The sequence below is a fragment of the Plecotus auritus genome (assembly GCF_963455305.1).
Source record: "Plecotus auritus genome assembly, chromosome: 2".
In the NCBI taxonomy this organism is placed as follows: domain Eukaryota; kingdom Metazoa; phylum Chordata; class Mammalia; order Chiroptera; family Vespertilionidae; genus Plecotus; species Plecotus auritus.
This window is the reverse complement of record NC_137771.1, coordinates 107,017,758-107,452,182: the sequence shown is the minus strand read 5'-3', so window position 1 is coordinate 107,452,182 and position 434,425 is coordinate 107,017,758. Positions and strand designations below refer to the sequence as shown.

At 40.2% G+C, this 434,425-nt stretch overlaps 2 protein-coding genes and 2 pseudogenes across 16 annotated transcripts; 3 read left to right on the top strand and 1 right to left on the bottom strand.

Annotated features, from left to right (window-relative positions):
* Positions 1-9,815: 9,815 nt before the first annotated feature.
* ATR (ATR checkpoint kinase) lies at positions 9,816-178,553 on the top strand. Of its 8 annotated transcripts, XM_080657177.1 has the most exons (47): positions 9,820-10,040; positions 43,277-43,368; positions 44,620-44,769; positions 48,074-48,951; positions 50,946-51,118; positions 51,889-52,080; positions 53,760-53,950; positions 54,675-54,827; positions 55,434-55,626; positions 55,858-56,117; positions 57,159-57,337; positions 57,426-57,526; positions 57,718-57,889; positions 58,523-58,693; positions 60,743-60,937; positions 67,804-67,989; positions 70,533-70,625; positions 82,877-83,007; positions 84,841-84,984; positions 89,265-89,358; positions 90,541-90,666; positions 106,162-106,368; positions 107,454-107,567; positions 110,191-110,306; positions 118,338-118,458; positions 119,985-120,122; positions 123,468-123,678; positions 126,946-127,124; positions 130,300-130,464; positions 131,482-131,573; positions 136,241-136,332; positions 136,559-136,736; positions 138,986-139,165; positions 139,598-139,757; positions 141,604-141,783; positions 149,766-149,908; positions 152,664-152,761; positions 155,397-155,629; positions 157,046-157,180; positions 158,906-159,106; positions 160,146-160,289; positions 165,727-165,877; positions 168,630-168,786; positions 169,349-169,502; positions 170,938-171,089; positions 176,293-176,398; positions 177,420-178,553. In XM_080657177.1, exons 1-47 carry the CDS (start codon positions 9,982-9,984, stop codon positions 177,591-177,593), a joined length of 7,914 nt encoding a protein of 2,637 aa, XP_080513303.1. In that variant the 5' UTR covers positions 9,820-9,981; the 3' UTR covers positions 177,594-178,553. The 8 variants fall into 8 exon arrangements, 5 of the variants coding, with proteins under 5 accessions (XP_080513306.1, XP_080513303.1, XP_080513304.1 ...); XM_080657180.1 differs by lacking the exon at positions 43,277-43,368 and having other exon boundaries at positions 9,816-10,040; XR_013959983.1 differs by lacking the exon at positions 165,727-165,877 and having other exon boundaries at positions 177,420-178,549.
* Positions 112,806-113,670, bottom strand: LOC308242603 (serum response factor-binding protein 1-like; annotated as a pseudogene). Its single transcript has one exon. The product of its transcript is annotated as a serum response factor-binding protein 1-like (transcript).
* XRN1 (5'-3' exoribonuclease 1) lies at positions 178,479-397,438 on the top strand. 6 transcript variants are annotated; one of them, XM_080657183.1, is made up of 42 exons: positions 178,479-179,508; positions 212,002-212,234; positions 219,847-219,944; positions 221,097-221,206; positions 221,298-221,408; positions 222,614-222,696; positions 225,377-225,464; positions 225,548-225,716; positions 226,442-226,509; positions 226,826-226,963; positions 229,338-229,404; positions 230,224-230,329; positions 238,987-239,076; positions 241,263-241,419; positions 242,567-242,686; positions 270,238-270,407; positions 272,247-272,367; positions 272,467-272,565; positions 275,852-275,955; positions 283,819-283,950; positions 312,130-312,292; positions 314,299-314,412; positions 316,135-316,233; positions 321,490-321,605; positions 322,104-322,250; positions 335,170-335,259; positions 335,645-335,780; positions 341,046-341,102; positions 341,237-341,369; positions 343,837-343,906; positions 350,290-350,497; positions 351,725-351,820; positions 361,930-362,038; positions 371,429-371,490; positions 373,756-373,833; positions 374,016-374,138; positions 376,782-376,941; positions 378,635-378,816; positions 388,744-388,857; positions 388,951-389,053; positions 392,140-392,300; positions 393,434-397,438. In XM_080657183.1, exons 1-42 carry the CDS (start codon positions 179,434-179,436, stop codon positions 393,734-393,736), a joined length of 5,163 nt encoding a protein of 1,720 aa, XP_080513309.1. In that variant the 5' UTR covers positions 178,479-179,433; the 3' UTR covers positions 393,737-397,438. The 6 variants fall into 6 exon arrangements, 5 of the variants coding, with proteins under 5 accessions (XP_080513309.1, XP_080513308.1, XP_080513310.1 ...); XM_080657182.1 differs by having other exon boundaries at positions 373,756-373,866; XM_080657184.1 differs by lacking the exon at positions 238,987-239,076 and having other exon boundaries at positions 373,756-373,866.
* LOC308242602 (ras-related protein Rab-32-like) lies at positions 308,680-309,469 on the top strand (annotated as a pseudogene). The gene is made up of 2 exons: positions 308,680-308,751; positions 308,854-309,469. The product of its transcript is annotated as a ras-related protein Rab-32-like (transcript).
* Positions 397,439-434,425: the final 36,987 nt, after the last annotated feature.

Sequence of the window (434,425 nt, the reverse complement as noted above, 5' to 3'; positions counted from 1 at the left end):
CTTTAAGAGTAAATGAGGTCACTTAGGAATAAAAAAAAAGAAAGGAAGTTAAATTAGAATTATGCAGGCCAAAGGAAGAATAAAGTGTTCCAAGAAGGAGATATTAGTCTATGTTGTCAAATGCTGCTGAGAGGTCAAGAAAGGAAGGGCTGATCAACGTCTTTTGGGATTTAGTCACATGAAAATCATTGGTGACTTTGGTGAGAGGTGTTTAAGAGGGTCCGGCAAGACAAAGAGTATAGTGCAGGGGTGGGCAAACTTTTTGACCTAAGGCCCACAATGGGTTCTTAAATTGGACCGGAGGGCCGGAACAAAAGCATGGATGGATAGTGTATGTAGGTTTTGGACTGAGTGGGAGATAAGTAAATAGACTCTGCTGTATGAAAAACTTCAAAAGTTTAGTGGAGAGAAATATGTGGGTACCTGGAGGAAAGATTCTTGCTTAGAATAACATCAACTGCTTAGTATATTTATTGATCAACATCAACTGCTTAGTATATTTATTGATATACTGCGAAAGAAGTTTGATATCTTTAAATGATTTACTACCCTCCGTTTATTCTGTCCTGCACACTCCTGCCAGATTTGAGTGTAGCTTTGACTGTGTTACTCTTCATATAAAATCTTGCAGTGCCTCTCTGTTGTTTACTAAGGTCTGTAGAAGCATCCCAGACTACTTTAAATGTTCCTTAACACCAGCCAAAGTGAATCACTCATCTCTCCTTCAGTATGCTTTTTGTTCATACTATTGTTTCAAGTTAGAATATATCCTTCTTCTCTAATCTTCATCTCTTCAAATCTTGCTCATCTTTCACACACTGTCTCAGATGTGGTGTACATTCTCCGTGAGTCCCTTCCTGATCTAACTTCTCTCCACTGAAGTAGATATGATCTCTCCCTTCTCTATATTTTTTTCCAGTGCACACTATTTACATATTTCATCTGGCACTCGTAGGATTTTGCTTTGCTTGTAATTTTCTGGGTTATTATATTTTTTCTACATCCACAGATTGTACATACTTGAAACTGACTTTGTCTCCTCATCTTGGTGTCACATAAATAAATAACACAGTATCTTACACAAAAATACCTTTTTGAATTAAATTGGATTCCCAATTTATTTTCTCTAATGTTTGTTCTAATTCTGCCTTTTAGAATTAGAATGCTGTTCAGGTATTGCCTTCCATATAATAATTGTAATTTTTATAATCTTTCTTCATATGATCCAAAAATAGTACCAAACATTTGTTACTTTTGATCATTTTTCATCTTAAGCTTTAAAAGTATATTTTCATACATTTTGGGATATCTTAATCATATAGATACAAATCCTATCTAATAAAAGAGTAATATGCAAATTGACCATCACTCCAACACACAAGATGGCCGCCCCCATGTGGTCAAAGATGGCTGCCCCCATGTGGACATAAGATGGCCACCACAAGATGGCCAGCAGGGGAGGGCAGTTAGAGGTGAGTGGGCCGGCAGGGGAGGGCAGTTGGGGGAGACCAGGCCTTCAGGGGAGGGAAGTTATGGGTGACCGGGCCAGCAGAGTAGGGCAGTTGGGGGAGACTAGGCCAGCAGGGGAGGGCAGTTAGAGGTGACTGGGCTGGCAGGGGAGGACAGTTAGGGGCAATCGGGCTGGCAGGGGAGCAGTTAGGAGTCGATCAGGCTGACAGGGGAGTGGTTAGGGGGCAGAAGCAGTTAGGGGCAATCGGGGTGGCAGGGGAGCAGTTAGGTGTCGATCAGGCTGGCAGGGGAGTGGTTAGGGGGCAGAAGCAGTTAGGGGCAATCTGGCTGGCAGGGGAGCAGTTAGGTGTTGATCAGGCTGGCAGGGGAGTGGTTAGGGGGCAGAAGCAGTTAGGGGCAATCAGGCAGGCAGGCAGGTGAGCGGTTAGGAGTCAGCAGTCCTGGGTTGTGAGAGGAATGTCCGACTGCCCGTTTAGGCCCACTGGGATCGGGCCTAAATGGGCAGTCGGACATCCCTCGAGGGGTCCCAGATTGGAGTGGGTGCAGGCTGGGCTGAGGGATACACCCCCACCCCCGTGCACGAATTTCGTGCACCGGGCCTCTAGCAGTAATATAACATCCATCCAAATATAACCAATGTTAAATATGTCATGATTAATTCAGGTCCTATTAAAAGAAAACCCTCACAGATATTCTGAAGCCTCCTAATTTCATTTCCTGTTCTCTTCTTCAATGGTACAGCAGTTCTGGAGTTGATGCATATCCTCCCCAGCCATGTTTTTATACTTTTAGCATATATATATATATATGTACATAACTCACACAAAGTCTTTTTTTGTGGTTTTATAATGGAATGTAAGTGATATACTATTATGCATTCCTTTGCAATTTGCTTTTTTTCCCTCAACACCATTTTCAGGATTTATCTTGATTGGCATGTGATGCATACTTCATTCACTTTAAGAAATTATATTCTGGTTTATGACTCAACCACCTCTTATTTAATCTTTAATCTTGTGAGGTAGATACTATTAAATTCCATTTTATAGATGAAAAACTGAAGTATGGAGAGGTTAAGTAACTTTACTTAGATAATACGGTTTCTAAAAGATCAAATGAGAGCCCTAGCCAGCTTGGCTCAGTGGATAGAGTGTTGGTCTGAGGACTGAAGGGTCTAGGGTTTGATTCCAGTCAAGGGCACATGGGCTTGATCCCCAGTAGGGGGCCTACAGAAGGCAGCTAATCAATGATTCCCTCTCATCATTGATGTTTCTATCTCTCTCTCCTTCTCCCTTCCTCTCTGAAATCAATAAAAATGGATTATCCTACTACTAGTGACCCGGTGCATAAAATTCATGCACATTAAAAGGGAATTAATTAGAGGAAATATTTTAATATTGCTATTTGCCCTTTCTCTATAATAGAAGTGTCCGGCTGGCCCTACCCCCATTGGGTGACACCAAGACTTGGCGGACCCCACCCCTGTCAAGCTCCATCAGGTGGGGGATGCAGCCTCACGTCCCAGCACTGGGGAGGGGAGGGGGGCGTGGCCTCAGGTCCCCTGGCCCTGGCCCGCACCACGCAGCCTTACCAGACCTGCTGTGCTGCGGAACCCATCAATGCACCTTCTGGTGAACGGTCATTTGGTCATCACGGATGAAAATAAAGTTATGCACTTAAGCATGCACATTCATTTTCAATGCCTGATTTGTCTATGTTCTCTAAATTGCAAAATAAATAAGATCTTCAGCCAGATAGCATCATAATGCCAATTTCTTTATATGACACATACCATTCTCTCCACTCAGTATGCTCCATTTGAATGGATTAAATGTATGTGACTCATATGAAAGGCACTGCTGCTTGCTCTTAATAAAGGAAGCATTAGCTAATTACCTAACACCACAAAGTGGTTTAAATGTCATATACTGACTTGAAGAACAGAAGGAAAAATAACAAAAAAAACAACAACAACAATGTTCAGTGCTGTGGATGGCAGAATCCTCTCCCTTTCCCTTTGTTTTTTTCCTGCTTTTCCCATGAACCTATTTGTGCTCTGCCTCAAAATCAACACAGAAGACAAAATCTGCATTTCATAGTGCCATTTGAGTACAAAGAGGTGTTTTTCAATCTTTACCTTTTTTTTTTTTTTTTTTAATCAATGCAACTCAAACTTGCTCCCAATGTTCCAGGAGCCAGGCCAACATGGCTGTGTGGACACACCTTTGCTAGGTGCTGTCAGGCTTCAGGGCTGGGGCAGGGAACATACCAGGTGTTGCTGGAAACAAATCAGCTCTCCTCTCTACATAGGAGGAGTCTTTTCATTATAAAATGCAAAGCAGCAGCCCTTTTCCATTACCCCCATCCCCAGCCCTCCTCGCCAGGGGGCATAGGAAGGGGCTGGGAGGATATTTACTCTGGGCTCTTTGATTTCTCTTATTTAACTGAGCTGTTTCTCTGAGTGAAATGCCAGCCGGCTCAGGGCTAGCTGCACCTGGAAGGCAAGCAGCAGAGCTGACCAGGGGCTTTGACCAAGCCCGAGTGTGCAGGTCACAGCAACCTCGGCAGGCGGGCTGCCCCCGAAGACTCCAGGCCCCTACCAGCTCTGCACCCCAGCTCCCTGCTCTCTCCCTTTCACCCACAGGCACCACCAGCATGGTGTGCCCCAAGGCTTGGTGTGCAGATGCCAGGGTTGCAGGTTCAAGATGCTCCACCTCCTCCTGGCACTTTGAGCCATAAGCGCCAGCAGGGACCTTTCCACTCCGTCTTGATCTTTGGTCACTGCTGAGGTTTTCTGGACTCTCTAGGCCAGGGACAGCCAGGAACTTTGCCTCTGACCAATGCCATACCTGCAGCCTGCCTGGGGTACCCCCAGCTCCGGGAAAGTGTGGGGGCATGGCTGGCCTGGCTGAGGGACCATTGGGGGGTGGGGAGGTTGGCTAGCCACCCCACCCTCAATTGGGGTGGGAGAGGCTGATCAGGGGTGGGACAGGGAAAGGGGCTGGGCAGGGCAGCCATCTTGTGACAGCATTATGGCTTGAGGGTCAATTTGCATATTACCTCTTTATTATATAGGATAATAAAAGCCCAGCAACCATTATGGTGTAATGACCAGAACAACCAGAACGACCGTGGCCCCTGCCCCTGCCAGCCCTACTCCCCCAATGGGCCCCCCCACCCCGATCAGGGGCAGGGCTAGCTGGCAAACTGCCTGAGGCCCCTGGCCCCGGCTGGCATGCCCCCCAGCAGGGACCCTCACCCTGATTGGGACCCCCATCTGGGCAGGCCAGCAGGACCCCAACCGAGCACCGGGCCTCTAGTAGAAATACAAAACCCTACCCCGCCACTATTCCAAGCCAACACGCCAAAGGCTCCTGAAACTACAAAATTAGATCCCTGATTCAGGCTAGCAGTTCAAAGTGTAAAGCCTCATTCACACGTGAGGAATTCACACCTTTTTCCTTCTCCTTGGACTCTGTGTCTCAGAGGAGGCATGCACGGTATGGATGCGCAAATGAAAGCTCAGGAAAGTCACTCTTTTGGGCAAACTGATCACCAAAAGCCAAGCACTAGACTTTGTCCCTTTCTCATCCTGCAGCCTCAGCTCCAGACAGGCACTCCCCCTGGCAGGAGACAAGGAGAGCCGCCTCAGATCTTCACAAAGACAGGAATGCTCAGGAGGACAAGATAATAGAAACCTAAGGACCCAAATGCTGGGGCCCATGCCATCAGGGCCCGCTCAGCACAAGGCCAAGGGGAGCTCGCACCAAGTTCTGGTACAATTCCTAACTGGTCATGACCTGCCATCCCAGGGCATCCAGGGCTGCAGCACATGCTGGAGTGTGTAATTGCGGGGGGTTCTCTGGAGGTGGAGGGCTCACCCCAACCCCTGGGCCCTGGGGACTCTCTGCCTGCACGCCCTTCTCTGAGGCGCTCAGCCCCAGTTGTGCCAGCAAAGCCTCTTTGCTGGGGCGGGATCTCAGGGGGAAGGCCGGGAGAGGGGTGGCCCGCCCAAGCCTCCGCTGTGGCTGTTTGCACACATGTAATTAGCTCTAATTATCCTGGGCTTTCAGTTCGCCAACTTTGGGCCTGGGAGCTGCTCCCAGGGTGAACGCACCCAAGGAGCCACTGGTCCTCCGAATGAGCCCTCTCACCAGCTGGGAAGCTCTATCCTCATCCACAGCACCCTGTGTCCTGTGTCTGTGTTTGCCCAAATGTCTACACTGCCACCACGTGCTGGCTTGGGGATATCTTTCTGTGTCCTCAGTTGTGTGTCTACACTGGCCTCTGGGAAGGTTTGCGAGTACCAGGCACCAATGAGGAGAGGAGAGGTGGCAGGGCGGGGGGAGGGGGAGGATGAACTGGTTCTCAGCTGCGAAAGAAAGAAGAGCTAGCGCCCGGCTCTCCAGTCTGCACAAGTCCTACATAAACGTGAGCCAGGAGCAGGGGCCAAGGCCAAAAATCCCTGGGATTTCGGATGTAACCGCCAAACCGAGGTGTCCTAGACCATGCTCTGTCTCCTCGGCCCCCTGAGCCATTTCGAACCTCAGCCACCAGCACTCCTCTCCTGCAGGGCTCAGAAAGGTTAGGGAACTCACCCTAGGCCGCTCTCCAGAGCCACAGCACGGGATTCGGGCTTCAGGCTTCCCTCAAAAACAGAAGGTGTGCCGGGGCCTGAGAGGGAACCCTTCCAGGTCCTCCTCTCTCTATCTGGTCTCGGATCCTTAGCCCTAGGCGCCCCTGGTCCTGCATACTCAGTCTATTGCCTGCCACATCCTTCCAGCCCTTTCCCTGAGGCCAGTTCAGTCATATCTATGCTGAACAGAGCAAAGAGGAGAGCAAGCTCAGCCCCAAGGGCCTTAGTTGGAGGTGGAGGGATCAGCCTTCCCCAAGCAGGATTTCTCAGCACACTCGCTCTCCCCTTAGGGCTGAGTCCCTCCCTTAGCCTTCCGGGGTTCTCTGTGTCTGTCGTCTCTCCCTGTGCATCTCTCTCCCTGTTCCTTGCTCTTTGATCCTGTTTACTAATTCCCCATGTCTCGTTCGCTGGGCCTTTTGTCTCTGCCCCTCATTGGATCTCTGCCCGTGGAGAACACCCCTGCCGCCCCCACAAAGAAACACACACCAGCAGAATCCGCCTTTTCAATAAAAAATTACAAGTGGGAAACAGAGTAAATTAAAAAGCATTAACTTAAAAACAATCCGTTTGTCTGCAAATGCATTCCAAATGGCAGCACTTCGGCGGGGGGTGGGGGGGGTGGTGGTGGCAGAGGTGGGGCATGCTGGCCACATGTTCTGGAGCCTCAGACACAAAGTGTAGGGGTCTCAGCGCCTCGCTATGGACCCCTCCCACTAGCCACCTGAGATGGCAGGGTCTGGGGAAGGGACTTAGTCTATACTCTCCCTCACAGACCCCCACCTGATTCCGTAGACCCTTTCCCCTGTTCTGGCATCTTCTGGAGGTCCCTCTTACTTCCCCAGTACCTCCAAACCCTTCTATGCTGACCCCAACTCTCCTTCTGCATCAGCCCTCTCCCCCCCCACACACACAGATTTCATCCTCTCCCTCCCCACCCCCCAGTCTTCTATTCCATACTTGTTCCTGCCCTGCCCTGCCCTGCCCCACCTCCATTCTGCCCTCCTGCCCCAGACCACCTAGCCACCCTGGCTCCAGGAGAAATGGTTAGAACAAAGCTTTCCTTGGCCAGAAGAGACTCTCCAGGGAGCTGCATGCAGAAAGGCACTCCCAGTCCTGTACCTGCAACTGTTCTGTCCTGCCAAATGCCAACCAGAAATTGTCTCTGGAGACAGAGGGTAGCAGAAGTAGGCTGCTGTCATTTGAAGCCCCTCATCAGGAGGAAACTCTTCCTCCCCCGCCAAAAAAAGTTCACCCTGTTGCCTCCCTTGTCACTTTCAGCAACCTTCCTTTGCCCCTTTCCCTGGAAGTGGACAGATTGGAGCACATCTATTTATAATAATAAAAGGGTAATATGCTAGTTAGAATGGACATTTTCCAGACATCCTTCCTGATGAAGCCAGGGCTGGAGGGAAGCCAGCCCGGGTCCTGGGTGCCTGCGGGCAGCCCAAGGGAAGCCAGCCTGGGTCCTGGGTGCCTGCGGGCAGCCCAAGGGAAGCCAGCTTGGGTCCCAAGTGTCTGCGGGCAGTCGGAAGGAAGCAGCCTGGGTCCTGGATGCCTGTGGGTGGCTAGAGGAGGGAAGCAGCCTGGGTCCTGGATGCTGGAGGAAGCCGGTGCTGGCAGCCAGGGGAAAGAAGGCCTACTCTTGCATGAATTTTCGTGCATCTGTCCACTAGTCTACACTAATAAAAGAGAAACATGCTAATTGACCGTACCTTTGCCACACCCACCAGCCAATCAGGAGTGGGTATGCAAATTAACCTAACAAAGATGGCGGGTTAATTTGCATACACAGGTGCTGAGCGGCCAGGGGCGGGGCGGGATGCTTGCGTCGTCGCCATGGCGATGATGCAGGCATTCCGCACCACCCCAGCCATTCCGGGCCTCTGAGCAGCATGGGAAGGTGGAAAGGCAGCTCCGGGCCTGAGCAGAAAGGTGGCTCCAGCCAGAGAGAAGGTGGAAGGAAGGCCCATTCTTGCATGAATCTTTGTACATCAGGCCTCTAGTATATATATATATATAGAGAGAGAGAGAGAGAGTAATATGCAAATCGATGGAATGGTGGAACAACCAGAAAGACCACTTGACCAGTTGCTATGAGGTGCACTGACCACCTCTCAGTCCCTCCCCCCAGCTGGCAGGCTCCAATCACCTGATGGCAAACAAGGAACCGGGGGTGGATGGTGGCGGGGCCAGCTACTAGCAGCTGGGGAAGATGGCCCTGATCACAGGCCAGGCCTAGGGACCATACCCACGCACGAATTTTGTGCGTTGGGCCTCTAGTCTGTATATATGAAAGCCTAAGCGACTGTTCGACCATTAGCTAGGACATGCACTGACCACCAGAGGGTAGACACTCAATGCACAGGCATGAAAACATGGAACAAACTGAGGAATCTCAGAGGGAGCAGGGAGGGGGCAAGAAGAGATTAACCAAAGATCTTATATACATACAAGAGGCCTGGTGCATGGATTTCTGCACCGGTGGGGTCCCTCAGCCTGGCCTGCATGGACCGGGCTGAAACTGGCAGTCCAACATCTCCCAGGGTGGGCGGGTCCTGGATTGTGAGAGTGCACAGGCCAGGTCAAGGGACCCCACCAGTGCACAAATCTGTGCACCAGGCCTCTAGTTTTTATATAAAATAAAAACATATATAAAATAAAAAATATATATACAATCAAAATAAAAGATGGAATGAGAACTTATGCAGAGCTTCTAATTTCAAATCCCATGTTTTTTCCACTATATAATTCACCTATTTAACAAATATCTACTGAACACCAACTATATGCCAGGCAATGTTTTATGTCAATAAAACAGACAAGATCCTGCTCTCAAGGAACCTGTATTTTAATTGGAGGAGACAGTAAATGAAATAGTATATAATATACATTTGTTTCTCAGTTTTATGAAGAAAAATAAAGCAAGTGTAAGGGGGAAAAGTGTGAGTGTACGTTTGCTAGTCTACATGGAGCAATGAGTGGGGTGTACAAGTAAAGGCAAAGGGTACAGCAAATGCAAAGTCCCCAAGGCAGGAGGATATGTGGCTGTCATTCCGTAACTTTGATTTTTTTTTAGATACTGTATCAAAGAACAAATGTAAGTATACTACATGGCTTTGCCTGATTAAATGCATACTTTTGACATGTTGACAGTCTCTTACAATGACTATCTTTCAAATATAAACAAATTGGGTTGAACCAGAAAATGTCTACAGCCAGAATCCATTGATTTACTTTAGACTCCTGTTAAGGGGTCAACACAATACTGCTGCTGATCTGATGAGATATCTATAAATACAGTTAAACCACTTTTTAAATATTAAGAGTTAGAGAATCAAGGAAACCTGAGTGACTTCAGGTTGAAAAAGACGGCTGAAACAGAAAGGACAGGAGAACCCCCTTTTCCAGAAAGGCTGCCAAAAAGTGGGAGGAACACGAGGAACCTAACACCTGGGGGCTAGTCTAGGCCTTGATCCGCTGAACTATCTCAGTTTTCACCAGTGAAGCGAAGAGTCCGGCCCGGAGCCCCGCCCCCGGGGCCCCTTTCCTCCTTACTAAGATCTGGGATTCTGCTTTGTGAACCCTCCAGGTGGGAGTCACTGAGCAGAGCTCTCCGCCCCACCCACACCACGCCGCCAGTCGGCGCGCGCCGCCCATCCGCCGGAAGTCGCCGGGAAAAGGGCGGGGCGCGTGAACGCTGGTCCCGCCCACTTAGCCGCAGTGGAGACCAGAGGGCCTGTGCGCGGGACCCACTGCGGCTTCCGGGAGGAGTTTTGGGCTCCGCGACGCCCCTTCCAGCGCCGAGCCCCACGGCAGAGGCCGTGGAGACGCCGAGGGCCGTCTCCGCGTCGTGGACGAACGCCGCGCTTCTCACCATGGGCGAGCCCGGTTTGGAGCTGGCGTCCATGATCCCCGCCCTGCGGGAGCTGGGCAGGTAGGTGCCCCCGGTCGCGGCCCCCCTGTAGCGTGTCTGTGCTCCAGGGCCGAGAGCAGCGCCTCCCTCGGACAGAGGTGGGGAACGCCCGAGGAGAGGGAGGCGGGCCGGGGCCGGGGCCGGGGCCGGGGCCGAGGCCAGGGCCGGGGCGCGCTCGCCGCGGTTCTTCACTTCCCGTGCCTTACATGTGGGACTTGCCCCAGTCTCTAGAATTTATGATTGCTCGGTTTTTAGCTCCACATTTTGACCCAGAACTATGCATGGAAGAAAAATCATTAGTTCTGATTCTGTGCAAGGAAGGCCAATTGCTAGGAAAGGCAGTTCGATTTCTTCTTCGAAGCGAAACCGTAGGCCATTCTGAAGATGGGATCCCTTTTGCTTTGACCACTGGCCCCAATCCGTTATTTCAGTCAGAGAGCCCGGGGTCTGGCATGGCGTTCACGAAGTGCACAGGATGTTGCCGGAAGTTGAAGATAATTTAATACAGTTTCAGTTGCCAAAACTTGTTTTCTGAAAACCCAAGAGTAAAATATAAACCAGTCCCGTAAGATGGGAAGATTTTTGTCCATCTTTCCCACAGCACTAGGAGGCAGGGCTTCCCTCTCCCTCCTTCTCCCCCTCCCTCTTCCTCTTTCTTCCCCTTTGTAAATTGAACAAGAGATAAGTGAGCTTGTACCAGTCCTGCTTATATTGTTTGGAAACTTAGCACATAAAGTCAAAATTGACTTTAAGCCAATGGAATATTTAAATCCTTTTCATTTTTCAGTGCAGTTTTTTTTCATCCCCATTGGTTGGCCATACAAGGACATTTAGTCTTCCTCAATTATATAAATACATGAGGCCCTATGCACGAGATTCGTGCAAGGGGCTCAGCCCTCAGCTTCGTCCAGAACGTTGTTCAGACAGTTGTTCTGCTGTTTGGTCAAATTAGCATATTATCTCTTTATTATATAGGATTAGAGGCCCGCTGCACGAAATGTGTGCACTGGTAGGGTCCCTAGGCCTGGCCTGCGATCAGGGCCCATCAGGGTCTTCTGGCTGCCTGCTGGGGCCTTCCTTCGTTCTGTGCCGCCCCCTGGTGGTCAGCACATGTCATAGCGAGTGATCAAACTCCTGGTCTCTGGGTCAAACTCTGGAGGGGACACTTTGCATATTAGCCTTTTATATATATATAGAAGAGGATAAATAAAGGGGCTTTACTTGTCTTAACTGAATCATCCTATTTTTGTGCGTGTAAATTTTTTCACTTTGCATGAGTACTGAAGGCATACTTGGTATTAATTTGTAAACTAACATCTGCCTTTCTAAAAGAAGATGAATACAAGTGCTCATTTTGGGAAGGTGATGTATAGATTCATTTTTCAGGCTCAATGCGAAGCTTAGTATGTTTTTCCTCAATATGTTTTGCTTTAATATAGAAATAGCTTATTAATACTTATCTTTCCTCTTCTCTCTACCTCTATGAGATGTGTTAATAAAAATAATAGCTTAGATTTATTTATAGTCTCTTTCATCAACAGTTACCTTTCATTTCATTAACTTGTAGCCATTCTAAAGAATGAATAGAAAAACAGACCCACAGAGAATTGTCTAATAGTAGTTTGTAATTGTCATAACTTTTTCATTGCAACTGCTTCATTCAAGCTTATTCAATCTCACAGTATCTTCATAATATAGAATATGGCAAATATTATCACTATTAAGAAATGGAGTGACAGAAGTTAAAGAACCAAAGGCAAAGAGATAGCAGTTATCAGAGCGCTTTCGAATTCAAGTCTTCAAGGCCTTTTCTCCCATGTTTGTTTTTCTTTAATTGACTGGCAATTTGATTTCTGAAAAAAATGAGATGTCACAGTTCTAATGTGTAGGCTCATCTTCCTGTATCTCTCAGGGATAAATTTTGTTCCACTGTTTTTTGCTGTTAGCACTCTTTCTCTGCATGGTCTTTCTGGGTTATCTCATTTGTTCTCCAGCCAAACCATATCGAACTACAACAGAACTACATGTACAACTGTATACTGCCAGTTTTACCTGGATGTCCTGTATACAGTTAAGACTTAACATATTCAATACAAACTAGAGGCCCGGTGCACGAAATTCGTGCACGCGGGTGTGTGTCCCTCAGGCCAGCCTGCAACCTCTCCAATCTGGGACCCTTCGAGGGATGTCCGACTGCCCAGTGGGATCGGGCCTAAACGGGCAGTCGGACATCCCTCTCACAATCCAGGACTGCTGGCTCCCAACTGCTCTCCCCTGCTGGCCATCTTGTGGCGGCTATCTTATGTCTACATGGGGGCTGCTATCTTTGCCCACATGGGGGCGGCCATCTTGTGTTTTAGAGTGATGGTCAGTTTGCATATTACTCTTTTATTAGATAGGATTCTCCTCATATCCCAACCTCCTTAAGCCTTTTTAAAAAAAATTCCTATATTCATTGAGGTAGGAATATTTCAGTAAGTGATATCATACACTCATTTTTCCAAACCAGAAATCTAGGAATCATTCTTCATTCCCTATGTGCTTTTGGGCTACATCCTTGGTTCTCTTCTCTCTTCATGAGTAACTCTTATCTAGTCCCATGGCTTTATATGTCATCTATCCTAATATATAAAAACCCTGGGTCATAACAACCAGTAACGACTGGAGGCCGATCAGTTGGAAGTCAGTGCTGGCCCCACCCCCAAGCAAGTGGTTAGGGGTGATCAGGTAGGCAGACGGCCCCTCGCCGGGCTGGCCCTATCCCAAGCAAGTGATTAGGGGCAATCAGGCAGGCAAGCAGAGTGGTTAGGGGTGATCAGATAGGCAGACCAGTGGTTAGGGGTGATCAGGTAGGTAGGCAAGCGGTTAGGGGCGATCAGGTAGGTAGATGGCCCCTCGCAGGGCTGGCCCCGCCCCCCAGCAAAGAAAGAGGGAGGCCCAGGCCAGCCAAGCCATTGCACTCCAGCCTGTCGCCTGCAGAGGGAGGCCACTGGTAGCGGGGGGGGGGGCAGCGCTGCACAGATGGCAAGCAGTGGCAGTAGCGGGGGTGGGGCCAACTGCCTGCAGCCTGGGGAAGGAAAGCCCCGATAGGCCCTAATCTCAGGCCAGGCCTAGGGACCCTACCCGAGGGGTCCCAGATTGTGAGAGGGTGCAGACCGGGCTGAGGGATCCCCCTGAGTGCACGAATTTTCGTGCACCGGGCCTCTAGTATGCTGATAACTCCCAAATTTATATCTGTAGCCCAGAGATATAAATTAGGTTGCTTACTCAACATCTACACCCAGAAGTGAAAATTAATATATCTAAAGCATATCTGATTTGCTGTTCCCTGCCCCAGGTCATTGTAAATGTAACAGCCACTGAAGCCTAAGAGTTATCCTTGATTTTTATCCCTTATCCCTAATAATCCATCAGCAACCCTTGTCAACACTACCTTTAAAATATACTTCTCATCTCCACTCCTACCACCGTAATTTCTTATTTGGACTATTACAATAACCTCTCAGTTTATCTCTCTGTTTTCATTTTTACCCATTTACAATGGATTTCCCACTCAGCAATCAAAGTGATTTTTATAATTAAGTTGTATTGTCTATATAAAACCCTAATATGCAAATTGACCGACCAGCGGAACGACCTGTCATTATGACGCGCACTGACCACCAGGGGGCAGATGCTCAACTCAGGAGCTGCCCCCAGCCTATAGGCCCCAATTGGCGGCAGGGGGTGGGGCTCGTGAGCAGGCAGCGCCAGGCCAGCCAAGGCAGGTGCAAGCAGGGGCCCTGATCACCCCTGATCACCCTGATCACAGATCGGCCCTGATTGCCGACCCTAGGGACCCTACCCGTGTATGAATTTTGTGCACTGGGCTTCTAGTAGATTATATAACACTATAGGCCCGGTGCATGGATTTGTGCACCAGTGGGGTCTCTGGGCCTGGCCTACAGGAATCGGGCCAAAACTGGCTCTCCAACATCCCCCAAGGGGTCCTGGATTGCGAGAGGGCACAGGCCAGGCCGAGGGACCCCGCCGGTGCACAATCGGGGCCAGGGAGGGATCACAGGAGGGCCCTAGGGCATGTCCGGCCTGTCTCTCCCAGTCCGAATTGGGCCGATCGGGGCTGGCTGGCCGGGGAGGAACCGCAGGAGGTTGGCTGGCCAGGGATAGACTGCGGGAGGGCTCTAGGATGTGTCTGGCCCGTCTCGCCCAGTCCTGATGGGCCAGACCCCAGCAGCAAGCTACCCTACCGGTTGGAGCGTCTGCCCCCTGGTGGTCAATGCATGTCATAGCAACTGGTTAATGGCCTAACTGTTGGACACTTAGCATATTAGACTTTTATTATATAAGATTACTCCCCTGCTCAAAATCTTCCTTTGGCTTTCCAGCACACTTAGAATAAAATCCTAACTTTTTACCAAGGCCTCTATATTGTTTTTGTTTGTTTGTTTGTTTGTTTTTTATTAATCCTCATCCAAGGATATTTCCCCATTGATTTTTAGAGGGAGTGGGAAGGAGGGCAAGAGAAACTTCAATGTGAGAGAGACACATCAATTGTTTGCCTCCTGCTCGTGCCCTGACCAGGGCTAGGGATGGAGCCTGCAACCCAGGTACATGTCCTTGATTGGATTGAACCTACGACCCTTCAGTTCGAGGATTGAGCCAAACCAGCTAGGGCTCTATATTCTTGTATCATATGGCATCTGTCTGCCTCTGACCTCATGGCTTTGTATTCCTCTCTTGCTCACTCTACTCCAATTATATTGGCCTTATTTTTTGTATACACCAAGGTCATGCTTTGCACTTGCTGTTTCTTCTATCAGACACTGGCTGGTTCCATTCAGATGTCAATTTGAGGGGCCTTCGTATTTTCAGATATTGATAGTTGCTGTTAAAATATTAAATGATATGGTGGGAGGGAGATAAGGGTCTGGGGAGCAACAGTATTAGCCACTAGAGGAGATCTGGATGGTAAGAAGCCAGTCATTTGAAACTGGTAGAACTGTCTGAGATGGAATAGGAAGTACAAACGCTTCTACATGGGAGTGAGCCTACTTTTAAGGAATAGGAAAAAGAATGGAACATAGAGAGCAAAGAGGGGATGGTATTAGTTAAGGATTTAGGGAGATGTAGGCAGAGGGTTCTATTTTAAGTGAAATGAGAAACCATTGGAATGTTTTAAACAGGGAAAAACACAATTGAATTAATGTTTAAAAAGCATGTTTAACTTTCCTCTACTTAAAACCCTTCATTCTCTCATTGCCTTCAGTATAAAATTTAAACTCCTTAGTTTCTTTGACTTTATCTTCCCTCTTCAGCTTCACCTCCAATTACTGCCCCCCTCTTCTTTAGCTATGTAGAGCCTGTTAGACATTCTATAGCAGCCTATGTTCTTATTACTGAGCCTTTTCCACCCGTCTACTGGAATACCCTAATTTATTTTACCTGCTTAGCCCCTTAGGGACTCAGTTTTTCATATCACCTCCTCCAGGAAGCCTTGACTGATAGGCCCTTCTTAGGACTGAGTGCCCCTCTTGTGTTCCATCTTGGCTGTATTCTTTTGGCACCTCCATGATGCAAATGTTGGAACATTGAAGTTGTCCAGGATGTAGAACTCAAAACCAAAATGGGAGTTCCATTTTTAGTTTTCTGAGGAAACTCCATACTGTTTTCCACAGTGGCTGCACCAGTCTGCATTCCCACCAGCAGTTCACGAGGGTTCCTTTTTCTCCACATCCTCGCCAGCACTTGTCATTTGTTGAGTTGTTGATAATAGCCATTCTGACAGGTGTGAGATGGTACCGCATTGTCGTTTTGATTTGCATCTCTCGGATAATTAGTAACTTTGAGCAGGTTTTCATATGTCTCTTGGTCTTCTGTCTTCTTTCGAAAAGTGTCTATTTAGATCAGTTGCCCATTTTTTTGATTGGGTTGTTTATCTTCTTTTTGTTAAGCTGCATGAGTTCCCTGTAAATGTTGGAGATTAAACCCTTATCGTTGATATCATTGGCAACTACGTTCTCCCATGCAGTGGGCTTTCTTGTTGTTTTATTGATGGTCTCCTTTGCTATGCAAAAGCTTTTTATTTTGATGTAGTCCCATTTGTTTATTTTCTCTTTAGTTTCCATTGCCCTAGGAGCAGTATCAGTGAAGTAATTGCTTTGGCATCTGTCAGAGATTTTTCTGCCTATGGATTCCTCTAGTATTTTTATGGTTTCCCATTGTATGTTTAAGTCCTTGATCCATTTTGAGTTTATTTTTGTGTATGGTGTAAGTTGGTCTAGTTTCATTTTTTTTGCATGTGTCTGTCCAATTTTCCCAACACCATTTATTGAAGAGACTGTCTTGACTCCATTGTACATGCCTCCTTTGTCATATATTAATTGAGCATAGTAATTTGGGTCGATTTCTGGGTTCTCTATTCTCTTCCATTGATCTATATGTCTGTTCTTGTGCCAATACCAGGCAGTTTTGAGAACAGTGGCTTTGTAATACAGCTTGATATCTGGTATTGAGATCCCACCTACTTTGTTCTTCTTTCTCAGGATTGCTGTAGCTATTCAGAGTCTTTTTTTATTCCAGATGAATTTTTGGAAAGTTCATTCTAGGTCTGTGAAATATGCCATTGGTATTTTAATGGGAAGTGCATTGAATTTATAGATTGCTTTGGGTAGTATGCACATTTTGATGATGTTGATTCTACCAATCCATGAACACGGTACGTTCTTCCATCTGTTTATGTCTTCCTCTATCACTTTTTTCATTGTCCTGTAGTTTTCTGCGTATAGGTCTTTTACCTCCTTAGTTAAGTTTATTCTTAGGTATCTTAATTTTTTTGGTGCCATGGTAAATGGGATTGCTTTTTAAATCTCTCTTTCTGTAAGTTCATTATTGGTGTATAGAAATGCCATAGATTTCTTGGCATTAATTTTGTATCCTGCTACGTTGCCAAATTCATTTACTAAGTCTAATAATTTTTTGATGGAGTCTTTAGAGTTTTCTATGTATAGTATCATGTCATCTGCAAATAAGGACAGTTTTACTTTTTCTTTTCCAATTTGGATGCCTTTTATTTCTTCTTCTTGTCTGATTGCAATGGGTAGTTCTTACAGCACTTTGTTGAACAGGAGTGGTGAGAGTGGGCATCCCTGTCTTGTTCCTGTTCTTAGGGGAAATGGTTTTAGTTTTAGCCCATTGAGTATGATGTTGGCTGTGGGTTTGTCATGTATGGCTTTTATTATGTTTATTATGCTTCTATTCCCACCTTTTTGAGAGTTTTTATCAAGAAATGGTGTTGGATTTTATCAAATGCTTTTTCTGCATCAGTTGATACGACTATGTGATTTTTATCTCTCAGTTTGTTTATGTGATGTATCACGTTTATTGATTTGCGAATATTGTACCATCCTTGCATCCCCAGGATAAATCCTGCTTGGTCATGGTATATGATCTTTCTGATGTACAGCTGGATCCGATTTGCTAGAATTTTGTTGAGGATTTTAGCATCTATGTTCATGAGGGATATTCATCTGTAATTCTCTTTCCTTGTGTTATCTTTATCTGGTTTTGGTATTAGGGTGATGCTGGCTTCATAGAAGGAGCTTGGAAGTGTCCCTCTTGAATTTTCTAGAATAGTCTGAGGAGGATAGGTTTTATTTTATTTTAATTTAATAAATCTTTATTGTTCAGATTATCACAATTATTATCCTTTTACCCCCATAGATCCCCTCCACCCGGTTCCCACCCCACCCTCTGCCCTTACCTCCCCCAACCGTCCTCATCCATAGGTGTACGATTTTTGTCCAGTCTCTTCCTGCAACCCCCATATCGTTTCCCCCTGAGAATTATCAGTCCACTCCCTTTCTATACCCCTGCTTCTATTATATTCACCAGTTTATTCTGATCCTCAGATCTTTAATTCACTTGATTTTTAGGTTCACTTCTTGATAGATATGTATTTGTTGTTCATAATTTTTATACTTACTTTTTTCTTCTTCCTCTTCTTTAAGAATATCTTTCAGCATTTCATATAATACTGGTTTGGTGGTGATGAACTCCTTTAGTTTTTTCTTATCTGTGAAGCTCTTTATCTGCCCTTCAATTCTGAATGATAACTTTGCTGGGTAGAGTAATCTTGGTTGTAGGTTTTTGCTTTTCATCACTTTGAATATTTCTTGCCACTCCCATCTGGCCTGCATAGTTTCTGTTGAGAAATCAGCTGACAATCGTATGGGTGCTCCCTTGTAGGTAACTGTTTTTCTCTTGCTGCTTTTAATATTCTCTCTTTGTCTTTTGCCCTTGGCATTTTAATTATGATGTGTCTTGGTGTGGTCCTCTTTGGATTCCTCTTGTTTGGGGTTCTGTGCGCTTCCTGGACTTGTAAGTCTATTTCTTTCACCAGGTGGGGGAAGTTTTCTGTCATTATTTCTTCCAATAGGTTTTCAGTATCTTGCTCTCTCTCTTCTTCTGGCACCCCCATAATTCTGATGTTGGTACACTTGAAGTTGTCCCAGAGGCTTCTTACACTATCTTGAACTTTTTGGATTCTTTTTTCTTTTTGCTTTTCCGGTTGAGTGTTTTTTGCTTCTTTGTTTTTCAAATCTTTGACTTGATTCTTGTGTTCCTCTAGTCTGCTGTTGGGTCTCTGTATAATATTTTTTATTTCAGTCAGTGTATGTTTAATTTCTAGTTGGTCCTTTTTCATATCCTCAAGGGTCTCCTAAATTTATCGGCCTTTTCTAGGATATTCTTGAAAAGCCTTATAACCGTGGTTTTGAGTTCTATATCCAGTCTTTTGTTTTCCTCCATTTCTTTCGTTTGTGATCTGTTTCTTTGTCTCCGCATTTTCGTTGCTTCCCTGAGTTGGTAGGGTAGATTTGTGTGCTAGGTTTCCTATATGGCCCAGTGGGTCGGCCTCCCCAGTTAACCTGAGGTGGACACTCTTGGCGCACCCCTTTGTGGACTGTGTGTACAGCCTTGTTGTAGTTAAGTCTTGATTGTTATTGGTATCACTGGGAGGAATTGATCTCCAGGCCAGTTGGCCGTGAGGATCAGCTGTGTCTACGCTGGGAGAAGTTGGTTGCTGGAGACAGCCTTATAAGATTAGACTTGCCAAATTGAAAAAGCCTCTGTGCTCAGCTTGGATGGGGCAGAGTCTCAGGGTGGAGCAGACAGTCTTGACTTCCCATCAGCCCTGCCCTTGCGTGCGCGCCTTCTGACCTCTGCCTTCTGCGGCTTCCCTGAGTTTCCACCTGACAGTCCAGATTCCCCCTGTAAGAGCGTGGGTCCCCAGGGGCTCACCCGGAACTAGGGTTCAGTGCAGTTGGAACTAGGGTTCACTGCATTCAGGAGCTTCCGACTCCCTTCTGCTAGGGAATGCCTGCGGCAACTTCTGCATTCAATCTTCTCTGCGAGCACTCGCACGCGCACGCCTCCAGATCCCTGCCCGCCGCAGCTTCCCCGGGTCTCTGAGTCTCCTTGTGCCTTTCTCTCTACCTGACAGTCCAGACTCCCCCTGTATGAGCCTGGGTCCACGGGGTTTCGCCCGGAACTGGGGTTCAGTGCAGTCGGAACTGGGGTTCAGTGCAGTCAGGGGCTTCCTTTCCTCTCCCACCAGAGAAAATCAGCCAGGCACTCAGCCGCCTTTCCTCTCTGTGCACGGACGTGTCTCCGAACGTCAGCCCTTTGCCGCTACTCTGATTCTCCGTGAGCTTTTCTCTTTCCTTCTAGTTGTAGAATTTCCACTCAGCCAGCCTTCCTGTGGTTCTGGTTCTCTGGATGATGTCTGTTCTGTCTTTTAGTTGTAGTTTTGAAATTGTTGTGCGAGGCAGCAGTTTAGGTGGTTACCTATGCCGCCATCTTGGTTTCTCAGGAGGATAGGTTTTAGTTCTTCCTTGAATGTTTGGTAAAAATCTCCCGTGAAGCCATCTGGCCCCGGGCTTTTGTTTGCTGGAAGCTTTTTGATGACTGCTTCAATTTCTTCCATAGTTATCAGCCTATTGAGATTTTTAGTATCTTCCTGAGTAAGTTTTTGAAGGTTGTATTTTTCTAGGAGTGTGTCCATTTCCTCCAGGTTGTCTAGTTTGTTAGAATAGAGTTGTTTATAGTATTTTTTGAAATAATCCTTTTTATTTCTGTGGGGTCTCTTGTTATTTCTCCTCTTTCATTTCTGATTTTGTTTATTTTGGGTCCTCTCTCTTTGCTTCTTGGTGAGCCTGGCTAGAGTTTCATCAATCTTGTTTATCCTTTCAAAGAATGAGCTCTTGGTTTCATTGATCTTTTGTATTGTTTTTTTGGTCTCTATGTCATTCATTTCTTCTCTGATCTTTAATATTTCCTTTTGCTCACTGTGGGCTTTTCTTGTTGCTCTCTTTCTAATTCTTTGAGTTGTGAGTTAGATGACTTATTACCATTTTTTCTTGTTTTTTTGAGGTAGGCCTGTAGAGCTATAAACTTCCCTCTCAGCACTGCTTTCATTGTGTCCCATAGTATTTGCATTCTTGTCTTTTTATTGTCATTAGTCTCCAGGATGTTTTTAATTTCTTCTTTGATCTCATTGATAACCCAATCCTTGTTTAATAGCATGTTATTCAGCTTCCAAGTGTGAATTTTTTGAAATGTTTTTATTGTAGTTTATTTCTAATATTATGCCATTGTAGTCTGAGAAAATGCTTGATATAATTTCAGTCTTTTTGAATTTGGGGAGACTTTGTTTGTTACCCAATTTGTGGTCTATTTTTGAAAATGTCCCATATGCACTTGAGAAGAATTTATATTCCGTGGATTTGGGGTGAAATGCTCTGAAGATGTCAATTAGGTCCATCTGATCTAGTGAGTCTTCTAGAATTTCTGTTTCTTTGCTGATTTTTTGTCTAGAGGATTTATCCAGTGATGTCAGTGGTGTATTAAAGACCCCTACTATGATTGTATTGTTGTCCATCTCCCCTTGATATCTTCCTGGAGTTTTCTTATGTATTTGGGTGCTCCTGCATTGGATACATATATGTTTATCTGGGTTATATCCTCTTGTATCGATCCCTTTATTATTATGAAGTTGCCTTCCCTATCTCTTGTTATGGCCTTTACTTTGAGGTCTATTTTGTCAGAAATAAGTACTGCTACCCCAGCTTTTTTTTCATTTCCATTTGCCTGAAAGATTTTTTTCCATCCCTTCACTTTCAGTCCGTATGAGTCCCTTTTTCTGAGGTGGGTCTCTTGTAGACAGCATATATATGGGTCGTGTTTTTTAATCCATTCAGCCACTTGATTTATTTTGATTGGAGCATTTAGTCCATTTACGTTTAAAGTTATTATTGAAAGAACTTATTTGTAGCCATTTTTATTTTTTGTGTCTGTGTTCCTTCTTACTTTTTTATTTCTTCTTTTTACACCAGTCACTTTAGCATTTCTTGCATTGCTGGCTTGGTAGTGATAAACTCCCTTAGCATTTTTTTGTCTGTGAAGCTCTTTATTTCCCCTTCAATTTTGAATGATAACCTTGCTGGATAGAATATTCTTGGATTCAGTCCCTTGGTTTGCATCACTTTGTAAATTTCCTTCCATTCTTTTCTGGCCTGATGTGTTTCTCTTGAGAAATCATTTGATAATCTAATGGGAGCTCTCTTGTATGTAACTTTCTGTCTCTCTCCTGCAGCCTTTAAGATTCTCTCTTTGCCCTGAATATTTGCCATCGTAATTATGATGTGTCTTTTTGTGGGTCTTTTTGAGTTCATCCTGTTTGGGACTTGCTGTGCTTGTGTGACTTTTTTCTTTGCCACATCTGGGCAGTTTTCTGACATTATTTCTTCAAATAGTTCTTCTAACCCTTGTTCCTCTTCCTGTTGTTCTGGCTTCCCTATTATTCGTATGTTGCTTCGTTTCATGTTGTCCCATAGCTCTCTTAAGCTCTCCTTCTGTCTTTTAATTTTTTTCTCCAGTTGCAATTCAGTTCGGCTGTGTTTTGCTTCCCTGTCTTCTAGTTAACTAATTCTGTCCTCTGCTTCTCCTACTCTACTGTTGAAACTTTCCGTGGTGTTTTTTGTTGCAGCTGTATCACTTCATTTCTTCTTGATTCTTACATAAGTTGTTAATTTTTTTCATCCATTTCTTCTTGATTCTTACATAAGGTGTTGATTTTTTATTCCATTCGGTTTATGAACTCTATGATCCTTATTCTGAATTCGTTTTCTGACATATTGCATGCCTCCGTTTCACTTAGCTTCTTCTCTGGCAATTCCTCCTTTTCTTTCCTTTGGGGGTATCTTTGTCTACCCATTTTTGGTTTCACCGACTGATCTAGATGTCGAGCTGTGCAGGGCTGCTCCTTGGGTGGCAGTGGCTTCTCTGGCTGCAGTTACTCCTCGGGTGGTTATGGTAGCAGCTGCTTCTCAGCTTGCAGCGGCTCCTCTGGTGGGTGCTGTTCACAGCAGTGGTGCCTCCTCTGGGTGGTGGTGGAGGCTGTTCATATAGCTGCTGTTCCTTGAATGGGGTTGGGCTGCTTAGGAGGTTGCTGCTCCTCAGATGGGGACGGGTTGCTCATGTCCGCTGCTCCTTGGACGGGGGCCAGCTACTCCCGTGGCTCTTGCTCCTCAGATAGGGGCGGACTGCTCGCGTTGCTGCTGTTATTTAGATGGGGGCTGGCTGTGTGCTGCTGCTGTTCCTCAGATGGGACGGGCTACTCGTGATGCCGCTGCTCCTTGGACAGGGGCAGGTTGCTTGCAGGGCTGCTGTTCCTTGTATGGGTGCGGGTTACTCGTGCAGCTGCTTCTCCTCCGATGGGGGGGTGGTCTGCTCATGCGGTTGCTGCTCCTCGCGTGGGAGTGAGCTGCTCTTGCTGTTGATGTTCCTCGGACAAGGACGGGCAACTCACCCAGCTCCTTCTCGTCGGACAGGTGCAGGCTGTGTGTGGGTGCTGCTCCTTGGACCAGTGCGGACTGCACAGGGCTGCTGCTCCTTGGACGTGGGCGGTCTGCTTATGTGGCTGCTGCTCCTCAGATGGGGGTAGGGTGCTCGTGTGGCTGCTGCTCCTCAGAAGGGGGTGGGCTGCTCACACAGATGCTGCTCCTCAGATGTGGGCAGGCTGCTCACACAGCTGCTGCTCCTCGGATGTGGGCCGGCGGCTCGTGTGTCTGTTGCTCCTCAGAAGTGGGCTGCTCACACAGTTGCTGCTCCTCGGATGGGGGCAGGCGGCTCACACAACTGATGCTCCTCGGATGGGGGCAGGCTGTTCGTGCAGCTGCTGCTCCTTGGAAAGGGACTGTCTACTTACACAGCTGCTGCTCCTCGGAAGGGGGCGGGCTGCTTGCACAGCTGCTGCTCCTTGGAAGGCGGCTGGCTGCTCATGCGGTACAGCTGCTGCTCTTCCGATAAGTGCAGTGTGTTGGCTGCGTGCAGCTGCTGCTCCTCAGAGGGTGGCCAGCTGCATGGGGCTGCCACTCCTCAGGAGTGGGTGGGCTGCTCAAGTGGCTGCTGCTCCTCGGATGGGGCGAGCTGCTTGCATGGTTGCTGTTCCTCAGATGGGGGAATTGGCTGCTCACACAGCTGCTGCTCCTTGGACAGGGGCAGGCCACGTGAAGCTGCTGCTCTTAGGCCTGTGGCGGGTTGCTTGCGGGGCTGCTGCTCCTTGGACAGGAGCGGGCTGCTCACGTGTCTGCTGTTCATGTGGTTGCAGTGTCCTGGACTAAAGCGTTGGGCCAGTCAGAGGGGAGCCTGCTTCTGAACTCACAGGAGCCTGTGCCCAGGGTGGCTGGAGCCTCGTTGACCGTGGGATCACAGCCTAGGTAGCATGTCCCTGGCAGGGGTGGCTGTAGAGTCCCAGGTGTTATCTGAGGGCACTCTGGGTGGAGTTGAGGCTGGGAACCCAGTTACAGCAGCTCTCCCCTTCAAAAAGGCTAGGTCTCTAAGGACAAGCTGGCTTCCCGGTACTGTTTGCAATGGTAGCAGAAGCTGCCTAGTTAGGCGAGCCTGATTAGCCTGCCCCTGAAGGTCCTGTGGGATCTAACTGTGCCTCACTGTCTCTCTCTCTCTCTCTCTCTCTCTCTCTCTCTCTCTCACACCCACACACACACACACACCCCCACACCCCACCTGACCATACGCTCCTTTTACTCCCTCACTCATTCATGCTCTTTCCCTCACTGCCACATTCTTCCTGCTTTTATAGTTGGGTCTGGTGTGTTATTGACTCATTCGTGGATGGTGTTTCCTCTCTAGGTGTCTGGTAATGTGGCTTGCTCTCAAGCCCCTTGACCAGACAGGATAAGATTCACCTCAATAAGACACAACACAGAGGGAACTCAGCACAAATGTACACACGACACCAATAACCCCAATATAAGTGACCACCTGAGCAAAGGGAATTAGGGCAGAGAAGAGAAAGCACAAATGCTATCAAAGAGAGAGAAAAAAATAAGTGATAAAAGACAAAGGAATAAAAAGGAGAATATATATATGTATGTGGGGGTAAGACACAACAGAACCAATAGATAAACCCCCCCCCCAAAAAAAAAAAAAACAACAAAAAAAGCACCACACACCCAGCAAAGAGGATTGGGGCAGAATCTGTAGAGGCTGAGCTTATATAGTGAAAATAAGATTAAGAATTGGATGAATATGGGGAGGACCTCAATTTAGTATTGAGGAAGTAGAAAGGGAATAAGTGGATGAGAAGAAAGAGAATGAGAAGAAAAAATAATAAATTTACAAAAAATTGATTTAAAAAATTATATAAAAAATTAAAAATAGCAAATAAAAAATAGTGATGGGAAAATAATGTGAAAAGAAATAGAAAAAAAGGAAGAAACAAAAACAGGAAAACGAAGAAGAAAAAAAAAGAAAAAAGGGATAATAAAAAAAAAGAAAAGTGAAAAAAGTGGAGTGTCATTCCTTTGGCTGGCTTATGATTCCAGTCGTCTGTAGTGTACTGTTTCTCAGTTTCTGGTTGCTGGGGCTAAAGATTTCTCTTTAGGCCAATTCCTATCGGTGTATGATCTTTTTAATATATTGCTGGATCTGATTTGCTAATAATTTTTTCAGAATTTTAGCATCTATGTTCATCAGGGATGTTAGCCTGTAATTCTCTTTATAGTGCCTTTATCAGGTTTTGGAATTAGGATAAATGTTGGCCTCATAAAAAATGCTCAGAAGTATTCCTTCCTCTGGGATTTTTTTGGAATAGTTTGAGGAGTTATAGGTGTTAGTTCTCCTTTGCATGTTTGATAATACTCCCCTGTGAAGCCCTCCAGACCAGGGCTTTTGTTTGCTGGGAGCTTTTTTTAAAAAATAGATTTTTATTGATTTCTGACACGAAGGGAGATGGAGAGATAGAAACATCAAAGATTAGAGAGAATTATTGATTGGCTGCCTCCTTCATTCCCCAACTGGGGATTGAGCCTGCAACCTGGGCATGTGCCCTGACCAGGAATCAAACTGTGACCTTCTGGTTCATAGATTGACGCTTAACCATTGAGCCATGCCAGTTGGCCTGCTGGGAATTTTTTGATTACTGCTTCTATTTCATCAGTTGTTATTGGCCTTTTCAGATGCTCTGATTCTTCCTGATTCAGTTTTGCTAGGTTGTATTTTCTTTTTAGGAGTTTGTCCATTTCATCCACATTTTCTAGCTTGTTGGCATATAGTTGTTCATAGTATTTTCTTATAATCCTTTGTATTTCTGTGGTGTCAGTTGTTATTTTTTTGCTTTTGTTTCTGATTTTATTTATTTGGGTCCACCCTCTTTGTTTCTTAATGAGTCTGGCAAAGGGTTCATCAGACTTGTTTATCTTTTCAAAGAACCATCTCTTGGCTTCATTAATCTTTCTTACTGTTTTCTTAATCTCTATGTCATTTATTTCTGCTCCAATTTTTTTTTTCTTCTTTCTACTTTGGGCTTTTTTTGTTGTTCTTTTTCTAATTCTTTAAGTTGTAGGGTTAGTTTATTATTTTCCTTTCTTTGCTTTTTTCTTTTTCTTTTTTTGAGGTAGGCTTGTAGTGCTATGATCTTCCCTGTTTTTGCTGTGTCCCAGAGATTTGGGGTTGTTGTGTGTTCATTTTTGTTTGATTCCAGGAAGTTTTTGGTTTCTTTCTTGATCTCATTGGTAGCCCTTTCATTGTTTAATAACATTTAGCCTCCACAGTTGAATGTTTTTGGGTGTTTTTTATTGTCATTTCATTCCATTGTGATTTGAGAAGATGCTTGATATGATTTCAGTCTTCTTGAACTTTTAGAGACTTGTTTTGTGTTCTAACATGTGGTCTATCTTTGAGAATAATCCATGTGCACTTGAGAAGAATGTATATTCTGCAGCTTTGGGTGAAATGTTATATAAATGTCAATTAAGTCCATCTGATCTAGTGTGTGCTATAGAGTCACTGTTCCCTTGTTAATTTTTTGTCTGCAAGATTTATCCAATGAAGTCAGTAGGGTGTTTAAGTCCCCTACTATGACTGTATTGTTTTCAGTCTCTCCCTTACAGTCCTCTAGAAGTTAGTTGGGTTTTTTTCAGTATATTTAGCTGCTCCTATATTGGGTGCATATATGTTTACCAGGGTTATATTCTCTTGTTGGATCGATCTCTTTAGTATTATGTAGTGACCTTTGTGGTTTTGTGTGATGGCCTTCATTTTGAAGTCTATTTTGTTAGGTATGTATGAGTATTGCTACTCCAGATTTTTTTTTTTCTTTTCCGTTTGTATGGAAAATATTTTTCCATCCCTTCACTCTCATGCTGTGTGAGTCTTGTTCTGAGATGGGTCTCTTGTAGACATCATGTAATTGGGTCATGCTTTTGTATCCGTTCAGGTATCCTATGTCTTTTGATTGGAGCATTTAATCTATTTACATTTAAGGTTATTAAAAATAGGTACTTATTGCCATTTTAATTCTGTATGCCCAGGTTTCTCTATTTCTTCTTTTCATTATAGCAGTCCCTTTAGCATTTCTTGCAGTGCTAGTTTGGTGGGGATAAACTTCTTTAGCCTTTGTTTGTCTCAGAAGCTTGATATTTAACCATCTATTTTGAATGATGGCCTTGCTGGATATTGTTATCTTGGTTTCAGATCCTTGATTTTCATTACCTTGAGGACTTCATGCCATTCCCTTCATGCCAGCCTGTAGAGTTTCTGATGAGAAATTAGCTGACAGCCTTATGGGAGCTTCTTTGTAGGTAACAGTTTGCTTTTTTCTTGCTGCCTTTAAGATTCTCTCTTTGTCTTTACTTTTTGGAATTTTAATTATGCTGCGTCTAGATTTGGGCCAGTTTGGGTTCTTGCTTGGGACTCTCTGTGACTCCTGAACGTGTGTGGCTTTTTCCTTCACCAGGTTAGGTAAGTTTTCTGCCATTATTTCTTCAAACATATTCTTTATCTCTTGCTCTCTTTCTTTCCCTTCTGGCACTCCTATTATGTGAATATTGTTACATTTCACATTGTCCCACAGCTCCCTTAAGCTGTTCTCCTGTTTTGTAATTGTTTTTTCTTTTTGGTTCTCTGTGTCATATTTTTCTACCCAATCGTCTGATTCCTTGATCTGATTCTCAGCTTCCCCTAATCCGCTGTGTATTTCTTCCAGTCTGTTCTTTATTAGTGCTATGTCATTCTTCACAGTTACTATATCTTTTCTCATGCTATTGAGCATCTTTGCCATCACTATTCTGACCTCTGTGTGTGGTTAATTTCTTTTGTTGTTGTTGTTGTTGTTGTTAATCCTTTCCCGAGGATATTTTTCTATTGATTTTTAGGTAGAGTAGAAGAGAGTGGGAAAGACAGAAACATTGATGTGAGAGAAACACATCGATTGGTTGCCTGCTGCATGAGCCCTGACCAGGGCCTGGGCTGGGGGGCGGGAACCTGCAACCAAGGTACGTGCCCTTGATCAGAATCGAATCCGGGACCCTTTGGTCTGCAGGCTGACACTCTATCCACTGAGCCAAACCAGCTAGGGCTTATCTCTATTTCATATAGCTCTTCTTCTGGAGAATTCTCCTGTTCTTTCATTTGGGGGTTGCTTTTTTTTGTTGCCTGTTTGGGTTTGTGACTAAGTATTAGGTAGATCTGCTATGCCTCCCAATCTCTAGTGTAGGTCAGTGTGTAATGCGGTTTCTGACTAATTAGATCAGGCAAAGACTCACAGCCTCCAGAGACCTACATCTGCTTGTAGACTGATTGGATTCAATCTTTAGTAGCCTAATGCAATCATCCACAGGTGGGGCAAGAACTTTTCCAATAGGGTCGAGCAGCTGCTTCTGCCTGGAAGCTAATTTTTATTCTCAGTCTATTTTTTTTTGAATAATATATACATATATACATATACATATACATATACATATACATATACATATACATATATATATATATATATATATATATATATATATATATATATATATATATATTTCAGAGAGGAATAGAAACATTAGTGATGAGAAAGAATGATTGATTAGCTGCCTCCTGCATGCCCCCTACTGGGATCGAGCCCACAACCTGGGCATGTGCCCTGACCAGGAATCAAACCGCGACCTCCTGCTTCATAGGTTGATACTCAACCACTGAGCCAAAATTGCTGGACTGGGTCTGTGGGGGCTTGCCCAGGGGGGAATGACTTGGTGGGGGGGGGTTCAATTGGGGAAAAAAGAGACATATGTAAAACTTTAGACAACAGCAACAAAAAAAACTATTCTCAGTCTCTTAATGAGCCTCACAAACTCTATAGGGAGGGGCAAGGGATTTTCCAATAGTGTGTGGCAACTCTTCTCCCCTGGGAAAAACAGCCTGGATAGCACCAGTCGGCCTGTGAAAGATACCCTCTGCAGCATGAGACAATGACTTAGAACAGGAAAGTATGGTGTCTACCCTCCAAGCTCGAACCCCAGAGCCCCCAACACTGGCTTCTGCTTACACAATTCCAGTGCACTCTGCCCTCCCTCTTTTGGAGCTCAAGGTGAGTGGCTTCATGTGAGATTTTGTGCATTGGCCCTTTAGGAGGATGCCTTTGATACCCGGAAAGGTGAGCTGAAGTTCTTTCTGGTAGTGTGTCTCACACAATTGAAGGATAAAATCGCAGACCAGAAGCTTTTAAGCAAAGTGTGAAAATTTATTGCAAGCAGATTCAGACTCCTCGAATGGGGAGGGGACCCTATAATGGGTTACCACTGAAGCCTTTTAGTCTAGGGATTTATATGTCTACTAGAGGCCCAGTGCACAAATTCGTGCACACGTGGAGTCCCTCGGCCTGGCGGATGATCGGGGCCGATAGGGGCCCTCTCGCCTAGTCCCGATGAGAGGACTGGGTCAGGGGGAGGGACCGAGGGAGGTTGGCTTTGGGAATGCACTAATCACCAGGGGGAAGCTCCTGCATTGAGCCTCTGCCCCCTGGTGCTCAGTGCGTGTCATAGCAACTGGTTGACTGGTTGTAATGTTTGCTTAGGCTTTTATATATATAGATGGGCAGCTACTTCCTTGTCCTTTGTTTCCCCCAAGTCACTCTTGCCAAGCAAGACTTTCTCTGTTTCTACACAGTCAGTTCACCTTTAGGGCAGCCCCTCCCTGGATTCACATACCTCCTACTCTGAGTCTAAAAACACCCTGTTATTTCTGCATGGTTGGTTTCTGTGGTTAGGTTTGCTCAAAGTGCCGTTTGTGCCCCTGCCTACTTTCCACCTGCCTTTGTTTTCCACTGGACCCCTCCCCTGTATGCTTGTGTGTCAATCTAACTCCTCTCACCTGCATTTCCATCTGTCTCTGGTTGTCAGACAGCAACCCTGCTGCTTTTCACAGCCAGGTGTTATGTGGCCACCTTTTTCAATTCTGGTGCTCTCTGCTGTGGGGTTCAGCTTGGGGTTTAGATCTCAGAGTTCTCAGTGGGAACACCTCACAGCTGAGATACCTCTCCAGAACTTCAGTTGTTGTCTGTGGGAACCCTGCCAGCTCTTTTGTGCCTCTATCCGTCTCCACTTTCCGTTCTTGGTTATCAGGGTTCTCTCCAGCTAGTCTTCAGTTAATTTTTCAGGGTGTTTTTTCTGTATTTTAGTTGTATTTCCAGTTTGGCCTCAGGAGAGTGTCAGTGTAGCTTCCACTTACTCTGCCACCATTTTTTATCTCTGATTTGTTTTCTGCCTGCATTCAATTGCCTGTCTGTATTTTCTCACATCTCATTGAGTATTTTCAGAATTGCAATCTTGACATCTCTGTCATTTATATGACATATTTCCATGTGTACCAGTTTAATTTCTGGAGATTTTTCATTTTCTTTTGAGCTTCCTCATTATCGTTGGTTATTCATGGTATTTGCAGGTCTTCTCTGTCTAGACATCTATGTATCATTGGCCCTTCTCTAGCTGCTTTTTCTGAGAAGGTCTTTCTAGTATTTTCCAGCAGGTGATGCTGCATCACAAGATTTTTACCTCTGTGACGGCCCAGAGTTGACCTCCACGGCTTCCATTAGTATAGCTGTGCTGCTTGGGGTTGAAATTTGTTTTTCCCTCCTTATAATAGCCACCCCAAACCTCTGCAGAGTCCCCTGCCCCATAACTAGATATCAATTACAGAAAGAGAAAGTGTTTGTGCTGCAGTAGCTCTTGGTTTACAGATAATGTGCTCCTCAATCTGATACCAAGGGCAATGAAGGCAAGTTTTGGAGTCCTAGCGGCAGCAGGGCTCTGTGGCTCCATTTTTTTGTCTGAAACCACCACCCAAGATAGCAGACAGCCGTGCTGCAGAACCCTTGTGCTCTGGCCTTATCTAGTTGTCTCAGCTGGCTTAGCTGCAGTTTGCACCACTCACCTGCTGAAGTGCCCACCAATACCCTCTGTTCCTCCCAGCTGAAGGAAGTGCCACTGGCTTCCTCCCCTCTCGAGACTGAGCCATGGGCTCCTGGCTGCAGGGCTTCATCCATTATCTGAGCTTTCCTCCCTTCTCGCCTCCCGATTTATTCCTGTTTCCCACATTTAGATGCTTCAGTGCATGAGTTTCTCAATGTGCCTCTATATTGAGCAGGAAAGTGTTTGTTGGGTTATAGTTTATTAAGTTGTTAAAGTTTCATTGTGGGAGGCCAAAATAAGAAGGGGATCTCTCATGCCACCAATCCTTTGACATCACTCTGTAGTTGAGCCTTGATTGCTGTTGCCACATCAATGGGAGGGATTTACTCCCAGACCAATTAGCTGCAAGGATTGGCTGTAACCACTGACTCTGACCACCCTGTCCAATCAACTGTACAGATGTCTCCTCCACAGAGCAGGATGTACTTCCACAGAGCTCTGGTGCCCACTGAGTCCACTCCTTGAGTGTGTTACATGTGCAGGTGGCTGAGTGGCGGCGCTACAAAGTGGTCTGAAGCTGTCCATTGGGTGTGCTGGTTCTAGGGCTTCCCAGGAGGTTCAGGGGCTTCCCAGGAGGTTCAGGGTAAGGTTAGTTGCCACCTGTGTTCTGTCCAGGGCCACCCAACATGAGCTACAAATCAATTTTTCAGATGGCTGCTACTTGTGCTGGGCTTGGAAGTGCTCCTTGAGGCCAAGGTGTAAACCAAAGGCAGCTACTGCTTGTGCTGGGCCTGGGCCACTTAGTGAGAGGTAAGGGGCCAGATGCTCTTTGTTTGAGAGATTTTAGGAAAATCTGAAGCATGAGCCAAGACAGGTCATTTATATGGAAAAGCCACTGGAAACAGCTTCGATGGGCCTGAAAGTTGAGTGGGGCTGGGCTTATGGGAATCACCAGAATGGAATGAACAGTGTAGGCCAAGTTGATGGATTCTCAGATATGGCGCCCACCTGCTGATTCTGTGGGGGTAGGGTTCATCAAAGGAACAATAACCTCTGCCAGTACTTCTGTCTGGGAGAAAGCTGCTGTCCCCCTGCCCCCCAGCTCTCATCCCGATGCCAGACAATTCAGTTTCTCACCTTATGTCCCTGATGCCGTTTAAGCTGCTGCCCCCATGTTGGAGCTCAGAGGAAGTGAGTCCAAGTAAGTCCATTAATGGGCACTTTAAGAGGAATTGCCTGGGACTCCAGCAGCCTTTGTGTCACTCAGCCTCAATCCCCTCTGGTTTTTATAGCCAAAAGTTATGGGGACCTTTCTTCCCAGCACTGGAACCTTTTGGGCTGGGGAGAACTCTGTAGCCAAGATACCCCTCCCAATATTTATCCACCACACATGGGTGTAGGACCAACCTATTCTACTTCTCTGTTCCTTCTATCGGTTTCCATGTGGTAGTTGTAGGACTTCCACTCAGCCAGATTTCAGGCGGCAGAATGATAGTTCTGTAGTTTAGTTGTAATTTTGATGTGGTTGTTGAGCATCCCATTTACCTACACTGCCATCTTGCTTGGAAATCTGTTACAGTATATTTGTGAAATAGTAACTCTTTTAGCTCACTTTCATGGTAGAGGTTGCAAAATAAGAAATGGTTAGTCTCCCATGAGGTTTCTTTATTTTGATAGTACACCTAATGAATTATAATTAACCATTTTTAAAGATAACACATGAATGCATTATCTTTATACACAATTAAGCTTTAGAGGAAACTGACCACCAACCATAGTACTAGTTCCTCTCCCCGTATGCCTTCTCATTCTGTTTTTTCAATGACACTTACCAAATTACACTTAGTCAATGACAAAATCTTTTGACATTGTCTAAAACAGTTAATGTTATCTTGTAATTTTAGACATATATTTTGTTGTTATATTTAAATCTGAAATATCCTATAATATGGTAGCTGCTAGCCAAATTGTGGCATTAATTTTGAATATATTGCTACCATTAAAATTGCCTGTTTCTTTTACATTCTTAATGTGGCTACTAGAAAATTTAAGGTTTAACACATGTGGCTTACATTATATATATCTACTAGAGGCCTAATGTATGAAATTTATGCAAGGGACTTGGCCCTCGCAGCCCCGGCTTCATCCAGAAGGTAGTCCAGAAGGATGTCCGGAAGGTCATTCAGCTATCTGGTCTAATTAGCATATTGTGCTTTTATTATAGACTAGAGGCCCGGTGCACGAAATTCAAGCACGGGGCGGGGGGTGTCCCTCAACCTGGCCTGCACCCTCTCCAATCTGGGACCCCTTGGGGGATGTCTGACTGCCCGTGTGGGATTGGGCCTAAACCGACAGTCAGGCAACCCTCTCATAATCCAGGACTGCTGGCTCCTAACTGCTTGCCTGCCTGCCTGCATGATTGCCCCTAACTGCTTCTGCCTACCAGCCTGATCTCCCACTAACTACTCCCCTGCTGGCCTGATTGATGCCTAACTGCTCCTCTGCCGGCCTGATCACCCCCAACTGCCCTCACCTGCCAGCCTGAAGGTCTCCAACTGTCCTCCCCTGCTGGCCTGATGGCCCCCAATTGCCCTCCCCTGCCAGCCTGATCACCCCCAATTGCCCTCCCCTGCCAGCCTGATCGCCCCCAATTGCCCTCCCCTGCCAGCCTGATCGCCCCCAACTGCCCTCCCCTGCCGGCCTGATGGCCCCCAACTGCCCTCCCCTGCCGCGACCTGCCTCCTCTGCCGGCACCCACGTCCTTCACGCTGTGCAGAGCTGCGGGACCCCCAGGCCTCACTGTGTGGAGCAGCCGCCGGGCCCCGCCTCTGCTGTGCATGAGGCCATCTTGTGACAGCTATCTTGTGACGACCTGAGGGCATCACTACCACCTAGGCTATTATTAGTATAGATTGGCCAGTGCTGGCTTAAATAATAAGATATATAGCACCAACTTTTTTTGCTTTCGTGTACAACTATAACTACTTGTTCATTGATTCTATATACTCGGGGTTTATACTATTTTATATAATAAAAGCCTAATATACTAAATTTCCAACCGATCAACCATTTGAGCACTCACTATGATGTGCACTGACCACCAGGGGGCAAACGCTCTGACCAGTAGGTTAGCTTGCTGCTAGGGTCCAGCCAATCGGGACTGGGCAAGACGGGCCAGACATGCCCTGGAGCCCTCCTGTGTTCCCTCCTTGGCCCCGATCGTGCACCAGTGGGGTCCCTTGGCCTGGCCTGCACCCTCTTACAATCTGGGACTCCTTGGGGGATGTCGGAGAGCTGGTTTTGACCCGATCCCTGCAGGCCGGGCCAAGGAACCCCACGTCCTGGGTCTCTAGTTTGTAAACATTGGTTAAATTCAGCAACTTAGTAGTTTGTTCGTGTTAAGCAAGACACAGTTCTAGATGCTGCAGGGGATACATGCAGAAATAAAACAGTCTCCCATGGTCTAGTGCAGGGGTCTTCAAACTTTTAAAACAGGGGGCCAGTTCACTGTCCCTCAGACCGTTGGAGGGCCAGACTATAGTTTAAAAAAAAAACTATGAACAAATTCCTATGCGCACTGCGGGCCCGGGACGAGTCGGCTGCTAAGCAGGACAGGCAGCGGCACCCGGCGGGCCAGATAAATGTCCTCAGTGGGCCGCATGTGGCCTGCGGGCCGTAATTTGAGGACGCCTGGTCTAGTGGCAGGGAATAACCCCAAACTCCATAGGTCCCAGAAGGTTATATATTAACTAGTGGCCCAGTGCACGAATTTTGTGCACATTAAAAGGGAATTAATTAGAAGGAATATTTTAATGTTGCTATTTGCCCTCTCTCTATAATAGAAGTCTCAGAGATGAAAGGAAATTAGTAAAATGTATATAAAATCTCCCTCCTGTCAGAGTCTGGGGCACGCCGTGGGGTTTAGAGTCAAGTCCCCGCCCACCACCCGCACACACTTCGAAAACGCAGGAGACCAGACCTGGCCGGCCCCACCCCCATTGGATGAGACCCAGACCCAGCCGGCACCACCCCTGTCAAGCCCCTCCAGGCGGGGGGCGCAGCCTCAGGTCCCCCGGCCCAGTGCCGGGTGGGGGTGCGCAGTCTCAGGTCCCCCGTCAAGCCCTGCTGGGCAGGGGGCACAGCCTCAGGTCCCCCAGCCTGGCGCCAGGGCAAGGGGCACAGCCTGAGGTCCCCCATCAAGCCCAGCCTCACACCCCTCAACCCCCACAGCGTCATGTCAGCGCTGAATGGGGACGCATGCAGGCAGTGTCACGTCCCTACCTGGGGATGCAGCCAGGCAGCTTCACCTCAGCGCTGGGTGGGAACGCATGCAGGCAGCGTGACATTAGCGCTGGGGGTGGAAGTCCCCGTCCCTGTCCCTGCCCTGAGACTGGTTGTGACTGGGACACCATAAGGGACAAATTAGCATATTACCTCTTTATATGTATAGAAGATTAAGGAATCACACAATCCAAGAAGATTCTTGTGAATCATTCATTCATTCAACAAATGTCTTCACTATGTACCAGGACCAGTTATTTAATAGCACTTAATCACTAAACACCATACATCCTGTATTCAATCAGTTAGAACTGGACGTTGTGGTTAAATAATCAAGAAAACAATCTTATTTTCTCTTTTAGCATTATTTGAGATAATAATGGGGAAAATATATGTGCATTTTACAGTGATATAGAAGTTATAAATTGCTACTTATATGAAATCTACACTAATAAAAGAGAAATAGGCAAATTGACCGTGACCCTTCACGACGCCCACCAGCCAATCAGGAGTGAGTATGCAAATGAACCCAACAAAGATGGCGGGTTAGTTTGCATATGCAGGCGCCGAGTGGCCAGGGGCAGGATGCGTTCTGCACCACCCCAGCCGTTCAGGGCCTCTGGGCAGCATTGGAAGGCAGAAAGGCGGCTGGCTCTGGGCCAGAGCGAAGGCAGAATGGAGCGAAGGCGGAAAGGCGGCTCCGGCCAGAGCGAAGCCGGTGCCAGCAGCCAGGGGAAGTAAGGCCTATTCTTGCACGAATCCTCAACTGTTGCCTTCCTCTAGGCAGTTAATTATTTCCTACTTTGGTTGTATATGACACTTGGTTACAATTATTTCTGTGTGCATTCCTTTCCTCTCCCCAGCAACTAATCTGAGTTCCTTGAAGCAGTAGATCTTATTTTATTTGCCTTTTGAATTTATTAACTTAATAGCATCTGTACTCATCCTTTCCTCCTATATTAATGCATGAAGTACCCTTTCTGTACAAGGATTATCTCTTGATTTATACAGGGTCACTAAAGCAAAAGCTAAGTCTCAAGTATCAGTTCCTCAAGTCTTTCCATCTAAGGGAAAAAAACCACAACCCTTTTGACTCCATATATTCTTTTAGTTACCACTTATCTCAATTCTCCATTTCATGGTGAAGCTTTAGAAAGAGCATGTTATTCACATTTTGTTTGCTTTTCAACCCATTGCAATCTGGCTTCTGCCTTCACCTCTACACTAAAACTTTAAAATCCAAAGGACATAAAAAATATCAACTTACAAGGAATCAAGGATCTAAATGTAAAATCTAATACTAAAAATGAGACTCTTAGTAGAAAACATAGGGGAAAGCTTCAAGATATTGGACTTGGCAATGATTTCTTGGGTTTGACACCAAAAGCACAACAACAAAAGAAAAAATAGACTTCATCAAAATTAAAAACTTCTGTGTTTCAAAGGACAGGCTCAAGAGAGTGAAAAGACATGTAGTGAGAGAAAATGTTTGCAAATATCTGATAAAGATACATCAGGTATCCAGACTATATTAAGAACTACAACTCAACAACAAAAAAAACCCCAAAACCTGATTTAAAAATGGGGAAAGGACTTGAATAGACATTTCTACAAAGAAGTACAAATGGCCACAAAGCCCATGAAAAGATGTTCAGTACCACTAATAATTAGGGCAATGCAAATCAAACCCACTATGAGATACCACTTCTTACTTATGAAGATGGCTAATATTAAAAAAGCAGAAAATAACAAGTGTTAGTGAAGATCGGAGAAATTGGAACCCATGTGCATTGCTGGATGTGAAATGGTGCAGTCGCATAGAAAATGGAATGGGAGCTTCTCAAAAAATTAAACAGAATTATCAAATAATCCAGCAATTCTATTTCAAGGTATACACCCAAAAGAATCGAAAGGCACTCAAGCAGATATCTATACATCCATGTCATAGGAGTATTATTCACAGTAGTAGAAAGATAGAAGCAACCTCAAGTGTCTGTGGAGAGATGAATGTACAAAATAAGGTATCTACACTAATAAGAGAGAAATATGTAAATTGACTGTCACTTCACAACACCCACCAGCCAGTCATTGAGTATGCAAATTAGTGGGACAAAGATGGCAGTGACCACAGAGCCAGCCAGAGCGAGCGGGAGGCTTGGGTTGCCACTGGCAATGGAGGAAGCCAAGCTTCCTGCCCGCTCGGGCCGGCTGCCGAAGGAGGGGCCTGTGGGCAGCAGACATGGAGCCGGCCTGGGCAGGTGCCAAAGGAGGAGCCTGTGAGTGGAGAACACGGAGCAGGCCCTGGTGGGCGCTGAAGGAGGGGCCTGTGAGCAGAGGACATGCAGCCGTCCTGGGCGCGCGGGAGGTTTGAGTCGCCATTGCCCGGGCCAGCTGCAAACGGCCCTCAGCCCCTTACCTAGGCTGGCCACGCCCCCATGGGGTGAGGGTCCCCGCTGGGGGGTGTGGCCAGCCTACAAACAGCCATCGGCCCCTCTCTCAGGCTGGCCACACACCCCCAGCGGGGACCCTCACCCCATGGGGGCGTGGCTGGCCTGCAAACTGCCCCAGCCCCTCGCCCAGGCCGCCCCGCTCCCCAAGGGAACCTCCACCCTGATCCGGGACATCCTTCAGGGCAAACCAGCCGGCCCCCACCCGTGCACCAGGTCTCTATCTATACTAATAAAATGGTAATATGCTAATTAGACGGGGAGACCTTCCAGGAGACCTTCTAGACCAGCCTTGGGCAAACTACGGCCCGCGGGCTGGATCTGGCTGTTCTATCCGGTTCTCTTGCTCTCCCCTCCGCTCCTTTACTTTGAATTTATATTAGTTCACACAAACACTCCATCCATGCTTTTGTTCCGGCACTCCGGTCCAGTTTAAGAACCCATTGTGGCCCTCGAGTCAAAAAGTTTGCCCACCCCTGTTTTAGACGTTCTTCTGGACAAAGCCATGGTGGCGGAGCTGAGGTAGAGGCAGTTAGGGGCCAAGAGGGGAGGGCAGTTGTGGGTTATCAGGCCAGGATGGGACGGCAGTTGTGGGTGATCAGGTCGGCGGGGGGGGGGGGGCAGTTGGGGGTGAGCAGGCCAGCAGGGGGGGGGCAGTTGGCTTGACGGGACCTCAGGCCGTGTCCCCCACCTGGCAGGGCTTGAGCAGGCCGTGGGGGTCATTTGGGGGCGATCAGGTCAGTGGGGGGGGGCAGTTGGGGGTGAGCAGGCTGGTGGGGGGGCAGTTGGGGGCAAGCAGACTGGCATGCAGAGTGGTTAGGGGCAGTCAGGCAGGCAGGTGAGTGGTTAGGAGCCAGCAGTCCCGGATTGTGAGAGGGATGTCCGACTGCGACAGTTGGACATCCCTTGAGGGGTTACAGATTGGAGAGGGTGCAGGCCGGGCTGAGGGACACCCGCCCTCCCCCCCCCCCCCCCCGCCGTGCACAAATTTCGTGCACTGAGCCACTAGTATAAATATAATGGAATATTCATCCTTAAATAGGAAGGAAATTCTGACACATGTTACAGCATGGACAAACTGAAGACATTATGCTAAGTGAAATAAGTCAGTCACAGAAAGACAAATATATGATTCAACTTATATGACACTAGAGGCCCAGTGCACGAAATTTGTGCATGGGTAGGGTCCGTAGGCCTGGCCGGTGATCAGGGCCTATCTATGGGGCAACCAGTGTGGCGATTGGGGGGCCCCCACTGGCACCCGCCTTGGCTGGCCTGGTGCCACCCACTTGCCAGGCCTGCCCCCGCTGCCACCGCTCATTGCCTTCCTCTGCGGGAGGCAATGCCTCCCTCTGCGGGAGGTGACCGGCGGGACAATCGGGGTTGGGGTGGCACTGGCCTGCTTGCTGCCCTGCCCCGACCCCTGCTGCCGCTGGTCGCTTCCCTCTGCAGGGCGACTGCCAGGGCAATCGTGGAGCCACTGCTGCCACCTGCCTTGGCTGGCCTGGGGCCTGCGGGCTGGGGGCAGCTCCTGCATTGAGCATCTGCCCCCTTGTGGTCAATGCACGTCATTGCAACCAGTTGTTCCACCGGTCGTTCCGCCGTTCAGTCGATTTGCATATTAGGCTTTTATTATATAGGATAAGTAGTCAAATTTATAGAGACAAAAAGTAGAATGGTGGTTGCCAAGGCTTGTGGAGTTAAGGCAGAAATGGGGAGTTATCCTATCTAATAAAGAGGGAGTATGCTAATTGACCATCACTCTGTCACAAAGATGGATGCACCCACAGCTTAGCCAAGTTCCCATAAGGAGCCTTAACGAGCAATCAGCAGGGACCTGAGGCTATGCCCTCCCCCGCCCCCCTTGGGGCTTGACAGGGGACATCAGGCCATGTCCCCCACCTGGCGGGGCTTGACAGCGGACCTCAAGGTGCGCTTCCCATCCTGGTGCTGGGCTAGGGGACCTCAGCCTGCTCCCCCCGCCCCAGCGCCAGGCCGGGGAACCTCAGGCTGCGCCCCACACCAGGTGGGACTTGACAGGGGACTTCAGGTCACACCACCCCACCTGGCAGGGCTTGATGGGGGACCTCAGGCTGTGCCCCCCCCACCCAACAGGGCTTGACAGAGGACTTTAGGCTGTGCCCCACCCGGCAGCGCTTGACAGGGGGCCTCAAGGTGCGCTTCCTGTCCTGGTGCTGGGCTAGGGGACCTCAGGCTGCTTCCCCCAGCCAGTGCCAGGCCGGGGAACCTCAGGCCACATCTCCCACCTTGTGGGGCTTGACAGGGGACCTCAGCCGTGCCCCCCACCCAGCAGGGCTTGACAGGGGACCTTAAGGTGCACCCCCAGTGTTGGGTCGGGGGAACTCAGGCCGTGCCCCCACCCAGCAGGGCTTGACGGGAGACCTCAGGCCATGCCCCCCGCCCAGCGGGGCTTGACAGGTGATCTCAGGCCGTGTCCCCCACCTGGCGGGGCTTGATGGAGGACCTCAAGGCACGCCCCCGCCCCGGTCTGGGCTGGGGGACCTCAGGCCATGCCCCCCGTCCTGGCGCCAGGCCAGGGGACCTGAGGCTATGCCCGCTGCCTGGCAGGGCTTGACAAGGGTGGGACTGGCCGGGTCTGGATCTAGCCCAATTGAAGGGGGGGGGGGGGTCAGACCAGGTCTGGGTCTCACGCGATTTTGAGGTGCATGTGGGTGGGCTGCGACTTGACTCTGGGTCCTGTGGTGTGCCCCAGACTCTGATAGGAGGAAGGTTTTCATATACATTTTACTAATTTTCTTTCATCTCTGACACTTATATTATAGAGAAAGGGCAAATAGCAATATTAAATTATTTTCTCTAATTAATCCCCTTTTAGTGTGCACAAATTTCGTGCACTGGGTCACTAGTTGTTTAATGAATATAGTTTCAGTTAGGGAAGATGAAAAGTTCTGGAGAGGGATGGTGGTGATAGTTGAACAATGCTAATGTGCTTAATACCACAGAAGAGTACACTGAAAAATGGTTAAAATTGTAAATATTATGTTAAACCTATTTCACCATAATAAAAAATTCAAAGGACATTTTTGTTGTTGTTAATCCTCATCCAAGGATATTTTTTCCTTTCTTAGAGTGAAAGGGAGGGAAGGAGGGAAGAAGGGAGAAAAAGATAGAAACATTTATGTGAGAGAGACACATTGGTTGCCTCCCACATGTGCCCTTGACCAGGAATTGAACCTGGGACACTTTGGTGTGCGGGCCATTGGTCTAACCAATGTGACATACTAGGCAGGGCTCAAAGGACATTTTAACAAACTAACTTTATTTGCTTCAATTGATATCTCCCTCCTTGAAATTTTAGCCTAAATTGCTAAAACATTCTCATGGTTTTTCTTTCTGTTTCTCAGTACCCTTTCCCTTCTCTTTCACGGCTTCTCTAATCTTAACTTAGGAATGTCTCTTTGGCTTATTATAATTTGCATTCATATCCAGTCTTCCACTATTGCTAGCTCTAGCTCTAGTGGTAGATTATACAGTATAGTTTCTATGAATGTCAATCTTCTCATATACAATGATATCCTAGAACAGTGGTCGGCAAACTGCGGCTCGCGAGCCACATGCGGTTCTTTGGGCCCTTTGAGTTTTTAGCAAAGGCCAGCTTAGGAGTACCCTAATTAAGTTAATAACAATGTACCTACCTATATAGTTTAAGTTTAAAACATTTGGCTCTCAAAAGAAATTTCAATTGTTGTACTGTTGATATTTGGCTCTGTTGACTAATGAGTTTGCCGACCACTGTCCTAGAATCTTGAATTAATTTAAATTAAACTCCATGATTTGGTGTAAACCACCACAGAACACAATATAAGAGTATAGTAGGAAATCTGTGTTCCCACCACATAGGATGAGTCACTCATGCAATCAACAGTCATTCATATAATCAGCAAACATTTATTGAGCACCTATTATGATATTAAGGTTTAATATCCCTATCTTATTGCTTGTCAAAAATGAAATAATACAAAGGATATTTAGCTTGTTTGGTAGGTATTATATAATGATAATCTATATCTCTAGACTAGATATTTTTTGAGGTCTAGAAGTGTAATTCTGACAGTCTTTTGGACATCCCACTTAGTTGTTCCGTTGAGACCTTAAACTCAGTATTTCTAAAAATGGTTTTGGCCCTGGCCTGTGTGCCTCAGCTGGTAGGAGCATCATCCCATATGTTTCGGTTGCCTAAGTTTTGGGTTCTTTTCCAGGCCCCAGTTGTGGTGTGTGTGGGGAGTCAGCTGATCATTGATGTTTTCTCTCTCAAAATCAAAGAAAATGTCCTTGGATGAGGATTAAAATCAAATGAGTAAATAAAAATACAACTGGTTTTGTTTCTGTCCCCAGACCTGTACCTCCTCCTGTGTTAAGTCTTTTGGTGAATGATCTTACAGTCCATCCTGGTTAGAGGGCTAGGTTGACTTATCACTCTTCCCCACTAATCTGTATCTTTCAACTTCCCAACAGAAACTTCTGATGTTTTGCCTGGTTCATAATAGGTGCTCAAAATAAGTGTTTGTTGATTATATGAATGACTGTTGATTGCATGAGTGACTCATAGTATGTGGTGGAACCGAGACTTCCTACTATACTCTTATATTGTGTTCTGTGGTGGTTTACATCAAATCATGGAGTTTAAGTTAAATTAATTCAAAATTCTAGGATATCGTCAAAACCGGTTTGGCTCAGTGGATAGAGCGTCAGCCTGCGGACTGAAGGGTCCCGGGTTCGATTCCGGTCAAGGGCATGTACCTTGGTTGCGGGCACATCCCCAGTGGGAGGTGTGCAGGAGGCAGCTGATCGATGTTTCTCTCTCATCGATGTTTCTGGCTCTCTATCCCTCTCCCTTCCTCTCTATAAAATATCAATAAAATATATTAAAAAAAAAATTCTAGGATATCATTTTTCTTAATTATTATATTATCTCTTTATTATTTTTTCTTGATTGGTCCTAAGATGCAATATATATATATTTTTTTCTTAACCCTTTATTAAATTTTTGTGATAATTTCATACATACAAAAAAAGAAAAAATGGTATATTGATTTCCCATGTACTCATCACCCAATAATTATCAATTCATGGCCCTCTTCCTCTAACTCAGATTTCTTTGAAGCAAATTCCAGATATCATTTTATCAATAAATAACAGTCTTTATCTCCAAAACGAGGGTGGGGAACCTTTTTTCTGCCAAGAGCCATTTGGATATTTATAACATCATTTGCAGAACATACAAAATTATCAACTTAAAAATTAGCCTGCTATATTGGTCAAACACATGTAATTTTAAATGTTCTAGTTGCCACATTATAAAAAGTAAGGAAGTAGGTGAAATTATTTAACTAAGTAATATATCCAGATAACATTCCATAATTAACATAAAATTATCAATGAGATGTTATACTAATTTTTGTACCATAGATTCAAAATCCAATGTGTATTTTATATTTATAGTGCATCTCAATTAGGACTAACCACATTTCAAGTGCTCAGTTCCTACTACATGTGACTACTGGCTACTATATTGGGCAGGGAAATTTAGGTTTTGCAAATTAGATGCCTGTGGTGTCATTTAGCATGTTCTTTTTTTCCTTGTTAACTTAGATTTTCCTTTCATTTTTAAACAGAAGAATATTGTGAATGTCAACATTAAAATGAAACAAATTTGATAAGTTCAACTTTAGAGAATTTTTTATAAGTGAAATTGTGACTCCATTTAAGGGTTAAAAACTTTTTATTTGTATTTTAGTGCCAGTACAGAGGAATATAATACGGTTGTGCAGAAGCCAAGACAAATTCTATGTCAGTTTATTGACCGAATACTCACAGATGTAAATGTTGGTAAGAAATAACTATTTCTTACATAAACTTTATAAATTCTTTTCTTTTCCATATATACAACATTTTGCAAGCATTTTTCTCCATGTAGTTTTATGGAATTAGTATTTATGATAGTTACTGTTTTCAAGCAAGTTATTTACAGTATTTGTTATATAATGTCAATTAGGCTCTTAAAAGAAGTCTGTTTTCCTATTTGTTATCTACATTTTCTGCTGCTTACTATGAGTTCTTTGATAAAAGATATTATTATAGATAAAAAAATATTTGATTCCGATGATGTGGACTTATTTTAGCTAGGTCTTGTGCCAGTGGTTGAAAATAGCAAATGCCGTTAAAAACTGGTAACTTTGTATGTTGTTGAATCAACTCCTGTTTGTGTTTTCTATCTGGGGCAATCTAAAAGACAAATTACAGCCCAGCCAGTGTGGCTCAGCGGTTTAGCGTCAACCTAAGAAATAAGAGTCACTGGTTCCATTCCTGGTCACAACTTATGCATGGATTTTGGGTTCCATTCCCAGTAGGGGCATGCAGGAGGCAGTTTCTTTCTCATTGATGTTTCTATTTCTCTATTTTCCTTTTCTCTCTCTCTAAAAATCAATAAAAACATTAAAAAAAGACAAATTAGAAACTTCGCAAGAATTGTGTCACATCTGTTATATCTATTAAAATTACATTGAAAGGGTAATATAGAGTGCCATTTGGCTCATGGTTTATAAATTTAATTCCAAATTTGGCACACATTTTACCATTTGTGATAGTTATTTACCCTTTTTTCAATCAGTAAAATTATTTGCTGGAAAATAACAAAACTACTGAATATTTGCAAGATATGTTTAAACCACTAGCCCACCCCCCTTTTGCTTTACTAATTCTTCACCATCCAGGAATCAAAATGCCTTCACAACATCTTCCCACGCACTTGTTTTCTTTATGCTGCATTACTGCAATTAACTTATTATATTATAATTATTAATTTATTTGTCTGCAATCACCTGAATATGATTTTTTTTAATCTTCAGATTTTAGCATAGTGCCAGCAATATTATGGGCCTGTTGTACATATTTGATGAATGGATGTATAATAGATGAATGAGCATGGTTATTAAACATTCAAAATTAGGTAGGATTGTAGTGGTAAGCCCCATCAATTTAGCATGAGCACTATAATTATGGTCACCAAAGTCTAAATTTTTAACAAAATACTGTTGTTTAATTTGTCACAACTCTTTAAAATGAATCTTGTATTTTTAGTTGCTCTAGAGCTTGTAAAGAAAACTGACTCTCAGCCAACCTCTGTGATGTTGCTTGATTTCATCCAGCATATCATGAAGTCTTCCCCTCTTATGTTTGTAAATGTGAATGGAAGCCATGGGCAAAATGAGGCCAAAGGCTGTTGTATTGGTAAGTCCTGCTATTTGTACATTCATTTGCAATTGGTATTTTTGAAATCTACCTTCTTCTCTCTGAAATATAATATATATATTAATAAACATATTTTAGTCAAATTTGTTACAGTGAGGAAGCAGATGGTAATGGTTAATTTTATTTCCTGCATTCTTATTATTTTAATTTGTTAAGAACTAGATACCCACAATAGAACAGAAGTAATTAAATTTGTTTATTTGCTATTGAATATTTTAGCTGTTTTCTTTATTCTGGTTTTGGTAATCTCTTTTTTTCTAGATTAAGAAGATTAGGTTGCCTGTTTGTATAAACAATAAACACTATTTATTGTAACATAGCCATGCTCATTCATTTACTTACTAGAGGCCTGGTGCACAAAATTAGTGCACTGCGGGGGGGGGTGGTCCCTCAGCCCAGCCTGCATCCTCTCCAATCTGGGACCCCTCAGAATGTCCAACTACCGGTTTAGGCCCAATCTCACAGGGATTGGGCCTAAACTGGCAGTCGGACATCCCTCTCACAATCTGGGACTGCTGGCTCCAACCGCTCGCCTGCCTGCCAGCCTGATCAACCCCTAACCACTCCCCTGCCAGCCTGATCGATGCCTAATTGCTCCCCTGCCAGCCTGATTGCCCCCAACTGCCCTCCCCTGCTGGCCCGATCGCCCCCAACTGCCCTCCCTGCCAGCCTGGAAACCCTCAACTGCCCTCCCCTGCAGGCCTGGTCTCCCCTAACTGCCCTCCCCTGCTGGCCTGGTCACCCCTAACTGCCCTCCCCTGTCGGCCTGGTTGCCCCCAACTGCCCTCCCCTGCTGGCCCGGTCGCCCCCAACTGCCCTCCCCTGTCGGCCTGGTCGCCCCTAACTGCCCTCCCCTGCTGGCCTGGTCACCCCTAACTGCCCTCCCCTGTCGGCCTGGTTGCCCCTAACTGCCCTCCCCTGCAGGCCTGGTCGCCCCCAACTGCCCTCCCCTGCTGGCCTGGTCGCCCCTAACTGCCCTCCCCTGCTGGCCTGGTCACCCCTAACTGCCCTCCCCTGTCAGCCTGGTCGCCCCTAACTGCCCTCCCCTGCAGGCCTGGTTGCCCCCAACTTCCTCCTCTGCTGGCCTGATTGCCCACAACTGCCCTCCCCTGCCGGCCATCTTGTGGTGGCCATCTTTGACCACATGGGGGAGGCCATCTTGTGCGATGTCATGAGGGTCAATTTGCATATTACCTCTTTATTATATAGGATTGTTTGTAACTACTGAAAAGACAACATTGAGAACAACCCTGAGCAGTTCACTTGGAGACCACATGGCCCTTAAACCTATCTGTCTCTTTAAGAATGAGTTTGCACCCTGACCAGGTGGCTCAGTTGGTTAGAGCTTCGTCCTGTATACCAAGTTTGTGGGTTCGATTTCCTGGTCAGCGTACACACTTAGGTTGGGGTTTCAATCCCCAGTTAGGGTACATATAGTGGTCAGGTGGGGTGGGGTGGGGCAGCTGATCAGCGTTTCTCACATTGATGATTCTCTTTCTTCCTTCCTCTCTCTCTATCTAAAATCAATAAAAACATTTCCTAGGGTGAGGATTAAAAAAAAAATACTCAAAAGAATAAGCTTGCTGAGTTTTTGTTTTTCTCAATCCCTTCACCTTTTTCACTCAGCCCTGAAACCACAAAAAACAAAAAAACAAAAAACCCCTCATAGACAGACAACAGTATGGTGATTATCAGAGGGAAAGGGAGGTGATGTGCATTAGAAGTGGATATAGGGGGTATAAATGGTGATGGAAGGAGACTTGATTTTGGGTGGTGAACTAATAATACAATGATGTATTATAGAATTGTACACCTGAAATTGATATACTTTTATTAACCAATATCATTCCAATCCTATATAATAAAAGGGTAATATGCAAATTGACCCTAACGGCGGAACGACCAGAACGACTGCCTGACCAGTCACTATGAGGCGCACTGACCACCTCTCGGTCCCTTTCCTCGGCTGGCAGGCTCCAATCGCCCGATGGCAAACAGGCAACTAGGAATGGGTGGTGGGGAATGCGGGTGGCACCAGGCCAAGGCCCCCACCCCACCAGTCGCCCCACACACAGAGGGCAACCCGTGGCAGGGGCAGGGCCACCAAGTGGGCGGAAACGGCCGACCTCTCGGTTCCTCCCCCCGGCTGGCAGGCTCCAGTCACCTGATGGGGAACAGGGAACAGGAACTGGAGGTGGGTGGCGGTGGGAGGGCGGGGCCGGCTGCGGGCGGGCAGCCAGGGAAGATGGGACCTTGGGACCATGCCTGTGCACAAATTTTGTGCACCAGGCCTCTAGTAAATTCCATAAAAAAAGAATTTGCTTACACCTGTTTAGATCTTGACATTTTTTCTAGACTTTATCCTTATTTTTCCCACTACTTGTCCTTTTATTGGCTTGCTACTAAAGGGATGTAAAGCAAACATGTTTTATTTTTATGTACTATGCACAGATTATTTTAAATTCTTTTGCTTGAGTCTCAAGACTCAACTTTGTAGCATGTTCTCCAAAAAGCCTTTTGACCACTATTCCTGATTGCCTGGCTTAGGAATGTTTTAGTTGCTCCTTCTTAATGATCTCTTAATACAGAGTGTTTTGCATTTCTTCTATCGTAGTGGTTTTTAAATTATATTATAAATACCTGTATTTCTGTATTCTTTGCCACACTGGGTTATGAAGATGAAATATAATAGACTAGAATCATAATACACTGCATATAATAAGAATAAATACTGTTTCATGAAACTTGTGTTTCATACATTTAAATATGCCTTTGTGTACTGGGTCATAATATAAAGTGTATCTCTTAGCTTTAGTCAAAAAGTTTCAGAAACTATATTATAGGATTTATGAGGACAGGACTAGGACTGATTTGTTCTTGTGCACTTGGGACAAAGTTGCCACTCAATAAATACTTGTTGAAGAGGTATTAATAACTTTAACTACTATTTATTGAGCGTTTATTTAACTTCAGGCACAATGCTGAGAATATCACATGCATTATCTTACTTGGTCCTCACAGTAACACATAAAGTAGATGTCATTATTCCCTTTTCATAGATGAAGTTAGAGATTCAGATAAATGAAAAGTTCACACAGCTAGTAAGTGGAAAGCTAGGACCTTGTCTGTTTGACATCAAAATTGATATTCTAAATTATTATATTTCCATTGTATAGAGAATGTTTTAGACTATTTTGTTAGTGAAGTTTGTACTTTAAAAATAAACTACTAGGTATTTAGCAATTTAATTAGTAAATATCTTTTTTGTTTCTTTATTTCAAAGACTTCAGTAATTGGATCATAAGAAGACTTCTGCGGATTGCAGCAACTCCATCCTGTCATATGTTACACAAGAAAATCTGTGAAGTCATCTGCTCATTATTGTTTCTTTTTAAAACCAAGAGTCCTGCTATTTTTGGAGTACTGACAAAGGAATTATTACATCTTTTTGAAGACTTGATTTACCTCCACAGAAGAAATGCAATGGGACACTTTGTGGAATGGCCAGTGGTAGTTAGCCGATTTTTAAGTCAATTAGATGAACATGTGGGATATTTACAACCAGCTCCTTTGAAGTTCATGAACATGCAAAATTTAGAATTTATTGAAGTCACTTTATTAACAGTTCTTACTCGTATTATTGCAATTGTGTTTTTTAGAAGACAAGAACTCTTACTTTGGCGGATAGGTTGTGTTCTGCTAGAGTATGGTAGTCCAAAAATTAAATCCTTATCAATTAGCCTTTTAACTGAACTCTTTGAGCTTGGAGGACTTCCAGCACAACTGGCTAGCCCTTTTTTCAGTTCATTTTTGGAATTATTAAAACACCTTATAGAAATGGATGCTGACCAGTTAAAACTCTATGAAGAGCCATTATCAAAGCTGATAAAGACACTGTTCCCCTTTGAAGCAGAATCTTATAGAAATATTGAACCTGTCTATTTAAATATGCTACTGGAAAAACTCTGTGTCATGTTTGAAAATGGTGTTCTTATGTGGCTTAAGTCTGATTTGCTAAAAGGAGCTTTTTGCCATTTACTGCAATATTTCCTTAAATATGTGCCTGCTGGGTATGAATCTGCTTTACAGGTTAGGAAGGTTTATGTGAAAAATAGTTGCAGAGCTCTTGTAGATGTGCTTGGAATTCAGTTAGATGCAGAGGTAAGTCATTTTAAAGGTTACTTGTTAAGTATTTTTTCATAATTTGTATATGCATATATGCAAGATATAATAATGAGTAAATACAAAATTTTTTTTCTTTTGTTAATCTTCATCTGAGGATATTTTTTCCCCATTGATTTTTAGAGAGTGGAAGGGAGGGGAGAGATAGAAACATCGATGTGAGAGAGAGACATTGATTGGTTGCTTCCCACCTGAGCCCTGAGCAGGCCTGGGGATTGAGCCTACAACTGAGGTACAAGGTATGTGCCCTTTAGTCTGAGGGCCTACGCTTTATCCACCAAGCCAAACAGGTTAGGGCAAAAATATAAAATTTTAATAATAATGTACATTTAGAACTAAATGATTTTCATAATCTACTTTGGCTTCCTATAATGGATTTTTACTTTGATTTTAGAAGAATTTGTTCATACTTGGTAATGAACCTCCAAAGTCAAATGGTTTTTAAAAAATATGTTTTTACTGATTTCAGAAAGAGGAAGGGAGAGGGAAAGATAGAAACATCAATGATGAGAGAGAATCATTGATCAGCTGCCTCCTGCATGCCTCCTATTGGGGATTGATTCCTGAAAGCTGGAATTAAACTGTGACCTCCTGGTTCATGGGTGTATGCTCAACCACTGTGCCACTGGCTGGGCCAAATTCAACTGTTTTAAAGTAGAATTTGTGAAGTGTATGCATGTTTGTTGCATTATTAATTAAAAGGGGGCTAGTGAACAACTTATTACATAAACTTTGAGCAGTAACATAGATTTTATCTTTGACAGATTGTAATCAGTAACTTTTAGAAAACTTATGAGTGCATAATACTAGTCATGCTAAGTTATCCCTCTTTTTCTATTTGGACTGTGGGAGATAGGCAGTGTAATGAAATAGATATGCAGTAACTTGATTAAATATTTCCATTTATTTTATCTACTAGAGGCCCGGTGCACGAAATTCGTGCACAGAGGGGGTCGGGCGTGGTTCCTCAGCCCAGCCTGCACCCTCTCCAGTTTGGGACCCCTTGGGGGATGTCCGACTGCCAATTTGAATGTCTAAACCGGCAGTCGGGCATCTCTCTTGCAATCCAGGACCACTGGCTCCTAACCGCTCGCCTGCCTGCCTGCCTGATTGCCCCTAACCCCTCTGCCTACCTGCCTAATTGCCCCTAACCCCTCTGCCTGCCGACCTGATTGCCCCTACCTTGCCCCCCTGCTGGCCTGATCGCCCCTACCTTGCCCCCTTGCTGGCCTGATCATCCCTACCTTGCCCCCCTGCTGGCCTGATTGCCCGTAACTGCTTCTGCCTCGGTCCCCAGTTTGGCCTCCCTCTGTGGGAGGCAACCTGGCAGATCAGGGGAAGGCACCCGCCCCCATTACCCCACTGCTGCTGCCACTGTGGACTTGAGCCTCCGCCCTTAGCAGCTGCCCACAGCTGCCTGAGCCTCAGCCCTCACAGCTGCTGCGGCTTTGTCTGGAAGGATGTCTGGAAGATGTCCACTCTAATTAGCATATTACCCTTTTATTAGTGTAGATAAGACTTTCTGGATTTGTAGTATGAAAGAAGTTAGTAGTTCCCATATAGAATTTTTTTGTGGCATTTTGATAGAGGGATAAAAAAGGTATAGGAAGATTTGTTCTGCCTTTTAAGAGTATAGGACCAGTGCTCGCTTTGGCAGCACATATACTAAAATTGGAACGATACAGAGAAGATTAGTATGGCCCCTGCGCAAGGATGACAGAAAAATTCGTGAAGCGTTCCATAATAAAAAAAAAGAAAGACTAGAACCATAGTTATAGATATAGAACTATATATATAGACTGTGAAATAATAGATTTACTTAGGTATTTGTTTTGCCTGATGAAACTCCAGAAATAATTTACCTTATTAGAAAACTTACGCATTTTTGCTGTCTATGAATGCATTTTTGCTGTCTATGAATAATGTAAACATTTTCTATGAGATAATTTTTGAAGTTCTTTTTGCTTCTTCAGTATTTGTTGGGCCCACTTTATGCAGCCTTAAAAATGGAAAGTATGGAAATTATTGAGGAAGTTCAAATTCAACAGGAAAATCTCAGCAGTAAAAGTGATGGGATATCATCCAAAAGGCGTCGACTCAGCTCATCTCTAAACTCTTCTAAAAGAGCAACAAAACAGACTGAGGAGTATGACCTTCATTCATTTTTTATTTAGTCATTTAGTAAAACTTTATTTACTCTTAAAAATTACCTTTAGTTAGTGCTTCAACTTAAATACACAAAGAACATTTTTTCTTTTTAAAGGTGGTCAAAGGAATGCTTAAAATATTTTAGTAGTGCTTGTATGAAAAATTTCATGGCTGAATATGGTTATTTAAAATATTTTTAAGTCTTACCTGCCTGTCTAGTTTAACTTTTTAATATATGAAAAATATCTGAGACTATACATCTAATAGCAATTTAAAAAAATGTGAATAAACAGTTCTTTTTGTCATGTGGCAAAGAATTCCTATATTTCAAACAGCCCTGAAAATTGTTCTGAACCTTTTATTTATTTTTTAAATTTATCTTTATTGTATTACAGATGTCCTTTTTTTTTACCCCCATTAACTCCCCTCCTCCTCACTTCCATTCCCTTCCCAGGCCTTTACCCTACTATTGTCTGTGTCCATGAGTTATGCATATATGCATGTAAGTTCTTTGGTTGATTTCTTCCCCTGCCCCCACCCTCCCCCTGCTTCCCTCTGAGAATCCTCAGTCTGTTCCATGCTTCCATGTCTCTGGATCTATGTTTGTCAGTTTATTTTGTTCATTAGCTTCCACATATAAGTGAGTGTATTAAATTTTAGGATATATTTCAGTAGTTGGCATTACATGTTATCTTTTGTTTTATGTATTTTTCACATTTGAACCAAATTTACATTAAATATGAATATATACTGTGGTTATAATTACAGAATTAATCATGTGGATATGAGCAAAAAGAGCATATTATGGAGTGCACTGAAACAGAAGGCTGAATCCCTTCAGACCCTCCTTGACTGCAGTAGTCTAAAGAATCCTGTTACTGAGACGTTAGAAGGAATTGCTATTGTCCTACAACTGACTGCTCTGTGTACTGTTTATTGTTCTCCTCAAAACATGGACTGGTAAAGCAAGTTGTATTTTCTGGGTGGGTTTCCTGTAATAAGTTTGAATTTATTAGGAGACCTCATTCAATTGATTAGTGTGACCTGAGAACACAGCTTTCCAGTGAAATAGAAATTTGTTTTTTATTGAGCACTTGCTAAATGCTTAGTACTGTGATAAGTACTATTTATAATTTACTTAATTTTTATAACAATTCTGTGAGGTAAATGCTATTATTGAAGCTTGGTGAAATTGAGGCTCTTTTTTGTTTGAAGTCTAAACTAACTTTCCTGGGCATACTAGTACATGTTTAGAAAGTAGCAGGAGCATTTTTATGCAACTCAAAAGCCACTGTTCTTTTAGTCAAACATTAAGTTAAAAGAACATTTGCCTTTGATAATAAGAGTAGGAATTTAGAACTCTTCAAAGGTATATTTTCAGTTCAGTATTTTTAATATAGGTTAATTATCTTACCAGAAGTAATAATAGGCTAGCTGTCTCTCTGAAGATTTAGTCTTTTTTTCAGTTGCACATTATAGACCAATACTCCTTGTTAATTTTTTACATTATCATTTATTATGTATATCCTGATTCAATTTTTTTTCAATTACATCTTATATTCAATATTATTCTGGATAAGTTTCAAATGGCAGCATAGTAGTTAGAAAATCATGTACTTTATAGAATGGGTCCCTCTGATAACATAGTTATTATGATATTATTGATTATATTCCCTATGCAGTAATCTACATCTCTGTGACTCTTCAGGTCTGATTTACTCTTTTAACTAGCTAATACAAAGTTATGGAAGAGATTTTATTTTTTTTATTATTTTTTTATTTTTTTAAATATATTTTTATTGGTTTCAGAGAGTGAGAGAGAGATAGAAACATCAATGATGTGAGGAGTGAATCATTGATTGGCTGCCTCCTGCATGCCCCACACTGGGGATCAAGCCCACACCCGGGCATGTGCCCTGACTGGGAATCAAACTGTGACCTCTTGCCCTGACTGGTTTGGCTCAGTGGATGGAGCGTTGGCCTGCGGACTGAAGGGTCCCGGGTTCGATTCCGGTCAAGGGCATGTACCTTGGTTGTGGGCACATCCCCAGTGGGAGATGTGCAGGAGGCAGCTGATCGATGTTTCTCTCTCATCGATGTTTCTAACTCTCCATCCCTCTCCCTTCCTCTCTGTAAAAACTCAATAAAATATATTTAAAAAAAAAAACACAAAACAAAAAAACTGTGACCTCTTGGTTCATAGGTTGATGCTCAACCACTGAGCCATGCCACCCAGGCTGGAAGAAATTTTAGAGAAACTATATTGATTAATGTTACCTTTAATTTAGAATTTGGGATAACTTGGAGGAATAACTAATTAGGCCAAAGTCTCCCCTTGTTCTATTATTAAGAAAAGATTTAATTAATAATTATGTAGGTATATCTTTGGTCAATTTTAAGCCTGGTGATGCCAGATTAAAATATCCTAGATTAATTTTCATTACCAAATCCTTAGAGTGCTTAGAAAGACATAGATTAAAATTAAAATAATGACATATTAATTGATTTACTTATTTACTTTGAATTGGTTTAAAATTATATGTTAGTTTTATACTCACAATTTCTTTTGGATTACTACATTATTAGTTTTGACTAACAATTTATTTTAATCCATGTCTTAAAAAATGTATTAACTGCAGCCATAATTTCAAAGACTGTCAACAGAAGTGTAAGAAGAAAACTTCAGTAGTAATTACTTGGATGTCTTTGGATTTTTACACAAAAGTGCTTAAGAGCTGTAGGAGTTTGTTGGAATCTGTTCAGAAACCTGACCTGGAAGCAGTTATTGATAAAGTGATGAAAATATATGATGTTTTGATTTATATTCAAGGTGAGTACAAGTAAGTAGTAATTCAAAATAAGCTTCCGAGATAGTCAGTATAGAAATCTCTTTTGCCTAAGATGTAAATGAACAAGTGTTTGGAATAACCAAAAGTTTTCTTGATTTCAGTTTTGTTAAGCTTGTCAGTAATTTCCAATTGGGAAATTTATGTGTGTAATTTATTGATTTATTATACGTTTTCAGTCAATAGAAATTATTTATAACTTTAAAATTATTTTTTTATTTGAAAATCTGAAGAATGCTATGGTCTTTAAAATACATAGATGTGTATTTTTATGAAGTCACATTTAATTTTTGGGGGGTTCACAGGCCTTAGAGCATTATCTCTGTTAAGAACCACTGTTAACTGAATATTTGTTCTAATTCCACTTGATGTTTAGAATGTCTGGCTTTGTGTGTGCATGTTTGGATTTTTTAAGTTGATTTTTAGAGAGGGAGGGGGAGAGAAAGAGAGAAAGAAACAAGCATCAATGTGAGAGGAAAAGACATCGATCGGTTGTCTCCTATACGTGCCCCAACCTGGGACTAAACGCACAGCCCAAGTATGGTCCTGACTGGGAATCAAACCCACAGCCTTTTGGTATATGGGATGAGGCTTCAACCAACTGAGCCACCTGGCCAGGGCTAGAACATCTGTTTTTAATTGATAAAAAGACACAGATGAATACAATTAAGGAAAAGATAATTAATCACCTGGTATGTGTTTCTGTAGTAAAAACTTCATTTGAAGATCATATTCTGGAAGATTTATGTGGAATGCTCTCACTTCCATGGATTTATTCCCATTCTGATGATGGCTTTTTAAAATTGACCACATTTGCCACTAATCTTCTAACATTAAGCCAGAGGATTTCAGATAGCTTCTGTAAGTGGTCACAAAATTCTATGTGTGTGATTTGTTTTGGTTTAACTCATTTCTATATGGAACTATTAACACTTATTTCTATTTTTTCAGTAATTAAAAGAGGAGGTACATTTTTAATGATTCAAAATGAATTAGACATGTAAAGAATTAAAATGTGTAGGATTTGCACATCCTCAAATCTATATTGCCACATTGTTGTCCAAACATGTCCTTCTAATTTACAGTCCTGTTAGCAAAATTATGGGAGTTCCCATCCTGATTTAAAAATTTTTGCTATCTAAAAAAAAAAAAAAAAAAAAGTCCATGTCAAAGAGGTAACTATCTAAAAACAAACTTTTGTTATCTGATGGGTATGTTTTTCTATTTGCATTTCTCTTTTATGTAGTAATATTATTGTACATAGACTTTTTTCTATGAACATGTTTTAATTTTGGAAAATGAGCTTTTAATTAGATATATGTATTTTAGATGTTATTTTACTTTTTAACAAAGAATGAATATGTGTGTATACATATATATGTATATATATATATGTGTGTGTGTGTGTGTGTGTGTGTGTATAAAATTGACACTTAGAAATCTTATATAATAGACTTAATTTTTCAGCACCACAGGCTCAGTCACGATGTGTGTTTCTTCTAACTCTGTTTCCAAGAAGAATATTCCTTGAATGGAGAACAGCAGTTTACAGCTGGGCCCTGCAGAGCTCCCATGAAGTAATCAGGACTAGTTGTGTTAATGGATTTTTTATCTTATTTCAGAAGCAGAATTCTTATAACACAGTTCCCAAGATTCTTATGTATGTATTTCTATTTTAATTTGAATATATAACTTGTTTGGAAAGATCACATTTGTAAATGTATGTTTATTGCTGATATTAATAGAGCAAATGTTGCTTTTAGTTATAGAGTTTAAATGTTTTTTTCTTCGAGGCTTTGTCTTACTAGTACTTTTGCCCCAAATTAAGCATGACTGTTTAGACTACACAATTAAGCAAGAAAGTTTAGTGCCTTTTCTTTTTTTCCCCCAGAGATAAAGTTAAAGATGATTCTGATATTGTCAAGAAAGAATTTGCCTCTATACTTGGTCAGCTTGTCTGTACACTTCATGGCATGTTTTATTTGACAAGTTCTTCAATAGAACCTTTTTCTGAACATGGACATATTGACTTCTGTAAGAGCTTAAAAGTCACTTCTCAACACGAATGTTTATCTTCTCGACTAAGAGCTTCTGTTTTCAAGCCAGTCCTTTTCCTACTGAAAGAAAAAGTACCTAGTCTAGTGAAACTTGGTGAGTGATTTGTTATTTAATATTTTAAAACATATTTAACCTCTTTTTAAAATCAGTGATAAAATTAGCCTGAAGCCTTAAAAAATTAGACTTGCTTGATAGGTTCAGACTTGCTCATGTACTGATTATTTATAAGTGGGATGACTGTATCATAGAACTAACAAGGGAAGTAATATTTGTATTTTAAAATGCTCTTGCGATATGACAGCATAATGAGGCATACCTGATGTTTTGGTTCCATGTAGTGAGTTTCTTTGGAGATACCAGGGACCTTAATGTGCTCCATGCCACTACCTTGCCCCTTCAGAACTTCAAATAGTTAGAAATGCCCAATTGAGGACTATAGATTATATCTTCTTGACCACTTTCCAATGGTAATGGTGTATGAGTTTGTTGGGAGTATAAGAAGACCCATTGGTTTGGATTCTAATTTGTAACTTGTCAGGTTTTCAAAACAGTATGTGATAGGTAGTTTCTCTGACTTCCTAAATATATATATTTTAAATTTTATTTATTGTTTAAAGTATTACAAATAGTAGTACATATGTCTCTTTTTTTTCCCCATTGACCTTCCCCCAGCCCCCCGCACATGCCCTCACACCCATCCCCCAGTGTCTTGCGTCCATTGGTTATGCTTCTATGCATGCATACAAGTCCTTCAGTTGATCTCTTATCTAATTATTTTAATGTAAGATTAGCTCTAAGGCTAAGATTGCCCTGAGTTCACAGTTCTTCATATTAGTGAAATGTACTTTTATGTCTATCTTGGTAACATATAAAATTTTAAGTGACTAGCAGTTTTACAACTTAAAAATTTCTAGAGTTTATTTTAGATTTCAATTATTGATAACTTTTATTTAAAATAAGTTCATTTTAATCCTCCACAATTTCATGTGCTCTACAAATTCAAATACTAAATATCAACAGGATAAGGCAACTTAGAATTCTATGAAGCATATTATTTATTGACCATATTTTTTACAATAAAACTCTTGATATTTAATGTATTAAGTTAGGGATTAATATGCTCTTGCTCTTTAGCTTTCATAGATAATTTATATCATCTTTGTAAGCATCTTGATTTTAGAGAAGATGAAACAGTTCTTGGAACTTTATTAAATTTAATGGAAGATCCAGACAAGGATGTTAGAGTGGCTTTCAGTGGAAATATCAAGCATATATTGGAATCCTTGGACTCTGAAGATGGATTTATAAAAGAGGTTGATAATTTTTATTTTTAAACATTTGTGTTTTCAAAAACCTGGCCTTAAAAACCTGGCCTTTAACTAATTAATTTTATTATTCTAGCTTTTTGTCTTAAGAATGAAGGAAGCATATACACATGCTCAAATCTCAAGAAATAATGAGCTGAAGGATACCTTGATTCTTACAACAGGGGATATTGGAAGGTATATTTGGCAGCATTTTTATTCTTCCTTATTTATTTTGGCCATTCTCCATTTTTATTTGCCTAGTGTTTGAAATGGTGATATGAGAGATGTGGTATTAAAGAAAGAAATATGACATCAGCATGCATTTTTTGTGGATTTCCATTTATTTTTGAGACATTGATGATAACTTTTTTAATTTTTAATTTTAGGGCAGCAAAAGGAGATTTGGTACCTTTTGCACTCTTGCACTTACTGCATTGTTTACTATCCAAATCAGCATCTGTCTCTGGAGCAGCATACACAGAAATTAGAGCCCTGGTTGCAGCTAAAAGTGTTAAACTGCAAAACTTCTTCAGCCAGTATAAGAAACCCATCTGTCAGGTGAGAGTCGGCATTGGTCTTGACTATAGGAAATAGCAGTGCTTTGCAAGTGTTAAAAAGAATATATATATGTTTTATTTTTCTTACCTTAAAATATAGTGTTTTTAAAATGATATATTCAGTTTATTTAAGAGTATCTAAATCTTCCCAGTTTCATATTTTATCATCTTGGACTAAAGATGTAGATTATAAATGGGAGAGGGGAAAATAATTTTATAATAGTATATTGGATTATCATACTCTATTATTAACCTATTAAGAGGTGCCTTTTTTAGCCTTTCTTTTAGTGATACTAAACTTTTTTTTATGCTTTGATATTATGGAAAACGTACTTTGTAAAAAGGTTGATTTATTTCATAGCTGAAAAGTTAAGGTATGTTAAAATATTGGCTTTGCCCTCTATTGGTGTAATCTTAAGTAAGATATTCAAGTTTCTTAAGTAAGCCTGGTTACTTACCTGTAAAAGGGAGATTACACATAATCTGTTCCATTAAGGTTGTTATAACAATTAAATGAATATTAATTCAGGTAGTATGTTTAGAACATTGTCTGATACTGTCTGTTATGTTACCTTGAAAAGTATTAGTTAAATTTTTTTCCTTGTGTGAAAACTAACAAATCATTTTGTTCTAGTTTTTGGTGGAATCCCTCCACTCCAGTCAGATTGCAGTACTTCCTAGTACTCCATGCCAGAATGCTGAGATGCGCAAACAAGATATGGCTCACCAGAGAGAAATGGCTTTAAATACCTTGTCTGAAATTGCCAATGTTTTTGACTTTCCTGATCTTAATCGTTTCCTTACCGTAAGTCGCATAGTATAGTTGACTTAATTGACGCTTTTAATTCAATATTTTGTATTTATTCTAGATGTTTAAAATTTTTTTATTTTTAAAATTTTTTTGTTAATCCTCACCCAAGGATTTTTTCCCCATTGACTTTTAGAGAGAGTGGGATGAAGGGAAGGAGGAAGAGAGAGAAACTTTGATGTGGAGAGAGACATCGATTGGTTTCTTCTTGCACTTGGCCCCAAACAGAGCTTGGGGATTGAATCTGCAACCCTTCAGTGCATGGGTCAACATTCTAACCTCTGAGCAGTATCGGCCAGGGCAAGATTTTTTTTAAATTGAATTTATTGGGATACAGGTTTCGGGTGTGCAACTCAATAAGACATCATCTGCACACAGCATTGTGCACCTATAAAGCCCTGAGAGGAATCTAAATGTCTAATATTTGTCATAGAATATTATAAATGCTTTGTAGAAACTACCTTATAATGTTTAACAGTCTTATAGGATTAATATTAAGTTGAAAGACATAATACAAGTGGGATGTAAGCATCTCTGAGGGCAGGGCCTAAGTCTTGGTCATTGTCACATCTTCAGTGACTGGCATGGAGTAGGGTATTCATAGGTTACATGTTGAATGAATAAATCAGAAGTCAACCATTTTATGTTTAGAATTTTGAGTATATTTTATGAGCAAGATCTTAAGGGAAATAGACCAAAATCAAAATAGATTTATTGCTGTGTTGGGACAGTGGGTGTTGTTAAAAAAGTTTTCTTCAGTACTTGTAGCATCAACTTTCTAACTTAAACAACTTAAAATATTGCCCTGGTCAGATGGCTCAGTTGGTTAGAGTGTTGTCCCATATACTGAAAGGTTGCGGGTTCCATTCCCAGTTAGGGCTCATACCTAGTGTGTGGGTTCTATCCTTGGTAGGGTGCATATGAGAGGCAGTGAATTGATGTTTCTCTTCCACACCAATGTCTCTCTCTCTCTCTTTCTCCCTTCCTCTCTAAAAGCAATAAAAATGCTCTAGCCAGTTTGGCTCAGTGGATAGAGCATTGGCCTGTGGATTGAAGGGTCCCAAGTTTGATTCTGGTCAAGGGCAAGTACCTTGAATGCAGGCTCCCTGGCCTGGGCCCTGGTCAGGGCGCATGCAGGAGGCAACCAATTGATGTGTTTCTCTCACATCCATATTTCTCTGTCTTTCCCTCTCTCTTCCACTCTCTCTAAAATCAATGGAAAAATATCCTCTGGTGAGAATTTTAAAAAAAGTCAATAAAAACAAGTTAGCTCAAATAATAAATCAGGCCTGGAACTTACCCTTAGATCATAAGTATATTTTAACACATACTCATGAAAAAGTATCTTCTTTACCTATACATTAGCTTACTTATTGTCTGTCTCTTCCACTCTACATTTTAAACTCTCTCATCAGGAACCTTGCCTGTTTTTCACTACTTTATCTGTAATGCCTGAATTGTAGTATATGCTTGGTATATACACTGAGTGGCCAAATTATTATGATCTCTGAACACATAATAATTTGGCCACTCAGTGTATATCCTATATAATAAAAGGCTAATATGCAAATTGTCCCCTCGACCAGGAGTTCGACCAGCAGGCAGGCCGGCCAACCGCCCATATCCCCTGACCCTGACCGGGCTGGCCGGACCCCACCCATGCAAAATTCATGCACCAGGCCTCTAATATACATATACATATACATATACATATACATATACATATACATATACATATACATATATATATATTAATTCAGAGGGCCTCTAATATATATATATATATATATATATATATATATATATACACACACACACACACACACACACACACACACACACACACACACACATTCAGAGATCATAATAATCTGGCCACTCAGTGTATATGTTGAATGAATAAATGGTAAATAGGAATTCAGATATGTCATATGTAGACTTACAATTTGTGTGGCATTTTAAAATATTTTTGCACATAGCTTATGTGAATATTTTATTGCCTCGATAAATGTACTTTTTGGTAATTGTAGTGTGTTATTTTTTCAGAGGACATTACAACTTCTGCTTCCTGACCTTGCTGCCAAAGCAAGCCCTGCAGCGTCTGCTCTCATTCGAACTTTAGGAAAACAATTAAATGTCAATCGTAGAGAGATTTTAATAAATAACTTCAAATATATTTTTTCTCACTTGGTTTGTTCCTGTTCCAAGGATGAATTAGAACGTGCCCTTCATTACCTAAAGGTAATTGAATATTTATATATATTTTACTCTTATTTAAATTAACATTAAAGGACACTCCAATATGGTGGCCAGCAAGACCTGAATGAGGTTGAGAGTGTGAGTGAGGGAGTAAGATGGCGAGTGCCCAGGTGGTCGTGGGTGTGGGTGAGGGTCAGTCAGATCACGTGCGGGAGTCTTAGGGGCAGGTGGTTTGGGCTCTTTAGGCCTGGGAGCTGCTGAAACTCCCATAGCCACTCCCTGGGCACGGCTCTGATTTGGAGACTGCTCCATCTTGCAAGTTTTATAAGGTCCTCCCAGGAGGAAGCTGCAGGGAGCAGCAGCCTAGCCTCACCACTACCTGTACTCGCCGGAGCCAGGCCTGAACCTATGTTCACCCCGCTCCAAGCCCTACATGGTGACTGAGGACACTGCCTGGACCTGTGTGACTGACACTGACCTAATGGGACTCTCACCCCTGCTGTACTGCTGCTACAGCACGAGGCTTAGGGGCAGGAACTGCGCTGAAGGCCATGGAAGTGGATGTAGTCTCCCCTGACCTGGACCTACTAGAACTGAGTACCTGAAGAGGCTGCAGATTTGAAGGATCTCATTCTGTTGAGCAGAAATGGTATTGGACAGTAGGACTGGGAAGGAGGATCAGCCCTGCCAACTTGAACACAGAGGAGATGCCCTCTTTCCCACTGGCAAAAGAGCTGCTTCTGACCCAACCTTCAGTAACCTGAGGTAATGAGGAACAGCCCAGGGCTGGGAATCTGTGCCCCTGCAGGCGGCCGTGAGGAGGAACCAGCAAGCCAAGCAAGGTTGAGGCATTGGAAGGGGAGGAAGTGCATGGTCCTCCCTCCTACATGCTACTGGCATCACTCCCAACACTAGTCTGATCAAACCATGCTGGCCAAGACCAGGATACCCCTACAGAGCCTAGCTCTGTGGAGGAAGGGAGAACAGCTGAGAACAGGGACACTTGAGGCATGAGACTCGAGGCAGACTCAGCCTCTGGGCTAAGGAGCCCGTGCCTGTTGGATGGCTATGGGCTTCAATGTATCAGTCCTCAGGTTGCCCAGGGCCAGAAAGGGATAGTGACTCACATTGGCCTGCCGCCAAGGAAGCTCCCCAGAGGCCCAGGTTAGACACACCAAGGGACCAAATTCAACATCATCAGAGCAAAATTTAGTAAGCGCCTCAAATAGTGGACCAAAAGTTTTGGAGTGTGTGAGTGTGGTATGGGTTTTTGTTGGTGGGGGGTGTGGGGTGGCTTTTGTTTCTTCTTGTCTGTTTGTTTCCTCCCTTTTTTCTTCTCCATTTTCTTGTATATTTCTAATTTCTCTCTTTCCTTTGTTTTCTCATTTTGTCCTTTTTATTGTTATTATTTTTTCTCTATTTTATTATTCTTTTTTCATTTTTTGCCTCTTTTCCTATCTATATCTTAATATGTCCATTGTTACTGTATGTTAAATTCACTATTATTATTTAAGTTTTCTGTTTCCTTTTCTTTTTCAATCTTTTAGCTTCCTTTATGCTCCTGTAATGCAATGTTTCTTCCTCTTTCTCTCTTTGTCTTTATATCCCCTCTGAAGTCTTTAGTCTCGTGTCTTTTAATATTCTTTTTATTTATTTCTTTTTGCTTTGCTTTTTCTTCTTTTTCCTTCTTAGACCTTCTGTTGTTGCTTTGGGTAGTTTGAATTTCAAGGTGTTTTTGCTCCATCCTATTGTGTCTTCTGTTCTGTCAGCATCTGTATAACAGCTGGCACAGCAAGGTTGGTGTTGAGCCTCACTGTCAGCAAGTCAGAGGGGAGATTCCTCCCATAAAGGGGAAATAAATAATTAAGTCCCAATTACAGCAGGAGAGCACAAATAATGCACAGAAGGGGCAGTCATAGGGCATCCAACTCAGGAGATCAAAGAGACTGCACCACTGGACTCCTCGAGACACTTTCTATATAAGGCCATCCCACAAAGACAGGGAGACATAACAGTTCTATCTAATACATAGAAACAAATATAAAGAGACAGCTAAAATGGAGAGACAAATTAACAACCTCCAAATGAAAGACAAGGAGGAGTCTCCAGAAGAAAAATTAAATGGAGGCAAGCAACCTTTCAGACATAGAGTTCAAAGCAATTGTTATAAAGATGCTTAAGGAACTTAATGCAAATTACCACAGCATGGAAAAGTACTAGAAACCATGAACAAGAACCAGACAGAAAAGAAGAAGAATATATCTGACATGAACACACTGGAAGAAATTATAAGTTGATTGGATGAAGTAGAGGATTAAATAAATGATTTGGAGGACGAGATAGAAATAAATACCCAATTAGAGCCGCAAATAGAAAAAGGAATTAAAAGGCAGGATTATAGCTTAAGGAAGCTCTGGGAAAAATTATGAAACATAACAACATCCATATCATAGGAATACCAGAAGGGGATGAATCTGAGCAAGAAACAGAGAAATTGAAGAGATAATGATAGAAAACTAACCCAACTTGGTGAAGGGAAATATCACACAAGTTCAGGAGGCACAAAAAGTCCAAGTCAAAACCCAAGGAGACCCACATCTTGGACACATAATTAAAATGGCAAGTGTTAAAGACAAAGGTATAATCCTAAAGGCATCAAGAGATGGACAGAAAATTACCTACAAAGGAGTTTTCATTAGAATGTTACCTGACTTCTCAGTAGAAACACTTCAGGCCACAAGGGAATGGCATGCAGTATTCAAAGTAATGATAAGCAAAGGCTTAAATCCAAGACTATAATATCCAACAAGGCTTTCAAATAAAATTGGAGGTGAAATAAAAAGCTTTCCAGACAGAAAAATAAAGATTGAAGGATACATTACCACTAAACCAGCAATGCAAGAAATGTGAAAGGGACTCTTAAAAAAAAGAAAAGGAGAGAGAGAGGATCAGAGAAATAAAGAAAATAAAAATGACAATAAATAAACATCCTATATAATAAAAGCGTAATATGCAAATTGTCCCCTTGATTGGGAGTTCAGCTGCTTGTTATGACGTGCTGACCACCAGGGGGTGGCACGGAACATGGCGGGCATTTGCAACGCTGCCAGCCCCAGTGGGCCCTGCCGAGAGGAGGACCGAAGCGGGATGGTGGAGCAGGTGAGTGGGTGGTGCCAGGCCAAGGTAGGTGTGAGCGGGGTCGCAATCACCCCGCAGACAGTGACCAGAGTCAGGGTCAGTGCCACTGCCCAGCTCCCAGGTGCTGAGGGAGCCGGGCAGGGGGCCCGGCCCTGACCGATGGCCCCGCAGATGGTGATCAGTAGCTGGCAGGCCCTGATTGCGTGATCGGGGCCGGGCCCTGGGCTGGGATGGGGAACAGGGGTAGGTGGTGGCCAACCTCCTGTGGTGCCAAGCAGGGGAATGCGACCTCTCGCCGGCTACCTGGGGGCGGGAGTGACGGGGACGGAAATGCAGTGAGAATGCAGGGTTTCCGCCTAGCTCGCTCTCACTCCCCCTGCTACCCTCCTCAGGACGCCAGGGCTCGTGCAATAGGGAAGCCCCCATGCTCAGGTGCCAGGCGCCTGCAAGGAGGCCTCCCCGCACCTGTGCGGCCTCTTCCAGGTGAGCCGGGCCACAGCTGCTGGGACCACAGGGGCCAATTGGGCCCCCTGTCAGTTCGTGCAGGAGTTGGTCTGCGAGGCCAGCTGGGAGAGAGTACGCTGCCCACCCGGCTTCCATGCAGCACCTCTGGGCAGCCCAGAGGCCCATGCTGCGCCCTGGCCCGTGGTGTCTGGCTGTGCTCACTGCATCTTTGCATGCACTGTGACAGGCGGAGGGGGGTGCGCCGGGGCCCGGGGGCCCAGGTGCTGCCCAGGGCCCAGAGGTCAGCTGGGACCTTCCCTTACACGCCAGACGCTCAACGCTTCAATTGCCGGCCAGGCCAAGGGACCGCACCCATACATGAATTTCATGCACTGGGCCTCTAGTCAATAATAACCTTAAATGTAAATGGATTAAATGCTCCAATCAAAAGACATAGGGTGACTCAATGGATAAGAAAACATGATCCATATATATAAGTCTACAAGAGACCCACCTCAGAAAAAAAGATACCTATAGATTAAAAGTGAAAGGATGGAAAAGAATATTCCATGCAAATGGAAAGGAAAAAATGCTGGGGAAGGTATACTCATATCTTACAAAATAGACTTCAAAACAAAGGCTATAATAAGATACAAAGAAGGCTAAATAATACTAAAGGGAATGATTCAACAAGAAAATATAACCTATGTAAACACACGTGCATCCAAACAGGAGCACCCAAATATCTTTAAAAAAGAACTTTTTGATGGACTTTAAAGAAGAGATAGACAGCAATACAGTCATAGTAGGGTACTTTAACACCCCACTGACATCACTGGATAGATCTTCCAGACAAAAAATCCACAAGGAAACAGATGACTTGAATGATAACACTAGATCAGATGGATCTAACTGATATTTACAGAACATTTTACCCCAAAGCAAGAAAATATACAATATTCTCAAGCACACATGAAACATTCTCAATGCTAGAACACATATTAGAGCACAAAATAAATCTATACGAATTCAAGAAGATTCAGATCATACCAAATATCTCAGATCACAATGGCATGAAGTTTGAAATCAATTACAATAGCAAAAAAACTCAAAACACCCAAATACATGGAAGCTAAATTGCAAGTTATTAAACAATATGTGTATTATCAATGCAATCAAGAAAGATATTAAAAATTTCCTGGAAACAAATGAAAATGAACACACAATCACCCAAAACCTATGGGACAGAGGAAAGCAGTCCTCAGAGGGAAGTTCATAGCATTACAGGCCTACCTCAATAAACAAGAAAAAGCACTAATAAACTAACCCTACAACTAAACGAATTGGAAAGAGAACAGGAAGAAAAGCCCAGAGGAAGTATGAGGAAGGAAATAAAGATTGGACTAGAAGTAAAAGACATAGAGATGAAAAATCAGTACAAAACATCAATGAATCCAAGAGCTGATTCTTTGAAAAGATGAATGATTGAGGAACCCTTAGCCAAACTTACCAAGAAACAGAGAGGGCCTATATAAATAAAATCAGAAAGGAAAGAGATGATATAACAGTGGGCACCACAGAAATTCAAAAAGGATTGTAAGGAAATATGTGAACAACTGTAGGCCAACAAATTAGACAACCTGTGCAAAATGGACAAATTCCTAGTCATACAAATTTACAAAAACTCAATCAGGAAGAATCAGAAAACCTGAATAGGCCAATGACAACTAATGAAATTGGAGCAGTAATTTAAAAACTCCCAGCAAACGAAAGTCCTGGACCAGATGACTTCATAGGCGAGTTCTACCAAACATTCAGAGAACTAACACCTATCCTACTCAAACTATTCCAGAAAATTTAAGAGGAAGGAACACTTTCAAAGTTCTTTTTACAAAGCCACCATTATCCTAATTCCAAAACCAGATAAAGGCACTACAAAGAAAGAAAATTATAGGCTAATATCCTTGATGAACACAGATGCTAAAATCCACAGCAAAATATTAGCACAACGAATCCAGCAATATATTAAAAACACACCATGATCAAGTGGGTTTTATTCTGGGGATGCAAGACTGGTACAATTTTGGCAAATCAATCAATGTGATACATCACATAAACATGATGAAAGATAAAATCCACATGATCATATCAATAAATACAGAAAAAGCATTTGACAAAATCCAGCACCCCTTTTTTACAAAAACTCACCAAAGTGGGAATAGAGGGATCATACCTCAACATAATAAAGGCAATATATGACAAACCTATAGGTACATCATACTCAATGGACAAAAACTAAAAGCATTTCCCTTAAGAACAGGAACAAGGCAAAAATGTCCACTTTCAACGCTCTTAGCATAGAACTGAAAGTCCTAGGCATGGTGATCAGACAAGAAGAAGAGATATAAGGCATCCAAGTTGGAGAGGAGGAAGTGAAAATGTAATTATTCACAGATGTCATGACTATGAGACTACATGGGAACAGGAGAACCTGTGCAATATGCATATGTGACTTTAGTATTTCCTCTGATGTTAATTTATTTCATGTGTTTAATGATATGCCAGCAGTTGATCTCTTTCCACATGAGAGTTATTGAATATTGGGTATATTTATTAATTTTGAGAAAGAAATCTGTATCATAGAGGTGAAATGATAATGAAATATTTATAGAGTGCTTACTACATGTCAGAAACTTTGATAAACAACTTATGTATCATTTCATTCACTGTTACCTAATGAGATAAAGATACTAATGTTTTTCCATTTTATTGATAAGAAAATTAAGGCAGAGAGAGGTCAGATGAGGTAACTTGTTCCAGTCACAGCACAACTAATAAGTGACAAACTTGGAATTTAAATCCCAGCAGTCTGACTAGAAAGGCTGTGCTCTTAGCCACTGTACTATATATCTTCTCAGGGATTATGTGCATATGAATAATGAGTTAATGGAATTTAAAGCCTTATAGAAAACTAGGATTTCGTTTTTAAATTTTATTTCCAAATAAAATCTGATCCTTTCTCTTCATTACCTATAGCTCATGGGAGACCACCATGATAGAACAAGATTAGAATAATTTCCCATGGCCTTTATCTTTAAAATGTCACAAATAAGTCTGAGGAATCATTCAGCATCTTGTTGTTTCTATAGCTGGACAACTCAGATCTTTATCCATTGCCTTTAAAAAATATAATCAGTAAATCTTACCACCTGATCTAGAGTTCTTGATTTACTAATAGTATATTAAAAAATCAATATACTCATTTTCAGGATATTAGTATGGAGAAAAGTTCTTAAATTTTTTTAAAAACTGTATCTTTGGATTAGAATGAAACAGAAATTGAACTGGGGAGCCTGTTGAGACAAGATTTCCAAGGACTGCATAATGAATTATTGCTACGGATTGGAGAAAACTATCAAAAGGTTTTCAATGGTTTGTCAATCCTTGCCTCGTTTGCATCTAGTGATGATCCATATCAGGGCCCAAGAGATATCATATCACCTGAACTAATGGTAAGAAATATGTTACGTGTTTTTTTTTCCTTTTTGTAGCTTAATTATGATACTGGAAAAATAATTGTTTTGTGCATTTTTCAAATGCCAGATGTGAGTTTAAAAATTAAATTGGGTGTTTTATTTTTGAAAAGATTGATATTTAAATTGTATGATCACAGCAAGGCATTAACAACATATATTAGCATTGAAAAATTGACATTTTCAAATGATTTTTAGATTTTATTTTTTTCACTGGGTAAAATGTTTATTTGTCTTCACTACTTATGAACTGTAGGTTGGAATACATTTGTATTCTCCCCAACTACCCCTTTCTTGGAACAATATATTAAAACTTTATCTAACTATATTTAAATCCACTGTTGGATTTAAGGGGAATTACAGGATATGTTAACCTTTTTATATTTTCCTATCTTAAATTTGTATCTGAAGTCACTTTACTATTTTATGTTTTCATCTGAAAACATGTAAATCCTTAGGCTTACTATGTTTTTCCTTTTGATTGCCCTCCTTCCTTCAAGATACTCTCAGGATAATCAGCAATATATCTTGAGAGGTTTCTATCTCCGCTTTCTCCTTTTCCATTCATTCTTTAGCCCATTCTAGTTCAACTCTGTTCTCATTATTCTCCTGAAATTCTTCTTGTCAAGGTCAAAAACAGTCTTTCTACTATCAAGTCCAGTAGTTACTTTTTCTTTCCTATTTCAGTCAATTTTTCAGTAGCATTCAATGCAACTGACCATCCTTTCCTATGTGGCATCTATGATATTGCATTTTCATTTTTACTTTATTTTTATTGTTGTCACTATTACAGATGTCCCCATTCCCATCCCCCCTTTGCCCACCTGCCCTTTCCCTCTGGCCATCACCACACTGTTGTCTGTGTCTATGAGTTATGCATATACTAGAGGCCCGATGCACGAAATTCATTTAACAAATCAACAAATGACAAATGCTGGAGAGGATGTGGAGAAAAAGGAACCCTCGTGCACTGTGCACTGCTGGTGGGAATGCAGACTGGTGCAGCCACTGTGGAAAACAGTATGGCGTTTCCTCAAAAATTTAAAAATGGAACTGCCATTTGACCCAGTAATGCCACTTCTAGGAATATATCCCAAGAAAACAGAAACACCAATCAGAAAGGATATATGCACCCCTATGTTCATAGCAGCACAATTTACAATAGCTAAGATTTGGAAACAGCCTAAATGCCCATCAGCAGATGAGTGGATTAGAAAACTGTGGTACATCTACACAATGGAATACTATGCTGCTATATTAAAAAAAAGGAATTCTTACCATTTGCAGCAGCATGGATGGAACTGGAGAGCATTATACTAAGTGAAATAAGCCAGTCAGTGAAAGAAAAATACCACATGATCTCACTCATTTATGGATAATGAACATTATAACCTGATTAACAAAAAGATAGATACAGAAGTAGAGGAGCATCAAACAGACTGTCAAATTACAGCAGGAAGGCTGGGGGTTGGGGGAGGTAAGAGATCAACCAAAGGACTTGTATGCATGCATATAAGCATAACCATTGGATGCAAGACACTGGGGGTGGAGGTGGGGGTGGGGGTGGGGTGAGGACATGTGCTGGGGGGTAGGGGAGGCTAGGGGAAGGTCAGTGGGAGAAAAAAGAGACATGTGTACTACTATTTGTAATACTTTAAATAATAAAAAAACAAGAAGAGAATGCTCTGCGTTTGGTGGGATCAGGAAGGTGTGGTGTATTTTGAGCTTCTAAAATCAGGTGAAACCGTTAATACTGATCGCTACTGACAACAAATAATCAATTTGAACCACGCTTTGATCATGAAACAACCAGAATGGACCAGAAGACACAGCAAAGTAATTTTGCTTCATGATGACACACCATCACACACTCCAAAACCAGTTAAAGACACGTTAAAAGATCTTACCTGGGAAGTATTAACCCACCCGCCGTATTCACCGTACCTTGCTCTTTCAGATTAACACTTGTTCCGATCGATAGCACACGCACTTTCTGAGCAGCACTTCAAAACATACGAAGAAGTGGAATTAGTGAATTATTCCTTTACCACTATTACCTCAGGGGATATTGACCCCTATGTCAGACCATGGTTCTGGCAGTTTACCTTTTTTTGTTTTTTTCCCCAAGCTTAGCTCTAAATGCTCTAGATCCTAGAATGACAGTCAGTTGTCTTTCCTAGTTTTCTCCTTAAGATAAATGTCCTCTCCACTCTGGATCCTGATGTGAATCAGATCCTGAGGATCCCACCCCAGCTCAGGCCAGATTTCAAAAGCTTATTTTCTTGTACAGTACTATTTAATCATGTTTTATAATGGTGATTATAAATCAGTTTCATGAATTTAAAAAATACTAGTGTGAAAATAATATGCATTTGGAGAAACTTAATTCACCAAGTATTTATTTCTGTTACTCTAATAGGCAAAACTGAAATGATGTTAGTTAAATAATTAAGTTATTGGTTTTATAAAATTTGATCTGTATAAACTTTACATAATTACCTGTTTGTTTGTTTTTCCCTTAGGCTGATTATTTGCAACCCAAGTTGTTGGGCATTTTGGCTTTCTTTAATATGCAGTTACTGAGCTCCAGTGTTGGCATTGAAGATAAGAAAATGGTAGGTAGTGATAGTTGAGTTGCAATGTGCTGGAATAGAACTCACGTAGGATATGCAGGAGACATGATTTTTGCTACTACCTACAAACATTGAAAGATAAGAAATAATGAAATGTGATATTCTGTATTACTGAACAACTTGTGTAAGCTTTTGGGTAGTCTAAAAAGAGGAATTATATTATTTGCAGTTCTTTTTTAAATAAGGGACAGAAAACCCAAATCAAATTGGCTTACTGAAATTTGTTGGCTCTGTAACTAAAAGTAGAGGGATAATATAGCTTCAGGTATTGGTTGACTTTGGACACAGTGTTCTACAATCAGTTTCTTTCTTTTTATTCTATTTAAAAATTTTTTTTAATGTTGACATTATTACAGGTGTCCTCCCCTTTAACATCCTCCATCTCCCTTCTCCCCCTCCCTTGGCCTTCACCAAATTATTGTCTGTGTTAGAGTATAAATATATATGTTGTTCAGTTAATCTCTTCACCTTCTTTATTTAATCACTCCACCCTCCTCCCCTTTGGTACCGCCCAGTCTGTTTCATAGTGTTCATGTTTCCAGTTGCATTTTGTTCATCAGATTATTTTATTCATTAAATTCCACACTTAAGAGAGATCATAATGGTATTTGTCTTTCTCTGACTGGCTTATGTCGCTTAGCATAATATTCTCCAGGCTCATCCATGCTGTCACAAAAGGTAAGAGTTCCTTCTTTTTTACAGCTTTAGCTCAAATATCCCTGGATTGGTTCTATGCTTAAGTGCCAGGGGTTCGTGCCAACAGTTTCAGGCTCACCTAATCACAGCATTTAGCTCAGTGGGAAAAAAGAGACCACAATCACTGATAGCTCAAAGAAAGGTTGCATAGTTGAATTTATTGGTCCACTTTGGTCTGATGTGGCTCATGGTCCATGCTGTTTTTGAATACCAAAAATGCTGGGTTATCTACAGTTAGTAAAGTAGTGTTAGTTACTTGTCAGTTTATGTTTAAATGTATTTGGCACAATATAGTTTATTATGATTGCTGACCACTGGAAATTTTTGTCCATAGATTAGGATAGAAGTTAAATAATGATTTGTTTTCTATCTCTGAAGTCAATAAAATTATAGTAAAAACTTATGAATAGAATTTTATTTCCATCTGTATTGCCCTTAATAACCTTAAGGAGCCAAGAAAAACATGATAAAATATTAAACTCTATGAACTTAAGCAACTAGTTAACTCATTCTTTGGTGTTAACTGATAATTTTAATCCCCCAAACAACTTCTAGTTCATCTGTATGGAATCTTTCTTATGATTATCCCAAGTGAGAGAATCTCAAATCTAAGAAAACTAGAGTGTTTTTTTTTTATTAAACCACAAAGAGCTTGCATGTTTTGGCATATAGTTAAGGTCATCTAGGGAGTTCCTTTACCCCTTCATTAGAATCTGGAGTTGTTGATACAAGTCTGATTATGTGTTTCACACACAGTGAAATGTGGTATATTATTTTCTGGGCATGTTACCAGTACTTCTTTGTTTTACTAAATTCAGAGAATCTTGAACTTAGTACCATTATGACAAAAATGCATGTACTATATAGCAGTTTGGGATGGATTTGTAGAAAATTATATAGACATACTAGAGGCCCGGTGCACGAAATTTGTGCACGGAGTGGGGGGTGGTCCCTCAGCCCAACCTGCACCCTCATCAATCTCGGACATCCCTCTCACAATCCAGGACTGCTGGCTCCCAACTTTTCGCCTGCCTGCCTGCCTGATTGCCCCTAACCGCTTCTGCCTGCCAGCCTGTTCACCCCATAACCACTCCCCGGCCAGCCTGATTGCCTCCTAAATGCCCTCCCGTGCAGGCCTGGTCCCCCCCCCCCCAACCTAACTGCCCTCCCCTGCAAACATTGAAAGATAAGAAATAATGAAATGCTGGCCTGGTTCCCCCAACTGTCCTCCCCTTCAGGCCTGATTCCCCCCAACTGCCCTCCCGTGCAGGCATGGTCACCCCCAACTGCCCTCCATTGCAGGCCTTGTTCCCCCCAGTTGTCCTTCCCTGCAGGCCTTGTCCCCACCAACTCCCCTCCTTGCAGGCCTCGTCGCCCCCAATTGCCCTCCCCTGCAGGCCTGATCACCCCCAACTGCCCTCCCTTTCAGGCCTTGTCCCTCCCAAATGCCCTCTCCTGCTGGCCATCTTGTGGCGGCCATCTTTTGTCCCCATGGGGGTGGAGATTTTTGACCACATGGGGGCGGCCATCTTGTGTGTGGGAGTGACAGTCAATTTGCATGCTACTCTCTTATTAGATGGGATACTGTATATTTCAATCCTCAGGTGAGGATATTTTTTTAATTTTTATTTTCTAAAGAGAGAGAGAGAAATGGAGGAGAGAGAAATGAAGGGGGGGGGAGAGAGAGAAACATAGATCAGTTGCCTACCATATGTATCCTGACTGGGGATGGAACCCACAACCTTTTTTGGTGTAACAAATGATGTTCCAACTAACTGAGACACCGGGCCAGGACAGATACTATATTCTTTTTTTTTTTTAATTTTTTAATTAAGGTATTATATGTGTACATATCTTACCATTGCCCCACCACCCCACTCCCATACATGCCCTCACCCCCCCCCAATGTTTTGCATCCGTTGGTTACTCTTATATGCATGCATGTAAGTCCTTCAGTTGATCTCTTATTTCCCCCACCTCTCCCTAACCTTCCCACTGTAATTTCACAGTCTGTTTGATGCTTTACTGCCTCTGTATCTATCTTTTTGTTCATCAGTTTATACTGTTTTTCATTATCCCCAAATGAGTGAGATCATGCGGTATTTTTCTTTCTTTAACTGGCTTATTTCACTTAGCATAATGTTCTCCAATTCTATCCAGGTGCCTACAAATGGTAATAATTCCTTCTTTTTTATGGCAGCATAGTATTCCATTGTATAGATGTACCATAGTTTTCTGATCCAGTCATCTGCTGACGGGCACCTAGGCTGTTTCCAAATCTTAGCTATTGCAAATTGTGTTGCTATGAACATAGGGGTGCATATATCCTTGGTGTTTCTGGTTTCTTAGGATATATTCCTAGGAGTGTGATTACTGGGTCAAATGCGAGTTCCATTTTCAGGTTTTTGAGGAAACTCCATAATGTTCTCCACAGTGGCTGCACCAGTCTGCATTCCCACCAGCAGTGCACGAGGGTTCCTTTTTCTCCCCATCCTCGCCAACACTTGTCTTTTGTTGATTTGTTGATGATAGCCATTCTGACAGGTGTGAGATGGTATCGCATTGTTGTTTTGATTTGCATCTCTTGGATAATTAGTGACTTTGAGCATGTTTTCATGTGTCTCTTGGCCTTCCTTCTGTCTTCTTTCGAAAAGATTCTATTTAGGTCCGTTGCCCATTTTTTTATTGGATCATTTATCTTCCTTTTATTAAGTTGTATAAGCTGCCTGTAGATGTTGGAGATTAAAACTTTATCAGCGATAACATTTGCAAATATGTTCTCCCATACAGTGGGGTTTCTTGTTTTGTTGATGGTTTCTTTTGCTGTGAAAAAGCTTTTTATTTTGATGTAGTCCCATTTGTTTATTTTCTCTTTGGCTTCCATTGCCCTAGGGGCAGTATCAGTGAAGAAGTTCTTTCGGCATATGTCTCAGATTTTGCTGCCTGTGGATTCCGCTAGTACAGGGGTGGGCAAACTTTTTGACTCGAGGGCCACAATGGGTTCTTAAACTGTACCGGAGGGCCGGAACAAAAGCATGGATGCAGTGTTTGTGTGAACTAATATAAATTCAAAGTAAAGGAACGGAGGGGAGAGCAAGAGAACACTCCGCTCTTTCGGCTCCGCGGGCCAGATAGAACAGCCGAACGGGCTGGATCCGGCCCGCGGGCCGTAGTTTGCCCACGGCTGCTCTAGTATTTTTATGGTTTCCCGTCTTATATTTAAGTCCTGTATCCATTTTGAGTTTATTTTTGTGTATGGTATAAGTTGGTGATCTAGTTTCATTTTTTTGCATGTATCTGTCCAATTTTCCCAACACCATTTATTGAAGAGACTGTCTTGACTCCATTGTATGTTCATGCCTCCTTTGTCAAATATTAATTGCACATAGTGGTTTCGATTGATATCTGGATTCTCTGTTCTATTCCATTGATCTATATGTCTGTTCTTGTGCCAGTACCAGGCTGTTTTGAGGACAGTGGCTTTGTAATACAGCTTGAAATCTGGTATTGGGATCCCTCCTACTTTATTCTTCTTTCTCAGGACTGCTGTGGCTATTCGGGGCCTTTTTTTATTCCAGATGAATTTTTGGAGAGTTCTTTCTAGGTCTGTGAAATATGCTGTTGGTATTTTAATGGGGAGTGCATTGAATCTATAGATTGCTTTGGGTAGTATGGACATTTTAATGATGTTGATTCTACCAATCCATGAACATGGTATGTTCTTCCATCTGTTTACCTCTTCCTCTATCTCTTTTTTCAGTGTCCTGTAGTTTTCCACGTATAGGTCTTTTACCTCCTTGGTTAGGTTTATTCCTAGGTATCTTAATTTTTTTGGTGCGATGGTAAATGGGATTGCTTTTTTAGTCTCTCTTTCTGTAAGTTCACTATTGGTGTATAGAAATGCCATAGATTTCTTGGCGTTAATTTTGTATCCTGCTACATTGCCGAATTCATTTATTAAGTCTGTTAGTTTTTTGATGAAATCTTTTGGGTTTTTTATGTACAATATCATGTCATCTGCAAATAAGGACAGCTTTACTTCTTCTTTTCCAATTTGGATGCCTTTTATTTCTTCTTGTCTAATTGCAATGGCTAATACTTCCAGTACTATGTCGAACAGGAGTGGTGAGAGTTGGCATCCCTGTCTTGTTCCTGTTCTTAGGGGAAATGGTTTTAGTTTTTGCCCATTGAGTATGGTGTTAGCTGTGGGTTTTTCATATATAGCTTTTATTATGTTGATGTATGATCCTTCTATTAACACCTTGTTGAGAGTTTTTATCAAGAAAGGGTGTTGGATTTTGTCAAATGCTTTTTCAGCATCAATTGATATGACTATGTGATTTTTATCTCTCAATTTGTTTATGTGATGTATCACATTTATTGATTTGCGGATATTGTACCATCCTTGCATTCCTGGGATAAACCCTACTTGGTCATGGTGTATGATCTTTCTGATGTACTGCTGGATCCGATTTGCTAGAATTTTATTGAGGATTTTGGCATCTACATTCATGAGGGATATTTGCCTGTAATTCTCCTTCATTGTGTTGTCTTTATCTGGTTTTGGTATTAGGGTGATGCTGGCTTCATAGAAGGAGCTTGGAAGTGTTCCTTCCTCTTGAATTTTTTGAAATAGTCTGAGGAGGATAGGTTTTAGTTCTTCCTTGAATGTTTGGTAAAACTCTCCTGTGAAACCGTCTGGCCCCGGGCTTTTGTTTGCCGGAAACTCCTTGATGACTGCTTCAATTTCTTCCATAGTTACTGGCATATTGAGCTGTTTAGATTCTTCCTGATTGAGTTTTGGAAGGTTATATTTTTCTAGGAATATGTCCATTTCCTCCAGGTTGTTCAGTTTGTTGGAATAGAGTTGTTCGTAGTATTTTTTAACAATCCTTTGTATTTCGGCGGGATCTGTTGTTATTTCACCTCTTTCATTTCTGATTTGTTTATTTGGGTCCTCTCTCTTTGCTTCTTGGTGAGCCTGGCTAGAGGTTCATCAATCTTGTTTATCCTTTCAAAGAACCAGCTCTTGGTTTTATTGATCTTTTGTATTGTTTCTTTGGTCCCTATGTCGTTTATCTCCGCTCTGATCTTTATTATTTCCTTCCTTCTGCCTACACTGGGCTTTTCTTGTTGCTCTTTTTCTAACTCTTTGAGTTGTAGGGTTAGGTAATTTATTACCATTGTTTCTTGTTTTTTGCAGTAGGCTTGTAGAGCTATGAACTTCCCTCTCAAGACTGCTTTCGCTGTGTCCCATAGATTTTGGATTGTTGTGTTTTCATTGTCATTTGTTGCCATGATGTTTTTTATTTCTTCCTTGATCTCTCTGGTAACCCAGTCATTGTTTAATAGCATGCTGTTTAGTCTCCATGTGTTTGATTTCTTTGGGTTGTTTTTATTGTAGTTGATTTCCAGTTTTATGCCACTGTGGTCTGAGAAGATGCTTGATATGATTTCTATCTTCTTGAAATTGAAGAGACTTTGCCTATGTCCCAACATATGGTCTATCTTTGAAAAAGACCCATGTGCACTTGAGAAGAATGTATATTCTGTGGCTTTGGGGTGAAATGTTCTGAAGATGTCAATTAATTCCATCTGGTCTAGTGAGTCATTTAGGATTGATGTTTCTTTGCTGATTTTTTGTTTAGAGGATTTGTCCAATGGTGATAATGGGGTATTAAAGTCTCCTACTATGATTGTATTGCTGTCAATCTCTCCCTTAATATCCTCCAGGAGTTTTTTTTATGTATTTGGGTGCTCCTGTATTGGGTGCATATATGTTTCCCAGAGGTATTTCTTCTTGTTGGACTGCTCCCTTTAGTATTATGAAGTGGCCTTCCTTATCTCTTGTTATGTCCTTCACTTTGAGATCTAATTTGTCAGATATAAGTATTGCTACCCCAGCTTTTTTTCTGTTCCATTTGCCTGGAAAACCGTTTTCCATTTCTTCACCCTCAGTCTGTGTGTGTCTTTTTTTTTTGAGGTGGGTTTCTTCTACAGCAGATATATGGGTCTTGTTTTCTTATCCAGTCCCTTACCCTATGTCTTTTGATTGGGGCATTTAATCCATTTACATTTAAAGTTATTATTGATAGGTACTTATTTGTCACCAGTTTTATTCTTTACCCCTGTGTTCCTTCTTCGCTCCCTATTTCTTTTTTTTTTTACAGGAGACCCTTTAACATTTCTTGCATTGCTGGTTTGGTGGTAATAAATTCCCTTAGTCCTTTTTGTCTGTGAAGCTCCTGATTTCACCTTCAATTTTGATTGATAACCTTGCTGGGTACAGTATTCTTGGATTCAGGCCCTTCCTTTGCATGACTTTGTATATTTCATTCCATTCCCTTCTGGCCTGATGAGTTTCTGTTGAGAAATCAGTTGCTAGTCTGATGGGGGTTCCTTTGTATGTAACTTTCTGTCTATCTGTTGCCGCTTTTAAGATTCTTACTTTGTCGTTGGTGTTTGCCAATTTAATTATAATGTGCCTTGGCATTGGTCTTTTGGGTTCATTTTGTTTGGGACTCTGTGAGCTTCTTGGATTTGTGTGGGTTTTTTCTTGCCTATATCAGGGAAATTTTTTGTCATTATTTCTTCAAACAGGTTTTCTACTCCTTGCTCAGCTTCCTTTCCTTCTGGAACCCCTATTATGCGGATGTTGTTTTGTTTTGTGTTTTCCCAAAGTTCCCTTAGGCTCTCCTCCTGCCTTCTATTTTTTTTTTCTAGAAGCTGCTCTACTTGGGTATTTTTCCCCATCTTGTCTTCTAGCTCACTGATGCGGTCCTCTACTTCTTCTAATATTCTCTTGATGCTTTCTATTGAGTTCTTTATAGCAGCGATATCATTTTTTATTTCTTCTTGGTTCTTCTTCATTTCCTCTTGGTTCTTGCTCATATTGTCAAATTTGTCTTCCATTCTTTTCAGCCACCTTATGACCATTTCTCTGAATTCTTTTTCAGGAAGGTTGCTTGCCTCCATTTCGTTTACTTTCTTTTCTGGTGATGCCTGCTTTTCTTTCATATGCGGGCTGTTTCTTTGTCTCCCCATGGTCTCTCTTCTCTGGATGTCTGGTTATGTAGTTCTCTCTCTCCTGCGTTGATTTAAAGGCACAAAATACAGCACCACCAGGTACAACACACAAGGCACTGAACAGAAATGTATTCATGATATTAATAACCTTCCATAAAGGTGACCACCAGATAAAGGAAAATTAGGGGATAGGAGAGAAAGAAGAAGAGGAAATAGAAAGAAAGCGAAAAAAAGAATGTCATAATGAAATTGGGAAAAGGAAAAAAAAAAGTAAGAGAGACAAGAAAGAGACTAAGAGAGAAAGGGGAACAAACTATATATATATATGGGGATAAAACTCAAATAGAACAATCACTAATCCCAGCAAATGCCACCAACAAGTACCTGGGGATTAATACAAACTACAACACCAACTAATATTGAGTGAGGCATGGGAAAACAGAAGCACAAAACAAACAAAAAAATAAACAAACAAAAGAAGAATAAGGAAAACAATCTCACAAAAAGCATAAAAATTCGATATAATCAACATTCAAGCAAAGAACAACAAAAGGACAGAGAGAAAAACAATTTTTTGGGTAGTTAAGACAGCAAAGAGAGAGGTGTGTAAGGACTTGGTGCAGGGGATTGGATATTAGATATGTAAGCAGGGTGAAATTTTAACGGGGTAAACAAAAAGAATAGGGAAAATCTAAAACAGGAAAGGGGTAAGATAAACAGGACACCGAAAAGGGGAAGGTTAGGAAGAGTGTGATGGCATAAAGGTAGAGTTGAGATAAAGTAAAACAATGCTAAAGGAAAGATGAAAATAGAATGTAGAACACTAATCCCAAAGTAAAATGAAGAGAAAATAAAATGACACTTAAAAAAAAAAAAGATAAAATAGCTGTAGTAATAATCCGGATTGAAAATAAAAATGTGTTAATTAAAAAAGTAAAATCAAGTGAGGAAAAAAAATTAGTTTCTTGAGTAAAAGATGCAAAAAATGAAAATAAAAAAATAAAAAATTAAAATAAAATGTGGAGTAGTGAAGGTCATTCACTTTCTCTGTTGTTCTGTATGGCACGCCTGTTTCTCAGTCCGGACAGTATTGCAGTTTCCTGCGTTCCACTACTCTTCAGTGTTGTAATCCAGTCCTGATTTTAAGCAGGCGGTGTGTCTTACTTTCTCATATTCCTTTATTTTTGATTCCACAAGAGTCAATTTGTGATTCAGTCCCTGGGTGGCAGTGTTTCTGGATTGACTTCCGGGTCTATATGGCCTCTCAAGGCAGTGTTAGAGCCTTCTTTCCCTGTGGCACTCACTACCGGTTTGTGGGAGTGGGCTGCCTCAGGGCTGGCTCTCCGATGGTCACTCTCCGCTCCGATCCCCAGGTTCTAGAAAAACAACTTGCCCCTGCAGTCTCCCAGGGTGTCCCCAACTGGGTGATCCTATGTATTGGGCTTAGTAATCAGAAGCAAGAATTTCAAGAGGAAAAAGCCCAAGTTTGCGTAAAATGGGTCTGCGCGCAAGTCTAAGCAGCTGGCACACCTTTGAAATTCTTAGGCTGTCCCTGCACGTCAGATCAAAAAGGGGTGCTTTTTAGAGATCCCTTCTGTTAGCAGCTCTGAGGACCCCCTTCCACATTCACGGATCACGCCAGCCCCAACAGCCACGGATTTTTCTAGGCTCAGACTTCCCTGGTCCTCCAGCTCCTGCAAAACGCGCATTTCTCTCTCCCGCCGGGACCAGAGACCTCACCTTATCCCAGGCGAAATCTGACCTTTCCATGGTGGAGTGTAGAGCTCCTCTGAATCCGTGTGTTTGCGCCAACTGGGGACTGGTGTTCTCGATACTATATATATTTATTTTAAATAAATCTTTATTCAGATTATTACAATTATTTCTCTTTTTTTTCCCCATAGCTCCCCTCCACCCATTTCCCACCCCACCTTCTGCCCTTACCTCCCCCCCACTGTCCTCATCCATGGGTGTACGATTTTTGTCCAGTCTCTTCATGAACCCCCCATACCCCTTTCCCCCTGAGAATTATCAGTCCACTCCCTTTCTATGCCCCTGATTCTATTATATTCACCAGATTATTCTGTCCCTCAGGTTTTTAATTCACTTGATTTTTAGGTTCACTTGTTGATAGATATGTATTTGTTGTTCATAATTTTTATCTTTACTTTTTTCTTCTTCCTCTTCTTTAAGAATACCTTTCAGCATTTCATATATTACTGGTTTGGTGGTGATGAACTCCTTTAGCTTTTTCTTGTCTGTGAAACTCTTTATCTGCCCTTCAATTCTGAATGATAGCTTTGCTGGGTAGAGTAATCTTGGTTGTAGGTTCTTGCTATTCATCACATTGAAAATTTCTTGCCACTCCCGTCTGGCCTGCATAGTTTCTGTAGAAAAGTCAGCTGACAATTCTATGGGTGCTCCCTTGTAGGTAACTTAACTTTTTCTCTTGCTGCTTTTAATATTCTCTCTTTGTCTTTTGCTCTTGGCATTTTAATTATGATGTGTCTTGGTGTGGTCCTCTTTGAATTCCTTTTATTTGGGGTTCTGTGGGCTTCCTGGACTTGTAAGTCTATTTTTTTCACCAGGTGGGGGAAGTTTTCGGTCATTATTTCTTCAAATAGGTTTTCAGTATCTTGCTCTCTCTCTTCTTCTGGCTCCCCCATAATTCTGATGTTGGTATGCTTGAAGTTGTCCCAGAGTCTTCTTACATTATCTTCAACTTTTTGGATTTTTTTTTTTTTTTTTTTTTTTGCTTTTTGCTTTTCGGTTGAGTGTTTTTTGCTTCTTTGTAATTCAATTCTTTGACTTGATTTTTGTGTTCCTCTTGTCTGTTTTTGGGTCTCTGTATAATATTTTTTATTTCAGTCAGTGTATGTTTAATTTCTAGTTGGTCCTTTTTCATATCTTCAAGGGTTTCGTTATATTTATCGGCCTTTTCTAGGATATTCTTAAAAAGCCTTATAACCGTGGTTTTGAATTCTATATCCAGTCGTTTGTTTTCCTCCATTTCTTTCGTTTGTGATCTGATTTTTGAGGCCGCATTTTCACTGCTTCCCTTAGTTGGTAAGGTAGATTTGTGTGCTAGGTTTCCAATACGGCCCAGTGGGTCTGCCTCCCCAGTTAACCTGAGGTGGACACTCTTGGTGCACCCCTTTGTGGACTGTGTGCTCAGTCTTGTTGTAGTTAAGTCTTGATTGTTGTTGGTATCACTGGGAAGAATTGACCTCTAGGCCAGTTGGCTGTAAGGATCAGCTGTGTCTATGCTGGGAGAAGTTCGGTGCTGGAGACAGCCTTATAGGATTAGACTTGCCAAATTGCAATAGCCTCTGTGCTCAGCTTGGATGGGGTGAAGTCTCAGTCTTGGCTTCCCATCAGCCTTGCCCTTGCGCACACGTGCGTGCCTTCAGACCTCTGCCTTCCTGGCTCCCGAGTCTCCGCCCGAGAGTCCAGACTCCCCCCACAAGAGCGTGGGTCCCCAGGGGCTCGCCTGGAGCTGAGGTTCACTGCAGTCAGAACTGGGGCTCAGTGCATTCAGGAGCCTCTGACTCCCTTCCACTAGGGAAAGCCTGTGGCAACCTCCGCAGCCTTTGTGCGCACTGGCGTGCACGCACTTTCAGTCCTCCGCCTTCCCAGGCTCCCGAGTCTCCGCCCGAGAGTCCAGACTCCCCCCACAAGAGCGTGGGTCCCCAGGGGCTCGCCTGGAACTGGGGTTCACTGCAGTCAGAACTGGGGCTCAGTGCATTCAGGAGCCTCTGACTCCCTTCCACTAGGGAAAGCCTGTGGCAACCTCCGCAGCCTTTGTGCTCACTCTCGCGCGCGCGCTTTCAGTCCTCCGCCTTCCCTGGCTCCCGAGTCTCCGCCCAAGAGTCCAGACTCCCCTTGTAAGAGCGTGGGTCCCCAGGGGCTCGCCCAGAACTGGGGTTCAGTGTAGTCAGAACTGGGGTTCAGTGCGGTCGGGGGCTTCCTTCCCCCTTCCGCCAGAGAAAGTCAGCCAGGCTCTCAGCCGCCCTTCCTCTCTGCGCGCACAAAGACCCTTTGCCATACCTCCAATTCTCTGTGAGCTTTTCTCTTTCCTTCTAGTTGTAGAATTTTCACTCAACCAGCTTTCCTGTGGTTCTGGATGGTGTCCGTTCTGTCTTTTAGTTGTAATTTTGAAATTGTTGTGCGAGGCAGCAGTTTAGGTGTTTACCTATGCCACCATCTTGGTTTCTCTCGATACTATATTCTTAATAAATTTGAAAATCACTGGCTAGAGGAGACCAGCAGGCCTAAAATAACAAATCACCTTCAAGGGAAAGAACATATAAAACAGAACTAATATTTTTCATACTCTTAATTCCTACATAAGATGTTGGACAAAATGAACTGGATAACATTTATTAGACCTTGTGTTTCCAGAGAAGAAATAACTACTCCAAGATTAGAGTGGGATATAGTTGTCTTTACTGCTCATCTCCTCCTGTCATCTTGGTTATAGGCTTTATGTTAAAGCCCTACTTACTTTTTAGGCCTTGAACAGTTTGATGTCCTTGATGAAATTGATGGGACCCAAACATGTCAGTTCTGTGCGGGTGAAGATGATGACTACACTGAGAACTGGTCTTCGATTCAAGGATGATTTCCCCGAATTGTGTTGCAGGTAAGTAACTGCCTTAATTTATTAGATTTTGTTTTGCATTTCATAGGAATACTAACTTGAATCCTTATCTCCTTGAGGGAAATTGGGTTCAAACCATAAATAATTAAGATAGATAGCCAATTTGTATTGAAAAGGAAATGTTTACTTTTTTAAAAACATTTTACTGTGAAATGTTGTAAATACTGAAACAGAATAATATAGTGAATCTCTCTATATACCTGTTTCTCAACCTCAGCAGTTGTCAACATTCCTTATCTATAATAATAAAAGTGTAATATGCTAATTATACTGGATGTCCTTCCAGATGAAGCCAGGGATGCAAGGGAAGCCTGTGTCCCAGGTGCCTGCCAGTGTCTGGAGGGAAGCCTGGGTCCTTGGTGCCAGAGGGAAGCTGGTGCCGGCAGCCAGGGGAAGGAAGGCCTACTCTTGCGCAAATTTCATGTATCAGTCCTCTAGTCTATAAGGATAAAAGTGTAATATGCAAATTGACCGAACAGTGGAACGACTGTCTGGACCACCTTCCGGATGAAGCTAGGTCTGCGAGGGCAGGCGGAGGCAGCTGGCTGCGAGGCAGCAGCCGAAGCAGCCTGGGCTGCAACGGCCTACCCTTGCACGAATTTCATGCATCGGGTCTCTCGTCTGTTATAATCTTCCACCTTCGCTATTTTTTATTGTTAGTTGCAATGTTTTAAAGAAAACTGCAGTATCACATAATTGTACTTGTAAATACCTCAAATACATCATGAATTATTATACTAAGTAGTAGGAATTCCTTAATATCATCTGAACTCAGTCTATATTTAGATTTCCTCTATTGTCTCAAAGAGGTTTTTCCCCAAAATGTTGGTTTGTTTGAATCAGAATCCATATAAGGTACACATGTCAAACATTTAGTTGTTTAGTTTAGCCCCTTAAGTATTTCTTATAAGCCGATTTACCCATTAAGTCCCCTCCCCACACTACTTTTTGGCCATTGAGATTTGTAGGGTTTGGTTGATTGCAAATCTAATTTAAATAACTACTGCTGCAGTTAGACTACTGAGTGCAATTTAAGCTTCTTGGAGGTTCTATATGTACTTAGACTATAACTTACTGAGATGTACAGTCATAATAATATGTTTTGAAATCATGTGAAGTAACTCTTTTCTGAATGCAGGTACCATTAATGATTTGTTAGGTTAATTTATTTCAGTTTGCTTAAAATTTTTAGAGATTGCTTTTACTCTTTATTTAATTTCAGTGTCATATAACACATTTACACTGTCCCAAATTCAAATTTGTTGTAAGTTACACTCAGAGAATCTAGCTTCCATTCCTGAAGCCTGCAGGTATCTATTTTTATTAACTTTTGTTAATTTTAGAAAGGGGGTGGGGGTTATACAAAAGTTATCCTTATAGACTAGAGGACTGATACATGAAATTTGCGCAAGAGTAGGCCTTCCTTCCCCTGGCTGCCGGCACCAGCTTCCCTCTGGCACCAAGGACCCAGGCTTCCCTCCAGACACTGGCAGGCACCTGGGACACAGGCTTCCCTTGCATCCCTGGCTTCATACATTTTTTATATTAATTCTTCACACATACATTTTTTATATTAATTCTTCATCAAAAGATAGCATATTATAAGTACTGTTTTTTACCTTGCTTCTTTTACTTCACATATTATTTGAGTATACACTACTGAATTTTACTCCATTTTTACAGCTACCTTTATTGCTTGTATGTACTATTGTTTGTTTAGCTAATAAGTCATTGATGGAGCTTTATAAATAATAAAAATACTGTAATGTGACCTTTACCTTTTATTTTTTGTTGTTTGTTGTTGTTTTTCCATAGAGCTTGGGACTGCTTTGTTCGTTACCTGGATCATGCTTATCTAGGCTCCCTTCTCAGTCATGTGATAGTAGCTTTGTTGCCTCTCATACACATCCAGCCTAAGGAAACTGCAGCTATATTTCACTACCTTATCATTGAAAACAGGTATTGTAACTGAAATTGATAACAAATGTAGCAACTTTTTATTACTGTATCTTTATGTCTCAAGGTATTAGGATTATTGATAATGTAGAACTGTTCATATTCTGTTTAGAGTTCATCAGTAACAAGTATATTGATATATTTTAAGACAATAAATATTGAACTGATGGCTATTTCAGTTGTGACATGGTTTCCATTATAAGTATATTTTAATTTTATTAATTAGTAGGTCAGCAACTGAATTATTTTTCATCAATTTTGAAAAAGGTGAGGCTAAATTTACCTTTCTTCTCACAGTTAAAAGGCATATAATTGAGTAGCATGAGAAAGTTAAGAGGGATATTTATTACTTTCTATAACTTACCTCAGTTGAAACTCTTACTGTTTCATTAGATTAAATTTCAAACCAGTCTCCCTTCATTTAAGCTTTTATTCCATTTCTTTATATTGGTCATTTTTTTTAATTTAATAAATCTTTATTGTGCAGATTATTACAATTGTTCCTCTTTTTTCCCCCCATAGCTCCCCTCCACCCGGTTCTCAGCCCCCTCTGCCCTTACCTCCCCTCCACTGTCCTCATCCATAGGTGTACGATGTTTGTCCAGTCTTGTCCCGCACCCCCGACACTCCTTTCCCCCTGAGAATTGTCAGTCCACTCCCTTTCTATGGCCCTGATTCTATTATATTCACCAGTTTATTCTGTTCATCAGATTTTTTTATTCACTTGATTTTTAGATTCACTTGTTGATAGACATGTATTTGTTGTTCATAATTTTTATCTTTACCTTTTTCTTCTTTTCTTCTTCTTAAAGAATACCTTTCAGCATTTCATATAATACTGGTTTGGTGGTGATGAACTCCTTTAGCTTTTTCTTATCTGTGAAGCTCTTTATCTGCCCTTCAATTCTGAATGATAGCTTTGCTGGGTAGAGTAATCTTGGTTGTAGGTTCTTGCTATTCATCACTTTGAATATTTCTTGCCACTCCCACCTGGCCTTCATAGTTTCTGTTGAGAAATCAGCTGACGATCATATGGGTGCTCCCTTGTCGGTAATTAACTGTTTTTCTCTTGCTGCTTTTAATATTCTCTCTTTGTCTTTTGCTCTTGCCATTTTAATTATGATGTGTCTTGGTGTGGTCCTCTTTGGATTCCTTTTGTTTGGGGTTCTGTGCGCCTCCTGGACTTGTAAGTCTATTTTTTTCACTAGGTGGGGGAAGTTTTCGGTCATTATTTCTTCAAATAGGTTTTCATTATCTTGCTCTCTCTCTTCTTCTGGCACCCCCATAATTCGGATGTTGGTACACTTGAGATTGTCCCAGAGGCTCCTTACACTATCTTCAAATTTTTGGATTCCTTTTTCTTTTTGCTTTTCCAGTTGAGTGTTTTTTGCTTCTTTGTATTTCAAATCTTTGACTTGATTCTTGCAGTCCTCTAGTCTGCTGTTAGGTCTCTGTTTAATATTTTTTATTTTAGACAGTGTATGTTTAATTTCTAGTTGGTCCTTTTTCATATCCTCAAGGTTCTCGCTAAATTTATTGGCCTTTTCTAGGAAATTCTTGAAAAACCTTATAACCGTGGTTTTGAGTTCTATATCCAGTCGTTTGCTTTCCTCCATTTCTTTCGTTTGTGATCTGTTTCTTTGTCTCTGCATTTTTGCTGCTTCCCTGAGTTGGTAGAGTAGCTTTGTGTGGTAGGTGTCCTCTAGTGCCCAGTGGCTCAGCCTCCCTAGTTACCTGAGGTGGACACTCTTGGTGCACCCCTTTGTGGAATGTGTGCCCAGCCTTGTTGTAGTTAAGTCTTGATTGTTGTTGGTATCACTCGGAGGAATTGACCTCCAGGCCAGTTGGCTGTGAGGATCAGCTGTGTCTACACTAGGAGAACTTCTGTGCTGGAGACACTCTTATGAGACAAGTCTTGCAAAATTGCAAAAGCCTCTGTGCTCAGCTTGGATGGGGTGGAGTTTCAGGGCAGAGCAGACAGCCTTGGCTTCCCGTGAGCCCTGCCCTATGAGGCCCCTGGGTCTCAGTGTCCCTCGGTAATTGCTGCAAGCACCTCTGAGAGAAAGCTGCCCTCAAGTTTCACCCGCTGCCACACCAGTTTCTCCCCGAATGAGTCTGGGTTCCCAGAAACTCGCCTGGAACTGGAGTTCAGCGCAGTCAGGAGCTTCCGTCTCCCTCCCGCTTTAGAGAGCCAGCCGGCACTCAGTTGCTCGTGCACTCAGCAGTCAGTCTTCTCTGCGTGCGCACGCCCCCAGACCTCTGCCTTGCACAGCTCCCATAGGTCTCAGTGTGCTTTTTATTTTCCTGACAGTCCAGATTCCCCTCGAATGAGTCTGGTTTCCCAGAGTCTCACCCGGGTCTGGAGTTCAGCGCAGTCAGGAGCTTCCGTCTCCCTCCCGCTTTAGAAAGCCAGCCGCGCACTCAGCTGCCCATCCTCTCGGCGCGCGCATCTCCATACCTCAGCCTTTTGCAGCTCCTCTGAGTCTCAGTGTGCTTCCTCTTTCCTTCTAGTTGTAGAATTTCCACTCAGCCAGTTTTCCCATGGTTCTGGATGGTGTCCGTTTTGTCTTTTAGTTGTAGTTTTGATATTGTTGTGCGAGGCAGCAGTTTAGGTGTTTGCCTATGTCGCCATCTTGGTTTCTACCTATATTGGTCATATTTAAAAGCATTTCTTTATCTAGAACTTTATAACATGCAGAGACATTTTGTGGTTCTTCATTTCCTAATCCACAGATTCCAAATTCCTTATTTTGACATTCAAGGCTTTCCAAAATCTGGCAGTATCATATTTCTTAAAATAATTTCTCAAGATTTTCCAAAACAGGCTGTAACCATTCCAGATTGTTTATTTTTAATTTTTGTTTCAATTGTCATTGCAAGAAAACACATTATTCCTTTCCATTTTTATTCCTCAGTAAGGCTGCCTTTTAGCCCAGAATTTTGTCCCATACATTTCAATTTTTTTTCATTTTTCCACTTACTGGTGTGTTCATTTGCTTTTGAAAAGTTAGGATTTAAGTATTACTTATTTACCTACTTACTCATGTAATTGATATTCCCATTATTTCTAGTAACTGTCCAATGTTACTGTAAATAATTAATGAAATTTTCTGAAAATACAGAAGAAACGGCTAATGTAGTTTTTTTAAGTTAAAAGCTTTTATTTTTTATATTTTGTACATTATAGAACTGCATAATCACTGATCCAGACCACTTTTTAAATACTTTTTGTATTATCATGCAAATAGTATATCTTTATCATAGAGGAATCATTTTTCTATCATTAAAAAATTCTCTTTTACTCAGTGCTAGATAGAAGATCTTAAGCTCCTTGAGTGAGGAAATTATTTCAGCTTTCTTTATTGTTACAAACTCAGTGTCTAGCGTATAGTAGCACATAGAAGTTACTTAATTGAATGCATATTTGTTGCATGAGTTAATGAAGATGAGAAATTATTATTTATTTATTTTTCTTTACTTGAATTTATTGAGTTATGTGAGACCAGAATTTAGAAACACTTTATTTGGACCTAGAAAGATTAGAGTATTTATTTGAAGCAAATTAAAAATTATTTGTGTCAATACGAATTATTTGAAATATTCTCTAAAATTCTTAATGAGAGTTTGGCTATCAGTTGCTGCATTACAAAACACTCCAAAACATAGCTTCCTAAAACAATGAGCATTTTTATTTATTCAAAATTTTGCAGTCTGGGCTGGGTTCAGCTGGTTGATTCTTTGGCTGGTCTTGTGAATAGTCATTGGTATGACTGCAGTCAGTCTTCTGCTAGACTTGGCCGGCCCTCTCCCTTTTTCCATGTAACCTCAGAATGTTTTGTCCATGTAGCCTGTCCTTGTTGGTGGCTAGACCTCTTCTGTGGTGACTCGGGATTCTTTTGAGCACAAACCCAGACAGAAGCTGTAAGACTTTTTTAACACTTAGGCCTCAAACTGGCACAGAATCTCTTTTGCTATATTTTGTTTGTTAAAGCAGGTCACACACCAAGCACAAATTGAAGAGGAAGTTACTATACATGGGTGTGTATACCAAAAATATAGTTTATTCACAGACTGCCACAGAGTTTTTTTCTTAGGTTTGATGATTTGCCACTCTTAATTAGCTGAGCATCCCTACACACGGTTAGGAAGAATACTCTGAATGTCAGTAATTAACTAGTACTTTTAAATGTGCGTTAAGTTGGCCTTAATTTCAGCCTCTTTTTATATATTCTTAGTGTGCATTCACTTTGCAAATAATTCTTTTTCTTCCAACTGACAATTAGGGATGCTGTACAAGATTTTCTTCATGAAATATATTTTTTACCTGACCATCTAGAATTAAAAAAGATAAAAGCAGTTCTACAGGAATACAGAAAGGTAATTAATTTTTTTTATGATTTCTATCAGTGATACAAAATCATTCCCAAATTCCAGTACATTGGCTAATTCCTGGTGACTAGATAATTCTGTCATAAATCCATGACACAATTCCTGGTGACTAGATAATTCTGTCATAAATCCATGATTTTTAGAAGTAAGTTTTAGCATTTAGATAAAAGATGTAATAGCATTAGATAGAACAGAGAGCCTTTACTACCTAAGCCAATATGTCCTACATATAACCCCCAAAAGAAGCTACCATGGGTGCATGCCCTGGGTAAAGAAAGAAAAGCTGTGGAATTCTAATTATGTTGTGCTATAAAGTATAGTATGGAAATTCAGGTCTGACTGATTTCTGAGCTTTAGAAGGGGAATAATCTATAATTCCATCATCTTAAACTCCAGTGAATTTGGATTTGTAAAATTATTAGTGGTAATTCCATAGAATTTTAGGGCAAAAAGTGGAATACCTGACCTTGGGTCAGAGTGGCAGAGGTATTTACTACAGACCCCATGATAGGTTCTGTAGACTTTATTTCTCTTTTAAAAGGTAATTCATGATAGTTATAAGAAAATTAGTAGTTAGAGTAAGGAAGGGGTGAATTATTTGCATAATCTATAGACTTGGCTCAAAGCTATTCCAGGGGTCCTCAAACTACGGCCCGCGGGCCACATGCGGCCCGCCAAGGACATTTATCCGGCCCGCCAGGTGCCGCTGCCTGTCCTGCTTAGCAGCCGACTCGTCCCGGGCCCGCAGTGCGCATAGGAATTTGATCATAGTTTTTTTTAAAACTATAGTCTGGCTCTCCAACGGTCTGAGGGACAGTGAACTGGCCCTCTGTTTAAAAAGTTTGAGGACCCCTGATTGTAGCCCTTTGTAAGTTAGGGAAACTTGTATTTCTTACCAAGAAGAGGATTTATTTTAGATAAGTAAATTCCTATGTAATTGGAAAAATGTATTTCTCCAACTTTAAAGATGATAGAATGAAATCCCTTTCCCTGAGAATTGCTTAAAATGACATGCTATCCAAGGGAAGAAATTGAAATTATATTTTAAAACTGCTTTTTAATTGGGGTGTAACTTAACTACTTTAGTGATAACTCTAGGGACATAAGGCCTTCCACTGGTTCCTAAAGTGGTTAATGGATTAGATGTACCTCTCTGTGCTCTTTATGTAGGAAACCTCTGAGAGTACTGATCTTCAGACAACTCTGCAGCTATCAATGAAAGCAATCCAACATGAAAATGTAGATGTTCGTATTCATGCACTTACAAGCTTGAAGGAAACCTTGTATAAAAATCAGGTATCCTAAGATACAATTAAAAGGCTATAAAAAAGAAAGTTTGGAAGTTTAAAGACAAGATGACAGATTGGCGTAATTGCTTGCAGTTCAGTAGGTTCATTAAAAAAAGTGATTTTAATTTTATCTAGATTATAATATAGGCAGTCCTCAGATTACGTATGTCGTTTCATGGTTACGTTGCCATCTCTTACTTATTTATATAAAAAAAAGTTTGGTCATTTCTACGTATGTACATATGTGCTTTATGTTTTTTATTATTTATTTACCACAAGTAAAGGTCAGGAATTGTTATCTTTCTTTTAAATTTTTTTACTGTTTCACTTCATTACTGCGGTGTGTGTGCTCCATCTGAGTGAAGTAGGTGCTTATGTAGGTGGGTTCCAACTTACGGCGAAAATCGAAAATTGCAGTATGTCGCGCCATAGGAACGGATCTCTGACATAACCCGAGGACCTACTGTATCTAATTTAGAATCGGCAATCCATGTGATGTCCTTTGAGACTGAATATCAGTGCTTTGCAAAGGTTTTTTTGTTTGAAAGGCTATGATTTATAGTTATATGGTAGGTCCTACATCTTTCTGAGTAAGGATGCGTGTGTTTTAAAAGTAGCAGCTTATGTGAGACTTCTCATATAATTTCCTATAGATATCTGTCATATGCTAGTAAAATTTTAGTGATTTTGCCATTTTACATGTTGACTGAATTAATTAGTTTTGATAAAGCTAAATTTTTAAATTTACTTTTTCCTCGGGCTGGTGAACTTTATTTTTCCTTTTCCTTGTCAATATAATGTAGATTATCCCTAATCTTGATGATAGTGAGAACTGAATTTAAAATGCCAGATCACTATAAATATAAAATGGAAAAATTTAACTGAGGTACTTAATTTTGCATATTAATTAATCCATATGAAATGAGAGTCTTAAGACCCTCATGAGTTAGTGTTATGTTTGTTTTCATGATGGAAGCATTTATTTAGGAAAAAGATATACATGATGGTAACGAGTACATGCTTCTGGGTCAGTGAACTTATATAACCAATGTGGGGAGCAGCCAATGTGGAGATGAGCCAATGTGGAGATGGTCCTACCATATGTGAAGAGCTTTGAATCTACTTGAGTGTGTGATTTATGTCATATTAACTGTGGTTCTATATTATCAGTGTTAGCCCTGGTCTGTGTTTCTCAGTGGTTAGAGTGTCAGCCCCAGCATCATAGGGTCTTGGGTTCAATTCCCAGTCAAGGGCATGTACCTGGGTTGCAGGTTCATTCCCTCATGTGGGAGGCAACCAATCGATGTGTGTCTCTCTCTCACATTGATGTTTCTCTTTCTCCCTCCCCTCCCCCCCCCTCCTTTCCCCTCCCTTTCTCCCTTTCACTATCTAAAACAGTGGGGCCCTGACCGGTTTGGCTCAGTGGATAGAGTGTCGGCCTGTGGACTGAATGGTCCGAGGTTCGATTCCAGTCAAGGGCATGTACCTGGGTTGCAGGCACATCCCCAGTGGGGGGTGTGCAGGAGGCAGCTGATCGATGTTTTTCTCTCATCGATGTTTCTAACTTTCTATCCCTCTCCCTTTCTCTCTAAAAAATCAATAAAATATATTTAAAAAAAAAAAAAGCAGTGGGAAAATATCCTTGGGTGAGGATTAACAACCCCCCCCCCCCCACAAATATATCTATATCTATAGCTATCTACATCTATATCTACGCTGAGTGGCCAGATTATTATGATCTCTGAACACATAATAATGTGGCCACTCAGTGTATATCCTATATAATAAAAGGCTAATATGCAAATTGTTCCCTTGACCAGGAATTTGACCAGCAGGCAGGCCGGCCAACTACCCAAGTCCCTTCCCCCTGGCCAGGCTGGCCGGACCCCACCCATGCACGAATTCATGCACCGGGCCTCTAATCTCTAACACACACACACACACACACACACACACACACACACACACACACAGAGTGGCCAGATTATTATGCATTCAGAGATCATAATAATCTGGCCACTCTGTGTATATTGTCAATGTTATAGCCTCATTCTTTGCCCTATACCAGTGGTCGGCAAACTGCGGCTCGCAAGCCACATGCGGCTCTTTGGCCCCTTGAGTTTTTAGCAAAGGCAAGCTTAGGAGTACCCTCATTAAGTTAATAACAATGTACCTACCTATATAGTTTAAGTTTAAAAAATTTGGCTCTCAAAAGAAATTTCAATCGTTGTACTGTTGATACTTGGCTCTGTTGACTAATGAGTTTGCCAACCACTGCCCCTATACTATATTAAAACTACTCTGCTTGCCCTTGCCCCAAACTTCGACCTGGATTCCATACTTAAAGATCCTCTAGTTTCTTTTTTTGAAAGAAGCAGCATGATTTTATTGAAATGTTTTAGTACAGTGTTGGAAGATCTTAAAATTCTCAGTTCTAAACCCAATCACTGCAAACGATGTATTCTTGAATCTAGTTGACATCCTATTTAACAAAGGACAATTATAATATGAATTTTTGTAAGTTGATTAATATAAGTTAAGTTGGAGACTGAGCTACTTTGGTATATTTACATATCTCGGGCTCCTCATTTCAGCTAGATTTATTCTGCGTCTGCCTCCATTCAGCAGAGCTGGACAGGACCAATATATTTATTGGTTTCACTTAATATGTTTCCACACCAGCAGCAAGGGAAGTGTGGGTTATGGGATGAAGCTGCTCAGAGGCTTGGTTCCTCATTTTTGTTGAACTAAAATCATCAAATAGCTCAGGTCTACACTGCCACTTTGTATGGCTAAGTCTAACTTAGTTAATAAATGTATTGGGAGTACTTTAAAACACAAATGTGGTCTAAATAATGATAGGAAAAATCAGATGTTTTTAAATATTTTTTTTTTATTGATTTCAGAGAGGAAAGGAGTGGGAGGGAGGGAGAGGAGGGGAGAGAGACAGAGAGAGAGAGAGAGAGACATCAGTGATGAGAATCATTGATCAATCCCCTATTGGGGATCGAGCCTGCAACATGCGCATGTGCCCTTGACTGGAATTGAACCGGGGACCCTTCAGTCCACAGGCCAACGCTCTATCCACGGAGCCAAACTGGCAAGGGCTTGGTTGATTAATTTGAGAGAGAGAGAGAGAGGAATGGGGGTGGGATGGAGAAAGAAAGAGGCATGGATCTGTTGTTCCAGTTGATTCATGCATTCATTGGTTGATTCTTATGTGTGACCTGACCGGGAATCGAACCCACAACCTTGGTGTATTGGGATGACACTGTAACCACCTGAGCTACCTAGCCAGAGTGAACCAATCAGTTTTTAATTCATAGAATGACTATATATATTTTTCTATCTTTTTTTTATTTTTTTATTTTATTGATATTTCACAGAGAGGAAGGGAGAGGGATAGAGAGCTAGAAACACCGATGAGAGAGAAACATCGATCAGCTGCCTCCTGCACACCTCCCACTGGGGATGTGCCTGCAACCAAGGTACATGCCCTTGACCGGAATCGAACCCAGGACCTTTCAGTCCGCAGGCCGACGCTCTATCCACTGAGCCAAACCGGTTTCGGCTCTATCTTTTTTAAATCTCTAAATCATTATTTTAAAACTTCTACTTAATTCTACATGTTAGATTAAATGATGACCTTTAAGTCCGTTGGTTTTAGTTATGTCAACATATCTACACATGTATGTCAAGCTGCCTACCTATGTGTGTTTAAAACTACATTTTCACCATTCTTTGCACACAAATTCCAAGAAATACAGATGTCACTTATTCATCAAAAATTAAGATTACATGGCATCTAAAAATAGGCTCTTTACATATCTCAAGTCAATTCTCTCTAGATATAATCAGTCTGTATTACATAACTGGCTTTACCATGCTATAATTTTTTTTCTCAAAAGCCATTTTAGGGTGCAACAAAATGCTCATTTCTGCAATGACTAAAATGACACTTTTTAACTTTGTTACAACCTCTGCTGTAGTGAAGTTTGAAACATTAAAGATATCTCTATTTTACTTTTCCACCTGCAGAATTTAGATTAAAGAAGTTACTGTCTTCAAGTTTTAAGACTTAGTAGAAGAGAGAGATCATTTTTTATTATTCTGTGTAGGCTAATTTTCCTTCTTTTGGGGATGAAGAACTCAGTTGGTTACCCACCAATGTGCATATAATAAAATTCACAAAGAGGCAAGGCTTGACTTCTACCACAGAGTCAGGTAGACCTCATGTAGGAGCATGGTATCAAGGGCCATCTTATGGAGAAAGCAGTCTTCCCCTCCACAATCACTCTTGGGCTCTTACTTGAATATTACCTTAATGGAGGAACTAATGTTTATTTGTACTTATTGGTAGGCTTTTCGTACCCACATTTTTCTTATAACAGCTTTAGTTGAAATAATTGCCTAGAAAACTTGCTACTTCTGATTACAAAAAGCAAAAGAACATTAAATCAAAACAAATGAAATGATGTTTAAATATGCATTTGGTGTCACTCACAAAAATTCATCTTTTTATTTATGTTAAAAGCAAAATTATGATCAGATTAATAAATTTGAGGGGACTTAGAGGACTTTTGTTTTGGTAGAAATCCGCAGTGTTGGAAAAAAGGCAACACAAAAGCTATAGCTAAAAATGTGACCTAAAAGAACGGGATGACAGGATAAGAGGTGTCCAAAGAACTGTCCACCTGGAATGGACAGAGACAAGCATATATGTGATAGTGAGTAGAGATTCCATCTAAAACGGTTTCTAACTCAGATCTATTGCTGAACATAATTTTGGAATTTTAGAACATGACATTTCAGGTAGGTGATAGTTATAACATGTTTTTCAGACGTGGTAATAAAAATTACTGAATTGCATGACCTCATGTGTCAATGGACCTCAAGCTTTTAAATTTAATATAGGGATGTATGATTAGCAAAGGATCTCTCCTCTTGCCAGCTTAGATTATTTCAAAGCATTTGACATGGTCATGGTGTAAATGAAAATTCATATTGATCATCACCTCTTAGATACAAATGGCTAAAGCTGAGAATTCAAGGAGATTTCTTATACTCTTGGGGAAAAGCCACAACTGCCACACTTTTTCTACAAACGTTCCTTTAATGTAAAACTCCAATGCTAAGAGATTAACTAGGCAGTGTAAGAAAGTAAGTGCACTTGCAGGAGTCTTAAAAGTCTGATTGAGTAGTCTGAATAAGATACAATGGCCACAGATTGTTAAAGGATATTTTTAAAAAGTGAGGTTAATTTAGTTTAGAATCAATATGTACCTGGATACATTTATTTTAAGTTGGTAAGAAGAAAACTAAAAAATGTTCTGTAATTAAATAGAAGTAATGGTTGCACTTGTAAATATTTTACACCTTGTGAATATATAAAAGACCGCCGATTTTTATACTTTAAAGGAGTGAATTTATGGTATGTGAATTATATTTTAATAAAGCTGTTTAATTTAGAAAAGATAGCACAAGAAGAGAGTAATCTATATTAATAAAAGCGTAATATGCTAATTAGACAATGCCATTCTGGACATCATTCCGGATGTCCTTACAGATAAAGCCGTGCTGGCGGAGGCTGAGGGAGAGGTGGTTAGGGACGATCAGGCAGGCAGTAGAACAGTTAGGAGCGATCAGACAGGCAGGCAGTAGGGTTAGGGGTGATCAAGCAGGTAGGCAGAGGTGGTTAGGGGTGATCAGGCAGGCAGAGGGGAAGGGGCAATCAGGTAGGCAGGCAGAGTGGTTATGGGTGATCAGGCAGGTGAGCAGTTAGGAGCCATTGATCCTGGCTTGCGAGAGGGTGCAGGCCGGGCTGAGGGGACCCCCGCCCCATGCACGAATTTTGTGCACTGGGCCTCTAGTAAAAAATAAAAGCAAAAAGTAATCATGTAGCAAAGCAAAAAATGGAACAATTCTGGTTCTTTGGAGAAAACTAGCTTAATAGATACATATCTAATCTAAAGAAGAACAAAAAGCAGAATGCACAAATGTGCAAAGAGGAACTGATCAGACAGAAATAACGGTTGAAACTAAGAAAATATTTTTTAAAAATCACAGAAACTGCACACCCCACACTGGGAACCAATCCTGTAACCTGGTCATGCACCTGACCTGGAATCTAACTGTAACCTCCTGGTTCATAGGTTGAGGCTCAACGACTGAGCCATGCCGGTCAGGCCAAAAGCATATACTTTTTTTAAGGAGCAATGTATAAAAATGTTCACTAAACTTCATAAAGATAGCATAAAATAAATAATATTGAAGATCATTATTACAGATATCAAAACAAAATGTAAATGAAATATCAAACAGAATTCAGTTTCACATTAAGAAAATGCTCAGAAACAATTGTAAATTATTCCAGGATTACAAGAATGGTACATATTTCAGCACACGGGAGCCTGTTTCTCACGGCGCAAGAGTGGGCCTCCCGCTGACACAAGGCGGCTGTGCTACCTGGCCCCCCAAGCAGACTGGGGACCCTAATTCTTTGCATGAGAGGCAGCACTGAGCACCAGTGACTTGACTCTCGGTGCACAAATGGGGACTCTGTTTCTCATAGTGCCCGCATGGGATTCCTGATTCTCAGTGCATGAAGACTGAGCGCCTGTGATTCCAGTTCTTGGCATGCGCACACACAGGGACTCTGATTCATGGCACAAGGCCACACCAAGCTACAGAGACTCTGATACTCGATGCTCGGCACATGCACACCGGGTTTCTGACTCGTGGTGTGCACTAGGGAACTCTGATTTTTGGCGTACACATGCAGGGCCTTTTTTTCAGTGTGGCACAGGCGGAGTTTTTGATTCTAGGTCAGGGGTGGGCAAACTTTGTGACTCGAGGGCCACAATTGGTTCTTAAACTGGACCGGAGGGCCGGAACAAAAGCATGGATGGAGTGTTTGTGTGAACTAATATAAATTCAAAGTAAAGGAGCGGAGGGGAGAGCAAGGGAACTGGATAGAACAGCCGGATCCAGCCCGCGGGCCGTAGTTTGCCCACGGCTGTTCTAGGTGCACGCATGAGGCCACACAGAGAGCTGATGACTCTGATTCTTGGTGTGCATGGCTCCCACCAACCCATGGCAGCCACACGTCTTGGTGTCAGAGCTCTTCAGTGATGCTCAGGTGGCGCGATGCTCCCACTGCACATGGCTCAAGCCCCTGCAACTCGATGTTTGGACCATCTGATGATAGTTAGAATGGGGAGACAACAAAACAATCCCTAGAGGAAAGCAAAAGAGGAATTGCTGAGTAAAGAAATAAGTGAAATTGAGGAATGCAATATGACAGAAAATAATTCAGTGTAATGGTCATACAGTTCATAAACCGAAAATTAACAACCTATGCAAAAATCAAGAAGAAATCAAAAGTGATATAGCTACAATCAAAAACGCTATGGAAGGTTTCAACAGTAGAGTAGAAGAAGCGGAGGACCGACTTAGTGAGTTAAAAGATAAGGTAGAGAAACAAGCCCAGTCTGAACACCAACTGGAGAAAAAATTTAAAAAGCAGGAGGAGAGCCTAAGGGAACTTTGGGACAACACAAAATGAAGTAACATATGTATAATAGGGGTGCTAGAAGGACAAGAAGAGCAAAAAGGATTAGAGAATCTATTTGAAGAAATGACAGAAAATTTTCATGTAATGAGGAACAAAAAAGTCACACAAGTACAGAGTCCCAAGCAAGGTGAATCCCAAAAGACCCACACCAAGACATTTCATAATTACAATGGCAAGTGTTAACAACAAAGAGAGAATCTTAAAGGCTGCAAGAGAGAGACAGAGAGTTACCTAATTTTTTTAAATTATTTATTGATTAAGGTATTGCATATGTGTCAAGGTGTTAATTTTCATGTACGACATATGGACCATAAATTTTGTCTCTTAAATCTGAATTCTATTAAATCGAGGGCCACAAAATTGAGGCTTTACTGTATTAGAAATGTATGCATTACACGTATATGTGTGAATATGTATACATACACACATACACATACTTATTGAGGAAATAGATGCATTCTCAGTAAAAGTAAGATTGCTTATTAACTCTACTAATATTTAACATTTATATTGACAAATGGATTTAGAGAAGAGAAAAGCAATCAGAAGCACATAAATTGGAAAAGACGTAAAACTCTTTGCAGATGATATACTAATATACTTTTAAAACTGTAGATGATTCATATTAAAACTCTTTCAGACAACAAACTAATTCAGTAACATAGGAGGATATAAAAATCATCATAACAAGCAATAACTGGGTAGAAGAGTCATTGGAAAACCCAATTTATAGTAGTAACTGAGAAAGATAATATACTTAAAAATAAGTGTCACAATAAATGTATGAACCAATAAGAGGAAAACTTTAAAACATCCCTGAAAGACACAAAAGTGTAAGAGATTTATTTATTTTTATTTTTTGGTTAATCCTCACTTGAGGATATTTTTCCCATTGGTTTTTAGGGAGGTTGGAAGGAAGGGAGTGGGGAGAGCGAGACAAAGAGAAAGGGAGAGAGAGAGTGAAGGTGAACGAGAGAAAAAGAAACATTGATGTGAGAGAGACAAATTGATTGCCTCCCGCATATGCTCCAACTGGAGTCAGGGATTGAATGTACATCCCAAGAATATGCCTTTGACTGGAATTGAACCTGCTACCCTTCAGTCCGTGCTCTGATGCTCTAAACACTTAGCAACACCAGTCAGGACAGTTATGCTCAATATTTTTTTAAAATATATTTTATTGATTTTTTTTTACACAGAGGAAGGGAGAGGGATAGAGAGTTAGAAACATCGATGAGAGAGAAACATCGATCAGCTGCCTCCTGCACACCTCCTAATGGGGATGTGCCGGCAACCAAGATACATGCCCTTGACCGGAATTGAACCTGGGACCTTTCAGTCCGAAGGCCGATGCTCTATCCACTGAGCCAAACCGGTTAGGGCTATGCTCAATATTATAAAGGTTTTAATACTTCCTATTGAATGCCATCCCAAAGAAATGCCAAGTTGTTTGTTTTTTCAACTAAAAAAGTTTATACTAATGTGCATATGGAAAAACAAACATGTAACTATAGCTAGGAAAACTCTGGGGGAAAAAAGAGCAGCTTTGAGAGTTCTGTAGCCTGCCAGACATTAATATACTCTGTAGCCTCCATAAACTCTATATATAAAAGCCTAGGCGACCAAACGACCAGTCATGTTGACATGCACTGACCACCAGGGGCCAGACTCTCAATGCAGGAGCTGCCCCCTGGTGGTCAGTGTGCTCCCACAGTGGGTGCACCGCTCAGCTGACTGATCCATTCTGGTGGCCCACCAGCCGGGTGGCAGCTACTCCTTCCCTCAGTAGTCCTGCAGGTACAATCTCTGGAGAACGGGCACTGAGGGACCAGTGCCGTCAGTATGATCCCGACAGCTCCGCCGGTCTCCTGGAAGTTGGCCTCAGGCACTGTGGCGCATCGCATCCCTCCCTGCCTCCCCCGGACGGGTGCCAAACACAGGGTTCATGGCTGGCTTGCGCTGCTGCAGCAGCGTGAGACTCTCCCAATCGACTGACTCAGCACGAGCCTGCGGCAGGTGCAGCAGGGCCGGGATGAGTGGGAGCGGCAGGCAAGAGCAGCAGGTAGTATTGGACTGCAGGTTTCAGCCCGGTCCCCGAGGGACCCCACCTGTGCACGAATTCGTGTACCAGTCCTCTAGTCCTATCTAATAAAACAGTAATGTGCAAATTGACCATCACTCCAACACAAGATGGCCGCCCCCATGTGGACACAAGATGGCTGCCACAAGATGGCTGGGAGGGGAGGCAGTTGTGGGCAATCAGGCCAGCCGTGGAGGGCAGTTGGGAGGGACCAGGCCTGTAAGGGAGGGCAATTGGGGGCGACCAGGCCTGCAGGGGAGGGCAGTTGGGGGTGACCAGGCCTGCAAGGGAGGGCAGTTAGGGGCAACCAGGCCTGCAGGGGAGGGCAGTTGGGGTGACCAGACCTGCAGGGGAGGGCAGTTGGGGGTGACCAGGCCTTCAGGGAGGGCAGTTGGGAGCAACCAGACCTGCAGGGGAGGGCAGATATGGGCAATCAGGCCAGCAGGGGAGGGCAGTTTGGGGTGACCAGGCTGGCATGGGAGGGCAGTTAGGGGTGACTGGGCCAACGGGAGGGCAGTTAGGGGCAATTGGGTGGCAGGGGAATAGTTAGGTGTCGATCAGGCTGGCTGCGGAGTGGTTAGGGGGTGATCAGGCTGGTAGGCAGAAGCAGTTAGGGCAGTCAGGTAGGCAGGCAGACGAGCTGTTGGGAGCCAGCAGTCCTGGATTGTGAGGGATGTCCGACTGCCCATTTAGTCCTGACCCAGTGGGATCAGGCCTAAATGGGCAGTCGGACATCCCTTGAGAGGTCCCAGATTGGAGAGAGTGCAGGCTGGGCTGAGGGACACTCACCCCCCGCACGAATTTCGTGCACCGGGCCTCTAGCAGTAATATAACAGGCTTTTTAACTAGAGGCTCGGTACACGAATTTATATGTGGGTGGGGTCCAGGCGGTCCACCCTGATGGGAGCCATTAGGGGCGGGCTAGCTGGGGCAGGGCATGGGGTCAACCAGGGCAAGGGCCCATGGGCTGTTTGCTGGCAGGCCTGCCCCCAATCAGGGTCAGGGTTTCCGCTGGGGGTGGGGCCGGCTGGGGCGAGGGGCCATGGACAGTTTGCTAGCCTGCCCCGCGCCTGATCGAGGTGGGGTTCCATTGGGGGGCAGGGCCGGTCGAGGCGAGGGGCCATAGGCATTCCAGTCATTCCAGTGTTCGGTTTATTTGCATATTACCCTTTTATTATACTAGTGACCCATTGCACGTAATTTGTGCATGGGGGTGTTCCCTCAGCTCAGCCTGCACCCTCTTCAATTGGGGACCCCTTGGGGGATGTCCAACCATTGGACATCCCTCTCACAATCTGGGACCATTGACTCCTAACCGCTCACCTGCCTGCCTGCCTGATCGCCTCTAACTGCCTCTGCCTTCCTGCCTGATTGCCCCTAACACCTCTGCCTGCCTGCCTGATCTCCCCTAAATCCCCTTTCCTGCTGGCCTGATCTCACCCCAACTGCCTCTGCCTGCCTGATCATCCCTAACTGCCCTCCCTTGCCAGCCTGATCTTGCCCCCAGCTACCCTCCCCTGCTGGCCTGGTTGTCCCCAACTGCCCTCCCCTGCTGTCCTGATCTCACCCCCAACTGCCCTTCCCTGCCAGCCTTATTGCCCCTAATGGCCTCTGCCTCGGCCCCCACCACCATGGCTTTGTCCGGAAGGAAGTCGGATGTCTGGAAGATGGCTGGTCGACCCGGTCTAATTAGCATATTATACTTTTAGTAGTATAGATAGATTATATAGGATAGGATTCCTTAAATGGTGGCGGGGGAGAAGCCTTTTTCATCAGGAGGAGATGCTCTTGGCAGACAAAAATACATAATCCCTAAATCTGGACTTAATAGCCAGCCATACTCACTATACTGCCAAACTGGTCATTAAAAAATTGAACCGCATTCTTACACCTTACACCAAACAGCTGTTGCCCTTAAAACCCCTCTTCAGCCCCCACCTTAGGTTCTGCCTTCGCAGTTCACCCAGATTAGGTTCTGATTGGTCGGTTTCAATGCCAATCAGCGTCAAAAGCTCCGCCTCCTAGGCAGCCATTGGCTCTTGGCACTTCACCCAGATTTGGTTCTGATTGGTTGGTTTCTATGCCAATCAGTATCAAAAGCACCGCCTCCTAGGCAGCCATTGGCTCCTCACAGTTCACCCAGATTTGCTTCTGATTGGTCGGTTTCTATGCCAGTAAGCGTCTCCAGGCCTATCAATGGGCCTGATCAGTGAGGCGGGCTTATGAGCAGTCCCAGCGGAGACCAGAGAGAAAGAGAGGCGCGGCTGCTGGCCAGGCCTGGAGCGAAAGAGATAGGCAAGTGCCGATCAATAGCTGCCATGGAGGCTATGGATCAGACCTTACTTCTCTCTCCCCAGGCATCTCTCTGGGCCTGATCTGCAGCCCTCGGCAGTCAGTGCTGAGTCCGGGCTCTCGCAGCTGAGGCAGTCAGTGCTGGGTTGCCATGGGAACCCAGCACTGACTTCAGGTTGGTCGAGCCTCCGGTCATTGTGGATGTTATGGACCTTGGGCTTTTATATATTAGGATAGGATGATACTGGTACATGAATAAACAGAGCAGTAGGAAAGAATAGAAAGTCCTGAAATACAACCAAGTGTATATGGACTTTTAGGATATGATAAAAATGACATTTCAAGTAATTGGAGTATACATGGATTTGTTTTGACAACTTGTAAAACATTTGGAAAATGATACAATTGCATCTATTTGTTAAAAAGCCTGTCTGAATAGATGCATTGCACATATACTCATTTTAAAAATTCTTTTGGAATTCATTTATTGCAGAAAAATAAAACCCATTTTTTCTAATCTAGTATGAAATAGGGTGAAAACATTTTTAAGGACTTAGGAGATATATATTTATATACCTACTAGAGGCCTGGTGCATGAAATTCATGCACGGTGGGGGGGTGTCCATCCGCCCAGCCTGCACCCTCTCCAATCTGGGACCCCTCGTAGGATGTCCGACTGCCCGTTTAGGCCCGATCTCAGGCCTAAACGGGCAGTCTGACATACCTCTCACAATCTAGGATTGCTGGCTCCCAACCGCTTGCCTGCCTGCCTGCCTGATTGCCCCTAACTGCTTCTGCCTGCCAGCCTGATCACCCCTAACCACTCCCCTGCCTGCCTGATCAACTCCTAACTGCTCCCCGGCTGGCCTGCCGATTGCCCCTAACTGCCCTCCCCTGCCGGCCTGGTCACCCCTAACTGCCTTCCCCGGCCAGTCTGGTCACCCCTAACTGTCCTCCCCTGCAGGCTTGGTCACCCCCAACTGCCCTCCCCTGCAGGCCTAGTCCACTCCAATGACCCTCCCCTGCAGGCCTGGTCCCCCGCAACTGCTTCTCCTCTAGGCTTGGGTCCCTCACCAGCTGTCCTCTTCTGCAGGCCTGGTCCCCCCAATTGACCTCCCCTGCAGGCCTGGGTCCTCCCCAACTGCCCTCCCTTCCTGGCCTGGTGTCCCCCAACTGCCCTCCTCTGCTGGCATGGTCACCCCAACTGCCATCCCTTGTAGGCCTGCCCCCCCCCAACTGCCCTCCCCTGCAGGCTTGGGTCCCCCCCCCAACTGCCCTCTACTGCAGGCCTGGTTCCCCCCCCAACTACCTTCCCCTGCAGGCCTGGTCCCCCCCCCAACTGCTCTCCCCTGCAGACATGCCCCCCCCAACTACCGTTCTCTGCAGTACTAATATCCCCCAACTGCCCTCTTCTGCTGACCTGATCCCCCCAACTGCCCTCCCCTGCAGGCCTGGGTCCCCCCCGAATTGCCCTCCTCTGCAGGCCTGGGTCCCTCCAATTGCCCTCCACTGCTGACCTGGTCCCCCCCAACTGCCCTCCCCTGCAGGCCTGGGTCCCCCACCAACTGCCCTCCCTTCCTGGCCTAGTCTCCCCAACTGCTCTCCTCTGCAATACTGGTGTCCCCCAACTGCCCTCCCCTGCAGGCCTGGGTCCCCCACCAACTGCCCTCCCTTCCTGGCCTAGTCTCCCCAACTGCTCTCCTCTGCAATACTGGTGTCCCCCAACTGCCCTCCCCTGCTGACCTGGTCCCACCCAACTGCCCTCCACTGCAGGCCTGGTCCCCCCCCAACTACCCTCCCCTGCAGGCCTGGTCCCCCCCCAACTGCCCTCTCCTGCAGGCCTGGGTCCCCCCCAACTGCCCTCCACTGCTGACCTGGTCCCCCCCAACTGCCCTCCCATGCAGGCCTGGGTCCCCCACCAACTGCCCTCCCTTCCAGGCCTAGTATCCCCCAACTGCCTTCCTCTGCTGGCCTGGTCACCCCTAACTGCCCACAACTGCCCTCCCCTGCAGGCCATCTTGTGGCAGCAATCTTGTGTCCACATGGGGGCAACCATCTTTGACCACATGGGGGCGGCCATCTTGTGTCTTGGAGTGACGGTCAATTAGCATATTACTCTTATTAGGATATATAATTTTTATTAAATTTATTGGATTGACAATGGTTACTCAAGTTATTCGATTTCAAGTGTACAATTCTATAATACATTGTATATTGCATTGTGTTTATCACTCAAAGTTAAATCTCCTTCAGTCACCATATATTTGACCCCCATTTTCCCCTTACTCATCCCCACTCCCCTTCCCTTTGGTAACCACTATATTGTTGTCTGAGTCTGAGTTTGTTTGTCTTATTTGTTCATCTGTTATTTTCAGTTTTATATCCCACATATGCGTGAAATTATACGGTTCTTGACTTTCTATCTCACTTATTTTGCTTAGCATGATATTCTCAGGATCCATCCATGTTGTCACAAATGGCAGTACTTCCTTCATCTTTTCTTATGGTTGAGTAGTATTTCATTATATATCATTTAAATCATCTTTTATTTAGTGTTTTATAATTTATTTTGAGTATGAACTGCATTTATCTTTGTCAACTAAAGTTATTTTTCTGTTTTCTAATTTTAGTAAGTGAATAAATTACTAATTATTATATTATCTTATTTATTGATTATTGGTTCCTCTTTTTATGTATTTATTTCTGAATTAACTTGTGATGTTGTTTAAGTGATTGCATATTGAAGATTCCAGATGAGATAAAATGTCTTTTTTCTTTTGAAATATAATACTGTAATTTGAATCACAGTTTTAACATAGAATTTGAGATGTTCATATATGCTTGACTTTCGTTAGAAAGAAAATTATATAAATGAAGTATCCAAAGTGGTCACACAAGTACAATATCTATCCTTTAACTGGTTTTAGAATAATTTCTTCTTAACAGCATCCTACAGAGATAGATGAAAAAGGATTATTTGAACCAACATATTTTTAATCTTTCTTCCTACCTCTTTTTAAAATATCATTTTCACATAACCCTTTCCCCTATCTTTTTTCCTTCTCGAATAGTTTTTTATATACTTTTCAGACTTCTCATTTTAACTAATAGCTTTTCCTCTTAATTTATTTGCTGAAATATCTGTTGTCTATCCTGAGTTCTTTTTCATCTTCTTCACCTTGTAAATATATTTATTATTGTACAGATCATATGATACTTTAATTATTTGTTTACATGTCTATTTCCCATTAGGTTGTGAACTCAGGATAAGAACTGTCTTAGTTATTTTTTTATGCTGATATTATAAAACTCAGTTATGCTGATGTAATAATAGTAGCTGTTTAATGGGTTAATGATTAAAAATTTCAAACATTTAATGATTCTAATATGGAACATATTGTAAACTATATTATGTGAACTCATCAAAAACTAGCTAAAAAGACTACAGATATGAGAATTTAATTTTATAATATTTATGTCAGATATTCCTTAATCTTTTAAAGTTTTCTAGTTAAGAAAATATACTCGTTTGTATAAACTTTCTCTTTTTATTTTAGGAAAAACTAATAAAATATGCAACAGATAGTGAGACAGTGGAACCTGTTATCTCACAGCTGGTGACAGTGCTTTTGAAAGGTTGCCAAGATGCAAACTCTCAAGCTCGGTTGCTCTGTGGGGAATGTTTAGGGGAGTTGGGGGCAATAGATCCAGGTCGACTAGATTTTTCAACAACGGAAACCCAAGGAAAAGATTTTACGTTTGTGGTAAGTAATGGTAATTTGGAATGATAAGAAGAGTTCTCTGCCCTATTGGGGTTTCTATGTTCCACTTACAAAGAACTATTCAGTTTACTCTTAGCGAACTTGATCTAGACTAGGCAATTTAGGTAACTTCTGACTTTGTTCCTTGATACTATTGTAAAGATCTTTAGCCAAAAAAATAAAGTTTGCGCCCCGTTTAGTGTGCTGTGTTCTTTTAAATAAGCTTCCTAATTTATTTTGGACTAATACTTAACACCTTGCTGACTAGTCATGAGATAATTTGTGTCTGCACTTACATTAATGTAAGTAATTTTAAAACTGTACATTGCTTTCAGACCTTAAAATTTCTTAAATTAATCTAAGTACAGACACAAGTTATATTGTGACTAGTCATCAAGGTGTTAATTACCTAAATATTACTCTTTATACACTATTGCTGAGTGTTTCCATGGAAAACTAATTTTATCAGTGTTCTAAGAATGTGTGTATAAAAAGGTTTCTGTGGTCAAATGACTGCGAAATCCTATAAAAAGAAATTAAACTGAACTTTTAACATATTGGTATACATTATTTTTTGGAGCTTCTCCAGGAAACGACATATTTACAACTTTCTAAGGGTTAAAAAGACAAAACCCACAAATTGTTGGAGTTATATAAAAGTTGAATGCTTCTAATCCTATATAATAAAGAGTCCTATGTAATAAAGAGGTAATATACAAATGGTTGTTATGCCGTGACGCGTAACGACCGATCACCAAGAGGGCAGGACAGCGAGCTACAAGCCACTGAGAGCTACAGGAGGGCGGGACAGTGAGCTATGAGCCGCAGAGAGCTACAGTGGCGGTGGGCAGGGCGGACAGCTGAGGCAAGGGGCAGCGAGCTACTTGCGCACACGCAGAGCCACTAGTATATCATATAAATAGCCTTAAAAGCCTTAGATTTAACTTCACTACAGATTATATTTTAGCCTTATTACCAAACTTGGTTTAACCTTACTATTCTTTACTTTTCTAAGATAAATTCACCATGGAAGATATAATACAGTTTAGAAAAAAACTATCCTTAATTTTTTTCTTGTTTTTATTGAGACTGGAGTAGAAGATTCGAGTTTTGCCTATGGATTATTGATGGAACTGACAAGAGCTTACCTTGCATATGCAGATAATAGTCGAGCTCAAGATTCTGCTGCGTATGCCATTCAAGTAAGAGTGCATATAGTCATTACTGACTTTATGATACTGGCTTTTAGTAAGAAATTTTTAATTCTGTACTTTGAAAACTCTTATTTTTTAACTATTATTTTTGTTATTAAAATAATACAAGTTCATAATAAAAAGTTCAGAGTACAGAAGTATACACACTCAACAGATTATTATAAGTATTTTGAAAAATTATCTCTATATATAAATAAGAATATTTTCTCCACCAAAGAAGAAGATCATATTACTTATTATATTCTGTAACTTTATTTTACTTGTGTTTAACAGTCTGTCTTGGATAATTTCCATGTCAGTACAATTCATTTTTTTTCAGTGACTTAGTATTCATTATGAATATACGTTTATTTAAGAAATTTATTTAACACATTTAGATTACGTTTAATGTTTTGCTTTTACAAAAAATGATTGAGAGAACATACTTATATTTTTGAGCACTTTGAGTAAATATGTTAATAATATAAATATCCAGAAATTAAAATGTCTCAGAGCAAGTACAGAGCTTTATTAATAAAGTTTTACCGGTTTCTAGTCCCTTGACAAATGTTTTTTATCAAAATTAAAAATTTTTACCAGTGTGACAGTTGAAAAATGGTTCCGTTTTATTTTAATTTGCATCTGATTAGGAGAGAGGTATAACATCCTTTATATATTTATTGCTTTTTTAATGAATTTCCTCTATCTCTTCCCATTTTTCTCTTGGTAATTGGTCTATTTTTTATTGATATGTAAGACCTATTTGGATATAATGTGAATTAACCCTTTGTCTACCATACATGTAATAAATACTTGATGTGGCTTTCTTTTTTCATGTTATATATATTTTTTCAATTAGAAGGTTTTTTGTTTTGTTAGATATGCAGGTCTAGCATTCATGGTGAGAGGTCTCTGTTACAGATAAGTATTTGGAGCTTTATTATTATAGAGATGGTACTTAAAACTATGATTCTGGATGAGATGATCAAGAGAAGGAATATAGATAGACAGGTTCTAGTAATTGAGATCTGGAGAATGAGAGGTCAGTGGGAAGAGGAGGGAACAATTAAAACTGAGAAGGAATTGCCAATAAAGTAGAATAATATAGTACTTTGGAAGACAAGGAAGTGTTTCAAGAAGTATGGAGTGATTCACTGTATTAAATGCTGATTACAGGATTGACAATTGACTTGGCTATTGCAACATAAAGGTCATTGATGACCTTGATTAGAGCAGTTTCAGTGGAGTATAGATAGCCTTGTTAGAGTATTTTTAAGAACATATGGGAAGAGGGGAATTATAGAAATTACAGAAACTTTTGAGTGTAGAAGAATGAGAATGGCTGGAGAGGAAATATGAGTAAAGGTAGGGGAAATAACTATGTTTATTTTTTGCTTGGGAACAGTTTAGCAGAGGCGAGTAAAGTGATGTAGGAGATAATGTAATGCTATTTTAAGTAGGTAAAGAGATGTGGAATGTAGTATAGAAGTGAAAGGGATAAGTAACCTTAATTAACAACAAAAACAATCCACCTGTAGTAACAAGAGAAAAAGAGCATGTGGGCACTGATACTGATATTGCCAAGTTGGGTAGATATGAAGATAGAAGTTGTAGAGGTCTCTGCTGATTGCTTCTGTTTTCTCAATGAAATATGAGGCAAGGTCTGCAATTGTAAGTATACTAGCATTTTTTCAGTGTAAATGGTCCTGAAACCAGAAAGTCAGGGAATTAGTAAGTCTGTCAACTTTGCCAAACATAAGAGAAAGCTGGCTTCAAATAAAATTTTTATAACACTTTAAAGTTAAATGAAAGTGAGTTTTGGATATGTCTGTATTTGGACTTTTCACATATTTCCTTTAATTTAAAAATACTAAATATAATTATTAAGTACGTTTTGCTATATAATGCTTATATTTTTAAGTATTAGGAAAAAGCTATGCATATGGTCATTTTTAATGGAGTTGGAAAGAAAGAGTAATACATGATGGAAGATACAAAACACTAACATATTTGTCTTGTTTTGAAGATTGATATTGGAGACAGATTTTTTCTTCATGTATAAAATCCCAATGATTTTATTTTCAGGAAGGTAGAATATAATCATTTAATTCCTGGGCTTGAATAGTAAATTGGTCTTTAACATTTGCATCTTATTTTTCAAATTTTAAGCTCAATATTTTATATCTAGAATTTGAGATATCTTGAATTTTTGAATTATTGTGGATTATTAGTTGCTTTCATTAGAATTCAAAAATGGTGATAGAATTAAAAATAAATAAATATATAACAAGCAAAATTTTTAAAAATGGTTAAATTCTAAGAATTATACTTTTGCAAATATAGGAAATTTCAATTTTTTCTTCCAAATACCTCTCAATCTTATATTTTAATACATATTATATATAAAACACAAACTGCGTGTTCAAGTATTATCACAGCTTTGTGACCTTGAGTAAGTCACCTAAATGGTTCTAAGCATTGAAATAAATGTCCTAAACAGGTTCATAACCCCATTTTATAATCCTGTGTATCTTTCTGTGTATATTTATAACTATCGTATGTGGAATGTTGATGAATGTAAAGGTTTACCTGCTTTACTGGGGTTTTAAAAATGTAAAATATGCATTTGTAGGAGTTACTTTCGATTTATGACTGTAGAGAGATGCCGACCGACAGCCCAGGTCACCAATTGTGGAGGAAATTTCCCGAGCATGTTCGGGAAATATTGGAACCTCATCTAAATACTCGGTTTGTGGACTCATTAAAACTATTTTCATAACATTGTTTTTAACTGCATAAAGTTAATTTTATTTTTGATATATTATTTTAGCATTCAAAGTTTTTTTTAGTATGTTTTAATATGTGTTTTCCACTGTGATTTATGTTTACTTATAATTTTGTTAAAATGAAAGTACAGTTTGCCCATTAGTTAAATTCTGTAACTTTAAATATTTAGGCATATTTATTGAAGTTAAAAGGATTGACTTTTTAAAAATTCAGCTAACATAGTACTTTGGAAGAATCTACTTTAAATTGAATATGAGTTGAAGCTTTTGCAAGGTGTAATTAATACAGAAATTTAAGAGTTTAAAGGTAATCTCAATTAGAAATAACATATTTTCAACCCTAGCCAGTTTCTCCTCATGAAGACATTTTCTACCTCTACTTTTTTTAAAGCTATAATAAAAATTATACTTATTTGTATAATTTATTATATGTATACCCATAATAAGCATTACTATCTTAATCTTAGTTTTGCTAACAAGAATAACTTTTAGCAGAGGTGATCTATTTTAAATAGCTAATATTTCCTTATATTTTTCTATTATTATTTGAAATGTACCTCAACATTTATTTTCAAAGCAAAGAAACACAGACCTATTTAGTTAGATACATTTCATGATAAGCACAAATGAGGAAATCTGAGAGTTATAATCTTAAAATTTTCTTATAAAGGGAACAGTCTGGCTCTAGCCAGTTTGGCTCAGTGGATAGAGCACCGGCCTGCAGACTGAAGGGTCCCGGGTTCGATTCCAGTCAAGGGCACATACTTCAGTTGCAGGCTTGATCCTGGTTGGGTTGCATGCAGGAGGCAATCAGTTGATGTGTTTCTCTCACATCGATGTTTCTCTCTCTCTCCCCCTCTACCTTCCACTCTCTAAAAATTCAATGGACAGACTGTTGAACCTCAGAGGGAAGACAGGGGAGGGTGGGTGGGAAGTGATCAACCAATGAACTTGTATGTATATATGCATAAACCGTGACACAGACTATGGGGTGGTCAGGGCCTGGGGGTGGGGACAGGAGCTGGGAGAGGTTAATGGGGGAAAAAGGCGGACCTATGTAATACTTTTAAAAAAAAGATTAAATAAATAAAATAATTAAAAAAATCAATGGAAAAATATCCTTGGGTGGGGAATAACAAATAAACAAAAAGGAACAGTCTGAGCATATTTTTTTAAAACCAATTATGAGCCTGGTCAGCATGGCTCAGTGGCTGTGTTGACCTATGAAACAGGAGGTCAAAGTTCCGATTCCCAGTCAGGGCACATGCCCAGATTGAGTGCTCAATCCCCTGTGTGGGGTGTGCTGGAGGCAGCTGATCAATGATTTCTCATCATGGATGTTTCTATTTCTCTCCCCCTCTCTCTCTCTTCCTCTGAAATAAAAACCAATGTATGCAGTTGATTAGTGGAAGGTTTGTATAAACATAACATGAACACACTTAAAAAAGAGAAATAAAGACAACAACAAACTTATTTCTAGGCCCCTCCAAAGAGACTTCTTCAAATATGAGTTTAAACAATGGGCTGGTAAAAATCAAAAAGAAGAAAAAGAATTTTTAGATCGAAAAGTTCAGGAAAAAAGGTACTAATCAATAATCAGATGTAATTTTTCCCCCTTGAAACACAGCAATTTTTTTATTGTTGTTTTTTCGTCTCCTCCTTGCTTCCCATTATGATGCTGAAGCAGCTATGTCTGTTTTGTATTTTCAGGTCCTCTTTGTGCACTCTTAAAACTGATCCTTGAGCTGACAATCATTTTGCTTTTCTCTAAGTCTGTTCTCTGTAATTTCTTTTTAAGTCTTAGAGCCTTGGAAAAGCTGTGATTCAAACTTCCTTGCTTGTGTACTTGGTTCGTTTTTGTCATTTTTATACCCTGATGGGTTTCAAGTATATCTTCTTCAGGGAATACTTGGTGGGGATTTTGTTTCAAAGCTGAAGCATAACAACTGCTTTCTTTGTTTTATGTCTGTCTGACTTTTTCAATGAAGAAATAAATCATCACCATTATCACTGTCCTCAGACATGGAAGATTCTGGGGTTCTTGTTCTGGCATTAAGAAGGATTCAGCAATCTGGAGAAAGGCTGTGTGTAACTTGAGTAAGAGTCCAGAGATGAAAGATAATTTTGAAAGGCATTGGGGGTCAGAGGAACCTAGCTAAAGAAACTAAGTCCTTCTTGTCTCAGGATCCCTTCCTTTTTATTAACACAAATTGTCCTAAGGCAAGGTGGAGATATACACTTCAAAGGGTAGGGTTTCCATACAGAAGCATTGTCAGATTGGGGAATAGCTTACGGCTGTTCAGGTGTTTGGCCGGTAGGAGGCAATAACATGTAGATTAAGATGCCCTGAGCTGTCTGGCAGCAAACAATCATCCTTTTCAGGTTTGGGGAAATGCCTTTCAGCCATTCCCAACAGGTAATAACATATGTGACTCAGCCCTTGTTGAGTCCCCAAGTTCCATCAACCTTTTGATGAAACTCTTGTAATTATGACATGCTGCTGGAACTGGCTTCCAACAGGAAGACTGTAAAGCCTTTCTTCTATGCTGTCATCAGAATACTCCTTCTCTTCTTCATGTAATTCATCATCACTGTTACCACCCAGTGAGCTATCGGACTTTTTTTGTGTGGTTTGATAAAACATTTTCATTTTGGGGTCAGCAGGTGTGGTGTCTTCTGGGATTCAGAGGGAACTACAGAATTCTTTAGTGAAGAATTTGAAATGTCCATTGTTTTGGGTCCATGTTCCATCATGGCTGTTTTTCCTTTTGAACTATTTATTGGTTTCATTGCCATTATTTTAGCTTCTTTGTCGTTTTGCTCACTGATAATAGTTCTTTCATGCTGTAACTTAATGGCATCATCATTTGAATATAAAGTGTCCTTGGAATGTTGTCTGAAGCATTTTTTGATGACTTCACTTTAGTATCATTTTGTCTTGGATCTTTAAAGGCTTTGACACAAGCTTTTAGCACATCTATTTTTTCCTTCAGAAGAGGGTACATTGATAGTCTGGCAATTGCTCTTTCAGTCACATTAGAATCAGGCTTTTGCAATTTTTTTCAAAATTGCTATCATCACCAAGAGCAGATTTAGTTACTATACTGTAACTAAATTTAGTTTCTATTCCTTCATGGCATGAATTTCTTCAAGCAATTGTTGATCTTATCTTTGGTTTTTTTAAAAGTGCATCTTTAGCACTCTTCCTTGACTTCAGTCTGCCAACACGCCTGACAAGTTTTGGGGGTAGCCAAAACTCAGATTCTCTTCCCTTTTCTCATCTTCACAACCTCATTATTGAGGTTCAGATTCCCCAGTTGAGACATGGTAGATCTAAGAAGAGGATCCGCTGCTGGTGGCATATGAATGCCTCTCCCTCTATTTTTACAAAAAGTATTTTCAATTTTAGTAACTTTGTTAGGACTGATTGAAATAGATAAATTATTAATTATTTAAAAATTGTAATTTTAGGTAGTCTAGGCCACATGCTAGTTGGATATGTGACCTTGGATAAATTATTTTACTACTTTGAGGCTTAAAACCATGCCTTGTAGTAAAATTCTATCTAATAAAAGAGTAATGTGCAAATTGACCATGGCTCCAACACACAAGATTGCTGCCCCCATGTGGTCAAAGATGGCTGCCCCCATGTGAACACACATGGCTGGCAGGGGAGGGCAATTGGGGACAACCAGGCTGGCAGGGGAGGGCAGTTGGGGGTGACCAGGACTTCAGGGGAGGTCAGGGGCAACAAGGCTGGCAGGGGAGGGCAGTTAGGGGCAGTCGGGCCGGCAGGGGAGGGCAGTTAGGGGCAATTGGGCCGGCAGCGGAGCAGTTAGGTGTCGATCAGGCTGGCAGGGGAGTTGTTAGGGGGTGATCAGGCTGGCAGGCAGAAGCGGTTAGGGGCTAATCAGGCAGGCAGGCAAGCGAGCAGTTGGGAGCCAGCAGTTCTGGATTGTGAGAGGGATGTCCAACTGCCCATTTAGGCCCCATCCCCTGCCATGTGAGATGGGGCCTAAACGGGCAGTCAGACATCCCTCAAGGGGTCCCAGATTGGAGAGGGTGCAGGCTGGGCTGAGGGACACCCTCCCCCCCAGTGCACAAATTTCGTGCACCAGGCCTCTAGTCTATAATGATAAAAGGGTAATATGCTAATTAGACCAGATGTCCTTCTGTACAAAGCTGCAGCGGGTGGGGGCCAAGGTAGTGGCAGTAAGGGCCCCTGGACATGGTGACAGTGGGCAGGGGCCGTGGCAGAGGCTGCAGAGGCCCCTGGCCATGGCTGGTGGGGCCAGGGCCAAGGCCCTTGCATGAATTTCATGCATCGGGCCTCTAGTCCTATATAATAAAAGGCTAATATGCAAATCGACCAAATGGCAGAACGACTAGTTGCTATGACGTGCACTGACCACCAGGGGGCAGATTCTCAACGCACGAGCTGCCCCCTGGTGTTCATTGCACTCCCACAGGGGGAGCGCTGCTCAGCCAGAAGCCTGGCTCACAGCTGGCGAGCACAGCGGTCGTGTCAGGAGCCTCTCCTGCCTCGGTGGCAGCACTAAGGATGTCCGACTCCCGGCTTAGGCCCGCTCCAGGCCTAAGCGGGGAGTCGGACATCCCCAGAGGGCTCCTGGACTGCAAGAGGGTGCAGGCCAGGTCGAGGGACCCCACTAGTGAACGAATCCGTGCACTGGGCCTCTAGCTCTTTCATAAGAAGCAGCATTTCAGTGGTCGTTTATAAGAGTGATCTTAGCAAAGCAATGAGAATTCTTACGATCCTTCTACTTTTATATCTGAGACCTTGAAGGAACCTCTAAGAGGTCTCTCAGTGGTGGAAAGTTAGGAGATATATCCGGCTGGGATCTGCTCATTGAAATTGTACTCATAAAAAAAGGTCATTAGAGGGGCAGTTTTAATGGAAATTTGTTTGAAAGCTTTTGTATAAAACACCAAGATGCCTGGCTGGTGTAGCTCAGTTTGTTGAGCATTGTCCCATGCACTAGGAGGTCACAGGTTCCATTCCCTGTCAGGGCACATGCCCTGGTGCTGGCTTGATCCCCAGTAGGGGGCATGCAGGAGGCAACTGATCAATGTTTCTATCTCTCCCTCTGAAATTAATAAAAACATATTTAAAAACAAAATAAAACATCAAGATGCCAGATTAAGCAATAGGTCACTTTTATAGCTTAGACTTCTTGATATTTGCTTCATAGGGCCCGGGAATAATAAAGAATTTCCTAAAACCATATTTTTGTTTTTTGTGCCCTAAATTTCTATATTCTCCTTTAATATTTTTTTCAGTTGGGGTATTAATATGCAATCACTAAAATTGGGTTAAATTATGGCTGTCTTTGGGAGATTTTATTTTTAGAACTTAGATCAACTACAGTTTAAAGTTGCCATCAAAATAATTTTCAGAAAAATATTTGGCTGTGGCTAAGTAGAATCTGGCTTGAATACTAATATTAGTAGTTTTCTTGCTAAGTTCATTATAAAGCTTGGTAAAATCATCTAGAGAATTATATTTAAGATTATTCAAAATAGTGATGGTTAATTGAGAGATTATTGGATCTTCTGGTTTTTTTAGATACTTAAAATATGGTGAAATACATAATGTTTGCTGGGGATCTTGAGTATAGGGCATTTATTATATTTCTCATTTCCTAACCTTAATTGGAGATTGACAAGCAACCCTCTCCCCTCAAAAGCTACACATAATGTAGTAAGGTAAGAGCTATTTGAACATGTTTAAATGTTAATGCTGAGGAGCAAATAGGATCATATTGAAGTTAGGGAGGAGAATTGATCATTGATATAGCCTGAGGATGATAGCCATATTCCTAATGGGTGATTAGACCTAGAGGAAGTAAAATATTTTCCTTTGTAATAGGGGAAGATTAAATGATGGATATAACTCTGCTAAGTTTACAGATGTGATTATGGGAAGCAATGGTTTATTTTCTCCTTGAAATATGAGGTATAGAAAATGACACTGTTGGTGCAAGAGGCCATGGAGCTGGTATAGATATAACTGGGAAAGAGGATTTGACATAGCCACTGGGGAAAACAAGAGAGAGCTAATATGCAAAGCTCAGAAGGATTTCTGGGCTGCAGAAAGGTGCACCGATGTTGAAAATTAAGAATATACAGTAGTACTGACCTCATAAGCAATTGAGTGTTTTTGTGCTATCAATACAATGGCCTGGATATCATTACAGTGAAGGTAAACATTTAGATTGACTCAAGGTTTGGAGGTTGGCAAATGAGTACAGCTGGTAGAGACAGTGTGGCAGTGGAATGGTAGAGGATGTTATCAAGGGAGTGCTTGAAGTAAAGGACCATGAAAACCAAGCTGGTTGGGGAAAGAAGTAATGAAAGGAAGGTATCCTATCTAATAAAAGGGTAATATGCAAATTGACCATCACTCCAATACACAAGATGGCTGCCCCCATGTGGACACAAGATGGCCGCCACAGACGGCCAGCAGGGGAGGGCATTTGGGAGGGACCAGGCCTGCAAGGGCAGGCAGTTGTGGGCGATCAGGCCAGCAGGGCAGGGCATTTGGGAGGGACCAGGCCTGCAAGGGAGGGCAGTTGGGGGCGATCAAGCCTGCAGGGGAGGGCAGTTAGGGGTTACCAGGCTGGCAGAGGAGAGGGAAGTTGGGGGCAACCAGGCCTGCAGGGAAGGGCAGTTGGGGGGGACCCAGGCCTGCAGGGGAGAGCAGTTAGGGAGACCAGGCCTGCAGGGGAGGGCAGTTAGGGGTGACCAGGCCTGTAGAGGAGGGCAGTTAGGGGAAAACAGGCCTGCAGGGGAGGACAGTTAGGGGAAAACAGGCTGGCAGGGGAGTGGTTAGGGGGTGATCAGGCTGGCAGGCAGAAGCGGTTAGGGGCAATCAGGAAGACAGGCAGGCAGGCAAGCAGTTGGGAGCCAGCAGTCCTGGATTGTGAGAGGGATGTCCGACTGCCCGTTTGGGCCCAATCCTACTGGGATCGGGCCTAAACGGGCAGTCGGGCATCCCTCGAGGGGTCCCAGATTGGAGAGGGTGCAGGCTGGGCTGAGGGACACCCCCCCTCCCCCCGTGCACTAATTTTGTGCACCGGGCCTCTAGTTACAGACAAGGAGAGTTTAGTTGGGTCAAGGGATAAAAGATCTCAGTGTGAGAGGAAATCTGTATTAGAGTAACTGGGTGAAAGAACTGGAAATTTGGGAAACTGTAGCCATAGAGTGAAGTGTTTAAGTACTTCATTTTGGTAGTGATGAAGTTTCTTTGTATTGGCCAGGGTGTCCTGATAAAGTAGAGGAGAAAGTCATTGAGAAGTTTCAAGTTTGATTAGATGTCCATCCAGACATTAAAGTTACTCAGGATGATAAGACTTGGGGAAGAAAGAAAACACTGACCATTGTACTAAAGTTATTAATGAGCTTGATAATCAATGAATTTGGTAAATGCCCTTAATGAGGAATAGAGAAGAAAATAGTATTCCTGAGTGACTTGAAGCTCAGAGGAAAAGATCTTTCTTACAGAAGATAAGAAGGGCATTCAAAGGATCTGAAAGGAGTACTGAGGAAGAGGAGGCCGACTGGAATCCTTTGAAGTATTTGACATGTATTAAGAATGACCTCCCACCCCACCATTAAAAAGAATGTAGAAAAGCCCTGGCCAGGTAGCTCAGTTGGTTAAAGCCCATGTTGCAGGTTCGATTCTGGTCAGGGCACCTACAAGAATCAACCAATGAATGCATAAATAAGTGGAACAACAAATCAGTGTTTCTCTTTCCCTCTCCCTGTCTCTCTTCCTTTCTCAAAATCAATAAATAAATTTAAAAAGAAAGATATAGGAAAAGTAGTATCTTTAATTAGATTTCAGTAAAGGCAAAGCACTAGTGGGATAGTCAGTGGAAGAGTTGATAGTTTCTTCAACATTTTTTATTAAAGATCTTAACAGATGATTATATAATTATATTTTTTTTCAATACACAAATTTTCATAATTACAGATACAAGAGTTCTCAGAAGTCAACAGATTGGTCTGGAGTAAAGAAGCCAATTTACTTAAGTAAATTAGGTAATAACTTTGCAGAATGGTCAGCATCTTGGGCAGGTTATCTTATAACAAAGGTAAGATAATTCTGTTAAGAATTTGTTCCCTGAACAGAAATTCTAAAGGAAATGAGAACATCTATCTGAATACATAGCACACAGGAGGCATTGAAATATTTGTATTGACAATGATAGAAACTTTTGTAGAAAATATTTACTAATAAAGAGTAATAATTTCTCTATTGCTACCAGTTTCTGAGTAAGGAGATCATTGTTTAATCAAATTACTATGGTCTTAATGTGTTTGTAAATATTATTACCTTATGTTTGTTCATTTTAAGTTGTAAAATAGTATTTAAAAGGAAGTTAATGCTTTATCAGAGTTCATTACATAATAAAAAGATTCTTTATGTAATAAAAGATATGTTTCCCTTTATTTGTTATTTTTAAAAGAAGATACACAATCTGAACTTGCCCCAAAATAAAAGTAAAGAGTTTAAAAAGTTGAAATTTCATGGAAAAATAGAGGTATAGTTCTGATACGAAATTTTTACATGCCCACAGACAAAAAGGTATTCTGTGTTCCAAGAAAATATTTAAGGCATATTTAAAAGCCACAACTTTTAAAAAAAATCGTATTTCTCTTAGTGTTTAAATATTATTATAATAATTTATATTGGTAATTTAAAGAAAATTTCTGTCATTTTTTATAAACATACTGAAAATATATGTGAAATGTAGAACGTAATTACTTCTAGCAATGCAATTTTTTAGATTTTTTTTAAGTGAAGCATTTATATTTGAAGAAGAAAAGCTATAAAATTTTATAAGAGAATAGTACTATAGGTAAATCAAAGGTTAGGTCATATTAATAAAATTTGACTCTAACCCCAAGTAATTTAATTTTCTATTAAAATTTTTTTCTCCGCCAAAACCGGTTTGACTCAGTGGAAGAGCGTCAGCCTGCGGACTGAAAGGTCCCAGGTTCGATTCCGGTCAAGGGCATGTACCTTGGTTGCGGGCACATCCCCAGTAGGAGGTGTGCAAGATGCAGCTGATCGATGTTTCTCTCTCATCGATGTTTCTGACTATCTATCACTCTTCCTTCCTCTCTGTAAAAAATCAATAAAATATATTTAAAAAAAATTTTTTTTCTCCTATACTTAATCACTGTTTATTACTTATTAAAATGTTAACCATATGTTTAATGTGCTGGCCCAGAGCATTCTTTTTGGTTATTTTACTCATCTATGTGCTCAGGGAATTAATGCTCTAAACTTAATGTTAGCTAAGTAAAATATACTGTAATCAAGGAAGTTAATCTGTAGCAAAACATGGTACATTATGAACTATAAGGGGTGAGGACCATTTATACTGAGGTAGTTGGCAGCCCAGGTATCTGTATTTCCTAAGGAGATCTCAGTAGTTCAGGCACTTGGGGGTGTTTAGACTAAAAAGAGAGGCAGGGATCTGAAAGCTGCCTTGGTTGAGTGCATATTCCTCTCTTTCTATAAGAGAGTACCTACTCTGCAATAATAAATAATCTCAAATGTTTTTCTTTGACATTAAAGTTACTCACTTTCCCTCAACCATTGAGTTTACAGGTTCGGCATGATCTTGCCAGTAAAATTTTTACCTGCTGTAGCATTATGATGAAGCATGATTTCAAGGTGACCATCTATCTTCTTCCACATATTTTAGTGTATGTGTTGTTGGGTTGTAATCAAGAAGATCAGCAGGAGGTGAGAGAGATTATTTTACTTGGGTTCTCTTTGTCCAAACATTTGTCCAATATATTAGAAAGGATACTTATTAGTAGGAAATGTAAATCAATACTATGAATGTACATGTCTAAAGGCATACAGTATCCTCTTTAACCTTTTATTTATAAAAAAATTATATAATGCTTAGTGCAGAAAATTAGAAAGTATATAAAATATATACCCAAATATTCACAGAACTTTTGAGAAGGATACATAAGAAACTATTAATAGTGGTTTTTCTGGGGAAATGGTACTGTGAATTAGGGTAGGGGAAGGAGGATATTTTATTATTGATTTTTATAATATTTTACAAATTCAATTTTTTGTAAATTCAAATGTTTGTGTGTGTGTATGTGTATATGTACATACATATAGCACTTTAAAATGTTTCTTTTTAATAGCAGAAGTAGCATATTACTATGTTCTTAATGTAAAAATTAAAATTATACAAATAAATCAAAGTGTACTCTTTGATTACTATCCTAATCCTAAATCCTCAGAGGTCATTACTGCTAATTAATTTGATGTATATTTTTTCAGGCTTTTTTTTTTTTTTAAATGCAATTGATTCTGTTTTGTTTTTTTATGGTAGTATCATATTTTAGGTATTGTTCTGCAACTTGCTTTCTTTAATTAATTAATTAAGAGAGACAGTGTGCTACCTTTTATTAGTGCTGCATAGTATATTTCCATTTTATAGTTGTACCATGATTTATTTAAATATTGCCATCTCCCTAATAAAAGAGTAACATGCTAATCGACCGTACCTTCGTGACACCCACCAGCCAATTAGGAGTGAGTATGCATAATTAACCCAACAAAGATGGTGGGTTAATTTGCATACATAGGCCTGGGGGCAGGGTGGGATGCTTGTGTTGTTGCCATGGCGATGACACAGGCGTTCCGCACCACCCCAGCCACTCTGGGCCTCTGGGCTGCATGGGAAGGCGGAAAGGCGGCTCCAGGCTGGAGCAGAAAGGTGGCTCTGGGCCAGACCGGAAAGGCAGCTCCAGCCAGAGTGAAGGCGCTGCCGGCAGCCAGGGGAAGGAAGGCCCATTCTTGCACGAATCTTTGTGTATTGGGCATCTAGTAATAATAATGATTATTTCCAGTGTTTTGCTTTTACAAACAATGCTATGGTGAGCATCATGGCAATTCTTACTTGTGGAAATGTTTGTGTATGTGTGTTTAGGGTGGATTCCAAAAAGTAGGACTCTTGTATTATGTAGTATGTACATTTAATATTTTATTAGAGACTGCAAATGTTCATACAGATTTATAAACTTACCAGCACTTCACAAGTCTATCCATTTCCCATACACTTGCCAGTATTTGATATTTTCAAACATTTAAATTTTAGGTCACATGATGGGTAAAAAAAAGGACATTTTATTGTTTTAATTTGTGTTTTTATTATTCCCAGTAGTTATGTTTGTTGGCCATTTGCATTACTTTGCTATAAATTATTTAGTCATATCCCATTACTTATTTGGGATATGTGGGTGTCCTTTATAATTAATTGGTAGGAGTTCTGTATATATTCTGGGTACCAATTTGTGCCAGTTCATATCTTTCAAAAATCTTACCCAGTTAGTGGTTTTCTTTTTAACCTTTGTTTATACCTTTTACATGGAAAGATTTAAAATATAATGCCAAATTCATCAATCTCATAACTTTTTAATTTTAAGCCTTTTATATGATGACTTCTCTTAACTAAATGTCATAAACATATTTCCTACATTTTAAAAAATCCTTTTAATTTTTCATTTAGCCCTTTAATTACTCTGAAATTGATTTTGTGGATAGTGTGAGATATTGTTTTAAGTTTTTTGCTACTAATTAGTAAATAGTTTCATTATAATTTATTGTATAATCTAGAACAGTGACTTTCAACCTTTTTTTTCTCATGGCATACATAAACTAATTACTCAAATTCTGTGGCACACCAAAAAATATATATTGTGCCAATCTGACAAAGAAAATAGGTAGATTTTGATTCATTCACACCAGATGGATATTGTGTTGGCTGTTGTAATTTTTTTTTGTTTGACAATCTAAGGGAAAAGAGTTCAGTGCCCCTGACTGAATAGTGAGGTATTCCGTTTTTTAAAAATTCTTAGCGGTACATCAGTGTGCCATGGCACACTGGTTAAAAACCACTGATCTAAAAGAATTTTAAAATATTTTTATGTTTACATTTACTACTCTTTTACAGTAGGTTTTCTTTTTATTGGCTTTAACTATAAATGAGAAAACTAATTTATTATTAATCTATGGTGGGGTTTTTTTTAGTTGTTGCCTTAGAATGCTTAGTCTTACATATTAAACTAGAAGCCCAGTGCATGAAATTCATGCAGTGGGGGAGGGGTCCCCCTCAGCCCAGTCTGCACCCTTCAATCTGGGATCCCTTGGGAGATGTCTGACTGTCAGTTTAGGCCCTATCCTTGGGATCGGGCCTAAACCGGCAGTTGGACATCCCTCTCACAATCCTGGACCGCTGGCTCCTAATTACTCACCTGCCTGCCTGCCTGGTCGCCCCTAACTGCCCCCCCTTGCTGACCTGATCACCCCTCACTGCCTCTGCATGCTGGCCTGATCACCCCTAACTGCCCCCCCCCCTGCCATCCTGGTCGCCCCTAACTGCCCCCCTCTGCCAGCCAGGTTGCCTCCAGCTGCCCCTCCCTGCCGGCCTGGTTGCTTCTAACTGCCCCCTCCCCCGCTGGCCTGGTCACCCTTTACTGCCCCCCTCTGCCTGCTTGGTCACCCCAACTGCCTCCCCCTGCTGGTCTGGTTGCCCCCAACTGCCCCTCCCACTGGCCAAGTTGCCCCTCACTGTCCCCCATTCCAGCCTAACTGCCCCCAACTGCCCCCCCTGCCAGCCTGGTCGCCCCCAACTGCAACCCCCCCGCCAGCCTGGTTGCCTCCAACTGTCCCCCTCTGCTGGCCTGGTTGCCCCTAACTGTCCCCCCTGCTGGCCTGGTTGCCCCTCATGGCCCCCCCACCGGCCTTGTCGCCCCATGCAGCTTGCTGTTCAGTCGTTTGGTCATCCCTCACTAACCCCCCTGCTGGCCTGGTTGCCCACGCAGCCTGCTTATTCAGTCATTTGGTCGTCCCTTACTAATCCCCCTGCCGGCCTAGTCGCCCCATGCAGCCTGCTTGTTCAGTCGTTTGGTTGTCCTTCACTATTCCCCTTGCCAGCCTGGTGGTAGGCAGCCATCCTGTGAGGGCATGAGTGTTAATTTGCATATTACCTCTTTATTATATAGGATACTAGTAAAATGACTATTATGTAGACATATTAATTATAAAATGATTTCTTCTCAGGTTTATGCAGAAATTATGGCAGTTCTAAAGCATGATGATCAACATACTATAAATACCCAATACAGTGCATCTGACCTGTGTCAACTTAGTACACAGACTGTATTCTCCATGATTGACCATCTCACACAATGGTCAAGGCACAAATTTCAGGCACTGAATGCTGAGAAATTTCCACCAAGCAAATCAAACAGAGATAAGGTAGACTCAATGGGTGAGTCATAACTTCTGTTTATTTTTTAATCTTAATTATTAACAAATTAGTTCCTTTCTGTATCAGTTCTATAATTTAAGCATTAGCTTTTAAAAGACCTATATATTTTTGCCTACGTTTTTTTTCTTGGCCTTTTCACTGAGAAAATGTAGTGAATTTATAATTAGAAACCTCTCTCTAAGTTCTCATTCTCATTTCATTGGGCAAGACACATACCTAATTTTTCTTTTTATAAAATGGTATTACTATTATCTCTCTTAGTAGATTGAGGAGTAAATAAGATGATGAATATATAAATTGTAAAGTGTGAAATGAATGCCTAGTTAATATTGTTACTAAGCCACTCCTCACTGTTAACTCATATACGGCATGCCACCTCCGTGTATTTGCATGTGTATACATATATATCTGCATATACATATATATACATATATATGTAGTGAAGTGTTCTTTGTCCTTTTACACTTGTGAAATACAGTAAATCCTTGAGTCTGTGCATGTCAATTTTAGTATATGTACTGCCGAAGAGAGTGCTGTGGACCTCAATTAATGGGCAGAATTTCCAGTCTATATGTCATAAGTGAAAATTAACACCCTATTAATTTTTAAATGCTTTTAACCAAGATTTGCTTATAATTAAATTAACAGGTTATTTTTTTTTGTTATTAATTCACTGTCATTTTTAACAAATTAACAAATAGGCCATATGTTGGAAAAAACACTGAGTAATTTAGCTGACATAAATAAATATTACATACCTACAACTGTAGTCTACATATTTAAATCCAAGAGTCACCCCTGTAAATGTTTGGAGAATGATCAGCACATGATCACACTGCATTGCATGCAGTAATTGGTTCTGTTGTCACCAGGCCTGACTTTTCTGCTGCAGTTTTAACTCCTGCAGGCTGATGTTCCCAGTGCACTAAGGCACACACCAGCCGTATGCATTTGTTTATTCAAGGCGACTGGTAAATGTGCACGTCTGTTAGAACTATTCAGTATAAATTTAAAATTACAGTAATACATGTAGAAAACTTTTTGTGAAATTAAACTTTTTATACATACTTAATTTTAATTACACAAACATGTCTACATAAGTAAAAACAGGTAAACTAATTTGTCAATTTTTTAGCATATACATTCGGAAAACCTATATTATTATATAATGGACTTTCAGCTTTAACGGACACACTTTCTCGCCCAAATTAGTCCTTTACATCAAGGTTTTACTATACTCCTTGCAATCTTTTTCACAATTAAATTTTGAATTTCAAAGGAGATTTTAATGTCATGGACTTTTTCTTCCGTTCATTCATTTTATCCTTTTTGTTTTCCTGTCTCTGGCACTGTTTGGTATCCAGCAATTCTCCAGATGTGCTTAATACGTGTTACTACACTATACCCTGCTGTACTTACTACTGCTCTAGTTTTTTCCTGTGATATTACAATTCCCACTAAGGTGACTAAAAGGAGAATCTTACTAGAGCTAGAAATGACACCTGCCTCTCTGATATGAGCAGTTGGTGAGAAGAATTATGTTATTAAGACAGTAATGGATACTCTTAATGTAATGGATACTCTTAATGTCTTGAACTTTTTTTTCATTCTTATTGCAAGTAGATGAAGTATGTAATCTGCCTGCTTCTGTATATCTCAGCCATTTTAATGGATAGTATATGTTTTCTCCCCAGGCTTTGAGGCTAATTGAAAAAACAGCAACTGACTAACAACTCTTAAAGAGGTCTTTACTTACACAGTTCTCAGTTTCTGAGCGTTTCTTTCTTGTTCCTATACCTATGGAAGCACATACATTCCTGTTAAGCACAATAGTTTATTTTTGAAAATTTTTTGAACTGGCAATAATTATCTGTTTGGGAGAATATTTTTTCCTCTGGAATATGGCTAATATATTTTACATTAGTTTAATGCTTAAATGTTTGTTCCTGTTTCTACATGTGAAAATGGGGCTATTAAACCAAGTATGAACTCTGTTATCACCATTTCTACTAACATTGGAATGAAAATTATAGATTTTAATGACAGTATTTGTAATACTTCTAAAATATAATATCTTTAGCATTTCTTATAATTTGAAATGATATACAAATATTGATAGAAGTAAGGGACTTATTTTAAATATAATTTCTCCTAAATTTACTATCTTGATTTTTTAAATTTTGGAAGAATGCATTTCTGTTTCCTGTTTTCTACATACTATTATGATTCATTATTAAAAATAATATGTTCTAGCTGGTTTGGCTCAGTGGATAGTGCGTCAGCCTGTGGACTGAAGGGTCCCAGTTTCCATTCCAGTCAAGGGCACATGCCTGAGTTGTGGGCTCAATCCCCAGTAGGGGGCATGCAGGAGGCAGCCAATCAATGATTCTCTCATCATTGATGTTTCTATCTCTCTCTCTTCCTCTCCCTTCCTTTCTGAAATAAAAATATTTTAAAAATAAATAAATAATATGTTATAAATAAGAATTCATAAAATAGGGGGGCAGGCAGAGGTGGTCAATGGGGGAAAAAGGTGACATATACTTTCAACAATAAAGAATTATTTTAAAAAATAAAAATAAATAAAAGATTTTAAAGAAGAATTCACAAAATGGACTGCCCTCATTTAGAAGCTTCCAATTTATGTCTTTTCTTAGACTGCTGAAAAAAAGTACCTTTTTAAAATATCTGGTTTTACTTCAAAGGCACTTGTACTTTCAGTTTCCATTGTAATAGTTGATAATGTATATGTGGCAGGCAACACAAAAAAAACACACCAGATTGTTAATAAAGAAATCTGAACTTTAAAATTAAAAAGGTTACTTTAGTATTTCTGCTTTTTTTCTACCAATAGCTATACTCTATCAGTGTTTTTAGAGGTATCAATAATAAATAACTCATCTTTATATCTTTTGTATCTATTTATATCTTTTCTACATTTAATATAGTTTTATAATTAACCCTCACCACAGCACAGTAAGGAAGGCAGGATAGATAATAATACTTCCCTTTTATTTATGAGGAAATGAAAGCTCAAATAAGTTAAATGACTATCCAAGGTAAAGTAAATAATAATGGTGAAGTTGAAGCAAGAATTCTCTGAACAATCATCTTGTTGATAGTTGCTTTCTAAATATGACACTCTAATACATTTTGATAATTTTGTTAGTGAAATATATTGAATTTAAAATAAGAAAATTAAAATTAACACTTTTAAAATTTTATTTTCTAAGTCTTTAATTATTTAATTATCTTTTTATAATCTAGTATCTACTGTGGATCATGAAGACTATCAGAGTGTAACTCGTTTTCTTGACCTTATACCTCAGGATACTCTGGCAGTAGCTTCTTTTCGCTCTAAAGCATACACAAGAGCTGTAATGCACTTTGAATCATTTATTACAGAAAAGAAGCAAGATATTCAAGAGCATCTTGGATTTTTACAGGTTTGAAATTCATATAGTGAGTTTAATAATGTTTATTGGTAGTCTTTTTTATGAGGAAACGAAATATTGTTCATTTTATGGAGTGTTTTAGATGCTGTGCTAGGAACTAGATATTTGTAAGTACTTTAGAAACTTACAGATTAGTGGAGAGAGATAAACACCAACTTGGTAATATCTTAAGTATGGTGACATAGATATGCCCCGAGGAAAGACATTTAACTCATCTTCTTTGTAGGGTGTGGTGAAAGATGGGAGGGGCTGAGAAAGGGGTCAGTAAGGCCTTCTTGAAGATGATATCTAAGGGGTCTTAAAGAATGAATGAATGATAGGTAAAAGGAGGAGGCAAGACATTCCAGGCAGTGGCATCCCTATGGATTTGAGAAAGAGTGCCTATATGGAATGGCAGAGGAAAGATAAATCACAGAGGACTTCTAAGTTGCCCAAGATTCTTAGAGGATTTGAACCAGGGAAGTGCTTTAGTCAGAATGGCATTTTAGCTAAATGCCTATGACAGTCATGGAGGAAGGACTTAAAAGGGCTATAATTTAAGGCAAGCAGGCCATTATTATTGTGAGAAACATGGGCTTGAATTTGAGGGTGGGTGGGTAGGGGGATATACTGGTTGTAACAGGCATCAGCCATGGCAATGCTGGTGAAAACTGGTTTAGGTGATAATGTTATGACTATTTGGGGAAGAAAAGAAACTAAGGGCAGGTGGGGCTAATGCAATGGGACTTAATAAGAGGTCAAAATTGGTGGGCTTTTTGCAGGAGAAAAACAAAGTGTGGTGCGAGAACTGGAAAATTAGTAGTAGCTTGTAGTCTGGATAAATATTAGCCCTCTCCTGTCATTGTTTTCTTCCTTATCTAGTTTGAATCTTTTGTTCATTGTTAAAATCATTCCCTTTACACAAGGACATTTAACTCCCTTGTCTTTCTCCCTTCCTTCTATATTGTACTCACTTTGTAAAACTTCAACCCTGAATAAATTCACCCAATCTGCCTTCCCAGTATCTGCATGTAAGCAGCTGAACATTGCTGGAGAAAAATATCACAATCACAGAATTGGTTTTTAACTGCTTTTAAGTTTATAATAAGCTTGACTCTTTAATACTGCCTTCAATTCTTCTAAATGTTTCTCTAGTAAACCCACTTTCTCCCTTTTCAAGATAACCTCCTCTTCATTTCTTCCATCTCATTTACTCTCAGCTGATGTACCTGCTTCATTGTTCATTAGGAAAATAGAAACCAAATGTCTGTCAAATCTGAAAGCACACTGGCTGTTGCACCATATTCTTTTCCTTCTCTTTTGTTGTTCCTAAGGAAGGATTCCCTGTCAAAATTTAATCCTCTTACTTACAGTTTCAATTTTTAAGGATTTCACTCCTTCAACTATTTCTGCTTTCTCTAGTATTAATTTATTTTTCAGCCAGAGTAGGTAAGTATATAGACATGCACTGGTATCTCCTCTTTAAATTTGTTATAATTCCCTTGATTTTAGCTACTCCTTCAGATGCTATTTTCCTTCACAGTCAGTTTTTAAAAGAATCATCTATCTTCCCTGTATTCACTTCTTACTTCTCATTCAGTCTTTACCCAGTCCAACAAGTCTTCTTTCTCCATTCTACTGACACTATTCTTACTAAAAAATTCAGTGAGCTTATGTTACCAAATCCAATCAGTGTTTTCAAATCCTCATTTGCTTAACCTCACAACATTATTTGACCACTCCTTTCTTAAATAAGACATTTGCTTTTATCCCACAACTCCTGGGATACCACATTCTCTAGGTTTCTTCAAGTTAACTTTGGTTTCTGTTCTCAGTTTCATTTGCTAGTTCTTCCTTATTTATAAACTAGAGGCCCGGTGCATGAAATTCTTGCACTGGGGGGGAGGGGGAGTCCCTCAGCCTTGCCTGCGCCCTCTTGCAGTCCAGGACCCCTCGCTCCTTACTGTCTGCCTGCTCGTTGCTCCTTACCACTTGGCTCGCTGCTCCTTAGCGCTGCCGTGGAGGCAGGAGAGGCTTCTGCCACCGCCGTTGCGCTCTCCACCCATGAGCCCAGCTTCTGGCTGAGCGGCACTCTCCTTGGTGTTCAGTGCGTATCATAGTGACTGGTCATTCTTGTCATTCCACAGTAAGTGTTGCTTAAGCTTTTATTTTATAGACTAGAAGCCTGGTGCACAAAACATGTGCATGGGGGAGGGGTGTCCCTCAGCCCGGCCTGCACCCTCTCTAATCTGAGACCCCTGCAGGATCGGGCCTAAACCAGCAGTTGGACATCCCTGTCACAACCTGGGACTGCTGGCTCCTAACCGCTTGCCTGCCTGCCTGTGTGATTGCCCCTAACTGCTTCTGCCTGCCAGCCTGATCACCCCTAATCGCCTCTGCCTGCCAGCCTGATCACCCCTAATCGCCTCTGCCTGCCAGCCTGATCACCCCTAATCGCCTCTGCCTGCCAGCCTGATCGCTCATAACTGCCCCCCCTGCCGGCCTGGTTGCCCCTCACTGCCCCCCCTGCCGGCCTAGTCGCCCCATGCAGCCTGCTGTTCAGTCATTTGGTTGCCCCTCACTGCCACCCCTGCCGGCGTGGTCGTCCCATGCAGCCTGCTGTTCGGTTGTTGCGTGAGGGCATCCTGACCAATTTGCATATTACCCTTTTATTAGTATAGATAATACTCTTCTTTCCTTCCCCTCTTTTCTTCACTCTCTCTATTCATTTCTTAAATCATGCCATTCTTTCCCCTGCCATCTTTGTGCTAATTGCTCCTAGATTTTTATCTTTAACCTGAATACCCCTTCAAACTCAGATTTGATGTCTTGGGTTTCTTGAAGGCATCTAAATACCAACATTTTAAAGTACTTGTTTAATTTTTTTTGTTTTCAAATGCAATAAAAGACATAAATTATACTCAACCGAATTTATTTGAAATTGGTTTAAAGAGAGTTCAGAACCTTGAGGTTCTTTACAGCTCTTGTTATCAATAACAGTTACTAATGTTGGTGTGTATTTAAGTGGAATGGAATGAGTGTTGTGGTAATAGAAAGGCTGGGGAATAAAATTGTAATATTGCTGCTTTGAGAAAAAAATTCTGTTATGTCCTTTTCATGTAAACTGGTGGTTTGATAGTTTTATTTTCAGTTGTGTTTTTCCTCTCATTTGATTGGTTGAACAAAGAAATTATATGCTGCTATGCATGAACCAGATGGAGTAGCTGGAGTCAGTGCAATCCGAAAGGCAGAACCATCTCTAAAAGAACAGATCCTTGAACATGAGAGCATCGGCTTACTGAGGGATGCCACTGCTTGTTATGACAGGGCCATTCAGCTAGAACCAGACCAGGTAAGATGATGCATGAAAGGCAACACAATGAAAATAACCCTATACAAGGAACTCTGGAAAACTTAGTTCACTACTGTCTCTACCAGTGTCCCAGTGTGTTTGGAAACTATTTCATCATCTCTGAGCTTTTGAGTTTTCTGATTGATAAAAGTAGAGACTTGCATTAGATCTCAAAGATCCCTTCCAATGCCAAATTTCTATGACCTTATATATCCCCCAAATAAATGAGATTATTGCAAAGTATATTTATATTAAACTGTGTATTAAATTACTCTAAAATTTATATAATTTTAGTTTGCTATTAAAAGTATAAGACATGCACCAATTTTTAATAATAATAGTGATTCTCTAGTCTAAGGAACTTCTTCAGATTTCACATGTTCCCTGGCAACATCTGAAACTCTGAAGTGGTCCCTTAGAAGCAATGAGCTGCAATTACACATGGGGATATGGGGAGAGGGGTTGAGACTTGTTGATTTATAATTTTGGCTTAAATTCTTTCTAATCTTAGAGTATTGCTTTTTGTCATATTTGACACGTTCACTTTCTCAGAAGCTCAATGTACAGGTTTTATTTTTCACAATCCATTGTTTTCAGCTTTAAAGAATATTACATAATCCTATTTAACTTTTTTGTTACTAAAGCCCAAAATCTACATTAATAATATTGTGACCTTGAATTTTCATTTTCTGTGACAATATGACAAATAATCTTTAAATAAAATAGTAAAGAGTACTTGTTACTTTTATATTTGATCTGAACCAAAAATTAGACCAAATCTGAAAAAAAAATAAGAAATTTAATTTGAGATTTTAAGGTTGTCTGCATTTAAAAAAAAATTCAGATGTTATATGACATTGATAGGAGGCTCTGCTATATACCAAGCAAGTTGACTGCTAAAGATACATAAGCTCAATGAGGTAAATAGTATTTTTTAAAATAAATATTAAACTGTTTTTTGTTCCCAAGATATATCTGAAGTCACAATTGTTATTTTAAATATTTTTAAATTTTTAGATCATTCATTATCATGGTGTAGTGAAGTCCATGTTAGGTCTTGGTCAGCTATCTACTGTAATCACTCAGGTGAATGGAGTGCATGCTAACAGGTAATATATTTTTTAAAATTATTTTCTTTTGTTGTAGCTTAATGGGGAGTTTTTAAATTAATGAATTGGGTTGACATAATAATTACTAAAGTAATAAAATGTTTTTGTTTTCATGCATTGGAGATAAGCACCAAATAATACTTTTTTCCCTACTTTCTTATAAATTGATCTAGCACTTAACATTTTATCTTCTGTCTAAAGAGTCGTCCTTGAATTAGATCTGCGTTAAAACAGAAACCTTTCAGAATTCACTTACTCCTGGTGAGGCTCATATAGGCACTTCCAAAGGGTGTTTGAGCTCTCCTGCATTATCAGCATTCGTTATTGTCTGTGCTGGGGGGCCTTTGTGACTGAGATGCATGTGAAACACCACTCTACACTGTGTGGGTTGACTTCCCCAAAGGATTGATGAAAAGGAAAGCAGCAACCTTCCTTTCCTAAAAAAAACAAATAATACCAAACAGAAAATAACACTTATGTGTGGCAAAGTGAAGGTCACACGGTTCTAGTTTGGAGTTTCTAGCTCTTAAAGCTGCTATGCTCTGAGACCTGAAAGCCTTGTTCTTTAAATTGTTTACCAAGCCCCAACTGACTTTTCTGGGCAGTGAGATCTGGCCAAAAGGAATAGGATATTAGTTAACCAAAAAGCACACAGGCCACTGTTTTTACTAAGTACAGTTTCTATACATTTCAAACTGTGATTTATAAAGACCACTATTCTGAAGTATCTAAGATCAGAGAAGCTTACTGTTGGCCACATGGATTCCAGCAGTAGAATTTATGAAATGATGATGGAAACTTTGCAGAAGTAGGAAAAGAATAGTTATAAGTTTTAGATGTGTTTCTCTAGATTAGTTGAGAGACCTTATGAATAAAGGGGTTGCAGAAATTTATAAGTTTATCATGGTTCAAGCCACGGTATCAAGTTTCCTTTTGATGAACACTGGACAGTTAGATTCCTTGTCTTTTCTTGGGATCTGATCTGTGAAATGGCACCTCTCAATATTCAGTGAATGATGCTGTATCACATTGAAGCAAATGGTCATTGAGGATATGTGTTTTCAGGGGGTGGGGATACTTGCAATTTAAACAAATATGCTTGACTTACACAATTATTCTTTTAAATGTACTCATTTACCAGGATAAGTTCTCACAGCCTGATCCTCATTATAATTTGGTACATTTTTGGTATAATGCTTGGTACACACACTCTCCAGATAGTAAATCATACTAATTCTCCTCAGATTTTTATTCTAACATTTTGTTTGTCTGGCATCTAGTGATAAACTTGTAAAGTTATTAAAAATTATAGTTTTGAAAATTACATTTTTATTATATTTCTTTTGGCCTCCTTGTTTTTGATTGTTTATGGTGGTACTCATATTTAGAAATTAGAGAATATTCAATATTTATGCTGTTATTTTCTACTAGAGACCTGGTGCATGAAATTTGTGCATGGGGGGGTCCCCTCAGCCCAGCCTGCGCCCTCGGGGGATGTCTGATTGCCATTAGGCCTGCGGGGATTGGACCTAAACCAGCAGTCAGACATCCCTCTTGCAATCCAGGAGGCTGCATGCACCAGTGACCATACTTTTCATACACGTGAAAGGCATTTTGCTATTGTATGGGCAGCTACATTTTTTTGCCCTGATTATAAAAAGTAGTACATAACATGATCCTGCTGAGGCAGTAGTACCATTTTCCCCATCTTATGGGTGGAAAAACTGAAGCAGAGAGAAGTTAAGTAATTGGCTTTGTCACACAGTTATAAGTGTCAGAATCAGGGCTGACCACAAAATGTGCAAGCCAGAGTCCATGCTTGTCATCGCTGCATCATCTGTTTTTTCAGTGTTAGAGTAGCCTTGCCAGGTTTTAATTTTTAAATCTAAGAGACTATTCCCAATATATAGGGCTGGGTCCCTAGGCCTGGCTGGCGATCAGGGCTGATCTGTGGGGTGATCAGGGGGCCCCCGCTGGCACTCGCCTTGGCTGGTGGCCTGGCGCTGCCCGCTGGCTGGCCCCGCCCCCTGATCGCCACTGCCAGTCGCCTCCCTCTTGGGATGCAGATGCTCAATGCAGGAGCTGCCCCATGGTGGTCAGTGTGTGTCATAGTGACTGGTCATTCTGCCATTCAGTCAATTTGCATATTAGGGTTTTATTATATAGGATTTTTAAAAAATGAAATAAAATGAATTTTTTAAATTTCTTTATTGATTAAGGTATTACATATGTGTCCTGATCCCCCTATTCCCCCCCCCACACACACACACTTATGCCCTCACCCCTCTGTTGTCTTTGTCCATTGGTTAGGCTTATATGCATGCATACAAGTCCTTTGGTTGATCTCTCCCCCTTACCCTCACCCTCCCCTACCTTCCCTCTGAGGTTTGATGGTCTGATCGATGTTTCTCTGTCTCTGGGTAATTTATTTGTTACATTTTCTTCATGTGTTTTTCCTACAGAAAGAACAAGGAGGACTTTTTAAAAAATATATTTTTATTGATTTCAAAGAGGAAGGGAGAGAGAGGTAGAAACATCAATGATGTTTATCATCGATTGGCTGCCTCTTGCATACCCCCTACTGGGGATTGAGCCCAAAACCTGGACATGTGCCCTGACTTAGAAATGAACCTCCTAGTTTATACGTCAAAGCTCAACCACTGAGCTACACAGGTCGGGAGGGAGGAGAAGGGAGAGGGCGTAGGGAGAGAGACATTGATCGGCTGCCTCCCACCTGCACCCCAACTGGGAATCAAACCCTCCACCTTTTGGTGCAGGAGACAACACTCCAACCGAGTTACACCAACCAGGGACCAGGGCACCTTTTTTATAATATGGGGATATGTGTACCTTTCATTGTTATTAGTTAATTAAATGGAAAAATGTGCCTAGCCCAGGATCTAGCATATAGCAGATATTCAAATGGTATGATTAATAAAGAAAAAATATGGCAAAAGTCTAGCTTCTTTTATATAGTCATGATCTAAAACAGTGGTTCTCAACCTTTTTTATGCCGCGACCCTTTAATACAGTTTCGCATGTTGTGGTGACCCCCAACCATAAAATTATTTTCGTTGTTACTTCATAACTGTAATTTTCTACTGTTATGAATCGTAATGTAAATATCTGTATTTTCCGATGGTCTTAGGCTTTACATCAGCGGTTCTCAACCTGTGGGTTGAGAACCGCTAGCAGGGTCACCTAAGACCATCGGAAAACACAGATATTTACATTACGATTCATAACAGTAGAAAATTACAGTTATGAAGTAACAACGAAAATAATTTTATGGTTGGGGGTCACCACAACATGCGAAACTGTATTAAAGGGTCGCGGCATAAAAAAGGTTGAGAACCACTGATCTAAAATATCACTAGTTATCTTAGTGTCACTTAAGTAGAATACTTATAAAAAATAAGTACCTATATTATACTGGTTTTACAAACTCACATTAAGTTACTGAAATAGTTTAAGAATAGGTATAGCCGAAACCGGTTTGGCTCAGTGGATAGAGCGTCGGCCTGCGGACTGAAGGGTCCCGGGTTCGATTCCGGTCAAGGGCATGTACCTTGGTTGCGGGCACATCCCCAGTGGGAGGTGTGCAGGAGGCAGCTGATCGATGTTTCTCTCTCATCAATGTTTCTAGCTCTCTATCACTCTCCCTTCCTCTCTGTAAAATATCAATAAAATATATTTTAAAAAAAATAGTTATAGCCCGGCTGGGTGGTTCAGTGGTTGAGCATTGACCTATGAACCAGGAGGTTACTGTTTGATTCCTCAGGGCACATGCCTGGGTTGCAGGCTTGATCCCCAGTAGGGGGCATGCAGGAGGCAGCCAATCAATGATTCTCTCTTATCACTGTTGTTTATACTTCGCTCTCCCTCTCCCTTTCTCTCTGAAATCAATAAAAACACATTAAAAAAATAGGTATATATTTTAGTTAGCTGATTTTATATCCTTTGTTATGCCTTTGACACATCATTTGTCACTTTCTTATGCCCTACTACAGTGTTCTATGTACTCCCCACTTGCTCCTGACCCATTGCATCATCTCCTATAATTTTATCTTAAATTTAACTCATAATCCAAGTTATTGGAATTGATTACCTCTGAATGCATGTATGTTCATTTGGCTTTTATTACTCCTTTACCTTTGTTCAAGTGAAGCACAGAGATAATCTTACAAATACATTTTGTAATTATCCAGGTACTAATTCTGCTCTATTATATGGCTTGACTCAATTCATCACAAAATGGCATTTTTAAAAATAAGTCTTTATAATTTGAGAGAGAGAGAAACAATGATTGGTTGCCTCCTATATGCACCCCAACAGGGGACTGAACCCACAACCTGGGCATGTGCCTTGACCGGTAATCGAACCAGCAATCATTCAGTGCATGGGACTATACTTAGCCAGCTGAGCCACATAGGCTAGGCAAAGAATGGCATTTTTAAATGGCTCTATCACAAGTAATTATTGAAGAAATGTTTTTAGAAAATGGGAAGATTAAAATTTGGGAGATACAAAATACAATATAGTGCAAATACAATAAATAGAACAATAAATAAATTCAGTATATAGAGTATCTAAACTAATGAAAATAATCTTTAAATACCACTTTAAATTGAAATAAATTAAAGGTTAATATGGGTTTCTTTTAATAGGTCTGAATGGACAGACGAATTAAACACATACAGAGTGGAAGCAGCTTGGAAGTTATCACAGTGGGATTTGGTGGAAAACTATTTGGCAGCAGGTAAAATTACTTCTTAAAATGTAAGTTGTTTTAAGATGCCATAAATAGATGTAAGTGTCTAAGCAATCGTCATAATTAATCTCTCAGCTTGTCTTAATAGCTTTGTTTAGTTGTTACAGTAGAATGAAACCATCTGGTCAGTATTTCTTCTGACCATTTTACCAAGTGAAATAAAACTTGTTCATAGACCCAGTTCTCATTCCTTGACTCTTTATTTGTTTTTCAGATGGGAAATCTACCACATGGAGTGTCAGACTGGGGCAGCTATTATTATCAGTCAAAAAAAGAGATACCTCAGCTTTTTATGATACCTTGAAACTAGTGAGAGCCGAACAAATTGTACCTCTTTCAGCTGCAAGCTTTGAAAGAGGCTCTTACCAACGAGGATATGAGTATATTGTCAGGTATTTCAAAGTTTCCATATTTTTTATTCCTGGTCTATAAGTATCATCTGATAGGCTTAGAATGTTTTGATTAGTAAATAACTGATATTATGTTTGTTATCATGCATAGCTAAACAAAATAGCTTTTTCATTCTTTAACTCACAATCACTCTATAGTTTTCCCTTTTTATTTATTTACTAGAGGCCCAGTACACGAAATTCGTGCAGGGGGGGGAGGTCCTCTCAGCCCAGCCTGCACCCTCTCACAATCCTGGACCGCTGGCTCCTAACCGCTTGCCTGCCTGCCTGGTCGCCCCTAACTGCCCCCTCCTCGCCAGCCTGATCGCCCCTCACTGCCTTTGCATGCCGGCCTGATTCCCCCTCACTGCCCCAATCCCGCCCCCCGCCGGCCTGGTCGCCCCTCACTGCCCCCCCCACTGCCAGCCTAATTGCCCCCACCTGCCGCCCTTGCTGGCCTAGTCGATCCCAACTGCACCTCCCTCCCCTCCCCCACCAGCCTGGTTGCCCCTCACGGCTTCCCCGTTGGCCTGGTCACCCCACGCAGCCTGCTGTTCAGTCGTTTAGTCATCCCTCACTAATCCCCCTGCTGGCCTGGTCATAGGCAGCCATCTTGTGAGGGTGTGAGGGTTAATTTGCATATTACCTCTTTATTATGTAGGATTATCATTTTTATTTTTCTAATCCTCACCCAAAGGCATGGTCATTCACTTTTTTGGAGAGGGAGAGGGAGGGAGGGACGGAAGCATGGAGGGAGAGAGAGAGAGAAAAACATCAATCAGTTGCTTCCCACACTTGCCCTACCGGGGGATTGAACCCAAAACCTAGGCATGTGTCCTGGCCAGGAATCAAACCTCCAACCTTTTGGTTTATGGGATGATGCTCCAGCCAACTGAGCAAAACTGGCCAAGGCCATCTTGTAGTTTAAAAAAAATGTTTTAACGTATATTCTATTAATTGGGAAGGCAATTATGAGACTTCTAAAAAAATAACTAGAAAAATCTTACATTTGTCCTGATGTAATTCATAGTTTATTTTTTATACAACTAACTTAAGTAATCTAGACATCTGTGCTTGACACATTGGTCTTCACTATTTATTGATCCCCCTCCCTTCTTCTCATTTAGAAAGACATTTGACATTTCTCCCCCCCAAAATGTAGGCATTACATTACTAGAAAGGAATATTAACTTACAGAGATAAGAAAGAACATGATGGAGAACATTTTAAGTCTGTTAATTCATCTGAAGGAAATAATTAAACATGTTTTAATTGAACTATAATAAATTAAAACAATAAGTAAGCAATTTTTTTTTTAGTTTGAAGAATTTTACTATATTTTTTGTAAGCCCCTTTGGAAACATCTTAATGAAACCAGAGATTAGACCACCAAAATTATTTCTGTTCTGTAGTTGTATTCTTGAATACTGACTGAATCATAGGCTAGTGTGAAAGTATGAGTGATTCCATTACTCTTAGGAAAAAATCAGTTGTATCATTTCTCATTTTTTACTGACATTTACTATGCCAAGTCTTCTTATGGGCAAATATTTATGTTGAGATATAATGGATTCATATTTTCTTTTATCTTCATAGAGGTGATAAAATTTTATTTTCATACATTTGAATTTAGTTTTATATATCATTCTCTAATTTAATTAATAGGAATTTGGGGATCATAGTAAGCACTACATTTTTTTAAGTATTTTTAAAAAATATATCTTTATTGCCCTAACCAGGTTGGCTCAGTGGATAGAGCATCGGCCTGCAGACTGAAGCGTCCCAGGTTCGATTCTGATCAAGGGTATATACCTTGGTTGGGCGCTCAATTCCCAATAGGGGGCATGCAGGAGACAGCTGATTGATGTTTCTCTCACTTTCTTTCCCTCTCTCTTCTCTGTAAACTTCAATAAAATATGTAAAAATAAAATAGATCTTTATTGATTTCAGAGAGGAAGGGAGAGGAAGAGAGAGATAGAAATACCAATGATGAGAGAGAATCATTGATTGGCTGGCCCATGAATGCCCCACATTGGGGATCGAGCTGGGCTAAATATTTAAATCAACATATTATACCCAATATGAAAGGATGTTACTGTGGATATTTACTGAGAATATGTATTGGTTAAAGTTTTTCCAAAGAAAACTGCACATTTTAGATTCTCATGGCTAATTTAATATACATGCATTATATATGAGATTAATAAGCATGAAGATTATATTATTTTAACATTGGCTCTATTTGTCTCTAGATTACACATGTTGTGTGAGTTGGAGCATAGCATCAAACCACTTTTCCATGAGTCTCTTGGTGATAATTCTCAAGAAGATTCTCTAAACTGGGTAGCTCGACTAGAAATGACCCAGGATTCCTATAGAGCCAAGGAACCCATTCTGGCTCTCCGGAGAGCTTTATTAAGCCTCAACAAAAGGTTTTTCCACACTTTGTTTTAAAATGTCAATTATTGTGAATTTAGTATTGTATTTGTATATTACTTGGGGTATTTAGCTTTTCTAATTTTCTCTCTGAATCTCTATTTTTCTGTTTTTAATGGTCAGGGCTACTCTATATAGTTGAAATGAACCTAGAACTTAAGAATTACATGTCCATGCATTATATCTTTTTTTTTAATGTTAAAAAAAACTTACCTGGGGAGGTATAGATATGAGTCATTAATAGGTCTTCATAGACTCATCGGTAAAAATGGAGCACTTCAAGAAAATTAAAAGTATTTTTTTTAGCAAGTCTTTGATTCCTTTGAAATGGTGTATTAAGAATGTTCCATGTTAGAAAGAGGTATTTTAATTGGCATTGAATACACTTAAAAATGCTCTTTCCCTCCTGTTCTGTCACATTTCTTTAGACAAGATTACAATGAAATGGTTGGAGAATGCTGGCTACAGAGTGCCAGAGTAGCTAGAAAGGCTGGTCACCACCAGACAGCCTACAATGCTCTGCTCAATGCTGGAGAATCACGACTTGCTGAGCTGTATGTGGAGAGGGCAAAGTGGCTGTGGTCCAAGGTAATGCCAAGGGAATATCATCATATATATGTATTTTGCAGATTATGTACTTTTTCTAAAAGCCTGAGTGACAGACAGGCTTCACTCTCAATTGAGAACCTTCTTTTTCTTTCACCTTTTTTCATCATTTACATACTATAATTGGGAAGGAACTATTCTTTTTATCCTGAAGTCCCCAAATAGTTTTTCATTTCAAGACTGAAAGTGTAGTTCTTTCAATTTTCACATGTTTTTCATTGTTTTCTTGAGGGAAGTGACCAATTTTACTTTGTTTTAACCTCCTATACGTATAAAGATTATATGTAGTAAGATATCAAAAAATATTTGTTAAATGAACACAACATTGTCCTTATTCACATCTTTGGCAGATAATTAGTTTTTTGTGAACTTGTCAGTACTTACTGTCAAGATTCACTTCCAATTAATCTAGCTTGTTAGGAAGGGCTTAGCTTCAGAACAAAAGTCTCTAATCGTCAGATTAAAGCTACAGTAATGAGAAAAGGGTTTTTTAAATATCTTAACTTGGAAAGCTTATGTCTAAGAGTTAAAAGTTGTTATTTATATATCATCCTCATGTTTGCCACCAGTTTAGTATTAGCAGTAGGTATAGCATGTTCTGAAGTTGACATTTACCAATTATAGTTGGTGCCACCTGTGCCTGCACCAACTTCATGGTGGCTGAGAAAGGACAGGAGGGGAAATGTTTCCCAGACAGGAAGTGAAAGTAATAATTCAGGCTGCACTGGTCAGTGCCTTATCATTTTCTGAGCTAGTGTAATTCTATACGTTGTAATACCTTAAACACAATATGTTAAAAATGCAGTTCATCATCTAATAATTCAGTGCCATTACTCCTCCCATTTTCCCTATTTTTCTAAGTAGAACTCTTACATTCTCTCATCCAAGATATCAGGGCATCATCTTGAACTTCCTACTCTCCCTCACTTTTCACATTCAGTTGGAGACTAAATCTACCGTAGAACAGTCTTTTAAATCATCTCCCTCTTATTTGTCTCTGCTGCTTTTATTCATTCCATTTGTAACCTATAACAATGTTAAATAGCCTTTTGGCAGTCTTACCATTTCTCTGTATACATTACTGCAGTCTGATGTTTCTAAAATTCATGTTGATTAAAATCCTCCCTTGATTAAAATCCTTCAAAGTATTCTGTATGCCTTCAGCATTAAGTCTGAATTCTACAAAGTACAAAAGGCCCTTTGTGATTGAGTTCCAGTCTACTTCTTCAGTTTCAGTAACAAACCCTTTAGGCTTCAGCTAAAACCAGACTACTCGCTTTTCTCCCAATTAAAATTATTTTTCCTTCTACCAAGAACGTTTTTTACTGAATTCTCTGCAGGGAAAATTTATACTCATTATTTAAGACCTAATTCAGATCTTCCTTATTTGGTAACCTTTCCAGACTGATGCTCTTCTCCATTTTCCTATATTTTCAGGTATATTTTGGGGACTCCCTTTACTTTCCCCCATTATGTCTACATATATTCCTCTGTTAATAGCACTTAGCACATTGTGCTGTTATTTTACATAGTCTATTTCTTCACTTGACTGAACTTTTTTAAGCCAGAGATTTGGATTTATTCATTGTTTATCCCCAGTCATATAGATTTATTTTCAGTTCCCAGCACTTTGGTCAACTATAAAATGAATGAGTATATGAATATGAATTCTACACGAAATGAAGGAAATAAGAGCTGAACATTAAATTTAAATGGGTCTACACATAAAATATCTAATGAACTTTAAATCCTAACAATTTTATTTGTTTTTCAAAAGATGGAAATATGTTCTTAAATGTTGTTGCCTTTTTTTTCTTTTTTCTTTTAGGGTGATGTTCACCAGGCACTAATTGTTCTTCAAAAGGGTGTTGAATTATGTTTCCCTGAAAATAAAACTCCAACTGAGAGTAAAGACATGTTAATCCATGGTCGAGCTATGCTGCTAGTAGGCCGATTTATGGAAGAAACAGCTAACTTTGAAAGCAATGCAGTTATGAAAAAATATAAGGCAGGTATATTTATAATACAATTTCAATGAGAAACTCTTTTGTTTTGTTTTTGAAAATGGATAAAATTATTTTAAAGTCCAGATGGAAGAATACACGTATAAAAATAGCCAAGAGCCCTGGACAGTGTGGCTCAGTTGGGTTATCGTCGTCGCATGAAACAAAAGGTCACTAGTTCTATTATAGGTAAGGGCACATGCCAGAGTTGCTAGCTAGATCCCCAGTAGGAGGTGTGCAGAAGGCATCCAATCAGTGTTTCTCCCATTGATTTTTTTTTTCTCTCTTTCTTTCTCTCCCTGTCCCTTCCTCTTTCTCTAAAGCCAATAAAAAAATAATTTTTAAAAATAGCCAAGAAACTTGTTTGACTTTTAGTGTAACTTATATAGCATAAGTATATAGCTGGAGGCACTATTACACTAAGGTAAATACATTCATGAAACCATCACCCAGATTAAGAAGTAGAATATTATTAGCAATTTACAACCCACTCTTTCACCCTCCTTCCCCAAAGTTAGCTACCCTAGCCTAAAAATTTTTGAACAAACACAATAAATACCTTCCTTACTACTAGTTATTAAGATTTACATAGATGGTGTTATGACAGATACTTCTCAGTAATCCATAGGTCAAAGAACAAATTGCATTGAGAATTGAAAAATACTTCGAACTGAATGATAATAAAAATATGACGTGTGATGCTACTAAAGCTATTCTTTTTATTAAAATAAATTTTTTAAAATATATTTCTTTATTGATTTCAGAGAGGAAGGGAGAAGGAGAGAGAGAGATAAACATCAATGATGAGAGAGAATCATTGATTAGCTGCCTCTGCACGCCCCCTACTGGGGATCGAGCCCGCAACCCAGGCATGTGCCCTTGGCCGGAATCGAACCTGGGACCCTTCAGTCCGCAGGCTGATGCTCTATCCACTGAGCCAAGCCGGCTAAGGCTAAAATATATTTTTATTGATTTCAGAGAGGAAGGGAGATGAGGGAGAGAGAGATAGAAACATGGTTGTTGAGAGAGAATCATTGATCGGCTGCCTCCTGCATGCCCCCTAATGGGGATTGAGTGCCCAACTCCAGGCATGTGCCCTGACCAAGAATCGAATTGTGACCTCCTGGTTCATGGGTCAATCCTCAACCATTAAGCAACACTGGCCAGGCAGCTAAAACCATTCTTCAAGGGAATTTAAAATGTTATATGCATGTATTAAAAGAAAATAAAGATTCAAAATTAATGAGCCTTAAGTATTGACCTCAAAGAGTTAGAAAAGGGAATGAAAATTAAAAAAAAAAAAAGAATGTAGAAGTTAGGAAATAATAAAGTAAGAGGCAGTGGCTATAATTTGTGAGGCAGATTACCTGAGAAAGAGAAGTTAAACAGACAAAAAGTTATAGATCTGTATAGGTAGCCCCCGGAATCTTTGATTAAGGGCCATGGTGTACATACATAACTCAAAACCCTTATGAGGCCCAGCTGGAAGCAGCTGCTGAGGAAAGAACAATTATGGGGGAACTATAAAAACAATATTTGGAGGGCAAATAGACCCTTTGATGTAAATTATCAGTGTCAATATTTTGGGACACAGGATCGAAAAAGGTAAAGTGTGACAAGTATATCTGGAGGGCAAACTTAGAAAAATTAGTGTATGTGTTAAAACTTATTAAAAGTCCTAGAGCTACGGTGCACAAAAATCCGTGCAAGGGCACATGCCAGAGTTGCCAGCTAGATCCCCAGTAGGAGGTGTGCAGAAGACATCCAATCAGTGTTTCTCACATTGATTTTTTTGGGTGGGGGTGTCCCTCAACCCGGCCTGTGCTCTCACACAGTCCGGGACCCCTCGCTCCTTACCACCTGCCTGCTTGCTGCTCCTTACTGCTTGGCTCACAGCTCCTTAGTGCTGCCATGGAGGCAGAAGAGGCTTGCCCCACTACTGTTGTGCTGGCCGCTGGCCAGGCATGAGCCCAGCTTCTGACTGAGCTGTGCTCCCCGTGTGGGAGCGCACTGACCACCGGGGGAAGCTTCTGCATTGAGCACCTGCCCCCTGATGGTCAGTGCACGTCATGGCGACTGGTCATTCTGGTCGTTGCACCGTAATGGTCGCTTAGGCTTTTATTATATAGACTAGAGGCCTGGTGCACGAAATTCGTGCACTGGGGGGGGGGGTGTGTGTCCCTCAGCCCAGCCTTAACCCTCTCCAATCTGAGATCCCTCTCACAATCCAGGACTGCTGGCTCCCAACTGCTCGCCTGCCTGCTTTCCTTATTGCCCCTAACCGCTTTTCCCTGCCAGCCTGATCACCCCCTAACCACTCCTCTGCCAGCCTGATTGATGCCTAACTGCTCCCCTGCCAGCCTGTTTTCCCCTAACTGCCCTCCCCTGAAGGCCTGGTCACCCCCAACTGCTCTCCCCTGAAGGCCTGTGTCCCCCCCAACTGCCCTTCCCTGCAGGCCCAGTCGCCCCCAACTTCCCTCCTCTGCTGGCCTGGTCACCCCTAACTGCCCTCCCCTGCAGGTTTGATCGCCCCCAACTGCCCAGCCTTATAGGTCTGGTCCCTCCCAACTGCCCTCTGCTGCTGTCCTGATTGCTCACAACTGCCCTCCGTTTGCAGGCCTGGTCCCTCCCAACTGCCCACCCCTGCTGGCCATCTTTTGGCGCCCATCTTGTGTCCACGTGGGGGCAGCCATCTTGTGTGTTGGAGTGACGGTCAATTTGCATATCACTCTTTTATTAGATAGGAATAGAGGCCTGGTGCACGGGTGAGGGCCGGCTGGTTTTCCCTAAAGGGTGTCCCAGATCAGTGTGGGGGTTCCCTTGGGGCATGGGGCAGCCTGGGCGAGGGGCCTGTGGTGGTTTGTAGGCTGGCCACTCCCCCCAGCGACCCAAGCGGAGGCCCTGGTATCTGGGATTTATTTATCTTCTATAATTGAAACTTTGTAGCCTTGAGCGGAGGCCAGGGAGGGCGGGAAACTTGGCTTCCTCCATCGCTGGGGGTGACCCAAGCCTCCTGCTTGCTCCAGCTCTGTGGCTGCTTCCATATTTGTTGGGTTAATTTGCATACTTGCTCCTGATTGGCTGGTGGGTGTGGCTGGTGGGCGTCGCTGAGGTATGGTCAATTTGCATGTTTCTCTTTTATTAGATAGGATAGTAATTAAGGTCTTTCTCCAAGCTATGGTCTGTGTCCTTGGGCTATGCGTATATGCATATAAGTTCTTAAATTTATACTAAATAGGTCCAGTAAATGTGCATTCATCAGTCGCTGTGAGTAAGCCAATGCACACATCTAGGGTGTGGCTTAGCATACATACGTCGGAAGATTGGTGGGCAAGCCATAAAAGTGCTGCAGACAGAGAGAACCAAGATGGAGGCATAGGTAAACGCTTGTACTTGCTGCCTCCCACAACCACATCAAAATTACAACTAAAATACAGAACAGCTATCATCCAGAACTGTGGCAAAGCTGGATGAGTGGAAGTACTACAGCTAGAGGGGTAAAGAAGAAAGCACACTGAGACTGGTAGGAGGTGCGGAGGCGAGGAACAGGCTAAGTCCGGCACCTGGGTGTGTCACTTTTTTAATCAGGAGGGAGATTGCCACTGCGGAGGCCACCTGGAGGAGTGAGGGGTCCCAGCCCCACACCAGGATCCCAGAGCTAGGAAAAGAAGTCCCTACGGGCCATAAGAACTATGGACTGTGAAAACCAGTGCAGATTGGAGATTCAGCTGTTCCTCCTAAAAGGCTGGCTCCACAAACTGAATTTACAAGCTCCCACTTCCTCTGATTCCCAGTGCTGGGCAAGGCTCTGGGGAACCCAGACACATATGGGGAGAAACTGGACTCTCGGGCATTGGGGCAGGAACTCAGGGGCGGCTTTCTTGCAGAAGGAGGTGCTCCCAGCAGTTATTGTTCCCGTGCTGGTACCTCCCTGCTGCTGGGCTGACTGGCAGCCATTTCTGTTTGCTCCACCCTGGTGATTCCCTGAGACCCCGCCCCACCCAATTTACAACCCCACCCAAGCTGTGTGCAGCAGCTTTTGCATATGAATGGCCTGTCCTGTCTCAGGCTAAAACTCTGTCAAACAAGCTGTAGCTGGGTCAGGGAGCCCCAAACCTATCAATAAATGGCCCAGAAACCAGCACCAGCACCAGCCTGTTTGCTTCACAGCTGGGCCTCACCTGAGCACTTCCAAACCCCAAACAAAGAGGAGGAATCTGCAGATCTCTCTGTAGCTCCTGCTGGATGGCCCCAGGCAGTGGCTGACTTTGCACCTCCTTGGAAACCCAAGAGCCAGTGTACCCAGTGGTCATGTGAGACCCTACCAGATTACAACTCTTCACATCTATAAGCTGGATGGTTTCCTTTTCTGTGTAAAATATTTTTAGTTTAATATTGTCCCATTTGTTAATTTTTCTTTTGTTCCTCTTGCCCAAGGAGATATAGCAGAAAAAATATTGCTCAGAGAAATGTACTAGATTTTACTGCCTACGTTTTCTTCTAGGATTTTTATGGCTTCCGGTCTAATATTTAAGTCTTTACCCCATTTTGTGTTTATTCTTGTGAGCAGTGTAAGAAGGTAGTCTAGTTTAATTTTTTTGCACATATCTGTCCAATTTTCCAAACAGCATTTATTGAATAGACTATCTTTAGCCCATTGTATGCTTGTGCCTCCTTTGTCAAATATTAATTAACTATAAAGATGCGGATTTATTTCTGGGCTCTCTACCCGATTTCATTGACCTATATTTCTGTTTTTTATGCCAGTACCATGCTGTTTTGATTACTATGATCTTTTAATATAGTTTTATATCAGATAGTATGATTCCTCCAACTTTGTTCTTCTTTCTCAAGATTGCTGTTGCTATTTGGGGTGTTTTGAAGTTCCATATACATTTTTGGAATATTTGGTCTAGTTCTGTGACATACACCATTGGTATCTTTTTTTTAAAAATATATTTTTATTTATTTCAGAGAAAAGGAGAGAGAGAGATAGAAACATCCCGATGACAGAGAATCATTGATCGGCTGCCTCCTGCATACTGCCTACTGGGAATCGAGCCCGCAACCCGGGTATGTGCCCTTGACAGGAATCGAACCTGGGACCTTCAGTCCACAGGCCAATGCTCTATCCACTGAGCCAAACCAGCTAGGGCCACCATTGGTATCTTGATAGGCATTGTGTTGAATCTGTAGATTGGGTTGGGTAGTGTGGCCATTGTAAATGATATTAATTTTTTCTATCCATGAACATGTTATATGATTCCACGTGTTTGTATCTTCTTCATTTTCTTTCTTCATTGTCTTATAATTTTCTGAGTACAAGTCTTTTATATCCTTGGTTAAATATATTCCTAGGTATTTCTTTCTTTTTATAGCACTTGTGAATGGGATCATTTTATTTTATTTTATTTTATTTTATTTATTTTATTTATTTTATTTTATTTTATTTATTTTATTTTATTTTATTTTATTTATTTTATTTTATTTATTTTATTTTATTTTATTTATTTTATTTTATTTATTTTATTTTATTTATTTATTTTATTTTATTTTATTTTATTTATTTTATTTTATTTATTTTATTTTATTTTATTTTATTATTTTATTTTATTTTATTTTATTTTATTTTTTTATTTTATTTTATTTTATTTTATTTTATTTAGTTTCCTTGTCTGAGAGTTCATTATTGGTGTATAAAAATGCTACTGGCCTGGCTGGCATGGCTCAGCAGTTGAGCATCGACCCAGGAACCAAGAGATCATCATTTCCATTCCTAGTCTAATTTTAGTGGAAAATTAGATTATTTATTTGAGAGTTTTCTTGTTTCTTGAGGTAGGCCCAGGTTGCAGGCTTGATCCCCAGTGTAGGGCATGCAGGAGGCAGCCAATTGATGATGTTCCTGTCTCATCAAAGTTTCTATCTCTCTTCCTCTCTAAAAATCAATTAAAATAACTTTTTAAAAAATGCTTCTGACTTCTGGATGTTTATTTTGTATCCTGCTACTTTACTGAATTCAGTGATCAGTTCAAGTAGTTTTTTTTGGTGGAATCTTTAGGATTCTCTATATTCAGTATCATGTCACCTGCAAATGACAGTTTTACTTCTTCCTTTACAATGTGAAGCCTTTTATTTCTTCTTCTTGTCTGATTGCAGTGGCTAGACTTCCAGTACTACATTGAATAATAGTAATGAAAGTGGACATCCCTGTCTTCCCAGTCTTAATGGGAACACTTATATTGTTTGCCCATTGAGTATGATATAGGCTCTGGGTTTGTCATATATAGCCTTTATTATGTTGAGGTATGTTCCCTCTATTCCCACTTTGCTGACAGTTTTTATCGTAAATGGGAGCTGAATTTTATCAAATGCTTTTTTCTGCATGTATTGATATGGTCACATGCTTTTTCTTCATTTTGTTTATGTGGTGTACCACATTTATTGATTTGTGGATATTATACCAACCTTACATCTTTGGAATAAATCCCACTTGATCATGGTATATGATCTTTTTTAATGTATCTCTGAATTCGGTTTGCTAATATTTTGTTGAGAATTTTAGCATCCATATTCATCAGGGGTATTAGCCTATAATTTTCTTTCTTTGTCATATCTTTATCTGGTTTTGAAATTAGGGTAATTTTGGCCTTGTAAAATGAGCTTGGGAGTCTTCCATCCTTTTTAATTTTTGAAATAGTTTGAGAAAGATAGGTGTTAGTTTTTTGAATGTTTGGTAAAATTCATCTGTAAAGCCATTATGGCAGCGCTACTATTTGTTGGGACTTTAAAAAATACTGCTTCTATTTCACTAGTTTTAATCTGTTTATTCAGATTCTCTGATACGTCCTGATTTAGTTTTGGAAGATTATATGTTTTTAGGAATGTACCCATTTTGTCCACATTATCCAATTTGTTGGCATATAGTTGTTGGTAATAATTTTTTTACAATATTTTATATTTCTTTGGTATCAGTTGATACTTTTTCTCTTGCACTTCTTGTTTTATTTGTTTGGATCTGCTCTCTTTGTTTCTTGATGAATCTTGTGACTGGTTAAAGGTTTGTTAATCTTCTGTATCTTTTCAAAGAATCAGCTCTTGGTATTATTTATATTTGTATGGTTTTTTTTAGACTCTATTTCATTTATTTCTGCTCTGATCTTTATTATTTCCTTGTACTCACTTTGGGCTTTGTTGTTCTTTTTCAAGTCCCTAAATTTTAGTGGAAAATTAGATTATTTATTTGAGAGTTTTCTTGTTTCTTGAAGTAGGCCTGTAATGTTATGAATTTCCCTCTTAGGGCTACATTCCCTGTGTGCCACCCAGATTTTGGGTTTTTGTGTTCTCATTTTCAGTTGTTTCAAGGTATCCTTTGACTTATTTCTTGATTTCACTGTTAAGCCATTCATTGTTTAGCCACATGTTATTTAGCATCCATGTCTTTGTTTTTCATTTTTCTTCTTGTGATTGATTTTAAGTTTCATAGAATTATGGTCACAGAAGATGTGTGATATGATTTCAATCATCTTAAATTTATATAGACTTGTTTTGTGTCCTAATATGTGGTCTATCCTCGAAAATGTTTCATGGGCACTTTAAAAGAATGTATATTCTGCTGCTTTCGGGTGAAATGCTCTGAGAATATCAATTAAACCAATTTGATCTAGTGTGTCATTTTAAGGCCACAGTTTCCTTGTTGATTTTCTGTCTGGAAGATCTATTCATTGATGTCACTGGGGTGTTAAGATCCTCTACTGTAATTGTATTACTGTCAGCCTCTCCCTTTATGTCCATCAAGGTTTTCTTTACATATTTAGGGCTCCTATGTTGGGTGCATAAATGTTTGCAAGGGTTATATCCTCTTGTTGGGTTGCTTCCTTTATCATTATGTAGTGTCCTTCTTTACCTCCAATTACCTATTCATATTTTACTTTACTTTCTATATAGTGCAGGGTTTTCTGAGGAGTGTATCATGTGTTCTCTTTTCCAGGATGTGACCTTGTTCCTGCCAGAGTGGGAGGATGGGCATTTCTACCTTGCCAAGTACTATGACAAATTGATGCCCATGGTCACAGACAACAAAATGGAAAAGCAGGGTGATCTCATTCGGTATATCGTCCTTCATTTCGGAAGGTAAGTGTGAGAACTGCAAGTTTTCTGATTATATATGTCTAGGTGACTATTGACATTGAATTGTTATCACAGATCTTGGCATATTCAGGATGTTTTTTGCTTTACCACTGATTCAGCCTATCACATTAGATGAGATGTTAATTTTTTTTCTCTCCTTAAACAAAAACTATTTTAGCCCTAGCCAGTTTGGTTCAGTGGTTAAGAGCGTTGGCCCATACACTGGAGGGTTGTGGGTTTGAGTCTGGTTAAGGGCACATACCTTAGTTGTAGGCTCGATCCCTGGCCCCGGTCGAGGAGCAGCATGTGGGCAGCAACCTGTCGATGGGTCTCTCTCACATGGATGTTTCTCTCCCGTTCCCTTCCATTCTCTCTAAAAATCAATGGGGAAAAAAAATCCTCAGGAGAGGATTAACAAAAAACAAAACACCCACAAAAATCTATTTTAATGGGATAAGGCGTGTATATTTAAAAAACATTTTATAGTACCAGGTATATACAATGAAAATTACATGTCCTTCCCATTTCAGACCCTCATTCCCTGAGTCCCCCTCCCTAGAATGCCAGAAGACCCTAAATCTGACATACTTAATGGTTGTATTTAATTTCCAATAGAATCTTCTAGCCAATTTAACTAAGAAGTAATATCTATACAAAAATGGTTTTGACATCAGACTTGTAGAAAGAACTTATCTCTTAAACTAGATACCAGGTGAAATATAACTTAATTTCATCTATTAGCAAATTATAGCCAAATAGTGTATTATCTCATGACTACTGTTTATATTGTCACAAATTAATAATTCCTAAGAAGTAATAATGATATTCTACTCATTCTTTTTATCTTGCTCATTAGTATTGTTTTACATTGAAAGGTAATTTATTTCAGAGCAATAAATATTTAAAGTTGCCTATTACTGTGTATTTTGACTTCTCAGTTCAATATTTTCAGGAATCAAAGCAGTATTTGTTTATAAGTGAAAGGATTGTAATATTATCCAAGCTTTCTTCCCAAAATGGAATTCAAGTTTTATAAAATCCAAACTTAATTTTATTTAATAACTAGAGGCCTGGTGCACAAAATTTGTGCACTCGGGGGGTTCCCTCAGCCTGGTCTGCACCCTCTCACAGTCTGGGAGCCCTTGGGGGATGTCCAATTGATGGCTTAAGCCCGCTCCCCTTAGCCGTCAGTCGGACATCCTTAGCGCTGCTGTGGAGGCGGGAGAGGCTCCTGCCACCGCTGTTGCACTTGTCAGCCGTGAGCCCAGCTTCTGGCTGAGCAGCACTCCCCCTGTGGGTGCACACTGACCACCAGGGTGCAGCTCCTGTGTTGTGCGTCTGCCCCCTGGGGGTCAGTGCGTGTCACAGTGACTGTCCATTCTGCTGTTTGGTCGATTTGCATATTAGCCTTTTATTATATATGATAATTATTAATTGCTTGTTATTGAGGCAGAATTTCTGGCATATTGGCATTTTAAAATTGAAGCATAAGCAGAGGATATTTTTCTTTTCTAAAGTATGTAATAGCATTCATTTGCTCTTTAGTATTAGTATATGTATTGGTATATAACATTTACCTAATACATTTCCTCTAAAATGGAGTTATTTAGAGTCCTTGATATGCATAACACTGTTAGGTATAGTGTGAGATATCTATAAATATAGTTTAAGAAAATAAGGCAATTTTATAACATTTTATTCATAGTAGTTACACTAAAACATTTGGATACTTAAAGGAGTACACTCAGCTATGGAGATTTATATCCTTTGAATGATTGAATTACTGTGTTATTACTAATTAAGCATCAGTATTTGCCCTCAAGGAACGCCAATCTAATTAGGTAGAGAAACTTTAAGCACGTAAAACATTTAAATATTGATGTATAATAGAATGGTATCAAAATAAATAGTATAAATATCTTTTTTATATTATCAAGATACCAAAAATGAACCAAATGAGTCCAGAATTTGGGCAAATCTGAAGTCAAAACTCAAGCCCTTGGCTTTGTGATTTGAAAAGTATACCTATTTGTACTGCATTGCTACAGAAACCTGGTAGGCCTCATGAAGAAGGTAGGATTTGAAAGATAATTACATTTAAGAAGGAGAGGACATTACTGACTTTTTACAGATTGGCAGAAAAACAGGGTTTGAATGGTTTATTCAGAGGATTGTAAGGAAATTGGAGTTGATGGAAGATGTATGCTGGTGAGTAGTAAGAGACTAAGATTGGAAAGTTATGAAGAAACAAGATTGTGAATATTTGAATCCTAGGCAGAGTTGTTCATGTGGTCTTAATATATAGGTAGTTGATTATTGCGTCTGAACATGGGGAGAGCATGGTAAAACTAGAATTTAAAGAATGTTAGTCTAGAATTTATTGAAGGGAAGAAATGTAGAATTAGGGAGACTTAAGTTATTATAATTTCCCAGAAATTGAGTGATTGGGCATGACCTGGGCCATGGAATGCAATTGAAGGCACAGATCCTAAGGACAATTTGAAAGAAGTATTGACAGGATTTTGACTAGGTCATAACTTATATTAATTTTGTTACAGGCAGTATCGAGCTTAGTAGGAAAAAAAGAGAGAGAGGAAGTCAAAAGATAATCTCTACTAGAAAGAAAGAATGATACAATGATTTTTGTCAGAAGGCTATATATTACTCAAGTAATAGTTTAAATCTAAAATTTTTAATTTATAATATAAATTTAATTTATAATATTAATGTTAATAATATCTTCTCTGTATGATTGCAGATCTCTACAATATGGAAATCAATTCATATATCAGTCAATGCCAAGGATGTTATCACTATGGCTTGATTTTGGTGCTAAGGCATATGAATGGGAAAAAGGTATAATTTTGTATGTAAAATTTTCAGGAACCAAGAAGAATTATAATTTTTGTATGAAGTCAGATTTGGCTTCACAGTTTAACTTATTAAAAGCTAGGAATGAATTTGATAATTAAAATTTTATAAATTAAAAATGTTAGCTATAATTGAAAAATAAATTTTAAAACGATTTTATACTAGAGGCCCGATGCACAGGATTCATGAACTGGTGCGGTGGGGGTGTGTGGCCTGCGCGGACTGGCCTGCTGTGGGAGCATTGCTCAACCTGGTCAGCCAAGCAGCTATGGACTCGCCTCTCCAGAGGACCCGGTCGGGGCTGGGCTCAGGGACTGAGAAGCGACAGAGTAGGCCTCAGTCCCGCGGCGGCCTCGAATCTGCCTCCCAGCCTCCAGGGTCAGCTCTGCGAGCTCTGTGGCGGTGCTGTGTGGCCTGCGGGCATACGGAGGACGCTGCAGGAAGCGAGGAGGTGGAGGAGGAGGAGGAGGAGCCTGGGGCGAGGACGCAATGATCACAGCCCAGGTTCCTGCCCGTCACTCATCCCGGTCAGTCAAGTGACGCTCCCACTGTGGTAGAGCACTGACCACCAGGGGGCAGCTCCTGCATTGAGCCTCTGCCCTCTGGTGGTCAGTGCATGTCATAGCGACTGGTCGACAGGTCATTCTGGTCCTTCCGCCATTTGGTCTCTGGGCTTTTATTATATAGGATAAGTGTGAACAAGAAACTAAATGTTAAAAAGGGGAGAGACTGTCCTGGCCTGTGTGGCCCAGTTGGTTGGGCGTCATCCCATGCATGTGCACCAAGGGGTTGCTAATTTGATTCCAGGTCGGGCACATGCACGGGTTGCATGCTCTATCCCTGGTGGGGGGGCGTGCAGGAGGTGGCCAATAGATGTTTCACTCTCACATTGATGTTTCTCTTTCTGTCTCCTTTCTCTCTCAAAATCAATTTTAAAAAATTTTAAAGTGGGGGGGAACTAAACATAGACTTTTTAAGTTAAAATAGGGTAAACTTTCAATATTCTATTAGTTTCATTTGTACAACATAGTTATTCAACATTTAAATAACTAACAAAGCGATCACCGTGATTAGTCTGGTACCCATTTGTCACTGTACAAAATTAGTATAATATTATTGAATATATTCCCTATGCTGTACATTACATCCCCTAGACTTACTTTATAAATGTGTACCTCATTCCCCTTCACCTTTTTCACCCTTCCCCCCTCTCTCATCCCCACTGACAACCATCAGTTGTTGTCTATATCTATGAATCTGTTTCTGTTTTGTTTGTTGGTTTGTTTTGTTTTTTAAATACCTAAACATAGACGTTTTAAGTAGTTGCAGTTCAGGACCTGCAATTGAAAATTTGCTCACTCTTTGATGAAGCTAACAGATATCGAAAAATATTAGTTTAAGCCAAATAATTTACCATAAAAATTATAATGGATTGTGGCTTGTTTTGTTTCTTTCTACTAAAAATTAATGGCCCTTAAATTTTTCAATGGCCCTGAATATTTTTTCCTACGTGGACAGAGAAAACTATATTTTCACAAATTGGCACATGACCTGGTTTTGTACATGAGAATAGCACACAGTACTCACTCTTTTTCCATGGGGGAAACATTCTAAGACTTCACTGGATGCCTGAAACCATTGGTAGTACTAAACCCTAATCAACTTCTTCAACTCTGTTAGAAATGTAGCAGCAGCTTCTTCATTGGCAAATGCAGCCTCTGCCGTAATTTTTATATTTTTCAGTCTAAATCTATTCCTGAATCTTTGTAACCAATCCATTATTTGCAGTAAGTGGCTTGGTGTCACTTATTTCAGGGGTTCCCTTGCTGAAATCTTAGTATGGGCTCATTACTTGCTGGTGCAACACGTTACTCTCAGTCGGAATAGGTTTTCTGTGCATGTCTTCTATCCACAAATTTAATACCTTTTCTATCTTAACTAAGCACTTCTCACATATTGTGCCTGAAACTTTTGCAGCTTGAGGTGCAATAGCAAAACTAACACAACTTTCTTTTTCCTTCTTCAAAACTTCATGGATAGAGGAGACTTCTTACTATAGATGTTAGCAACCCCAGCATATGATTTTTTTTTTCTTTCCAGATTGTTGAGAACTTTTACCTTTTGACTTAAATGAAGCATGTTAGGGCTTCTCTTTGGCATATATGAATTGCCAGGGTCACTACTCCTGTGTTTGGGGCCATTATTAAAGTAAAATGAGGGTTATTGGAATATAAGCACTGTAATACGTTAGTAGTCGATCTAATATGTGAGAGACCTAAGTGACTAGCATGTATAGCATGAAGACACTGGACAAAGGGATGAATCATGTCCTAAGGAGGACAGAGTGGGGATGGAATGAGATTTCATCATGTTACTCAAAATGTTGTGTAACTTAAAACTTATGAATTGTTTATTTCTGGAGTTTTCCATTTAATATTTTCAGATAGCGGTTGACTGCCGGTAATTGAAAATATGGAAAGCAAAACAGTGGATAGAGGAGATTACTTTATGTCTTAAAGCTGTTTTTAAAACAAAATTTTTCTTCTGTGAAATGAACTGATAATATTGTTTTATTCTTTCTAACTTCTATTTTTTTTTTTTACTTTGATTTTTCTTCCAGCTGGCCGGTCTGATCGTGTCCAAATGAGAAATGATTTAGCTAAAATAAATAAAGTTATCACAGAACACACAAGTCAGTTAGCTCCATATCAGTTTTTAACTGCTTTTTCACAGTTGATCTCTCGAATTTGTCATTCTCATGATGAAGTTTTTGTTGTCTTGATGGAAATTATAGCCAAAGTGTTTCTGGCCTATCCTCAGCAAGCAATGTGGATGATGACAGCTGTCTCAAAGGTAATATATTTATCACAACAGTGGGTTTTTTCCCCTTCTTATATGGCATTAATTACTTAATGCTAATATGTAGGTGTGAGTTCCAGGGTTTCTCTCTTATACTAGATTTGTAGTAAACATAAATATTTAAAAATCAAATTGTAGCATAATGTTTCATTTTAAAATTTGGAAATATCTACCATACCAAATGAATTGAGTAATAGGTTTAAGATCAAAGAATTCAGCATGCTTTTTCTATATAAGGTATATAAATTGTTAGTGCTTGGTATAAAATAGCAACGTGCCCTGGGTGGGTAGCTTAATCAGTTGGAGCGTTATCTGTACACCAAAAGGTTGCAGGTTCAATTTCTGGTCAGGGCACATACCTAAGTTGCAGATTCTATCCCTGGTCAGGCACGTATGTGGGGCAATCATTCGATGCTTCTCTCTCACATCAATGTTTCTCTCTCTCTCTCTCTCTAAAATCAATCAAAAGCATATCCTCGGGTGAAGGTTAAAAAAAACACACATAAAACAAAAACAGCACCCTAGCCAGTTTGCTCAGTGGATAGAGCATCAGCCTGCAGACTAAAGGGTCCCAGGTTCGGTTCCCATCAAGGGCACATGCTCGAGTTGTAGGCTTGATCCCTGGAGCATTGCAGGAAGCAGCCAATGATTCTCTCTCATCATTGATGTTTCAATCTCTCTCTCCCTCTCCTTTCCTCTCTGAAATAAATAAAAATATATTAAAAGACAAAACAAAAACAACCACCTATTTTTTTCCCAAGTGTTTTAATCCAAAGTACCAGAAGTATTAATACTAGATAGAAAAATGTTTTTGCATTATTAATGGAACTTTACAACTTGGTAAATATGTTTGTTTAATAAATGTTTTAGAGAATTTCAAAAATATACAGAGATAAAAAGGAAAAAATTTATACCTTTAATATTTTGATGTATTTTATAAATTTTCTGTGCATATTTTAGCTCTAATTTTTATTACATAGATACATAATTTCATATTTTCACTTAAGATTGTTACCATGAGTCTGTTTTCATGTTACTAAATATTCTTCAAAGACATAATTTTAATAATTATATAAAATTCTGTAGTAGTTAGCCATATATATTTTAACTGTTGAGCATTAAGGTTGTTTCCACTTTTTTTGCTATTGTATTACATCTAGACACATCTACATTTATTCTCATTTTTATTTTCTTCTTCGGGGTAGATCCTAAGAAGTGAATTCATCAGGTTATAGGATAGCAGCATTTTTATGACTATTGATAATATTGCCAAATTGATTTCCGAAAAATTTGAATCAGTATACTAGTAACTGCATCATGAGTACTTTTAAAGTTGATTTTTGTTAAAAGTTTGGTTGTTAATCTTTTTTAAATCTTGTATAAAATTGCATTTGACTTTTTTTTTTACAGTCTTCTTATCCCATGCGTGTGAACAGATGCAAGGAAATCCTAAATAAAGCTATTCATATGAAAAAATCTTTAGAAAAGTTTGTTGGAGATGCAACTCGTCTGACAGATAAGCTTCTAGAATTGTGCAATAAACCGGTATTGTCATAAATCTTACTACCAATGTTGGATATTTTTATACAAAACTTCTGGATGATTTTAGCTAGTTTTCTTTCATTTGATTAAGTTAAAATTATAACATATATTGGTATACACAGATAGCAGAAGTCATCAAATTGTATGCTTTAAATCTGTGCAGTTTACCCTAATAAAGCTGTTTTTAAAATTACTAACATGTCCCTCTCTTCAAATATCCTCCAAATTTCTAAAAGTTCTTAATGTAAATTCTTCTGAGAGTAAATTATCCATGTTTATGAAAAATAATTTAAGTAGAAAATATGAGATAAGCCATGTAAAATATGCAGTGAATTCAAATTGTCTCTGTGGTTGTTTTCTGTCATATCTTTAAACTTTCAGACTTTATTACATTAACCTACATGAAAGGAAAGCAGATTGGAGTTTTTGATTTGGCTTTTATTCTTTTAGTACACATTTTATTACCTACCTGGAGACAAACATTATGTTGGGGGAAACAAAGGAGCATAAGACATGTTCTTCTGCCCTAGCCGGTTTGGCTCAGTGGATAGAGCGTCGGCCTGTGGACTGAGGGTCCCAGGTTTGATTCCGGCCAAGGGCATATGCCCGAGTTGTGGGCTCCATCCCCAGTAAGGGGTGTGCAGGAGGCAGACGATCGATGATTCTCTCTCGTCATTGATGTTTCTATCTCTCTATCCCTCTCCCTTCCTCTCTGAAATCAATAAAGAAATATTAAAAAAAAAAAAAAAGACATGTTCTTCTGTTTGGAAGTGCTCATGGTCTCATAGGAAACTAAGTAGATGGTTATTATTTAGTGTAATAATTCCCTTTTTTTAAAGTAAATTTGTGAGTAGAATATGGACATGCTTATAGGAGTGACCCATTCTTGTACCTAAGGAATTGGAGGGAAAAAACTTTAAAGAATGTGTAGGAAAGGCAAAGGTGGGTGTATGGCTAGTTACCAGAAGAGAGACTCCTTATATAGTTAATAACTATATTTCTCTTTACAAATATTTACCCTCAACTATTTATAGGTGAGAAAATATAAGGTTATCTTATCTCTCACCTTCCCTTCAACAATAAACATCTTGAAAAAATAATCTGTTTTCCTATCTGCATTAATTATATTTGATTTCTGATGCACTTGACATGGTCAAAAACAGTGTGATGATAATGGCCAATGTTTATTAAACACTGACACGTTTACAAGTTTCTAATTCTTTATCTGAAACCTTTGTGGCCAGCTACATTTAGGAATTCAGAATTTTTCAAATTTTTAAAGGAAATACAGTGCATTACTTTATATTGAGTATCATAATCAGATATATAATTATTTTTGTAGTGGAACATATTAATTTTTGTACTAAGTGCAAAATTTTGGTATTATTTTGCTGCCAAAGGAGATGTAATAAAAATAAAAGTTTTATTTACAGAGCTGTTTGAATTTTGTAAGGTCTGATAATGGATTATAGGCCTCTATTATCTCCTTTAGTCATTTAACAATTCTATTGTTGATTAAGTAAAAGAATACAGAGTGGTTAAGATAAGATGATGTATTAAAAATACTTAAAAATAAAGATAAGAAAAAATACTTAGAAAACTACAGACTGTGGAGCGATTGTAATTAAGATACTGTAGAAGTGAAATTTTATTTTGGGTGAAACTAGAGATTCTATAATTCAAGGTAAACAGAGAAATTAAAATGTACTATTTCCCCCCCCCCCCCAGGTGGACGGAAATAGTTCCACATTAAGCATGAGTACTCATTTTAAAATGCTTAAAAAGCTGGTAGAAGAAGCAACATTTAGTGAAATCCTCATTCCTTTACAATCAGTCATGATACCTACTCTTCCATCAATTCTGGGCACCCATGCTAACCATGACCCATTTCCTGGTCATTGGGCTTATATTGCAAGTTTTGATGATACGGTAAACTTCAGTTTTATATACCTATAACTATGTTTCTTAAATTTAATTAAGTTAAAATTTTCAAATTAATTTTAAAAGTGTCTTTTCTCAGAGACTAAGTGAATTTTATTGGCAAAGAAAATGTGATTGGAAATACAGAAAAGTAACACTCTTGTATTGATGAAATAAAATTAAGTGATAAAAATCCCATCTTCAGCCTAGTATTTTGATTTTTCACATTCTCACATTTGTTTTTAGTATGAGTATGATCTTTATTTTTTTCACAATTTGATTTTTCCATACTCTTCCTTAGTCTTAAATATAGAGAACAGGAAAAATAAATACAATCTTTTGTTTCTATTTTATAAGAAAGTGAAATTCAGCTAGGAAGAGCCTGATTCTTTTTTTGAAGTCTGATGTGTGGCTGTTTGAAAGAAATGGTAATAGAGTATTTCTAAGTAAATACTTTTGAAAAAAATTTATTACAATGCTTCTGTTTTAAAACATTTGTTTAACTGCTTTAGAGCCAGTTATTAAATCACATAATGCAAGCATTCTTATTGCTTATAGTCATGGTTTGTTTTAACTCAATATTATTAGGTAGACATAGTAAGTAGATTTGAATTTGGAGGAGTTTCTTTTTAAAATAGTCAAGTTACTTTCAATTGATAAACATTTGTTATGATTAAAGATATTTAATAACAGTGTCTTAGCCTTTGAAGAAAGGTCCTAAAAAATATTTTAAAAATTTTTTTAACTTTGTGACTACTTTAAAGGCTGCCTAAATTTGGATGTGTATGTACTTACATTGCTGATAAAATAATCCTTTAATTTCATAGTCATTAATAATTGCAGAAAATGTGTCTCTACATATGGGCAACCATTCTCTTCATATATCATAGATAATTAAGATGAAAGAAATTGTTGAAAGAATAAATTTACCACATAATATAGATTTTTCTCCTTTTTATTATGTTAGGTAACACAATATTTATAATATATATAGAAACTTACACAAAGAATTTTGGCCTTAATTTATATATAACTTATCATCTTTTAGGTGGAAATTCTTGCTTCTCTTCAGAAACCAAAGAAGATATCTTTAAAAGGATCAGATGGAAAGTTCTACATCATGATGTGTAAGCCAAAAGATGACCTGAGAAAGGATTGTAGACTAATGGAATTCAATTCCTTGATTAATAAGGTTTGGAAATAGTTTGCTTTTATTTTAGAATTACCATAATTACTGTCAATTTGATACAGGCTTTTCAGTATGCAGATAGGTCAGTCTTAAAAACAGGAATAAAATATACTGCTTTTCATTTTAAATTAATTTTTAAATTGGGATAAAATATACATAAAATTTACCATCTTAACCATTTTTCCCCCCATTGATTTTTAGAGAGACTGAAAGGGAGGGAGGGAGGTTGAGAGATAAAGAGAAACATGTGGGGGATCAAACCTGCAACCCAGGTACATGCCCTTGAACAGGAATTGAACCCATGACCCTTCGTTGCGCGTGCTGGCGCTCTAACCACTGAGTACACCGGCCAGTGCTCACTTAATTTTTTTAAAATAAGATGCTTTCATTATACTGAGAAAAATGAATGTTATATTAATGAGGGAAAATATTTTCTATTTAATATTTAAATGATCTATAATATACTTTTATATCAGATTTAGTTACATTTTATGTTTCATTGCTAGAAAGAAAATGTTAGGTTGTATTTTATCAATACACTCTTTAAAGGTGTATCATTGGCATTTTTTGTTTGTTTATCTTATTGGTAAATACTTGATTTCTATTTCAGAAATGGTATGAGAAATTTCATTAAAGGGTCATTAAAAATATATGGTCTTGCCCTGACGAATTTGGCTCAGTGGATAGAGCGTCGGCCTGCGGACTCAAGGGTCCAAGGTTCGATTCTGGTTAAGGGCATGTACCTTGGTTGCGGGCACATCCCCAGTGGGGGGTGTGCAGGAGGCAGCTGATTGATGTTTCTCTCTCATTGATGTTTCTAGCTCTCTATCCCTCTTCCTTCCTCTCTGTAAAAAATCAATAAAATATATTTTAAAAAAATATATGGTCTTAGTTATTCTGAATTATTCTGTATCCAGATATTATAAATGCACAGAATCTGATTTTCTATTGTAAAAACAAACCATACTGTAGAAGGATGAAACCTATTCTTTTTTATAAGCTTTTTTCCCTATTGTCCACCCCGCTTCCCACATTTCACTAGTACCACTTTTATTAGCAGAAAAAGTTATGGAACTTTAACATAGAAAAGATATAGCAGCAGATGAGTTCATTAAAAACAAAAACAATTATGGTTTGTCCTTAGTTTAATCAAAAGTAAGTTAAATATTAATGCCATATTAAAAATTCATTTCAAAGGCAATATGAAGGGAAGAAATATTTTTATTTTAAATGTTGTTTGGTAAATTGATAACTTAATTTACTAATTATTAAACTATTCATCCTGAAGCTCCCTGAGTATTTTTCTGGTTGAGATTATTAAGTGGCCTTGTTTTACTTTATATATTTGTCTCTTTTTTTCCCATTTATTTATTTATTTTTATTTTTTTAATAAACCTTTATTGTTCAGATTATTACAATTGTTCCTCTTTTTTCCCCCCATAGCTCCCCTCCACCCAGTTCCCACCCCACCCTCTGTCCTTACTGCGCCCTCCCACTGTCCTCATCCATAGGTGTACAATTTTTGTCCAATCTCTTCCCGCACCCCCATTCCCCTTTCCCCCCGAGAATTGTGAGTCCACTCCCTTTCTATGCCCCTGATTCTAATATATTCACCAGATTATTCTGTTCATCAGATTTTTTATTCACTTGATTTTTAGATTCACTTGTTGATAGATATGTATTTGTTGTTCATAATGTTTATCTTTACCTTTTTATTCTTCTTCCTCTTCTTAAAGAATACCCTTCAGCATTTCATATAATACTGGTTTGGCGGTGATGAACTCCTTTAGCTTTTTCTTATCTGTGAAGCTCTTTATCTGACCTTCCATTCTGAATGATAGCTTTGCTGGGTAGAGTAATCTTGGTTGTAGGTTCTTGCTCTTCATCACTTTGAATATTTCTTGCCACTCCCTTCTGGCCTGCATAGTTTCTGTTGAGAAATCAGCTGACAATTCTATGGGTGCTCCCTTGTAGGTAACTAACTGTTTTTCTCTTGCTGCTTTTAATATTCTCTCTTTGTCTTTTGCTCTTGGCATTTTAATTTTGATGTGTCTTGGTGTGGTCCTCTTTGGATTCCTTTTGTTTGGGGTTCTGTGCACTTCCTGGACTTGTAAGTCTATTTCTTTCACCAGGTGGGGGAAGTTTTCGGTCATTATTTCTTCAAAAAGGTTTTCAGTATCTTGCTCTCTCTCTTCTTCTGGCTCCCCCATAATTCTGATGTTGGTACGCTTGAAGTTGTCCCAGAGGCTCCTTACACTATCTTCATATTTTTGGATTCTTTTTTCTTTTTGCTTTTCTGGTTGGGTGTTTTTTGCTTCTTTGTATTTCAAATCTTTGACTTGATTCTTGGGATCCTCTAGTATGCTGTTGGATCTCTGTATATTATTTTTTATTTCAGTCAGTGTATGCTTAATTTCTAGTTGGTCCTTTTTCATATCCTCAAGGGTCTCGCTAAATTTATTGGCCTTTTCTAGGAAATTCTTGAAAAACCTTATAACCGTGGTTTTGAACTCTATATCCAGTCGTTTGCTTTCCTCCATTTCTTTCGTTTGTGATCTGTTTCTTTGTCTCTGCATTTTGGCTGCTTCCCTGTGTTGATAGAGTGGCTTTGTGTGCTAGGTGTTCTATAGGGCCCAGTGGCTCAGCCTCCCCAGTTACCTGAGGTGGACACCCTTGGTGCACTCCTTTGTGGGCTGTGTGCACAGTCTTGTTGTAGTTAAGCCTTGATTGTTATTGGTATCACTGGGAGGAATTGACCTCCAGGCCAATTGGCTGTGAGGATCAGCTGTGTCTACGCTGGGAGAACTTCTGTGCTGGAGACACCCTTATGAGACAAGACTTGCAAAAGCCTCTGTGCTCAGCTTGGATAGGGCGGCATCTCGGGGCAGAGCAGAAAGCCTTGTTTTCATGTCAGCCTGCCCTAAGAGGCCCCCTAGGTCTCAGTGTCCCGTGGTAATCACTGCAAGCACCTCAGAGAAAGCCGCCCTCTAGTTTCACCCGCTGCCAGACAGTCCAGTTTCTCCTGGGATGAGACTGGATCCCCAGAGTCTCATCCAGAACTGGAGTTCAGAGCAGTAGAGAGCTTTTGTCTCCCTCCAGGTTGAGAAAGCCAGCCGCGTACTCATTTGCCAGCCCGCTCCGCGCGCGTGCCTCTGTACCGCTGCCTTCCGCAGTTCCTCTGAGTTTCAGTGTGCTTTTCTCTTTCCTGACAGTCCAGTTTTTCCCCGAATGAGTCTGGGTCCCTAGAGTCTCACCCGGAACTGGAGTTCAGAGCAGTCGGGAGCTTTTGTCTCCCTCCTGTTTGAGAAAGCCAGCTGTGTACTCAGTTGCCAGCCCTCTCTGTGCGCGTGCCTCCGTGCCTCTGCCTTCTGCAACTCCTCTGAGTCTCAGTGTGCTTTTCTCTTTCCTTCTAGTTGTAGAATTTCCACTCAGCCAGCCTTCCTGTGGTTCTGGATGATATTGTTTTGTCTTTTAGTTGTAGTTTTGAAAATGTTGTGCGAGGCAGCAGTTCAGGTGTTTACCTATGCCGCCATCTTGGTTTCTCCTCCTATATATTTGTCTTTTTAAAAAATTATTGATTTGAGAGAGAGAGACGCATTGGTTTGTTGTTCTACTTATTCATGCATTCATTGGTTGCTTCTGTGTGCCCAGAATGGGGATTGAGCTTGCAACCTTGGTGTATCTGGATGACACTCTAATCCACTGATCTACCTAGCCAGGGCTCTATATTTATCTTGATAGGCTTTGTCACTGATTATTTTATTTTATTACTGTCCTCCTACATTAACATGGTCAGAAAAGTAGCCTGATTGTGAAAAACTAGAGTTTGACTTGTTATTCAAGAAGGCCATGTACTGATCTTTACGTGTGATTCTAATATTATACTTTTTTGTTGACATTTATGTAGACTACTTATTCCTAAAGTTTAAAATGTGATTTTGGTCAGTGATGTGGTTTTGAATTGGACAGGTTACAATTATAGTTATGTATAGTTTATTTCATACAGCTCCAGAATTAAACAAAATACGCTTTATCCTTACCTAATATATTTCAGGATTAATCAGATGAGATGTGAAAAGCTTTCTTATGCAAGAAGAGAATTTTTCAAATGAAGCTGTAATATTAAATTGCAACAGTAAACTGGGGATATCATAAAACTCATACTCTTGTTTATGCATTTTTGAGATAATTAAAATTAAACAGCAGTCTCTGTGCCTAAGTACTTAATACTTAATAATATTTTTGGAAGCAAAAAAAATAAAAGAATATTTTGTCATTGTCAAATATACAACTATAATATTTTTAACACAATATTAATATTGTTGTCACATTGGTTAATAATTTTATAAAAGGACTTACCCAAGTCATTTTTAATGATTTAGAAAGATTAGGGATACTGTCTAATCCAGGGGTGGGCAAACTTTTTGACTCTAGGGCCACAATGGGTTCTTAAACTGGACCGGAGGGCTGGAACAAAAGCATGGATGGAGTGTTTGTGTGAACTAATATAAATTCAAAGTAAACATCATTACATAAAAGGGTACGGTCTTTTTTTTTTTTTTTTTTAATTTCAATAGTTTTATTCATTTCAAACCTTTTAATAAGAAGAATGTAAACACTAATTATTATAATTTGAAACTTCAAAAAATGGAGGAATCATAGCACAATAACATACCTTATATTGAAGATGGCAAAGGCAAAATAAAATTGCCTAACAAAGGAAAGGTACAAAAGCCTTTCAAATTAAACTTAAATATAATAAAATAATTTAAAACTAAAACAAATAGAAAAGAACAAAATGTGTAAACAGTAAATTAAACATTTTCTTTAGTACAACTTCCAAATTATGCCCGGGACGTAGATGTAGATGGCAATGTAGACTGGGTTGAAAGGTTTTTGGTCTTTAAAACATCAACTTTAGTGGGAACAGTGTTGTTGGTCTCCTTTTTAGCTAATGCTCTGATACTGTGCTCTCCAGGGGCATGTCTCCCTACATCACCACAATAACGTGTCTACGCATTCCCAGGGTGATGTCGCGGGCATTACAAGGAGCCTCTGGAAGATTGAGAGGTTGTTCCTTCTACTGAATGGGCGGATGTAAATCCGCCCACTCAGAAGAAGGAGCTGCAGCCGTGTTTCCCGACGTTGCCATGTTAACACTGCTGCTGGTGAAGGAGCGGAGGGGAGAGCAAGAGAACCCTCTGCTCTTTCAGCTCCGCTGGCCGGATAGAACAGCCAAACGGGCCGGATCCGGCCCGCGGGCCGTAGTTTGCCCACGGCTGGTCTAACCAGTTTCTTTGCCTGTCCTGAAAAATTATTCATCTACACTACATGGTAAGCTTATATTGACCTTCTTTTGCTATGAAATGAACAATCTTTAGATATATTTGATATAACATTTAGAGAATTTTAATTTTTAAGTTTGTGTTTTTTTTTATAGTGCTTAAGAAAAGATGCAGAATCTCGTAGAAGAGAGCTTCATATTCGAACATATGCAGTTATTCCATTGAATGATGAGTGTGGGATCATTGAATGGGTTAACAACACAGCTGGCTTGAGACCTATTCTCACAAAACTATATAAAGAAAAGGGTACTAAGATTAATTTTTACAATATAAGTATATAATATGCATATAATAGCTGCTAACATGTATAATATGGGTATAATTGTTATTAACATATATCATAGTATATTTTTTTGGTATAAGCCATGATGAAATTTCCATTCAAATGAGATCCTATATACAGAAGTACTTAAGTGTTTTTCTTTCTTTCTTCCTTGTGTTTTAATTCCTTCTTTATTTTCATACTAGAAGGATTGTGGTAGCTTAAAAAAACTGTATAGAAAATTTGTTTTTCACAGAGTTTTTGGTTAGCAATTCTGGAATGGTTATGTGTATACTAGATTTTAGCAAATAAGTAAATATATTGTGGCTAATGGGAGCTAGTTTTTCACTGTCAGAGAAAGAAAAGGGAAGGGAAGGCTGGAATGAAACCGAAATTATTAGAATTGAAGTGGAGCCTCCTACTGGCCAAACCTGGCATAAATGAGCACCAAAATAGATAATGATAGTATTAAATTATAACACATGGAATAAATAAGTAGAAAAATCCACACCAATGTAAACAAATACTTGAATAAATAAGGAAGTACAAACAGTTCTTCTTTACATTAGAATTGCAGTGAATAAATGTAGAATAAATGATGGAAATAGAAAATCACCAATTAGCAAACACCATAATAATAATTGTTGCAGGCAGTGAATCTCAATTGATGCTGAGATAGGGAAAATATGACAGGACACAGATTATTTACAGAGTCTCAAAGTATATCCCCCAAAGATAGCTTATTAATTACAAAAGGGAAAAGTAATTACTTTGTAGTGGAAAAAGAAAAATATAATTGCTCAGAACACTTTTAAAAATCCTATATAATAAAGAGCTAATATACTAATTAGATCAAACAGCAGAACGACTGTCTGGACGACCTTCCGGACGAAGCCAGGGCTGTGAGGCCCGAGGCAGCCGGGGCTGTGAGGGCTGAGCCCCTTGCACGAATTTCATGCATCAGGCCTCTAGTGTCAATATAATGAAAGATAAAGACAGAAATTTCCCATATCTGACAACATTATGGAAGCATGACAACTGAATGCAATATGGAATCCTGGATTGGATCCTGACCCAGAAAAAGGGTGATAGTAGGACAGTTGGTGAAATTTGGATAAGGTCTGAAGATTAATCAATAATAGTATAACAATATTAATTTTCTGGTTTATATAATTATATTACTGTAATGAAAAATAAGAAAATTTAGGGGATGAATATATGGGAACTCGGTGTCATGAAATTTTTGTAAGTCTAAAATTCTACTTTTTAAAATGCATGTGATGCAAATACATAATAAATAAATATGTCAGAATGAAGTATAAGTGTTAGTTTTCTAGGGCTGCTGTAACAAGGTACTACAAACAGGTTATAACAGTGGAAACTTATTCTCTCACAGTTCTGGAGGCTAGGAGTCCAAAATCAGGTGTGAGTAGGCGATGATATTGCTGAAGGCCCTAGGGGAGAACCTGCTCCAAACCTTTTTCTTTGGTTTCACCATCAACCTTCTATGTTTCTTATTGATGCTTATAGGTGCATCAGCCCATTCTCTGCCTCAGACGTCATAGCATTTTCTTTAAGTCTATGTCTGTTTTCTCTTCTTGTAAGGATACCAGTCATATTATATTAAGGGCCCACCCTGATGACTTCTTAATCTGATTACATGGGCAAAAACCCTAATTTCAAATCACATGCATAGGTACCAGGGGTTAGGACTTCAACACATTTTTTGCAGAATAAAATTCAACCCAGAACATTAAATAATATTGATGAGTTATATATTGTTCTAAGTATGTTATATACATTATTTTATTTATTATTGTTAACAAGCCTAATTATTCCTTCTTTATAAACAGTGCCAGAGAGGTTAACTAATTTATCCAAGTTCACATAGCTAGTGTGTTGCAGAATTGTAGTTCAAACATATTTGAATCTGATTTCTGGAACTTGCTGTTGACTATTTTATTTAGAAGAAGGATGAAATAATGTAGAAATATATATATGTGTGTGTGTGTGTGTATATATATATATTTTTTTTCCACGTTATTATGAACGCACAATTGTACTCTGCAACATTCAACTCCCAAGAACCTCAAATCGCAAATTTGTCCATCAAACTTAGCTGTGCCTTGTTTTATGAAGATTAACTGTTACTAATTAATTTTAAAAAGCACCAAACCAAGGTGGGCCTAAAAGACATTTGATAGAGTAGAGTCATACCAGTCATCCAACATGGCTCACAAATATATCAGAAGGAGAAGTTCTGCTTCCCCAGATGATTTGCATTTTGCAAGATTAGTTTAAGAACCAGGTATACTGTGAATCGTATAGGCTAGCCTTCACACAGAGTAAATTATTCCAGAACACCATAGTAGGTTTCTTAGTAATGATTCAGTGTGGATCTACCTATACTACATACTGATTAATAGGGGGATCACTATAATTTTAGTGAGGGCTGCAGCAATTTTACAATTTTTACAAGGGGCACTATTCACATTGGATTTATTCTGAGTACTATCTTCTGGTATTATTTGATTCCATAACATTGGTTTTAGTTGACATTAATTATAATCAACAAGAAGATACATTTATCTATGCATAATTGAAAGTTTTCCATTCTGTTCTTGAATAACAATTTGAATAAAAGTAGAGGTTCCCTGTCCTATTTTAACAACAACAAGAAATTCCCTTTTTCTCATTTGGCTTGTGAAGATTCATGGAAATCACTCTGCCTTGCAGGAGTTTATATGACAGGGAAGGAACTTCGCCAGTGTATGCTACCAAAGGCAGCAGCTTTGTCTGAAAAACTCAAAGTATTCCAAGAATTTCTCCTGCCCAGACATCCTCCTGTTTTTCATGAGTGGTTTCTGAGAACATTCCCTGATCCGACATCATGGTAAGTTACCAAGATTATAATATACTAGAGGCCCGGTGCATGAAAATTCATACACTGGAGTGGGGTGGTCCCTCAGCCCGGCCTGCCCCCTCTCACAGTCTGGGAGCCCTCAGGGGCGGGAGGCGACCCGGTGATCAGGGGAAGGTGACGCCCCATCACACCTCTGCTGCTGCCACTGCTGGCAGCGCAAGCCTCGGCTGGCCCTGGTTACCTGAGCCTCGGGTGGCCCTGAGCAGCTGGGCAGCCGCCATCCGAGGCTTGCCTGTGCCTTGGGCTGGCCCTGGGTGGCTAAGGGGATGAAGGGACTGGGTGCTGCTATCTTTGAGGGTGGGGCAGTCAATTAGCATATTCCCTCCTTATTGGCTGTGGGCGCCACCATTTTTGAGGGCAGGGCAGTCATTTAGCATATTCGCTGCCGCCATCTTTGTGACAGCGTGAGGGTCAGTTAGCATATTCCCTCTTTATTAGATAGGATTATTATGGTTGGATATACTAGTAAAAAAGTATTTTAAGTTTACGTTACCTGATATGCGTGAGGATATTTGATAGGCATTTTCTTTAGGTACAGTAGCAGATCAGCATACTGCCGTTCCACCGCAGTTATGTCAATGGTTGGTTATATCCTGGGCCTGGGAGACCGGCATGGTGAAAACATTCTCTTTGATTCTTTGACTGGTGAATGTGTACATGTGGATTTCAACTGTCTCTTCAATAAGGTATATGATGTGACTTTTACTCTAGGTAATTGTATGTTTTCTACTAATTTTCTTTCTTCAACAATTGTTCTTCCTAGACATACCCATTGGTAGCAGTTATAGTCACAGTTGTGTCATATACCCCATAACCCTCAGTAAAGCAACTTAGGATGGTGAAAACTCAGAAGCATAATATAGTAAAACTAGCACTGACATTAAGTCTAAAAACATAGGTTCAAGTTCTAATTCAATTAGTTCTTAGTTATATGAACATGGACAGAGCATTTCATTTTACTGAGACTCACTTTTAGAGAAACAGTAGTTTAATATGATGGTTTCCAAACATGTCAGCATATCACAATAATCTAAGAGGTGTTTTTTTGTTTGTTTGTTTTAAATACGTTTTTTCATTGATTTTTTTAGAGAGAGAGGAAGGGAGAGAGAAATAGAAACATCAATGAGAGAGAAACATCGATCAGCTGTCTCCTGCAAGCTTCCTACTGGGGATTAAGCCCACAATCTGGGCATGTGTCCTGATCAAACTAGTGATCTCTTGGTGCATGGGCCTACACTCAACCATTGAGCCACACCACCCGGGATAAGAGGGGTTTTTTTTTTTTGTTGTTTTTTTAATGCAGATACCTAGGAAACATCCCAGGAGATTCAGATTCTGTTGGTCTAGAGTAGGGCCTGGAAATAAAGTAATTGGACTCTCCCTAAGGCCTCCTCCAATTTTCCAATTTTAGGATTTTGTAAAGCAGACTAGTAGGTAGACCACTTTTTTCTTCATCCTCATTCTCTATTGGTTGCCTTCTGCTGTCCCAGGAATACAAAAAAGGTCACAGGCCAAATTGAGAACAAATCAGAGATAAGCCACTGGTATATGTTAAATCATACAAGAGAGGAATTTAGGGAAACTGGAGGGATGAAAAAGTCCTAGGGAAGGCTGGTTAAAGAATGGCAAAAAATAAATGAACTGGACTACATTACATTCCATGTTACATTTCCTGTCTGAGGGATGTGAGCATCTAATGCTTGACTATATCTTTTCCCCTATTCTTTTAAAATAAAAGTTTTAAAGAAAAGAAGAAATATATGACAATACATGTAAGTACTTTATATTATTCAAGAAGGACATTAAGGGAGTTAATATAACATAAAATATTGAATGCATAAAAAATTCTCTTTAATGCTGTTTACCATAGTAATTCAGTAAAAGGTGAGTCCATTCATCCTCTAGATCTTACCCAAGGGGTTGCATTTAAATTCCCCAAAAAGCAAAGGTAGAGTCATAGTCATATAAATTGTGATATAAGCTCTAACATAGTTACAAATATAAATATTTTGACGGTATGTTTGCTTTTTGCTACATGAGTCTAGACTTGAAGTTCTAAATTTTTTGCATAAAGATTTTAAAATTCTAACGTTGCTTTTTAATAAAATGTATTGTTTTAAGGGAGAAACCTTTGAAGTTCCAGAAATTGTTCCATTTCGCCTCACTCATAATATGGTTAATGGAATGGGTCCTATGGGAACAGAAGGTCTTTTTCGAAGAGCTTGTGAAGTTACAATGAGGCTGATGCGAGATCAGAGAGAGCCTTTAATGAGGTAATCATTTATATTTTGTAAACAATTTACAGTAAGTTTGAATGTAATTATTGGTTCCTAAGTATGTTTTCTTTATATAGAAGCCACTTTGCATTGGTTGAAGTAGAATTTTTAAAATAAAGCTTTATGTAATTTACATACCATAAAATTTACATTTCATAAAATTCACTCTTTTAAAGTATATTCTACAGTGGTTTTTAGTATATTCACAAAATTGTGCAACCATCACTGCTTAATATAAAACAACCATCACTGCTATCTAGTTATAAAACATTTTCATTACCCCCAAAAGAAATAGTAGCAATCATTCCCCATCTCTACTCTCTCACCATCCCTTGGCAACCACTAATCTACTTTCTGTCTCTATGGATTTGCCTATTCTGGATACTTCATATATAAATGGGATCATACAACATGTAGCCTTTTGTGTCTGTTTTCTTTCACTTAGCATAATGTTTTTAAGGTTTATCCATGCTGTAGCATGTATCAATACTTCATTTTTTTGTATTGCCAAATAATATTACATTGTATGGATACATTTTGTTTATCCATTCATGAGTTAATGGACATTTGGATTGTCTCCACTTTTTGGCTATTGTGAATGGTGTGGCTATGAACTTTTGGGTATAAGTTTTATGTAGATATATATTTAATACTTTTGGATATACCTTGAAGTAGAATTGCTGGGTCATTTGTTAACTCTAAGCTTAACGTTTTGAGGAACTTTCAACCTTTTTCAAAGCAGCTGTAATACTTGACAATCCCACTAGCAATGTCTAAGACCTCTAATTTCTCCACACCCTTACCAACACCTGTGATTATATGTATTTTTAATTTTACCTGTCCTAGTGGGTGTGAAGTGGTATCTCATTGTGGATTTTTTTTAAATTAACTAGACATTTAATAATTAAATTATTGACTTTTTCTAGGTGTGAACAGTTTTGTGATTATGTTTTAAAGGGCCCTTATCTTGGACAGATGCATTCTTAAATATTTATAGAAGAAATAACCAGATGCTCGAGGTTTGCTTGGAAAAGAAAAACACATACGGGAGTGGGTAGGACAGTTGTGGGTAATTGGTGGTCAGATATGGATGGGTACACAGAGTTCACTGTACTATTCTGAGGACTGTTGCCATTTGTTTTAAATTCTTCCTAATTCAAGAGTGTAAAAGACCTGTCAGGAGTCTGACTTCCCACTCCCCCTTCTGGTCCAACCCCACAGTTGGAGGAGCACTCATGTCTGAGTTGTCTAACCTCCCCACAAAAACAGCGGCAAGATAGGTAAATGCTTTAATGGGGGTTGGGGGGAGGATAGTGTCCCATCTGCAGTGTCATGCTCAATGGCTCAGCTTGTGGCCCTTGAATCTTTAGTGAAGGATGATCTGGGCATAGATCAACGTGCTCAAGTACATGATTCAGCCATGTTTGTGCTTGCATTTGATGTTGCTCAGCTGGTACTTGTTCCTGCATGCTTTACTTGGCTTGGCTGTGTGATGGGGAGTCCCTAGATTTTGGGGAGCCCCAACCAGGCCTTGGGGCTAGAGCCACCTGACACCAAGTATTGTTACCAGCCTACTGACAGCCTGCAAAAGGCAACAACTTGGGGATTTGCCCAAGAGAGCCATGTCTAGCTGCTGGTCACGCAGCCCCCCACATCTCATTGTGAGTTTAATTTACATTTCCCTAGTGACCAGTGATGAATATCTTTTCATCTGTGTTTGTTTGTTTGTTTTTTGGTCGGTTATATATCTTTGGACAAATGTCTATTCAAATCCTATTTTAAATGAGATTATTTATATTTTTATTGTTGAGTTATAAGATTTCTTTTACATAAATAGATACTAGCTCCTTGTGAGATATGATTTGCAAATATTTTCTCTGATATATGGGTTGTCTTTTTCCTTTCTTGATGATGCCCTTTGAAGTGTAAAAGTTTTTGATAAATTCCAATTTGTCTCTTATTGTTATTTGTGCTTTCAATGTCATATCTAAGAACCTATTGCATAATCACAGGTTATGAAGAGTTATACCTATGTTTTCTTCTGTTTTATAATTTTAGCTCTCATATTTAGATCCTTGATCATTTTCAGTTATTTTTTTCTATCTAGTATCAGGAAGGGGTCCATATTTATTCTTTTGAATATGCATATCCATTTGTCCCAGCACCATTTTTTAAAAGGATTATTTTTTCTCCATTTAATTTTCTTGGCAATTTTGTTGAAAATCAGTTGCCCATATATAGAAGAGTTTATTTCTGGATTCTCAGTTTTATTCCATTTGTCTTTATTTCTAACCTATGCTAACACACACTGTCTTCATCACTGTAGCTTTGTAGTAAGTTTTGAAATCAGGAAGTGTGATTAGTCCAGCTGTTATTTATTTTTCAAGATTGTTTGGCTCTTCGGCCTACATAGCTCTGTGGTTGAGCATCATCGACCTATAAATCTGGAATTCAATTCCTGGTCAGGACACATGCCCAGGTTGTGGGCTTGAACCCAGTGGGGGCATGCAGGAGGCAGCTGGTCAGTGATTCTCATCATTGGTGTTTCTAGCTCTCTCTTCCTCCCCTTTCCTCTCTGAAATCAATAATACACACACACACACACACACACACTTTTTTTTTTTTTTTTAAGATTTTTTGGCTATTGTGGGTCCCTTGCATTTCCATATGAATTTTGTCAATTTTTGCAAGAAAACAGCCTGGATTTTATAGGAATGGCATTGAATCTATAAATCAATTTGGGGATTATTGCCATCTTAACAATATTAAGTCTCCTGACCCATGAATGTGGAATTTTCCCCCCATTTATTTATCTTTAATTTCTTCAATGTTTTGTAGTTTTTAGTTTGCAAGTTATTTAACTTTTGAAAAAATGTGTTTCTAAATCCCTTATTCCTTTTAATGCTATTCCAAAAGGAATTTTCTTATTTTATTTTTGATTGCTAGTGTATATAACTGATAATTGTATATTGATCTTATATCCTACAACCTTGCTGAACTTGTTTATTACTTTTAAGTTATTTTTGTAGATACCTTAAAATTTTCTCTCTACAACAACATGTCATCTGAAAATAGTTTTACTTCTTCCTTTACAACCTTAATGCCTTTTCTTTTCCTTGCCTAATTGCCCTAGCTAGATCAATGTTGAATAGACATGAAAAGAAGTCTGCATTCTTGTATTGTTCCTGATGTTAGGGCTAAAGAAGTCCATCTTTCACCATTAGATATTATGTTAGCTGTAGGAAATACAGTTAACCCTTGAACAACATGGCAGTTAGGGGCACCAATACCCTTGCACAGTGGAAATTCCGCATATAACTTTTGACTCCCCCAAAACTTAACTACTAATAGCCTATTGTTGACTGGAAGCCTTACTGGATGACATAAATAGTCAGTTAACATATTTTGTATGTTATATGTACTAAGAAAATCATAAGGAAGAGAAAATTTATAGTAGTGTACATAATTATTGTAAAAAGTCCTCATATAAGCAGACCTGTATAGTTCAAACCCATATTTTTCAAGGGTCAACTAGTTTGTAAAAAGGATTTATAAAGTTCATTTATTCACCTTTTTATATAAAAGCTGTCTATCAGACATTCTGGTAGAATACATGGGTTAGTTAGACAAAGGCAAAAGCAAATTCTCTGAAATAGGAAGTATAACATCCTGTGAAACACTCAACTAGGAGCTCCTATACTAGTCTGAAATAAGTCAGGAAATAACTTCTAGAGGAAGTAGTTAAGACCTTAAAGATAAATAGAATTGGCCACGCAAAAAGTGTGTGTAAATAGAATTGGCCACGGAAAAGTGTGTTCTGAGTGAAAAGAAATATCTGTGCCATGCCAGCATGGCCAAGGGTGAACCTGTGGAGGGGAAGTAAAGGATTAAAGAAGACAAGAGAATACAGCTGGGGCTAGGCGGATCTCCCGTGCCTGGATGAGGACACAGAAAAGACCCAGCCTGCAAGCCGAGGCTTTATTTTATAGAGTCAGAACACACAAAGCAAAACATGGGAAATGGTCAACATGTTTACAATATTCTTGTGCGTTTCACCTTGTTTTGGCAGCACTTGTTGCACCTCCCATAGCCCATTAGCTACCTAGGAAGGAACTAGGGAGGGCTATAATGTTAACCTTAATTATGCTAAGAGGGCTCTGCCCTCCAAGCTGAGACTTGTTTGTGGCCCTGCACAGGTCAATCCAAGGCTTAACCCTATGGCTGCTCCCTACAAATATCAATGGTATTGAAGGCATGGCTTGCCTGAGAAATACAATACTGTATTCTAGAAGGTAGACTTTAAGTACTTTATTCCTAGGAGGTGGTGTGAGCAGAACTAGATTATGAAAGGTCCACATGAGGTCAGTTTACACATTTAAACTTTGCCCTGAAAACAATCAGAAGTCAATGGAGGGTTTTAAGAAGAAAGTAAAAGAAGAAAAAATGAGATAATCAGATTTGCATTGTAGAAAAATTACAGTTCCAGTTTGGGCTAGAGGTTAGAAAACTAGTTAAAGGACTGTTGCAGTACCCCAGGCAAATACTGGCTGAAGTAGTGACAGTCAAGATAGGAATTAAGTCAAGAGATTCTAGAGAGATTCACAAAGTAGGATTAGGTGTTTAGAGGAAGAGGAGGGAAGGGACAGTGGATGAATGGTGTTGCTCTTTACTGATTTGAGGAATACAGGAGAAATAGTTTGGGGAAGAATCATGAGTTTTGTTTTGAAAATATTGAATTTGAGATGCCTACAAGATATCTAAGTGGGTTTTTCCCATAGGTAATTGGACATCTAGTGCACAATAGAAAAATCTGGGCTGGGTCTGTTTATATGGTAGCTATAGATACTTTCTGGTCATTGTGGAGACATGACAGAGGATAAAATTCACTCATTCAATAAATATTCATTAAACAGTTTACAGTATGCATTTAGAGATGGCACACAGACCATTTTACTGTACTCCAAGAACACCTCTGACCCTACTCTGTTGTTCTTCCCTCCCTCCACTTTCCTTTCCCTCTCATCCCAAAACAGTAATTTCACATATTTTACTGAAATAGGAATAATGTGTATTGTAATAAGAGTATACCATTAGTTTCTCATCCTTCACTTACTTTTCACCTAAGTGTTTTCTTTATTAAGATTTCTTTTTACAAAGATAATATTGTATTACTACTTACAATGTTTTCTTTCCATTTTAGTGTCTTAAAGACTTTTCTACATGATCCTCTTGTGGAATGGAGTAAACCAGTGAAAGGGCATTCCAAAGCACTACTGAATGAAACTGGGGAAGTGGTTAATGAAAAGGTTAGTAGAAGGTATACCTTGATGTAAGCTGATATTGTATATCTCTACAAGTGAGAACTAGTTCTAAATACTATCAGTGACTGATCATTGAATACTCTGAAATCTAGTTCTCTAGTATGCCAATGCCCTAAGTTTTCTTTATTACCTTTACTAATATTAACATTATTATCATTTGTATAATACAAGCAGAGTTGAGGACACACTTGTTTAAACCATAGACAATTTATAATTATGAGATAGAGTGGGAAAAACTTGAACACAAATTGTGTGGACTTATAGAGCAGCAGGTCTCAGCTTTAATGTTTTAATTCTAATTTTACATTAATCATAGTAAGTACATAAGTACTTAATATATAAACTCAGTTGACACTCTACTATAAGTAGAAGTAAATTGCCAATAGCTGGTTAATTATATCACTGCATTTTTATTGCAAAATACTACTTATTTAAGCACTTAAAAATGGGAAGTGTACGAAGATTAAGACATGGTAAATTGACTAACCATACTGTTGACATGTAACAGTACTGTTATAATACAACAGTTAAATTTATGAGTCTACAACAGATGTAGTTAGTAGTTGTTAGTTTAACAAGAAACAAAGTTGAAAAGACCATGTTAAAACAAATTTACTTGCACTAATAAGTCGGGATTATAATAGCAACAAACGTATTCACTCAGCTCCTGAGTATGTCAAGTTTTACAGTACACATTGAAAATTATTTCTTCTATCAACACTAAAAAATTTTTTCTCTCTCCCTACTAATATTCTCTGGTATTTCAAATAGTCCAGAAACATGTCTAAATAGTTGATATTGGATCAACTTGCAAGACTTCAAATCAATATCTTGTTATTATACTGGTTTCATTTCTTTTCTCATATTTGCTCTGACAAAAGGGGTAATGATCAATAAAATGGCACTAACATTTGTTAAATAACAAAAAAGGTAGTAATTCCAAATTATCAACATGCTCATGTCATTAAGTCCTTAACGCTTATGATTTTCAACTTCGTCCTTTTAGGCCAAGACCCATGTTCTTGACATCGAGCAGCGACTGCAAGGTGTAATCAAGACCCGAAACAGAGTGACAGGGCTGCCCTTATCTATTGAAGGACATGTACATTACCTTATACAAGAAGCTACTGATGAAAACTTACTATGCCAAATGTACCTTGGTTGGACCCCATATATGTGAAATTAAATTACTTCAAAGAATATGTTAATAATCGAAAATTAAAATATTTGGTATTGCTCTGTTTTTACCTATTGAATTACAAAGTACAATATAAGTTGCATTATGTTCTCAAAGCAACTGGTATTATTTCTCCCTTTATGTTAACAATATTTAAAATAATATATGTTTTTATTAAGAAATAAACTGCTTTATTACTATCTACTATAACCAGAAATAGAACATCAAATATATTCATACTCTAAAAGTATTTATTTGCAAGAAGCAAGCCAGCCTTATTTCCTTTTACACCTTTTATTTTTAAGTACTTGCTAGCATAAGGATTCATTTGGACAACAATAAAAACTGAATAAATTATGTGGACAGAACACTACTAGATTTGTACACAGAACTTATGTCCCCTGCCCTCTAGGAACTGACAACCTAGTAAAATAGCATAACAAAAATAGCACATTATTATGTTCACTTAAAACTTTTCTTTTTACATATATATTTTTTTTATTGATTTTAGAGAGTAAGCGAGAGGGAGAGAGAGATAGAAACATCAATGATGAGAGAGCATCATTGATTGTCTGCTTCCTGCACGCCCCATACTGGGGACTGAGCCAGCACCCAGGGGGTGCGCCCTTGATCCGATTGGAACCGGGACTCTTCACTCCACAGACCAGTATCCACTGAGGCAAACAGGCTAGAGCTAAACTCTTTTTGTGTCGTTAAAAGTGTGATATGGAAGAAACATAAGACAAACAAGCATGAATATGAAAATGATATAAATATTGTGTAATTGTAAAGATGTTGCCATACTGAATGCAGTGGTCTTGGAAGACAGCAATACTTGAAATTTCAAGAGATTTTAAATGTATTTAAAATTTGTTTTTTCTTGCAGAGGATTTAAAATAGTTTATAGAATTATGAAGCAATGAGGTTATTACATTCAAATAAATGGAAAACTTTTTTATAATAGATGATTGCACTTAAATTCACTTGAGAGAATGCTGCTTTTTTGCAGAGTTGAGTTTGGGGAAAACAGGATAAGCCCAAAGGTATGAAGGTGAAAAGTAAACATAATTTCCAATTGAAGGCCTTATATTAAGAGTTAAGGAGGAAACTGGATGGGGGGTGGAGGGAGTTAGGATTTTTTTTTCAACAACTTGTTAACATTTTTAAAAGAAACTGGTGTGTGTGTGTGTGTGTGTGTGTGTGTGTGTGTGTGTGTGTATCCCTCAAAGAAAAGAACTCATTGAACCAAACAAATCACGTGATCTTTCCAAATCTGTGTTGAAAAATACTGAGATGAGCCCTGGCTGGTGTTCTCAGTGGTTAGAGCATGGGCCCTTGCACCAAAGGGTCCCGGGTTCCATTACTGGTTAAGGGCACGTACCTGGGTTGCAGATTTGAAGGTTTGAATCACCCCCTTGCCCAGTGGACAGAGTACAATCTCTCTCTCTCTCTCTCTCTCTCTCTCTCTCTCTCTCTCTCTCTCTTTCTCCCCTCCCTCCCCCTCCCTTCCACTCTAAGGGGGAAAAAAGGAAATCCTCGGATGAAGATTACAGCAAAAAATTGGAAATACTGGTATGGTATCCCAGGAGACTGAAGCCTCTGGACTCCAGATGCATTTTCAGGACTAAGCGCCCACGCACCGCTAGAAACCTAGCACTAGCGGGCGCCACACCGGCCCCCCCGCTCCGCCCGGAGGACTCGGGGGCGGCCGCTCTACCTGACGGCGGCCACTCTATGGTCGGGCGGTCGGTGTGTTGTCATCAGCAGAGCGACTGCTGCTGCGGCGGCCCCAGCGGGCGTTCGGTTTCGGTTTGGCCCTCAGTGGGATTGCGTTGAAGTGGAGATGGGAGTCCCCAAGTTTTACCGGTGGATCTCGGAGCGGTACCCCTGCCTCAGCGAAGTGGTGAAAGAGCATCAGGTGGGTGAGCGGGCCGCGGCTTTCTCTGCCGCCCGCTCGCTGTCGGCCGGCTAGGGGTCCGGGAAGGAGGGCACCGGAGGTGTGGGGACCCCATGGCTGAGGGGGCGAGCCAGGGGCTCTCGGGGCGGTCGTGACGGCGAGGGGACCTGCGCGCTGGCCACTCAGTCCCGGGCTGGCTCTGGGGGCGTCCTACTGCCGCATTGGCGGGAGCTCCCCCGGGCGGGAGCCCCAGAACGAGCCCCTGGGCCCTCCCGAGCCCGGAAAACACCCCGCGACGCGGGCGCCGCCCCACCGGAACCCTGCTCGCCCCGGGAGAGCCTCCACCCTCCCTGCCCCTTGCCCCCCCGCCCCCCGCGCGCCTGAATCTAGCACTGCCGAACCAGCGTCCCATTCCAAGAGAACAAAAGTACACTTGGAAGGGCAAGGGTTGTTTGGAGGCGCGCGCGCGCGCGCGTGCGTGCGTGTGTGTGTGTGTGAGTGTGTGTGTGTTTTAGATGTGTGTATATGTGTTAGGTGTGTGTCTGTGTTAGATGTGTGTGTTAGCACACCAATGTATTGGAACTGTGGAAAGGGACTAGAAAGCAGTCAGACTACTAGGCTTTGAGTGATAGGTTAGTGTTTGTCACATGTAATGCTTTTAATAGATCTCTTGTCCATTTTGTATTTTGCAGAAAATAGTTTTGAAGAAATGTGTATCACTAATTGAGTTAGTTGTGGGCTGCATTGTATTTGTGGTGGGGCATATTAATCCAGGGAACACCATCGTGCTCTCTGTGGAGTTATAGTTTAATTTTTTTTAAAAAGTACCATAGCATGAAGGTAGGGTTAAACTTCCAGAAAGAATTCTTTTTTTTATATATATATTTTATTGATATTTTACAGAGAGGAAGGGAGAGGGATAGAGAGCTAGAAACATCGATGAGAGAGAAACATGGATCAGCTGCCTCCTGCACACCCCCTACTGGGGATGTGCCCGCAACCAAGGTACATGCCCTTGACCGGAATCGAACCCGGGACCCTTCAGTCCGCAGGCCGATGCTCTATCCACTGAGCCAAACCGGTTTCGGCCAGAAAGAATTCTTTGTTGTTACAGTCAAATTTGGTATATGAGGAAAATTTACAAAAAATTCCAAAATGGTAGTTTATCTTTAATTTATTTGAAATATGGGTTGAGTTAGAATTAGGGAGACACTTCTTTCCAGAGAAGAGGATAGAAGAGGTTACTAGTACATTGCAGAAAGGGACACAGCTAACTTTGGCTTTTCTTGGTCCTTCATTCAGAAAACATTATCTGCCATGCATCATTCACTTTCTCAAGTGAAAAAAGACTTATTCAGACTCATTTGATAATACATAATTTGTTCAGTAATATTTTTACTTGGTACTCTTTGACATGGAATTTGGTTTGGTGAAAGTATGTGATTCTCTCCTTACTGAGGATTTTGTTACTGAAGAACAAAAATAATCTCTTTAAGGCAGTTTTATGATATGAACAATAAGGATAGTTTTTAATTGGTTCATCAAAGTGATGTCTTTCAAAAATGTTTGATTCTGGTAGTTAACAACAAAAAGGGTTACCTTGCAGTGCTTGCAAGATGAGCGAGTGCCTAAATGAGTCACAATAGTTGAAAAGCTATCTTGGGGGAAGAGGCTGGAAAAAGGTTTGGTGGAGGGGTAGATTCTGGAAAGTTGGTGGTGATGGTGGTAGTAGCATAGTTTTTGGTCTCTGAATCCTTACATAAAGATAGAAAGAGTAATTAGCAAAATTTTAAGTGGCTCGAACAATTACAATAAAATCATGTAATAAGAGTATCTCTATAAACCCCCAAATACAAGGAGATGGGAACAAACTACCAAGAACCTTTCTTTAGACCCAATCAGTATTTTCAACTCTGCAAGCGGAAGAAGGAAGCAATGGGGCAACATCAGATATACCTAAAACAGGAGAATTCCAGAATAGTTACTAAAAGACTATGAGAGTTGGTTAGACAGTAGTAGCTATAACTGAGGAGCTTTAAAGGCAGGAGCAGTCTACCTCCTATCAACTCTCAAGACTGACTTGCCAAGGCACCATTCTAAGGCAGAGCTCACCCTAAAGAGAAACCGCAGTGAGTGAAATATCTATTATAATAATCTATTATAATATCTATTATAATAAAAACATAATATGCTAATTAGACTGGATGACCTTCTGGATGAAGCCAGGGCTGCAAGAGAAGCCCGCATCCTGGGTGCCAGAGGGAAGCCGGTGTCGGCAGCCGGGGTAAGGAAGGCCTACTCTTGCATGAATTTCGTGCATTGGGCCTCTAGTAAGTTTATAAGAAAAGGTACAATAGAGATAAAAGAAGAAGAAAGTCCAAATAAAAGTGAGAGGGTTACAGAGTCAAGAAATCTTAGAGCCCTGGCCTCTGTGGCTAAGTTGGAGTATTGTCCTGTACACCAAAAGGTTGCATGTTCAATTCCAAGTCAGGGCACATTCCTAGGTTTTGGGTTTGATCCCAGGTTGAGGCTACTGGTCAGTGTTTCTCTCTGACATCAATATTTTTCTCTCTCCCTAAAATCAATAAATATATCCTCAGGTGAGCATTTAAAAAAAAAAAATCTTATAAACAAACCACCAACCAAACCCCAAACTGGAGAAGAGGGAGCTTTGTGAAGTTAAAGCTTTCCAGAATCCCCTCATTCTAAAAGTTCGAGAAAATTAAATTTACATAAAAATGAACAACTGAAATGTATCAAGGTCAAATAGCACGCAAAATTATTATAGGGGAAAAGAACTAAATTCCCTACAGACAATAAATGCTTATAATAGAACAAGCACACAAAACAGACCAAAACAATAACCTACAATTTCAGAATGAACTAAAAGGCACAAAGAAAATTATATAAGCCATGAAAGAACAACATAAATCAATTATGAAAATTCTGGAATAAGGTGACAGAACCTAGGTAAAAACAGACATAAATGAAAAAATTATTTCAGAAATGAAGCCTCAAATAAGAAGGCAAGAGCAAATGATGCCATAAGGAAAACAAAAGGTGAAAAGAAGAAAATTTAAAAGATAAAATAAGTTTCAAGAGAAAGTAATAAGAAAGACAAATAATAGGGGTTTCTGAAAAAGGAAATGAAGACAACATAACAATAAATACTAAACTATAGTTAAAGATGCCTTTTTTTTAATTAAAATATATATATTTGAAACTGCATGTTGAAAGAATATACCAGGTGCCTAAGACTATTGATTCAGATGACCAACACCAAGACCTATTCTAGTAAAGTTACTTGACTTTATTTATTTTATTTATTTTATTTTTATTTTTTATTTTATTTTTTTAGTTTTTTTTATTAAGGTATTATATGTGTACATATCTTACCATTGCCCCCCCCCCCCCACCCCACTCCCATACATGCCCTCACCCGTTACTTGACTTTAAAAGGAAAAAATAAACTTTGGGTATTTAGAAGAAAAGAACACATGACTTAAAAGGAAAAGAAAATTAGATTTTCATCACAGTTTTTATGCTAGAAGAAATGAGTTACATGATATTCAACTGACTTTTGCACAGAGAGAATCCTCCTATATAATAAAGGGGTAATATGCAAATTGACCGCCACACCCTCACAAGATGGCTGCCTACAACCAGGTCGGCAGGGGGGTTAGTGAGGGACGACCAAACAACTGAACAAGCAGTCTGCGTGGGGCAACCAGGCTGGTGGTGAGGCCGTGGGGGGTGACCAGGCCTGCAGGGGGTGCAGTTGGGGGCAACCAGGTTGGCAGGGGGGGGCAGTTAGGGGCGACCAGGCTGGCAGAGGGGGACAGTTGGGGGCGACCAGGCTGGCAGGGGGGGCAGTAAGAGGCAACCAGGCCGGTGGGGGTCAGTTAGGGGCGACCAGACTGGTGGGGGGTGCAGTTGGTGACCAGGCCGGCAGGGGGGGCAGTTGGGGGCGATTAGGCTGGCAGGAGGGCAGTGAGGGCCGACTGTGCCGGCGGGGGGGGGCAGTTGGGGGCAACCAGGTCGGTGGGGGGGGGCAGTTAGGGGCAACCAGGCCGGCAGAGGGGGGCAGTTGGAGGCGACCAGGCTGGCCGGGAGGGCAATAAGGGGTGACCACGCCAGCGGAGAGAGCAGTTAGGAGTGACAAGGCCAGCAGGGAGGGGGCAGTTGGCGATCTGGCTGGCAGGGGGTGCAGTGAGGGGCTGGGGGAGCAGTTAGGGGCGACCAGGCAGGCAGGCAGGTGAGCAATTAGGAGCCAACAGTCCAGAATCGGGTTTAAGCCCAATCCCTGGCAGTTGGACATCCCCCAAGGGTCCTGGATTTCCAAGGGTCAGGGTGAATTTCATGCACCAGGCCTCTAATTACCTAATAAACTGCTATCAGTGTACAGTGGTTCAGGGAATATTGTTCCTTTAGGTACTTCCTCGAGGAATCTAGAGAATGAGCTTCAGACAAAATGACCAGGGAGACATCAATGGAAGGACCAGTGGTGAACATTAAATATGGTTACCTGTAGAAAGAAAATAAAACAAGAGTTGACAGAGAAAGTTTAGTATATACAGTAAAACCTCAATATAATGATCCTATTCAGGCACGAGGGTGTCCATTAAAGGCTTGAGTCCATTATATAATGTAGGGTTTCCGTAGCATATGTTAAAAAATTGACAAATTAATAAATCTATTTTTATTTATATTGACACATTTGTGTAATTAACATTAAATATGTATGAAAAGTTTAATTTCATAGAAAATTTTTCTATGTCTACTACTGTAATTTTAAATTTATACTTAATAGGTCTAGTACAGTGGTCGGCAAACTCATTAGTCAACAGAGCCAAATATCCAGTACAACAATTGAAATTTCTTTTGAGAGACAAATTTTTTAAACTTAAACTTCTTCTAACGCCACTTCTTCAAAATAGACTCGCCCAGGCCGTGGTATTTTGTGGAAGAGCCACACTCAAGGGGCCAAAGAGCCGCATGTGGCTCGCGAGCCGCAGTTTGCCGACCACTGGTCTAGTAGATGCGTGTATTCACCAGTCCCCTTGACTAAACAAATGCACACGGCTGGGGCATGGCTTAGTGTACTGGGAGCATCAACTGGAAAGAGTTAAAACTGCTGCAGAAAGTAAGGCCAGGTGACAGCAGAACCAATTACCGCATGCAATTCAGGTGATCATGTGCTGATCATTCCCCGAACATTTACAGGAGTGACTCTTGGATTTAAATATGTAGACTATAGTTGTAGATATGTAATATTTACTTATATTACAGAAATTAGTGTTTTTTCCAACATATGGCCTATTCGCCAAAATTAGTTAAAAGTAAGAGTGATTAATTACCAAAAAAGCCTATAATTTAATTATAAACAAATCTTGATTAAAAGCATTTTAAAATTAACACAGTGTTAATTTTCACATATGACATATGGACCTGAAATTTTGTCCATTAAATCTGAAGTCCATTAAATTGAAGTCCACAAAAAACGAGGGTTTACTGTATAGCTATATGCTCTGACAGTATATAGATAGCACAACTACAAAATAAACGGGTATAGGGAGAATGGGGAAAACTTATGCAAAAAAAATTTACATTAACAACAGTCAATAGTGGTGGTGATATTAATGTTGTTTTTTGAAATCCATTTGGGTGATATGGTAAATGCCTAATATAGGTTATTTTAATTCTATCATCTCTTGATTCATTGAGAGCCAATATTATTGGTATTGTAACTCCTTGTAAAAAAGGAGTTACAGATGTAATAGAGAAAATGTTAAGTAAAAACTCTGTAGTCTTGAATTTGAATTTAGAAGTACCAACATGAATTTACGAGACACACACATGCATGTGTAAATTTCCTAGCTCTTTCCAAGGAACAGGCCTAAAAACAATGATCAATCCAGTGGTAATATACACTGAGTGGCCAGATTATTATGATCTCTGAACGCATAATAATCTGGCTACTCAGTGTATATCCTATATAATAAAAGGCTAATATGCAAATTGTCCCCTCGACCAGGAGTTTGACCAGCAGGCAGGCCGGCCAACCACCCATGACCCCTCCCCCTGGCCAGGCTGGCCGGACCCTCCCATGCACAGATTCATTCACCGGGAGTTCAGAGATCATAATCTGGCCACTCAGTGTATAGAAATCAGGATTTGTTGGAGAAATGACAGATTCTAGGTCAGTCAGGAAGTATTCTAGTGGGCCTGGAAATTTGTCATACCATATAGCAAAGATGCTAATAAAGACTACTGGGGGCATGCAAAAATTTTGAAGAGACAACTGGAAGAGGCTTACAGTGTCCCCAAGTGGGACAATTTTGAGTCTCAACAATAATAATCCAGTATATTAAAATCCATCAAATATGCTTAAATTCTTTCTTAGTTCATAATGGTACTCAAAAAAAGGGGTTCTCTTCCAAAGATTATAGGAACTGTTTCTAATCTTGAAAACTGATAAAGGGAAAAAATTAAGCATTTGTTCTACCTTTCTTGTACCATTGGGTAACCAAATGGTAAAATGATCTCTTTATAAAACTATTCCAAATGATAAAAAAGAAATGATAGAATATCACCATTTTGTAACCTCAAGTGAATTAATAGAAATAGGCATTAAGCATCAATGGCTGCTAATACTAGAAAAAAGAAAGAAGGTGAGGTAACCAAACTATAGAACTTACTTAACTCTTCCTATTTCAGAGAACAGAGTCTTACCCTCTTTGTTTTTTAAAACTGTTTATTGATTTTTTTATTGTCTTAAGTTTTACATATGTCTCCTTTTTCCCCAATTCACAACCCCTCCCCAACCCGTTCCTAACCAGGGCAAGCCCCCACCACCCACCGCCCCAGTGTCTGTGTCCATTGGTTATGCTAATATGCATGCATACAAGTCGTTTGGTTGCTCTCTAAACCCCCCCAACCCTGCCATTTGTCTCTAGATCTATTTTTGTTCATCGAATTATGTTGATCATTATATCCCACATATGAGTGAGATCATGTGATATTTATCTTTCTCGGACTGGCTTATTTTGCTTAGCATAATGCTCTCCAGTTCCATCCATGCTGTTGCAAATGGTAAAAGTTCTTTCTTTTTTATAGCGGCATAGTATTCCATTGTGTAGATATGCCATACATTTTAATCCATTCATCTGCTGATGGGCACTTAGGTGGTTTCCAAATCTTAGCTATTGTAAATTGTGCTGCTATGAACATAGGGGTGCATATATCCTTTCTGATTGGTATTTCTGGTTTTTTGGGATATAGTCCTAGAAGTGGGATTACTGGGTCAAATGAGAGTTCCATTTTTAACTTTTTGAGGAAAGTGCATACCGTCTTCCACAGTGGCTGCCCCACTGGCAGTGCACGAGGGTTCCTTTTTCTCCGCATCCTTACCAGCACTTGTCCCGTTTGTTGATGATAGCCATTCTGGCAGGTGTGAGATGATACCTCATTGTTGCTTTGATTTGCATCTCTTGGAGGATTAGTGACTTTGAGCATGTTTTCATATGTCTCTCAGCCTTCTGTATGTCCTCTTTCGAAAAGTGTCTATTTAGGTTCATTGCCCATGTTTTTATTGGGTTGTTTATCTTCTTTTTGTTAAGTTGTATGAGTTCCCTGTAAATGTTGAAGATTAAACCCTTATCGGTGATAACATTGGCAAATATGTTCTCCCATGCAGTGGGCTTTCTTGTTGTTTTGTTGATGGTTTCTTTTGCTGTGCAGAAGCTTTTTATTTTGATGTAGTTCCATTTGTTTATTTTCTCTTTAGTTTCCATTGCCATAGGAGCTGTGTCAGTAAAGATATTGCTATGACATATGTCTGCTATTTTGCTGCCTATGGAGTCTTGTAGGATTTTTATGGTTTCCCATCTTACATTTAAGTCCTTTAGCCATTTTGAGTTTGTTTTTATGTATGGTGTAAGTTGGTGATCTAGTTTCATTTTTTTGCATGTATCTGACCAAATTTTCCAGCACCATTTATTGAAGAAACTATCTTGACTCCATTGTGTGCTCTTGCCTCCTTTGTCAAATATGAATTGAACATAATGGCTTGGGTCGATTTCTGGTTTCTCGTCACCTGCCCTTTTCCCACATATCCCTATGCTATGGTTCTCCTAACTCCATGGCAGCAAACTGCAGCTCTCGAGCCACATGCGGCTCTTTGGCCCCTTGAGTGTGGCTCTTCCACAAAATACCACGGCCTGGGTGAGTCTATTTTGAAGAAGTGGCCTTAGAAGACGTTTAAGTTAAAAAAATTTGGCTCTCAAAAGAAATTTCAGTCGTTGTACTGTTGATATTTGGCTCTGTTGACTAATGAGTTTGACGACCACTGACCTAACTAATTCATTTCCCAAATAAATGTATTGCATGCCTCTGTGCCTTTATTCCTGCAGTTTCTCCTGGAAAGACCTTTTCTTCTCCATGTTATTTACCTCCTCCTTTCCAGTCTCCTCCTCTAGGAAGCGCTTAACTCCTTCATACTTTACCAGTCTTTGCTTTATGCAGAAAGGTGCACAGTATTGTTGCTTTCGATTTTACTGGCTGTCTTCCTTCACTTTATTGTACCTGAGAGCATGAACTGTCTTATGTGGCTCATCTCTTTCATAGTGTCTGGCAGATAGCAGTTGTTCAGTTAATGTTTGCTGATTTAATGAAGGAGTAATATAGATAAAATAAAAACTAGAGATTAAGTTCTTATGAGGGACATAGATAGTTGATGAAAACTTAATCCTTACAAAACATATAATTACAATTATAAACTCTTAGGGCATAATCTTTGTGATTATGATCCAGTTCAGTGCTGTTATAATAGCTAATATTGGTTAAGCACTTGCCATGTGCTGAACACTGTTTTACGTGTTTTATATGCATTCACTTATTTAATCATAGCAATGTTAGAATTATCTCCCTTTTGTAGCTTAGAAAACTAATTCACAAAAGGATTGAGTTACTTACCCAAAGTACTTTGCACCATAGCTAGTAAAGTAAGTGTTGGAGCTGAATTTGATACTAAGCAGAATTGCTGCAGAGTAGTGTTTCTTTTTTTAAAAATCCTCACCCAGGATATGTTTTTATTGATTTTTTTTTTTAGACAGAGAGGAAGAAGGGGAGAGAGAGAGAGAAAGAAAAAAAAAAAAGAAACATCCATCAGTTGCCTCCCTTACTCGCCTGACCTGGGATGGAACCAGCCACCTAGGTATGTGTGCTGACCAGGAATCAAACCTTTCTGGTGTAGGGACAATGTTCCAACCTACTGTGTCACATGGCCAGGGCCAGAGTAGTGCTTATTAACCTTTCTTTTATCATTGCCTCTCCTCCATGTGGCTCTTTAGACTTGCTTTTTTTTTTCTTACCTCCTCCCTGCCCCCTGCGATGAAAATTTAATACCACACCTATACCATCTATCTGTTAGTGTACTGTGGCACTTCATTATGTACCCTGCTCCCCCCCACCCCCGCAACAATTTTGGCACCTTTAGGAGCCATATAGTTTTCTCTTGATAATGTTTACTCTAGAAACTGTACTTTTAAAAATTGTAGTAAAATACACATAACATTTGCCACATTAACCATTTTTTAAAATATATATTTTTTTATTGATTTCAGAGAGGAAGGGAGAGGGAGAAAAAGATTAAAACATAAATGATGAGAGAGTCATCGATCGGCTGCCTTCTGCATGCCTCCCACTGGGAACTTAGCCTGCAACCTGGGCATGTGCCCCTACCCAGTAATCGAACCGACCAGGAATCGAACCATGACCTCCTGGTTCATAGGTTGATGCTCAACCACTGAACCACACTGGCAGGGCAACTTTACACATTTTTAAGTGTACAGTTCAGCAGTGTTAATTAAGTGCATTTGCACTGTTGTGCTAGAGCCTGTACTTTTAAAACCTGTCTTCTATACATTTTGCTAAAAATGGCTTCTTGGCTGTGAAAACCTAAATTTTCAAATTACAGGGAATGTAAGCCGGCATTTCTATTTTAAAGTATTGCTCTTGTATAGGGAGCTTATCTGTCTTATCCTTTGCTCTATTTGCTATACTACTATATGTGAAGCCCCGGCCTGTGTGGCCTGGGTTCAAAGGCCTGGAGAAAGGGCTGACGTGCAAATTAACACACAAGACAAGAAATAAAAATTTGGAAGTTATGGGGGAAGCCAGATGTAAACTTAGTTCAAGTGACTAAGCTCCACTGAATCTCTGCACCCATCTTCTTTTTCTTTACTAGAATACACAGTTGCCTTTTAGGAATGCAAATGGGCATATCAAAGGTAATGTTTAGTAAACAGTAAAAGGATTATCAGGTTGTGGGGTTGCCTTCGGCCAGTCAACAACAGGTAATAACATGCAGATATTCAGCCTTCTGAATAACAAAGCCCTATTCAGCCTTCTGACTGGACATCTCACATTTGTATTAATTACTGTTGATCTTTGCTTCCAGCAATTCCCCCTTCTATGATTTCTTAAAAGATGTTGAAAGGAGTATATGCCACTTGCAGATCTCAGGTCCTTTTAAAACTTTTATTCCACATCTGCAGACTAAAATTAAACATATAAGAACAAGAATGAGACAGGCAACAGTGGTTATGCTAAGAGGCAAATGTAAGGAGATCCAGTGAAAAGGATTAAATTATTTCATGACCTTTTTTAAATTGCTGCCAGGCATCTAAGGAATTAGTTTGTAAGTTTGCCTGGGATAATTATACAATATGCTGCTGTAATTTTAAAATATTAAGGGTGGTGTTATCTTTACCCCAAGCACCAAGAAGGTTATTTTTTATTGACACAAGCGGTGGTAAATACTGTCTTGTTGGGATTTCCCTATAAGGTACGAATGGAATTATTTAAGCTATCGTTTAAACTATATCATTTTATTGGTGCAAGTGCAGCAGCTAATTTCTCAACAAATCCTCCTCCATACCATGAGATGGAGTGAGTAGCTTTAACATATAGATAGGATGCAGTCCCCTTCCATTTCAGGGTGCGATTATTACTATACACAGACATGTAGGGGCTCCAATCCACAAAGGAAAAACTGTTATTTTTTTTAAAATATATTTTATTGATTTTTTACAGAGAGGAAGGGAGAGGGACAGAGAGTCAGAAACATCAATGAGAGAGAAACATCGATCAGCTGCCTCCTGCACACTCCCTACTGGGGATGTGCCCACAACCAAGGTACATGCCCTTGACCGGAATCGAACCTGGGACCCTTCAGTCCGCAGGCTGACGCTCTATCCACTGAGCCAAACCGGTTTCGGTGGAAAAACTGTTATTAAGTTTGCGGCTGGTGGGTGCCATTCATAAGACTTTATACATAATGGCTTAGTGAGGGGATGTCTTAGTAATGTTAAATTTTCTTTGCCTCTCCCAGGAGCAAGTAGTGATAGTAAATGTATTTGGGCTTTTTCTTCCCCATCCTTTGGTGTCCATGCTAGCCAGAAACCTCTCTTTAAATCTACACACAAAGGAGCAGTAGTTTGATTCTGTGTCATACAAAAAGGGAAGCTAGGTGGGGACACACGTATAATTATACTTTGCCCGTGTACTTCCTTGTCCCACCTGTGGTCCTGCTGGATGACCAAGGTGCTTGGTATTATTGGCGACTATACTAGGTGGGGGGTCAGCCCACGTAAGGGATCTTACCCAGGGAGGACTTTCCCATTTGCCCCTGGTGGTAATACTGCACAGCTGGTGACTGCTAGCATAGCAAGAAAGATGTTCTCAGGCGTTCTTGGGGTTCTGGTTTCCTCACAAATTCGCTCAGCTTTCTGGACCATCTTCTTTATCATTCCGCGTCATCTCTGGGCTGTTTATGGTCAGCCTTGTTTTTCTCCCACTTCTTATCTTCAGTGTGTTGCCTGGAGCTGCTGCTGTCTGTGGCTGGGGTAGCCAGTTGTCTGCATTGCAAAGTGCGGCTCCGGGCACCAGGTCCTCATTAATCTGGCCAGTTCCTCTCTCAGATTCATGTTGCAGTTTAATATTTCTTGCGGGAGTCCACACGGGCTTGGAGAAATTTTCTGGAAATACACAAACATTTCCTCGGCCACATGTTAGCAAGGGGTTGGGGCCCTTCCATAAACCAGACTCGGGATCTTTTCATTTAACTAGACCATTTTCCTTTGTCTTATTCTGACACCAGTGTAACTCCATGGGTGTCTTGCCATCAGCATTACAAGTGAGAAAATTTAAAGTAATTAAGGCTTGGTGTAGCCTACTTACAGGTGATTTCTCCATAATAATCCCCCCATTTTGTTTCTCAAATTGGGATTTTAGCCGCTGATGTTGGCATTCAATAATGGCCTGTCCTTGGGAATTATATGGTATTCCTGTAATGTGCTGAATTTTCCACTTTTCACAAAATTGCTGGAAATGACAGCTTGTGTAAGCAGCCCATTATCAGTTTTAGTAATTTTTGGAATTCCCATGACACAAAAGCAGCTAGGCAATAATTAATAACCTGTTTTGCCATTTCCCCTGTAGATGCAGTAGCCCATAGGACTTTTGAAAGGTGTCTACAGAGACGTGCAATGCCCCAAGGTGTCCAAAAGGAGTAAAATGTGTTACATCCATTTGCCAGATATGGTCCCTTATAAGTCCTCGAGGGTTAATTCCTGTATTAGGCCCTTGAGGCAGATGTAACATGCAAGTGGGACATTCCTTGATAATCTGTTTTGCCTGATGTCCAGTGACTGAGAATTGTCTAGACAACATTTTTTCAGGCTGATGTAAAAGCTGATGAGATTCTGAGACCTGTTTTAATAAAGCAACCAATTGATCAGCATGTGCATTTCTTTTTGTTGACGGGCCAGGTAATATATTGTGAGCCCTGATGTGAGTAATATAAAAGGGATATTGTCTTTGTTGCACAATCTTCTGAACTTGTTTAAATAGTAAAAATAAACTTTGGTCACTGAGCCATTTCAATCGAGCAGTTTCAATTCTATTTACGAGACCCGCAGCATAAGAAAAGTCATAGATAATATTAAGAGGCTCTTGGAAATCTTGCAATGCAGCCTTAATATCTTCTAATTCAATTCTTTGTACCGAAGTATGACTGGTTTGGATGACTTGGTCTAAATTCATTGTATGATAAGTGTAACGGAGCGCGTCCCCCGGAGATAGACCACCGAGACCAATTGGATCAAACAGGGAAAAGTTTATTGCAGATTCGAATCTGGGCCCCGCCGTAGCTGACGCAGCAGCAGGCAAGTGCCGTGGCGAGAGCGCTGTTGAAAGGGGCAGTCCCTTCCTTTATACCCCTTCCCTCTATAACTGTTGGCCTGGCATTCCCTGATTGGCCCCTTTGAATGACCCGCGAATGTTGGACCCCTTTGTCCTGGACTTTTCCTAATATGGTTCGCTCGCGCAGTGAGGAAGTTCTACACCGGACCTTTCCCTGTATGGGTTGTTAGTTACAGAGACAGCTCTGTAATGCCTCTGGCAGGTAGGGGAGTGGTGGTCAGGCAGAAACTATTTCTTTTATTTATGGAACGGGGAGTTCTATAGTGTCTGTGGGGGGTGACCTTTCCAAGTGGTTGTTTTAAATTTTTCTACTCTGACTCTAGACCCCGAGGTCTAGTCCCTTCCTGCCCTCCACAATAAGCAGCTTTACCATTAGATGGTCCATCAGTAAAAACAGTTAATGCTCCAGGGATAGGTTCCTGCCTAGTATTTTTTAGTATGTTAATAGGGGTATAATATAGAAATTGTAATAATTTGTATTTTTGGAGGTGACAACTAAGTTCCCCTGAATATCCACTCATCCAATTTGCCAATTTACATCAGTCTGAAATAACATTTCTAATTGCTTCCCAGTGAGGGGAAGGTAAATGCATTGGGGTTCTTCTCCTCTAAGCTGCCTGCAGTGTTTTCTGAGTTGAGATATCAACTGAGCCATAAGTTCTATATATGTAACCGCAGTTTTAGAGGATTGATGCCCTAGGTGGACCCATTCTATAATAGCAGTAGAGTTTTTATTTTGGAAGATGACTCCAGTGGGCCTATTTGCAGTAGGATTAATTTGTCCCAGTAAAGGCAATTCAGGCAGTACCCATGCTACTTGGGCTAAGGAGATTGCCTGCTCAATTCTTTGTAACTCCTTTCTAGCTTCATCTCAATACTCGGGGTGAGGAAAGATTAGAGTCACCCCTAAGTATATTAAATAAATTTGTCACTTCTCCTGTAGAGGTTTTTAGATAAGGTCTTAACCAATTAGTGTCCCCTAATAATTTTTAAAAGTCATTTAAGGTTTTAAGGCAATCTTTTCATATTTCCACCTTTTGAGGCCTAATACATTGGTTTTCAATTATGGTTCTGAGATATTTGAAAGGCATTTCTTTCTGTACCTTTTCTGGAGGAATTTTTAAGCCCCATTTAGGAAGTCCCTTTTCTAATTGGGGAAACATTGCTAAAGTCTGTTCTTCCCTTGGACTCGCTAGGAGCAAGTCATCCATGTAATGGACAATATAACACTGGGAATATTTGTCCCTTAAAGGCTGAATAGCTTGAGCTACATATTTTTTACATAAGGTAGGGCTATTGGCCATTCCTTGAGGCAAAACCTTCCATTGATATCTTTTCATAGGCTCTATATTATTAATAGATGGCACTGAAAAGACAAATCTTTGTTTATCTTGAAGTGCCAACGGAATGGTGAAGAAATAATCCTTGCGATCTACTACTATAAGAGACCAATCTAGAGGGATTTGTGAAGGCGCTGGGAGTCCAGGCTGTAAAGCTCCCATGGTATGCATAGTAGCGTTAACCACTCTAAGATCATGTAACAATTGTCACTTTCCTGTCGCCTTCTTAGGTATTGTAAATATAGGAGTCTTCCAAGGACTATTGGAAGGCTCTATATGGCCAGCCTCTACTTGTTCCTGTATTAATTCATGAATATGACAATTTCTCCTTGGTTAATGGCCACTGATCCACCCATATAGGTCTATCATCTTTCCATTAAATAGGATCAGCATGGGGGCGAGAAGACTGAGCAGTGACCATTCCTAAAAAGGCTGATATCCTAATCCTTGTCTTCTTGTGTTTCCTTTGGCTTGAATGGGTTCTTTAATCCCCTGATTATCTTTTTCTAAACCTTGACCGGCTTGATATCCCATCTGAGTTATTAACTGTTGTCCCTTGCCAGTAATAATACAAGCTTGTAAACCTTCCAAAACATCCCAGCCCCATAAGTTGACTGCAATTCCAGAGACTACATAGGGCTGAAACCATCCTGTTTGTCCTTCCTCATTTTGCCACTTTAACACTGCAGCACTGCGTTGTGTATTATCAGGAATTCCAACTCCCGTAATAGAACCCATAGCTTCTACCATGGACCAACTTGGAGGCCAGAACTCTTGACTGATAACACTAATATCTTCTCCAGTGTCTACTAACCCTTTAAACAGTTTTCCATCTATTCTTAGATTGTTCATAGGACAGGTTTTGCTAATTTCCTGTACCAAATATATATCTGAGCTTCCAAATCCTTGTGTTCCTCTTTTCCTATTTATAACTTCACCCTGCTGAATATAAGGTAAAAGCAGGAGCTGAGCAATTCTTTGTCCTGGAGTAATTTGCATAATATATCTGCATTCTAATATTACCTTGATTTCTCCCTCATACTCTGAATCTATGACTCCAGGAAAAACAGTTAGTCCTTTCAGAGTATTTCCATTCCTTCCTAAGACTAAACCTGACATTCCTGGTGGCACAGTTCCCCAAATTCCTGTAGGAACAACTTGTCTAGCCATATCAGGGATCAGGGTGATTGCTGTTGTACTATTGAGATCTAGGCCTGCGCTCCCTGGAGTGGCTTGGATGAGGGAATCCACTGTGGGCTTTACAGGGTGTAAATTCCTCTTTTTTAACGGGTCTGGGAAGCCCCTCTGGCCGTTTCCCTGTGGCTGGCCATTCCCTATGTCTTGATTTAATGGCTGCCCATTTCTATGAAATTTAGATCTACATTGGCCAGCCCAATGAGTTCCTTTCTGATACCTGGGACAAAAATCTGCATTATCTGAATTGGGAGGCGGAATGCTCACACCTTTTCCTTCAGCACCACCCTGTGTCCTTTTTGGTTGCCTACATTCTTTTTTGAAATGTCCTTCCTGCCCGCAATTGAAGCATTTTTTATTTTCTGAGGTTACAGCAGCAGCTAGTAAGCTTGCTTGAAAAATGCCTGACCCCACATCCTGACATGCTCAAATCATTTCTGTAATGGTACTATTTTTTATTAGAGGTGTTAGACATTTCTTACAATCAGCATTGGCATTTTTATAAGCTAATTGCTGAGTCAAAATGTCTCCTGCTGTCTCATGTTGCGTCTGCTGTCTCACTGCTCGAGTGAGGTGAGCTACAAAATAAGAAAATGACTCAGTGGGCCCTTGCATGCACTTACTAAAGGCTCCCTTAGGATCCCCTTTTGCTGGTAAAGTCCACCAGGCTTTTCTTCCACAAAGTGTAATTTGTTCGTAAGCTTGCTGTATGTACAGGAGTTGATTATGCACATCACTAAATTGCCCCTGTCCTGCAAACATCTCAAAAGTTATTTGAACATTCTGTCTGAGATTTGAATAAGCTTGTTCTTGACATTTCTCTAAAAATTCTCCTTTTCATAGCAAATAATCTCCTCCATTCAGGGCTGCACAGGCCAGAAAATACCAATCATAAGTAGCTAGGAATGCTTCAGAAATGTTAGTCTTAATTTCTCCAGCAGAGCCATTTTGCGTTACGCTGTCACGCAAGGCCTTTATCATTTTAAAATCAAATCTTTCATGCTGTCTTATTATTTGATTTGGGAATTGTGGGTTAGCTAACCGTATAATAGGAAAAGCAAGGCTCTCCTCCACCGTCATGTCCTTTAATCCTTCTTGGATAACTCTTTGCATAGGTGATTCTATTAGTGGCAACTTAAATGTTTCAGGATCAGGACATTCAGGCCACTTCAATTTATCTTTCTGCTCCTCTTTAGGAGTAGAGGGTGCAAAGGGAGGAGGTTTTTCTTCTCTAAAAGGCTCTAGCAAATGCAATACCGTTTTCCACAAGGAGAAACAATTTGGAGGCAAGCTTTTGCTCTGCTGCCGAGCTTCTTCCAAGTTCTGACGTATTCTTTCCCAACATTCAACATCTAATGTACCCTTGTCAGGAAACCAAGGTTTATATTCTATAATAATCTGCAGAAACTGTAAAAGAAGATCTTCTGACATCTCAATTCCCTTATCCTTGAACATGCAGGCCAAAAGTCTACTGGAAAGTTTCTCCCCTTTTGATGAATTCTGCCCCATTATGGTCTGGCTGAAACAAAAAGCATGTACTTGAGCACTTTCAGATCTGCAGGCTTCCGAAGCTGACACGAGCTTTGCATGCAGTTAATCTCCCACTGTTCCATTGATTCACCTCTTTGGGTGATTGTTTTTTCGCTCTGGCGAATTCTTTTTCTCCCGGTCCCTCTTAAAGGCGCCAGATGTGAGGCCAGGGCCTGCATGGCCTGGGTTCAAAGGCCTGGAGAAAGGGCTGATGCGCAAATTAATACACAAGACAAGAAATGTAAATTTGGAAGTTACGGGGGAAGCCATATGTAAACTTAGTTCAAGTGACAAAGCTCCGCTGAATCTCGGCACCCATCTTCTTTTTATTTACTAGAATACACTATTGCCTTTTAGGAATGTAAACAGGCATATCAAAGGTAATGTTTAGTAAACAGTAAAAGGATTATCAGTTTAGGGGGGTTGCCTTCGGCCAGTCAGCAGCAGGTAAAAACATGCAAATATTCAGCTTTCTGAATATCAAAGCCCTATTCAGCCTTCTGACTGGATTTCTCGTATTTGTATTAATTACTGTTGATCTTTGCTTCCAGCAACTATATTTATTGTATTTCCTAGACCCAAGCATAATATGGCACATAATAGGTCTTCAGTAAATATTTATTGAGTGAATGAATATTTTAAGTACAGTTTATTACATAATCTGTAAAAAATATAAAATATTGTGTACTGAAAGTTTATTAAAATATGTATGGTGTTTTAGTATGTCTTAAAACATAGAATATTAAAAATTAATTGAAACAACAAAACTTTGGGATTAAGTTAAATGGTATTAAAGAGCTTGAGAAAAATAAAAGTTAACAGCTCTTTTAATTAAATGGGTATTGTCTTTATGTAAAAGGCATTTTGCAAGGACACAAAGTAGGATACAAAGTTATACTAAAAAAAGAAACTAGTGTTTTGAGAAAATTAGATGCCAAGATTTTAATTCAATACATACCTACAATTGAAAGCAGTATGAATGTGTATTCTAAGTGAATGGTTAAGGCTACATGTACTATCATATTCAGTAAAGGGAAGCTTTATTTGTTTATTAATTTACTAGAGGCCCGATGTATGAAATTTGTGCACTTGGTCGGGGGGTCTCTCAGCCCGTCCTGCGCCCTCTCGCAGTCTGGGAGCCCTCAGGGAGCAGGCCTAAGCCGGCAGTCGGACTTCTTAGTGCTGCTGCAGAGGCAGGAAAGGCTCCTGCCTCCGCTGCTGTGCTTGCCAGCCACTTGGCTTCTGGCTGAGCAACGCTCCCCCTGTGGGAGTGCACTGACCATCTGGAGGCAGCTCTTGTGTTGAGTGTCTGCCCCCTGGTGGTCAGTGTATGTCATAGTGACTGGTTGACTGGTCAACTGTCTGTCCCCTGTTGGTTAGTGTACATCATAACGAACGGTTGAGCAGCCTTAGCTTATCATTAGCATATTATGGTTTGATTGGTTGAACAGACGACTGGGCGACTGGACACTTAGCATATTAGGCTTTTATTATATAGGATTTTTTATTAAATATTTTTTTATTTCCTGCTTTGTATCAGGCAGTGTGCCAAGAGTTCTAAACGTGACCAAATCAAAGACCTTGCTTTGAGGAATTTTACACTTCAGCAGCAAAGGACAGACATTCAATGAAAATGGGTAGAGCACCTAATATGTGCCTGGCATTCTTGTATTTATTGGGAACACAAAAACAAGTAAGATACAACATAAAGAAAGATACAAGTAAGATACAACATTTGGGTGAGGAAGGGAAAGCTTCCAGACAAAGATACCTGAGCTGGATCTTGAAAGCTGATTCAAGGTCAGGGAAGGGAGGAGCAAGTAGGAAAGAAAAGAATTTCTGGTAGTAGGAACATCTATAAAGTCACAGAGGTTTGAAACAGCCTAGCACCGGCTTTCTACTGCAGTTAGTTTGTAGGATATATGTGGAAATAGGAAAGTATATGGTATTGGTTGGAAAGATAGCACCCAAATCATACAGGACCTTTCATGGTATTAAGGGTTTGTAGTATCATGTGGATTTAAGTAAGAAAGCAACATGATCCGATTATGTTTTAGGAAAAAGGCTGAACTGGTGAGAGAGAAAACTGGAAGAAAGCAGTCCAGTTGGAAAACTGAGGTCCTTAAACTGAGATGGGAAGCAGGATGGAGAAAAAGATGAGATTGCCTGAAACAATGTGAATGGATAGGAGGGTAAGATTGTAGAAACATTTGGAATGTTAAATTTAAAAAAACACAGAAACTAATTAGATACGAGGTTGAGGAAGAGGGCAGACTATAAAATAACCTAGAAATTTCTATTATTTTTATTACAATTTCTAGTTATACTCCTGCATGTTCTCATCTTCTTTACTGCATTGCTGATGATTAGTTAATCATTCTGTATCTTTCTTACTAATCCTAAATTTAAGAGAATTTAAAATTTTTTTCTAAAAAGAGTATTATAGTGTTTTTTTCCAGGTTATAAAGGTAATGTGTGCTCATTATGCAAAAATTTATATTAATACAGAAAGGTGTAAAAACTATTGCATAGTCTAGAGCAGTGGTCGGCAAACTACGGCTCGCGAGCCACATACGGCTCGCAAGCCGGGGTTTGCCGCTCTGTTGACTAATGAGTTTGCCAACCACTGGCATAGGGGCTTAATCACTAGGAACAACAACAGCCTGTAATTATTAGAATCGAGAGTCTAGGTCAGGGGTGGGCAAACTTTTAGACTCGAGGGCCACAATGGGTTATTAAACTGGACTGGAGGGCCAGAACAAAAGCATGGATGGAGTGTTTGTGTGAACTAATATAAATTCAAAGTAAACATCATTACATAAAAGGGTAGGGTCTTTTTTTTTTCTTATTTCAATAGTTTTATTCATTTCAAACATTTTAACAATAAGAATGTAAACACTAATTATTATAATTTGAAACTTCAAAAAATGGAGGAATCATAGCACAATAACATACCTTATACTGAAGATGGCAAAGGCAAAATAAAATTGCTTAACAAAGGAAAGGTATAAAAGCCTTTCAAATTAAACTTAAATATAATAAAATAATTTAAAACTAAAACAAATAGAAAAGAACAAAATGTGTAAACAGTAAATGAAACATTTTCTTTAGTGCAACTTCCAAATTATGCCCGGGATGTAGATGTAGATGGCAATGTAGACTGGGTTGAAAGGTTTTTGGTCTTTAAAACATCAACTTCAGTGGGAACAGTGTCGTTGGTCTCCTTTTTAGCTAATGCTCTGATACTGTGCTCTCCAGGGGCATGTCTCCCTACATCACCACAATAACGTGTCTACGCATTCCCAGGGTGATGTCGGGGGACGCGTCCGCGGGCGTTACAAGGAGCCTCTGGAAGATTGAGAGGTTGTTGCTTCTACTGAATGGGTGGATATAAATCCGCCCACTCAGAAGAAGGAGCTGCAGCCGTGTTTCCCAAAGTTGCCATGTTAACACTGCTGCTGGTGAAGGAGCAGAGGGGAGAGCAAGAGAACCCTCTGCTCTTTCGGCTCCGCGGGCCAGTTAGAACAGCCGAACTGGCCGGATCCGGCCCGCGGGCCGTAGTTTGCCCACGGCTGGTCTAGGTCAATGGTTGGCAAACTCAATAGTCAACAGAGCAGCAAACCACGGCTCGCAAGCCCAGCCGCAGTTTGCCAACCACTGGTCTAGAGGAAAGTAAAAAGCAACTGAAATTCTATCATCTTGTTTCTGTATACTTCTTTCTTTTCTATGCAAAATTCATATGTAGATATGAATGGGATAATAATATACCTGCTATTTTATGACCTACTTTTGTTGTCACTTGACCATCTGTATTATAATTTGTAACTAGAAGCCTGGTGCACAAATTCGTGCACCAGTGGGGTCCCTTGGCCTGGCCCATGGGATCAGGCTGAAACTGGCTCTCCGACATCCCCCAAGGGGTCCCAGATTGCGAGAGGGCGCAGGGCAGGCCGAGGGACCCCACTGGTGCACGATTGGGCCCGGGGAGGGAAGCAAGAGGTTGGCCAACCAGGGAGGAACTGCGGGAGGGCTCCAGGGCATGTCCAGCCCATCTCACTTAGTCCCAATTGGCCGGACCCTAGCACCAAGCTAACCTACCGATCAGAGCGCCTACCCCTGGTGGTCAGTGCACATCATAGTGAGCGGTTGAGCGGCCTTAGCGTATTATTAGCATACTAGAGCCCTGGTGCACGAAACTCAGCACAGCGGTGGGGGAGGTGCCTCAGCCCGGCCTGCACCCTCTCCATTCCGGGACCCCTTGAGGGATGTCCAATTGCCGGTTTGAACCAGCAGTAGGACATCCCTCTCGCAATCTGGGACCGCTGGCTCCTAACCACTCACCTACCTGTCTGCCTGATGGCCCCTAACCACTCTGCATGCCTGCCTGGTCACCCCTAACTGCCCTCTGCTGCCAACCTGGTTGCCCCTAACTGCTCTCCCCTGCCGGCCTGGTAGCCCCTAACCGCCTCTGTCTCGGCCCCCGCCACCATGGCTTTGTCCGAAAGGATGTCCAATCTAATTAGCATATTACCCTTTTATTACTATAGATTACGCTTTGAGTGGTTGAATGGATGACCGGACACTTAGCATATTAGGCTTTTATTATATAGGATTGTGGAGTATTACATTGAATGGATGTACCATCATCAATTTTCTTTTTTTTTTAATTTAATTTATCAGGGTGACATTGGTTAATAAAATTATATGGGTTTCAGGCTTACAATTCTACAATACATCATCTGTATATTGCAGTGTGTTTACCATCCCATGTCAAGTCTCCTTCCATCACCATTTATTCCCCCTTTACCCTCTCCTAACTCTCACATCCTCCCTTCCCTCTGGCAGTCACCATACTGTTGTCTGTGTCCATGTCATCATCACTTTTCTATGAGGCCTTTCAATGGTTTTTAGCTTTTATCTTTTCTGAACAATACTGACATGAATATTCTTGTAGTTATATCTTTATGCAAATTTATGATTGTGTCCCAGGATAAATTTTCAATAGTAGAAATCCTGGGTCAAAGATAATGCATACTTCGAGTCATATGGGTGCTCCCTTGTAGGTAATTAACTACTTTTCTCTTGCTGCTTTTAAGAGACTCTCTTTGTCTTTAACCCTTGACATTTTATTTATGATGTGTCTTGATGTGGGCCTCTTTTGGGTTCCTCTTATTTGGGAGTCTCTGTGCTTCTTGGTATTATAATACTATTTCTTTCACAAGGTAGGGAAAGTTTTCTATCATTATTTCTTCAAATAGGTTTTCAATATCTTGCTTTCTCTCTTCTCTTCTGGCACTCCATAACATATGAACTATGCATTTCCCCAAACCTATACCAATAATGAGTAACTATCTTTCTGATCTTTCCTAACGTGATAGGAAAAATGATGTGTCAGTTTAATTTGAAATTTGGGGATGTTGAACATCTTTTCATATGTTTATTAGCAATTTGAGTTCCTTTTTGCATTGCTTTGTATGTTCCATGCTTACTTTTAAACTTTGCTCTTTTTCTTATTTATATTTGACGATTTTTGTGTGTCAGGAATATTGACTTTGTTTTAACTTGCAAGCATTTCTTGCATTTTGTCATATTCAGTTAAACTTTTTTATGGCTTTATTTTTAACCCTATAGAATTAAAAATATATTTTTACTAGAGGCCCAGTGCACGAAATTTGTGCACGGAGGGGTGTCCCTCAGCCTGACCTGTACCCTCTCCAGTCCGGGAGCCCTCGGGATATATCCTACTGACGGCTTAGGCCTGCTCCCCGTGGTTCTCTGTTCTCTGCAGGGCCTGCCTGCTCCACACCGTGGCGACGGCCAAGCAGGCCATGCTGAGTGCTGCCTGCGGATTGCACTTCACGGCTCCCGAGTCGCTGAGGCCGTGCTGGGTACTGCCTGCGGCCATGCTTCCCTGCCCCTGGGTCGCCGCAGCTAAGGCCAAGCAGGCCGTGCTGGGAGCTGCCTGCGGGCCGCACTTCCCTGCCCCTGGGTCACCACGGCGAAGGCCCAGTAGACCATGCTGGGAGCTGCCTCCTCTCTGCTGTTAGTCTCCACGGATGTGATAAGGTTAATTTACATACTCATGTTTGGCTGGTGGGCGTCGTGAAGTGATGGTCAATTTGCATATTTCTTTTTTATTAGTGTAGATAGAGCCAACTCCACCATCTGTTTGGTATTTTATTTCTGGATTTCCCCACCCTAACATTTCCAAAATACTTGTATATAATTTTTTCCTTATATTTATCAAATTAAAATGTCTAATCCTTGTGGAATTTATTTCATTATACAGACTTGAAATATCTCTTATGTATGAAATTTCTGTGTACACTTAGACTACTTCTAAACTACATGGTTCAATCAGATGATCTTATAATTTTTAATAAAGAGAATGGATTTTTCTTTTTCTTCTTTCTTTTATATATATTTTATTAAGGTATTATATGTGTACATATCTTACCATTGCCCCCCCACCCCACTCCCATACATGCCCTCACCCCCCAATGTTTTGCATCCGTTGGTTACTCTTCTATGCATGCATATAAGTCCTTCGGTTGATCTCTTATTTCCCCCACCTCTCTCTAACCTTCCCGGTGTAATTTGACAGTCTGTTTGATGCTTTACTGCCTCTGTGTCTATCTTTTTGTTCATCAGTTTATAATATTTTTTTTATTTTTTTTTTAATATTTTATTGATTTTTTACAGAGAGGAAGGGAGAGGGATAGAGAGTTAGAAACATCGATGAGAGAGAAACATCGATCAGCTGCCTCTTGCACACCCCCTACTGGGGATGTGCCCACAACCAAGGTACATGCCCTTGACCGGAATCGAACCCGGGACCCGTGAGTCCGCAGGCCAACGCTTTATCCACTGAGCCAAACCGGTTTTGGCTATAATATTTTTTATTATCAAGAAATGAGTGAGATCATGTGGTATTTTTCTTTCATTGACTAGCTTATTTCACTTAGCATAATGTTCTCTAATTCCATCCAGGTGCCTACAAATGGTAATAATTCCTTCTTTAATATGGCAGCATAGTATTCCATTGTGTGGATGTACCATAGTTTTCTGATCAGTCATCTGCTGACGGGCACCTAGGCTGTTTCCAAATCTTAGCTATTGTAAATTGTGCTGCTATGAACATAGGGGTGCATATATCCTTTCTGATTGGTGTTTCTAGTTTCTTAGGATATATTCCTAGAAGTGGGATAACTGGGTCAAATGGGAGTTCCATTTTCAGTTTTTTGAGGAAACTCCATACTGTTCCCACAGTGGCTGCACCAGTCTGCATTCCCACCAGCAGTGCACGAGGGTTTTTTTTCCTCCGCATCCTCGCCAACACTTGTCGTTTGTTGATGATAGCCATTCTGACAGGAGTGAGATGGTATCACATTGTCGTTTTGATTTGCATCTCTCGGATAGTGACTTTGAGCATGTTTTTATGTGTCTCTTGGCCTTCCTTCTGTCTTCTTTGGAAAAGATTCTATTTAGGTCTGTTGCCCATTTTTTTATTAGATCATTTATCTTCCTTTTATTAAGTTGTATAAGCTGCCTGTAGATGTTGGAGATTAAACCTTTATCAGTGATAACATTTGCAAATATGTTCTCCCATACAGTGGGGTTTCTTATTGTTTTGTTGATAGTTTCTTTTGCTGTGAAAAAGCTTTTTATTTTAATGTAGTCCCATTTGTTTATTTTCTCTTTGGCTTCCATTGCCCTAGGGGCAGTATCAGTGAAGAAGTTCCTTCGGCATATGTCTGAGATTTTGCTGCCTGTGGATTCCTCTAGTATTTTTATGGTTTCCCGTCTTATATTTAAGTCCTGTGTCCACTTTGAGTTTATTTTTGTGTATGGTGTAAGCTGGTGATCTAGTTTCAGTTTTTTGCATGTATCTGTCCAATTTTTCCAACACCATTTATTGAAGAGACTGTCTTGACTCCATTGTATGCTCATGCCTCCTTTGTCAAATATTAATTGCGTATAGTGGTTTGGGTCAGTATCTGGATTCTCTATTCTATTCCATTAGTCTATATGTCTGTTCTTGTGCCAGTACCAGGCTGTTTTGAGAACAGTGGCTTTGTAATACAGCTTGAAATCTGGTATTGAGATCCCACCTACTTTGTTCTTCTTTCTCAGGAGTGCTGCAGCTATTCGGGGTCTTTTTTTATTCCAGATGAATTTTTGGAGAGTTCTTTCTAGGTCTGTGAAATATGCTGTTGGTATTTTAATGGGGAGTGCATTGAATCTATAGATTGCTTTGGGTAGTATGGACATTTTAATGTTAATTCTACCAATCCATGAACATGGTATGTTCTTCCATCTGTGAACGTCTTCCTCTATCTCTTTTTTCAGTGTCCTGTAGTTTTCCGCGTATAGGTCTTTTACCTCCTTGGTTAAGTTTATTCCTAGGTATCTTAATTTTTTAGGTGCGATGGTAAATGAGATTGCTTTTTTAGTCTCTCTTTCTGTAAGTTCACTATTGGTGTATAGAAATGCCATAGATTTCTTGGCGTTAATTTTGTATCCTGCTACATTGCTGAATTCATTTATTAAGTCTGTTAGTTTTTTAATGGAGTCTTTCGGGTTTTTTATGTACAATATCATGTTATCTGTAAATAAGGACAGCTTTACTTCTTCTTTTCCAATTTGGATGCCTTTTATTTCTTCTTGTCTAATTGCAATGGCTAATACTTCCAGTACTATGTCGAACAGGAGTGGTGAGAGTTGGCATCCCTGTCTTGTTCCTGTTCTTAGGGGAAATGGTTTTAGTTTTTGCCCATTAAGTATGATGTTAGCTGTGGTTTTATCATATATAGCTTTTATTATGTTGAGGTATGATCCTTCTATTCCCACCTTGCTGAGAGTTTTTATCAAGAAAGGGTGTTGGATTTTGTCAAATGCTTTTTCTGCATCAATTGATATGACTATGTGATTTTTATCTCTCAATTTGTTTATGTGATGTATCATGTTTTTTGATTTGCGGATATTGTACCATCCTTGCATTCCAAGGATAAATCCTACTTGGTCATGGTGTATGATCTTTCTGATGTACTACTGGATCCGATTTGCTAAAATTTTGTTGAGGATTTTGGCATCTACGTTCATGAGGGTAATTCTCTTTCATTGGGTTGTATTTATCTGGTTTTGGTATTAGGGTGATGCTGGCTTCATAGGAGGACCTTGGAAGTGTTCCTTCTTCTTGAATTTTCTGGAATAGTCTGAGGAGGATAGGTTTTAGTTCTTCCTTGAATGTTTGGTAAAACTCTCCTGTGAAGCCGTCTGGCCCCGTGCTTTTGTTTGCCAGAAGCTTTTTGATGACTGCTTCAGTTTCTTCCATAGTTACTGGCATATTGAGCTGTTTAGATTCTTCCTGATTGAGTTTTGGAAGGTTATATTTTTCTAGGAATATGTCCATTTCCTACAGGTTGTCCAGTTTGTTGGAATAGAGTTGTTCGTAGTATTTTTTAACAATCCTTTGTATTTCAGCGGGATCTGTTGTTATTTCACCTCTTTCATTTCTGATTTTGTTTATTTGGGTCCTCTCTCTTTGCTTCTTGGGGAGCCTGGCTAGAGGTTCATCAATCTTGTTTATCCTTTCAAAGAACCAGCTCTTGGTTTTGTTGATCTTTTGTATTGTTTATTTGGTCCCTATGTCATTTATCTCCGCCCTGATCTTTATTATTTCCTTCCTTCTGCTTACACTGGGCTTTTCTTGTTGCTCTCTTTATATCTCTTCAAGTTGTAGGGTTAGGTAATTTATTACCATTGTTTCTTGTTTTTTGCAGTAGGCTTGTAGAGCTATGAACTTCCCTCTCAAGACTGCTTTCGCTGTGTCCCATAGATTTTGGATTGTAGTGTTTTCATTGTCATTTGTTGCCATGATGTTTTTTATTTCTTCCTTGATCTCTCTGATAACCCAGTCATTGTTTAATAGCATGCTGTTTAGTCTCCAGGTGTTTGATTTTTTTGGATTGTTTTTATTGTAGTTGATTTCCAGTTTTATGCCACTGTGGTTTGAGAAGATGCTTGATATGATTTCTACTTGAATTTGAAGAGACTTTGCCTATGTACCAACATATGGTCTATCTTTGAAAAAGACCCATGTGCACTTGAGAAGAATGTATATTCTGTGGCTTTGGGGTGAAATGTTCTGAAGATGTCAATTAATTCCATCTGGTCTAGTGAGTCATTTAGGATTGATGTTTCTTTGCTGATTTTTTGTTTAGAGGATTTGTCCAGTGGTGATAGTGGGGTATTAAAGTCTCCTACTATGATTGTATTGCTGTCAATCTCTCCCTTAATATCCTCCAGGAGATTTTTTATGTATTTGGGTGCTCCTGTATTGGGTGCATATATGTTTACCAGAGTTATTTCTTCTTGTTGGATTGCTCTCTTTAGTATTATGAAGTGGACTTCCTTATCTCTTGTTATGTCCTTCATTTTGAGATCTAATTTGTCAGATACAAGTATTACTACCCCAGCTTTTTTTTTCTTTTCCATTCGCCTGGAAGTTCTTTAACCATCCCTTCACCCTCAGTCTGTGTGCATCTTTTTTTCTGAGGTGGGTTTCTTGTAGACAGCAGATATATGTGTCTTGTTTCTTTTCCAGTCCCTTACCCTATGTCTTTTGATTGGGGCATTTAATCTGTTTACGTTTAAAGTTATTATTGATATGTACTTACTTGTCACCATTTTTATTCTTTACCCCTGTGTTCCTTCTTCGCTTCCTATTTCTTTTTTTTTACAGCAAACCCTTTAGCATTTCTTGCATTGCTGGTTTGGTGATAATAAATTCCCTTAATCCTTTTTTGTCTGTGAAGCTCCTGATTTCACCTTCAGTTTTGATTGATAGCCTGGCTGGGTACAGTATTCTTGGATTCAGACCCTTCCTTTGCATGACTTTGTATATTTCATTCCATTCCCTTCTGGCCTGATGAGTTTCTGTTGAGAAATCAGTTGCTAGTCTGATGGGGGTTCCTTTGTATGTAACTTTCTGTCTCTCTCTTGCCGCTTTTAAGATTCTTATTTTGTCATTAGTGTTTGCCAATTTAATTATAATGTGCCTTGGCGTTGGTCTTTTGGGGTTTATTTTGCTTGGGACTCTGTGAGCTTCTTGGATTTGTGTGGGTTTTTTCTTCCCTATATCAGGGAAGTTTTCTGTCATGATTTCTTCAAACAGGTTTTCTATTCCTTGCTTAGTTTCCTCTCCTTCTGGAACCCTTATTATGCGGATGTTGTTTTGTTTCATGTTGTCTCAACTTTCCCTTAGGTTCTCCTCCTGCTTCTTAATTTTTTTTCAAGAAGCTGCTCTACTTGGGTATTTTTTCCCATCTTGTTTTCTAGCTCACTGATTCTGTCCTCTGCTTCTTCTAGTCTACTCTTGATGCTTTCTATTAAGTTCTTTACAGCAGCGATGTCATTTTTCATTTCTTCTTGGTTCTTCTTCATTTCCTCTTGATTCTTACTCATATTGTCGAATTTGTCTTCCATTCTTTTCAGCCACCTTATGACCATTTCTCTGAATTCTTTCCCTGGAAGGTTGCTTGCCTCCATTTCGTTTACTTCCTTTTCTGGTGATGCCTGCTTTTCTTTCATATGTGGACTGTGTCTTTGTCTCCCCATAGTCTCTCTTCTCCAGATGTCTGGTTATGTAGTTCTCTTTCTCCTGCGTTGATTTAAAGGCACAAAATACAACACAACCAGGTACAACACACAAGGCACTGAACAGAAATGTATTCACGATATTAATAATCTCCAATAAAGATGACCACCAGAGAAAGGCAAATTACGGGATAGGAGAGAAAGAAGAAGAGGAAAAAGAAAGAAAGAAAAAGGAGTGTCAAAATGAAATTGGGAAAAGGAAAAAAAAAAAGGAAGACAGACAAGAAAGAGACTAAGAGAGAAAGGGGAACAAACTATATATATGGGGAGAAAACTTCAATAGAACAACCACTAATCCCAGCAAATGCCAGCAACAAGTACCTGGGTTTTATACAAACTACAACACCAACTAATATCAAGCGAGGCAAGGGAAAACAGAAACAAAAAACAAAAACAAAGCATACAAAAAAACAAACAAAAAATAGAATAAGCAAAACAATCTCACAAAAAAGCATAAAAATTCTATATAATCAACATTGAAGTAAACGACAACAAAAGGACAGAGAGAAAGACAATATTTGGATAGTTAAGACAATGAAGAGAGATGTGTGTATGGACTTGGAGCAGGGGATTGTAGATTCGATATATAGGTAGGGTGAAATTTTATCAGGGGGTAAACACAAAGAATAGGGAAAATCTATAGCAGGGAAGGGGTGAGATAAACAGGACACCAAAAGGGGAAATGTTAGGAAGAGAGTGATGGCATAAAGGTAGAGTTGAGATAGAGTAAAACAATGCTAAAGGAAAGATGAAATTAGAATGTAGTACACTAATCCCAAAGTAAAATAAAGAGAAAATAAAATGATACTTTAAAAAAAAAGGTAAAATAGTAGTAGTAATGATACTGATTGAAAATAAAAATGTAATAATTAAAGGGTAAAATCAAGTGAGGAAAAAAAATTAGTTTCTTGAGTAAAAGATGCAAAAAATGAAAATAAAATAATAAAAATAAAAAAAATAAAATAAAATGTGTAGTAGGAAAGGTCATTCACTTCCTCTGTTGTTCTGTTTGGCATGCCTGTTTCTCAGTCTGGACAGTATTGCAGTTCCCTGCGTTCCACTGCTCCTCAGTGTTGTAATAAATTAAGAATAATTTATTCTTAATTTTTTTGAGAATAATTTCTCGTATTCCTTTATTTTTGATTACACAAGAGTCAATTGGTGATTCAGCCCCTGGGTGGCAGTGTTTCTGGATTGACTTCCGGATCTCTTTGGCCTCTCTAGCCCGTATTTACATCTTCTTTCCCTGTGGCACTCAATACCTGTTTGTGGAAGTGGGCTCAGGGCTGGCTCTCTGATGGTCACTCCCTGCTCTGATCCCCAGGTTCCAGAAAAACACTTTCCCCTGCAGTCTCCCAGGGTGTCCCCAACTGGGTGATCCTATGTATCGGGCCTAGTAATCAGAAGCAAGGATTTGAAGAGGAAAAAGCCCAAGTGTGCGAACAATGGGTCTGCGCGCAAGTCTAAGCAGCTGGCACACCTTTGAAATTCTTAGGCTGTCCCTGAACGTCAGATCAAAATGGGTTGCTTTTTAGAGATCTTTTCTGTTAGCAGCTCTGAGGACCCCCTTCCACATCCATGGATCTCGCCAGCCCCAACAGCCACAGATTTTTCTAGGCTCAGACTTCCCTGATCCTCCAGCTCCCGCAAAACGTGCGTTCCTCTCTCCCGCGGGGACCAGAGACCTCACCTTATCCCAGGCGAAATCTGACCTTTCCGTGGTGGAGTGTAGAGCTCCTCTGAATCCGCGTGTTTGCGCCAACTGGGGACCGGTGTTCTGGGGCTCACAGCTATTCCGTGGGTGCTGCAATTGTGGATTTTCAGCCTTCCGATAAGCTCCACTTTCCCTTTCAAGATGGCGCAGACTCCGCGTGGGAGCCCGCAGCTCCAGGAGGGGACCCAGCCGCAGTGGGGGCTGCCCAGTCAGTCCCCCACCTTCTCCTGGAGTTTAGCTGTCCCTTAACTTGCCAACAAACACTCCTCGTGCGACCCTCAACTGTTCTTTCTTTCTGCTCCGGGACAAGGCTCGGAACACGTCTGTCTATTCTGCTGCCAATTTTTTCCCCCGGATTTTTTTTTATTACTCTTCTTTTTAATATTGTTTGTATGTTTGTCTTCCTAGGGAAACTTTGTAATCATTTTATAAATTACTCCCACCCCCTTAAAAATAGATCACATTTATATTTTGATTGAGGGTTTTCAGATTTCTTGAAACAGTAAATCTTTGATGTACTTTTAAAATCTCATGTTTAAAATAGTCATTTCAGTTGAGTCTGTTATTCCGTAAGGGCATTTAAATTTTTTATGTGGTATTTAGCACAAGTGGGTTTTTACTGAAATATTTTATAGTTTTATTGATTCAGAGAATAAAACTTTTCACAACATCCCCTCCCCCCAAAAAACAAAACAACTCAAAGGTATGTCATTTTCTCAATAATAGGAAAATGTATTGTTACCTGTGCATATGGTAAAACTTGAATAACTGTTTCAAGAGTTGGTTGTCATTAAGTTTACACAGGAAAGTCTATTAAGCTTGAAAATTCAAAATACTTTTCTTTAGTATGTAATACAGACTACTCTAAAAATTATTTAGTTACACTAGATATTGCAGCTATTAAGTTATGTCCATTTTAGTTCCTGGTTAATATATATTTGTTTCAGTAGTGTTTCCTTGTTCCAGACATTTAAACAGGAAAAGTAAATTTATGTAACCAAAAATAAATTTAATAAAATTAATATTACCAAATTAGTGACTCTATTTTAGTGAAACCAAATATACAGTAAAGCTTTAAATCATTTGTAAAACCTTTTCATAATCACATACACACAGCTTTTTTATATAAATGGGCACTACAGTATTTATCCATTCATAGAGAAAATTGAGGTTTTGAGAGTTAATGTCCAATAGTAGGAAGAAAAGAAACTAATATTTTGCATATGAAATGAACCAAGCACTTTTTATGGTGTTTTCCCAGGTTATATTATTTTAAATAGATGATTTTCTGACAGTGATTTTGACCAAGCTATTGCTACATTATGAACGTAACCATATAATATGTCTCCATCTTACCAGTTTTTCTGTGTGTTTTTTCCTTTATTTTCTTTATTCAAATGTGGTTGTTCACTGTTTTTATATAATAACTAGAGGCCTGGTGCACGAAATCGTGCATGGATGGGTCCCTCGGCCTGGCCAGTGATCAAGCTAGTTGGGGCCATTTGGCCCAGTCCTCATCAGGGCGATTGGGACTGGCCAGCTTGGGGGAGGCACCGCAGGAGGTTGGCCATCCACAGGAGGTTGGCTGTGGGAGTGCACTGACCACCAGGGGGCAGATCCTGCATTAAGCGTCTGCCACCTTGTGGTCAGTGGGCATCAAAGCTACCATCTGGTTGTCCGGTCATAACCATTGCTTAGGCTTTTATATATATAGATAATGCCCAATATCCTGCTTTTTATTGGCTGCTTTGCCCAGTCTCTTAAATATTCTTGGTTGATTATAATAATGATCTTCATCTTTTTTTTTTTTTTTAGATACCTGAATTTGACAACTTGTACCTGGATATGAATGGAATTATACATCAGTGTTCCCATCCTAATGATGATGATGTTCACTTCAGAATTTCAGATGATAAAATCTTTACTGATATTTTTCACTACTTGGAAGTGTTGTTTCGCATTATTAAACCTAGGAAAGTGTTTTTTATGGCTGTTGATGGTGTGGCTCCTCGAGCAAAAATGAACCAGCAGCGTGGAAGGCGTTTTAGGTAAAACATTCATGTTTTATTTTAGGATACTATTTAGATTAATAAAATATGTTATTTTAATGATAACTGACTTAACACAATGCATCTTCTGTTCATGTTTTTTTTCTGCTTAAATTTCTTCAGAAATGAAACTATACTTACAGTGTACATATTATCAATTAAGTAAACAAATTAGTAATTCAAGTGAGGTGTCATTTTTCAAAGCCTGTTGAAAGGTTAAAGTCGGTGGTGTGCAGGCAGGCTAAATAGCTATTTCAGGTGGTGAATAAAGAAAAATTGAATTTATTTAAGGAAAAGGGGTTGGGGAATGGGGATATCCAAAGGAAAGGGCGACACAGCACTGAGCCAAAGGGTATTGGGTCCATGATGGCAGCAAAAATGTACTTAGGACAGTGAAACAAAGAAGGGCATAGAAGAAGCAATAGGAAAACTTAGCCTGGGCTGCTTTGGCTCACTGAGAAGTCAGAGAAAAGGGGGCTTTGGAGACAGGTTCAGGGGGTTAGCCTGGGACGAGCTACTGCTGCCCATTGCTCCCCTGGTTGCAGGTCTCATGGGATCCCTTTAGGGTTGGGGGTACGTGCCTGTGGGCAAATGGGCAAGGTTGTGCTCCTTGGAGGAAGAGTGTGCACCTGGGTTCTTTGTCCTGAGCATATTTATCTTTCTTGCAGGTGGCAACCTTATGGGAAGGTCTTAATAGAGTATTCATTAGCTTTCCAGGTGTGTTTTTTCAGGGTTGTGGTCTCCACTGATTGGTTGGTGCCAGGGCAAAGGGTCCTGAGGCAACCAAGGCATCACTTGTCTGGTTTTGCTGCTTTTCTGGGCCTGGAGCTGAGATATAACTGAGATCTAGATGTTATCTTTAGGGAGAAAAAGGTCTAAACTGCCTGACCAGTGATATGCTAGGCAAGGTTCTTGTTTTCCCAGTTTTGCCCCTTGCTAGGCAACCGGGGCTTTCTGCCCTGGTGAGTTTCTGTACCTGATCATCCTTGCTCTGCTCATGTCTCACACCTGTGTTGGGCTCTATAAAGTTATTCTGTTGTTCCCTCACAAATTTTTCAAACATCTTATTGATAATTTGCAAATGGTAGTAGCCAAGAAAGCTTCTATAGTAGTATGTCTTGAGCTAGGAAACTGCAGAATGATCTGAGAGATTGTCCTAATCAGAATATCATTGCTATTTTAATTTAATTCAACGAACATTTGTTGAATGCCCAGATTCTGGGCTAGCTGCTGACTCTGAGCATGAGTCCAGCACAAGTGAGTCTAGAACAGCCTTGGGCAAACCACGGCCCGCGGGCTGGATCCGGCTGTTCTATCCGGTTCTCTTGCTCTCCCCTCTGCTCCTTTACTTTGAATTTATATTAGTTCACACAAACACTCCATCCATGCTTTTGTTCCGGCCCTCCGGTCCAGTTTAAGAACCCATTGTGGCCCTCGAGTCAAAAAGTTTGCCCACCCCTGGTCTAGAAGGTGACTGATGGAGTCTGGGAAGAGAGCTGAGTTAGGACATTTGATGTACAGGGTGGGGCAAAAGTAGGTTTACAGTTGTTTCTATGGAAAATAATACATTATTAAATAATACAACAATAAACTGTGTTTTGCATTGTTTCTATGGAAAATAATACATTAATAATAATAAAACAATCTATAATGATAAAAGCATAATATGCTAATTAGACCAGACAGCTGAATGATCTTCCGGACGAAGCCGGGGCTGCGAGGGCAGAGCCGCCCCTTACACGAATTTCGTGCATCAGGCCTCTAGTAAACTATGTTTCACATACTCACAACTGTAAACCTACTTTTGCCCCACCCTGTATTATCAGCCCTGTGAGTTGGATTGTAGAAAAGGATGAAAAGAGGTTGTACACACATAGAGGGTTTAAAAGTCAAAATCCTGGACCTGTGAAATATTTCTGAATAACAATGAGAGCACGCTGTGTCCTTGTTTGTGAGTAGCAAAAGTAAAGTTAAGAGGGTTATTGGAATTGAAGGAAAGAAACCCTGAGTTTTTAATAGATCATTAGCATAATGAATCCTTTTACCACTGTGGCAAGTAAAGTAGTCCAAAGGGCACCTGTAGAATCAAATGTGGAAATCCTCAAGGAACTTGAGAGTATGTTGGAAGCTACCAGTGAGAATGGGAGGAGGATGGTCAAAAGTACTGATTTAAATACCAAAAGAGAAAAAATACTGAAGAGAATGGAACCTCTGAAATCTTTGAACACAAGGACCATCTCTTACTAAAATGTAGATTCTCAGATACTATCCAAGACTTTTTTAACCTGAATCTCTTAACAGTTGGGCCCTGGAAACCATTTTTACCAGACTCCTTGGTACATGTTAAACTAGTTTTGGGGAGCTACTGGGCTGGAAAATGTAGTGTTGAGAAAGAGTTATATAAGCCCACTGTATCAGTCAGTATTCAGTTGAAGGTAATAGAATTCTAGCTATTTTAAGCAGAAAGGTCTATAATAGAGAGAATTAGGTGCCTATAAAAATTGTTCTAAGAGCCAAAAGGGTGAGAATATAGGTGAACATTCAAGAATGACTTCCAGAACACACCATACAATTGATCCACCAGTAGGTGGCATTGCTGCTACCACTGAGGAAGGTGAGTTCCGAGACCCCACCAGAAAAGGTGGTTCCAGGAACTTACTTACACCTTTATTGTGTTTCAGAGATAAACAAACTACCACCTGAGCTGTTGGCTCCAAGAATACATTGCTTTAGTTAAAATTCAGTAATCAAGACGCTAACACTGAATCTGTTAACTCTAGAGCCCCAATGCACCTGCTCCATCTGTAGCAAAAAGCAGATGCCCTGCACCTTGCTTTTCAGCACCTACTAAGCTGCTGAATATTGAGATCTCTTCTGATGAAACACACACATACACACAACTCCAGTATCTCAATTGGCATGCAGACTGCCACACTTCTACCTTCTAAACCGTTTTGGAGGCATCTGACTGATAAAATTAAGTAATGTCCAGAAACCTCACTTCAGGAAAGCACAGGAGTTTAATTTTTTTAGCTTTCCAACCTCTCCAGTATGAGAAGACCAAGTAGGAATGGAATAGATGCAAGGGCCAATTCACCATCACCACCAAACACATTTACTAAATGCTGTGCTGGCCTCGAGTGCTCCAAGTGCTCCAAATCCCCCACTTAGCAGTTTCTCATTCTCCACAGCGACTACTTTCTCCATTCATAATCTTTAATCATAATCTTTCCACATCTCTTACTCACTTTAAAATCTGCTGTCTCTGGCTTTCATCCCCACCATTCCACTGAAACTAACAAGATTACTAATAGAATCCTTACAGGAAAATCTAAAGAATAATTCTGTACATTACTTCATTTTTCTACAGTATTTTAACAGAGTTGACTTTTCTTTTTTGAACTTCCTTTCTGTCATGTAACCACACACTGACTGCACATTCTTAGTCTCCTTGTTATCCTCTCTTCCTCTGCTTGTTCTTAAATATTGATGTTTCTTAAGGTTCTATCCTGAGTGATCTTATCCAATGACTTTAATTACTGTGTCTGTACTGAGGACTCCCAAATGTATCTTTCTGGTAGATATCTCTCCAGAGCTCTCTATATATTCATATTCCTGCTAAATGTTTCCTTTTGGATACCACAGGTACATTTCAGGTTTAACATGTTCAGAACTGAACGAACTCCTCTTTCCTTAAAACTGCCTTCATTCTATCTTGCCTATTTCTTTTTTTAAAAGTTTTTATTGATTTCAGAGAGAAATAGAAATATCAATGATGAAAGAGAATCATCTCATCAGTCTGTTGCCTCCTGCACACCCCCTAATGGGGACCAAGCCCACAACCCTGGCATGTGGCCTGACCAGGAATTGGACTGTGACCTGCTGGTTCATAGGTCAATGCTCAACCACTGGGCAACACAGGCTTGCTCTCTTGCCTATTTCAGTGAATGACAACACCATTCAAATAGCTGCTCAACCCAAAAGTCCAAGAGCAATTTGGAATTCTTCCTGTTCTTCATTTCTCTTTATCTGATCTCTTAATTCTTCATATCCATTTATTTATTTTCAACTTAGTGCTACTATCTGAGCTTAGGCCACCATAATCTATGACCTAGATTACTTTAATAGTCTTACCTTGTGCCTTGCCCAACATTCTATTGTAACCACATTAAACATTATGGCTGTTTAATTTTTTATTTCCCTACTAGAGTTTCTCTTTTATTATATGCCAAGAATTTCGCACATAGTAACAAAATAACCATTTGTTCAACCTAAGAGTGAAGGGAAGAAAAAAGGACAGAATGGCTTTCATTGGAGAGATTACAAATGAGTTGATATCTTAAGAGCTTTTGTTATATAGAAGGGGTTGGTAAGAGAGAGAGGTTAAATATGAAGAAAAGTTTGTTTATCACAGAAATAGAATTCCACAGGGCACAGTAACAAGGCTATAGAAAATGTACATAAAGCAGAGTTTCCTAACTTACATGCCATGTAGCATACTGATGTGCCTCAAATGGGTTACAGGAGAAACTGGATGGTAGATGGGATGCTTCTGTTCAAACCTAGGTTCCTTTGACTCTAAAACTCATGTTCTTCCTAGGAAATCTGATTGCCCTAAATGTGAGATGACTTTGACAACTGTTGCCATTAATTTTATTAAGATTTTATTTTAAACTAGAGTCCTGATGCACAAAATTTATGCATGGGGGGGAAGGGTCCCCTCAGCCCAGTCTGCACCCTGTCCAATCAAGAACCCTCGAGGGATGTCCGACTGCCGGTTTAGGCCCGATCCTGGGCCCAAACCAGCAGTCAGACATCCCCCTCACAATGCTGGACTGCTGGCTCCTAACCACTCACCTGCCTGCCTGCCTGATCACCCCTAACTGCCCCCCCACCAGCCTGATCACTCCTAACAGCTTTTGCCAGCTGGCCTGATCGCCCCTAACTGCCCCCCCCACCAGCCTGGTCACCCCAACTGCCCCCCTTGCCAGCCTGATTACCCCTAACTGCCTCTGCCTGCTGGCCTGATCAACCCTCACTGCCCACCCTGCCTGCCTGATCGTCCTTAACTGCCCCCCTGCCGGCCTGGTTACCCCATGCAGCCTGCTGTTCAGTCGTTTGGTCATCCCTCACTAACCCCCCTACTGGTCTGGTTGCCCCACTCAGCCTGCTGTTCAGTCATTTGGTCATCCCTCACTAACCCCCCCCCCCCCCCCCCCCCCCGCTGGCTTGGTCGCCCCACGCAACCGGTCGTCCTTGCGGTTATTTCGGTCATGATGGCCCCTGGCTTTTTATATATATAGATGATTTTATGAGGAAACCTAAAGATATACATTACAATTTTATAATTATTTTTATATAATATTCTTAGAGATCATGTTAATGTGCTTCTTGTTTGATATTATTAAATGTATATACAAGGTGAGGGAAAAGTAGGTTGACAGCTGTTCATATGGAAAATAATACAATAATTAATAAGTAATAATACAATAATAAACTTTTTTACATACAACTATAAACCTACTTTTGCCTAAGCCTATAATGAAAGTTCAATGCTGAACTTTTGAGCTTGTTCTCAGGATGAATTTTCTGTTTAATAGTGATAAGAAAAGAATTACTTGCCCTGGCTGGTATGTCTCAGTGGATTGGGTGTCCTCCTGGGTACCGAATGATTGCTGGTTCGATTCCCGGTCAGGACACATGCCCGGGTTGTGGACTTGATCCCTTGTAGAGGGTGTGCAGGAGACAGCCAATCCATGTTACCCTCTCACATTTATGTTTTTCTCTTCTCCCTTCCTCTCTCTCTCTCTAAAAATTAATAAACTATCCTTTAAAAAAAAGAAAGGGATTACTTTATAATAGGTATTTGTAATCTTCTGTCAGTTTTATACTATTACAATGTTGTTGTAAGAAACATTGAAACCTGTGAAGAATTTTTGTGAGTTTATTTTTTTTATCTCTGTTGTTGAAAGGATTACAAATGGCCTCCTTTTTTTCCCCATTGACTCATTCTAGCCCACCCCTGCCCCTTGCCCCAGGCCTTCACCACACTATTGTCCATGTCCATGGGTTTTGTATATATACATATAAGTTCTTTGGTTAATCTCTTCCCCTCCACCTTCACCTTCCCTCTGAGATTCATCAGTCTGTTCCATGCTTCTATGTCTCTGGATCTATTTTGTTCATCAGTTTGTTTTGTTCATTAAATTCCACTTATGAGTGAGATCATTTGATACATGTCTTTCTCTGGCTGGCTTATTTTGCTTAGCATAATACTTTCCAGGTCCCTCCATGCTGTCTCAAAGGGTAAGAGATCCTTCCTTTTTACTGCTTCATAGTATTCCATGTTATAAATGTACCACAGCTTTTTTATCATTTTCATCTATTGATAGTCATTTGAGCTGTTTCCACATCTTAGCTGTTGTAAATTGTGCTGCTATGAACAAAGAAGTGCATATATTCTTTCTGATTAGTGTTTTGGGTTTCATAGGATATATTCCTAGAAGGGGATCACTGGGTCAAATGGCAGTTCCATATTTAATTTTTTGAGGAAATGCCATATTGTATTCCATAATGGCTGCACCAGTCTGCATTCCCACCAGCAGTGTACTAGGGTTCCCTTTTCTCCACATTCTGGCCAGCACTTGTCATTTGTTGATTTGTTGATGATAGCCATTCTGACAGGTGTGAGGTGATAATACCTCATTGTTGTTTTAATTTGCATCTCTCTGATGATTAGTGACTTGTAAGATTGAGATAATGATCTGATTGAGATAGTGCTCAGGATAATGGCAGTTTTGCACCTTATTTAAATTCTGTGTATGTAGATGAAAAGGGGCTACATGCTAGGTAACTTGACAAGCTCAGAGAAGGCCTGCATGGTGGCCTTGCAAAGTTGGAGACCTAAAGTAACCACAAAGGATGGTCTGAAATTAAAACTTTTTAACTAAAAGCAGTTTATGGTAAGTAGTCATGTCCCAGGCTGGAATCTTCTTTGACAGAGGTCAGTCTTTACCCTGAGCCTGTCTGTTGTCTTTTTGCATATATGATAACATATCATTGGAATGTCAAAGTAATTTTCCTTTTTCTGGACCCCTCAACGCACAAGCACAGCTATCCTGTACCCATCAACATAAAAGAAGTATGTGTCTATCATTTTGCTTTTTATCCAATCCCAGAGGTTTCCCTGCTTTGCATTCTCCCACCTCCCTAATCTATCACAGTGGATTTCATGTAACCCACATATGTCTTCTCTTTTTATTGTAATGTATAAAATAAGGTGCAAAACTGCCATTCGCTGGAACATTATTTCAATCTGTTGAGATTTTGTTCCTGGTAATAGTCGACAGTTTGGTTCAAATAAACTCATAAAAATTCTTCACAGGTTTGAATGTTTCTTACATTGACAGTGTTCTACTTCTATAGTCCTTATCCAAAAAAAAAAAATTCTTTAAAAACAAACAGTCCTGAGACTAAGACTTGTATTGTTTTGAACCTTAAAATTGATGAATTAGTATTTTAGTTATAAAAGCATCTCATAACAGTTTACTTTATAAAAATATCTTTGCTTTTTCTCAGAAAGTTTAAGATATTTTTCCCCTTTTCATTTAAGGTCAGCAAAGGAGGCAGAAGACAAAATAAAAAAGGCAATAGAAAAAGGAGAGACTCTTCCTACAGAGGCCAGGTTTGACTCCAACTGTATTACACCAGGTAATTCCCTAAGAGATTGAAAGTGTAAATTTTAATTTTTGAAATGTAATTTTTTTCTAGCCTTTATGTATTTTGTCTTTAGGATTCCATTTGCTTTATTTTTTTAATTGTGTCTCCTCATGAGATGGTTTGGTCACGTTGGTCATAGTGCTCTTGTGAAAACCCACTGTAGGGATTAGTAGATGTTGATAAGAGCAAGTGTAGACTGGACTCTTCCAGATGCACAGAATTTCAGATCTAAAAGGAACTTATAAGATTCATCTTACTGCTGCTATTTATTTGTATGAAAAAGTGAGGTGTGGCTCATCAGGTTTATGTAGCTACCTTGTTGTGTTCCAAATAAAAAACCTATTCTTCTAGTTCAGAGTGCTTACTACTTTACATCTGATAGGCGTTTAAGACTTCTATGACTTTAGGATAAATGAATTTACCAGTATTACAAGTATAATTTTATATTCAGCAACATACTCTGTACTTCCTAGAGCTTTGTCTGACAGTATAATCCTTTGCTTTGAAAAAAAAAATCTTAAAATTTTACTTTCTCATGAATTATTTACTAACTCTGATAATTTTCTTTTTTATTAAGTGCCCTAATCACACATTGCTTGATTTCATAACCAGTTTTATCCTGATTGTGGTTTAAGACTGTATTGCTTTGGCTATTACCATCTGGACTTTTCATAAAACATAATCATGTAGACTTAGTTTCCAGATTAACAATAATTTTGCATGTTAACAGTGGCAATAATAATAGTTGCCTTTGTTGTTACTATTAGCAATCTAACTGAAGTTGCATTACTTATGACAAAAACTTCAGAATCCAGTGAGGAACTAGAATATTGAGGTTTGTTAGACAGTTGAAACTGCCTTTGTGTGAAAGTATTTGCAGCAGAATCCTGAGGCAAGTGGTGACATTCCTTGACTTTCCCTGTGGGACATTAACTTCATTTAAGGATAACCAGTGAAATTAGAAACAGTGGTGATATTTGTTAGGGAAAGGTATGGCATTACTTGCTTTACTAAATAAGAAAGAAGCTTTTGTCTGGAGATCTTAGCTATTCTCTGGATATCAAGATGCATTTTCATGTCACTGGGAATGCACTGTTTTTATGTCTTTCTTAGATTAAACTTTTTAAAACTTTTTATTTATAGGGACTGAATTCATGGCCAGGTTACATGAACACCTGAAGTATTTTGTAAATATGAAAATTTCTACAGACAAGTCATGGCAAGGAGTTACCATCTATTTCTCAGGCCATGAGGTTATTATCTTTTTTATTTATTTAAAGAGTTTTAAAATTTTAATTTCTAATGCATATCATCTTACCCAAATTTTGAAAACATTATATTTAGACTCCTGGAGAAGGAGAACATAAAATCATGGAATTTATCAGATCCGAGAAAGCAAAGCCAGATCATGATCCAAACACCAGACACTGTCTTTATGGTTTAGATGCTGACTTGGTAAGTATAATTGTTGTTATAACCTTATGCCATTGTAGTTAAATATCTGAGATATTTAGTCTTTATGTAAGAAGCTTTTCTGGCTGTGGAAACAAATATTGGAGTCAAAATAATGATTGCTACTTCTTCCATTAATAAAAACAATTGAAAAATGAGTTCTTTTGCCATATATGATCAGCAGGTCTCTTTGTAGTTAGTGTTCACACCTGACTAACCCTAAATGCTAAGAATGACCTGCTGAGGTCAGGGTAGGAGGCCCTTTTTACCCACATGCTTAATACATAACTTTTAATACCACGCGATTTGATAACTCCATGACCCAACTAACTTGACTAGACCTCCTTTAAGTTTTTATTGTGGAAATTTTCAAACAAAAACAAAAATAGAGAAAATAGTATAGTGATCCTGCTCGTGTCCTTTATTTAAATAATTTCCAACTCCTCTCCCTACCCATCTGTCTCCTTTTTCCTTCTCTGGATTCTTGAAGCATATCCCAGACCTGTGTCATCTAATTTATAACTATTTCTCTAAAGTGGTTTATTTAAAAAAGTAATGCCATAATTTCACATAAAACAAAAATTAACAATCACTGTTTAATATGTAAATAACCATTTAGTATTCTCATTTCCCTGATTGCTGCATAAATGTTTTATTTTGGTTTTTTTGAGTCAGTACTGAAAGAAAACAATATACATTGCAGTTGGTTGATATATCTCACTAGACTATTTAATGTGCTTTGGGGATTAGAATACTAAGTAATAAAATTAAATGAAAATGCCCTTTTCCAGTCTTTTCTGAGTTTTTACATACTAGAGTATCCTGGCCTCCAGAACAGTCCTGTTTTCTGCTATTGGAAAAGCTTCTGACTTTAATTTCTTACCCATTCTCTCCTGATAATGGAAATGTGTGAAAACCAAGAGAAGGTTTTTGGGATTTTTTTTGATGGGGGTGGGCAGAGTGAGTGTCTAAGGTCATGTGAGTATAAACATTTTTTTCTTAGAATAGTGCATTCACTTTAACCCCATTCATAACCTATAAATGGATCAGATTTTGATATTTCTATATTTAATGTGCTAACAAATAGTTTTATTTTCCTTAAATAATCATGTTCTCTATATAGAAATATTTTTTATTTAATTGCTTTTGTGAAACTGATACTATAAAAAGTGAGAGAATAAAAACATTTCTTTATCATTTTTCAACAGATTATGCTTGGATTAACAACCCATGAGGCACATTTTTCTCTTTTAAGGGAAGAGGTTCGGTTTGGTGGTAAAAAGACACAAAGGTAAATCACACTGCATATATGTTGGAAGAAAAGACAGAAATTAAATTAAGAATAGTAGCCCTACACAGATATCTGATCTGTAAATATTTTTTTAAATATATTTTATTGATTTTTTTTTACAGAGGAAGGGAGAGGGATAGAGAGTCAGAAATATCGATGAGAGAGAAACATCAATCAGCTGCCTCCTGCACACCCCCCAGTGGGGATGTGCCTGCAACCAAGGTATATGCCCTTGACCGGAATCGAACCTGGGACCCCCCAGTCCGCAGGCCGACGCTTTATCCACTGAGCCAAACCGGCCAGGGCTGATCTGTAAATATTTTTTCCCATTCTGTTGATAGTCATTTGCATCACAAAATTTTTAATTGTGATGAAGTCCAACCTATATTTTTTGTTTTCTGTACTTTTAATGTAATGTCCATGAAATCATTGACAAATCCAATGTCCTAAAGCTTTTTTCCATTTTATTCTAAGAGTTTTATAGCTTTAGCTCTTACATTTAGGTCTTTGATCCATGTTGAATTAACTTTTATATATAGTATAAGGTAAGGGTCCAACTTCATTCTTTTGCATGTGGATATCCAGTTTTCCCACCACCACTTGTTGAAAGATTGTCTTTTCCCCATTGAATGGTCTTGGCACTCTGGTTGAAAATCACTTGACCATATATATGCAAGGGTTTATTTCTCGGCTCTGCAATCTATTCCATTGGTCTGTATGTCTGTCTTTATGCCAGTACCCTACAGTATTTTGATCACTGTAGCTTAAAAGTAAACAAGTTTTGAAATCAGGAAGGGTGTGAGACCTCCAACTTTGTTCTTCTTTTTCAGGCTTATTTTTTTTTGGGGGGGTGGTCTCCTGAGATACAGTTTTTTAGGACGGATTTTTTTATTTTTGTTAAAAAATCCTTGAAATTTTATTAGCGACAGCATTGAATCTGTTGATCCTTTTGGGTAGTATTTACATCTTGATATTAAGTCTTCCAATGCATTAACATGTGGTGTCTAATTTCTTTCATCTGCTTTTCGTAGTTTTAGTGTACAACTCTTTTGCCTCCTTTTTTTTCTTCTTATATTTATTTATTTATATATTTTTTTATATTTTATTGATTTTTTACAGAGAGGAAGGAAGAGGGATAGATAGTCAGAAACATCGATGAGAGAGAAACATCGATCAGCTGCCTCTTGCACACCTCCTACTGGGGATGTGCCCGCAACCAAGTTACATGCCCTTGACCGGAATCGAACCTGGGACCTTTCAGTCCGCAGGCTGACGCTCTATCCACTGAGCCAAACCGGTTTTGGCCTCTTCTTATATTTAAAAAAGCAAACACAAAATATAACCACCATGCTGTACATTTCATCCCCAGGACTTACTTAACCTATAACTGGAATTAGTATCTTTTGACCACCTGCACTCATTTTCCCCTCCTCACCCCCTGAGTACCATAAGTCTGTTCTCTGTGTCTCTGAATTTGTTTTATGCCTCTGTTTTTTCCTTTTGCCTCCTTGGTCAAGTTTATTACTAAGGGTTTTTTTATTTTTGGGGGGTGTAATTACTTCTTAATTTCCTTTTTAGTTTCTTTGTTGCTGGTGTGTAAAAGCACAACTTACTTTTGTATATTGATCTGCAGCTGTGCTGAATTTTTGTGTTTTTTGCACTAATAGCTTTTTCTGTGGATTCTTTGGGAATTTTTTTATATATAGAATTATGCCATCTGTAAATAGAGATATGTTTTATTTCTTTTTTTCTAATTCGGATGCCTTTTATTTGTTTTCTCGCCTAAGTGCTCTGGCTAGGACTCACAGAATAATGTTGTAGGACTACCAGAATAATGAATAACTATAGTGAAAATGAGCATCTTGTCTTGTTCATGATCTTAGAAAGAAAGCTTTCAGACCATTAAGTGTGATGTTAGCTATGGGTTTTTTATAAATTCCATTTATGATTTGAGGAGGTTTCCTTTTATTCCGACTTTGCTAACGATTTTTATCATGAAAGAGTGTTGAATTTTGACAGATTTATTTCTGCTAAATGATTGTTTGGTGTTTTTTTCTTTATTACTGTAGTGTGTTACATAAACGTTTTTCTTATATTGAACCATCTTTGCATTCCTGTGATAGACCCCTTGCTGTTGGTGTATAATCTTTTTAATATGCTGTTGTTAACTTGTATTCTTACTTGTAGTTAAACTTAGAGTGTAGGCTAACACCAGTAATATAGACCTCTATACCAAGCCAGGGAAAGATAAGAAAAAGTGATGCTGCCTCAGCATTGAAGCCTTGGACTGTACTGTAGTAGATATAAAAGTATATATTCACTTATCTGTCTGCTGTCTGCTGGTGGACAGCCTTAAATGGGACAGATGCCATGGTTTCTTATATCTATTATGTATTATTTAGGCTTTCTTAATTCTGAGTCCTTCCATAGAAAACATAATGTAAACCAATTATTTTGAACTTTATGCTATATGTGTTATAATTGCAATTATATATTTATCTTTACCCTGCAGCTTTCATATAAGTTACATGCCCTGAGTATAAGAATTAATTATCTTCTCATAAGTTTTATTTTAAGTCTTGCTACATTTTTAAACTTGAACCTTAAAAATATAATTAACTCTAAGCATATATATATATACACACACACATAAATAACTCTGTTTATCATCTAATTACAGAGTATGCGCACCAGAAGAAACCACATTTCACCTCCTACACTTGTCTTTGATGAGAGAGTATATTGATTATGAATTTTCAATGTTAAAAGTAAGTATTAATATAACTGTGGACCAAAGATGTATATGTAGAAATTTTCATAGGACTTGACTTTTTTCTCCATTTTACTATAGGATAAGATCCCATTTAAATATGATATTGAAAAGATAATAGATGATTGGATTTTGATGGGATTTCTTGTTGGCAATGATTTTATCCCCCATCTACCTCATTTACATATTAATCATGATGCACTTCCTCTTCTTTATGGAACATATATTACCATCCTACCAGAACTTGGGGGTAAGCAGAATTTAATATTCATTTTCGGCTACTTTAACTTAGCACTCCACTAATTCTAAAAATGTGACTCAGTTTATTAGATTATAGCATGCATAACTAAAGTAGGAAAAAAGGGACTTCTTTTGATCTAAGGCTCCAAGCTTTGAGGTTTTAGTTTTCAATAGTTCATAAACAAAGAAAATGACCAGAATTATGCAGCCTCATTTATTGATAACTAATCTCTGCCTTTAAATTGTTTAAGAAACTCAGTAGAAGTTGTTGGTTTCACTTAGTTTCTTTAACATTTAAACATAGGAATTCAGTTTTTCTAAATGGGTAAGGCATCAGAGTAATATCAGGGAAGGATTTTTCAATTAAAATAGGAAATTCACAAACAGTGGTGATACTGAATAAAGCAACAGAGTAACGGGAAATCAGTCCTTTTCTTCTCAAGGTAACATCAAATGAACAATGTAGATATATTATAGAACATACTTTCTAGTAATTTAATTAACTGTTACCATGTATTGGACATGTGGGAGGATTATTATGAACCTGGAATTTTTATATTTTTCTTCAGTTGTTACTTATTGTATATTATAGTAACAGCAAGTTATAGAATCAAACATTGAGTGTTTTTCTTTGATTAGAATATCAACTTTCAACATTTTATAAAAAGAATTTTGTAGAATTGTTTAGAAAAAAATGTCAGCTTTTAGTGCTAATTTAGATTTTGTTCCTTTTAGGTTATATTAATGAATGTGGGTATCTCAACTTACCTCGATTTGAGAAATATCTTGTGAAATTATCAGATGTAAGTAACCTGAACTTTTTGTTTTCTTGTCCCAAGTTAGCTATAAATGGTCAGTAAGCAATTACATAATACCAGAAGAAAATTTTTTTGTAATTATAATTCTTTTGGTCATTCTGTATAAATATTTTATCTAAATTATTTTTATTTGCTTATTTATTTTTCATTTTCAGATAGTAGATGAGATCCCCCTGTGCATAAAAAAGTAACATTCTCAGGATTTCTATTTCCCAGAAGTAGTCCATGTTAAAAGTTTGGTTTGTATTCTTACAGAAAATACTTAAATGATTTTTAAATTAATTTAAATATTCCTATACAGTTTGATCGGGAGCACTTCAGTGAAGTTTTTGTGGACCTAAAGTGGTTTGAAAGCAAAGTTGGTAACAAGTACCTCAATGAAGCCGCAGGTGTTGCAGCAGAAGAAGCCAGGAACTACAAGGAAAAGAAAAAATCAAAGGTGTTCATTTTTTTAAGGTGTCCTTTAATTTTTTTAGCTGTAAAGGTAAAACTGATATTCCTTGTTTCTCTTCTTCTTTCCTGTGGTTTTGGGGTTGCTTCATTTCATTTTCATTTCTTCTCTATGGACATTTAAAAAATGGTTTTGGTTTCTCTTTCTCTATTAGATCCTATCATTTAAATCTTATCTTTAAAAATCAATTTCTTATTTTTACTCTTGAAGAAGAACATTGTGTTTCCTTTGCTCTTCTATTCTTTTAAAAGTGTAGAAAAATTAGAACCAAGAAAATTAGTTATCTTTTTAAAGGAGAATATTTATAGCATCTAATGTTATGAGGCATTAACTAGATCAGTGATTTATCTGTAGAAATAATTTGTGTATAAAATTATATATATATATATTGATTAATAGCACAATATCTCCTAAATATTAGGTGCTCAGTAATTGAATAATATAAGTAGTTAGTGTATGCTAGTACCCTGTAAAACATCCTAAATAATAACACCCTAATATGTAAATCAACTGAATGGCAGAACGACTGGCAGAACGACCCATCACTTTGATGCGCACTGACCACCAGGGGGCAGATGCTCAATGCAGGAGTTGCACCCTGGTCATCAGTGTGCTCCCAAAGCGGGAGCACCGCTCAGCCAGAAGCCAGGCTCACGGCTGGCGAGTGCAGTGGTGATGGTGGGAGCCTCTCCCACCTCCACAGCAGCAGTAAGGAGCAGCGAGCAGGCAGGTGGTGAGGAGCAAGGGGTCCCGGACTGTGAGAGGGCGCAGACCGGGCTGAGGGCCCCGCCCCTGACCCCCCAGTGCATGAATTTCGTGCACCGGGCCTCTAGTATTTGTTGTAATTAATGAACTAATATTGTTACATTATTCTTTTGATGTTGTTAATCTTCCCTGGAGGATATTTTTACCATTTATTTTTAGAGAGAGAAGAAGGGAGGAAGGGGGAGAGAGAGAGAGAGAGAGAGAAACATCGATGTGAGAAGAGACACATGGATTGGTTTCCTCCCTCATGTACCCTGATCAGGGCCAAAAAAAACCTGCAACTGAGGTACATGCCCTTGACTGGCGGTCAAACCACTTTGGTGCACAGGCCTAAGCCAGCAGGCAGACATCCCTCAAGGGGTCCTGGAGTGTGAGAGGGCGTAGGCCCCCCAGTGCAAGAATTTCGTGCACCGGCCTTCTAGTCTCTAATAAGGTCTAAAAAATGTCTTATATGTGTTAACTTGGAAAATAAACCTCTTTTGAAATTTTCCTCAGCTTCTCTATAATTATTGGGTTCTTGTGAAATTTATGAGCTTCCCGTACTCTCTGCTGTACTGGTTCTAATTAGGAATCTTGCTCCAGGAAGGGCAACTATCTTGATTTTTCTCTAGTAAAGTTCTTTTAGTTGCTTAGGTTTTTCTTAGTGTAACTTAGTAGCATCAGGCTGCATTCTGCTTTGTTTTTTCTCTTAAGAAAACAGCCTCTGCAACTTCTTGGGAAACTGGACTCACAAAACTTACATATCAATCAGTAATCCCAGGCTCTGTCCATCTCAACTTGGTCCTTAAACTTCACAGATCTTCCAGGCATGTGTAGTTAGCATTAGAGACACTGGTAAAGTGAGAGGAGTTGGAGGAACAGCCCAAGCACAGGAAGTTGGCAGAAGCCCAGTTTACCTGAAGAAAAGGAAATGATAGGAATAGGGAGTAAGGAGAACTAATGAGAGTCACTGGCAGTAGATAGGCAGTCAGAAAATAGAGGAAAGAAAAGATGAAATTACAAGAGAGGAAAAAGATATGAAGGATGTGATGAGATGGAAAAACTATAGAAAAGCAAATGAGTTGCATAGAAGAAAAATTTAGAAGTGAAGGTTTAGCAATGGAGTCATAAGAATGATGGGATCCAGAGATACAGAAAGTAAGTGATATTTATAATCATTGGATTCCATCATAATCAAATATATTGTGTTAGCAGTTGCCTAGAATTTGACATATAAAAATGTTGAAATGGATAAATCATAAATGGATTTTATATTTGTTGTATATATTTTTTCTAAGTAATAAAATATTCTTTAAAGTGGTGTGTATTTTTTTGGAACACATATATAATTAAGTATATTCTCTTTTTATTTATGACAGTTACTTATTATATATTTTTGAGAGACCTGATGGTCAAGTTCTGCATATAAAGATATATAGCTTTAGAAAACAAGTGATATAAAACCAAAAACATTTACACAGTATTTGAGAATTAGTTTTAAAATATTTACAGTGTGTCACTTAAGAATCATTCAGTTATTTTTAAAATCTCCCTATGAAATGTCTCACTTTGAAATGTATCTTGCCATTAATTTTATATTGATTTTTAATTTTTATAGGGCCAGGAAAACTCCATATGTTGGGCTGCTTTAGATAAAAATAGAGAAGAAGCTGTAACTTCTAAGGGTGAGTACAAATTATGTTATTTTGATATGTTACATTTTGGACCGAATGGTTGTTACATATCCTCTGTAATAAAGAAGTAATATGCAAATTGACCATCATTCCAACACACAAGATGGCCGCCCCCTGTGGTCAAAGATGGCCGCCCCCATGTGGACACAAGATGGCCACCACAAGATGGCCAGTTGGGGGGGACCAGGTCAGCAGGGGAGGACAGTTGGGGGGGACCAGGCCTGCAGGGAGGGCAGTTGGAGGGGACCAGGTCAGCAGGGGAGGACAGTTAGAGGCAATCAGGCCGGCAGGGGAGGGCAGTTAGGGGTGACTGGGCCAGCAGGGGAGAGCAGTTGGGAGGGACCAGGCCTGCAGGAGAGGACAGTTAGGGGCGACCGGGCCTGCAGGGGAGGACAGTTAGGGGTGACTAGACTGGCAGGGGACGGCAGTTAGGGGCAATCGGGCTGGCAGGGGAGCAGTTAGGCGTTGATCAGGCTGGCAGGGGAGTGGTTAGGAGGTGATCAGGCTGGCAGGCAGAAGCAGTTAGGGGCAATCAGGAAGGCAGGAAGGCAAGCGGTTGGAAGTCAACAGTCCTGTATTGCGAGGGGTCCCAGATTGGAGAGGGTGCAAGCTGGGCTGAGGGATACACACCCCCGTGCACGAATTTCGTGCACCAGACCTCTAGTTTTACTAATACAATAATATTGGATGGAACGAATTTCTTTGAAAGCATAAAAGCATCTATTTTGCTATGTGTTTATCAAAGCTTTAGGTAGAAAAACAGAATATTCATAATTGTTAGGCACTGTTTCTGGCTTTTTTTTTTTTTAGATCATTTGGAGGATGACACTGAAGAAGATGACCTATTTGAAACTGAGTTTAGACAATATAAAAGGACATATTACATGACGAAGATGGGAGTGGACATAGTGTCTGAGTATGGTTTGCCAATGTTTATTATACTTTAAAGTAGAAAAAAAATAGATTTTGTAGTTCTTCATAAAACAGCATAATTTTGGTAGTTAAGGAAGTGGGAAAGAAGGATTTTTTGGTTTCATAAATTATTTTCAATCTTTCAACTAGTATGGTTTTGGAAAAGGCGATATTAACTGATGTGTTCATCTATGATAAAAATTGCCATATAGAAATGGTTAGTTTTATGCTTCTATCTTCTAAAGCTCACAGCACACTTACCTAATAGGCCACCTGGCTCAACCGTAGATTAATATCTATCCAAAATTGTCTTAAAAACATGATCTCTGGAATAGTGGTTTGCATACTTTTAAACTGCAGCCCACAGTATGAATTACATAAGATCGTATTTTATTTACTTTAATTAACAACACTTATAAATTGCTTACCAAGTGCCAAGCACTATTTTTAGCATTTAAAAAAATATTACCTCATTTTATTCTCACAATAGTTCTTTAAGATAAGTAGAATTATTATCATTTTACAATAGAGGATATTAAGAAACAGAGAGGTTTAAGTGATTTGCTCAAGGTGACATGGGTGGTGAGTTGGCAGAATCAGGATTTGAACAGAAGCAGTCTGGCTTCAGAACTTACGCTCTTACCCCTAGATTAGCCTGCTTTTCTATTAGTAAAATAAGTGTTTTATGAACTGCTATGTGCCCTGATTTATATGCAGTAAACCTAGATATTTTCTGTACTATTGTTTTTACTGTTGTTCTTTTTTAAAATGTAACAAGTATTAGATCTTTCCTAGAGTCTGTCCAGGGAGAGACCAAGTTTTCGACTTTGCTCTGTATTCTCTAGTCTAGACAATCTTAAGTGTCTATATTCAAACTGACTTCCAATAACAAGAGATATAGGAATTTTAGTATGTTCACCAGCTCATTTGAAGGTTTGTCAAGTGGCATTACTACCGTGTTTCCCCGAAAATAAGACAGTGTCTTATATTAATTTTTGCCCCGAAAGACACACTAGGTCTTATTTTCAGGGGATGTCTTATTTTTCCATGAAGAATACGGTACACATTTATTGTTAAATGAAAATAAAGGAAATTTATTACCTGTATACGGTACGGTAGTACGGTAGTTGTCAACACAAACCAGACAAACTGTGAATCCTACAGTATCAAGAATTTACTCATTTATTCAATGACAATCATGTCATCATCTTCTGGAACATCATCATAACAATCCTATTCCTGAATTTCCTGGTGAATTTCTTGTGACTCCATTTCTTTCAGAATCAGTGGACCAAATCTCTCATGTTTAGCAATAGCACTGTTTTTAAATGAGTACTTCTTGTCAAGGTAGCCTGCTCGCAGTGCATTTGCAATGCAACTGTCAGTGATTTTCTCCCTTGAATTCTTCACCCAAGTCACAACTTCTTGCAGTTTAAGTTTCACAAAGTTTCCACGCTGATTTCTCTCCATTCTATTTTCAATATAGTCATTAATTTCCATGCGCAAATTGTCTTTGAATGGCTTGTTCATTGCAATATCAAGAGTCTGGAGATAGGCCGTCATTCCTGCGGGAATCATTATCTGGCCTATTTTTCTTTCGTGAAGAAATGTCTTCATGTCTTTAGCGCGGTGAGTGCTGGCTGCATCCCAGACTAGCAGACCTCTTTGGCTCCCTCGCATAACAAGCGGCAGCATTAAATCGACCCACTTCCTTATAACTGCTTGTGTGGCCCAGGCTTTTTCAGTTTCAAGAATAAAAACGCCCCAAACACGTTCAATCTTTTCCTTCTTGCCCTTAGAAATGATTAAAGGTGGGATTTTAGTGCCATCCAGACGAATTGCCAAAATACAGGAAACACGTGCACTTTCGTAAGCAGTGGAGGGAATGTACGCTAAGGAGGCACCCCGCTGTTCAATTGTTGTTTGAGATGATTGGCCCATAAACACTGCAGTTTCATCCATAGCAATCATGTTGGAAAGATTGTATTTAGAGAAGTCAGCATCATCAATAAAGGACTTGAATGCAAGTGCTCGCTTAATAACTTGAGTATCTTCCAACCTAAACAATGTTGTAGATCTTCTTAAAGACAGTTCACTTCGCTGAAGGAAATTATCCAGCCAGTGTTGTGATGCTTTGAAGTCTTCGGGGGCTATGTCAAACTGTGGTGCCATTGCAAGGGCAAATTCTTGAATCTGAGCCCTATTCACAACCAAAGCCTTTGCTCTCCTGTCAACAACCCATTCACAGATCAGGTCTTCCAGCTCGGAAAATAATGGTTGCCGACCTGATCCACACTTGCGCTTTTTAGCATTTCCCTTGTCCACTTGTTCAATGAGGTTACCATACTCTGCTCGCCATTTTCGGACCAATCGGATACTCAACATCTTCTCTTTGCAGAAAGCAGTAAGATTTTGGCCCCAAGAGTCTTCCACGATTCCTTTCTTGTACTCCACGGAGTAGCTTTTTCTTTTTGCGCTCATTTCTAGGGGCAAAAAAAAAGGAATTGGGGTATCAAGGTGGGGGGAGGGGGATCACTCAAAATGACACAGGGGGGATCAGAGGGGAGAATCAAAATGGCACAGGAGAATCGGGGGGGATTACCATTTTAGTAACCCCTTTTGATCCTCCTGTGTCATTTTGATTGCCCCTTCTGATCCTCCTGTGTCATTTTAAGTGATCCCCCTCCCCCCACCCCTGTGCCACTGAACACCTTCACCAGACATCCCCCCTACCCCTTTATCAGACATTTACCCCCTGGGGCCTGCCTGGGTACTGTCACTGGGCTTGCTGGGGCCTGGATCTGGGCTGGAACAGGGTCTGCCACTGACTGAGAACCTTCAGTCATCATGAAGGCGGCCGCGAGCATCAGGTAGTGTCATCAGAGACAGACCAGCACTCACCACCTTCGCCGCGTCCCGTCCGCTCTAATCCTCCTGTTCTTCTACACGTATCTGCGAAAGTCTCCTCCTCTCTCCGGCCCCGCGCTCACCGCTCACTCCGTCCTCCGCTCTGCCTCCACACAGCAGTGACGTCAGGACTCTGCGTAACATCACTGGTTGCTAGGCGCCAGTCGGGGCGGCCCTAGCGACCAGTTTACGGTAAATTAATTTTCATTCTGAGACAGAGCCTGGGGGCCTTATTTTCGGGGGATGCCTTATATTTCACTCAGAAGGAAACCTGTAAGTAGGTCTTATTTTCAGAGGATGTCTTATTTTTGGGGGGACCTGTATGTAGGACTTTTGAGACTTGATATTTAAGTGCATCTCTACCTGAATTTTGGTAATAGACACTATTAACAAGTTTATAGCCACTTTTGGCTTTAGCCTAAGGCTTTTTTTGGGGGGGTGGTCAAGATTTATTTTACTTTACATGATAGTTTTTGAGAAATATAAAGGGATTAGAGGGAAAATTGTCAGTGGATATAATAGCACTTTTCAAAGTGTGTTCTAGCTGCTATTGAGAAATAAAATATTTATAATAGTTATGCTTTTAATCCTTTATTCTTTAGTTCTTATTTCCTTGATTACAGTTACATAGAATTATAGTACCTGCAGTTGGCACTAAATGCTTAATTTGATAGGTAACTAGCCTTTGGTTTTATTTTCCTTTTATAGATTAAAATACAGACATGAAAATGAGATGCCATTTTTTGGCCTAGAAAATAAACAAATCTTTTAAAATTGTTGTTTTTATTACTGGCCCAGGGTGATAGTAGAGTTCTTCCCTTAATTACTGGTGAGAATATAAATTGGTAAAATTATTTTGGAAAGCACATATCCAGAAGCCTTTAAAATATTTATCCCTTTAACCCAATAATTCTAATTGTTTTCTATCTTAAAAATATAAACTCAAATACAGAAGATTTTTATACACAAGAATGTTTATTACAAAGTTTTTTATAATAGTAAAAAATTATAAATCTACATTTCCAATAAGAAGGTTCATCATAATCATCTCCATGTCTTCCTCATCGTAGTCACCATCTCTGCCATCTAGACCTAGACCAGAATCTGCAGAACTGCTAAACTTGTAATAATAGAAAGTCCGTAACAATTTAGAGAGATACTTAACATTATTCATACCAGGTGTACTGGTTAATAATGCAGATTTTTTTCAATAGATGGAGTTACACATATGTTGATACATATGTGATTTGATATGTATGCTATTTTGTTGTATTGACAGCAAGCTTCAAAACTTCATATGACAAATTTTGTGAAGGTGTTAACATCATAGATATTTTTATGCTTAAATATGTTGAATTTCGTGCCAAAAAGCATTTGCGGGAAGTTTTAATTCATTACTTTATTTTGAAGAAAAGTGCTGCTGAAAGTTATCGTATACTTCGGGAAGCTTATGGTGAACATGCTCCATCTCAAGATATTTGTGAACGCTGGTTTACACACCTTAAAAGTGAAGATTTTGATGTGAAAGACAAAGAACGTCCAGGTCAACCGAAAAAGTTTGAAGGCCAACAATTACATGCACTATTGGATGAAGATGCGTGTCAAACTCAAAAACAACTTGCAGAAAGATTAACCGTTGCTCAGCAAACAATTTTCAATTGTTTACAAGCAATGGGAAAGATTTTAAAGGAAGGAAAATGGGTGCCACATCAACTGAACAAAAGACAAATGGAAAACCGAAAAGTCATCAGTAAAATGTTGCTTCAAGGGCACAAAAGAAAGTCTTTTTTTCCATCAAATTGTGACTGGCGATGAAAAGTGGATTTATTTTGAGAATCCTAAAGGCACAAAATCATGGGTTGATCCAGGTCAACCATCAACATCGACTGCAAGGCCAAATTGCTTTGGAAAGAAGACAGTGCTCTGCGTTTGGTGGGATCAGGAAGGTGTGGTGTATTATGAGCTTCTAAAATCAGGTGAAACCGTTAATACTGATGGCTACTGACAACAAATAATCAATTTGAACCACGCTTTGTTCATGAAACGACAGAATGTGCCAGAAGACATGGCAAAATAATTTTGCTTCATGATCACGCACCATCACACACTTCAAAACCAGTTAAAGACACCTTAAAAGATCTTGCCTGGAAAGTATTAACCCACCTGCTGTATTCACCAGACCTTGCTTGCTCCTTCAGATTACCACTTGTTCTGATCAATGGCACACATACTTTCTGAGCAGCACTTCAAAACGTACGAAGAAGTGGAAAATTGGGTCTCTAATGGTTTGCCTCAAAACAAGAAAAGTTCTATTGGTATGGTATCCACAAATTACCTGAAAGATGGGGGAAATGTGTACCTAGTTATGGACATTACTTTGAATAAAGCACTTTTGATGTTTCTCTTGAAATTATTGTGTTTTCTTTGATTATAAAATCTGCATTATTAACCAGTACATGGGTAAATACATGTTTTAAAAGCAGGACACACACAGACACACACAAAAAATATATATAGTGTACTCTCATTAAAAGAAAAAAAATCAAGCTAGGCATATAAAAAAGACTGAAAAGAAACATACCAAAATGTAATAGTGAATGCTATAAGGTGATAAAGAATGCTTTTCTTCATTATCTAGATTTTCAATAATGAGGAAATATTTATTTTTTAATGAAAAGGTAATATATTTCGCTTTCAAGAGTATATCCTTCCTTTAAAAATTGAGAGCTTGGATATTTAAGTGCATTTCTTCCTGAATTAACAATAGACACTGTTAAGTTATAGCCACTTTTGGCTTTAGCCTAGGGCTGTTTTTTTTTTGTGTGGTCTGGTCAAGATTTATTTTATACTAGAGGCCCAGTGTGCAAATTAATGCACGATTGGGGTGGGCCTGTCAGGAGGAGGAGAAGGTAGGAGGTGGGCCTGCTGGCCAGCCCCAATAGGGGCCCTACAGGCCCGGGCCAGCTGGGGTGAGGGACTGAGGGCGATTGGCCTGTGAGCCCTGCCCCTGTTGGGTTGGCAGAGGCCAATTAGGGGCTGGGCCGGCTGGGGGAGGGGCTGCCGAAGGTTGGCCAGCCGACCCCACCCCCTGATTGGGCCAGTTCGCTGGTGGCAGTGGGTGTCATAGCGACCAGTTGTTATGGCATTCAGGTCACTGGCTTTTTATATATATAGATATTCTTTTGCCATCTTAATGTGCAATGATAAAGAGTTTGTTTTCACTTTACTTAGATGAAGAATCTGAAAGACAAGCTAAGCAGCCATCTTCGTCTTATCCTCTCTCCTCATCCCCCACCCCCACCTCCAACCTCTCTAATAATTAACATAGGACAAATGGGTTTTTCAGATTTAAGTCTTTCTTTTCATTTTTTGCTTGTAAGATAGTTGCTTTTTCTCTTCCCTTCAGAATGTTGTCATTTTATTCAACACATTTCCCAAACCTCCTTCTCTCAGCTCAGATCTTGTACTGGAGCAGAGTTAAAGCTGCCTAAGGCCACGCCACATGACCAGTAAGAGGAGGTGGCTTAAGAAAGGGGTTCCCCTAAATCAGCTGCCAAGAGTAGGAAGGCCAGTCCCGTTGCCTTTCCCCTCTGCTGGGAGCACCCACTACCCCAGGCCTTGGAAAGCTACATTTCCAAAACTACACACTCCCATTCCACCACAACAAAGCTTTCTCAGGGCACATAACACAGCACCCTCTTCCCCAGTCCCTAGAAAAACAGCACTACCAGACTGGTGGCTCCTCCCCGAACCGGCCTCCCGCAACCCTGGGCCAAGATGCCTCAGACCCCCTGGTCCCCTCTGGGCACCTGAGCGCTTTAGTTTGGAAGTGGGAGAGTCAGGTGAAGGGAGGCTGAACCCAGGGCAATTTTCAAAAGCCCAGCAGAGTCCAGACTTGCTGGTAAGCTGAACCTCACCCACTCACCACCCAAGTTCTGTAACACCACAGCCAGGCTGGCTACTTGAAGGGGTTGCAAGTTTCAGTGCTCCCTGCATCTGGGCAGCTGGGAATGAAAGGCCAACCCCCAGCCCTCTGGCAACGCTGTCCCTCCTGAGTTAGACATACACACCCTGGGATTTCTGTTTCCTGTGCAGAGAGAGGGAGAAATGGAGTATGGGAGGGGGGGACCATGAGGCAGTAGGGTGTGGTGATTCGTGGAGGGAATGGGTAAGGGCTGGTTAAAGTCACCTCTCTGCCCGGGACAGAGTCGTGTTTAGGGGCAGTGGGCCTGCCCATCACTGTTGTCAGCGTCCTGGTCACTGGTGTGCACCCTGCGTGCAAGCATGCCCCCGAAATCATAGCAACCGGCCAAGAGGCCCTCAACAGCCCCGACCCCTTTGGCAGAAGGAAGAAACTTGTACACAGGCACTCCAGCGCCAGGTGCTGCAGTTTGTCTCTGAGGACCATTTTAAAAGCCAGAATAATGATGATCATTAAATAAAAGAATTAATAGTATTTTGTTGTCTTCCAAGTCTTTGGGAAAATGAAATTCAGGTTTTCGATTGATCTACAAACATTTATAATCGCCTGTGGTGAAGTGTGGTGTGTAGGGGAGCTGCATGGGAGATTGGTGCTCAAAGTGGGGAGTACGAGGAAGGTGTAGAGGTGCTCTGCGGGGAGGGGGCAGTCTGGGGACCCGGGTCCCTGACGCCATTTGCGGGGCTGCGGCGCCCTCCCGCCCACCTGCCTGTGGATGCAGTTTCCATGACAACAGGCAGTGGCTGGGCGGGGTTCAAGCCCAGTTCCCAGGGTGCCCTTCCCAAGCCGCCAGCCAGACTCCCTGCCTGCAGCTCCGGCCTCACCCCTTTCGGCGTCACAGTTTCGTCCTCCCCTTCCTCCCGGTCCCCAAACTACTGGGGCCAGCCAGTGGCAGCAGCTCTTGGGGATCGGGTGGCGTGGCCATGGCTGGTGGTCCCCAGGCTTGACGACGGTGGCTGGGGGGATGGAGGTGTGGTGGCGCCCACCCCTGCCCCCCCCACCCCCCCGACTCGGGGCTTGGGAGGCTATGGTTTACATGTCGCCACCTCCACAACTCTGGCCAAGCTGCTGCCCACCGTGCTCCCCGCTTCAGCTCCTCCTCCTGTTGGGGGCTGATTAGACTGGGCTGGCAGCGGGCGGGGGGTAATCGGGGCCTGGATCAGGCTTGTTGGATGCCGCAGTGCGCGTTATAGCCACCAGTCATTCTGGTCGTTCCACCGTAAAGGTCGCTCGGCTTTTATATATATAGATTACATGATAGTTTTTCAGTAAGAAGAAGGGGTTAGAGGGAAAATTGTCAGTGGATATATAGCACTTTTCAAAGTGTGTTCTAGCTGCTATAACCAGATTTGAAGATCTTTCTGATTTCCTGTGATTATCTCAGGCATCATCCCAGAGGAAGAAAATTCCCATCCCTGTCTCTCAAAGCCCCCTGACTACTTAAGGGTAGTACCACTCTATAGAAAGCTGCATGGGCTAAATCCTAAACCTTTAAACCAAAGCATAGTACATTGAGTGAATAAATATGCACAGCAAATTTAAATATTCTGGTGGTCAGTTTAGGAAAAATAAAAGGCAAACTTTAATCTGATAGGATGGAATTTTTTTAACTAAATATTTTGGAGTTTTTCTGATTATAATGATTTATCTTACACATTAATTAAATAAAACGTATTGAGGCATAGTGTGCTATCAGCAGATATCATGCTCTAAAGACAATGGCCTGTCTTTAAAAAATTATGAAATGAAATGAAAATATTCTTTTTTGTTTTCAGTGATTTTCTGGCTGATCAAGCTGCATGTTATATTCAGGCAATACAGTGGATTTTGCATTATTACTATCATGGAGTTCAGTCCTGGAGCTGGTGAGGGAACACAAAAACAAATGTTTTGATTTTTTAACAATGGTTAATTCTATTATAGTTTCATTTGGGGATGTCTTTTCCTTTTATTTCTATTTTTGGTGGTATTTTTTAAAAGGTTGATACAGCCAAGTTTAAGGGAAATACAGGTAATCTCTTCCTATATAAAAATACTTTTAAAAAGACCTTTTAAAAAGACCTTTGTATAACGAAGATACTCTCAGCTCTGGCAGATACCCCATAATAAAAGCTCTTAGTTAATCTAAGGATTTAAAATTTTTTATCATGATGAATCAAGACTGATAAAGTCTTTATAATTATTGGGTTTGAGTGATTTTTATGTGGAGTTGTTCATTATATTCTTTTTTATATATATAATATATATTTTTATTGATTTTAGAGAGGAAGGAAGGAGAGAGAAAGAGAGAGAAGCATCAATGATGAGAGACAATCATTGATGGCTGCCTCCTGCACGTACCCTACTGGGGATGGAGTCTGCAACCCAGACATGTGCCGGGACTGGGAATCAAACCATGACCTCCTGGTTCATAGTTCAACACTCTACCACTGAGCCACATTGGCTAGGCAATGTTCATTATATCCTTTTTCACATTTTGTGTGTTTGAGAAAATTTTTCTATCAGGAATAATTATTGAGGAATGGGTTATTTGAATGTTAGATTTAAAATGGTAAAGGAGAAAAAAATTATTTGCTTTTCCTGAAAATAGTAATAATTTTCATTTCTCTCATGCTTCCTATTCCAGCAAGTACCATCTACATTTCCAAATTACCTACCCAAATAGAAAAATAAACAAAGCAGAAAATGCATGGGAAAGTATAGACTTCTAAGTGTTTTGTTTTCAGAGAACCTCTGCTAAGTTTTATTTTAAAGCATCACATAGTAAAACAAACCAAAGCAGGATAATGTGACTAGTTATGATTTCACTTACTAACAGCCTTTAAAAAAAATGTTTCCAATAACTGACCTGATTCTCAGGAACTCTTTGAAGAGTGTTCTAATGACAAAAATCTTTGATTTGTCATTTTTTAAGAGGATGAGTCTGTTATTCCTATTATTGTATCAGTAGTAAGGTCTAGCACTTAAAAAGCATGTTCTCATATAATCCTCACAACCATTTAAATTAAGTGTTGTTCTCTGCCTTTTGCAGATGAGGCTCAAAGAGATTAAATAATCTTTCTAAGATCGTACACACAACAAAGAATCAAGTTCAAGCCTATCTGATTCCAAAGTCTATACATTTTCCATTATTCTACATGCCTCCTAAAGTTTTCCATTCTTTTGAAATATGCCATAATTGTGGAATATAAAAATATTTAATTTTTGAGCATTCTTAGTCAAACATTAAGAACTTTTTTTAAAAATTGTACATGCAAAGCTTTCTAAAAATATTTATACCTGTAGTTAAAGATGGGAAGTTATTAAAAACAAAAATAGTTTTAAGATTGATAAACATTTTAATCCTTATCACAAACATAGTAATATATGTATACTAATTTATATATAAAAGTTCTTAGAGCTGACTAATAAAAGCCATATGAGCTCAGATTCACTGTTCTCTTTGTCCTGTGGCAAAGACCCAGGCCACATGAGACTATTGAGAGTCTTCTAACTACCTCATTACTTCATTCTGAGAATTTTTTTTTTTTATTGATTTCAGAGAAGAAGGGAGAGATAGAGAAACATCAGTGATGAGAGAGAATCATTGATCGGCTGCCTCCTGTATGCCACACACTGGGGATCGAGCCCACAACCCGGACATGTGCCCTTGACCGGAATCGAACCCAGGACCCTTCAGTCTGCAGGCCAACGCTCTATCCACTGAGCCAAACCAGCTAGGGCTTATTCTGAGATTTTATTGATTGGGAGATTCATACTTTACATTTGGGGAACTAAAACACTGTGTATATACTTCAATTACATTGTACATTCCAGTTTTGGGAATGAGAAGCTGTACTTTAAAAATTAAGTAAATATAAAATTTGTTGCTATCTTTGACCCAAATTTTCCAAGGTTACTGATTTCTTATATTTAAGTGGTAGAAGTATTGGTGATAGTCTTTTTGTTTAGAATTATTGTTATTTGTTATTAAAATATGGAGACATGTGTACTTAATATTGACCTGTTTCATAACATTGCCAATTTTTTAAAACTCAGTTTTGTTTTATAGGTATTATCCTTACCATTATGCACCTTTCCTGTCTGATATACGCAACATCAGTACACTCAAAATCCATTTTGAACTCGGAAAACCTTTTATGCCATTCGAGCAACTTCTTGCTGTACTTCCAGCAGCTAGCAAAAATTTACTTCCTGCATGCTACCAGGTAGGATTTAGAATTAAATGTTTTTATGTTCTTTTTAATATTTGGGAGCTCTTCCTCCAAACCTGGAAACATAGAACCCAAATAGCTAAATATATTTTTATTTTTAAATACAGTAGTTCTTAAATATTTCTGATTTAAAGTTAGCTTTAAATTACTTTGAAAAGTAATTCTGACTTAAAGTTAGCTTTGTTTTAAAAATGCAAGCAAACTCTATAAACCATTTAGAGCATAGCTTTTTCATTTTTAGCACCTCTATGCAAATCTTCAGTTTGTCTCTGCACTGATAACAATAAACTGAGACAGGAAAAATCTGAAGCCATCTACTTTGTCCAAACATTTGCAGATTTATTCCTGTACTTTTACCTTCTACCTATTGGAATAGGTATGGTTCTGATAAGTCATTTCTCTCCATTTATGTTTGGGTTTTAAGCATTTCATTTATCGAATTGTGGAATGAAAGGCTTTTCCATGGTTAACATATTTCACATAACACGGGGGAGATATTTAGGGGCGATTGAGTTACCAAAATTACACTAAGCCTACAAAGCTGATTCTGAGCATAAAAATCATTTAGTTCTAGAGTAGGGGTGGGGAATGTTTGACCCAAGGGGCGAATAAGGCTCATGAAATTATTTGGTCTGGCCCTGCCAAGGCATTAGAGGTGAGTTAAATGCTTGACTACATATAGCCTGCTAATTTTTAAGTTGGTAATTTTGTATGGCCCACGAATAAAGTTATAAATATTCAAATGGCCCTTAATAAAATCAGATGATTAGGGCATGAAAGTAAATTATTTAATTTAAGGTTAAAAATGGAGGACTATTAGAAGCCTGTGAAATAAAAACAGAAATTAGATAGAACTGAAGAGTGAAAAGACAAGATAGAAATGATTAAATTAAAATTCATAATACAGATAGTTTTGCCACATGACCACTGGAATGGGAAAGTAATGAGTAGCAGTGAAGTAAGAAGATTCATAGGTGAAAATCAAAATATAGTATGTTGCAACATATCTAGGACATAAAAATTTGGTAGTGCTTTGCTTAGCAATTTTAAACTAACATTTGAGGAAATACTATAAATATATTAACAAAAAGCTATATTGATATTCTTATATATCTATTATACTATTTTGTCTTTTCAACAGCATTTGATGACCAGTGAGGAATCACCCATTATAGAATATTATCCACCTGATTTTAAAACTGACCTAAATGGGAAACAACAGGAATGGGAAGCTGTGGTCTTAATACCTTTTATTGATGAGGTCAGTGCATGAAAGATTTAAATATACACATATATTCTTTTTTTCTTTTTTAATATATGTGATGCATTGTTTTTAATTGATCTTAGGGAGGAAGGGAGAGGGAGAGAGAGAGAGAAAATAATTGATGAGAGAAAACATCATTGATTGGCTACCTCCTACATATTGCCTGCAACCTGGGCATGTTCCCTGACCGGGAATTGAACCAGCGACCTCCTGATGCACTCACGGGTCAGCCCCCAAGCACTGAGCCACAGCGGCTGGGCTACACATATATTCTTTTTTTTTTTTTAATTCTTTATTGTTTAAAGTATTACATATAATATTACATATGTCTCCTTTTTCCCCCATTGACCTCTCCCTGACTACTCCCATCCCCCAGCACATGCCTTCACCCCCCTATTGTCTGTGTCCATTGGTTATGCTTATATGCATGTATAAAGGTCCTATGGTTGATCTCTTACTCCCCCACCCCCCACCCCTACCTTTTCTCCGACGTTTGACGGTCTGTTTGATGCTTCTCTGACTTTAGATATATTTTTGTTCAGCAGTTTATGTTGTTCATTATATTCCACAAATGAGTGAGATCATGTGATATTTCTCTTTCTCCAACTGGCTTATTTTGCTTAGTATAATGCTCTCCATATCCATCCATGCTGTTACTAATGGTAAGAGTTCTTCCTTTTTTACAGAAGTGTAGTACTCCACTGTGTAGATGTACCACAGTTTTTAAATCCACTCATCTGCTGCTGGGCACTTAGGCTGTTTCCAAATCTTAGCTATTGTAAATTGTGCTGCTATGAATACAGGGGTGCATGTCCTTTCTGATTCGTGTTTCTAGTTTCTTGGGATATGTTCTTAGAAGTGGGATTACTGAGTCAAATGGGAGTTACATTTTTAATTTTTTGAGGAAACGCCATACTGTTTTTCAAAGTGGCTGCACCAGTCTGCATTCCCACCAGCAGTCGTTTGTTGATTTGTTGATGATAGCCATTCTGACAGGTGTGAGATGGTACCTCATTGTCATTTTGATTTGCATCTCTCAGATGATTAGTGACTTTGAGCATGCTTTTTCATATGTTTCTTGGCCGTCTGTATGTCCACTATTGAAAAGTGTCTATTTAAGTCCTTTGCCCATTTTTTGATTGGATTGCTTATCTTCCTTTTGTTAAGTTATATGAGTTCCCTATAAATTTTGGAGATTAAACCCTCATCAGAGATAACATTGACAAATATGTTCTCCCATGCAGTGTTGTTTTGTTGATAGTTTCTTTTGCTGTGCAGAAGCTTTTTATTTTGATGTAGTTTCATTTTTTTTATTTTCTCCTTAGTTTCCATTGCCCTAGGACAGCCGTGGGCAAACTACGGCCCGCGGACCGGATCTGGCCCGCGGAGCCGAAAGAGCAGAGGGTTCTCTTGCTCTCCCCTCCGCCTCTTTACTTTGAATTTATATTAGTTCACACAAACACTCCATCCATGCTTTTGTTCTGGCCCTCTGGTCCAGTTTAAGAACCCATTGTGGCCCTCGAGTCAAAAAGTTTGCCCACCCCTGCCCTAGGAGCTGTATCGGTAAAGATATTGCTATTACATATGTCTGATATTTTGCTGCCTATGGCTTCTTCTAAGATTTTTATGGTTTCCCATCTTACATTTCAGTCCTTTATCCATTTTGAGTTTATTTTTGTGTATGTTGCAAGTTGGTGGTCTAGATTCATTTTTTTGTCCTATTTTCCCAACACCATTTGTTGATGAGACTGTATTGACTCCATTTGTATGCTCTTGCCTCCTTTGTCAAATATCAATTCAGCATAATGGCTTGGGTCCATTTCTGTTCCATTGGTCTATATACCTGTTCTTGTGCCAGTACCAGGCAGTTTTGAGAATAGTGGCTTTGTAATATAGCTTGATATCTGGTATTGTGATCCCTCCATCTTTGTTCTTCATTCTCAAGATTGCTGCAGCTATTCAGGGTGTTTTTTTATTCCATACAAGAGGGACAAAATTTGTGCACTCAGGGGTATCCTTCCACCTGTCCTGTGCCCTCTCGCAGTCCAGGAGCCCTCAGGGGAATAGGCCCAAGGGGAGTGGGCCTAAGCCATCAGTCAGATATCTTTAGCCCTGCCGCAGAGGCGGGAGAAGCCCCCAACACTGCCACTGTGTTCACCAGCTGTGAGCCCGGCTTCTGGCTGAGCGGCGTTCCCCTGTGGGAGTGCACTGACTACCTGATGGCAGCTCCTGTGTTAAGCATGTGCCCCCTGGTGGTCAGTGCGCATCACAGCGACTGGTCGTTTCACCATTTGGTCGATTTGCATATTAGCCTTTATTGTATAGATTAGAGGCCCGACGCACGAAATTCGTGCACATGTAAAGTCCCTAGGCCTGGCCTGCGATCAGGGCCATCTTCCCCAGCTGCCCGCAGCTGGCCCCACCACTCACCTCCAGTTTCCCATTTGCCATCGGGTGATTGGTGCCTGACGTCTGGGGGAAGGGACCGTGAGGTCGGCTGTTCCCACCTACTCATGGGCCCCACCCCCACCGAGGGTGACCATGAGGTGATGGGAGCCTGCCGGCCAGGGAAAGGAACCAAGAGGTGGTCAGTGTGCCTCATAGTGACTGGTCCAGCAGTCGTTCTGGTCATTTTGCCGTTAGGGTCAATTTGCATGTTACACTTTTATTATATAGGAGGATAAAGGCCTGGTGCACGGGTGGGGCCCAGCTGTCCTGAATGGGCCCCTGATGGGGGTGAGGGGTCCCCACTGGGGAATGGGCCAGGCGGAGCAAGGGGCCGCAGGGTTTGCAGGCCGGCCCCACCACCGATCAGGATTGGGGTCCCCGCTGGGGGGTGGGGCCAGCCTGGGCTTGGGGCTACTGAGGGTTTTCAGGCCAGCCATGCCTCCAATCGGGGTGGAGGTCCCTGCTGGGGAGCTGTGCCGGCCTGAGCCAGGGTTTGCCAGAGTGTGCAGGCTGGCCACGCCCCCATCGGGGTTGGGGTCCCCACTGAGGGGTGGGGCCGGCCTGGTCGAGGGGCCATTTGGGGTTTGCAGGCCAGTCACTCCCTCAATCGGGGTGGGGATCCCCACTAGGGGCGGGGCTGGCTTGGGCGAGAGTCCGTAGGCAGTTTGCAGGCCATCCACACTCCAGGCTTTGTCAGGAAGGAATGACGTCCGGAAGACGTCAGGTCTATCTGGTCTAATTAGCATATTACCCTTTAATTACTATAGATAGTTGAATTTTTGGAGAGTTTGTTCTAGGTCTGTGAAATATGCCATTGGTATTTTAATGGGGATTGCATTAAATCTATAGCTTGCTTTGGATAGTATGGACATAATAATGTTGTTGATTCTACCAATCCATGAACAAGGTATATTCTTACATTTGTTTATATCTTCCTCTATCTCTTTTTTTCAGTGCCCTGTATTTTGCCAAGTACAGGTCTTTTACCTCTTTATTTAAGTTTATTCCTAGGTATCTTACTTTTTTGGTGCAGTGGTAAATGGGATTGTTTGATTTGTTTCTCTTTCTGTGAATTCATTATTGGTGTATAAAATAGCCATAGCCCTAGCTGGTTTGGCTCAGTGGATAGAGCGTTAGCCTGCGGACTGAAGGGTCCCAGGTTTGAATCCAGTAAAGGGCATATGCCTGGGTTGTGGGCTCGATCGCTGGTAGGAGGCGTGCAGGAGGTAGCTGATCAACGATTCTCTCCCATCATTGATACTTCTATCTCCTGTCCCTCTCCCTTCCTCTTTGAAATCAATCAATAACAGAAAAAAAGCCATCGATTTCTGGTGTTAATTTTGTATTCTGCTACATTGCCAAATTCATTTATTAAGTTTAATAGTTTTTTGGTGGAGTCTTTATGGTTTTTATGTACAATGTCATGTCATCTGCGAATAATGACAATTTTACTTCTTCTTTTCCAATTTGGATACCTTTTATTTCTCTTCTTGTCTAACTGCTATGGCTAACACTTCAAGTACTATGTTGAACGGGAGTGATGAGATTGGGCATCCCTGTCTTGTTCCTGTTCTTAGAGGAAATGGTTTTAATTTTTGCCCATTGAATATGATGTTAGCTGTAGCATTGTCATATAAGGCTTATTTTATATTGAGGTATGATCCCTCTATTCCCTCTGTGCTGAGAGTTTTTATCAAGAAAGTGTGTTGGATTTTGTCAAATGATTTTTCTACATCAATTAATAGAATTATGTGATTTTTATCTCTCAATTTGTTTATGGGAGGTATCATGTTTATTGATTGCAGATAATGTACCATCCTTCCATATATCCCACTTGGTCATGGTGTATGATCTTCCTAATATAATGCTGGATCCAATTTCCTACGATTTTTTTGAGGATTTTAGCTTCTATGTTCATCAGAGATACTGGCCATAATTCTCTTTCTTTGTAGTGTCTTTATTGGTTTTGGGATAGGGTGATGCTGGCTTCATAGAAAGAGCTTGGAAGTGTTCCTTCCTCTTGAATTTTTTGGAATAGTCTGAGGAGGATAGGTTTTAATTCTTCTTTGAATGTTTGGTAAAACTCCCCTGTGAAGCCAGCTGGCCAGGGCTTTTGTTTTTTGGAAGTTTTTTGATTACTGCTTCAATTTTCCCCCTATTCAGATTTTTTGATTATTCCTGATTGAGTTTTGGAAGGTCATATTTTTCTAGGAATATATCCATTTCTTCTATGTTGACCAGTTTGTTGGAATAGAATTGTTCATAGTATTTATTTACAATTCCTTGTATTTCTATGGGGTCTGTTGTTACTTTGCCTCTTTTCATTTGTGATTTGGTTTATTTGGGTTCTCTCTCTTTGCTTCTTGGTGAGCCTGGCTAGAGGTTCATCAATCTTATTTATTCTTTCCAAGAATCAGCTCTCGGTTTTATTGATCTTTTGTTTTGTTGTTGTTGTTTTTTGGGTCTCTAGGTTATTAATGATAGGTGCTTATTTGTAGCCATTTTGATCTTTATTATTTCCTTCCTTCTGCTCACTCTGGGCTTTTCTTGTTGCTCTCTTTCTAATTCTTTAAGTTGCAGGGTTAGATAATTTATTACCAGTTTTTCTTGTTTATTGAGGTAGGCCTGTATTGCTATGAACTTCCCTCTCAGGACTGCTTTTACTGTGTGTCCCTTAGATTTTGGATTGTTGTGCTTTCATTGTCATTTGTTTCCAGGATGTTTATTTCTTTTTTGATCTCTTTAGTAACCCTTTCATTGTTTTATAACATTCTGTTTAGCCTCCAAGTATTTGAATTTGTTTGATTGTTTTTATTGTGGATTATTTATACTATTATGCCATTGTGATCTGAGAAGATGCTTGATATGACTTCAGTATTCTTGAATTTGAAGAGACTTTTTGCTGTTGTCCCAATATGTGGTCTATATCTGAAAATGTCTCATGTGTACTTGAAAAGAATGTATATTCCGTAGCTTTGGGGTGAAATTTTCTGAAGATGTCGATTAAGTCCATCTGATCTAGTGAGTCATTTAGAATTGATGTTTCTTTGCTGATTTTATGTCTGGAGGTTTTATACAGTGATGTCAATGGGAATTATAGTCCCCTACTAGGATTTTATTGCTGTTGATCTCTCCCGTGATATGATCCAGAAGGTTTTTTTATGTATTTGGGTGCTCCTACATTGGGTGAGTATATGTTTACCTTATATATACTCTCAACCCACCCCCACCACTGGTCATTGGTGATTTATTTATTTTTTCTCAAGAAAAACTATTTTAAATATGATAATGTTACATGCAGTAAACACCAATTATTCAAGAAAAATGATCTTACATATATATTACATGCCATAAACATTAATATTTCAAGAATAAAAGGATTTTAAGGATAATAATATTACCAAACTAATATAGTATGATATCACAAAAGGTGTAGGAAATATTAAAAATCTGCAAATAACACGATTACTTCTATTATATTCTAGAATATTTCCCCCCCTCTGGCTCTATTTTTGTTCATCAGTTTATGTTGTTCATTATATTCCACAAATGATTGAGATCGTCTGATATTTATCTTTCTCCAGCTTGCTTATTTCACTTAGCATGATGCTTTTAAGGTCTCTTTTGTTGGATCTGAGTATTGCTGCTCCAGCTTTTTTTTCTTTTCCATTTGCATGGGAAATTTTTTTCCATCCCTTCACTTTCAACCTGTGCCTGTCTTTGTTTTGAGGTGGGACTGTTGTAGACAGCATATAGTTGGGTCATGTTTTTGTATCCATTCAGCTACCCTACACCTTTTGACTGGAGCCTTTAATCCATTTACATTTAGGATTATTATTGAGAGGTACTTATTTATTGCCATTTTAATTCTGTATGGCTAGGTTTCTCTCTCTGTTTCTTCTCAGCAATCCCTTTAGCATTTCTTGTAATGCTGGCTTGGTGGTGATGAATTCCTTTAGCTTTTATTTTTTTTATTTTTATTTTTTTTGGTCTGGGAAGCTCTTTATTTGATGGTGTATTTTGAATGATAGCCTTGCTGGATATAGTAATCAGTCTCAGATCCTTGCTTTCCATTACCTTGAGTACTTCATGCCATTCCTTCTGGCCTGAAGAGTTTCTGATGAGAAATCAGGTATTAGCCTGATGTGAGCTCCTTTGTAGGTAACAATTTTATTTTCTCTTTGTCTTTAATTTTTGGCATTTTAATTATGATGTGTCTGGGCATGGGCCTGTTTGGGTTCTTCTTGTTTGGGGTTCTCCGTACCTCCTGAACTTGTGTGAATTTTTCCTTTACCTGGTTAGGGAAGTTTTCTGCCATTATTTCTTCAAATACCTTCTCTATGCTTTTCTCCCTTTTTGCCTCTCTGGCACACATGCTATTTGAATATTGTTACATTTCACATTATCCCACGGCTCCCTTAAGCTGTCGTCTTGTTTTTTCTTTTTTGTTCTCTGAGTGGTATTTTCAACTCTGTCTTCTAAGTCACTGATTCGATTTTTAGCTTCCCCCAATCTGCTCTTTATTCCTTCCAATGTGTTCTTTATTTGTTATGTCATTCTTTTTCTCAAACTGTTCTTTTTTCATAGTTATTATATCTTTTTTCGTACTGTTGAGCATTTTCAACATCATTACTCTGAACTCTATTTCATATAAACTTCTTATCTCTGCTTCATTTATCTCTTCTTCTGGAGAATTTGCTAGTTCTTTCATTTGGGGGTTGTTTCTTTGTTTCTTCATTTTGGTTGTTTGGGGTGTGACTTTGTTTTTGGTAGATCCTCTATACTTCTCAATTTCTAGTGCAGGACAGTGTTAAAGGCTGTTTCTGACTAATTGGATCAGGCAAATACTCAAAGCCTCCGGAAACTGCCTCTGTCTACAGATTAATAGGATTTCAACTGGAATTGCCCCCAAGCAATCTTCCTCTGGTGTGGCGAGAGTTTTTTCAACAGGGTAGGGCAGTTGGTTCCACCTGGATGCTAATTGTTATTTTAATCTCTTAAGTGGCCTTGGGACAAGGTGTTTTCCAATAGGGTGTGTCAACTGTCTTCCCCCCAGGCAAGGCTTATGTCTATGTGGGAAAGATGTCCTCTGCTGTTTGAGGGAATGACTCAAACCAGGAAACTTGGGGTGTCTGCTTTATGAGCTCTATCCACTGGGTCCCCAGTTCTGGGTTCTGCTCTCACAGCTCCAATACACTTCACCCTCCCTCTGCCAGAGCACAAGGTGGGTGGCTCCACAGGGATTTTGTATGGGTTGTCCCTTTAAGAGAATGCCCGAGCTTTCAGCTGCCAATCCCTGGCAGACAGCACCCCACTGCTTTTCACAGCTAAATGTTATGTGGGTACCCTCCTCAGGTTGGAGCTCTCTGCCAGTGAGTCCAGCTTAGGGATTAGATCCCAGAGTTCTCAGTGGCACCACCCCCCCACCACCACAGCTGATATATCTCTCAGTAACTTCAGTTGCTGTCTGTGGGTGCCCATCCTGCCCTTTTGAGATTCCACCCCGCCTACCAGTCTCTATGCGATCTCCACCTTCGGACCTTGGGTATCAGGGTTCTCTCCTGAGAGTGTTCCATTGATTATTCAGGAAGCCTTTCAGTATTTCAGTTGTAATTCCATCTTGTTCTTTATTACTTTTTGATTGTAGAGAGGAAGGGAGAGGGAGAGAGAGAGAGAGAGAGAGAGAGAGAGAGAGAGAGAGAGAGAGAGAGAGAAACATCAATGATGAGAGAAAATCATTCTGAGTTATATACTCTTGTTATAGTATTATGAAGTGGCCTCTTGTTATGGCATTCACTTTGAGGTCTATTTTGTCGGATATAAGTATTGCTACTCCAGCTTTTTTTTTTTTTATCATTTTCATTTGCCTGAAAAATATTTTTCCATCCCTTCACTTTCAGCCTGTTTGAGTTCCTTGCTCTGAGGTGGGTCTCTTGTACACAGTATATATATGGGTCATGTTTTCTTACCCATTCAGCCACCCAATGTCTTTAGATTGGAGCATTTAATCCATTTATGTTTAAGGTTATTATTGATAGGTACTTGATTGTAGCCATTTTTATTCTTTTATGCCTGTGTTCCTTCTTCCCTTTCTATTTCTTCTTTTTACAACAGTCCCTTTAGCATTTCTGGCTTGGTAGTGATAAACTCACTTAACCTCTTTGTCTGTGTAGCTCATGATTTCCCCTTCAATTATGAATGATAACCTTGCTGTATAGAGTATTCTTGGATTCAGTCCCTTGATTTTCATCACTTTGTATATTTCATTCCATTCCCTTCTGGCCTGATGTGTTTCTGTTGAGAAGTCATTTGATAATCTAATGGGAGATCCTTTGTAGGTAACTCTGTCTCTCTCTTTCAGCTTTTAAGATTCTCTCTTTGTCGTTAATGTTTGCCTTTTTAATTACGTTATGTCGGTGTGGGTCTTTTTGGGTTCATCTTGTTGGGGCCTCTCTGTGCCTGTGTGACTTTTTTCTTTCCCAAATCAGGGAAGTTTTCTGTCATTATTTCTTCAAGTAGGTTTATAACCCTTGCTCCTCTTCTTGTCCTTCTGGCATCCCTGTTATATGTATGTTACTTCGTTTAATGTTGATCCAAAGCTCCCTTAGGCTCTCCTCCTGCTTTCTATTTTTTTTTTCTTTAATTGCTGTTCAGATTGGGTGTGTTTTTCTGCTTTATCTTCTAACTCATTAATATGGTCCTCCTCTTTTTCTAGTCTGGTGTTGGAACCTTCCATTGTGTTTTCTATTTTAATTATATCTTTTTTTTATTTTCTCTTGATTCTTACATAAGTTGTTGATTTTCTTATCCAGCTGTTTTAGGAATTGTATGGCCCTTACTCTGAATTCTTTTTGTGACATTTGCATGCCTCCGTTTCATTTAGTTCCTTTTCTAGCTATTCCTCCTTTTCTTCCCTTAGGGCGTTGTTTCTTTGTCTCCCCATTTTTGCTATCTCTTTCTGACCCTGGGCACCCTTCTTGGAGTTTGAGAGGTTGAAGACCCTATCAGGGCAATGATCTGGCAATCGTTAGACCCAGAGCTTGGGTCTGCCTTTAGTCTCATGTCTTTATTGTCTCTACTCAGAGTTGTATCCCCTTCGACCACGTATCTGTTCCCTCAGTTGTATGCTTCAGACTATTGGGGTGGTGGGAGCACATTCATAGTTCCTCTGGGTGCTATTCCCTGTGAGGACCCAGAGCCCTCTGGCATGTAATTGGCTGTGCTGCCCTGGTGCCCATGGCATGGTGGCACTGTAGGTCCCTCTGGCAGAGCACTTGCAGTGCAGTCCTGTGGCATCTGGCTGGTCACACTGGCTTGGTCCGGCTCACCCCTGCAGGACTGTCCCAGGGGCTGTGCCAAAGCAGGTGCAGGTTGCTCTGGGTCACACAGTCATATCTCCTTTCCTCTGGCCTTAGTGGGGCACACACTGGGTTACTCCAGGTTGCCCCAGCAGCAAGACCCTGGGTTCAGGATGGACAGTTTGCAGGTTGCTGTGAGTTGCACAGTCTTCTCTTTCTTGTAGTCTAGAGTGAGACACGCACTAGGTTGCTCCAGTTCACCCCTAATCAGTGTGGAGCTGGGGCAGGTTGCCCACGTGGCTCAGTCCATGCTCTCTTGTCGCCTGGAGTGAGGTATGCATTTGGTTTCTCTGGATGGCCCTGGCAGGACTGTCCTGGGGGCCAATGTGGACCAGGCATAGGTTGCTCTGGGTCACACAGTCAGAGCTCCCCTGTGGTCCTGAGTAAGGTGTGTGCTATGTTGCTCTGGCTCGCCCCTCCAGGGCCAGGGGTGAAGCGGGCACTGGTTCCTCCGGGTCACTCCAGCAGGGCTGTCCTGGGGGCTGGGGTGGAGTGGGCACTGGTTGCTCTTGGTTGCACAGTCCACACTCTCCTGGAGTGGGACATGCCCTGGGTTCCTATAGGTTTCTCCGGGTCGCTTCAGAAGCAGGTCCCAGCACTGGAGGTGGAGCGGGCACTGGTTGGCTCCAGGTCATGCTAGCAGCATGGTTCTGGAGTCAGGGACAGGGGCGGGGCACAGGGATCCCCCTGACTTGTACTCACTGTGGGGTCTTGAAGCCTGGTCCTACGATGCAGGTTCCCAATGGGCTGGTGAGAAGGCCTCATGTGGGAGCTCACTCTGGCTGCTTGCGCTCCCTGCAGACATCTGGTAGCCTGCCAGAAGATACTACGCCACTCACTGCTGGGGCACGGTGGTGGTTCCAGGCGGGTTATGGTTGCCAAGCAGCATTCTCTAGGAGTCCTCCGCCCTTCTTTATTGAATGTTGTCTCATCAGCTGTGTCTAATTTGTTCATTCAGATACACATAATATTCTTAATCAGAAATTATTTCACATAAGTTAATGAGCAAAGGGTTTATATGACCATTTATGTTTTTATTAATGAGATTTAACTACTCTCTTCTTTATTATGTGCATCAAAACTTCTAGCTATACTAGTTATAAGAAAACTGGAATGGCTTTACTAACATTAAACAAAGCAGACTTCAGAACAAGTATTCCCAGAGATCAAGAAGGGATATTTCATTCTGATTAAAAAGTTAGGTCAGTTCATCAGGGAGACATAAAAACTCTAAATGTATTTATACTTAATAATAGACCTTGCATACATGAAGCAAAACTGTCAGAATTGAAAGGAGAGATAGACAAATGCATAGTTAGTTATAGTTGGAAATCTCAATACTTCTGTCTGAGCAATGGATACAAGAAGACAGAAAATCTATGAATATAATGTCTTAACACTAAACCTATTCAACCTCATTAATATTTATAGAACAGTATACACAACAACTACAGAATACACATTCTGTTTAAGTAAATAAGGAACATTCACCAAGATTATTTGCTGAGATATAAATCAGTTCTCTATAAATTTAAAAGAGTTGGAATTATAGAACTTCTCTGGCCACATGGAATTAAATTAAAAATCAATACAAATATCTGGAATACCTGCAAACACTTTGAAGATAAATAACACACTTCTAAATAACCCATGGATGAAAGAAGAAATTAAAAGGGAAATTCAAAAATATTTTGATCTGCATAGTAATGAAAGCACAACATAATCTGTGTGATGACCTTAAACCTGGATTTAAAGTGAGATTTATGTTTCAAATGCTTATTATACTAAATAAATAATTCTAAATAAATTAGGTAAGCTTCCTACCATAAGAAGCTAGAGAATAAAAGCACAAATTAAACCAATATAAGTAGAATCAATAAAGATAGGAACAGAAATTCATGGAAAATGGATAAGCATTAAAGTTAAGGAGACCAAAAGTTGGTTCTTTTTAAAGATTAATAAAATTGATAAATCCTTCCTATGAGATCATGGAAGGTGGGGAGTAGACAGAGAGTGGGAGAACACATAAATTGATAATATTAGGAGTTAAAAATAGACATCCTATAGATTGATTCTCTAGGCAATACAGGACAGTTTAAGAATATTGTTAATTTAATGCCAACCAATTCACATGTAGGTGAAATGAATACATCTTTAATGAAAACAATTTATCAAAACTGAAAGATATGTAAAAATCTAAGTAGTCCTTTATCTTTTAAAGACATTTAATGGATATTTAAAAAATATCCCACAGAGAAAATCCTAGGCTCATATGTCATCACTTATGAATTCTATCAAACATTTAAGGAAGACATCATACCAATTTTACACAAATTTTCAGGAAATAGAAGAGGGCAGATCACTTTCCAATCCTATATAATGAAAGGGTAATATGCAAATTAACCCTAACCGTGGAATGACCGGTCACTATGACACGCACTGACCACCTGGGGGCAGACACTCAACGCAAGAGCTGCCTCCTGATGTTCAGTGCACTTCTAAAGGGGGAGTGCTGCTCAGCCAGAAGTCAGCTCTTGGCTGGCCAACACAACGGCGGTGGCAGAAGCCTCTCCCACCTCCACGGCAGTGCTAATGATGCCCAACTAACGGCATCATTAGACATTCCCTTAGGGCTCCCAGGCGGCCAGAGGGATGTCTGACTGCCAACTTAGGCCCGTTCCCCCAGGGAGTGGGCCTAAGTCAGCAGTTGGACATCCCCTGAGGGGTCCTGGTCTGCAAGGGGACGCAGGCCGGGCTGAGGGACTCCCCTGAGTGCACGAATTTTCATGCACTGGGCCTCTAGTATATTATATTGGACCAGCATAATCCAGATACTTAAACAAGGAAGGTATTATAGAAAAATTACTGACCATTATTTTATTACAAGTAGATGTAAAACTTTTAACAAAATTAAACCAGATGTGCCTCAGTAATGTATTAGAAGAATAATACTCATGACCAACTGGGATTTATTTTAGAAATATAAAATTGATTTACAATGCAATTTGTTATATTGTCAAAATTTAACACCCAATTTTAATAGAAATGTTCAACAAACTAGGACTAAGATTAAATTTCCTCAGTCAGATAAAGGTCATCTAAAAAAAAACAATCTGCTAACAGCATATTTAATGGTAAAGGACTAAACATTTTCTCTGTAAAGTCAAAGATAGGATAAGGTGTTCATTTTAAACTCTTCTCTTTAATACTGTACTGCAATTCCAGTGTATTAAATCAATAAAAAGAAATAAAGGGATGCAGATTAGGGAGAAAGAATAAAAATTGTTTTTATTTGCATGTGGCATTTTCATGTATGTCGAAAATTTAAGAAATGTTAAAAAATGATACTATATACAGTAAGTAAATTTAGCAAGGTCACAGGATGTAAAGTATGTACAAAATTCAATTGTGTTTCTATGTACTAGCAGCAAATATTATTGTCAAATACAAAATTTTTAAAAATAAACAGAAAAGTTTAATTCTACACATCTATAAATTTTAAAGGTGTAAGCCATCTACACTGAAAACTGTAAATAGTGTTGGTAGACTGAAAGCTGAGTAAGTGCTGGTTGGGGGAGAAGGTTATATCACACTCAAGAAATAGAAAACTTAATAATTGTTAAGATGTAACTTCTTCCCAAATTGATCTTTAGACAAAACATAATACCAATGAATATCCCAGCAGATTTTTATGTAGAAATTGGAAATTTGATTCTAAAGTTTTTATTAGATTACAAAGAATCCGGAATAACTAGAGCAATCTGTAGAAAGAACTATGTTTCAGACTTTTATTATCTGCTTTCATGATTCACCATGAAGCTGTAGTAATTAAGGCAGCATGTTACTTGCATAGCAATAGATAAAATGGATCAGTGGAATGTAATAGAGTCTGAATGTAAAACTATCCTTTTCCAGTAAATTCATTTTCAATTATGCCACCAGAACTATTCAATGGGTAAAGAAAAAGCTTTTCAACCACTGGGTCTGGAACAGCTGTCTATATATGTGGAAAGAATTAATAGTGATCCATAGCTCACATCATACAGAAAACTTAATCCAAATACATCACACCTCTAAATATAAAGGCTACAAATGTAAACTTTCTTGAAGTAAACTTAGGAGAAAATCTTAGACCCAAAGTGCACTAACCATAAATAATTGAGAAAATAAATATCATTATAGTAAAAAAAAAAATTGCTTTTCCAAAGATACTGTTAAACAGTCAATATGTAAGCCAAACACTGGGAGAATTTGTAAAACATATGTATACATAGGACTGGTATCCAGAGTATATGCCAGTAAAACTCTTCCAATTGAATAGTAAGAAGACAGAACCCAATTTTTAAAATAGGCAATATATTTGAAGGGCCATTTCACAAACCAGGATATACAAATAGCCAGTAAGCACATAATGAAAAAAAGTCTTTAGCATTAGTAGTCATCAGAGATCTCTAAAGTAAGACCATGTTGAGATAACACTGCACTTACACTCTCAGAAGAATAGAGAAAAACTAAAACATTGAGACACAATACCAGATATTGGCAAGATTATGGGGCACTTTAAAATTTTTATACATTGATGGTGTATAAAAATACTAATAATTTCATATATGTCTGAACAGTTTCTCATAAAGTTAAGCATAAAGCTACCCTAGAACCCAGCAATTTCATTTGGGTATTTACCAAGAGGGAGAAGGAAAACAAGAATGTTCAAAAAAAGTATTGTACAGAGTATGCATAGTAACTAAAAACTGGAAACAATATTCATTAACAGATTGGCCAAACAAATTGTGGTGAATATATACAATAAAATACTACTCAGCAATAAAATAAGAATTGACTGCTGATAAGTGCAACAACATGGAAAAACTCAAAAACATTCTAAGCAAAAGAAGCAGGACAAAGGAGATTAAAAATTGCAACAGAGTTAGTGGAAGCTACACTGACACTCTCCCAAGACCAAACTGGAAATACAACTAAAATACAGAAAAACCACCATAAGAAATCATCCAAAGACTAGCTGGAGAGAACCCTGATAACCAAGGATGGAAAGGGGAGACCGCAAAGAGACTGGTAGGAAGTGCTGAGACATAAAAGGGGTGTCTGGGCTCCCACAGACAGCAGCTGAAGGTCCAGGTGGGTATCTTGGTTGTGGGGGCTAAACTCCAAGCTGGGCTCCCCAACTCAGAGGACCAGAACCGAGAAAGGTGCCCATATAACGCCTGGCTGTGAAAAGTGGTAGGGTTGCTGTTTGCCACTGAGAGACAGCTGGAAATACAGGCACCCTCTTAAAGGGCCAATGCACAAAATTTCATGTGCAGCCACTAGCCTGGGTGCACACCAAAATTTGTGCGTTGGAGGGCAGAGTGGACTGGAGCTGTATGGGGAGAGTTGAGGTTTGGGGGCTCTGGGGAGCCACCTGGTTTCCTGAGCTGAGTCATTTCCTCGCTTTGAAGAGTAGGTCTTTCTCCCACAGACCTTTGTTATCAAGGCAGTTTTGGCCTGGGCAAAAGATAGTTGCCAAATCCTATTTGAAGACCTCTGACTCCACCCTGTTTTCCATAGCTTGAGGCTAATCAAGGCTAATAACTATCAGACTGCAGGCAGAGGTGCATCTCTGGGGGCTTTGAGTCTTTGCCTGATCTTCTGAGCCTGGGGCTAGGAAAATAAGACCCTGGTGCACACCTTGCTCCTTTGCAAAGGCATCCAGCTCAAGCAGAGGGTGGTACAGCTCTGGATTTCTCATAGCCCCAAACAGGTTACTCAGGGCCAGTCAGAAAGAGCATCTGGCATTGTAGTGCACTAGAAATTCGTAGCAGATCTACTGAATACAAAGACACAAACCCAAACAGGAAGCCAGAATGGGGAGAAAAAAAACAACCCCCAAATGAAAGAACAAGAGAATTCTCCAGAAAAAGAATTAATCCAAATGGAGATAAGAAGTTTATCTGAATAATGATGGCAAAAATGCTAAACAGCATGAGAAAAGATAGTGTAACTATGAAAAAAGACAAGTTGGAAATAAAGAATGACATAACACATTAGAAGGAATACACGGGAAATTAGGGGAAGCTGAGGATCAGATCAGTAAATTAGAAGACAGGGTAGAAAAAATCAATCAAAGAACCAAAAATAATAAATAGGAGGATAGCTTAAGGGAGCTGTTGCATGACAGGAAACATAAATAAGTTCTATCAATAATAACTTTAAATATAAATAGATTAAATGCTCCAATCAAAAGACTTAAGGTAGCTGAATGGAGTTTCAGGAGGAGAAAAAAAGTGAGCAAAGGATAGAGAATGTGTTTGAAGATATAATGGCAGAAAACTTCCCTACCCTTATGAAGGGAAAGTAACATAAGCCCAGGAGTCACAGAGAGTCCCAAGCAAGAGGAATCCAAACAGGCCCTTACCCAGACACATAATTAAAATGCCAAAAATTGAAGACCAAGAGAGAATCTTAAAGGCAGCAACAGGAAAGCAGTTTATTTCCTACAAAGGAGCTCCCATAAGGTTATCAGCTGATTTATCAGCAACTCTACAGGCCAAAAGGGAATGGTGTGAGCTATTCAAGGTAATAAGAAGCAAGGGTCTGAATCCAAGATTACTATTTCCAGCAAGGCTCTCATTTTTAAAAATGGTGAAATAAAGAGCTTCTAAGACAAACAAAGGCTACAGGAGTTTATCAGCAACAACCCAGCACTGCAAGAAATGCTAAAGGGCCTCCTGTAATGAAAAGAAATAGAAAGAGAAACCCAGACATACAGAATTAAAATGGCAATAAATAAATACCTATCAATAATAACCTTAAATGTAAATAGATTAAATGCTGCAATCAAAAGACTTAGGTAGCTGAATGGATACAAAAATGTGACCAAATTATATGCAAAATACAAGAGACCCACTTAAACAAAAGACTTGCAGAGGATGAAAGTGAAGAGATTAGAAAAACTTTTCCATGCAAATGGAAATGAAAAAGAAAACTGGGGTAATAGACTTCCAAATGAAGGCCTTCACAAGAGTCAAGATCACTACATAATACTGAAGGGATTGATCTAACAAGAGGATATAACTGGTTAACATATATGCACCCAATATAGGAACACCTAAGTATATATATAAAAAAACTTCTAGAAGATTTTAAGGGAGAAATCAACAGCAATGTAGTCACGATAGGGGACTTTAATACTCTGCTGACTTCACTGGATAGATCTTTCAAACATAAAATTCACAAGGAAGCAGTGATTCTAAATGACACTGTATTAGATGGATTTCATTGACATTTGTAGAACATTTCACCCCAAAGCTACAGAATAAACATTCTTCTCAAGTGCCCATGGGTCATTCTCAAAGATAGACCACATGTTAGGACACAAATCGAGTCTCTCCAAGTTCAAGAAGATTGGAATCATATCAAGCATCTTCTCAGACTACAATGTAATGAAATTAGAAATCAACTACAGTAAGAATACTAAAAAACATTCAAACATGTGGAGACTAAACAGCATGTTATTAAACAATGAATGGGTTACCAACAAGAGCAAGAAAGAAATCAAAAACTTCCTGGAAACAAATGAAACTGAACACACAACAACCTAAAATCTCTGAGACACAACAAAAGCAATCCTGAGAGGGAAATTCATAGCACTACAGGTCTAACTCAGAAAACAAGAAAAATTAATAATAAATTATTTAACCCTACAACTTCATGAATTAGAAAGAGAATAAGAAAAGCCCAGAATAAGTAGAAGGAAGGAAATAATAAATATTAGAGCAGAAATAAATGACAAGAGACTAAAAAAAAAAAAAAAAGTACAAAAGATCAGTGAAATCAAGAGCTGGTTCTTTGAAAAGATAAACAAGATTGGTGAACCGTTAGCCAGACTCACCAAGAAACTGAGAGGAACCAAATAAATCAGAAATGAAAGAGGAAAGTAATAACCGCCACCACAGAAATATAAATGAGTGTAAGAAAACACTATGTACAACTGTATGGACAGCAAGCTGAACAATTTGGATGAAATGGACAAATTCCTAGAAAAATAGAATATTCCAAAACTGAATCAGGAAGAATCAGTAAATTTGAATAGGCCTATAACAACTGATGGAATTAAAAAAACTCACAGCAAACAAAAGCCCTGGTCCATTTGTCTTCATTGGGAAGTTTTACCAAACATTCAAAGAAGAACTAAAACCTGTATTCCTCATATTATTCCAAAAAATCCATGAGGAAGGAACACTTCCAAGCTTCTTATATGAGTCTAGCTTTATCCTAATTCTAAAGCCAGATAAAGACACTACGAAGAAAGAAAATTACAGGCCAATATCACTGATGAATATAGCTTCCAAAATACTCAATAAAATACTAGCTAATCATATCCAATGATACATTAAAAAGATCATATACCATGACCAAGTGGGATTTACTCCAGGATGCAAGGCCAGTAAAATGCTCACAAATCAATAAATGTAATATATCATGTAAACAAATTGAAAGACAAAAATCACATGATCATATCAATAGACACAGAAAAAGCATTCAACAAAATCCAGCATCATTTTTTTTTTTTTTATTTCAGAGAGGAAGGAAAAGGGAGAGAGAGAGAGAAACATCAATGATGAGAGAGAATCATTGATCAGCTGCCTTCTGCATACCCCACACTGGGGATTGAGCCACAACCCAGGCATGTGCACTGACTGGGAATTGAACCAAGACCTCCTAATTCATAGGTCAATGCTTAATCCCTGAACAATGCCAACCGGGCCAATACCCATTTTTGACAAAAAACTCTCAGCAAAGTGGGAATAGATGGATCATGTCTCCACATAATAAAAACCATGTGTGACAAACCTACAGCCAACATCATACTCAGTAGGCTAAAACTAAAACTATTTCCCCTAAGAATAGGAACAGGACAGGGATGTCTGCTTTTACCACTCTTATTCAGCATAGTTCTGGAAGTCCTAGTCATACTGATCACACAAGAAGAAGAAATAAAAGGCATCCAAAATGGTTAGGATGAAGTAAAACTGTCTTTATTCACAGATGACATGATATTGTACATAGAAATCCCTAAAGACTCCACCAAAAAACTACTAGATTTAGTAATTGAATTTGGCAATGTAGCAGGATACAAAATCAACACCCAAAAATCTATGGATTTTCTATATACCAATACAAAATTAATACCCATAAATCAATACCATTTTTATGCACCAATAATGAATTCTCAGAGAAACTAAGCAAAAAATTCTATTTACCATTGCAACAAAAAAATTGATATACTTAGGAATAAACTTAACCATGGAGGTAAAATACTTGTACTTGGTACTGGCACAAGAACAGGCATATAGACCAATGGAACAGAATAGAGAACCCAGAAATCAACCCAAGCCATTACACTCAATTAATTTTTTACAAAAAAGGCAAGAACATACAGTGGAGTCAAGACAGTCTCTTCAATAAGTAGTGTTGGGAAAATTGGACAGATATATGAACAAAAATGAAACTAGACTACCAACTTACTCCATACACAAGAATAAATTCAAAAAGGATAAAAGACAAATGTCAGTTGGGAAACCTTAAAAATGTTAGAAGAAACCATAGGCAGCAAAATCTCATACATCTCTCTTAGCAATATGTTTACTGATACATCTACTAGGGCAAAGGAAACTAAGTTGAAAATAAACAAATGTTACTACATCAAAATAAAAAGCTTCTGCACAGCAAAAGAAATCATCAACAAATTGAAAAGAGAGCCCACTGTACGAGAGAACATATTTGGTAATGTTAGCTCTGATAAAGGGTTAATATACAAAATACTTAAGGAACCCTGCGGCAGACGGCCTAGGGAAGGGAGAGAGGCCCTGGCCAGCAGCAGGTAGCCAAGGGAAGGGAGGTAGGCCCCAGCTGGCGGCAGCGGCAGGTGGCCAGGGGAAGGGAGGGAGTGCCCAGCTGGCAGCCCCTAGGGACCCTACCACTGCATGAATTTCATGCACTGGGCCTCTAGTATCCGTATAATGGAATGCTACTCAGCAGTAAGTATTGATATAAACAACTTGGATGAAAAAAGTCAATTTCACAAGGTTATGTATTTTATGATTTTATTTATATCATATTCTGGAAATGTCAAAATTATTGTAATATATGACATAGCAATGATTACAATGCATTAGGGATAGAATCCTATATAATAAAAGCCTAATATGCTAAGTGTCCAGTCAGCCAGATGACGGTTCAATCAAAGTGTAGTATCCTAATGATGTGCTAAGGCGCTCAACTGCTCGCTATCATGTGCACTGACCACTAGGGGGCAGACAGTCAACCGGTTGACCAGTTGCTATGATATACACTGACCACCAGGGGGCGGACACTCTGACCGGTAAGTTAGCTTGCTGCTGGGGCCCAGCCGATTGGGACTGAGATGTGAGTGAGTGAGGTGGGTCAGACACACCCTGGAGCCCTTCCATAATCCCTCCCTGGCTAGCCAACCCCCATGTCCCTCCCCAGCCCCAATCGTGCACTCGTGCGGTCCCTCCGCCTGGCCTGTGCTCTCTCGCAATTCTGGACCCCTCGGGGAATGTTGGAGAGTTGGTTTCGGCCCGATCCCGCAGGCCAGGCTGAGAGATCCCACTGGTGCATGAATTCGTGCACTGGGTTTCTAGTGTGATTATAAAGGGATAAATGAAGGAGTTACTTTATGATGATATAATAATTCTATATTACATTTTGCGAGTTGTTTACATGAATCTCTGCATATGATAAACATTGCATAGCACTGGATAACCACAAAAAATCACTTATTAAATCTAGTGACATCTGAATCTCTGTAGTTCAATTAATATTATTGTACCAGTGTTAGTTCCCTGATTTTTATAATGTACTGTATCTATGTGTAACAAAGCAAAAAGCTTGGTGAAAGGCACATGGGAATGTTCTGGTAATTTTGTATCTTCTTGTGAATCTTTGTGTGTTTTTTTGTCACTGTACACAATATTGTGGTAAAACTTGTGTTTTTTTTGTATCCTTTTTATTTTATTTTTTTTATTCATTGTTATTATTAAAATTTCAATTTTATAAGATAAAATCCCAAAAGTGAAGTGCTTGGATAATGGGTATGTATAGTTTTGGTTTTATGAATATTACCAGATTCTTTTTCAAGATCACTGGTCTAATTCACACCAACAATATATTATTACCCACTTCTCAGCTTCTCTAGTTCTCAGTACTATTGCTTTATTTAATGTTGGCCAATCTCTTGATGACAAAGAATGCTTTTTTATTATTATTCAAATTTCTTTTTCCCTTACCCCTAATTTGAGTATATATTGTTTTGTTTTCTAATTTGTTTTCTTTTTTGGTCTGTTTCTCTCTTTTTTCCCCCCATCACCATTTATGCCCCCATACCCTCTCGCAGGTCCACTCCCTTTCCCCCTTGTAGTCACCACGCTGTTGTCCTGTCCATGAGTTCTTTTTTTCTCAATCCTCCCACCACTAGATGTCTTTCTGCTCTCTATGAGTCTGCCTCTATTTTCCTTATTAGTTCAGTTTGTTCATTAAATTCCACATGAGTGAAATCATGTGATACTTATCTTTCTCTGACTGGTTTATTTTACTTAGCTTAATGTTCTCTGGGTTTATCCATGCTATCTCAAAGGTTAAGAGATCCTTTTTACTGCTGCGTAGTATTCCATGGTATAAATGGACCACAGCTATTTTATCCACTCTTCTACTAATGGACACTTGGGCTGCTTTCAGATCTTAGCTATTGTAAATAGCACCGCAGTGCACACAGTGGTGCATATATTCTTTCGAGTTAGTGTTTCAGGTTTCTTCAGATAAATTGCTAGAAGTGGAATTGCTGGGTAATAAGGCAGTTCAGTTTTTAATTTTTAAGGTAACTCCATGCTGCTTTCCACAGTGGCTGCACCAATCTGCAATCCTACCAACAGTTCCCTCTTTTCCACATCCTTACCAACACTTGCCATTTGTGGATTTATTGATGATTGCCATTCTGACAGCTGTGAGATGTTATCTCATTGTGGTTTAATTTACAAGTCTCTGATAACTAGTGATGTTGAGCATCTTCTCATGTCTATTGGCCATTTGTGCTCATTTTTTAATTGGATTTTTTGTTTTTGTGTTTAGTTTTACAAGTTCTTTATAAATTTGGGAGATTAACCCCTTATCAGCTTTATTGGCAAATACGTTCTCCCACTCAGTGGGTTGTCTTTTCATTTTGTTGATGCTTTGCTGTGCAAAAACTTTTTATTTTGTTGTGGTCCCACTTGTTAATTTTTTGTTTGTTTGTTTCCCTTGGCTGAGGAGATAGAGCAGAAAAAATATTGCTGAGAAATGTCCAATATTTTACTGCCTATGTTTTCTTCTAGGATTTTTATTGTATTGAGTCTAACATTTAAGTCTTTAACCCATTTTTAATTTATTCTCTGTGTGGTGGAAGAAGGTCATCCAGTTTCATTTTTTGCATGTATATGTCCAATTTTCCCAGCACAATTTATTGAATAGTCTATCTTTACCCCATTTTATGTTTGTGCCTTGTTTATCAGATACTGACTATAAAGGCTTGGGTTTATTTCTGGGCTCTCTGTTTTGTTCTCTTGATCTATATTTCTATTTTTATGCCGGTACCAGGCTGTTTTGATTACTAAAGATCTTGTTGTATTGTTGGTTATCAAGTAGAGTGATTCCTCCAACTTTGTTCTTTCTCAAGATCATTGTTGCTATTTGGGTTCTTCTATGGTTCCATAAAAAATTCTGGAATATTTTTTCTAGTTCTATGAAATGCACCATTGGTATCTTGATAAGAATTGTATTGAATCTGTAGGTTGCTCTGGGTATTATGGACATTTTAATGATGTCATCTCTTCCTGTCCATGAACATGGTATATTCTTTCACTTATTTGTATCATCTTCAGTTTCTTTCTTCAGTGTCTTATAATTTTCCTAGTACAGGTCTTTTATATCCTTGGTTAAAGTTATTCCTAGGTATCTAATTCTTGTTGAAGCTATTGTGAATGGGACTGTGGGTATTTTTTGTTTTTTTTTTGTGTGTGTGTTTGTTTTTTTTTAGCTTCCCTTTCTAATATTCATTATTGGTATATAAAAATGCTGCTGATATTTATGTTGTATCCTGCTACTTCACTGAGGTCTTTATTAGTTCAAGTAGTTTTCTGGTGGAATTTTTAGGTTTTTCTATATTCAGTATGATGCTATCTGCAAAAAATGACTGTTTTACTTCTTCCATTGCAACCTGAATGCCTTTTATTTCTTTTTCTTGTCTGATTGCTGTGGCTAGAAGTTCCAGTACTATATTGATCAAGTGTGGTGAAAATGGACATCCTGTCTTCCCAATCTTAAGGGAAACATTGTAGCTTTTGCCCATTGAGTATGATGTTGGCTGTGGGTTTATCGTATATGGCCTTTATTACATTGAGATATGTCTCCTTTATTCCTACTTTACTGACAATTTTTATCATACATTGGTGCTAGATTTTATCAACTGCTTTTTCTGCATCAATTGATATGATCATGAGGTTTTTATCCTTCCTTTTGTTCATGTGGTGTTTCACCTTTATTGATTTGCAGATATTTTACCAACCTTGCATCCTCGGAATAAATCACACTTGATCATGGTGTATGTTTTTTCTAAAGTATTGCTGGATTCAGTTTACTAAAAGTTTGTTGAGGATTTTAACATCTTTGTTCATCAGGGATATTGGCCTGTAATTTTCTTTTTTTATTGTGTCTTTATCTGGTTTTGGAATTAGGATAATGCTGGCCTCATAAAAAGACCTTGGGAATCTTCTGTTCTCTTGGCTTTTTTGGAATAGTTTGAGGATAGGTGTTATTTCTTCTTTGAATGTTTGCTAAAATTCACCTGTAAACCATCCTGTTCAGGGTTTTTGTTTGTTGGGAGTTTTATTATTATTATTATTATTATTATTATTATTATTATTATTATTTCAGTTTCACTAGTTCTAATCTATCTATTCAAATTCTCTGATTTGTTTTGGAAGATTTTATGTTTTTAGGAATGTACCCATTTTGTCCATATTGGCCAATTTGTTGGCATATAGTTGCTTGTAATAGTTTCCTATGATACTTTGTATTTCTTTGGTGTCAGTTGTTATTTATCCTCTTTCATATCTGATTTTCTTTCTTGCTTTTTTCTTGTTGAGTCTGATTAAAGTTTTTGTCAGTTTTGTTTATCTTTTCCAAGAATATGCTTTTGGTTCCATTGATCTTTTGTATTGTTTTATTAGACCCTATTTTGTTCATTTCTGCTCTGATCTTTAATATTTACTTCCAGCTCACTTTGGACTTTGTTGTTGTTCTTTTTCTAGTTTCTTTAAGTGTAAAGTTAGATTATTTTTTAAAGATTTACCTGTTACTTGAGGTAGACCAGTAATGCTGTGAATTTCTGTCTTATGCCTGCTATTCTTGTGTCCCACAGATTTTGGGTTGTTTTGTTCTCATTTTCATTTGTTTCAAGGTATCTTTTGATTTCTTCCTTGATTAAATTTTTTGTCCATTTATTATTAAGTAAATTATTTAGCCTCCATGTCTTTGTTTTTCAGTTTTCTTATAATTGATTTCAATTTTCATATAATTATGGTCACAGAAGATGCTTGATATGCTTTCAATCTTATTAAAATTCTTGAGACTTGTTCTGTGTCATAACATGTGATGTATCCTAGAAAACGTTCCATGGACACTTGAAAAGAATGTATATATGCAGCTTTGGTGTGGAATGCTCTGAAGATACCAATTAAATCCAACTGATCTCTTGTGTCATTTAAGGCTGCAGTCTCCTTGTTGATTTTCTATTTGGAAGATCTATCCAGTGATGTCAGTTGGGTGTTAAAATCTGCTACTGTATTACTGTCTGTAACTCTATTACTATCAATCTCTCCCTAATGTTCATCAGGATTTGCTTTCCATATTTAGGTGCTCCTATGTTGGGTGTATAAATGTTTACATAGGTTATATCCTCTTTTTGGATTGCTCCTTTTATCATTATGTAGTGTCCTTCTTTGCCTCTTAATATAACCTTGGTTTTAAAGTCTATTTTGTCACATATAAGTATTGCTACCCCAGCTTTTTATTCCTTTCCATATGCATGAAATACCATTTCCATCTCTTTACTTTTAGTGTTCGTATATGTTTCATTCTGAGGTGGGTCTCTTGAAGACAGCATATACATGGGTCTTGTTTTCTTACCCATTTAGCCACCTCTGTCTTTTGATTGGAGCATTTAAACCATTTACTTTTAAAGTGGTTATTGATATGTATATATTTATTGCCATTTTATTTTTTAACTATGTTCTTCTGATTTCTCCTCCTTCTTTTCTTCTACTCCTTGTTTTCCTCCTCTTTCTTCTTCCTTCCTCCTCCTCTCTCCTTCATCTTGGTAACAAACTCCTTTCACTTTTTCTTTTCTGGGAAGCTCTTTATTTCTCCTTCAATTTTAAATAATAGCCTTGCTGGGAAAAGTAGTGTTGGTTGTCCTTGCTTTTCATTATTTTGAATATTTTATGCCAATCTCTTCTAGCCTGAAATGTTTCTGTTTAGAAATCTGCCGACATTCTTATGGGAGCTCCCTTACAGGTAATGTCAGGTGCTGTCTGTCACTGGCCTTAGGCAACCTGTTTGGAACTCTCAGGAATCCACAGCTTGTGGTTCCCTCTGCTGGGCCTGGGTGCTTGTGAAAAGAACCAAGATGCACACCAAGGACTGCTTTCACTAGCCCCAGTCACAGGAGCAGGTTAACAAAAGTCTCAAAGCACTCAGAAATCTACCTCTCCTGTGGACTCTCAGTAACTTAAAGAGCCTCTGACTATACTCCTCTGAAAGGATAAGCTCGATAGGGTGCATAGGGTGGGGTGAGAGGGATTCCAACAGGGGGTGGGGAGGCATCTATAGCGTCCCCCCAGACTGATGCTGCATAGAAGTGCATGCTCTTCCTGTGAAAGATAGCTTCTGCAGTATGGGGGAATGACTCAGCATAGAGATCCTGGTGACTGTCCTCTCAGCTCTCCCCCCAGAGCCACCAACCTTAGACTCTCTTCATGCAGCTCTAGTCTGTTCTGCCCTCCCTCTGCTGGAACCCAGGGTGAGTGGCTGCACACGAAATTTTGTGTTTTGGCCCTTTAGGAATGTGCTTGCATTTTCAGCTGTCTCTCCCTGGCAGACAGCAAGCCACTGCTTTTCACAGCCAGTTGTTAATGTGGGCACCTTTCCCAGTTCTGGTGCTCTAGGCTGGGAGCCCAATTTGGGGTTTAGACTCCATACTTCTCAGGGGGAGTCCCCTGCAGCTGAGACATCCATCTGGAACTTCAGCTGCTGCCTGTGGGAGCCAGGCCAGCCCTTCAGAGCTTCTGCACTTTCTACCAGTCTCTGTTTGGTCTCCACTTTACATCCTTGGTTATCTGGCTTCTCTTCAGCTAGTCTTCGGTTGGTTATTCAGGATGTTTTTTTTCCTATACTTTAGTTGTAATTCCATTTTGGTTCTGGGAAGAGCTGCGTGTAGGTTCCATCTAATCCACCACCATCTTGGATCTCTGGTATATTTTTATGTGTGTTTGCCCTTTGCATTTTCTAAATTGCATATCATATATTACCTGTTTATATTCTTTCCCTCATTTTATTTTTATTTTTAGAGCTCTTTGTATATTAGGACTATTCTTTCCCAAATGTGGCATTTGTTTCTTGATTTGTGTATGACATCTTCTGTCACATTTTTTTACTTAAAAATGTCTTTTCCCTTAAAACTGTTTTAGTTTATCACTCCAAATTATCAATAACCCTAGATTTTCTTCTAATACTTTTATTGTTTTATTACTCTGCCTTTTTTTTTGTTACTCTGATTTTTTGGCATATGGTATGAAGTTGGGAAATGTATGTGCTTTTTTTTTTTACAGCTAGATAGCTAGTTATGACAACACCATTTAAATATTCGAATACTATGTTTTTGACACAATTTTCTGTGTCATTTTTCTTTAACTCTTCTGTTATGGTCTTTGGTTCTCTTGTGGTATCACTACTAAAATGCTTTGATTACAGTAACTTCATAAAAAACTAGGAGCCCAGCACACAATTCGAAATCGCACAGTGCCACCCACCCTCAAGTCACCAGTCTGTCCCTGCCCTGGCCCTGTGCTGCTCCCCGGGCCCTATGCTGCCAGTCCGGCCCTGCCTCCTCCTCCAGCCCTTGAAGCAGCCGCGTCTGCTTCAAGAATGCACACATTCATTCTTCTGTGTGGACACTCACATCATTTTGTCCTTTAAAAATATTTTAAACCATTGTAATTCTGATTGGAATTATGTTAAATATAAGATAATTTGTTAAGATAAACATTACTGTACCATTGCAGAATTGTAAAGTAAGACAGTAATGCTTTATGATAAATAATAATTATGATACATTCACATTTAAAATTTGATTCTCTTCTTATCCACATTTTGTGACTACTGTTGGAGTAATAGGTCAGAGGAATTCGCAGAGGCAAGCGATATTCTATTATTATCAGTCAAGTCCTTTGTCAATGGGTAAATAGTATATTAGTTTTTCCTATAATGAAATGGAAAAGAATTCCATTAGTTAAGGTTTTTGTTTTTTACACACAAAAATAATTCTGTATACTGAGTGAAAAATTTTATTTTATATGTTGAAATTACAGAATTTTTACACTTTAAACCTTTCTCTTCAATCTTTACATTCAGAAGCGATTGTTGGAAGCCATGGAGACATGTAACCACTCCCTCAAAAAAGAAGAGAGGAAAAGAAACCAACATAGTGAGTGCTTAATGTGTTGGTATGATAGAGACACAGAGTTCACCTACCCCTCTCCATGGCCAGAGAAATTCCCTGCCATAGAACGATGTCGTACAAGGTAATGTTACTTGGTAATTTTCAAAAACTGTTAAGAGTCCCTACCTCATACCAAAAGTAAAAGTTTTTGAATATCTATTTGGAAAATTAACAAATCATTTATAACAGTTATAGTAAATTATCCTATCTAATAAAAGAGTAACATGAAAATTGACTGTCACTCCAACACACAAGATGGCTGCCCCCATGTGGACACAAGATGGTGCCACAAGATGGCTAGCAGGTGAGGGCAGTTGGGAGGGACCAGGCCTGCAAGGGAGGGCAGTTGGGGGTGATCAAGCCTGCAGGGGAGGGCAGTTAGGGGTGACCAGGCTGGCAGAGGAGGGAAGTTGGGGGCGACCAGGCCTGTAGGGAAGGGCAGTGGGGAGGGACCCAGGCCTGCAGGGGAGAGCAGTTGGGGGAGACCAGGCCTGCAGGAGAGGGCAGTTAGGGCCAATCAGGCTGGCAGGGGAGTGGTTAGGGGGTGATCAGGCTGGCAGGCAGAAGTGGTTAGGGGCAATCAGAAAGGCAGGCAGGCAAGCATTTGGGAGCCAGCAGTCCTGGATTGTGAAAGGGATGTCTGACTGCCCGTTTAGGCCTGATCCTACTGGGCCTAAACGGGCAGTCGGACATCCCTCGAGGTGTCCCAGATTGGAGAGGGTGCAGGCTGGGCTGAGAGACACACCGCTCCCTCACATGCACAAATTTAGTGCACCGAGCCTCTAGTAGTATATATAGTGAATTACACCAACCTACATCAAGGACCATAGCGCCTCTCTCTCTCTCTCTCTCTCTCTCTCTCTCTCTCATAATTGTTTATATTGTTATCTGCTTTTATCAGATTCTGCTTCTTTCTCTCCATCTTCTTTTGTTTTTAAGTATTTTCCTCCTGAGTATATATCTGTATTATTCCTCAAAAGGATGTGTGAATTTTTGTTTCCATTTCCAGTGTCTGGTCCCAGCATTATTTGACATTCTATAACTGTTGCCCAGCCACCCAATTAGAAAGAAGAAAAAAAGAAAGAAGGAGCTTCTCTATTTTCTTGCCTCAAACCCACATCCTCTTTATCTTCCTCATTAAAATGTACTCCTTTTTTTTTCTCTTCTCTCTTCTTCCCTGCAAATAATGTATTCAGGTGGTAGTTGAGTTGCAAAGAAAGTGAACATCTCTCAGTTAATATTATTTTCTTTTTTTTTTTAATCCTCACCCGAGGATATTTTTCATTGATTTTAGAGAGAGTGGGAGAGAGAGAAAAAGACAGAGAGAAACGTGGATGTGAGAGAAACACATGGATTGGTTGCCTCCCTGACCAGGGCCCAGGCTGGGGAGGAGCCTGCAACCGAGGTACGTGTTCCTGACTGGAATCAAAACCCGGACCCTTCGGTTCGCAGGCTAACGCTCTATCCACTGAGCAACACTGGCCAGGGCAAAATTTTTTTCTTTTTTTTAAAGCTAAGAGAAAGATGAGTAGACATTATAAAACATTTATTTTACATTCTGGGTTTGGGAAGATGGTGGATATGGAGATTTGTAATATACTTAATACATCCCTTTATTTTTAAAATTAATTATATATGCATAGTTTTGTTTTTATATAGTCTGTTTTATATATATTGTTTTGTTCTAAATGAGTGGGGAAATCTTCCATTGAGTAACCTACAAGCATAGCTATGTCTGGACCAATAACAACAGAGAATCTAAGTTGTCCTGCTCTGTATTTTCTTTGTTTGTATGAGTGAATTGTCATTGCCTTATTTAAAAGCAAGGATGACTCTTGCAAAATATTCAAGGGAATGCTGAAGAACTGTGATTGCTTATAATGTATGAGTTTTAAATTAAATGCCTTGATTTATTTTTTAGGTATAAAGTAATATCATTAGATGCTTGGCATGTAGACATAAACAAGAACAAAATAACCAGGGTTGACCAGAAGGCATTATATTTCTGCGGATTTCCTACTCTGAAACACATCAAACACAAAGTCAGTGGCTATTTAGTTCAGAAATTTTTTTTTTACTTTATTGAATATTAAGTGATTATGGAGAAAGTTAAAATTAAATTTTCCTGAACTTTTTAAAAGTTTTTTTTGAAGAAAAGCGGAGTTCAAGTATTCCAGCAGAGCAGTCGTGGAGAAAACATGATGTTGGAAATCTTAGTGAATGCAGAATCAGATGAACTTGTAAGTATGTTCTTTATTATATATTTATTAGGTGCTTATTATGCATAAAACTGTCCTAACTATAACATGTTTACAAGAGGTCTGATATAGTTTCTCCAAAAGTTTACAGTAAATAAGGATAAAGAAAACAAACACACAAATAAAAGGACATGTATAATTGTGACATAAAGAGAAAAAAAATGCTCCAGGAACTTTGAAAAGTAGATGAGCTGTGTGAGCTAAGTGTAGACCTGTAGATAAGAATAGGCTTGAACTGGGTGCTAAGGAAAAGATCATCACAATGAGGAGAAAAGGAAGGGAAAGGTATTTTAGTTGAAAGGAATAACAACAAGGCCTGGGAATTGCCATCAAATGTAAATGTGATGCATTATCTTACTCTTTTTAACCTTTTTGTATGTCTGGAATTTTTCTTAATACTGTTTCTTTTTTTTTAGAATAAATATGATGTATTTAAGGAGAAGGAACAGATAAACCTGACTGAAGTAGAGGACTTGTGTTGGGAAATAGTGGAAGATAAGTTTGAAAACACAAATTGAGCCAGATTGTGGAGGACCTTGAATACCAGGCTCTGGAGTTTAGACTTCTTTTAAGCAATGTTATCTTGAAATTGGTATTCCTTTAAAGGTTAATTTGGTGGCAGTATAAATAGACTAAATTGCACAAGAGAGAAATGGAAGAAAATGGAAAAGCCTGCAAGTTCAGAGATTGTGGTTATAAACGCATTAGGCAATAAGGTCATAAATTGTGGAAGTTGTAAGAGATCTAGATCAGCAATTTTCAACCTTTTTCATCTCACAAGACACCAAAAAATATATTTTCTGCCCATCTGACAAGAAAAATAGGTATAACTTTGATTCATTCACACCGGATAGCTATTGCTCTATTGGCTGTCATTTTTTTATTTGACAATCTAAGGGAAAAGAGGTCAGTGTGTCTTACTAAATAGTCAAGTACTGAATGTTTTAAGAATTCTTGTGGTATACCAGTTGAAAATCGCCAGTCTTAGATGAACAAGACTAAATAAAATTGACATTTTTTAAAGTATATTTTTATTCATTTCAGAGAGGAAGGGAGAGGGAGAGAGAGATAGAAACATCAATGATGAGAGAGAATCATTGATTGGCTGCCTCCTGCACGCCCCACACTGGGGATGGAGCCTGCAACCCAGGCATGTGCCCTTGGCTGGAATTGAACCTGGGACCCTTCAGTCCACAGGTTGATGCTCTACTCACTGAACCAAACCAGCTATGGCTAAAATTGACATTTGATCAGTTGTTTAAATCTAGGAGTTGAAAAGAAGAAGAAAATACTAAACGTAACTCTTAGGATCCATGCTAATTAACTAGAAAATAATTGCTGTTTACTGAAATAAAAAAAGTTAAAATGGGAGCGTCCCTGATTTGAAGGGATTCATGATAAATAATGATGGAATTTTAAGGTGGTGCTATGACTTGTAACTACACCTGCCCTCCCAGCCTTTCTCAACAAGGGATCCACAGAGATTTAAGCTCTAATGCCCTAAATCATCCAGTTGCATATACTAGATTAAACTTACCTTCTGAATGGTGCTTTTTATGTACTATCCTTGGGAAATTGAGAAAATAGTCAGATTGTTTATAATATTCTGTACTTTAGATGAAAAACCTCCATTGAGAAAGGGTGCTTATACACAGTTTAGTATCTGGAGCTAGAGCTTAGAACGTAGATAGGTATATACAGTCATCAGCAAGGAGGTGATGGCTGAGTCCTGGGGCTCATTTCCCTGAGGAAAAAGAATTCTGAGGATTGTAGGTCTCAGCATCAAGAAATACTTACAGTTGTAAAGAGTGGGAAAGAAATAGTAAAAGTGACAGGGTTCAGAAAGGTAAAAGAGAATGATTCCCAAGTTAGTAGTATCACAGAATCATGAAGTAGATGATGCATATGGTTCAAGGATAAAAAAAAAAATTAAAACCAATTCTGAATTTGTCCTTTAGGCATCATTTTTGGCCTTTGATAATTCCATTCTTATAGATTGGTGGAGGCTGAAATTCCTAAGGATTAGTCTGGGGCTGCATAGATGGAAAGTAGAGGTAGCAGCCATTTAGCCCATGGTTAAGAAGTTTATCATTTAAAAGAAGGCTAGATACGAAACTGTAGGTAGAGAAGAGGTAGTTCATCAAGCAAAATTCAAACAGAAGAGAAATAGGGCTAGCGGAGAAAGGAGGTAGGTATTAAAAGTACTGTAAAGGGGCCCGGCTGGTGTGGTTCAATGGTTGGGCAGCTAGTGTTCTTATTTTGTTACATCAACCACAAACTGAAAAGAAACCAGATTTCTTAGGTTCTGTTTTATACTGTCTGGCTATTTGATGTGAAAAAAATGAGTAATAATAGCCTTTTTCTAGACATTTCTGTTTTTGTTTTTTTTTTCATTTTCAATAAGAAAAATAAGCAAGATAATCGTGAAATAATGGAATCATGGAATTTTACAACTGGGTGGGATTTTGTAAAGCAACTAGTTCAACTCATTCATTTTACAAATTAAAAAACTTAAGTGGAAATTGAAAAAGGGACATTCACTCAGCTAGTTAGCAGCAAAACTAAGAACTCAAGTTTCTTGCTGAACATAGTTTTTGCTAATGTTGACTATTATTATGGACAGTAATACAGTGTGGATCAGCACTCTTTGATTTTACTGAAACTTATTTTCTCACCAAGTAATTTAAGTTAGGTTAGAATCAGTAGGCTGCTCTACGAATTAACTGCCACTGCTGTTGAGAAAATGAGTAGAAAGCAAGCTTCCTAGGGTCCTGATGTATATACCGCAGAAAAGTAGTTTACGTTGGTCATACTGTCTCTAATAAGAATACGTTGGCAGAGAGGAAGGTAAACTTGGTTCACTTATACAGGTTCATACTGAATTAAATGGTGAGCAAAGGCATGTTAGGTAAAAACAACTGAAAATAATTTTTTTAAAAAGAAAGGAAAAGAATTAAACTCTAAAAGATCTCAAAAGTCCTGGAGAATGTACTAGAAAGAAAAAGAAGAGAAAATTAACTGAATTTCAGTGGATGTAAGATTTAAGTTGGAATAAAGTTGAGAAGAGCAGCACAACTAAGAACTATAGGGAAGAGGTATTAGAGGGAATAATTGACTCGAGTGAGCAAATGTTTTATCTGTTTTAATTATTATTCCATAGATTTTAAATGCACAGTTATAAACACAAGCCATTTTAAAATTAATATTGCTTCTTTAAAATTTTCTCCTGGACCTCACATATAAATGAACTTCTCTGCTTTTACTTAAGAGTGTAGAAAATGTAGCTTCATCGGTGCTTGGAAAGTCTGTCTTTGTTAATTGGCCTCATCTTGAAGAAGCTAGAGTTGTTGGTATATCCGATGGAGAAACCAAGTAAGATTTTATTTATAATTGTTTTTAAATTTATATTTGCTTTGCTATTTAATGGCTTTTACTGATACATTTTTAGCTGATAGAATTATTGATATATTTATACTCTATAGTAAAAATGAAATTACGCCACTTGAAGTTTAACCACTGTTGCAGTTTATTGTATATTTCTTGAGATATTTTAGATGCATTTATTATTTTTCGCTTTTGCCTTCTTTTCCTTTTAATAGCTTGGAAGTTCTATAGCCTAATTCTTTTCTACCAGTTATCATTATGTTATTTACCAAATATATTTCTCTTGATGACAAGAATGAGTAGCATATATAGGGTGTCCCCAAAAAATATATATACACTTTGAATGATTATAAAGTCAGTGTTCATGAACATACCGTTCATTTTTCAAAATTTAAGAGAATCTAAAGAAATGAATGATTTTTTTTGTCAATGCCTATTTTTAAACTTATGATGTTCTGGTCCAGGCATTGCTGATAATGTGAAGCAATGGAATCGCAAACATCAAGAATCATTTCGTTTGGTATTTGTGTGCCCTCAATTCATCAACTGTTGCCGGTTTTATACTTTAAACGTTATATTCTCTGTATCCCCATAAAATTGTCTAGTGGATAAATTTCTTTTGTTCAGTACTTTTAATACCTACCTCCTTTCTCCACTAGCCCTATTTCTCTTTTGTTTGAATTTTGCTTGATGAACTGCCTCTTCTCTAACCCACAGTTTCGTATATAGTTGCCTTTTTAAAAAAAAATACATTTTATTGATTTTTTACAGAGAAAAGGGAGAGAGATAGAGTCAGAAACATCGATATGAGAGAAACATTGATCAGCTGCCTCCCGCACACCTCCCACTGGAGATGTGCCCGCAACCAAGGCACATGCCCCCGACTGGAATCGAACCGGGGACCCTTAAGTCTACAGGCCAACGCTCTATCCACTCAGCCAAACCAATCAGGGCTAGCCTTCTTTTTGGTTTTTTTAAAATTTCTTTATTGATTAAGGTATTACATATGTGTTCTTATTCCCCCATTCCCCCCCACCTCCCATTCATGCCCCCACACCCCTGTTGTCTGTGTCCATTGATTAGGCTTACATGCATGCATGTAAGTCCTTTGGTTGATCTCTCCCTCTTACCCCCACCCTCCCCTACCTTCCCTGAGGTTTGACGTTCTGATCGATGTTTCTCTGTCTCTGGATCTATTTTTGTTCATCAGTTTATGTTGTTCATTATATTCCACAAATGAGTGAGAACGTGATATTTATCTTTCTCTGCCTGGCTTATTTCACGTAGCATAATGCTCTCCATCTCCATCCATGTTGTTGCAAATGGTAAGAACTCCTTTTTTCCATTGTGTAGATGTACCACAGTTTTTCAATCCACTCCTCTGCTGATGGGCACTTAGGCTGTTTCCAAATCTTAGCTATGGTGAATTGTGCTGCTATGAAAATAGGGGTGCATATATCCTTTCTGATTCGTGTTTCTAGTTTCTTGGGATACATTCCTAGAAGTGGGATTACTGGGTCAAATGGGAGTTCCATTTTTAGTTTTTTGAGGAAACTCCATACTGTTCTCCACAGTGGCTGCACCAGTTTGCATTCCCACCAGCAGTGCACAAGGGTTCCTTTTTCTCCGCATCTTCACCAGCACTTGTCATTTGTTGATTATAGCCATTCTGACAGGTGTGAGATGGTACCGCATTGTTGTTTTGATTTGCATCTCTCTGATGATTAGTGACGTTGAGCAGGTTTTCATATGTCTCTTGGCCTTCCTTCTGTCTTCTTTCGAAAAGTGTCTATTTAGATCAGTTGCCCATTTTTTGATTGGGTTGTTTATCTTCTTTTTGTTAAGCTGCTTGAGTTCCTTGTAAATGTTGGAAATTAAACCCTTATCGTTAATATCATTGGCATATATGTTCTCCCATGCAGTGGGCTTTCTTGTTGTTTTATTGATGGTCTCCTTTGCTGTGCAAATGCTTTTTATTTTGATGTAGTCCCATTTGTTGATTTTCTCTTTAGTTTCCATTGCCCTAGGAGCAGTATCAGTGAAGAAATTGCTTCGGCATATGTGAGAGATTTTTCTGCCTGTGGATTCCTCTAGTATTTTTAAGGTTTCCCGTCATATGTTTAAGTCCTTGATCCATTTTGAGTTTATTTTTGTGTATGGTGTAAGTTGGTGATCTAGCTTCATTTTTTTGCATGTATCTGTCCAATTTTCCCAACACCATTTATTGAAGAGACTGTCTTGACACCATTGTGCGTTCATGCCTCCTTTGTCAAATATTAATTGAGCGTAGTGATTTGGGTCAATTTCTGGGTTCTCTATTCTATTCCATTGATCTATATGTCTGTTCTTGTGCCAGTACCAGGCAGTTTTGACAACAGTGGCTTTGTAATACAGCTTAAAATCTGGTATTGAGATCCCACCTACTTTGTTCTTCTTTCTCAGGATTGCTGTGGCTATTTGGGGTCTTTTTGGAGAGTTCTTCCTAGGTCTGTGAAATATGCCATTGGTATTTTAATGGGGAGTGCATTGAATCTATAGATTGGTTTTGGTAGTATGGACATTTTAATGATGTTGATTCTCCCAATCCATGAACATGGTACGTTCTTCCATCTGTTTACGTCTTCCTCTTACCTCTTTTTTCAGTGTCCTGTAGTTTTCCGCATATAGATCTTTTACCTCCTTAGTTAAGTTTATTCTTAGGTATCTTAATTTTTTTGGTGCAATGGTAAATGGGATTGCTTGTTTAGTCTCTCTTTCTGTAAGTTCACTATTGGTGTATAGCAGTGGTCAGCAAACTGCGGCTCACGAGCCACATGCGACTCTTTGGCCCCTTGAGTGTGGCTCTTCCACAAAATACCACTGCCTGGGTGAGTCTATTTTGAAGAAGTGGCATTAGAAGAAGTTTAAGTTTAAAAAATTTGGCTCTCAAAAGAAATTTCAATCGTTGTACTGTTGATATTTGGCTTGTTGACTAATGAGTTTGCCGACCACTGGTGTATAGAAATGCCATAAATTTCTTGGCGTTAATTTTGTTTCCTCCTACATTGCCGAATTCATTTATTAAGTCTATTAGTTTTTTAATGGAGTCTTTTGGGTTTTTTATGTACAATATGTCATCTGCAAATAAGGACAACTTTACTTCTTCTTTTCCAATTTGGATGCCTTTTATTTCTTCTTCTTGTCTAATTGCAATGGCTAATGCTTCCAGTAATATGTCGAACAGGAGTGGTGAGAGTGGGAACCCCTCTCTTGTTCCTGTTCTTTGGGGAAATGGTTTTAGTTTTTGCCCGTTGAGTATGATGTTAGCTGTGGGTTTTTCATATATAGCTTTTATTATGTTGAGGTATGATCCTTCCATTCCCACCTTGCTGAGAGTTTTTATCAAGAAAGAGTGTTGGATTTTATCAAATGCTTTTTTTGCATCAATTGACTATGTGATTTTTATCTCTCAATTTGTTTATGTGATGAATCACGTTTATTGATTTGCAGATGTTGTACCATCCTTGCATCCCTGGGATAAATCTTACTTGGTCATGGTGTATGATCTTTCTGATATGACTGCTGGATCCAATTTGCTAGAATTTTGTTGAGGATTTTGGCGTCTATGTTCATGAGGGATATTGGCCTGTAATTCTCTTTCATTGTGTTGTCTTTATCTGGTTTTGGTATTAGGGTGATGCTGGCTTCATAAAAGAAGCTGGGAAGTGTTCCTTCTTGAATTTTTTGGAATAGTCTGAGGAGGATAGGTTTTAGTTCTTCCTTGAATGTTCTATAAAACTTCCCTGTGAAGCCGTTTTGTTTGCTGGAAACTTTTTGATGACTGCTTCAATATCTTCCATAGTTACTGGCCTATTGAGATGTTTTGATTCTTCCTGATTGAGTTTTGAAAGGTTGTATTTTTGTAGGAATATGTCCATTTCCTACAGGTTGTCCAGTTTGTTGGAATAGAGTTGTCCATAGTATTTTTTAACAATCCTTTGTATTTCGGTGGGGTCTGTTGTTATTTCACCTCTTTCATTTCTGATTTTGTTTATTTGGGTCCTCTCTCTTTGCTACTTGGTAGGCCTGGCTAGAGGTTCATCAATCTTGTTTATCCTTTCAAAGAACCAGCTCTTGGTTTGTTGATCTTTTGTATTGTTTTTTTGGTTTCAATGTCGTTTATCTCCGTTCTGATCTTTATTATTTTCTTCCTTCTGCTTACACTGGGATTTTCTTGTTGCACTTTTTCTAACTCTTTGAGTTGTAGGGTTAGGTAATTTACTACCATTGTTTCTTATTTTTTGCAGTAGGCTTGTAGAGCTATGAACTTCCCTCTCAAGACTGCTTTCGATGTGTCCCATAGATTTTGGATTGTTGTGTTTTCATTGTCATTTGTTGCCATGATGTCTTTTATTTCTTCCTTGATCTCTCTGGTAACACAGTCATTGTTTAATAGCATGCTGTTTAGTCTCCATATGTCTGATTTTTTTGGATTGTTTTTAATGTAATTGATTTCCAGTTTTATGCCACTTTGATCTGAGAAGATGCTTGATAGGATTTCTATCTTCTTGAATTTGAAGAGACTTTGCCTATGACCCAACATATGGTCTATCTTTGAAAATGACCCATGTGCACTTGAGAAGAATGTATATTCTGTGGCTTTGGGGTGAAATGTTCTGAAGATGTCAATTAATTTCATGTGGTCTAGTGAGTCATTTAGGATTGATGTTTCTTTGCTGATTTTTTTGTTTAGAGGATTTGTCCAATGGTGATAGTGGGGTATTCAAGTCTCCTACTATGATTGTATTGCTGTCAGTCTCTCCTTTGATATCCTCCAGAAGTTTTTTTGTGTATTTGGGTGCTCCTGTATTGGGTGCGTATATGTTTACAGTTATTTCTTCTTGTTGGATTGCTCCCTTTAGTGTTATGAAGTGGCTTTCCTTATCTCTTGTTATGTCCTTCACTTTGAGATCTAATTTGTCAGATATAAGTATTGCTACCCCAGCTTTTTTTTCATTTCCATTCGCCTGAAAAACCTTTTTCCATCCCTTCACCCTCAGTCTGTGTGCATCTTTTTTTCTGAGGTGGGTTTCTTGTAGACAGCAGATATATGGGTCGTGTTTTCTTATCCAGTCCATTACCCTATGTCTTTTGATTGGGGCATTTAATCCATTTACATTTAAAGTTATTATTGATAGGTACTTATTTGTCACCATTTTTATTCTTTACCCCTGTGTTCTTCTTCGCTTCCTATTTCTTTTTTTTTTACAGCAGACCCTTTAACATTTCTTGCATTGCTGGTTTGGTGGTAATAAATTCCCTTAGTCTTTTTTTGTGAAGCTCCTGATTTCACCTTCAATTTTGATTGATAGCCTTGCTGGGTACAGTATTCTTGGATTCAGACCCTTCCGTTGCATGACTTTGTATATTTCATTCCATTCCCTTCTGGCCTGATGAGTTTCTGTTGAGAAATCAGTTGCTAGTCTGATGGGGGTTCCTTTGTAGGTAACTTTCACTGACCACTAGGTACACTGGCTTCTGGATCTCCAATTGGGTGCAGGTCAGCTACTGTCTGAGGCCACCCAGCATGCGCTACAGCGAGAACTACTGTTTTCTCCTCTTTGCTTGGGGTTTGGAGGTTTTGGAGCTGTCTGACCCGGGCTGCAAGTTTGCTAGGTTAAGCTGTGATAGGGAAGGCCATTCATATGCTAAAGCCACTGCTTGGAGCTTGGGTGGGTTTGTAGGTTGTGCAGGGCAGGGTCTCAGGGTGTCATTAGGCTAGGGTGTGGCAAACAGCGATGGCTGCCAGTAAGCCAGCTCTGCATCTCTGACCGTGTCCCTGAGTCCTGCGCCCCAGCGCAGTAAACAATTATTCCTGCGCGCAGACCTGCAAGCAAGCTGCCCTCACTTTCCGACCCGATGGCAGACAGTCCATCTTCTCCCCGTAGGAGTTTGGGTCCCCCGCGTCTCTCCAGAAACTGGAGTTCGGAGTAATCAGGAGCTTGTCTCCCTTTGGGTTGAAAAAACCAGCGCTCCCAGTCACCCGCTGCCAGCCCGATTCGCGCGCCTCCGTACCTCAGCTTTTCAGTGCTTGTGCACGTCTCAATGCTCTTTTCTCTTTCCTTCTAGTTGTAGAACTTCCACTCAGCCAGCTTTCCCGTGGTTCTGGGTGATAGACGTTTTGTCTTTTAGTTGTAGTTTTAAAATTGTTGTGCGAGGCAGCAGTTTAGGTGTTTACCTATGCCGCCATCTTGGATCTGAAATGCATTTTATCAGTTTTTTATTTTATGGATCATGCTTTTGGTCTAAGAACTCTTCATGTAGCCCTAGGTACCTGAGATTTTTCTCCTATATTTCAAAAAGTTTTATAGTTTTACTCCTTTTACACTTAAACCCATGATCTACTGTGAGTTAATTTTTATATAAATATAAGGTTTAGATCAAAGTTCCTACATTTGCCTATGAATACTCAACTGCTTCAGCACCATTGGTTGAAAGGGATATTTCCCTCATAAGATTGTTTTTACATCCTTGCCAAAAACAGTTTAACACCATGTGATTTTACTCATATATGGAATCTTAAGAACAAAATAAACAAAACCAAAAAAAATAAGACTCATAGATTCAGAGAACAAACTGATGGTTGCTAGAGGAAGGAGGAGACTGGTGAACTTGATGAAAAGGGTGAAGAGAATAAGAAATACAAATTGGTAGTTACAAAATAGTCACGGGATTGAAAAGTAGGGAATATAGTCAATTGTATTGTAAGAACTATGTTTGGTGCCAGGTGGGTACTAGACTTAACAGGGGAAATCACTTTGTAAGTTATATAAATGTCTAACAACTATGCTGTTCTGTTCACCTGAAAGTAATATAAAATAATATTGAATTTCAACTGTAATTGAAAGAAAAAATATTAGTTGAGTTGAGCACATTTGTGTGGCTCTACTTCTTCTGAGTTCTCCATTCTGTTCCAGTGATCTGTTTGTCTGTCTTTTGTCCTGTTACTGTAGCTATGTAGTAAGTCTTAAACTTAGGTAGAGTTATTCCTTCCATCTTAATTTTATTTTTCAAAATTGTTTTAGCTTTTTGTTCCTTTGCCTTTTTATATAAATTTTAGAATAAATTATTCTACACCTATAAAAATCATGGAGAGATTTTCATAGGAATTGTATTAAACCTATAAATTAATTTGGGGAGATTTAACATCTTTACTGTGTTGAATCTTCTTACCCAGTGGATCCATTCATCAGTGTTTCGTTTTTCAGCATACAGATCCTGTACATATTTTGTTAGATGTATACCTCAGTATTTAAATTACTTGGGAGCAACTGAAGAGGTATTTCAGTTTTCTCAGGTAGTATATAGAAATACAGTTGGTTTGTTTCTGTTTGTTGATTTTATATCCTAGGACCTGGCTGAATTTACTTCCCTGCTTTTTTTTTTTTTTTTAAGAGTGCAAGCCGGTTATTTTGTAAGATTCTGGATTTACCTGGCCATTTCCTCTTAGTGTCACTTAGGTGGATCCTCCATCCCACATATTTCCTGTAAACTGGAGCTAGGTGTAGTGACATGTAGAATCAAGTTAAACTCATTTAGCAAAAATACTTTATTGAATACTTTAAATCTTTATATTTTTGTTGTATATTTAGTTTGATTTCTTAAGAGAGAAAGAATATTAATTTGTTTTTAAATTTTGATTGAATTTTTACAAGATTTTGTTCTGAAATTTATAGTACAGTTTTTAAAAAGATGGCTTTTTTTTCCTATTATGCCATGTAGAAACCTTTTTACTTTGAAGATTTGTACCACTAGAACTCTATATTAAACCACATATTTTTGGGTAATATAATTTTTATATGAATTCTTAAGGTTTTACATGGAAGAACCTCCAGGCATACAGAAGCTTTATCTGGGAAGAACTGCTCCACCATCTAAAGTGGTTCATCTTGGAGACAAAGAACAATCTAACTGGATAAAAGAAGTACAAGGAATTTCAGAATAGTGAGTGTCATTAAAAGTATTTAATATCATAGAACTGGAATGGGATTTAATATACTTACCTTCTAATTTATTTTTCACTTACCAAAGTAATCACTGAATACTGACTACAATTTCATTTTATGTTCTAAAGAAAGTAATAAGTTCTAGTTTAAAATAATACCTGGTTAGCATCGGTTACAGCCTTGCTCAACTTGTCATTGAAATACTTCATTATGTACAGAAAAAGGAAAAGACATGATCACTTAGTAGTGTCAATAACAGTTAATAGATTGTTGCCTGAATTTGAGAATTATTTTTACTAACTTAAAGCTATTGAATTTCTTGGCCACATGTAAGTAATAAAAATAGGAGGGAAGACTGTACTTGGAATCTCACCGTCTTGCTTACCCACTCCCCTACACCAAGCCTATATGCCCCAGAATTCAGAAATGCAAGGTTTGTATCAACCAAATAACTAAAAAGCTAACCCTTCTCAGAATACTAATTTCCAAGGTCACCATAATTCCACTCTAATAGTTCCTCTCTTTCTTCATCTAAACACTAGGATTTCCACAACCAAAACAATGATAGACTGACAGTGGCACATGAAATCCTATATAATAAAGACCTAATATGCTAATAGTCTTCACACCATAACAACTGATCAGCGAGGAGCACGCGGGTGGGCGGGAACTTGATGCTGTGCACTTCCAGACAAAGCCTCAGCGGCTGTCTGAGGCTCAGGCAAGCTGCAGATGGTGGCTGCTGCTGCCCAGGGCCAGCCGAGTCTCAGGCAAGCCGTGGATGGTGGCTGCCGCTGCCCAAGTCCAGCCTAAGGCTCAGGCAACAAGGGCAAGGCCAAGGCTCAGGCAAACCACAGTGGCTGCAAGGGCTGAGCTCAGGCAGCGGTGTGGCTGGCAGTGGCAGCAGCAGAGGCATGATGGGGGTATCGCCTTCCCCAGATCGCCGGGTCGCCTCCCACAGAGGGAGGCCAGCAGCAGCAATGGGGTGATGGGGGTGGTGCTGTCCCCTGATTGGCTGTGGGGAGCGGGCCTAAGCTGTCAGTAGGACATCCTCTGTGAGAGGGAGCAGGCCAGGCTGAGGGACACCCCCCTCAGTGCACAAATTTTCATGCACCGGGCCTCCAGTGGCATTATAAATGTATATCCATCAGTCCTCCTGTTTAAACTGTAATAGCATTCACTATAGAAGAGGAGAAACCTATTCTACAATTTGGAGCTAATACCAGGCTATAATATCCTTATTCAAAGATGAGTAAATAGGGAAAATATAAAAAAAATCTACCATAAATGAAGAAGGTAAATATAGCTCTCAGGAGGTAGAGGTAAAGCCTTCCAACAGTATCAGAAGCCCCTGTTATAGTTCATATCTTTCTGAATTTTTTATAACACATAAACAAAAATCATAATAATAAATTTATTTTATTAATTACCTTAACCTTTTTTAGATAGTGTGCTCCATAAGGTAGGGAACATATCTCTTTTTATCACCACTCTGGCTCTTATTCCTTGGCATTCAATAAATATTTGTTTGAATGAAATAGAGATTGTCTTAGTTAAGATTCTTAATAGAAAAAAAACATTATTCAAAACACTATGAGTTTAGTCATTTACTTATATAACAATTCAACAATTATTTATTTATATGTGCTGAGTACAGTAGTTGGCAGTATACCATCTACACTAATAAAAGAGAAAGATGCAAATTGACCGTAACTTCGCGACGCCCACCAGCCAATCAGGAGTGAGTAATCAAATTAACCCAACAAAGATGATGGGTTAATTTGCATACGCAGTGCCAAGCATCTGGCGGCGGGGCAGGACGCTTGTGTTGTCTCCATGGCAATGATGCAGGCGTTCCGCACCCGCTTCCAGCAGCTCCGGGACTCTTGGCAGCGTGGGAAGGTGGAAAGGCAGCTCTGGGCCGGAGTGAAGGCGGTGTCAGCAGCCAGGGGAAGGAAGGCCTATTCTTGCACGAATCTTCGTACATTGAGCCTCTAGTAGTGAATAAAATCCCACAGTCCTTATATTCGTTAAGTTTACGGCTGGTAGTTGGGTTATGGATGGTAATGTCTTGTGTGGTTTGTTTTTTTTAATCACACTGAATCTATGATATTTGCTCTGAAGGAGTAGTACCATGTGACCATATAATAGCAGGGTTTGACCTAATTAGGGAAGAAATTGCTCTAGTCAGATAAAACTTTCCTGAGGAAGTGTTGATTAAGCTGGTACTTAAATGTGGAGTAGGATTCAGTCAAAGAGTGAAAAAAGCATATTTCAGGATGGGTGAAGAGTTACATGCAAAATCCCTGTGGCACAAGGAAAAGCAGTATGTATCATGGCTAATGTGGCTAGAGTGTTGGAATCAAGAAGGAAGATGAGGCATAGGAAACAAAAGAGGCAAGCTGAAAGGTAAAATAAAAGCCAGGAGATTTACATGTTATACTATGGAAATCAAAGAAAAAGCGTGTTTCAAAAATAAGGGAATAAGACACATAAAATGTTTTGTAAAGATTAAGCAAGAGCTATTTTGGTTAAGAAAGAGGTCTTGCCCCACGCCCACGTTGGGAGACTTGCGCTGAATTTGATCCTGGGTGCGCGAACTTGGGGAGTTTATTTCCTGCAACTAGACTCCATACCCACACAGGGAAGCTGCACTGAATTTGAGCCTGGGTGCAGGGACACGGGGAGTTTCTTTCCCGCAATGCACACCTGCATGACCAGACCTTGCACCCACACAGAGAGGTTGTGCTGAATTTGAGCATGGGTGCGTGAACTCGGAGAGTGTATTACCCACAACCAGAACCCACGCCCACACAGGGCAGCAGTGCCACCTGACTTTGATTCAGGGCAAGCGTACACGGAAGGGTGTTTTCTGCAGGGCGGGAGTGGACCTCCTGCCAACAGTGCGACTCTGCAAACCGGTCCCGCAAGCAGATGGGATCCTGATTACCCGTGCGAGAGGAAGCACTGAGCACCAGTGACTTGACCCTGTTTCCGATTGCGCGCGCCTGGGATCCCTGATTCCCAGTGCATTCATACTAAGAGCCCGTGACTCCATTCTTGTCGCATGTGTACACAGGGACCCTGATTCTCGGTGCAAGGCCACACCAAGCAACACAGACTCTGATACTCGATTCTCAGCATGGGCACAGGGGTTCTCTGACTCCTGACACGCGCTAGGGAACTCTGATTTTCGGCACGGTACAGTGTGGTCTCTGTTTCAGCATGGCACAGGCAGGGTCCGATTCTAGGTGAGCACATGAGGCCAAACTAAGCGCTGGTGACTCTGATCCTGGGCAAGTGTGGCTCTCACCAACCCACGGCAGCCACACATCTTGGTGTCAGAGCTCTTCAGTGACACTTGGGGGGTGGGAAGTTCCCACTGCACACGGCCCAGGCCCCTGCAATGCGACATTTGAACCTTCAGGTGATAGTTAGAATTGGGGGACAACAAAACAATCCCCAGAGGAAAGGAAAGGAGGAATCGCCAAGAAAGGAAATAAGTGAAACCGAGGCATGCAACATGACAGAAAAAGAATTCAGAGTGATGGTCGTACAATTCATACACTGGATGGACAGGAAAATCAACAACCTATGCAGAAATCAGGAAGAAATCAAAAGTGATATAGCTACAATCAAAAACACCATGGAAGGTTTCAACAGTAGACTAGAAGAAGCAGAAGACGGAATTAGTGAGTTAGAAGATAAGGTAGAGAAACAAGCCCAATCTGAACAGCAACTGGAGAAAAAAATTAAAAAACAGGAGGAGAGCCTAAGGGAGCTTTGCAACAATGCAAAACGAAGTAACATACATATAATAGGGCTGCCAGAAGGACAAGAAGAGCAGCAAGGATTAGAAAATCTATTTGAAGAAATAATGACAGAAAACTTCCCTGATGTGGTTAAGAAAAAAGTTACACAATTACAGAGTCCCAAGCAAAATGAATCCCAAAAGAACCACACTCAAGAAACGTCATAATTACAATGGCAAATGTTAACGACAGAGAGAATCTTAAAAGCTATAAGAGAGAGAGAGTTATGTACAAAGGATCCTCCATCAGATTGTCAAATGATTTCTCAACAGAAACACATCAAGCTAGAAGGGAATGGAAAGAGGTATACAAAGTAATGCAAAGCAAAGGACTGAATCCAAGAATACTCTATCCAGCAACACTATCAATCAAAATTGAAGGGGAATTCAGGAGCTTCACAGACAAAAAAAGGCTAAAGGAGTTGATCACTACCAAGCCAGCAATGCAAGAAATGCTAAAGGGAATGCTGTAAAAAGAAGAAATAGGAAGGGATGAAGGAACACATGCATAAACTACAGAAATTGCTACAATTAAGTACCTATCAATAATAACATTAAACGTAAATGGATTAAATGCTCTATTCAAAAGACATTGAGTGAATGAATGTATAAGAAAACATCACCCATATATATACTGTCTACAGGAGACCCACCTCAACAAGGGACTCACGCAGACTGAAAGTGAAGGGATGGAAAAATATTTTTCAGGCAAATGGAAATGAAAAAAAAAGCTAGGTAGCAATACTTATATCTGACAAAAATAGACCTCAAAGTGAAGACTATAACAAGAGACCAGAAAGGCCACTTCATAATTCTAAAGGGAACAATAAAACAAGAGTCTATAACTCCAGTAAACATTTATGCACCCAATGCAGGTGCACCCAAATACATAAAAAAAAAACTTCTGGAAGATATCAGGGGTGAGATTGACAGCAACACAATCATAGTAGGAGACTTTAATACCCCATCAACATCACTGGATAAATCCTCTAGACAAAAAATTAGCAAAGAAACATCAATCCTAAACGACTCACTTGGTCAGATGGACTTAATCGACATCATTTGAACATTCCACCCCAAAACTACAGAACATACATTCTTCTCTAGTGCACATGAAACATTTTCAAAGATAGACCACATATGGGACACAGGAAAAGTCTCCAAATTCAAGAGGATTGAAATAGTATCAAGCATCTTCTCAGATCACAATGGCATAAAATTAGAAATCAACTACATTAAAAACAAACACAAAAATTCAAACAATTGGAGGCTGAATAGCATACTATTAAACAATGAGTGGGTTACCAAAGAGATCAAAGAAGAAATAAAACACATCTTGGAAACAAATGACAATGAAAACACAACAATCCAAAATCTTTGGGACACAAAGCATTCCTAAGAGGGAAGTTCATAGCATTTTTGGCCTACCTAAAAAAAAAAAAAAAAAGAAAAAAAAAACTGATAATAAACCATCTAACTCTGCAACTTGAAGAATTAGAAAGAGAGCAACAAGAAAGGCTCAGAGTGAGCAGAAGGAAGGAAATACTAAAGATCAGAGCGGAAATAAATAAAATAGAGACCAAAAAAAAGAAAAACACAAGAACCCAATACAGATGATCAATGAAACCAAGAGCTGATTCTTTGAAAGGATAAACTAGATTGATGAACCTTTAGCCGGGCTCACCAAAAAGCAAAGAGAAAAGACCCAAATAAAATCAGAAACAAAAGAGGTGAAATAACAACAGAACCCACAGAAATACGAAAAATCGTTAAAAAATACTATGAGCAACTCTACTCCAACAAACTGGTCAACCTAGAAGAAATGGATATATTCCTAGAAAAATACGACCTTCCAAAACTGAACCAGAAGAAATAGAAAAATCTGAATAGGCCGATAACTATGGAGGAAATTGAAGGAGTAATAAAAAAAAAACTTCCAACAAACAAAAGCCCTGGACCAGATGGCTTCATAGGTGAGTTTTATAAAACATTCGAAGAAGAAATGAAACGTATCCTCCTCAGACTATTCCAAAAAATTTAAGAAGGAGCACTTCCAAGCTCGTTCTATGAAGCCAGCATTACCCTAATCCCAAAACCAGATAAAGACAATACAAAGAAAGAGAATTACAGGCCAATATCACTCATGAACGTAGGCACCAAAATTCTCAACAAAATTCTAGCAAATTGAATCACGCATTACATTAGAAAGATCATACACCATGAACAGCGGGATTTATTCTGGGGATGCAAGGATGGTACAATATCCACAAATCAATAAATGTGATACACCATATAAACAAACTGAGAGATAAAAACGATATAATTGTATCCATTGATACAGAAAAAGCATTTGACAAAATCCAACACCCTTTCTTGGTAAAAACCCTCAGCAAGGTGGGAATAGAGGGATCATAACTCAACATAATAAAAGCCATATATGACAAACACACAGCCAACATCATACTCAATGGGCAAAAACTAAAACCATTTCCACTAAGAATAGGAGCAAGCCAGGGATGCCCACTCTCACCACTCCTGTTCGACATAGTACTGGAAATACTAGCCATTGCGATCATACAAAAAGAAGAAATAAAAGGCATCCCAATTGGAAAAGAAGAAGTAAAACTGTCCTTCACAGATGACATGATATTGTACATAGCAAACCCCAAAGACTCCATCAAAAAACTACTAGATTTAATAAATGATTTCAGCAATGTTGCAGGATACAAAATTAACACCCAGCAGTCCGTGGCTTTTCTATACACGAATAATGAACTCACAGAAAGAGAAATTTAAGAAGCAATCCCATTTACCATTGCAAAGAAAAAAAAAAAAAGAATTAAGATACCTAGTAATAAACCTAACCAAGGAGATAAAGAACCTGTACTCAGAAAATTTCAGAACGCTGGAAAAAGAGATAGAGGAAGACAGTAACAAATGGAAGAAGATAGCATGTTCATGGATTGGTAGAATCAACGTTATTAAAATGTCCATACTACCCAAAACAATCTATAAATTCAATGGAATCCTGATTAAAATACCAATGGCATACTTCAAAGACCTAGAACAAATTCTCCAAAAATTTATCTGGAATAAAAAAAGATCCCAAGTAGTTGCAACAATCTTGAGAAAGAAGAACAATGTTGGAGGGATCACAATTTGATACGTAGATATCAAGCTATACTACAAAGCCATTGTTCTCAAAACTGCCTGGTACTGGCACAAGAACAGACATATAGACCAGTAGAACAGAACAGAGAACCCAGAAATCGGCACAAGCCAATTAATACTCGACAAAGGAGGCATGAACATACAATCGAGTCAAGACAGTCTCTTCAATAAATGGTGTTGGGAAAACTGGACAGATACTTGCAAAAAAATGAAACTAGACCACAAACTTACACCATACACAAAAATAAACTCAAAATGGATAAAGGACTTAAACATAAGATCGGAAATCATAAAAATCTTAGAAGAGGCCATAGGCAACAAGAGATCAGACATTTGTCATAGCTATATCTTTACTGACTAGAGGCACAGTGCACGAAATTCATGCACGGGGGGGTTGTCCCTCAGCCCAGCCTGCACCCTCTCCAATCTGGGACCCCTCGAGGGATGTCCAACAGCCCTCTCACAATCCAGGGCTACTGGCTCCCAGCTGCTCGCCTGCCTGCCTTCCTGATTGCCCCTAACTGATTCTACCTGCCAGCCTGATCACCCCCTAACCACTCCCCTGCCAGCCTGATTGATGCCTAACTGCTCCCCTGCCAGCCTGTTTTCCCCTAACTGCCCTCCCCTTCAGGCCTGGACACCCCTAACTGCCCTCCCCTGCAGGCCTGGTCCCCCCCTAACTGTTCTCCCCTGCAGGCCTGGGTCCCTCCCAACTGCCTTTCCCTGCAGACCTTATCGCCCCAACTTCCCTCCTCTGCCGGCTTGGTCACCCTTAACTGCCCTTTCCTGCAGGCCTGGTCGCCCCAACTTCCCTCCTTTGCCGGCTTGGTCACCCCTAACTGCCCTCCCCTGCTGGCCTGATCGCCCACAACTGCCCTTCTTGGAGACCTGGTCCCTCCCAACTGCCCTCCCCTGCTGGCCATCTTGTGGCGGCCATCTTCTGTCCACATGGGTGCAGGATCTTTGACCACATGGGGCAGTCATCTTGTGTGTTGGAGTGATGGTCAATCTGCATATTACTCTTTTATTAGATAGGATAGAGGCCTGGTACACGGGTGGGGGCCAGCTCGTTTGCCCTGAAGGGTGTCCCGGATCAGGGTGGGGGTTCCCTTGGGGCGTGAGGCAGCCTGGGCGAGGGGCCTTTGCTGGTTTGCAGGCCGGTCACGCCCCCTGGCAACCCAAGCGGAGGCCCTGGTATCTGGCGTTTATTTATCTTCTACAATTGAAACTTTGTAGCCTGGAGTAGAGCCAAGCCTTCTGCTTGCTCCATGGCAGCAGCCATTTTTGGGGGGATTTATGTATCTTCTATAATTGAAACTTTGTAGCCTTAAGCGGAGGCCTGGGCCAGCCTAGGGCTGCAGAAGCTTGGCTTCCTCCATCGCCTCGGGCAACCCTAGCCTCCTGCTCTTTCAGTGGCTGCCACCATTTCTGTTTGGGTTTATGTATCTTCTATCATCGAAACTTTGTAGCCTTGAGTGGAGGCCTAGGCCATCAAGGGCAGGTGGAAAGCTTGGCTTCCTCCATTGCCGTAGAAACCCATGCCTCCCTCCTGCTCTCTGTGGTGGTAGCCTTCTTGGTTGGGTTTATTTGCATATTCGCTCCTGATTGGCTGGTGGGTGTGGCTGGTGGGTGTAGTGGAGTGATGGTTAATTTGCATATTACTCTTTTATTAGATAGTATACAGCTCCTAGGGCAATGGAAACTAAGGAGAAAATAAACAAATGGGACTACATCAAAATAAAAAGCTTCTGCACAGCAGAAGAAACCGTCAGCAAAACAACAAGAAAGCCCACTGCAGGGGAGAACATATTTGCCAATGTTATCTCCAATAAGGGTTTAATCTCCTACATTTACAGGGAACTCATAAAACTTAACAAAAGGAATATAAAGAACCCAGTCAAAAAAGGGGCAAAGGACCTAAATAGACACTTTTCGAAAGGGGACATTCAGAAAGCCAAAAGACATATGAATACATGCTCACAGTCACTAATCCTCCAAGAGATGCAAATCAAAACAACAATGAGGTACCACCTTACACCTGTCAGAATGGCTATCAACAAATCAATAAATGACAAAGGCTGGAGAGGATGTGGAGAATGCAGACTGCTGCTGAGAATGCAGACTGGTGCATTCTCTCCACTGCTGGTGAGAATGCAGACTGGTGCAGCCACTGTGGAAAACAGTATGGCATTTCCTCAAAAAATTAAAAATGTAACTCCCATTTGACCCAGTAATACTACTTCTAGGAATCTATCCCAAGAAAACAGAAACACCAATCAGAAAGGATATATGCACCCCTACATTTATTGCAGCGCAATTTACAATAGCTAAGGTTTGGAAACCGCCTAAATTCACCTCAGCAGATAAGTGGATTAGAAAACAGTGGTACATCTACACAATGGAATACTAAGCTGGTATAAAAAATAACGTTTACCATTTGCAACAGCATGGATGGAACTGGAGAGCATTATGCTAACCAAAATAAGCCAGTCCGTGAAAGAAAATACCACATGATCTTACTCATTTATGGATAGTAAAAAACATTATAAACTGATTAACAAAAATAGATACAGAGGCAGAGAAGCCTAGAATAGACTTTCAAAGTACAGTGGGAAGGCTGTGGAGAGTTGAGGGGTAGGTAAGAGATCAAATGAAGGACTTGTATGCATGCATATAAGCATAACCAAAGGACGCAATACACTGGGAGGCGGGTGAGGGCATGAGCCCAGGGATAGGGGAGGCTCGGGGAAGGTCAATTGGGGGGAAAATGACATATGTACTACTATTTGTAATACTTTAAACAATAAAAAAAGAAAAAACTTAACAAAAGAGAAGGGTTTTGTTCTTATTCACACAAGGGAGTGAATTCTAGTATCTGCAAGTTCAGGATCTCTTGTCAGCCAAGAAGGGTAGTTAAGACTACATAATGCATAACCACTCAGGTTTATTTATTCTGGTCACGATTCCCTTAAGTTGCTTTTCTTTACCACAGTATTTCCTTCATATCATCCCACATTTTCTCCCCTCCTCCCACACCCCCCAATTTCTTTGTAATCTCTCTTCTAAGGTGAACCTCACAAGAACACTGTTGCTCTTCCCCTGAGGGTTTACTTATTTATGATTTTGCACGTTATGTCAGTAGAATGACGTGATGATCCCATGGCTCCAACAAGGAGCAATGCTTGTGCAAACCATTCTTAGCTCTAAGAGTACTACAGTAAGAATGTAGAACCTACTACAGGCAGTCCTCAGGTTACGTAGGAGATCCTTACTACGGCGCAACGTAACTCGATTTTCACCGTAAGTTGGAACCCACCTACATAAGCACCTTCGTCACTCACATGGAGCACATACACGGCAGTAATGAAGTGAAAAAGTAAAAAAAATTGAAAAGAAAGATAACAATTCCTGACCTTTACTTATAGTAAATAAATAATAAAAAACATAATGCACATATGTACGTATGTTGAAATGACAGAACTTTTTTTTTTATAAATACTGTAAATGGGAGATGCCAATGTAACAACGAAACAGCATAAGTCTAGTCCGACATAACCCGAGGACTGCCTGTACTTATCTTAGTTATATATCCATTAATCTTATTAAACAAAACATATTCTCATAAATTTAGCACATCCTTTTTCTCTAAACATAAGACATAAAATATTTCTGAGTACCAAATTATATGATTTTATTTTTAGAAACCTTATAACTATACCCATATGCTGTATTTGATAAATTTCTGTATTCCTGTTTAACATTTAGTTTCTGATAGATACTAACAATAAGAGATAGATTAAGAAAGTTATAGAATTAAGTGGAATTGGTTTTGGTTTATTCAAAGAGATTTGATCATGTGTAAAAACAAATGGCTAGAGAGGTACAAAAGAGAAAGCAATACATTTGAAGATGAAACAAGATGTATTCATTAAGAAAATGGGATGGAACTATTGACTGGCATGTGTGTTTAGTGTGAGGAAGATGAGGAGATTAGAGTTTGGCTATTGAGGACTGTGTGGCGTTGGCCTTAAGTAGAATGGACGCAGTTTGAAATAGTCCTTGGAGAAAATGGGAGAGTTTCCATTGATTAGATAAACATGGTAAAGTTATAGCCAGTATTAAGGACCCTTTTTGAAGTTGAAAGTCATGAATTTATAATGTAATAATTGTTCTGTCTTTTGATATAGAGCAGGGTTCATCTGTTACAGGTCTAGAAAAAGCAGATACCTTGATTTAAACAGCACTGGATTTTACCACATGGGTACAACAAAAGATGAAGAGGCAAAGATTTAGGATACTGGCAGGAATGTTACTGAAATGATGGACAGTAGCATCTAGGTGAAATATAGAAGTGAAGAAAGTAGAGGGTTAATAGTTTGGGAGTAATTAGAAGAAAAGATGGACTGGAGATACCAAATTAATGGAATATGAGTCATAAACAAAATGGTTGAACAAGCAAGTTAGTTGGAGAAGTTTTTAGACGAAATATTTGAGGTAATGATTTTAGAGGTAGAGGAGAGATTTGAGTCCATAGGGACAAAGAAGCTTTCAGACCTAGGCCTCTGCTGTGGTTGAGGCTCTCTTGGCAGAAATGGAGAGATTAAAAATGTCGGTGGAGTATGTGGATGCTACACAGAAACGCTCCCAGGAACAAACTGGAATTATTAAAATACAAAAAAAAAATAAACAAAAACCAAAACCCTGTATACTTAACCAAAGACTGGCTGGAGAGAACCCTGATAACTAGGGACGGAAAGTGGAGACTGTTAGGAAGGGCACAGACCTGAAAGGGCTGGCCAGGCTCTGACAAACAGCAGCTAAAGTTCCAGGGAGGTATCATAGCTGTGGGGGGTGGCCACTGAGAACTCTGGGGTCTAATACCCAAGTTGTGTCCCCAGCAGAGAATACCATAACTGAGAAAGGTGCCCACATAACATCAGGGTTGCTGTATGCCAGGTAAAGATGGCTGGAAATGCAGGAACTCTCTTAAAGGTCCAATGCACAAAATTCTGTGTGCAGCCACTCACCTTGTGCTAGGGCTGAGGGGACTGGAACTGAATGAACAGAAGCCAGGGTTGGGGGCTCTGGTGTTAGAGCTCAGAAGGCAGACACCCCAGTCTCCTGTGCTGATTCATACCCTCATGCTGCGGAGGTCATCTTTCTTATGCAGACATTTGCTATCCATATGGTTTTGCATGGGGGGAAGACAGTTGACCGCCCCCCATTGGAAAACACCTGGCCCCATAATGTGGAGTTTCTTAGGCCAATTAAGAGACTGAGAATAACAGTTAGCTTCCAGGAGAAGCAGTTACCCCATGCTGTTGGCAAAACTCACACCACACCTGTAGATGATTGCATGAGCACTACTCAAGTGTAAATCCAATTAGTCTGTAGGCAGAGGCAGTCTCTGGAGGCCTTGAGTCTTTGCCTGATCTAATAAGTCAGAAACAGCATTTGACACTGTCCTGCACTAGAGATTGAGAAGCATAACAGATCTACTAATACATAGTCACAAAGCCAAACAGGCAGCCAAAATGAGGAGTCAAAAATACAATGCCCAAATGAAAGAACAAGAGAATGACCAGAAGAGATAAATGGAGATAAGAAATTTTTCTGATACAGAGTTCAGATTAATGATGGTAAAATGCTCAATACCATGAGAAAAGACATACCGTAGTAACTATGAAAATAATATAGTAACTATGAAAATAAAGAATGAAATAGCACTAAGAAAGAACACATTACAAGGAATACACAACAGATTACGGGAAGCTTAGAATCAGGTCAGTGAATTAGAAGACTGGGTAGGAAAACAATCACAGAACCAAAAATAAAAAATAAAAAAACCAATTAAAAAACAAGAGGACAGCTTCAGAGAGCTCTGGGATAATGTGAAACATAACAATATTTGGATACTAGGTGCCAGAAGAGCAGAAAGGGAGAAAGGCATAGAGAAGGTGTTTGAAGAAATAATGGCAGAAAGCTTTCTTAAGCTGGTGAAGGAAAAAGTCACACAAGTTCAGGAGGCACAGAGAGTCCCAAACAAAAAGAACCCAAACAGGCCTATGTCCAGGCACATCATAATTAAAATCCCAAAAATTAAAGACAAAGAGAGAATCTTAAAGATAGCAAGAGAAAAGCATACTGTTACCTTCAAAGGAGCTCCCATAAGGCTGACACCTGACTTCTCATCAGAAACTCTACAGGCTAGAAAGAAATGGCATGAAGTACTCAAGGTAATGGAAAGCAAGGACCTGAAACCATGATTACTATATCCAGCAAGGCTATCTTTCAAAATAGATGGTGAAATAAAGTGCTTCCCAGACAAAAAAAAAAGGCTGAAGGAGTTCATTACCACCATTTAGCATTACAAGAAATGCTAAAGGGACTGCTGTAATTTGAAGAAAAAAATCAAGAAACCTAGGCATACAGAATTAAAATGGTAATAAATAAGTACCTATCAAAAATAATCTTAAATATAAATGGATTAAATGCTCCAGTCAAAGGCATAGGGTAGCTGAATGGATACAAAAACATGACCCAGCTCTATGCTGTCTACAAGGGACTGACTTTAGAACAAAAGACTCACTCAGGATAAGAGTGAAGGGATGGAAAGAAATTTTCCATGCAAATGGAACATAAAAAAAGCTGGGGTAGCTATACCCATATCTGACAAAATAGACTTCAAAATAAAGACCATTACAACAGACAGTAAAGTTCTTAATACTGAAGGGATTGACCCAATAAGAGGATATAACCCTGGTAAACATATATACAACCAATATAGAAGCACCTAATTATGTAAAAAAAAAAAAAAAACTTCTAGAGGACATTAAGGGCGTGATCAACAACAATACAGTCATGCTAGGGGACTTTAACACCCCGCTGACTTTACTGGATAGATCTTCCAGACAAAAGAAAATTAACAAGGAAACAGTGACTCTAAAGGATACACTGGATCAGATGGATTTAATTGAGATTTACAGAACATTTTACCCCAAAGCTGCAGAATATACATTCTTCTCAAGTGCACATGTATCATTCACAAAGATAAACCACATATTAGTACACAAAACAGGTTTCTCTAAGTTCAAGAAGATTGAAATTCTAGCAAGCATCATCTCAGATCACAGTGGAATAAAATTAGAAATCTACTACAGTGAAAACAACCAAAACACTTAAACACATGGCAGCTAAATATCATGTTATTAAATAATGAAATAGCTATTGATGAGATTAAGAAAGAAATCAAAAATTTTCTGGAAACATGAAAATGGACACAGAAAAACCCAAAATTTCAGGGACACAGCAAAAGCAGTGCTGTGGGGGAAGTTCATAGCACTGCAGGCCTACCTCAAGAAAAACAAGAACAATTAATAATAAACTATTTAACTGTACAACTTAAAGAATTAGGAGCAACAAGAAAAGCCCAGAATAAGTAGAAATAAGGAAATAATAAAGATTAGAGCACAAATAAACAACATAGAGACTAAAAAAAAAAAAATTTACTGAAAACAAGAACTGGTTCTTTGAAAGGATAAACAAGATTGATGAACCATTAGCCAAACTCATCAAGAAATAAAGAGAGACCCAACTGGCATGGCTCACTGGTTGAGCATATATCTATGAACCAGGAGGTCACTGCTTCGATTCCCAGTCAGGGCACATGCCCAGGTTGTGGGCTCAGTCCCCACTAGAGAGTGTGTAGGAGGTAGCCAATCAATGATTCTCTCTCATCATTGATGTTTCTCTCTCTACCTCTCCCTTCCTCTCTGGAGTCAATAAAAATAGAAATAAAAAAGAGAGGACCCAAATAAAATCAGAAACGAAAGTGGAGAAGTAACCTTTGACACCAGAAAAATACAAAGGATTGTAAGTAAATACTATCAACAACTATATGACAACAAGCTGGACAATTTCCTAGAAAAATAATCTCCCAAAACTAAATAAGGAAGATTCAGATTGCCTGAATAGGCCAATAAGAACTGATTAAATAGAAGCAGTAATCAAAAAACTCCCCACAAACAAAAGCCTGGGTCCGGATGGCTTCACATGGGAGTTTTACCAAACATTGAAACGAGAACTTAACACGTATATTCCTCATACTATTCTAAAAAATCCAAGAGGAAGGAACACTTCCAAGATCTTTTTTTATGAGGCCATCATTATCCTAATTCTCAAACCAGATAAAGATATTACAAAGATAGAGAATTACAGGCCAATATCCCTGATGAACATAGATGTTAAAATCCTCAACAAAATTTTAGCAAATTGGATCCACCAATATATTGAAAAGATCGTCCACCATGACGAAGTGGGATTTTTTCCAGGGATGCAAGGCTGGTACAATATTTGAAAATCAATAAATGTAATACATCGCATAAACAAATTGAAAGACAAAAATAACATGTACATATGAATAGACTCAGAAAAGGCATTCAACAAAATACAACACCCATTTTTTTTATAAAACTCTCAACAAAATGGGAATAGAGGGATCATATCTCAAAATATAAAGGTCAGCAAAATCTCCAGACATCTCTCGTATCAGTATGTTTATGGATATATCTCCTAGGGCAGTGGTCAGCAAACTCATTAGTCAACATAGCCAAATATCAACAGTACAACGATTGAAATTTCTTTTGAGAGCCAAATTTTTTAAACTTAAATTTCTTCTAACGCCACTTCTTCAAAATAGAATCACCCAGGCCATTGTATTTTGTGGAAGAGCCACACTCAAGGGGCCAAAGAGCCGCATGTGGCTCGCAAGCTGCAGTTTGCTGACCACTGTCCTAGGGCAAAAGAAACTAAGGTGAAAATAAACAAATGGGACTACATCAAAATAAAGGAACCTTCAACAAAACGAAAAGGGAGCCCACTATATGGGAGAACATATTTAGCAATGATACGTTTGATAAAGGGTTAATATCCAACTTAACAAAAGGAAACCAAACAATCCAATTAAAAAATGGACAAAGGACCTAAATAAACACTTCTCTAAAGTAGACATACTAATGGCCAAGAGACTTATAAAAAAAGCTCAAAGTCACTGATCATCAGAGAGATGCAAATTAAAATAACAATGAGGTATCACCTCACACCTGTCAGAATGGCTACCATAAACAAATCAACAAATGACAAGTGCTGGTGAGGGTGTGGAAAAAAGGGAACCCTAGTACACTGCTGATGAGAATGCAGACTGGTGCAGCCATTACTGAAAACAGTATGGAGTTTCCTCAAAAAATTAAATATGAAACTGCCATTTGACCCAGTGATCCCACTTGTAGGAATATATCCTGTGAAACCCAAAACACCAATTAGAAAGGATATATGCACCCTTAAGTTCATAGCAGCACAAATTACAATAGCTATGATTTGGAAATAGCCCAAGTGCCCATCAGTAGATGAGTGGATTAAAAAGCTGTGGTACATTTATATCATGCAATACTATGCAGCAGTAAAAAAAAAAAAAAGAAGAATCTCTTACCCTTTGAAAAAGCATGGAGGGACCTGGAGAGTATCATGCTAGTTGAAATAAGTCAGTCAGAGAAAGTCAAGTATCACATGATCTCATTCATACGTGGAATCTAATGAGCAAAATAGACTGATGAATGTAGTGGATCCATAGACATGGAAGCATGGAACAGAGTCTGAAATCTCAGTGGGAAGGTGGGGGATGGTGGGTGGGTGGAAGATAATGAACCAAATACCTTGTATGTATGCATGTATGCATAACCCATGGACACAGATAATAAGGTGGTGAAGGTCTGGGTTGGGGGTGGGGGTTGTCAGTGGTCAGTTGGGGAGGGGGTAATGGGACATACAATATGTAGTACTTTCAATAGTAAAAATGAAAATAAAAAAAATAAATGGGTGATGTCTTGACCCAAGTCATAGCCAAGGGAATAGGTGACCAAAGTAGAATGGAGGAGAAGGTTATTAAAGATAGGGAGGCTGAAGAATTACTGTGATCTTGGATAGATGCTACATGTAAACATTGAAGTCACAAAAGAGTAATTTACTGTTATTTATTTGGATGTCATCCTTGGTTATTAGAACACCAGCACCATCTCCTACTCCTGATGTATGCAGCATGAAAACAAACATTGAGAGGCTACCACTTGAGAGAGCTACTCAGGGAAGTGGTGGTACATTCATTTAAGAAGGTGAATATTGAGGATTCAATGGTGTCAAAAGGTTTAGCAATTAAAGAACAACAGAAGCCTGGGAGAAGGGAGCAAGGAAATATTTTGTGGATGTTATGGAGAACATGATGATGCAACTAGAGGATAACTTGGAGGAGAGTCCTTTATTTAACCTTGTACCTCAAACAAGAAGAGACAGAGTGACATAAAAATATAGGGTTATTTCAAAATTGGTTGTAAACACTGAAACTAGTAAACAATTTTCAAGTACTAATTCATTTTAGATATAAAAAAGTTACAAGGTAGTTTATAATTTAGAAATTTGGAGAAGTATGAAATGTTTTTAAATTTTTAATTGAGAAGTAACCATTAATAGAAATATAAAGCAAGATTTCTAACTTGCAAATTACTGGCAAGAAAAAAATTAAATGAAAGAGAATATAGGAGTCTTCCTGTCAAGATGGCAGAGTAGGAAATGTACTTGCCTGCTGCCATGACAACATCAAAATTGCAACTAAAGACTGTCATTAGTGAGAACTATCTAATGTCAGTCTGATCAGACATCATATAACTAAAGATATACAGAAGAAGCTTCATCAAGACCAGTAGGAGGGTCAGAGGTGTGGAACAGGTTGGTCCCACACCCACATGTGGTGGTTAAAAATTGGGAGTGATATCTTTGCTGCTGATGTATCCCCTGAGGAGCAAGGTGTCCCAACCCTGTACAAGGCTCCCCAGCCCAGTAGCCCAGTGCCAGGAAAAGAAGTCCCCATAACTTCTGGCTAAAAGAACCAGAGGGCAATGTGGATGAGTGAAACAGAAGGTTGCTGGAGTCCCAGGCTGTTCCCCTTGCAGAGCCCATGCATGGACTTACTCGTACTCACTTGCTCTAAGCTCCAGAACTGGGGCAGCAGCTTTTCCTTATGGGGAGGAAATGAATTCTCTAGCTTCATGATGAGGACTGAAGGGCAGCTTTCTCCCAGACAGAAGTGCTGGCAGAAGCCATTGTTCCTTTGCTGAACACTTTTCCCTGCACTGCCGGCTCCATATCTAGGTTTCCATCAATCTGAGTAACTGTGTTTGCCCTGCCCTGGTGATTCTCTTGAGATCCCACCCAACTGCAGACCCACCCAAGCCACTTCCAGTGGCTTTTCCATACATATGACCTGTCTTTGCACATGCTTCAGACTTTCCTAAAATCTCTCAAACTCCAAACAAGGAGCACTGGCCTTAGAGTGCCCCATACCTCCTGCTAAGCAGCTACAAGTCTGGCAATAGTGACAGATGGCCTAAGTTCATAGCTTAGCCTTTTCCAGGCACCTCCAAGCCCAGCACAAGTGGCTACCATCTGTAGATTACTTTGTAGCTCATACCAGTGTCCTTGGGTAGAGCACAGGCCCCAGAACTAACACTCTGTAGTTGTGACCAGTCCTCAAAACCAATAGGCCTCAGGATTAATCCCTCCCACTGACTTGCCAACAGCAATCAAGACTTAATTACAACAGGAGGGCAACCCACACAAAAGACACACCTGGAACACCTGGTTCAGGTGATCAGAGATGGCTCCACAGGACACCTACTACATAAGGCCACTCTACCAAGACTGGGAGAGGTAGCAGCTCTACTTAACACATAGAAACAAACACAGGGAGGCAGCCTAAAAGAGGAGACAAAGAAACATGTCCCAAATTACAGAACAGAACAAAACTCTAGAAAACAAACTAAACAAAATGGATACAAGCAATTTACCAGATGCAGAATTTGAAACACTGGTTATAAAGGTGCTCAATGACCTCAGTGAGAACTTCAACAAAGAGATAGAAATGGAGATGGAAAACATAAGAAAGAACTGGTCAGAAATTAAGAATACAATAACAAATGAGGATTACATTTGAAAGAATCAATAGTAGGTTAGATGAAGCAGAGGATTGCATCAGCAATTTGTGAAATAATGTAGCAGAACACACCCAATCAGAACAGCAAAAAGAAAACAATCTAGAAAAATAAGGATAGTTTAAGGGGCCTCTGGGACAACATCAGCACCAACGTTTGCATCATAGTATAACATAAGAAGAGAAATTGTAAGGAATTGGAAACTTTTTTGAAGAAATAATGATTGAAAACTTCCCTAATCTAGTAATGGAAATAAACTTACATTCCTAGGAATCACAGAGAATCCTAAACATGAACCCAAAGAGGCCCACACCAAGACACATCATAATTAAAATGTCAAAGGTTATAGACAAAGAGAGAATCTTAAAAGTGGTAAGAGAAAAGTAGTTAGTAACCTACAAGGGCGTGCCCATAGGACTGTCCTCTGATTTCTCAACAGAAACTTTGCAGGCCAGAAAGGAATGGCAAGAAATATTCAAGTGATGAAAAGCAAAGACCTACAACCAAGATTACCCAGCAAAGCTATCATTTAGAATTGAATGTCAGATAAAGAGCCTCTCAGACAAGAAAAGCTAAAAGAGGTCATCACCACCAATCCAGTATTTCAAGAATGTTAAAGGAATTCTTAAGAAGAAGAGAACATAAAGATGAAAAATATGATTAACAAAATGGCAATAACTACATATCTATAAACTATTTAAATGCAAATCAGAAGACATAGGGTAGCTGGATGGATAAGAAAACAAGTCCTTTATGCTGTCTACAAGAGACTCAATGCAGATTGAAAAGCACAAAGACTGAAAGTAAAGGGATGGAAAATATTTTATGAAAATGGAAGCAAACAAACAAATAAAAAACTAGGATAGTAATGCTTATACCAAACAAAATACTTTACAACGAAGGACCCACCAGTTTCACTTCTGTGTATTTCTCTGAAGAAACCCAAAACACTTCATTTGAAAAGACATATGCACCCATATGTTTATTACAGCATTATCTACAATAGCCAGATGAGGAAGCAACCTAAGTGTCTATTGGTAGACAAATGAATAAATAAGTGGTGCATATATACAATTTATGCCTCAGCTATTAAGAAGAATGAAATTTTGCCATCTGCAACAACATGGATGGACCTAGGGCAGCCGTGGGCAAACTACGGCCCACGGGCCGGATACGGCCCATTCGGCTGTTCTATCCGGGCCGCGGAGCCGAAAGAGCAGAGGGTTCTCTTGCTCTCCCCTCCGCTCCTTTACTTTGAATTTATATTAGTTCACACAAACACTCCATCCATGCTTTTGTTCAGGCCCTCCGGTCCAGTTTAAGGACCCATGTGGCCCTCGAGTCAAAAAGTTTGCCCACCCCTGACCTAGGGTATTGTGCTGAGTGAAATAAGTTAGCAAAAGATAAATGTCATATGATTTCATTTGTGTAATCTAAATAAAATATATGAACAGGCAGAAACAGAGAATGTTTTGATGGTAGCCAGATAAGAGGGGTGTTAGGGGTATGGGTGTAAAGGGGGACAGGATAACAAGTACAAATTGGTAGTTACAGAATAGTCATGGGGATGTAAAGTAAACACAGAGCATATAGTCAGTAATATTGTAATAACTACATATTGTGTAGACTTATTAGGGAGATTACTTAAGGAGTTACGTAAATATTTAAACACTGTTGTACAACTGAAACTAATAAAATATTGCATATCAACTGTAATTGAAAAAAAAAAACTGTTTTAAGAAAAAAAAGAGAAGCAAAACAAAATACACGTAGTTTAGGCTGCCTAAAATGATAAATAAAATAAGAGGGCAGAAATATAATCAAAATAAGAATTGTCATTAAATCTAATCGGCTATAGCTCCTCAATTAAAGTACAGAAGCACTTTGATTATATCACCAGCATGATTATCCAACTGTAAACCAGCTATAAGAAGTACACCTAACACCAAAATTAGTAAGGTCTTGGGTACAGTAATCCCTCACCATCACAGTTTTCAAAAAATATAGTTTTATATTTATATTACAACAATTTAAAATTACATCTTTGTTTCTGCTCAGTCTCATGAAATAACACATTAAAAAATGGGAAATGCAGACAGAAAGAGGTTGCAATATTAAAAATCAGACAAAATTGAATCGAAGGCTAAAACAGTAAATAGGGGAAAAGGTAAGTACAGAAAGTTTATTTCACAATGTAGATAGAACAACATAAAGCATTATGTACTGAATCACATAGTTGACCTCATTTATTTGGTGGATTTTGAAGTGCATATTTTCACTTTTCATCATGAACTTAAAATGTATTTTTCAATTTTGTAATTTCATTGGTGGACTCCTTTTCTTTCTCAGTAGTTCATAAATTAATTATATATCTTACTAGAGGCCCAGTGCACAAAATTTGTGCATGGGGGGGAGGTGTCCCTCAGCCCAGCCTACACCCTCTCCAATCTGGGACCCCTTGGCGGGTGTCCTACTGCCCTCTCACAATCCAGAACTACTGGCTCCTAACCACTCACTTGCCTGATTGCCCGTAACCGCTTCTGCCTGCCAGCCTGATTGCCTGCATCTGCCCTCCCCTGCCGTCCCGATGGCCCCCAACTGCCCTCCTCTGCCAGCCTGGTTGCCCCCAACTGCCCTCCCCTGCCGGCCTGGTCGCCCCCAACTGCCCTCCCCTGCAGGCCCGTTCGCCCCTAACTGCCCTCCCCTGCCGGCCTGGTCACCCCCAACTGCCCTCCCCTGCAGGCCCGTTCGCCCCTAACTGCCCTCCCCTGCCGGCCCTGTCACCCCCAACTGTCCTCCCCTGCCGGCCTGGTCACCCCCAGCCGCCCTCCCCTGCAGACCTGGTCACCCCCAACTTCCCTCTTCTGCTGGCTTGTTCACCCCCAACTGCCCTCCCCTGCCAGCCTGATCGCCCACAACTGCCCTCCCTTCTTGGCCATCTTGTGGTGGCCATCTTGTGTTGATATGGGGGTGGCCATCTTGTGACAATGTGAGGGCGTCACACAAGGGCCACGTAGGCTTTTATTAGTATAGGTAATCAATGGTGTCTTACGGCCTTCAGGAAAAACTGAAGTGAACTAAGGACCACCATACTTTTGGAAGACTGGCCTTTCTGACAGATTTGGTAATCAAAAAGCAAATATGCAAATATAAAATCTAAGCAATATAATCATTTGACTTAATAGTAATAGATTAGATTCTGCGGGCCACGCACAAAATCCTATGTAATAAAGAGGGAATATGCTAATTGACCATCACTCTGTCACAAAGATGGATGCACCCACAGCTGAAGCCAAGTTCCCATGAGCCTTAACGAGCAATCAGCAGGGACCTGAGGCTATGCCCTCCCCCGTCCCCATAGGGCTTGACAGGGGACCTCAGGCCACACCCCCCACCCCAGCACCAGGCCAGGGGACCAGAGGCCATGACCCCGCCTGGCAGGGCTTAACGGAAAACCTCAAGGTGTGCTTCCCATCCTGGTGCTGGGCTAGGGGACCTCAGGCTGCTCCCCCCGCCCCAGTGCCAGGCTGGGGGACCTCAGGCCACACTCCCCACCAAGTGGGGCTTGACAGGGGACTTCAGGCTACACCCCCCACCCGGCAGGGCTTGACGGGGGATCTCAGTCCGGGCTCTCCGCCCCAGCATTGGGCCAGAGGACCTGAGGCTGCGCACCCCCTGCCTGGCTGGGCTTGACAGGGGACCTCAGGCCATGCCCCCCACCCTGCGGACCTCAAGGTGCACCCCCAGTGCTGGGTCTGGGGAACTCAGGCCGCGCCCCCCCACCCCAACACCAGGCTGGGGAACCTCAGACTGCACCCCCCACCTGGCGGGGCTTGACAGGGGACCTCAGGCCACGCCTCCCGCCTTGGTACCAGGCCAGTGGACCTCAGGCCATGCCCCCAACCCTGTGGGGCTTGATGGGGGACCTCAAGGTGCGCTTCCCGTCCTGGTGCTGGGCTGGGGGACCTCAGGCCGTGTTTCCCACCAGGTGGGGCTTGACAAAAGACTGCAGGCCGTGCCCCCCTGCCCAGTGTGGTTTGATGGGGGACCTGAGGCTTCACCCCCCTGCCAGTGGGGCTTGACAGGGGACCTGAAGATACGCCCCCCCCCCCACACCTGGCAGGGCTTGACGGGGGACCTCAGGCCATGTCCCACACCTGGCGGGGCTTGATGGGGGACCTCAAGGCATGCCCTCCAGTCTGGGCTGGGGCACCACAGGCCACGCCCCCCATCCTGGCGCTGGGCCAGGGACCCTGAGGCTACGTCCCCAACTTATATATAAACACATATAAAAATTAAAATTGTGATTGTTATAATGAGCTCAGTATATGGTCTGAATAGTAATATGAGCATCCTAACAATTGAATCAGTGGGCACCACTAGATGAACAGAATATACTCAAAATGTCTTATCTCTGTGTAATAGGAGTTTTGGAAAGAAAGAAATGGAACATACTTAAGAAAATATCCCTAAGATGAAGAATCTTTAGATCAGAGTTTAGCAAAATCTGTAATAATAAAAGCATAACATGCTAATTAGACATGACAGCCGAATGACCTTCTGGACGTCCTTCTAGACCAGGGGTGGGCAAACTTTTTGACTCGAGGGCCACAATGGGTTCTTAAACTGGACCGGAGGGCTGGAACAAAAGCATGGATGGAGTGTTTGTGTGAACTAATACAAATTCAAAGTAAAGGAGCGGAGGGGAGAGCAAGAGAACCCTCTGCTCTTTAGGCTCCGCGGGCCGGATTCAGCCCGCGGGCCATAGTTTGCCCACGGCTGTTCTAGACAACTTTCCAGACTACCTGTGAGGGCCGAGCTACTTGCATGAATTTCATGCATCAGGCCTCTAGTTTTACTATAAAAGGCCTGAGAGTAAATATTTTAGGCTTTGTAAACCTTACAGTGTTTGTCACCACTACTCAACTGTGCATAAAAGCAGCCATACTAAAGATCCAATTACATTTTTCAAGAAGTTGAAAAATGCAGGATAAATGTTATGCTGCCCTTTTTTATTTGCAAATGTTTCAAATCCTTAAATTTTCAAACCAGACCTTTCTAAGTCCAATGTATTCTTTGAAGAGATATCAATGTTGTTCAGGTTTAGAATGAAGGGTGTCTCTTGAAGGAATTCACCACTAGTCCATATAGAGGGTTTAATTAAAACCTCCAATTTGGCCCTAATGGGTTTGGTTCAGTGGATAGAGTGTCGGACTACGGACTGAAGGGTCCCAGTTTCGATTCTGATCAAGGGCATGTACCTTGGTTGCAGTCACATCCCCAGTAGGAGGTGTGTAGGAGGCAGCTGATCAATGTTTCTCTCTCATCGATGTTTCTAACTCTGTATCCCTCTCCATCCCTCTCTGTAAAAAAATCAATAAAACATATTTTAAAAAATAAAATAAAACCTCCTATTTTTATTTTAAATTGTTGCTGCTATATTGTGAAGCCACTATATATTAAAGCACTTTCATGTGGATATATGTATTTTTGTAGTTTCAAATGCTACTGTATGTTTTTACAGCTCTTAGAAATCTTATTGATAAAAATTTCAATATAAATGAAAAAAAAAAGGGGGGGTGGGAAGCAGTCATATACAGTAAATATATGAATATTTCAGTGAAATTTTATTTACAAGAATAGGAGGCAGTCTTGATTTTCCCCAGGGCTGTAGTTGCTGACCCCTACTTTAGATTGAAAAGGCCCAATGAGTCCACCCCACACGGGCTATGAGGGGCTGCTGGTTCCAGGTCCTGTGACCGATCAGGCAGCATCACGGGTGGCCTCGGGGAAGTTTCAACTGCAGGCAGTGGCTGGGCACAGGGCAGCAGCCATCGGTAGGAGCGGGGCCGGGAGCTGATGGCAGGCAACTGGGTTTGAGACCTGTGAGCACCCCTTCAAGGTGCTGGTCATTGGCACGCTGGGCATAGCAAGACCAGCATCATCAAGCGCTACATCCACCAGCTCTTCTCCCAGCACTACCAGGCCACCATCGGGGTGGACTTCATGCTCAAGGTCCTCAACTGGGACAGCCGGATGCTGGTGCACCTGCAGTTGTGGGACATCGCTGGGCAGGAGCGGTTTGGCAACATGATCCGAGTCTACTATAAAGAAGCTGTTGGTGCTTTCATAGTCTTTGATATATCAGAGGTTCCACATTCGAGGTCCTCTTAAAATGAAAACGTAATCTGAACAGTAAAATCCATCTTCCAAGTGGTGGCCCTATTCCTGCTGTTTTCTTAGCTAATAAAATTGACCAGAAAAAGGAAGGTAGCCATATTCCTGCCCAGATGGACCAGTTCTACAAAGAACATGGCTTCACTGTATAGTTTGAAACCTCTGCAAACGACAACATTAACATAGAGAAACCAGCCCAGTTCCTGGTGGAGAACATTCTTGTGAACCACCAAACCTTTCCTAATGAAGACAACGATGTGGACAAAATTAAACTGTACCAGGAGGCCTTGCCAGCAGAGAGCAAATCCCAGTGTTGCTGACATGGCTACAGCTCCTCTCCTGCTTGCCAGATGCAGCCTGACTTGATTTCTCCATTTGAAGCAAATTCCTGAGAATTGTGGATGGATGCCCTGCTCTGTGATCTTCCCAGGGCTGTGCTTTAAAATGACCGTGAGGGCACCCTGAGAGCCTTAGCTGAAGTGCGTGTTGGTGTCCATCCTGGGCATGGCTCTATACCTTAGAGTGAGCACTCAGGCTTCTCTTGTTGCTGCTGCCATCAGTTTCAGCATAATGTTTACATCCTTAACATCTTTGAAAATGACAATGCTCAGGATTTGGTACGAGTTGCAAGTTGTAGCTCTTAGTGTAAGCACTGGGGTAGTAATAAAACTTTCCCAGCAGTCTTACAGTAATTGTACGAGTCTGTATTTTTGTATTCCATCTTCACTTTTAAGGGAGGCTCTTAGACTATTAGCCACAGAAGCCATGAAGTTTCTGTTTAGCATTTTTTTCCCCCTCAAGACTTCTAACTGGGGCTAGTTTTGTCATATCTATAACATCATGGTCAAGGAGAAAAGTTATTCAAAGCACAGAAGATTAGATCCTAGGTTCCATAGTATGAATTATGAGAAACAAGGTCGTTTTATATAAAGTTTTTATATAAAGTTTTGGGTATTTAAAGTATAATACATGAGAAAGGTACGTCTGATCTGGTTCACAATATTTGTATTACCATTCAACCCAATTAAGAACAGAATAAATATTTTGACTGGAAAAAAAAACACACAAAGAAAGAAAAGGCCCAATGAATGCCCCTGTCAACCTTTTGTCTGTCTGCATTTACCTATTCTGGATGTTTCATATAAATGCAATCATATATGTGACCTTTGGTGTCTGGCTTGTTTCATTTAGCATGTTTTTGAAATTAATATACATTGTAGTATGTAGCAGTACTCATTTCTTTTTATGGCTGAATGTTCCATTGTATGGATATACTACCTTTTGTTTATCCATTTATCTGTTGGTGGACATTTGGGTTATTTCTACTTTTTTGCTATTGTTAGTAGTATTACTATGAGTATCCTACCTAATAAAGAGGGAATATGCTAATTGACTTTCACACCCTCACAAAGATGGTGGTGCCCAACGCCAATAAGGGAATACGCTAATTGACTGCCATGCCCTCAAAGATGGTGGCGCCCACAGCCACATGATAGCGGCGCCCAGTCCCCTCAGCCCCACTGGGGCAGCAGGCACATGGAACAACCCGGCCCGCCCCTCCACACACCTGCCTCTGGAGCCCCCCTGTCCCCTCAGCCCCCCAGCCACCCAGGGCCAGCCTGAGGTACAGGCAAGCCTTGGATGGTAGCTGCCCAGGGCCAGTCTGAGGCGCAGCAAGCCTCGGATGATGGCTTCCCAGCTGCCCAGTGCCACCCAAGGCTCAGGTAACCAGGGCTGGCCGAGGCTCGCGCTGCTGGCAGCAGCAGCAGCAGAGGTGTGATGGGGACATCGCCTTTCCCTTTTCGCCTGGTCACCTTCTGCCCCTGAGGTTTCCTGGACTGTGAGAGGGGGCAGGCCGGGCTGAGGTACCCCCCCTCCAGTTCATGAATTGTCATGCCTCCATTTATAAACTAGAGACCCAGTGCACAAATTCATGCACAGGTGGGTCCCGGCCGGCCCAGCCCCAATCGGTGGATCGGGGCTGGGTCTGTTGGGAGGAGGAGAGGGCAGGAGGTTGGCCAGCTAGCTCACCCTGATCGGGGTCCAATCAGGGCTGGGCCGGCTGGGGAGAGGGGCTGCGGGTGATTGGCCAGCCGGCCCCGCCCCCGAATGGGGCTCGGGGAGAGTCTGTGGGAGGTTTGGCTTGCCAGCTCCACCCCGATTGGTGTGGGGGGCCGATCAGGGGCAGAGCTGGCTGGGGGGAGGAGCCACAGTCCAATTGGGGTGGTGGGGGCCCATCGGGGGTGGGGCTGGCCAGGGGGTGGGGCTGCAGGAAGTTGGCCGGCCGGCCCCCTATTGGGGTGGGGGGGGGGCAATCAGGGGTGGGGCTAGCCTGTTGGCAACCGTCCCTACCCCGCTATTGGGGTGGGAGAGGCCAATCAGGGGTGCGGCAGCTGGGGGGGAGGGGCCTTGGGAGGTTTGCCAGCTGGCCCCACCTCCTGATTGGGTGGTTCACTGGCCGCAGTGGGTGTCACCATCACCAGTCATTCCTGTCATTACAGTGTTCCAGTCACTGGCTTTTATATATACAGATATTTAAGTATCTGTTTCTAGTTCTTAGGGTATATACCTAGAAGTGGAATTGCTGAACTATGTGGCAATTATATGTTTAACTCTTTGAGGAACTGCGCAACTGTTTTACACAGTGACTGCACCATTTTACATTCCTACTGGCACTATTATGTGTTCCAATTTCTCTACTTCTTTTCCAACACTTCTTTTCTCTTCCTGGGGTAAGAAACACAGGAGTTTCTTATAGTTCTGTGACTTCTCATTTAATTTCACAGACATTGGGATAGGTATCCACAGAGTAAAAAAACAAATGCAAAAGTCTTAAGTTAGGTACTTAGAATTATTAGCACGTTTATTTAAAATTTATTTAAGCATTTGAATATGAATTGGTGGTTTGAAGGATGATTGTCATCCTAGATTATATACACACTCATACATATCTATATTTCTTTTTTATTCTTTCTTTTAGCTATCTGAGAAGAAAAGGAATAATAATAAATGAAACGTCTGCAGTTGTATATGCTCAGTTACTCACAGGTCATAAATATCAAATAAATCAAAATGGTGAAGTTCGTCTAGAGAAACAGTGGTCAAAACAAGTTCTTCCTTTTGTTTTTCAAGCTGTTGTCAAGGTAAGTTTCCATCAGGTCTCAATTATATTTTAGTGTACACTATTGCACACTGTCTAAAGACAGACTACATATCATATTAACATTGGTTTCTAAATAGAAGAGTAATATAGCAATGTGTAATGGAAACTATTATTTAATATAATTTGCAAAATATTATCTCTTTTTAAAAGTCAGATTACTTCCTCAGACACTCTGTGGTTAGGAACATGTCCTTTTAAATTTTTTTTTTAATCCTCACCCAAGGACATACTTAAGAGAGAGGAAGGGAGAAAGGTGGTGAGGGAGGGGTGGAATGAGAGAGAAACATCCATCGGTTGCCTACCATACACTCTGATTGGGGATGCAACCTGAACCTTTTGGTGCATGGGACAATGCTCAACCAACTGAACCACTAGGGCAGGGCTGATTTTTTTTTTTAAATATATTTTATTGATTTTTTTACAGAGAGGAAGGGAGAGGGATAGAGAGTTAGAAACATCGATGAGAGAGAAACATTGATCAGCTGCCTCCTGCACACCCCCTACTGGGGACGTGCCCACAACCAAGGTACATGCCCTTGACCGGAATCAAACCTGGGACCTTTCAGTCCGCAGGCTGATGCTCTATCCACTGAGCCAAACCGGTTTCGGCTAGGGCAGGGCTAATTTATTTTTAACTTAATCTCTAAAAGAAAAATCCCAGCATTAACTTATACTCTTGCATTTTTAGATTTTTATTCTCAAAAGAAAATGTTTGCCTTAAATAAATTAGTAAATGCAAAAGGCCATTGTGTTTGTAATATTAGATGTGGTAAGGGGATAACATTTTTTAAAGCATGTAGTGATCCTGTAATTTTGGGGAAACATTATTGTGTAATGATTAAGAGCACAGATGCCTAAGTTGACTTTGTAGCTATATGACCTTGGGCAAGATTCACCCCCTTTCTGTGCCTTAGTTTTCCTCATTTGTAAAGGGGGGCTAATACTGATCTCTGCCACAGAGGGTTGTCTTAAGGATAAAATGTACTAGTAAAGGTGTGCAATGCCTAAAAGCAGTCAATAAATTTTAGCTGCCAGTATTGGTACGTAGACAGTCTTTACATTTGACATTTATAGATAGTACTAGAGGCCAGTGCACAAAATGTGCGCAGGTACAGTCCCTAGGCCTAGCCTGTGATCTGGACCATCTTCCCCAACTGCTGGCAGCTGGCCCCGCCCCCCGCCTCCACCCACCCGGTTCCCTGTTCACCATCCAGCAATGGAAACCTGACGGCTGGGGGAGGGATCGAGAAGTTGACTGTTCCCACCCACTTGCTGGCCCCACCCCCGCCACCAGTCGCCCTCTGTTTGTGGGACAATTGGCAGGGTGGGGGCCTTGATGGGAGGGTATCACATAGTCACAGGAACCAGGTTGAAGGAGCTCCTACTGTGTGTGGGGCGACCAGTGGGGTGGGGGCCTTGGCCTGGCGTCATTCACATCCCCCGCCACCCACCCCAATTCCCTGTTCACCATCGGCAGCGATTTGGAGCCTACGGGCCTGGGGAAGGGACCAAGAGGTTGACCCATTCCACCTGCTCACCAGTCCCGCCCCCTGCTGCCACACACCCCGGTTCCCCGTTCCCCATACCCCATCCAGCGACAGGAGCCTGACGGCCGGAGGAGGGACCGAGAGGTCGGCCATTCCTGCCTGCTCGCCAGCCCCACTCCTGCCTCCGGTCGCCCTCTGTGTGTGGGACAATTGGCGGGGTGGGGGCCTTGGCCTGGCACCTCCCGCATCCCCTGCCACCCACCCTGGGTCCCCATTCACCATTGGCGATCGGATCCTGCTGGCTGGGGAAAGGGACTGAGAGGTGGTCAGTGCATCTTATAGTGGCTGGTCGATTGGTTGTTCTGGTTGTTCTGTCGTTAGGATCGCTGGGCTTTTATTATATAGGATAGCCATAGTCCCATAGGAAAAACACTTGTGTACAATCTATGAAAGTTTTTATTGTGATGATTTATTTACTTTTATATTTCATTCTGTATAGGACATCCGAGCTTTTGATTCCCGTTTCTCCAATATCAAAACTTTGGATGACTTGTTTCCTCCTAGAAGTATTGTCTTTATGCTGGGAACCCCCTATTATGGCTGTGCTGGAGAAGTTAGTTACTGTTACTAATTAAATTTCTCTCTGGTTTGAAATTAATACAATTCTTTACCCTTTCTTCACTTAGGTGTAAAATTGAAGGTAATACTGAAGTGGAAAAATAAGAAAGAATTCATTCATCTAACTAATGAACATAGTATTTGGCTACATATCTCTAGTCTTGAGCATGATGGGGTCAGAGGTGGGGAGAAAAAAGAATTCAAATCCTGCTCTCTTTAGTAGTATATTGTGGTGTACATGAATCAATTCTATAGTTATTTTAGATGTATTATTGGGTTGATGAATTTATAAATGTGTTAATGTTTTGGGAAGGTCCAGTTCTCACATGGAAAAAGGCACATGCAGATATACATATATGCCTATACATAACATATTCTCTAGGTCCATTTGCACAAAAAGATAAGTAAACACCACTCTGATAGCAGTGAACACATGTGCCCAGCTCTTAACCTCTGATACCATACCACACTAAAAAACACAGGGATCTCAGAGAAATAGCAGGTTACAGGGCTGGGGCAGGTGGATATAAGATGAGCTTGGAGCCTCTTGTTGTATCAGAAAGTAAGGAAGTGCTCAAAAGAATGATGGGAGGGTATCACATAGTCACAGGAACCAGATTGAAGGGGCTCCTTCTGATCAAATCTGGAACAGTTTGAGTATAGAAACAAATAAGTACAGTGATGAATAATTATAAACCATTGTGGGGGAGATAGGAATTTATTATTTCATAGTGGTAATAAATAAGTAAATAGTGAAGGGAAGGGCTCAGCTCTTGCTTAGAGTATTATGTCAAGTGTAAATTTTGGGAGAGTGCTGGAGGTAGAAATCATCATTTTATGACCATTAGGATAAAGATTAAATCAAGCAACAATCATCATTGGAGGCTAAAGTTAGGGGAAACTTTTTATGAGGGGTAGTATATTTTCATGGTCTTGAACGTGTTTTTCTACAAACTGTTTATTAGTTTCAAGGGCAATAAATAACTATTTGCACAGTGAAGAAATTAAGCAACATCTTGATGGTATGAACAAAATTAATGTTATGATTTAAGGACAGGTGAGCATCATGTACCTCCAATGTGATACTCTAAGAAGCATACATCACCTGTGCACTATTGTAGCCCAGAATATATAACTTTAACCTAATCACAGGGAAACATCAGATAACTCCAAAATGAGTAAAACCCGCCCCCTTTTTTTTAGGGCAAGGTGGGGAGGGAGGAATGGACTGTATTTTTCAAAATATCAATGTTATAAAAGACAAAGGAAAGGTCTGCATATATTCTAGATTAAAGGAAGCTAAATAGTTAAGACAACTAAATGCAGTATCTGATCATAGCCTGGACCTGGTAGTAGAGGGGAAAAAAGAGTTTTCTACAAAGGACATTTTTAGGTCAACTGACAAATGTTAAAACATGGAGTAAAATGTTAACAGTAGGTTGATCTGGGTAAATGTTTTTCAAGTGTTCTTTGACCTGTTTTTAGTTTTGCAACTTCTTTGTAGTTTGAAATTATTTGCAAATTAAAAGTTAATTTTAAAAAAAAGACTTTAACACCTATTAAAGCAAGGTACAATGACTTAAATTTGCAGTATAATCACATTCCCTCGGTCTTAATGTATTTTAGAAATAATAAACACTGTTCAAATAAATAGAAAAATCAAGTGAGTAAAATGTAGTAAAAGAGACTAAAACCTGTGATTTTTTTTTTTCCCAAGGTTCAGGATTCAAGGGATGTGATTACAGAAGGTAGGATTCGTGTGGTTTTCAGCATTCCATGTGAACCCAATCTTGATGCTTTAATACAGAACCAGCATGTGAGTACTATAGTCCATATTGTTTAATTTAGAATCAATGAACTTTAAAAAATATTAGAAGGTATTTTTGCCAACTTCTTGGAGTTTATTGCAAATATTTTATTTAATACTAATTAAATTTCCTTACACTTATATCTAGTATTATTTAAAAATAAGTGTGGAGTCTGCTTAGAACTTCATGTAGACCTTTGGGGGGGGGGAAATCATTGAAAGCCCATTATTAATCTATAATGGTTATTATGGGTTATTGTACTAGTATTCAAACTTATAAGTAGCACATTGATTAGCATACCCTCTAGGAATAGACATGGGTTTTCTAAATATTTCATAATTAATCAAATCCTGCATTTTTTATTTACAAGTGGCATATGGCCTTCTTGCACAAGTTAAATGTCTGTACTCAGCTAAAGATGAATAGTCCCTAGAGTAAACTTGAAAATTGCATTTAAGGTCACAGCACCCTTTTTTAGGACCTTTTTCTCCAAAGATGTTCACTGTACTCTTTCTCTTTCCCTGTTAAAATAGGGAGAGGATCCTGATATATCTGTCATTTTTCTTATTGATTGGATAATTAACTTGACTAAAATTAATTCACAAGCAGCCAGCTATTGCTACTTTTATTTTCTCTAAAGATAAAATCTAAAGCGTTATATCCTATGGAATGAATTTAAGGCATTAGGCATCAGCATACCCATGAGGAAACTTTATGGAAGGCAGAAAAGTTCCTAAAATCTTACCATTAGGCCTCTTGGAGAAAGAATCCAGAAAGCACACTTAGGAAACTAGGACAGTGGCCCATCCTATCCTATATAATAAAAGAGTCATATGCAAATTGACCATACCTCCGCTAAACCAACAAGCCACGCCCATCAGCCAATCGGGAGCGAGTATGCAAATTAATCCAACCAAGATGGCTGCAGCCACAGAGCTGCAGCAAGCAAGAGGCTTGGGTTTCCCCGGCAATGGAGGAAGCCAAGCTTCCCTGCCGCCCTGGCCGGCCCAGGCCTACACTCAAGGCTACAAAGTTGCAATTATAGAAGATAAATAAATCCCAACAAAAATGGCTGCGGCCACAGAGTAAGCAGGAGGCTTGGCTCCGCTCAAGGCTACAAAGTTTTAATTATAGAAGATAAATAAACCCCAGATACCAGGGCCTCCGCTTGGGTCACCAGGGGGCGTGGCCGGCCTACAGACCACCACAGGCCCCTCACCCAGGCCGCCCCACGCCCCAAGGGAACCCCCACCCTGATCCGGGACACCCTTCAGGGCAAACCAGCGAGCCCCCACACATGCACCAGGCCTCTATCCTATCTAATAAAAGAGTAATATGCAAATTGACCATCACTCCAACACACAAGATGGCTGCCCCCATGTGGACACAAGGTGGCCACGACAAGATTGCCAGCAGGAGAGGGCAGTTGGGAGGGACCAGGCCTGCAATGGAGGGCAGTTGGGGGCGATCAAGCCTTCAGGGGAGGCAGTTAGGGGTGAGCAGGCCAGCAGAGAAGGGAAGTTGGGGGCGACCAGGCCTGCAGGGAAGGGCTGTTGTGGGGGGACCCAGGCCTGCAGGGGAGAGCAGTTGGGGGGGGACCAGGCCTGCAGGGGAGGGCAGTTAGGGGCCATCAGGCTGGCAGGGGAGCAGTTAGGCATCAATCAGGCTGGCAGGGGAGTTGTTAGCGGGTGATCAGGCTGGCATGCAGAAGCGGTTAGGGGCTTTCAGGAAGGCAAGCAGGCAAGCAGTTGGGAGCCAGCAGTCCTGGATTGTGAGAGGGATGTCCCAGATTGGAGAGGGTGCAGGCTGGGCTGAGGAACACACACACCGTGCACATATTTCATGCACCGGGCCTCTAATTAGGTAAAAAGCTGTAGCTCTGTTCTGGGAGTCAGTGGAGGTGGAAAAACTTGCATTCATTCCTTCATGCCTAGCTTTTTCTAGACCTGCAGGCGCCTTCCCACTTCTAGTGTACAATATTTCTAGGTGTACTTACTTTCTCTTTTTATACCTTCTTTAACTTTTACTCAAGCCTTCTTTCTCTTTCCTAACGTTCTCACCTATTTATTTTACAATTTCTAGGATGTTTGTGTGATTTTATTAATTGATTTCAGAGAGGAAGGGGAGGGAGAGATAGAGACATCAATGATAAAAGTGAATCGTTGATTGGCTGCCTCCTGCACGGCCCCTGCTGGGGTATGTGCCCTTGACGATACTCGATCCTGGGTCCCTTCAGTCCGCAGGCTGACACTCTTCACTGAGCCAAACCAACCAGGGCTGTTTGTGTGACTTTAATAATTATACTATAACCCAATATTTCTCAAAAGGAGTACTATTGGTATTTTGGGCAAGACAATTATGTCCTTTATCTGGTAGGATAGTTGGCATCCTTAGCCCCTGAACACTGAGTAGTAGTAGCCTGTGCCTTTTGTTATTGTTTTTATCCTGACCCGAGGATATTTTTTCCATTGATTTTTAGAGAGAGTGGAAAGGAATGAGGAGAGAGGGAGAGAAATAGAAAAGGAAAGAAACATCAATGTGAGAGAGACACATCAATTGGTTACCTTCAGCATGTGCCCCAATTGGGGCCGGGGATCGAACCTACAACCCAGGTACATGCCCTTGACAGGGAATTGAACCCACCATCCTTTGGTGCATGGGCCAATGCTCTATCTACTGAGCAACACCAGCCAGGGCATTGTAACATGATGTGTCCCTACATATTTCCAGATGCTTATTAAAAAAGTGATATTACCTCTGATAGAGAACTATTACCTTAATTTTTATTATCTATTCTGGAAAGCCTACTTGATTTGTCTGTTATTTCTGAATCTGATAAGTTTCTTAATTGCAAAATTGTGTCATATTCTTTACTAGCCTATTAATGGTAACTTTATATTCCAGGACACTAAAAATCTTTATCCACTTAGGAGTGATTATAGACATGATCATTAAAAAATAACGGTGGCCCTGGCCGGTTTGGCTCGGTGGATAGAGCGTCGGCCTGCGAACTCAAGGGTCCAGGTTCAATTCCGGTCAAGGGCATGTACCTTGGTTGCGGGCACATCCCCGGTAGGGGGCGTGCAGGAGGCAGCTGATCGATGTTTCTCTCCCATCGATGTTTCTAACTCTCTATCCCTCTCCCTTCCTCTCTGTAAAAAAATCAATAAAATATATATATTTTTTAAAAATAACGGTGGCTGAATTAATTTCTTACCTATCACTCTCTGGAAATTTTGTATTTATTGGTGATAAAATATCCTTGTCTTATATAATAAAGAGGTAATATGCAAATTGAACTTCACACCCTCGCACAAAATGGCTGCCCACATGTGGTCACAAGATGGCTGGCAGGGGAGGGCAGTTGAGGGTGATCAGGCCAGCAGGAGAGGGCTGTTTGTAGCAATCAGGCCGGCAGGGGAGGGCAGTTGGAGGTGACCGGGCCTGCAGGGGAGGGAGGGTAGTTGGGGGGAACCCAGGCCTGCAGGGGAGGACAGTTAGGTGCGACCAGGCCAGCAGGAGAGGGCAGTTAGGGGCTACCAGGCTGACAGGGGAGGGCAGTTGGGGGGGACCAGGGCGGCAGGGGAGGGCAGTTGGGGGCAACCAGGCCAGCAGGGGAGGGCAATTGGGGGGACCAGGCCTGCACTGGAGGACAGTTGGGTGCAACCAGGCCGGCAGGAGAGGGCAGTTACAGGCTACCAGGCTGGCAGAGGAGGTTACTTAGGGGTGACCGGGCCAGCACAGGAGGGCAGTTGGGGGCGACAGAGCCGGCAGGGGAGGACAGTTGGGGATGACCGGGCCAGTAGGGGAGGGCAGTTGGGGGCGACCGGGCCAGCAGGGGAGGGAAGTTGGGGGCAACCCGGCCTGCAGGGGAGGACAGTTAGGGGCTACCAGGCTGGCAGGTGAGGTCAGTTAGGGGTGACCGGGCTGGCAGGGGAGGGCAGTTGGGGGCGACCGAGCCACCAGGGGAGGACAGTTGGGGGGTGACCAGGCCAGCAGGTGAGTGCAGTTGGGGGTGACCGGGCCGGCAGGGGAGGGAAGTTTGGCGTGACCGGGCCGGCAGGGGAGGGTAGTTGTGGGCAATTGGGCCTGCAGGAGAGTAGTTAGGCGTCAATCAGGCTGGCAGGGGAGTGAGTGTTTAGCGGGTGATCAGGCCGGCAGGCAGGCAGGTGAACAGTTGGGAGCCAGCAGTCCCGGATTGTGAGAGGGATGTCCCAGATTGGAGAGGATGCAGGCTGGGCTGAGGGACACCCCCCCCCCCCAAGTGCATGAATTTCGTGCACCAGGCCTCTAGTATTCATATAAAATAAAACATAAGAGTATAAAACATTTATATGACTCATGTATATATAAATAAGTATGTGTTATCATTATGTACATTATGTTAGAAATGTATAATAGCTTACTCTAGTTGGTACTGGATATGTAATTTGCTTCGTGATTAAAAATTATATCATCTGATACTTTTAAAAAAATTAATAATGTTCACTAAGATTACATTTCATTGAGTATTAATTACAAGCTTATACATGTTACTTTCATGTGATAATAAATATTAGGGGAAACAAGTATTATTTATATCTATATATGATATAAATATCTTTTTTTTTTTTAATTCTCACCAGAGGATTTTTTTTCCATTGATTTTTTTAGAGAGAGTGGAAGGGAGGGAGGAGGTTGGGGAGCGAGAAACATGGATGTGAAAGAGACACATCAATTGGTTGCATGCCATTTGCACTCCAACCAGGAATCAAACCCAGGCCTACGCTCTAACCACTGAGTAAACCAGTCAGGGCAGAGTATACTTTTAATTTCGCTCAGTAGCAGCTATTTTGATGACATACTCATGTTTTAATTCATTGTAATAATTATCAATGCCTGATTTTTTTCCCAGGTAATTGACTAAGCCCTACTTAGAATATGAAAATTTATTTTAAGCATTTAATTCTTCCCTGCATTGTTTGCCATTATTACTTACCGTAGAGTTTATTTCTTGAGACATTTTCACAAACTGTATATTTCTTCTCCCTTTCAACTGTCCTTGGAAATTCAATCCTTTAAGGAAGGGAAGGTGCAGAAAGATTCTGCTTACAGATCCTTTTTAAAAAGAGGATAGCAGAATGATCATTTACTTTTGAGAATTCTTACATAGCCATAATCCAATGGTTAGTCATGTCTTAGTTTTCTCCAAATTTTAAACATAAAGAAATAACATTTAATGCTTTCTGTTTCTGTAATTGACCTTTTTGTTTTTATATTTAAAGAAATATTCTATAAAGTACAACCCAGGATATGTGTTGGCCAGTCGCCTTGGAGTGAGTGGATACCTTGTTTCAAGGTTTACAGGAAGTATTTTTATTGGAAGAGGATCTAGGAGAAAGTAAGTTTATGTTAAAGAAATTTACTTAAAGTGGCAGAAAAAATTGAATGATAAAGATAAAATGGTCAATATTTTAGTATACATTTTCTCTGACTTTTCCTTAAAAATTATGCATAAATTTCTCTTATGGTGACATTTTCTCTAAATGGCACGTTATAGCTGGTTGAAAAGACAGTTGTTATTTTTAGCAGCTAGTATATTGGACCTTGAAAAAAGGTATCAAGGTGTGTGTGAATCTCAATAGTATATTTCCCTGTATTTTCTATATCATTCTCCTCTCTAATTACATAATCTTTGTTAACTGTTATGCTTTCTTAACTTGGACTTTAAAGCCTTTCCTCTACTTTTTTCAATTACTGCTACTTCAGAAATAACCACGATAACTAAAATATAGAACAATTAAAACTTAACTTTTTCTAAGAATTGAAAACAAAACTTTTTTTTCTTCCAACAAAATTTTAAAACGTGTGTGTGTGTGTTTGTGTGGTTTAAATTCAGCCCTCATGGAGACCATAAAGCAAATGTGGGTTTGAATCTCAAGTTCAACAAAAAAAATGAGGAGGTACCAGGATATACTAAGAAAGTTGGAAATGAGTGGATGTATTCATCTGCCACAGAACAACTTCTTGCAGAGTACATAGAGAGGTAAGTGCTGAATAAGATCCCAGTAGGCATCCAGAAACATAGGAATATAATAATAATAATTTTGCCTTGCTGATAACAGTTTTAGAGGGAAAATGTTTCTTTTAGGAAAATTTGACATGTGCTACATATAAACTTATTTTTGGCCATTGGCAGAGATTTATTTACCTATTTTAATGCTTTTTAAAAGTTTTAGTTACAATTGAAATATAATATTATGTTAGTTCAGGTATACAGTGTAGTGATTAGAGATTTATATACCTTACAAAGTAATCATCCCCAAAAGTCTAGTACTCATCTGACACTATGCAGAGTTGTTACTATATTATTGACTATATTACCTGTGCTGTACTTTACATCCTCAAGACTGTTTTTATAACTGCCAATTTGTACTTCTTAATACCTTCCCCTTTTTTACCCATACCCACAACACTCCCTCATCTGACAACCATCAAAATGTTCTCTGTATCTATGAGTTTGTTTCTGTTTTGTTGGCTTGTTTATTTTGTATTTTAGAGTCTACATATAAGCGAAGTCATATGGTATTTGCCTTTATCTTTGTGACGTATTTTACTTAGCATAATACCCTCTAGGTCCATCCATACTGTCAAAGATGTTAAGATTTAATTCATTTTTATGGCTGAGTAATATTTCATAGTATATATGTACCACATCTTCTTTATCCATTTGTCTATCTATGGACACTTGGGTTGCTTTGATATCTTGGCTATTGTAAATAATGCTGCAATGAATATAGAGGTGCATCTGTCTTTTTGAATTAGTGTTTTGGATTTCTTCTAATAAATAACCATTGCTGAGTCATATAGTAATTCTGTTTTTAATTTTTTTAGGAACCTCTATATTGTTTTCCATAGTGGCTGTGCCAATTTACAATTGCCCTAATAGGGCATTAAGGTTCCCTTTTCTCCACATCCTTATTAACACTTGTTATTTGTTGATTTATTGATGGTAGCCATTCTGACAGGTTTGTGGTGACGTCTCATTGTGATTTTAATGTGCATTTCCCTGATGATTAGTGATGTTGAACATCTTTTCATGTCCTCATTGGAGAAATGTCTATTCAGGTCCTCTATAAAATTTTTAATTGGATTGTTTGTGATTTTTTGGTGTTAAATTGTGTTCTTTATAAAATTTGAATATTAACCCCTTGTTGAATGTATCATTGGCAAATGTCTTCTTCCATTCAATAGGTTGTCTTTTTCGTTTTATTTTTTTTTCTCTGCAAAAACTTTTTAGCTTGATGTGGTATCATTTGTTTAATTTTTCTTTTGTTTTCCTTCCTCGAGGAGACATACTGAAAAAGACACTACTGAGAGTGATGTCAAAGAGTCTACTGCCTATGTTTTCTTTTAAGAGTCTTATGGTTTCAAGTTTTACATTTAAGTCTTTAATCTATTTTGAGTTTATTTTTGTATGTGGTGTAAAAAGTGGTGGTGTTTTTATTTTTTACATGTGTCTGCTCAATGTTGTCAACACCATTTGTTGAAGAGACTGTCTTTATCCTATTGTGTATTCTTATCTAATTTGTCATACATTAATTGACCATATATGCCTGGATTTATTCCTGAGTGCTTCACTGATCTATGTGTCTGTTTTTATGCCAATACTAGAGGCCCAATGCATGAAATTCGTGCAAGGGCCTTGGCCCCCACCGCCGCGGGGGCTGCCTCTGCCTCGGCTGCGGCCCCCGCCCACCGCTGCCACAGCCGGGGCCTCTCCCACCTCTGCCTTGGCCCTCACCTGCTGCAGCTTTGTCCAGAAGGAAGGACATCCAGAAGGACGCCTGGTCTAATTAGCATATTATGCTTTTATTATTATAGATTATTATAGATGATGCTGTCTTGATGACTATAGCCTTTTAATATAGTTTGATATCAGGTAGCATGATACCCCCAACTTTGTTTTTCTTTCTCAAGATTGCTTTGGCTATTCAGGGTCCTTTGTGGTTCCATATAAATTTTAGAATTATTTAGGTTATAGTTCTGTGAAAAATGCAATTGGTATTTTAATAGGAATTGCATTGAATCTATAGATTGCTTTGGGTTGTGTGGATATTTTAATGATGCTAACTCTTCCTATCCATGAGCACAGTACAGGCTTCCATTTATTTGTATCTTCTTTACTTTCTTTCTTCAATGTCTTACAGTTTTCAAGTTCAGGTCTTTTATTTTCTTGATTAAATTTATTCCTAGGTATTGAATTTTTTGACTCAATTGTAAATAGGATTGTTTTCTTAATTTGGCTTTCTGATAGTTCATTAATGGACTATAAAAATGCAACCAACTTCTGAATATTAATTTTGTATCCTGCTACTCTGCTGAATTCATTTATCAGTTCTAATACTTTTTTGTTGCAATCTTTAGTATTCTGTATATAGAATATCATGTCATCTGCAAATTATGACAATTTTACTTTTTATTTTCCAACTTGAGTACCTTTTTTTTTCTTTTCCTTGTCTGATTGCTATGGCTAGGACTTCCAATACTATCCTATCTAATAAAGAGGGAATATGCTAATTGACCCTCATGCCATCACAAAGATGGTGGCACCCACAGCCAATAAGGAGGGAATATGCTAATTGACTGCCCCGCTCTCAAAGATGGTGACACCCACAGCCAATAAGGAGGGAATATGCTAATCGACTGCCCCACCCTCAAAGATGGTGGCACCCAGGGCCAATAAGGAGGGAATATACTAATTGACTTCCACGCCCTCAAAGATGGTGGTGCCCACAGCCACAAGATGGCAGCGCCCACTCCCCTCAGCCCTGCTGGGGCGGCAGGCGCTCTGGGCGCCTGCCTCTGGAGTTCCCTAGTCCCCTCAGCCCCCCAGCTGCCCAGGGCCGGCCTGAGGCGCAGGCAAGCCTTGGATGGCAGGTGCCCAGCCACCCAGGGCCGCCTGAGCTCAGGTAACCAGGGCCAGCTGAGGTTTGCACTGCCAGTAGTGGCAGCAGAGGAGGTGTGATGGGGCATCGCCTTCCCCTGATCGCCGGGTTGCCTCCGCCACTGAGGGCTCCCGTTCTGTGAGAGGGGGCAGGCCAGTCTGAGGGAACCCCCTCCAGTGCATGAATTTTCATGCACTGGGCCTCTACTGTTAAATAGGAGGGGTGGAAAGTAGACAACATTTTTTTGTTCCTAATCATAAGAAAAGCTGCTTTACGTCTTCCTCGTTGAGTATGTTGTTACCTGTGGGTTTGTCATATATGGCCTTAATTATGTTGAGGTATTTTTTCTCTATTCCCACTCTGCTAAAAGTTTTTATCGTAAGTGGATAACGGATTTTGTCACATCCTTTTCTGCATCTATTGATATGATTATGTGGTTTTTATTCTTCATTTTATTTATGTAGTGTATAACATTAATTGACATGTGGATATTGAACCATCCTTGAATCCGAGATATAAATCCCACTTGATCATGGAGTATGATCTTTTGAATGTTTTGCTGAATTTGGTTTGCAAATATTTTGTTGAGACTTTTTGTATCTATATTGATCAGGGATAATGGTCTATAATTTTCTATTTTTCCAATGTCTTTGTATGATTCTGAAATCAGGGAAATGCTAGCCTTGGAAAATGAGCTTTGGAGCCTTCTTACCTCTTCAATTTTGAATAGTTTGAGGATAGGTGTTAAATATTTCTGAAAAATTTTTTAATTTACTTATTCAGGACTTTCTTTTTTAAATATATTTTATTGATATTTTACAGAGGGGAAGGGAGAGGGATAGAGAGCTAGAAACATCAATGAAAGAGAAACATCGATCAGCTGCCTCCTGCACACCTCCCACTGGTGATGTGCCCGCAACCAAGGTACATGCCCTTGACCAGAATCGAACCCGGGACCCTTCAGTCCGCAGGCCGACGCTCTATCCACTGAGCCAAACCAGTTTCGGCTATTCAGGACTTTTATTGGAAGTTTTTTGATTACTGGTTTGATTTCATTGATCCTAATCAGTGTATTTAGATTATCTGGTTGTTCTTCCTTCTGTCTTGGAAGATTGTGTGTCTGGAAATTTAACTAATTCTTCCAGGTTGTTAAATATGTTGACATATAATTGTTTATAGTATTTTCTTATAACCCTTTGTATTTCTTTGGTGTCAGTTGTTATTTCTTCTATTTCATTTCTAATTTTATTTACTTGGGTCCTCATACTTTTTCATGACTCTGATGAAAGTGTTATCAATCTTGTTTATCTTTTCAAAGAACCAGCTGTTGGGTTTCACTGGTATTTTGTGTTGTGTTTTTGGACAAGTTTGTTTATTTCTTCTCTGATCTCTATTATTTTATTCCTTCTACTCACTTTGGGTTTTGTTTATTGTTTTCTGTTTAGTTCTTTTAGGTGTAAGGTTAAATTTTTTGAGATTTTTTTGGCTTGAGACAGTTCTGTATTGCTACTTTGACTGTGGCCTATAGATTTATTTGGTTTGTTGAATTTTCATTATCATTCCTCTGATGATAGTTTTTTATGTCTTCCTCAATTTCTTTGTTAACCCAGTGATTGTTTTGTGTCACGTTATTTAGCTTCTGTGTGTTTGTGCATTTTTCAGTTTCCTTCTTGTAACTGATTTCTCATTTCATAACACTGTGATTCCAGAAGATGCTTGGAATGGTTTCAGTCTTTTTAAATTAATTGAGACTTGTTTTGTGGCCTAACATGTGATCTACCATAGAAAATGTTCTATGTGTACCTGAAAAGAATATAAATTGTGCTGCTTTTGGAGTGAAATGTTTTAAAATATCAATAAAATTCATCTGGTCTAATTTATCATATTGCCTTGTTGATTTTCTGTCTGGATGATCTATCCATTAATGTCACTGGGGTGGTTAAGTCCCTGACTATGACTGTATTGTTGTTGACCTCTCCCTTTGTCTCAATATTTGCTTTATTTATTTAGGTGCAACTATTTTGGTTACAGAAAGGTTACAGGGGGTTATATCCTCTTTTTGGATTGATCCCTTTATCGTTACGAAATGTCATCTTTATTACCTGTTGTATACATCCTTTGTTTTAAAGTCTATTCAATATATCTATTGCTACTCCAGCTAAATTTTTTTCATTTTCATTTACAAGAAATATCTTTTTCCATCCCTTTACTTTCAGTCTGTGTGTGTCTTTTAATCTGAAGTGGGTCTCTTGTAGACAGCATGTATATGGGGCTTTTTTTCTTTTTCATTCACCCTTGTCTTTTCATTAGAGCGTTTTATCCATGTACATTTAAAGTGATTGATTATTGCCCTAGCTGGTTTGGCTCAGTGGATAGAGCGTCAGCCTGCCAACTAAAGGGTCCCAGGTTCCATTCCGGTCAAGGCACATGCCAGGGTTGCAGGCTCAGTCCCTAGTGTAGGGCGTGCAGGAGGCAGCCAATCGATGATTCTCTCTCATCATTGATATTTCTCTCTCTCCCTCTCCCTTCCTCTCTGAAATCAATAAAAATTTATAAAAAAATAAAAAATACAAAAATAAAGTGATTGATTATTTATAGACTAGAGGCCCGATGCACAAAATTTGTGCACCCTCTCCAATCTGGGACCCCTTGGGGGATGTCCGGGACTGCTGGTCCTAACCACTTGCCCGCCTGCCTACCTGATTGCCCCTAACTGCTTCTGCCTGCCAGCTTGATCACCCCCTAACTGCTTCCCTGCCAGCCTGATTGATGACTAACTGCTCCCCTGCTAGCCTTATCGCCACCAACTGCCCTCCCCTGCTGGCCCGATCACCCCCAGTGCCCTCCCCTGCCAGCCCCATCGCCACCCAACTGCCCTCCCCTGCCAGCCTGATCTCACCCACAACTTCCCTCCCCTGCTGGCCTGATGGCCCCCAACTGTCCTCTCCTGCAGGCCTGTTTTCACCCAACTGCCCTCCCCTGAAGGCCTGGTAGCCCCCAAATGCCCTGCCCTGCCAGCTTGGTCGCCCCCAACTGCCCTCCCCTGCAGACCTGGTTGCCCCCAACTGCCCTCCCCTGCTGGCCTGTTCACCCTCAACTGCCCTCCCCTGCTGGCCATCTTGTGGCGGCCATCTTGAGATGGCCATCTTGTGGTGGCCATATTGTAATGACGTGGTAGCAGCCATCTTGTGACGATGTGGGGTGGCCAGTTTGTGGCGGCCATCTTGGGACAACGTGGGGGCGTCCACCTTGTGATGACGCAGGGGCACGAGAGCCACCTAGTCTTTTATTATTATAGATATGTAGGTATTGGCATTTTATATTTTATCATTTTTTATGTTCTTCTTCATTTAAGAACTCCCTTTAACATTTTTGTAATACTGGGGGTGAATTCTTTTAGCTTTTCTTGTCTGGGTAGCTCTTTATGTGTCCTTCAATTCTAAATGATAGTCTTTCTGGGTAGACTAATCTTCCTTATATGTTCTTGCTTTTTATTACTTTCATCTCTTATGGCCTACAAAGTTTCCGTTGAGAAATGTTGGCAGTCTTATGGGAGCTGCATTATAATAACTAGCTTCCTTTAAGATTCTCTCTTTGCCCTGGCCAGGTAGCTCAGTTGCTTGGAGCATCATTCCACATACCAAAAGATTGCTGGTTCAATTCCCAGTCCAGGCATATACCTAGGTTGCGAGTTTGATACCCAGTCAGGGATCCTATGGGAGGTAACCGATTGATGTTTCTCTCTCACCTTAGTGTTTCTTTCTCTCTCTCTCTCTCTCTCTCTCTCTCTCTCTTTCTCTCTCTCTCTCTCCTCCCCTTCTTCTCTAAAATCAATAACAACATATGCTCAGGTGAGAATTAAAAAGAAAAAAGGAGTCTCTCTTTGTCTTTAACCTTTGGCATTTTAATTATACTGTGTCTTGGTGTGGACTTCTGAGTTCATTTTGTTTTGTTTGGGACTATCTGTGCTTCCTGGGCTTATATTTCTATTTCCTTCACCAGGTTAGGGAACTTTTCCATCATTATTTATTCAAATAGATTTTCATTTCCTTGTTTTTATCTTCTCTTGGTTCTCATATGGTGTGAACATTGCTATGCTTTATATTGTCCCAGTGGTCTCTTAAATTATCTCTGTGGGTTTTTCAATTGTTTGTTTGTTTATTTTTGTTAATCCTTGCCCAGTGATACTTTATCCCCTTTGATTTTTAGAGAGTGTGAAAGCAGGGGGAGGGGGGAGGAGGGGAGAAAAACATCTATGTGAGAAATACATATCGATTGCTTACCTTGCCCATGTGCCCCAACCAGGGCCAGGGATTGAATGTGCAATGCAGGCACATGCCCTTGACCAGAATCGAACCCATGACTCTTTGGTGCACAAGCCAACACTTTAACCACTGAACAACACCGGCCAGTGCTGTTTATTATTTTTAATAATTTTATTTCTATTTGCTCTTCGGATTATGTATTTTCTACTACCTTGTTTTCTGAGTTGCTGATTGAATCTTCTGCTTTATCTAATCTGCAGTTGACTCTAACTAATGTATGCGCATTTCAGTTATCGTAATCTTTATTTCTGACTGGTTCTTTCTGATGTTTCTTATCTTTTTGTTAAAGTTCTCACTAAGTTCATCTAACCTTTTCATAAGTTCTGTGAGCACCCTTATAATCAGTGTTTTGAACTTTGCATCTAGTATGTTCTTTGTCTCAATTTCAGTGAGTTCTTTTTCTGGAGTTTTGACTGGTTCTTTCATTTGGGCCATGTTTCTTTGTCTTCACAGTTTATCTGCTTCCCTGTGCTTGTCTACGTATTAGGTAGATCTTGTATGTCTCCTAATTTTGGTAGAGTGTCCTTATATAGTAGGTGTCCTGTAGAGCCCAGTGGTATAGTCTCCTTCATCACCTTAGTTGGGTGCTCCATTAGTGTTTCTTGTATCGGCTGTTTGTGCCTTTCTGTTGTAGTTGAGATGTGATTGCTGTTGCAGTGTCAGTGGGTGTGGGGTTGGCCCTCAGGCTGTCTGGCTGTGAGGAATGGCTGTAGGGGCTAACTACAGGTACCGGGATTTGCTGTAACAGTGCTCTGATGCCTGCCTAGTTCTCTCTGTGGGTTTTTCAGAATGTGTCATTTGTACAGTTGAATAGGTGGTGCTGGTGTGATCTGAAGCCTACCAACAGGTGTGTTAATTCTGGGGCCTCTTGGGAAGTGCTTTAGTGCTGTCTTAAGGCCAGCCAATTTTGTGTAACTGGAGCCTAAAAAGGTTATAGCCTGTTGCAAGTTGGGTGGGCGTGGTCTCAGGGAGTCATCAGGGCAGGGGCCAACTGCATTACCCAAGTTACCGGTCATTCAGATTTGGTGCCTCCCTGTGCCTGCCACCTGGGTAGGGATACGGCTCAACAAAGGAACAGTGGCTACTGTGAGCACTTCAGCCTGCACCTTTGGGCTGGGTGGCAGAAGGCTCAGCAAAGGTACATTGGTGTATGCCAGCATTGTGTCTGGAGAAAGCTGCCCCTTCAGCTCTCACCCTGGAACTAGACAATTCAGTTCCTCCTAGTATGTCCCTGGCACCTTTTGAGATGCTGCCTCAGCACTGGAGCTCAGACAAAGTGAGTCCATCAGCCAGTAAGTCTGTGTGCAGGCCCTTTAAGAGGAACGCCTAGGACTCCAACAGTCCTCCGTTCCACTCATACACTATCTCCACTGGTTTTTACAGCCAGAAGTTTTGGGGACTTGTCTTCCTGACACTGGTCTTTAGTCTAGGGGAGCCCAGGGTGTGACTGGGATACCTTGCTACTCAGGGGGAACCACCACATCCAAGATACCCCTCCCAATGTTTAGATGCCACACATGGGACCAGCCCATTCTACGTCTTGGCCCTTCCTACCATTCTTGATGTGGTTTCTTCTGTATATCTGTTTAGCTAGTCTTCAGGCAGTTTTCAGTGTTAGTTGTTCTACAGATTAGTTGCAATTTGGAAATTGTCATGGGGGAGATGAACATAGTGTTTACCTACTTCACTATCTTGATGTAGTGCACATAGAAAGTTAATTTTGTGTCGTAGAGCTCCTTAGCTACAATAGAGTGGGAAAATACTGTTTTTATTCTCTCTGGAACTCTTGGATCAATCGCCTTAATTTCCTTTATCTCTTCTCATCCATTTTCTATAGTGTATTCTTTTTTCTTAAATCCTTTATTGTTTAAAGTATTTACATATGTCACTCCTTTTTCCCCCATTGATTGCTCCCCAGGCACTCCCACCCCACAGGATATGCCCTCACCCTCCTAGTGGTCTGTGTCCATTGGTTATGCTTATATGCATGATTGATCTCTTAACCTCCCCCCCATCCCTTCCTTCCCTCTGAAGTTTGACGGTCTGTTCAATGCTTCTCTGTCTCTGCATCTACTTTTGTTCATCAGTTTATGTCGTTCATTATATTCTACAAATGAGTGAGATCATGTGGTACTTACCTTTCTCAATTAAGTCCATCTGATCTAATGAGTCATTTAGGATTGCTGTTTCTTTGCCGATTTTTTGCCTATAGGATTTATCCAGTGATGTCAGTGGTGTATTAAAGTCCCCTACTATGATTGTATTGCTGTTGATCTCTCCCTTGATATCTTCCAGAAAGTTTTTTATGTATTTTGATGCTCCTGCATTGGGTGCATATATGTTTACCTGAGTTATATACTCCTGTTGTATCGATCCCTTTAATATTATGAAGTGCCCTCCTTTATCTCTTGTTATGGCCTTCACTTTGAGGTCTATTTTATTGGATATAAGTATTGCAACCCCAGCCTTTTTTTTCTTATTTTTCATTTCTATTTGCCTGAAAAATATTTTTCCATCCCTTCACTTTCAGTCTGTGTGAGTCCCTTGCTCTGAGGTGGGTCTCTTGAACACGGCATATATATGGGTCATGTTTGTTATCCATTCAGCCACCCAGTGTCTTTTGATTGGAGCATTTAATCAATTTACATTTAAGATTATTATTGATAGGTACTTGCTTGTAGCCATTTTTATTCTTTATGCCTGTGTTCCTTCTACCCTTTCTATTCTTTTTACAACAGTCCCTTTAGCATTTTTTGCATTGCTGGCTTGGTAGTGTTAAAATCCATTAGCCTTTTTTGTCTGCGAAGCTCCTGATTTCACCTTCAATTTTGAATGATAGTCTTGCTGGATAGAGTATTCTTGGATTCAGTCCCTTGTTTTGCATCACTTTGTATAGTTCATTCCATTCCCTTCTGGCCTAATGTGTTTCTGTTGAGAAATCATTTAATAATCTAATAGGAGATCCCTTGTATGTAACTCTCTGTCTCTCTCTTGCAGCCTTTAAGATTCTCTTTATCCTTAACATTTGCCATTGTAATTAAGATGTGTCTCAGTGTGGGTCTTTTTGTGTTCATCTTGTTTGGCACTCTCTGTGCTTGTGTGACTTTTTCTTCCCCAAATCAGGGAAGTTTTCTGTCATTATTTCTTTAAATAGGTTTTCTAATCTTTGCTCCTCTTCTTGTCATTTTGGCACCCTTATTATATGGATGCTACTTTGTTTCATGTTGTCACAAAGCTCGCTTAAGCTCTCCTCCTGGTTTCTAGTTTTTTTTCTCCAATTGCTGTTCAGATTGGGTGTGTTTTTCTTCCCTGTCTTCTATCTCACTAATTTGATCCTCTGCTTCTAGTCTACTGTAGAAACCTTCCATTGTGTTTTTTTATTGTAACTAGATCATTCTTGATTCTTACATAAGTTGATTTTCTCATTCAGCTGGTGTAGGAAGTGCAAGACCCTTAATCTGAATTCTTTGTCTGACATATTGCATGCCTCAATTTCATTTAGTTCCTTTTCTGGCTATTCTGCCCTTTTTTTTCCTTTGGGAGTTGTTTCTTTGTTTCCCCCCACCCCCCATTTTTACTGTCTCTTTCCTGCCTTGGGCTCCTGATTGGGGTCTGAGGTGTTGGAGTCCCTAGCGATTCAATGATCTGGCAATCCCTAGTATGGAGGCTGGTTCTGCCTTGAGTTTTACACCTTTATTGTCTCTGTTCTAAGCTGTACCCCCTTCTCCTCCAGTTCTGGTCTTTTAGTGGTCCACTTCATATTCTCGGGGTCGGTGGGGGCACATGCACAGTTTCTCCTGTGTGTGACTCCCTGTGGGAGCCTAGAGCCTTCGGCATGCAATTCACTGTGCGGACCCAGCACCCAAGGCCACACACATGGAGCATGGTCCAGTGACCTGTGGCTGGGCACACCAGGTAGCACCAGCACCTCTGACTTGGGCTGGGGGTAGTGCGTACGCTAGGTGACAGCTCTGTCCATGCTTGGGGGGAGGAGCCTGTGGTGTGCTTCACATTGAGGCACACACTCCAAGTTTCACCAAGGGGTCCAGGCATCAAGTTGCATGCGGCCTGCAGCTGAAGCTACAGGCACACAATCCAAGACTCACCAAGGGGTTCAGTTGCCAAGTCGCATGGGGTCTGTGGCTGATGGCAGGAGGGTCGCACACTCCAAGGCTCACCAAAGGGTTCAGGCGCCAAGTGGCATGGGGCCCACGGCTGAAGAGCAGGCTTGGTGGGAGGGGAGCGCACACCAGGACTCACAGGAGCCTGCAGCCAGGGAGGCTGGAGTCCTGGAGTCTGTGGGTTTGTAGATGAGGTAACAGATCTTTGGCTGGAGTAGCTACAGGGTCTGGATGGTATCTGAGGCCAGTCTGGGTGTTGGTGAGGCTGGGCTCCTAGTCACAGCAGCTCTCCTTTTCAAGATGGTGTGGTTTCTGTGTCAGAGCCAGCCACTCCGGGAGGTCTTGCAGCAGTAGCAGGGGCTTACCAACTAGGAGAGCCCAGTCTGCCAGCCCTCGAGACTCCTGCAGGACCTAACTGTCCCTCACTCTCACATACACATACTGCACATGTCCACTCACTCCCCTTTCGCTCCTTCACTCACTCACACTCTTTCACTGCCATCGCCACCAACTTATCCTCTCCCCTCTATACTATATTCTTATACTTTTGTTTTACTCTGTGGGAGACTTCTTCAACTGCATCTTATATCACTTTAAAATTCCTATTTAACTTATTTTTCATTTAAAAGTATGTCCTTATTCTCTAGCATCCCTTTTTAAATATTTTGTTCTTGTAATTAGTGAAATACCTTCTTTCATTTTTCTGAAGATAGTATTTCTAGAGTTTCTTTTTTAATTTATATTTTCTGTGTGTTTTTTTTCCAAATTTCCTTTTTGTTGTTGTTGTTCACCTCTCCTTTCATGTTAAAGCTATTTTTTTATTTGGTGGTGGTTCATAGGTGTCCAATCATATTTAAGAGTGAGGCTCTAAAAAGCTGATTAGAAATTTAGTTGTTTTGGTGGGACTTGTCAGGTGAGATGTGGCTATTTCTGCAGAGGACCTGCAAATATCACTAGCTATATATATATCTTTCCCTTGAGGCTGGCTAGTTTCCCTGAGAGGTGTGACCTCCAGCCTTTTTCTTAGAGGACACATGTGGAGAGGAAAACAGACTCCCAGTGTTCTAGAAATTAACTAAGGAAAAGAGTTGCACTACATAAACACACACCCCACCTTCAATCTGCACTATAAAGGAAACAATGGAGTTTTGAGAAATATCAGATGAATCTTTAAATATATTTAATTTGTTCTACTGTGGCGTGCTCCAGCTTTGTAATAAACATTAGAAAATCGGCCTATAGTTATTATTTTTGTCCATTATGATCTAAGGGGAACAGAGTCACTAATTGAAGTAAATATGTAAGTGAAGTTTATTATAGTTTAGAAATTGAATCATTTCCCCCTCTGCTAGTTCGAGGTTTTTGCGGGCCTATAAATATTTCCAAATATTTTCATCTCTATCCCTTATTAATACTCTGTGTATAAAATCAGTCCTCAATATATTTTATATATTCCCTTAGGGTCCAAAATTATTTGATCAGAAGTTCATGTGAAGTTTGCCATATGTATATTTTTAAAGTGGTATTTTGTTTGTTTGTTTGTTTGTTTGTTTATTTGTTTGTTTGGCTAGAGCTCCGGAACTCTTTAGTTATATAGCCAGAAATAGCCAAGAGGATGTATTCTATGAAGATGACATTTGGCCTGGAGCAAATGAGAATGGGTAAGCAAAATGTGTGGCATTTATGGCCTCATAGTTCACCTTAGTGGTTCCAGTAAAGGTACAGTAGTAGTTTATCAGGAATTTACTTTTGGGGAGAGGGTTTTATATTGTTTTCCTTTTTGCTTTAAGATCTTAATATAATTTTTTATTTAATTTATATTAAAGTACTTGTAAACTAATTTTCTGATTTTTAGAAAATTACTGAGAATTAACATGGTTTATATTAGATTTATAATTATTCCAAATCAAATGTAGTGATTAATTTTTAATTACATATTTGATGTCTTTTATATTTTATAACCCTCAGAATGTTTTATATCGGGCTTTCTATGTTAGCCCTCACAAAGTTTTAATCAATGTAAAACAATTACTGTTTTTAATGTAGTGCTGAGAAAGTTCAAGAAATTATTACTTGGCTAAAGGGACATCCTGTCAGTACATTGTCTCGTTCTTCATGTGATTTACAAATTCTGGATGCAGCTGTTGTTGAAAAAATTGAGGAAGAAGTCGAAAAGTACAAGGTACTAATTTTCAATAACCAAGACATTGATGAGATTTGAAGTTAAATGAACTATATATTATTCTACCAATAATTTACTTATGTTTCAACCAATTAAAACATGTTCATTCGTTTCTAATTTATGTAAAACTAGAGGCCTGGTGCACAAAATTTGTGCCCGGGGTTGGGAAGGGGTTGTCCCTCAGCCCGGCCTGCACCCTCTCCAATCTGGGACATCCCTCTCACAATCCGGGACCACTGGCTCCTCACTGCTCGCCTGCCTACCTGCCTGATTACCCCTAACCGCTTCTGCCTGACAGCCTGATCGCCCCCTAACCACTGCCCTGACAGCCTGATTGATGCCTAATTGCTCTCCTGCCTGCCTGATTGCCTCCAACTTCCCTCCCCTACTGGCCTGATTGATGCCTAACTGCTCCCCTGCCGGCCTGATGGTCCCCAACTGCCCTCCCCTGCCGGACCGATTGCCCACAACTGCCCTCCCCTGCCAGCCTGATCACCCCCAACTGCCCTCCCCTGCCGGCCCAATCACCTGCAACTGCCCTCCCCTGCAGGCCTGGTCACCCCAACTGCCCTTCCCTGCTGGCCTGATCTTGCCCCCAACTGCCCTCCCCTGCCAGCCCAATCACCTGCAACTGCCCTCCCCTGCCGGCCCTGTTGCCTCCAATTGCCCTCCCCTGCCGGCCCGATCACCCCCAACTGCCCTCCCCTGCTGTCCATCTTGTGACGGCCATATTGTGGTGGCCATCTTGTGATTACATGATGGCCGCCACCTTGTGATGACATGAGGGCATTGCACAAAGGCACAAGAACCACATAGGCTTTTATTTTCTTTTAAATATATTTTATTGATTTTTTACAGAGAGGAATGGAGAGGGATAGAGTTAGAAACATCAATGAGAGAGAAACATTGATCAGCTGCCTCCTGCACACTCCCTACTGGGGATGTGCCCGCAACCAAGGTACATGCCCTTGACCGGAATCAAACCTGGGACCTTTCAGTCCGCAGGCCGATGATCTATCCACTGAGCCAAACCGGTTAGGGCCCTAGGCTTTTATTAGTATAGATAATCCTATAATTTAAAAAAATGTTCCATATATTTCCAGTGGCCATTAATAAATTTATATGAATAAACATAAATGCACTATAATGCACAAAAGAATTAATATTTTGTAATCTTAGTCTAAATAGAAAGCTTGTGATTGAGAGATAAGGTTAATCCCTATTCCTTCCTATTCTAAGTTCTTTAAAGACAGTTCATCCTTTTATGGAAAATAAAAATTTTATTAACTTTTGCAGAATTAGTTCTAAGTGTACTTTCCTACTTACAAACTCATTCAGTTACTGAGTATTTTGTGTAGGCCTAACCATTTCAACTATTTTGATCCCCTGTCTTGATGTAATAGAAAATTAATTGATTACATATATTTTTTTAACTTCTGATTTTTATTTTCCACACATTTGCCTTCTTATAAGAATGATGTTGCTCTGCTAACACATTGCTTTAATAGCAGAGTAAGTTAAGAACTGGGCTCTGAAGCCACCTTCCCCATTCCTCTTTCAACACTTATAACCTTAGGCAAGACACTTAACCTTTCCATGACTTTGTTTTCTCATTGGTAAAATTAGAATAAAATAGTACCTACCTCATAGGGTCATCAAAAGGATTAATTTAGTTGATGCATGTAGACTCCTTCTAATAATGCCTCGCTATTATTAATGCCTAATGATGCTTGGGTATTATTATTATTGTTATCATTTGAGCTCTCTTATCACATACTCAAGAGCTGTGAGTACAGTCTGGGAAGTCACCACTAGATAACGATCTCTTTAGGAAAAAATGCAAGTCTCAGAGCCAAGAGTTTGATTTTTTTTAAGAGGTTATTGATATTCTGTTGAAGGTGATAGTAAGCCTGCATTTCTTTCTCTTTTTGCTTTTCTTTTTGTCTTTCAGTGTAGAATGAAATCCCTTTGTCCAGCATTGTTTTGAAATGAGTTTTCTACTTAACAGACATTCATAACTTTAAGCCCCCAGATTTTACTTTAACCCAGTTGGTTGAAGAACTTTTTAAAATGTTTTACACATTTTTTCCTTATTTTATAAACAGAAGATACATATACAAAGTTGTAGTCTAATGTTTTGGTTATAACATTTTTTTTAAATATGTGATTCTAAATAAAAGGACATTTTTTTAAACCTGTTAATGTGTCAAGGAGGTACAGTTATGAGTGATTTTTTCCCCTTTTAGGTTTATAAAGAAAAGGAGAAAAAATTAAAAAAACAATACAACATTTTGAACATAATTTATACTTTTCTTTATAATGCAGGATTATCATTAAAAGTATCAGGAGTTTTCTTATTGGATTCCCAAACTCAACAATTGTCAAAATTACTGGAAGAGCTTTTTGGAAAACTGTACATTCTGGATTACACCCTATAGCTGTATTTCTCAAATTAATGTGCAGTCAATGGAAGATCTTGTTAAAACACAGCTTTTGATTCAGTAGCTCTATGATTAGGCTTGAGATTCTAGATTTTCTAAGCAGCTTGCAGATGACCACAATGTGAGAAGCCAAGAACCCAGAACTTCTCACTTAGTAGTTGTGGATTGGGGTATATTTTGAAAGTTCCCTAGTGTATTAATTTGCCTAATGAATCAGGTTGAATTGCCACATCCTCTAATCAGTGCTATTATGTAATAACTAGTGGCCTGGTGCACGAAATTCGTGCACAGAGTGGGGGTTCCCTCAGCCCAGTCTGCACCCTCTCCAATCGGGGACCCCTTGGGGGATGTCCGACTCCCTCTCACAATCTGGGACCGCTGGCTCCTAACCGCTTACCTGCCTGCCTGCCTGATCGCCCCTAACTGCCTCTGCCTGCCTGCCTGATTGCCCCTAACTACCCTTCCCTACCGGTCTGATCTCGCCCCCAACTGCCCTCCCCTGCCCGCCTGATCTCTCTCCCAACTGCCCTCCCCTGCCCACCTGATCTCGCCCCCAACTGCCCTCCCCTGCCCGCCTGATCTCTCTCCCAACTGCCCTCCCCTGCCGGCCTGATCTCACCCCCAACTGCCCTCCCCTGCAGACCTGAAATCTCCCCCAACTGCCCTCCTTTGCCAGCCAATTTGGTTCTGATTGGCCAGTTTCTATGCCAGTCAGCATCAAAAGCTCCGCCTCCTAGGCAGCCATTGGTTCCTCACACTTCACCCAGATTTGGTTCTGATTGGTCAGTTTCTATGCCAGTCAGCATCTCTGGGCCTATTAACAGGGCCTGATCAGAAAGGCATGGCTAATCAGCAGCCCCGGTGGAGGCCTGGAGAGAAATGGAGCCGCTGCTGCTGGCAGACTGGGAGAGAAAGAGAGAGGCAAGTCCTGATCAAAAGCTACCACAGAGGCAACAGATCAGTCCCTGCTTCTCTCTCCAGGCCTCTCTCTGGCCCTGATTCATAGCCCCCTCAGCAGTTAGTTTTGGGTCACCGCACCTGCAGCGGAAGCAGTCAGCGCTGGGTTACAACCCAGCACTAACTGCAGGACTGACTTCCGGTTGGTTGATCCTCGGTCGTTACCGGACATTACGACCCAGGGTTTTTATATATTAGGATGCCTAGAGATATATATAAGATTATATGGGGGTTTTTTTACATGCAATTCTCCAGGCCTAGTTCTTGGGTCTGCTTTTTAAAACAGTTTTAAAATGTCTTTATTCTTTCTCCTTTTTGCTGTTGTCAGTGTTTACCAGTTTACTCCTGGTATCCTTCTGGTCTGAAAATAGGCAACTTGGTCATAAGGCCTTCACTTTTCACCCTATTTAAAATGGCAGTCTTTACCCACACTGCTGATCTCCCTTACCTGCTTTATTTTTCACTATGCTTTTACCTTTGAACATGCTATATATTTTTCTCACTTCTCTTATGTCTCCCTCAACTAAAATAAAAGAATAGATCCCAGTCCCAGCACCAAAACAAATATATGGTACATAAATGGAACTCAATAAAGATTTATTGAAAGAATAAGTGAAATATTTCTATAATGAAAGAAAACAGGCTCTGCTTAAAGGCTTGAGTGTTTTACAGTATATGAAAACATGACTTTCCCCTGACTGGTTTGGCTCAGTGGATAGAGTGTCGGCCTGCAGACTCAGGGGTCCCAGGTTCGATTCCTGTCAAGGGCATGTACCTTGGTTGCAGGCACATCCCCAGTAGGGGGTGTGCAGGAGGCAACCAATCACTGATTCTCTCTCATCATTGATGTTTCTATCTCTCCCTCTCTGAAATTAATAAAAATATATATTTTTTTTAAAATTACCTCTCTAGTGTATGATCTCTGTAACTAGGACTATTTTGTGCTTTTGTACTTATTTCCGTAAGTTATGTTCTAAAGATAGGTGACTGCCATGTAAGTAAACTGCTGTCATTTTTCTTATAAGAATTCACTTCAAAAAAATATAATGTGAATAATAGTTGTGGATTGCAATGGGTATAAATTATTCTCACATTTTTATTATGTAAAGCAGATAATATTATTTCCATCTCATAGATGGAAGAAAGATGACACTCAAGTTAAGTTTGAGTTGACAGACCTAACAAATAGCAAAAAGAGTGCAAAAGTCTTCTTCGAGCCCTTGCCGGGTGGATCTGTTGTTTGGACCATCATCCTGTACACCAAAAAATGCAGGGCGTGTGTGGGAGGCAATTAATGGATGTTTCTCTATATCTTTCTCCTTGTCTCTCTCCCCCCCCCCCACCTCGCTCTAAAATCAATAAAATATATATATATATTTTAAGTATTCCAGCATTTTTAAGAGGATCAAAAAATTTAAACATCAAAGCCAGTTTCATAATAGATTTCAAAAACAGGATTTTATTAAATGAGTGCCACTTTTTTAGAAGTAGCCACAAAAAAATAAAATACTGTCATAGTTCAATACTTTATACCTTTAAAAAAAAGTTTTTGTTGACCATTGTATACAATTCCTTTTAGAGTAAAAGCATTTGAATAGGATAGCATTTACATAAAGTTCAAAACAGACAAATCTAATCTTTTGTGTTAGAAGTATGGTTACTTTGGGGAAAGGTATTAACTGGGTGGGATGGAAGGGAATTGAGGGGTTTTTATGTTGTGCTTAGTAATGTTTTGTCTCTCTTGAACTAGGTGTGGTTATATATAATTTTGTATTTTTCTATGTCTTACACTTTACATTTTTTACTATAAGAATTTATTTATTATTCCTCTTTCAAATATAAATATTTAAAATGTTTACTTCCTCAGCAAAGAAAGAATAATAAGAAGGTACGGGTGACAGTGAAGCCTCATTTGCTGTACAGAGTAAGTTTTCTGTTAAAGAATTCAAAGTTGTTTTTACTTGGAAAGTATAGAAGAAACAAAATGTTTTCAATATATTATTTAGGAAACTTTAAAATTAGAGTTAATAGTAATAGTTTGAGCTTTCTTCTCTTCAGCCTTTAGAACAGCAGCATGGAGTCATTCCTGATCGGGATGCAGAGTTTCGTCTGTTTGACCGGGTTGTGAATGTGAGAGAGGACTTTTCAGTGCCAGTTGGCCTTCGGGGCACCATCATAGGAATTAAAGGAGGTAATACCTCAGTACTGGGCGAGTTGTCAGCTGCATTTTATTGTAGAGTAAAACACAAATTTCTGTGTCATATCTAAGCAGAGAATGACTATAAGTTAGGAAAAAAACTAAATCCTTTTATGTTTCAGTTCATTTTTTTGTTGTTTTGGTTTTCAGAGAAAATTTTGTTTTCTGTCTTGTGTAATTATCTAGGAAGTGATTAAAAGAAGGGAAAGTTGAGTAAAGACTGCTGAAAATGTGGTAGCTTGTATATAACACATTAAAATTATACAAGACCTTAGTTGGGTATGCACACATTTTCATGAAACAGAAAAGTTTCATCATTTCTCTTAAGTTAGGCTTTCATCTAGTTTTGCTCAGAAGTTTACCTCAATTATCATTGTAATTTCTTGATTTCTGTGGAGAAATAAACAAACATGAAGTGTGAACTCACAGTTAAAAGATTTTAATTAAATACGCATATTCATTTGAATTTTATAAATACAGGTAGATCATGAATATAAAAGAGACCTATCAATCTGTTGCACAATGTGCATATGGTAATACTTCTGTACTATATACTTAAAAGTAGTTAAGAGGGTAAATTTTGTTGTGGTTTTTATAAAAAATAAAAAATTAGAAAGTTCTAAGAAAAGGGAAGAAGCAGCCTAAGATTTCAGTGTGTCTGAAAGGGAAGTCTGGACTAAGCAGCTTTGCAGCAGAGATTCCAGAAAGAGTCAACCCAGCATAAAGCAGCACACCAGGTGCCCAGGGGTCATGGTGCTGGCAGCACTGCCGCTCCATGTCCCAGACAGGCCATGAGCCTAAGAGAACTGCTTATTCATTGTCAACACTGCCAGACACTTTTGCATTTTGCATTTAACTCTCAAGTGTTATTTCTCACCTGAGAGGTTAGGTGACTCACCTGCCTTTACACAGATGAGTGGCAGAGCTGGGCTTTGAACTATTTCACCTCATTCTTACCTAACTTTGAGCAGTGTGGTTCTTCACATTTTTCATCTTCACATCTTCTGAGGATCTTCCCTGCTTATTTGACTTTAAAATTTAGAGAATTTTCTTTCCTGAATTTTTAAAAATAACTTCTTGAATATATTTCTGGCTGCTTGAAATGGAGAGAGGAAGGTCAGGGCTAGGTGTGGTAAAGGTCAAATGGGTGTAATGAAGCAACCCTCCTGCTGCTATCTGCTCAACCCCCTGCATCAGCTTTTCAGACATGGAGCTTATTGGATTGTACTCTAGTTAGGTTGTCCTGATAAAGACCTTAGGAATCTGATAACATGGAAGTTGCCTTTCTTCTGAGAACTGTTAGTAATAGGGACTGCTTGGAATTTTGTCTTGAAGGATTTTAAAGCTACATCTATCCTGAGTGGAAAGGAGCTCTGTGATTGATTAGCCATGTCTGCCACGGGCATGGAATAGAAAGGGGAATATTTATTATTACTGCCCTCATCTGAGACCTCATTTCCATAGTCATCTCCACTAAGGGGATGAATAAATGTCAATCATTTTTTGAAGAAGTGGCCCCTCCCACAGACTAGAAATGGGAACCTAGAAAGTAGACCTTCTTGAGTTTAGATTTTAGATAAAAGTGTACCTTTTAGATAAAAGGTACAACGGGATGAGTTCTGCAGGCCTGGTTTCAGTTAGCAATGAGAGACTGGGAGTCGGGGAGACACCCTCCCACCCATTCCAGAAACTAATGTAGTATTAGAAATTGTGGTTGTCAGAGAAATAGAACCAGTATAATGGAAAGTTAGTGGTATGGGGAGAGGGGAGGGAGAGAGTCAATTCTGAAGTTATGTGATAGACTCTTATTAATTTGGGCTTAGAATTCAAAATGTTATTATAACTAATTATTTCACTTTACCTTGGCATTCTGGGTAAATTTAATCTTTACAGATATATCTTTCATGCTCTTTCCCAAGTTTGTCCTACTCTGCTCCTAAGTTTATTGCACCAGTGTCTTTGTCCTGAGTCTCACGTCTCAATTATGATGTCTATAATCTTCCAAGTCATTATCAGCCAGAACCTTGGAGTCATCTTTGGCATCTCCATCCTTTTTATCCACATAGGTCACAAATCCTGCCAATTCTATCTAATAATATATTTGTTCTTTCCGTTCTTCTCTCAATCCCTACCATGTTTTCAAAATTTCATTGTCTTTTGTCTTATTGGAAGAACTTTTAGACTGCAAACTCTAAAGTTATATCTAATTAACTCTCTTATTATGAATCATTTCAAACATATACAAAAGCAGAGAGAAAAGTATATTCCCCACCGCATCTGATTTAAAATGTTTTTTTACTTTAAATAAGAAGTAAGGTAATCTGTAAGCTTATTTACTTTTCATTTACTATCTGTATTCCCCTACATCATTTTTTTTGGTAGTTTTAATGCTTCTTAAATTTTAAAACCTTATATGCTGATTTTTCATCATATGATTTTAAATCTCTGTTTTTTTTAACAGCTAATAGAGAAGCTGATGTCCTATTTGAAGTCTTATTTGATGAAGAATTTCCTGGAGGCTTAACAATAAGGTTTGTATTTCCAAATTATAATAATACTTTATGAATATGTCCCTGTGACCAGTGACTTTTCATATCTTGTTTGTACTATTTGAGTTCCTATTATGTGCAAGACATCATACTTGCTACTAGGAATGTAACAGTGAATAAGACAGACATGTTTTCTACCCTTGTGGAGCTTTTATTTTTGTGTGGAAGATAATTAACTGATTACAGTATTAATTAATTACATTGTGACTAGTTCTGGGAAAGAGAAGTTCAGGTTTCTATAATAGTATGACCCTGATAGTTCCAGAAAGGTGGGACTTAAAGAATGAATACTGGTTAACTAGGGAGAGAAGAAAAGTGACAAGTAGTCAAGAAGAATGAATAACATATGCAACAACATTTTTACCCATTCAAAATGCTAAAAGAATGCAAGTGTTCCTGAACTTCAGTGACTGAGTAAGATTAGAGTCAGAGAGAAAAGCAAGGACCACACTGTGCAGGAACTTTTAAACCAACTTTCAGGACATGTTGAGAATCTTGGTCTTCATCCTTAAAGCAATGTGAAGCCATCAAAATCAGAGATGTGGCATTATCAGTTTTGCATTTTGAAATGTTTAAATAACTTGAATAATACAAATGTTTTTGAATTTAGTAACATTAAGTCTTCATCATCTGTTTTAATGTAATTGTGAGTGCTCGAGCTAGAGTGGGGTGGTTGGAGGTATGAGTGGCAGGTGTAATAATCCTAATAATTAAAAAGCCAGGGACTGTCATGACCTAAACGACCAGACAGATGACCAAACAGGCTGCATGGGGCAACCAGGCTGGCAGGGGGGTTAGTGAGGGACGACCAAACAACAGAACAGCAGGCTGTGTGGGGCAACCAGGCCGGCAGGGAGGTTAGTGAGGGACGACCAAACAACTAAACAGCAGGCTGCATGGGGTGACCAGTCTGGCAGGGTGGTCATTTGTGGGCGACCATACTGGCGGGGGGAGCAGTTGGGGGCGACCAGGCTGGTAGGGGCCAGTTGGGGGTGACCAGGCCAGCGGGTGGGGGCAGTGAGGGGCGACCAAATGACTGAACACCAGGCTGCGTGGGGCGACCAGGCCAGCAGGAGGCGCAGTTGGGGGTGACCAGGCTGGCAGGGGGGGGGCAGTTGGGGGCGATTAGGCTGGCAAGGGGGCAATAAGGGGCGACCAGGCCAGCAGGGGGGGCAGTTAGGGGTGATCAGGCCAGCAGGCAGAGAGCGGTTAGGGGTGATCAGGCTGGCAGGGGGGGCAGTTAGGGGCGATGAGGTTGGCAGGGGAGTCAGTTAGGGGTGATCAGGCGGGCAGGCAGGTGATCAGTTAGGAGCCAGCAGTCCTGGATTGTGAGAGGGATCCCGGATTGGAGAGGGTGCAGGCTGGGCTGAGGGTACCCCCCTCCTGTGCATGAATTTCTTGCACTGGGCCTCTGGTAGAGACAATAATTGAGCTGACTCCTGAGAAGTTTGACTATGAAGGGGAGAAAAGAGAACCAGAAATTAGAGGGTTTAGAAGAGTTTTTTGTTTGAATATTATTTTAAAATTTATTTTATTTTTATTATACTTTTATTTTCATTTTTATTAAATCTACTAGAGGCCCAGTGCACGAAATTCGTGCACAGAGGGATGTGTCCCTCATCCCAGCCTGCACCCTCTCCAATCTGGGACCCCACAGGGATCGGGCCTAAACGGGCAGTCGGACATCCCTCTCACAATCCAGGACTGCTGGCTCCCAACCACTCGCCTGCCTGCCTGCCTGATTGCCCCTAACCACTTCTGCCTGCCAGCCTGATCACCCCCTAACTAATCCCCTGCCAACCTGATCGACGCCTAACTGCTCCCCTGCCGCCCATTCAAGGCTCAGGTTACCAGGGCCGGCCGAGGCTTGCGTTGCTGGCAGTGGCAGCAGCAGAGGTGTGATGGGGCGTCGCCTTCACCTGATCACCGGATCGCCCCCACCCTTGAGGGCTCCCGGACTGTTAGAGAGGGCAGGCCGGGCCAGGGGTCCCCCCCTCCCTCCAGTGCATGAATTTTCATGCCCCGGGCCTCTAGTTCATTTATATTTTGCTTTTACTTCCCTTGCCTTTGGGATAAAGTTCACAAAAATGCCTCTGAGACCAATGTGTATTACCTATGTTTTCTTTTGTGTATTTTGTTTCAGGTCTTAAGATCAAGTCTATAATCCATTTTGAGTTAATTTTTGTGTATGGTGTCAGATTCTTTTGCATGTGGCTTCCAGTTTTCCCAGCACCATTTATTGAAGAAGCTTTTCTTTCTCCATTGTATGCTTTTGGCTCCTTTGCCAAAAATTAGTGGCCCATATATGTGCAGGTTTATTTTGGGCTAACAGTTTTGTTCCACCAGTCTGTGTGTTTGGCTTTTTCTGCCAACACCATACTGTTTTGATTACTGTAGCGTTGTAATATAGTTTGAACTCAGCGAGTATGATACCTCTGGCTTTGTTTTTTCCCTGGATTGCTTTGGCTCTTTGGGGTCTTTCATAGTTCCATACAAATTAGAGAATTTTTTGTTCTATTTCTGTGAAAAATGCCATTGAGATTTTAATGGTGTTTGCGTTAAATCTATATATTGCTTTAGGTTATATGACCATTTTAACAATGTTAATTCTTCCAATCCATGAACACAGAATATTTTTCCATTTCTTTGTGTCTTCAGTTTCTTTCAACAATGTCTTGTAGTTTTCAGTGTTTAGCTTTTTCATTTCCTTTGTTAAATTTATTCCTAGGTGGATTTTTTGTTGCAATTGTAAACAGTTTTATTTTTTTCTTTTACTATTTCATTGATAGTATATAGGAACACAGCAGATTTTTGTATATTGGAACACAGTAAATTTTTGTATTTGACTTTGTATCCTGCAACTTTACTATACTTGTTTATTGTTTCTAATAGTCTTGGTGGAGTCTAGGGTTTTCTGTATAGAGTCATGTCATTTGCAGATACTGACAGTTTTTACTTCCTCATTCCCAATTTGGATGCCTTTTATTTCTTTCTCTTGCTTGATTTGCTCTGCAATACTATTTTGAATAATGGTGAGATTGGACATCCTTATTTTTTTCCTGACCTTAGAGGAAAAGCTTTCATTTTTTCATCAAGTGTGATGTGGGTTTGTCATATGTGCCTTTATTTTGTTGAGGTACTTGTCTTCTATATTAATTTTATTGAGAGTTTTAATTATAAATGGATGTTGTATCTTGTCAAAAGCTTTTTCTGTATCAATTGATATATGATTTTTATCTTTTGTTAATGTGCATCACAATGTTTGATTTACATATGTTGAGCTATCCTTGCATCCTTTGAATGAACCCCACTGGATCATAATATATTATGCTTTTAATGTACTGTTGCATTCATTTGCTGGTATTTTTTTAGGATTTTTGCATCTATATTCATCAGAGGTATTGGCCTGTTTTCCTTTTTTTGTGTTGTCTTTGCCTGTTTTGGTATCAGGGTTATGTTTGCCTCATAAACTGAATTAGCAAGTATTCCCTTTTCTTCAATATTTTAGAAGTAGAGCCCCAGTGCACGAAATTCGTGCACGTGTAGGGTCCCTAGGCCTGGCTGGCGATCAGGGCCAATCAGGGCCTTCCTGCTGCCTGCCGGGGCTTTCCTTCATTCTGTGCTGCCCCTGGTGGTCAGCACATGTCTTAGCAAGCAGTCAAACTCCCGGTTGATTGAACTCCCGAGGTGACAATTTGCATATTAGCCTTTTATTATATAGGATAGGTTGAGAATGATAGGTATTAAATCTTTTAATTTACTAAGGAGGCCATCTGGTCCTGGACTTTTGTTTTTTGAGTTTTTTTTATGATTATTTCAATTTCCTTACTAGTGATTGGTCTGTTTAGGTTTTCCAGTTCTTCGTCGTTCAATCTGGGAAGGTTATATATTTCTAAGAAAATTTTCTTCCAGGTATTGAATTTGGTGTCATATAGTCTTGTATTCTTATATAATTTTCATATTTCTTTGATATTCATTGTAACATCTTTCATTTCTGATTTTATTTGGCTCTTTTCTTTCTTATTGAGTCTAACCAGAGGTTTGTGAATTTTATTTCTTTTCAGAGAACCAGCCCTTTGTTTCACTAATTTTTTCTGTTATCTTTTGTTCTCTATTTCACTTATTTCTGCTCTGATTTTTTTATTTCCTTCCTCCTACTGACTTTGGACTTCATTTGTCCATTTTCTAGTTCCTTAAGGTGTAATGTTAGATTATTTATTTGAGATTTTCTTGTTTCTTAAGGTAGACCTGTAATACTTTAAGCTGTTTCCCCCCCCCTTTTTTTTTTTGTCTCTTAATCTTCACCTGAGGATATTTTCCATTGATCTTTTAGAGAGAGTGGATGAGAGAGGGAAAGACAGAGAGAAACATCTATGTGAGAGAAACACACATAGTGTGTTTGCCTCCTGCATGCGCTCCCATACAGGGCCCAGGCTGGGGAGGAGCCTGCAACCAAGGTACGTGCCCTTCACCAGAATCGAACCCAGGACCCTTTGGTCTGTAGGCTGATGCTCTATCCACTGAGCAAAACTGGTTAGGCCTAAACTGCTCTCTTAGTACAACTTGGCTGCATCCTAAAAATTTTGGTGCCATAATATCATTTTCATTTATCTCTCCTTTTATTTCTTCTTTTATCTAATGGTTGTTCAGTAGCATGTTGCTTAATTTCCACATATTTGTGGTTTTTCCAGCTTTCTTCTGGTAATTGGATTGTTTTAATTTAACGTGGATGAGACTTATTCAAGTCTGTTTGGGAGAGCATTAATAGAAAGAAAGTTTAAAGTTCCTGGGAAAAGATCATGACAGAATGAGAGGCACCATGGAATATTAGAAAGTGTAGGATCTCTCACTTACCTTTCAGTTACCTTGAGTAGATTTTTTTTTTTAAATATATTTTATTGATATTTTACAGAGAGGAAGGGAAAGGGATAGAGAGTTAGAAACATCGATGAGAGAGAAACATCGATCAGCTGCCTCCTGCACACCTCCTACTGGGGATGTGCCCGCAACCAAGGTACATGCCCTTGACCGGAATCGAACCTGGGACCTTTCAGTCCGCAGGCCGACGCTCTATCCACCGAGCCAAACCGGTCAGGGCTTGAGTAGATTTGTTAAAAGCATTCTGACCCTCAATTTCCTCATGTATAATGAAGATATACTTTACTAGGTTATTGTGATGATTAAATGAAATCTTTTCCAGTTTTCCTTTCTCCCTTTTAAAAACTGAAAAACTGAACTTAATTTTGTTTAGTTTTTCTTTTTCTCCTCTATTTTGATTAGTGAGTAATTAAAGAAAATTGATTACCCTTGCATAAAATCACAGTCTTCTGTTCTTATACCAAAGGATTTCCTCTGGAATGCTGTTGTTGCTGTTTATCAATTTGAATGTGCCTGCTACCCAAAGAGGCTGCATCCCATATCTGATTTTATCTCTCATGAAAATGTTTGGTTACCAATAACCTCAGCCCAATAACTGAAAATTTATTTTTACGATGATTAACTGTTCTCTCCATCTTTTTTTCTCTCCTAGGTAGAGGCAGTAGATTTTTTTACTGATAGAGAACTGTGTAAAAGATTACCTGCCTGCAGTATATTCATTTCTGTAGTGCAGACTCTTAAAGGATAGTTCTCACAAAAACATTTTCTACAGATTTTTCAAAGAGTTCTCAAAAATAAATCTACTTCATGATCTTGTATTGAAAGAAAATTGTATTAGAAGAAAGCAGGTGATAGGGTTGAAAACTTTTGATAAGAAAAGGCTTATTTTAATATCTTAACACTTTTATTAAGGTCAGGAGGAAGGAAATTATCAATATTTACCTCTTAAACCTTTCCAGGTCCAGAACTTTAGGATGGAAAGATGAGGATAAAAGGAGGCTGGACTTAACAATTGATCAGAAGGCAAATGTGATAAAAGCTAACATTTGCCCTGTTGCATAGATAGAGCCATACCAAAAATGGCTTCGCACTAGTATAGCTTCCTGAATTTCCTGACCCACACTGTACAAACCACAGTCTTTTTAAGAAGTTTGACATTTAACTCATAAACTTGTAGTCATTCTCAGCTATCATGTTGTAGGCTCTGAGTGCACACTAATACATACACACACCTCCACACATACAACTACACCTCTAGAACAGTTCCCCCCCCCCCTTTACTAGCACTGAATTGTCTATTTGGAAAATCTTTAGAAATGCATCATCTTATAAACTGAGATTTTTCTATGATTTCAACTTTCTCTACTGAGTTTAAAAGTAATATTTATTGATTCAAATTATGGACGGTCCATCCAAATATTATGTGCTTCTTCCTAGCACATTCAGTATTATTTTACCCTGGTTCTAAAGTAAATTTTTACTTTTAGGTGCTCACCTGGTAGAGGATATCGACTGCCAACAAGTGCCTTGGTGAACCTTTCTCATGGGAGTCGCTCTGAAACTGGAAATCAGAAGTTGACAGCCATTGTGAAACCACAGCCAGCAGTGAATCACTATAGCTTGAATTCATCAGTTTCATCTGGCCATTTGGCAGGCCTGAACCATTCCCCTCAATCTCTTTTTGTTTCTACACAAGTAAAGACTTTCTGTAATTTTTCTCTACCCCCTTTACAAATTACAAGCACACTATAAATAGAGACATAAATTGACTTAGATTTTTTAAAAAGTTTTTGTTTAAGTCATTTCTGGTTTTGTTTTAAACTCATAGGCTAGTAGAGAATGATATTGATAGCATTCTACCTGTTATAAAATTACAGTTACATTAAAGAAGAAAGACATTTATTTTTAAAATGATCTTGAAAATGTCTTTTTTTTCTATATATTTACTTTCAAACTAACATTTAAATTTTTTTATTATATACAAATTTTCTATGATATCTGCTATAAAATGACATAAATTTGAAAGGTAGAAGAAAGAGGACTATATCTTCTTTCTGAAAAGCAATTTTCAAGTTCCTACCATGTAACTCATGGTAATTTCCTTTATTTCATATTCCTGGGGTCAAAAATTGAATTGTTTTATGTGAGACACTTACCTTTATTTAATTCCATGACCACAAATCTTAGCACACTTTTTAATCCAAATAATACATGTTTATTATATAGACTAATTGGAAAGCACAGATAAGTAGATAATAACAAAGGAAACAAAAGCAAAAATCCTCTCAAAGCTCATGGGTAACTACTGTTAAATTTTTGGTACATATTTTTGCAGATTTTTTTTTATATATATTTTTATTGATTTCAAAGAGGAAGGGAGAGGGAGAGAGAGAGAGAAACATCAGTGATGAGAGAGAATCATTGATTGGCTGCCTCCTATACTCCCCAAACCCCACTGGGGATTGAGCCAGCAACCCAGAGAGTTTTAACCTGTATGAAATCAATTCCCCATGAGTAATAACGAATTTTTAATCTATTAGATTACTTTTGTGTAAGATGAATTTTTTTAAATTAAATCATTAGATATTAGCTTAAATGAGATAATATATCAGTGCACTAGAAGACAAAAAGAATCTGTTGGTGAGGTTATATTGATTTAGTATAATTTTTATAGCATTTATTATGCTTTAAATGCTTTCAGTGAAACCAAAACAATTACATATGAAGAAAGCCATTTTCACTCTAATAGAATACCGTTATGATTATACTGAGCTCTAGAAAAAGAGAATTGAGATTTAAGATAATGAAAATTAAATATCCTCTCATGATAAATAACTTTAATTAATAAATTATTTGATTTTTAATATGAATCTCTATTTCTTCATGTGTCAGTTCCCTAAGAAATTTGTTGCACTTTGCCAGGTACCTACTAAAGATGATGATGAATTTTGCAACATTTGGCAGTCCTTACAGGGATCTAGAAAGGTTCAGCACTTTCAGCCAACTCTACAAGAGAAGGTTAGTATACCTTCATTGATAGACATTTAACTCCGAAAACTTTTATATTTCTTTCTCAGGCATGCAATGATTAATTTTCTTCTGAAACATCATAAAATATAAATAACAGTTTTGATCATGAATTTGCATACTTCCGTTCAGTTGTATATACAATTTTTTTGATCAGTGATTTAGAATATAGACAATTTTTATTTTAAACTAGTGGACCAGTGCACTGCACCCTCTCCAATCTGGGACCCCTTGGGGGATGTCCAACTGCAGTCAGACATCCCTCTCACAGTCCGGAACCGCTGGCTCCTAACCGCTGGCCTGCCTGCCTGCCAGCCTGATCTCCCCCTAACCGCTCCCCTGCTGGCCTGATCGCCCCCAACTGCCCTCCCCTGCTGGCCTGATCACCTCCAAGGCTTTTATTAGTATGGATTAGTTTTGGATTATTTTTTAGTTGTTTAGAAAATCATAATAACTATAGTCTAAATTTAACAAAGGCCTTAATGACACTCATTAACTTACTTATTTCCACTTGAATGTGTAGCTTTATGCCGACGGTTGTCTTAAAGATGAATGAGCAAATTCATATTCCTCTGCTAAAAAAAAGACTCAGACAAAAAAAAGAAAGTGACTGAATGCCTATAACTTTGTTACTAGTTACTGGCCTAGCTTGTCAGTTTAGGTCAAGAAGGAATGTTCTCTCAAGTTTATAAACCAGTAGCCTATACCATGAGGGCCTCATTTATACAAATATCTTCCAGTGATGGTGGCATTATCAGAACTAGAGAGGGGAAAAGAGCAAAGGGAATGGAGGTAAAATAAACATAAAAAGTGAGAGTGACAAAATACACAGGTTTCTTCTGCAAATATGCAATTATAAAAGCTTATCTTATATCATCCATAAATTGTTTCTACCTGAATATAACCTATATCCGGATTTTCAAACCCTTTTTTCCTCCTTAATTTATTTGATACTGCTAACCACTCATTCTTCAGTGCTTTGCTATCATTCATTCATTCAAAACATATTTGAGTGCCTACGATATGGACTTAGACCCGGTAGTAGGAGCCTGTGAGAAATGGTCAAATTGTAGACATTTTTTAGATTGAATTTATTGGAGTGACATTGGATAATAAAATTATACAGGTTTCAGATATACAATTCTATAGTAAATCGTAGACATCATAAAGGGATTGCCAGCTGATGATGAATTACATTTGGAATTAAAAGAGAAAGAATGGGTTAAAGGATGTGACTCTTAAGGTCTGAGTAACTAAAAGGATAGAGTAGCTATTAACTGAGATGGGGAGAATTGTGGGTCAGTAGATATGTGGGGAAATTAAGAGTTCAATTTTGGACATGGTGAGTTTGAGGTGTATATTAAACATTTAAGTGCAGGTGTAGAGTTGGCCATTGAGACTGAAGCTCATGAAGGATATCCAAACTGGAGAGAGAATTCGAGAGTCGCCATCTAAAATGCATGTGTGTGTGTATATCTATTTAACTATATATATCTGTATCAAGGAAGTAGGTGTAGATAGAGAAGAGGTCCAGTAATTTAGCCTTAGAGAATTCCATCTTTAAAGAATTTGAGAAATTAGATGAAACTGACAAAGAAGACTGAGAAGGAACAGCCAATGAAACAGAAAGAAAACTAGGAAAGGGTGGTGTCTAGATGCCAAGTGAAGAATGGATGTCTTACAGGACCAGGTGATCAACTGTGTTGAATGTTGCTCTTGGATCAATTAAGGTAAAAACTGAGAATTAACCATAGAGTTTAGCAGATGAAGGTCACTGGGAACCTTAAACAATTTCAGTAGAGTGATAGGAGTGAAATATTGATTAGAGGGGTTTTAAGAGAGAAGGGGAGGAAAGAAATTGGAGGCAATAAATATAGACAGTTCTTTCAGTAGTGAGTTTTGCTATAAAGAAAATATTGCCCTAAGTTTCCTCTCACCTTTCTTATTAACCTCTGTTCTTCCAGACTTTCACTGGGACTGTTCACCAAAACTCAAGAACAGTTTTCTTTTCCCTTTGCCCTATTGCTTGACTTGTGACTTGAGCTTTTTCCTCTCTTGTAATTATCACTCAAAATAATCTATGTCTGATTCCAACCTCTCAATCAAGATCTAGCCCAATATCTCCAATTATCTGGAAGACAGATATAGATGGATGCCCACTGTCCCCCTCAATCTCAAGATGTCTCAGAATTGACCTGAGCTATGGCCTATTCTCTTACCCTTGTTTCTAACACTACCATTTTCGTCAAGCATATAATCTGGAAAGTATGGAATTAAAAATTGTTACTCTTTCTTTCCTAATATTTTTTTGCAGTGAGACTGCAAACTGTTCACTCCTTCTCAGTTTCCATAATTGGACCTTAGGTCATCATCCCAGGCCTAGATTAATCTCCTATCTGCATTTCTTATTTCTGACCTCTTTCTTTTCCAGTTTTTACATAGTACTGCTCGATCTATCTTACCTAAATATCCCTTCACTGGTCTTGGCCCTGTGGCATAATTGGGCAAAGTTTCTAATTAATAAGAGCTCCTGGGTTTGAACTCAACTTATGCCCTTACATATTGTGGTGTCGTAAATCTGGTAGTGAACACAGAATCAGGAAATGAGGTTTTGTGACTCAAATTGAGCAAATCGTATTTCGCTGAACTTCTTTGGGCCCCAGTTACCACGTGTACCGGTTAATAATGCAGAAAGCACGATAATTTCAATAGAAACATCAAAAGTGCTTTATTCAAAGTAATGTCCATCACTAGCTACACATTTCCCCCATCTTTCAGGTAATTTGTGGATACCGTCCCAATAGAACTTCTCTTGTTTTGAGGCAAACTATTCAGAGACCCAATTTTCCACTTCTTCGTAAGTTTTGAAGTGCTGCTCAGAAAGTGCATGTGCCATCAATCAGAACAAGTGGTAATCTGAAGGAGCAAAGTCTCGTGAATACAGCGGGTGGGTTAATACGTCCCAGGCAAGATCTTTTGACGTGTCTTTAACTGGTTTTGAAGTGTGTGATGGTGCGTCAGCATGAAGCAAAATTACTTTGTTGTGTCCTCTGGAACATCCTGGTTGTTTTACGATCAAAGCATGGTTCAAATTGATTATTTGTTGTCAGTAGCAATTAGTATTAACGGTTTCACCTGATTTTAGAAGCTCATAATACACCACACCTTCCTGATCCCACCAAACGCAGAGCATTGTCTTCTTTCCAAAGCGATTTGACCTTGCAGTCGATGTTGATGGTTGACCTGGATCATCCCATGATTTTGTGCATTTGGGATTCTCAAAATATATCCACTTTTCATTGCCAATCACAATTCGATGCAAAAAAGACTTTCTTTTGTGCCCTTGAATCAACATTTTACTGATGACTTTTCTGTTTTCCATTTGTCTTTCGTTCAGTTGTTGTGGCACCCATTTTCCTTCCTTTAAAATCTTTCCCATTGCTTGTAAACAATCGGAAATTGTTTGCTAAGCAACATGTAATCTTTCTGCAAGTTGTTTTTGCATTTGACACGCATCTTCATCCAAGTGCTTGTAATTGTTAGTCTTCAAACTTTTTTGGTTGACCTGGACGTTCTTTGTCTTTCATATCAAAATCATCACTTTTAAAGCATTTAAACCAGCGTTCACAAATATCTTGAGATGAAGCATGTTCACCATAAGCTTCCCAAAGTATACGATAACTTTCAGCAGCACTTTTCTTCAAAGTAAAGTAATGAATTAAAACTTCCTGTAAATGCTCTATTTTTGGCACTAAATTTGACATTTTTAAGTGAAAAAATATCTATGATGTTAACACCTTCACAAAATTTGACATATGAAGTTTTGAAGCTTGCTGTCAATACAACAAAATAGCATATATATCAAATTGCATATATATCAACATATGTGTAACTCCATCTATTGAAAAAAATCCGTATTATTAACCGGTACACCTGGTATAAAATTAAGTTGGTGGACTTAGATCACCTTGGAGGTCTTTTCCAGCCCTAAGATAGTATAATTTAAATACTTAGAATGTATAGGGCTCCCTGTTTAGTTGCTAGAATTCAGCCTGTACTCAAACTAATATTTAGTTCTTCTATAATCTAACCCTACCTGATTTTTACATAAAGCATATCCAAGTACTTGGTAAAATGGTCTGTTCCAGTCAAATTGGTCTCTTTACCTTCCCTTTCCTACAAATAGATAATTCCCATTTCAGGTTATCTGTACTTCTCTTTCCTTTCACTTAGGATGCTATTCCTCCCTCACTTCCAAAATTCCCCTAAGTCTCAGGGTGTAATAGTCATGTTACTACCTTTTTCAACACTTGATATGTTTTCTCAGAATGTTCTATATACATTTCCTGTGACTGGTTGCTATTTCATTATTTACTAGAGGCCCGGTGCACAAAATTCGTGCACTGGGGCGGGGGGGGGGGCACGTCCCCCAGCCCAGCCTGCACCCTCTCACAGTCCGGGACCCCTCAGGGGATGTCCGCCTGCCAGCTTAGGCCCGTTCCATGGGGAACGGGCCTAAGCCAATAGTTGGAAATCCCTCTCGCAGTCCGGGACCCCTCACTCCTTACCACCCACCTGCTCACTGCTCCTTACAACTCGGCTTGCTGCTCCTTAGTGCTGCCACGGAGGCAGGAGAGGCTCCTGCCACCACCACTGTGCTCACCAGCCATGAGCCCTATCTTTCTGTGTAGTTGTCTGTGGGCCAACTGCTCTCTTCCTTCTCACTTAGGGTGAGCAGCATGTGAGGGCAGAGCGTGCTGTCGTGGAACACAGAGGGCTGCCCAGAGCTTAGGGGAGTGGCTGCGTCCACGGGGTGAGAGATGGACACAGAGGATGCTATCTCACCCAATTGTGGGGCAGGCTGGCCGGCCTTCATCTGCCTGACCCCACCCAGGGAGGGACCATGTAACACCTGTCACCCTTGCCAGGCCTCCCCCAAAGTGAGTTCAGCTCAATCCCTGAATGTAAAAGGGCATGGGGGGGGGGCTCCACTCCAGTGCCCCCTAATTCCCACCTACAGGACCTGGTCTCAGGACGGTGGCCACAGCTGCAGAACATAGATCCGTTTCAAGAAAAGTTGGGAATGCAGACTTTCGTATGAGCCCCTATTCCAAAAGGTGGCAGTTTATTCACATTGTGGCAAAGACACCTTCAAGAGTAACATAAGTGGGTAAAGTCAGGGCCAAGCCAGGCCATTTCCTCATCCAGTGTCTCTGAGGCGTGTGGACAGAACCAAGTCTCAGCTCTTCGCAGGACACTTCCAGGGTTGTTTTTTTAAGCATAAAGGACAGTAGTCTGTCTCCATTCTTATTCTTTGGGATTTTTTCATTGTCGGATAAAAGGATACGAGATACGATATTCCAGTTGCACCCATGTGATGACGACAGTGTCCCTCAGAGGGAGGGAGCCAACAGATGGGGAGCAGGGAATTCTGAAAACCAAAGCAAAGGTTCAGAACATGGAAGAAGTCCTTGGTGTTCTGCTGAGAAACTTGGACTCCTTCCTCTGCGGTCACACGCCATGCAGTCACTCAGAAACATCTTGGCATCAACCAGCTTATGGAATTCTCGCTTCTCTCCGTTCTCCTGTGCCGGACTCTGGACATTGCGGCATTCACTTGGTCATCGTGGTTTTTTTTTCTCCCAAAATGTTACAAAGTTTATATGAATACTAGAGGCCCGGTGCACGAAATTCATGCACAGGGGTGTTTGTCCCTCAGCTCAGCCTGCACCCTCTCCATTCTGGGACCTCGAGGAATGTCCGACTGCCCGTTTAGGGCAGTCGAACATCCCTCTCACAATCCAGGACTGCTGGCTCCCAACTGCTCGCCTGCCTGCCTTCCTGATTGCCCCTAACTGCTTCTGCCTGCCAGCCTGATCACCCCTAACCACTCCCCTGCCAGCCTGATTGATGCCTAACTGCTCCCCTGCCAGCCTGATTGCCCCTAACTGCCCTCCCCTGCAGGCCTGGTCACCCCTTACTGCCCTCCCCTGCAGGCCTGGGTCCTCCCCCAACTGCCCTTCCCTGCAGGCCCAGTCGCCCCCAACTTGCCTCCTCCACCGGCCTGGTCACCCCTAACTGCCCTCCCCTGCAGGTCTGATCCCTCCCAACTGCCCTTCCCTGCTGGCCATCTTGTGGCGGCCATCTTATGTGTTGGAGTGACAGTCAATTTGCATGTTACTCTTTTATTAGATAGGATAACATACAAAGATACAGCCTCCTTTGTAGGAACAGGGAAGGAAGGGGTGGTTAAGTAAGTCACAGAGATGCAGCAAGCACCAGCTGTGGGAAGGGCCCAGGGGGAGAGGAGGTTGGCACTGGGGCCGAGGCCCTAGTTGCTGGGGAAGTAGCAATCCCCTCTGAGTGCCACGTTCTGAAGCTGAACTAATTGGTCAAGCTGAGGCAGAGGTGGGTGGCCATATCAGCCATCTTTGGTGCTGTTTACCCTTTCCCACCCCAGCTCTGTTGTAAAACCCTAGAGCCCTGGATTCCAAAGGCCCCATCCATAGCAGAGGCCCTGGAAGAGGGTGAGAGGAAGTGAGTAGGGCAAGTTTGAAAGCCGATATGCCTGTGTGCTGAGGGATGGCTGGAGACAGTGGTGAGAGGTAGCAGGGGAAGGGCTCTCATACATACCCCTCTGTGGGGGCCACAGGTGAAGGAGGCCAGGGAAGTAGGGTAGGGATGGGGCACCATGGCTCCAGCCTCTTAGGCATCCCTGTCTGTCCTCTGCAGTCTACATGGAGGAAAGGGGCTGCCTCTGAAGAGGGGCCAGGCCAGGCTAGGAGACCATCTTGAGTTCTGGCTGAGGTAATGGTCCTCACCCTGGGATGCCTTCTAACCGGTGATGGACCCAGGCCTGACTCCTGCTGCCGCGGGCGCCCAGGACACAGGCCTGCCTCCTGCCGCAGCGGGTGCCCGGGATACAGAAAGTCCCCCTGCTGCGTGTGCAGCCTCCTGCTGGCCTATTAATATGCAAATTGGTCGTTACTGTGATGCTGTTAGGACCAATTTGCATATTATCTCTTTATTATATAGATGTCAGTTTAATACATCAGTGTTTGATCTGCTGTGTGTTCCAAGAATTCTGAGCCATCACATACAACACATATATCCATGAGGCATTTAAAAGCAGCCTGATATTCATCCAATGAGCAAATTCTAAAAAACTCAACCCAATAAAAACGTTAAGCTTCTGGAAAAGGCAAAACTATAGAGACATTAAAAAGATCAGTGGCTTCCCAGCTGACATGGCTCAGTGGCTGAGCGTTGATCTATGAACCAGGAGGTCACGGTTCAATTCTCAGTCAGGGCACATGCCAGGTTGTGGGCTCGATCCCCAGTAGGGGGCATGCAGGAAGCAGCAAATCAGTGATTCTCTCTCATCACTGATGTTTCTATATCTCTCTCTCTGAAATAAATAAAAATATGAAAGAAAAAAAAGGTCAGTGGTTTCCAAGGTTAGGGAGAGAGGGAGGAAGGAATAAGTGCACTGAAGATTTTTAGGGCACTGAAAAATGCTCGGTGTAATACTGTTGTCGTTGATGACATAAGAGACACGTCCAAACCTGTAAAGAATTTTTATGAGTTTATTTCACCAATGTTGACAATCTGTCAGGAAGCAAGATCTCAGTTGCTCCCCAGAATGAGAGTTTGCAATGTGTTTTCTCATTTGGAATTAGGAAGGGAACATATGGAAGATAAATGGATCTATAAGAAAGCAAGGAAGAGAAACAGCAATGATTGGTTACAGGATAACAAGGTTATGTGTGGTCTTGAGGGTGGTTACCCTTCTGAGGAATCTGAAAAAGACATTTTAAAGCTGTATCAATCTAGATGCACAGAAACAAGGGATGGGGCTTGCTTAAGGAAAAGATAACCTTTTATTAGGGAAGTTATAGGCCTGAGGCTTGACTTACCCACCATGACCTTCCCAGTTCGAAATTTATGATCAGATCACCCTGTTAGATTTATTACAGAACCTTTTTCATCCATACTATAGTAGTGAATACTTGTCATTATACATTTGTCCTAACCATAGAAGGTACAAAACCAAGAGTGAACCCAGTGTAAACTATGGACGTTGGGAGATGTGTCAATGTAGATTCATCCGTTGTGACAAATACTAGTATACCCCTCTCATGGGGTATCTTGATAATGATGAGGCTATGAATGTGTGATGGCAGGGGGCAATTTTGTTGTGAACCTAAAACTGCTCTTTAAAAAAAAAAAAGTCTTTAAAAAAATCCAAGCCTTTATTGGCAAAATATGAAAATATGACTAACAAATAGCTTTATGTAAATAGAACAACTCAAAAAACTCACTCTCTCTCTCTCTCTCTCTCTCTCTCCCCCTTTCCCTCCCTCTCTACTCTCCCTCTTCCCCTCTCTCTAAAAACGAGAATGTTTTCTTCCTAATTAAACTTATGACACACTTTTTCTCTGAAATGGTACTGTGAACTTGAGTTTTAGAGTTAGAACTCAAATGTCAGTTCTCCTATTATTTAGTACTGTAACTAAATTACTTTATCACTTTGAGCCACAGTTTAGTCATCTATGCAATGGAATCAAAATAAACCAAAGCATTTTTATAATCATAGTATTTTTCTAATGAAATTAAGATAATTGATGCAAAGTACGTCTTAACATTCCTGGAGCATAATAGACACTAACACAATATTTGTTCATACCAGTTTATTGATCCTGATGTTCTTAGAGTCAAAATCTCCCATAATGTACCCCGCCAACCATTGTGCTGTGCAAATAGAAATCTCTTGGCCCTTTTGATTCTTAAAGACTAAAGTGCCCTGGGTGTTAAATGCGTATGAGCTCATTGGACCTTCCTACACACTATGGTGCATATCACAACTATTTCTGAGCCTACTGCCAAGTAGGATATGATATGCCTTTGTACCCAGTGTTCATTATTTGTCTATGCTCAGAAAAAATAAATAGGGCCCACCAAAAGCAAAATTGTGAATTGATAGCCCTGGCTGGTGTGGCTCAGTTGGTTGGAGTGTTGTCCCATACACTGAAAGGTTACATACCTAAGGCTCCCCCCTCCCCTTCCCTCCCCTCCCCTATTTTCCCCTCTCCTCCCCTTCCCTCTTTTTCTTTCTCTCTCTCTCTCCCTCTCCCCCCCCCCCCCCTTCTCTCTACTCTCCCTCTCTTCCTCTCTCTAAAATCAATAAGTATATCTTCAGGTGAGGATTTTTTTTTTAAATGTAAAATGATAAATTTGTATTGAACATCTGCTTTTGCTTCCTTTTCCTCTTCAACTGTGGAAATTATGTCTTTTTTGCCTTCAGGCGTTCTTTCCCTATCAGAAAACAAAGTGATCTAATCTGATCATTAGACAAAACTTAAGTCATTTTGCTAATTCTGTCCATTCCTGTACTGCCTAATTATTGTAGCTTTATAGTCAGTCTTGCTATCTGGTCATAGTCTTCCATCATTTGAAAACTTTAACAATATAAGTATTAATAAAAATAAGGTCTTGGGAGGAAAGGGATGAAGAAGGACTAATATTCTCAACTTTCACATCAGAGGTAGAAATGATGGATTTTCCAAAAGTTTTTAATGGAAATTTTTAACATAATGAAGACAAGAGTATAGTATAATGAGCCACAGATACCCATCCTTACCTTGCACATGTTCTATAGCACCTACTTATTTCCCACCTCCCCCCAGAAAGAGGAGGATTCTGTAGCAAATCTAGAGGGTCTTTAGAGAGTGCTATTTCTGCTTGGAAGAAACACTTACCTAAAGTTTATTTCTTTAAGTTTCTGTGTTAACTTCAAGCAAAACTATATTTAATTTTTTCTGTTGAAAACAGCATTATTGTAAATGATAGTTTTCTATGTATCTTGCTAAGTAATACATAGAGAAACATAAGGAATGATGATCATTATGTTAATAATGGTTATTTCTAGGTGGTGGGTTTGAGTGGTTTTTAAAATTCTCTGTACTTTTCTGCATTCCTTAATTTGTTTCTAGAGAGATATAATTTTAATTAAAAATAATTATTTATTAAACATTGAAGAAAAGAAGTAGTTATAATAATAAAAGTTTCTTTAAATCATTTATAAGAATTTTAACTTTCAGGGTGCAGTTCTACCTCAAGAATCAAGTCAAGTAACTCAACATCATAAATCTGGCTTAAATGACAACAGTGTTAAATGTCAGCAAAGAAAACATGAGCCTCACAGAAAATGTAAGTTTTAAGTTAGAAAAGTATACTTATGGTGCTGCTTTTATTTTTATTAATTAACAACTTTACTAAGTTTTAATTTACATAACAAAAATTGATCATTTTAAAGTGCAATCAGTGGTTTTTTTGATATTTTCACAAAGTTATGCAATCAGTTCCACTATCTATATTGAAATATTTTCATCTCCCCCAAAAAGAAATATCACACCTATTAGCGGTCGTTCCTGTAGCCCCTGCCAACTACTGACTGACTTACTGCCTTTATGGATTGTCTTATTCTAGACATTTCATATAAATGGAATCATAAAATATGTATGACCTTTTATGGCTGGCTTCTTTATTTTCTTTAATCCTCATTTGAGGACATGTTTTTATTGATGAGAGAGAAAGAGAGAGAGAGAGAGAGAGAAACATCAATCTGTTGCCTCCTGTACACACCCCAGGGATCAAACTGGCAATCTAGATATGTGCCCTGACTGGAAATCAAACCTGCAACCTTTCAGTGAATGGGACAATGCTCCACCAAATAAGCTACCCAACTAGGGCTATCGCTGGCTTCTTTCTGTTGGCATAATGTTTTCAAGGGTCTTCAATGTTGTATGTTGAGACGTATCAATACTTCATTCCTTTTTTTTTGGCTAAAACAAATTGCATTGTACAAATACTACATTTTGTTTACCATACATCTATTGATGGACATTTGGGAAGTTTCCACTTTGGGGTTATAATGAATAATGCTGCTGTGAATACCTGTGTGCAAATTTTTGTGTGAACATATGTTTGCAGTTCTCTTGGGTATATATGAATGAGTGGAATTACTGAGTCATGTTATATCTATGTTTACCACTTTGTGGAACTATCAAACTTTTCTCCAAACTAGTTATACCATTTTACATTTCTATCAGCAATGTATAAGGGCCTAACTTTTCCACATCCTCTATAGCACTTGTTATCGCCCATCATTTTTATTATAGCCATCCTAGTGGGTGTAAAGTGAACCCTCTGTGCTTTTCACTTTCCATTCATTAATGACAAGTAATGTTGAGCATCTTTTCATGTGCCTATTGGCTGTTTATGTATCTTCTTTGGTGAAATGTCTATTCAAATTACTTGCTCATTTTAAAATTGGGTTATTTGTCTTTTTATTCCTGATTCATAAGAATTCTTTATGTATTCTGTATACCTCAGGCTTATCCAATATTTTTTCTACTTTTTGTTGTTGTTGTTGCTTGTGCTTTAGTTGTCATAACCAAGAAAGCATTGCCTAATCCAAGATCACAAAGATTTAGACCTTTTTTTCCCCTAAGAGTTTTTTAGTTTTAGCTCTTACATTTAGTTCTTTTTTTCCATTTTTGTGTTTGAATATGTTATGAGGTAGGAGGATCTCTATTCATTCTTTTGCATATGGATATCTGGTTGTCCCAGCACCATTTGCTTAAATACTGTTCTTTCCCTATTGAATTGTCTTGGCACCCTTGTCAAAAATCAGATTACCATAGATGTATAGGTTTATTTCTGGCCTCTTAATTCCATTCCATTGTTCTATATGCCATCTTTATGGGAACAACACACCATCCTAATTACTGTACCTTTGTCTTAGTTTTGAAATTGTGGTGTTTGACTCCAACTACTTTCCACCCAGATTATTTTGTCTGTACTGATCCCTTGTATTTTCATAAGAATTTTAGGATCAGCTTATTTATTTCTGCAAAAATGGCAATTGGAATTTTTATAGAGATTATATTGAATCTGTAGATCACTTTAGGTGGTATTGTCTTTTTAACAATATTAAGTCTTCCTATCCATGAATGCAAAATGTCTTTCCATTTATTTAGGTCTTTAATTTATTTCAGTGATGGTCTTGTAATTTTCAGCGTACAAGTCTTGCCCTTTTTTTTTAGGGAGAGGGAGAGAGAGATAGAAACATCAATGATGACAGAGAATCATTGATCGGCTGCCTCCTGCATGTCCCCTACTGGGGATTGAGGTTGTAACCCCTGCATGTGCCCTGACCTGTCCTGGGAATTGAACTACGCGACCTGATTCATAAGTTGATACTCAACCACTGAGCCATACCGCTGGGCAAGTCGTGCATTTTTTTTGGTTAAATTTAGTTCTAAGTATTTTTTTTTTATTGCTATTGTAAGTGGAACTATTTTCTTTTTATTATTATTATTTTGTTGTTGTTGTTAATCTTCACCCGAGGATATTTTTCCATTGATTTTTAGGGAGACTGAAAGAGAGAGGGAAAGACAGAAATATCAGTGTGAAAGAAACACATTCATTGGTTGCCTCCTGCATGAGCCCTTACCAGGGTCCTGGCCGGGGAGGAGCCTGCAACCAAGGTACGTGCCCTTGACCATAATCGAACCCAGGATCCTTTGGTCTTCAGGCCGACACTCTATCCACTAAGCCAAACTGGCTAGGGTGGAACTGTTTTCTTTAAAAAAATTTTTTTATTGTTCATTGCTATATATAGAAATAAAACTGACTTTTGTGTACTGATCTTGTATCCTTCCATCTTTTGGAACTTGTTTATAATCCCTAATTTTTTGTGGCCTTTGCATATATAGTTTCATGTTTTTCCTGTACAATCTGGATGCCTTTTATTTTTCTTGCCTAGTTGCTGGGGCTAGAACTACCAGTATGATGTTGAATAGAAGTGGTGAGAGTGAACATTCTTATCTTGTCTTGATCTTTGGGATAGCTTTCAATTTTTCAGCATTAAGTGTAATATTAGTTGTGGGGTTTTGGTAGAAGCCCCTTTTGCTAAGTGAGGAAATTCCCTTCTATTCCTATGGTGTTTTTAGTTTTTCTTGGAAGGGTGTTAGATTTTGTCAAATGCTATTTCTGTGTCTATTAAGATGATTACATGGTTTCTAACCCTTTATTCATTAATATGGTATATCTCATTGATTGTTTTTCATATGTTGAAACAGCCTTGCATTCCTGGAATAAATCTCACTAGATCATGGTGTATAATCATTTTTGTAAGCTATAAGATTTGGTTTGCTAGTATTTTTTGAGGATTTTTGCATCTGTATTTATAAGGGATATTTTTTATTTTCTGTTCATGTGATGTCTTTGATTTTGATATCATGGTAATACTGACATCATAGACTGTTAGGAATAACACTGTGAAAGACCAACCTTATTCTGATCTCTCTGGTGACAGCCAGGCTTATGGGTTTTCACCAAAAATGCTAGCTATTATTTCTGAAGGCTGTGTGGAGCTGGAGACTGTGAAATGGGATTAGAGCAATTTAAAATACCACAAAGCTCACTATCCTTACTGAGATTTTTTTTTTAATCCTCACCTGAGAAAATTTTTTTTTATTGATTTTAGAGAGAGAGGGAGGGAGAGAGAGAGAGAGATGGCTCAATTACACCCACCCTACCAGGGATCAAACCCAATATTTGAGTATGTGCCCTGACTGGGAATTGAACCCATCACCCTTTGGTGCACAAGACGATGCCAAGCCCATTGAGCCACACCAGCCAGGGCAATTTTGTCTTTCTTCTTGAATAAGCATTCCTCTGATTTCTGCCAGCCTTTGATTAACTTCCATAATTCTGAAAATTTGGATTCTGGTTATTATGTCCATTTTCTCATTGCTTTTATGTAGGAGAGAATTTTTAGAGACCCTTATCTGACATTTTTACTGATGCCTCTGCTCTACTTTACTTTTATAATATACTAGAGGCCTGGTGCACGAATTCGTGCACAGGTGGGTTCCCTTGGCCTGGCTGGCGATTGGGGCCAATCATGGCCGGTGGGGGGAGGGACTGCGGGAGGTTGGCTGTAGGAGGAGTGTACTGACCACCAGGGGGCAGCTCCTGCATTGAGCGTCTGCCCCCTGGTGGTCAGTGCACGTCATAGCAACCAGTCAACTGGTCATTGGGTTGTTCAGTCTCTTAGGGTTTTATATATATAGATTTTTATTGATCTCAGAGAGGAATAGAGAGATAGAAACATCAATAATGAGAGAGAATCATTGGTAGGCTGCCTTCTACAACTGGGTATCAAGCCCACAACCCAGGCATGTGCCCTGATTGGGAATCAAACTGTGACCTCCTACTTCATAGGTTAATGCTCAGCCACTGAGCCACATCGGCCGGGCTCTTAATTACTTTTTGAGATAAATTTTAATGAAAGTAATCCAGTTACTTTTTTGTGTGTAAAGACTTAATGCTAATTAAGTTACTCCAAACTATATTACAGATTTTTGCTAAAAATCTGTAGAAATATTTTGTTATTAATATTCTCTTACCTAGTTTTTATATTTTTACTCTTTTCCTTTTTGCAGTTGTGTCTAGTGTGTGTTAATCACAGTAGGAGATGCAGAGATGAGAATCTTCATTTTCACTTTTTCTCTTCTCTTCATCAAAGTATTCCCAAATGGACTCATTTATTATTCATTCATTTATCTATTAAACTGCTACTTCCTGAACTATTATGTGCAAGATGCTGGGCATGAATGAATAAAACAGACAAGTTTTTACATTCTAAAGTGGAACCTGATCATAGACAAACAATAAATTCCGTAATCTGTAGTAATGATAAATGCTGTGATGAAAAATAAGGCCGTTTATGAGGGTAGAGTGATAAAGGTGTCCTATTTTAAATAGGTGGTCAAGGAATGCCTCTTTGAGGACATAACATTTGAACAGAGACCCAAATAAAATGAGTGGACTGGAATAAGCTATGTAGAAAGTTTGCTGAAGAGCTCTCCAACAGAAGAAGCTTCAAATACATAGTCCAGATTCTAATTTATTATATACTAGTGGCCCGGTGCACGGATTTGTGCACATTAAAAGGAAATTAATTAGAAGAAATATTTCAATATCGCTATTCACCCTTTCTCTATAATAGAAGTGTCAACCAAATCACGATCAACAATGACAAATCAAAACACATGCATACGATTGGCGCCAGCGAGAGCTTTATGTGTATCGTGCATGCACAAGTCAACTTAGCCTTTTACATATATAGAATAAACTTGCTTAATTAGACCTGCTTTCTGATTTAGCTAAACTTTTTTCAGCCCAGTGAAGCATCCCAACTTCTCTTTCAGGTAATGGTCAGCAACACAGCAGTAAAAATCAACACGAAGCAAATTATTATTGTAAATCACACAGGGAGAACAAAGGGTAAAATATTTAACTGCAGCAGTGTTTGACTATATTCTGCACAGTGAGAAAACCTGAAGTCATTTTCAAGGTCCACCATTTCTTACTTCTTTTCAGTTGGGTAAAGTTTCTAAGCTTTCTAAATGTCCATTTTCTGGATAATGAAAAGAAAATAGGATTCCACTGAGTCTCCTATCTACCTACTCCAGGACTTCTGGGAGGATCAAATGAGATGAGGCACCAGAAAACGCTTCACAGACATTTGATTAAAGTGTAAAATGTTTCCACCTGGCTATAAAACAAGTCATGTTCCTGGGCTGAAGAAACTGCAAGGTGGCTAGTTGCTAGGGAGAGGAAGCTGAGTGTTGCTATGTGACATCATTACCCGGATGGATACTTAGCATATTAGCCTTTTATATATGTAGATTATATATTATATATGCATGGTATTTTATGTATTTATATAGTACATGTAGCATTAAAATAGTGCTTTAAAATATTTTTCTAAAAAGTGATATGGAAATTTTGGACTGGAACACGCAGTGTTCCCCTGGGCAGGATGGCTTGTCCCAGGCTCTTTGTCCATCGGAGTTGAAGAATGAAACCACGGATGGAATATGGTATAGTAAAGGTGGAAATTTATTGAACAAGTACAGACTCCCACGTGTGGAGGGGGAAAGAATCTCACAGCACAGATTCCCATGTGGGTAGGGGGACAGAGTCCCACCGAGTTCCTTTTTCCCAGGTTTATAAAGGCTGCAGTTTTTGTGCCTCGATATCCCCTCTGATTGGCCACTATCCCCCTTTGATTTGGTCACTATAGCTACTCCTAAGCTCAAAGGTCAAACCTTACATGGGACGTGTGAGGCCCTCCTTTATTTTGTAAATATAGACCTTTTGCTAATATAGTTCCCTTATCTTTTGGAAATGTAACTGCTCCCTCTCCCAACTTCCTTGTCTTATGGAAATGTAACTTCTGCCTCTCCCTTGTCTTATGGAAATGTAACTTTTTGCCTCCCCCAACCCCCTTATCTTATGGAAATGTAACTTTTTGCAGCTCCAAAGCCTGTGCTTTTTCCATAGACACCCTTAATTTTAAAAATTCCCTAAACCTGCCTGTTTTACCCCTAAAAATTCCTATTTCAAAAGTAATTTAAAAATTTTTTGTGGTTTTATAACTTTGGGTCAGTTCGATAACTGCTAGACTGTATTTTTATTCTAATATCTTTATATTGTTTTTCCTTTTATATTTTAAGTTAAATACAGTCAAACCTCGACAGAAAAAATGTCTTGGTAGTTAAACCAAACTTCTGTGTTTGGAACTGACAATCCTGTCTTGCTGATACCTCAGCATGACAAAAAGCATCTCTCAGGCCACAAAGGAGGGAATGCTTTTGTTGCTGGGGAAGTCAACAGTTAGCATAATTTTAAAACATAAAGAAGCCATCAAGAGTTTGAAAAAAACAATGATCACAGGCAGTTATACACAGGTAGAAAAACTGTTGTTGATTTGGATAAAGGAAAAACTGCCACGTGACAGCATTTTGGAGGCAGTGATATGAACAAGCAAAGATGCTTCAAGCGGACCTGAAAGATATCCCTGGACCCAGTGCTGAAAGTGATTCCTTTAAGACTTGTAGGGAATGGTATGATAAATTTAAGAAAAAAAAGTGTTTATTTATAAAACAGTACATTAGACATGTACTATATATAAGAAAGGTTAAAATGAAATCATTTGTAGGTATAGAATGGATTAATTCAATTTACATTCTTTCTAAGGGAAAAAATAATTCGCTTTTCGAACAAATCACTTCTTGAACAGCCTTCTGGAACTAAGTTCAAGAAATGAGGTCCCACTGTACAAATTAATGTCCCCATAAATATGATAAATATAATAAATATAACTTGAGGATTTTACATTTAATTGAAATACATTGTGATTATTCTTCAAATTATTGTTTACATAAATGTATGTAAACTATTTGCATTATGTGGAATTCTAATTACTTTTCTTGTGAGTGTGTCTCAATAAAGGTTTAATGTTGATAACTGTCTACTCAATTTTTCTTTTCCTCCTTTTTGCAAAATTGTTTTCTTTCCTCTTTTCCTTCCCTCCCTTACCTTTCCTTTTCCTGCCCCCTTTCTTTTCTTCTCTCTGTTTCTGCTCTTCCCTTCCTATTCTAGCTTTGTCCCTTCCTCCTTTGCTCTCATTCTATCCCTTTTCCTGCCTCCCATTCCCTTCCCCTACTTCTTTCCTCAACATTTCTTATTTTTTGTCCTTTCTCTCTCCTTCCCTCTTTTCTTTATTCTTCTTTCCTTTTTCACTTTCTTCCTTCATCTTCTAATTCATCCTTTTCATTTCCCCTACCATTTCCCCAATTTATCCTTAACATTAATACTAAAATAGCATCCTAATTTGTCTCTTAATAAGCCACTGACATTTTAATCTTCCTAATGCGCAGTTCTTACTAGATCACTACTATCTGCTCAAAACCTTCCTGTAATTGGTTGCCCTTTGTCTACCAGTTTAATTCCATAGTCTTCAATACCGCTCAGATTATGGCACCAACCTGCTTCTAGAGTTCAGTTAAGCTCCATTATCTCCTTCACTTCTAGCAGAATTGTTCTATTGAGAGAAGAGACACATTCCTTGTTCTCTGTCTCCATGTCATTTCTCCTATTATTTCCTTTGCCTCGAATACCAGGTGTACCAGTTAATAATGCAGATTTTTTTCAATAGATGGAGTTACACATATGCTGATATATATGTGATTTGATATGTATGCTATTTAATTGTATTGACAGCAAGCTTCAAAACTATAGTAATGAGTAACTATAAATTTTGTGAAGGTGTTAACATCATAGATATTTTTATATTTAAAAATTTCGAATTTCGTGCCAAAAATGGAGCATTAGCGGGAAGTTATAATTCATTACCTTATTTTGAAGAAAAGTGCTGCTGAAAGTTATCGTATACTTTGGGAAGCTTATGGTAAACATATTCCATCTCAAGATACCTGTGAACGCTGGTTTAAATGCTTTAAAAGTGATGATTTTGATATGAAAGACAAAGAACGTCCAGGTCAACCAAAAAAGTTTGAAGACCAACAATTACAAGCACTATTGGATGAAGATGCGTGTCAAACGCAAAAACAACTTGCAGAAAGATTACATGTTGCTCAGCAAACAATTTTCGATTGTTTACAAGCAACAGGAAAGATTTTAAAGGAAGGAAAATGGGTGCCACATCAACTGAACGAAAGACAAATGGAAAACAGAAAAGTCATCAGTAAAATGTTGATTCAGGGGCACAAAAGAAAGTCTTTTTTGCATCGAATTGTGACTGGCAATGAAAAGTGGATGTATTTTGAGAATCCCAAATGCACAAAATCATGGGTTGATCCAGGTCAACCATCAACATCGACTGCAAGGCCAGATCGCTTTGGAAAGAAGACAATGCTCTGTGTTTGGTGGGATCAGGAAGGTGTGGTGTATTATGAGCTTCTAAAATCAGGTGAAACCGTTAATACTGATCGCTACTGACAACAAATAATCAATTTGAACCATGCTTTGATCGTGAAACGATCAGAATGTGCCAGAAGACACAGGAAAGTAATTTTGCTTCATGATAACGCACCATCACACACTTCAAAACCAGTTAAAGACACGTTAAAAGATCTTGCCTGGGAAATATTAACCCACCCGCTGTATTCACGAGACCTTGCTCCTTCAGATTACCACTTGTTCTGATTGATGGCACACGCACTTTCTGAGCAGCACTTCAAAACGAATGAAGCAGTGGAAAATTGGGTCTCTGAATGGTTTGCCTCAAAACAAGAGAAGTTCTATTGGGACGGTAGCCACAAAATACCTGAAAGAGGGGGGAAATGTGTAGCTAGCGATGGACATTACTTTGAATGAAGCACTTTTGATGTTTCTCTTGAAATTATCGTGTTTTTTCTGATTACAAAATCCGCATTATTAACCGGTACACCTGGTCCATAGCCTCTTATTCTGCGCATTGGAAATGTATTATCCTTCAAGGCTCAGTTAGATGCCCCCTTTCCTTTTTCTTACTGTTGTTACCTGTGAGTATCTCTTCTTCTCTAGTCTAGATTATAGGTCTTCAAGATCAGGATTTTCATCTTTTTAGAATTATGTTAATTTTTATTATGGTACCTTGAAATAGTAAATATTTGGTAAATGTAATTGGTGTGCAGTGAGTTTTTTAATTTATCAAAATTTCTATTTTCTTGTCTCTAGTTAAAGAAGAATGTAAGAGCTCTAAAACTGAGAGTTGGTCACAAAAAATGTCAAATAATCAGGTAAGCTTTCTTAAAATGAAATACATAATAGCCAGTTTCTTATTGCAATTGGTGGCTTTGTGGTATATGACTGAATTTAGCAGCCAAATTTCCTGTCAAATTCATAAGTTATGTGGCAAGAGGGTGCTTAACTATAACCTGAGAATCACTGGATAGTAGGTTGAACATCTAGAGTTCAGGATTTGGAACTAGAAATACCTGAAATCTTAATAGTTGGGTGGCTGGAGCAATTCACTACCTCTCTCAGCCTCGAGGTCTTCATCTTTAAAAAGTAGATAAAAATAGATCACTTGTCTCTCTCAACACATATCATCTAAACATACCTACATACATAAATGCACGTATGTATACATAAGTATAAATGTGCAAAGTATGTGTACATATACAACAAAAATATGTGGATCAACATAGTAAAGTTACTGGTTAATTCTGCCAAATTAGGTTGCAGAGGGGAACTGAAGTTTGTTTTATTTTATGTAGTCTCTGCTGTTTGATATGAAGTATGTATATATTTTATAATCAAAGTATAACAAATTTTAATCTAAAAAAGTCAATATGTGGCCTGATGATGTGCATATGTTCTGTATGTATATTATATTCTAATACAGACTTTGAAAAAATTAGATTTCTTATAACTACTAAACTAGAGGCCCAGTGCACGAAATTCGTGCACGGGTGGGGTCCCTCAGCACTGTCAGCACCCTCTCCAATCAGGGACCCCTCAGGGGATGTCCAACTGCTGGTAGTCGGACATCCCTCTCGCAATCCGGGACCGCTGGCTCCTAACTGCTCACCTGCCTGCCTGCCTGATCGCCCCTTAACTGCCCCCCTGCCAGCCTGGTCACCCCCCAACTGCCCCCCTGCCAGCCTGGTCGCCCCCTAACTGTCCAGAAGGAAGTCGGACGTCCGGAAGATGTCCGGTCACCCTGTCTAATTAGCATATTATCCTTTTATTAGTATAGGTGATATCTTAGCAGAATATTTGTCTTTGGTACATAATAGGTTCTTAGTAAATAGAATTCATTAATAGTTAGATATCAGTAAAATGATTTAATTATATGACTTTTAAGACCCTGTTCTGCAACTCTTATGCTATGATTTCCTTTATTCTAGAAAAGGGTTTATAAATGTTTCATGCCATGGATTTTTGGTGAAGCCTATGGACTCTCCTAAAATCCTATCTAATAAAAGAGTGATATGCAAATTGACCATCACTCCAAGACACGAGATGGCCGCCCCCATGTGTACATAAAATGGCCACCACAAGATGGCCTGCAGGGGAGGGCAGTTGTGTGCAGTTAGGGGTGACCAGGCCAGCAGAGGAGGGAAGTTGGGGGAGACTAGGCCAGGAAGGGAGGGCAGTTGGTGGGGGACCCAGGCCTGCAGGGGAGGGCAGTTGGGGGGGACCAGTACTGCAGAGGAAGGTAGTTGGGGGGGCATGCCTACAGGGGAGAGCAGTTGGGGGGGACCAGGTCTGCAGTGGAAGGCAGTTGGGGGGGACCCAGGCCTGCAGGGGAGGGCAATTGGGGGGGTCCCAGGCCTGCAGGGGAGGGCAGTTGAGGGGGGACCAGACCTGCAGGGGAGGGCAGTTAGAGGTGACCAGGCCTACAGGGGAGGGCAGTTAGAGGCAATCGGGCCGGCCGGGGAGCAGTTAGGCGTCGATCAGGCTGGCAGGGGAGTGGTTAGGGGGTGATCAGGCTGGAAGGCAGAAGCAGTTAGGGGCAATCAGGCAGAGGCAGGCGAGCAGTTGGGAGCCAGCAGTCCTGGATTGTGAGAGGGATGTCCGACTGCCCATTTAGGCCCAATCCCACTTGCCCGTTTAGGCCCGAGATCGGGCCTATACGGGCAGTCAGACATCCCTCAAGGGGTCCCAGATTGGAGAGGGTGCAGGCTGGGCTGAGGGACACCCCCCCATGCACAAATTTCGTGCACCAGGCCTCTAGTAATGTGTTAAATCTAAAATAGAGTACATTCAATGTAAAACAAAACCAGTTATGTTGAAATGGAATTAGAATCACCCCTATTGTGGTTTACTGCCTATATTCATAATTGAAGGAAATTCTAAATTCCTATTTAGAAAATAGTTAACGAAGATAAAGATGTAATTTTTTTCCCTCATCCAAGTTGACAGGCCCCCTTTTTTTCTTATGATGTAAAAGGGAGAATACCACATTTTAAAAAGTTTACAGTGATTTATTTAGAGCACTAGTAATGAGTAACTATGAAATTTATTTGCACAAAGAGCTCACTCATACTCTTTTGTAGACATTTGGACAGCCTGGCAAATGTAATACTAAGCTACTGAAGAGAAATGAAAGTATGGAAGTCTCAGAAAATCAAAAGGTTAGGACTGGTTATCCAAATGCTGTTGATAAGGTAACAGGCCATTGATTCAATTGATCTTCCCACACTCTAGCACAGTTAGATGATTGATAAAAATTATAAATCATTTTTGTACATACAACTCGTAGCTTTTTCTTTGTCCTTGTACTTTCATCTTCATGCACAAAATATTATTCTTTTAGCCTAACGCTGGATTTGAGGACTTTTTAGCATCCTTGAATATCTCCAAATCAAATGAAGCACAGTCATTTCATCATGAAGAGCCTCCCAGTGAAGAACATTTGTCACCACAGTCATTTGCTATGGTTCGTATTTTGTAGGAACTTTTGTACTATGGTAATTTCACCATCATTGGCCATGAATACCCACCCCCTGCAACCAATTAAACCCTTTTCTCTCATCTAGTGTGTTGCATCTTTCTTATCATCCCATGAGAAAAACCAGGCTGTCCTGGGCAATTAAGCCATTTTTTTGTTTTTTCTCGTTAGACCATACATAGCTCCCTTGCGTTTTAAACATTACTACTAAGCAGTTTGGTCAAAATTTATGCTGGAAAATGTTGGGGTTTTTTTGTTGTTGTTGTTTTGTGGGGTTTTTTTTCAACTTCAGACTATTGATTTTCCTTATTCTCTATCTCAGTGAAGTTATTAATTCTTTTTTAATTTAATAAATTTTTATTGTTCAGATTATTACAATTGTTCCTCTTTTTTCCCCCCATAGCTCCCCTCCACCTGGTTCCCACCCCACCCTCTGCCCTTACCTCCCCCCCACTGTCCTCATCCATAGGTGTACGATTTTTGTCCAGTCTCTTCCTGCATCCCCCACACCCTTTTCCCCCTTAGAATTGTCAGTCCACTCCCTTTCTATACCCGATTCTATTATATTCACCAGTTTATGCTGTTCATCAGATTTTTTATTCACTTGATTTTTAGATTCACTTGTTGATAGACATTTATTTGTTGTTCATAATTTTTATCTTTACCTTTTTCTTCTTCTTCCTCTTGTTAAAGAATACCTTTCAGCATTTCATATAATACTGGTTTGGTGGTGATGAACTCCTTTAGCTTTTTCTTATCTGTGAAGCTCTTTATCTGACCTTCAATTCTGAATGATAGCTTTGCTGGGTAGAGTAATCTTGGTTGTAGGTTCTTGCTATTCATCTCTTTAAATATTTCTTGCCACTCCCGACTGGCCTGCATAGTTTCTGTTAAGAAATCAGCTGACAGTCGTATGGGTGCTCCCTTGTAGGTAATTAACTGTTTTTCTCTTGCTGCTTTTAATATTCTCTCTTTGTCTTTTGCTCTTGGCATTTTAATTATGATGTGTCTTGGTGTGGTCCTCTTTGGATTCCTTTTGTTTGGGGTTCTGTGTGCTTCCTGGACTTGTAAGTCTATTTCTTTCACCAGGTGGGGGAAGTTTTCACTCATTATTTCTTCAAATAGGTTTTCAGTATCTTGCTCTCTCTCTTCTTCTGGCACCCCCATAATTTGGATGTTGGTACGCTTGAGGTTGTCCCAGAGGCTCCTTATACTATCGTCAAATTTTTGGATTCTTTTTGCTTTTTACTTTTCCAGTTGGGTGTTTTTTGCTTCTTTGTATTTCAAATCTTTGCCTTGATTCTTGCGGTCCTCTAGTCTGCTGTTAGGTCTCTGTATAATATTTTTTATTTCAGTCAGTGTATGTTTAATTTCTAGTTGGTCCTTTTTCATATCCTCGAGGGTCTCGCTAAATTTATTGGCCTTTTCTAGGAAATTCTTGAAAAGCCTTATAACCGTGATTTTGAACTCTATATCCAGTCGTTTGTTTTCCTCCATTTCTTTCGTTTGTGATCTGTTTCTTTGTCTCTGCATTTTTGCTACTTCCCTGAGTTGGTAGAGTAGCTTTGTATGGTAAGTGTCCTATATGGCCCAGTGGGTCGGCCTCCCCAGTTAACCTGAGGTGGACACTCTTGGTGCACCCCTTTGTGGGCTGTGTGCACAGTCTTGTTGTAGTCAAGTCTTGATTGTTATTGGTATCACTGGGAGGAATTGACCTCCAGGCCAATTGGCTCTGAGGATCAGCTGTGTCTACACCAGGAGAACTTCTTTGCTGGAGACACCCTTATGAGGCAAGACTTGCAAAATTGCAAAAGGCTCTGTGCTCAGTTTGGATGGGGCGGAGTCTCAGGGCAGAGCAGACGGCCTTGGCTTCCCATCAGCCCTGCCCTATGAGGCCTCTGGGTCTCAGTGTCCCTCGGTAATCGCTGCAAGCACCTCTGAGAGAAAGCCTCCCTCAAGTTTCACCCACTGCCAGACAGTCCAGTTTCTCCCAGAATGAGTCTGGGTTCCTAGAGTCCTGCCCAGAACTGGAGTTCAGCGCAGTCAGGAGCTTCCGTCTCCCTCCCGCTTGAGAAAGCCAGCCACGCACTCAGCAGTCAGTCCTCTCCGTGCATGCGCCTCTAGACCTCTGCCTTTCGCAGCTCCCCTGAGTCTCAGTGTGCTTTTCTCTTTTCTGACGGTCCTGATTCCCCCTGAATGAGTCTGGGTTCCCAGAGTATGGCCCGGAACTGGAGTTCAGTGCAGTCGAGAGCTTCTGTCTCCCTCCAGCTTGAGAAAGCCAGCTACGCACTCAGCCACCAGTCCTCTCCGCGCGCACGTCTCCGTACCTCAGCCTTTTACAGCTCCTCTGAGTCTCAATGTGCTTTTCTCTTTTCTTCTAGTTGTAGAATTTCCACTCAACCAGCTTTCCTGTGGTTCTGGATGATGTCCATTTTGTCTTTTAGTTGTAGTTTTGAAATTGTTGTGCGAGGCAGCAGTTTAGGTGTTTACCTGTGCCGCCATCTTGGTTTCTCCTCTTGTTTTAATTTTTAACAATGTAACTCATTAAAAGAAGGAACATTAAGCTCTGTAATTCTGTTAACTTTTCTCCTGCTACCCTCACCATCTCTATATCACTCATTTTTAAAACAGAAGGGAACACGGATGCTTAAAGAAATTCTGAAAATTGATGGCTCTGGCACTGTGGACCATAAGAATGAAATGAAGCAGTTTAGTAATGAAGTCATTGTTTCCTGTAACAGAAGAGATGAATATGGACCTTCCTCACAGCCTAAACAAAATGAGAAATTAAGTAAGTAAACTAAGTACAACTACTAATAACCAGTTTCATTTCAGAAATTCAGATTATTTTTTACCATGTGCTTTTTAAAGGTAAAACTATTTTTATTTTTAAAGGGATATAATTAAAAGTAACAAGAGTGTAATTTTTATGTTTATATCATTTATATAATAACCATGTAGCCAATAGTAGATATATAGTTCTTAAATGTCTATTGTGTATACTGAGAAATTGTACAGACACTCCTACAGATCTCAAGCCTAGAAAGGATTTCACATTCTAGCCTTTTTCCCCCCAGCAATTTAAGAATGATTATGTAACTTAAATATATCACTTAACTTTTCTAAAATTCTTTTTTTCTATTTACAGAATGAGAATAACATTTTAAACTACTGTTGTGAGGATTATATGGCACATATAAAGCAGTTAGCACTGTGTCTAGCACATTGTAGGTGCCAAAAATTAATGTTAGTATTATGTTAAAATAATGAGACCAACATAAAAATAAAAGAAGCTATTAAATCATTAAAAATACTTAATGGAGGCAGACATTGGAAAGGGGTTACTTACTTGAAATCTACAAAGCCTGTAGCACAACATCTGGCAGGGAGCTGGATTTCAGTAACTATCCATCATTGCTCCTGCTTCTTATTTCCTCTATACTTTAGTATTTTGTCTATATAATTATCTGCAAATAATTACATAGAAAGAATCACTAAGGCAAAAGTTGGTGGGATAGAAGTTTCTCAGAGAGCTAGAAAACATTTTGAAATAAACATATCTGAATTTATTAAGGTACAAAATATGGAAGAATACCAGAGCCTTCCTCCATTTATACTCCAATTAATATTGGGATAAATAATATTCCAATAACTATTAGGAAACTAATTATTTAATATAGTGACAGACATGCTCTTGAAATAGAGCAAAATATAAATTTAAAACAAAATCGGATAAAGATGGTCCCACTGCCAAAAACAAGTAACTTTTTCTTTGTTTCAGTACTGAATAAAAACATATACCTGAGAGTCAAGAGCTCAGAATCCAGCCTATGTTGCAGAACTAACACCATCGGTGGCTTCGGGCAAGCCACTTCACCTCTTTTTAGTCTAAGATAGGAAGAGGTTTAGATTCATTCTTCACTGAGATATGCTCTTGTTCTATTAGTGAGTTTATTGATCATAAAGAATGTGAACTTTTATAATTTTAAAGTTATTTTCTACATTAAAGCTCTTTAAAGACTTAGTTTCAGAAAAAATAATTCTAAGAAGCATCATTTGAAGCAACAAAAACGTTCACCTATTGTATCTTAGAGTGTAAGATGAGTTTCTAAGAAAACTAAAGCCAAAGCCTCAAAACTTAAGAATTAATTGTAAATCAGCTCAAGAGAGCCATTTGCTTGTTTAAATTTTGCCTGTAACATAACTATATAGTCAATCTCTCAAGATGTTCATTTTTGGCTGTCAGGTACTTACTGTATTTTAAAATCTTTATTTTAATCATATATCATTAATCAGTTATAATCACCTAAAAAATCTTTACTGAACTCTTAGTAATTTTAGGCAGTACTGAATAGTTCTTACATTTGCTTCATGGGAGATTCCCCTTTTAACAACTTTTTGCTCTTATTCTATGAAACCTTGTAATAATTGCCTAATTTGAGATATCATTTAATACAGCTATGTCCTATTCTCTTTTTTGGTAGCATCTTATGTGAACAAGCCTCAAAGTGCTAGTGAGTACCATCATGTTCAGTCCATAAACAATGTATGCTGGCCTGCTTCAAGCCAGATCCCTCCTTTGTCCACACCAGTAACTGAACTCTCGAGAATTTGTTCCATTATTGGAATGCCACAACCAGATTTCTCCTTTCTTAGAACACCACAGGTATAGTATACTACTGTTCCGTTTAAATATGTTCTTTAACACTGAGCTTAAATAAATTGACTGAAAGTCTTTGGCTAGAAAAAGACATTTTTTTAATTAACTCACCGTAATGCCTAGTCAGGGTCAGACCAAATGATTTTTCAGGCTTTATTCAACCCACAGGCCTGAATCTGGTCTAAAGAATCTTGGTTCAAACTTTTTGATCTTAGAAACTCCCCACTTTTGGGGGTGGACCTCAAAGAACTTTTGTTTACTTGTGTTATATCCATATTTACTGTACTAGAAATTAAAACTAAAAAGTTTTTAAATGTTTATTTAAAAATAAGTTTTCAAAAAATTTTAGTAAATGGTCTTGCTTCACATTTTTGCAAATCTTTTCCATGTCTAGCTTAATAGATTAAGCTAGATTCTCCTATCTTCTTACTCTCAATCTCTTGTGATACATTGTTTTGGATGAAATCTATCAAGTAAACCTGGCCTCACACAGATAGTTGAAAAATGGAGCCGGTGTGGTTCAAGGGGAAGACGGGGAGCGGTGCCAAGGTTTGATTCCCAGTCAGGGCACATGCCCAGGTTGCAGGCTCAATCCCCAGTAGGGGTGTGCAGTAGGTAGCCTATCGATGATTCTCATCATTGATGTTGTTGCAGAAATTACCAGGCAACTGGAAAACACACAATGGGCACTTGGAAGATTCAGGAAAATCCCTTTATTTGCAGATGCACTAGTGTGGTGACTCAGAGGAGTCAGTCTCTAAAGCCTGAGCGTTGAATGTGGGGGGAGCTTTCCCTTTTATCCCCTGAGTTTCTTTGTCTCTATGGACCAGGCTTCCAGACTTTTCGCTGGCTTTGCAGCCCCCCGTGGGTTGGAATGGGGGAAGTGAGATTATACCCAAAGGCCTGGCCTGGGTGGTGCCATCGCTGCCAACCCCCTCTGGGGGTTATGTATGGTTCATGGTTTATGGCCTCTGTACAATGGAAGTATTCTGGGAAACAGGTTCTGCAAGGCTGGACAAGCATTAACAATAAAAATGGGGCTTAATTATACTAGCAAGAATATGTGTCAGAATACTGGTTACTGGCACAGATTCAGATTGCTAGCCCCCCAGTTGTCATGTTTCCCCTCATTCCCCCCTCTTGATCCTCAAGCTGATTTTCAGCCTTGGGGATTCAATTGAAGACTCATTGCTAGGGAGTAGGGTATTCAGCAGCTCAAGTCTTTTTCATTTTCATTACCTAAGAGATTGTAATGGCAGTCCAGAGATCTATTCCTACTCATCGCGGCCTAGAGTGCATGGGGGAGTTGGGCAGGAACACAGAGGTGCCCTCGCTGCTCCCCTTCCACTCTGACCAACAGCCAGTAATGGCAGAGTATGGGCCTGATGCTCCAGTGCCATCCATTTTTAGGGCTACCAAGAAAGATAGCAGGCTTTCTCCATGGCACTCTTGTTGGCTTCAAGTCTTCAGAGTCCAGACATGACCCTTTTAAACATGACACTCTAGTCAAAGTTTTCGGTCAATAAAACCACCATTAGAAACCAGTCTTACTGAATTTATGCAAAGAAATGCATTGCCATGATTCATTCATTAAGAATTGCCAAATTTCAGAGGGATCGTATAGGAAGAAAAATACACTAACTTGCTTTAAGATCTTCTGATTTTTCTTGCCAGTCCTTTCCATGGACTGTTCAGAAGATATCGTATTTTTTCAAATGTATTACAACAAAACAGTAACTGTCTCCAAATGACAAGAAGAAATTTAAAATTACATGATTATGGATTTCATTATAATACACATGACATGGAATGTTGTCCTTTCTGCAAAACCCAACATTTTATATTATAATCAATAACGGTTAGTTATAACTGTATTTGACAAAGGTTCCTATGTACCTTAAGTATAAAATTTTCCTTCATAAGAGAGAAAACAAACATTTGAGGCATTTCAGAGCCTATTGGGATACTCTAAAGCCAATTCTAGGTCAAGAGAAAGTTTCTTAAAATTCAAACCCTTGAAGGATTGTCAAACTTGATTTTACCAAAAGACCGTATATCCAAGTGTATTAGACACAAACATAGGCTAGCAAACTTCAGTTCCCATTATTAAAAGATGGCTTTTTTTTATTTGTAAATACCTGATTAATATAACATAACCATCCTATCTAATAAAGAGGGAATATGCAAATTGACCATCACACCATCACAAAGCTGGAAGCGCCCAGTACCCCCAGCCCTGCTGGAGTCCCTCAGTCCTTTCAGCCCTGCCAGGGGAGGAGAGGCAGTGGCAGGCGCGCGGAGCGGCCAGATCCACCCTCAGCCACCCAGGGCCAGCCCGAGGTACAGGCAAGCCTCGGATGGCAGCTGCCCAGCCACCCAGGGCCACCAGAAGCTCAGGTAACCAGGGCCAGCTGAGGCTTGCGCTGCTGGCAGTGCCAGCAGCAGATGTGTGATGGGGGTATCACCTTCCACTGATTACCAGGTCACCTCCCTCCCCTGAGGGTTCCCGGACTGTGAGAGGGGGCAGGCCGGGCTGAGGGATCCCCCCTCCAGTGCATGAATTTTCATGCACCAGGCCTCTAGTTTTACTAGAAAAGAACTAACCAAAATAAGGCTAATTTGTAACTTCATTTGTTCTTGGATGTGGACAGCAAATGACACTAATTGGATTTCTGCTATCAGTCTCCCTGAGTACATTGACATAAGCTATTTACCCTCTGTTTAGGGAGGCAACATGCAAATCATTTACTCTTAAGTGTCCTTGGTTTAGGGAAGATAGAATTTACTAGCTGGCTTCAAACTGCTTGGCATCTGGATTTTCTAGATGGTTGCAAATTGCTGTTTTACTATTTCAGTTTTCCTGTTCTGCTTGTCCTGGCTTACTAGCCTGTGTCATTTATTCAATTTCCTTTTAACATTTTTTCTTACAAAATTTCTGTAACTTTCACAGACATTCTTGCAACTTTCACAGACATTCTTACAACTTTAACTTTCTTTTTCCTTCAAAAATGCATGTCCATGCCTATGCTTTCTCTATTACATTAAAGCCATATTTTCTTTCCATTAGTTAAAATTCTTAATCTTAATTTTTAGGTGACATGTAAGTAATTAACAATCCTCAGATTAGCAATACATTCATATTTTAAAAGAGATTTCAAATAAAATACAAGACTTATTCATTAACAAATTCAACTTCATCCTCTAGATTCTCTAGAGGAGGCAAACACAGATTAATTAATGTTTGAGTATCCTGTTATTTCAAAATATTTAGATGTTTATCATTTAACCTGGCTCTAAAGCCTTTAAGTTATCAAAGACTTTGGAAAATTATGTATGTGAGGCTGGAGAAAAGGGTGGGGAGAGAAGGGAGTAGGCCCTGCAGTCTGTTCCCAGACCTCTAGCTGCTTGGATTCAAAACTGCCACATTTTTCCTTAGAGATAACATACTAAAGTTTGGGTGATAATGAATTCAGCTTCTGATAATAGTCGAACTGTTAAGTAAAGAAACTGTTCCATGGGAAGGGGATGAGAATGTGGCCTCAGGATCTAAAGGCTCAGTGAGGTGTCCCTTCCTTTTTCTCTGTGACCCATATGCTTCCCCTCTTTTGGGTTGTCTGTACTGTTGTGGCTTCTGTTTCTGGCCCTCTGGGCCAGCCCTTACCTGGGCCACTTGTTCTATAGTTCTGAACATTATGTTAGCTTTCTGTTTCTGCTTTATCTTTATGTATATAGACCTCTGAGCCTCTTTTAACAGCTCTTCTGCACTTCTTTCCTTCCAGTTCTCTAACTTTGCAGTTTTCTTGAGATGTCAGGCCAGCTATTGGTGACAAAATGTAATTTTTAATATTTCTTGGCCCAACAGGTCCTCAGGGTCTGGCCCAGAGTACTTTCTCATCTGATCTTTTAGACTTGGCAAAATTCAGAAGGCCCTTCTTCTTTGCCTTGCTGAATATTGAAGGCTTTATTTAGGTTCTGAGACCAAGGAACTGCTTCCTTAATCCCTTTAATTATTAGTTTCCTGAGACCTCTCATGTGTCCCCTATGGGCCTTGTTGTTAAGGTCCCACTGGGGTTCCAGGTTTGGAAATCTTACATCTGCTGGAAGCGCACCAGGGCCAGCCAGGTGCTCCCTTTCCCAGATAGCCGTAGCCGACTTCAAATCATTCCTCCTTCTTTTCCTGAGAATAATATTCCCAAGATAGACACTAACTCGGGTCTGTGTATACACTTGTGGGCCCAAAAATGGATCTAGCTGGTCAGCTAAGCCACATGGGTCTTCCAGCAGAGATTTTAACTTTTTTTTTTTTTTTTACACTGTTCCAACTCCTTCTGCCTAGAAAAGCTGGTTTCTGGTGTCACAGGCCTCATGGCCAGTTGGAGCCTTACAGGACAGCCCTCCTCCCAAGGGGGAGGCTAGGATTGAAAATTGCTATCTTGGCTGTTCCCTCAGATTGTTCCAGGTCGCATAGGGCGGGGAAATGCAGGACAAGGGATCTCATTTCTCTGTCTGCCCTTGTTCTCTTTTAGGCTTCTCTACTTTTACAGGGAGAAGGAAAACTGGCCCCTTTCTCCAATAGAGAGAGCATAGTCAATCTCCTCTTGAGTGACTGGACTTTTATTATTAACATACTAGAGGCCTGGTGCATGAAATTCATGCACGGGGGGGGTCTCTCAGTCCGGCCTATATCCTTTCGCAATTCGGGACCCCTTGGGGGATGTCGGGCCTAAACCAGCAGTCAGACATCCCCCTCGCAATCCGGGACATTGCATGCACCAGTGACCATACTTTTCATACAGGTAAAAGGCATCTTGCTGTTGTATGGGCAGCTACATTTTTTTGCCCTGATTATAAAAAGTAGTACCTAACATGATCCTTCTGAGACAGTAATACCATTTTCCCCATTTTATGGGTGGAAAAACTAAAGCAGAGAGAAGTTAAGTAATTGGCTTTGTCAGACTGTTATAAGTGTCAGAATGAGGACTGACCACAAAATGTGCAAGTCAGAGTCTATGCATGTCATCGCTGAATCATCCTGTTTTTTTCAGTGTTAGAGTAGCCTTGCCAGGTTTTAATTTTTAAATCTAAGAGACTGTTCCCAATATATAGGGTAGGGTCCCTAAGCCTGGCCGATGATCAGGGCCTTCTGCAGGGCTACCAGCGGGCGGAGTGATTGGGGGCCCCCATTGGCACCCGCCTTGGCTGGCGACCTGGCACCACTGCTCGCTGGACCCACCCCCCAATCACTGCCGCTGGTTGCCTCCCTCTCGGGGGGGTGAGGGGCAGACGCATCATAGCGACCGGTTGTTCCGCCATTCAGTCAATTTGCATATTAGGGTTTTATTATATAGGATTTATAATTATTACTGAAAAGCTTTATCATAAATCCTTCATTTTAGTTTATATCTATTATATATTAACAACTTTGAGATTTTTAAAGCCTAATTATTACCTAAAGCATTTTCTTGACCAATTTTATAACAGGGATAACTCAGTGTGAAAGTACCATTTTATTTTATTTGACTTTATAAAAACAGGAGTGCCCCTGCTTTACAGCTAGAGGGTACTTCTACCGATCTGCTCCTCCCAGTGTTATGGAGAAAAACAGAACACTGGGGACTAGTTATTGTTATGGGGAATATTAATTATGCTGTTAACCATGTCCTGTTCAAAGGAAGGACGTACCAACCTGACTGGGAGTCGTATGCCCCGGGGACCTGGGAGTCACCTTTGGAATGCGGTCCATCATCATTCAAGAACTGCCTATTTATCATGGAAGCATTAACCTTGTTGTCCAACCAAGCCTGCATAGCTTACTTCCTTATGTAATCTTTTTTCCTATATTCATAAACCAAGTAGAGCAAACTAAAGTCCCTAAAAGATAGAAAGCCAACATTACATTACAGACACACAGACAGAAACCTCACTAGCTAAGAATTTCTGATGGCTACCACCCTGAGAGGGAGAGCAGGAAGAGTCCCCAATATAAAAAATTCTTGGCAGCTGCTGGGACTTCCCTGCAGTCTGTGTCACATGTTCAGCCTCACCACACATAACCAGGTTTCCCCAAAGCGGGACTTGCCTCATCTTTAAACAAATTAAACAAATAACAAAAGAGACACAAAACATCAACAAACACTCTTATACAAGCATGCGCAACACACTAAAAGTTTACACCACAGAGCAGGGTCTTCTGTCCCTGGTTCGGGAACTGCCCCTCCCAAGAATCTCAGCATTGTCCCCAATGGACTATTTTGGGAGAATGTATTTCCTAGGGCTGGAATTTCTGTTTCCCATCCTCGGCCATAAGCTGGTCTCATGGAGAGGCATCTGCATTGCAAGCAGTGATCTAGGCCCTTCTTAAATTTCTTTAGCATACATTTTAAGATAATGGGTTTAGAGGAACTACTTCCCATATTTGTGTGTGTAATCTCTCCCAGTTGAAAGGAGCCACGGGACAAACACAAGGTAACTTTCATTTTGCACAGATTCTCACATTCATATTCACACACCAGTCAGTCCGAGTTTGACTTCCACCCACAGAAAGTCCCTGAACTGAGGCAAATATTTTGCCTAGGAGGTGATCAGTCCCCTCTTCAGCCCCTAAAGGCAGGCCTGAACTCGGACTGGGTCCCTGGGGAAACTTACCAATCGGACGTCTGGTACCACCCATAAATGCTTTACTGTCTTCCTTAGAGTCACTGGAGCCTGGGGTGGGGGTGGTGGGGGGAGTGCCGGGAAGTGGCGGGGAAGAGGGTGGCCTGATTCATCCGAGCCCGGTGAAGACTGGTACCCAGTCAACCACTGGTGGCGCCTTTTCCTTCGTCACAGGGACTCAGTTGAGCAGGCTCAGCTGCATGTTTTGGGTCAGGGAACCAATTATGTTGCAGAAATTACCAGGCGACCGGAAAACACAAATGGGCACTCGGAAGATTCAGGAAAAACCCTATATTTGCAGATGCACTGGTGTGGTGACTCAGGGGAGTCAGTCTCTAAAGCCTGAGTGTTGAATGTGGGGGGAGATTTCCCCTTTATCCCCTGAGTTTCTTTGTCTCACAAATATGGACCAGGCTTCCAGACTTTTTGCTGGCTTTGCAGCCCCCCTCTCTCCCCCGTGGGTTAGAATGGGGGAAGTGAGATTATACCCAAAGGCCTGGCCTGGGTGGTGCCAGCGCTGTCAACCCCCTCCAGGGGTTATGTAAGGTTCATGGTTTATGGCCTCTGTACAATGGAAGTACTCTGGGAAACAGGTTCTGCAAGGCTGGTTAAGCATTAATGATAAGAATGGGGCTTAATTACTAGGTGTACCAGTTACTAATGCGGATTTTGTAATCAGAGAAAACACGATAATTTCAAGAGAAACATCAAAAGTGCTTTATTCAAAGTAATGTTCATCGCTAGCTATACATTTCCCCCATCTTTCAGGTATCATCCCAATAGAACTTTTCTTGTTTTGAGGCAAACTATTCAGAGACCCAATTTTCCACTGCTTCATTCGTTTTGAAGTGCTGCTCAGAAAGTGCGTGTGCCATCAATCAGAACAAGTGGTAATCTGAAGGAGCAAGGTCTCGTGAATACAGCGGGTGGGTTAATATTTCCCAGGCAAGATCTTTTAACGTGTCTTTAACTGGTTTTGAAGTGTGTGATGGTGCGTTATCATGAAGCAAAATTACTTTCCTGTGTCTTCTGGCACATTCTGATCGTTTCACGATCAAAGCATGGTTCAAATTGATTATTTGTTGTCAGTAGCGATCAGTATTAACGGTTTCACCTGATTTTAGAAGCTCATAATACACCACACCTTCCTGATCCCACCAAACACAGAGCATTGTCTTCTTTCCAAAGCGATCTGGCCTTGCAGTCGATGTTGATGGTTGACCTGGATCAACCCATGATTTTGTGCATTTGGGATTCTCAAAATACATCCACTTTTCATTGCCAGTCACAATTCGATGCAAAAAAGACTTTCTTTTGTGCCCCTGAATCAACATTTTACTGATGACTTTTCTGTTTTCCATTTGTCTTTCGTTCAGTTGATGTGGCACCCATTTTCCTTCCTTTAAAATCTTTCCTGTTGCTTGTAAACAATCGAAAATTGTTTGCTGAGCAACATGTAATCTTTCTGCAAGTTGTTTTTGCGTTTGACACGCATCTTCATCCAATAGTGCTTGTAATTGTTGGTCTTCAAACTTTTTTGGTTGACCTGGACGTTCTTTGTCTTTCACATCAAAATCATCACTTTTAAAGCATTTAAACCAGCGTTCACAAGTATCTTGAGATGGAGTATGTTCACCATAAGCTTCCCGAAGTATTCAGCAGCACTTTTTTTCAAAATAAAGTAATGAATTAAAACTTCCCACAAATGCTCTTTTTTTTTGGCACGAAATTGAACATTTTTAAATGTAAAAATATCTATGATGTTAACACCTTCAGCAAATTTAACATATGAAGTTTTGGAGTTTGTTGTCAATACAACAAAATAGCATACATATCAAATCGCTTATATATCAACATATGTGTAACTCCGTCTATTGAAAAAAATCTGCATTATTAACCGGTACACCTAGTATACTAGCAAGTATGTGCCTCAGAAAACTGGTTACTAGCACAGATTCAGATTGCTAGCCCTCAGTTATCTTATATTCCCCCTCAATGTTTTTCTCTCCCTTCCTCTCTCTGAAATCAGTAAAAACAAATCTTAAGGGAGGTTGGAGATTTTAATACCCTTTTCATATAACTGTGGATATTTGATACTACAGTAAAAGGTAGTGTTTCTTGAAAGTTACAATGTAGAATCTGAAACTATATCAGTGAACTTTTTGTCTTCTGTGTACTTGTGGGAAAATGAGAGTCCAAAGGCAAATAGCATCTTAATACTATTATGAAAATAGTTTTGACTTCAGCAACCCCCTGGAAGGTGTCTCAGGGACCCTCTGGGTCCCCAGACTGCATCTTGAGGACCACTAGCTACAAGAAAAGTTGTTTTATCCTTTTTACATCTGAGTTCTTGATACGTTCTTGCCTAAAACAGAAAGCAGAATTAAATTCTGCTACCTTTTGAAAAAGTACAATTTAAAAGAAAGAATCCCTTTTGTAAAATAAAAAAAGTATAATGTAAAGAGTTATAATTTAAATCTGAATATAAAACCAGTCAGTACCTCTGAATTTTTTAGATTTGGGTAATTAATTCATATTGGCAAAATATCTGTTGTTTGGAGGATAGTGTGATGCAGGGGCCAGCAATTTTTTTTCTGTAAAGTTCCAGATACTAAATATTTCAGGCTTTGCAGGCCATGTGCTCTCTAGCACAACTACTCAACTGTGCAGCTATAGTATAAAACAGCATAGAAGATACATAAAAGAATGGACTCAGCTGTGTACCAGTGAAACCTTACTTACAGAAACAAGTACAAGTCCTAGTTTCCCAGCCCTTGGTATAAAGAAAACAGTTTTGCTGGCTTTCATTTGCATTAGTATGCTTGACCCTTCAGCTAGTTTAGAAGGCTTTTTTTTTTTAAACATTGAAAGGTAAGGTAATAATTCTAAAGTTTTTGCATGCTGACGCAAAATTTATTTTTTTAATATATTTTTCTTGATTTCTGAGAGGAAGGGAAAGAGAGAAATAGAAACATCAATGATGAGAGGGAATCATTGATCAGCTTCCTCCTGCACACCCCACACTGGGGATCAATCCTGCAACCTGGGCATGTGCCCTGACTGGGAATCAACCGTAACCTTCCGTTTCATAGGTCAACATTCAATCACTGAGCCACGCTGGCTGGGCCTAATGCAAAATTTAAATAGTCCTCTTTTGAATTTTTGAATTTTTTTTAACAGAATGTTAAAATTATTCTACTTGTTTAAACTAAGCTTTGGGGGAAGAAGTTGGTTTCCTAGCCAGATGACTTCATAGACATTTCACATTCTCTTTTTCAGACAATGATAGTTTGCCAGGTGAAATTGCCTAATGGCTTGCTGGTGCATGGGCCACAGTGCCGTTCTGAAGAAGAAGCCAAGATCAAAGCTGCACTTTTTGCTTTACAACAGCTGGTGAGAACTATTCATGACTTCTCTACTAAGTTTGAATTAATTACTAGAGCTGTTATTGTTGCACTGTCTTACAACTTTTAAATACTTCCATAGGGCTCCTTAGGAGTGAATTTCCCTTTGCCTTCACCGATATTTGCAAATTATCCTCCTGCTGTACCACCTGGAACCATTCCTCCAGTTTTTCACCAACCTACTGGTAAGATAATATTTGGAGTTGCTGTATTTAGAAAGTTCTTTCAAGATGCATCATTTTAAATAAAACAAAAAATTCATATAAGTGTCTAGGGAATAGAAGAAGGAATTGTGAGAAGTTAGCCTGAAAACAGAGCCTACAGATTCATCTAGAAATGTCATTTCCCTCCTACATCCTCTAGTGTGGCTAGAGTAGGACAGCATTTTGTTTTGGGCAACCCCATATTCCTCAGAAGCTGCCAACATGAATTTTGGTTTAAGGAAGACATTAAAAACCTTTGGGAGAAAATAGAGATGAAGGGAATAAGAACAGGTCAGGCTTTGAAGCTGTGGACGTGAAAGACATTGTCCTTCATGATGAGGGAAATGGAGAGTAGAGGGGTTTTTAAGCTAACTGTGTGTTTCTTAATATTCTCTCATAGTTCTCTTTCTCCTTCAAATGTGATGCCTGAGTTATCGAGCAGGTAGCTCCATGTAGCCAGTGGTGACTTCCTAGTGTGGTAGGGCCTGGAAAGATCTCTGGGGACTCAGGCTCTTTTTGTCCAGACTCTTTCATTAATGACTTTGAAAAAATGATGAAACTTCCTTGGGACTCCATTTTCTTAATTATGCTAGATGCACCTAGGATCTCTTTGAGACTAACATTTTACAATTTTATGATTCTAAATCTTAAGTTCATTAAGCATTTCTTTTATCACCCTTTTTTCCCTAATGACCGTTGGCTTCTTCATATCCTAATCATTATCATTTTAAAACCAATAACTTACTTATTTCACATTTAGAAAATTACTTTTCTGAGTCTGCTATATGCCAGGTATTATTCCAGGAGTTCTACATATCTAATCCTCACTAAAAACATTAGAAATGTGAATAATGCTGATTAAACAAGTTATCTTTTTTTGCCTAAACTCCATTAAACTAAAAAATAAGTTATTTTAAAAGTGTAAACCTAGGACAGTTATCGGCAAACTTATTAGTTAACAGAGCCAAATATCAACAGTACAATGATTGAAATTTCTTTTGAGAGCCAAATATTTGTCTTGAAATTCAGAATACAAGTAATAGTCTGAAGAGGTCGGAGAGGAGGGGGGAAATACATTTAAAAGATCAAGAATCAGGCCATGGCCTTGGCTGGTGTGGCTCAATAGAAGAGCATTGGCCTGCTCACTGAAGAGTCACAGGTTCAATTCCTGATCAAGGGCACATAGCTGGGTTGCAAGTTCATTCCCCTGCTCCAGTTGGGGCGCATGCAGGAGGCAACCAAGCGATGTGTCTCACATTAATGTCTCTCTCCGCCTCTCCCTCTTCCTCTCCCTCTGTCTCCTCCCTCACTTTCACTCTCTAAAAATCAATGGAAAAAATATCCTTAGGTGAGGATTAACAACAACAACAACAATCAGGCCCTAGCCAGTCTTGCTCAGTGGTTAGAGTGTCAGCCAATGCACTTCATGGTCACAGATTCAATTCCTGTTCAAGGGCATGTACCTGGGTTGCAGGTTCGATCCTCAAGCGTGCATTCAGGAGGCATCTCTCTCATATCAGTGCATCTCTCTCATATCAATGTTTCTCCATTTCTTCTTTCCTCCTTCCCTTCCTCCCTCCCTCCCTCTCTCTAAAAATCAATGGAAAAAATATCCTTGGGTAAGGATTAACAAAAATTTGTACAAAAAAGAAAGATCAAGAATCAGAATGGTATTTTACTGTTTAGCAGAGGGTCAAAGCTAGAAAGCAGTTGAGCATTGACTCCTGAGGCAGAATTAGTTTCATCTGATTTTTCTGTATAACCATACTGAATCATCTTAATATTACAACTGCTACCAAAGTTGCTTATAGGTATTATTAAGACCTAATTTTCTCAACCTTTTTAGTTTTCTTCATCAGAATTTGTGCATGTATAATTCATAACACTGTATTATGATTCCCCTAATACAAAAATTTCTTAAGGAGCTTAATTTTAATTAAGTTATACTATGGTACAGTTCTAACTGCCTTTATCTCTCTGAAAAGGAAGTTTGAACACAATATATATCTTCTTCAATGGCAGTGTGCTGTGTAATACAGTGGTGCCCACATGCTGCACTGATACTGCCTACATAAGAATCACCTGTTTAGCTTGTTAACAGTACAGATTCCTGGGCCTCTCTGACTCTGGTTTATTAAATCTGAGACTTTGCCCAGGAATCTGTACTTCACAAGCTCCCAAGGTGATTCAGTATGCAACCTTAAATCAGGTTTGGTTCAGTATACAACCTTAAATCAGGTTTGGTTCAGTATACAACCTTAAATCAGGTTTGGAAACTCCTGGTTCAATGTGCTTTTAATAAGAAACAAGATATAATTTTTTTTTAAGAGAGAAGGGAAAGGAGAGGGAGGGAGGGAGAGAGAGAGAGGAGAGAGAGAAAAAGAGAGAGAAACATAGATGTGAGAGTGGAACATCAGTTGGCTGCCTCCTGCATGCCCACTACTGGGGATTGAGCAGGCAACCCAGGCATGGGCCCTGACCTGAAATCACACCAGGAACCTTTCAGTGCATAGGACAATGCTCAACCAACTGAGCCACACCAGCCAGGGAAGATGTAAATTTTTAAAAATTCTTGAGTTAAAAATATTAGAATAGGGAAAAGGAAGATTGTACATGTCATAAAAGTGATCACATTTGAACACTTGGGCTTTTGGGGAGGGTTTTGTAGGCTGGGAACACTATGGAAGCAACTTAGCATTGGGGGCAGGTGAGATCCTTAAGATTTCTCTCTTTGTGTCCTGGCTTTTGTCCCCCAAGAGACAGTTTCAATAACCCTTTATTATTTTTAAAATAGTGCTACAAATATTATTAAAGCTCACATCAGTATATGTTGTTCTTGGCCATTATAGGCCAGACAGCATAATGATAAGCTGACTTATGTAAATTGTTCATAGTCCTAAAAGGGACTTCTGATGTTGAATGTTGTAAGCAAGATTAATCTTAAGTTAAGTGTATGCCCCTTTGCCCAAGTGAAAAAAGCCAAGAAGCATAGCACAAGGAAGTCTTACATTTCAGGGCTTTGATGAGTCCATTTTACTAAAATAGAAATTTTCTGTGATTTTTGACAGCTAATATAATGCCTTCATCATCTCATCTCTTTGGCTCAGTGCCATGGGGAGCACCAGTGCCAGTTTCTGGAAAGCCCTTTCATCATACTTCATATTCTGGGACCATGCCCATGGCTGGGGGAATGGCAGGTGGTGTGCACAATCAATTCATACCTCTACAGGTGAGACCTGGAAATAGAATTATTGTGTTTTAAGAAAATTTCTTAGTGCTCAAAGATGACTGATAATAGAATAATGTGTTTATTCAATAACTAGAGGCCCGGTGCATGAAATTCGTGCGCAGGGCGGGAGTCCCTCAGCCCAGCCTGCACCCTCTCCAATCTGGGACCCCTCGAGGGATGTCCAACTGCCCATTTAGGCCCGATCCCAACCGGTAGGATCGGGCCTAAATGGGCATTCGGACATCCCTCTCACAATCCAGGACTGCTGACTCCCAACTGCTCGCCTGCCTCCCTTCCTGATTGCCCCTAACTGCTTCTGCCTGCCAGCCTGATCACCCCCTAACCACTCCCCTGCCAGCCTGATTGATGCCTAACTGCTCCCCTGCCAGCCTGATTGCCCCTAACTGCCCTCCCCTGCAGGCCTGGTCCCCCCCAACTGCCCTCCCCTGCAGGCCTGGTCCCCCCCCCAACTGCCCTCCCCTGCGGGCCTGGGTCTCCCCCAATTGCCCTTCCCTGCAGGCCCAGTCGCCCCCAACTTCCCTCCTCTGCTGGCCTGGTCACCCTTAACTGCCCTCCCCTGCAGGCTTGATCGCCCCCAACTGCCCTCCCTTGCAGGCCTGGTCCCTCCCAACTGCCCTCCCCTGCTGGCCATCTTGTGGTGGCCATCTTGTGTCCACATGGGGGCAGCCATCTTGTGTGCTGGAGTGATGGTCAATTTGCATATTACTCTTTTATTAGATAGGATTACCTATTCACTGCCAACTAGAAGATCAGTATTGGTCTGGGTCCTGAGATTGTGACCAGTGGTACCAGTCTGGCCTGGTCCCTGCTGTCTGAGTTTATGTTCTAATAAATAATAATAATTGCAGCAAGTAATGATACCCTTTTCAAGCACAAAGTGATTTAAAATCAGGAATATAAATTTTATTTATATTTACGGTACGAAGAATTTTTAGATATTTTATTCATAACTATAAATTCTTTTAATTTCTAAAGTCTCGTTTGGAAATTTATAATTAGAAGTCACAAGTCAGCAAGTGATTGACAAATATTACCAGCATGGTTTATGGTATTTTCTGACAATAGTTTTTTTAGCCTACATTGTTAATCGATGATGCCTTTATTTCTCAAAGGTTACTAAGAAAAGGGTTGCAAACAAAAAGAACTCTGAGAATAAGGAGGCCCAGAGTTCTCAAGCCACCTCACTTCAGACTAGCCAGCCAGGGTCTTCCGATGTCACCAAAGTGATTCCACAGGAGAGTTCATCAGCTCCCTTCAAGTCCTCTCAGATTACTCAGCCTGCATCTTCCTTTCAAGTTGAAGCTGCCTCTCAAGGCCATAGTATGTCTCACCATAAGTCAGCACCCAGCTCTTCTTCAAGAAGAAAATCAAGAAAACTGGCTGTCAATTTTGGCATTTCTAAACCTTCTGAATAAACGTGGTACTTGGAGTTAAATTAATTTATTTCAACCCATCTTTTTATAAATCTATATCGGTGTCTCATAAAAAAATTAGAATTGCAATTTTAAGATAATATGTTTTAATTGAAAAATTTTAACTGTAAGTTGTGGGGCACTTTTCATGCTTTTTAAAAGACTATGTATCAAATTGTGCATCTTAAATATGTGCAGTTTGCTTTATGTTAATTATACCTCACTAAAGCTATTTTTTTAAAAAACTAAATTAAAGCTTGTGGGAAATAATACTAGCAGACTAAGCATTAACATGGACGACTCTGACTACTGGCCTTGTTCTGAACTATGAATTAGACATCATATTGCAATAATAATAAACATTTTTTACACCATCATTGAGGGATAATTAAATGGAGCATGAAAATTGGGCCCCAAGTATAATTTACTGAATATGAATTTCATTTTTATTTTTAATGATGTAACAGAATTGTCAGGAGACTGTCTTTTATGTACATGTATTTTAACGTATCTTCTGTTGTCTTTGTGAGTCTGTTAGACCTGCTGTGAACTGATCACACTGCATGGTGCTGCCAGTTTTGCTTTATTCCAAATTTTGTACCAAAGCAACTTTAGAATACTGGTCAGAATATTTCACTTAACTACTTATAATTATAAATAGCAATCTAGATTTAAGCAACTAATTACAGTATTTGTAGATAATAACCAGCATTTATAATTTTGAATAAAATTAAGTTTCAAAATTTACAGGGTACAATGATTATAAATTAATCTTCCAATAGAATAAAGTAGAAGCTATTAATCATGTTAACTAAAGATATTGCATTATTATTTTGTAGAGCTCACTTTCACAGCTGTAAGAGCTCTATATTGGTCCCCGTTTAGTGCTTCCTGGCTGAGGGAATTCTAGTTCTAATATCCAAGCACATGTATTACAAGCACAATACCATTGTGGTGTGCATTATTTCCATTGTCTCCCTGCTCCTAGCTCTATGCTGCACTGGACAGCACCAGCACTTGGTCTTTGCATGTCTTGTGGGGGGTATTGTTCAAGCTGTGGCTCTAGGATTCTTTTAAAGTTTTTGAAAATTTATCAGTGGTCTAGGGCCTGAATTTTTATATATATTTTTATTCTTTAGTTTTTGTGATGTGTTTATATTTTCAAGGAAGTAAGTTATTGTACTTTTTTAAAAGTTAGAACCACAATTTTTATATGGAGCTCTTTCTTATATCTAACTTCATTGAGTGCATTGGACACTCTGCCATGAGTCTTAGAGTGGTCTCTCTGTTTAAAGTGCTGGCCTTGAACCAAGTGGGTTCCTTTAACTGCTGGTTTCAGAGTTTCTCTAAATGTGAATAGGCTATTTGTATAGTAATAGTGCCTTTAGTATAAGAGGTAAATGTTCATTGCCTATCATATGTTATGGTCATGTGAGTCCGTGTTCTTAATTTCTTTCCTAGATTTACACTTCAGCAGTGTCCAGCAGTTCCTTATTGGGAGTGTTTCTTTTATCTCTAGTGGGATCTTGAGTAATTATACTCAAATAATTCTCAGCGTTTGTCCTTATTGCCTCACAAGCTATTTGTTTTAAAAGGAAATATCTGTTATGGGAATACAATACAAAAAAGTTAAATTGTGACAGTAATGTTCTGTTTAAAGTGTATAATGTTTTTCACCTTCTGTAACTATACAAACTCCAGCTTTCAGTAATTGCCTCCCGCATCACTTCTGTGTAACCACTCTATAAACAGTGCACAGCTCACAGATTTTTTAGATCACAGAGCAAGGAATGCACACCAACTGAAAACTCCAAGAAAAATTTCAGTAAGCATGATGCCACTGAACCCGTGAGGATATTACCGTATCTGAGCAAAGCAAGTTGACGGTTCTATATGGATAGGCAGTAAACATGTTTCTCTTCGTTCCTTCTTCTCTTTTTTAAAAACATGTTATTCTAAAAGTCAAGATTAAAGAGATTAAAAATGGAAGGGAGCTCTGTAATGACTAGGTAGTGGTCAGGCATTGGTCTGTATTCTTCTCCCCATGTAGACTTACTCTAAATGTGGGCCCGACGTCCATAGGAGATGTGCCCTCCCTGTGGGGATAGGCTGTTTTATCTCATGATAATCTTGAGGAGAGTGGATCCATTGGGGAACTTACAGCTTTTCCTTTTTGGGTGGGGCCGACTCAACCACCCCAAAGTTTAGTTATCTGTTTGTTCCATGGTTGGATCTGCTATGGACTTGCTGCAAGAACAGGGGCGATGAAGGCGCTGAAGAGCAGAGCAGGGTCCCCAGATGGCCCCATGTTTCCACATAACTGGAGCAGTTAAATCTAAGTATTCTTGTTCAGTAATGTTTCTTTTCCTTTCTTTTTGAGTGAAGTAAGTGAATTTAGAAGATTGATCCTTCCAGTTTCATTGTTTCTGTTCACAATTTCTGACATTACCTGAGCTTTATAATTTGGCAGAAAGAATGTACTAATTGATTTAAACATTGTGTAGACCAAAGTCTTAAAACATCTGATGATAAAAAGATAAAGATCCTTTTTTCCCCCTATTGAGGGGAGGGATGCAGAACTCGAGGCAGGTTTTTTGTTGTTTACTTCTTTTTCTCTGATCAGGTATTTGCTTTAAATTTAGACTGATACTTCCAAACTCAGTTTTAAGAAGCGCGGGGAGAGAGAAGGTGGTTGGAAGAAGGAAACCAGTTAAATAAGACATGTCCAATCACTGCTTTTTCAGACTATTTTATATCTTCTAGCTCAAGGAAGCAGATAAGCTTTGGGGTCTATTTCATTTACTTTTAAAGCATCTGTTTTATTTCCATGAGTAAATCATACATTTGCATAGTGGTTGTCTTATTTTTACCTTAAGATAGAACTGGAGCTCCGTTGTAGTTCTACCATGCTTCATCTCATTGGTCAGCAGTTTTTAAAATAACTGTACAATAGCCCAGCTTTTTGAGCTTGGTGTTCACCTGTAAACATGATTTTTTCCAATAGTTTCAGCAGTTGCTATGCTGCTTAGGCCCACCAGTTAAGTTCCTATAGATGTTTCAGTCACTTGAAGCCAAATCCCTTTCCCATTTCTAATGAAATAATATGAGAGAATTTGATCCAGTTTGCTTTAAGTTCTTTTATTTCTTTCTTCCCCTTGTTTGTCTTGAGGGTTTTTTGTTTTGGTTCGGTTTGGGTTTTTGCCTCTCATCCCTTACATTTTCTTTTGCCTGCACCCAGTTGCTTCGTAGAGTTTTTTCATATATTTTGATATATGAGTAAGAGTGTGCTGTGTCATCAAAGTGTTCCACAGTTTGTTCATTTAAATAATATGATTAAGTATAATTCATACATGTATATTTTAATTCCTTTCTTTTCTCACATAACTATTTTATAAGTAACTAGAATTTTTCATCAGATCTTATACAGGGCAGTATTTTATTAAAAACTCAAAAGGGAAGAGATTTTGTGCTCATTTTGTAGTTTTTTTAATATCTTTACATTATCTGCAATTAAAGTGTTTTAAACTTGCATTAGAATGGACTTCAAATATATTTTTGTGTTGTTCATTTGTAAATTTATAGCATGAAGTTAGCCTCAAAATGTTGTGCAAAAGGATTTTTAAATGTAAGAATCACTGAAAGAGTTTAAACATTGTACATGTTAAATGTTATGTGGATTTTAATTAAACACTTGAGAATGATTTTATAAGCTGTTTGTTCTTGTATGTTTGCATTAATATCAAAAGTGGAAATATTGCACTTGTCACTTAAATTCCACATCCTTTTACGCCTATATTTTGGATCTATGCTATTTAGTGTAAACTAGCCAGCATGGTTGGTAGGAAAAGACTAAATTATAGATTCAGGTGGCCACTCTTCTGATCTTAGCTCTACTGCTTACTAGTTGTAAATGGGTCATTATCAATTAACATTGGCAAGTTAGGTAAGGTTTATGTACAGTTTCTTTATCTCCTAAGTAAGAAAACAACACCCTTGTGTGGTTAATATGTAGAAGGCACTAGGAGCATAGCAGGCATATTACAGATTTTAGTGAATGAGGCTTTGTCACATGATCTGTTCTCTGAGTCCCAAACACAAATCCTCTGGACAGTGGTGGGTTCCACTTTGTCTTTCCCATGGAATTCCTCTAGTGTCTAGCTCAGCCGTGGGCAAACTACAGCCCGCGGGCTGGATCTGGCCCGTTCGGCTGTTCTATCCGGCCCGCGGAGCCGAAAGAGTGGAGGGTTCTCTTGCTCTCCCCTCCGCTCCTTTACTTTTAATTTATATTAGTTCACACAAACACTCCATCCATGCTTTTGTTCCGGCCCTCCGGTCCAGTTTAAGAACCCATTGTGGCCCTCGAGTCAAAAAGTTTGCCCACCCCTGGCTCATACAGAGCCCCCTGCTTCCCCAAGCGTTTAGGAGCCTCTTCCCTTTCTGTTATTGTTTTTCCTGACATGATCCCCTCTATCTTTTCTACATGCAGGGGAAGGTTCTTACCAAGCCACATAGAAGGAGGCTTTAATTCCTACTCATAAGGCCAGGGAATCTACTGGTACAAGACTAACATCTATACTAATAAAAGGGTAATATGCTAATTAGAACAGATCTACTGGACATCTTCCAGTCGTCCTTCCGGACAAAGCCATGGTGGCAGGGGCTGAGGCAGAGGCAGTTAGGGGCAATCAAGCTGGCTGGGGAGAGCAGTTAGGGGCGATCAGGCAGGCAGAGTGGTTAGGGGCGATCAGGCAGGCAAGCAGGTGAGTGGTTAGGAGCCAGCGGTCCTGGATTACGAGAGGGATGTCCAACTGCCGGTTTAGGCCCAATCCCAATGGGTCCCGGATTGGAGAGGGTGCAAGCCGGGCTGAGGACCACCCCCCGCTGCACGAATTTCATGCACCAGGCCTCTAGTCTTGCTAATAATGTCTGTGTCTCACACTAGAACTCTTATGCATAATTTTACCAAAATCTCCATGGTAGGGGTGGGTGTGAAGGGGTTAAGGAGTGAAGAAAGTCTCTTCCTGCTACATCTGCTTCCAGCTCTGCCTTATATATCTGAGGCTGTTTCTAAGATTGTACTTTACTCAAGAACCCCAAGGAGTCACATTCTGATTTGTTTGGCCACCTTGATCCAGAGAGGCATGAGGCCTGGGACCACCAGTGGAGTCTCAGCTAGCTGCTTTTCTACTACGTTCCCCAGACTGCCAGCTTCCCACACTGAGAGCCTTGGTAACCAAACCTCTTCACCCTAATCTAGAGCATATCTGGGCTTCCTTAATCTTGGTAAAGCAAAACTAAAACTAAAACCCATTCAAACCATCTTAAGAAAGGGAAAGTTGTAAGAATGTGGGCAATATCAAAATCCAATCCAGGAAGTACAACGAAGCTTCTAAGAAACAGAACTTAGGGTGTTACCTTCCACTTCACTCTGTCTTCCCTCCATGGGGTCTTGGCTCACGCATCTGTAGTGTGGATGGGTGGGCAGGTAACCTTCAGGGGCTGCTCCTCCTGGGATGTGGGTTGATAAGGAAATGCCAGCCTCTCAAAGGCAAACAAAAACAACAACCACATCCTGGACCCACAGTCAGTCCATGTAGGTTTTTTGAGGTTTTTGTGGGTTTTTTTTTTTTGTTTTTTTTTTTTTTTGTTTGTGTGTGTGTGTGTGTGTGTTTCTATTTTTTCTTTTTCAAATTTTTATTAAGGTATTATATGTGTACATATCTTACCATTGCCCCCCCCACCCCACTCCCATACATGCCCTCACCCCACAATGTTTTGCATCCGTTGGTTACTCTTATATGCATGCATACAAGTCCTTCAGTTGATCTCTTATTTCCCCCACCTCTCCCTAACCTTCCCACTGTAATTTGACAGTCTGTTTGATGCTTTACTGCCTCTGTAATTATCTTTTGGTTCATCAGTTTATAATGTTGTTCATTATCCCCAAATGAGTGAGATCATGTGGTATTTTTCTTTCATTGACTGGCTTATTTCACTTAGCATAATGTTCTCTAATTCCATCCAGGTGCCTACAAATGGTAGTAATTCCTTCTTTTTTATGGCAGCATAGTATTCCATTGTGTAGATGTACCATAGTTTTCTGATCCAGTCATCTGCTGACGGGCACCTAGGCTGTTTCCAAATCTTAGCTATTGCAAATTGTGCTGCTATGAACATAGGGGTGCATATCTCCTTTCTGATTGGTGTTTCTGGTTTCTTAGGATATATTCCTAGGAGTGGGATTACTGGGTCAAATGGGAGTTCCATTTTCAGTTTTTTGAGGAAACTCCATACTGTTCTCCACAGTGGCTGCACCAGTCTGCATTCCCACCAGCAGTGCACGAGGGTTCCTTTTTCTCCGCATCCTCGCCAACACTTGTCGTTTGTTGATTTGTTGATGATAGCCATTCTGATAGGTGTGAGATGGTATCGCATTGTTGTTTTGATTTGCATATCTCAGATAATTAGTGACTTTGAGCATGTTTTCATGTGTCTCTTGGCCTTCCTTCTGTCTTCTTTCGAAAATATTCTATTTAGGTCCGTTGCCCATTTTTTTTATTGGATCATTTATCTTCCTTTTATTAAGTTGTATAAGCTGCCTGTAGATGTTGGAAATTAAACCTTTATCAGTGATACCATTTGCAAATATGTTCTCCCATACAGTGGGGTTTCTTGTTGTTTTGTTGATGGTTTCTTTTGCTGTGCAAAAGCTTTTTATTTTGATGTAGTCCCATTTGTTTATTTTCTCTTTGGCTTCCATTGCCCTAGGGGCAGTATCACTGAAAAAATTCTTTTGGCATATGTCTGGGATTTTACTGCCTGTGGATTCCTCTAGTATTTTTATGGTTTCCCGTCTTATATTTAAGTCCTGTATCCATTTTGAGTTTATTTTTGTGTATGGTGTAAGTTGGTGATCTAGTTTCATTTTTTTGCATGTATCTGTCCAATTTTTCCAACACCATTTATTGAAGAGACTGTCTTGACTCCATTGTATGCTCATGCCTCCTTTGTCAAATATTAATTGTGCATATTGGTTTGGGTCGATATCTGGATTCTCTATTCTATTCCATTGATCTATATGTCTGTTCTTGTGCCAGTACCAGGCTGTTTTGAGGACAGTGGCTTTGTAATACAGCTTGAAATCTGGTATTGAGATCCCTCCTACTTTATTCTTCTTTCTCAGGATTGCTGTGGCTATTCGGGGTCTTTTTTTATTCCAGATGAATTTTTGGAGAGTTCTTTCTAGGTCTGTGAAATATGCCATTGGTATTTTAATGGGGAGCGCATTGAATCTATAGATTGCTTTGGGTAGTATGGACATTTTGATGATGTTGATTCTACCAATCCATGAACATGGTATGTTCTTCCATCTGTTTACATCTTCCTCTATCTCTTTTTTCAGTGTCCTGTAGTTTTCCGCATATAGGTCTTTTACCTCCTTGGTTAGGTTTATTCCTAAGTATCTTAATTTTTTTGGTGCGATGGAAAATGGGATTGCTTTTTTAGTCTCTCTTTCTGTAAGTTCACTGTTGGTGTATAGAAATGCCATAGATTTCTTGGCATTAATTTTGTATCCTGCTACATTGCCGAATTCATTTATTAAGTCTGTTAGTTTTTTGATGGAGTCTTTCAGGTTTTTTATGTACAATATCATGTCATCTGCAAATAAGGACAGCTTTACTTCTTCTTTTCCAATTTGGATGCCTTTTATTTCTTCTTCTTGTCTAATTGCAATGGCTAATACTTCCAGTACTATGTCAAACAGGAGTGGTGAGAGTGGGCATCCTTGTCTTGTTCCTGTTCTTAGGGGAAATGGTTTTAGTTTTTGCCCATTGAGTATGATGTTATCTGTGGGTTTATCATATATAGCTTTTCTTATGTTGAGGTATGATCCTTCTATTCCCACCTTGTTGAGAGTTTTTATCAAGAAACGGTGTTGGATTTTGTCAAATGCTTTTTCTGCATCAATTGATATGACTATGTGATTATTACCTTTCAATTTGTTTATGTGATGTATCACATTTATTGATTTTCGGATATTGTACCATCCTTGCATTCCTGGGATAAACCCTACTTGGTCATGGTGTATGATCTTTCTGATGTACTGCTGGATCCGATTTGCTAGAATTTTGTTGAGGATTTTGGCATCTATGTTCATGAGGGATATTGGCCTATAATTCTCCTTCATTGTGTTGTCTTTATCTGGTTTTGGTATTAGGGTGATGCTGGCTTCATAGAAGGAACTTGGAAGTGTTCCTTCCTCTTGAATTTTTTGGAATAGTCTGAGGAGGATAGGTTTTAGTTCTTCCTTGAATGTTTGGTAAAACTCTCCTGTGAAGCCGTCTGGCCCCGGGCTTTTGTTTGCCGGAAGCTCTTTGATGACTGCTTCAATTTCTTCCATAGTTACTGGCATATTGAGCTGTTTAGATTCTTCTTGATTGAGTTTTGGAAGGTTATATTTTTCTAGGAATATGTCCATTTCCTCCAGGTTGTCCAGTTTGTTGGAATAGAGTTGTTCGTAGTATTTTTTAACAATCCTTTGTATTTCGGCGGGATCTGTCGTTATTTCACCTCTTTCATTTCTGATTTTGTTTATTTGGGTCCTCTCTCTTTGCTTCTTGGTGAGCCTGGCTAGAGGTTCATCAATCTTGTTTATCCTTTCAAAGAACCAGCTCTTGGTTTTGTTGATCTTTTGTATTGTTTTTTTGGTCTCTATATTGTTTATCTCTGCTCTGATCTTTATTATTTCCTTCCTTCTGCTTACACTGGGCTTTTCTTGTTGCTCTTTTTCTAACTCTTTGAGTTGTTGGGTTAGGTAATTTATTACCATTGTTTCTTGTTTTTTGCAGTAGGCTTGTAGAGCTATGAACTTCCCTCTCAAGACTGCTTTCGCTGTGTCCCATAGATTTTGGATTGTACTGTTTTCATTGTCATTTGTTGCCATGATGTTTTTTATTTCTTCTTTGATCTCTCTGGTAACCCAGTCATGGTTTAATAGCATGCTGTTTAGCCTCCATGTGTTTGATTTCTTTGGGTTGTTTTTATTGTAGTTGATTTCCAGTTTTATGCCACTGTGGTCTGAGAAGATGCTTGATATGATTTCTATCTTCTTGAATTTGAAGAGACTTTGCCTATGCCCCAACATATGGTCTATCTTTGAAAATGACCCATCTGCACTTGAGAAGAATGTATATTCTGTGGCTTTGGGGTGAAATGTTCTGAAGATGTCAATTAATTCCATCTGGTCTAGTGAGTCATTTAGGATTGATGTTTCTTTGCTGATTTTTTGTTTAGAGGATTTGTCCAATGGTGATAGTGGGGTATTAAAGTCTCCTACTATGATTGTATTGCTGTCAGTCTCTCCCTTGATATCCTCCAGGAGTTTTTTTTTATGTATTTGGGTGCTCCTGTATTGGGTGCATATATGTTTACCAGAGTTATTTCTTCTTGTTGGATTGCTCCCTTTAGTATTATGAAGTGGCCTTCCTTATCTCTTGTTATGTCCTTCAGTTTGAGATCTAATTTGTCAGATATAAGTATTGCTACCCCAGCTTTTTTTTCAGTTCCATTTCCCTGGAAAACCTTTTTCCATCCCTTCACCCTCAGTCTGTGTGCGTCTTTTTTTCTGAGGTGGGTTTCTTGTAGACAGCAGATATATGGGTCATGTTTTCTTATCCAATCCATTACCCTATGTCTCCTGATTGGGGCATTTAATCCGTTTACATTTAAAGTTATTATTGATAGGTACTTATTTGTCGCCATTCCTATTCTTTACACCTGTGTTCCTTCTTCACTTCCTATTTCCTTTTTTTTTTTTTACAGCAGACCCTTTAGCATTTCTTGCATTGCTGGTTTGGTGGTAATAAATTCCCTTAGTCCTTTTTTGTCTGTGAAGCTCCTGATTTCACCTTCAATTTTGATTGATAGCCTTGCTGGGTACAGTATTCTTGAATTCAGACCCTTCCTTTGCATGACTTTGTATATTTCATTCCATTCCCTTCTGGCCTGATGAGTTTCTGTTGAGAAATCAGTTGCTAGTCTGATGGGGGTTCCTTTGTATGTAACTTTCTGTCTCTCTCTTGCCGCTTTTAAGATTCTTACTTTGTCGCTGGTGTTTGCCAATTTAATTATAATGTGCCTTGGCGTCGGTCTTTTGGGGTTCATTTTGCTTGGGACTCTGTGAGCTTCTTGGATTTGTGTGGGTTTTTTCTTCTCTATATCAGGGAAATTTTCTGTCATTATTTCTTCAAAGAGGTTTTCTATTCCTTGCTCAGCTTCCTTTCCTTCTGGAACCTCTATTATGCGGATGTTGTTTTGTTTCGTGTTGTCCCTAAGTTCCCTTAGGCTCTCCTCCTGCCTTTTAATTTTTTTTTCTAGAAGTTGCTCTACTTTTATATTTTTTCCCATCTTGTCTTCTAGCTCACTGATGCGGTCCTCTGCTTCTTCTAGTCTACTCTTGATGCTTTCTATTGAGTTCTTTACAGCAGCGATGTCATTTTTCATTTCTTCTTGGTTCTTCTTCATTTCCTCTTGGTTCTTGCTCATATTGTCGAATTTGTCTTCCATTCTTTTCAGCCACCTTATGACCATTTCTCTGAATTCTTTTTCTGGAAGGTTGCTTGCCTCCATTTCGTTTACTTCCTTTTCTGATGATACCTGCTTTTCTTTCATATGCGTGCTGTGTCTTTGTCTCCCCATGGTCTCTCTTCTCTGGGTGTCTGGTTATGTAGTTCTCTCTCTCCTGTGTTGATTTAAAGGCACAAAATACAGCACTACCAGGTACAACACACAAGGCACTGAACAGAAATGTATTCACGATATTAATAAACTCCAATAAAGGTGACCACCAGAGAAAGGCAAATTAGGGGATAGGAGAGAAAGAAGAAGAGGAAAAAGAAAGAAAGAAGAAGAAGAAAAAAGGAGTGTCAAAATGAAATTGGGAAAAGGGAAAAAAAGAAAAAAAAAGTAAGAGAGACAAGAAAGAGACTAAGAGAGAAAGGGAAACAGACTATATATATTTGGGATAAAACTCCAATAGAACAATCACTTATCCCAGCAAATGCCAGCAACAAGTACCTGGGGATTAATACAAGCTACAACACCAACTAATATTGAGTGAGGCAAGGGAAAACAGAAGCACTAAACAAACAAAAAAATAAACAAAAGAAGAATAAGCAAAACAATCTCACAAAAAAGCATAAAAATTCGATATAATCTACATTCAAGCGAACAACAACAAAAGGACAGAGAGAAAAACAATTTTTTGAATAGTTAAGACAGCAAAGAGAGAGGTGTGTATGGACTTGGAGCAGGGGATTGGAGATTAGATATATAAGTAGGGTGAAATTTTAACGGGGGTAAACAGAAAGAATAGGGAAAATCTAAAGCAGGAAAGGGGTAAGATAAACAGGACACCGAAAGGGGAAAAGTGAGGAAGAGAGTGATGGCATAAAGGTAGAGTTGAGATAGAGTAAAATGATGCTAAAGGAAAGATAAAAATAGAATGTAGAACATTAATCCCAAAACAAAATGAAGAGAAAATAAAATGACACACACACAAAAAAAAAGATAAAATAGCAGTAGTAATAATACGGATTGAAAATAAAAATGTAATAATTAAAAAGGTAAAATCAAGTGAGGAAAAAAGAAAAAAATTAGTTTCTTGAGTAAAAGATGCAAAAAATGAAAATAAAAAAATAAAAAATAAAAATAAAATGTGGAGTAGTGAAGGTATTTCACTTCCTCTGTTGTTCTGTATGGCACGCCTGTTTCTCAGTCCGGACAGTATTGCAGTTCCCTGCGTTCCGCTACTCTTCAGTGTTGTAAGCCAGTCCTGATTTTGAGCAGGAGGTGTGTCTTAATTTCTCGTATTCCTTTATTTTTGATTACACAAGAGTCAATTTGTGATTCAGCCCCTGGGTGGCAGTGTTTCTGGATTGACTTCCGGGTTTATCTATGTCCTCTCTTGGGAGTGTTAGAGCCTTCTTTCCCTGTGGCACTCACTACCGGTTTGTGGGAGTGGGCTGTCTCAGAGCTGGCTCTCCGATGGTCACTCCCCGCTCCAATCCCCAGGTTCCAGAAAAACAACTTTCCCCTGCAGTCTCCCAGGGTGTCCCCAACGGGTGATCCTATGTATTGGGCTTAGTAATCAGAAGCAAGAATTTCAAGAGGAAAAAGCCCAAGTGTGCGAACTCCGTGGCTGCGCGTAAGTCTAGCACACCCCTGAAATTCTTAGGGTGTCCCTGCACGTCAGATCAAAATGGGTTGCTTTTTAGAGAGGCCTTCTGTTAGCAGCTCTGAGGACCCCCTTCCACAATCACAGATCACGCCAGCCCCAACAGCCACGGATTTTTCTAGGCACAGACTTCCCTGGTCCTCCAGCTCCCGCAAAACGTGCGTTCCTCTCTCGCGCTGGGACCAGAGACCTCACCTTATCCTAGGCGAAATCTGACCTTTCCGTGGTGGAGTGTAGAGCTCCTCTGAACCCGTGTGTTTGCACCAATTGGGGAGCGTTGTTCTGGGGCTCGCAGCTGTTCCGTGGGTGCCGCAGTTGTGGATTCTCAGGCTTCCAATAAGCTCCACTTTCCGGTTCCAGATGGCGCAGACTCCGCGTCCAAGCCCGCAGCTCCGGGAGGGGACCCAGCCGCAGTGGGAGCTCCCAGGTCAGGGGAACCCCGTCTAGCAGTCTCCCACCTTCTCCTGGAGTTCAGCTGTCCCCCAACCAGCCAACAAACACTCCTCGTATGACCCTCAGCTGTTCTTTCTTTCTGCTCCGGGACAAGGCTCAGAACACGTCTGTCTATTCCGCCGCCATTTTTCTCTCCGGGTTTTTGTTTTTAAATATATTTTTATTATTAATTTTCATAACTGGAATGGGTGAGCCAAGGTTTTTTCCCCGGGGTCGTGTCTCATGATGCTGAAGAATGAGCTCCTCGGACCAGAAGATTTAAGCAAAAGTGTGAAAAATTTATTACAAGTAGATTCAGACTCCCCTCAATGGGCGGGAGGGAGCAATAATGGGCTGCCCATTAAAGCCTTATAGTCCAGGGGTATATATTTGCTACAAGCCTGCTTCTATATCTTTCCGTGTCATCACCTGATTGATTCCCTCAATTGTTCTTGTCCAGCAACGGACCTGAACTTTCCCTGTTTCTGTGTGTTCTTTCTCTGTTCCTATGCTGAACTTTCTCTGTTTCTATGCATTTGTTTACCTGTTGCTGCAGGTCTTCCCTTGTTTTCCCATGCCTCCCTCTTTGAGTCCAGAAACATTTTATTATTTCTGCTTGGTTGGTTCCTGTGGTTAGGCTGGCTCAAACTACAGTGCCTGCCCTTGCCTATGTACTACTTGCCTTTGTTTTCCACTGGACCCCTGCCCTATCTTCCTGTGTTTCAAGATAACCCTCTCAGTCCCCACTTCAATTAGGAGACCCCAACTGCTGTTGGGAGCAGGGGTGACGACCACTCTGGCTACTTCCTGCTGAAAAAGAATGTGGATTAGAAGCAGCTGTTAGGGTCCCATCGGAGGAGGCTGGTCTAGGGGTCCACGGTAAAAGGCAGTTGTCCACCTGGGGCTGCATTTGGAGTTTTATAGCCTCTATCAAGATGAAACAAAACGTATTAGAAAGTTTAATAAGCAAGGGCCAAAGATAAGTAATAGAAATAGCTAAACAAAGGGCTGAGAAGCCAACCAGCTTCTTAGGGATGGGATTATTTCTTTAATTTGTTTTAAGTACTGTATGGAAAATGATACCTGGACCCAGGTGGGTCAAAACTATCCCCCTGCCATTGCCTGGAGAGGGCAGAGGGTAGTCGGGGCCTAGGTGGCTGAGTCCCCTTGGGTCTTGGTGGGACTTGTCCTTTCAGGGATCTTGTATTACAAGGAGGACAAGATGGCTTAAGTGTATACTGTGGGTCACTAGGCCCCATCACCTTCTTAGGGGTTTTTGACTCTGGTATTGTTTTGTGTCAATGCTGTCAAGAACTAGGGTTCAATTTTGCATTACTGACATAATTTTTTATTGTTTCTTAAAGTAAATAAAGCCTAGCTATATGAGAGCTTAAATTACTTCCCTCCCCTCCTATAGAAAAGATCTATTTGTAAGATGGTATTGTAGTTAATACTTGTAAGATGGGTCATGTCTTTCTATCTGCCATGTCTGAGTACAAAAGAAAATCAGGCATTTCTTAAGGGTCTGAGGGTCGAATGCGTCCCCATGTTTAAGAATACAGCCCAAAAGGCTATCTGTATGGGGTGTGGAGGAAGCGCTTCCCATCTGTAAGAAAACACACAAAAGGATGTCCAGCATCCTCTGTGAACTTTCCTTCTCTGTTTGGGGCATCCCCTTCCTAGATAAGGGATGTGAGATGAGTGTCTCTTTATGTGTGACCACAAAAGAGGATCTGCCAGACTTAGTCACATTTACTGCCGAGATTTAGGGTGCCCATAACCTTTGTACCCGTGCCTCTTTGTGTGTGACCACAAAAGAGGTTCTGCTGGACTTAGTCACACTTACTGGCAAGATCTAGGGTGAGAAAACCTGTTAGTGTATGTCCACTAACAGAACTGACCTACTGGACTGTGCACACGTACCAGCGAGGTCCTACCAGGCACCCGTCCTGCTCCAGATGTGGGGAAGCCTGTACTAACCCGTGTCCCTGATTGAAAGTATCTGAGATGGTTCCAAATGTTTCTGAAGTACCCATTGAGTTTACCAAAGGAGTTTCAAAAGAAGTGACCCTAGGCCAAGGGCTCGGAGAGTTTGGCCAGTACCCAGAGCTCTGGACTGGCCAGTATCCAGAGCCCCAGGGAGAATACAAACAGCTCCGGCCTTATTCCCGTGTATGCCCTTACTAGCAAAAGATCTATCCTCTTCATCCAGGTCTCCCCAGTCTGTCAGTAATGTGGGACTTACTAGTATATGAAAAGGGTGGAACCCTACTTTAGTTAAGCCTAGGACTTTACATCCACTGGTGAGGTAATCTCCTTGATAATATAGGTGTCTAATATATGATTTACCTGGGAATATGGAGGCACACTGCAAATAATGTTGGAGGGCTTGTTTTAGTCTCTTTTGGTCCTTCTCTTTCCAGTCCTCTGCTCTATTTGTGTTTTCATGAAAGAAAAAGTCCTCAACTCAAGGGCCTATATGCCCTCCTGCATATGGGGAGATGTAGGTATCAGAAGCATGCTGTGTCTCCCGAGTAGGGATGCTTTCTTCTAGGCTTTTCTATAATTCTGGTAAGAACTAAGACTCTGATTCCCACAAGTCTAAGGCTAGTTTCTTAAAAATCAATCCCTGGAAAGGTTATCAAACTTATTTGACCAAAAGGTTATATAAAAGACACAATTTTCCTTTTAACAGACTGGAAAAGAACAAAACGAATCCCACATTAAAGGGGGTGACATTTTTATTCAGAGCCAGGAAATCCTTGTTCTCCATCAGAGGGACAATGAGGCTTGGGCATGGAAGGAGGTGTTGATGGTGTCTAGAGGTGGTATTCCCTGTGCGCCAGTAGGGCTTGTAACCTGGTGGAGACAAACTGAACAAGAATTATGACAAGTGATCCAATGAAAGGAAAAGTGTTTTAGTGTTCAAGGATTTCAAGGTTAAGGATGGGAGAAAAGCAAGTATTAGTCTGGAGAGTTGTAGCTAAACATCCAAGAAAACTAGATAAACTTAGGCTTCAGTTCAATTCATATATGTAAGATAAAACCTTGAAACAATTAATTGGAATCAACTCACAATTGTGTATTATAAAGTCTGTTGAAATAGAATTTTTCTCCCTAAAATCACCCTTATCCTTATTAAAAACCAATTCATTTATTGTATTAAGTCTAGTTTCAAATTGGCCTGTTTGCATGAACATAACAAGAACAGTAATTGACTGTATAGGCTCTTTCAAAATCAGCTTTGCTGGAATTTCATGACTGAACTTGAATGAGCCCCTCAGGGCAAAGAAGCCAGCCACCTAGCTGCCATCAGGCTTGCCTGTAATACCTGCAGATTCAGGGTGCATTCCCTGAGTTGAGGTCCCCACAGGTGTCTTGAGGTCCTTCCATGCTATCTCTCAGGAAAGCAACCTTCATTTCTTACCTAGAAAGACGGTCATGAACCACATGACTGAGCATGGCACCAGGCTGTTCTCTAAGGTGCTCATGTTGGCTTCAAGTCTTCTGGTGACATCCAGAGTCGACATGTTTCTCTCAGACATGACACTCCAGCAAAAGTCTTAGTTAATAAAACTATTATTGGAAACTGGTCTTATTGATTCATGCAAAGAAATGCATTGCCATGACCTATTGATTATGGATTGCCAAAATCTGGAGGGATTAGGTAGGGAGAAAAACATATAATTTACCAAATTGTTTTGTTTCCTTGTATCTGAAAAACAAAGCCCAAAAATTAGGAATACTTTTAACAAATTCACAAAACCTTAGTTTTGTCTTCTCACATAAATGAATTTATATGAGAGACCTTGACTGTATTGTGAAAAGCCAATCAATTAAAGCAATTCAAGCAAAGTAAGTAAACCTATACATCTGACTCATGAAGTATAGACGGGCCCCCAGCCAATCCAAAGAGCAGGCTGGGTGGGGGTCCAAGGCATCACACACCCTCCTGTCTGTAGGTCTTAAAATTGCTCTGTTGAGTAGTCTGGTACAGATTAATTCTTAAGATTCCCTGTTATTTTGTTGTAGTCTTTTCAGAAATCATGAGAAGCACCTGGCAACCTGGCAACTTTACCTTCCCAAGCCTTGAGACTGCCAGCCTCTCTGCCTAGGGAATAAAACAGCCCTTTTTTCCTTTCCCCTTGCCCCCGCCCTTTCTGTACAAGGTTTTTTTGCTTTTTGTTCTTAATCATTTGCTCTGTGTCCTTGGCTGGGAAAGGTAATGGTTTGTTAGTTACAAGCTGGCTGCAAATTGCCCATATTGTTTGGTTTGGTTTTGATTTCCTTTTAACATTTTTCCTTATAAATCTTCTATAATTTTCATAAACTTTTGTACAACTTTTAGGAATAACTAGTTTTCAAAATGCATCTCTATGCACCATTCCTTTTATTACCAAAATCACATAATTTCCAATTAAGAATTCTTAAGAGTCTCAATCCTCAATAACCAAAAAAAGCAAACAAACAGCATTCCTTAGATTGACCCTTATGAACATATTTTATTTTATTATTTTTTAAATAAATCTTTATTCAGATTATTACAATTCTTTCTCCTTTTTCCCCCCATAGCTCCCCTCCACCCAGTTCCCACCCCACTCTCTGCCCTTACCTCCCCCCAACTATCCTCATCCATAGGTGTATGATTTTTGTCCAGTCTCTTCCTGAACCCCCATACCCCTTTCCCCTTGAGAATTATCAGTCCACTCCCTTTCTATGCCCCTGATTCTATTATATTCACCAGATTATTCTGTTCCTCAGGTTTTTAATTCACTTGATTTTTAGGTTCACTTGTTGATAGATATGTATTTGTTGTTCATAATTTTTATCTTTACCTTTTTCTTCTTCTTCCTCTTCTTTAAGAATACCTTTCAGCATTTCATATAATACTGGTTTGGTGGTGATGAACTCCTTTAGCTTTTTCATATCTGTGAAGCTCTTTATCTGACCTTCAATTCTGAATGATAGCTTTGCTGGGTAGAGTAATCTTGGTTGTAGGTTCTTGCTGTTCATCACTTTGAAAATTTCTTGCCGCTCCCGTCTGGCCTGCATAGTTTCTGTTGAGAAATCAGCTGACAATTGTATGGGTGCTCCCTTGTAGGTAATTAACTGTTTTTCTCTTGCTGCTTTTAATATTCTCTCTTTGTCTTTTGCTTTGTCAAATGCTCTGGCATTTTAATTATGATGTGTCTTGGTGTGGTCCTCTTTGGATTCCTTTTGTTTGGGGTTCTGTGTGCTTCCTGGACTTGTAAGTCTATTTCTTTCACCAGGTGGGGGAAGTTTTCACTCATTATTTCTTCAAATAGGTTTTCAGTATCTTGCTCTCTCTCTTCTTCTGGCACCCCCATAATTCTGATGTTGGTACGCTTGAGGTTGTCCCTGAGGCTTCTTACACTGTCTTCAACTTCTTGGATTCTTTTTGCTTTTTGCTTTTCCGGTTGGGTGTTTTTTGCTTCTTTGTATTTCAATTCTTTGACTTGGTTCTTGTGTTCCTCTAGTCTGTTGTTGGGTCTCTGTATAATATTTTTTATTTCAGTCAGTGTATGTTTAATTTCTAGTTGGTCCTTTTTCATATCTTCAAGGGTCTCGTTATATTTATCGGCCTTTTCTAGGATATTCTTGAAAAGCCTTATAACCGTGGTTTTGAATTCTATATCCAGTCGTTTGTTTTCCTCCATTTCTTTCGTTTGTGATCTGTTTCTTTGGCGCTGAATTTTCACTGCTTCCCTGAGTTGGTAGAGTAGATTTGTGTGCTAGGTTTCCTATATGGCCCAGTGGGTCGGCCTCCCCAGTTAACCTGAGGTGGATACTCTTGGTGCGCCCCTTTGTGGACTGTGTGTACAGCCTTGTTGTAGTTAAGTCTTGATTGTTGTTGGTATCACTGGGAGGAATTGACCTCCAGGCCAGTTGGCTGTGAGGATCAGCTGTGTGTATGCTGGGAGAAGTTCAGTGCTGGAGACAGCCTTATAGGATTAGACTTGCCAAATTGCAAAAGCCTCTGTGCTCAGCCTGGATTGGGGGAGTCTCAGGGCAGAGCAGACAGTCTTGGCTTCCGGTCAGCCTTGCCCTTGCACGCGCATGCCTCCAGACCTCTGCCTTCCCCGGCTCCCAAGTCTCCGCCCTAGAGTCCAGATTCCCCCCACAAGAGCGTGGGTCCCCAGGGGCTCGCCTGGAACTGGGGTTCAGTGCAGTCAGAACTGGGGCTCAGTGCAGTCAGGAGCTTCCGACTCCCTTCCACTAGGGAAAATCTGTGGCAAGCTCTGCAATCTTTGTGCGCACTGGTGCGCGCGCCTCCAGACCTCTGCCTTCCCCGGCTCCTGAGCCTCCGCCCGAGAGTCCAGATTCCCCCCTGTAAGAGCATGGGTCCCCAGGGGCTCACCTGGGACTGGGGTTCAGTGCAGTCAGAACTGGGGTTCAGTGTGGTGGGGGGCTTCCTTCCCCCTTCCGCCAGGGAAAGTCAGCCAGGCTCTCAGCCGCCCTTCCTCTCTGCACGCACAAAGACCCTTTGCCGTATCTCCAATTCTCTGTGAGCTTTTCTCTTTCCTTCTAGTTGTAGAATTTTCACTCAGCCAGCTTTCCTGTGGTTCTGGATGGTGTTCGTTCTTTTAGTTGTAGTTTTGAAATTGTTGTGTGAGGCAGCAGTTTAGGTGCTTACCTATGCCGCCATCTTGGTTTCTCTCCCTTATGAACATATTTTAAACATACTTAGTTTCAAAGCACATTCTCAATAAATCATAAGACATTATAACAGCTCCAAGTCCACTTTACAGACTTTATACAACAAAGATAAAAGATAAAAGGTGAGCTCCAACCACGAAGACAAGAGGAGAAACAGTCCAGAGATGGAAGACGCTGACCACGCCTTGCCACGCTAGCAGTCAGCAGCTGTGCGTTGCAGCAGGTTGCCTAGGACCAAACCAGAGAGGGTCGGACCTGCATTGCCACCATGTGCCCACCATCCAGATATCATTGCTGACATGTACACATAAGAAACTGTTTGACATTGAAATGGGGACTCAGAACTGTTGGACATTGAAATTGGGACTCAAACATTTTTTGTTATTATATGTTTATTTCTAGTCTGCAGAGGCAAGATTTTTTAAAGGAAAGAAATGGGGAAAAAAATAAATACAGAGGCAAAGAAGCATTGAACAGACTGTCAAACTACAGCGGGAAGGCAGGGGAGGTTGGGGGGGCTGTAAGAGATCAACTGAAGAACTTGTACGCATGCATATAAGCATAACCAATGGATACAAGACACTGTGGGGGGTGCTGGTAAAGGCATGTACTGGGGGGTAGGGGAGGCCGGGGGGAGGTCAATGGGGAAAAAAAAAAGGAGACATATGTACTACTATTTGTAATACTTTAAAACAATAAAAAAAAGAATGCCATTTTTTTTTAAAAAAAAAGGATAAAAGGTGATCTAGCAATCAAAGCTGTAATGAGTTAATTTGACCTGCACACATAGCTAAGTTTTTACCAGAAACTTGTACCTTTAATTATGGCCAGACTAGGGTTTTTGACCAGGTACTTACATTTCAGAGGTCCTAGGAACCACCAGGGAGCACTGTAGAAAGTGCTGAAGGGCCTCGAGCACGGTTGTAAATCCAAACCCTGCAGTCCTTCATCCTGTCTGGTGATCTAATGCCCTGATCTACCTCCCCATCTTACTTTAAATGCTCTCTAGACATGGTGGGGTGTGAACACTAGGGGCAGGCTCTGCCCCTCAGGCAAGGGTATTCTCTCCCTGGCTCCCCTAACATACTATTGAAGACCCAAATCCCCTCTGATCTCCACAAGGCCACTGCACGAAGCTGGACAAAATCAGGTCTGTGGGGGTCAGGTCCAAGGAGGCATTGAGGGGATGATGGAAACCTCTGCTCACACATGGCTGGGTCCATCTGTGGTAGGGACACCAAGAACGACAGATCAGCCGGCCTGAGGCAGGATCCACTGGCCTGAAGCAGTTGTGCACCGGGTCAGGCCAGGGTTGGGCTATATGTAGTGGGTCCAAGTGTGCTGTTTGTGGAGGGAACTCCCAGAGGTGGTGAAACCTCTGGTCATTTCCCTCCTTTTACGTGCCTTAGTTTCTCTCCCCGGCTGTCTAAAACAGCCATGAGGACCTAGAGCACTGAGTGACCAGCTCTTATGTACACTCCCTGGACGGGTCAGAGTTTAATTGTAGTTGTACCAGAGGCCCGGTGCATGAAATTCATGCACGGTGGGTGGGGGTCCCTCAGACCGGCCTGTGCCCTCTCATATTCCAGGAGCCCCGCAATGGATCGCCCCAAAGAGGTAGACCCTGCCCACCCGGCCGGACCTCCACGATTAATTGCCCCCACAGAGGGAGGCCCAGGCTATCCACTGCAGTGCTGCTGCCCGGGTAGCCTGGGTCTTCCTCTTTGGGGTGATTGTGGAGCCCCCCGATTGATCGATCACCCCACTAGCCAGTGGCCTGGGCCTCCCTCTGCGGGGCAATCATGGGGCGATGGCTGGGCCCCCGACCAATCATATCACACCCACCTTGGCTGGCCTGGCGCCAGTGGGTGTCATGGCATGGTCATCCAGAAAGTCGTCCAGATGGTCATTCTGCTGTTCAGTCGTTCTGTTGATTTGCATATTACCCTTTTATTATTATAGATTCTGGAGACCCTATGAGGCTCCTGCATGTCTTAGGGTTCAACCCCAGACACCTCTTCGAGGATCTTACTCACATAAGGACATTTGAGATTCTCGAACTAGAGAGAGGAATTTGCCTCTTTGATCTTCAGAGCCTGGGTAAGGACCCAAGCACTCATTTAGTCGTTTATTGGACTTTGTCTTACAACTGGTGGGAAGCCTATTGCTTTCTAATCCAATCTGACTACCAGTTCATTCTTCCATGGGAGTGTTTTTATGTGGCACCCACCTTCATGGCTTTTAACTGCTGACCCATGCCCACTTTTAAATGGCCCAAAGGCTGGAGACCGCATTTGGAAAGTGAAAGAGAAAAATGCCTGCTGGAGATGGCAGCCTTATTAAATGACTGATGGGCATCCAGCAATGCCTCCAAATTTCCAAAGGAAACATCAGAAGAAGCAATAGGGATCATAGGCTCACTGTTTGATGTGGAGCGGTTGGATCCTGGACCGAGCCCCAAAGTTGATAACCGGAACAGTGAGCCTAAGGTTTTTCTTTTTTTTAATTTATTTATTTTTTTAATTGTTTGAAGTATTACAAATAGTAGTACATATGTCTCTTTTTTTTTCCCCATTGACCTCCCCCACCCTCCCCTTCCCCCCAGTACATGCCTTTACCTGCCCCCCCCCACAGTGTCTTGTATCCATTGGTTATGTTTATATGCATGCGTACAAGTCCTTCAGTTGATCTTATAGCCCCCACCCCAAAACCTCCTCTGCCTTCCCGCTGTAGTTTGACAGTCTGTTCAATGCTTCTTTGCCTCTGTATCTATTTTTTCCCCTTTTCTTTCCTTTAAAAAATCTTGCCTCTGCAGACTAGAAATAAACGTATAATAACAAAAAATGTTTGAGTCCCAATTTCAATGTCCAACAGTTCTGAGTCCCCGTTTCAATGTCAAACAGTTCCTTAAGTGCACATGTCAGCAATGATATCTGGATGGTGGGCACATGGTGGCAATGCAGGTCCAACCCTCTCTGGTTTGGTCCTAGGCAACCTGCTGCAACGCACAGCTGCTGACTGCTGGTGTGGCAAGGCGTCGTCAGCGTCTTCCATCTCTGGACTGTTTCTCCTCTTGTCTTCGTGGTTGGAGCAGACCTGTCAATTCCTCTCTGTTGCAGGAATCCACATGGTCTTGGAGTTGTTTTCTGAAAATACACAAACATATTCTCAACCAAAAGTTATTAAAGGAATCTTTTCTATATAATTGATTTGGGATCCTTTTTATTTTTGCCCAAACGAATTTCCTTTGTCTTATTTAGACATCATGTGTGTTTTTCATGGGTGTCTTGCTGTTAGCATTACAAATGAAAATTAATTTTGTAAAGTAAAGATTTTCTAGATGTAATTTACTTATAGGATATTTTTCCTTACATGATATTACCCTACTATCCCCCCTTTTTTTGATTAATGGAGGCTTTTGTAAATTTTATAATGCAGTCTTGATAACTTTAAATTTTAATATTTTGCACAAAAATATGACTGCTTCAGTTTCATTGCATGCTCAGGAATTCTACCATGAGATGAACTACCAATAGGAATTTTAGTTAACACTTTAGGAACAGCTTTTTGTCCAGTACAATTAAATTTTCTTGAATATTCACTTATTTGAATTAGCCTATTTAATTTAATCTGAAAACTTGATTATTATTTTACTGTCAAATTTAATACTCTACCAACAATCTTAGTTTACCCTGTAAATATTAGTGGAAAGGATTATCTGCATTCTTGAGTAGGCCCTGAGCATTCCTGGTGCTAGGCTGGATTTAGATATAGGGCAGCTGCTGTCGGTCAAGTCTCTGTCTGTCACCTGTGTCCCGATCTGAGCTGGGCGTGGGAAGCAAAGCAGCCATGGGGGCAGGAGACCTCCCTCAGATGGGGTGAGGGTTCAGGCCCCTGCAAGGTTGGGGGGTGAGGGTCTGTGCCCCACCTCTGATGATCCCCAAGTTCTCTCCTGATGGCCCCTCTGCGACTGTGCCTGTCTTAGGTTGTTCCTTCCCTGAGGAATCTTACCCGTCTCTGGCTAACCAGTCATTCTCCGGGGCCAAGCAGGGTGATGTGAGGTTCAGTTCTGTCTCCTTGGTAGCCTATGCCCCCGTGGCCTCCACGCCCAGCACCTGCCTTGGGATCCCCTGGCCTGCTGGTGGGGCCCCAGAACTGATCACATATCTCGGGGAACTCAGGTTTCTTCTCCATGGAGGGCCCAGCTCACACAATTGGGCGAGAGATAGATCCATGGTACCAGCCACCACGAGCCTTCAAGCTCAGCATGAAAAGAAAGCTCAGGCAACAGCTGAGGGCAATTGGATTGTGAGAAGAGGCACAAAAGGCAAGAGGGGCCAATATAGAATGCTCAAGTGCCTTCCCAGCACCCTAATTCCTTCTGAAAGGGATTATATCCTTTTATGTCCTTTTTTTTTTTTTTTTAAATTGCTGCCAAACATTCCAAGAATTAGTTTGTAAGTTTGTTTGGGATAATTGCACAATATGCTGTTGTAAAATATCTAAAATTATAATGACATTGTAGAATAATATCATGTAAGGATATTCTTTGCTCTAGGCCATGGCAATTCAATTTCAAACTGGCTGTCAATTTCTTTTTGTAACTTTATATAAACTTCGTCAGGGAGGCAAAAACACAAATGATTCCCCCATAACCCCTCACCCCCCACTTATGCCCCACCCCCTTGTTGTCTGTGTCCATTGATTAGGCTCATATGCATGCACACAAGTCCCTTGGTTGATCTCTCCCCCTTACCCCCACCCTCCCCTAAGGTTTTTCTTGGCGTCGTGTCTCATGATGCTCCTCGGACCAGAAGATTTCAGCAAAAGTGTGAAAAATTTATTACAAACAGATTCAGACTCCCCACACGGGGAGGGAGCCCAATAATGGGTTTCCCAGTAAAGCCTTATAGTCCAGGGGTATATATTTGCTACAAGCCTGCTTCTATATCTACTAGTGACCCAGTGCACGAAATTTGTGCATGCGGGGGTTGGGGGTTGTCTCTCAGCCTGTCCTGCACCCTCTACAATCTGGGACCCCTCAAGGGATGTCCAACTGCTGGTTTAGGCCCGATCCCTGGGACCACTGGCTCCTAACCACTCACCTGCCTGCCTGTCTGATTGCCCCTAACCACTCTGCCTGCTTGCCTGCTCACCCCCAACTGCCCTCCTCTGCTGGCCCAGTCACCCCTAACTGCCCTCCCATGCTGGCCTGATCGCCCACAACTGCCCTCCCCTACCGGCCATCTTGTGTCCACATGGGGGCAGCCATCTTGTGTGTTGGAGTGATGGTCAATTTGCATATTACCTCTTTATTAGATAGGATTGCTCACAGGCAGAAGTCCTGTCACTCATTATGTCTCCATAAGGATGGGAAGTTGTGCTGAAGGCTCAGCAGTAGGAACAGTTACTGCCTGCAGGCTACCTGCAAGGTACCAGTCACCTTATATAACACTCTCAATTTCTGGACATTAACAATCTATATATATAAAAGCCCAGCGACTGGAATGGCAGAATGACCAGAATGACCAGAATGACTGGTGGCTATGACATGCACTGATCTGGACCCCAATAGGCCACCCCCTCCCCCGGCTGGCCTGGCCCCTGATTGGCCCCCAACACCCCGATCAGGGGCGGGGCCTGCCGGCCAACTGCCCATGGCCCCTCCCCCCTGCCTGCCTGGCCTGATGGACCCCCATCAGGGTGGGCCGGCTGGACCCCACCCATGCACAAATTTATGCACCAGGCCTCTAATATTAACTCGTTTCACAAATGAGGAAATTAAGACACAAAAAGGTTAACTTGCCCAAAGATATAGTATGTAGCTGACTTGTAACTCAAAAGAGGTCTTTTGGATCCCCAAGCCCATGGTCTAGCTTACTTTATCTAAGTTAATTTTGAATATTGCCACACATGGCTACATTTCCTACAAATTTTAAAGCATGGCAGGTAAGAATAGCATCTTTTGATCATCTCCTAGAGATAATCTCTGTGAGCACGTGATGTGTGTCCATCAGCCCTTTTGGAATTGTACACACTATCTGCACATTTAACTACTTAAAAGTGTTTTTTTGTTTGTATTTTACATAAATGGTGACATTCTTTATGCAGCATTCTGAAACTTGTGTTTTTACCTCAGCAAACATCTCTGAGTCTTGGCGTGCTGTGCCCATTGCTTCCTGTCCCTTTCTGGCCTGCCAGCTTCTCCAAACACCTGGTTGAACAAGCTGGTGCTGACCATCTCAGCTCATCACTGACAGCTCCTTTAGGGAATTTTTTTTTCTTTTTTCAAACTGAGAGAGGCATGAAAAGAGCTCCACCAAGAATCCAGATTGAGCCCAGCCGTGGGGCTCAATGACTGAGCATCAACCAGGAGGTCACAGTTCGATTCCTGGTGAGGGCACATACCCAGGTTGTGGGCTCAATTCCCAGTGGGGGGTGTTCAGGAGGCAGCCAATCAATGATTCTCTCATCATTGACGTTTTTATCTCTCTCTCACTCTCCTTTCCTCTCTGAAATCAATTTAAAAAATATATACTAGTGACCTGGTGCACGAAATTCGTGCACAGGGGGGCGGTGTCCCTCAGCCCGGCCTGCACCCTCTCCAATCTGGGACCCCTCAAAGGATGTCCTACTGCCAGTTTACAGGGATCGGGCCTAAACCTGCAGTCGGACATCCCTCTTACAATCTGGGACTGCTGGCTCCTAACTGCTCACCTGCCTGCCTGCCTGATTGCCCTAACCATTCTGCCAGCCGGCCTGCTCGCCCCCAAGTGCCCCCTGCCGCCGGCCTGCTCACCCCCAAATGCCCCCCACTGCCAGCCTTTGTTGCAAAATAATGCATTTTCTCTTATGGGGGATGAACCCACAGACCCTTGCTTAAGAACAATGGCATTGTGCAGGTCACAGTCACATGAGTTGTCTGTGCTTCTGCTTCCTCCTTCCCTTCACCCTATACACACTGATTCTCACTTCCTGGTGTGTTCACATCCTGTAGCCGTCCTCTTGTCTCCACCCTCCTGGTTACTGTGTTCAGAAAGGGCCTCTTCTTCTCCACCAGTGCCAAGGTCTTCCATTTTCCCCACTTTGTCCTGAAACACTCAGTCCATGAAAACGGAGGCCAATGTTGCACAGACCTAGTGCTTTGTAACATGTTATTTACCTCACCACAGTATTTTAAATAAATTTAAAATTATTTACTGGTGTAAGCACACAGCGTAAGATGTACTCTCTGCACATATAGGCACACTATTTCATAGGTCTCTAGAATTATCCATCTTACATAACTGCGACTTTATGCTCATTGAGTAGTAACTCTCCATTTACCCCTCATTCCCACCCCACAACCACCTCAGATTGAAATTTATTCTGAGATTTCCTCAGATTGAGGTTTTCCTCAAGTACCCAGCAATGAAAAAAAAAAAAAAGAAATACTGTACTAGGAGCTCTGGCCAGGTGGCTCAGTTGGAGTGTTAACCCATGCACTGAAAGGTGTCAGGTTTGATTCCCCGTCAGGGTACATGCCTAGGTTGTGAGTTTGATCCCTGGTCAGGCATGTTGGGAGGGGACCAGCCAGAGGAGATTGTGCTTCCTAGTGTGGAGACTTGACGGTTGCTACTTTAAGCAGTGGTCAAGCTTAGCAACAATTGCCAAGAGTAGCAGAGAAAGCCTGACATATATGCTTCTTGATGTGATACAGAGGGAAGAACACACAGTTTCCAATGTGGTGTTATGGCCAGAAATACTTGTCCTGACTCTACTAAAGGGAAACAGAAAAGTGTGAGATGTATGGCTCAAATCCAGGCTAGACAACCAGCCAATCTCTTCAAAGGGAGGTTGGGGTTAGGGAGACTGGGAGAGATTCAAGAAACCTAACAGTCAAATACAGTGTGTGAACTTTGATTGGATCGAGTTTAGGGGGAAAATAGCAACTACTCTAAGACATGTTATGGAACAATGGACACCTTTCACATGGATGTGTTCCTGAATTAGTGTCCTTTCCCCATGTATGGCAATGATGTTGTAGTTTGCAGATGTTCTTATTCTTGGAAGACGCATATGGAAGTGTCGTCATATCTGCTACCCCCTTTCAGAGGGTCTGGAATAAAGGAATGTAGAAAAAGATGGCATTTGTAGGATGGGATGCCAACAACAGCCCTTTAGATGAGGATTTGAGTACCAATACCTGAATACTGTTCTTTCAACTTTTCTGCAGGTTTCAAAAACAGCTTACTTTAAATTACCTCTGAAGAGGAACAAATGTGAGGATGGGTTGGCTGCTGTTTTTCATAATAACCCTTGTTGAGTAATTGACTCTGTAAACTTCATGTGTGTTGTAGATGGAAATTGCCCAATGAAGTCATTTATGTCAAGGGAACTAAATGGAGCCCAGGGGTCACAAAGAGATTCCCTTATGCTAATCCCACCTATGAACTTGTTTTAAAAAATTAATTTAATAAATATTTTAATTTTTCAATTACAGTTGACATTCAATACTATATCAGATTCAGGTGTACAGCATAGTAGTTAGACATTTATATAACTTACAAACTTTTGAACCAGCTGTGAGACCACATTCTGAACTTTGTTTCCTCCTCACTATGGCAGACAGAACCTCTGCACTCTTCATCCTGATAGGAGCCAATCTGTTCACCATGCAGTGTTCAGGTGCATCAAGGACCTAAGTGAGGTTTGAACTCTTGGACTTTTGTACTGACCATAGGGACACATCCTGGAACTCACTTACCTCAGAATCTCACCACTCAGACCTGGCCAATCCTTTCTGAACTCCATACTAGATAGACAGCCAACAGGAGAAATTTCCTTTGTTACAAACTTTGTGGGTTTTACCTTAAGAAACCCTGCCTTTCTCTGTTCTCTGAAGAGCAGCACCATTTGGGTTGCCACCTGAATCTCGTCTGTCATATCCAAATCCTTTAAGACCCCAAAATAGTCCTTTAATTTATTTTACAGCCTCAAATCTTTAATGGTTGACAATGTTTAACTTTGAAAAGAATAAAAACTAATAAAGTAAAATAAGTGAAGGCCAATAGGAGAAACATTACATTTTTGAGAAATGTACAATAACCAAATCAGATATTTAGAAATTTGTATTTTTTAAATTTGGCAGCTGAGTCTTAGGTGGGATTTACCTTGGAGAACCTTTCAGCCTGCTTCCTCCTCTGCAGAGATTAGTCAAATGAGGTGCAGAGGTCTTTAGTGACTTGCCCAAGGTCACACACCTGTGTAGCAGCAGAGCCAGGTCCAGAAGCCAGAAGCTGCACTGCTGTTCCAATCACACTTCTTTTATGTGGTTGCCTTCTATTGCATACCACTATGGCATGGTGAGCAAACAGCTGCTCAGTGCCATAACATCAGTGGGTGACAGGGTAGAAAGAAGAAAAATAACGAAGCTAAAAAGACCATGATTAAGTATCAGTTGGAAAGGGAAATTGAGACTGACATTGCAGAGTGGTTACTCTCAGGCAATAAAGAATTTTTTCTTCCAAATTAGAGTTTCATCGGTTCACATTGTAATTGGCTATTAAAGCTTAGCAATTGACACTAGGAAGCTTCTAAGGCTTTGGCACTCAACCTTTGGCCTTGCTGTCAAAAAGGCAGCGCAGCCAAGACTGACCCAGAAGCTTTGGTGCTGCTCAGAGTGATTACTGATATTTTTGACAGAGAAAAACAGTTCTTAGAATTTAGGGTACTTGGCTTATTAAAAAATTATATCTGTATGAGTATCTTGTCACATTTTAAGATTCCAAACAATAAGAAGGGTAGGTTTGATCATGTGTATTTTTATTTTCCATCTACATTTTATTCTAAACACACATGAAAGGTAAAAACAATTACAATGAACATCCATATATGCACCACCTAGATTCTACAATTAATACTTTACTATTCTTACTTATTATATATCCATCCCTCTATCCATCTCTCTTTCCATTTAATAATCCAACTTATTCTTTTTTAAAAATATATATTTTATTGATTTTAGAGAGGAAGGGGGAGGGAAAGAGAGATAGAAACATCAATGATGAGAGAGAATCATTGATTGGCTGCCTCCTGCATGCCCCCTACTGGGGATCGAGCCTGAAACTCAGGCACATGCCCGTGGCTGGAATCGAACCTGGGACTCTTCAGTCTGCAGGCCGATGCTCTGTCCATTGAGCCAAACCAGCTAGGGTTCCAACTTATTCTTGTATGTATTTCAAAAATAAGTTGTAGAAGTCAGTATACTTTCCCCCAAATACTTCACCATGCATATCATTTAACAGAATTCAATATTTTTATGATTCTCTTTTTTCTTTAGAGGTATAATTCACATAAGGTGAACTGCACAGCCCTCAGTGTACCATCCATGAGGTCTGGCACCTAAGTCATTGCCAAGACACAGCATGAGCATCACATGCAGAAAATTCCCTCATGCCTTCTTCAACATGCTCCCCAACCTCAATGCCAGAGGCATTCATTATTCTGAAATTTTTTTTACCAAAAATTAATTTGCCAGTTCTAGTATTTGCATCAATAGAAAAATGCAGCATGTACTCCTTATGCAAGGTTTCTTTACTCAGTATAAGGTTTCGGGACTCGTCCATGTTGTTGTGAGTCTCTCCATGTCTGAATAGTGGTCCATTGTGTGAGGAACATAGCTTGAGAATTATTCTCCAAAAGAGAGATAGCCCGCTCTTTCCCATTTAGGGCTTTTAGGAATAAAGCTGCTGTGAATGTTTCTGTGAGAGTCTTTCTGTGGACATTTGCTTTCCTTATCTTGGGTCAATACCTAGAAATGGAATTGGTGGGTCACATATGTAGTTTCATAAGAAACTGTTAGAATTTTTCAAGTGGCTGTAACATCTTATACTCCCTCCAACACCATTATGTGAAGTCAGGGTACTCCACATGCCCATTTATCTGGCTAGGTTTCAGTGTTAGCCATTCTGTTGATGTTGAAGTGTTATGTATTATTTTTTTTTTGTATTTTTGTTAGGGCACACAAACTCAGAGAAGTTGATAAGACTGTTTTCTTTGCAATCACATGAAATTAGTATATTTTGAAACATATACATGCAGTCACTCCTTTTTTTTTAAGACCCTACCTTCTTTTATTTTTTACCTTGTTCTTTTTTGAAGTAAAATACATATAAAATGTGCTATTTAAATAATTTTTTATAGAGAGAGAGAGAGAGAAGAAGAAGAAGAAGAAGAAGAAGAAGAAGAAGAAGAAGAAGAAGAAGAAGAAGAAGAAAAAGAGAGAGAGAGAGAGCAATCTGTTGTTCCACCTATTCCTGCATTTATTGGTTGATTCTTATATGTGCCCTGACCAGGCATTGACTCCACAACTGGTATAGTGGGACAACACTCTAACCAACTGAACGACCTGGCCAGTGCCCATTTAATAATTTTAAAGTGTACAATACAAGTGTATTAGGTAACTCATGGTGTTATGCAACTGTCACTAGTCTCTAGCTGCAGAAGTTGTTCATTACCCCAAATGGAAGCCCCCTTGTCATTCCCCACTCTCCCTCCTCAGAGCCCCTGGCAGCCATAAATCTGATTTTTGTGTTTATGGGGTTTCTTATTCTGTGGCTCATATGCTTATATGATATTAGGTATGATTATAAATTCTTTGGATGACAGGAAACAACAAAAAGACACTGGATAGATGAAAAGCAGTAGTTTTATTACTAATAGCTTCAAATGAGAGAAGGTTGCCTCTTAAGGCCATGCAAGTTGTTGCACCTGTGGACAGGTAACAAAAAGCTGTAGGAGGAACTGGAGAAGGAGGCATATGTAGTAGGACAAGTAGGATAGGATCAGCTAGGTTTTTGTGTTTCCTGGGAATTGGATATTTTGAATAATTCTGTGGGTCCAGGGAAGAATAGCCATCCCTGGGTGTTAGATAACATGGGGAAGTTAGGAATGTGTTTATTACAACCCAGGAGTGTCAAAGCCTGAAAGGGAAGTATTTGGGGTGGAGGTTTAGCCAACTGCCCACAAACAAACAAAGGGACTTAAAAACTGGGTTGAGGCAACACCTGTGAAATATTACATGAAGGTGGCCTTTCCTGCCAGGCTGCTTTCATTTGGTATCACGCTCTCCAGGTCCATTCTCATTGTATGTGTCAGTGCTTCCTTCTTTGTTACTGCTGAATGACATTCTGTAGTATGTGTAGACCACATTTTTTAAAACAAAAATAAAATTTATTAAGTGGCCTATTTCATGAATACACAAGAATTGCTGTAACTTGCATTTCTTTAAATTCTTTTTAATTTTTCAATTACAGTTGTCATATAGCATATTAGTTTTAGATGTACAACATACTGATTAGACATTTATATACCTTATGAAGTGACCACCCCAATAAGTCTAGTACCCATCTGATACCATACATATTATTACAATATTATTAACTATATTCCCTATGCTGTACTTCCCATCCCCGTGACTACTCTGTAGCTATCAATTTGTACTTCTCAAACCCTTCATCTTTATCAGCCATCCTCTTAAGCCCCCTATCTGGCAACCATCAAAATGTTCTCTGTATCTATGAGTTTGTTTTTGTTTTGATTTTTTATTTATTTTCTTTTTTATATTCCACATATAAGTGAAATCATATGGTATTTGTCTTTCTCTGTCTGACTTATTTTACTTAGCATCATACCCTCTGGGTCTATCCATGTTGTTGCAGATGGCAAAATTTCATTCTTTTTATGACTGAGTCATATTTCATTGTATATATGCATCACTTCTTTATCCATTCATCTATTGATCGGCACTTAGGTTGCTTCCATATCCTGGCTATTGTAAATAATGCTGCAAAGTGCATATGAAAGTATATGCCTTTTTGAATTAATGTTTTGGGTTCATTCAGCTAAATACCCAGAGGTGGAATTGCTGGGTCTTCCTTTATCTCTTGTTATAGCCTTTGTTTTAAAGTCTATTTTGTCTGTTATAAGTATTGCTACCCAGCTTGTTTGTTTGTTTGTTTTCATTATCATAAAATATCTTTTTCCATCTCTACTTTCATTTCAGTTTGTATGTGTCTTTTGATCTGAAGTGAATCCCTTGTAGATAGCATATGTAAGGGTCTTGCATTCTTATGCATTCAGCCATCCTTTTGATTGAAGCATTTAATCCATTTAAAGTATTTGTTGATAGATATGTAGTTACTGCCATTTTATTATTTGTATTTTTTTAATCCTTACCCAAGAATATGTTTTTTTCCTCCCATTAATTCTAAAGAGAGAAGGGAGAAGGAGAGAGGGAGAAAGGGATATTTATCTGCTTCCTCCTGCATACACCCTGACTGGGGATCGAACCCACAACCCGGGTATGTTCCCTGACCAGGAATTGAACCTGCAACACTTTGGTGCACAGGATGGCACTCCAATCACTGAGCACACTGGCCATGGCTATTAGTCATATTTTTTTATTCCCCACCCCCCCCATCCCCTTTTAAAGAAGTCTCTTTAACATTTCCTGTAATACTGGTGAGATGGTGATGAATTCCTTTAGCTTTGTCTAATCTGGGAAGCTCTTTATCTGTACTTCTTTTCTAAATGATGGCTTTGCTAGGCAAAATAATCATGCTTATAGCTCCTTATTTTTCATCACTTTGAATATTTTATGCCACCCCCTTCTGGCCTTCAAAGTTTCTGTTGAGAAATCAGCTGACAGTAGTATGAGAACTCCCTTGTAGGTAACTAACTGCTTCTCTCTTGTTGCTTTTAAAGTTCTCTGTTTGTCATTAACCTTTGTCATTTTAATTATGATGTGTCTTGGTGTGGGCCTCTTTGGATTCATCTTGTTTGGGACTCTCTGCACTTCCTATACTTGTATGTCTTTTTACTTTACCAGGTTAGGGAAGTTTTTAGCCACTATTTCTTCAAATAGGTTCTCAGTAACTTGCTTTCTCTCTCTTCTCTTTCTAGTACCCCTATGATACAAATGTTGGTTTGCTTCATGTTGTCCCAGAGGCCCCTTAAACTATCATTTTATTTTTTACACCATAAATGACATATAACATTCGTCTATATTACTTTTTTTATGACATTACAATTTTTTTTAACTTTATTGTTGAAAGTATTACATATGTCCCTTTGTTTCCCCATCAACCCCTTCCAGCCCACCCTCATCCTCCGCCTCAGGCCCTCACCACACCATTGTCTGCATCCATGGGTTATGCATATATGTATACAAGGTCTTTGGTTGATTACCTCCAACCCACCCACCCTCTCCTGCCTTTCCTCTGAGATTCCACACTCTGTTCCATGCTTCCATGTCTTTGGATTCACTCTGTTCATCAGTTTATTTTGTTAATTAGATTGCACATATGAGTGCTATCATGTGATACTTGCCTTTCTTTGACTGACTTATTTCACTTAGCATGATACTCTCCAGGTCCCTCCATGATGTCTCAAAGGGTAACAAATTCTTCTTTTTTACTGCTGCATAGTATTCCATGGTATAATTGTACCCATCTTTTTTATCCACTCATCTATTGGGCACTTGGTCTGTTTCCAGATCTTAACTATTATACATTGTGATGCTATGAACATAGGGGTGCATACATTCTTTCTGATTGGTGCTTTGGTTTTCTTAGGATATATTACTAGAAGTGGGATCACTGAGTCAAATGGCTATTGCATATTTAATTTTTTGAGGAAACTCCATACTGTTTTCCATAATGGCTGCACCAGTCTGCATTCCCACCAGCAGTGTACTAAGGTTTCCTTTTCTCCACATCCTTGCAAGCACTTGTCATTTGTTGATTTGTTGATGGTAGCTATTCTGACCAGAGTGAGGTGAAATCTCATTGTCGTTTTAATTTGCATCTCTCTGATGATCAGTGACTTTGAGCATTTTTTTATATGTCTCTTGGCCACTTGTGTGTCCATTTTGAAGAAGTGTCTATTTAGGTCCTTTGTCCATTTTTAAATTGGATTGTTTGTCTTCCTTTTGTTAAGTTGTATGAGTTCCTTTGGATATTAACCCTTTATTAGATGTATCATTGCCAAATATGTTCTCCTATACAGTGGGCTCCCTTTTTGTTTTGTTGATGGTTTCTTTTGCTGTGCAGAATGTTTTTATTTTGATGTAGTCCCATTTGCTTATTTTCTCCTTATTTCCTTTGACCTAGGAGATGTATTGGTAAACATATTTCTATGAGAGATGTCTGAGATTTTCTTGCCTATGGTTTCGTTTAGGATTTTTATCGTTTCCTGACTTACATGTAGGTCTTTTATCCATTTTGAGTTTATTTTTATGTATGGTGTAAGTTGGTGGTCTAGTTCCATTTTTTTTTTCATGTATCTGTTCAATTTTCCCAACCACATTTATTGAAGAGACTGTCTGCACTCTGTTGTATGCTCTTTCCTCCTTTGTCAATTATTAATTGAGCATAATGGCTTGGGTGAATTTCTGGCATTTCTGTTCTGTTCCATTGATCTATATGCCTGTTCTTGTGGCAGTACCAGGCTGTTTTGATTATTGTGGCTTTGTAGTATAACTTGATATCTGGTATTGTGATTCCTCCAACTTTGGTCTTCTTTCTCAAGATTGCTGCAGCTATTTGGGGTCTTTTGTGGTTCCAAATAAAATTTTGGAGAATTTATTCTAGATCTGTGAAATATGCTGTTGGTATTTTAATAGAGATTGCATTGAATTTGTAGATTGCCTTGGGTAGTATAGACATTTTAATGATGTTAATTCTACCAATCCATGAACACAGAATATTCTTCCACTTGTTTACATCTTCTCTATCTCTTTTTTCAATGTCATGTAGCTTTCCAAGTACAAGCCTTTCACCTCCTTGGTTAAGTTTATTACTAAGTATCTTAATTTTTTTTGTTGCAATGATAAATGGGATTGTTTTTTTGTTTGTTTGTTTCTCTTTCTGAGGATTCATTATTGGTATGTAGAAAAGCCATTGATTTTGGGGTACTGATTTTGTATCCTGCTACATTGCCAAATTCATTTATTAAATCTAGTAGTTTTTTTGATGGAGTCTTTAGGGTTTTCTATGTACAATATCATGTCACCTGAGAATAATGAGAGTTTTACTTCCTTCTTTCCAATTTGGATGCCTTTTATTTCTTCTTCTTGTCTGATTGCTGTGACTAGGACTTCCAGTACTATGTTGAATAAGAGTGGGGAAAACAGACATCCCTGTCTTGTTCCTGATCTTAGGGGAAATGGTTTTAGTTATTGCCCATTGAGTATGATGTTCACTGTAGGTTTGTCATATATGGCCTTTATTATGTTGAGATATCTTCCATTTTATATGTTGGATTTTGTCAAATGCTTTTTCTGCTTCTATTGATACAGTCATATGATTTTTGTCTTTCAATTTATTTATGTGATGTATCAAGTTATTGATTTGCAAATATTGTACCGGCCTTGCATCCCTGTAATAAATCCCACTTGGTCATGGTGTATGATCTTGTTAATATATTGCTGGATCCCATTTGCTAATACTTTGTTGACGGTTTTAGCATCTATATTCATCAATGATATTGGCCTGTAATTCTCTTTCTTTGTAGTGTCTTTATCTGGTTTTGGAATTAGGATATGATAACCTCATAAAAAGAGTTTGGAAGTGTTCCTTTCTCTTGAATTTTTGGAACTAGTTTGAGGAGTATAGGTATTAGTTCTTCTTTGAATGTTTGGTAAAAACTCCCCTATGAAGCCATCCAGACCCAGGCTTTTGTTTACTGGCAGGTTTTTTTGTTTTGTTACTGCTTCTATTTCATCAGTTGGCCTTTTCAGGTTTTCTGATTCTTCCTGATTCAGTATTGGAAGATAATATTTTTAAAGGAATTTTTCCATTTCATCCATATTGTCCAGCTTGTTAGCATATAGTTGTTCATAGTATTTCTTACCATCCTTTGTATTTCTGTGATGTCAGTGGTTAATTCTCCATTTTCATTTCTGATTTTATTTATTTGGGTTCTCTCTCTTTGTTTCTTGATGAGTTTGGCTAACAGTTCATTAATTTTGTTTATCATTTCAAAGAAGCAGCTCTTGGTTTCATTGACTTTTTGTACTTTTTTAAGTTTCTATGTCATTTATTTCTGCTCTAATTTTTATTTCCTTCCATCTACTTACTTTGGGCTTTTCTTGTTGTTCTCTTTCTAGTTCTTTAAGTTGTAGGGTTAAATAGTTTATTATTAACTAGAGGCCCAGTGCACAAAATTCGTGTATGGGTAGTGTCCCTAGTGGCTGCTGGCCGGGGCCTCCCTTCCCCAGGCTGCCTGCCACTGCGCCTCCTGGTGGTCAGCACACATCAAACTCCTGATCAGTTGAACTCATGCCGGTGGGGACAATTTGCATATTAGCCTTTTATTATATAGGATTTTTCTTGTTTTTTGAGGTATGCTTGTAGTGCTATGAACTTTCCTCTCAGGATTGCTTTTGCTCTGTCCTAGAGATTTGGGGTTGTTTTGTGTTCAATTTCATTTGTTTCTAGGAAGTCTTTCATTTCTTTCTTGAGCTGGTTGGTAACCCATTTATTGTTTCATAACATGCTATTTAGCCTCCATGTGTTTGAATGTTTTTGGGTGTTTTACTGTGGTTGATTTCTAATTTCATTCCACTATGAGAAGATGCTTGATATGATTTCAATCTTCTTGAACTTATAGAGACTTGTTTTGTGTTCTAATATGTGGTTTATCTTTGTGAATGATCCATGTGCACTTAGAAGAATGTATAATCTGCAGCTTTGGGGTGAAAACTTCTATAAATGTCAATTAAATCCATCTGATCCAGTGTGTCCCTTAGAGTCACTGTTTCCTTATTAATTTTTTGTCTGGAAGATCTATCCAGTGAAGTCAGTGGGGTGTTGATGTCCCCTACTATGACTGTGTTGTTGTCGATCCCTCCCTTAAAGTCTTCTAGAAGTTTTGTTATATATTTAGGTGCTCCTATATTGGGTACATATTTGTTTACCAGGATTATATCCTTGGACCAATCCCTTTAGTATTATGTAGTGACCTTTGCTGTCTCTTGTGATTGCCTTCATTTTGAGTCTATTTTGTTAGATGTGAGTATTGCTACTCCAACTTTTTTTTGTTTCCATTTGCATGGAACATTTTTTTCCATCCCTTCACTCTCATCCTGTGTGAGTCTTTTGTTCTGAGGTCAGTCTCTTGTAGACAGCATAAAGTTGAGTCATATTTTTTTATCCATTCAGATACCCTATGTCTTTTGATTGGAGCATTTAATCCATTTACACTTAAGGTTATTATTGATAGGTACTTATTTATTGCCATTTTAATACTGTATGCCTAGGTTTCTCTCTCCATTTCTTCTTTTCATTACAGCAGTTTCTTTAGCATTTCTTGTAATGCTAGCTTGGTGGTGATGAACTCCTTTAGCCATTTTTTTGTCTGGGAAGCACTTTATTTCACCGTCTATTTTGAAAGATAGCCTTGCTGGATATAGTACTCTTGGTTTCAGATCCTCGCTTTCCATTACCTTGAGTACTTCATGCCATTCCTTTCTAATCTGTAGAGTTTCTGATGAGAAATCATGTGTCAGCTTTATGGGAGCTCCTTTGTAGGTAACAGTTTGCTTTTCTCTTGCTACCTTTAAGATTCTCTCTTTGTCTTTAATTTTTGGCATTTTAATGATGACGTCTGGGCGTGGGCCTGTTTGGGTTCTTTTTGCTTGAGACTTTCTGTGCCTCCTGAACTTGTGTGATTTTTTTCCTTCACCAGGTTAGGGAAGTTTTCTGCCATTATTGCTTCAAACATGTTCTCTATCCCCTTTTCCCTTTTTGCCTGTTCTGGCACACCTGCTATTTGAATATTGTTATGTTTCACATTGTCCCACAGCTCCCTTAAGCTGTCCTCCTGTTTTTTAATTGTTTTTTCTTTTTTGTTCTCTGATTGGGTGATTTTTTTCAACCCTGTCTTTTAATTCGCTGATTCGATCCTTCGTTTTCCCTAATCTGCTGTGAATTCCTTCCAATGTATTTTGTAATTTGTGCTTGTCATCCTTTATTTCTGTTTTCATAGTTACGATATCTTTTCTCATGCTGTTGGAGCATTTTTACCATCATTATTATGAACTCTATATCATATACATTTCTTATCTCCATTTCATTTATCTCTTCTGGATATTCTCTTATTCTTTCATTTGGGCATTGTATTTTTGTCTCCCCATTTTGGCTGCCTGTTTCAGTTTGTGACTATATTTCAGGTAGATCTGCTACACCTCTCGATCTTTAGTGCAGGAAAGCGTCAAACACTGTTTCTGACTAATTAGATCAGGCAAAGACTCAAAGCCTCTAGAGATTGCCTCTGCCTACAGACTGATATGATTCTGTCTTGAATAGCCCTCAGGTGTGGCGAGAATTTTTTTCCAACACGGTGGGGCAATTGCTTCTGCCTGGAGGCTAATTGTTATACTCAGTCTCTTAATGGGCCTCACAGTGGGACAAGGTGTTTTCTATAGCGTGGGTCAACTGTCTTCCCCCCAGGCAATGCTGCCTGTTTAGAAAATGTCTGCCTGTGAAAAATGACCTCTACAGCATGAGAGAATGACTCAGCATAGGAAACTGGAGAGTATATCTTCTGAGCTCTAACCACAGAGCCCCTGATCCTGGCTTCTACTCACACAGCTCCAGTCCACTCTGCCCTCCCTCTGCCAGAGCACAAGGTGAGTGGCTCCACAGGGAATTTTGTATGTTGGCCCTTTAAGAGGTTGCCGGCATTTCCAGCAGTCTCTGCCTGGCAGATAGCACCCTTAATGCTTTTCACAGTTCTAGTGCTCTCTTGGGAGGTCCAGCTTGGGGATTAGACCCCAGGGTTCTCAATACTAACCCCCCCACAACTGAGATATCTCTCTGGGACTTCAGTTGCTATCTGTGGGAACCCAACCAGCCCTTTCACACCTCCACCTCTCCTACCAGTCTATCTGTGGTCTCCACTTTCGGTCCTTGGTTATCAGGGTTCTCTTCAATGAATCTTCCATTGATTATTCAGGAAATTTTCTGTATTTTAGTTGTAATTCCAGTTTGGTCCTGGGAGCATGTCCATGCAGCATTACCCTGCCGCCACTTTTAGTTCCTCCTATCCTCCTTTTTAAAACTTTCTTTTTCTTTTTGCTGTTCTGATTGGGAGTTTTCTGCTACCTTATCTTCTAAATGGATGATTTGATACTATGCTTTATCTGTTCCACTGTTGATTCCATCTAGTGTATCCTTCATGTCTATTATTGTATTCTTAATTTCTGGGTTTTTTTCCCCATCTTATTTTTATGTTTCCTGTCTCTATGTTGAAGTTCTCACTGAGATCACTGAACACCCTTATAACCAGTATTTTGCACTCTGCATCTAGTAATTAGTTGTCTCCATTTTGTTTTGTTCATTTTCTGGAGTTTTGTTCTGTTCTTTCATTTGTTCTGTTCTTTCATTTGTTCTGTTCTTTCATTTGTTCTGTTCTTTATCTCTTATTTTGGCTACTTCCCTGTGTTTCCATGTATTAAGTAGAGCTGCTTTGTCTCCCTATCTTGGTAGAGTGGACATATGTTGTAAGTGTCCTGTGGGGCCTGGGTGCAGTCTTCCTGTTCATCTGAGCTAGGTGCTACAGATGTGTTCTTTGTGTTGGTTGTGTGTGCACTTCCTGTTGTGATTAAGCCTTAATTGCTGTTGGCATTTCAATTGGAAGGAATGACCCTTACACTATTGGTTGTAAGGGTTGGCTATGACTACAGTGGAGGATCTGACCCTATGAAGCAGGATTTTGCTTTAGCACGTCTCTGGGGCCTGGTGAGTCTGTTCTTGTGTATTGTTTCTGGAGGTGGTTGGATGGTGCTCTGTTGTAGTCTGAAGCTGGCCACCGGATACATTAGTTTTGGGGCCTCTTGGGAGGGTCTACGGTGCATGCCAAGGTCAGCTGCTTCCTATGCCTTGCCTGAAGCCATTTGGTATGAGTTGCAATTGGTTTCCATTTGTAGTGGCTTTGGAATTGCCTGGGAGAGGCTAGGCTATGAATTTAGGCTAGCTGCCAAGCTTAGGACTGCTTAGCAAGAGGTACAGGGCACCACAGAAGCCAATAGTGTTTGTGAACGTTTGAGAGATTTTTATGAAAGTCTGTAGTATAAGCCAATACAGGCCAAGGTTGATTCTATGGGGAAGCCACTGGAAGGTGCTTGAGTGGGCATACAAGCTGAATGCTGTGGATTGTCAGGGAATCACTAGGGAAGCAGCGAACAGTGTTAGCCCAGATTGATGGAGACTCAGATATGGCTCCCACCTGTGACTGCAGGCTGGGTGGGAGGAAGTCTCAACTCAACAACAACAACAACAACAACAAAATTTTGTCTCTGCCAG

What these genes read in the sequence shown, in the direction of transcription:
- ATR (XM_080657177.1), top strand. Translation starts at nt 9,982, where the DNA reads ATGGGCGAGCCCGGTTTGGAGCTGGCGTCCATGATCCCCGCCCTGCGG. An exon ending in ACAACAGGGGATATTGGAAG is followed by an intron (nt 57,527 to 57,717) that starts GTATATTTGGCA and finishes TTTTAATTTTAG; the next exon opens with GGCAGCAAAAGGAGATTTGG. An exon ending in TCATATCACCTGAACTAATG is followed by an intron (nt 67,990 to 70,532) that starts GTAAGAAATATG and finishes TTTTTCCCTTAG; the next exon opens with GCTGATTATTTGCAACCCAA.
- XRN1 (XM_080657182.1), top strand. Translation starts at nt 179,434, where the DNA reads ATGGGAGTCCCCAAGTTTTACCGGTGGATCTCGGAGCGGTACCCCTGC. An exon ending in CCTGGAGCAAATGAGAATGG is followed by an intron (nt 335,260 to 335,644) that starts GTAAGCAAAATG and finishes TTTTTAATGTAG; the next exon opens with TGCTGAGAAAGTTCAAGAAA. An exon ending in TAAACAAAATGAGAAATTAA is followed by an intron (nt 376,942 to 378,634) that starts GTAAGTAAACTA and finishes CTTTTTTGGTAG; the next exon opens with CATCTTATGTGAACAAGCCT.